Source organism: Choloepus didactylus, chromosome 1, assembly GCF_015220235.1.
Source record: "Choloepus didactylus isolate mChoDid1 chromosome 1, mChoDid1.pri, whole genome shotgun sequence".
NCBI classification, from domain to species: Eukaryota; Metazoa; Chordata; class Mammalia; order Pilosa; family Megalonychidae; genus Choloepus; species Choloepus didactylus.
Genome location: NC_051307.1, coordinates 180,162,133 through 180,719,557, shown reverse-complemented (window position 1 = coordinate 180,719,557; position 557,425 = coordinate 180,162,133). Strand labels below are relative to the sequence as shown.

General features: G+C 36.7%; 4 protein-coding genes, 1 long non-coding RNA gene and 3 pseudogenes across 10 annotated transcripts; 3 read left to right on the top strand and 5 right to left on the bottom strand.

Annotated features, from left to right (window-relative positions):
- Positions 1–99,975: 99,975 nt before the first annotated feature.
- ZCWPW2 (zinc finger CW-type and PWWP domain containing 2) lies at positions 99,976–291,439 on the bottom strand. 4 transcript variants are annotated; one of them, XM_037846234.1, is made up of 10 exons: positions 290,754–291,439; positions 208,302–208,655; positions 196,139–196,298; positions 166,297–166,411; positions 161,661–161,707; positions 128,799–128,857; positions 124,041–124,108; positions 118,752–118,876; positions 108,719–108,798; positions 99,976–101,415 (listed from the first exon to the last, which is right to left on the bottom strand). In XM_037846234.1, the coding sequence occupies exons 2-10, from the start codon at positions 208,640–208,642 to the stop codon at positions 101,412–101,414; spliced, it is 999 nt and encodes a 332-aa protein (XP_037702162.1). In that variant the 5' UTR covers positions 208,643–208,655; positions 290,754–291,439; the 3' UTR covers positions 99,976–101,411. The 4 variants fall into 4 exon arrangements, with proteins under 4 accessions (XP_037702162.1, XP_037702143.1, XP_037702169.1 ...); XM_037846215.1 differs by lacking the exons at positions 99,976–101,415; positions 108,719–108,798 and adding exons at positions 113,922–114,123; positions 115,369–115,437; XM_037846223.1 differs by lacking the exons at positions 99,976–101,415; positions 108,719–108,798 and adding an exon at positions 114,903–115,437.
- Positions 226,640–241,581, bottom strand: LOC119526490 (annotated as a pseudogene).
- AZI2 (5-azacytidine induced 2) lies at positions 290,899–332,471 on the top strand. 2 transcript variants are annotated; one of them, XR_005218370.1, is made up of 8 exons: positions 290,899–291,386; positions 312,118–312,338; positions 313,808–313,930; positions 314,400–314,499; positions 315,587–315,735; positions 320,015–320,073; positions 327,841–328,075; positions 330,348–330,484. XR_005218370.1 is itself a non-coding variant. In XM_037846199.1 (8 exons), the coding sequence occupies exons 1-8, from the start codon at positions 291,065–291,067 to the stop codon at positions 330,758–330,760; spliced, it is 1,506 nt and encodes a 501-aa protein (XP_037702127.1). In that variant the 5' UTR covers positions 290,903–291,064; the 3' UTR covers positions 330,761–332,471. The 2 variants fall into 2 exon arrangements, 1 of the variants encoding a protein (XP_037702127.1); XM_037846199.1 differs by having other exon boundaries at positions 290,903–291,386; positions 327,841–327,959; positions 330,348–332,471.
- On the bottom strand, positions 312,188–457,815 carry CMC1 (C-X9-C motif containing 1). Of its 2 annotated transcripts, XR_005218378.1 has the most exons (6): positions 457,657–457,815; positions 427,619–427,708; positions 346,385–346,475; positions 334,883–334,995; positions 318,031–318,101; positions 312,188–312,249 (listed from the first exon to the last, which is right to left on the bottom strand). XR_005218378.1 is itself a non-coding variant. In XM_037846251.1 (4 exons), exons 1-4 carry the CDS (start codon positions 457,673–457,675, stop codon positions 334,875–334,877), a joined length of 321 nt encoding a protein of 106 aa, XP_037702179.1. In that variant the 5' UTR covers positions 457,676–457,815; the 3' UTR covers positions 334,076–334,874. The 2 variants fall into 2 exon arrangements, 1 of the variants encoding a protein (XP_037702179.1); XM_037846251.1 differs by lacking the exons at positions 312,188–312,249; positions 318,031–318,101 and having other exon boundaries at positions 334,076–334,995.
- Positions 457,816–466,642: 8,827 nt separating this feature from the next.
- On the bottom strand, positions 466,643–468,406 carry LOC119526483 (annotated as a pseudogene).
- Positions 468,407–479,714: 11,308 nt separating this feature from the next.
- On the top strand, positions 479,715–486,108 carry LOC119541910. Its single transcript, XR_005218379.1, has 3 exons — positions 479,715–480,188; positions 484,284–484,420; positions 484,682–486,108. It is a non-coding gene; the product is annotated as an uncharacterized LOC119541910 (long non-coding RNA).
- Positions 486,109–504,339: 18,231 nt separating this feature from the next.
- LOC119527928 (thioredoxin domain-containing protein 17-like) lies at positions 504,340–504,711 on the top strand. Its single transcript, XM_037828488.1, has one exon. The coding sequence runs from the start codon at positions 504,340–504,342 to the stop codon at positions 504,709–504,711; it is 372 nt and encodes a 123-aa protein (XP_037684416.1).
- Positions 504,712–504,996: 285 nt separating this feature from the next.
- LOC119527921 lies at positions 504,997–505,781 on the bottom strand (annotated as a pseudogene).
- Between the last annotated feature and the right edge of the window lie 51,644 nt (positions 505,782–557,425).

Genomic DNA, 557,425 nt, shown 5'->3' with positions numbered 1-557,425 from the left:
TGGCTACTTCACCTGGTTCAATCTAATGTAAAAGAGGGATACTATTAACACCAACCCTCATAGGATTACTGGAAGGATCAAATTAATTAATGCAAGCAAAGCACTCAGAACATAGCATGGAGGGAACATGCAATATTATTATGACTGTTATTCCATAATCATTTGCCTCCAGGAATTTGAGCTTCTTGATTACAAAGACTCTCACCCATATTTGAGTTTACCCCTACTCAAATTCCAACATACAAAACAGCACCAAGCACACAGTAATGTTTAATAAATGTTGATGAAGGAATGAATAAATGAATGAATGAATCTAGGAATGAAGTGGACCTGAGGGGACTATGAGATCACAGAAAAATGAACCAAGAAGTCAGGAGAATTTCCATGAAGGAGATGGGCCATATGATAGGAAAGGTTCAAGTGATCAGAAAGGAGTAGGAAGAACATTTCCAAGTGTGTGGGTTAGAGACTTAACAGAAAGAAAGAGGGTACAAGGCTGACCAGGGCTCCCAGCTCCAGCTCTTCACAATGACTGTGTAGGCAACAAAAAGACAACATTCTGGGCCTGTGCAGCCCTGCAGGGACCACTATTTATGGAACGGAAGCTAGATTTCAGCTTCCATTTGCCCAGGAGCCTTGGACAGCGCACGGCCTGCACAACCATCCGAAGCAGTCCTGAGGTGGCTCCTTTCAAGGCAGCAGAGGATTCCATGTTTCAGGCAGGTGCTCAGGACCTGTTTCTATTTGGCCAAATGGCTGCCATGGGCAAATGTCCTCTTTATGCTCCCAGCAGCTCCCAGCAGCTGCTTTCATTACCTCTACACCTCCAGACCTCAAGCTAGCAGAGCAGCATCACCAAGGAGTATGAATCTCGGCTTTGCCACTTCTGTGACCTTGGGCAAGTTAAACTTAACCTTAGCTTCCCATCTGGAAAATGGGGATCCTGGTAAGCTGCTGCAGTGAGGAGCAGGCAGAGTAATGTGTGAAATCCTTTGCACTGTGCATGGCCCTAGGCAACACCTAACAAGTAGCCCTAGTCACCATTTGCTCTGCTAGGGTTGTCTAGTTTCCAATATAAAAATAAAATAAAAATAGCTCCTTACATGATGCCATGGGAGGGAAGGGGACAGAGATTGTACATTCCCACATTTTAATTACCCATTTTATTAAGAACAAGAAGTTGTCACTACTTTTTAAACTAATAAAATACTAATATCGAATAGCAGAAGCTAGAAGAAGGCTTCTAGATTTTTTTTATACGTTCATACTTGGACCACCTTTTATCTCAACCTTGAAAGAACCCCCAGAATATGGGCAGAATTGTCTCCTCCAATTTACAGAGAAACTGAGGCTCAGAAATAGGAAGTGAATGACGAGGGCAGGCAGATGGAGTAGCAGAGCCAACTGAGCCAAATCCAGGTCTTTAGGTGTCTGAAATTTATACAATGGAGGATGATTTTTTTAAAAAAAGAGCCCAAGGTTATGAGCACAATATTAGGTACAGCATTTTGGAAGGATCCTGTGAAGTGAGGGGCCTTGAAGCTTTAAATTTTATTAACTGCAAGGCCAGTCCTCCTCTGGCTAAGCTTAGAATTAATTTATTGCATTCAAATAAGATATTTACGGAGGACGGTGGTGGGGAAATGGGTGGGGACAGAGTGCTGAGTGCAACAGAGAAGCAATGTTAGCTGTATGAAGCCTGAGGCCTTGGGCTGGACTCCAGACTCCTTGAAGGCTGGGCCCAATTCCCTTACATCTTTGTACCCTCCCACATCCCAGCAGGAGCTCAATGAGGATTTGGCTGATTTGTGGTCCCCTGCTTTCCAGCCCCTTCATTAGCCATTAGCAGAGCCAAACAGGAGATATGCAGGAAAAAGGACATAAACTATTCATTTTTCTCATCATTAGCAGTTGTCATAACAGATTCCATGGGAGCATGAACTGAAAAGTCTTGGATGAGAGGGCAATTAGGGATTATGTGGGCTTTCATATATTCCTTCCAGTTCACCCACATACAGACAGTGCTAAAAATTTATTAGTACAAGATGCTTTTAAAGCTAATATTCTGCTAGAGAGGAATGGACTGAGACGAGTGAGCCATATGATTATGACAGTACCTGAAAATAATAACAAACCGCTCTGATGGGGCTTGGGTGATGGAAGAGAAGGTGGTTTTCGTATTATGACATCTACATGTTAGGCCATAGACTTAATGAAACAGGCCATAATTACTCTTCCTATTCCCTTTCTGCTTTTGGTATTCATGGAAAATTGTGTGGAATCCTGAATTTACTGTTAAGGTCACTACTAGACTCCCTGTGAATTAGATAAAGGTGCTCCACTGAGCAGAATTTATACAAGATGCCTTTCTAAGGCGGAACAGCCCCATGGATACCTGCCTTGGCCAGTGGACATTATAGTTGTGCTGGGGAGGATGGGGAAGCACCCTTCCTCTGAATACATAGAGCCCCTTATGGGGCACATGGTTTGGTGAGCAGAACATGGGCTAAATTTCAGTCCAACCTGTCTGGATGCCTCTGTGCAATGCCAAAATGCACAACTGTGCTCAGCAGTCCGGCCCTGGACTATAAAACAATACAGTTCCTTGTCTAGAAATAAGATACAGAAAGGAGAGAAGAGAGAGTAAAGCAAGTTATTTAAGTGGGTAGGATCTACACATATTTTATCACAGACCCAGACACTAAAATCTATTCATCTGTTAACTCAACAAACAATGACTGACCAGCTAATATGTGATAGTTAATGAGGATTCAGAGATGTCTCAGACACAATCTCTTAACATGCCAAGGCAAAGAATGTGTCAACAAGTAACCAGCAGGTATAATGATTTCAGAAAAACATTTAGAAGATTGGGATTACTGGCAGGTGGGAAGGCTGCTGAGATTTAGGGACTTGATGCTAATGCTTTTCTTTCCCAACCTCATACTTAAATTTCTTAAGGCTCTCCACTAAGCGTACACTACTTAGAAGGTGCAACACTGAAAAATGGGAATTAAAACCAATATATCTTGTCTTGCAGTCACCTATTTCCTTAGAAAACCCATGGGGAAGACAGCTAATTTTAAGAAGTAGGCACTAAAGTACAGGATTACATGATGAAAAATGTTCCCTAGAATTGGTGCAACTGGCTCTATTAGTAAACAGGAAAGATTCATTTCTTCTTCTTGCAACACAGCAAAGCAGATATAGAAGGACGGCATGTAAAGCAAGAATGCAAGGAGAAAGCTATTTTGAAAACATCTTCAAGGGTTCATCCTTATTTTTAGTTAGCATGTAATCTCAAGAACCAGAAACTTCTCTGAAAAATTTTCCAGATTCCAAGTGGCAATTAGCACATATTAAGTTTTATCCTCCCTTTCAAAGGTCTAGCCTTTGAGGACTAGGAGAGATATTAATGATAATGGGTACTGATGGTTTAGCAACTTACTATATGCTAAGCACCATTCTAGTTGTTTTACTATACTGGCTCACTTCATCCTTATAGCATGTCCTTTTTCCTGACAAGAAAAATAAGACACACCGAGTTTAAGCAATTTACCCAGGATCACAGAGATAATTAGCAGCAAAGGCAGGGTTTGAACCAAGGCTGTCTGGCTCCAGAATCTGGGCTGTCAACCACTATACTTCACTGCCTCTATAATAACCATTGTTTTTCTAGTACATTTACTATATTATATTATAATCATTGCTTAGGTGCCCAATTCCCCCATCATGCCATGTGCTCCATGAATACAAAGATCTTCCAAAAACTAGCACAGAGTCTGCCGTCTATTAGGCAACCAATAATATTTGCTACATAAATGAATGAATTTTACTTATGCTTATCTTTCTGTCTTAAACCATGTACAGCCCCTACCAAAAGAACTTACTACGTAAACCATAGGAGACTTAGTGAAACACAGAAATAGGGAAAAAATTCTAAGCAGACAAAACAGGCAGATGGGTGAAGAAACTAGTAAAATTGTCCAAGTTGTTTAAGAAGGATCACTCCTAGGCTTACACTTTTCATCCTAAGTACCAGGAGGCTGACATCTGAGAAGGGGACAAAATCTCTTACAGAGATGCCCAATTCTTTTTTTTCTTTTTTTTCACTTTTATTGAGATTGTTCAGATACCATACAATTATCCAAAGATCCAAAGTGTACAATCACTTGCCCCTGGGTACCCTCATACAGCTGTGCATCCATCACACTTAATTTTTGTTCAATTTTTAGAAACTTTTCATTACTCCAGACAAGAAATAAAGTGAAAGATGAAAAAAGAAAAAAAGAAAAGGAAACTAATCCTCCCCTATCACTAACCAACCCCCCTTAATTGTTGACTTCTAGTATTGGTATAGTACATTTGTTAATGTTTATGAAAAAATGCTGAAATACTACTAACTGTAGTGTATAGTTTGTAATAGGTATATAGTTCTTCCCTATATGTCCCTCTATTATTAACTTCTAATTGTATTCTCATACATTTGTTCTGGTTCTTGGAAGCGATTTCTAGTATTTGTACATTTGATCATGGACATTGCCCACCACAGGATTCAGTTTTATACATTCCCATCTTCTGACCTCCAACTTTCCTTCTGGTGACATATACGACTCTGAGCTTCCCCTTTCCACCTCATTCACACACCATTCGGTGCTGTTAGTTATTCTCACATCTTCCTACCAACACCCCTGTTCATTTCCAAACATTTAAGTTCATCCTAATTGAACATTCTGCTCATACTAAGCAACTACTCCCCATTCTTAAGCCTCATCCTATTTCTTGGTACCTTATATTTCATGTCTATGAGTTTACATATTATAACTAGTTCCTATCAGTGAGACCCTGCAATAATTGTCCTTATGTGTCTGGCTTATTTCACTCAGTATATTGCCCTTGAGGTTTTGTCATCAACCCATTTCTTTTTTTTAATATGGTTTTGTTCACTCATCATACATTCCATCCCAAGTAAATAATCGATGGTTCTCTGCATGGTCATACATTTATGTGTTCATCACCTTCACCACTATCTATATAAGGGCATCTACATTTCTTCCACAAGGCAGGAGGGAGAGTCAAAGAAGGTAGAGAGGCAAAAGAAAGAGGAAAAAAAAATGACAGCTAGGAAGCAGCAAAAGGAAAAATAACCTTAAATCAAAGTAGAATAAAGAATCAGACAATACCACCAATGTCAAGTGTCTAACATGCCTCCCCTATCCCCCCCTCTTATCTGCATTCACCTTGGTATATCACCTTTGTTACATTAAAGGAAGCATAATACAATGATTCTATTAGTTACAGTCTCTAGTTTATGCTGATTGCATCCCTCCCCCAAAGCCTCCCCATTTTTAACACCTTGCAAGGTTGACATTTGCTTGTTCTCCCTCGTAAAAGAACATATTTGTACATTTTATCACAATTGTTGAATACTCTAGATTTCACCAAGTTACACAGTCCCAGTCATTATCTTTCCTCCTTTCTTGTGGTGTCTCACATGCTCCCCACCTTCCTCTCTCAACCGTATTCATAGTTACCTTTGTTCAGTGTACTTTGTTGTGCTACCATCTCCCAAAATTGTGTTCCAAACCACGCACTCCTGTCTTCTATCACTCTGTAGTGCTCCCTTTAGTATTTCCTGTAGGGCAGGTGTCTTGTTCACAAAGTCTCTCATTGCCTGTTTGTCAGAAAATATTTTGAGCTCTCCCTCATATCTGAAGGACAGCTTTGCTGGATATAGGATTCTTGGTTGGCGGTTTTTCTCTTTCAGTATCTTAAATATATCACACCACTTCCTTCTTGCCTCCATGGTTTCTGCTGAGAGATCCACACAATCTTATTAAGCTTCCTTTGTATGTAATGGATCACTTTTCTCTTGCTGCTTTCAGGATTCTCTCTTTGTCTTTGACATTTGATAATCTGATTATTCAGTGTCTTGGCGTAGGCCTATTCATATCTCTTCTGTTTGGAGTACGCTGCGCTTCTTGGATCTGTAATTTTATGTCTTTCATAAGAGATGGGAAATTTTCATTAATTATTTCCTCTCTTATTGCTTCTGCCCCCTTTCCCTTCTCTTCTCCTTCTGGGACACCAATGATATGTACATTATTGTACTTTGTTTCATCCTTGAGTTCCCGGAGACGTTACTCATATTTTTTCATTCTTTTCTCCATCTGCTCCTTTGCGTGTAGGCTTTCCGGTGTTTTGTTCTCCAGTTCCTGAGTGTTTTCTTCTGCCTCTTGAGATCTGCTGTTGTATGTTTCCATTGTATCTTTCATCTCTTGTGTTGTGCCTTTCATTTCCATAGATTCTACTAGTTGTTTTTTTGAACTTTTGATTTCTGCTGTATATATGCCCAGTGTTTCCTTTACAGCCTCTATCTCTTTTGCAATATCTTCTCTAAACTGTTTGAATTGATTTAGCATTAGTTGTTTAAATTCCTGTATCTCAGTTGAAGTGTACATTTGTTCCTTTGACTGGGCCATAACTTTGTTTTTCTTAGTGTAGGTTGTAATTTTCTGTTGTCTAGGCATGGTTTCCTTGGTTATCCAAATCAGGTTTTCCCAGACCAGAACAGGCTCAGGTCCCAGAGGGAAGAAATATTCAGTATCTGGTTTCCCTGCGGGTGTGTCTTAGAAAATTGCTCCACCCTTTGATGCCTCGGGTCACTGTGCTTTTCTGCCCAGCAGGTGATGCCTGTTAGCCTATAATTCTTGACTGGTGTGAGGAGGTATGGCCGTGTTCCCCCAGGCTCTGGGGTTTGGTTCTGAATGGAAAGGGCCCCACCCCTTTCCTCCTAGAGAAGACAGACCCCCCAGGTGGAGGTCATTAGCATTTCAATGGTCTCGCTCTCTGCTTGTGCTGTCTCCACCCTTCCCAGAGTCACAGCCCTGGAAACTGAAAATGACTGGGGCTTTCTCCACTGAGCCGAAAAAGAAACAGATAGTCCCCTTCAGACCCAGTCCAAGGTGACCCTCCGGCTCTCCAAAGTCAGTCGTCACCCAAAGCCTCTGGTCTGTTTTTTGGGGATGCGTACCTGTAGTGAGCAGTTCACACTCACTACTTAAAACCCCAGTTGGAACTCAGCTGAGCTATATTTGCTTGCTGGGAGAGAGCTTCTCTCTGGCACCATGAGGCTTTGCAGCTCCGGCTATGGGGGAGGGGGTCTCGCGACTTGGATCCACAGGTTTTACTTACAGATTTTATGCTGTGTTCTCAGGCATTCCTCCCAATTCAGGTTGGTGTATGATGAGTGGATGGTCTCGTTTGTCCCTCCGCAGTTATTCTGGATTATTTACTAGTTGTTCCTGGTTTTTTGTAGTTGTTCCAGGGGAACTACTTAGCTTCCACTCCTCTCTATGCCGCCATCTTGCCCCGCCTCAGATGCCCAATTTTGCATGGAAGAGAGGCCAGAGGAAAAAAAATGATAAAATGTCACTCTGACCAGCCTGCAATGCTACCCCAGCTAAAAGATGTATCTCTCTTCCAGGATGATGAAGACTGCAAGATGCCAGCAAGGATCTAATTCTACAACAGTCTTAACACTGTATGTGTGTGTGTGTGCGTGTGTGTGTGTGCGTGTGTAGAGGTGGGAAAGTGGAGGCAGGGAGAATGAACACCAGCCTTTATAAGATGTGGACTGTAAATGAATGTGGCTGAAACACCAAAAATAGACCACAAAAGTTAACAACAGCACCCTGACCAAGAAACCCAAAAGAACGATTCAGAGAAGTACAAAGAACACAATCAAAACCAGTTAGTGCAATCAAAACACAATCACAAACTGCTTATGCGAATACAAATTTTTTTCCTATTTTGCTCTCAAAAAAAACAGATATGGAAGTCCATCCAGAACTGGCTTTTATTCTTTACTGACTGAGGAGAGTGTAGCTTGTGGCTTTTATAGCTTTACAAGGAGTTATAAAAACAGAAAATGGAACACAAGCTCCCAAATAAAGGAAAGAAATGCAATGTCCTTTCCATGTAAAACCAAGTAGGATGTACCAAGAGTTTCAAGAAACCTAATTCCATTCATCACCACTTCTTCCATTCCATCACTGACTCTTCTGTTCTTTAGTATTAGGCCTAAGTATGGTAACTTCTCCAAAGTTCCCATGGAAGATAACAGAACAGAAGTTAATAGTAACAACCAATCATGGCTCTCTGGTTAGGGGCTTGCCTATGGCTGCCATAACCACAGCCCATTAACTGGTGTTTTCCCAATCCCTCTTGCACCAAACAATTCCTTCTACAACAATAATCAGAATGACTTGTTAATTCATAATTATGCTTACTTAAAATATTGTCATTATACTTATAAGGCCATCCATGACGCCATATATAAACTGACTCCTGCTTACCTCTCTCCTCAACTTATGTCACCTACTGTGCTCCAGCCCACAGGTGCCCTTTCTGCAATCAAACACCCTTAAGAATTTTACAGTTTGAAATTCCATTTCCCTAGACCTTTTCCTCATTGTTTGCTTCTCAGCATTCAAACTGCACCTCCACAAGAGCCTCCCTGACCATTCACTCTCTGTTATTATAGCACTGTTATTTTTTCTATTTAATATTTCATTTTCATCATCCAAAATCTTGGTCAGTGATTTGGTTACTTCTTTATTATCTGTTTTATCCATTAGGGTCCAAGATACAAACAGATGTCATAAACAAGTTGGGTAGTTTGAGGATCATTTAATAAAGGGGCTATTTGCAAAAGTGGGTGCAGAGGGTGGGGAAGCCAGTAGGGGTGGTGCAGTACTAAGGGCTAGAAGAGTGAAGGACATCGGCCCATCAGGCCAGCAGGGGCAGGAGCGGAGCAGGTGCTGCGGTGGGGAGGGCTACCCGGAGGAGCTGTGATCTCCAGAAGAGTATTCGGCCAGAGACAGACCCCACAGTGAGGAAGCTAGAGAATAAATGACCCCAAGTCCCTCTCCTTTGACCCTCTGATCTCCAGTAGCAGCTCCTCATTTGCCAAGTCTTACAAGAAGCAGAAGGCAAAAAACCTGTCAATAAAGGCCAGGGAGTGGCAAGTTTTATTTTATTTTATTTTATTTTCCTGTCAAGAGCCAGACAGTAAATGTAGGCTTTGCAGGTCGCAGTCTCCGTGTCAAGTACGCAGCTCAACTGCTTTGGGGCAAAAAGCAGCCACTGAAAACAGTAACTAAATGGGTACGGCTGTGCGCCCATAAAACTTTATTCATGGATACTTAAGTTTGAATTTCATATAATTTTCACATGCCATGCTATATTCTTTTGATTTCTTTCTTCCATTTAAAACTGTAAAAATCATTCTTGGGCCAGAGGCCATACAGAAACAGGTGCCAAGGCAGATTTGGCCTGTGGGCTGTAGTTTGCTGGCCCCTGACATAGTCCATTCTGGTCAGCCTCCCAGGACACAGGTCAAGGTAGATACAAATAAATGGCAGATTTGAAGAGCAAAGAGAATATACTCAGCTCTTCTATCTTCCCACATTTGAACATAGGTATCAGGGGAGCAGTGGCCTTGCTGTATGCCCAGCACTTTCTAAAGAGTCTGGCATACAGCAGGTGCTCAATAAAAATTTTGACTGCATTGCATGAGTTTCCTACTGATTATTCCTTTATATGGTCAAAAATAGTTATAACTATATCAAGAGCTCTTGGAGCATCACTAAATCACATCCCTGAAAACATTTCCGGGCCATTACCATATCACATTACAGCTTTTATTATATAACCAAATAAATCACATAGTGGATCTGGTGTCCTCAAATGATGTAAGGGGGAAGGCAGGTGCAGGTGTTAAGAGGAATACGCATCCTCTTTATTTATGGCCATCACCAGGACCCCAAGGCACTTCATCCAAAGTCTGATTCCAGTAAGAAATGCTACAAAGCAGAAAAAAGAATATTTTCCTTTGCTTTAAGCCAAAGGCAGCTCTGGGAATAAGTCTGAGGGAACCTGTATGCCTGACTATCGATTCACCTTCTAATCAAAAGGGATAAATGCGCCCACTTGGACTGCAGCTAGACAAAGAATGATGGACACACAGGGGAGTTCCTGGACAAGTTTAGGCATTTCTCTTTACAACGCACGAGTAGCCCAGGTCCTGGCTGTGTGGATGCTTCCAAGATCCGGGCAAAGGCTATTATTTAGCACCACCCTCAATCCAGGCAGGAAACGCCAAATGCGTGCCCCTATTCCAGTTTTCACAACTCTATGTCCAGAGAGCAAAAAGAATATGCCTCATGAACAAAAAGGAGAAGAAAAAGACATATCCTGACTTATGCCACATTAAACACCAGGGGTTTTTAGTAATAACAATAATAGCTTAACACTTTTATAGATCTTATATAGATCTTATATATATGTTCTCAGAACTGTACATAAATTCATTTCATCCTTCCAATAACCTTATGATGTAGAGACTATTATTATTCTCTTTTTACAATTTGGGAAACCAAGACATAAAGTGGTCAATAACTTGTCAAGGTCACTGAACTAGTAAGTGGCCAAAAAGGATTTGAACCCAGGGAGTCTGGCTCATGGCAACTACACTATTCTATCCCTTTCTCTATTAAATTATCAATCCACTAAAATCTCTGCCCAAGATATGTGGTACTTCAAAGTAGGCAAGGAAATGACATAACTGTGGCCTCAAAACATTTATACTTAAGGTTCAACACAACCGGCTAGGGGATTACACACCTCACTGCCACAGCTTCACAGCTGAAGGCAACTCAGCAAGTGTTGATTCAGTGTCTAACATCAAATTCCAAGAGGATGTCTGGGGACACAAGCAGAGTATGACAGGGACCCAAGTATAAGAGTAGCACATGTGAGACACCTAGAAAATGCACAAGACCAAAAATTGCCAAGTATCCGTTTATATTTCTTTTGTGAAGAATTTGTCCTCCTTCGCACCAGGTGAGCTCCAAAGAACTTTTCCGTTAGTAAATGGTTTGAATAAAATGTTTCTCAGGTAGGAAATCAAGATGTGTACAATTAAATTTCACATGGATCCACTGAACACCTAGGAAGTGTTCCTCATGTGTGCATTTTAATTAAGCACACTGAGTTTTGGTGATAGACAATAAGCCCCTAGCAAATTGAAGGGGAAAAAAACCTGCTGAAACTGATGTTTTGGGTTTAAAATATAGATGAATAGGGCAAAAATGAAAGAAAAACTGCCCTTTTTCTACAGTAGACTAATTCAACTCATTGACATCTAATTGCAACCAGAGTCTCCTCTAAATAGTCAGAGAAGTGTTTCCGGGGGAACTGGCTTGAGAAGAGGGTTTTAAGTGAGGACAGAAATGAAAGAGCATTTTTCACACGTGCTCGCTCTTCTCCATCTCCCTCCCTCCCTCCCTCCTCTCTCTCGCCCCCACTCTTTACCTCACCCTTCCATACATCCTTCTACCCACCCGTATTTCCATCCATCCTTTCCTTTCAGATGTACGTAAAATTGGCTCAAGTTCCTTTTTTCACGACCTTGAAAGCCTAGTATCCTCTCCAAGATTTTCTGAAAATTCCTAGGGGACTTTTGTTTCAAGGTTACTATGGGTCCATTGGACTTCCTCCGGCTCTCATATGAGACTTCACAACACGCAGCCCCTCTCTGGGCTCAGTGCCAGCCCAGTCACGGAACTCAGTCACTATGATTACCCCAACCAGGCTCCGGGTGTGTAGCAGGCTGTACTCATGACTTTTACAATGCAGACTCACATGTAACATGAATTTGAGTATCAGACTTTTCCATATTAAAATGTCCCTCAGCCAACTTATCACTGGGAATTTCTCCCTGGCCCCTCTCTTCATAGACTCCATCCTCTACCATGTTGTAGGTTTCTTTCATCTCCTTGTCTCCATTCCTCTCTTCCCCTCCTCTCTCTCTTACCTTTACCTCTCTCTCCTAACATTCTTGTTCCTTGCCTGTACCAATATATTTATTTATCTCTTTGCACAATGTTTTTCTTAGAGACCTTGTCTCCATGGCTTCACCTTTCTCTAGATTTTTCCTAAACAACACTAGTTTCCTCACTAAAAGAACACTGATATCAGCTATTAAAATCATGATTTTTCACACACTATAAGAAAATTAATACTCATATAAATATATATGCATATATATAAACATTTACAATGTTCTAAAAAAGGAAGCATAATTATTTTAACAAAGCAGATTTGCATTTATTTAGTTTAACACATAATCAAATGCACCACAGTCACTTTTATACTAGAAATATATCATATTTCTTAACGTGACAAGACTCAGCTTGTTCACAATAAATAGCCGAAGGTACACATTAACAAGAATTTGTTATGTATATCACTTCTGCAGAATTCACTTGTATAATTATTCCTCATTTCCGAAAGAAGCTTGTGCTGCTGAGCTCAGACCTGAATTCTAGTGTAAGCTTCTTTCTGGGGTGCATTGCCTCAATGGATTTCCCAAAATAGCAGTCCCTTTGCCCTGGCTCTCTTCAGCCTCTGATGACAGTGGTCTCTTTCAGAGCCCTGAGTCTGTGGCAACTCTCCCTATCCACCACTCATTCAGGATGGATGACTCCCCAATGTAGCTTTTTAAACGTACTACACAGCTTTAAGCACAGAGTTAACTGACATATCCTAAGAGTGAAAGATGTCATCCCACGCAAAAGGATCACACTTTCTTCTCTTCTCCACCAGAGATAGGCACCTTCACCATTAGGCTTTATGCCCATTTCTGAGCTGGGTTTCTATCATCTGCCTGAACCCAGCAGCAAGCATTTACATGTCCTAGGCTGAACTGGGGTTACAGAAACTTTGACCATTTCTGCTCACTAGGAACAAACAAACAAATAAATGTTCTTACTGAGGGAAAGAGATACAAATGAATTAAATATTTTTCACTCAGATAATAATGCACTTTGTAGCATTTGTTTTTTAATAAGTATTTACAAGAGTCAATCTTTAGTTAATTATAACATAGTGATCTTGTTTTCAAAAGTAAATGGCATCCCCCGCAAAGAAAGAAAAGAAAGAAAAGGAATAAGAATTAGCAGAATCCGAAGTGTTTCAATGCCCCCACTGACAGAGTAAGAGAGCAAAGAGAAAATTACCAAGGAGACAATAATCATGGTGGTACAGCTATGCCCAAGAGAAAAGAAGAGCAGAATGTTTATAAAATAACTTGTACCAGCTCTCTACATAGGCTCATCTCCGGGTTCGTAACTATAAAGCCAAAATGGAATATAATCCTGAACTCACTCCAGTATGCATCCGAGATATGAAACAGTGTCTCCCTTTCCAATTTCCCAGGGGGACCCAGCATTTGACATATATTAGATATTTTATCACAGAGATTCAAACTAAACATGATAACCCTCTTCAAGTACACAATTTCCTAAGAGTTCTGAGATTTGGCTGAGAAATTTGGAATTTTAGCCTGGGAAACAGAGTTCACTAAAAAGAGAAACCAATTTGTTAATAAATAGGACTGAGTCTTGATTATCAATCAAACAGACTCTAAAAAGCATCTAAATAGACACATTAAATGCATCTATGCAGATGGTCTCATTCAGTTCACAAGTCTCAAGAGAGGAAAAGCTAGCCCATTTACGAAAATTTCATCTCATAAAACGTGACGAGAAGCTCAGAGAATTGTGGGAAGATGGAAGAGGAGGAAGTTCCAGGAAAAAGTCATGATAAATCTATGGCTTCGGATATACCATGTACAAAGACATAATCTGTAACAAGTACAAAAAAAAAGTGGGGAGATGGAGAGATATAGGAACAGTGTACATGTTTGCTACTGAAATCAAGTTGGCATGGTCACTGTGGAAGACAGTTTGGCAGTTCCTCAGAAAACTTAAGTACAGAATTACCATATGACCTGGCAACCCCACTTCTAAGTATATACCCAAAATAACTGAAAGAAGGGACTCAAATAGATATTATCACACCAATGTTTAGAGCAGCATTTATTCACAGTTGCCCAAAGACATAAGCCACCCAAGTGTTCATCAACCCATGAACAAATAAACAAAATGGGTTTTATACTCACAATGGAATATTATTCAGCCATAAAAAGGAACAACATTCTGATACATGTAACAACATGGATGAACCTAGAAGACATCACATTGAGTTAAGTAAGCCAGACACTAAAGGACAAATATTGCATGATCTCATTAATATGAAATAATTAGAAAAAGTAAACTCATAGAGTCAGAATCTAGAATACAGGTTACCAGGGGATGGGGAAGGAATAGCAAATAAGGAGCTAAGGCTTAAAATGCTGAGTTTCTATTTAAGAAGATGAAAACATTTTAGTAATGAATAGTAGTGATGATAGCAAAATACAGTGAATACAATTAACAGCACTGAATTATATATTTGAATATGTCTTAAGAGGCAATGTTAGGTTGTATATATGTTACTAGAATAAAAATTTTTAAAAGATCTAAGGAACTGCACAACACAAATAGTGAACCCTTAGTTAAACCATGGACTATAGTTAATAGTGCAATTCAAAAATGTGCTTTTATTAATTGTAACAAACGTATAACACCAGTGCAAGGTGCTATCAATAGGATGATATATGGGTACCCTGGATTTTATGCATGATTGTTCAGTAAACCCACAACATCTCTAATTTAAAAAAAAAAAAGCAATGAAGACATAACATTGACTTCAACTGGTCTTTTAAAAAGAGTAACAGTGATATTTATATGAGAAGTAACACAAGAAAATTGAGTTAGGAGAGTGATAGACTGGACTATGGGTGCTGCAAAGAGATTTTGAAACAAATAATTCTATAGGCTGATACTGACAAAAATCCGTAACATTCTTGTTTTATGTAACTACAAAATATTCGCTTTTTTTTTTTTTAAGGTTGTCCTTCCCAAGCAAGATTCCCACTGACCTCAATGGAGCTTCTAAAATTAAGTAACTTCAGGGATGTTTCCTTGTAGGATTTTTAACATACCAACTGAAAGATCATCAAGCCTTTAAAAATTCTCCTTGATTAGATCACCAACACAACATTCATTACAATTTTCTTTCTCAGGGGTCACTGTTATGAGGGATGCCAGGTATGTTTCTTTTTTAAAGTTCCTAAGATTTCATACCTGTATTACACTAAAACCTTTTATTTCAAGGTCATACCAAAATTGTCCCAAAATGGTGATGTTTATGCATTGAAATATAAAACTATACTGGCAAAATAAAAACAGGTTCTCTGCAAAAAAGTGAACAATTAAAACATTTCCAATGAATGTCTTGTTTATGCATAACTACGGATTACTTTGTACAATAATGAATATTTTCCTCAGAGTTCTGTATTTATAATGTTTGCCATGTGGGACAAGATGCAAATTTGACAGGGTTGTTTACCAATTTCTCTAGAGTGCTTACAAAAAGCTTCCCATGTTTAATCAGCAGCCTTCTCTTACATTAACAAGCGTTATAGTAGGAAGGATTTGGGGAAAGAGGAAACAATGCTGTCGCATGACATGGAGTACTGCAGACGTTAGGTTTTGAATTAATGCTATCTCCAAAGAGCTATACAACTCTCTAAGCAGAGATCATCAGTTCTTTATTTTCTGTTCCAGAACTTTCATATTTGGCTTTTTCTCTCCTTTCACCATGTGGAATTGGCTGACATGAGGTCAACAATAGGGAATTTTTAGATGAGTTTTGGCAGAATTGTTTTTTTTTTTTTTTTAAGCAAGAGAAAGGAAAACTTCTAAATCAATGGAGAAGGAACGATATGGAAAAAGAAAATCATGTTAATCTTACATTATACTATACATCAATGTAGATTTCAAATGCATTGAAGAAATAACGTACAAATGATAGACCACAGATAAATATTTAACTAATTTTTGAGAAAGATTTTCTAAGAATAAATGCAATGGAAGAGGTAGGAAGAAAACACTTTTTTTCCTTGCTCTGATAAAGGATTTATTTTCTTTTTCCTAAATTGCAAATTTTATTGATATATATTCACACACTATGTAAGCCATCCAAGATATACAATCAGTGTCTCACAGTATCACCACCTAGTTGTGCAATCATCATCATACTCAATTTTAGAACACTTTCATTACTCCAAAAAGAAAAATAAATAGACAAAAAAAAAGAAAATTCAAAACATGCCATACCCCTTATCCCCCAAATTATTGACCCCTAGTATTGGTGTGGTACATTTGTCACTGTTGATGAAAGAATATTTAGATATTACTGTTAACTACAGTGCATAGTTTGCAATAGGTACTTTTTCCCTATATACGACTTTATTATTAACTCTGTACAAGTGTCATACATTTGTACTAATTCATGACAGAACCTATTTATATTTGTAGTATTAATCATAAACATCATCCACCACAAAGTTCATTGTGTTATACAATCCCATATTTTAACCTCTAGCTTTCCTTCCAGTGACATACACGACTCTAAACAACTTCTTTTAACCATGTTCACCTCTAATTCAGCAGTATTACTTATAATCCCAATAACGAGCTACCATCACCTGGAAGAAAATATTTTTAAAAAAACTTTTAATTTTTAAGTAATTTCAAACATACAGGAAAGTAGGGATAAACAATAAACAATGCATAAAACTCCAAAGTACTGCCCACCCAGATACACAAATTTACCAACTATTAGCATTTTACTGCATTTGTTACATCCATCTATTTACCTATATTTATCTACCCCCTCCTATCTATCTATCTATCTATCTATCTATCTGTCTTCTACACATTTGAGAGTAGGTTGCATAAATCATGCTCCTCTAACACTTAACACTTCCAGGTACATTTCCTGAGAACATGGACAGTAACTTACGTAACCACTTATGTAACCATCTGGAACAGCTACCAAGTTCCAGAAATTTAATATTTATATAAAGCATACAGTCCATATTCCAATTTTTTCAACTGTCCCAATAAAGTTCTTCTGGGCATTTTCTCTTTCATTATTAGATCCAGGCCAGGATCATGTATTGCAATTAATTGTCATTGTCTCTTTAAAAAATTTTTTTAATTTTTTTTAAATTTTGGTAACATACATTCAACATAAAATTTCCCATCTTAATCACTCCCAAATATACAATTCAGTGGCATTAATCACATGCACAATGTTGTGCTACCATCACCACTATCAATTACCAAAACATTTCCTTCATCCCAAACAGAAACCCTGCCCGTTTATGGAATAACTCTACATTCCTCTTCTCCCCTGCCCCTGGTATCCTGTACTACACTTTCTGTCTCTGTGAATTTGCAAATTCTAGTTATTTCATTGTGGAACCATATAATATCTGTCTTTTGTCTCAGCATGATGTCTTCAAGGCTTATCCATCCTTAGCATATACCAAAAGAACTCCATTCCTTTTTACGGCTGAATAATGTTCTGTTGTATGTAAATATCACATTTTGTTTATCCATTAATATGATGATGGACAGTTGGATTGCTTCCACTTTTGGTTATTGTGAATAATGCTGCTATGAACATTGCTGTACAAATATCTGACCAAGTCCTTGCTTTCAATACTTTTGGGTATATACCTAGAAGTGGGATTATTGTGTCACATGGTAATTCTAGCTTAGCTTTTTTGAGTAACCACCAAACTTTTCCACAGCAGCTGCACTATTTACATTCCTGCCAACAGCATATGAGGGTTCCCATTTCTCTGCATCCTCACCAGCGCTTTCATTTTCCATTTCTTAAACAATAGCCATTCTGGTGGATATGAAGTGATTCCTCATTATGGTTTTGATTTGCATTCTTTAATGGCCAATGATGCTGAGCATCTTTTCATGTGCTCACTGGCCATTTGTGTATCTTCTTTGGAGAAATGTCCATTCAAGTTCTTTGCCCATTTTTAATTGTGTTGTATTTTTGCTGCTGAGCTGTAATAATTCTTTGTATATTCTAGATATTAAACCCTTATCAGATGTTTTACATTGCTAAAGCTGACAAAATGCAATATACTAGAAATGGGTTGGCTTTTACAATCAGGATTTACTGACTTACAAGTTTACAATTCTGAGTCGGTGAAAATGTCCAAATCAAGGCATCAACGGGCAATGCTTTCTTCCTGAAGACCAGTTACCAGAAATCCTCAGTTCCTCTGTCACATGGCCAGGCTCATGGTGATGTCTGCTGGTCTCTCCTTCCTCTCCTCGGTTTCATTGCTTCCAGTTTCTGGCTTCAGTGGCTTCTTCTCTGTTTCTGTACTTCCTTCTCGCTCAGCTTTTCTGGTTTCTCTCTCTCAGCCTCTCTGACCGTTTTCTCTGTCTCCTGTCTATTTTATATCTTCTTATAAAGGATTCCAGTAAGAGGATTATGACCCACACTGAATGAGGTGGGTCACGTCTCAACTTAAGATCTTACTTACAATGGGGTCCATACCCATGGGAATGGATTAGCTTTAAGAACATGATCTTTTCTGGGGTACATATAATTTCAAACCATCATATTTGTTATGTGATTTGCAAATATTTTCTCCCATCCTGTAAGTTCTTTTTATTTTCTTGTTAATGTTCTTTGATGCACACAAGTTTTTAATTTTTATGAAGTACAATTTATCCATTTTTTCTTTTGTTGCTCATGATTTTGGTGTGAAGCCTAAGAATCCATTGCATAATACAAGGTCCTGAAGATACTGCTCTCTCTTTTTTTCTAAGTGTTTTATACTTTTAGCTCTTATACCTCGGTCATTATTTTGGTCTTTAGTTTTTGTAAGTCTTACACATATTTTGTCCCTCAATTCTTCAGTTACTGCCTACTGTTGTACTTTGTTGATCTTTTATAGTGAACCCTTTACAATCCATTCTCTCATCCTTCTGTGCTTATTTTTCTACAGTTTTCTTTGTGGTTACCATGGGACTTTAGTTTAACAACCTAAATCTATAACAATATCACTTGATTTGTTACCAACTTAACTTTAATAACATGCACAAACAACGTTCCTAAGCGCCTCCATCCCTCTACCTTTAGGATGTTCTTGTCACAAATTAATTTTTTTACCTTGTGTGCCCCAAACAATAGACTCATCATTACTTTTTCATGGATTTGCATTTTAGATCCTCTAAAAAATAAAATGTAGAACTACAAACTAAAAAATACAATAGTACTTACATTTATATTTGCCATACAGTCACCTTTTCTGAAGATCTTCCTTTCTTGATGCCATTTAAATCTATTGTCCAGTGTCCTTTCCTTTCAACATGAAGGCTTCCTTTAGCATTTCTTACAGAGCCAAACTAGTGGTGATGAACTCCCTCAACTTTTGTTTACCTGAGAACATCTTAAACTCTCCCTCATTTATGAAAGACAGTTTTGCCAGTTACAGAATTCTTGATTGGCAATCTGCTTCCTTTCAGCACTTTAAATATGTCAACCACTGCCTTCTTACCTCCTTGGTTTCTGATGAGAAATTGGCACTCAATATTATTGAAGCTCCCGTGTACATGATGCATTGCTTCTCTCTTGCAGCTTTCAGGATTTTCTCATCTTTGGCATTTGGAAGTTTGATTATACTGTGTCTTGCTGTGGGTCTATTTGTGTTTATTTGGTTTGAAGTTCCCTGAACTTCCTGGATGTGTATATTTATGTCTTACATTAAATTCGTGAGTTTTCAGCCATTATTTCTTTGACTAGTTCTTTCTGTCGCTTTCTCTCTTCTCCTTCTGGGACTCTCATAATGCATACATTGGCATGCTTGACAGTGTCCCCCAGGTGTCTTAGGCTCTGTTCACTTTTCTTCATTTTTTTTCTCTTTCTGCTCCTCAGACTGAATAATTTCAATTGTCTTATCTTCAAGTTCACTGATTTTTGCTTCTGCTAGCTCCAATCTATTGTTTATCTGGCTGGGAATACTTTATTTTTGATACTGGGGTCTTTATATCCAGTATTTCTGTTCAGGACATTTCATGATTTCTGCCTCTTTTTTGAAATTACCTTTTTGTTCATCTATCATTTTTCTGATTTCTTTTAGTTCTTTGTCCATACTTTCCTTTAGCTCTTTGAGCATATTAAAGATAATATTTTAAAAGTCTTTGTCTGATACATCCAAAATCTAGTCACACTTGTCCATGTCTTCCAATGCTTTCTCTTACTTATTGGCATGGTCCCTCATTTCCTGATTCTTTGTAAACCTGGTAATCTTTTGTTCCACCCTGGACATTTTAATAAAGGTATCTCTGGAATTTAGTCATAGAGGTATTTGTTCCTTAAGCTTATATTCAGCTCTTTTTATATCAGAGATTTCCTTGAATTCTAGGAGCTCACAAAACAAAACAAAACACCTTTCCCAATCTTTGCAGGCTAGCCTGTGTGGGTGCTCTCCTTCAGAGCTTAGGCTTCCTTACAGTGCATCTAAAGACCAGCCTGTGGTGAAAGCTTAGGATTCTCCCTGGACTTTTCTGTGCATGCATCTTGTTCTAGGCTTGTGCACTGCCCAAAGAATTCCCCTGTCTACAGAGATCCAAATGTCTCCCATTCCTCAGGAAGCAGTCTCTTGTCCCAGTTCCAGGCAGCACACTACACATTCCAAAGCCAGCACTCCTTTACCTCAGGCAGCTGACCATTTCCCACAATGCTCTAGCTGACCTGTGAGCTGCCTCCACACACAGGGCAAGTTCTGGGATGGTGACCTTGTGTTGAGTGTCCTCATCTAATCCTTCAGGCTGTCACCAGACAGACGGGTACAGACATATATGCACCTGAGTATGAGCACAAAGGTTACTCTGCTCCCTCTAGAACTAACACCAAGGACCTGCCTTAGGAATATGGGCTGGGTCCCATGAGGTTTTCCTACCATTAAGTTCCCTTTTTCTTGACGTAGTGCTCACCTACTTACAGTGACCATTTAACTGCTTTCCAGAGCTCTGAGAAAGAGTTCTGCCAGTTTTTTGCTTATTGCTTATAAAAGTTTCTGTGAAAGTACAGAGCCCTGGAACATAATACACCACCATCTTGGGCTTTCTAACAAAAGTATATTATTTTTAAAGAATTCAATAATACAGTTCTTTTACTACTAAATGTATAGCATTTGGTACATATAAAATGATTATAAAATTTTCCATTCTCATATGTGAAATTTTAGAAAAACCACAAAAGTAAAATTAAAAAAGTTTTAAAATCACCTATGATGCTACATTAAGAGATAACCACCATTAGTGTTTTTATCACATCCTAATATTTCATCAGTATTTAACTTCATTAAATTAAAAATAATATATCATGCCATATTAACGTACTTTGAGGTAGTCTGAAAGGGAGACCCTGTGTGAGAATGGAGCAAATACACAGAGTATAGCCAAGAGATAAAGAGAAAACTAAATCCTAATTCTAAAGCTGAAGTCAACTGAACCTGAAGCCAGCCCTGCCCTGGATGTTTTGAGTTACATGAGCCAATATTAAATTGGTTATGTTGGGGTTTCTAACATTTGTAACTGAAAGAGTGATACCAGATTCATTTGTGGTTTTAAAAATTAAAATAACCTTCATGAAGTTGGCTTTCCAATAATCAAAATCACTTTTTCACCAGTAGCTGCAGTTTTCTCAGCCTAAAACAACCAGACTCCATCTCTGAGCTGTGGGTTTACACTATTCTCATGTCTGAAAATCAGAATAGGGGTGATTAGCTGAACAAAAATCACAAGGAAGAATAAGTAGATGACAGACTGCAAAACCACAGCTGTACCTTACAAACTCCTGGCAACTGTTTGGGGGCATATACAAGAATTCCTGGTGCAGTTTAGGGTTTGGACTGCTTTCCTTAGAAAGAATGGCCATCTGTACCTGAAGCTACAACAGGACTTGGAACTTCTATAGTTTGCATCATAGTCTCACTCTGAAAATCTTTTATATCTGCAGCTATGGCTAGAGGAGTTCAAAAAATGCCAGCATTTTCCAGAGGAAAAAAGAAACCAACTAACAAAATTACGGTATTTCACAACTTCTAGTAACAACTAGATCCTAATCATTGTCTTGGAGGATGAGTAATTATGCACTACAGGTGCCGCATCAATCAATCAGCTAACATGAATTTATTGGCATCCTATTATGTACCTAGCATTATGCAAAATGCTCTCTGAATTATAATGTGTATTGACACTATTTTAAAATGTCAAAGAAATCTTTGCAACTTCTCAAAGAGATGTGTGCACAACACCAGCAGGCCTCTCCACTGTATCCATCGGGCACACAGTCATGTCTGATACTGTCCATGGACCTTGACTTACAAAGGTACTATCAGATTTCATTTCTGGAGGAAAAAAAATCACATCAATGGCACAATTGTAAAACTGCGTCACAGACTCTGTGTGTGTGTGTTCAAGGTAGGTTTCACGTGCAAGAAATTAGGAGAGAAGGATGAGACTAAGGTACTAATTGCCAAGAGAGGCTCAGTGTATAAAGATCATTAGGAGTTTCATTTTGTTTTGTTTTTACAAATATAGAATTAAACTGCAATATAGTCTTTCTTGCCTATCTTTTGCTTCTTTTTTTTTTTTTCATACGGAGATAGACCACAGGAATACTGGAAGGAAAAATAACACCATTCCATTGAGAAACGTTCAACAGCTGCAGAGTTTGTGTCTTGCCACAAGAAGGTCAATGTTTTGGAACACCAGAAACATGGCAGTGGGTATGCCATAGAACGACTGATCCTGTGAAAAGAAGTAAGGTGAATTAAAACATCAGGATAATCAAGGCTTAAAGTCAAAGTAGGGTAAATGGAGGCAGTCATATAGTAGTTGCTCCTAAGTGAGAATTGTATCCGTAGCAGGCTTTCATTGCTTGACTATTTTGGCTATTCAGTGTCTAGATTTAGTCTCTGGTCTTGGTAGAACTTCCAAGAAGAAGTCATACGATCCTAATTTGAACCACTGAATTTTACTGTAACTTTCAGTTTTGAACAAAGTCATATGAGATATTAAATGATGAAGCATTCAGGTAGACCCTGTTGCCAGATGCCAAGAGCTGCCCATTCCTAACTTATTTCCAAACATCATCCTATAGTCTACCAAACATTCTATCTCAATATCCCTTCACTAAGTTTCCTTTTTTAAATAATTTTTTTTCACAATAATTGGTATCCTTTAATTTAACTTGTTCTTTGATAATTACTTCCTCCCTTTTTTTAATTAGAGAAGTTGTGGGTTTACAGAACAATCATGCATAAAATATAGGATTTCCCTATACCACCCTATTATTAACACCCTGGATTGGTGTGGCACATTTGTTACAACTGATGAACTCACATTTTTATAATTGTACTATTAAATGTACTTCATAGTTTAACTTACGGTTCACTGTGAAGTTCTTTGGATATTTAAAAAATTTTTATTCTAGCAACATATATACAACCTGAAATATCCCTTTTAATCACATTCAAATATGTAATTCAGTGTTGTTAGTTACGTTCACAATGTTGTGCTACCATCACCATCATCCAGTATCAAAACATTTCCATCATCTCAAACAGAAACTTGGTAGATTTTAAGCCTTAACTCCCTATTCCCTAACTATATTCTAGATTCTGATTCTATGAGTTTGTTTTTTCTACTTATTTCATATCAGTGAGATCATACGATATTTGTCCTTTCTTGCCTGGCTTATTTTACTCAACATGATGTCTTCAAGGTTCATCCCTGTTGTTGCATGTATCAGAACTCCCTTTTCATTTCTTAACTTGGACATAATTAGGATCTGTCACCTACCACAAAAGCTCTTAACTAATGAAGTACAAAACTATACATCAGTGTTTGTGTTTCTTTGGCTCTAACTCTAAAATGAGTATCATTCTTTTAAAGGTATTTAGTATCCACTCCAAAGATTTGGACAACACAGCTAACTAACACGTACAAATTAAGACTGGGAGCATTTGCTTTTATACACCCATTATCCAGAGCCTGGTGGCTCAGAGCAAAAGTGCTTCTTGAATAAAATATTCCCATAGCCATAATTCAAACACATAACCTTCATTTGTGAGTTGCATCTTTATATTTACAAAACTCCCTGTTCCACATATAAAGTCCAAGCCCAAACCTCCCACCAACTTAACCCACTTCCAAGGAAGGAAAGAAGGGGAGGGAGGGAAGGAAAGGTAGGAGGGACGAAGGGAGGAAATGGGAAAGGGAATGCGAATGGGAAAAGGAAGAGATTATAATTACTTTTAACACTTTTTTAATGGGAAAAGAACTGTATGCCCTTGGTTTTTCAGCAATCTTTCAACTCCTGTGATATTAAAAAGCTCTATTTTTTGTCCAATACAATTCTGTACAATTAGTGTCACCTTTATCTTCATTTATTCTAGTAAAAACTCAAATTATTCTTTTTCTGGGAATGGTGGTATTGTGTTCTAATAGCGTAAGCTATATGGAGGGATCATGACCCTCAGGGGTAAAAGATGGTTTTTGTTAGCAACAGACCATGATTGTTAATAGTTACGTTTTGATGAAAGAAAAGTATAACCAACTCAAAAAGTTCTATCAGTGTTCTAGTTTGCTAATGCTGCCAGAAGGCAAAATACCAGAAATGGATTGGCTTTTATAAAGGGGGTTTATTTGGTTACACAGTTACAGTCTTTAGGCCATAAAGTGTCCAAGGCAACACATCAGCAATCGGGTACCTTCACTGGAGGATGGTCAGTGGTGTCTGGAAAACCTCTGTTAGCTGGGAAGGCATGTAGCTGGCATCTGCTCCAAAATTCTGGTTTCAAAATGGCTTTCTCCCAGGATGTTCCTCTCTAGGCTGCAGTTCCTCAAAAATGTCACTCTTAGTTGCACTTGGGATATTTGTCCTCTCTCGGCCTCTCTGGAGCAAGAGTCTGCTTTCAACGGCCGTTTTCAAACTGTCTCTCATCTTCAGCTCCTGTGCTTTCTTCAAAGTGTCCCTCTTGGCTGTAGCAAGCTCGCGCCTTCTGTCGGAGCTTATATATTGCTCCAGTAAACTAATCAAGACCCGTGCTGAATGGGCGGGGCCATGCCTCCATGGAAATTATCTAATCAGAGTTATCACCTACAGTTGGGTGGGTCACATTTCCATGGAAACACTCAAAGAAATACAATCTAATCAACACTAATACATCTGCCCACACAAGATTGCATCAAAAGATAATGGCGTTTTGGGGGACATAATACATCCAAACCAGCACTATCAGTAATGATAATGGCTACAGTTTATGGTTTATCTACTCTGGGCTTACATGGGTCTTCATTAGTTCCTAATGACAATCATAGGTAGTAGGGTCATTCTCCATTGTCACTGAGAAGAAAACTAAGAGAGTGTGTAACAAACCCAAGATTCTAAGGCTGTCTTCTTTCCAAAGTGCTACACTATTCAAATCCGTCCTTGCTTCAAGGAAACCCAGCCACACCACTCAAGTACCACTCTCCATTGTATGGCAGGTTTCCCAGAATGCAATCATAGTAATTAACTGGTAACTAAAGCTCTACAAACCCTTTCAAGTGATGTCATCACTTTCCAGAAAGATTCAAAGGAATCTTGAACATTCTGCAAAAAGATACGACCAGTCATAGACTGATGACATTCAGTCTAATTCATATTCAGTCTAATTACAAAAGGAATGCATTTTGATTATTTAAGGAAAAAATTATATTTATTTAAACTTAATTCATTAAATAAGCTAGCAGGCACTGTAGGAAGTCGAGAAGCTGGGCTTAGCCTGTGTCTTTATTCTTCCAGTAACTCCATCTAACTCTGCAGTGTATAAATATCACCTAAAATCCTTGAACCAGTCACCTAGAAATGTCTTTAAGCCTCTGGACTACATTACTCCTATCAGAGATGATGACAAGTTGAAAAGTTCTTTGGTTTGGGTCTTATTGCCTCTCTATTCTATTTCTGATATAGATTATATGTTGAAATGTTAATTTTTAGGTGGAGTACATTAAATAAAAAGTATTACTGAGAATAATTTCATCTATTTCTTTTTATTTTTTTTTTAATGTTGGACTACTAGAAAATTAAACATTACATATGTGGCATCCATTCTATTTCCACTGGACAACACTGCTCTACTGCCACAGTTTGAATCCATGGACCTGCCACTCACCAGCCAGGCCACCACACAGGTTGTCAGGTTGTGCAATGCACAAGAGCACCTGGCAGTGGGTATAAGCATCCTGTGCTTCACCCGCCACTCCAACACCAGAGGGAGAGCTGTCTCCTAATCTGTACATAAGTGCCACAAAGGCAAGTATGCCTTACTTAGTAGCTGCCTGGCTTGGGGGAAATTGCTTCACCTTGCTTTCCCATTTTTCTCACCTCTATAATGGGGATAATAACAATATGGAAATCATAGTGTTCTTGCAAAAATTACATGGGATAATTCATGTCAAGGGCCAAGCCGGGTATAGCACAAAATAAATGCTCAATAAAAGTTAGCTATTAACTCTTCGGTAAAAACCACCCTCAAATTTTGAATCTACTACAGACCGCTAACAGTCTTCGCAAATATTTCATTCTAATGCTAGTCCTTCAAGCAAGTTACTGTTCTTTCACTCAGAAATTGATGATTTAAAGAAAAGTAAAGGTAGAGCAGCCAGGCATTCTTCCCCAACAGTTGACTGATGAAGTGGAATCTACCCAAGAAGCTGCAAGAATTGGATTTTACCAGAAGAAACTTTACTGCAACTAGTGGGAAAGAAGTACAATGAATGGAAAGATTTTTTTTTTTATTAAAATGGACTCCTGAGAAAAGAGGAATGCCAAATAAATTATTTCTCATCCTCTTGTGGCTATTATTATCCCCAAAATGAATGCCAGATATGCAGGAGGGATACATTTTTTAATTAAACTGATCCATAAAGATTAAATGACCTTTTAACAACTAGGACACTTGAAAAGGCTATTAATCATCATTAGGGTATGTGTCAACCATGAACCAAAAAGTATCAGACTGGGTACATCATTTCAAAGGTGGTAATATTTCACTTCAAAGTGCAGAGTGACAAAGGTTGACCAGACAAAGCAGGAGCAAGGGTTCCCATCAGGGAAGGCTATTATTACCTCAGCCTGTTTTCCCACTATGTGGAAATGAGTTACCGGACACAGAGTTCATTAAGCTGTAAGCCCAATTACTATCACATGGCATCAACCGTATTGCAATTACAGTCCTTCCGAGAGGCAGCCAGCCACCGTTCTCAGTAGAGAAACACTGGTTTCGACAAGGTTTATAAATGATTTTCATTAACTATCATTTACCATTAGTGCAAATAAAAGCACTAAATGCCTACTTTGCTGTAGAGAGTGACCTTTGGCCCGGATTCTGCCTCTAACCGATGAGGGCTAAATGTATTGTGACAGCTCCTAATCACATTTAGTGCAGCCTGTGATTTGATGGCGCTGGTGTCCCATCAACTACAGACAGCCCTGGCAAGGCCATTATATTGCCATTTCCTTTTAGAGATATGCATATTAGTATCCCGGGGAATCGAGACATATAAGCCTTTTCCAATCATCCGGAGTATGTTTCAATAGCTTAAAAAACTCATACAGTTAATATCATTACCTACAGAGGATTGCTTACAATGAGAACATATTTCTCTTCTCTATAATTCAGGTTTATATGCCTAAAATGCATGAATCCGATCAACCCAACTCTAGTACTGTGGATAAAAACCCAGGCATCATAACTCACCAGTTGGAAACAATCCTCTCCAAAATCCACACATCATGTTTTGCAGCTCAGCTTCATCTCATAAAAAGTTAATACAGCTGTGTGATATTTAATACCAAGGCATTGGTGCCTGATTTTGTACTAATCTAGGATAACACATTTCACAGAAACGTCAAGGGGAAACACTGGGAAGTCAGGACTCATAACATGAAAATGATTTACCTTGAAACTCTAACTCTTCAATTTAAATGAAAACAAGCAAATGGCCACCAAATGTTCAAAATAAAATACTAAATTATGAGTCCGACTCGACATTATCTTAGGTAACAGCTTTCGTATTCCTGAAAGAGATTGGAACATACACTTCCCCAGCAAATGTCTGACCCAAAACAGTGGATATTAGTTTCTAAGTACACGGTCTGAGGCCAAAAGGGAAAAGGTTGTTTTCTAATAAGAAGCTAAAGCCAAAAAGGTAGCTGAATTAAATATTGCATGTGCAGTGATGGTTACAAAGCTGGTATTAGTTACGATCAATGATCTTTGCAGAGAGCCTCCCTTTGTTCCCCCCTCTTTGTTCACTGCAAATGCAGCCTTTGATATGGAGGGGAAAGCAGCAAGCTAAAGTGTACCCTCTATTCCATAGGAAAGCGAAATATATTTCTTTAAAAAAAATCAAGAGAAGGCAATGCTTTTATATCTCAACACAAATAGTTAAGGAAAAGGTATAGAAAGAAAAACCACAACACCAGAAGGAAGTTAAAAATATCTGGTTTACACAGAACCACCTTCTACAAAGTTTTGGAGGATTGTTAAGTGTTTTATCAACACAAAGAGCCTAAACAATTTTTAACTTAACTATGTGGACATGCTTTTAAAAGCCCATTATCCTTGTTTTCTTTACTTGGAACCTTTAAGAACTTGGAAGTCAGGGAAAATGTTTACCTCTGAAAGTTAATCTTTTAAAATCAAGGATGTGCAAACTCATTTTAAAGAGCCAGAATGGCTTCCATGTGAAGACAGGACCCTGTTGGGCAACGGAAGCATGGATGATGATGAGGATGACAGTTTCACAGGGGCTTTTGCTAAACCATTTGCTCCCTTTTAACAGGACAAACTTGAGGCACAGTGAGCCAAGTAACTTCCTGGGGTCACAAGAAGCAATCACCCTTGGAGCGTCCACCCAAGCACGGATTAGGGAACTACTAAAATAAGAAACCCATCTGGGCCTGGTGGCAGGCAGGTCTCGCTCTTCTGTGGAATGGATGTGATCAACAATCCTAGCTGCATGCCGTTGAATATTTAAATCATGCAACTCATTATCTCGACTGTTTCCATCCTAAACAACCACCTGACCGTAATTTGTTGTCTGTGCCCACCCAGAGTTAATGGGTTGGCTGGAGGCATGCAGCTACCCCTCTGGCAAGCAGAGCTTGCTGAGCGTTCATCAACTGGCTTTCTGGTTTTACACATTAAGGCCAGGAGTTTGTATACTCCAAACCTGAGAGAAGGAAAGACTAGGAACATGCTAACAAATGATCTTCTGAGCTGACTGGGATTAGGTCCAGAATGTGGCAAATTCACAAAGTTAATGCTATCCCAGGATGAGATCCCCAGTAGGAAATTCTGGACATTGTCACTGGCTGAGTTAGAGACTTTTCCTTCTATTTAAATGTACACAATTACATACATCTAATATATAGATGGGTCTCTGATAACCCATGATTTCCCAAAGCATTAAAAAAAAATTACAGAAAATAAAAGCCTAAGGTCATATAGTTAACGTATAAAAGAACTCATTACACCATCCTTCAATACTATTTTACAAAGAGATTCTCCTGAATATGAACAATTCAGGACATGCTTTATTTGTACTTCTTCATGCTATTCTGTACTTTGGATATGGATTATAGAGCCTATTGTGCTTCTGTTTTTTTAGTTCAAAGTCACTGAAACTAAAAGCCCTGCTCCCGTTTTTAAGGTTATGCATTTATGAACAAGCTGCCATTAGCAATAAGATATTCTAAATGTTTCGTCAAATAGATGGTTCATGTTTTAGCAAAACAGGGCAGTTCCACTTAATTCAGTTTCCTTTGAATAGAAAGTACTTTTAAATTCAGTCTTTAAAAATGGGTCACCTGGAACTGTGTCTATTTTCTAATTCATTCAATGACCTGACCCTGACATGCTCAGGGATGCTAGGCACCCAGTTCATAGACTCTCCATGCTGTAGTTTAAAAATAGGGAGAAAAGCTCCCTGAATGATCCTCAGAAAGCAGAGCTGTGAGGCCAAACACTGACATGGCATTACAGCAGAGGGTTAAGAGCAAAGACCACGGTTTGAAGCAGATGTAGACTAGACTCCTAGCTTTGCTATGCAAGAATTATGAGCCTTGGGCAAGTTATTTAACTTCTCATGAGTCTGTTTTCTCATCTATAAATTGGACTAATTTTTAAAAGCAAACATTTGAACACTTAGTACATTCCAGACATAATTCTGATAAGCAATTTAAGCTTCACCATTTTATGATGAGGATGCTATTATTACCATCATTTTACAGACGGGGAACATGAGGTTTTGGTGAATAAAAAGACATGCCAAGGAGACCAGTTAATACATGGTGGAGCTAGGGTTTGAACTCAGGTTGTCTGTTTCTGACTTGCCTCTATAAACATTTTCCTTAATGCCTCTCAGTGTTGACAATAAAATTAAATGAGATGATACATGTAAAGTGCAGTACCCAGCATACATTAAGTGCTCAGTAAATCACAGTATTATTTTAATATTTATTTATTTATTATGAGTTTATTTGATGCTGAGATGAAAAGAAATGCAGTCCCTTCAGGTTACAACTTACAATGTACAACACTGGAAAAACTCCTGTTTATTGAGTAAAAAATATTATTTATAATGCTATAGTAGTATCAGTAGTTAACACCATAATCATACCAGAGGAGTGCAGGGCATGGCTCCAGCTAAGGTGTGGGTTCAAAACCAAAGTCGACTACTTAGGTAAGTTACTTAACCTCTGAAAGCCTCATCTGTACAATGGCTACCTATCCCTTAAACTGTAATGAGAATTGTATCAGATGATACATCAAAAGCAGCACAGGGTCTAGCACAGAATGAGACCTCAAAATATTAGCTGTTATTTTGAGTATGGTTCCCTCCTCTCAATAGATTCCAAGTCCTTGGGTATCAATTAAGTATGTCTGTTTATATGTTTGCAAATCTGGGGCATCAGAAATCAACAGAGGTGGTATTACTTATAAATCAGTCTTCAGAATGATTGGCTATATAGGCATATTCACCATTATTATTCTATCAATGTTAACACATATAGATAAGAGCCGCATAAACCTTTTCTTGTTTTCCTGTTTTTATTCCTATATCCTTTTACTAGGCATTTTTTTTGTCTTTAATGAACTCCTTTCTACAAGCGGGTTTCTCGGATCACGCTTCTGTCATATATCAATTTCTAAAATATTTACCGTGCTTCTTCCTTTACTACTTTAATTCCATCACACGTGTGGGCTTCATAAAGCTGTCCCTTGACAACATTCAATGAATCCTCTTAGTAGAAAAGTTAGGGTTCTTCTCTAGCTGAAGGATGACTAGAAGAAGGATGACTGTATTCCTTCTTTTTTGCCCAAACCTGGCCTGCAATATGGGATTTACTCCATGCCCTTGAAATTTCATTATTTCCTTTACCTTAATATCTGAAGTCAGAAAAAACAAATTATAGTTATGTGTTGGCTATTGTGAAGAAGAAATTATTTAGAGCAAGGTATTTACAATGGTATAGGAAAAAAACACAATATTTAGACTGAATTGTTCATTTTCAAAGAGCTGAGTCTATCTGGTATATATAGAACGTTAAAACTGTCTTTATCTCTCCCTGGTTATTTTGGATTATTAAAAAGTCTTTACTAGCCCATTTTCTTTTTGCCCTGTAGTCTTTGAACATCATTAGAAGTGTTTATTCTTGGGAATATAAGCTTTTGCCATTCGGACAAAAAATATTGAACTTTCTTCCTTTAATGACCAATTAGCAATTTTTGTTTCTCTTTTCTGTTTATGCACTTTGAGAATTAGACTCTTATTTCTCTGAAAAGAAGTTAAGCCCTTTCACACTGATTTAAAATGTGGAAAATGAAAGTGGAATATTTAAGCTTTCTCCCTCCCTTTCTCTTTCTAAACATTTAAGACACAAGCATTGGTCCATTACAAAGGCATCCTTTTATCACATATAATCCTCCTTCCCAAGAAAAGTAAATACATTTTGTGTTTTCTGACCAAAACCACTTCAAGAAAAAAACTACATATTCAATTTTGGGTAATGAAGGGCCCTAGGGAGAGAAAAAAGGAGGATGATCTGATGGTACAAATGCTTTCCTGGAGAGGTAAACCCTGGTTCCAGCCACAAGCTTCCCAGCTTGTCTGAACCTCTCAGATTTGCCAAACCTAAGCTCCTCTTCTGAGGAGGCTGTTTTAGGTCAGGTACAGCGATGTGCCCAATTGATTTGTCCCTATCTTCTATTTGCCCTCTTCCGAATGTGAACTCATGGTCATTTTTCTATTCAGATCCAAATTCTACAAGATTTTACTCAACAGAGATCTATTTATTTCAAAATGATTTAAAGCAACCTTGTTCCCAATTGCAATCACTGCATTCTGTTAAGTCAGTCATGGGCTTTGTCCATAGAGGTTACTCTTAAAAATGGAAAACCAATAAAGATTATTTGTAATTTTTATAAATGGGTAAATTCAAGAACCAAGATACATAAAGAATGCATTGTCCTTAAATCATTTCCAGCTGAAGGAGATTTTTTTCAGGCATCCATTCCAACTGACCTCTCACTTTCTTTCTAGCTTCCTTTAGTTCTCCTAAGGCTTACTCCTTTTTCATATTGTTGAAATTCCTCCTTTTACATCTTTCCATAAACTTCCTGAATTCTTACACAATAAAAATATTTCCCTTCATGCTTTACTGATAATATGGCTAAGCAGAGAATTCTAGCTTCAAAACCATCCCCACCAAAATTTTGAAGACACTGCTTCCTTGTCTTCTACCATCCAGTGTTGCTCACAAAAAGTATGATCTCACTCTAATTCTTATTGCTTGGTAAATAATTTATTTCCTCTCCTCTTTGGAAGCTTTTAGGATCTTCTCTGTGTCATCAAAGTGTTAGAATTTCCCCCAGAATATGTTAAGTGTATTATCAGGACTTTCAGTCACCAAATAATAGAAACCCATATCAAACTATTTGTTTCTTAATGGGAAGTCCAAAGAATAGTGCTAAATTCAGACAGGGCCAGATGGATGGTTTCAAGCAATGTTATCAAGGCTGGGTATTTTTCTCTCCATCTCTCATTTCTGCTCTCTGCTGTGGTAGATTCTTTCTCAGGCTGACACACTCTAGCTTTTTTGTTGACCCCAGCCTTGAAACTGCTCTGGATTGTGTTTATGTGGAGCTTTTTCCATCAGTCCAATCTCATCTATCTTCTGTCTTTCACAAATTCTACAAAATTTCTGGCCACTGATGATACCTTTAGTAGTACTCCAGTGCTGTTATGGATTTACCATTAAAAGTATTTTTCTGTCATTTTAAAGGAACAAAGAAGGGTTAGATGCATGTGATGTGTCTACCATCTTGAACCAAAAGCCTCCAGATACCAATTAAAGTCTATGGGGCTGAGAAAAATTTAAAAGACTGACAATGCTGGATGATGGCAAATATGTGAGAAATAGGCACTATTTCTCAGGAATAATAAAGGCTAGAATACCCATTTTGGAGGGACTTGGACAATCATTATCAACTTGTTAAATGTCCATACTCTGTGACACTGTGATTTCACATTTATAAGCTACCCTACAGAAACACTAACATAACTACCTAAAGATATGTTGCACAATTATGTTTACCAAAGCACTCAACCTGAAAGCAAAAAATAGATAGGCAATGCCTTATAAAGGGTGCTGGTTAAACAAATTATAGTATATATACAAAATGGATAAGGAATAAGGCAAATCTATGATGTAACGACTTGGAAAGATATTCATGATATGTGATTAATTGACAAAAGCCAGTTGCAGAAGAGTCTGTTTTTGATGACCCCATTTAAAATAGAATAAAATAAAATTAAATTAAATTAAAACTGCATGTGTGTTAATGATGTGCCCTTGATACTATTCTGATATATTAAGTGCTTCTAACATGATCCTTTTGTCTGTTCTGTTTCTACTTCTCTTACGTTTAATTTGCAATCTCTGCTATAAACCAAATATAGTTAATGGCTATTGACAACTGTGAAGGCTGGGTTTGTGTGTCAGCTTGGCAGATGACAGTGCCCAGTGGTCTAATGAAGCAAGCACTGGCCTAACCTTTCCTGCAAGGACATTTGTGGCTGGTTAGTAAACCATAAAGCTGGTTTACCAAATAATCAGTCAATTGATTGCATCTGTGGCTGATTACATCAACAGTGTTCATCAAAGACCTTCATTGGAGTTGCCAGCTTGCTGTCTGCCCTACAGAATTTGGACTCCTGCATCCCCACAGTTGCATGTGACATTTTTATAAAATCTCATATTTACAGATATCTCCTGTTGGTTCTGTTTCCTTAGAGAACACTAGCTAATACACCAATTAAATACAAGCAACAACCTATATGTTGTCACAATTGCGAGATGCAAGATTTCTCTGCAAAAAGAAAAGGCTGATAACAATACATTAGCAAGAACTACTTTTTAAAAGTGTTGCAAATCGTAAGTAAAATATTTTAGCATTTTAAAACATTTTATTTCCTATAATTTTCATCTTCATTCCTCCCACATTTTAGGTAGCCAATTCTATAACTGATGTCAGAATCCTTCATGCCACAATATGAAAGGCAACTTCCCTTGAATTGTTCTTCATTTAGGCAAGAATATTTTTCACCAAATAATTTCTATATGACAATTTGCTGATTTCACCCAGAATCAATTTTTAGTTTTACATCATCTCTCCAACGGCACTGTGTAATGTTCTCTTTCTCTTCCTATTTCTGGATGAGCTCTCTTTTTCCCCACCTTAGTCATTTTAGAGAAAAGAACAATATAATCAGGAATGTATTTGGTGAAAATCAGTATTTTTCACAGAAACAGCAAAGTTTAGACTTGTTTTATAATTTCAAAAGTGGCACTGGAATATACTCAGAACATTTAGGGGCACTTAAGGTAATTTTATAATCCTTGATACTAGAGGTTTACTTGAATATGATTTCTAAGAATGTGTTCCTTCTCTTTATTTTAAATATGACAAAAATGAAGGGACAAAGTCTTACTTAATACAAATTCATCCAATAAATTAACAGGAGCCATATGAGAAATTAGATTCCCTGACCCCCAGACTATCATCTCTACTAAACAGTGTCAAACTTCTTACCCCCAAAGGGATGCCTGGGAAATTTTCCCAGTTCTTAGACACTGGCAGTAATAAAACCTTTTACTGGTGATAGTGGGGAGCAGGGGATATGGGGGGAAAAAACACAACACCCTGTTAATAATTTGCCTTTCCTAAAAGTAACTTACTGATAAGATTAACTGGAGGGGGAACATGGTGGAGTAGGGAGCTCCAAGACTCACTTCTTCCACTAAAACTGCTAGTAAAAAGACAGGAACAGAAATAACTGTTCTAGGGCTCTGAAGGCCAAAAGAACACTGTACAGCATCCAGGGACGAGTAGGAGGAAGAGGCTGAGAAACTGAAGTAAAGAACCGTGAGGAGCTCTCTTTGTGCGGTGGCTGCTGGTGCCCATCCACAACTGTCCCAGCCTCAGGAACAATTCCCTGGATACCTGCTACGGTCAGAAAGAGACATGGACATCCTCTGCCCCAAAAATGGGGGTGGGGGCATGGCCAAACTGAACATGCTTTTGATTAGCAAATTCAGATCACTGGGTCCTGGCTCTGAGCTAACATTTCAACCCACCCAGAAGAAGATGGCAGCAGACATTGTTTCAACCTCACCCTGAAAGAGGCGGAGGTGGTGGAGGATTAAAGACACACTGCCTACTTAGGGCTGCAGGGAACAGTTTGCTGAAGGGCTCCATCTTTTGGGCAAGCCAGGAAAGCACAGTTGTGGGGAGCTGCCTTAACGGCTTCTGGCATCTTTCCTCATCCTCTCCAGGTTTCTACGAAGCCGGTCTGTGCCCCCTTTTTGAGTCTGTGGACCTGTTCTGGCTGGGAAATACTGACTCCAGGGTGGCCCTCCTCCCAGAATTAGCTGTCCAGGCATAAGCAGCTGAAGACAATGAAAAGAGTATAAAAAAAATTAACTATTAAGCAAAACAAAGACAAACAGAACAGATCAAGATTCCTTGAGTAGGAACAGAGGAAAGGAAGGGGTGAAACAGTTGCATCAATAGTGCAATCTTAAAATTTGTACCAAACACCCAGAGGAAAAATCAGATGAAGAAGAACTGAAAAGGCCTGATCAGTTAAACATGAGCAATTCTAAAGGTCCAGAATAAGTTGAACCATGTGTCAAAGAAAAGTCTTAACATAAAGTCAATCAACAATAAAAACCCTAGGTCAGAGAAAGAAACAGACTTTCAGAGTAAACACATCAAGATTATCAGATGCCTAGATATTAGCAAAAAATTACAAGCCAAAATAAGAAACAGGAAGATATGGCCAAGACAAAGGAAAAAATTTAAATTTTGGAGGAAACCCAGATTTGGGAACAATTAATCAAAGATGTTCAAATAAATCTCCTAAATCAACTCAAGGAGATGAAGGAAAATATGGCTAAAGAGACAAAGATATTAAGAAGACATTTGGTGAGCATAAAAAAGAACTTCAATTACAAAAACAAACAACAGAAATTATGGGAAAGAAAGGCACAACGAAGAGATTAGAAATAAACTAGAGGCATACAGAAACAGATTTGAACAGGCAGAAGAAAGAATCAACAAACTAGAAGACAGGAAAAATGAAATCTTACATACAGAAGAACACATAGAGAAAAAAAAAATGGAAAAAAAAAAAATGAGCAAGGTCTCAGGAATTTGAATGAAAGTAAAAAACACGCTAACATACACATGATGGGTGTCCCAGAAGGAGAAGCAAAGGTAAAAGGGGCAGAAAGAATATTTGAAGAAATAATGGCCAAAAATATCTCAACTCTTAGGAAAGACATAAATACATATGTCAGAGAAGTGCAATGTACTCCAAATAGATTAATTAGTACTCTGACACATACTAATCAGAATGACAAATGCCAAGCATAAAAAGAGAATCCAGGAAACAGCAAGAGAAAAGTGATTCATCACATAAAATGGAACCACAATAAAACTAAGTTCCGATTTCTCATCAGAAACCATGAAAGAGAGAAGGCAGTGTGTGATATATTTAAGGTACTAAAAGAAGAAAACTGCCAGCCAAGAATTGTTTATCCAGAAAAACTGTCTTTCAAAAATGAGGAAGAGTTTAAAATATTCACAGATAAACAGAACTGAGAGTTTGTCAATAAGAGAACTGCCTTATAAGAAATACCAAAGGGAGTTCTGCAGGCTGAAGGAAAAGACAGGAGAGAGAGACTTAGAGGAGAGTGTAGAAATGAAGATTACCAGTAAGGGTAACAAAAAGGGTAAAAAGAGAGACAAAGAAAGATACGACATATAAAACCAAAGGATAAAATGATTGAAGTAAGTTTTGTCTTTAGAGTAATAACATTGAATGTTAATGGATTAAACTCCCCAATCAAAAGACAAAGAACGGATATAAAAAGTATGACCCTACTACATGCTGTCTATAAGAGACTCACCTTAGACCCAAAGACACAAATGGGCTGAAAGTAAACGGCTGGAAAAAGATAGTCTATGTAAACAGTAACCAAAAAAGACCTGGAGTAGCTACATTAATATCAGACAAAATAGACTTTAAATGCAAAAGTGTTATAAGAGACAAAGGAGAACACAATATTTTAATAAAAGGGGCAATCTATCAAGAAGAAATAACAATCATAAATATTTACACATATAATTAGGGTGCCCCAAAATACATGAGGCAATCATTGGCAAAACTGCAGGGAGAAACAGACACTTCTATAATAATAATTGGACACTTCAATATACCACTCTCATAAATTGATAGAAATCTAGACAGAAGATCAATAAGGAAACAGAAAACTTGATAAATGAACTATACTTAACAGGCACAGAACATTGCACCCCAAAACACCAGGATATACATTCTTTTCAACTGCTCATGAATCGTTCTCCAGAATAGACCACATGCTGGGTCACAAAACAAGACTGAATAAATTTTAAAATATTGAAATTTTACAAAGCACTTTCTCTGACCATAATGGAATAAAGCTGGAAATCAATAAAAGTGTGAGATGGAAAATTCATAAATATACAGAAATTAAAGAACACAAATTTAAGCAATTGGTGGATCAAACAAGAAATTGCAAGAGAAATCAGTATATATCTCAAGATGAATGAAAATGACAACACATATCAAAACCTACAGGAAGTAGAGAAGGCAAGAGGGAAATACATAGCACTATATGCCTACATTAACAAAGAAGGAAGAGCTACAATCAAAGACCTAACTTCACACATGGAGAAACTAGAAAAAGCAAAGCAAACTAATCTCAAAGCAAGCAGAAGGAAAAAACTAACAAAGATTAGAGCAGAAATAAATGAAATTGGAATAAAAAAACAATACAGAGAATTAACAAAACCAAAAGTTAGTTTTTTGAGAAGATCAATAAAATCAACAAATCCTTAGCTAGACTGACAAAAAAAGAAAGAAGATGCAAATAAATAAAATCATAATTGACAGGGGGGGCATTACTACTGATGCCAAAGAAACAAAAAGAATCATAAGAGAATACTTTGGACAACTTTATGCCACCAAATTAGACAACTTAGATGATGTGCTGGTTAGAAAATGTTACGTACCCCAGCAAAGACTATGTTCTTTAATGCAATCTTGTGGAGGCAGACCTTTTGTGGGTGAGACCTTTTGATTAGATTATTTCCACAGCGTGTGACCCCACCCACTCAAGGTGGATCTTGGTTAGTTTACTGAGTACTTAAGGGAGCTCAGGAGCCAAAACACCAAGACACTTGGAGATGCAGACAGAAAGACATTTGGAGGTGCTAAGCTAAGAGATGAAGCCCAGAGTATGCCCCTGAACACTTAGAGAGAAATGCCCTGGGAGAACAAGCAAGGATGCACATGAGCTGAGAAAGAGAAGTCAAGAGAGACAGAAGCCCAGAGACATTTTGGAGAAAGCTATTTTGAAATCAGAACCAGGAAGCAAAGGATCAGCAGACATCAGCCACATGCCTTCCCAACTGACAGAGCTATTCCGGCCACAAACAGCCTTTCTTCATTGAAGGTATCCTCTTGTTGATGCCTTAGTTTGGACACTTTTTTGGCCTTAGAACCGTAAATTTGTAACCTAATAAATTCCCTTTATAAAAGCTAATCCATTTCTCGTACTTTGCATAATGGCACCTTTAGCAAACCAGAACAGATGAAAAGGACAAATTCCTAGAAATACATGAACAGTGTACACTGACTCTAGAAGAAATAGAGGACCTCAACAGACCACTTACAAGTAAAGAGATTGAATCAGTCATCAAAAACCTCCCAACAAAGGAAAGCTCAGGACTATATGGCTTCACGGATGAATTCTAACAATCATTGCAAGAAGAATTGATACCAATCCTACTCAAACTCTTCCAAAAAATTGAAGAAGAGGGAACACTACTTATCTCATTCTATGAGGCCAACATCACCCTAACACCAAAGTCAGATAAAGATACCACACGAAAAGAAAATGACAGATCAATTTCTCTAACGAACATAGATGCAAAAATCCTCAACAAAACTTGCAAATTGAATCCAACCACATGTTAAAAGAATCATACCCCGTGATCAACTGGGTTTTATACCAAGTATGCAAGGGTGCTTCAACACAAGAAAATAAATTTATGTAATAAACCACAATAACAAATAAAAAGGGGAAAACCACATGATCGCCCTGACTGACACAGAAAAGGCATTTGACAAAATCCTTTCTTGATAAAAACACTTTGAAAAATAGTAATAGAAGGAAACCACCCCAAAATGATAAAGGGCATAAATAAAAAACCCACAGCAAACATTATAATCAATGGTGAGAATCCCTAAGTTTTCCCCTCTAAGATCTGGAACAAGACAAGGATACCCACTGTCACTACTGTTATTTGCATTGTGCTAGAAGTTCTAGGCAGAGCAGTTAGGTTAGAAAAATAAATAAAAGACATCCAATTTGGAAAGGAAGAAGTAAAAGTTTCCCTATTTGCAGATAACATGATCCTATATTTAGAAAGTTCAGAAAATCTACAGCAAAGCTACTAGAGCCACTAAACAAGATCAGCAATGTGGTGGGATATAAGATCAATGCAGAAAAATTAGTAGTGTTTCTATAGGCTAGTAATGAGCAATCTGAGGAGGAAATTAAAAAAAAAAATTCCATTTACAGTAGCAACCAAAAAAATCAAGTATCTAGGAATAAAATTTAACCAAGGATGTTAAGGACCTCTACAGAAAACTACAAAGCACTGCTAATAGAAATCAAAGAAGACCTCAATAAATGGAAGGGCATTCCACGTTAATGGCTTGGAAGACTAAATACTGTTAAGATGTCAGTTCCACCCAAACTGGTTTACACATTCAAGACAATCAAAATCCCAATTCCAATAGCCTACTCTGAAGAAATGGAAAAGTCAATTATCAAATTTATTTGGAAGGTAAGGGGCCCTGAATAGCCAAAAACATTTTGAAAAAGAAGAACGAAGTTGGAGGACTCACACTTCCTGACTTTAAAGCAGATTACAAAGCTACAGTGGTCAAAACGGCATGGTGCTGGCATAAAGATAGATATATTGACCAATGGAATCAAACTAAGAGTTCAGAAATAGACCCTCACGTCCATGGCCAACTGATATTTGACAAGACTGCCAAGTCCACTCAACTGGACAGAGTAGTTTCTTCAACAAATGGTTCTGGGAGAATTGTATATTCATATGCAAAAGAATGAAAGAGGACCCCTATCTCATACCTTATACAAAAATTAACTCAACATTGATCAAAGACCTGAACATAAGAATCAGGACTATAAAACTCCTAGAAGAGAATGCAGGAAAGCATCTTCAAGATCTTGTGTTAGGCAATGGTTTCTTAGACTTTACACCCAAAGCACAAGTAATGAAAGAAAAAAAAGCTTTTGTGCCTCAAAAGACTTTGTCATGAAAAGGAAAAAACAACCTACTCAATGGAAGAAAATATTTGGGAAACATGTACCTGATAAGGATTTAATATCCAGAATATATAAAGAAACTCTACAACTCAACAATAAAAAGACAAACAACCCAATTTAAAAATAGCAAAAGACTTGAACAGACATTTCTCCAAAGAGGATATACAAATGGTTAAAAAGTACACGAAAAGACGCTCAACATAATTACCTATTATGGAAGTGCAAATCAAAACCACAATGAAGTATCATTTCACAGCTACTAGAATGGCCACTATTTAAAAACCAGAAAACTACATGTATTGGAGAGGATGTAAAGAAATAGGAATACTTATTCACTGCTGATGGAAATGTAAAATGGTGCAGCCACTGTGGGAGTTAGTTTGGCGGTTGCTCTGGAAGCGAAGTATTGCCATATGATCTGGCAATCCCGCTACTAGGTATATATACCCAGAAGAACTGAAAGCAGGGACTCAAACAGACATTTGCATAGCAATGTTCATAGTGGCATTATTCACAATTGCCAAAAGATGGAAGCAACCCAAGTGCCCATCAACTGATGAATGGATAAACAATATGTGGTATATATATACATATACTCTGGAATATTATTCAATTGTCAAAAGAAATGAAGTCCTGATGCATGCAAAAACATGGGTGAACCCAAGAACATTACGTTGAGTGAAATAAGCTAGATGAATAAGAACAAATATTGTATGATCTCACTATTTTGAACTAATTGTAATAAACGAGTTCACAGAGTTAGCATCTAGAATATATGTTACCAGGTGATAGACTGGGGTTAAAGAATGGGTAGTTGATGGGTAACTTGTATAGAATTTCTATTTAAAGTTTGGAAATGGCTGGTGAGTGTAATGAATAGCACTGAACTATATAGGTGACCGTGGTTAAGAGAGGAAATTTTAGGAAGTATATATTACTAGAATAAAAATTAAAAGATAGAACATAGGACTGTACAGCACAGTGAACCCTATTGTAGATGGTGGACTATAGTTAACAGTACAAGTATAAAAATGTTCTTTCAGAGGTTATAGAAAACATATGACAAGGTGGTAATATTAAAGCGGTATGAGGGGGAAAAATACACCTAATGTAAATAATGAACAATAGATAGAATTATCTTAATAATATTTCATTAATTGTAACAAAGGTAACTATTGTTAAATAATAATACAATTATTTTTAAAAGTGCTATCATCAATAATAAATGTTCCACACGAATGCAAGGTGGTGGGGGGGGATAGTATATGGGAATCCTGTATTTTATGCATGATTGTTTTGTAAACTCACACTTCTCTAACAATTAAAAAAAAAAGATTAATTGCAGACTCTTTTAGATAGACAAGAAAACTGCTAAGAATTAGAGCAGTTTCCAATCTCATATCATGCTATTAAGTAAAAAACAAAACAAAAACAAACACACACGAATCACAGTAGGGGAAAACCAAATGACCAACAAAGAAGAAATGCTCAAATTTACTATTTTAGTTAGGGAACTGCAACTAAAACCCATTATTAGGGTGGTCAATTTAAAAAGGAAGACAATTCAAGAAATGGTTGAGAATGATTTTCATGTGTTTCTCATAAACCTGCTTGTACTTTTGACAGAAGATATTAATATACAGCCAACCTGGAAAGCAATATGGCAGTTTTTTACTGACATTAACTACATATATACCCTACAACCAAGTAACCCAACCTTGAATACATATCCTAGACCATTTTCACACAATGGAGCATTGCTTATTGGAGCTGGGAGTTGGAGGCACTGTGGGTGTCTACCACTGGTGAAATTAATCGATAAAATATGGTGGATATACACCATGAAATGAGAACCATAGTATAAAACACAAAGTAAGACAACTCATTTTATAAGGGCACAAGTATCTTTAAGGACAGACACATTAGAGTAGGTGCCTATGTGGAGGAGGAGAAAAAAATGGGGGAAGGGGTGTCAAAGATTAAGAGCAGAAAATGAAAAAATGAGAGAGGTATTGCATGGAAAAGAACAACAAATACATACACAAACCGTCTCTAGAAGACTATATTTCACCCAAGTTTTCAGCTTCCCCTGGACCTGCCAACTCACAGCAGATGGGAACTCGACCCGACTTCTTGTCTTTTACCTCTCAGTGTTTCCCACACGCTCCAAGTCTACCTGCTAGGTTCTCAAACAAATCATCATTTGGTTCCTACAACTTGGTTCATAACTCAGTGATTCAACTGCAAAATAAAACTCAGATTGGTCGATTTTAGTAATAATCAACACACTTGCTCATGTTACAAGTTCAGACTTCTTTTACAATTTCAAAAGTGACATGTGAATACTTCCAGAACATACACTTAAGGTAATGTTTTATTCCTTGATATTAAATGCTTACTTGAAGGTCTCTGTTATTTGTAAGTATGTATTCTTATTATGCATTTAACATATGAGAAAATGCAAGATGTCAGCAAGTCTTACTTATATAAATCTATCCAGTAAATTAGCAGCAGGCCACAGATGAGAAGTTAGGGTCCCTGACTCTCAGACAAGCGTCTCGACTAACAGGGTCAAGTCCAGGGAAGAAAAAGAGTTGCTTAAGGCCTTGGAGCCAATTTGAGATGGTCAGGAATAGGGCTCAGGTCTCCAGAGTGCCAGGTCAGTGAGCCTCCTTCCTTCCTCACTGTGCATATTCACACTGATTTCAACCAGCAGTTGTTTTTCTTCTGTGAAATCAATGTCATTACTTTAAATAAGGGTACACAGCTGTTTGAGGTCCAATGTTAACCGTCAAGGAAAGAATATCACACACTCCCTCATCAGTGTTGGAAAAAAAAAAAATTAGGGGGTGGGAAAAAATACATCTAATGGAAATAATGAACAACCGCTAGAACTATCTTAGTATTTCATCAATTGTAACAAAGGTAACTACTGTTTAATAATAATAATATGATTATTTTAAAAAGTGCTATTATCACTAACAAATGTTCCACATAAATGCAAGGTGGATTTCACATGAAATCCAAAAAGGATGAAGAACTCGGAAACCTTTTAAATGTTTTTCCACAACTGAATAAAAACTTCAGTACTGAAAATCCAACATGATATGGTCATATTTCAATGAATCAAAATCCCTACCTTCTTCATTTATTAATCACACTTTGCCATTATTGTAATAACAGAAAATTAAATTAGTTCTCACTGACAAAATACTTAAAGGAAAGAAAAGAAGTGACTTAAAAAGGCAAAAAAAAAGAGTAACCAGTTCCAAAAGAGTGAATTAAAATGGTCATTTTAGTTTTCCTGAGGTCCAAATCTCCTCAGGCACCCTCTGTGATCTTTTATTTAGGAAAAAAAAAATTCAGCTATCTTCCTATGCTTTCTGCTTCAGGCATTTAGCCACAAAGAAAGAGGAAATAGGAAAATGTGTCTAAAGAAAAGCCCAAAATATAAGAAATGAAGAAGTGGATTAGAATTGAAGTGAGTTTTGTAGGAGGTTGAAAATGGTGTCATTTAGAGTAAACCCGGATATACGGATTACATGTGACTAACTCTGACCTTTCATAAAGAATTGGAATTTGTATTGATAGGAAAACCTTCCAGTGATAAGAAAACAAAAGTAGCAACAATAAACAACACTGATCTCTTTTCTCACAGAAGCACTATTCAGGAACAAAGGAATTGAAGTGGAAAAATAACTTCAGATTTCAATCTACTCTATAGAGTGATGCACACAAACATACCCAGAAAACAGGCTTAAACGATAATTACCTGGGCTATGTACAATAAACCTTGGGTAATGGCACATCTCCCAGGTTGAAGAGTGACTTGACAGGCTTAGCAAAGGCCAGAGAAGGTCACAGAGAGGAGCAGCTCATTCTAACACAAGTCCACTTAACCATCTCTGCCAAAAGCGATTCTAAAAATGCTTAAAGGTCTCCAGATAAGACTCCACAGTCATCCCCAGGACCACATTTCAAAGCTAAATAGCCTACACCACCAGGAAATGACTTCATGTAGGTAACTTAAATCACCCACCCTAGAGATTTAACCTGTGTCTTCTCTTTCTGATTTCAGAGGCTAGCAACTGACCCCATTTCCTTTTCTTTTTACTTATCAGTATTTTCTCATCTTTCCCACGATGCGTATTTGTTATCTCTGTAGAAAGAAAATAATCTAGAAGTTATCTGATTTTTGAAAACCTATTTTAGAGTAGATGACATATTACTTAGGCAAGAGTAAATAGAAAATTAAGAATAATGGTTCAGATACAAGGAAATTAGAGTCTAGAAAGGGTACCAAAAAGAGGAGATACATGTTTTTAGGATGTAAATAATCTGGCATTCCAATCTCTTGTGATATTATCCCATTGGGAACGAATTCTACTCATTTAGACAAGGTTAGAAAACAAAGGAACAGATAGATTTTTGCATACATTAACTTCCTGGAAGATACGTCAAACAGGGAGGGAGGGAAAAATTATAACTAGATAGATAAAAAGGTAGAAGACGGTAGAAGGGGGAAGTGGAGTTTAAGAGGAGGGAGCTGAAAGAATTTCATCATGAAATATAATACCAAGGGAAGACGTCATCCAGTGGTGTTTACTTCAATTGTTTTCCTTCTTTCTTTTGCTGATGTACACAGATCTGACTTTCTTTGTGGGATACAAAAGACTGATAAAATGTGTCCCCTGCTGTCCAACTATTAAGATGTTCAAAGTGTGATATTCACTAAAAAGAAAAATCAAAAGAATCAGGTACCTAAGAGAAAAGCAGCTGGATAACTGGGGTAAAAAAAAAATGCTGTGATGATTTTGGATCGGATAGATAAAGACCAAAAACCTGTTGGTATTCAGAATGTGGTAGGAGCAGAGAGGCCACTTAGGGTTGTGTGTGTGTATGTAACACGGTGCGTGCATCTGGAGGACTGGTTGCAACAGAAATGGCAAAATTCAATAGTGGAGCTGTTATAAAGGGATATGAAAGAATATGATCGTGTCCTCTAAAGTTACGTGTTAATATCCACCCACACTACCAAATTAGGTCTTCTGATGAAATTACCAAACTCTGAGCTATTCAACTCATCATAATCTGGGAGATAGACAAATGTGGGGCAACCTTTAGTTTCTGTGAACTAACAGGTTGTTCTGGTAGCAAAGCCATGTTGACTTTCTGTAGGAAACTGAGAATTTCTTTGACTTAATAAAAAGACTTTTGGAATCATTTTTATGAAAATCTTAAATTTATGAGATTCAATACCTTAAGAACATGGATGAATAAACAATGCATTCTGTATTTTAAAAAGAGGGAATATGTCAGAGAAATGGCAAATGAAATTAAATTTGGGTTCAGAATCAACAGTTTCTATTCTATTCTTCATGACTTCTATAAAGCATTTGACATTTGCCCCTCTCCAGAATGCCACTTGCTCCTGGTTCCTTCTCACCCTTTGTCTGCCCCACATTTTTTGGATTCCATCATGACATGTTGCCCTAAACTGATCTCCTCTATTACTCCGTAACTGGACCTTCAACTAACCTCCCTACTGGCCTCTAGAATTGAATTTCTAACGTCTGGAAATCTTATAGGCCCATTGAACTCTACATACATCTAAAACTGAACTCAGTGCCCTGCTCCTTTTCCAGTGTCTCCTCTCTATTCAAAAGCATCAGTATGTCCCCAGGCTAGACATCTCAGGGATATTTTAAACTCCTCTTCACTATTATTTTTCCAGTAATCCAGAACAAATCTTGTCAAATTCACCTTCTAAATATCTTTGGTATATGCTGTCTCCTTTTTCTTTTTGTTCCCCCACAGCCTTGGCCCAGTGCCTCATCATTATCCCTAATCTGTATCAGATACCTCCCCACTCCAGCTCAAAATATAAAGTTCATTTCCTCATCCCATGCACAAAGCCATCTAGCAGCCTTGCCCCTCCCCACCTACAAGATAAAGTCCAAACTGTGTTCCACTATGTACAAGATCCCTTAAAATCTAGCTCCAGCTTATTTTGTCAGTCTTAACATTCCTTGCCCCAACTACAAGATGCACCCCACACACACTCTAGACCCATCAAGTTTCTACCAAATCCCAAACATGAAATGCACACAATGCCCACATGTCATCACATCCTATTTCTACTACCTGGGAAACACCTTCCACCCCCGTTCTCTTTGCCTCTCATCCATGCTTCTCAAACACTCTTTCCTCTGTAATATTTAAACCTCAGCCTCACTCCCTTGCAGTCATTTTTTCCACCATGCTTTCACAACATCTTGCACATTCCTCTTTTATATTTCTCATACCTCCTTTCCTTTGCCTCCTCTATCCCCAAATGAGACTGTCAGTGGGATCCTTGCCCAATTCCTCTTGAAGCTGGAAAAGCTAAATAATCACTTTTCCATTCTGCCTTGCAGTTAGAAATGGTCATGTGACACAGTCGGGCCAATAAAACATCAGTACAAGACTGACAGGGAATTTCTAGACATGCTTGTATTTCCTGATAATAGAGAAAAGCACAGCTGCTGCCTCCCTCTTCTTCCCATCTTGTACATGAAGATGTCTGGAACTACAGAAGCTGTCTTACAGCCACCAGGGCAAAGCCAATAGTGCTGGCATCATCAAGCTACTGAACCAACCCCAGTAGCCACCAATCTGCAGACTTCTTAATGGATAAGAAAAATCAACCAACCCTGATGTAATTTATTGCTCCAGCTTTCTGCTTTCTGCATTTCTAACTGATCATTTTTGAATAAATTAATAGAGTAATAAATACTGAGAACCTACTAAGTATTTTATCATATATAGTTTTTAAACATTGTCATTTCTATTTATAGAAATGGAGACTGATATATTGAAAAGTTTAGTAATTTCTCCAACATCACACAGCTATGAAGTTTCTGGGCCAGGACGCCAACTCAGAACTGTCTGATTTAAAGCTTACTCTTTTCATCACTCTTGGAGGACCAATTCAATGAGGCTAGACCAAGAAAAGAGCTGTGGGAGAAATGCGGGTTTGCAAGCCCCACAAATGAGAAAATCCGTATCAGCTGAACCCATTTACCAGCTTACCAACGAGTCAGTAGTAAGGGACAGAAGGAGAAGACTTGCTACAGTTGGTAATAATGGATTCTTTCTAAGCTGCCATCACAAGAATTGTTCATCCTTCCCCTCTGTGTCACAGGAGACTGGATTCTCCTCTGTAACACCAAAATGTTTACTGCCCTGTATTCCATTTTCTTCAAGATGTTTGTATATTTATTCACAAAGGAGACCCATTTTAAAAGAAAGAGTGGGGGGAAGGGTTAAAGGATTATTTAAAGCCATTTATAAGCATGCAAAGACAGTACATGACAGCAAATGCCTCTGTTCAGAAGGGAAGATGCCGTATTTGGGATTAGGAATGCTTTTACTAGAGTAGGAAGACACTTTCACAGTGTGGCTGAAGAATCAAGAAAGGTGTGATTTAATTTATCCTAGAGATATGAGACACAAAAGTCAAATATATTCACTATCTTGCACTTAGTCTGATGTACTCCATAGGGGAGAAGAAAGGACAAGGGTTTTCTACCAAACAGAACATGTTTAAATCCAAACTCCACTGCTAACTGTGCCTTAGCCCCTGAAACTCCATTAGATGCATGTTCAAATGAGAGTGATGTACTTACCTTGTATGGTTTTGTGAGGATTAAATGAGATAACAGACAAGCAAGGCACTTAGGTCAACACTCAGCCCTAGTAAGTGTTGGACAAATGGTTGCCGATGACAACAACAATTACTCAGATTTACCTCAACTGTATAATAACCATGTTAACACCAGGGACAAAGGAGGTGGTTTAAATATGCTACTTGGAATATCACTAGGATTGGTGGCTAAATATCAGTTCAAAAGCACTTTTGTTAAACCAGGTTGACTGCTTCCCATGGGAGGGTTGCTATTTGAAGATCTCACTTAATTCTAGAATAATCCTTAAAAAAAAAAAAAAAAAAAGATGTGGACATTTCTGTTTATCAGCCCAAGGGTCAACAGCATAAATAGTTTACAATGCACTTTATTATAGGGTTGAGTTCACATTATTTTAAATTTTACTCATAAAGTGAAGTAATATTGGCTTTTGTGACAAAGATTCATATATATATATAAATCAAGTTCTCATAACATGTGACTGTTCCAAGGCAGACCAAGTTCTGAAGTCTGGAATCTCAGGTTGTGATGGTGTCTGTCTATCAAAATCCACCCCAATCCCCCTTCTAGAGAATACAGTTGTACCTGGAACAGCTTCCTCATGAGGCATCACATTTCCCAGCCACCTTGCACTAGCCATCACCTTATGATTCCCAGCGGAATGTAAGTGATATTGCCTCCTCCACACACCTACCCCTCCCACAGACTGGATGCAGATGATAATTTGGCCTTCAGTATGGCTGAATGTAAGACAGAAGGAGCCCGGGTCCCTGAACAACTGCATGAAGAAAAGCTACTCACTGAACAGGAATACCTATCTTGAACTGTAACATGAATGAAAAAGAAAGTTCTACTGCATTTGAGATATTACACATTTTTAGGTCTATTTTTTTAAAACATCAATTCAACCTATTATAACTAATATACCAATTCCATGTAGGAAATTTAGATGAAGAAAGATTTGCATAAATAAGACCAGTTGGGATTCTAACAAGAGAGGAAAACCTAGATACATGTAATTGCAACCCTTTATGAGGATTTCAAAATACTGAACAAAAGGCATCTACTACAGTGTCCAGCCAGTGTATCTGACAGCTGTTATTAATGGAAAAAAAAAAAAAATCTGAGCCTGCCAGATATGCACTAAGTTTCAAGCCCCTGTTTATATGAAAAGTCTATGTTAGTTATGGCCTTCATAAGTTTAGAAAGGATCTTTGCTGAAGTTTCTATCTCCATGCAAATAAGGATTAAGGACAGAGAGTTACTCAGAGGAATCTTTCCAAGTAACTGGCATGGAACCCCACCTCCAAGATGGCCCCCAGTGATTCTTGCCACCTGAAGCTCACACCGCTGTGGAGTTCCCTCACAATTGAATAGGGCAGCTGACCTGTGTCACCAACAGGATATCGCAAACATGACAGAATGTGTCATCTAAGGTGTGCCGGTCTGGATGTATTATGTCCCCCAAAATGCCATGTTCTTTAACGCAGTCTTGTGGGGGCAGATGTATTAGTGTTGATTAGGTTGGAATCTTTGGATTAAGTTGTTTCCATGGAGATGTGACCCACCCAACTGCGGGTAATACCTTTGATTAGATTATTTCCATGGAGGTGAGGCCCCGCCCATTCAGCATGGGTCTTGATTTAATCACTGGAGTCCTATATAAGGCTCAGACAGAAGGAGCTCACTGCTGCAGCCAAGCGAAACACTTTGAAGAACACACAGGAGCTGAGAGTGGAGCTGGAACACAACCTGGGATCTGCAGATTGCAGCTACATGCCTTCCCAGCTAACAGAGGTTTTTCGGATGCCATTGGTCTTCCTTTGGTGAAGGTATACTTGTGTTGATGCCTTTACTTGGACATTTTTATGGCCTTCAGACTATAACTTTGTAACCAAATAAACCCCCTTTTATAAAAGCCAATCCATTTCTGGTGTTTTGCATTCCGGCAGCATTAGCAAACCAGAACACAAGGCTAGGCCATAAAAGACATTATGGCTTCTGCCTTCCTCTCTCTTGAATCACTTGTTCTATGAGAAGCCAGCTATGCTATAAAGACATTCAAGCAGCACTGTGGAAAGGTTCAGGTGGTGAAGAACTGAGGCTTCCTGCCCACAGCCAGCACTAACTTGCCAGCCACATGATGAGGCCATTGTAGAAGTGGATCATCCAACCCATGAGCCCTTCAGATGACTCCAGTTTTGCTGACACCTGTGCTGCAACTTCATGAGAGACCCTGCAGAACAACCTAGCTAAGCAACTCAAATTCCTGACCCACAGAAACTATACAAAACAATAAATATTTATTGTTTTTCAAGCTGCTAAGTTTTGGGGTAATTTGTTATGCAGCAATAGATAAGTAATATACTGGCTTTTTCAATACAGATAATGACAGAGAAAGGACGGAGGAAGGGAGGGAGGGAAGGAGGGATAGAGAGAGAAAGAAAGGGAGGACACGCTCACAGAAAGCTAGCTCTAGGCTAGGCTAGAAACCTTTGCCTATCTTTAATTCTTTTGAATGCTTCCTGTAAATAAGTGAATAGACTTGCCAGGCATCATGTATTATATTGAGTTTTCTCCAACCATATCACATGATGAAATCAGTTCTATGGGTACAGCAGGCCCTTTTTAACAAGAGAGCAAAATGTAACACTTGAACTTGTTAGTGACTCATGTGAAAAGCAAATTTAAAGATTTCTTGCCTTGTTTGAGTGTGTGCATGTGTGTATTTATGTGTGCTGACTGGCAGAATTGAAGAAAACATGGTTAAATGAACACAGCATATACTTCTTTCAGGAATCAGAGACTATTTCTTAAGAGCCTCACATTTCACATAAAATGAAGACTTCAGAGCAATTTTATGCTTGTGCTGCTACACGGCACACTGCACCTCTCCCATACCATGACTGAGAACCCTCACACAAAACTGCTTCAGTTTTATCATTCTTGACTGAGGGCACTTAAGAGGTGGCAAAAAAATCTCTCATTGCCTCCACATTGCGACTGGCTGGCTTGTTGGAAATGTCACAGTGTTTGATCACATTGGCGTGATTACTGAAGTACAGAAAGCAAGGAGCTTGTGGGGCTCATTTCTCTCTTTACAATTTGCAGGAACCATCACTTGCTCTTACATCATATTGCCCGACACGTTGACAAGGCCTAATAACACAACTCAACATCAGAAACTTACATCAGGAGGTCCCAGAATATAGCTGAATAAAACAGTGCCTTACCCCATCATACACTACAAAGGACAGAGCCAAGCAATGTCTGATGACTGTCAAGTAACAGCTACAGTTCTGACGAGCCATCTGTGGTGCAGTTCCAGACCACGTGGAATCCTCTTTTGAAATGGCTGGTTTCTTGTTTTTTGGTTTTTGTTTCGTTTTGTATTGTTTTGGCAGAACCTAATTCTTTACTGAATCTGAAATCTAGCAAATATTAATGACCCTATGAGACCATTTCTGTGAACACTGAGATCACTTTTTAACGAAATCAATTTGCATGTATATGGGGTCTCCTTTGCATTTAGGTTGTTGATGGCACATAAACAAACACATAAATGCACCCTGCAATGATTCTTAACACGGAGTACTTGAAGACAGTACCCAGGTTCCATAGAAAATACTCATCATTGCAAAAAGTGTAACAGGAATCATACATTCACCGGTGATAAGGCTGCCTGGGTTAAATAAAGTAGGGGTCTGCAAACTATGGCCTGAGGGCCAAATCGGGCCCAACATCTGTTTTGGTGAATAAAATTACACTGGAACACAGCCACACCCAGTCATTCACGTGTCACCTATGGCTGCTTTGGTGCTACAGCAGTAGAGCTGAGTAGCTGTGGCACACACTGTATGGCTCACAAAGCCTAGAATATCTACCAATATGGCCCTTTGCAGAAAAGTCTGCCAACTCTGAAAGAAAGTATCACACTTCTCACTTTGGGCTTTGAGTGTGTTAACTGATGTGGGTCCCTATTCTGGCCATCTCACACTGACTGTTCTCTTTGTTCAATAAAGTTAAAATAAATTCATTAAATTAAATCTGTCAAGATTTCGAGTGAAGTCAAGAATTTTCCATCTTAACCACGTCTTTCCTTCCTCATGAATACTGAAATTAAAAATTGGACTCTACACAGCTCATACACTTAACAATTAAAAAATCCATGGGGTAAGTTTAAGTAGCTGTCTTTTTTTCCAACATGACTTATTCTGTTGGTCACCAATACTTTACAGGGCTAAATGTTCTCAGCCTTATATTGTGTTTTTAAAAAGAAAACATGTAAACTATTTAGTATACAATGTTTTTCCTGATTTGAAAAGTCATAAGAATGGATTAATCCATATCGTACAAGATAAAAAATGCTTGTAGCAAAATTTAATAAGTGAATAACAGTTACTAGATTTGAATTCACTGGTTTGGAAACATGAGGCACGTATATTTGGCACTAAGGCAGAGAATCTTTGTTATAGTCTGAGACAATTTTTAGAGAGGAAGATTCCTATCTTCCACCTTGAAGCCAACAGAAAAGAGCCCCAGTGAGTCTCAGTTTTGTTAGACAAAGTGCGTGGAATTCTTGGTAAGTAATAGAACAGTCTCCTCAGACTAGTCTCCTAGAGTTAGATCTGGCAAAAGGATGAATCCATAGATTTGGGAGTCCTGACTACTCCATAGTAAGGAAAAACGGACTTTTCTGTTCAAACCTTCCCCTCAATATAGTGTCCTCACGAAGAATCTACAAAGGCAAGACCCCAAAGACCTAGAACATTCTCTGGGTTCTCAGGGTTTCTTCCCAACACCCAACCAACACATTAAAGGCATCATGGCATTCATAGAGAAACTGGTTTTTCAACTGAATGTTCCCAACCCCCCATCCCCACCCCTGCTCTGATGCCAGTAATCAGGCTGTCACCTTCTTATAACTGATTAGGGCAAACAAAGAAGGGGCCTGCATTTGCTAAAGATTCCACTGTGATGCATTACTGCCTTACATACTGCACATTAACAGAATCCCTTATCACAGCGCCAACAGTTGAATGTGGTTGTTTCCCTTGTGATCCTTTTAAATCCCCAATTCAATTACCATGCTCATTTTTCTGAAGAATCATCAGCAGAAAGCCACGATATTTTTTAGGAAGTGATATGCTCCTCAGCTGGAACATGACTTCAGCAGTGCACAGGCATTGATCAGACACTCAGTCTAGCCCTAAAGGAGGCTGGACTTTAATGGTTAACTCAGCATGAAATTAACCCTTTATAGGACTTTGAGTTTCTCAGGGATAGCTGTTATACAACTTGACACCAAAAGAATAAGTAAAAAATAAAACTCAATAATGGAGTGAAGTATGAGGTGTTACTTTCTTATTGTATCTCGATATTTGGTAGCCTCAGATGCAAATCTCAACTCTAGGCCTCAGTGAAATAGATGCATAATAATGAAGACGTCACATATACGTTCAAGCATCACAGCAGTAGTGAAATGTTAGGTCTTCAGTATTGCTTTCCCCTTGAGGATTTCCTTTTTCCTCTACCTTTTCTACCTTCACTAGACGGATAGATATACAAGCAGCAAAGCGGCATCTGACAGGTTGACACTGCCACGAGAGCAAATCCTTGTAGAATACAGGAACTGTCTCATCGAGGAGGAGGTACCTTTGCATTCCAAAATAGTCTAGAGCCTAGAAGTGGTAGAGAAAATGGACAGGTGTCTGACCCACACTGAAGCCATGTCTCCTAGCACATGTGCCTTTGTTACAACAATTACAGGAAACGCATGCACACTTCTGAGTGGTGAGCACGGAAAGACATGGTGTTTAAAGCAAGGAAGTCTCTAAGGATTAAAAATCCATTAGTCTATTTCTCCTTAGTCTTACCCCTTATACAGGCACCTATCTAGGTTTCAAGTTGCTTGAAGCTTTGACATCACAGACACCAGGATCCCATCTTTTAACCACAGCATCCCAGTGGTAAAAAAAATGAACCCTCCCTGATGTACAAGTCTGCAAAGAGCCCCACTTTATGTCTTTAGCTCAAACATACAGAAATAAGACGGTAATGACTAATGGGCAATTATGGTTGCCTTGGTTACAATTCCAACTTTTGGCAAATATATTAATTTTTCTGTACCTCTGTATTAGTAATACTCATTTAAATAATACACAAAAGTACCAAAGAAGTGTCATTATTATTGGCTTAGCGATATGCTTTTTTCTTTCTTTCTTATTATTCTCTCTAGTAGCTGCTTTCCCACTTACTGGTCCAGATTTTCTGCCACTGTTGGGGCAGAGGAGAGAGCTCACATCTCTCACTTTCAATGTTTTCCATGCATTGCTACATTCTGCATTGATGCCTAGGGGCCTCCCTGCTAACTGGATGTGTAAATAAAAGAGTTTTAGATCACTTCATGGTGTCATTCAAATTTTCCTCTTAGCTAACAGGGAGAAAATTCACCGAAGCCACCCTGGAGCCATTTTCCTTTCTCTTCCTGCTGATACTCAGGTAATGTGCTAGACAAAGGCACAGCCAGACACATATTGGGATCTTTTAGGACTAACTTCCTAGTCCTTCCTCCAACTCTCACTCATGGATGAAAAAAGATTCACAAGTAGGATTGAAAATATAGTTTCTAATATTAGATGTTTTCCCACATCCTCTCTTTTTCTTATCTATCCATAACTGAAATCACTAGTAATCATAATATACTTACAATTTTATAGAATGGGATATAAGAAGAAAAAGAGAACACCTTAAGGGTGTAACTTTGTAATTTAGCACTCATATATCCATTAGATAATTTGAAAATTATTCCCTGCATTTTCAATGCAAGCGTCAGGGGCTCAGTGATGATATTAGATTTGGGATCTCGGCAAGATCTCTCTACCTGTGTATTCTGACAAGTACCATCATGGCAATCCCCACAGTGTGAAGACAATCATTAGTAAATGGCCAAGAGGAGGTGTCAATGGTGCTTCAGGCAGTGGTTCAACTACCCACTAATAAAAGCTTTGAACTTCGAGAATAAAAAAGCCATCTCTTGGAAACACTTTACCAGAGACTGCTTTCTATAATATCCAAGGACAAATATGAAGGTTCAGTGGAACACCTAAGTAAAAATAGCAATACCACTAATCAAAGTTTTTGAATGAGATCTTGCCCTAAGCAGCCTCTTTACACAACAATATTGGTAGTTCAAAAACAATTTGTAAGTAATTCACCAAGAACCTAAAGAAAATCCAGGAAAGCTGTGACATTTGTATCCTGGGCAAAGGATTGGTTTCAGTGCACTTCAGAAATTTCAGTGAACAAGGGCTGCTGGGGCAGGCTAGGATAGGTGATGTCCTATAGAGTCTAAAACATTGCTGTTGAATAGAACTTTCTGCAATGATGGAGATGTTCTATACTTACATCATTCAATATGGTCGCCACTAGAGACAAGGCTTTTCAGCATTTAAAATGTGGCTTGTGCAACTGAGGAACTGAGTTTTTTCATTTTATTTAACTATAACTAGCTTAAGTTTAAATTTAAGTAGCCACACATATCTACTGACTACCATATTAGACAATGCAAGTGCAGAGACTGAGCGGGGCAAAGGACTGGGTGTCTGGTCTAGGCAAGGGCGAGAACACTGCCGTGAGAGCTGAATTACACAAGAATCACACCCCAGTTTCCTCCTGCATGCCACCTGCCACCTCCGATTGATTGCTAATGGCTGCCTGCTTCCTGAGGCTAAAGCTGAGCTTATCAGGAAAGGGTACTGTGATTAACTAGCAAAGTCTGACTTGAACACAGAAAGGGAAGACGGCAGCACGTGTGCTACGTATTTGCCAAAAGGGTAAGGAGAACATAAATTCTGGAGAGGAACTACAAAGAAAAAGAGGAAGGAAGCCAGGTTCTGAGGCCATGAGATAGATGGCAACTGTAGAAAACAGGCTGGATTGTGGTGATTTCTTGACTGCCTTGAATTGATGCTTGGTCAAATATGGTCAGCAGGAGTTCCAGGCATATGCTTCCAGTCAGATGGCTAGACAGACCACCAGGGTCAGAGTATTTATTGAATTGTTTATTTGTTTATTTTCTGCCATATTTATTTAGATTTTCTTGTTTGGTATCTGTCTCCCCCATGAGAAGGTGGACTGCATAAAAACAGAGACCATCCTATGCTAAAAAGTAGGGAATGGGTAAAAGGTGGTCAGAATGTGTATTCATGGACAGCCTTATTCATCAGAAAACAAATTTGAGGGCCTACTCATAATGTAATATGTTAGGGTTAGAGAACTAGCTGCGAAAAAGGCAGATCTGGTCTCTAACCTCACAGCCTACATCAAGCACAGTGAAGACCATATGATTCCCATGAGCAGGGACCTGACTTAGAGGTTTTAAAATCAGGAAAACTTCCTTGAGGAGTTGAACTGAATTTTGAAGACTGTGTATGAATTAAGTGGGTAAAAGGGAATTGAAAGAGAGGGAAGGAAGAGCATTCCAGACAAAAGAAATGGGTTGGCAAAGGCTCTAGATAGGACATGGTGAGTTCCAAAACTTGGAAGGAAGGAAAGGAAGGAAAGGAAGGAAGGAAGGAAGGAAGGAAGGGAGGGAGGGAGGGAGGGAGGGAGGGGCCAATGTTACTGTCATCCAAAGAGCAAACAAGACAGAGGGGCAGGAGAGCAAGCTGCCAAGATCAGTTAGAGATGCCCCAGAGGAATACTTGCAGCCCAAATCCAGCCCTGTGGACTCCCAGACACCTTGAACCCACCAATATCTTCTGAGAGTAATTCCTAGGAATGACCATATGCTCCTAGGTACCCCAAAACCTAGCCGCTTGAACTCTGCTGAGAAACTTTTTTCACTTAATTTCTTAAATAGAGTCACAGAAAAGCATGGGGTGAGGGGAACCTCCTTTGTTCAACAAAACCAGAGAGATTTACATACACACACACACACACACACACACACACACACTCAAACTTGTGTAAAAGTTTACAACACCTTTGCCCAAATACTACTGAACTTGAGTTTCTGGTCTAGACAGCTCTTAGGTAAAAACAGTATCCCCATTTTATAGCTGGGGACCTTGAGGCTCAAAGAAAATGTGATTTGTCTAAGATTTCACAGCTAGAAGTGGGAGAGCCAGGAATCAAATCCCACTTTCCAAGTCCCAAGAGCGGTATCTTCCCAATCAAAAACCCCACAGGAAATACTGAATCCTATTCTTAGTGACAAAAACACTACCAACCATGCAACTTTTTAAAAAAATTGTTTACGGAGGTGACTTTTGTCTTGCCAGTGAAGGCCCTCCCACGAAGAGGCTTCCCTTCTCCAGCCAGGGAGACTTCCTCAAACTGGCTTTCTAAAACACCCTTTCTTCATGGTGGAGGTTTTGTGGAGCTGCCTCAGAAAGCTCTATGGCCACTTATTCAGAAAGCTACTGCTGTTCATCCAATTCCAGTCCAGAGCCTTGCTTTGAACTACCTATTTTTAAGTCACTTTGGAGAACCTGGAATCATTCACAGGGCCTCACAAGTCATTTTCAGATTCATGGATCGAATGCCCCAAAGCATTTTCAACAACAGCTCTCATATTCTGAGTCTATAATGTTCCAGGTGCTGTACATGTATCCTGTAATTAGGGTGACCAACTGTCCTGGTTTACCTGGGACTGATGGTGTCCTGGGATGCAGATATTTTGAGTGCTAAACTGGGACAAATTGGTCAGCCTACTGATAATTCAATCCTCACAACAGTAGGGTGTGGTAGAAGACCTCATCCTTTATCTTTACCGATAGGAGGATCCAGACCAGAGAGCACAGCTTGTGGGGAGAAAACGGGTTTGAACTGAGCTCTGATTCCCAGAGCTAACCTCCTACCCTAGCTCCCTGGGTAACCAAAGCACTGCAATTTAGCAGAGAGAAATGGACACCTTTTGGGTACTGACATAGAAATGAACCACCTCAAATCTTCCACTTCTCTGGAGAATTCTCTTTCCTAACTTCTGAAGTGGATAGGATTTATGCAGGACTGAAATAAAAACTGGGAGCACTCTCTTTTGCCTTAAGCTCAGTGTCCTGATTTGCATTTCAATGCCAGCAGTGTTATTTCACCTGAGGGCTGCTTTTAAAACACCCTGAGCAGTTTGAGCATTTTGGGCTGGGAACCAGCAAACTGTGGAGAACAAGGCCTCCAAGTCACACCTGATGAAGTGCAAAGGAGAAGAGCACGAGTCCTGCAGAGAAATTTAAATCCTTCCTCTGCCATAGAGTAGCTGTGCCTCCTCAGGGTTAATAATAATTATTTCTTAGGATTACTGCGGGTACATAAAATGAGATCACCCAACTGGAATCTATTTTGCTTCATAACTGGCACAGAATAAATGCACAAGAAATGTTAGCTCACCAACACCCCCAAGAAAGGAAACCCGAAATGTCCTCTGTTTGTAACCTCCTCAAACTTCCACCAGGTTTCGGAAACCTAACCTATGTGCAAATAATACATTGCATCAATAATAGTAATACAAACAACCCAGTTTTTATTTAACCAAAAGAAAACACAAGGCAAACAGGCACATGAAAAGAAGAAACTAACAATCTTCAACATCATTAGTTATTAGGGAAATGCTATATTAAAACCACAAACACCTGCTAGAAGAACTAAAATTAAAAATACTAAAAGCACCAAGCCTTGATGATGTGGAGCATCTGGAAATGTCATGCATTAATGGTGGGAGTATGAAATGGAACCACCACTTTTGAAAATGGTGTGGTGGCTTCTTATAAAGTTAAACGCACACTTGCCATACGGCCCAGTAGTCCCACTCCTAGGAATTTAACCAAGAGAAATGAAAATGCATGTCCACACAAAGACCCGTATGTAAATGTTTATTTACAGTTTTCTACATAAAAGCCAAAAAACTGTAAACACTCCAAATCCAGAAGAATAGATAAACAATTTTTCACGTGTACATACTGAAATACAACTCAGTAAATAAAAGGAACTTTTTTGTTGTGACACACAACAAAATGGGTAAATATCAAATGCATTTTTTGCTAAGAAGTCAGACACAAAGCGTACATACTATTTAAGTCTATTTATATGAAATTCTGGAAAAGACTAGGGTTGGGTGAGACTGTCTACAGAGGAACTCAATGGAACTCTCCTTTGGGGGTGACAGAAACATTCCGTATCCTGTTTGCGGTGGTGGTTATACAGGTGTATACATTGTGAAAACCATGACAACTGAACTGTAAACTTAAAAAGGGTGAATTTTATTGTGTATAAACTATATGTCAATAAATATGACTTTCAAAGAAAAGGGAATAGATTGTAAAGTCTGGGGATCTAAGCTGGGGCAGGGGACGCAAGCCTGGGAAAGGTGTGGAGGGGAAGACATAGGAACGATGGACAGGGCAGACCCAGCCACTGGCCTTTATGAGTGGGGTATGGCCTATGCCTTTGGTTATTGGGGAAACAAACCCAGAAAAAAAGGAGCCATTCACTGATCACTGTCTCCATATGTCCCATAGTCTTATTTTCTCTTGGCTACATCTAATGCCTTTGGACAGGTCAACACATTATCCTAAAAGATGTGTTGAATGGCCCCTTTTGAAGAATATGCTAGCAGAACCACCAGTTCCCCTGCTGCCCCCAGTTACATTTCTGACAGAGCTTGAGAATAGCTTCTTTGAAAAAATTACTTTTTAGAAGTGAAAATAGCAGCCTAGCCTAAGAACATGGATCCCTCTTAGCATTCTGCCAAGGCTGTGCCCATGAGAAAAGAAAATAATCTCAGTCAAATTGCCTTGGCTCAATCCCAAACTCGACACAGGAGTGGCCACAGTAGTTCCCAACCCCAATACATGAGGAAGTAGCCACAGATCCACAGAGAAATAAGGGGAATAAAGCCAGCATGATGTGATGAGGACGAGGTAGGATGTATGTGAGACAGAGGGGTGTGGGCATGTGGGTATGTAATATGTGCTGAGGGAAGGCAGCCACCTATCGTTTCTCGGGAAAGGCTGTTCTGAGATAAATTCTATTTATTTACCTTTTTGAAGCTTAAGGGGCTTTAATTTATGAAACAATATAGTGTCCTCTCTTGCCACACAATAAGTAGGCATTAATCCTACTTCTGACTCCCCATTTTCTCTTAAATTTACTGATCCATGAAATTCCAAAGTCTGGGAATCCCTGCTTAACGACAGTGTTAGGCTGGTTTATCAGGTTAAAACCTCCACTCTCCACCTATTATTTATAAGGTAAAGTCCAAACTCCTTATTACTCATTACAAGGCCTTCATAATAAATAAAATTCCAGCCACCACATCTACTTGATCCTATAATGAGCTTCTTACTCTTTTTCAGCCATTCTAAACTTTGACCCATTCCCTACATCTGGAAAGGACTTTTCTGCAATCCCTGCTCCTCTGAGACCCTGGAGAAATGGCTCCTCTTCCGTGCAGCCTCCAGAGGCATCCCAGGTGGAGAGACCCTCCCTTCTCTGCAACACGTCTTATTCACAACTCTCTTATAGCCCTAATCCCCCCATGCAGTATCACAATCTGTGCACAAGTCTGTCTCCTCCATGAAACTGGGTTTCTCAAAGATGAGCTGTCTCTTTTTCAATATTGCAATTCCAGACTCTAAGGAAGAGCTTAGCATATGCTGACTGAACACATTGACCCAGAAGTCAATGTAAATCCTATTTATTGAGTGTTCACTACGTGCAAGGCACTATGCTGAAAGAATGTGTGCTCAAGAATGAACAGCTTCCTTTCCTGTCCACAAGCCACCCAAAAAAATGAGAAACCGACACCATCTATGGCATCTCCTGCAAGACTCCCTTGGTAGGGTGTAAGTTCAAAATGTGAGGACAGAAATATCTTGACGTGTCGAGTTGAAGGTCAAATAAAAAAGTTTTAGGCCTTTGAGCAGGAAATCAACTTGCTTAAATTGAGCAGCAAACAAAAATTGTTAATACATTTTATTCTAAGGGGCATGAGTTCCACGGAAGCTCTGTATTTTAAAACATCAGAGTCTGAGCTCATTCACCCTCAGATTATCTGTCAACAAATGTAAAGTGTACTACTAATCTCGTTTTTTTTTAATTGAGGAGAAATTCACATAACAAAACAGTAACCATTTAAAAGTGAACAATTCAGTGGCATTTCATACATTCCTAATATTGTGTGACCACCACCTCTACCCAGTTCTAAAACGTTTTCACCACCCCCAAAAATGAAACCCCATACCCATTAGCAGTTAGTCCACACTCCCCCACCTCCTGGCCCCTGGCAACCAACACCAATCTGCTTTCTCTTTCTGCAGACTAATCTCGTAAGTGGGGAAAACAAAGAACTAGAAATTTCTAAATCAGACTCCAAATGTTCCATCTGACCATGTTAAAACTCAGAGAGGGTCAGGATTCACTAAGAAAAGAGACCACTCAGGCCATCTGGGCCCCTAAAGGGCCTGAAGAGGGAGTCAACAGACCTGCCTGTAAGTGCCAGCTCCACTGCTGGGCAAATCACTTAGCATGGAGCCTTAATTTTCTCACCTTTAAAAATGAGGACGGGCTTATGAAGCTTGTTACTGCAAAGGACAGGCTAAACCTGCTTATAATTGAGCCTAAGAGTGTCCCCCTGAGTACCTCTTTGTTGCTCAGATGTGGCCCTCTCTCTCTCTAACTGAGCCACCTCGACAGGTGAACTCACTGCCCTCCCCGCTACGTGGGACCTGACTCCCAGGTTTGTAAATCTCACTGGCAACGCAGAATATGACTCCCAGGGATGAATCTGGACCCAACATTGTAGGACTGAGAACATCTTCTTGACCAAAAGGGGGATGAGAAATGAAATAAAGTTTCAGTGGCTCAGAGATTCCGAATGGAGTTGAGAGGTCACTCTGATGGGCATTCTTACGCACTACGTAGATAACCCTTTTTAGGTTTTAATGCATTGGAATAGCTAGAAGTAAATACCTGAAACTATCAAACTGCAACCCAGTAGCCTTGACTCTTGAAGATGATTTTATAGCAATGTAGCTTACAAGGGGTGACAGTGTGATTGTGAAAGCCTCGTGGATCACGCTCCCTTTATCCAGTGTATGGATGGATGAGTAGAAAAATGGGGACAAGAAACTAAACGAAAAATAGGATGGGGGGGGTGATTTCAGCATTTTTTTGTTTTTTACTTTTATTTTTTATTCTTATTTTCACTTTTTCTGGTATAAGGAAAATGTTCAAAAAATAGATTGGGGTGATAAATGCACAACTATACAATGGTACTGTGAACAACTGATTGTATACCATGGATGACTGCATGGTACGTGAATATTTCTCAATAAAACTGAATTAAAAACTTATATATAAATAAACTAATTAAATTTCAATTAAAAAAATGGGGAAAGGGGGAAGTCAGATCCACTGAGCCATGTGTTCAAATCTAGTTCCTTAACTCTAGAAGGCAAATAAAAATAAAGATCAAGTTCTCTGCTCCCCTCTTCCTATACATAAGTAAGCAATAGATTAAATCATTTTCTCTGTATTTTTTCTTTTAAGATGATAGGAAATGTAATCCTATTAAATGTTCCTGATTATTGGCAAAATTTACCTGTCTCTGTCTGTCTATCATCTATCTTAATCTAGAAAAGGAATGATGATGGTTATTTTGTTACCTAATAACCATTCCCCTTGTTCTGGGAACAGTGCTCTAATTTTTTCCCCAGGAACTCTACCCCTCCAAAGCATACAATTTGTTAGAATTTTCAGTAAGGATGCTCACTGTCCCCTGGCCAAACAGCAGACATCTGATCCGAGTCAAGCCAATAAGATAATTTTTCTACTGAATCTGGGTCTTGATAAGAGTGGTATAAAGACAGAGAAAGGCTGAAGTTTATTCTTCTTATGTCAGTGCCCTCAAGAGACCTTTCATCAATCTCTAGCACTTAGAACTTCTGAGTGTCCCTGGCTTCTGTATTCTCCCCAAAACCAGTTTTATCATTTCTCCTTTTATTTTATGATTGACTTACAACCTCACAATAAAATACTTCTCTGTTCAAATTAATCAGAGTTAGTTTCTGTCACTAGCAACCAAAGAGCCCTGAACGATACAACTTTTTAGCAAAACTATTTTTTTAAAGCTTAAAATTTGCCACCTACTCCTCCATGGAAGCCACAAATGTAATGTGTAAAAGCAAGGCAATCCATTTGCTTTATCTTGGGGTCTGGGGCAGGATGTAAGGGATTCCATCCTGGTCCTCCTTGGCTTTCCTGATGAGAGAGAAGCCAGTCTATTGACAAGTCAGGATAACTCTTTTCTAAACTCTTGCCTACCAAAAAAAACCTGGAACATCTCAAGGACCACAGAACAAAATTGGACTGATGAACATCAACTAGGTTTGATTGTAGAATGGTGTGTCTGTATAATTTCTAGCTCTTCAGTCCTCTGGTAAACTAAAAATTATGAGGGAACTTGGAGCCCCAACTCATTTTCTTTCTCAGAACCATGGATTTTAACAATAGTAGTAGTAGTAGCAATAATTATTATTATTACTAACAATTACTGGGCAGTCTACCTATGAAGCTTTGAACCAATAACTTTATATGTTTCATCTCATTTGAACCATACAACCACCACAGGTGGTAGGCACTACTATTATTACTACTTTACAGATGAAAAGACTGAGGCTCAGGGAGGTTAAGATCTTGTCTGAGGTCAATAGCTACTGAAAGCCAAAGCCAAGATCTAATTTGGTCTTTCTGGTTTCACACCCAACACTCTTAATCACTGTGGCATCATGCCTCACGTGGACAAGTTCCTGCTTCTGTATAGGAAATCAGAGTCCACTGACTAGCACAATGCAAAATGGAAGGGCTTCCATTACTTTCATACCAGGATCAGGCACCCAAGAGGTTAGGCATCAAAGTGAACTGCCTTGATTTTGTCAAGTACGGTTCCTCCTCTAATGCCACTGGAGACTTTGCTGTCCCTGGGGTAAAGGCAGACCAACTCTGCATACTGACAAGCACTATCTTACCTGAAGCAGGAATGTTTTTCATTCAAGTTAACGGAGCTCAAGATCATGGCCAAAGGTGTAATTCCAATAGGGCTTACCGCAGCTTGGTGTAGAGCTTCACGGACTTCAGCCTTTGTACTTTACAAGCTGCTCCCACCCACAAGAAAAAAAAAAGGGTGCTAGTCACCCTGAAGCTAAATTTGGCACTTAACTATGCTCACTCAGAGAGCTTTTCAGATGTAATGAAGGCATGAAATCCTAAAAGGGTAGACTGGAAAATGTCAGAATGTTTCACATTCATTCAACAAAAATGTACTGGAAAGTTTAAGTAACAGTATTGTATCAATGTTAATTTCTTAACTTTGGTATAGAGACCATCACTACGTAGTATGTCGTTACTAGGGGAAACAGAGTAAAGGGTATAGGGAAATGCTCTTTCTCTTATCTTTGCAAGTCTTATATAAATTTAAACTTATTTCAAAATAAAAGGCTCTAAAAAATCTACTAGACAGGCTGGGTAAGAGATTCCCTACAGCATCCTCCTTAAGCCTGACAGTTTGGGACAGACATTACTGATGGAATACAACTGAGGTAAGAATCTTGCGTCATTTTCATCAACGAAATATTATTGGTAGAAATAGCACAGAATCCTTCTAATCCAAAGCCACAAGAATAACAAGTCCTGCAAATCAAGGATGTAATAAGCCATAAATACAACCATCTATACAAAACACCACGGTAAATGGTGTGTGTGCGCATATGTACCTGTGTGTGTATGAGTGAAAGAGAGAAGGTAGGGGAGAGGGAAAGAGAGAAAGAATATATGGAAAAGCTTAACTCAAGGAGAGAAGAAAGAATCATTTATATCACTCAACTGGGATCAAGGGGAAAATTCACACATTTTCATAACTAACTTGATAACACAGTTGGAGTAAAATACTGGAGCGCTGGTCCTCATTACAATGAATAGTTTTTTAAACATTTCCAAAGAAAATTTCAGAAATATCAGTCTAAGAGTTATCTGGCATAACCAAAGCAATTCAGAAGAGTTTCAACCAACCCTAAAAGCATCGATGGGATATTTAGGTGCAACAAAAAACTCTGTAAGAAAGTTCTGAGGATTATCGAATCCAGAAGCAAAAACACTTCCAAGATTTGCAGGTTTCTTACTCAAGGACAGTGACCATTTATTCTTCATCTTTGAGACAAGAAGAAGAGAGTTTGTTCAGTTTAGAAGATCTCCTTTCAGGTATAAGGAAGATCTTCAAACAATGGGTGAGGAAATAACGCAAAGATCACCAGGGCTTTATCACACTGTCTTTGTACATCATTACAAGAAGAGACTGATTTTTGTAAGGGTTAGATGTAAGTCTGCCTTAAAATATAGAAGAGGAATAGAGAGGAATAGATGATCTCTTTAGGGTCTTCTCTAACTCTTGGAATTAAAGCATATACAAAAGCTAGCTGCTGTAACATTTCTTTGAAGAGTAGTTACTCACGAGGAATCAGGCATCGTTATTCTAGGAACAGAAAGTGACAGTCACATCATGAAACTCCGGCATAAAAAAATTCCTTGACTAATCCAATTTTCTAACCTCTCTTCTTATTTCAGAGACTTTCTGAGGACGTATGACCATGAACCTGCAATTTAGGAAACAAGCTGATCTGGCAGTAAAGTCCGATTTCTTTTCCAATAAGACAACTGAGGTAAATTCATGAGAGAATAAATCATGGCCCCAAACCAGAATCGGAAAAAAATGACATTTATGCCCAGACACTTTAGTTTATTTTCAGGGGGCACGTCCATTTATATCCTATTTTACAGTATTCTTGCTTGGGGTAAGATTTAAGATAAATGATTCAGTATTCAAAACTCATCTCATTACTCTCTTGACTGAGAAGCATGCATAATAATCCAAGGCATTACATTTGTTCCTTACTGTTTTTAAACACTATTGTAATTCACTCCCACCTCACCCCAAAGTACTTGGTAAAATTACATTCCACTTTATCCCAGCTCACCTTCCATTTATGTTTTAGCAGAACAATTTGGCTGGGCCCTAAAGGCATACTCACTAATGAAACAAAAATTTGCTTAAAAAAAAAAAATCAATTTATAACTTGCCTTCGTATCCATCAAGGACAAAAACAGTTATTAAAATCTGAAGCACAGCACACATCCTCAGACTCCAAGAAAAACCAGTAGGTGCATACCAGAGACAAGCAAAGGGTTAACACAGCTGATTGCTGGGTGGAAAAAAAGGACGCAACATAATTTTTTAAGACAGTCACCTGGAGGGTAAAAAAGCATTTTGTTTCCACCTCAAGAAATTGCAGACAAACATAAAGCAAATCACATAAAATGGAATACTCAATTATCTGTACATGCTAATTAACTAAATGTTATCAATCCACTTTCAGTCCTCTGTTCACCTGCTATAATATTACTAGTGCGTTGGCTTCCTTATTTCTCACAACCGGTAAACAATTAGTCAGTCTGCATGGTGCATCAAAGGGAAACAAGTAAGTGCAGATTTTTGCTGATGGCAGGAATTTCTTATGCTTGGGGCACATGAACCAACAATATAGACATGGCAGCACTGGCTGTATATTTTAATTATTCCCCACACCTATTTTGCAAAAGCGACTTAAAGTTCAATTAGATAATACGATGCTGAGTTATGGTTATTTCATAAAACTGAGCGCAGACAGTCATTTAAAGTAGTAAATATGCAGTCATGACAGAATTAAATATTCATGAAATCAAGGGCAACTGAAAAGCTGAGGATATTAGATTATTAAAATTCATCATAGCTTTCACAAAGTAAATCTTGTATGCATTTGTAAGGCACCCTGATCTGGTCTAGAGGGTGTTCAAAATTCCAGTTCCTTGGTAGACCGCCATTTAAATTACAATATTGATCTTGGTAGATAAACAACAACCTCAATTCTTAGCTCAGATTCAAAAAGGAAAACAATTTCAAACATTTGCAAATCCCAACTTGTTCAGTGAGTTTGCCTGTCTCTAAATACAGAAGAGCAACACTCAAGGCAACCCTGATAGGTTTCAGGGATGTGTTTAACCCACTAGTGCTTTAGCAAAGGTCCAGCAGAAACCAAGGCAATCTCCGTGAAATGCAATTCTTTTCCAACCACAAGTGCCTGTCTTCCTGTACATTTCCTTAAGTAAGCAAAAGTATATTTACTCACCCTTCTTTGGTTCCAATATTCTGATATGCTGAACCAACTTTTTCCCATTATTAGCAGCCAGTTCAAACGGTATTAACAAATACACATGTACACGTAATACAGATACAGCTAAACAACACTAGTTTCCACAAAACTCAACTCCCAAGTGTGTACAGAAAAGGAGACTGTACCCAGAGACAAAGCTATAATAAAGACACTCTACTAATGTTACCAAGGCATTATTTTCTATTCCATTTCCCCTACTTTACAATTTTCTCAGAAGAAACAGCAGCAGCAGAGATCAGCATTTGAGCCATTTCTTACTGGAATCCAATTACCTGAAGAACTCCTCTCTCCACAGTAAGGAGCAGATATCCCCCGGTCTGCAATGACACAGCAGGGCTGCAAAAGATTTGCAGGGCTCATCTGCTGCCTGGCACTTGGTCCCTGCCCTCCTAGGCAGGAGGATGCCAGGCGAGGAGGAGGACCTGAGCTGGGTTAAGCAGCGCTCTCTCCATTCTGCAAATGAGCCAAACTTTGCTCCCATTGTTGTCAGCTCCAGGTTGATGTCACCTCCCGCCACGGAGTCTCAAAAGCCACTTGGCAGCTCCTGAAGACATATGTTTCCCCTAGACCATCAAATAAGGCTCCGCTATATGGTGAGGGCAAGCAAAGGTCTATCAACACTGCTCCCCTGAGGTGCAGTGCTCTGCCCTGGACACCACACCGCATGTACCATACGACTTTCTATGCACACCGCTGAACACGGAAACCACGACAGACTTCTGCACACGCCTTCCAGTTCAGAAAGTCACTATGATACACGGATTCCCTTAATTCTCACGCCTTCCCCACATCTGCCCCCCACCCCATCGCAAATGAGGGAAGGGGGCTGGCGGAGTGACAGCCACTACTACAGCTCCCTGGTTTTGTTTATAAGGTGTCACAGCGCCAACACTGTGGACCTACCTTGCTCTCTCCTTTCTCGCCGTTGGGTCTCTTCTCGGGATCGTCGCTGTCCTCAGCGCCGGCACTCTCGCCGGGCAGTTCATCCTGAGCCAGCTGCGGCGGCGGCGGCTGGGGCTGGGGCGGCTGTGGTGGCGCCTGGCAGGCTCCGCCAGACCCCTGGGAGCGGGGGATGGGCTCCGGGCACGGAGAAACTCCCTCGACATCCATCTCCATCTTCCCATTCACTGGAGGGCAAGACAAAAGCGGAGCGGAGACTTGGCAGCGGCGCCCGGCGGCTCCTCAGCTGCCCGTGGCACGCATGGCTCGCCAAGGAGGGGCCGCCTCCCGCGCGCCCTCCCTCCTGCCACCCTTCGCCCGCGCTCCCCGCAGCTCCGCTCGCTGCTCGGCTCGGGATCCCGCACTAGCCGCGTCTGGGTCGGGGAGCGCGAGGAGTGGACGGCCGCGTGTCCTTGGAGCGGTGGCCTTCAGGCGCCCCCGGCAGTCCCGCTAAGCAGAGCGCATCCGGGCGGCGGCGGCAGCACTGGCGGCGGCGGCGCCTCTCAGCCGCGCGCCCAGCCCAGGGGCCGCTCGGGGACTTGCTTTCCAAGCCGAGGCCTCCCGATCCCCGTCGCTTTCCAGCCTTTCCCGAGCCCTTCAGGGTTCTCCCTCCCCTCCAACCTCCAGAACAAAGTTACTGGAAGAACAAACCAGATCGCCGAGATTTGTCGGGAGAAACTGACAGGAATAAGGAATTTGAGGTGTAAGTGATCTACCATCCCGGCGCCCTGACCGCGCATCGACCCCTCACCTTTGCCTCATCCCCAACGCAGAGGAGCCAAGGAAAAGGAGGGTTTTCCGACCAGTGCAAGGTGGTGGCGGCGTGGATTGGCAGGAGGGCATACGGAGGGCTGGTGGCTGGTGTGCCCACCCCCAACCTTAGGCGACCCCCCCCCCACTTCTTCCCTCCCGCGGTCGAGCGTGTCTCCAGGGTCAGACCCTCCCGCAGTGTATTCCTGAGCTCCCGCTCCTCCGTTTACTCCGCCGCGGGCGGCTCCGCGCCACACAGTCCTGCACTAGAGAACTGGAGTGAAGAGAAGACAGCGGCAAATTTCGGGCAGAAATCGACCTACCCTTGCCCCCCGCCGGATCGCGGGTTTGAACCGGGAAGAGGTGGGGCACGGCGAGGACGCGAGTCTCGCCGCGCGCCGGAGTTTGGCGTAAAGGTCGGCAGCGGAGGGTCGATGGGGGAGGAGAGAGAAGCAAGAAGTCACTGCCAGGCATTTACTGCAACGTGCCTCGGGGTGGGCGCCAGCTGGGCGCCGCCTCTCTTGCAAGTGGCAAGCTCCCGGGTGCTGGAAGAGCATCCTCAGCAGGGCACGTCTCCAGGAGACTCCGGTGGTGACCCCAAGGGGCAGGTGGTGAACTGCGCCTGTCTCTATTTCTCTATTACTTATCAATCTATCTAACCATCTGTATCAGAAGACTAGGAAATTCTTAAATGGGGGCTCACTGTCGGTCCAGTGATCTGATGACTTCTAAATTTAACATCATTTAGTCCTGGGGAGCAGCTTGCTACTTCACCGGAACTGCTACTACAACTCGGTCGGATAAGGACCTTCCAAGCAGCTCTGGAGAGGAATAGCAGGTTATTAAGAACCTGTTTAACATTAAATAGAGTCCATTGCTCTGGGCTTTGAATTCCATGATGCCTCCAAATGGATCAGGAGATAAATGAACTATTCTTGCATTTCTTTGCAGAGGGTGGCGTTTTGTCCCTAATATATAATGTATCACAGACGATGCGTGCCCAGTGTAACTGGAAAATTGCATTGTTCAACTCGTGTCTGCTTTGAGTTTAATTCTTAAAGACAACTTTTACATATCAAGACACACTGTCCCAATAGATGGAGTTACAGAAGAACACATCATTGGGGCTCATCTTTCAATGAAATCTATTCTCGGATTCTACATATGAAGTGTGACAGAAATTAATTGCCACTTAATTAATCAGTGCAGGCAGCCAATCTGGATAATTCATGCTTTTGGAAAGAAAAAAGTTTGGGGACTGAATTGAATTACTCACATTTGGCAGTGATTCTCTTTTTCTTCAAAATTTCTAAAAACTAGATTTCAAGTTCTGTTTCTAAATTTGGAACTTGTTAAAAATAATTGAGCTTGCTTTAGTCTGAGATTCACTATAATTTTTAAATGGCATTATGACCTCCTGTGTAATAACATGCCAGCCAAGAAAATAAATACAGATCTATGCGCCTTTGAAGAAGTTACTGACTCTATTTCTTCCCCAGTATGTGGTAATAAAACAATTCTTACAGGATATTTATAATAATACATTAAATTATTTGTGTAAACTGCTTAGCGGAGTGTCTAATACACAGTGAGCACTGAAACACTGCCAGTTATACTGAGAACTGAAAGATATTATAAATTCACCATGAGCACTCATCTAAGGAATTTGTGTTTACAAGGAAGAAATTACCAGTTTAGTTAATGTTTTTTTATTTAAATGGATTATAAAATATATTTAGTATTTTCAAATAATGAAGCACTATAATCCCTTCTGAAGGCAGGAAGAAAGTCAATGGTCTTCTGTGCAATTAAGTCTTGAGTTTGACAGATTTTCCTGCTATAATGTGGAAATAAGAATCACATGTCAGCTCAGTCAGGAGATGGAAGAGCTGACTGAAAAGTTATTATTCTTCCATGCTTGTTACTTTCAAAATGTGTTTGTGAACTTCTTTAAGGCTTAAATAAAGATTAAATCAAAATAAAGATATAATAGTTCAACTAAATTTGTGCAAAATTTAGCCTTGTGCTTTTAAAGATTCCTATTGTTAAATGCAAATATTTTTCTTTCTTCTGCTCCTCTATTTTCTGGGGGACACAGGGTTTTTTAATGCATCTGTCATAAGTAAATATGGACTCAGAAAATATATTACATTTCAAAACTGTTGATTGCACCTTATTATGCATGTAAATTGCTACTTCAAGCATGCAGACAGCTTGCTAACATTTTGAAAATTTTGCCCTAGTAGTCATCTGAGGTATTTGTGTTAGTATTTTGCTGTTGCCTGAAATGACTCTTCATTTCCCTTTTAATTTTCCATTAATGTTGGGTCTATGAATAATTTTGACCTTTTGATGTCTCTCTGATGATTCAATGCTGCAAAATTAGCACTTTAAACAAAATTACCCTTCTTAGGGTTCATACCAGACTACCTGATTTTTTGATCAAAATGAGAGTTTATAAAAAGGTTTCCTGGAAGAGTTCTTCAACTTCTTGATACTTAAAATGTGGTCTGTGAACAAGTAGCATGCTAATACCTTGGAGTTTATTAGAAATGTGGAGTCTCAGGCCCCACCCCAGGTCTACTGAATCAGTATCTGCTTTTATAATGACATCTCCAGGTGGTTCCTAGCACATTAAAGTTTGAGAAGCACTGCTCCAACATATCACATGATCGGCCTTTGTATATTATAACTATCTTTGGCACTTTCCCCCTAAAATATTACCCAGAAAGACTTGGTAGGAAACTACAATCTTAGCATCTTTTTTTTCTCAAGGCACTGTATTCCTTACTCCAACCACCTCAATCTTAGCTTGCATAATGAAAAGTTGCATAAATTAAGAAATGAATTACTGTGTATCTCTAGTAATGAATAACAAGTAATCTCTAAAATCAAAAGGCATTAACTTAAAAGAAAGAATAGCACTTTATCTTGAATAACAAACTTCATGCACATATGTGGAACTAGTTCCTTAAATAATTGGTTATTCTTAATCTACTTGAGTCTTGAAAATCTGTAGTTTTACTCTGCTAGTTGCCTTTTACCTCAATGCAGACAGAACCACCACGTTGGTGTCTAGGCAATGCCAGTCTAATGAAGCCTCAATAATTTGGAGTATGGACTAAATTGCAGGCCTCAATATTTTCAGGAACTATTAGAAGTTAGTACTCTAAAGAATGTTTTAAAAGCACACACACATATATAGATCAATAAATTATAACTTTAAAGGGCTATTTACTTCTTGACTAAAAGGAGAAAAGAAATGGAACAAAATAAAGTTTCAGTGGCTAAGAGATCTCAAATAGAGTTGAGAGATCATTCGGGAGGTTACTTTTATGCAAGTTTTAGCCAGATACTGCAAACTACTATAGTAAGCTGAGCCCCCAAACAACAATATTCCTGAAAACCCTAGGGAGTGCACTGGGCTCTATCTAAGTCTCTAAAAAAGTTTCTCTTAGTTTATTTTTTCAGAAACTTAAGGCCTCCAGATTGATCCTATGCCAGATAAGTCCTGAAACCCAAATGTCTCTCCAAGAAAGAACATCAACCGGTTTCATTCCTCCACCCCCTAAGGTTAACACCCCTTTCTAGCACAAAGAAGTTAAAATTGTCATTGCCCAGATATTCCTGAAGATTGAGATCAAGATCAAATAGGGGGTAGGAGATGTAACTGAGAAATTAGGATTTAACAAATGACTGTGACTACTGACTCATTACATAGATATTTCTTTTTAATGTCTACTGTTTTAGAATAGCCAGAAGGAAATACCCGAAGTTGTTGAACTGTAATCCAGTAGCCCTGGTCTTGATAATGATTGTATAACTACATAGCCAAAAAAAAAAAAAAAAAAAAAAGGCAGTTGTCCAGGTTTGTATGGATCTACTTCTCGATGTTTTGTTCTGTTCCACTGATCTACATATCTATCTCTGACAACACTACACTGTCTTAGTTAACCTACCTCTATTATAAGTCTTAAAATTGGGTAGAGTACAATACTAGGGGTTAGTAAGAGGGAGGGGTAGAGGATATGGGATGTTTGGGGTTTTCTTTTTTTCTTATTTCTTTTTCCGGAGTAATGCAAATGTTGTAAAAATGATTGTGAGGATGAATGCACAATTATGTGATGATACTGTGAACCACTGATTATATGCTTTGGATGGATTGTATGGTGTGTGAGTATATCTCAATAAAATTACATTTAAGAACAAAAACAAAAGGCTATTTAGTATACTAGTTCTCACCTTTAATGTACATCAAATCACCAGGAGAATGTTATTAAAATTCAGATTATGATCCAGCAGGTATGGTAATGAGGGCTGAGAATCTGTATTTCAAACAAGTTCCCAGATGAAGCCAGTGCTTCTGGTCCTCAGACCGCAGAGATTGCTTTAGCGCTTTCGATGGTTGTCAAATTTTAATCACTTGGGAGAGCTTCTATAAATCCCCAATGCCAAGTCTACACCCCAGGCAAGTTAAATCAGAATGCCTGGGGGTGGGATCTAGGCATCAGTAGAGTTAAAATGTCCCCAAGTGGTGATTACAATGTGAAGCCAGGTTTGAGAATCAGTGCTATAAGTCTGAGATTCTTCAAGTTTGCTCCCCAGATCTGCAGTATGAGCTTTCCCTGGAACTTGCTAGAAATGCACATTTTCAGCCCCTCATCCCAGACCCACTGAATCAGAAACTCTCGGGACGGGACCCAGCAATCTTCATTTTAACAAGGCATGATTTTGGTGCATGATCAAGTTTAAGAACCACTGCTATGATAAAAGATTTTCTATGCTAGAATCACTTGGGGAGTGTTTAAACACTGATGCCCCCCCCCCCATATCAATGAAATAAAAATCTCTGAAAGGAAGGGTGAAATCTAGCATGGTAATGTTTAGAAGTTCCTCCAGGTGATTCCAATTGTGCAGACAGGGTTGAGGAAACATTTCCATAGACTGAATTTTTATGTATGTAAATTGGTGTTTCCATGAAGCAACAGTTTATTCTATGGTAGTTAAAAAAAAAATCTTTCCTTAATCTACAAAACTGGAGTACCTGGAAGGGTAAATTAGAGTACTATCCCAATTATCACAGATTCAAACTAATGCATTCAATATTTTCTGAAAAGCCATTTTTTTTTTTCTTCTTGATAGCATCAGGGCAGCTTCTGCTTTCTGCAAAAAGATTTGGATAATGAAAGTACTCAAATTTAGGTGCTATAAAATGTACCTCGGCAGCAGCCCCTGTTGACTGAAGGTTCCTTCATCAGGTTATTGAGTTATCTTCAGGGTTGTTACCGTGAACCAGTGCTATTATGTGCTTTAGCACCTTGCTGCACCAAGTGCAGCCCTCAGACCACTGGCCTCAGCATCACCCTGAAGGCCAGTTAGGAATGTTGACTCTCAGGCCCCACCCCAGACCTACTGAATCGGCATCTGCATTTTAATAAGATTCCAACATGATATAGGTGCATATTTAAAATTTGAGCAGCACTGCTCTAGTGTATCCCTAGTAAACACAGACGTAGCACTCAACTAGCAGCCTGATCCTAACCACATCACTTCTTGTATCTTCTCTGATCTTAAGCCATTCAGACAACCTTGTAGAACCTTCATGGATAAAGGTTCCAATTTATAAGAGGAGTCTACAACATCCCTAGCTCTGTATTAACCTCTCTGTTGTTAGCAACACTGTACAATGAAGCTTTCTGCAATGATGGCAACATTCTATATCTGTGCTATCCAACACAGTAGACACCAGCCACACATGGCTATGGAGCCCATGAATTTTGGCTAATGTAACTGTGAAACTGAACTTTAATTTTAATTGATTTAAATTTAAATAGGCTCATGTGGTTAATAGCTCCCATCTTGGACAGTGCAGCTCCACAGTAATCATCCTTCCTCATGCTCAATCCTTATGCAAATTCCCAGGTTGAACACCATCCCCTCATGCTCAGCTTGTCTATGTATTAATCCCCAGTGAATGTACCAGGATGAAAAACATCTGCCTTGTCACCTAATTTACATAATAAGTAACATTATGCTTATTATTTTGAATGAGAAGAGTTTAACTTGAATTAAATGCCACCAAAAGTTGTCAAAACCTTTTTCATAGTATTCATAATTACGTAGCTTTAATTTTACACCCTTTTCAAACGTCAGCAGACATGGGGTGCATTTGGAAACTGCCTTAAGAAAAAAAGACAAAAGACTGCAAATGGATTCAGAGTAGAAGACACATAAAGACACCCCCATGCACTGCATTTCAGTGGTGCATAATGGAAAGTTGCATAAATTAAGAGTATACCTTTGTTGAAAATAAACATCCAAACTTGCAGATTACTCTCAAAACGAAAGATGAGACAAAAAACAAAGAAGGGATCACGGAGTTAACTGTGCCAGAGGATAGCAAATGAAATTCAAAATGGAAATGTACCTAACAATTAGCTTGAATGTAAATATCTAATCTGTGGAACCAGTGGAAAGGAATGGAATGGAGTGGAGTGGAGTGGAGTGGAATGGAATGGAATGGAACAACAACAAAAAGTTGTGCATGATTTAAACACAGACAGCAGCCCCCTTGGACTTCTGTTTTCCAAGATGAGAACAATACCACCACCAAACAAAATTATAACATTTTTGCCCACCATTTATGAAGTATGCTCTCAACATCATCCCTGCAATCTTTGCAACCCTGTGAGGTGGGTGAGAGCAGAAAAGAGATAATTCAGGTGACATTATTTTAACTGATATATAGTGGAAAGGTAGTCGAGGAATAAACAAATCCCTAATTGAGAGGGAAAAGGACAGGGTTAAAATGAAGTCAGCCCTTTCCTTTGATTGAAAAAGGACTGGCGTCACTTCTAAGATGAATTAGCCACAACCTGTCTTCCAAAAGGGGGCTAATGTTAGGAAAATATTTCATCAGGGTCTGTGTCTTGCCTGGCTGCCGATTTGTACTGTATGATTCAAGATTATGCCCACAAAGAATTGTGTAGCTAAGGGCAACAGCTTTACTTCTGCAGGATGGTCACTTCATAGCAACTGAAACCAATAAATAGACAGCCATTGTCCTCAGGAAAGAAGCTCCAAAAGACTGCAGACAATATATTTTCAGGAGACTGGCTGCAAGCTCAAAACCCATCTCACCAGGCTCTCCATGGAAAATGGGGCAAGTTTGTTCATAATCCACATCAATCCACTTCAGAAGGGAGGGGCAAAGTGAGGATGAAAGGAGGAAAATATTTACTCCCCTTGGTGGTGTACTAAAAGGGCCAAACCCCATTCTATTTTTATACTTTACTCATATCCCATGCCCAACAATGCAACTTATTAAAATTAAGCCACAAACCCTAAGTTGTTCTAAACAATGTCCAGAGGACCCACCACTCTTCATTTGTTCAAACATACACATATTTCTTGAATACTTGACTGGAGTTATATGTCACCTAAAGATAAAGGGACTCCCAGGGACTCTTAGCTGTAATTTCTGGGTCACCTGAAAAATTTCCAGGACATTGCAGTTTTCAGTGCAGACACATTTCTGCCCAGACAATACTGGAGAAATTCTCCCTCAGTAAGTCAGCTTGTTTGGCTTCCTGAATCTTGTACTGAATGCCAGCTTTGCTGAGCTTGTTCACAATTTGATTAGTGATTCTAAATACATGAGTTGTAGGACTCAGTAATGCACTCCCCAGCCCCACACCATCCCATATTTGATAATCTCCCTACTCTTTACTTTGATCTTGGGCATCCAGTCTTGGTTCCCAGCTACTTTACTGGGCATCTTTGCTCTCTATTTACCATATTTTCTAGGATCTGTGCTGGGCATTGGTGCCACAAAGAAGAAGCTGACAGTGGATGACCTTTACCTTATAAACAGCAGCAATACACACAACTGAGGTATGTTTCAGCAACCACGGTGTTTTCCCTGTGTATCCTGTAAAGTCTCCAAGGGGGCACATGATAAATAACCCACCGAAGTTCTTAAACAACTGAGTAATAAGGGCCAAGAATAGGCAGAGCCAAAGTAACACTTTTATGACCGAATGAAGTCTAAGTTGGAGGATGTAACTTGCATCTGTAGGCAAATGGGCTTCCTATTTCTGAACGTCAGGATCAGGCAGACAAAGCCATGCACAACATCAGTGTTGGGCACTTAAAAGCGTGGCCTAAAGGAACATACGATATAGCTCCCCACAGGCAGCTAGCTCCCAGAAGGTAAAAGGTCAGCATGCTCCATTCACTTCTCCAAAATTCACTAGGCAGATAAGACACTTCTCCTGGGGCAGAGAGAGCAAAAGGTTGAGGAAGGCCAGGCATGTTGTGCTAGTTGAACTCCCTACATATGCAAAGGACATCAGAAGTGTAGAAAACTGTTATTACTCCCCTCAAACCAATCCTGCTTCAACTGGAGTCCCATGTCCTGTGCCCCATCCCCCTCACTGCCTGGTGTCTCCTCTGGCAGGGAGAATTCTGGGATCCCACTTTATACTGCCCCATTTTCAGCTCCTTGTATCCATCCACTCACTGGCCCTGTGTTGCCACCAGGTCAGCCAACCAACCATGGCTCTTCCAACCACACTCCTGAATTGTAGAACTAACTTATTGGGTCCCAGACACAGTTGGTCAGAATTAACATTCCTTGTACAAAGCTGCCAAGAATTAAACTCCTGACCTGGCTCTCATTAGGATCAAGCTTGTATTAACTGAGCAAACCAGGAAATTTTACAGAGGTGTAAAGCTTGCAGAGGTGGTGCTCTAGTGAGTGCCTTTTATCTTACAAGTGCCTAATAAATATTACATTTTCATAATTTGACTTCTTAAACCAGAAATTACCTTTCATTCCCTCGTATAGTATATTTTAGAAAATCCACATAATGCAGTGCCTTGAACATGGTGGGAACTAAATAAATGTTTGAGAATAAATATTATAAACCTTTTATGTAAAGGCTTAGAAATTACTTTGCATCTCATCTTGGGAAGTTTAGTCTTCAGAAAACTAAAACAAGAATAAGCTATTTGGAAACTAGATTTTCACCATGGACTATGGTCACCTGTTTATGTAGATTACACTGAACAAATGTAGCAAGGTAAATAACTGTAATTTTGCACAAGTACCTTTTCTGAGTCTCCATTTCCATATCTATCAAATAAGGAACCTCTGAGTTCCTTTCAATGCAAATACACTGAGATAGCCTAGCAGATATTTTCTGACCAGTTAGGTGCACTCTGAAAGTAACAAATAATCAAGTGAGGGTGAGAAACCCCTGTAGATTTTAATGGGGTGCTTTTCATTTTCATCTACTAGCAGCACTTCTCCTATTTCTAGATAAGGACATCAGTCTCCTGGCCTTTATGTACCCTATCTGTACACTTTGCTGTTCATTTTGGAACCACAGTATCAGCATATGTACAACTATAGTAAATAATTAGGCAAGACATCTTAGAAACAGTGTATTTAAATGTAAATATGAAACAAGCAGGAAAAATAGTCCACAGAGACATTAATAAATATTATCAATGAGCTCCTAGAGAAAACCAGAAGAGTGAAGGTAATGAGTTACAGGACCCACCTGGATGTATATCTAGAGAAAAGAAAAGGACCACTATCATAGGAAAATTGAAATTTCTAGTATGATATATACATTTTAATATAATAGTCTTCTCATGTCCCTTAAGAATATCATGCATACTTAGAAATTAAGGCACAATTAAACACTAACTGTTTCTTCTTCTCACTTTCCTTCTCTTCTTACCCTCCAGTACTCAGGCTTCCAGCTCTCTGCTCTACTGAAATAGTTATGTCATGTATCACTATCATCTCCCCACCACCTAAATTAATGTCCTTTTCTCAGTTTTCAGGCACCTCAATCTTTAGCCAGCATTCTGTCCCATATTTCTCCCAGTTTTCTCAAGGCTACTAGTGCTGTCTCTCCTTCTCCTTTAGCCATTCCTTCATAGTCTCCCTTTTTTACTTCTCCTTTCCTATCCAGCTCCAAGTGGCCTGCTCCGTGTATACTCTTTCTTCAGACAGCCCCAAAGACTTCAACTTCCTCATCTCAGGGAAATAGCATTCACTATTAAACTCCAGAGGGATTAAGCACAGCATTAGGCATGTTACAGATAAAATCTCTTTTAATTCTCTTAACAGCCATCCGCACAGGAAACTGAGCTTTGGACAGTTTAAGCATTTTGACTCAAGTCAGACATCGTAACAGTGGCAGAACCAGGGTTTTAAACCCAGGCCTGCCTGACTCCAGAGTTCATACACTTCTCATCTGCCCACAGATGTCAATTATCTATTGCTGTCTAACAAACCCTTTCAAAACATAACAACTTAAAACAAAAATAGTCATTTGTTCTTCACACACACACATCTGCAATTCTTGCAGGGCTCAAAGGGGATGACACATCGCTGCTCCACACAGCAGCAGCAGCAGCAGTTCAACTGGGATACTGAGGTTGCAAAGAAAAGGGGTACTTATCTAGCTTTGAGGTGAGTGAAGGACAAGGTAAGGGGCCAGAAAGAAAGAAAGTGAAATCTGACCCAAGTGTAAAGGAATAGTAGAAGTTTTATTCCATTGAATTTACCTATTGCAAACAAAAATCAAAACTAAACGAAACAGTATGCCATTTAGCTCAGGATGACTTTGAGTTGATCTGACACAAGATAGTCCCTAAAGCATTGAATGATACCAGTCACAAACCTCTGTCCAAATATATTTCTCTATAGACAGGTGTTAGATGGTCTAAGCCATAGAAAGTAGATCAATTTAGTTGAGATTAAGCAGTATCACTGAACATTGTAGAGCTTAAAAGTCAATGTAGAGAGAGTTTTTAAAACTCTTTACAGGAATTTGAGAGAGCTTTCTAAATAACAGAAAAAAGTCTTTCAAAAAAAAAAAAAATGGTGTTTTGCCAGCTTGCTCTCAGATCCACAACACTGCCATCCCGTGTGTGATACATTCTCTGTCACAATCCCTTTCCTTTGAAGACTAGCATAGTCTCTGATTTCCTGACTGGACCCTGACTGATACACCTAGCTAGCTCATTTTAATAACAAAGCAGTTGTCTTTGAGTGGCAAAAATTGTTGACTCAACCACGTGTTCTTCTCATCCTACTGTGAGTAGGAAGCTGATTTGCTAGCATTAAGTTCATAGTTGCTCTACATTTCCACAAAAAGTATAAATCAGAGCCTTCCCAGCACCCAATAATTAAGTCCCAGTGTGGCTTTTAGAATAGGATAGTCTTTCTTCAAATCCCACCTCAGTCACTCATTCTATGACCTTGGGCAACTCACCCCACCCCTCTCTCTGATCTCAGTTTCTTTCAACTATTCCATTTTGAATAATAATTTCTGTTTTACACTAGAGTAATATTTTGCCTACATATTTACTTATGTTCCAGATTCTTAGCCTTAAATATTTGATGTTTCACATCTTACTAGCTTGTTTATATAGTTAAAACTTCATATGGTTTTGTTGACACAGTATCAATGAAAAAAACTGACAACGTGCACATGTTGCTATCCCTGGTGGCTAAGCTTCTGAGAGGTGGTTAATCAAGAGTGCAAGTCCCTGATGTCTGACAAACATAATTTCAAATCCTTACTTCATCACAAGTAAATGTATGACTTTGGAAAGTTATCTAAATTATTTAATTTCGCTGAACCTTAATTTCCCCATCTGTAAAATGGGAATAATAATAGTTCCTATAATTTTGTGTTGTTGTGAGGATTAAAGGATAAAATTTACAAACAGCTCTTATTAATAACATTAATAAGTATACATAAAGTATCATTAGACTCTATTTGAATCACAATTTAAATGTTAATAGATCCATAGACTGATAGATCCCTCAAAAACTTCTCATCCCATACAGGGTATTCTAGTTTGGAGAAAACACACGGAAAAAGAGTTTTTCTCTACCGATTTGCAGCCATTGCCCGCCTGACCTAAACTCTAGGTTTCACAGGAGTTTTGCATCAAGTGAGGTGACCTACCTGGGGGTAGGTTGGACAAGTCCGCAGGGCCTGGCCTTCTTTCAATCTGCCTGAATGGTGGAACCCCATGGCCTTGTATTTGTTGTGTAGTACAAGTAGTCAGAAAACTAGATTTTTGTTTATAACCCAAAAGAGCACGAACATGGATTCTAACACAGGCAGCACTTTTGCCCAACCAAATTCTAAACCCCTGAAAAGTACATAATGAGCCTAACTCATCCATTTCTTCTTCCCTCAGAAAGAAATAAAGCATAATGTCTACTTCATTCAGTCCATTCACTTCACGAAGTTTTCTTGAGCACCTGTGCCAGGCACTAAGAAAGATGCTAGAAATACAGAGAAGCAAGACACAGCCCTAGCCCTCCAGGAGCTCAGGGGCCTCACAAATAAGCAAACAAGTGCAATACAGTGAGGTAAGTGGTGTGATGCATGTCAGCACAAGTTGCTATGGAAACCCATAGAGACACATAACTCAAGTCTGAGGGCATCAGGGAGGAGGTGGTGGCTAGGCTCAATCTGGAGGGATAAGGAGAAGTTAAGAAAGAATAAAGTGGGTGGAGCACACTGTCCAAGGAAGAGAGATCAATGAAGTATGAGAGACACGTGGCACATTGCAGGGACCTCAGATGTGTAAAGGAGAAATGAAAGGGGTCAGATGTAGAAGCTGGCTGGAGCCAGATCATGAAAGGATTCTATGCCATGCAAGGAGCTCAGATCTTAGAACATGCATACTGTAGAGAAATAATGGTAATATTTCAAGCTGTGAACAAGAAGAGGTGGGAGATTTCTATGACAACCCTATGGAGATGGGTAAGACAAGAAGACAAGGAAAATGACTAGGTCACCGTATTAGTACTAGGAGCAAGAAACATGATTTTGGATAAGGTAGAGGCCACAGAATGGAAGAGAACAGGCTGGACTCTAAAGAGAATTTGAAGGCATAATCAATAGGCCTGGATGTCATTAGATGTGCCTATTGCTTCTAAATGAAGAGTTCCAAGATAACGAAGCAGACAGTGAATATCTTCTGACCACCTGTGAGTACACCAAGCGAGGTTACAAAAGGTGGTCAAGGTAAGATCAAATTCTATGTGCCATGGAGTTAAATTTTAACTAAAGCTGACCTGGTTACAATCAGCTATATACATTGGAATATTAGAGGTCAACAAATTCTATGGAATTATTTTTCAAGGGGAAAAAGAGAAAGAATATACCTTCAATGTGATGTAAAATTATTCTTCTAACATTTACAGTGTTACTCATTCTGAAAGCTCCCTCTGTCTTTTGTATGAATTAAATACATGCTTTTCTATGTCAAACCTCAGACATCCAAAGGCTCCATTTTCCATTGTCTTTAACCTAAACCAGAGCTAACCAGTTAGAATCTGTTCTATTTTTAAGTATTTCCAAAGAAATATGTTCTCTTAACCTTATTAAATAATCCACTCCAGTCCATAAATCCTCTCCCATGATGAAAACCATCCTCACACCTACTGTATCTCTCTCATATGGTGAGGCTCTTTCCTCTCATAGGATTTGTAATGCATTGAAGAACAGCTGTTGTATCTAAGGCATAGACTTGCATTTGACTGGATCTTGTGAACGGAAATGACTTCTTCCTCAGAGATCTATTTAAGGTGAACTATACTACATGTAATTTGCTGCAAACTATACTTCCTAGGCTCCACAGAAAATATTCACCATTTACAAATAAATGAATTTTGGTTTGCAGTGGGAGCACCAATCCAAGAACTAGGAGTATCATAAATATTTTCTTGCCCCAAAGTTTTTATATAATCTAGAACAAGACAATTTTTTTTTGGAGTTCACAACGGAAAGACACTCACTATCGCCAGGGCATATCTATTACATGTCTTACAGTAATTTTTCATGTCTGAAAAGGTCTTGGTAAGCTGGGTGACTGGCTCTTTCAATGGCCAAGTGTGTTGGATAGAATTGAGTACCCCAGTTTGGGCATGTTCTTGCATGTTCTTGGTCTTGTTCTGCATTCTTATGGGTGTGGATCCATTATAAATAAAATCTCTTCAGGAGGTTATGTCAGTCAAAGTGTGGTCCAACTGAATCAGGTTAGGTTTTAATCAAAATTACTGGAGTCCTTTATAAATAGAAGGAAAGTCAGACAGAAAGAAGCCATGGGGAGCAGCCAGAATCCGGATGTCAATGGACCACAAAAGAGAAAGGAGAAGATGCTGCCACACGCACTGCCATGTGATGGAAAAGCCAATGAACCTCAAAGATTGTCAGCCAGCCAGAAGACACCAACCCCAGGAGGAAGCAGCTTCTAGCCTCTGAAACTTTGAGCCAATAAATTCTTGTTATTACGTCATCTCAATGCATGGTATTTGTTTTAGAAGCCAGGAAATGAAAACACCAAATGTTGGCCACATTTTGGGAAGACATTGGCAGGCTGAGCCATGGGTATGGGATGACTAAGATCCAGAACTGGAGGCTGGAGAAACAAAAAGGTGTCAAGAGTAAAATACCAGGTCAGTTAAAGGCTGGAACCAGAAAGCAAGTTCAGGCCACTTGTTTCAGTAAAGATGCTTTGGGCTGCAAGTAACAGAAAACCAACTTGAGCTGCTCTAACAACAAAAATAATGTATTGGTCAAAGGAACTGAATAGTTTTAGGCAGTTTAATCTAGGGCTCTCATTTTATTTCACTACTTTTCCTTTGGATCTACCTTTCTCTGTTTTGTCCTCAGGCTGGCTCTCCACACTCATTGAACCAAATCATATCACATATCCTCCTATGACTTAATCCACACAGTCAGGAAAATGCCATAATATGATAGGGCTGCATCAGTCTGATTAACATAGTCCAACCTGCTCCTCCTCCTGGATCTCAGGGTGGCAGTCAATCCCACCAAACCACACGCCTGCCATAACAGAAAATGAAAGGGATGGATGCTGGGGAGGCATGGATGCTCATGCAGTACCCACCAAAGCAGTGGTCAAAGGGAGGAGGAGGATGGAACCAGAGAAGAAGAAAGCCAAAGAACTTGAAAGCAAGGAGTCATGGCATCAGGATCAGACCTAACCCACTAAGCACAAGAGAACCTCACACCAGAGCAAAGCCAGCCTCCGATGGTAGGTTGATTATACTCTTCCTGCAGTAGCAAGTACCTAAGAATAACTCCATAGGGAGATGTGAAGCCAAGACCTGGATTCATGCCAGTCATTTCCTGATTTTAATTATTAAGAGAAGAACAATGATGATTATAATGCCAGATAGCTCACTTAGGTAAATCATTACTTGAGCATAAGAATAAGAGGCATTCATTCTTTCAAGCAACTAATGGACTATTTAGTAAATGTCTGCTCCTAAGGAAAAAGACCGCTGAAACACCAAACATTTCATTAAATAAAACAGCTTGTTTCTTAAGAACTGCACTATGTACAGTGACAGGATGTTCCAGGACAGACTGATTCCTTTGATAGGAACAAGAAGTTTACACACCAATATTGAATAGGGAAGGGTCACAGCAACTGGGAAAGTGCAATTTACAGTTTATCAAGATCTGAGTACAAATAGTATTTGTTTTGTTTTTGTTAACATCAAGAAAGTACCTCTGGGAGTAAATCAATTAGTAAATCTCTTACACAGTACTTGCCAGGTAGTAGGAACTCAATAAATGTTGACTGAATTAAGTATGTATTGAGCACCGCTTAAGTACTGTGACTGGCACTGATGATAGTTTAGCAGACACCCATGGTCCCTGGTACATATTCCACCCATTCCCAAGTACATGGATGGCTTCTCATTACATCTGAGATTCTCTGCCTCAGGGCTTTCCTTGGACTCAAATGCTTAACCCACACATGGAGCAGGCTGGAGGTGCTGGGTAGTTTATGTCCCTGGAAGCAGCTATATGATGATACTGTGAACAACTGATTGTACACTTTGAAGGATTGTATGTTATGTGAATATATCTTGATAAAATTGCATTTTAAAAAAATGAGAGAGCATTGCAGTCAGAGCAATGGGTTATAAATATATGCTGCAGGTATACTACCTACAAGTTGGAAGTCTCGTAGTTGAAAAGCCCTAACTTGAACAACAACAAAAAAAAAAAAAAGAAGGGGAAATGCAGCCACAGATGGTGAATTTTCATGTAGATGTAGTTATAACAGCCATTTCCAGACAAGATACTGCAAGTGGAATATTTGCTATGACTGAAACCAGCTGATCTTGCTTTTAAATTCTCTTAAGAATTTCAAAATCAGCTCAATGGAGGATGACAAAAGTGTTAACTTCTATGACACCACTCTCTGAAGATGAGACCGGGATGTCATCAGGAATGGCATTTAATGCCAAGCTGAAAAGAAAGTGGAAGAGACTGATGTGGAATTCAATGATCCTAGACCCCTGAGACAGTCCGTTGTCATTGCTTAGCATTTTTAGCATCTGTAATTCATTAGCTATTTCTTGGCATAAGCTTGTGAATTAGATTCATTTTTTTAAATGAAGTAAGTGAGAAAGAGGATCAAGGGATGAGCACAAGGTAACCAAAAAACCTTTTGAGTAGTGAAATAAATGTTATCATGAGTCTGAAAGTTAAAAGAGTTCTGTGGTGGAGAGAAATACATGGTCCCTGCTAATTCTAACCAGGGCCACTGGCACTGAATTCCAATGATAATAAAAACTACTGGTATCTATATTTTACAAAGCACTATCACACATGTTATCTCATTTGAACCTCACAAAAACCCCAGGAAGTAGATGTCAAGAATTAAATCCCCACTTCACAGAGGAGGGAACTGAGGCTCATGGAGGTTAAGCAATCAGCCAAGCAACCAACCAAGGCCACCCTGCTGGTAAAACACCAGAATTCAAGCCTTCTATTGCAAACTCCCATTCTCTGTTTGTTACCTTTTCTGGCCATGTAGCTTTTAGATACATGAAACCAATTTGAGGGTCAATTCTGCTTAGTCCTAGAGTGCCCAAAATAAATGCCAGCACATGGATATGTAATTTGTTAGCATCTAATTAATTCATTGACTCATTCAACAGTTATTTATAAAGTGCTTATCATGTGAAGGCACCATTTAATGTCCTGCAGATCCTTAGGGAAGAAAACCCCCTGCCCTCAAGGAGTTTATAATTCCTTTCAAAAGGCCTAAGCATCTTCCTTGTCCTCCACATCCCTGAAGCAGTATGCCTTTCCCAGAGATACACTTTAAACTGGCTCTGGTGCTGCTGGGGAGACCTGCCATGCTTGCTGATTGGCAGAATAGAGAAGTGAACAAAAGAGTATGGTGAGAGAGGTCTAGGGACAAGGCAGAAGGGAGCCTGTCAGAAGCTATCCCACAGCATTGTCCAATAGAAGGCTCTGGGATGACAGAAATGTTCTATACCTGAGCTACCTGATATGTGGCTTGTATGACTGAGGAACTGAATTTTTAATTTTATTTAATTTTAATAATTTAACAACCACATTTGTCAAATGGCTATTGTTTTGGACAGAGAAGTTCTAGAAGTTAATCTGAGAGCTGAGCAGTTGGAGTGTGCCCTGCATTATAGAGCAGGAAGAGCCACATCTTCTATTTGTATGAAGGTAGAAATATATTTCCTTAACAGACAGTACCAAAATTCCTCTTGGGGAGAGAACTGTGTTTCCTTGGAAAACTACCTTGGTGAGCTAATCAAGGTAACAGTGAGGCCCTGAGAACATGGGTGTTGCATTACCTCAGTGTTTCTCAACTTGGTACTACTGACACTTTGGGTTGGATAATTTTGGGGGTGGGGTGGGGGTCTGTTCTGTGCATTACTGGATGTTTAGCAGCATGCCTGACTTTTACTCACCAGGTGACAGTAGAACCTCTGCCCCACCCCTGCCAGTTGTGACAATCAGAAATGTCTCCAGACATTGCTAAATGTTCTCTTGGGGCCCAAATCATCTCACGTTGGGAACCACACTGTGACAGTACAAGTAACGAAGACATGGCCAAAATATTCTTCAGGGCAAAATAGGAAAAAGGAAGTTTTGCTCTTGGGAGAGAGTGACAGAAACGAGGTGAGAAGAGCGGGGAAGGAGAGAGCAACCAGGATGAAATGTGACGCAGGCTCTACAGTGGGAAAACAAGCAGTGGGAATGTTCAGTGGTACACAGCAGAAGAAAGTTTAAGAATGGAAAGGTGGCTCTTCAACTTGAAGTTGTCTGCAATGCCATGATGTAAAATCCTCTTTCATACCCTCCTACCCCTGCCCTGCAATGACTATTCAGGAAAATTTCCTATGCTCTGCAAATATTTGTGTGAGTAGGTTTCTGTTGCAACCAAGAAAGACACAGATATTCACACCTGGACTAAATTACAACCCTAATGCAGAAGACTGGGCATACAGATGAGGGTAAAGATGCTGAAGAGGATGGCTTGCATTTACTGAATGCTTTTTATGTGCTCGACACTGTCCTAAGTATGGTGTAGATACCTCCCTGTGCTGGAGCACTAAGATTAGTCCAACTTTACATGTGAGGATATTGAGGCACAAGAGAAGTAACTGCCTGCATCAGTCTGAATTAAATCAAGGAAGCAGAAACACCCTGAGTGTTACGGAATATGAAATGTATTGAGATAATTAGACCTTATGTAATTGTGGGAAGAGCAGAAGAAGTAAAGATTTCGAAAGGGGAATTGCAGGAGCAGGGAAAAGTCAGTAACAGGGAGCATGACAGAGGTGGACAGTGGGAGCTGGCAGGCACCTCCCGCAGCTGGAGTGGGACCACAAAGGGAGGACGCTGGGGAAGGCCATTGCTGGTGGGCTTGGCTGGGGTGGCCGTGGTCAGTGGTCTGTATTCCAAGAACAGGATGTGGAGAGGGAAATCAGAGACAACCTGGATCCCTTTTGCACCTCTGGGTCTGTCTCTCACCACTGCTATCTCCCTGATTGCTTTTATCCCTGAAATATAACTTAGAATTCTTTTTCCCCATAGTCAAACAGCTAGAATGGTAACTTAAGGAAATAGACTACCACACTTACATTATATAAATAGATGCTCATGCAACATTATTTTTGAGCATAAAAACTTGTTGCCTACTATAAACAATTAAAATAATAGGAAAATGTTATGAAATTTACTGTATAACCACTAATACTAATATATTAGTATTAGTAAAAATTGTATTTTAAGACTATTTAATGAAATGAGGGAAAGATCATTATATAGTGTGAGACGGAGAAGCATACACACACACACACACACACACACACACACACACATATATATTCCAACAATACAATTTTTACAAAATTACAGAAAATGATTAGAAATTATGCATGACTTTTATTTTCTTTGTACTTTATATTTTATATTTTTCTGAGTGTTATGAACACTAATAATTTATTTTTTAATTGTTTAGTGTAGTTACATAGGCTTTTGTGTTTGTTTATTCACATCTGTGATTGTAGTCTACTTTATTACTAAGATATCTGCAATTAAAATTCCTTGTTAAAAAATCTTTGTTTAAAAATTATTTTAACTCACTTATGAAAGAAGTGGGTGAGAAATTTAAAAATCCTTGCTCATCATCATCTCAAATGAGTGAAAAGTTTCTGTTTGGGTGCCATAGCTGGTCACCAGTTCTTGCCCTCAAGCAATGCAATAAAAGGGGTCAGGACACTTTCCCCTTTGGAATGGTCTACCATGGTGGTGAAGAGGCTCAACTTCAGGCAGCAGGCACCTCCACACCCCTGTTCGCAACACTTTCTTTCCCCTCCCACACACCCAAGATCTAGTGGCCTAAGCTAATTGACATTTTGGAGCATTAGACAACTGAGACCCTCACTTTCTAGTGGGATCGTGTTGGGGTGTGGCTTGGTACTGCATTTTTAGGGAATAAAAGACAGTGAAAGACTTCTGGCCAGCCTCTCTCTCTCTCTCTCTCTCTCTCTCTCTCTCTCTCTCTCTCTCTTTCTCTCCCACCCCACCCCTCCCTGGTTTCCTAAAATACCATCTTGTTTCACTAAGAAAGAATTCCCAAAAATTATCTAAGTCTGATGTCCATGATGTTGGTGGCTGGGATAGGGCAGTTAGATGTGGAGCAGGCAGACATCCTAGGACACTCCTAGTTATACAAACTGGGCCACTGACAACAGGATGCTCCTCCGTGGGTTCATGGGAGACCTGACGTTTACAAGGTGCCCAGGAATAGGAAAAAGAGGAGCAGGAGATCCATGCTGTAGGCAGAGGAGTTTATCAGCATAAATCAGAGCATAGCCTCCCTTCCTTGCCTGGCTGATGGATAAATGATAGTAAGTGTGAGGAAACTGTGGGAAAGTATTATGGGCTTAGAACTTTTTCCTTCTCTAGTAGTGTGTTTCCTATACATTTTGTTGATCTGGAAATACAATTGCCTATGTTTTAGTTCTCTAGCAATGAGATCATCATCCAATTTCAGTGTCATTGTACAATATCAGCTCAGTTTCTCACTGGGAAACTGGAACAGCACATATTTGGCACAATTGGCTAAATCATTTTCATCCTTTTACCAGCAGGTTCCAATCATGGCAACCTAATCAATCTTCTGTCCTCTACATTAATCCCAAAAATGACCCAGATAATCTGATTGGCTGCAGTGTGGCCCAGTCACAATTTGCATGAGACCATCTGGCGACTCTATCTCCTCCAAGGGTAGCCCAGAAGGACCATCTGCTTCGATGCGCTGTGTACCCTTCAGAAGGAGGCAAAGGTTGGGGCAGACCACATATCCAGCAAGTCACTCTCCTCCTGCCTTTGCATGAACCAAAGAAATCCTGAAATGCACTGTAATTTAGCTGCTCACATCCCACAGTGCCTGCTTTGCATCCTTAGTGAACACATCATAATATTCGGCATGCAAATTAAACTTTATGGGTGCCATAACCTTGGTCATTTATTGCAGCAGATTTTGTAATTGCCTGATGCTGCTAATACAGCCAAGACTACTTTGGCTTTTTTCTTTTTTTCTTTTTTTCCCTAAGTTTTGCAGATCGAGCTACCATGTTGATTAAGCAATCCTGGTGTTTCTTTGTGCTATTTATTTGGCTAATGTCTTAGTTAAGATACTTTTGCATAGAAGCAACCAGAATCAATCTCAGCTATCGATGGGCAGTAAAACTGAAATTAAAATATATTAGTATGCTCAAGTTCAAGTAGTACTTGAGAAATAAGTAGCCTTAACATTCTGAGGGAAAATAGGGCTCACACCAGAATATAAGGAGAATTAGAAAAAAAAAAAAAAAAAAAAAAGGCCAATTTAAGACCAACTGGTGACAATAAGATATACTAGAAAGTTTTAAAAGTTAGTTCTCTGAATCCTTGGAACCACAAAGGCATCTATGATTTGCACATACTTGGAAGAATATCACCCAGTGTTTTGCTTTGCTAAAGCTGCTAGAATGCAATATACCAGAAATGGGTTGGCTTTTACAATGGGGATTTATTAGCTTACAAATTTATAGTTCTTAGGCCATGAAGATGTTCAAATTAAGGCATCAACAGGTGATACCTTCTCTGAAGAAAGGCTGCTGGCATATGGGACACCTCTGTCACAGGGGAAGGCACATGGCTGGCATCTGCTGGTCCTTCTCTCCCAGTTTTTTCTGCTTTCAGCTTCTGGTTTCAGTGGCTTTCTTTCTCAACTCCTCTGGGGGCTTTTTCTCTCTGTGCTCCCTCAACTTTTTCTGTCCTTTATCCTTTCATAAAGGACTCCAGTACAAGGATTAAGACCCACCTTGAACAGGCTGGGTCACATCTCAAACTGAAATAACTTAACCAAAAACTCCCACCCACAACAGGTCTGTACCTACAGCAATGGATCAAAAGAACATGTCTTTTTCTGGGGTACATAACAGCTTCAAACCAGCACAACTAGTATTAAGATTATCACCAAGAAAGGACTGGGAAAGTCAGGTGCTGCTATGAACCTATGCATCACAGGGGTGACATTTAGAGAGAGGTGCTCGTTCTTCTTGTTAGATAGAACAGGCATATTCCATTGTAATCTCTATCCCTAGGGAAGCCACCAAACAAGGTATCCCAGGACAACAAACCACTCTCCATATTTTAATGACATGGTGATAAAAGGATGTGGATGAAAAAGCCTAATTTGGGAATGGAAGTAGGCAACATTACAGGAACATCCAATGGTACGGACTTCCCCAAGGAAGACACCAGGTCCAAAATTGGGTAGAGTTAAAACAGGAGTTTTGGGATTTGAATAAAAATTGGAATACAAGAATGTGGTTTGAGACATCTTGGATTACAGATCTGTTGCTCTTCCCACTATTCCAGCAACCTGTGTCAGTAAATCAGGTTTTAATTTCCTTTTCTTTGCCTCCTTTACTTAATGGCTATGAGAAGTGGCTCTGAACCCAGGACAATGTTAGGTTCATTCCTTTGAAAATGCTCATGGGCTAAAATGGAAGTGCAGCCATCTCCAGTGCACTTCCTGTTTGTGATTTTTGAGGTAGGGAAAAGAAGTCAATGCATAGGATGGGTATGGAGGGTTAAACAATCAATACCGCCAATATTCTGTAAGAGCAGCATAGCGTATTACATTCAGGGGCCCAATTCTTTACCCCTTTCTGTTTTATATGATTTGCCATTCCTATCAGTAAAGAGGCAGAGTTTATTTCCCATCTTGGTGTATGTACTCAGTCATGTAATCTGCTTTGGCCAAAGAGAATAAAGAGGAAATGACAATGTGCTAATTCCACAGCCAGGTTTCAGGAGGCCTTGCATGTTCCTGCTTCCTGTCTTGCACTGCTGCCATCACCATGAGAAGGATATACCAGAGCTAGTCCTTCCATCCCAGGAAGAGGATGAGAAACACATGGAGTAGAGTTGCCCCAGCCAAGCCTTGACTGGATCCCCGAGCCAACCTAAAGATGCAGGAATGAGCCCAGCTGAGGTCAGCCGACTCACACAATGTATGCATTAAAATAATATATTATTGTTGTTTCAAGCCATTGAGTTTGGGACAGTTTGTTACACAGCAATAGCTAACTGATACAACAGGAACTAGGGTAAATCCTGGGATCTCAGGATTCAAGTTTATGGGCCTTTTCACAAACACCTTGCATTAACTTGCCATAACTCCCAATTTCTGCCTGTTTGTCCCAAGTTCCCAATTTCTGAGACAGACAAATAGCTGGAGAGGGTGCAGTAAGAATCTCCAGGGACATAAATCTCTGTGTTCATGGGCCAGAAAACCTCTCCAAAGATGACCGCCACAACTGGGCCATCTTCCCAAGTCATGCACTGAGTGATTACTCCTTTAACTTGCATCTCCTTGTACTGATGATGATTAAACACCTCCCTCAGCTCCAAATACAATGCAAGCAATCAAGAAAAATAAATGACAATAAAACCAAAATGCAGTTATCATTTCTGCTGCTTTCTCACCTATTCCTGGAATTTTTCATAACCCATTTTGTTCCCCATACATATACGCTTATCATCATCTGCAAAATGTGATCACTGGACACTTACGTTCTTTTATAGAAGGTTGCTTCCTGGGAAAAGTTGGGACATGGTCCTTTCTACCCAGAAAGGCAGCTCCTTTGTGACCTCCAGGTATTATCACTTTGCCAGTTTTCTGAGGATTTGAGCTCTGTCCTGCGGGCATTGTGGACTCTTTCGCAGGCTTTATTTGGAGGAATCTTATCACAGCTTTTTGAAAATCCAAGTAATTTACTTTCATCAAGTTCTGCTTATCCCTATTTTGTTGACTCTTTCTGGGAATTTAATAGCTAGGGTGACTTCCCCTTCCAGAGAAGGGTCTGTTTGTGCTTATCTCTTTATTCTTTCCCTGCATCGTATAATGGGATCTTGAAATGATACCTGGAAAACGGCTTTCCTCGAGCTTGAGTAAAGCTAACCACTCTAGTCTTTGGGGGGCCACCTTCTTCTCTTTTTAGAAGATAGAACTAATCTTAGTCTCCTAGCCATTTAAATAACATAACTATCTTTTTTATAAGAATGAACATTTCCAATTTTGAATTCCCTGCCTTTGTAGTTTAATTCAGTCCAACAATAACTTTGACAGCAAAACAAGCGTTGACTGTTAATTAAAACAAATTTAAAACTTACGGTTTTAAAAAACAAACAACTTAAAAATGCACAAAATTATAAATGAAAGCCCCTTCATGCCAGATTTTTATTTATCCTAATACAAACTGGAAAGCAAATATGCAGACTTACTTCATTTAAGCTGTTCAGTTAATAGCCCTTAAAAAGTTATACCACTTTTCTTACAACACCTTTTCTCCAGTCCACCCTCTTTTGGGGCTGTGTGGTAGTTTGTAGTTGTTACGTACCCTAGAAATGGCCACGTTTTTTTAATCCATTCCTGTGTGTGCAGACCTACTGTGGGTGGGACCTTTTGGTTAGGTTATTTCAATTGAAATGTGACCCAGTCCATTCAAGGTGGATCTTAATCCATTTATTGGAGTCCTTTATGAGGATAAAAGACAGAAAAGGCCCAGAGTGCTCAGAGAAACACTGAGAGAAGCTGAGAGGAAGCCACCAGAACCAGAAGCTAAAAGCAATGAAACTTAGGAGCGACAGATCAGCAGACACCAGCCATGTGCCTTCCCATGAGACAGAAGTGTCCCTGATGCCAGTAGCCTGTCTTTAGAGTCAAGGTATCATCCTATTGGTGCTTTAATTTGGACATTTTCATGGCCTATGAACTATAAATTGTAAGTTAACAAATCCCCATTGTAAAAGCCAACCCATTTCTGGAATATTGCATTCTGGTAGCTTTAGCAAACTGAAACAGTGTGGTACAACAGCTTTTCACATAAAAACACATAAAAAAAATATGTTACAAGAAGTCATATTTCAACCTTACCATTTCAGGCAAAGACACACTAACCAATTTAATGAACAGTGTCTAGTCATAAAATATCATATTGAACAAATTTAAATTGTGCATGTTGTGTAGACAAACCCAAAGTATTTTGCTTTCATTCTGCTAAGGGACAATAAAGAATTGGCCTTATATACAACTTTTAATTTGTCATGCATGTGTGCTATTTCTGCATGTTGGAAAACAGTCAAATGTTTAGACTGTATTTGGTCCTAAAGATGCTTTTCTGTCCATTACTTTATTTTTAACTTTAGTTTGACTTCAAGGTAACTATGAATTCCCCAAAGAAAACTTGGTGCAAGTAAAGGTGCAGAAAGAAGAGTTTCTGATAATGACTTCCTCCAGTCTCCCTCCATAAAGATGGGTGGTATTTTAGTGTGCTAAGCTTCTCAAAACAGATACCATGAATATTAGCTTACAAGTTTACAGTTTTGAAGCCATGAAAACTTCCAAATCTAGGCATCATCAAGACAATGCTTTCTTTCTGAAGACTGACTGTCAGCAATCCTGGACATTTTTGTCACATGGAAGGCACATGGCAGTGTCTGCGGGCCTTTCTCTTCTCTTCTGGGCTTCGTAACTTTCAGCCTCCTACTTCCATGGCTTTCTTTCCTTTTGTCTGAATTTCATTCTCTTATAAAGGACTCCAAAAAGAGGATTATGATCCACCCTGAATGAGGTGGGTCACACCTTAACTTAAGTAGCCTCACCAAAAGATCCTACTTACAATGGGTCCATACCCACAGAAATGTATTAACTTTAAGAACATACTTTTCTGGGGTACATACAGCTTCAAACCACCATAGGTGGGAAATCACCAAAGGTGGGAAACCACCACAGATCAGACAATGGACAGTCCCAAAGGTCACTGGGAAAACCAATCAGCAGATGAAGAATGAACCTTCTTGGAACCTATGCTTCAGGCAATCGTCAGTTACCAACACTGATGAAGTTTTCAAAATGACTGTGCCAAGGCATTAAATCAAAAGGCAGACTTGTGAAGTTGATTGGACAGGACACACTGGTTCAGAATCCATCTCTAGTCATAACGTTTAGTACAGTAAGAAATCAGCTATGTCTTCAAATACCAAAAGAAGAAATGTAGAATGGGTAAGGGATGTATATTGGATTACCCAGCAAGGCTGTATGTATACTGTTGAAGACCAGGGTTCTGAAGCCAGATAGAATTTGAGCCCCTGTTCAGTTGTGAAATCTTGGGCAAGTTACAAAATCTTCTGTGTATCAGTTTCTCATCTGTAAAACATGGATAATAGTAGTGCCTACTCATTGGGTGGTTATGAGGATTAAATATGTAATTACAAGCCAATGCACTTAGCATGGTGCCAGGCATAAAGTAAGTGTTTAAAAAATGTTACCTACTATTATTCACATAAAGGAAAGTGGAATATAAATCAAAAACATGAGTTTGGTTTTTTTTAAAACTTGGAGTAATTAAGGCCTTTAAATTGTCTTTTGCATCAATACAAATTTTCTTTTGCTTGAAAAATTGCTTTAATGAACCCACTTTACTCAAAATTTTTCTTCATCTCCCACCGTAAACGTCCTAATAGTTGTTATAGTGAAATAAAAGAGAATGTATGTCAGAGGAGCAGATGTTGTCCATACATCCCACAGCACTTGGTTCTGTCCATCTCAATTCAGTTTTCTATGTGGGGGTTAGATGCCCTGGGGAATGACCACCTTCTGGGAGCAGTCCTTAACCAATGACTAAAGAGAATGGTATATAAATAGCCAAGCTTTCTTACCCCCTGGGTGGGATTGCTTTGAGGTACATGACCTACACTGGCTCTCAAAATTCCCCAGCAGGAATGAGCTGCTCATGGTGGTAACTTGCCTGATAAAAGACTGTGGTGGATTGAATTACGCACCCCAATTTGGACATCTTCTAGGTCTTGGTCTTGGTCTGCATTCTGGTGAGTATGAATCCACCGTAAATAGGATTGCTTGAAGATGTTCCTTCAATTAAAGTGTGGTCCAACTGAATCAGGCTGGACTTTAATCCAGATTACTGGAGTCCTTTATAAGCAGAATGGAATTTAGACATATAGAGAGAAAGCTGCAGGAAAAAGCCAGATGTCAAAGGAACCCAGAGACAGAAGGCATCACCATGTGTGTTCCAGTTTGCTAATGCTGCTGTCATGAAAAATACCAGAAATGGATTGGCTTTTATAAAGGGGGTTTATTTGGTTACAAAGTTACAGTCTGAAGGCCATGAAAATGTCCAAATTAAAGTATCAATATGAGTACAGCTTCACGGAAGGAAGGCCAATGGCATCCAGAAAACCTCTATGAGCTGGGAAGGCATGTGGCTGGCATCTGCTGATCCCAGGTTGTGTTCCAGCTCCTCTCTCAGCTCCTGTGCGTTCTTCAAAATGTCACTTTTGGGGTGTTTTGTCCTCTCTTAACTTCTCCAGAGCAAACTCTGGGCTAGCATCTCCAAAGCGTCAGCAAAAGTTGGCTTTCAATGGCCATCTCCAAATGTCTTTCTGTCTCTCTCAGCTACTATGATGCCTTATATTTGTGAGCTCCTTTATAGGACTCCAGTGATTAAATCAAGACCCACCCTGAATGAGCGGGGTCCATATCTACATGGAAATAATTTAATCAAACACCTCACCCACAGTTGATTGAGTCGCATCTCCATGGAAACACTCAATCAAAGGATTCCAACCTAATCAACACTAACATGTCTGCCCCCACAAGATTTCATTAAAGAATATGGCTTTTGGTGGGACAGAATATAGCCAAACTAGCACAACATGCATCACCATGTGACAGAAAAGCCAAGGACCCAAGGATCGCAGGCAGCCAGTCCCAGAAATGCTACAGTTTTTAGGGAGAAAGCATTGCCTTGTTGATCCCTCAATTTTGGACTTTTACTAGTCTCAAACCATGAGGCAATAAAATTCCCATTATTTAAGCCAACCCCATTTGTTTTCGCAGCCAGGAAAGTAGGACACATACCTTCAGTGGCTGTCTTCCCTTCTTTGTCTCAGTTCTCCACCCCCCCTGCTCTGTTGTCTGGTATTACCTCCCAAATAAAGCACTTACACTCAAATCTTCATCTGTTTCTGGGGGAAAGACAAATGAAGACAATTAGCAATACAGATATGCAGGCTTAAAAAAATGTGTGTTTAAAATTTGTGTTTCCAAAAAAAAAAAATCTATTAAAGCATATGCTAAGCAAATTCAAGAAATTATACCTTATTCTACTTTGTGTACAACTAGTTTTAGGCCTTAGATGTTTAATGGTTTCAGGAGAATTTATAACTTCTCTTTTAAATCTTTGGCTCAAAAATGGTATCACATGGTAAACATTTCTATCCTTCAATCTCAGGTGAGACTGCAAGAATGGTTTTGACCTTGTATAGAATCACTTGAACTCTGTGGGCTCCAAACTAACTTTTTCTTTCTCACCCCAAGCTCCATTTAGTGCCAACAAAACCTGACTTTCTAGAACAAATAAAAATATCTTTGAAAAGGCTTATAAAAAGGCTCATAAGATGTGCTGGTGTTTGAAATAGCTCTGAGGTGTATAAAAGAATCAGGAACACACAGATTAAATTTCCCTTGAAACAGTTTCTAAAAGGAAAAGTGAGCCCTTGGGGGGAAATATTAATGAGGATCTACTGCTTTGTTTTGTTTGTTTATTGCTGGTTTTTATTTAAAGATTTGAAGAATTGTTGAAAATTTTCTCTTCAATAAACGCGTCCCTAAATTCTCTTAAAACCACCATTAAGAAACAAACATTTCTCTGGAAAATGAATATTTAAAGTTCTTGTTGCTTAGAGAAACAGATGCCACAGGTTTTGCCAATCCAAAAAGTAGTCTTAACTTCCCCAAATCAGTGATAAAATATTTTTAAGGATTGTGCAATTTAACATGAATGGATTTCAGCATATATTTATATTTACACCAAACTTAATCTTCTGCATTACAGTTCATGAAAAATAAATTTGAAAGAAAATTCTAAATTTCTTTAGGTTTGGAAAGTTCATTTACATCATTTCCATCAAAGTTAAATATTTTTGGTAAATTGTTGTAATATCCAAGTGACTCTATATTTTAAACAATTCATGTGAATTAAATATGTATCAAAGAAAGATTTTTTAAAAATCCTTGCCTATGCATGACTAAATTAATAAAAGAAATTCTGGTACACACCTAAAGAACGCATCATTTTCATAACTTGTGCTCTGTAGTAAACACATTTAATGCTGCACAAGATAATTATAAATGGTACTACACATGCCTAGTCCTCATACATTTAAAATTAATTTGTTTCAATAAAAATGCATGGTAGTAGATTTCCAGGTAAACTATTTATTAAGTGAATTTTCTTTTAGTTGTTTCTAATATGTTTGCCTCTTATAATTTGAATGCCCTCTTATTTTTATTTAAGAGGAAAAAGCACATACAGTAATTACTTTTTTCAATATTAAGCATTTTTTTTATAACATGCTATTCTTCCTTCCTACAAACAAATTATAGTCTTTAAACCGTTGTCCTCTTTCCTTTCTGGTTATATCTCAGCAATTATCTCTTCACTCTCTTGTCTCCATGCACGCACACACACACACACACACACACACACACACACACACACACAGAGCTATGCTGTCTACAGGATTCTTTCTTTCATTGCATCTGTCTGTCTCTGTTTCTCTCCCTTTTTGTTTTCTCTGCTTGAGTCTCTTTCTCTACATCATCCCCCATGGCCTCTGTGAAATCTACTCTTCAGAACTAAAGCACAAACAAAATAATTCATTAAATTGCCAAGATTGTTTATAAAAGGGAGTAAGAAAGACAAAAAATCACTCAGCATTATAGAGAATACCAGCTGCTGCCCGTAGTGGAACAATGCAGGAATCTTGTTTACATGATAATTAAAAATGTGAACTGTGAATTTAAGTTCTGCATTCTGCTTCCAGGAGGGGTTTTACTTATTAAATAAGGATAAACTTGTTTACCTGAGATGAAAGGTAAGATTGAAAAATTCAGATGTATGTGAATTCTCACACAATTTCCTTCATTTATGATCACCAACATGATGTGATCAAGGCAGAACTCATTATTCAGCAATCCTCTTGTCGCAGCCCAAAAGGACCATGCCAGTCCAAAGGCCAAAGAAGACAACGAGCATTTTCTGATACATGAACTTTTATTCAGGGCTTACTTACAGGGTGAGAAGTTGTGGAGAGATCGTGACAGCTCTCTCAGGCCAGGCAGGCATCGTGTTCACAGGGAAGATGACCGAGCAATGCAAAAAGGGCAGAAAGCCTTATTACAAGGGTTTAAGACAAAGGCCCTCCTAAGGGTGGAGGGAGCATAGATGTAGGAACAGGTCACTTTGACCTGGGGGGTGGTGCAGGAAGGATTAGAATAGCACTTGAACAATTACATTTTGCTCTTTTTGTGAGACTAAGAGCCTCTCACTTCCTGCCTGCTTGCATAAAGTTACATTTTAAGGTCAATTTACCCTTTTTCTCTTTACCAGTTTAGAAAGACAATAGGTTAAACATATAGCTGCCTAGGTCATGCAGACTGCTGTGCACCAAAGATCTGCAGGCCTGTGCTGCTCAGACCACGGGTTGCCACACCTCTGATTTCATGTCATGTGTTTGTTTCAGCAAAAGCAGGAAAGGAGGTAAAGCTCACAGCATGGATTGACAGAATATTTAGGATACAGAATTTTATTTGTTATTCCATTGGGACAACTAAATATTTATAGATTTCAGACCCTTTGTCTCATAAAAAATACGACTGAGCCTGACTCCTTCCTGCATATTTGTGTTAATACAAAAGTTCTATCATTTATTGATGGGTACTAATGGCTTTAATGAAGTGGAAAGCTTCAAGTAGCAGAAATAATAAAAGGAAGATTGTAATCAGTAAATTTCCTAATTCTTCACCCCAGCTATAAATACTAACCTGTTGACTCATTAGCCATTTTTATGTTTACATAATGATACATTTGCACAAACAGGTCTTTTAAAAGTAGACCACTAAACAGTGCCCTATTCAAATTCAGGAAAAAGGGAAAGGGAAGAAGAGGGGTCCAAGCCACCAAGAGAAATACAAATGTAAAGCTGCACTTATAAAAAACTCAATTAACTAAATAGTGAAATCAGAAACAAATAGTGAACTCAGCCTTAACCATATTGGCCTTATTGAATGTGCCAAGCCTTGCCAGTCACGTGGCCTTTGACCTTGCAATTACTTCTGCCTGGGATGCTCTTTCCCAGATACATAAACAGCTCTCTGTTCAAAAGCTTTCTTAACAGAGACCCTACATAAAGTATATAAGACAGCATCCCCCAACTTTGTTTTATTTTTCTTCTTAGCTTCTTATCACCACTGATCTGGTCTATTATCTATATATTTTTATTACTGTCTATCTTCCCCACAAGAACTTAACTTTGTTCCTTTTTGTTTACTGTTTTCCTTAGCCCCTAGAAGAGTATCTGGTGAGTATTAAATAAATATTTATTGACTTGACTTGAACTTAATTGTGAAGCATCAGCATTCATGTATTGGGCCTAATTTTGTCTCAATACTATGCAAGTCATTGTGAGAAATGAAAGATACAGTTTTTTCCTTTCAAGGTGCTTATGATCTATTTGGTGAGACAAGCCCACCACACATTGTGTTAGTTATTTATTGTCATGTAACAAATTATCCCAAAACATTAGTGCTTAAAACAATAAAAATTTATCATCTCACACTGTTCGGTGGCTCAGGAATCTAAGAGCAGTTCAGCTGAGTGGTTCTGCCTCAGAATTTCTCACGAGGTTGCAATCTTGGCTTGAGGGTTGGAGGATCCACTTTCAAAATAGCTCACTTTCATGGCTGGCCAGTTGGTGCCGGTTCTTGGCTGGCAGTCTCAATTTCTCATGCCATGGAGCTCTCTATTGGACTGCTTGAAAATCCTCACATCATGGGAGCTGGGTTCCTCCAAAATGCATTATCTAAAAGAGAGCAAGATGGAAGCTGCAATGTCTTTCATGACCTAGCCTTGGAAGTCAAACTCTGTCATGTTCACAATATCTTAATGGTAACACAGGTCAACCTGATTCAGAGAAGATTCATCTGACAGACTGGCTACCACACTCATGAAAAAAGTAGTGAAGCATATAGGGACGTATAAAATAAAGTGCAAAATTGTGTAAAGATTCAAAGTTTGATCAGCTTTGAGAACTTGGATTTATGTAGCTGGAAAAGCTGAATTAGATGGCAAACCTAAGACTCATTTGGTCAAGGGTGTTTGTTCCAGGTATTTACATAACACAAACTCCTTTCATTCATTTATTGAACAAATATCTCTTAAGCCCTTGCTTGCTATGCTAGGTCCGGTGATTATGAAATCCATAAAGCCCAAATCCTGACCTGGAGGTACTCACAGTCCATTGTGTGTAAGGTTACAATTATGGAGCAATAATGGGTTTGAATGAATCTATGTACTTTGTGCTGTGGGGCAAGAACCATCATCCCCAAACCAGTTTTTCCTCTGGGCATTATGAACAGAGATTACAAACACATAAAGTAAACACATAAGTGGATGAAAAATAAAATAGTCCTCACACTCTTTTTGCATGCAATTTCAATTTAATCCAAGAAAGGTGGATCTTGGGAATTATCAGCTAAGAAATTTGACATCAAAAACTTTGATGATTATGATTATAATACAGGAAAGAAAGACACATGACCTTAATAAAAGGAATTGCTAGAAACTGATCTCATTCTCTAAACCATCTCTACTCCTCCACCCCTGCCCAAACTGAACTATAACCTAGATTTTTCAATCCCATCAGTACACCAAAATGTTTATCTCCCCAATGACTCTTCAATAGTATATGTCACAATAGTGACTGATCAAAAAGAAAGCATCTAAATCAAATGACCTATTATTGTTTCTTTTAACAATTTATTTCCCCTGTTCTATTCCTGATTTATTATTCTTATCACATTACTTCCAGGCAGAAGCCTATGGCCTTATGCTAATGCTAACTGTCATGCCTCCCAAAGAAAACAGGGAAAAAATACCCATCTCATAGCCATTTAGTCAATGTTCTTTAAGACTGAGACTAACCTAATGCACTATAGAAGCAACATAAAACTCAAGCAGAAACCCAAACTCAGCCTAGCAGAGAAACAGAATGCTCAGGTAGAAGATAATAAATTGGTAGACATAAAAAGCCTTAAAACTGTCCAGATTCTCTGCCCAACAATTCCTCTTTTAGGAATGACTCGGAAAAAAAACAATAGGATGTAGGCAGCACTGATGTTCATGGCAGGTTGTTTATATTGTGGAAACATGGAAACAAAGAAATGTCCAACAAGAGGCTATTTTATTTTATGGATACAAACAGCTGAAATTAAGAAATCATTTAAAAAGCATGTTGAGAACAATATTTTAAGCTGTGGCAATATGTTCACAATATGCAGTTAATAGAAAAAAGCAATGGAAACAATTATGTGATTGGCATTATTTCATACATGCTTTGAAAAGTACCTATTTACTTGGGGGAAAAGTTGGGAGGATTTTTTAACTATCAATAATGATTTATCTAGTAGATGATAGGGTTGCAGGTTGCATTCTTATTGAAGTTTTTTTTGTTTTCTATTTTTGTTTTCCCCAATGAGCACATGTGGAGGATGGGTTCCATGAAAGGCCCACCACTGTATTCATGCCCTTTCACAGAACCTCCCCCTCTGACTGTGGGGTTGCCACGTGACTTGCCTTGGCCAATGGGATGCAAGCAAACATGACATAGCTGAGACTTGGAGGGCACACGCATAAAGGGGCTTGCCCTTGCTCTTGCACCTCTGCCATCTCCCTGAGAACATGCCCAGCTAGGCTTCAGGAAGATGAAAGGTGTACATGAAACAGGGCCAAGATGCCCCGATATTCCCACCTGAGACTGTCCTAGATCACCCTGCAGTCCCCAGGCCCCTAGACAGGTAAGCGAACCTAGCCAGGCCTAATTGATTTGTGAAACCAGCTGAAAATAACCAAGCCAGATGAATCCTGCAGACTCGCAAACTACAAGATGTATTTTGTTGTTTGCCATGGCATTTTGTGGTTGCTTGCTACCCAGCGTTGTTGTAGCAATAGGTAATAGATAGCCCATGTGTGCATTATGAGGGGTTGGGGGAGGGGGAAGTTAGAAGAAAAAATACTCAAAAACCTTAGGTTTAAAACAAAGGTGAATGAGTATAGAACTTGTCAGACGAGGTTTTTGAACAGACTAGATTACCAGAAAGCTTCAAGTCAACATGTGCAAGGCCCTAAGCAATGGTCTTGATGGAGACAGAAACTGGAAGGTAACACAGACCCTGCCTCCAGGAGCTCACACTGTAATAGTGGGAATCCCTCTTGACACAGATAATGCTTTCCAAGTGTTATCAACCATTGTTTTAATACACTACAGCACCAAAGAGCTTTCAATTGCTGAAGTTGGTTAAAAATGCATTAGCTTTACCCCAACATGATTCTGAGAGCATGTGAAAATCAAAAAAGCTGCTCTAGCCACTCGATGAACTTGAAGTAATGAGGTCTGTAAGTTGACTTGAACAGAAGAAAATGATATTAAGCTTTCATGGAGGACAAATGAAAGTATCTACCTATAACCCTTCTGACAGCTGGAGACCCTTTGCCATTTAAAACTCTGCCACTGTGGTGCTATATTCCCAGGCAGCCGTGAGTTTAGTAAGACTTCTCAGAGACACCTAACCTTCCAGTCCCTGACTGCCTGCTGGCAACCCTAAGGCGCTTGCTGTGGAAGCTGACAATCTGAGCTAACATCAGGGCACGGATTTCCCCAGACAGAGGGGCAAAGGTTGGCATAGTAATGTCTGCCTGCTGCCTTCCCACACGTGCAAATTGCAAACAGTCTGATTCCAAGCCAGCTACAATGCCCAACACCCTGGGGTGGCTAGTCCCGGAGATTCTGGTGGTGATGACTCCTCTCTACTGCAAAATCTGGCTCCGCTGCTGCATCAAGTGCTGGCCTTTTGGCACGATATACTAGGCCCTCCCTGAGCAAGGCCTAACCTGCTTGCTCTGGCCTTAAACTCTAGATGCTCCTCTCCTCACACACTCCACTCTGGTTACCTGGTTAGTTACTTGCTGCTCCTGCTTTTGTCACCCCTGTGCTTTGTTTAGCTTACCACTTTCATCCTCTCCAGACAGCCCACTCTTCTACCTTCAAAACTGAGCCTTGCTTCATGGGTTTCTCTTCCCAGCTAGACTGTATTAATAGTATTGATATAACGTGCAACATGTCAGGTGACTTGCTGGGTGCTTTGCATATCTTATTCATTTTACTCTGTTCAACAAATCTATGAGATCAGCATTATTATTACTATTATCAAAATAATCATTATTATTCCCATTTTACAGACAAGGAAAGTGAGGCACAGAAAGGCTAAAGCAATTTGCCCAAGGTCAATATAAGTTCCATGGGGCTGGATGTCACGTCTGTCTTGTTCACTATTATAAAGCTTTGCTACAAAATATCTGACCTATAGTATTGAATGAATGAATGAATGAATGAATGAAATGTCTCCATGAAGCTGTTCCTGCAGTCAGAATTAATCTCATTCTCCTCTGTTTTTGCTTCTCCACTCTAGTACTTAACACATTATGTCTCATAAGAGTGAACTCTGGTTTCCAAATAACTTGCACTTTCACACGTTGTCATACACTGACCCACTAACCTTCCTTTGCTTGGAAGAAGTCAGACTTTTTTAGTGAAGATTTTGTGAATAATGTTGATTTCCAGCTCTGGCACTGTCTGACAGCGGCTGCTGCTGAGAGACAGGGTCAGGGGGTTCTTAAAAGAGGTAGGAAGAAGGGCTGTGGACGGGAGCTGAAGGCTGACTAGACAGTCCCTTGCTCTGAAGAGGCGCAGCCCTGCCCCTCATTCACCCTCTGTCCCCTTCTACCTACTCTGTTGTAAAGGGTCTCTAAGAGCTTGCTGGCTTACCTAGAACCACCACCTAAGAGGAGTGTTCCTTGCCAACCTTCTGTTCCTATGCCTCCCGTATCTTGGCTTCATTCACACTGGGAGGAGGAGCAGGGCATGGTGGATTGCAGACCAGCAATTGAACAGGAAGTTGGACAGGAAGGACAGTGGTGGTCATAGGGAGCATCTAGGGTCAGAGCCATATGCTTCTGGAAACAGAAAGTCCCCTTAGGCCAAGATCTGTGGAATTTAAAGACCAGATGCCAATGTCATTCAATCCTGTAGCATTCAAAAATCCCTCTCTGCAGTTGAAAAGAACAAAAGGAGGGGCTGGAATGGAGAGTCTTAGTTCTGGCTTAACTCCCTCTATGGACAGCTGCTAGAAACCCAAGTCTAAAGCTATCTGCTGACCTCAGACTGAGGTGCTTTCTCCCCTCTGGCAGGGGACACCGGGGCCTGAAGGAATTGTATTAAGGGATTTTGTTATTATCAACAGTTAGCACTTTGGGAACAGAACACCATTCTACTTTAAGACATTCACCTTTCACATGCATTTTCTGCTTTGAGGACTACCTATATTTGTGTAAGTTTGTCTATTACTAGACTGTAAGATCCAGAAGAGAGGGGCAGAGCCACAAACACATTTCTCTCCTGCCTCCTCTTTTTCCTCTACAAATGGCAAGAGGTTTATTTTATAAAATTTCAAATGTGTCAAATTCAAATACATGGCGTGATAAGGAAGTGGCAACCCTGAAACAGACTAACGCTAATCAAGTATTTTGGTGAGCTTCCCGGCTTCTGAATGATCCTTTGAGCCTGGACCTAAATTCTGACTTGCTGGAGGAGAGCTTCCTGAAGGATTACATGGGCTCCCTGTGAAAAGCATTCATGCATTTGCTGGACTATATCCAAAGTGACAGAGAACCCTGCCACCACCATCAATATGAAGACTTTTCCCTCCTTCACCTTTTAGCTGAATGTCTGTGAAGAAAGCAATGTGATTTAAAGCCATTTCTAAAATTCAACAATGAAATGTCGTTTAAAAGATAAGACATTGCTGTTAACAAAACCATCAGAGATAAGACTGTAATGCTGTTGGCAAAGATCCTCTGAGATTAATTTTAAAAAAGAGAAAAAAGGAACTCTGGTGTTAGTGATAATAGATGGAATAATACAAGGGTAAGCCAAGTGATCATTGCAAATGTATTAATGTAATAATTATTAATTACATGTATCTGAACACATACTTAGTTCCTTTATGAAGGCGTCAACAGAAGATCAAATTGATTTACAAAGCACATTCACATAAACTATTTCATTTATTCCTCACAATGATGCTTTGTTTTAAATAGTTTCATTTCTGTTTTACATATGAGGACACTGAACACCCAGCCAGTAAATAGCTTATTAAGACAATACAGACAGTAACCAAGGGCATGGGGTCCAAAACCAAACAGAAAAGTATTCAAATTCTCACACTTCTGTTTATTGGCTATATGACTTACATACATCAGTAGGTGAAATGTGGACTCAGGTTTTACAACTCAACATCCTATAATACAATACCAAAGAGCTAAGGAGTAATGGGGAAAAGAAGGGGGTGGAAATATACTCATACTTTTCTTTACCACCATTATGGACACATCCACATTCTCCACTCTACGTGATCTTTATGAGTCTATAATTACTTAAAAGGAAGAATGACCCACTCAGTGAACCTTTAATAATACCTTGCGGGTGCTGGTATCCTATTATTAATAATATATCTACATATGCTACCTCCTTGATAAAGCAGTATGATGCAATTTATAATAAAACTCACCACTGTGGGCTGGACAGAGAAGGTACTGAGCCCCACCAGTTGAAGGGCTAGTCTGGGCCAGATCCAGACAGAGTTGGGAAAGTCACTGGGAGAGGGCCAGGGTCTATCACTCTGGGTTCAACCCAGAAGGCAGGACCCCCTTGGGAATAGTACTACCCTAGAGAACAACATTCCAAGGGCTAAATGCCACTGAAAAGCTGCCACCACATTTGGTCTGTGGAATTGTTGCTGGTACCAAGAATCCAAATGTATCACTGTGCCAGTTTGAATGTATTATGTCCCCCAGAAACAGCCATATTCTTTGATGCAATCTTGTGGGGCAGACATTTTAGTGGGGATTAAATTGGAACATTTGGATTAGGCTGTTTCCATGGAAATGCACCCCACCCAACTGTGGGTGATAACTCTGGATAATTTCCATGGAGGTGTGGCCCCATCCATTCAGCATGGGCCTTGATGAGTTTACTGGAGCACTATATAAGCTCAGAAAGAAGGAGTGAGCTTGCTAAGCCAAGAGGGACACTTTGAAGAATGCACAGGAGCAGAGAGAGGAAATGCAGTTTACAGAGACATTTTGGAGACGGCCATTGAAAGCAGACTTTTGCTCCAGAGAAGCTAAGAGAGGACAAATGCCCCAAGGGCAACTGAGGGTGACATTTTGGAGAGAGGCTGAAGCCTAGAGAAGAACATCCTGGGAGAAAGCCATTTTGAAACCAGAACTCTGGAACAGATGCCAGCCACGTGCCTTCCCAGCTAACTGGTTTTCTGGACACCATCGGCCATCCTCCAGTGAAGGTACCTGATTGTTGATGCCTTACCTCGGACACTTTATGGCCTTAAGACTATAACTTTGTAACCAAATAAACCCCCTTTATAAAAGCCAATCCATTTCTGGTGTTTTGCATTCTGGGCAGCATTAGCAAACTAAACAATCAGTTAACAATTGCCACAGTAATGCGATGTAACAAACCTCCCCAAAACTCAGTGGCTTAAAACAACAATCTCTTATTCTCACAGATCTATCTACAGGTCAACCTGGGCAGCTCTGCCTCAGGCTTTAGTGGCTGGGGAAGCTGTGCTTCATTATACAGGTCTGTGGATCTGGGTCTTCTTCTCCATGGTATTTCATTCTCCCTGAACCAGAAGGCTTGCTGGGGCATGTTCTTTTCAAAGTAATGGCAGAGGTATAAGAGAAAAAGCAGAAACAGGCAAGATCTTTTAAGGCCTAGATTTGGAATTGTTGCCATTAATCCCATCCCATTACAATGATCAAAGTAAGTCTCACAGCCAAGCCCCAAGTCAAAAGGCAGAGAAATACATTCTGCCCATGATGGGGCCATGATGAGTATCCGATACAGGGAGATGCAAAGAATTTGGGCTAATAATCTAATCAACTGCAGACCACCCTCTTGACCACATTATTCACATTTCCCCATATGAAAAACATACCCCACCCTATCTAAGGACACTCACGAGTCTCACCCAGTCATGGCAGCAGGCTCAAAATCCAGGGCCTCTCGATCTACATCAGGTCCAGGAGTGGCTCCTGTTGATCTAGAGACCTATGACCCCAAAAAAACAAATTGTCAAAACCTTCCCCCCATCCACACATGCACAAGCACACACGCACACACACATCTACAAATATGTAATTGGTATAACAGGACAGGATAAAAACAGGAAGCACTCCCATTCAAAAAGAGGGAGATTGGTCCCTAGCAATTCTGAAATCTTTCTAGGCAAATTAGCCAAATTCCCCTGCCCTGAGGGTAGGAAATATTTCTTAATTATAGTTTGGTTCTGTTTGGGGGTTGGGGTAGAGGGGGACAGTTTCCATTGCTCTCTACAGCTCCAGGCTCTGCCCTCTGAAACCTCCTTTTCAATCATCTTCCTCATTTGTTCTCTCATTTGACGCATAAACACCTTTTTTTCCTGGTGGCTGAAAAGTTTTCCCAGCCTATTTCTTACCTGTAGCAAATTGGGGGCTCAGAGGTCTTCTTCACTTCTCAAACACTTTCAGCCCCTTTTAGTCTAGGCTGGCAGTATTTCGGCAATACAGCTTGCTCAATAACTTAGCGGGTTTTTTATGCGTTTGATTCTAGTTCATTCCATATGTTAAAATCACAATTCTTTTTAAGACAAGCTTTTCTCTCCAGATTTAATTACTAGCACTTTGGGCATACCAGGAAGCTATGATCCCATGCCTTTAAACTTTCTAGGATGCTTGACCATCTGAAAGATCTACCGAAACCCACCTTGCAACATTTTGCAGTGTTATACACACATCCTTGCTTGGGTCTTTACCTTGCGGGCATGTTTTACTGTAAACCACTTGGATTTGGTCTTTGTCCCTCCCCTATAAATTAACAATCATGCTTGGATTTGATCTTTGTCCTCAGGTTATAACCTAGAAACTGCCAGTCTCTCTCTATTCCCTCTAAGTTCTGCTTGTAAGTTGGCCACTTTTTTTAAGCATATCTCTTTCTTACTACATACAGTGAAAATCAATCAGCTCACACTTTCAAAATTTTTCTTGGAAACCATCTTCACTTCTGTCTGCCCTTTCATTTGATTATGCTGCTCACTTCTTTGAGTGCTTATACCGTGCAACAAACCAATAGGTGGAAAAGTCCCCAGATTTAGATTTGGGGACAGAGGAAGTCCCACTTGGACCTTAAGGCCTAAATTATCTGTCTAACCCAATTTTTCGAACTCTGTTGAGAGGAATCAAGGACTGGCTCAGCTCAAAAGTAGTTCTTGGAATTTTTAAATAATAATTCTTCCCTGGGAACCCTGCAGAGAGAAGAAATGATTAATAGAGGATTTGACAATTTCTAGAATTTAAAAATCTCACCTTTCTCCCCTGAGAGAGCCACAGGTACAAATTCCACAGGTCTCAAAGAATATGGAGCAGAATTCTACCATTTGTTAGCCCCAGTAAATGATGAGGTCATGGATTACCAGCTATTTAGGGGAGGCATTAGATGGTGAAATGGTCTGGTTGCATCATAAGCACTACACAGGTCACCTCGGGCTCATGAATGAAAGGTTCCTCCAGAAATAACTAACCATCAATTATTTCCATTATGTTTACATAGACACAAGACTGACTTACAAAGTTTACCTAAGTCTATTAGTGAATGGATTAACTAATATCCATCCACTAACAGTGGATGGTCTGTGGTCTATCACTCTCCACTGCAGAGTCAGTAAGTTCAAGGCTGTAGCTGTTAGACTTTTACATGTACAAGGGTGCAACTTTCCTCTTTAACCTACTGGTAGCAATGAGGGAATAACCTATTGCAAGCATACAGTTTGTCTCCAGTAAAGATAGAGCTAAGGTGTGAAGGGTGGTATAAGGGAACTCTGTATTTTCTGTATGGTTTCTCAATGTACTTACAACTTCTCTAACAAAAGAAAAGAAAAGAAAAGAAAAAGAGCTAAGCTTCTCACTATGGGGAATACCTACATAAATTCAGTTTCAAGCATGGAATAAATGGACCAGGACTTCCTGTAACATGGGATAGCAGTGATGGCTTTGGTGCTCAACCCTCCAGGGTCTGTAGATTTAACTGGGGGCTCAGCCTACAGTGGATCCAGATCATACCATAAATCCATGGAGCCTATAGTTTAGATGGTCTTAGTCCAACTTATTCCAAAGAGAATCAGTCAGCCATTCCTCAAACTGGACAAAGAGGGGCTCTTATTACAACAAAATCCTTGGGCAGAGGCCCTGAAGTTTGCTCCATACCTCACACATGAAATTTGGTATAACTAGTCTACTTAGAATTGAACTTCTGTTGGTAGGTAGAAGCAATTTTCCTATGATATTCTTCTTTGGACCTAGCAAAAAGCTCTAGTTATAGATGTGGGTTATTGCCCACCTCTAGGATTGCCGTATCAATTAACTAATCATACAGTCCTCAGTTCCATTCCCCCAGAAGCATGTGGGTAGCCTCTGGTTCTGCTGAAAGGAGCATGTTAGTCTATTATGTACAGGACAGGCATGGCTAGAAGCAGTCAGGAGAGTAATGCTCTCAGCCAACTATGATAGTCATGTCTTGCATAGTTTTTCCATGTGTCATAATAGATTGTTATACACATTGACGTAAGTTGATATGTCTCTCTTCACAGCAACCTCCATTCTATAAATGAAAAAAGCTTAGGTTCAGTTAAGTTAAATAACTTGCCTCAGGTCACCCAACTAATAAGTGGCAGCACCAGGATCTGAAGGCAGACATTCTGGCTCCACAGTTTCATCGCAATATCCTGGTCTATGTTATATGACCTGCCTCGGAACACAGGATATTTACCAGCAGTGAGGGTTTGCCAGCCAGGCATGGTTCTCATCCCTGAGGACAGAGCTGTTGGTTGACTGTTCCTTCATCCCCCTGCACATTTGCTTTAGTTTCCTAGGCTCCTCAGGCCAATTCCAGGAAATAGGTAAGGTTAAACAATAGGAATTTACTTGCTTACAGTTTTGAGGCTAAAAGAAGGTCCAAATCAAGGCATCATCAAGGTATTGTTTTCTCCCCGAAGACTGTGGCATTCTGGGGTTGGCTGCTGGTGATTCTTGGTCCTTAGCTTGTCACAGGCAGTACACATGACGGCTTCTCCTGGCCTCTCTGTTCTCTTTCGGGTTTCACTGATCACAGCTTCTTACTTCTTATGGCTCTTTCTCTCTCTAAATTTCATTCCATTTATAAAGGACTCCAGTAGTAGGATTAAGACCCATCCTGATTGAGTTGGGCCCCAACTTAACTGATGTAACCTCATCAGAATGTCTTACTTACAATGGTTGCACCCACTGTAAGTAGGAATGGATTAGATTTAAGAACAAGTTTTTCTGGGGTACATACAGCTTCAAACCACAACATTGTATCTTGAAATCCAAAAAAGTATATTCTCACATAGATAGAGAACATCCTCCAGCCTCTAGTTGGAGACATACTGCAGTTTTCCTCTGCAGGTAGAGCCAATGTTTGTTCTCAGAATAATCTTGAGCCACTCAAGTGCACAAAGACTTCAGTGGAAATCGCAGACTTCTACAACTCAGATCACGACAGAGATAACTTCTGTCTAGAAATTTCGGTATCTTGCCTGTAGAATCTGACTTGGATGAGCCTCTAGCCATTCTCTAGGAGGAATTAACTGCAAGTGATCTAACTGGTCTCCTAGATGGGGGGTTTACATCAAACACTAGAATTGTGGATACAGTTGTTCACATATAACAATAATCCCCCCTTTTATGGTTGAATCTGTCCAAACAGTAACAAGAAATGGGATCAATTACTTCTTATAGGCTGTGAATATAAAATCATACCACCAAGAAAGAGCAAGGGCGTGGTTGTCTGAAATGCTGTGGCCAGAGGGTATGCCATTGACTGTATACCTTAGCAGTTGCTAAACCTTGACTGTTTCATACCACTTGGAATTTAAATATATGTTTAGAGATCATTTCTAGTTATTCTGGTTCTCAGAGTGGTACTGAAACGCAGACTTTATCAAAGCATGAATAGCTTAGAAACTTTGCTGAACTCACACAGTTTGCCCCAAACTTGATTTTTGTCCCCAGTTTCTAACCATCATGTATTCCTACCTCAGTGAGCAGCACTGTAAACACTAGAAAACTTGAGTAGTCCTTGATACCTCCATCTCACTCCTACATTCAGTCTGCAAATCCTAAATGTCCACTTATGTCAATTTAGTTTATTTCTCTCCGCCCCAGCACCTCCATAGTACAAGCTCTCATGGTCTCACAATGGAACTTCTGAAATTGTCTCTTAATGGTCCCCCTGCCTATACAGTTATCCCTTCTACATCATGCGGGTTAGAGGCATGGTGCCCCTGCGATCTGGAAAATATACATAATTTTTTCTCCCAGGGTTTCAGCAAACTCCTTGATCGGCAGATGCTGTCTCTCCCGTTACTTTTACATTGCGTGGGCTAACCTTTTCTTAAAATTTTCAAACCGGGCTTTGCTGGTCTGAAAATCCATAGGGGTAAATCCTTCACCTTCATTTTCTTTTAGGGGAATCATACAAGGACTTAGTCTTCTCTCCTATGATGCCCGAGTCAACCAGAATGACTTTTTTATAACAATCCTGCACCCAGAAGAATGTTGCACTTTATATACCTGCGAGATGCAGATCTCATGGTTTATGCAAATACTTTGCAGTTGGTGTGGGGGCAACAATGGCTTCACAGATTTCCTTCCCTTTTTTATTGATATGCCTTAAGGTCAACTCATTAAAGCCATAATGGCAGCTAACCCCTGCAGCAGTTTTGCCTGAACCAAGCATATCTAACAATTCTACTTTTTCCTTCAAGTTCATCACTGTCCTCTGTTTCTTGGGAGAACTTTCCGAACCACCAGAACACTACACTGGGGAACCATGATTTTAATAGCTTTTATGGAGGTTAAACGATGCAAGTCAGGAGAAACTCGAGATGCAGAGATCATCACATGATGTCATGTGAGAGACTGTCATAAACACATCTGGTATCCCCAAACCAGTGCATAGAACTGCAGTTCTTTTACCACAAATTTAATTTTAAGAAAAAACATTGTAGTTGTTTATATTATTAAACAGTAAAATACACACGTACAGGTAATATTATACATAACAGTATATGCATTTTATGCATTTATGATTTACTAAACTTTTTTAGAGATCTCCACATTTCTAGCCTTTGTGTGTCGTCTACTGGCCTTCACGTATCATTTGCAGCTTCCGCAAAACTCCCCGAAAATTCCCATTTAATTTCTTATGCCAACTCGTGATAATATCGAAACTGCGATGGGGAAAGTCACGATGTGGAAAGGATAACTGTATGGTGTTACTCCCTCTCATTCCATTCTCCACACTGCTGCTGGTATGATCTTTCTGAAATGTAAAAGGGATTTTACTGTTTAAAACTCTTCAGTTAGTCCCTATAATTTTCAGGGTACATTATGAGCTCCTTAGAGTATATCACAGCCCTCCCTTATCTGTGGGGGCTTACCTTCTAACCATCATTCATCACTCCAGCTAATTCAACTAGCAGCAGTCCCAGATGCAATCTTGCTATTTTTTTTTTTCCCACTCCTCAAGCTTTGGTTTTTGTATTTATGTACTTGAATGCTCTTTTCCACACCCATCGCCCTCAGAGAGGCAGATAGTCACAGAGACAGAGCCAGAGCTGGAACTAGAAATGGGAATGTATGCACACATTTTGACGTGCATAGAAAAAGATCTGGAAGGATACCCACTAAAACTGCTCATGGAAGTCCCTAAGGAATGGGGTCTCAGAAGAGAAGGTAAGGGAGCAGCATTCCATGATATACTTGTTACTTTCCTATATTGTTTGGATTTTTACAGCAAACATGTGTAACTTCTATACACAATTTTTAATTACATTTTCCCATTCTTAGCCCCTGACATACTGATTCAAAGAGGGAAGGGCTCTGGATTCTGAGCTTCCCAGAGGCTCCGTTAATCAGTCAGTTTGGAGAACTGTGGTTGAAATCATTGTTTCTAATATAATAAGGTAACTGACTTTTTTTTAAAGAAAAGCTCCATCTCTGTTATATGACCATTTTTATTATTTTCTTTTATTTTGTAATAGTTTAATTCCACTACAAATACATATTCTCTAAGTATATTAGATTTGAATTATCTCTAAGAATTATAATAGCTTTGGCAGTCATTTTACCAGTTAGCTATATTTGAATAAAGTATCTGAATAATCATTGTAAAGCCTGTGCTTGTGCAGTAAGTTCCATAAACCATTTTAAAATTAAGGCAAACAAGGAAAACAATCTACAGATACAAATATCAGGATTTCTTAAATTCTAAATATTTAACGCTAACTTAAAAACCATTTGATTGCCTGTCAAAACTAGGAACATTCTCAAAATATAAAGTAGACAGTTACTACAAATATCAACTTTGCTATAGTGATTACCTATGTTATTTAACATTTTCAAGTTTTTGATTTCAGGAAAATATAAAGATGTAAATGTTTTTACAATTAACTTTTGAAAATCTTATAATACCCTAAAATTCAGACATCAAAGCATCTATTTCTTTAAACTTATTAGTTATATTCTCAATACATTCTCCAGCTTTTAGTTTTATTCCATCAATTACAAGATAGTCCTCTTCATAATGGTCTTCAAATGGATTGCCTGCAGGTGCTTCGGGGCTGCATTTAGACAACTGTAACAATAACCATACAATTCATTAGAACTACATCAAATTTACTTAAAAACCAGGCTTACTATTTGAACAAAATAGAAAGCAGTTAGTTACTGCTCAAACCACAGCAGTTGTGAAAAGTTTTCTTTTAGACTGGTGGTCAAATAATGATCCCCATATATAGTATAATGTATAGAAAATGTGTTTATATAAAAATATTTAGGAACATCACTATTCCCATTATTACAAGTTATTTTTTGTTTATTTTTAATGGTATGCTTTGGGAAAATGTGATCATTTTAATTTTGTATGAGATCTCTATACTGTTTATTTTCAAAATTATTATTATAGGGAATACAACTAAAGAAAATGTCTTAGTCACATTTCCTGTGATCATCTTCTCATAAGGATCAGCATTATTTACTAGTAATGACAGTTTTCTCCAACTTAATGGGTAAGGACACTGGTTAAAAAAACAAACAAACACACAAACAATACAAACACAGATATACATATGACATTTAGAACTTCAAGGTTCCTTAAAGGTAGGATAAACTTCCCATGTAATACAAGAAATAAAAAAGAATATATATGTAGTTTATACCAGTATTTTCATATATCAAAATGGATCCTTTAATACAAATAATCATTCAGTAAACTCTGTCTTATTTGTAGATGGATTACCCAATTTGTGAATTATTCAGGTAGACTTATAAAAATCTGAAATTAATTCTCTCCCATTGCTTGCCGAGTCAGGGCATGTCAAGTAGTGTGAATATTAGCTAAAGAACATAATTAGGAAGGTAACTCTACTGAGGAAAATAATCTCATAAAGCATTTCAATGACAAATAGGAATGAGTTTTGATTACCCATGCATGTTGCTTTTTTTCCATGTTGTTGCTCTCATCCATTGGTGTAAATGCGTGTGAGTAATCAAATTGAAACCTCATAGGTGAAATAAATGATGAAAACATCATTGAATTTACAACTTTGAAAAACAGTTCAAACAATATTTACTGAGAGAATAAACATGCTCAGGACTTTAAAAGTATCAGGTGGCTCTTTGGGGCATGTTTATAAAAGGTCTCTTTCTCCTAAAAAAACACATCTCCAGTTTTAAGTGGAATTGCCTTTGGAAGCCATATTAATTCTTTCAACTCACTACAGAAAAAAAAAAAAAAAAAAGAATAATAATGAAATTCCTGAAGTGATAATTTCTTTATTTTCAAACTGGAAATAGCTCCTGATCTACTATCATTTGTTTCATTGCTCTTCTCCACATTTAAAAGTGAAAAAGGCCCTTAGTATCCTGAACCTGGCATGAATACCAGGCTTATAAAGCACAATGTGGAGAGTCGTTTATAAATCAGTCAGCAGGAGGCACTCACTTGCATGCCAGCAAGTTAAAATGGTTAATTTTTACAATTCCTAAATGCCTTTTGAAAGTATAAAATAGTAAAAGAATCTATAACCAAAGGCAAACTCCTGCCTGGTGATGTATTAAAACTATGTATTTTACCTTAAGAAATAAAAATCAGACACGAGTAATTTTCTGTTCTATCAAGTTACTAGTTATAATGGCAAAATAGAAGCCAATTCTATGGCTGTAAAGCTCCAGGACACTGCTATAAAAATCAGCCTGGCTGTATTTTTGAAAAGACAAACTGAAAAGGCTGAAAAAACATTTCACAAACCATATGGTGTTCAAACAAAATAGACATTTGCTAGAAAAAAATAATTTTACGTTAATAAAATGTATATAAGATGTATGTCACCAACCTATAGACCTTGCTCTACAAAAAGGAAGACTCATATATAGAAAACAAGTTCTCTGAAAATGGAACTCTAATTTGAAAAATGGCATTTACAAGCCATGCAAATTCAGGTAAAAGTTAATATTATTGTACTTACTTAAAAAATACTATGTCTTTCAACACAGTAGGAAGTTTTTAACATTAATTTTATTTTCTTTTAACAGTATATCCTTACTAGTAAATTCTCTGTATATTTTTAAATTTCCAACTCAGTAAAGAAGGTGGTTAAGAATCAACTTGATTCTCATTAAAGTTCTGAATGAAATCATACAATTGGGCAGTCTGCCAAAGTATGTAAACTACTTTGTTTGCAAATCCATCTTTTTCTGCATCTGAGAACAGACAGACTTGGACATAAATAGTTCTCAAAGTGAGAATACAGGAAAAGAGAAATGAAGTAAGAGAATGTTAGCACTTATTCCTTCTAATTGTCATTCCCAATTCTCAATTAACTAACAGTTACTATGGAAAGCACTTTTCCCGCTTTACATTATTTAATACTCAAAACAACCTTCTGAGGCAGGTGATAAGAAACTTGGAGAAATTACACAGGTCCTACTTGGCAGGATCAGGATGAGAACCCAAACATTATATGACCCAGAGTCAATGCTCCTAACCACCATGCTCTCGTTTCCAGGCACACTGTACTTTATCTCTGAATGAATGAATGAACGAACGAACAAAACTTTAAGGATACATGACTCCTCACTGCCATTTTTCTTTCGAACTACTGATGGAGCAGTTGCATTGCCTCACAGAAGTATCTCCTTATGACTTATTTTTCTCACACCCACAACCTTGCTGCTCTGTATTAATGACCACCTTCCTAGGCCTTGCATTGTAAAATCTCATTTTATTTGCAGAGACAAGGAGCCAATGTGCTGAGCAGTTTGTCGAACACCTTAAAATTTATGTTGTCATATATAACCATTGAATAAAGTAAGCACACATTGTCTTTCTGAACCCAACATAGTTGGCAAAAAAAAAAAAAAAGATGAATCTAGATATGAATGGTGAAACTTATTCCGACTCAAAATTCTGAACTTCATCATGTTAATAATAAGGTTGGACCCACAGGGGTTTTCCCAGAGTGGGAACCATTCTCCAGGCAGTGGGTAAGGATATGCAGGTGGCTCCAGACCCTCAACAAGGTAGATTTTCCAGCAAGCTGCTGTTACCCTAGACCCTTCTCCCGCTTGTGAACATTTGTAGCAGGGGAGAGGTCTCTCTGTACTAGCACCACTCAGCTATAGTGAGCCCCCCTTTTTTTATTCCATCCCCAAGAATCTGAAACAAAAAGAGCTCCTTGGATGAAACACAGGTATTTTTTCAAAGATTGATAGGTGTATTCTTATTTCTCAAGAGGCTACTAGTTCATTATTCATATTATGGTAATCAAAGGCCTAAATTTCAGAAGTGAAAAATATTTTCCATATAATTAAAATGTATAGCCAGGGACAATACTGTATTTAAATAGTTTAAAGTTGCTAGTTAGACCTGATGATAAGTATCAGTAATACCTTTTCCCCTGTATTTGTTTCTTCTTCACATTCTTCTTCAGATTCATCTGGTGTTGCTGTGGGCTCTAGTGCTTGCTGTAGCATTTGCTCCAGGTCTTTTAGTAAAACTTCTGTCTCAGAGACAACTAAACAAACACCATTAATATGTCAAAAATTCTGCATCTTAATTAATTCAATCTAATTCATAATCTTAACCACCCAGAAAGAGGAAATCATCTAAATGCTACAAGATAAAAAATAAATATTTCATATGTCATAAGGAGAAAAAATAAATTAATGCAAAAGATTTTACGCAGTTTCCTTTCCCCCAGTTCTAAAAATGCCGATATTTCTTTATCATCATCTTTGTCAATAATTTTCTTTTAGTATTACTTATTAGGAGGACATTTAAAAACTCTGCCTAAAATATTATTTATTAAATAATACTATTAAAGTTATGGGAAGTTATGAAACAAAAAAGTTTCTTTTTTCTTGGTTGTCACTATAGTACAGGAAAAACAATTTTTAGTTTGCAGTTTTCACATTACAGTTTTGTCTACAAAAATTTTTCTTGTGTTAATATTTATTGCTAGCCCCTAGAACCTTTTATATTCAATCAGCAAATATGTGTTGTATTCCTACTAAGGGCAAAGGACTCTAGAAAATAAGCATTTATTAACAAGCCTTCCTGGCCATAGTCTCTTCACAGCCAATCTTAGGTTCTCTCTATGGAAAACACCTTTCAAAATAAGAAATACCAGTTTGAAAGAAGCTGTCTGTTAAGCAATTCCATGCCTTGGAATAAGAACCTATATTTTAAAAATAAAACAAACCAATGAAACTGTAATTTACTTATTAGTTGTATCCAGATAGATCTGTGTTCTATAGTTATTGTTAAACCCTATCAACACAGAGTATGAACTGTTATATTCCAGAATAGCGGTATTCAAAATTTGTGGGCATAAGAGTCACCTGGAAAGTTTATTACAAAATATGCTTATAACTTCATACCTACCGAATCAGAATTTTCTAGAATGTATATTTTTATTGAAGCAACTTTGTTAATGAAATTAACCCCTCTTTATGACAGATTTCTTATTTAGTAACCTTTTACTTAATAGACGACTATATATGGTTACCTTTGTACTGACCCCCAGGTCCCACTCACAGATGCTGTGTTTTCCCTCCTGCTTTACATTCTGTGTCTATGGAAACTGACATTGATATTTAGTGCAATGTTGAGAAGATGGATTTTGAACTATCCAGCTAAGGAAGTATGGTATACAAACATCTTTATATTTCTAATTAGGCTAAAACAATCAATTTATGATAATAAATATCATTGCCAAATGGCATTGTAGGCCCTCTGGTTTCAAATGATCTGGAAAAATATATATACTTCCTTTTGATCAAAAGGTAGACAAAGTACTGGATGACCTCATAAATCAACCAGGATCATAACACCAACTTGACTGATGCCATTCTGTTTCCAAAGCAATGGGAGGTTTGCTTTTCTGAAAAGGTATCCTGATATTGTAAACTGATAAGAGTTCAAAAATCATTCTCAAAAAATAGCAGTTATTGTTATCTACAAACTAGGTTATCAAAATTGGGCAATGATATCCTCCAAAGATAGAGAATGAATGCCTTTGCTGATTGCATGACCAATCATCTTCTATCAGTACTGATTATCCTGCAGTTTCACTCAACTTGTTTCAATTTATTGTTGAGAGTAAAGTGGTGGCAATACAGCTGGTCCATCATGCAGAGAAAGGAAAAAAAAAAAAAAAAAGCTAGCAAGAAAAAAGTATCTCTTACACTGAAGTCCATATCTGGCCTTTAAAAATAAATGTGTATGAAATAAATTAGTGTTGTTTCTTCAAGAAATAACTGACTTTCTCAATGTATCAGTCATTATTTTTAAAGCTTTCAAATGTATGTTTATGGAGTTTTCCTTAATCTACTTCTCTATTAAATATCTAAAGAAGCTCCTTTATATAAAGAGGATACTGGTTGGGTTACCTCAAAGCTGGCATTGAGAAAAATAATCTTAAATAAATTTGAAGGGCCATTTCAATGTTTAAATTCTGAAGGCATTCTAAAAGAAGAGGGCAAGGGAGGAAGAAGAGTACATGGTTTTGTTTTGTTTTGTTCTGAAGTATTCACAAACACTCAGCCGTGTGCTTGCAATTTAAATGTAGAGATGAGTAAAATATTGGTTGAAATATAATAAAGAAGAGAGCACTATTCCTGTAGACACAAACAGAAATAGTAGGCATGGTGCTTTTAGGGAAAAGACCATGAAGGCCAAGCCCACCTTTTAGCCTGGAGGTTAAAGGAAACTGCAAATCAAAAGCAGGTGAATGAGGATTGTCTCTAGTGACCAGATATTACCTTTTCCCCTGTCACCTCTCCCACCCACCAGACCTAGGTCCCAGGGCTTTCATGCTTCTTCTAGGGTTCGCCCCATGATCCAGATCTTTCCTATACTAACCTTCCTCTTCAAAGCTCACCTGTCTTAGGGGAATGATAAACAAGTCCTTCTTAATTTAATAAGGAATATTAATAGATTATATTTAGCCCCTGGAAATACAACAATCTTTTATATACTCAAACTCTTATTCATTGACTGTCTACTGCCCCCTCTCCCCCCCAAGAAGTATTTCACAACAGAAAACAGTGATAAAATAAAACAAAAAAAAACAAAAGACAAAATCTCAAAGTCTAAAAGAAACCAAAGTTAATTAAGGGGTATAAAAAGGGCAATAATTAAATTTTAAATATTCTTAGACCAACTACTAATGTTGTACAAACAAAAGCATAAATTTAGCTTTGAGTTTCCTGGTACTCAAAGCAACCAAGGAAACAGCTGCACACTTTAATTTTAAGAGGCTCTGTGATCTTGGAAAAGTCATATAACCTCTTAAGTGCCTCAGTTACCCATCAAAATAGAGAGACATTATACTTACCTCATACAGCTCTTGTAAGTACATTCAAACTGATACATGTAGGCTGCTAAGAACATTGAGGACACATGGTGATTGCTACAGGTGTTGGTTATCATTGTTATAGTTATTTTGTCATCATAGATGAATTTTCTTACACGTCCAATTACACCACACTACACTTACAATTAGACTTACACTAACACTTAAGAAAAGAGTTATGGGGACAATAAAAAAATATAATAGATGATATTTCTGGTAGAAATTTTCCAAAAAATGAAGACATGTAACACAAATAGTTATTTGTTAAATCAAATCCTTACATGCCATGGACATAAAGTTTTTAATTTAATGATTCATAAACTATTTTCTACTAATTTTCAGAAACAGATCCTGCCCTTGTTGGATAAGAGGGCTTCTACTGAATCTCTCTTTTTTTTTTTTCTTCTAGTTTTACACTCTCTGTATTAGTTGTTTTTTTGTTTTGTTTTGTTTTGTTTTGTTTTAATTTTTTCTTAGAGAAGTTGTAGGTTTACAGAACACTCATTGTATCTCTTTTTTACAGTTGAGGAAATGGATTCTTGGAGAGGTAACATAGCTTCACTTAAATAGCTCTCCTTCTGATGGCCAACAAAGGGAGAGAAAAGCAATCATTGGAGCATAAAGCCTTTAAAGTAACAGCAAATGTAGGGAGGAGACTAATGTAGGGAGGGAAACTTTAGAACTTGTGAGTGTAAGAAAAGAGGGTCTAAGAAATGAGGCAGGGTTCATGAAGAAGACGGTATAACTTTCCTCCATCATTTAGTCAAGGGCTCATCCTAAAAGCTAAGAAGAAATTAGAGTTATTAGAGACTTGGATAGAGGGATACACAGAAATATGGGTGAGGAATACAAAACTTGACGAGGGTTAAAGTTACTAAAAAGAACAACTCTTTCAGGAAGGGAGTCAACTCCTCTAAAGAACATAATAGATGAGATGTTTCCACTCTTTAGTTGTTCATGGAAGGAGGAGTAAATTGCTGATGAGGTTAATTATTTAAACAATGAACTCCTGAGACTTTCAGAGTCATAAAGAACGTGAGACTCCTGAAGGGGCTTCCCTTTAGCTGGATAACTACTTAGATGTGTTCATTTATACAGAAGAGTCATGTAGTTATTTTCAGTCAATGGATAGCTCCTGGCTTCAGTGGTTATCTTTTGTAATAAACCTGTGTGAGTTGGCGGGGAGGATGCCTGACTTTGGAGCCCTTAGCTGCAGTGCTAAAGTCTCCTAGTGACATCTCAGTCCAGAGATTAATCAATTTCTGCCTTTTTTATCCATGAATTGTTGAACTGGTCATATGAAGCAAAGGGATGAGGTAGCCAAGAATAGGCATCTTAGTGGGAAAGCAGCAGTAGAAAAGGTTTGAAAAGAGAAACAACAGAATCTTGTAGTGGTTTAGAAGAGGAACAAAAGCATTGTTTTTAAAAAAATAACTGTGGAGAAAATAATAAGACTGCTGGCAACTAAAAGAAAAGAAAATTGTGTTGGTTTAATGGAGGCACATCTATATGCATATAGATGTGGTATTATGTCCAAATTACAAAAGGAGAAAGGGCAGGTCTCAAGAACTAAGTGTTGAAACCCAAGACAACCAGGCAGGGAACTTAAAAGAGACTACTATAGGTTATTCTATCTGTCCTTTCTCTACCTGCTTTCCTTTCTTTTAAGGAGACTATAAATGAGTGACTTATGTAGCCAATTGAAATGCACTGCCATAGGATCCGGGGGTGGCTAAACAGGAGAGGGAGTATGGCAAGGAGTACTCCTTGGGGTTTAATGGGCTTTGAAACCTCTTTGCAAGGCTGCCAAAGTTCCATCTTACAAATGAGCATTTGCCTGCTTCTCAAGACTATTGAAAATGTAGAAAGAATAAATCACTTTTGAGAAAGAAAACTGTCTTCCTGCATTCCACATTCACTCTGTGTTCTAATATCAATGGCAATTAATTCTGCTGGAAGCTCCAGGCTCATGCTTTTCTTCCTTCTCTCTTCTAGGAAACACCCCTAGGATCCCAATACATTTGAAATGGAAAGGTCTGGAACGAAATGCAACATTGCTGGCATTTCCTCCCACAACTGCTGGTATCAACGTCATTAGTGATTCATTATATATATAAAATCCATAGAAAATTTAACTCACAGGAATAGAAACCTAAAGTCAATTGAAAAGCCCTAGGATACAAATCAATACCAAAAATGGCTCATTAAGGTTTCTCATATATGTGCATCTGTACAGATTTTTTTTCCTTCAAATGACTACAATTAGTTTCTGTGGAATTAAATGTAAGTAGAAGAATTAAAAGCAGGACAGGCCTTCACATACCCATGTTTTCCTTTGATAAGGCATCATCTGAACAAACATTTTCAAAAGAGCATTTTAAAATAGCTTTCCTAGAAAAACAATATGACAGATTTAGTTTCCAAAGATCTATCATGTATATTTAAATAATCATTCATGTATATTCACTGGTAATTGTAGGTTACAAATAAATATTTCTTTTTCTTGTAGTACTTTTTCTTGGTTGAAATAAGGGGGACTAACACTGATTTAAGCACACAAAGCACTAATGTACAATAAACACTTTACACAGGCTATTTCATGCAGTCCTCCCCCAAATCTAAGGTATTGTTACTCTCGTTTTATACATAAAGAAACTGAGGCTCAGAGCAATTGGGAAATTTGATAATACAAGTAAATTATTAAGCAGGACTGAACTAAGTTCTGTCAGTTTGCAAAATCCATGCTTTTTCCACGATAGCATGTTGCTGAGTTAGAGTCAGAAAACATGTATTCAAACTCATTTGCTCTAACCATGAGATCTTGAGAAAGCCACTTAACTTCTCTAAGCCACAAATTCTTCATCAGTTAAGAGGAGTTAATTATTATATGCCCTCTACCTATTTGATGGAGTTACTGTGAAGTGTAACTGAGATAACACAGTGAAAGTCCTTTTTAAAAATTTAGTTATTATCTGAAAAAGGACAAAGAACAAGAAAAGGAATACCTACTGGTGCCAGTCTTTGTTTTTGAGTAGGACTGCTTTTAACACAGCACTGATTACTGCTCGTTAAAAAAAATAAATAAACTGTATGGCTAGTTTAATGATAAACACTAAGACTTGTCATCAATGACTTATTATTTCATTATGAAAGCTTTTTTTTTGATGATTTATCCACCAACATTTATTGATCATCATGTGTCAAGCCCTGTGCCAAGGACTTTAAATGCAATTATCTCATTTACTTCCACAACAATCATTATTAGGTAGATTCAGATATTATCCCCATCTTACAGTTGAGGAAACTAAGGCAGGCTTAGAAGAATTATACTGCTTGTTCAAGATCACACACATAGTAGGTGTTGGGGCTGGAATTTTAAAAGCCAGGCCATCTGTCTCCAGGGCCTCCACTCCAACTGCTCCATTCTGCTGTTTCCACATGACATAAGGTTTTTTTTTTTTGCTTTTTTTTTTTATCATTTTTATTGAGATTGTTCAGATACCATACAATTATCCAAAGATCCAAAGTGTACAATCACTTGTCCCTGGGTATCCTCATACAGCTGTGCATCCACCACACTTAATTTTTGTTTAATTTTTAGAAACTTTTCATTACTCCAGACAAGAAATAAAGTGAAAGATGAAAAATGAAAAAAAGAAAAGGAAACTCTAATCCTCCCCTATCCCTAACCACCCCCCCTCAATTGTTGACTCGTAGTATTGATATAGTACATTTGTTACTGTTTATGAAAAAATGTTGAAATACTACTAACTGTAGTATATAGTTTGTAATAGGTATATAGTTCTTCCCTATATGCCCCTCTATTATTAACTTCTAATTGTATTGCCATACATTTGTTCTGGTTCATGGAAGTGATTTCTAGTATTTGTACAGTTGATCATGGACATTGCCCACCATAGGATTCAGTTTTATACATTTCTATCTTTTGGCCTCCAACTTTCCTTCTGGTGACATATATGACTCTGAGCTTCCCCTTTCCACCTCATTCACACACCATTCGGCGCTGTTAGTTATTCTCACATCTTGCTACCCACACCCCTGTTCATTTCCAAACATTTAAGTTCATCCTAATTGAACATTCTGCTCATACTAAGCAACCACTCCCCATTCTTAAGCCTTGTCCTCTATCTTGGTACCTTATATTTCATGTCTATGAGTTTACATATCATAATTAGTTCCTATCAGTGAGACCCTGCAATAATTGTCCTAATGTGTCTGGCTTATTTCACTCAGTATATTGCCCTTGAGGTTTTGTCATCAACCCATTTTTTTTTAATATGGTTTTGTTCACTCACCATACATTCCATCCCAAGTAAATAATCGATGGTTTTCTGCATGGTCATACATTTATGTGTTCACCACCTTCACCACTATCTATATAAGAGCATCTACATTTCTTCCACAAGTCAGGAGGGAGAGTCAAAGAAGGTAGAGAGGCAAAAGAAAGAGGGAAAAAAAAAATGACAGCTAGGAAACAGCAAAAGGAAAAATAACCTTAAATCAAAGTAGAATAAAGAATCAGACAATACCACCAATGTCAAGTGTCTAACATGCCTCCCCTATCCCCCCCTCTTATCTGCATTCACCTTGGTATATCACCTTTGTTACATTAAAGGAAGCATAATACAATGATTCTATTAGTTACAGTCTCTAGTTTATGGTGATTGCATCCCTCCCCCAAAGCCTCCCCATTTTTAACACCTTGCAATGTTGACATTTGCTTGTTCTCCCTCATAAAAGAACATATTTGTACATTTTATCACAATTGTTGACTACTCTAGATTTCACCAAGTTACACAGTCCCAGTCTTTATCTTTCCTCCTTTCTTGTGGTGTCTCACATGCTCCCCACCTTCCTCTCTCAACCGTATTCATAGTTAACCTTTGTTCAGTGTACTTACATTGTTGTGCTACCATCTCCCAAAATTGTGTTCCAAACCACGCACTCCTGCCTTCTATCACCCTGTAGTGCTCCCTTTAGTATTTCCTGTAGGGCAGGTGTCTTGTTCACAAAGTCTCTCATTGTCTGTTTGTCAGAAAATATTTTGAGCTCTCCCTCATATTTGAAGGACAGCTTTGCTGGATACAGGATTCTTGGTTGGTGGTTTTTCTCTTTCAGTATCTTAAATATATCACACCACTTCTTCTTGCCTCCATGGTTTCTGCTGAGAGATCCGCACATAGTCTTATTAAGCTTCCTTTGTATGTAATGGATTGCTTTTCTCTTGCTGCTTTCAGGATTCTGTCTTTGTCTTTGACATTTGATAATCTGATTATTAAGTGTCTTGGAGTAGGCCTATTCATATCTCTTCTGTTTGGAGTATGCTGCGCTTCTTGGATCTGTAATTTTATGTCTTTCATAGAAGATGAGAAATTTTCATTAATTATTTCCTCTATTATTGCTTCTGCCCCCTTTCCCTTCTCTTCTCCTTCTGGGACACCAATGATACATACATTATTGTACTTTGTTTCATCCTTGAGTTCCCGGAGACGTTGCTCATATTTTTTCATTCTTTTCTCCATCTGCTCCTTTGCATTAGGCTTTCAGGTGTTTTGTTCTCCAGTTCCCGAGTGTTTTCTTCTGCCTCTTGAGATCTGCTGTTGTACGTTTCCATTGTGTCTTTCATCTCTTGTGTTGTGCCTTTCATTTCCATAGATTCTACTAGTTGTGTTTTTGAACTTTTGATTTCTGTCGTATACATGTCCAGTGCTTCCTTTACAGCCTCTATCTCTTTTGCAATATCTTCTCTAAACTTTTTGAATTTATTTAGCATTAGTTGTTTAAATTCCTGTATCTCAGTTGAAGTGTACGTTTGCTCCTTTGCCTGGGCCATAACTTTGTTTTTCTTAGTGTAGATTGTAATTTTCTGTTGTCTAGGCATGGTTTCCTTGGTTATCCAAATCAGGTTTTCTCAGACCAGAACAGGCTCAGGTCCCAGAGGGAATAAATATTCAGTATCGGGTTTCCCTGCGGGTGCATCTTAGAAAATTGCTCCACTCTTTGATGCCTCGGGTCACTGTGCTTTTCTGCCCAGCAGGTGATGCCTGTTAGCCTATAATTCTTGACTGGTGTGAGGAGGTGTGGCCGTGTTCCCCCAGGCTCTGGGGTCTGGTTCTGAATGGAAAGGGCCCCACCCCTTTCCTCCTAGAGAAGATAGACCCCTCAGGTGGAGGTCATTAGCATTTCAATGGTCTCCCTCTCTGCTTGTGCTGTCTCCACCCTTCCCAGAGTCACAGCCCTGGAAACTGAAAATGACTGGGGCTTTCTCCACTGAGCCGAAAAAGAAACAGTCCCCTTCAGACCCAGTCCAAGGTGACCGTCCGGCTCTCCCAGGTCAGTCGTCACCCAAAGCCTCTGTCTGTTTTTTGGGGATGCGTACCTGTAGTGAGCAGTTCACACTCGCTACTTAAAACCCCAGTTGGAGCTCAGCTGAGCTATATTCGCTTGCTGGGAGAGAGCTTCTCTCTGGCACCACGAGGCTTTGCAGCTCGGGCTATGGGGGAGGGATCTCACGACTTGGTTCCACAGGTTTTACTTACAGATTTTATGCTGTGTTCTCGGGCATTCCTCCCAATTCAGGTTGGTATATGATGAGTGGATGGTCTTGTTTGTCCCCCCGCAGTTATTCTGGATTATTTACTGGTTGTTTCTGTTTTTTTGTAGTTGTTCCAGGGGGACTACTTAGCTTCCACTCCTCTCTATGCCGCCATCTTGCCAGAGTCCTTGTTTCCTTTTTACATTACCTATTTTTAAACTAAAAACCTTCTCATATGGTTGGGTGCTAACATGATATTAATCTTTGAAAGTTCTGGTTCAACATATTTGTATAAATTTAAAACTTTCTCTACATTTCTAATACTACCACTTATCATTTTATTAATGCTTGCAAAAAACTTTAGACACAATGTCTCCCTGGAGAAACAGAATGAAGAATCAGGGAAAATGTCATGTGATAAATCAAATATGTATATGTGTATATGTGTATGTATCTGTGCATGTATATTTCAATTTTATCATAATACCATTTAATTTTAATTTAATATTAAATTTTAATTTTTACCTTTTCCTTTTTCTAAATTTGGGATTTTTCTTTTCCATATTGCTTTTGGAAACTTGCATCTGCAAAACAACAACAAAAAAGATGGGTTGGTTAAAATGGATTAGCTCAGTATAATAATGGGTCCTATGTGGCCCAAGTAATGTAGCACAGAAGAAAAACTTTGACTCATAGTTTTAAACAATACCTGTAACTCTGGTCACCTTCCTCAGAGTCATGAGACTGCAGTTACATTGATCTGTTCAAGTTCCAGAAAAATGGTAGAAAGACCTGATTTAGATGCCTAACCTCATCTCCAGCCACTACTCACCATCAAAAACACCTAAAAATATTGAATAAAATAAATGTTGAATTTTGATGCATACCTGAGCTTCATAGAAAGAAAAAGAAATATTCAGATGTGAGAAGCATGTGGAATATAAAGCCATAGTTAAAAGGTGAGAACAGATATGGTGAAGGTCCACAAGGAATGTGTACTGGGATAGGGCCAAAGGGTCTTGGAGCTAGATTATTTATGTCTAAAAAAATACAAATGAAATGTTTTGGGTCCACACTGGCTAGAGAGCTGTACTGAAAATGTTCCCCACAGCCAAGGGACTTAAAGGACTTTCTATCCATAAAAAGAGAATTGGAAAAATTCTACTCACCAGGATAGAAAAGCAAAAAGGTGGTATGTGGGCTGTCTAGAGAATTGTATGGGAAAGAGCAATAAGCCCAAAAGAATGAAAACCCCAGGCTTAAACCATGAAAGTGAGAAATCTAAATTTATGATTCCTGAGTGTTCCTCGATTCCCTAAGTCATATAATTAACATGACTTATCCAGGATCCCTAAAATCACCAATACAGAAGTAAACACAAATGCTAAGCAATTAATAACAATAACTTTTTTAGTTAAGAAGTATTACAATGAAGGGCACACAGAATTTCCTGAAAAAGAAAAATATCCCTATAAAATACTTATGTTTTCACAGTATGTGTCCATATGGTTCTGTTTATATAAAATTCAAAAACAGGCAAAATTAATCTATGGCAGTAGAAATCAAGATAGTAGTTATTCTTGGAGGTGAAGATTGTGACTGGAAGAGGGCATAAGAACAATTGTGAGGTGCTGGGAAACGCTCTGTTTCTTAACCTGGTGCTGGTTCATAAGGGAATGTTCATTTTGTGAAAATTCATCCAGCTGTTCATTTATAATGTGCACTTTTCTAGAGGTTTGTATCACATCAATAAAATTTATTTTAAAACAAATAAATTATTTAAAATAGATTAAAAAATGAATACAAACTATACTAAACAAAGTTAGGTCTCCATGATATCTAAGACAAAAAAATATAGAAGGATTTGAAAAAAAAAACAAAGAACAAAATAGCACTTCTAGAAAGTTAAGTCATTGGAATTAAAATTCAGTGAATTCATTAAAGAACTGATTAGATACAACAAAGAAAGAATAAGAATTTAGAAAGTATAATTGAAGAGATCACTAATTCTACAGCAGAGAGAGATAAAGAAAATGTATGAAATAGCAGTTAAGAGTCATAGAGAATGGAATGATAAGGTCCAACATACTTCTTTGAAAGTAATTCCAAAAAGATAGTAAAGAAAGGAAGGGAAGAGAAAATATTTGAAATGATAATGGATATGAATTTTCCAGGATTAAATACATGAAATTATAAAAGCTCAATAGTGCCAAGCAAAATCAATAAAAATCTACATCATGACACATTGGTGAAACTGCACAATAACAAAATCAAAGAGTAGATCTTAAAAGCTACCAGAAGGAAAAAGACTCACTATAAAAGAATGACAATTAGACTGTGATAGATACCATATCAACAATAATACACAGGAAATAATAATGGATCTTCAATTCAAAAGGGTAGCAATATATTGGTGGTTGTCGATGCTGTTTGATGAATACAAGGCAGCTCAATACTGTTTTCACTACTTTATTCATCTGTAGATTTCTGTGATTTAAAAAAATTGTTAAAATTAAAAATAATATTTTTTTAAAGAGTGAAAATTTAAAAGAGATAATTCTGCTGAAAGAAAAACTAAAGGATATATTGAGAGGAAGATGATTGAGCCTAGAAGGAAAATCCAAAGGACATGAAGATAAGCAAAGTAATTTCTAAACATGTTATAAATCTAAATAAACACTATTTGTAAATCCTCTTCATGCTATACTCCATTCCCCATTAGTTATTTTTGTATTGTTTGTTGTAAGTGTGTTGCTTTATGTGTTATTTATTAGTTATTTGTTATATGTGTATTATTGTAAACAATAATAACACATAAGAAGGAAAGGGGCAAAACCAGAGCAAAAGCATTTTAAAATCCTTAAATTATTCAGGAGGAGAGAAGTGGTGATTTAAATTTAAATTGTGAAATAAAGTAAATGTTCATATTTAAGGTCAACCAATGAAAGAATAGAAATATACTGTGAAATTTCTAAATTAGCAGAAGGGAGAAAAGAAAATTGGAAAATATAAGCAATCCAATAGAAACCAGCAAAGGAAAAACACTATAAATAGAAAATACAATAAGATGTTTAAAATGATTCCAAATATACTTCCATAATATCAAGTAAAACAAATGTATCAAACACACTTTTTGAAAGACCGGTTTAAAACAAATCTAACATCTGCTAAGAGACACCGAAGACATCGCTATCAAAAGCCAATCTACGTTTCTTTTTTTTGCAGAAATTGACAAGCTGATCATAAAGTTTAAATGGAAATACAAGGGATCCAAAATAGCCAAACAATCTTGAAAAATAAGAGCCAAGTTGGAGGACTTCACTTCCAAAATTCAAAATTAATGACAAAGCTGCAGTAATCAAAACAGTGCATACTGGCATAAGGATAGAAGTATAGACCAATGGAATAAAATTGAAAGTCCACAAATAAACCCCCACATTATGGTCAATTGACTCCAACAAGGGTGTCAAGAAAACTCAGTAAGAAAATAATAGTCTTGTCAACAAATGGTTCTAGGAAAGCTGGATATCCACATGCAAAAGGATGAAGTTGGACCCCTACCTCAAACCATACACAAAATTAACTCAACATGGATCAAAGATCTAAATCTAAGAGATAAAACTACAAAACTCTTAGAAGAAAACAAAGGAGTAAATCTTTATGACCTTATACTATGTAATGGTTTCTTAGATATGATGCCAAAAGCATAAGCAATAAAAGATACAATAGATATCTTGGACTTCATCAAAATTAAAACCTTTTGTGCTTTAAAGGATACCATCAAGAAAGTGAAGCCAACCCCAAGAGTCAGGAATTTTATCTAGAATATATAAAGAACTCTTACAACTTAACAATAAAAAGACTAATAAGCCAATTTAAACATGGGCAAAGGATTTGAATAGACATTACTCCAAAGAAGACATACAAATCGGCAGTAAGCATGTGAAAAGATGCTTAACTTGACTAGTCATTAGGGAAATGCAATTCAAAACTACAATGAGAAACCACTCTACACCCACTAGGATGGCTTAAGTTAAAAAGACAGGCAATAACAAGTATTGAAAAGGATACGAAGAACTTGGAATGCTTGTACATTGTGGTGGGAAGGTAAAATGGTGCAGCCATTTTGCAATGCAGTTTGGCAGTTCCTCAAAATGTTAAACATAGAGTTATCACATGATCTAGCAATTACAGTCTTTGGCATATAACCAACAGAATTGAAAACGTGGGCAATAACTGCTCTTGACTATAGGGCTTCTTTTTGGAGTGATGAAAATGTTCTAAAATTAGATAGTGATGATAACTGTAAACTCTGTGAATATACTAAAAATCATTGACTTGTACACTTTAAAGGGGTGAATTTTATGGTATGTGAATTATATCTCAATAAAGCTATAATTTAAAAGACATAATGACATGGGAAAGTTGATTATAAGGAGATGGAATACAAAAAGAAACCTCATGTAGCAATACTAATGTCAGAATAAACAGATGTTAAGTCAAAAAGTATGATCAGAGATATAAAGGTTATTACTCAATAACAATCCACCTAAAAAGTATAATAGTCCTGAACCTGAATATACCTAAAATCTTAGTCTTAAAATAAACAAGCTAAAATGGACAGAATTACAAGTAGAGACTGATGATTCTACAGTAAAATGGGATATTTTAATTTGCCTCATAAAAACTAATAAAGCAGACATAAAAATTAGCAAAGAAAAAGAGGGGTTCAATAAAACAATAACAAGCTTGACCTAATAAACATACATTGTACCTGGCACTGAAGAATTAAAGAATACATATTGTTTTCAAGCCTACAACATTCAAAAATTTGTCCACATACTGGATCAAAAGGGAAGTTTCAAAAATATTAAGATAATCTCTGTTTTACAGGCCACATTCACTGATTACAATGCAAAATAATGAGAAATCAATAACCAAAAAGTAAGTGACAAAATCTGTAATCAGTTCATAGATATAGAATTCACCCTGTAAATTACAAACTACTTGGAAATGATTGACATTGAAAAGTTACATATGCAAAGTTGCATACTACTTAGGGGAAATTACGATTTTAAATGCATATATTAGAAAAGAATAAAAAGTAATGAGGTGGGCATTAAACAAAAAAAGTTAGAAAAAGAACCAAGTTGACAAAAGAAAGTGAAAAGAAGGAAATAGGAACAAATTATTAGAACATGTTTCGAAAAACTCTTTCATTCTATGCCAATTTATTCCAATTCAATTCAAATGAATACATACATACAACATTTGTGTATGTATATATGCATGTGTATATTTATATAACCTATAAAAATCCTAATAAATATTAGATTGAGTCTAGCAATGTATTTTTTTTTAAAGAACATCAGTAAGTAGGGTTAATTCTTGGAACACTTGTTCCATTTCCAAACCATATCTGCTTATTGAACTTCAGACACTGTTTAAAACCTGGGTAAAATTTTACCTTCTCCATTAAGGTTTCATTTTAGCCAGAAATGAATTCTCCTATGATCTGAATCATAGGAGTTATGTTCTGTAGCATTTGGATCAGAGTTATTGTCTCACATTTTAATTATTTGTATACAAGACTTATCTTCTCACTGGATAATACACTTTTCTTCATGTCATGCCTGGTATGTTATAGGTGCACTTAAAGTATTTTTGGAATAAATTAATGAATATATGATGGAATAAAGTTAGGATAAACACAAATATGGTCACAAGGAAAACAAGCTTCAGTGTTACTGTTCATTTTTTTATGTCATCTTTGTTGATTTAGGCATTTAATGACTTCATAAGACTTACCCTCAGCTTCTAAGCCAGAGCCTCAATGCAATTCTCAATACAAAATTTTTCAAAATCTTTTATTTCTTGTCTTTTCACTTTAACCTGCTAAAGTGAGCAGTTTCTTAGCCCACTTTGTCTAATTCTTTCACTGTTTCACTGATCTTGAATCCATTTTCTAGACTTCATCTGAGCTAGAAATCCTCTCGGACCCACATATGCCAAGAGGCTTCTCATTTCTTCAAAGCATTGTTTAAATCCATCTCCTTTAGGAGTTCTCCTTTGTTTCTTAGAAAATATGAGCACACAACCCACCTTAATCTCACAGAAAAGCAAAAATGTTGGGCAAAGAATCATGATGAGCAAAACTGAACACACAATAGAAGCATCATTTTTTAAAAATACATTAATTTTTTAAAAATATGTTAAATGGTTAATAGCTAGCAGAGTGCCATTCACATTGTACATTCAAAAGCATTAACAATAATGAGATAAAGGTTGAATTTAATAACTCTCAAAGCATTGTTAAACAGCTTTAATACCTTAATAATCATTCAAGGGAGGTTTGTATGAAACACTCAGGGAATTCATATTATGATGCTAAGACTAAGTGGTCTTCTATTTTTTATCTTCAATCTCAAGATAATATTCAAATATATTTCCAAGACTTTTATTTTAAAAAGTTAACAAAATATACAAGCATATAGAAATATTGTTGCCAAATCATTGTTCTTACATCTCTAAAGACAACATAAAGCTATTATTTTGATCTTGCTATTAAGAATCAGTTTAAATGATTTGCACGTTTGAGTATGAAATGAAGGGGCTGCTACAAGGGGAAATAAGAGTAAAGTAACAAAGTGCAAATTTCTTTATAGGTATTAATAAAAAAATACTGTGAATCAGCTAACATAAATCAGGGGGATTTGTATAAGAAGTACTTTGTTAAGTATTCCTCAACAGCCAAAATGAACTAGTCAGTATTTGCCAAGAGGTCTTTTGTCTTTCTGCTCCAAACCTTTAATAAAGTGTGATGCTATGGAGAAGAGCACTGAAGTTAGCATAATAGGATCTGTTTTTGAATGCTAATTCTACCACTTACTAGTAGTATCACTTTAAGTAAGTCACTTGACCACTCCAGTACCTTTAAAGGGCCTGGTATAAAGTAGACACTTAATAAATATTTGCTGACTAAATGACCATTCTGCATTTCAGGTTCTTCTTTTGTAAAATGAATCTAAAAAATAACTACATCAAAGCATTTCAGGGCAAATTAAATTAAATAATATGCCAGAAAGTAAACCACCATGCATGGCAATTAGTTGATCAATCATTGTTTAACTTATTATATTAGTTAACTGGACCAGTGTCAGAATTGTATCATTTTCCCTTATAGGATATGGCAGAGGGAAACTTAGCTTTTGATATGGTTGAAATTTGGATAATGTATGCATTTCCTAGGGCTGCCATAACAAATTATAACAAACTTGATGGCTCAAGACAACAGATATTTATTCTCTCACAGTCCTGGAGGCCAGAAGTCTGAAATCAAAGTGTCAGCAGGGTTGGTTCCTTCTGGTAGCTCTGAGAGAGAATCTATTCCATGCCTCCCCCAGCTTCTTGTGGCTGTCAGCAATCCTTGTTGTTCCTTGACTTGTAGATGCATTGCTCCACTCTCTTCCTGCATCTTCACATGGCCTCCTCCACAATGTTTCCACGTCTTCTCTGCTTCATCTCTTATAAGGGACCCTCTCATTGGATTTAGGGCCTACCTAACGCAGGATGAGCTTATCTTAAGATCCTTACCCTAATCACATCTGCAAAGAACGTAATTTCAAATCAGGTCACATTGTGAGGATCAGGTGGCTTTATCTTTTTGGAAGCCACTATTCATCCCATTACAGGTAGATAGTATAATCTTTATGTATTCCATCTATTCCAGTTTGCTAACGCTGCCATTATGCAAAATACCAGAAATGGATTGGCTTTTATAAAGGGGGTTTATTTGGTTACAAAGTTACAGTCTGAAGGCCATAAAGTGTCCAAGGTAAGGCATCAGCAATCGGGTACCTTCACTGAAGGATGGCCATTGGCGTCCGGAAGACCTCTGTTAGCTAGGAAGGCACGCTGCATCTGCTTGCTCCCAGGTGGCGTTTCAAAACGGTATTCTCCAAAATGTTGCTCTTGGGGCGTTTTGTCCTCTCTTAGCTGCAGATGCTCATTATAATGTCACTCTCGGTTGCTCCGAGGTCCTTCTGTCTGTGAATTCCTTTATACGACTCCAGTGATCCAATTAACACCCACCCTGAAATGGGCAGGGTAACACTTCCGTGAAAATCATCAATCAAATGTTTCACTCACAGTTGATTAAGTCACATGGAGATGTGACTCAATCAAAGGAGTCCAATCTAATCAACACTAATACATCTGCCAACACAAGATCGCATCAAAGAACATGGTGTTTTGGGGGACATGATACATCCAAACTGGCACACTATCCCTTCCACTTTTCTTCTCTGATTCTCCTGTATTGTCCAGCCCAGGGCTATTCAGAGGGAGGTCCAAAATGCAACAGAATCAGGAACACTTGGGAGCTTATTAGAAATTCAAATTCTCATGCCCTCTCCAGAATATGGAGTCAAGTCCAGAAATCTATGCTTAAACAAGCTCTTTAGGGTACTCTTAAGCAAGTCAAAGTTTGCAAGGTACTGGTCTAGCCCACACCAATTTACACAAATATAATGCTATATAGGTGTCAGTGATTTCAAACAAAACACATTAAGCATTAATTCTTTAACTGTTGGATGTAAAAATCAAAGAGGTATATGTAAAGATAGCACATGCCATTTATTGCAACATATATAATATGCTATATGTTTTATTTTACATATAAAAATCTGCAATATTACACATATTGCATATGTAATTATTATTAGGATTTCTGACTGGAATGGCAGTGATAGAATTCCCTTTAATTGAAAAAGACAGAAAACCCATAAGAGTTCTGTGTATATCAGATTTATATAATCTGCATAAACTGACCTGACATTGCCCATTTTCCTTAAGTCACTCTTCATTTATATAAAGATACTTTTATTTTTAAACAAAAAGAACATGTTTGTTAACTGCATTAAATATGAGGGTCTAAAATTTTAATTTGGCATTTCATGCTCATAGAAGATGTAAATATTTTTGTAACCTTCTTTTGAAAGTAATTGTCAGCCAATAATCACTAAAGAGTTTCCTGCTTTGACAGAATTTCCAGAGTGATTCTGTGGGCCTTCAATAAGGTACGCAAACTGCTTGTCAAAAGTTATCATACAGAAGGAAAAGCCAATATCCTCATTTCCCTTTGGAAAACCTGCTGAGGAAATCTGCTTGGAATAAGGATGAACACTAGTTTCATAAAGCATTGTAAATGATGATTATTACTTAACCTGGGTATCTGGAGAGTACAAATAATATTGTTAAGTCTTCAGGGATTAGACCATGATTGTTTTCAACATTCTCAGAAAGGGGGGGGGGAGGTTGAAATGCTCATTTTATAGCCCTATTTTTTGTTGTAATAATAAAGTGTCCTATATTTTAAACACAAATTCAACAGAGAACACCAGTCTTACTTAAATGTCAATCATCAATTACCACATGCTCCAGTCTAGTCAATCTTTAGTAGTGTTCATCATTCCAGTGAGATTTAGGCAATATCAGAGACCAGTCCCTGGCAATATGACATAAATATCTTGCTGTCTGCTGTACTATCCCTTCAGCCATGTGTAAGATCACAATAAAGTACTGTGGATTTCTCTGCTTTCAGGGGCTTACCAGACAGAACATTGGAGTGTGTATTCAAGCAGTGAGCTGAGACACAGGAGAGCATTTCCTCTTAAAAAATAGAAGTTGACCACTAGGTCTACCTTAAACAAAAGGTATGAAAGGCCTTCTATAAAATACCTCCAAATCCTGGCTGAGGATAGGAGTAACAGAGAAGTTCAAGGTACTCTATGATTACATACTTCATTGATAGTTTTTTAAAGCCTTGGGCTTATAATTTTTTTTTTTATTAGAGAAAGGTCTTTGACTGTCTCTACAAAGGATAAAATATGGAAATTCAGCTTTTTTTTTTTTTTAAAAGAACAGATTTCACTCATATGTAGAGTGAGAGCTTAAGAAAATTACGGGTTAATTGAAACAAGATATCCAGAGAGGGAAGAATCCAATGAAAAGCAGGACTTATGGCACAGTTTTTCAGCTGATTGAATGGAGGCAATAAATTAGATTATTCAAGCTCTAACTAAAGACTTTCTAAAAATCCAAGTCAACTGAAAACAATTTCCATAATTTTGTGTAGTTTTTATCTAAAGTCCCTGGATATTTTAGCAAGAGGAATGTTGAGAGAAGGTTTCTAGGGAAAACTTTCTAAAATCCAAAAATTTCATCTAAATTCTAATAAGCTGAAACACAGATTTCATCCAATGGTTATAGTACCCCCCATTACACTTTTTTTCTGGACAAAAGAATGACTGTTGAGTGCTTCTTTATTTTAACATTTTTCTTTCCATAAATTTGAGTAGTAAGGATAACCAGCTTGAGTCTTCAACTCACAGACTATTGTCAAATGTTCTGAGCATTTATCCCCAGAATAATGCACAAAAAGAAGATCTCTCTCCTACATAGGAACAAACGTTCCACAGTAGCACACACACAAAAAAACATTATTAAAATTTCTTTTTCTGGATCAAACTCTTTACATTAACTCTCTCATTTTGTAAATTCTCTGTACTGCCTTCTGGCTCAACATTATAAGTATAATAATGTTGAAAAGTTTTGAATTTCTGGAATCCATAGCATCAGATTTTAAGTACTCCCAAACTCAAATTCCCAGGAATTCATATCTTAAGGGAATTTCTAAATGGACATTATTATGTAGAGCTAAGCAAAAATAAGTACAAAAGTACTATTAACATAAATGATGACCTTCAAAAATGATACCTTTTGGTTTGTTTTTTAGTAACAAGGATGAAAACGATTCTTAAAACACAAGAGAGTTTCTTTAACAAATGGTGCAGAAAAATCGAATTTCCACATGCAACAGAAACAACTTGGACCCTCTACCTCATACCATATATAAAAATTAACTCAAAATAGATATGGATCAATAACTTAAATATAAGAGCTAAAACTATAAAACCCTTAAAAGAAAATGTCGTGATCTTGGGAAAATCCCTGTGACCTTGAATTTGATAATGGATTCTTAGATATGATACCAAAAGCATCAGCAACAAAAGAGAAATAGATAAATGAAACTTCACCAATATTAAAAACTTTTGTGCAACAAATGACATTATCAAGAAAGTGGAAAGGCAACCTAGAGGAGAAAATAACTGCAAATCATATATCTTATAAAGTTTAACATCCAGAATGCATAAAGAAATCCTAAAACTCAATAAAAAAAGTCAAACAACCTAATGTAAAAATGGGCCAAGAATTTAGACATTTCTCCAAAGAAGACATACAAATGGCTAAAACTACATGAAAAGATGGTCAACGTTGTTAACCATTAGAAAAATGCAAAACAAAACCATAATGGGATACCATTTCATGTTCACCAGAATGACTATTTTTTTATATAAAAAAGAAAAAGGAAAAATAATGAGAATTGGTGACGATGTGAGGAAACTGAAGTCTCATACATTGTTGGTAGGACTGTAAAATGCTGCCACTGTTGTGAAAAGCCATTCGGTAGTTCCTCAAAAAGTTAAACATAGAATAACCAGATGATCCAGCAATTCCACTTCTAGGTTCATATCCAAAAGAATTGGAAAACAGGGACTGAAAGAGACACTTGTACACCAATGTTCATAGCAGCATATGAACTATATTCATGAACTACATTCACAACAGCCAAAAGGTGGAGATAGCCCAAGTATCCATCAACAGAGGAATGAATAAATAAAATGTGTGTGTGTGTGTGTGTGTGTGTGTGTGTATATGTGTATATATATATATATATATACACACACACACACACACACAATGGAAAAATATTCAGCTTAAAAAGGAATGTAGTTATGATATCTGCCAAAATATGGATGAATCTTAAAAACATTACGCTGAGTGAAATGAATCAGACACAAAAGGACAGATAATGTATGATTCTTTTTATATGAAATATCTAGAATAAGTAAATTCATTGAGACAGTAAATTAGAGGTTACCAGGGATTGGGGGAGGGGGCAATGGTGAGTTATTACCTTAAAGAGTATAGAGTTTCTGTTTGGGGTGATGAAAAGTTTCAGTAATAGATTGTAGCACAAAACTGTGAATGTAATTAATGCTACTGAATTGTACATTTAAAAATAGTTAAAGTGGGAAATTATATGTTTGATATGTTACCACATTAAATTTTAAAAATGGACAAGAGAAAATTACTGTTAGATAAACATCAATTTCCATTTACTAAGCATCAGATCTGCGTAACTAAACTCTATTTTCCCACACACACCACAGTGCTGAGACAAATCATTGCTTTAGGAAGGCATCACCGATAACTAAATCCACTTATACCTTCTACAGGATCCCCTCAGAACTGCTACCCCAGCACCAGCAGACAGGCCCGCTGCCTAGGGTTAGAAAAATTTCCCTATAGCCAGTTGCTAGGTAACACCTCTTCCATCACATGCCCTTTGAACTTGGAGAATAGCATGATCCTCAAAACATGACACTGTTTTTTTATCTCCAAGGAAGAAAAACAAAGGAGATTTTCACTCCACTGTACTCTTCTCTGAAGCACACTTCTCCTGTAGTCCCCAGCTCCTCCCACCCCTCACTGCCCATCTTATGAAAACTACAAGGAGAGAAATCTCCATAGAATCAATTTGGCTGAAGTCATATCCATGGACTCAAAGTCATATCAAAGTGTTAAGCAAATATGCAAGACTAGACTTTTGTTTTAAAAGAGCAGATATAACCATCTATATGAGAAAATAGGTACCCCAAATAAAGGGACCTTTGCTTGCTTTCATAAATGGTATATAAAAGGTTTTTTACAATCAGAGATTAATCTATTTTGTCTAATTTTAACATTTTACTACTAACAGTTATCTATAGAATTCCTATAGACTGTAACTGAAGATAAAAGAGGTAAATTTAGAATCTAATCAGGCAGGTTTAGGTACTAAATTACTTAAAAGTTATCTTCTTAAAAATCACTCCCCTTAGAAAGCTGTCCATAAAACTTACTATACTGGGGAAGTTTCACCCTGCAGATTTTGAGCATAGAGTAAGTAAAATTAGCATGCAAAGAACTTTTTATATCAAAGCTTTTCAAAGTATAGTACTACTGATAATTGAAGGTAACAAATAGACAATGTCCTATATTAAAATATATTTGTTTTGATATATATTTGAAAAAGGTAGGTTATGGAACTTTCTTGGGTGATGAAATATTGTTTATCTTGATTGGGGATGATGGTTACATGGGTGTTTACATTTAAGAAAACTCATCAAATTGCAAACATGTGATCTGTGCATTTCACTGTTTAATTTTAAGTCAGTAAAAAAATTAAGTTAAGAAAAAGGTAAGTTGACTGAAAAGAAAACTACAGTAACTAACAGTATAAAAATGGTGATGGAATACCCGAATGATTCAGTTTGGGGAAGACTGGCCTATAGAAAGGTGAATGATGCCTGCAAAGCAAAATCCAAAAAGAAGCTAAATGAATTTTGAAGCCTAACTGTTACTCCTCCCAAAGGGTTCCTCTGCTTGCTATTCTTTTCTGACACTTCTCTCTGCCTGGTGCTAGAAGCCAGCAGTGGGGATCTATTATATTTATCTTTGGGGAAATATGCATATAAGCTAAATGAATTGAGTTGCAGTACATGAGTTCTATATTAATTGCAAGCTTAGCAATTAGCACAAACACTGAGATATCTGCTCATAAAATGTAAGCAACTTATTATGCTAATGGAGCTAATGAAAAGTTCCTGCTCATTATAAAGAATTTTTATAATTTTTGGGAAAAATTTCTTCATCAGAAAATATAATAGCCTAAATTCCTCATGCATGAATGTATATAAATTAAGAGAGTGGTCATTAATATTGTCTTTCAAATGGCATAAGTTAACCTCTTGGCATTAATAAAAACTTTAGGGGAAAAAATGCAAAATTTCTATATGCAAACCAAAACAATTAGAAAATAAAATGAAAAAGAGATTCTTTTCCTAACAGTAACATGCCTGGGATAGCTTAATTAGAAATAGGTAAACATGTACTTTGAAAAAACTAAAGGAAAATTACTAGAAACCTAAGTTATGTTTCCAGTTAGGTCCATTTAGTATTATGGACATATAAAAATTCTTCCTAACTTAGTAAATAGATTTTCTACAAAATAAGTCATCATGTTGGTGGAATTTTTCTTAGAACTTGACAAAATAATTCTAACATGCATCTGGAAAACTAAACAGACGAAAACATAAAAACATTTTTTAAAAATTAGTAATGAAGGCTCAGTAACTCACAAATTAAAAGATAAAGAAACAATAATTAAAGATAATTAAAGCAATCTGGAACTCATTTATGACCAGAGATACATGAATAGATATAAAAACAGGTATTTTGATATTATGTTTATTGTGTCATGTTAATGTATCATATTTAATTATATTATATTGAAGATAAACTGTAAAGAAAGGAAAGCTTACCTATTAGTCAATAAATGGCATTGAGATAACTGGTTGGGTGAAATTTGTGTGGCTGTATTGATACACTGTCCTCATACCATATACAAAAATAAATCCATATTCCAATAATAACTGCTAACATTTATGAAGTATTTCCTATGTTCCAAGCACTATGCTATGAGCTTTACATATACTTTCAGAACAATCCTATGATGTAATACTTATATTCTTCCATCTAACAGATGAAGAAACAGAGATTAGAGAGTTAAGAAGCTAACTTAAAATCACACTCTTAGTAAATGATAGAGCTGGGATTCATACCTCAAGATATGTCTGTATTTCCTTGCTCTTAATCACTCCACTGCACTATTCTCTATGAAGTCCATACTATCATAAGTAATAAAATAAATTAAAAATCTCAGAAATGTAGATTTGACCACATAAAAATATTCAACTTCCATATTCCAGAAAAAGAAAGGAAAAACAAGCAATGCCCTGGGAAAAGTATATGCAGAAACTATAACAAAGGATTAGCATCTTTATTACTATATACATAAAGAGTTTATGTAAATTTTTAAGAAAATATTAAGAACTCAGACACAGACAATTTACCTCAAGCCAAGGAAATGAAAATAAAACAAAAAACAATCACAGCAATAAAGTATGATGTAAACTGGCAACCATATGTTTATAATAATACCTGTCAATGACAATTGTGAAACTTGCCTGAACTTCTGGTAAGAGCATAACAACTTAACAACATGTCCCTATCCCTTTCCCAACAATCCTTCTACTGGTAATTGTTCTAAGGAAACAGTCCAAGACATGGGATAGGAGAGGAAGCTATACTCACGAAGATATTCATTGAAGTGTTACCAGAAGTAATGGGAGAAAGGTTAAGTGAACTGTGAAAAATAGTTTGTATTAATTAAAGGATCGTCCTTTAAGGCATGTCATAGATGCTTTAAAACCACAAAAGAAAAGACTTCAATTTTAACCTATAAGTACAGCTGAAGGACTGCAAACATTTAAAAGGTAAAACTGGAAGAATGTTTGTAACATGTAAACAAAATATTTACCGTAAATAATTAAAGAGAGTGCTCACATATCATTCAGGGAAAAAAAACAAAAACAAAAAACAAAAAACAAAAGCCCATGGGAAAAAGTCAAGGGATACAAACAGGTCCTTTTTAGAAGAAATCCAATGTGCACTAAATATATGAAAAAAATGCTCTGCCTCACTAATAGCTCAAGAAATAAATGACAGCAAATTAAAATAACAGTGAAATACTCTTTCTTCCTTTAAATATTGGCAAATTTGTAAAAATTGATGATATCTAAAGCTAGAAAGGGGGTGGTAGGAGTATATCAGCTACAACTGTTTTGAGAGCAATTTGACAATACTTGACCAGATGTTTTTAAGTTTTATTTTGAAATAATTTCAGATGTACCGAAAAGTTGCATAAATAGCATGAATTCTTATTTACCCTTCACTCAGCTTCCTGTAATGTTAATATCTTACATAATCACAGTGCAATTATCAAGGCCCCCAAAATAATATCGAAACAGTATATTAACCTAACTAAAGACCTAATTCAAATTTCACCACTTTTCCCACTGATGTCCTTTTTCTGTTTCAGGCTCCAAAGCAGGATCTCACATTACATTTGGTTGCTATGCTTCCTTAGGGTCTTTGAATCTAACAGTTCCTCAATCTTCTATGTAACCAAATTTTAAATGTTCATTCACTTTATCCCAGCAATTTCACTTCTAGGAACTGTTCTACTTGAATTTGTGCATAAATGTGCAAAAATATATTTGTAGGATGTTTATTTTCAGATTTTGAAACAGTGAAATGTCAGAGATGGGGCAACAGGGGCAAGAGAATGACCTGAAATTTCTAATTTATACACTTTTGTATTTATTTTTTACTAGCATGTTATTAAAAAAATAAAATAAGTTTTAAAGGAAAAAGACTGCTAATGGCTAGAATTGTCCAGGTAAGGTCTTGACAGTCCCATATATTAATGATGGGAATTGTAATTCAGCAAATCCATAATCAACCTAAATGTCCAGGAGATTGATTCAATAAATTAAGGCACTTGGATAAAATGTAACACTATGCAGCCACTTGAGATCTGGTAGATCTTTAACTTAAAAAGATGTACACAATATATTATATTACAATATATGTATGCAATATAATATATTATTGAATAGAAAAAAGTAGCATTTAATACATTCCATTTATGTTAATAAAATGCATATACTTATAAAGGAAAATATATTATGTCTTTTTTATTAATCAAAATTTATTTGTAACATAGGTTTTACATGCATAGAAAAACATACATAAAACTGTTAACAGTGATTTTCTCTTAGGACTGAAATCAAAGGTGGGAAAGGACTTAATATATTTTTCTCAATTTGCAGATTCTATTTCTTTAATTAGAAAAACACCCTCTTAAAGTAATAAAGCCATAAAAATGCAGAAAAGTTTTGTGATATTATATATAAATGAAAAAATATATGGCGCATTACTCAATTATTAAAACTATGCAAATAAACATATGGACATATGGTAGCTTTTTGGATGATTTTGAAAAATACTCTCCTCCAAATATAATGTTACTATATTACTTTGAAAAAATTAAATCATGATTAAAATGGCAGGACCTACTTTGAAGAAAAAGAAAGCTTTTACCTAACCTTAGCAATCTAATAGAATAATGATGCTATAATGATTTTAAATTTTCTTAAATCTTTTGTTTCTATCTCTTCCTAAGGGAAAATTAGGGAGGAAAGTATTAGCATTTAGTAAGCACCTACTATAACATAGTAACCATAAGCTATTACAATTGCTTTGAAAATTAACCTATATAACAATCATAAAAGGTAATTATTATTATCCCTAATTCAGAGATTAATTAAATGAAGCTCAGAGGTGTTAACTTGTCTAAGGTCACACAATTACTAAATAGCAGAACTGGTTCTTTAAGGCAGTTCTGTCTCATTCATAAGTTTGTATTCTTTCCATTATACTATGCTGTTTCCTGAATATTTACATATGTTCAAACATCTTTCAGAATCTACAACAGACAATTCCATCAGTATTCTATCCGCCTTCCAGGTACACTACAGTTTTTATTCCTTATTTCTAGGACCAATTGACTCAGACATTTACTGTGGATTTTAAATCTGGTCTGCGCATGTCCTTTGACATTCTGAAAGTACTTATTGAGCTGTTATAACTATTTTATGCTTCATGGAATATTAGAATGGGAAGGGACTAGAGACAATCTAGACCTACCCCTCCTTTTTATCAAGTGGGACTCAGAGAAATTAGCATGATTTACTAGAATCTCTTTCATTCAGACTGCTGCATTGGGCAGAGGTGGTCAGGCAGGTGAACCTGTACTACTCACCTCTCTCTTAACAGGTAGTCACAACACAGCTGAAAAGCTGAAGGAAAGAACAATGGGAGTGGAGGACTGTAAAGAGAGCTCTCCAACAAACCTAGAAGCACAGAAGGATTTAGAAATGCATCCAAGGGGGCAACACTCTTATCTCAGTTCAAACAGGTGGCAGCCACCGGCACTACAATTCAGTACAGGCCAGCCCTTAATAGCTTATTCCTCAAAGTCCTCTCTTGATTAAATAAATGGAGGCAGGGCAATATTGTGGTTAGTTTGGATCTAGCAATCCCACTTTGGGAATCTGTCCTACAGAAATAGTAGCAGCAGTATTTAAGGGTATGTGTACAAGGATGTTACTTAAAGCATTGTTTGCAGTACCCACCAACTACAACAGCAACTACGCAACACCCACATGTTCACCAATATAAGACTAGTTGACTAAAGCTGTGATACATCTGCTATGGTATGCTAATCAGAGGGTTAAAAACAGATCTATATCTGTTAGTCTAGGTAGTGAAATTTATAGAGTAACATACAAAATAAGTTGTAAAGCATTGTAAAAACAAAAACAACCATGAAATATTTATATATAAACATATTTATGTTTATTTATAAAAAAGTTTGTATAAATAAATTCAGACTGTTAAGATTTGCAACTCAGGATGCAGGGCTATATAGGCAATTATTCACTTTCCCTCATTCATCTCTGTATTGTTGTTTTTGGCTGTGGTGGACATTCCTGTGCCTATTATCTTCATTTGTGAACCAGAGATAATAATGACTATCTTATATAACTGTTGCTCACATTAAGTGAAATAACAGATACATAGTGCTTGGCACTTAGTAGGCACTTAATACGTTGCACAATTATTACTATCTTCTGCTTTCATGCCAAAAGCTTTCTTTTGTCTATCTATAATGCTTTAAATAAAACAGTGCTGTCTTTAAAATATATTGTATACAATATCCACAGATATAAAAAGTGCAAAAAATTAGGTACAAAATGTACCTCACTATGTGAAATTAACACTCAAACTCTAATGAGGCTACCTTGCCAACACTTTAATAGGAACTAAGGAAAACTAATTAAGATTAAATAAAGATACCTAAGGAGCATTGTGTGGCTATGGGCAAGTTCCTCAACTTCTCTAATCATAAATGACCTCCTTAGAAAAATGATAATAATGTCTGCTCTGCCTCCCTCCCAAGGGTCTGAAGTGAAAGAGGATGTTTGTGGTAATGCTTTGTAATCTGAAAGTACCACACAGATGAAGAATTTTTCTTAAGTGGATCATGCTCCATTTATAAACATGAAGTTTGTGGTTATTTAAGAGTCAAATGAGAGATACTAAAGGGCTTTAGAAAACCAAAGAATTGTTCAAGGAAGCTGTGCTACTGTGGACCACCAGAACCGGATTCCTACTCTTACTCAAACACTCCTCTGTTAGTCATTTAATATTTCTGGAGAAATGTCTTAGTTAACCATTACCTCTACCACTTTCAAAGCTGCTCTCACATTTTTAGATATTTGTCATAGCAGCACCCTATATTCCAGTACCATAATAGTCTCAGTTTGTCAGGCTGCTATGACAAATTCTAAACAATGGATTGGCTTTAACAACAGGAATTTTTCAGTTCACGGTTTGGAAGTCTAGTCAGCAAGCCATCAGCAACTCTGCTTTCTGCCCAAAGTCTGTGCATTCTGGTGCTGGCTTGCCATAATCCTTGGGATTCCTTGGCTTCCGTCTCTGCCTCCCATCACATGGCGATTTCTCTCTCTTGTGTTTGCTCTTAGTTTCCTCTGATTTCCTGCTTCTTCCCATGTGGCCTTCTCTGACTCCCTGTATCCCAATTTCTTCTGCTTGTAAAAGACTGTTAATACAGATTAAGGCCACCCTGATTCAGTTAGGCCACACCTTAACTAAAAATGACATCTTTAAAAGGTCCTGTTTATAAATAGGTTCACATCCACAGGAATGTGGATTAAGACTGAGAACATGTCTTTCAGTGGGTACATAATTCAACCAACCACAGGCAGTTTCTTTGTAAGAACAATTATAGTAACATCTATGCTCCACTACTATTGTGAGGATCAAATGAAGCAGTCTGTCATGTTTCTCCACTGATCAGACCTAATGACTCCCTTTTGTAACAAATACTTGAAAGCATTCCCTTCCCTACCTTCAAAGGAAACTTTTAGACCACTAATATACTCCTCCATCTATGCTCTCCTTCTTCTATCTAACCAAAGAACCTTCCTCCAAGTGTTCTCAGCTATAACCTGCATTTCCTACCTTTCCCTTGCCACTGGGTGTGGCCATGTTATTATATTTTGGTTAATGGGATATGAGGAAAGTAATCTGTGCAGTTTCAAGTACATGTTTTTTACTTCAGCTAATTGTTTACACTCCTCTTCCACTTTACTTCTTTCCATGTGTCAGAATGTGTACATGATAGTGAAATCAACTTTTTCCAAATAGATGAGGACTGCACTCCAGCGCTTGGTAGAACAATAAGAAGGAACTTGGGAAACTGGATGATTTTGTGGGGCAATCTCTTCCCACCCTGCACTAATGGCCTACTTTTGGACCTGTATAGATGACATGAACTTCTACCTTATGTGACTTGCTGTAATTGAGTCTCTTTATCACAGCATTATAGCCTGTACCCTAATGAATACATCTGACTGCATCATAATTTCAGAAAAGTATAACCATAAAATAAAAAATAAATAAAATACAGTATATTTAAAATAAAATAAAATGTATTTCTATATGCATATGCTTGGGGACAACCACATTGGCAAGACATAATCAAGAAGATAAATGCTAGTCACCCTTATCATAAATAAATTTGGATATAAGTAAAATAAGATGACCAGAGGTATTCTGTATAGAACTAAATGAAAATGGAACAACAGAAATAGTGGTGGACACAAGAATAGAAACCACTGTTAAGCTGACTATAACTGTCAAAAGTGAGGAGGAATATCTAGAAGATAAATTGGAAAAAGTAACAATAATATAAGAAGTAATAAAGAATTTTAAGGTATACTTCTGGGAACCGTATCAGAGTAAGACTGAAGTACAATAGACTATCTAGAAATAAATTGTCATTTTTGCAGCACAGATTTCCTATCATTATGCTAAATTATTTACAAATACAAAGAAGCAATACTAAGAAATATTTTTAAAACATTATTTTTTAAACATTTACTTTTTAAAATTCAATGAGATCAATGTATTTCATGTGCCTCTATTACTTTAGTAATATTTGGTTTTAAGACTGTTAAAAGGCATCTCAAATCTCCTGTTTTGCAAATGTATTTCATGGTTTCTAGTAACTGTACTTCTATCTAAAACCTCTTACAGCTAAATATATATTTGGAAATGTTAAAATATGCTGAGTAGAGAATAAGTAAAGCATTCAATAATTTTAAGAAGAATGTGTTTATTCCATTTCAGTTTCCTTCTCTATAACAAGCTTTGTAAAGCTCTTTACTTTTTGCCTAACATGTTATAATACATTTCAGTATTATTTTGTATGAAATTACTTTACAATTATATTTGTAGTTTGTTGAGTCTAGCAGTACATTTAAAAGTCATGCCAAGTGCTGGACAGTTCTTATTATATAACTCTGTTTCATGCATTGCAGGAAATCTAGTGTCCCTAGGTTTTGCCCAAAATACATTGTACACTCTCACATTACTACAACTCAAAACACCTCCATAAATTTCTAAAATGTCACCTAGGACAGTGCTTTTCAAGCTATCTGTGGTGCAGGAACACTTTTTCCCCCAATCTGACCCAGACAGATATTTTTAATCAAATAATAATAATAATAATAATAATAATAATAATAATAATAAATGAGTTACTAAGAAAATAAAATTAAATTTAAAAAAGGCAGAAGATAAAAGCTCCATTTTATTATTAGACTCCATGGACAGAAATTAGTTTGTCAAATTACTATAGAAGTTTCTAATGCTTACTCTCAACTTCTGTACTTATCACAGGTCAGTAATAAATAGTTCAAAGACCAGCTCAGATCTGGTCCATGGATCACTGTGAATGACACTGCCTTGGGTTCAGTATTGCCCTAGTTGAGAACCACTGATAAAAATAAAGATATAGGAAGATGGCAGAATAGGTGAGGCACAGCAAACTTCTCCTCTATGAAAGAAACTAGAGAAAAGGCAGAGAATGCCCAGGACAGGGGTTTCAGGGTACAGGTGGCCAGAGAGGGATTTCTACAATATGTGGTGGGGACTTGGATGAAAAAGTGGAGAAATGCCATCTCAAAGGATGGGGTGAGTTTATTTAGCTGGGACCACTGCCAGAGGTTGGCAGTGGCAAGAAAGCCACCAAGCAGGAGAGGGAGCAGTTCTCAAATCCTGTGCACCCATCTCAGCAAATACCTTGGGAGACAATTCTCCTCAGCCACATGGCCAGGAGCTCTGGTGGGGGAACCCAGGTGTGCCAGTTTGGATATATTATGTCCCCCACAAAAGTCATAATCTTTTAACCAAATCTTGTTGGGGGGAACTTTGGATTGAGTGTTTCCATGGAGATGTGACACACTCAACTGTGGGTGAGATCTCTGATTAAATTATTTCCTTGGAGGTGTGGACCCTGCCTTCAGGATGGGTCTTGATTAGTTCACTGGAGTATTTAAGAGAGAGGCTAAGAGCCGACACAGACCTAGATGCTTGCTGACACTAAGAGATACTTAGAAATGCAGAGAGAAGGATGTTTGGAGATGCTAAGCTAAGAGATGAAGCCCAGAGTTTGCCCTAAAGAAGCTAAGAGAGGACCCCCAGATGCTTAGAGAGAAATGCCCTGGGAGAAAGAAGCAAGGACACACAGGAGCTAAGAGAGGGGAGTTAAGATAAAAGCCCAGACACACTTTGGAGAAAGCCATTCTGAAATACAGCCTGGGAGCAAAGGACCAGCAGATGTCTGCCATGTGTCTTCCCAGCTGACAGAGGTGTTCTGGATACCATCAGCCTTCCTTCAGTGATTGTATCCTCTTGCTGATGCCTTAGTTTGGAGACTTATGGCCACAGAACTGTAAATTTGTAACCTAATAAATCCACTTTATAAAAGCCAATCTATTTCTGGTATTTTGCATAACAGTAGCATTAGCAAACTGGAACACCAGGAAATAGCAGAACAATGTTGACCACATTTACTTTCCTTCCATGGAAGTCTGTAGTGTGCAAAGGTGAGAGGCAGTGATAGGCAGGGGCACCACAAGGAAATACCAGAAGCCTCTCCCACACATGGCGGGCAGGAAACAGGGCACATCTGAACTGGAGGGTGAGATTCGCAGTCCCACAGCCTGATGGTGATCCACTCAGAGGCAGAATACAAGATAAATGTGCAAATGTCAGTAATGTTCCTATACACCAGAAATATTGTAACAGAAGAAACACCCAAGAAAAAAAATTCCACTCACAATAGCAACTAAAGAAATCAGATACCTAGGAATAAATTAACAATGGATGTAAAAGAGCTCTACGCAGAAAATTACAAAATTTTGCTAAAAGAAATAAGAAAGGACACAAATAGATGGAAAAGTATCCCATGCTCATGGATAGGAAGACTAATTATTGTTAAGAAGTCAATTCTACCCAAACTGATCTACATATTCAACACAATCCCAATCCAAATTCCAACAACCTACTTTGTAGACTTGGAAAAGCTAGTTATCAATTTGGAAGGGAAAGGGGCCTTGAATTGCCAAAAATATTTTAAAAAAAGAACAAAGTGGGAGGATTTACACTTCCTCACTTTAAAGCCTATTATAAAGCCACAGTGGTCAAAACATCATGGTATTGACACAAAGGTAGACATATTGATCAACGGAATTTAATGGAGATTTTGTAATAGACCCCCAGATCTATGATCGACTGACTTTTGAAAATTCCAGTGAACTGGGACAGAAGAATCTCTTCAACAAATGGGGCTGGGAAAATAGGATATTCATATCCAAAAGAATAAAAGAAGACCCCTACCACACACCCTATACAAAAATTAACTCAAAGTGGATCAAAGACCCCAATTTAAAGGCAGAACCTGGGTGACATCATCAACATGGTGATGTAAACAGCTATTGAAAACTTCTCTACAGAGAGTCAATGAAAAAAGGGACAATTCTGAATTGTTTGAAACTCTGGAAAAGGATACAGACTGGAGAAGGACACTGCAAATGTCAAGCTGAAGGAAGAGAAGAAATATCAGATAAGAATCTTCTGTCCCAGAAAAACAGCAGGTCCTCACTGCTCTGCCTCACTCAGTCTCATGTAGGAAAGGCACAGAATCAGCAGAGAGGATTCACACTATGGACATAGGATATAAAATCTCTCACATCGGTGAAATATACCACAACTGTTTGAAGACCCAGGAGACAGGGGAGGACATTTCAAGGCCCAGGTCAGTGAGGGACAAAGAGACTGAGAAAATGTAGACACTGTGTTTCCAGACCTGGGTCTGAAAGTCCTTCCCCTATCCTTGAGGAAAGTAGCAGCTGGCAGTTGTTTCCTTGCCTTGGGGATGGCTGGAGTACTGGGTCAGATGAGGGAGTAATCTGCCACAGATGGAGCCCCACATCAAGCCAGATTTGGCCAGCAAAGAGAGGACATAGGAATCTCCCACAGTTTAAGCTCACCTGTGTAGACATAACCTGTGCTCAGAGACAAAGCAACTTCGGAGGTCAATTAAGTTGCCGAACAGCACCATCTGCTGGGCAGTCTGGAAGGTACAATGGAGTTGAAAAACTTTTAAAAAGATGCTCCAGATCCTTCCTTAAGATGACAGGAGCTAGTTTGACAGGGTGTATGGAAACCTGGCCCTGTTGGCCAGTGGAAAGCAGAGAACCACTGGAAGCCAACAGATTTGTATTAATACATACAGTGAACTTGCTGGGGTGTCTAGTGCCCACCTGCCATCCTTATGGCAGGCCACAGTGAGTGCCTGATTTAGGGGGAAGACTGGGGGACAGAGCCAATCTGACAATTTGCCAGTGAGATAAACTAAGAAAAGAGAGAGAGATCAAAGACATCCAACAAGAAAACCCTAGAAAAAGAGAGAAAACAACCTTTCAGAATAAACTAATCAAGAAAATCAGATGCCTAGACCCAAAAAAATCATGAGCCACACCAGAAAACATGAAGATATGGCCCAGTCAAAGGAACAACTAACACCTCAACTGAGATTCAGGAGTTGAAAACTAATTAAAGATGTTCAAACAAATCTTCTAAATCAAATAAACAAGTTGAAAGAAAATGTGACAAAAGAGATGAAAGATATAAAGAAGACACAGGGTATCCATACAGAAGAACCTGAGAACTTGAAAAAGCAAATGATAGAACTTTGGGGAATGAAAGGCAAAATAGAAGAGATGAAAACCACAGTGGAGACATACAACAGCAAAATTGGAGAGGCAGAAGAAAGGATTAGTGGACTAGAGGACAGAACATCTGAAATCATACACACAATAGAACAGACTAGGCAAAGAATGGAAAAATACAAGCAGGATGTCAGGGAACTGAATGACAACATGAACCACACAAATACACATGTTATAGGTGTCCTAGAAGGAGAAAAGAAGGGAAAGGGGGCAGAAAGAATAATAGAGGACGTAATCAATGAAAATGTCCCAACTTTCATGAAAAATATAAAATTACAGGTCCAAGAAGCGCAGCGTAACCCAAACAGAACTGATCCAAATAGACCTACTCCAAGACACTTACTAATCATATTTTCAAATGTCAAAGACAAAGAGAGAATTCTGAAAGCAGCAAGAGAACAGCAATCTATCACATACAAGGGAAGCTTGATAAGTCTAAGTGCAGATCTCTCAGCAAAAACCATGGAGGCCAGAAGGCAGTGGTGTGATATATTCAAGATACTGAAAGAGAAAGACTATTCACCAATAATCCTATATTCAGCAAAAGTCTCATTCAAAAATGAGAGGGAGTTTAAAATATTTACAGATAAACAGACACTGAGAGAGTTTGTGAACAGGAGACCTCATTTACAAGAAATACTAAAGGAAGTGCTACAGGAAAAGAAGGAGAGAGAAATTTGGAAAAGAGTGTAGAAATGAAGATATCAGGAGATAGAAAGAGGGTAGAGAATGGATATTTGATGCTGAAGGAGTAACGAATGTTCAACAGGATTGATGGTATAGATTCAGAAATAGATAGCACAGTATTGTGTGATGGCAGCAAAATATTGTTAGTATACTTAACAAAGATGACTGTGAGTATGGTTGAAAGAGGAAGGTTAGGGGCATATATGACACCAGAGGGAAAGAAAAAGCATAAAGACTGGGAGTGAATAAATTAGTGAAGCCTAGAGTGGTCAATGATGGTGACTGAATGCACAATTATAAGAATGTTTTTACATGAGGGAAAATAAATGAATGTCAACTTTGCAAGGTGTTGAAAATGGAATTGTATTGGGGAAATACAATCAATGCAAACTAGAGTCTATAGCTAATAGTAACATTGTAATATGCTTCCATTAATTGTAACAAAGGCAATATACCAAAGCTAAATGTCTATATGAGGGGAATATAAGGAAGCGGTATGGGATTCTTGGCACTGGTGTTGTCTGAACTTTTTATTGTACTATATTATATTTTATTTTTTATTTTTTCTTTTATTTTTTATTCATCATTTTTTTCTTTTTTTCTTTTTTCTCCTATTCCTCTCTATTTGTAGAAGAAATGGACATATCATCATATACATTGTGGTGGTGAATGCATAACAATGTAATTATACCAGGAATCATTGGTTGTTTACTTAGGAGGGAATGTATGGTATGTGAATAAAACTGTTTAAAAAATAAACAGAGGGATGCAAATGCTGGACAAAATGTGGAAAGGGATGTACCTAATCATGGTTGGTGGGGAAGTAGAATGGTGCAGCCTATCTGGAGGGCAGTGTGGTGGTTCCACAGGAAGCTAAGTGTGGGGCTGCCATATGGTACTGCAACCCTGTTATTGGGTATATATTTGGAAGAACTAAGAACAGGGACATGAGTGGACTTTTGCACAGTGGCATTTATGGCAGCAGTATTCATGACTTGCAATGGATGGAGGTGGCCTAAGGGTATATCAACTGATGAACGGAATGGCGAAATGTGGTGTATACATATGTTCTAGTTTGCTAATGCTGCTGGGAAGCAAAACACCAGAGATGGATTGGCTTTTATAAAAGGGGGTTTATTTGGTTACACAGTTACAGTCTTAATGCCATAAAGTGTCCAAGGTAACATATCAGCAATTGGGTACCTTCACTGGAGGATGGCCAATGGTGTCTGGAAAACCTCTGTTAGCTGGGAAGGCACATGGCTGGTGTCTGCTTCAATGTTCTGGTTTCAAAATGGCTTTCTCCCAGGACATTCCTCTCTAGGCTGCAGTTCCTCAAAAATGTCCCTCTTAGTTACACTTGGGGTACTTGTCCTCTCTTAGCTTCTCCAGAGCAAGAGTCTGCTTTCAATGGCCGTCTTCAAACTGTCTCTCCTCTGCAGCTCCCGTGCTTTCTTCAAAGTGTCCCTCTTGGCTGTAGCAGCTTGCTCCTTCTGTCTGATCTTATATAGTGCTCCAATAATTTAATTCAGACCCACCCTGAATGGGTGGGCCAACACATCCATGGGAATTATCCAATCAGAGTCATCACCCACAGTTGGGTGGGGCACATCTCCGTGGAAACACTCAAAGAATTACAATCTAATTAACACTGATAGGTCTGCCCTACACAAGATTACATCAAAGATAATGGCATTTGGGGGGGCACAACACATCCAAACTGGCACAATGTACAATGGAATATTGAGTAGATAAAAGAGGGAATGAATTTGTGAGGTAATTTTTTGTCCATGCAACTAGGTGAATGGACCTTGGGGACAGGATGTTGAGTGAAATAAAACAGAAATGAAAAGAGAAACATTTTAATGCCTCACTAATATGAACGAACTATAATGTGGAAACACTGAGAATTGAATCTGAGAGCATAGGTTATCAGGGGAAGGCTTATGTTAAGGTTCCTATGGGGTAAGTTCTTATAGCAATTACATCTATTCCTGAGTTGTAATAGCTATTTCTAAATTCTGAGATGCTGAGTTCTTTGTGTATAACCTGTTCAGTCCCTGGAACTTCGGGTATCTGTGTGAGTTTGGCCACTATGAATGTCAGCATTACCTCATATATCAAATGTTAAAGAGACTGAAAAAGAGATTAGACTTCAATTAGAGATGTGAATGAAATGGACTCGGTTAGGACTAAAGTAAATCAGACTAAAGAGTAAAGGACGATATTGAGGGTGTCTCCAAATTTCAACTTCTATGTGAGACCAAAAGGAAAAGACGTTTATTTGGTGCAAAATCTGTATTTTCTGTAGTACATTACATAATTTCACTTGTATGGTCAGTTTATTCAAACACCATAATTAAATGGAACTTTGAATAGGGAGTGAGATCTGGTTGGTTTATACAGATTAGTGTGAAGACCTGATACATCCAAGAGTAATTTGGGCAGAGAATAAAAATGTATTTGCAAAGCCCCTTTGAGGGACTGGGGGAAAATGTGGAAATATTCAACTTTCGAATCTGGGGAATTACTTATATTCTCAGAAGCTTTGGGGACTACCAATTTAGAAGGCCAAGCTGTCGATCTTGGGGCTTGCCTTTATGAAGCTTGTTACTAAAAAGGAGAGGTTAAGACTACTTGTAATTGTGCCTAAGAGTCACCCCAGAGAACCTCTTTTGCTGCTCAGATGTGGCCTCTCTTTCTAAGCCAACTCAGCAGGTAAACTCACTGCCCTCCCCCCTATGTGGGATATGACTCCAAGAAGTGTAAATTTCCCTAGCAACATGGGACATGACTCCTGGGGTTGAGCCTGGACCCAGGATCGTGGGATTGAGAAAGCCTTCTTGACCAAAAAGGGGAAGAGAAACAAAACAAAATAAAGTTTCAGTGGCTGAGAGATTTCAAATGGGGTCGAGAGGACATTCTGGAGGTTATTCTTATGTGTTATATAGATATCCTTCTTAAGTTTTTAGTGTATTGGAATAACTAGAAGGAAATACCTGAAACTGCTGAACTGCAATCCAGTATCCTTGATTCCTGAAGATGATAGTATAACTATATAGCTTACATGGTGTGATCATGTGTTTGTGAAAACTTGTGACTCACACTCCCTTTATCCAGTGTATGGACAGATGAATAGAAAAATGGGGACAAAAAAGTAAATGAATAATAGGGAGGGATGGGGGGAATGGGATGTTTTGGGTGTTCTTTTTTTACTTTAATTTTTATTCTTATTGTTATTTTTGGGAGGATAATGAAAATGTTCAAAAATTGATTGTGGTGATGAATGCACAACTATATGATGGTAAGTGAACAACTGTAGGTACACTTAGGATGATTGTATAGTATGTGAATATATCTCAATAAGATTGGATTTTTAAAAAAATCAAAAGCTTCTGTGTCAAAAAGGTAAAGAGGCAGTTAACTCAATGGGAGAAAATATTTGGAAACCATATATCTGATAAGAGACTGATATCCAGCATACATAAAGAAATCCTACAACTCAATGACAATAGTACAAATAGCCCTATTATAAAATGGGCAAAAGACATAAAAAGACATTTTTCAAAAAGAAAATACAAATGGCTAAGAAACACATGAAAAAATGCTCATCTTCACTATCTATTAGGGAAACGCAAATCAAAACCACAATGAGATATTATCTCACATCAATAAGAATGGCTGCCATTAAACAAACAGGAAACTACAAATGCTAGAGAGGATGTGGAGAAATTGGAACTTGTATTCATTGCTGGTGGAATGTAAAATGGGACAGCCACTTTGGAAGGCAGTTGGGCAGTTACCCAGAAAGATAGATATCAAGTTACCCTATGATCCAGCAATTTCACTTCTTGGTGTATACCCAGAAGATCTGAAAGTAGTGACACGAACAGGCATTTGCACATTGATGTTCATGGTGGCATTGTTCATGATTGTCAAAAGATGGAAACAACACAAATTGCTTTCAACAGACGACTGGATAAACAAAATGTGGTATATACATACATATTCCATACATGGAATACTATGCAGCAGTAAGAAGGAACGAGGTCATGAAACATGACAACATAGATGAAACTTGAAGACATAATGCTGAGTGAAATAAGTCAGACACAAAAGGGAGGGATATTGTATGTTATAACTAATATGAACACCATGAACTTTGTAAAAATCAGTGTTTTATAATGTAGAATATAGGGGAACTAGAGATAGACAGAAACTAGTGAAGGGGAAATGATTACCTAATATGGACAGACATGTTAATGGGGTGAACTTAAAGGTCTGGGAATGGACAGAGGTGATGATAGTTCGTTAATGGGATTATAAGTATCAGTGCCACACTGCAGGAGAATATGATTAAAAGGGGTTGTTTAAAGGTATGTATACTACATATTAGCACCACAAATAAAAATAAGTGCTTGCATGATCTACTTCTAAGGTATGACACTGGTACAAAAAGTTAACAACAGAATGGTATATGGGAATAACTATCTATTGCATATTATAGACTATATTTAACAGGAATACCTTACCAATACCACACTAATATTAGGGATAAATAACTAGGGACTCATAAGAGCTTTGGGGTGTTATGGGTTATGATAATTGTTTAAAATTGAGAGTGATGACGATTGTACAACTAAGTGATGATAATGTGAGACACTGATTGTTTATCTTGGAAAGAATACACGCTACGTGAAATTAGGAACCCCCTATTTAATAAGTCGAATCCTAGATCTTGAGGATTGCTCTAGTGAAACCCCTGGCTGTAAAGGCGAGGCTAAGCCTACTATAATTATTCCTAGGAGTCACCTCCAGAGACCCTCTTTTGTTGCTCAGATGTGGCCTTTCTCTCTCTAAGCCCAAGTCAGCAAATAAATTCATTAGCCTCTCCACTACACGGGACATGACTTACAGGGGAGTGAATCTCCCTGGAGACATGGGACGTGACTCCCAGGAATGAGCGTGGTCCTGGTATCAAGGGATTGAGAATGTCTTTTTGACCAAAAGGGGGAGAAGAAAGGTAACAAAACAAGGCTTCATTGGTTGAGAGATTTCAAATAGAGTCAAGAGGCTATCCTGGAGGCTACTCTTTTACCAGCTCCAACTAGATATTCCAAATGCCCACAGTATGCCAAGCCCAATCAACAGAAGTCCCCAAAATACTAAAGAATACCTAGGTCTCTATCTGAGACTCTATAAAAGTTTCACTCCCTAAGTTTACTTTCAGAAACTTAAATCCCTGAGAGTGTTCCAATGCCAGATAAGCCCCAAAACCCAGAAGCAATAGCCTCTCCAAGAAAATCAACCAGATGCAATCCCCTTCCCCATTATGTTGACACCCCTTTACAATATGAACAAGTTAGGGTCACTGCCCAGATATCCCTGAAGATTGAGAAAATGATCAAACAAGAAGAGAAGTAGCAATTGACAAGATAGGATTTAACAGAGGATTACAAATAGTGAATCTTTATATAATTTTTTTTTTTTAGTTTCTGTGCCGGTTTGAATGTATTATGCCCCCTCAAATGCATCTTTGCATTTGAGCAGACAATAGCCATGTGCCTTCCCAGCTAACAGAGGTTTTCCAGATACCACTGACCATCCTCCAGTGAAGGTACCCGATTGCTGATGTGTTACCTTGGACACTTTCTGGCCTTAAGACTGTAACTGTGTAACCAAATTAACCCCCCTTTTATAAAAGCCAATGCATCTCTGGTGTTTTGCATTCCGGCAGCATTAGCAAACTAAGGTACTAGAATAGCTAGAAGGAAATAACTGACATGTTGGAACTGTAACATACAACATGCTTCGAAATTTGCTCTATAGGTATTTGTACTTTGAAAGTTATCACATTTCTGTATGTATGTTATACTGAATAACAAGGAAACAACTGAAATTGTGGAACTGTAACCCATAACATTCTTTGAAACTTGCTCTCCAACTACTTGTTAAACTGTACTTTGAAAGTTATCACTTTTCTGTATATATGTTATACTTTACAATAAAAAATATATTTAAAAAATGATTGCAAGCAATGCAACAATAAAAAGGCAAATAATACAATGGAAAAAAACAAAAAAATAAAGCTATACACACACACTGTCTCTATGTATATATATACACATGTAAATGTTAGTTATGTCTGTCATTTTTAAATTTTTTTGTAATTTGTCTTTTTTCTTTTCTTATATTTTTTATTGTAGAATATAACATATACATAAAAGTGATAACTTTCCAAGTGCAATTTAACAAGTAATTAGAGAGCAAATTTCAAATCTCTTTATCATTTTTTATTCTAAATATTCTTTAACAGAGATTGAAATAATTCCATCCACATTAATAGCTCTGCACTACCACATATGTTCCTGTCCAAATCTCTATGTCTGCATACAAGTCCAATTCTTTCTTTTATAAAGAGCAATCTTGTCTTGTGTGATATTCAATTCCTTCCTGCAAAGTGTATCAACATTATTTGGCCAGTGAAAATCCAATTCTTTTTTCAAAAGCCAAAAAGCAAAAGGGTAAAACAAAATATCATTTCAAAAGGACTCATAAAATATACATATTCAGAATATAAAAGAATTACTACTCCATTGCCTGATCATCTATTGATCCATCCCCAACATCCTTTCCTGTTCCCCTAGGTTACACTCGACCTTCCATGACTCCACTCTAGCCCATTCCCACCATTCAAACACAGGAAGTCCTCATGATAGGACTTCCTTTAATCACAATTCTCTTTCTTGTAACTCCAATATACAATAAGCACCTTTCTCAGAGGTGTCCTGTAAGAATATCGTCATTTGAGGAGAATCTCAAGGTTCATCCTATCCCCTTCAGATATTGACAGCAAGTAGAGTTAAATATCTCTCTGCATATACTACCCAGAACGAAGTATTAAAATTTATAAATTCTTTAAAAATATTATTCAATTTGCAAGTTTTCATAAAAAAGATTCTAGTTTCAGAAAATTAGTTCAAACAGCCGATGTTGCTCTCTACTTAAGTTCAAGGTAAAGTCCATATTAAGCTGTGGATTTTAATTATTTAAATTTTCCATAAGATTGTTTGCACACACAACAGTAATAAAGTATACAAGAAAATAAGAAGTTTTACCAAATGACAGTATGTATGAGATATATAATTTACATAAAAGCAGCTATTTACTTATAATTTCCCATTGTTCTATTTTCTGTTAATCCTATACCACTGAAATAAGTAACCATAAATATTAATTTTCTGAGGTCAACCTAAGAAAGGAAACATACATTTAAATAACATTTAGAACAAAAAATTGATTAAATGTCATTTCGCTTTTAAATGTTAATTTAATTTTCTTTTAAAAATACTACTAATCAAATGGAATTTGCAGATTGTGTATTTTATATACCAAATCATGACCTTACCCTTTTCTTGGCCACCACAGCAACTTTGGCATCTGCTTTGGGTTTATCTGTAAGATAACAAAATAGGGTTGCTTGGGCAAAGTTAAGAGTGCATATGTTCCTGTTCTAATAATAAAAAATTACACAATTAGAATTTTATACTTTCTCATACTGTGCTAACAGTATTTTCTTTTCAGTGATCCCTTTGATGAAAATGCTAATAAGCTCAGCTACCCAGAGTTGAGTAGAGTAGAGTAATGTTGTAGTAATGATATCATGGACTTGCATACTTACTTGACAAACTTCTCCCTTAGATTTGATTGGTTGGTTAGATATCCTCGAGTTACCTGCTAGCATATCTGATTTCTAGGTCTAGTCTACTTGTGTGCTCTGGAGTATATAACATCTGCAAATAAATCCTAGCCACCTCTACTTGCACATCTACTACATGCCAGATATAAGATAAAGCTTTCTAAAGACAATATCTTAGTTAATCTTCATGATAACCTTGCAAGGTATGTATTCCATTCCCACTTCATAGCTGAGGAATTTGAAGCTAAATTAAATACCCTGCATAAGTTCATGCAACTAGGCTAGACACATCGGACTACAAGCCCCTAATCTTTCTAGGAGGTCTGCTGCCTCCATCTGGGTGTGCTGAGCTGCCAGCAGTGCCTGAGAGAAAGACACAGTGAGAATGAGGACTATCAGTACATTTTTTTCATTCCACTGCTCCTAGAACTAAAATTAGTAAACAAAGTTATATAGAAAATTATTCCAGGATATTATTTTGAGATGTGCAAAAGATTTATGTACATCTATGTATGTACTATGTAAAAATCATTGGCATAAAACATAGGAACCCAGGAAACCAGATATTTATATTTATGCCTACCATTGGCTGACCACATGGCAGGCTCCTTGCCATCCCCTTAGGAAATTTCCTTCTACCCTACCTGCAGCTCTGTGCTTGAAATGATCCCTCCTCCTGGCACATTCTTTCTCCCCGCTGATGAATGTACAAGCCCATCCACTGTCACAGTTGATTTCTACAACCAGGAGAAATCTCCACCTCTTTTGCATATTCATATTCATCTAAGGACACAGAACTTTCTTCCTTGTGTTATGGTTACTTCTACATATGTCTAAGTACTCTGTTAGACTAGAATGTTCCTCAAATGCAGGGATCATGTCTTACAGGTATTAAGTGTTCATTATTTTATATAATTAATAATTATACATGGATTTAACTCATGAAAAATCTTGACCGTACATGGATACAAAATATAAATTTTACCTCAACAAATTAATGCAATTTATTAATTAAAACGTGTTGAGCATCTACTTGGTGTAAGCTATTATACTAGACAATGTAAAATATAACACAATATATAGGCTTTCTGAGCCTCAGTTTCCTTATTGATTAATCATAGGTGATAATAATCATCACAGTGTTATACTGTGAGAATCAAATGATATACTCTATAGATTATAAAATCCCATAATTTATCTTAGATTTATAAAAGGGTCCGGTGGACCATATGGTCATTACCAGATGGAAGTTTTGTTGTATCTTAAAAAAAAAAAAAGAAAAGAAAAATTTTCTCTTTGTTCTTTTGAAATCCTCTGATAAGAATAAAGTTCATAAAATAGCAATCTTTACAACAGTTAGAACTGCACATAAAAGAAATTCAAAAGTTAAAATTGGATTGACTGACCCTGATGGTATACAGAAGGTTAACCAAAATAGAATGTAAATTTATGTTTATCTTCAAAATATGCCTCCTCCTTATGTAAAATTTCCAATATCGAGAAGAATTGGTAACAGAAATATCCAAACTATTGTTCAATAAATTTTTATGTTCAAAAGTTGCAGAACCAACTCCCAAAGCAACAGAACAGTGTCTTGGAGAGTATCAACAACCACCTTGCTTTTCAAACACTAAAGGGAAATTCTGATGTAAAACTTAAAAACATATGATCACTAGTGATTTCCCCAAAAATAACAGCGAGTTATGTTCAACTTCAGCAACATTAACCACTCTCTAAGCTGAATTTTCCCTAATGAGAAAGGTTTAATTTCCTCCCTTCAGAGATTCCTGCATACAAGGACCCTCATCATACCAAGTGAAAAGCAGTTAACAGGAAATGCAGATTTGGATAATGAAAAGGGGCTTTATATGATTTGCTTCACTCCTCTGATGAACTGTATTCAAGTCATCTTATTTTTAAAGTGCAAAAGAGGACCTGCAGGCAGTAAATGAAACATTCCAAATGAGTAGAGGTGGTTATGCCCTATGAACCATAACAGATGCTAAAATTTTTTATTTACTATCATAATTGAAAGGAATGCAAATATTAACATAATACAGTGATTTCCTTTCTTTAGTAATTTTGAAAGTTTGTCCATTCATGGACTCTGAAGAATTTTATTACCATGTGCTTCATTAATATGGCAGTTGAGAACATTTTTTTTAAAAGGTGGGAATAGGGACATCTACTATAAAATGTAGAGAATGTGGGAGAATATTAATCTTACAAATAATACATAATCTTAAAGTTGAATTATAAAGAATATGGGTAATACCTATTATGTTTTTAAAAATACAATTTTAACAGATGTTCCTCTATAAGACAGTTTTCTAGCTTATACTGAGCAATAGTTAAGACAACAAAATACAAGGCAACTGAAAAACTTGAAGAAGACTTTGAAATTTATTGTAATATGATTAGGTCTATATATTTACAATGAAAAATTTGCATAAAAATATTACAGTGTGTCAATTTCTGCAGGGAAGTAAGAATAAAAGCTAGAATATTAATAGTAATTATTTCTGAGTTGGAGGAAGAAATTTTTGGGCAAAGAAATCTTCAAGATTGCTGGAATAAAATAAATGGAATGTCTCTAAGCTACTCACTGTTCATGAAACATCTGAATTATGGCTAAACATCTCTAAAACCTACTTTTAAATACATGAAGAAGCTACATACTGTACCAGAATACACTCTAGAATGAAAGCATATACAAGGACTAAGTTGTCTATTTTGGAGACAGCAAAAAAGTGAGCATGAAATGAGTAAGCCTATTATGGCAAAGGTTGAACCTCCTATAAGTTTGTTCATGCCCTCAATTTTGGCTACTTCCAGACAAAATATAGCTCTTTAAGCATAAGGCTTTCAAGAATCAGTCTGAATACATCAAATTCTTCATAAAATTCACCAGACCTTCAGGAAGAAAATGGTCTATTTCTGCAAAACAATCAGAAATAACCTCCCTCCAGAGGCTCTGGACAGGCAGGAATATCAAAGGACCCAGAGACAAATACTCTGGCACATACAACAATAGGAAAAGACATAATTCCATAACTTATTGAGAAAGAGGGTCGACTGCTAGTGTGAAATAGATGTAATATAACTTTAAAAAGCTATATTCTTTCAAAGTATTAATGTTCCAAAAAAGCTAAATATTTCAAAGTTTACTGTGGTTAAACAAGAGAGCTGTAGAGACCATGCAAGGCATAAAATTGTATTTGTGCCAGTAGAGTGAGTTCAACCTTTATTGCTAATAAACAGAAACATTATATTTTTAGCACAAGGAATAAAATCACATTTGTGGTAATAAATGTCTTTCCTGCTGAACTCAGAGTAAATCAGAGTAGTGTGCTTGTCTTTTTTTTCCCACCCTCTTCAAATGTACTTACTTGCTTTAAAACCTAAACCTAAGTGGCTGGGTTAATATTTAAACTTTCTCTCAAATAAAATGTTTTCACACGTAAGTTTTTTTTTTAATATATTAAACTTTTCCAGAGGAGAAAAAATATCACCGTAATTTTAAAATTCGGTCAGCACCAAAGACCAGTTCCTCCCATAAAATGATCTGTTTTAGAACTTAAGGTGATAAAGTTAAAAGGGGCCTTATAAGATATACAATTGTGATCATTGAGTGGAAAAATGTTTTAAACACGTTTAAATTTATTATAAATTACCATTTTTATGTAATCATATTCTTTTTAGAGTTAAAAATGTGTCATACCTACTATCATCCTTAAGATGAATTCACTTAAAAACTATCAATAAACCATAATATTTATGATTCAAGCTCACTTTCTTTGAAAAATGACCTGAAATATATTTTTGACCTGTCTAATTAAAAACAATCAAGTTGAAGCTTATCTTTATCAATGCTTTGAATTTTTTGAAAAACAAAACATTATTAAAAATACTTTGAAACAATACAGCCTAACCAAATGAATATTTCACTCCATTATTGTATTTTAAAGCCATGGTTTCTAATTTTGAAATATTTTCTTTTGAAATACAAAGGAGAACCTATGTAGATAATCGAAGAGTAAGATGAGAGAAGTGCTAATTAAAACTCTTGCATTAAAACACACATACACACACACACAAACACCAAAACTTAAAAGCAAACAAAACAAAACCCCTGTATTTAAACAGAATGTATTTTTAGTCACTGAAAATAGTTTCAAAGGGTAAATAAATACTACCAATCCATACTAAATGAGTTTTCAGTGGACAAAGATATATTTCAGTATGAAGAGAAAGAGAGATTCTTTTTTTAATGTGTAAACATATTCTGGAAAACATCTGAAGCAAACCTTATTTTGAGTGGTAAAATAATTAAAAACTCATATACCCTGTTTTGACAGGCAGCACATTTCCAGTCTTTGTTCATGAGAATATCCATAGAGTAGGTATGCTTCTTGTAGTGCACTTTTATACCACTTCTTCTTAGTTTTACATTTTCCTGGCTATGGAAACACAAAAAGAATAAGATTTGATTTTTTTTTTTAAATTTTCATAGTGGTAAAATATATACAGCCATAAAATTTCTCAAAGATTTATTTTTAAATACATAATTTTGTTTCTAAAACCACTTTATTTTATCATTTTGGATATAGCAAAGTTTGTGGGAATTTTGCATATCAGTAGTCAAAGGGTCATATTGTTGATTCATTAAAATAATATTTAACATGACTCATCTCACACTTAGAAAATTACAAAAATTTAAGACCCCTAATGTAAAAAACAAAGCAGTTACAATTAATACATTTTCTTAGAATAACATTGATTCTCTTTTAAGTGATACAGCAATAATACTAAAATGATAAAAATTGAAAAGCAAATTTCTTCTTTTAAAAAAATTAATTCCATTTGCATCTCGTTTTGGTCTTACGACAGATATTGACATATTCATGGAAGTTTCTTAAACTTTCTGTGTTCCAGTTTCCTCATCTGTAAATGGTGGATAATAACAATACATACATCATAGGGTTTCATAAGTATTCAATGAAATAAGAAATCACAGTTTTCTGGAATAGTAAGCACTCAGTGTATTATACTTGGACATAACAGTTTTTCTAAATGGTTATTTAGTTTTAAATACATGTACTTTTTGAAAAGAGAAACAGAGCAAAAGAATCTCTAAATTAAAAATAACTATAAAAATTATTTGGTCCAATAATTTTTGCAGTGTTATGTTAGAACTTCCCTTAAGAAAGTTTTTATGTTTTTAAATGTTACAATTTATAAAATGCATGCTGCCGTTTTATTTTTTTTTAAACTTTACCATCAAAAACTTTTCCTATTAAGCCATATTTACCACCTATGTATAAAGATCATATCATAATCTTTGATACATAAGATAATTCAACCTTTACAGAGAAATGCACATTCTAACAATATAGATATCATTAGATACTTCCCATCCCTAGTACCTAGTTTCCTTCCAAAGGCAACCATTATTACCAGTTTCTTTTATAGTCTTCCAGAGATATTTTGTAAATCTATGTAACACACATATTCAATCCATTCAGAGAATGAAACTATATATTTAAAGCTCTCCTCAAAATGTTACCTTGTTCTTTTAGCCCCCAAATTAGTATCTATCATCTGCTCCCATTACACTTAATACTCTCATTTCATCATTTACCACTTTCTCACTTGTAATATAGTTATTTGTGTTCATGACTATTTCCACCCATAAAATTAAAGGTCCTTAAACACAGAGGCAATAAATAACATTTGATCTTTGTATCCTTCACAGTATCCACTTGCCTAACTTAGTTCATTCCACATTATACAAGCATTCAGTTAAGTGGTTGTTAAATTGCATTGGTCCTGAACACTGATAAATTTGGTGTAAGAGCAGTGAAACAGTATAATCAAACAGAAACTACTTTTGTATACAGAATTTACAAATTTTATTCATTAAGTTATTTCATGGGGTAAAAAGGAAAAGGCAGATATAATTCAATAAACACTGGAAAATGCAAACAAACTATTATAGGAATATCTAAGCTAGCTTTTGCAGATTTAAGACATTTCTGCAACTCAAATGTTATGATAAGTAAGAAATTATAGGTAGCGAAAAATCCCATACAAGCTGATATATTACTAAACAATTGATGTTAAGGAAATTTCTTGAGAAAAATGAATTTGATATAACTAAAACTTTGGTGCATTGGGAAACTGAAAAGGTTTGTTTAAAACTAGTGTCTGGGAGTCTTTAAGAACTTATCCATAGGTATATGCCACCTAGTGGCAATACAATTAAATATCTTCTAAGGAATTAAAAAAGCTAAGGTTTATTTTATAAAGAATTTTTAATTCCAGAATTATACTCAGCCATATTGTATTTTAAACAAACTTTTTTTCATTGAAGAACTGAAAGATGCACATTCTAACAGTATAGATAACTGTTAGACATTTCCCATCCCTAGTACCCAGTGTTCCTTCCAAAGGCAATCATTATTACCATTTTTATAGTCTTCCAGAGATATTGCGTACATCTACAAGTATTTACATCATTTATATAAATATATATAATTATTTTATTCCTCAAATTTTAACAGTCCTAAAGACATATCTTTCACTAAAACCTGGGTATTATCTAATAATTACAGAACTTTCAAATCATCTTATCTTCCAAGCCAAAACAAAATAAAACGCAGACAAGTTTTAAAATAAGTTTGTTTAAGAAGGCAATTTTCAATGCATATCTGCAAACTTTCAAGGAGCTAAAGGCTTATAAATTAAAGGATTCAGATCAATAATTTCAGATGAGAATGTAGGAAGGGCTGGGCTAGGCAGCCTGAAATTCAAATCCCAGTAAATCCTCTGATCCCAAGAAAGAATACCATGTCCTTTATCGTGTCTACATTACTTTGGCAACTTGAATTTTCTCAATCAGTTTTATTAAATTTAGGAAGGAAGGAAAAAGAAGTAATCATTGTGGAAAGAAAAAGAAGGCAGTTAGTCTAAAAACGGATGCGAATCTATAAGTATGAAATGCATTCTTGATAGATAAATAAGCATGGAAATGTTTGGAGTGGGGAAGGGGTTTCAGACAAAACAGACAGCTAGATAGGAAAGATAGTGCCCTATGTCTAAGAAAATCCCTAGCTGCGTTTGAAACTGAAAAGTTGGTAAATCATTAATCTATGTGATTTTGCTTCAACCAGGTATTACTAGCCAACAGAAGAACTTCATAACATTTCTCCCTTTCTCAAGGTGTAAGGGGATAGTTGAATGTCTCTTCCCAGTTCTCTGTTGACTAATTGAATAAGGCTTGTGCCATCATCACAGATGAACAATGGAGTGGAAAATTTAAGGAAAAGGGCAATATACATATTTGTTCACCCAGTAAGGCCAGAGGAGAAAAATCTGAGAATTGGCAGAAATTTTTCTCTTTTGTTGCTTCATATTTTAAGACTGTTTCTCCACATTAGAATTAATTAAGATACAACCTGGGTTGTAGAAGGATAAATCTTATTTGAGTGTGTAAGCAACATCACATTACCTTATTTTCACTAAATCAATCAGAATGTGACAGCCCTTATCCAACTTAGATGTTAACAAATTTGATCTCAGTCATTTTGGGGCCACCCCTTCCTCTCTCTAGAGAAACATAATTGGAAAGGCATATATGGTACCTGAAAGGTGAGGAGAGATCACCAATCATCGGCACATCATGTTACAGGGACATCTTTGTTCAACTCGCTTGATGTCAGGGAGCTCAGCAGCTTTTGTCCCACACCTGGACAAAAGAATCTTTTCGGTAACATCAATGGTATAGATTTAACCAACCTAGGTACATCACAGTGCTATTATTCTCTAAGGTACCACCACTATAGACTTTTGTTCTTTTCTAAGTCTTAAAGAACCTCCCTCTGCCATGCTGTCCTGCTTGCCCCTCTCACAGGCATTGGTCTCTCTGTTCCCAATCCACCCCTTCCAACCAACAAGGAATTCAGGTCAGCAAGCCAGGCCTTTTCTTTCTTTGTTTTCTTTTTTCCTTTCTTTTCTCTCTCTCTTTTTTTTTTAATAGAAATTGTAGGTAACAGAAAAATCATGCAGAAAGTACAGAGTTCCCATATACCCCACAAACACACACACACTTTCATTAGTCTGGTACTTTCATTATCAATGATGAGACAATATTATTACAATTATACTATTAACTGTAGTCTATAGTTTACATTAGGGTTCACTGTTTGTGTTTTACAGATCTATACTTTCTGAAAAATTGTATTCTGATAACATAAATACAACCAAAAATTTTGCATTTAACCACTTTCAAATGTACAATGCAGTTGTGTCAATATTCACAAAGTTGTGCTACCATCAGCACCATTCATCACCAAAATTTTTCCATCACTCCAAACAGAAAATCTGTACTAATTAAGCATTAACTGCCCATTCCCTACCCCTACCCCAGCCCCTGGAAATCTGTATTCTAGTTTCTGACTCCATGAATTTGCAAATTCTAATTATTTCATGTAAATAAGATCATACAATATTTGTCCTTCTGCATCTGGCTTATTTCACTCAATATGATATCTTCAAGGATCATCCATCCTGCCACATGTATCAGAACTTCACTTCTTTCTTCGGCTGAATAATATTCCATTATATATATTTGTGCCACATTTTGTTTATCCATTCATCTGTTGATGGACTTGGGTTGCTTCATCTTTTGGCAATTGTGAATAATGCTGCTATGAACATCACCGTACAAATATCTGTTTGAGTACCTGCTTTCTATTCCTTTGGGTATCATGTGAATTCTGTACCTAATTTTCTGAGGAAACACCAAACTGTGTTCCACAGAGGCTGCACCATTTTACATTCCTACCAACAATGAATGAGTGTTCCTATTTCTTTGCATCCTTGCCAATATTTGTTATTTTCTTTAAAAAAAAAAAACAGTAGCCATTCTAATGGGTGTGAAATGGTATCTCAGTGTGGTTTTCATCTGAATTTCCCTAATGGCTGATGATGTTGCACTTTTGGCCATGTTTATTATCTTCTCGGGAGAGATGTCTATTCAAGTCTTTTCTTCATTTTGTAATTGAGTGGTCTGTCTTTTTGTTGTTGAGTTGTAGGATTGCTTTATATATTCTGGATGTCACACCATTATTGGATATGTGGTTTCTAAATATTTTCTCCCATTATGTAGAGTATCTTATTACTTTCACGATAAAAGTTCTTTGATGAACAAAAGTTTTTAATTTGATGATGGAACAGTTTATCTATTTTTCTTTTCTTGCTTGTGCTTTTGGTGTAAAGTCTAAGAAACTATTGCTTAACATAAGGTCCTGAACGTGCTTCACTGTATTTTCTTCAAGGAGTTTTATAGTTTTGGTTCGTATATATAGGCCTTTGATCCACTTTGAGTGAATTTTTGTATAAGGTGTGATGAAAAGGTCCACCTTCACTCTTTTGCCTATGGATATCTAGTTTTCCTGGCACTATTTGCTGCGACTATTCTTTCCTTGAATTTGGCACCTTTGTCAAAAATCAACTGGTCATAGCTCTGAGGTTTATTTCTGAATTTTCAATTTGATTCCATTCATTTATACATCTGTCCTTTTTCCAGTACCACACTATTTTGATTACTGCAGCTTTGTGATAAGTTTTAGAATAGGGAAGTGTGAGTCCTCCAATTTCATTCTTCTTTTCCAAGCAGGTTTTGGCTATTCATGACCCCATATCCTTCCACATAAATTTGATGATTGGCTTTTCCATTTCTGCAAGAAGACTGTTGGAATTCTAATTGGGATTTTATTCTTCTATAAATCACTTTGGGTAGAACTGACATCTTAACAATATTGTCTTCCAGTCCATGAAAGTGAAATGTCCTTCCATTTACTTAGGTTTTTTTTATTTCTTTCAGCAAAATTTTGTAGTTTTCCATCTTCAAGTCTTTTATACCTTAGTTAAATTTATTCCCAGATATTTGAAGCCTTTAGTTGTTATTGTAAAAGGATTTTTTTTCTTGATTTACTCTTCAGATTGTTTATTACCAATGTATAGAAACACTACTGCTTTTACTGTGTGTTGATCTTGTACCTCACCACTTTGCTGAATTTGTTTATTAGTTGTAGTAGCTTTGTTGTGGAGTGTTCAGGATTTTCTACATATATGAGATAATAAAATCTGCAAATACAGAAAGGTTTACTTCTTCCTTTCCAATTTGATGGACTTTTTTCTTTTCCTTGTCTAATTGCTCTGAATTTCCAGTACAATGTTGAATAACAGTGGTGACAGTAGGCATATTGTCTTGTTCCAGATCTTAAGGGGAAATGTTTCAGTCTTTAGCATGGAATATGTAAATTGTGGGGTTTCCATATATGCCTTTTATCATGTTGAGGAAGTTTCTTTCTGTTCCTAGTTTTCTGAGTGTTTTTAACAAGAAGGGGTGGTGGATTTTGTAAAATGCCTTTTCTGCATCAATTGAGATGACCATGTGTTTTTTTTTTCTCCCTCCATCCTATTAAGGTGGTATACCACATTAATCTATTTTCTTATGTTGAACCTCCCCTTGTATAACTGGGATAAATACCACTTGATCATGGTGTATAATTATTTTAATGTGATGTTGGATTCAGTTTACTAGTATTCTATTGAGGATTTCTGCATACATATTCATAAGGGATGTTGGTCCGTAATTTTCTTTTCTCGTGGTATCTTTATCTGGCTATTGTATTAGTGTGACTCTGGTTTCAAAGAACGAGACAAGAAGTGTTCCCTCCTCTTAAATTTTGAAGAGTTTGAGCAAGATTGGTGTTAATTCTCTTGAAATGTTTGCTAAAAGTCACCAATGAAGCCAAATGGTCCTGGATTTTCTTTCCAGTGAGATTTTCGGTTACTAATTGTGCTTGTTTGAATCTATCATGCCCCCACAAAAGCCACATCCTTTAATGCAATCTTGTGTGGGCAGACTTATTAGTCTTTTGATTAGGGTGAGGCCTTTTGATTAGATCATTTCCATGGAGATGTGACCCACCCAACTATAGGTGCTACCTTTTTATTACATCATTTCCATGGAGGTGTGATCCCACCCATTCTTTGTGGGTCTTAATTAGATCACTGGTGTCCTTTAAGAGAGCTCATGGAGAGTAGCTCGGAGAAGCTGAGAGAGACATTTTGGAGAGCAGCTAAGAGCCAACACAGACCCAGATGCTTGGAGATGCAGACAGGAAGACATTTGGAGATACTAAGCTAAGAGATGAAGCCCAGAGTTTGCCCTGGAGAAGCTAAGATAGGACCCCTAGATACTTAGAGAGAAACACCCTAGGAGAACCCAGCAGAGAGCTGAGAGAAGTTATGAAAGATAGAAGCCCAGAGACGTTTTAAAGAAAGCCATTTTGAAATGCAATCCAACAGCAAAGGACTCGCAGATGCCAGCCACGTGCCTTCCCAGTCGACAGAGGTATTCCAGATACGATCAGCCTTTCTTCAGTGAATCTTAAGCAAACTGCAACACTGATTCAATCTCTTTACTTCTTATTGGTCTGTTGAGACTGTAGGCAGTTTGTGTGTTTCTAGGATTTTTTACCCCCACAAGGTAAAAGAAAATTTATAATCATGATGGCTATCTGGCATTATGGTGATTTTACTTCTAAGATAATATAGAGCTTAATTTTCGGTAGAGAACTAAGGTCTACAAAGTGTTTCATGGGTCACTAATTTATTCTATGACATTAGCAGAAAAGAAACAAAAATGTAAGTCTAATGTCAGGCATATTAAGTTTTATATAAAAATGTTATCTAAGTTTAAAATTGAAGCAATTCAATCAGATGCTTCTTAACATAACCTATTTGGGGGATAGCAGAGTCTCAGTTGTATTCTTTAGTTATAATGACAACATCTATAATCCAAAATTATCAATTCAAATTTGATTATATCAATATTAAAGTTAAATTAAAATATACGCACTTACAATTTAGAAAATTTATCTTTTAGACAAATCTTTTAAAAATCTAGAAAACAGGAATCTTTTAAAAATCTAGAAAACCAGAAAAGTACTTAGAAACTGCTTTATCCAGCTTCATAAACTCATTGAAGAGACTCCAAATAATTGGCCATTACTTTAAATTATTTCTTATATAATATGCCTTTAGAAACAAGGGGAGGAGGGCGGGGCAAGATGGCAGACTGGTGAGCTGTAAGTTTTAGTTACTCCTCCAGGAAAGTAGGTAAAAAGCCAGGAACTGCGTGGACTGGACACCACAGAGCAATCTGTCTTTGGGCATACTTCATACAACACTCATGAAAATGTCGAACTGCTGAGATCAGCGAAATCTGTAAGTATTTGCGGCCAGGGGACCCGCGCCCCTCCCTGCCAGGCTCAGTCCCGTGGGAGGAGGGGCTGCCAGCTCCGGGAAGGAGAAGGGAGAACTGCAGTGGTAGCCCTTCTCGGAAACTCATTCTACTGATCCAAATTCCAACCATAGATAGACTGAGACCAGACACCAGAGAATCTGAGAGCTGCCAGCCCAGCAGAGAGGAGACAGGCATAGAAAAAAAAAAATAACACGAAAAACTCCAAAATAAAAGCAGAGGATTTTTGGAATTCTGGTGAACACAGAAAGGGGAAGGGCGGAGCTCAGGCCTTGAGGCGCATATGCAAATCCCGAAGAAAAGCTGATCTCTCTGCCCTGTGGACCTTACCTTAATAGCCCTGGTTGCTTTGTCTATTACCATTTCAATAACCCATTAGATCTCTGAGGAGGGCCCTTTTTTTTTTTTTTTTTTTTTTTTTAATCCTTTTTTCTGTTTCTAAAACAATTACTCTAAGAAGCCCAATACAGAAAGCTTCAAAGAATTGTAATTTGGGCACATCAAGTCAAGAGCAGAACTAAGAGAGCTCTGAGACAAAAGGCAATAATCCAGTGGCTGAGAAAATTCACTAAACACCACAACTTCCCAAGAAAAGGGGGGTGTCCGCTCACAGCCATCATCCTGGTGGACAGGAAACACTCCTGCCCATCGTCAGCCCCATAGCCCAGAGCTGCCCCAGACAACCCAGTGTGACGGAAGTGCTTCAAATAACAGGCACACACCACAAAACTGGGCGTGGACATTAGCCTTCCCTGCAACCTCAGCTGATTGTCCCAGAGCTGGGAAGGTGGAGCAGTGTGAATTAACAAAGCCCCATTCAGCCATCATTTGAGCAGACTGGGAGCCTCCCTACACAGCCCAGCAGCCCAGAACTGCCCTGGGGGGACGGCACTCACCTGTGACATAGCACAGTCATCCCTCAACAGAGGACCCGGGGTGCACAGCCTGGAAGAGGGGCCCACTTGCAAGTCTCAGGAGCCATACGCCAATACCAAGGACTTGTGGGTCAGTGGCAGAGACAAACTGTGGCAGGACTGAACTGAAGGATTAGACTATTGCAGCAGCTTTAAAACTCTAGGATCATCAGGGAGATTTGATTGTTAGGGCCACCCCCCCTCCCCGACTGCCCAGAAACACGCCCCACATACAGGGCAGGCAACACCAACTACACATGCAAGCTTGGTACACCAATTGGACCCCACGACTCACTCCCCCACTCACCAAAAAGGCTAAGCAGGGGAGAACTGGCTTGTGGAGAACAGGTGGCTCGTGGACGCCACCTGCTGGTTAGTTAGAGAAAGTGTACTCCACGAAGCTGTAGATCTGATAAATTAGAGATAAGGACTTCAATAGGTCTACAAACCCTAAAAGAACCCTACCAAGTTCAGCAAATGCCACGAGGCCAAAAACAACAGAAAATTATAAAGCATATGAAAAAACCAGACGATATGGATAACCCAAGCCCAAGCACCTAAATCAAAAGACCAGAAGAGACACAGCAACTAGAGCAGCTACTCAAAGAACTAAAGATGAACAATGAGACCATAGTATGGGATATGAAGGAAATCAAGAAGACTCTAGAAGAGCATAAAGAAGACATTTCAAGACTAAATAAAAAAATGGATGATCTTATGGAAATTAAAGAAACTGTTGACCAAATTAAAAAGATTCTGGACACCCATAGTACAAGACTAGAGGAAGTTGAACAACGAATCAGTGACCTGGAAGATGACAGAATGGAAAATGAAAGCATAAAAGAAAGAATGGGGAAAAAAATTGAAAAAATCGAAATGGACCTCAGGGATATGATAGATAATATGAAACGTCCGAATATAAGACTCATTGGTGTCCCAGAAGGGGAAGAAAAGGGTAAAGGTCTAGGAAGAGTATTCAAAGAAATTGTTGGGGAAAACTTCCCAAATCTTCTAAACAACATAAATACACAAATCATAAATGCTCAGCGAACTCCAAATAAACCCACTCCGAGACATATACTGATCACACTGTCAAACACAGAAGAGAAGGAGCAAGTTCTGAAAGCAGCAAGAGAAAAGCAATTCACCACATACAAAGGCAACAGCATAAGACTAAGTAGTGACTACTCAGCAGCCACCATGGAGGCGAGAAGGCAGTGGCACGATATATTTAAAATTCTGCGTGAGAAAAATTTCCAGCCAAGAATACTTTATCCAGCAAAGCTCTCCTTCAAATTTGAGGGAGAGCTTAAATTTTTCACAGACAAAGAAATGCTGAGAGAATTTGCTAACAAGAGACCTGCCCTACTGGAGATACTCAAGGGAGCCCTACAGACAGAGAAACAAAGACAGGACAGAGAGACTTGGAGAAAGGTTCAGTACTAAAGAGATTCGGTATGGGAACAATAAAGGATATTAATAGAGAGAGGGGAAAATATGGCAAACATAAACCAAAGGATAAGATGACTCCCGGGGAGGAATGTAGACCCGGCAGCGTGGGACGGAGAACATCTTCTTGACCAAAAGGGGGATGTGAAAGGAAATGAAATAAGCTTCAGTGGCAGAGAGATTCCAAAAGGAGCCGAGAGATCACTCTGGTGGGCACTCTTACGCACACTTTAGACAACCCTTTTCAGGTTCTAAAGAATTGGGGTAGCTGGTGGTGGATACCTGAAACTATCAAACTACAACCCAGAACCCATGAATCTCGAAGACAGTTGTATAAAAATGTAGCTTATGAGGGGTGACAATGGGATTGGGAAAGCCATAAGGACCAAACTCCACTTTGTCTAGTTTACGGATGGATGTGTAGAAAAGTAGGGGAAGGAAACAAACAGACAAAGGTACCCAGTGTTCTTTTTTACTTCAATTGCTCTTTTTCACTCTAATTATTATTCTTGTTATTTTTGTGTGTGTGCTAATGAAGGTGTCAGGGATTGATTTAGGTGATGAATGTACAACTATGTAATGGTACTGTAAACAATCGAAAGTACGATTTGTTTTGTATGACTGCGTGGTATGTGAATATATCTCAATAAAATGATGATAAAAAAAAAAAGAAACAAGGGGATACAGTCATAGTCATAGATTTCATAGTCTAAAGAAATACACAATGATTTTCCTGTGAAATGGATCTCTACTCAATGTTTGAAGATCAACATAATATACCTATTACAAAGTACTCTGCCTGGTGATTTATGTCAATTGCTGTCTTTTATACATTCCAACTTCAGCATTGCTTGGTGACTCTAACCATGTATTGCACTGATGTACTGTTCTTATATACTATCATGCCAAAGCTATCACTCTTCTCTGTTGAGCAGAACATTTTCACTTAAAGCAGTTGAGTATAAAGTTAATCACAAGCGTATCTTGTCTTCCTTAAATTGAATTTCAGCAACAGCAACCAGTAATCTGGACAGTAAGAATGTTCCTGTTCCCTTGATGCACACCAACAGACAGTCATATTACACCCATGTGCAACTCAGAAACTTTGGCTTTGGTCTTCTTTGCTTCCTAATGTTTGTCTTCCCTCTCACATATCACCTTTAACATAAATTCATATAATCTTCATATAATCAACTCTGGATTATTTAGACATCTTACTCAAATTATTGAATAGTTAAAACAAATATTGTTCTGAAAATCTTGTTGCTTATTCTGCTTAAGTTTTGTATAGACATAAACAAAAATTTTGCTTATCCTAACTCAGTAGGATTTTAAGATCAAAGCTACTCCTGTGGAAGGAGGTAAATGACATGGTGGTACTATAACCTACAACATACTTTGCAATTTGCTCTATAGCTACTCGTTGACTTGTGCTTTGAAAGTCTTCAGCTTTCTGTGTATACCCGATATTTTATAAGGAAAGAACTGAAACTGTGGAACTGTAACCCTTAACAATTTTTGAAATTACTATATAACTGCTTGTTGAGCTGTACATTGAAAGTTAACACCTTTCTGTATGTATGCTATATTTTACAATAATGGAAATAGCTGAAGTTGTGGAACTGTGACCCACGTCAGTCTTTGAAATTTGCCAACTACTTGTTAAATCATACTTTGAAATTTATCACTGTTATGTATGTATGTTAAAGTTCACAATAAAAAATGTATTAAAACAAAAAAGAACTACTCCTGTCCCTCCACTCTCTCCTACCCTGTCTAGAAAGGGTGAGCCAGTCAAGTTGGCAAAAAACAAATTTTTAGCTCCTATATATCAGAGGTAACACTGAGAATGAAATGACAATCAGGGGACAAAATCTGTAAAGACAGAGAAAATGGATATTTGTGGGGAGATAATCTGCTATAATATAGTAGTTCTTGAGATCCACTGAGCAGGCTATAACCAACCTGGTTAAAAATATAGATTCTCAGAACACTCCTCATTAGGTAGATTTAGGAACATGTAATTTTAAAGAGCTCTGCAGAAGAATGTGATGATCAGCAAGTTTGGAAACCAACAGTAACATAAAAGAACAACAACAAAACAAATCAAAACCCTGACATTGAGATACCAAAATGTGTATTAATAATAACCAGTTACTGCTAATGTTACAAGGGAACGAAAAAATTCTAGGTTTTAATGAGAGAATGAAGAGCCTCCCGAATCAACAGCTAGGAATCAATGCACTAAACATGAAGAAGAGAACTTTTATATCTGTACAGCTTTGAAAAGCCCTGGTTAAAATTTAAGTTAATCAATCAGGTTGGCTAAATTAACAACAGGAGATGAATAAAACAGCATTTGCGATTTTCCAGTTTATAGATAGCTTATTATGAATTTGGTATGCTTATAAAGATTAGAAGCAGATGGCCCAATTTAAGTTTCAAGTAGGTTGTCATATAATGCGAAAACCTAGAGTTTATAATCAGCTGAGTCCCAGTTCTGTTGTGTAACCTCAGGCAAGTCACTTATATCTATGCCTCAACTGTCTTCTCTATTAATGAAGATCGCATGAGATGGTATATGTAAAAAGCACTTTATAAAATGTAAAGTAATTTTTAAATGTTAGTTATCATATGTTATTTTCAAATGTTAATTCTCAAATGTTAGTCATAAATTATCAGAATATTAACATTTATCATTTGGTCTCTGCAGTCCAAGAAAATGAGTACATATTTTACTTCCATAGGAGTTCTATTATTTGAAGAACCCATTATGTTTTTTAAAATTTACTAATTTATCCAATGCTGACATAGAGCTAATTGCCAGGAATGTCCTAAGCACTTCACAAATAACTCAGTAGAGACTATTATTACCTCCATTTTACAGATGAGAAACATAAGGCACTAAGTTTAGAACTTGCCTAAGTTTACATGGTAATGACACATGTAAGTAACAGAGCTGGAATTCAAACACAGGCAATCTAACTCCAAAATTGTGGGCTCAGCCTCTACAATATGATATCATTTTGCTACAAAGCAATTCTTTTGCACAAATCTTAAAGATAGTGCTATAAAGAGCTCCTTACCCATATCACTAAAAGTAATTGTGCTGAAAATTATAGAAAACAGTGGCTTGTGGCATTTTCTGTATCTGTTCACTTTTATAATGCTTAGGAAAAATTTTTCTAGGGCAATTAACCAGTAGTTGAAAATTTAAATCAAATTTACTTATTTTGTACAATTTATTTTTATATATTCTGATTTCAATTTGTAGAATTTTTATTTTGCCAAACTGAAGATAAGCCTGTAGCAAGCATGTGTAAACATCGCTATGTTAAATGAGAGTAAAGTATTGGTAATACATTTATGAAATAAAGCACAGAAAGCAAATAAACATTGAGTCAATAGATAATTATTAAGGCCTGTGCTTATCTTACATGCTGTTATCTTCCACTGCTCTAGCCAGGCTGACTACTACAACTAGGAATGTTAAATCAAACTGAGAGAAAAGTACAGTTTAAATAAGGCATTAAAATAAGTATGTGTTCATTTTCCCTGAACTTAAAAATGTCAGGATGGGCCTAAAGGATTTTACGCAACAGTATTAATGGACACAAAGACACGGAACTAAAAGAAAGTTAACATTTTGGCTGTTATTTTTCAGTCCATATTTGTTTGTGTTTGATGGAATAATGTATTTATGGGATAACACCAGCTGTATTTATTACAGACAGATGCTCAGATTCTGTTTAATGATAGAATCATAAGAGCAGGTGGGAAATCTAGGTGAAGAGGGTTGTTAAATATGTGATGCTGAATCAGTACATATTCAGCATGACTCATGATCTCTTAAACAGAGAATAAGCACTTTTGTAAAACTGGGAAAACTATATAGCAGAATTTCTTAGAAAAAAATATTGCCACTTTACTAAAGAGTCAATGTGAGAAACTTAGTTAATGCTTAATATATTTTTTATGCATTTGTTGATGGGAGAAGTAGCTACCTGTTCCATTCTTTATAAACAGAGTGAAGTCTGCATTATTGCTTGGATTTGGACTTCTAACTTCAGCACAAGTTCACAGCTATCTAAATTCATAAGAGATGAAGTCAGGAGATGACAAAGGTGAATTCAAGAATTTATTTGGTGCAGCAAAGTCAGCATATACAAATGTGAGTGAATCAGAAAAGCAGAGTAGTGATAGGGAAAGAAACTGTCCTCATTCCATTGAGAAGAACATGAAAGATAATATTTCTTGTTCTCCTTCCAAATTCCATCAAACATATCCAAAGTATTCTTGAGGCATTGCTAATATTTGGGCCTATTCATTTACCAAGGAGTCAGATTAAGAAGGTTCTTACTTATCTCCTGCTTTCAATAGTTTTTAGCACTTCTGCTTACACTAAACTTGAAAAGCATTCCAGCAATGGCCTCATTTCAGTCATGTACTGAAGAAACAAAGAATTAGATGATTCTATTCCAACTCTATTTCCGTCTATTTCTAGGAGCATCAGATTGGTTGATAAAGACTATGAAAACCATGTCATTCTCCATATATGAGCTTAGTCAAAAGAAAATATGTTATTTTCCACCTTAAAATCATTGGTCTCTTTTTGGTACTACTCCATATAGATGTGGGAGTCAAGGACAGGAAATCATGATGTTTTCACCTGTTTCTTTCAAAGATTAATAATAGCAACTAACATTTATTAAGTCTACTATGTGCCAAGCACTATGATAAATGCTTTACATTATTGTCTCAGTTAACTCTCACAGCAATTTTTTGAGACATATAATTCTACAACCTCCCTTTTATGAATGAAGCATCTAAGGTTTGTAAAGGTTAAGTTACTTGCCTGAGATCAACCATCTAGTAAGGAGCAGAGCCAACTGTGAATTCCAAAGAGCCTGTCTCTAAAGCCTGTCTTTTTAACCACTATGACAACTTTATTTTTTCCTAATGTGCATTTTCTGGTTTGCTAAAGCTGCTATTATGCAAAATATCAGAAATGATTGGTTTTTATAAAGGGAATTTATTAGGTTACAAATTTACAGTTCTAAGGCCATAAAATTGTCCAACTAAGATATCAACAAGAGATACTTTCACCAAAGAATGGCTGATGGCATTCAAAACACTTCTGTCAGTTGGGAAGGCACGTGGCTGGCATCTGCTGGGTCCTTTGCTATTGGGTTCTGGTTTCAAAATGGCTTTCTCCAAAGTGTCTCTGGGCTTCTGACTCTCTTAGCTTCTCTCACTTAGCCTCTGTGCATCCTTGTCTGTTCTCCCAGGGCATTTCTCTCTAAGTACCTGGAGGTCCTCTCTTAGCTTCTCCAGGGCGAACTCTGGGCTTCCTCTCTTAGCTTAGCAACTTGTCTGTTCTCCCAGGGCATTTCTCTCTAAGTATCTGGAGGTCCTCTCTTAGCTTCTCCAGGGCAAACTCTGGGCTTCCTCTCTTAGCTTAGAAACTCCAAATGTCTTTCTGTTTGCATCTCCTAGCATCTCCAAGTATCTGGATCTGTGTTAACTCTTAGCTTCTCCAGAGGGCAAACTCTAGATTACATATATTAGATTCTCTCCAAAATGTCTTTCTCAGCTTCCCTGAGCTCCTTCTCTCCATGAGCTCTCTTAAAGGACTCCAATAAACTAATCAAGATCCACCCTGATGGGTGGGTTCACATCTCCATGGAAATAATTTAATCAAAGTCTCACCCACAGTTGGGTGGGTCACATCTCCGTGGAAACATTCAATCAAAAGGTTCCACCCCACAAGATTGGATTAAAAGATCATGGCTCTTCTGGGGTCCATAACAGCTTCAAACCAGCACAGTGCATTACTACAAAAATTTTCTTGGCAGATTATTCATAGACAAGTTACAGGTTAGAAAATGTTCTAATTCCTTCATCCTTTCCGCAGGGCAAAAACTAATGGATGCTTAGAAAACAAGCAAAGAAAAAAGTATTTGAATTCAATAATAATACCAAAATTGCAGCAAATTTTATATCAAATTAGTATGATAACATTTTATTGAGAGCTTGGTAGCTATATTTAGATTACTTGCTAGCAGTAGCATGGTGCAAAAGTATTTTTTTTCAAATGTACTTGTCCACCAAATTGCTCCGTAGATTTGTATCCATTCCCCTCCATTATTCTAAAAGCAAAATGCTACCCGATGATCTGGTTATAAACTCATTTGCTAAACCTTATTACAGAATTCACATGCTTAGAATTTGGATCCTAATGAATCTCAGAAGCAAAACACTTGCTCGAATTGATGTTAATCCAGACACACTGGTCAAATGACTACTGCAAATGCAGTCTAAAAATAACAACAGTTCTGTTTATTCTGCTTTGGTCACTAGTTCTCCAAGGTGCAACATCAAGCAAGTAAAGGGTAAGTCTAGCAGGGACCGCCTTCATTCAACATGTATATTATATTCGAACGGAGAAAAATCTCCCCATTTTGTAGGTACAAAACTGGAAAAACATTCAAAAATAAAATAGACTACTGCTTATGCATCAGTAGGCTGGCATGATGTGAAAGAGAAAAGAACATGGACTTTGGAGTTAGACATTTTGATTCTAGTCATTGCCCTGTCACTTAGTAAATGAGTGATCTTGGGCTAGACACATAGCCTGAATCTCAGTTTTTCCATATGTCAAATGATGATTGCCTATCATCATGGGGTTGCTGCAAGGATTACTTAACTATTATATGACAGAGGCTTACCCCAATCCCTGGCCTATGTTAGGGACTTAATATATGATTGCTACAAATATCTATGGGCTCTTTTAGTTATTGGAACCATCATAGAGCATGTTGACATAGGAGCCATTTGATGGAGAGCACACACTAGACCAAATTTATATTCAATGTATCAATCATCAGTTGGTAATTTCTATTCACATGTTTTCCATTATACATAAGAGAAATCAATTTATTTAAAATTACTATAGGATAACAAGTTGTGTTATTTCTATTTATATACCCGTGAAATTACAGTAACATAACCTCAGTCAATTGACCAACTTCTAAAACTGAGTGAAATTTCAGGAATGGCTCTTCTAAGGACATAGTTTACAGAGAACTGTTATATGCTCTGTACCATCATTAATGTATCTGTCAGAATAATCTCAGGGGCTTAACATAACAAAGGCTTATATCTCCCTCACATTACATTATTTGTCATGTGTTGGCAGGGGACCTTTACTAAATGAAGTCACTCAAGGACCCAAGCTGAGGGAGAAGCAAGTCAACAGTTCAAACATTAGCAGTCACTGTGCCTTGGGGATAGAGAACTCTGGAGGATGTTGCACTAGTGGGTAAGTAGTAAGGCAAAGAGTGACACATCACTTCCACTCTCAACTCACTGGCCAAAGTATAGCTTGTCCCACCACAAGAGATCAAATATGTAATTCTCCCTTGTACCAGGAAGACAGAGAGCTGGAAAATGGTGGTGAACAGTATTAATGACTACTACAATTAGGAAGCAGAATTATAGGAGTTGCAGAGCTCAAGTTTAGTGATTATGGCATTGCTCCCCTTTCATCTTCTTGGAAAATACTGATATAAGACAATGGGTAAATACTCAAATGATATCTGATACTCAAAGAAATGGTTGTATATCTAACAGGTATATGCTATATACATTACTAAGGGGACTACTAAAATGTGTAGTCAAAAATATTCATTCATACCACAGACCAAAAATCTAAAATTTACCATAGAAGAATCATAGATAGCATCAGGGTGAACCACTTACTTTTCCTCAGCAATACAAGGAACTTGAGAAGTGTAGGCCAATCAACGACTGGTTGTAGTACTAGCATATACTTCTAGTGGCAAAATAACCCACAAGAGAGATGATCAACTTAAACATGCTATAAATATTAAGTTCAAGTTCTGGATCAGCTTTATCCGCAATATCTACAAAGGATATACATTGTTGAATGACAAGATTTCCATTGACCTCAAAGCTATGTTCAATTACACTGATACTTTTGGGTTAGAATTGTAAGCCTATGTCAGTAAGCATAATTTTCAGGAAAATAAAAGTGAAAGACTAACAAAAGAGGTAGACAGAATAAAAGCTACAAGGACATAGCAAGCTATTACCAAAGTCATGGCTTACTTATGTTAGGTTACTACACTAATAGGGATAAAACCAACAAAACTCTGATACCTCAATTAAGAAAAGTTTAATCAGTAGTACTTAACCCTGGGTAAAACATTAGATTTACCTGAGGAACTAAAAAATGCTGATGCCAGGCCCCACTCCAAAAGATTCTGATTCAATTGATCCAGTAATGTGGAACCCAGGCATTGGTGTTTGTTTTTTTAAAAACATTTCTGAATGCACAACCAGGCTTAAGAATCACTGAACCAAATAATATAGTCCATCAAACTAAAAAATAAACTTCTAAATAATAAGGTTCTGCAAATACATACCAACTAAATACAGGAGAAACAACATTTGCACTAATGGTGAAAGAATTGCACGCCACGTAGCAGTTCTTACAAAAAAAATAACCATCTAGCATATGTTCATGTCTATCATCTGTGAGTAATTACAGAGTAATATGTGTTTTGAATACATACTTTAAAAAGAATCAACATTTCTTTTAAAAATGGGGAATTTTAGTTATCTTTACATCTACTGATTTTATAGTAAATGAAAAAATAAAATGTATGAATAAACCAATATAAATCACAATCTAAATAATGCCTTCAACTTCTTTCTGAAGTATATCCCAGAGTACTGATGAGTAGTGATGTTTATTAGGGAAAACTTCTATCATCTATATGAAGAGATAAGAATAGAGAACTATTGTGCTTTCAACAATAAAATTAATAATTCAGTGGACCCATAAATATGTCAACCAAGGGGAACTGATTATTCAACAAAATCTATACAAACATGATTGAACCGAAAGAGAAAAGTTAAAATGTTCACAATCTAAAACTAAAAAATGTTTCATTTTCTCACAATGCACATAATGCAGGTCTTTCTAGAAAAGCTTATCCCCTGCCTCCCAACCTTAAGAAATACACTGCAAAATACAGAGAGAGTCCATATTCAGTGAAATCTCTGAACTATTATTTAATTACTCATTGTGCCAGTTCAATGTATTATGTCCCCCAAAATGCCATTATCTTTGATGCAATCTTGTGTGGCAGATATATTAGTGTTGATTAGATTTTGGAATCCTTTGAGTGTTTCCATGGAGAAGTGACCCACCCAACTGTAGGTGATAACTGATGAGATAATTTCCATGGAAGCATGGCCCCGCCCATTCAGAGTGGGCCTTGATTACTGGAGCAGTATATAAGCTCTGACAGAAGAAGCCAGCTTGCTACAGCTGAGGACACTTTGAAGAATGCACAGAAGTGAGAGAGTAGCTGCAGATGAGAGACAGTTTGAAGACAGCCAGTGAAAGTAGACTCTTGCTCCAGAGAAGCTAAGAGAGGACAAACACCCCAAGAGCAACTAATAGTCACATTTTTGAGGAACTGCAGCCTAGAGAGGAACATCCTGGGAGAAAGCCATTTTGAAACCAGAACTTTGGAGCAGACGCCAGCCACGAGCCTTTCCAGCTAACAGATTTTCTGGAGACCACTGGCCATCCTCCAGTGAAGGTACCCCTTATTGATGGACACATAAACCCCCTTTTACAAAAGCCAATCCATTTCTGGTGTTTTGCATTCTGGCAGCATTAGCAAACTAGAACACTCACTAAACTAAGCTTACACGAATTAGGAAAAAATGATTTTGAAATAATGTATGAAATAAAATTTTGTAAGCTTAATCCAGTGGGGGAAACTATAAATGCCTATCATTCATCTTGTTTTAGAAAAAGTGATTGGATAAATTGGCAATATACAACCCCTCCTCCACCACCTCCTCTATAAGATCTTTAAGATAAAGTCTCCATTGCCTACCATATATTATTTTTTGTGTAAGTGGTCTTTTCTCTGGAGGGAGGAGGTGGGAGTTTAATATCTGGGTCAGTGTGGTGCATTTGATGATATGGGAGCTTGGGGGCAAAAGGATCATAAAATATTATGTCTCTGGGAATTCGAGGCAATAGAGCTGTAGGTTGGAGACAATACTAACTCCATCTCCAAGGCACAGGGAGTCTCAGCTATCACTGTGTAACATATAATTTGGAATTATTCATTTCCAACCAATTTCTCATATTTGTCAACTTTAAATCACTTTTCTACCTTGACTGTCAGCATTTCCTGAAGCTGCCTCATTGTTTTCTGTTTCTTGAGTACAATGTGGCAATCAGGCTTCAATCGTCTGTGAGTCTTCTCTTCCAGGCAAATAGATATCCTCAGATAACCAGGAGTGGGGTGTCAGAACACAATGCCACAGTGGGATAGTCTGGCATGTGCCAGCTGAACTTCAGGTAAAAGACAACTGAATTTTCAGCCTTGATTGAAGAGACACACAGAGGAAAGCACTACTATTACATCGGTTCCAAGAGAACAAGTAAAGAAAAACACATAGATATGAAGTAAAGTGTAAAGGACAGAGGATTCTCAGAAGCAGAGCACAGATACGTGAACTGAATGACAGTCCTGAAGAAAGCCTGCCTCCAGAGCCTTTGAGTATACGGGGAGTTATCTACCCAGACTATCTGACCAGTTGGGATGGGGGTGAGGAAACAAGAATTAATTGCTTGTTTAAGCAACTTTGAATTCCAAATCTCATGACTGTGCAATGATTCCCAGGTTTGCTTTAATGTTTTCAGAAGGTTAAAAACTTGTGAGGAGAGAGATGATATTACCACATGGTAACAAAAGACATCCCTTGGAAAAGTATTCCCTCAGAATCAATTAATAAAAGGACAAATCTCATTTGCTTAGGACACTGGAGGAAGATAGGGACTGGAGAAAGACTCCACAAATGCTGAATAGAATAAAAATAAATTTAATCTCCAAAAACAGGTAGGAAATTTCCATCCTGACCTGCCAGTCTGGATACCTCCCCCTCACACAGTCCCATACATGGAAGTCGTGCAGAGGCAGTATGGCCTGGGTCCCTCCAGCCATGGATACAGACTATAGAGCCATTTACAGCAGTGAGTTAGAACCCCTCACATATCCATGCCCAGGGACCCAAGTTTACAGAGACTCAGGGCAGAACACAAGTCACTAAATTGTACTGCATACAAAAGGGCACCTGGGGTAGGGTTGGGGAGACCATAGCAGAACTGTTGGCAAGAGGTGCATGCATTCAATCCAATTCTGTTGGCTGGACCACATAAATGCAAAATGGACTTTTCTGGAGTGACCCACCTTTTGGGATTCACTCAATCCGACTCCCTGGGGTGGGATAAACTAACAGGGAAGAAACTGGAGGTAGAAAAGCTCCACAGAATAAAAAAGAGGGGAGGGTGTTTTAAATTGAACTGCTATAAGACAGGAACAGTCCCAGAATTGAAAAGTGTAAGGAAAAGGGGGCACTGAGTGAGTGAAAGAATTTAATCAAACCATAGGAGCTTGGGAGAAAATTCTGCACGCACACAAAAAAACCCAGAAAAGATCAAGATTACCAGAGAAGGAACAAAGGAAAGAAAGCTTTCTCCTGAAGGTGAAACAACTGCACAAAAAGTGCAACCTAAAACATTGTACCATATATCCTGGACAAGAATCAGATGAAGAAGAACTGAGAAAATATGAACATAAAACATGGGCTACTCTAAAAGCTTAGAATAAATTGGAAGAAGTGTTGAAGAAGAACCTTAACACAAAGCCAATCAACAATAAAACCCTAGACAAAAGGGAGAAATGGAACTTCAGAGTTAACTCATAAAAATAATCAGATGCCTAGAAATCAGAGAAAAAAAAAAAAAAGCTATACTAAGAAACAGGAAGATATGGCTCAGTCAAGAGAACAAATTAAAACCTCAGAGGAGGTACAGAAGTTGGAACAACTGATCAAAGACGGTCAAACAAATCTCCTAAATCAATGCAAGCAGATGAAGGAAAATACAGATCTAGGGCTAAAGGATATTAAGAAGACAATGTGTGAGAATAAAGGAGAATATGAAAGTGTAAAAAGAAACATAACAGAAATTAAGGGGATAAAAGGCACAGTAATAGAGGTTAAATAATTAACTAGATTTGAACAGGCAGAAGAAAGAATCAGTGAACTAGAAGACAGAACAACTGAAATACAGTCAGAAGAACAGATAGGGAAAAGGATAGAAAAAATTGAGCAGTGTCTCAGGGATTTGAAGGACAGCATGAAGTGCAAAAATATGTGTCATAGGTGTCCCAGAAGGAGAAGAGACAGGAAAAAGGGCAAAAAGAATTCTGAGGAAATAATAGCCCCAAATTTCCCAACTCTTAAAACATAAATATACATATCCAAGAAGCACAATGTACTCTAAACAGAATAAATCCTAATATACCTACTCCAAGACACATACGAATCAGAATGTCAAATGCCAAAGAGAAAATTCTTAAAGCATCAAGAGAAAAGTGATTCATCACTACAACGGATCCTCAGTAAGACTAAGTGCCAATTTCTCATCAGAAACCATGAAGGGGAGAAGGCAGTGGTATGATATATTTAAGGTACTGAAAGAGAAAAACTTCCAGCCAAAAATTCGTTACCAGGCAAAACTGTCTTTCAAAATGGGGGAGAGTTTAAAATATTCACAGATAAACAGAAACTGAGAGGGTCTGTCAACAAAAGACCTGCCCTAAAAGAATTACTAAAGAGAATTATGCAGGTTGAAAGGAAGAGACAGGAGAGAGTGGCTTGTAGTAGCGTGAAGAAATGAAGATCATCAGTAAGGGTAACTAAAAGGGTAAACGCAAAACCCAATACTGTTTCCTCAATATACAACTCTATTCTTTAATTCATATAAGAATAAGAATACAATTGAACAAGAAAAAAGCATATCTCCTGATAATGGAAATGCACAATATAAAGAGGTAAAGTAGGGGACAAAAACAACATAAAGAAGGGAAACAGAGAATGTGTATGCTATGGAAGCTAAGTTGCTATCTTTTCAAATTTGTAGATTATAGATATAAATTGTGTAATATAAACCCCAGAATAACCACAAAGTGTATTTTTAAAATATATAGAAATAGAAATGAGAAAGGAATGAGTCAGATACATGGCAAAAGATAAGCTATTCAGAAAAGAGGCTGCAATAAAGGAAAAGAGAGGGGAAAAAAAAAAAAGATATGACACATAAAAACCAAAGGACAAACTGGCTTTAACTGGCATTTTGTTTAATCCATTAACAAAATGTTAATGGATTAAATTCCCCAAAGACACAGATTGGTAGAATGGATAAAAAAGCATGACCAACTATATGTTGTTTACAAAAGACTCATCTTAAACCCAAAGAAACAAATACGCTGGAAGTGAAAAAATGGAAAAAGATATTCCATGCATATAGTAACCAAAACAAGATCTCAAATAGCTACACTAAGCTACACTGATATCAGACAAAATAGGCATAAGATAAAAGTGTTATAAGAGACTAAGAAGGACATTATATAGTAATAAAAGGAGCAATACATCAAGAAGAAATAAAAATCATAAATATTTATGTACCTAGTCATGGTGCCCAAAATACATGAGGCAAACACTGGCAAAACTGAAGGGAGAAATAGACAGCTCTACAATGATAGTTGGAGAATTTGATACACCAGTCTCATCAACAGATAGAACATCTAGAGAGAAAAATCAATAAGGAAAAAGAGAACTTAGATAGTATGATAAATGAACTAGACCCAATAGACATATGCAGACCATTGCACCCCAAAACAGCAGGATATACATTCTTCTCAAGTGCACATGGATCATTCTCCATTACAGAACACATGTTTGGTCATAAAACAAGTCTCAATACATTTTAAAAGAGTGAAATTATACCAAGCATCATCTCTAACCATAATGGAATGAAGTTGGAAATCAATAACTGGAAAATCCAAAAATATATGGACGTTAAAGAGCACATTTTAAAACAATCAATGGGTCAAATAAGAAACTGCAGGAGAAATCAGTACATAGCTTGAGACAAATGAAAACAAGAACACAATAATAACACATATGGGATACAGTGAGGACAGTGCTGAGAGGGAAATTGATAGCCCTAAACACCTACATTAAAAAAGAAGAAAGAGTTAAAATCAAAGACCTAACTGCACACTTGGAGGAACTAGAAAAAGAACAGCAAACAGAACCCAATGCAAGCAGAAGGAAAGAAATAAAGATTAGAGCAGAAATAAATGAAATTGAAAATTAAAAAGAGAGCATTAGCAAATGTAAACGTTGAGTCTTTGGAAAGATCAATAAAATTGACAAACCCTTAGCTAGATTGAAAACACAGAATATGCAAATAAATACCATAAATGAGAGGAAGAACATTACTACTGACCCCCACAAAATAAAAAGGTTCAAAAGAGGATACTATGAACAACTGCATGCCAACAAATTAGACTTTGTAGATGAAATGGACAAATTCCTAGAAACACATGAACACCCTACATTGACTAGAAGAAATAAAATACATTACCAGACAAATTACAAGTAAAGAGATTGAATCAGTCATCAAAAAACCCCCAACAAAGAAGAGCAGCCCAGGACTAGATAATTTACAGGTGAATTCCACAAATCATTCCAAGAAGAGTTAATACCAATCATGCTCAAACTCTTTCAAAATACTGAAGAGGAGGGAACACAACTGTGCTGGTTAGAAACTGCTGCATACCTCAGTATGTGCTTTTAATCCACTCTTGTGGGTATGAACTTATTATGAGTGGGACCTATTGATTAGGTTGTTTCCATGGATATGTGACCCACCCAATTGAGGATGGGACCTTTTTTAGATTATTTCTGTGGAAATGTGACCCCACCAATTCAAGGTGGGTCTTAATTAGTTTACTCAAGCCCTTAAGAGAGCTGACATAGACCCAGACGTTTGGAGATGCTAAGCTAAGAGATGAAGCCTAGAGTTTGTCCTGGGGAAGCTAAGTGAGAACCCACAGATAATTAAGGAGAAAGCCACTGGAATCAGAAGCTGAAAGCAACCCATCCCAGGAGCAAAGGATCAGCAAATGCCAGCCACATGCCTTCTCAGCTGAGAGAGGTGTTTCACATGTCATTGGCCTTTTCTTCAGAGAAGGTATCTACATCTTGATACCTTAATTTGGACATTGTCATGGCCTTAGAACTGTAAAGTTGTGAACTAACAAACCTCCATTGTAAAAGCCAATCCATTTCTGGTATTTTGCATTCTGGCAGCTTTGGCAAACCGGAACAACTACCTAACTTATTCTATGAAGCAAACATCACCCTAATGCCAAAGCCAGAAAAAGATACTACAAGAAAAGAAAATTACAGACCAATTTTTCTTATGAACATATATGCAAAAATCCTCAACAAAATACTTGCAAACTGAATCCAATAGCACATTAAAGAATTATACACCATGATCAAGTGAGCTTTATTTCAGATATGAAAAATGGTTCGACACTAGAAAATCAATTAATGTAATACTCCACATTAACAAATCAAAAGGGAAAAACCACATGATCATCTTGATTGACACAGAAAAGGCATTTGACAAAACCCAGCATCCTTTCTTGACAAAAACACTTTGAAAGATAGGAATAGAAGGAAACTTCCTCAACATGATAAAAAGCATATATGAAAAACCCACAGCTAACATCTTACTCAATGGTAAAAGACTGAAAGCTTCCCCTTTAATATCTGGAACAAGACAAACGTGCCCACTGTCACCAGTGTTATTCAACATTGTACTGGAAGGTCTAGCCAGAGCAATTAAGCAAGAAAAAGAGATAAAAGGCATCCAAATTTAAAAGAAAGAAGTAGAACTTTCCCTGTTTGCAGATGAAATGATCCTATATAAAGAAAGTCCCATAAAATCTCCACAAAGCTACTAGAGCTAATAAAAGAGTTCAGCAAAGTGGCAGGATACAAGATCAACAAACAAAAATCAGTAGTGTTTCTATATACTAGTAATGAGAAATCTGAGGAGAAAATCAGGAAAGAAAATCCATTTAGAAAAGCAACTAAAAGAATAAAATATCTAGGAATAAATTTAACCAAGAATGTAAAGGACTTGTACATAGAAAACTACAAAGCTTTGCTAAAAGAAATCAAAGATGACTTAAATAAATGGAAGGCATTCTGTGTTCATAAATTGGAAGACTAAACATCATTAAGATGACAATTCTACCAGAACTGATTAATAGATTCAATGCAGTCCCAATCAAAATTCCAATAGCATACTTCACAGAAATGGAAACACCAATTATTAAATTTATTTGGAAGAGTAAGGGGCCCCAAACAGCCAAACACATCTTGAAAATGAAGAATGAAGTTGCAAGACTCATGCTTCCTGACTTTAGCATATTACAAAGCTACAGTGTCAAAACAGCCTGGTACTGGCACAAGGATACATATTATCAACAAATGGAATCTAATTGAGAGTTCAGAAATAGACCCTCACATCTAAGGTCAATTAATTTTTGACAAGGTTGTCAAGTCCACTCAACTGAAAACAATAGTCTCTTCAACAAATGGGGCTGGGAGAACTGGATATCTAGATGCAAAAGAATGAAAGAGGACCCCTATCTCACTGTTTATAAAAAAAATTAACTCAAAAATGGGTCAAAGACCTAAATATAAGAACCAGCACTATAAAACTCCTCAAAGCAAATGTAGGGAAGCATCTTCAGGATCTTAGTGTTAGGCAGTGGTTTCTTAGATTTTACACCCAAGCACAAGCAACAAAAGAAAAATAGTTAAATGAGGTCTTACCAAAATCAAAAAACTTTTGTGCATCAAAGTACTTTATCATGAAAGTGAAAAGAGAACCTATTCAATGGGAGAAAATATTTGGAAACCACATATCCAATAAGGGTTTGATATCCAGAATATATAAAGAAATCCTACAATTCAAAAATAAAAAGCCAAACAACCCAATTAAAAAATGGGCAAAAGATCTGAATAGACATTCTCCAAAGAATATATACAAACGGCCAAAAAGTACAAAAAAGGATATTCAACATCACTAGCTTAGGGAAATGCTAATCAAAACCACTATAAGATACCATTTCACACCAAATAGAATGGCTACTATTAAAAAAAAAAACAGAAAATTACAAGTGTTGGAGAGGATGTAGAGAAATAGGAACACTCATTCCTTGCTGGTGAGAATGTAAGATGGTGCAGCCACTGTGAAAGACAGTTTAGCAGTTCCTCAGAAAGCTAAATACACAATTACCATATGACCTGGCAATCTCTCTACTAGGTATATATCCAAAAGTATTCAAAGCATAGACTTAAACAGATGTTTGCATTCTGATGTTCATAGTGACATTATTCACAATTGACAAAAGCTGGAAGCAACCCAAATATATACAGCAAGTGATGAATGGATAAATGAAATGTGGTATATACATACAATGGAATATTATTCAGCCATGAAAAGGAATGAAGTCTTGATAAATGCAACAATTTGGATAAAACTTGAGGACATTACGCTGAGTGAAATAAGTCAGACACAAAAGTACACATATTATATGATCTCACTGATACGAAATAATTATAATAAGCAACTCAGTTAGAATCTGGAAGGTAGGTTACTAGGGATTGGGATGAGGGTACAGAATCGAGAGTTAATGCTTAATTTGTACAGAATTTCTATTTAGTTTTATTGTAAAGTTTTGGAAATGGATGGTGGTGATGGTAGCTCATTATCGTAAGTTAATTATATATGTGAATGTGGTTAAAATGGGAAATTTTAGGTCATATATATGTTACTAGAATAAAAATTAAAAGATAAAACATAGGACTGTATAATATAGTGAACCCTATGGTAAATGACAGACTACAGTTAATAGTAAAAGTAAAAAAATGTTATTTCACTAATTATAACAAATGTACCACACTAATAGAAGATTTAATAATAGGGTGGTGTTTTGGAAAAAAAAAAATGCACCCAAGGTAAACTATGGACTATAGTTAATAGCACAATTTTGATATTTTTTCATCTATTGTATCAAAGGTCCCACACTAATGCAAAGTTTCAAAAAATAGGGGTGTATATGTGAACACTGCATTTTCATGTTTTTTGTCTGTAAAATACAATTTATCTAGTTAAAAAAATTTAAAAGAACAATACTTGTGGCCTCCTGATTCCTGAGTTTGGCTTTGTTCTGAATCAAATTGTTTCCTTATCCCAGGGATTAATAGGATGCTCACTGGAATCAGACTACCTGAGTTAAGCCCGACAGAACTCAAATCCTGACAGTGATACCAGCAGAGACAATTAAATGTACTCTTTGATTTCTGTACTTATACTTGCATCTTATATGTTAGAAATGCTCTGCTTTTTACCCCACTGGCATGAATAGCTTCATGAATAGCTAGAAGGTTTCCCCTTCCTTTGGAAAGGGATTGGGGAGAAGGGACACAAGAGGGAGAGATACTGTTTCCTATCATTTAAGGTTGTCAGCAGAAGTGCCTAGGAACACATCCAAAATACTAGAGCAGAGAGGGTGCTCACATTAACATGATTGGCTCACAGCTACCCTGAAATGAAGGTATGTGGTGTTATTCCATACTTGAATATTTTTCCTAAACAGACTCCCTTTCCAGCTGCTTTCAAATTAAATTAAACAAAGACACTCAGCCAAAGATTTGGTTAAAATCTCATTTTCAAAATAATGCAAATTTCCACAGGTTTAATTATACTGTGCATTAAAATGCATGTTTTGAATATACATACATGTATACGTATATTTGAATATGCATACTTCTCACTATGAAATAGAAACCAACCAAATAAAGTCAAAAGTATCCACATTTCTGACATTTAGTTTTTATCAGTTTTCCAATGAAAGCATGGTTTTTAGATGAATAATTTCAATATTAAAATATAGACACAGTTAATTGAATTGATTTATACTGATTAAACCAAACACTTGGAAATAGGTCCAGTTCACCTAATCTCATCAACCTGAGAATGTAGTCTACTCATTAATTGTAGTGTGGTATTTAAAGTTTAAAAGGAGTCAAAAAGATACTGAAGGAGCTGGTATAATGAAATATTCTGTTTGAAATCTGTAAAGCTGGTTGCATTCCATAATTAAATTTCCCTGTGAGGTAGGGCTACAACTTGCAGTCTTCTCAAGAGAATTTAAAAATTACCAAATGATACTCTTAAAATTATTTCAAAAGGCAATTATGTAAAATCTTCAGTTGATTTAGACTTAACAGCATTGGAAAAATAACATTTAAAACTCCCACAGCTATTTTTATAGCCATACATCCTATGGAATAAAATGGTTTAAAAAGACAAATATTTGAATTTAAACAAATAGTATACATTATTTTATTCACATAAATCTAAAAGTAAATAATTGTTGATCTTTAGGGATCTGAACAAGTGCAAGAAGAATAAGTTCAGATGTTACGCTACCTACCTTTAATGTGATACTATAATGTCCAACAAATGTTGCATTTATCCATGATCTTGAATGGGGATCACCCAGGAATTCTATGTGATACTCTTCAACATTTCCATCCAGGTCATAGGTCACATATTTCCCTTTAAAAGGATCAGGGCACAGTATTCCTGGCCAACTTTCAAAAAAAATTTTTTCAATTATTTAGATGTTTTAAAAAGCAGACATCAACCCATCTGTCACAATCACATCCTAAACTTCCTCCTTTGAATTTTAATGACATTTTCATAAAATAAACATATTCATACTTGCCTGTATCTTTTAAAAAAATTTTTTAGCAAGCTTTAGCAAATTCTTTGTTATAAATTATACAATTTTTATAAACAAATCCCCCCTAACTTGCATTTTATTTAAAGTTTATATCATGAAAATAAATTTCAAGTACAGAAAGTGCCTTGCTGCAATAATACCTCTTTGCAAGTCCAAAATTTTCTTGGTTTATCATAAAACTGCAGAGTGAATAAAAAACAAAAAAGGATTAAAACCATCAGTGACATCTATTGCAGAAAGACGACAAAAGTCCAACATCTTCTTAAAATGTTGCTGAACAAGTTGCAGAGAAACATGTCTGGAAGCAACATATAATTGAAAAGAAACTACTTGTGTTTTGACCATTTTACATTATCATTGCCTCTAGTACTGTCCTCAGTATTTTCTCCTTCCAAAATAGAAATGCACATCTTCTATAATGTTGCTCTTGAGTCAGCCATTCTGCCTGTGCAGTTGCCACTTCCATGTTGCCAAAATCACCTTTTTCATGTGTTCTCTTCAAACTGCCTGTGGTACCAGAATGCACAGATAATGACCTTTCTATCTGTAGTGGTGACATCATCTGTATCATTAATTTTGAAATCTGTAAAGCTGGTTGCATTCCATAATTAAATTAAATTGTTATGTTCTCCTTTCTTGAACATACGCAAATTCATTTCTCCTGGTTGCATTTCCCATGGACAAGAACTTTTCCTCTAGTTTGTAAGCTCCCATTAATAAATTCTTTAATCATGGGAGGAAAAAAATACTATATTTTCAAATAGATTATATTGCAATATTCAAGACTAAATATCTAAGTATATTTCTGAAAGTTTGGTTCAATAAAGTTTGCTTTGATATTTTGGTTTATGCATATTATATGGGTTATTCCATGTTACTGTAGTATAGGTAGCCCAAAAATGTTAGTTAATAATGTTCCTTGTTGAGCCTAACCTAAAGTTCATACCTTGCTTTTCATAACAGAAGAATAGGAGCCTAAAACAAATCCAGATGAAATTTCCTCTCATCAGATAGGTCCATCCTCAGTCTTCTTTGCACTGTGGGAAGGTGGGGAGCTCAGCTTCCCATCCTTCATTGTCCTGAGCTGCCAGGAGTTACCTGGTGACTTACCTGGCCGGCCAACCCTGAGGTCAGCAGTGCATGCAAGAGAGAACCTGTGGACTGGAGGACGGGCTGGTGGGCAGGGGGACTTACATACAACACACACAATCTAAAGGATCCCAGTGGCAGCAACAATGAGGAAGAGGAGGGTTGATGGCTCTTACCCAGTCTCCACGCTGCCCCCATCTCCTAAACTTTATCTTTGATCTCTTCTATCAAAATGTTTCTTTCTGCTGTTTTTTCCTGATTACCAAGTTTGTTTTTCATCAATAAATATTCCTTTTCTTCAGTTTCCTTTTCCTTGTTTTGTGGATGCTTTATCTTTTTTATTTCTCTGAGGATTATGAAGATTGTGTTTTTGTTTAGAGTTTTCTTCTATTCATGTAGTGCCTCTGTTTTCTCTGATTCTCTTTCTATGTTTTTATTTTATTTTGTTCTGTGTCATTCATATCAGAGGTTGTATTAGTCAGGGTTCTCTAGAGAAACAGAACCAACAGGAGATATCTGTAAATATGAGATTTTATAAAAGTGTATCACACAACTGTGGGGATGGATGAGTCCATATTCTGTACGGTAGGATGCACAAGTCCAAATTCTATAGGGCAGGCAGCAAGCTGGCAATTCCGATAAAGGTCCTTGATGAAATCCCCAGGAGAGGCTGGCTTGCAGAAGAAAAAGTGAAAGTTCTCTCTTCTCCCTTAAAAGTCTTCAACTGATTGGGTTAAATTCAGCTAAGTGAATTCTCTCATTCAGAAGACACTCCCTTCCGTTGATGTAATCAGCCACAGATGTAATCAATTGACTGATGATTTAATAAGCCACCCTTCTGGCTTATTAACCAGCCAGGAACTGTCCTTGCAGTAACAGTTAGGTGGGTGCTTGCTTGATCAGACAACTGGGCACCATCATGTTACTGCACCAAGGTAGTGGATTCTTTTGCCCAATGAGCTCAAATGACCAATTCTTGAGACACCAGAGTTTCAAAGAGAGAAAGAGTTTTACTGCTAGGTACGAAGCAGGAGAACAGATGGCCTATTGGTCCAAAATCTGTCTCCTTGCCTACAACTTTGAAAGTAGACTTCATTTATTCTATTTTTAAAAGTAGACTTCATTTATTCTTTTAAAAGCAGAATTCATTTGATCACAAATTTAAGATATAAGAAGAAAGAAAAAGAATGGTCTCTAGGGTCAATAAGAGGCATTTGGGCACTGCTGATAGGAAAGACAAGAGAAAAAAGATTGATTAGATTTATGCCAGGGTTGAATTAACTCTAACCAACTAGCATAATTAGTAACCACAATGTTAGCCCACTGCAAGGGCTTCTGATGGGATGGGAGAGAGCTGGCCTTTCTTAAGCCAGGGATGCCAAAGGCAGCTCAGGCTGAGATAACTCTGTGGAGCAAAACTACCAGGGGACAAATAAAACTACTAGGGGATAAAGCAGAAATACAGCCCAGTAGTTCTATACTGTCCCCTTTCTCCTCCATCTACACAATTGGCAGGTGACCAAACTGCTAAAAACCTTCAAGCCTGGAAATAAAACTCATGCTTCATCAAAAATAAATCTTTAGGAATACATTCTTTCATGAAATAAACCTCTAGCAATATCTTGATAAATTTCATTTTTAATTTGGGTACTCATTTCCTACTTTTCTCCCTTTCTATTCTTCCATTTTCTATTTTGTTTTGCTTGGTTTTTTTTTTTTGTTGTTTATATCTATTAGAGAGAGTTCCTACCATTGACACCTCTGATAAACTAAAACAGACAATATTTCCATGCGGAGCTCAAGTGGGAAATTAGAGAATAAATCCTGAAAACTTCTGAAGCAAGAAAATCCACTTTATTTAGTTAATCAGATTGCTTTAAATGGAAGCTTGAAAGCAGTCTAAAAACTTACAGATGCATAGTCATCTTAAAAATGGCTGATTACAGATGCAAATTAAAACAAATTTAGAACTAAAAAAGAAAATCAGAATTTTCAAGTAATATATTTACTTAACATTTAAAAATAATTTCTGTAGTTTTAAACAGTTAATGAAGGAAATTGACAAAATTGATACAATGTTATTATAAGAGAAACTGAGGAAGAATGTGACAGATAAATAAGTTTTCCTGAAAAAATATAAGGTAGGGCAGAATTGGAAGAGAATGGAACTACCCTGACATAACTATCTTTTACTGGGGCAAGTTAATGGTTATAGTGTCCCAGGTACTCCTTTGAGGCTTTAATTATCATATCTGATAATTTAATTATTAACCTGATGAGGTAGGTATTTGATATTTCCCTTATTTAGAGGAGAAACCTGAGTCTCAGAGAGATTATGTATGTGATTCAAAAGAGATCTTTCTGATGCCAAAGCTCAAGTGCTTTCTACCAGGCTACAGTCATGGCTCAGAGGCAGGAATAGCACCAAAGGAAGAGAAGCCGTAGGAAGGCTATATTCAAGTCAAGAAAAAGTAGGACTTAGAAGAATTAATTAGTCCAGAGATGGAACATTCAGCCTCATAAGACAGAGTTCCCTGCTGGTGATGACGTTCTGAGTCTAAACAACTATGTGGTAAATGCTGCCAGTACATGGTATATAGTGTAAAGTATGTATGTGTTTGTGTGTGAATGTATTTGTGTTTGTAAGAATGTGATTTGTGTGTAGGGGTGGAGAAACTACATGGCCTCTTGAAAGTCTTCTTCAGCTCTTTGATAAAATGCATTTGAGAAGGTTTAACTTGTCAAAAGAGTAAAATTACAGAAATTACGAGAGGACTTTTTTATCAGACATTTGACCAATAAGGTATGCAATTCCATCAATTCCAGAGGTAGAATTATAGTGTGCTTTCAGTAGGACATAAATGAGTTTGTCTCAGTAATATCTATTTTTTCTGTTCAGATAAAATAGCCTACTTATCCTACATAGTAAGTGTATATTTTGTTAAAGAATGAGTATTCACGTCTCATAAAAATTGACTTTTTTTAAATTAAAATGTCCCTCATTATAAGCCCAGCAATGTGTTAAAAACACTTTTTAAAAATTGACTTTTTAAATTAAAAAAACTACCCACAACTCTGAAATTAAAAAATGATCATTTTGTATTTAAACAGAACAATGTAAATTATTGGGCTGAAACTCCATGTTTTAGCTAATCCATGGATTTTAGCAAATCCATGTTTTAGCTAATCCAGACATACATATTCTGTCCACAGTAAAAACACTCTATATACATCAACTAGGTTTTAAACATTTTACTGATCCTTCTAGATTCTGACCTAATGTTCAGAGAAGAAAGTAGGAAGGAAAGGCAGCAGGTAATGTCAGGAAGCCGTGACTAAGGGATGTTTAGTAAAAATCAGACAGAATTTATAGATCAAGGTAAAAAATGTGTACATCTAATATACCCAAACATTAAAAAATCTTTACAACTGTCAAGTTCTATTTCAGTCTGTAAGCCTGTAGAATGGAAAGGGTAATGAGGCTTGAATTAGGAGATTTGGGCTCTAGTTCTGTCTTCTACTATCCAAGGAACTTCAAGCAGGTAACCAGGCCTCACTGCAACTCTGGTTCCTAACTGTGTTGTTAAAAAAGTTCAAAAGAATGCATGCTTCAAAAACTTGTAAAGTGTCATATACATGTAAGGTAATTAACGCAACTGAGAAGTAGAAAGAATGATACAAAATATCCTTTGCTTCATTTATATATCTATATGGGAACTAGATAAATTAGATGTTTAGATAATTTTAAAACCTAAAGGAAGTACACAAAAAGTTATGCAAAAAAAGTATACAATAAAAGAATCTGAAATCACAAAACTTCAAAATCCATAAATTGCTTGGATTTGAGGGCTTTGTTGATATTTTACAAAATTATCAACTGATATTAAAGTTATAAAATCATAAATATAGTAATGCATTTACTCCATAACCAACCACAAAAGTTTTTACAGGTCATAAGTTAACAACACAATATAATGAAAATACTTCATGCTAAATCTCCTTAATGCAAAGAATTAGACTCTGGGAAGCTATCAGGTCGCAAAGGCTAGCTGCTAGGAGGTGATGGCTAGACCGCAACCATTACCAGGGAGTGGGTGTCCAGGCTTCTCCCTGTATGCTGAGCAGAGTCCTGTGGCTCTTAGGCCTCTCTCAGTCGGGGGAATGGAAGATGGAGGACTTCCCAGCAGCCCTAGATCAGGTAAGAGGGAGTCAAACTCTGTGGGACCCAAAGTAGTCCAATAATTTAGAAGAACTGGAAATTATAATGGAAAGTTAAGTGAAGGTTCAGGACAAAAAAATGAAGAAGACCATTTGATTATTATCAGGTTCATGCTGAAAGTATCTCTTTACTGCTTGGTGATTCTTAGCAGATTGTACTTAAAAAAAAAAACTTGAGTAGAGTTAACTTTTTAAACCAATGTTGAAATCTACATTTCTGAATGAACCCACCCAAAAAGAAGACTTCAACAGCAGATAAGTGACTAAGAATGAATAGCATAAGCTAAGCCTACTGTGCTGGTTTGAATCTATTATGTACCTCACAATCTAATCTTGTAGATGCAGACTTATTGTGGGTGGGATCTTTTGATTAGGTTGTTTCCATGGAGATGTGACCCACCCAATCGTAGGTGAGACTTTTGATTAGATTATTTCCATGGCGATGTGACCCCGCCCATTCAAGGTGGGTCTTAATTAGTTTATTGGCATCAACACAGACACAGACATTTGGAGGTGCAGTCAGAAAGACTCCGGAAGATGTTAAGCAAGGACTCACAGAAATAGCCAGACCCTGGAGAGAGCCAAGGGAAGCCAGGAGATGAAATCCAAAGTTTGCTCTGGAGAAGGTACGAGAGGACCCACAGATGCTTAGAGAGAGAAAGCCACTGGAATCAGAAGCTGAGAGCAATGCAACCCAGGAGCAAAGAATCAGTAGACGCCAGTCACGTGCCTTCCCAGATTACAGAGGTGTTTTGGACACCATCAGCCTTTCTTTAGGATGATCTCTTGCTGATGGCTTAGTTTGGATACTTTTATGGCCTTAGAACTATGAATTTGGGAACCAATGAACCCCCATTCTAAAAGCTGATCCATTTCTGGTATATTGCATTTCTGGTGGCTTTAGGAAACTGGAACACCTACTTATAATTATGCCTAAGAATCACTCCCAGAGAACCCTTTTTGTTCTCAGATGTGGCCTCTTTTTCTCTTCCCACCTGCAAATAAACTCACTACCCTCTTCCGTACATGAGACATGACACCCAAGGGTATAAGTCTTCCTGGCAATGTGGGACATGACTCCCAGGATGAGTCTGGCCCTGGCATTGTTGGATTGAAAATGTCTTCTGGACCAAAAGGGGAAAAAGAAATGAAACAAAATAAAGTTTCAGTGGCTAAGATATTTCAAATAGAGTCAACAGGTCATTCTGGAGGTTATTCTTAAGAATAATATAGATATTCCTTTTTAGTTTCTAGTGTATTAGAATAGCTAGAAGGAAATACTTGAATCCATTGAACTGTAATCCAGTAGACTTGACTCTCGATGATGATTGTATAATGACATAGCTTTTCTTGTCTGACCATGTGATTATGAAAACCTTGTGACTGACACTCCTTTATCCAGTGTATGGGCAGATGAGTAATAAAATAAAGACAAAAAATATATAAATAATGGGGGGGGGGAATAAGGGATACAGGATGTTTTTGGTGTTCTTTTTTTATTTTTACTTTTATTTTTATTTTCTTTATTTTGGAGTAATGAAAATGTTTTAAAATTGATTGTGGTGATGAATGCACACCATGATGATTCTATGAGCCATTGATTGCATACTTTGGATGGATTATATGGTATATGATTATATCTCAATAAAATTGCATTTAAAAAAGAAAAAGAATGAATGGCAGCTGTAATGGAGACCTCCCAATTTACAGGAGATTGAGGAATAATGGGTCCTTGAACCTGATTAGAAGCTATTTTAAAAGCAACCAAACTATAGCTATTACATTTGTTAAACTCTTTGTAAAATGTAAGAGACTCATAGCACTTTTTTTAAAGGATTACTGCCAAGCAAGATTAAATTATAAGTAGTACCTATTCTGCTCAGGGTAAAACAGTCCCAGTATTTCTAACACTTAGATCATGAAATAAAGAAATATTTTGTAGTTATTATGTGTAAGATGAGATGCTACTTTTCTAATCACATTATGCTACAATTTCTTTTTAAGCCAAATATCTTTTGGACCTGAGAGTATTCAATTTAGGTTATTACTCTACAAAACACAAATAAAATGGAGATGATTCCTAGAAAAATTATATTCCAATGGAGGAAAAAGTTTCTGTTCATTATTTAAAATGTTAAGTTACAGAAAATATTGCATTTTTAAATATTTTAAAGATGAATGATGAAAAGTATTGTTGACTCTCCAACTAACTGGGCACTTCAGTGTTTCTTCAGGTGGCATAAAGGAATTGTCTGACTTCTAGTCTGTATATCTTTGCTAAAAGTGAGTGTACCAAACTGCAGGAAAAGATGAGCATAGGCGACAGACACAGAAAACATGATTACTTCTCTCCATCTGCTACATCCATCCTCTTTTCTGACTTGCTGTGACTGAAGAAAGCTGATGCCCATTTTTTGCCCTCACAGTGACCTCAATTTGAGTTCCCAAACTGTCAACCATGCTAGTGCATTTTGCACTTCTACTTCCTGGTTTTTCACTTTCATATTGATGAGAAATTCTGAAGCACTATTTGAGGGCTTAAAGGTGGAGAGGGGGTATAAGACTAGGCAACCTGATGTCAAGGATATCAGCATTACAATAGCAGCGTACGATCAATTTTAGAATCTGTAGGTGGTGACAAGTTAAGCATACAAACAGAACAAGGTCAAATGGAAACCATTTAGATGTTGAAGTCCATTGGAGGATAAAGGGGAATTCTTACAGGACAGGTAACCTCAAGAGAAGCGCAAATACATGAAAAGGCTGATGTTATTACACATTTGTTATCCAGTGGAAATGATCTTTAATAAGATCATTAATGCCCTCAACAGAATTTTATTTCAGATGTCAAGTATTTATATCCAATAAGAAAGACATTACTTATTTTTAAACTGAGGTTTGCATGCTTAAGAGGGCAGCAAACTTTACTTGGGTCTCATTCCTAAACTAATTGTGGGAAACAAAATGGATAAGTTAGAATCATCACTAACTGGATATTATATTTGCTAAAAAAAAAAACCTGAGTTGCACCTAACTGCAGGGGTTGATGGAAAGAGGAAGTTTCCCATCTAGACTTAGACGTTTATAAGCATTTTAATCTGTATGCAATAGAGTATAAACAAGAAGTAATAAAATAATATTTTATAATACTGAAAGCACCTAACAGAAAATCTTTTTTTATAAATTTATATATTATATATTAAAAGCTTCACTGAATTGGCTTGTTAACTTAAAGGCATTGTTTTCTTACTAAACTGAACTATAATATATTAGAATGTGAATATATTTTCTACAAATTAATTTTCATACTTACGAGAAAGACTTGGAAAACTTCTGTGCAAATATACTCAAGTAGTATCCAATATAGAGCCCCAGATGCTGTGTGGTAGTGTGTCTTACTATGCTAAATGAGCAATGCATTGTTATTCTTTCCTTTTAACTTCTGGACTCTTTCTAGCTGAACACAATGCCATTTGAATAATTTTAAAAATCAAAGCTGCTTAAATATTGTGGAGATAGTTTTTCCCTTCCAAGTGTATTCAGATGTGCCTTCCTGCCTCCACATATACAGGCAAAATCCAAAGCAAGAGGCTGTGTATGTGTTTTCATAGGTACATAAATATATGCTTGTGTCTTAATGTGGAGGTAGGTCTTTCTACCATAATTTGATTTTCCTTGGAGCTTGCCCATAGACAGTAAAGGTGCTATTCTCTTGATAATTATTTATTTTTTCTTATATAAATGTTAAATAGGCATTTCTAGATTCTGAATCAGTCTGTTTTTAGTTTTTTGGCTTTGTTTGAGAGGGTCAGTTCTTCTGAGAGAGAATAACTCAGATGTTGACAAGATTGAGTTTCTGGGACTTCAAAGCTGGGTGTTAAGCCACAGGCCGGAGAGATTTGACCCAGATAATGTTATACTGTTAAGTATCTCTACAGACAGCTAGCTGTTTTTTCCACTCAAAATTTCAACATTTATAAAATTGCTTAACCAAGAGCTGATATTTGACTGTTTCTAGTAGGTGCACTCTATCTTTATAGTCTATTGCAAACATACTGTCATCTTTCTGTGTATTGTGCTACTGAATAAGCAATAACTCGGTTTGAGCTTGTTAGTATGTATTTTCAGTCTGTGCTCATTTGTTATTAGTAAAGAGGAATATAGGTGACTACTTAGCCAAACACTAGCTCTTTCCAATTAGTAAGAAGGTAGATATGAATGCATTTTGCAGGCATCTTGCTGGCCCTAATCATAGATTAGAGATAATTTAGGGACTGGAGTAAAACCTTTTTCAGTTGTAGCTTCAATTCCTAACCTTAGTTACCAATACAAAACTGCAAATTTCTAACGTAATACTTCAGACATAATGACAAAAAACTAATCTATTTCTTGGATTAGAGTTATTGAGACTTCAGAATTTCCATTAGAAAATACAAACAATCTGATTCCAAAATGCTAGTTTTAGATATAAAAAATGATATGGGACAAATATCTTCATAAAAAACCTCACAAAATGGGTTTTCACATTCATGTCTTTTAAAATATTTGTTCTTATATAATTATCTAGTCATTGATGTCTATTCTAATTATTACATGAAAGTCATAATATAATTTTCTTTGTAATATTATCACATTTGATCCCTAGAAAAGCCCTCAGTAACATTGGGCAAATATCTCAAGACAGATAGGCCATATTTGCAAAGACAGTGAGTGACAGAACAAGAACACAAATCTAGGGTTTACTTGAAGGCCTGAGGAGTGTGTATGTATATACATACATGTGTGTGTGTGTTGAAGTAAGCCCATCATAGTCTCTATATGAAAGTATACATCTTATTTTCTTCTTAGAGAATACTGGGCATGAATAAATCCAAGGTAATAAAAGCCAGAGTATCCTAGCTTTGAGAACGTTACGTAGGAGAATGTAATATAAAATAGTAAGTGATTCTGGGAAGATAGTAGCAACGGTGGTTTAGTCTCAGAATCTCTTGAAAGTCCCCCATAAATACAGATAGAGTAACTATTACCATAATCTGACAAACAATATTTAAAACAAAACTAAGTGACAAGCTATCCACATGAATACCAAAATAGAAGCAGGCAGGTACAAACTAATGACAGCTACAGGATCACATATTTTTAGTATCCATGTGAGAGGAAGCAGGATGGGAAGGGGAAGGCAATCAGAGGTCTGATGGCTTTGAGAAAGGAGAATCTCAAAATTGACAACAGGTACTCACTGGAAAGTGCAGTTGGTCAAATAGAGAATAGCAACGAAAACTGGGAGGAAGAATCACAATCAAAGCTGAAAGTGTTGGAGCAGTCTGGGCCCTATGAATACTTAAAGTTAATCAATAAAGCTCCTTTCAAAGACAAAAACCCACACTGATGAGAAACTGCTGGGAGTATAATCCAAATTGAGGAAGACGTGTCCAATAACAACAAAGGAAAAAGAAAGTACAAATAAAAGTGGGGGAGGAAAACAGTCAGGAAATCTCAGAAAATACAAGTCCATATTTTTGATACTTTGAGAAAGCAACAGAGGATGGTTTTTTTGTTTTTGTTCTTTTTTTTTTTTTAGCTACAACAAAGCTAAAAAAAAAAAATCTATTCTGCAATTTCTGGTTCCAGACAAGATGAAGTAGACAAACTTCTCTATTCTTCCCTCTAAGTATACCTAAAAATCCTGGGTTTTATATACAAAGCAAATAGTAGAAGACTCTGAAAGATGAAAAAAGTGATACCAAAGATAGACAAAGAAGATCCACCATAAGTAATATTTGAACCCCCCTCCAAATCAAAGCAAATGGAACAGAACAAATATAACACATTCAATTTAAGAAAACTTAACTGAAATAAAAAAGACTTGAAACTATATGCTCCAAGTGCCCACTGCATACCTTGGAAAATCACCCCAGATTGGGAAACACTTAGATATATACTAGTAAAACTACAGAAATTTAGAGAAAAAAAAATTATTTTAGGCATCCATGCAACAATTGCAAACTACACATTCTTTTCACCTGCACATGAAATTCACAGGATAGGACATGCTGGGTCATAAAATAAGAGTCAGTGGAACTGACTACAGTAATTTAACTCAGTAACCATAAGATATTTAAAAAATCCCCAAATATTTGGTAATTTATAAATACACTTTCAAATAACTCATTTCAAAGATGAAATCACAAAGAAAATTAGGAAATATTTAAAACTGAATGACAATAAAATATAGCAGTGAATATTTGTGGGAATGTAGCTAAAGCAGTGCTTTGAGAGAAATTTAGAGACTTAATTGCTTATATTGGGGGAAAAGTATTTAAATTCAGTGACTTAAGATTCCAATCTAAGAAACTAGAAAAAAAGTATAAATTAAAAACAAAGAAATAGGGGCAAGAATGAGATCAGAAAATCAATAAATATAAATCAAGCAAACAATAGAGAAAATCAACAAATCTAAGAGTTGATTTTTTAAGATTACTAAAATTCATAAACCTAGTAACATTAAACCTTACTTAATATAAAACAACAACAAACACCTTACCTTGGCCAATTTTGTAATTTTACCAAAACCAGGCTTCCAAGAGGGAGCTGTGAATAGACAATCTTAAATCCACTCTGATGAAGCTGAGACTCTTCAGGAAAGTCTTCTTCAGAAATAGCACATCTGTTATATTTCAGATCAGTGTTCATGAAGCAGTACCATGGTTCATTGTGATCAACTTTAGCTGCATCCTCACTTGACAGCAATCTCCATTTCAAACAACTTTCATTCTCACATTGAACCCACACTTTGTTTACGTACATGTTGTTTTCCACTGAGGAATCCATTGTAGCGTTACAATAGTCTACAATTATTTCACCATCCAATTTTTCTTTTCCCATAAATGCATTTAATCTGGAAAATAAATAAGAAGAAAACAAAAGAATAAGGATTCAAGAGTATAAGGAGAGAAAATTCAAACCAAAATTGGAGAAATAACTCTCTAATATCTTCTTTATCCACACCCTCTCTATACTAGAGAAATTATACATACTGAGCATGTTATGTTTCTACTTACTCACCAACAAGGGAACATAAAATGCTCCAAGATTAACAATAAAAAGTATGACAGAGTAGAAAAGAAGTAGACAGACTTGTAGGATTAAGCCTCCAACATCTAGCTTTAATAATAATAGTTACATGTATGCTAATAAAATAATGTAACAAAAATACAAGTAAAATTATTAGCAGCTTCTTTTTTTTCATTAAATTCAGTTTTATTGAAATACATTCACACACCATACCATCATCCATGTATACAATCCACTGTCCGCAGTATGATAACATAGTTATGTGTTCATCACCACAATCTATCTCTGAACATTTTCCTTACATCAGAAAGAACCAGAACAAGAATAAAAAATAAAAGTGAACAAAGAACACCCAAATCATCCCCCCATCCCACCCCATTTGTTTAGCAGCTTCTTCTGCAATCAAAACTATTTCTTAAAAATATGAGTTAGTAGAACACTGCTACATAAGTGTAAGCACCAGTTAAAGTAGCCCTTAATTCATGAGTTAATAGAATACAGTAAGTGTAAGCACCATTTAAAGTAGCCCTTAATTAATGAGTTACTCACATATTTAGAAATTCACTTACTATGTGTGTATCAAACTTACTTATTGCTTTAGGAAGAAATTTGCCAATATATTTAATAGCAATAAAATATTCACAACTTTTGACCTATGAACACCACTCATGAAAATCTAAAGGAAATAAACTTAAAAGGAAACAACTTATACATACACAGACCAAAAATATTCATTGGGGCATTGTTTCTCATACAAAAAAACTGGAAAAATCTAAAAACAGGAAGAACCAAACCTAGCAGAAAAAAACTATAAAATTTTGCTGATACTATATTTTGTTTTTGTTTTTTCATTCAGTTAATTCTTTAGCAGGCCTGGCAACTTATAAGAAGCAAGTCTGCAATATGGATTGCAACTGAGGAGAATCGAGTTTTTCTCTACTCTCTTGGTTATTAGACAGTAGCATAGGAGTGGTTGAGTCCAGACTTTGGAGCCAGAACCTGGCTCTTCTACTTACTAGTTGTACGCCCTTAGGCAAGTCATTTAGCTTTGCTGGCTATGCACTTCACATTTGGTGTATCTTCCTCGTGTGTGTGTGTGTGTGTGTGTGTGTGTGTGTGTGTGTGTGTGTGTGTGTCTGTGTGTTACAGATATGTTTCTTTTTTTTTTTTTAATTGCCAATCCTTAAATCTTGTTTTACTATGCTGGTAGAACAGGTACAGTATCTAATACAAGTTGTAAGATTGGACATCTTTTTCTAATTTTAATGAGAATGCTTCTAAAGTTTTACTACTAAATCTAAAGTGTGTTTCATTTTTTGTAGATATCATTAAAAGGTTACAAAAGAAGTTTTCCTTCAATTACAGCTTACTAAGAGGATCTTTTTTTTGTTAATCATGCAGTGGTGTTTTACTGAATGCTTGTTCTGCATATATGCAGATGAACATATGATTTTTCTTTTTAAATATGTTAACTGGGATATCATATTAATGATAAACTATATGCCCATTTTGGATCAACTTTAGTCATGTGTTGTGATTTTTTTCTTTAATATACATAGCTATATTCAGTTTATTAATACTTATTCATGATTTTTCATATGTTTACAGATGAGATTGTCCTTTCAATTTCACTCCCCTTTTGCCTTTGCCTAGTTTTGATAAAAAGATTATAATTAACTCATAAAATGAAAGAATGGGTCCTTTTTTTCCGAAGAAGTTTGCCTAAAAGAGGAATTTTCTTATATTGTCATATACGTGTGAATTTTAATATCTCATTTTGTTCCTCTTTTTCACTCTTAATATTGTTTATGTTTTCTCTGTTTTTTCTTCCTTCACCTTGTTGGAGTTTTTTTTTTTTTTTTTTTAACAAATTAGTGTTTGGTTTGCGTTTCCTCACTTATTTTCCGGAATTCTAATTAATAGCTTCACTTTTCTTTATTCCTTCCTTCTACTTTCTTTGGCTATTCTTTGTGGTTCCCTTTTTTTTTTCTCATCTTGAGTTGATGCCTAATTAATTCATTTTCAGTCTTTTCTAATACATGCATTTGAAGCTATACACTTCCCTCTTGCTATTCAGTTGTAAATATTTGGCACATGAATTACTTTTTTTAACTTCAGAAGGTATGAGTATTTGGGATTTTTTTTTTATTACTGATTTTTAATGTAATTGGACTGTGGTCAGAGTGTGAGCTGTGTACTGTTGATTTATTGGTATTTGCTTGATTTGTAACTCAGTGTTACATGTGAGTATTTTCTATTTGTTGGGTGTAAGTATCTACATTTAACCATTATACCAAACTTTATACCAACCATTATAAACTAAGTTTTGTGCAGTTTAAGACTTTTCTATCCATACCAAACAATGGATCTATACAATTACTAAGAGGGCTATGCTGAAATTTCCCATAACAATTTTGGAATTGTCAGTTTTATCCTTTTAATTCTTTTTTTGCTCTTAGTTCTTTTCTTTGAGGCAATATTATTACATGTATACAGGATCATATTTGTTATATCTTGCCAATAAATAATAATAATTACAATTATTATTATGTAATGATGCAATTGATTCCCAATAACACTGTATGCCTTAAAACCTACCTGGTCCATTATTGACATAGCAATTAAAAGAGCCATTACATTTTTTTAATGCATTTTTTAATTGTGAACTTTAACATGTATAACTAACAGTGATAACTTTCAAAGCACAATTTAACAAGTAGTTAGAGAGCAAATGTCAAAGAATATCATGGGTCACAGTTGCACAACTTCAGCTATTTCCATTATTGTAAAATATGACATGCATAGAGAAAGGTGTTAACTTCTGATGTACAGCTCAACAAGTAATTATATAGGTAGTTTCAAAAATTGTTATGGGTTAAGTTCCACAGTTTCAGTTCTTTCCTTATCATGCAATATAGGGCATATACAAAAAGGTGAAGACTTTCAAAGAACAATTCAATGAATAGCTGTAGAGCAAATTTCAAAGGATGTTACAGGTTCTAGTTCCACCATGTCATTTACCTCCTTCCAGCTATTCCAACACCCCAGAATCTAAAAAAATATATATATACACATATATATTTATATAAAGTTTCAGTATTCTTAAACTTTGTTAAATCTTATCTTGTTTGTTGCTACCCCTTCCTCTCAATCTCTTTCTCCATCTTCAGGGGTATCTGGGCAGTGAGCACCCTAACTTGTTCATATTGAAAGGGGGTGTTGACTGTATGGGGAAGGGGGCTACATCTAATCATTGATCTTAAAGAGGCTGTTGCCTCTGGGTTTTAGGACCTGTCTGGCATAGAAACACTCTGGTGGACTTAAGTTTCTGAGAGATAAAACTTAGTGAGTAAATCCTTTATAGAATCTCAGGGAGGTACCTAGGTATTTGGGGACTACTTTTGGTAGGCATGGCATACTGTGTTCATTTGGAATGTCTAGCCAGAGCTTGCATAAGAGAAATTTCCAAGATAGCCTTCCGACTCTATTTGGGATCTCTCAGCCACTGTGACCTCAGCTTGTTACCTTTCTTTTTTTCCCACTTTTGGTCAAGTAGGCATTTTCAATCCCTCACTGCCAGGGCCAGGCTCATTCCCGGGAGTCATGTACCATGTCACCAGGGAGATTCATTCCCCTGAGAGTCATATCCCTTGTAGTGGGGAGGTTAATAAATTTATTTGCTGAGTTGGGCTTAGAGAGAGAAAGGCCACATCTGAGCAACAAAAGAGGTTCCCTGGAATGTGCCTCTTAGGCATAATTTTAGGAGGGCTCATCCTCCCATTTATATAGCCCTAAGTTACACAAGAGCAAGCCTCAAGTCAAGGGCTTGATTTATTAAGTAGTGGGTTCCTAATTTCACTTAATATGTATTCTATCCCAGGCTAAACGGTCAGTTTCTTACATTATCTTCACTTAGTTGTATAATCTTCATCACTCTCAACTTTAAACAATTATAATACATCCCAGAGGTCTTATCAGCTGCTAATTCTCATCCCTAGTATTAGTGTAGTGTTGGTCACCCCATTATCATATCTGTTCACATTACATTATCACTCCCCTTCAATGGCTTCTGTCTAACTCTAGGTCCCCTCAATTCTACATTATAAGACATTTATTTTACATTTTTCACAGAGTTCACATTAGTGGTAACATACAATATCTCCTTTTGTGTCTGGGTTATTTCACTCAGCATTATATCTTCAAGGTTCATCCATGTTGTCATATGTTTCAGGACTTTGTTCCTTCTTACCATTGCATAGTATTCCATTGTGTGTATCTACCACATTTTATTTATCCACTCATCTGTTGTAGGACATTTGCATTGTTTCCACCTCTTGAAAATTGTAAACAATGCTGTTATGAACATTGGTGTGGAAATATCTGTTTGTGTTACTGCTTTCAGATCTTCATAGGGTAACTCAATATATAGTTTTCTGAGGAAATGCCAAAGTGTCTTCTGGAGTGGCTGTACCATTACACAGTCCCACCAGCAATGAATAAGAGTTCCAATTTCTCCACAACCTCTCCAGTATTTATTGTTTCCTGTTTTTTTAATGGCAGCCATTCTTATGTGAGATATCTCATTGTGGTCTTGATTTGCATCTCCCTAATAGCTAGTGAAGATTAACATTTTTTCATGTTTTTTAGCCATTTTTATTCCTCTTTGGAGAAATGTCTTTTCATATCTTTTGCCCATTTTATAATTGGGCTGTTCGTACTATTGTCGTTGAGTTGCAGGACTTTGTATATATGCAAGATATCACACTCTTATCAGATACATGGCTTCCAAATATTTTCTCCCATTGCATTGGCTGCCTCTTCACCTTTTTGACAAATTCTTTTGAGGTACAGAAGCTTTTGATTTTGAGGAGTTTCCATTTATCTACTTTTACTTTCATTGCTTGTGCTTTGGGTGTAAGTTCCAAGAAGTGACCTCCTAATAGCAGGTCTTGGTTTGTTTCCCTACATTGTCTTCTAGTAGTTTTATGGTACTATCTCTTATTTTGAAGTCTTTAACCCACCTTGAGTTAATTTTTGTATAGGATGTGAGGTAGGGGTCCTCTTTCATTGTTTTGGTATGGATATCCTGTTCTTCCAGACCCATTTGTTGAACAGACTGCTCTGTCCCAGCTCAGTGGACTTGGGGGCCTTATGAAAAATCAGTAGACCATAGATCTGGGGGGTCTACTTCTGAACTCTCAATATGATTCCATTGTTCAATATGTCTATCTTTGTGCCAATACCATGCTGTTTCTACTATTCTGGCTTTATAGTAGGTTTCAAAGCCAGGAAGTGTAAGTCCTCCCACTTTGTTTTCTTTTTTTTCTAATATTTTTGGCAATTCAAGGCAACTTTCCCTTCCAAATAAATTTGATAACTGGCTTTTCCAAGTCTGCAAAGTAGGTTGTTGGAATTTTCATTGGAATTGCACTGAATCTGTAGATCAGTTTGGGTAGGATTGATATCTTAATGACATTTAGCCTTTGTATCCATGAACACAGAATATCTTTCCATCTCTTTAGGTCCCCTTTTATTTCTTTTCATAAAGTTATGTAATTTTCTGTATAGAGGTCTTCTGCATCCTTGTTTAAGTTTATTCTGAGGTACTTGATTTTTTTAGTTGCTAATTGTGAATGGAATCTTTCTTTTGAGTATCTCCTCTATTAGGTCATTTCTAGTGTATAAGAACATTACTGACTTACGTGGATTAATCCTGTATCCTGTCTATTTGTTGAATTTGTTTATTAGCTCAAGTAGCTGTGTCATCAATTTCTCAGGGTTTTCCAAATATAAGATCATATCATCTGCAAATAATGACAGTTTTACTTCTTCTTTTCCAATTTGGATGCCTTTTATTTCTTGGTCTTGCTGAATTGCTCTGGCTAGAACTTCTAGCAAAATACTGAATAATAGTGGTGACAGCATGTATCCTTGTCTTGTTCCCAATCTTAGAGGGAAGGCTTTCAGTCTCTCACCATTGAGTTCCATCCTGCCTGTGGGTTTTTCATATATGCCCTTTATCATATTGAGGAAGCTTCCTTCAATTCCTACCTTTTGAAGTGATTTTATCAAAAAAGAATGTGGAATATTCTTGAATGCTTTTTCAGCATTTGTTGAGATGATCATTTGATTTTTCCCTTTCAATGTGTTAATGTGTTGTATTACATTGATTGATTTTCTTATGTTGAATCCCCCTTGCATTCTTGGAATGAACTACACTTGGTCGTAGTGCTATGATTCTTCAAATGTGTGTTTGGATTCTATTTGCAAGTATTTTGTTGAGAATTTTTGCATTCCTGTATTTTTGGGGAGATTGGCCTGTAGTTTTCCTTTCCTATAGAATCTTTATCTGGTTTTGGTATTAGAGTGATGTTGGCTTCATAAAATGAGTTAGGCAGTATTCCATTTTCTTCAATTTTTTTGAAAGACTTTGAGTAGGAAGGGTGTCAGTTCTTTTTGGAAAGTTTGATAGAATTTCACTGTGCAGCCATCTGGCCCTAGGTTTTATTTGTAGGAAGGTTTTTGATGACTGATTGGATCTCTTTACTTGTGATTGGTTTGTTGAGGTCTTCTATTTCTTCTCTGATCAGTCTAGGTTGTTCATGTGTTTCCAGGAAATTATCCATTTCCTCTAAATTGTCTAGTTTGTTGGTGTACATTTGTTCATAGTATCCTCTTAGGATTTTTTAAATTTCTTCAGGATCTGAAGTAATGTCCCCCCTTCTCATTTATTATTTTGTTTATTTGGGTCTTCTCTCTTTTTGAATTTTTCAGTCTAGCTAAGGGTTTGTCAATCTTGATCTTCTCAGAGAACCAACTTTTGGTTTTATTGATTCTATTTGTTGTTGTTGTTGTTGTTGTTGTTGTTGTTCTCCATGTCATTTATTTCTGCTTTAATCCTTGTTATTTCTTTCCTTCTCCTTGCTTTAAGAGTAGTTTGCTTTCATTTAATAGCTTCTTAAGTTGTTCCATTAGTTCTTTGATTTTAGCTCTTTCTTCCTTTTTAATGTATGCATTTAGAGCTACAAATTTCCCCCTCAATACCACTTTTGCTACATCCCTTAAGTTTTGATATGTTGTGTTCTCATTTTCATTTGTCTCTAGATATTTAGCAGTTTCTTTGGCAATTTCTTCTTTGACCCACTGATTATTTAGGAGTGTGTTGTTTAACCTCCATATATTTGTGAATGTTCTATATCTCTGATGGTGAATGACTTCTAGTTGCATTCCATTCTGGTCATTCCAATGTGCTTTGAATAATTTCAATATTTTAAAATGTATTGTGGCTTGTTTTATTCCCCATCATATGACGTATCATGGAGAAAGTTCCATGAGCACTAGAGAAGAATGTATATCCTGGTAATTTTGGGATGTAATGCTCTATATGTCTGTTAAGTCCAATTCATTGATCACATTGTTTAGGTTCTCAGTTTCCTTATTTGTTCTCTGTCTGGTTGTTGTCTATAGGAAAAAGTGGCATATTGAAGTCTCCCACGATTATTGTGGAAACATCTATTGCTTCCTTCAGCCAATGTTTGTCTCATGTACTTTGAAGCTCCTTGATTGGGTGCATAAACATTTTGATTGCTATTCTTCTTGGTGAATTGTCCCTTTTATTAGTATATAGTGTCCTTCTTTGTCTCTTATGAGATCCTTGCATTTAAAGTCTATTTTATCCAATTTTAGTATTGCTACCCCTGCTTTCTTTTGGCTGTAGCTTGCACGGAATATTTTTTTCCATCGTTTCACTTTCAATCGATCTGTGTCTCTGGGTCTAAGATGAGTCTCTTGTAAACAGCATATTGATAGCTCATATTTTAAATCCATTATGCAAATTTATATCTTTTAATTGGTGAGTTTAATCCATTCATATTCAATGTTACTACTGTGAAGGCAGTTCTCTTGAATCAGCCATCTTATCCTTTGGTTTTTATTTGTCAGATCTATTTTTTCCCTCTCTCTATTTCCATTTTCAATTAGTTACCATTAATAATACTCTTCAGTTCTGCACCCTTCTCCAGACTTCTCTCTCCTGTCTTTTTTTCTCAGCTGGTAGAGCTCCCTTTACTATTTCTGGTAGGGTAAGTCTCTTGTTAACAAATTCTCTCAGCATTTGTTTGTCTGTGAAAATTTGAAGCTCTCCCTCAATTTGAAGGAGAGCTTTGCTGGATAAAGAATACCTGGCTGGCAATTTTTCTCTTTCAGAATTTTAAATATGTCACACCACTGCCTTCTTTCATATGTTGAAATTGAATTGCCCATTCTGTATTATATCTTGCCTTTTTCATCAAATGATATGCTGTGAACATTTTTCCATTACATTGAATATGCTTCCACAATATGATTTTTTTTTATTTATTTATTGTATTTATTTTCTCACTCGTCTGTCCATACACTAGATAAAGGGAGTGCCAGTTGTTTTTCACAATTACACAGTCACACTGTAAAAGTTATACAGTTATACAATCATCTTTTTTTTATCTTCATTTTATTGAGATATATTCACATACCACGCAGTCATACAAAACAAATCGTACTTTCGATTGTTTACAGTACCATTACATAGTTGTACATTCATCACCTAAATCAATCCCTGACACCTTCATTAGCACACACACAAAAATAACAAGAATAATAATTAGAGTGAAAAACAGCAATTGAAGTAAAAAAGAACACTGGGTACCTTTGTCTGTTTGTTTCCTTCCCCTATTTTTCTACTCATCCATCCATAAACTAGACAAAGTGGAGTGTGGTCCTTATGGCTTTCCCAATCCCATTGTCACCCCTCATAAGCTACATTTTTATACAACTGTCTTCGAGATTCATGGGTTCTGGGTTGTAGTTTGATAGTTTCAGGTATCCACCACCAGCTACCCCAATTCTTTAGAACCTAAAAAGGGTTGTCTAAAGTGTGCGTAAGAGTGCCCACCAGAGTGACCTCTCGGCTCCTTTGGGAATCTCTCTGCGACTGAAGTTTATTTCATTTCCTTTCACATCCCCCTTTTGGTCAAGAAGATGTTCTCCGTCCCACGATGCCAAGTCTACATTCCTCCCCGGGAGTCATATTCCACGTTGCCAGGGAGATTCACTCCCCTGGGTGTCTGATCCCACGTAGGGGGGAGGGCAGTGATTTCACCTTTCAAGTTGGCTTAGCCAGAGAGAGAAGGCCACATCTGAGCAACAAAGAGGCATTCGGGAGGAGGCTCTTAGGCACAACCATAGGGAGGCCTAGCCTCTCCTTTGCAGCAACCGTCTTCCCAAGGGTAAAACCTATGGTAAGGGCTCAACCCATCAAACCACCAGTCCCCTATGTCTGTGGTCATGTTAGCAACCATGGAGGTGGGGTAGGCGAATACCCCTGCATTCTCCACAGGCTCCTCAAGGGGGCACTACATCTTTTTTTTTCCTTGTTTTTCTTTTTTTTTTTTTTTTAACTTTCCCTTCTTTTTTAAATCAACTGTATGAAAAAAAAGTTAAAAAGAAAACAAACATACAATAAAAGAACATTTCAAAGAGACCATAACAAGGGAGTAAGAAAAAGACAACTAACCTAAGATAACTGCTTAACTTCCAACATGTTCCTACTTTACCCCAAGAAAGTTACCTAATATAGCAACATTTCTGTGAACTTGTTCCTACTATATCCATCAGAAATTAACAGACCATACTCATTCCTGGGCATCCCCAGAACGTTAAATAGCTTATCTGTTCTTCTTGGATTATTGATCCCCCTTCCTTAATTGTTTTCTATTGCTAGTTCCCCTACATTCTACATTATAAACCATTTGTTTTACATTTTTCAAAGTTCACATTAGTGGTAGCATATAATATTTCTCTTTTTGTGCCTGGCTTATTTCGCTCAGCATTATGTCTTCAAGGTTCATCCATGTTGTCATATGGTTCATGAGATCGTTCCTTCTTACTGCCGCGTAGTATTCCATCGTGTGTATCTACCACATTTTATTTATCCACTCATCTGTTGAAGGACATTTGGGTTGTTTCCATCTCTTGGCAATTGTGAATAATGCTGCTATGAACACTGGAGTGCAGATATCTGTTCGTGTCACTGCTTTCCGATCTTCCAGGTATATACCGAGAAGTGCAATCACTGGATCGAATGGTAACTCTATATATAGTTTTCTAAGGAACTGCCAGACTGACTTCCAGAGTGGCTGAACCATTATACAGTCCCACCAACAATGAATAAGAGTTCCAATTTCTCCACATCCCCTCCAGCATTTGTAGTTTCCATTTGTTTAATGGCAGCCATTCTAACCGGTGTTAGATGGTATCTCATTGTGGTCTTAATTTGCATCTCTCTAATAGCTAGTGAAGCTGAACATTTTTTCATGTGTTTCTTGGCCATTTGTATTTCCTCTTCAGAGAACTGTCTTTTCATATCTTTTGCCCATTTTATAATTGGGCCGACTGTACTATTGTCATTGAGTTGTAGGATTTCTTTATATATGCAAGATATCAGTCTTTTGTCAGATACATGGTTTCCAAAAATTTTTTCCCATTGAGTTGGCTGCCTCTTTACCTTTTTGAGAAATTCCTTTGAGGTGCAGAAACTTCTAAGCTTGAGGAGTTCCCATTTATCTATTTTCTCTTTTGTTGCTTGTGCTTTGGGTGTAAAGTCTAGGAAGTGGCCGCCTAATACAAGGTCTTGAAGATGTTTTCCTACATTATCTTCTAGGAGTTTTATGGTACTTTCTTTTATATTGAGATCTTTGGTCCATTTTGAGTTAATTTTTGTGTAGGGGGTGAGGTAGGGGTCCTCTTTCATTCTTTTGGATACGGATAGCCAACTCTCCCAACCCCATTTGTTGAAAAGACCATTATGACTCAGTTCAGTGACTTTGGGGGCCTTATCAAAGATCAGTCGGCCATAGATCTGAGGGTCTATCTCTGAATTCTCAATTCGATTCCATTGATCTATAAGTCTATCTTTGTGCCAGTACCATGCTGTTTTGGCAACTGTGGCTTTATAATAAGCTTCAAAGTCAGGGAGTGTAAGTCCTCCCACTTCGTTTTTCTTTTTTAGAGTGTCTTTAGCAATTCGAGGCATCTTCCCTTTCCAAATAAATTTGATAACTAGCTTTTCCAAGTCTGCAAAGTAGGTTGTTGGAATTTTGATTGGGATTGCATTGAATCTGTAGATGAGTTTGGGTAGAATTGACATCTTAATGACATTTAGCCTTCCTATCCATGAACATGGAATATTTTTCCATCTTTTAAGGTCCCCTTCTATTTCTTTTAGTAGAGTTATATAGTTTTCTTTGTATAGGTCTTTTACATCTTTGGTTAAGTTTATTCCTAGGTACTTGATTTTTTTAGTTGCTATTGAAAATTGTATCTTTTTCTTGAGTGTCTCTTCAGTTTGTTCATTTCTAACATATAGAAACATTACTGACTTATGTGCATTAATCTTGTATCCCGCTACTTTGCTAAATTTGTTTATTAGCTCTAGTAGCTGTATCGTCGATTTCTCAGGGTTTTCTAGATATAAGATCATATCATCTGCAAACAATGACAGTTTTACTTCTTCTTTTCCAATTTGGATGCCTTTTATTTCTTTGTCTTGCTGGATTGCCCTGGCTAGCACTTCCAGCACAATGTTGAATAACAGTGGTGACAGCGGGCATCCTTGTCTTCTTCCTGATCTTAGAGGGAAGGCTTTCAGTCTCTCACCATTGAGTACTATGCTGGCTGTGGGTTTTTCATATATGCTCTTTATCATGTTGAGGAAGTTTCCTTCAATTCCTACCTTTTGAAGTGTTTTTATCAAAAAGGGATGTTGGATTTTGTCAAATGCTTTTTCAGCATCTATTGAGATGATCAATTGTTTTTTCCCTTTTGACTTGTTAATGTGTTGTAATACATTGATTGATTTTCTTATGTTGAACCATCCTTGCATGCCTGGAATGAACCCCACTTGGTCATGGTGTATGATTTTTTTAATGTGTCTTTGGATTCGATTTGCAAGTATTTTGTTGAGGATTTTTGCATCTATATTCATTAGGGAGATTGGCCGGTAGTTTTCCTTTTTTGTAGCATCTTTGCCTGGTTTTGGTATTAGATTGATGTTAGCTTCATAAAATGAGTTAGGTAGTGTTCCATTTTCTTCAATGTTTTGAAAGAGTTTGAGTAAGATTGGTGTCAGTTCTTTCTGGAAAGTTTGGTAGAATTCCCCTGTGAAGCCATCTGGCCCTGGGCATTTATTTGTGGGAAGATTTTTGATGACTGATTGGATCTCTTTGCTTGTGATGGGTTGGTTGAGGTCTTCTATTGCTTCTCTGGTCAGTCTAGGTTGTTCATATGTTTCCAGGAAATTGTCCATTTCTTCCACATTATCCAGTTTGTTGCCATACAGTTGTTCATAATATCCTCTTATAATTTTTTTAATTTCTTCAGGATCTGCAGTTATGTCACCTTTTTCATTCATTATTTTGTTTATATGGGTCTTCTCTCTTTTTGATTTTGTCAGTCTAGCTAGGGGCTTGTCAATCTTGTTGATCTTCTCAAAGGACCAACTTTTGGTGATATTTATCCTCTCTATTGTTTTTTTGTTCTCTATGTCATTTATTTCTGCTTTAATCCTTGTTATTTCTTTTCTTCTACTTGGTTTAGGATTGGTTTGCTGTTCATTTTCTAGCTTCTTCAGTTGATCCATTAGGTCTTTGATTTTGGCTCTTTCTTCCTTTTTAATATGTGCGTTTAGTGCTATAAATTTCCCCCTTAGCACTGCTTTTGCTGCATCCCATAGGTTTTGGTGTGTTGTGTTCTCATTTTCATTCGTCTCTATATATTTAGCAATTTCTCTTGCTATTTCTTCGTTAACCCACTGACTGTTTAGGAGTGTGTTGTTTAACCTCCAGGTATTTGTGAATTTTCTAAGTCTCTGATGGTTATTGACTTCTAATTGTATTCCATTGTGGTCAGAGAATGTGCTTTGAATAATTTCAATCTTTTTAAATTTATTGAAGCTTGTTTTATGTCCCAGCATATGATCTATCTGGAGAAAGTTCCATGAGCACTAGAAAAGTATGTGTATCCCGGTGATTTGGGATGTAATGTCCTGTATATGTCTGTTAAATCTAATTCATTTATCAGATTGTTTAGGTTTTCAATTTCCTTATTGGTCTTCTGTCTGGTTGATCTATCTATAGGAGAGAGTGATGTGTTGAAGTCTCCCACAATTATTGTGGAAACATCAATTGCTTCCTTTAGTTTTGCCAGTGTTTCTCTCATGTATTTTGTGGCACCTTGATTGGGTGCATAGACATTTACGATTGTTATTTCTTCTTGTTGAATTGCCCCTTTTATTAGTATGTAGTGGCCTTCTTTGTCTCTCAAAACATCCCTGCATTTGAAGTCTATTTTATCTGAGATTAATATTGCTACACCTGCTTTCTTTTGGCTGTAGCTTGCATGAAATATTTTTTTCCATCCTTTCACTTTCAGTTTCTTTGTGTCCCTGTGTCTAAGATGAGTCTCTTGTATGCAACATATTGATGGTTCATTTTTTTTGATCCATTCTGCGAATCTAAATCTTTGAATTGGGGAGTTTTATCCATTTACATTCAACGTTATAACCGTGAAGGCATTTCTTGAATCAGCCATCTTATCCTTTGGTTTATGTTTGTCATATTTTTCCCCTCTCTCTATTAATATCCTTTATTGTACCCATACCGAATCTCTTTAGTACTGAAGCTTTCTCCAAGTCTCTCTGTCCTTTCTTTGTTTCTCTGTCTGTAGGGCTCCCTTTAGTATCTCCAGTAGGGCAGGTCTCTTGTTAGCAAATTCTCTCAGCATTTGTTTGTCTGTGAAAAATTTAAGCTCTCCCTCAAATTTGAAGGAGAGCTTTGCTGGATATAGTATTCTTGGCTGGAAATTTTTCTCACTCAGAATTTTAAATATATCGTGCCACTGCCTTCTCGCCTCCATGGTGGCTGCTGAGTAGTCAATACTTAGTCTTATACTGTTTCCTTTGTATGTGGTGAATTGCTTTTCTCTTGCTGCTTTCAGAACTTGCTCCTTCTCTTCTGTGTTTGACAGTGTGATCAGTATATGTCTCGGAGTGGGTTTATTTGGATTTATTCTATTTGGAGTTCGCTGAGCATTTATGATTTGTGTATTTATGTTGTTTAGAAGATTTGGGAAGTTTTCCCCAACAATTTCTTTGAATACTCTTCCTAGACCTTTACCCTTTTCTTCCCCTTCTGGACACCATTGAGTCTTATATTCGGATGTTTCATATTATCTATCATATCCCTGAGGTCCATTTCGATTTTTTCAATTTTTTTCCCCATTCTTTCTTTTATGCTTTCTTTTTCCATTCTGTCATCTTCCAGGTCACTGATTCGTTGCTCAACTTCCTCTAGTCTTGTACTATGAGTGTCCAGAATTTTTTTAATTTGGTCAACAGTTTCTTTAATTTCCATAAGATCATCCATTTTTTTATTTAGTCTTGCAATGTCTTCTTTATGCTCTTCTAGGGTCTTCTTGATTTCCTTTGTCTCCCGTACTATGGTCTCATTGTTCATCTTTAGTTCTTTGAGTAGCTGCTCTAGTTGCTGTGTCTCTTCTGATCTTTTGATTTGCGTGCTTGGGCTTGGGTTATCCATATTGTCTGGTTTTTTCATATGCTTTATAATTTTCTGTTGTTTTTGGCCTCGTGGCATTTGCTGAACTTGATAGGGTTCTTTTAGGATTTGTAGACCAATTGAAGTCCTTATCTCTAATTTATCAGATCTACAGCTTCGTGGAGTACACTTTCTCTAACTAACCAGCAGGTGGCGTCCACGAGCCACCTGTTCTCCACAAGCCAGTTCTCCCCTGCTTAGCCTTTTTGGTGAGTGGGGGAGTGAGTCTTGTGGGGTCCAATTGGTGTACCAAGCTTGTGTGTGTAGTTGGTGTTGCCTGCCCGGTATATGGGGCGTGTTTCTGGGCAGTCAGGGAGGGGGGTGTGGCCCTAACAATCAAATCTCCCTGGTGATCCTAGAGTTTTAAAGCTGCTGCAATAGTCTAATCCTTCAGTTCGGTCCTGCCACAGTTTGTCTCTGCCACTGACCCACAAGTCCTTGGTATTGGCGTATGGCTCCTGAGACTTGCAAGTGGGCCCCTCTTCCAGGCTGTGCACCCCGGGTCCTCTGTTGAGGGATGACTGTGCTATGTCACAGGTGAGTGCCGTCCCCCCAAGGCAGTTCTGGGCTGCTGGGCTGTGTAGGGAGGCTCCCAGTCTGCTGAAATGATGGCTGAATGGGGCTTTGTTAATTCACACTGCTCCACCTTCCCAACTCTGGGACAATCAGCTGAGGTTGCAGGGAAGGCTAATGTCCATGCCCAGTTTTGTGGTGTGTGCCTGTTATTTGAAGCGCTTCTGTCACACTGGGTTGTCTGGGGCAGCTCTGGGCTATGGGGTTGGCGATGGGCAGGAGTGTTTCCTGTCCACCAGGATGATGGCTGTGAGCGGACACCCCCCTTTTCTTGGGAAGTTGTGGTGTTTAGTGAATTTTCTCAGCCACTGGATTATTGCCTTTTGTCTCAGAGCTCTCTTAGTTCTGCTCTTGACTTGACCTGCCCAAATTGCAAGTCTTTGAAGCTTTCTGTATTGGGCTTCTTAGAGTAATTGTTTTAGAAAAAGAAAAAAGGATTAAAAAAAATGGGCCCTCCTCAGAGATGTAATGGGTTATTGAAATGCTAAGAGACAAAGCAACCAGGGCCATTAAGGAAAGGTCCACAGGGCAGAGAGATCAGCTTTTCTTCGGGATTTGCATATGCGCCTCAGGGCCTGAGCTCTGCCCTTCCCCTTTCTATGTTCACCAGAACTCCAAAAATCCTCTGCTTTTATTTTGGAGTTTTTTGTGTTGTTTTTTTTCTATGCCTGTCTCCTCTCTGCTGGGCTGGCTGCTCTCAGATTCTCTGGTGTCTGGTCTCAGTTTATCTATGGTTGGAGTTTGGATCAGTAGAATGAATTTCTGATAAGGGCTGCCACTGCAGTTCTCCCTTCTCCTTCCCGGAGCTGACAGCCCCTCCTCCCACGGGACTGAGCTTGGCAGGGAGGGGCGTGGGTCCCCTGGCCGCAAAAACTTACAGATTTCGCTGATCTCAGCAGTTCCACAGTTTCATGAGTGTTGTATGAAGTATGCCCAAAGTCAGATTGCTCTGTGGTTTCCAGTCCATGCAGTTCCTGGCTTTCTACCTACTTCCCTGGAGGAGTAACTAAAACATACAGCTCACCAGTCTGACATCTTGCCCTGCCTCCCACAATATGATTTTTAATAGCAGCATAGTTCTTAATTATATAGATGTGCCAAAAATTATGTAATGGATCCCCTTTAGTTAGGCATTTAGATTATTTACAATTATTATTACATATAACACTGGATGAATAAACTTCAGTCAGCCAACCAACAAATATTTACTGAGTGTATATATGAGTATATTATCTGCTAGGTGCTGATAAGGGAGTTACAAAGAAGATAGTTATAGCTCCTGCTCTCATCTTTGTTCACAATTTGTTGAATACATCTCTAAATATTCAAATGATAAATTTCTAAAAGGAAAATTGCTAACAAGCTTAAGAATAAGCATATTTTTATACATATCACATTAAAATATTTATTTTAATCTATATGAAAGAAAGTGGCAAGAAGAGGAAAGGAAAAGAATGAAAAAGTTGTTTGGTTTATTATTCTATTCATTCTTTAGATAAGTAATCATAGCAATTTCCCGACAATGAAATACACTGTTGGGATTAGCATATGTGTAACACATTATCAGATTAGCCAATGACCTCAAGTTTCTTAAAACACTGGATGATCGCATATCAAACTAGAAAAATTATAGTGCTTTTTCCAATGGTTCTCAATGTTGGCTGCTCATCAGAATCATATGTGAAGCATTTTTAAAATGCAGAGGTTTTAGAATCCTCCCAATGTACTTAATAAAGCTATTTGTGAGTAGTGTTAAGAATTAGCATTTAAAATATCCTCACAGGTGATTCTGATATGTACTCAGGATCACAAACTTCTACCAGAGTCTAAAAAACAGAATAGGCATCAATGTGTTTTGAATTTTTTTCTTTTTTATTCTTTTTTAAAAGAAAAAATGTCCATTGAGTATGATAAAAAAATTTTTACTCATATTTAATTAGGAAATATTAACTGTTCAGTAAAATTTACATAGAGAATTTTAATGAGTCCCTGGAGAAAGAGTCATCAGAGTGATTTTAAAAAAATCTGTATTTATGACAGACCAAGACAAATCCAAAATCCATGAAAGGATTGTTTTCCAGTAACAGGAAAAAATATCCCATGAAAGATGTGTATCTTTCTGGAAGACTGGAATATATAAGTTCACAAGCTTTGTATCACTATTCACTTTCTCATACCTGAAATTAAACATGCACCGAACATGGTCACTGAAGTCACTATAGTAGTTCAGACAGTTCTCTAAACATAGTGATCATTCATTGTGCAGTAATTTGACAAAATGCTAAGCAGTCTCTAAAAGTTGACATAGATTCTGTGCAATAAATAGAAAACTTTAATTTCTTAGATTGTTAGAATTAAGAACTTCCACAAACACTGAATTCTACTATTTTTTTTTTTTTTTTTTTTTTCCGGTTGGCAGAGCCAACTGAGGCTTTATTTTGGAAAAGATGAAATGGCTTCTAGGTAGGGACATGGGCAAGAAGGGGTACCTCAGGTCTCCTGTTCCCTACATCCCTCTGCACAGCTCCTTGTCCCCAAGCTCTATGGCAGCATGGCAGGCAGGTGGCCTGGGAGGGGTTGCAGTGGCAGTTCACTTGGGCAGGACATCGGATGATTCAGACACTAGCTTCCCATCACGGGTCTCAATCTTCTTCACAACCACAGCCTTGGTGGAGCTAGTGCAGCTCCCACCGGAGCTGAAGGAGTAGTTGTTGCCGGAGCTTGAGAGGCCCCCGAAGACAGGGCTCAGTGGACCTGAATAGTAGCCACTGGAAGTCTTCATATGAATACTCATGTTCTGCATCCCAGATTCCAGCCGGCTCTCCTCGCTCTCCAGCAGCTTGTGGTAGGTGGTGATCTCAGTGTCCAGGGCCAACTTGACGTTCATCAGCTCCTGGTACTCACACAGTTGCCGCACCATGTCCTGCTTGGCCTGGTGCAGGGCGGCCTCCAGCTGGGCCAACTTGGCACTGGCGTCCTTAACAGCCAGCTCCCCATGCTGCTCGGCATCAGCAATGGTGGCCTCCAGGGAAGCCCTCTGGCCCTTTAGGCCCTCGATCTCAGCCTGGAGCCGGCTGATGGTCCGGTTCATCTCGGAGATCTCCATCTTCATGCGGCAGAGGTCATCCCCATGCTTCCCGGCCAGCATTTGTAGCAACTCATACTTGATCTGGTACATGCTCTCAGCCTCAGCCCGGCTGCAGTTGGCGATGTCCTCCTACTGGGCCTTGACCTCAGCGATGATGCCATCCAGGTCCAGGGAGCAGCTGTTGTCAAGGGAGAGGACCACGCACGTGTCTGAGATCTGGGCCTGCAATTCACGGATCTCTGCTTCATATAGCTGCCTGAGGAAGTTAATCTCATCAGTCAGCCCTTCCAGGCAGGACTCCAACTCTACTTTGTTCATCTAAGCTTCATCCACATCCTTCTCGATGAGGACAAATTCATTCTACATCTCTGTTCACTTGATCTCATCCTCATACTTATTCTTGAAGTCTTCCACCAGCCCTGCATGTTGCCAAGCTCTGCCTCCAGCTTCAGCTTCTCCTGGCTCAGCGCCTCATGCTGCCACCTAAGGTTGTTGATGTAGCTCTTGAACAAGTTGTCCATTTTGCTCCCAGTGGTCTTCTGCTGCTGCAGGACACTCCACTTGGTCTCCAGCATCTTGTTCTGCTGCTCTAAGAACCACACCTTGTCAATGAAGGAAGCAAACTTGTTGTTGAGGGTCATCTGCTCCTTCTCCTGTATCCGCATGGCCTGGATGGTGGGGTCCACTGTCAGCTTAAGGGGGCTCAGCAGGCTCTGGTTCAATGTGATGGCTGTGATGCCCCCTGCACTCCCTGCCCCTTTGTAGCCCCCCCATCAGACCCATGCTGGCACTGCCCACTGGAGAGTACGAGCTGACCCGGGTGCCAGGCCCACTCGTGTAAGAGCGCCTGCTAAAGGTCTGGGAGCCAGAGGAGGACACCTTGTAGGATTTCTGGGTGACCCTGATGGATGTGGTGGAGGCTGAAGAAGTGGGCAGGCGGGCCAAACCAGAGATTGAAGAAGGAGCCGAGGACTGCTGCTCCTGGGTTCTGAATTCTACTATTTTTATCCTTTTTAGAGACCTAATGCTACTTTGCTTATATGTAGGAGGATAAAAGGATCTATCAATGCAGACCTGATTCTATTAAGCCAATTCAACTACCATCAAATGCTAATACAGCCAAGTAAGGCTAACAGTTCTTCTAGTCTCACTTCCAAACTATCTTCCATTCTATCAAGTTTAGCCTTAATGCTGATAACTTGGATGTGCTTCTAATTTTTTGTGTCACTTTATTCTGCCTTGACTTATTGAATGAACTTGATTTTCTACTCTGACTCTCTGCACCCTCATAATGTTGGGTTAGAATTGCCCAGATACAGAGGGGAAGAAGCACATCTCTGGCTCTCTCCTCTCTGAATACCAACTTCTGTTTCCCAAAAAGTGAGAATTCAGACAGGATCAATGCAAAGAAGTAAATTTCTCTTTGCAATATAATAAATAAGAAAGTATATTAACTATCTTTTAAAAAAGAAAAATAATATAGTATCTATATAAAAGATAGTATCTCTATAAATATAGTACCTATATACTATATACTATGGTTTTAATTGATTAAAGACTTTATTAGAAACTGAACTTATCTTCTAAAAGAACAGCCAAGTATCTGATTTTTCTAATTAAAGATAAAAGTCCCTTCACTTTACACACATCCTTCTTCAAAGATAACCACCCTTGTTTCTTTAGTGTGTATTCTTCCAGATATTTAAGCATTTAGATATTGGAATATTTACATATAAATATATAGTATTTACTGTTTTTCAACTTTTTGCAACTATGTTTCTGTGTCTTAGAGACTTATCCCTGCTAGTGCATGTCAAATCACCTCATTTTTTCTTAACTCTCCATAGTATTCCATAGAATGAGTATAAGAGTTGATTTAACTAGTCTCCTCTTAAGATGTCTTAGTTTTTTTTAAGTTTTTTTTTTGCTATTACAAAAAATACTTCAACAAATATTATTGCACACTTATCACTCTGTATATATGAGCATGTGTCTCTAGGAGGCATAACCATGAATAGAAAAGCTGGGTCAAAAGATAGGAACTTTTTATATTTTAATAAACAATTCTAAATGACCTACTGAAAAAAAAAAAGTATTCCAAATTACACTTCCAACAGTGCATAAGTGTGCCAATTTCCCCACCTTATTACCAAAAATGGATATTAACAATTTTTTTAAACTGATGGACAAAGAAAGTTACTTACTGTAGTTTTAATTTACATTTCTCTTACTACTAGTGAGGTTTTATTGACCATTTGCATTTCTTTTAATGATAAATCTTGCTCTTATCTTACACTCTTTTTATATTTGGTGGTCTACTTTGATTTGGTGGACTTCTTGATATATTCTGGATATTAACTTTTTGTTATTGTATTAGGGTTCTCTAGGCAGACAGAATCAACAAGAGATATCTATAAATATAAGATTTATAAAAGTGTCTCACGTAAATGTGGGTATGCACGAGTCCAAATTCCAGAGGGCAGGCAGCAAACTGGCAACTCCAGAGAAGATGTTCAATGAACCCCTCAGGCAACGAACTGTTAACTTCGTGAACTCCTCAGGAAATGCTTCACTGGTCAGCCCAAGAAGTGAAGGTCCTCTATCTGTCTTGCTTAAAAGTCTTCAACTGGTTGGATTAAATCCAGCTGACTGCATTCTCTCACTGTGGAAGACACGCCCTTCATTGACATCATCAGTCACAGCTGCAGCCAATTGACTGATGATTTAAGAAACCAGCCTTCTGGTTTATCAAGCAGCCACAAACGTCCTCGCAGCAACCGTTAGGTGAGTGCTTGCTTGATTAGACACCTGGGTACCATCACCTGGCCAAGTCAGCACATGAACCTAACCATCGCAGTTATACATATATTGCAAAATTTTCATGCAGTTTCTTGCATGTCTTTTAATTTTATGGTACCTTGTGTCATACAGAAATTTAAATTTTTGATGTGACTTCTGCATTTAATGTCATTGGATAAAGGATTATCTACCCCAGGGCCAAGGTTTTAAACAAAATCTCCCATACTTGTCTAATATATTTATTGCTTTGTTTCTTATATTTAGGAATTTAAACCATCTGGAATATTTTTTGAATGGTGCTATGGAAGACTAACTTTACTTTTCATCTGAGTGGTTAATTTTTCATCTGTTCCTCACTGATACGAAATGGCTTTTTATTTCATCCTAATTCCTATATGTCCATGTAAATCTATTTCTGAGTTCTGTATTATATTCTTTTGTTTCATGTCTTTTCCTGTGCCAATTAAGATTGCTTTAAGGTATGTTTTAATATTTGATGGCACAATCCCTCTCTCAGTATTCTTTCTTCTTCAAAAGTAGCTTCCCTTTTGAGAACAAGTATTCTTTTATGCCCTTCAGTGCAGCTTTATAGTAATCTTTGAGTTTTGAACATTTATAATTTTTTTTTTGCCAGCATTTTAGAGATTTAGAAAGAATATTATATCACCTGCAAATACTGCAAATACTGCAAATTACAAGACTCATTCAAGGAACTTCTATTTCTATTTATTTTTATTTAATAAATTAGAGAAAATTGTCCTTACTAATATTTAATATCAAACTGACACTGAAATCATCATCACACCATATGTAAGCCGGCCAGATGGCCTAAATGGGACATGAGGCCTTCTGCTGATAGGGTGGGAGATGCTGCAAAACAGAGGGTTTCACAGAGGTGCCCTTCAGTTTTTTTATCTACCTTTACCATGTTGCAATGTATTTCAGTTAGATTTAACTTGTTAAATAGGGTTACAGACTATATTACCTAGTTTGAACTATTCCTTCCCAAATGGAGTCACTTTAAAAGTTTTCTACAAAGAAACAGCGTATTGAGGACAACACTAATAATGCAAATAATTAAAGTGTGAGAGAGATGAAAGAAAGCAGAAAGTGACTACCGTCTGTCACTCAATGGCCTAGCACTTTGTCCATCTTACAACCAATGTGCTGCTATAAAGGAAAAAGCACTCTAAGTCTGTGACACCACATCAGTGGAAAGCTTAGGAAAATCCATTATGATAGTCTATTAGAAAATGCTAAGGGGATTAAAAGATTACTTTTAAATGGTAGATAAAGTTTTAAGATTTTCTTAGGAAGTTGAATCTCACAGTGGATAACTCTGAGAAGATAAATTAAAACTAAGAAAATGTCATTATTACTCAAATACTGATACTTATTTTCAATTGCATCTAACTTAAACCTCTTGGTATTTTAGATTTGACATATTTATCCAGGCTAATAGAATTTATAATATAGATTATAAACACTTATTCTTTTCAAACCAGATTCTCCTCGTTTCTATTACCTTTTCTCCAACACTTTGGTGGTTCGCAAAATTATTGCCACATTTAGAAGATGCAAATGCAGAGGAGAAAGAGAATGTGGCCACATGAATGGTAGAGTCTTTAAAGGGGTCCCTATAAAGCATACCTCAGTAGTCCAAACTTTAGTGTATAAAGACATTGACCTATGAAAAGCTAATCCCTGTGCAACTTGCTTTACTCAACTTTTGTTTTTAAGTTTTGATTTCATAACTTAGCTAACATACTGAACTAGAAAATTTAGAAGTCAATGAAAAACTTAAATTTTAGAAAATAGAAAACATAGAATGGCTATCCAGAATTATACAGTCTTACATTCAAGGGCTATGTGTTAGCCCTTTTAATTTATTCATTATTTATTATGCAAGATCCATTATTCATTAATCAAGACAGTGGTCATGTATGATAATGAATGGTCAATTTGCAGTCAGACAGACTTGGGTGCAATTCCAGCTCTTCCACTTTTTACTAGGTAAATTAGCTAACTATGCTAAACCTATGGCCTCTTGTCTGTTAAGTTGGGATAATAAGAGTACAACCTATTAACCTGCATCCAACTCTTAGCATAGCATATTGAACACTTTAGACACTTAATAAATATCTGTTGAATAAATGAATGTAATTTGAACATTAAATCAAACATATATTTAGTGTCTATTAAATGTAAGGCACTTATTTAAGAACTCAGGACAAAAAATAAACAAGAATCAATCCCTGTTCATAGACAAACATAGATGAAAACAAATTCCATAAAGTAGTGGATAAATGTGCTACATTATACCAGATGTACAATGTTATAATAGATGTACAGAAATCTATGAGAACATAAAAGAGAAAACAGCCCTGCTTGAGGAAGGAAGGCTCCATGAAAGATGCATGGAATAGATGACATTTGAGGATGAAAAGGTATTCACCATGGAAAGGAGGGGGAAAGAAGCATATAAGCAGAGGGAACTATATGAGCGAAGACATGAAGGTGTAAAAGTACAAAGCATGCACAAAAATATTGAGTGATCAGGTATATTAAAACACTTTTTAAAATATGGAAAAGTGGTGGCAGCTAAGACAAAAAACAAAACAAAACAATTCAAAACAAAACTACCCTGCAGCGAGACTGTGAAGAGCTTTATTTACCAAGCTTGGTTAATAGACATATTCCTGCATGAGGAAACCCAGACTAGAGAATCCAACCTGAATCTCTCAAACCCCAGAGCCCACACTCTTAATCACCCTGTATACTGCCTCTCAAGTTTTTCACTCTATTACTCCCATTAATTGATAAAAATCATTTGCCCTTTCAATTTCTCTCTACCACTTCAGCGAATATAAATATAAATATTAGGTCTATTCCAGAAAAAGAACATTTCATTTGAATTTCATACTACATCAAATTGTCCCCTCTCTCCTTCAACAGCAAACTTGCTGCAAGTATTCTCTGCAGGTTCTGTCTCCACTTCTTCCCATCCACTCACTCTTAAATTCCTGACCTTCTGCCATTTACCAAATGTTTCTTTTAAAGAAGACCACAGACTTTCTAGTCGCCTAGTTCAAATGCTTGTTCTTATACATCTAACCACTACTGATTCCATTACTAGTTCCTCTTTCTCCCCCTACTGCAAAAATGTAGTTCTTTCCCAAGGCACTATATTCAAATTTTTCTGTCTCCATATTCTTCCTTGGGTATGGCACTCATATACATAGTTTCAACTGTCTCTCCTATGCATCTCAAACCCTGAACTCCATTTCAAGTCTCACGTTCATACCTACATTGCTTTGAAACTGTCGCCCAGATGTTCCTTAAGCACACAAACCTTGGACTAAATTGAATTTTCTTTTTTGTTAAACCATTTTCTCTTCCTTATTATTTTTGGTTATCCAGGCTCACCCTGGTCAACCTTGAAACTGCTTTCTTCCTTATTCCCTACGGTTAAACAGTTGCCATTTTATAGTTAAAAAAAAAAGTTTGCATGTTCCCACCTTTTCAACCCTATTGCTACAAACTAGCTCAGTTCCTCATTAGTTCACTTAGACTGCTGTAAATAGCCTACTAACCAGTTTACTTCCCGTCTTTCTCCACATTAATTCTTTCAACTCGATGTCAGGTTAATCTTCTGTAACTTTTAATAGTTGGTTATCCTGCTAAAAAATACTGTTTTCCACTGCCAAAATAATTGGGAATAAAGTCACCACAATTACATAACCCTATAGTGTAGTGGCTAAGGGCATAGGTGTATTAGTCAGAAATCTCCAGAAAAACAGAACCAACAGTATATATGTGTATATTGGGGCATGTGTGTGTGTATAAATATTAAGAGATTATAGGAATTGCCTCATGCAACCAAGGGTACTGGCAAATCTGAATTCTGTAGAGGCCACAAGTTGGAAACTTGAGGAAGGTAAAGTTGAATTTCCCCGGAAAAGCTGGCTGGCTGAAGTAGAGATAGAAATTATTTTCTTACTGCTGAAATTCTCATTCCCACTTTAGGGCTTCCAACTGATTGGATGAGGAGGTTCCTCTCATTTCTGAAAGCAATATCCTTTGTTGATTGTAGGTGTAATCAGCCATAGATATAATCCAGAGACTAATGATTTAAATCCATCTATGAAATATCCTCACAGTAATAATCAGGCCAGTGCTCGCTTTACCAAACAGCTGGACACCATAACCTAGCCAAGTTGACACATGAAAGTAACCATCACAATAGGTTTTATTACCAGTCAGATCTGAATTCAGCTCTAAGAACATCAACTTGATAGCGGATGACTTTGAGTAAACCATTTAACCTCTTTTCATCTGAAAAGTGGGGATAATACTAGCACTTACTTCATTTAGTTTTGTGAAAATTCAATAAAATAATGCCTGCAAGGTGCTTAGCATGAAGCACAGCACACAGTAGGTGGTCATTAAATGACTGCTAGTTGTTTTAGTTTCCTGGTTGCTAAAACAAATACCATGTGATGGGTTGGCTTAAGCAATGGGAATTTATTGGCTCACAGTTTTGAAGCTAAGAAAAGTCTAAATCAAGGCATTCTTAAGGTGATGCTGTCTTCCTGAAGACTGGTGTTCTGGGGCTGGCTGCTGGTGATCCTTGGTCCTTTGTTCCTCTGCAACAAAGCTGCCTCTCCTGGTCTCTTCCTTCTCTTCCCGGTTCTGTTGACTTTCAGCTTCTGTGACTTAAAGATTCCGGTAATCTAGATTAAACCCCAACCTTATTCATTTGGGCCACACTTTAACTGAAGTAGCATCTTGAGTTCTTATTTACAATGGGTCCACACTCACAGGAATGGATTAAGTTTAAGAATATGTTTTTCTGAGGTACTTAGCTCTAAGCTACTACTCTAGTAGTATCATTTTCTTCTATTAGTCTTTTCAAATGCATCAATTTACATTATTTGAAATTTCCCAAACATGTTTCCTATGTCCATATCTTTGCTCATGCTACCTTCCTCACTCTACCATGATCTATAAATTGCCTAGCCAATTTTCAAGGACCATCTCAAATATCACCTTTTTCAGGAGGTCTTTCTGGATATATTCTACCAGCTATAATCTCTCCCTACTTGACCTCCATGCCCTCCCTAAACTCCAGGTACTAATGTCATTCTGTATCAGAATATAGTGATGTGTGGATTGCCTATCTCCCACCACTAGACTGTAAGTTCTCTGAGGTCAAAGACATTATTTTTGTATCTCCAGCAATGCAATGAGTTGGTGATAGGAACACTGTTTCCTGTGTATTGATCTGCAAATGGCTAAATGTTTTTCATATTACTTACCTAATTTTCCTCAGTTTCTCCTGTATTTCTGTGGAGCATCTGGAACAGGTTGAATATTCTAACAGATGGGAAATGGGTTTGTGAGCATTTTTTTTTGCAACAATGCATTACAAGGCATTTTTTGTTCAATTGAATTATTAAAGAGAACAAGATCTGTAGAACTCTAATAAACAGTTCTAAGTAACTTAATCCATTACAATTATTACAAGTATTTATAGCATCAAAGTAAAATTCATGAGCTAAATAAAGGAAAAATTTTAAAGTCCACGTGAATTTTACATAAACTCTCCAAAGATTTCTGTATTCCAGGAATGCTCTTTTAAAATATTATAGAACAGCCTGGAAAATTCAGAAAATAAAGATCAATTCTTCTTGATACTACATAGTCCTATTGTTCAACAGAATAAATCTCTCTAAGCTGGAGCACAATCAGTATAAATTCTTATGCAGCATCGATTTTATTGCAATATATATGTATTTTGTGACTGATGTATCCCAGATGTTAAAATTACAACACACCCAATGAATTCCGAACAATATCAGAATTTAATGAGACCGTGTGAATAAATACATACAGAATAGGAATGAAGATAAATGGTTACTTAGAATAGAAATTGTTTTTATTGTTTGTTCATGAATGAGAAAAATGATTGTTCTTCTAACAATAAAGGTTGTCTTTAATCTTTTGTTCTCCAACATTGTTGTTATAAGAGATGCATCCATTTTTAACCAAAGACTATCCCAGATGATGCAACTATTTTGGGTTTGAGAAGGCAAAAGTGTCTGTATCAGTGTCTTCAGAATTGGGGCATTTCAGCATTATAATTACAATTTGCATCACTTCCATTTCCTATACATATATAACTGATTGTTAGGATTGCAATATAGAACGTGTAATGTGTGTTTTTTTTTGGTCAAATTTTGATTTATTTAATAAAAGTAACAGTCACATAATGTCATTTTCTAAAGTATTAAGAGGATTAAAAGAATGTTACTTATTTGTCCCTTATTTCCAAGGAGAACATAAAGTGACTAATAAGATAATTTTAATGATATGGATTAAATTTTCATAATTTTCTAAAAATAAGAGAAAGAGATCAGGACTTGGACTCAAACGTGTAGTTTCTAATCTTGGTTATGCAACTTTCAGCTGTGTAATTTTGAGGGGGCTTTATATGTAAAATAAGGAGAGTAGGCCTACATGATCTCTAAAAAGTTCCTGCATTAATGTGCCATGATATATGAATTCTGGCTGTTCCTATCTCCCTCAAAAATTCTCAACTCCCCCTGCTGGATTATTGGCTCCTCTGCCATATTCTTTTTTAAATTGTATCAGAGTCCAAGTTTTGCCAGTCATTTTTTCTTCATATCTGCATTATTAACTCTTATCAGCTCTGAAGAGTCAACTGAACCTTATTTACCTTGCAGTATGTGCTGGTTTTCTGTGTTTATTCTGCTACAGTTCACATATAATCTACCTTAACCAGGCAATCATATTAGTTTAACACTCCAACTCATTCTTCATCTCCTTCAATCCCCATCTGGAGACTTCAGTTTGATATTTCCATCATCTCTCATGAAAGATGCCATTATCACTGCCTTCAAGACAATTAAAGATAGCAGATATGAATTCCCTTTCACAAATATTGATAGAGTGTTTCACTGTCCTTTCCACCCAATCAACCCAATATGACATCATCAGCTCTGAAGTCAGAAAGTCTAAGGAGTGCAGAATTTACAACTTACTGGTTGATTAACTTTCAGAAACTCATTTAATCTAATTTTAATCTTATCTGCAAATTATTTCTTAGAGATGTTATAAAGATGAAAGATTTTTTAAAAATATATGTAAGAGATATCAGTCATGGGAATAAAAATGCTTTTATACTAGGGACAGTCAGGTTTGGAAGTTCCCCCAGCACTCCCAGCATTAGGATTCTTTTTTTTTTTTTTTATAATTTTTAGGAAAATCACATGAAGAATGAGAAAAAGGAAAATATAGAGAAGGGAGGTGAGGTCTGTAGTAGCAAAAAGAGAGAGGTGTCCTACTGAGATGAATGTGAGGAGGGTACATATCAATCTAACAAAATTTGAATATAGATACCAAAGGGAGTCCTACCGACAGAGAAAAAAAGAAAGGAGAAAGAGGTATGGAGAAGGGTTCAAAACTAAAGAGATTTAGTAAGGGTATGTTAAAGGATATTAAGAGAGAGAGAAAAAACATATCTAACAAACACAAACCAAATGATAGGATGGCTGATTGAAGAAATGCCTTCATAGTAATAACGTTGAACGTAAACAGATTAAACTACCCAACTAAAAGATATAGATTGGTAGAACAGATTTAAAAATATGAACCATCAATATGGTGCATACAAGAGACTCATCTTAGACAGAGGGACACAAAGAAATTGAAAGTGAAAGGATGGAAAAATATTTCATGCAAGCAGGAATAGAAATATTAATCTCAGATAAAATAGACTTTAAATGAAAGGATGTTATGAGAGACAAAGAAGGCCACTACTTAATAATAAAAGGGATAATTCAACAAGAAGAAATAATAATCATAAATGATTATACACCTAATCAAGGTGCCACAAAATACATGAGACAAACACTGGCAAAACTAAAGGAAGCAACTGATGTCTACATAATAATTGTGGGAGACTTCAACACATCACTCTTTCCTATAGATAGATCAACCAGACAGAAGACCAATAAGGAAATTGAAAACCTAAACACTCTGATAAATGAATTTGAATTAACAGACATATATAAAACATTGCATCCCAAATCGCCAGGATACACATTCTTCTCAAGTGCTCATGGAACTTTTTCCAGAATACATCATATACTGGGCCATAAAATAAGCTTCAACAAATTTAAAAAGACTGAAATTATTCAAAGCACATTCTCTGATCAAAATGGAATGCAGTTAGAAGTCAACAACCATCAGAGACTTAGAAAATTCAAAAATAGCTGGAGGTTAAACAACACACTCCTAAACAATCAGTGGGTTAAAGAAGAAATAGCAAGAGAAATTGCTAAATATATAGAGATGAATGGAAATCAGAACCTATGCGATGCAGCAAAAATGGTACTGAGGGGGAAATTCACAGCTCTAAATGCATACATTAAAAAGGAAGAAAGAGCTAAAATTGAAGAACTAATGGAGCAACTGAAGAAGCTAGAAAATGAACAGCAAACTAATCCTGAACCAAGTAGAAGAGAAATAACAAGGATTAGAGCAGAAATAAATGACACACAGAACAAAAAAACAATTGAGAGAATAAATAACACCAAAAGGTAGTTCTTTGAGTAGATCAACAAGATTGACAAACCCCTACCTAGATGGACAAAATTAAAAAGAGAGAAGACCCAAATAAATAAAATAACAAATAAAAGAGGTGACATTACTGTGGATCCTGAAGAAATTAAAAAAATTATAAAAGGATACTATGAACAACTGTATGCTAAGAAACTAGATAATGTAGAGGAAATGGACAATTTCTTGGAAACACATGAACAACTCAGACTGAGCACAGAAGAAACAGAAGACCTCAACCAACCAATCAAAAGCAAAGAGATCCAATCAGTCATCAAAAAGTTTCCCACAAATAAATGCCCAGGGCTAGATGACTTCACAAGGGAATTCTACCAACGTTTCCAAAAAGAACTGACACCAATCTTACTCAAACTTTTCAAAATATTGAAGAAAATGGAACACTATCTAACACATTTTATGAAGCTAACATCAATCTAATGCCAAAAGCAGGTAAAGTTGCTACAAGAAAGGAAAACTACAGGCCAATCTCCCTAATGACTATAGATGCAAAAATTCTCAACAAAATACTCACAAATCGAATCCAAAGACACATTTAAAAAATCATACACCATGACAGAGTGGGGTTTATCCCAGGCATGCAAGGGTGGCTCAACATAAGAAAATCAATCAGTGTATTACAACACATGAACAAATCAAAAGGGAAAAATCAAATGATCATCTCAATAGATGCTGAAAAAGCATTTGACAAAATCCAACATCCTTTCTTGATAAAACATTTCAAAAGGTAGGAATTGAAGGAAACTTCCTCATATGATAAAGAGCATATATGAAAAATCCACAGCCACCATAGTACTCAATGGTGAGAGACTGAAAGCCTTCCCTCTAAGATCAGGAATGAGACAAGGATGACCGCTGTCACCACTGTTATTCAACATTGTGCCAGGGCAATCTGGCAAGACAAAGAAATAAAAGGCATCCAAATTGGAAAGGAAGAAGTAAAACTGTCATTGTTTGCAGATGATATGACCTTATATGTTGAAAGCCCTGAGTAATCGACGATACAGCTACTAGAGCTAATAAACAAATTCAGCAAAGTAGCGGGATACAAGGTTAATGCACATAAGTCAGTAATGTTTCTATATGCTAGAAATGAACAAACTGAAGAGACACTCAAGAAAAAGATACCATTTTCAATAGCAACTAAATAAATCAAGTACCTAGGAATAAACTTAACCAAAGATGTAAAAGACCTACACAAAGAAAACTACAGAACTCTACTAAAAGAAATAGAAGGGGACCTTAAAAGATGGAAAAATATTCCATGTTCATGGATAGGAAGGCTAAATGTCATTAAGATGTCAATTCTACCCAAACTCATCTATAGATTCAATGCAATCCCAATCAAAATTCCAACAACCTACTTTGCAGACTTGGAAAAGCTAGTAATCAAATTTATTTGGAAAGGGAAGATGCCTCGAATTGCTCTATAAAAGAAAAATGAAGTGGGAGGACTTACACTCCCTGACTTTGAAGCATATTATAAAGCCACAGTTGCCAAAACAGCATGGTACTGGCACAAAGACAGACATATTGATCAATGGAATCGAATTGAGAATTCGGAGATAGACCCTCAGATCTATGGTCGACTGATCTTTGATAAGGCCCCCAAAGCCACTGAACTGGGACATAACAGTCTTTTCAACAAATGGGGCTGGGAGAGTTGGATATCCATATCCAAAATAATGAAAGAGGACCCCTACCTCACACCCTATACAAAAATTAACTCAAAATGGATCAAAGATCTCAATATAAAAGACAGTACCATAAAACTCCTAGAAGATAACGTAGGGAAACATCTTCAAGACCTTGTATTAGGCGGTCACTTCCTAGACCTTACACCCAAAGCACAAGCAACAGAATTAAAAATAGATAAATGGAAACTCCTCGAGCTTAGAAGTTTCTGCACCTCAAAGGAATCTGTCAAAAAGATGAAGAGGCAGCCAACTCAATAGAAAAAAATTTTTGGAAACCATGTATCTGACAAAAGACTGATACCTTGCATATATAAAGAAATCCTACAACTCAATGACAGTAGCACAGATAGCCCAATTTTAAAATGGGCAAAAGATATGAAAAGAGGTTTCTCTAAAGAGGAAATACAAATGGTCAAAAAACACATGAAAAAATGTTTAGCCTCACTAGCTATTAGGGAGATGCAAATTAAGACCACAATGAGATACCATCTCACACCAATTAGAATGGCTTCCATTAAACAAACAGGAAACTACAAATGCTGGAGAGGATGTGAAGAAATTGGAACTCTTATTCATCGTTGGTGGGACTGTATAATAGTTCAGCCACTCTGGAAGATAGTCTGGCAGTTCATTAGAAAACTAGATATAGAGTTACCCTTCGATCCAGCAATCGTACTTCTTGGCATATACCTGGAAGATCTGAAAGCTGTGACGCGAACAGGCATCTGCATGCCAGTGTTCATAGCAGCAGTATTCACAATTACCAAGAGATGGAAACAACCCAAATGTCCTTCAACAGATGAGTAGATAAACAAAATGTGGTATATACACACAATGGAATACTATGCGGCAATAAGAATGAACGATGTCATGAAACAAATGACAACATGGATGAACCTGGAAGGCATAATGAGGAGCAAAATAAGCCAGGCACAAAAAAAGAAATATTATATGTTACCACTAATGTGAATACTGAAAATGTAAAATAAATGGTTTATAATATAGAATGTAGGCGACCTAGCAATAGATAGCAAATAGTGAAGGGGGAACGATAACCTAATATGAACAGATATGAGAGAGGAACCTAAGACGGCGACTAGGTGAGACAGAGAAAAAAAAACCTCCGTGGAAAACACTAGATAAAAAACCAGAAAGGACCCAGAACACCACTTCCAGAGTAGCACCAGCCGGACAAGTTCTGCTAAAGCCACAGGGAATGTGTGTTTGGTGAAACCAGGAGTCTGCGTTCTGAAACGAGTGAGTAAGTAGGCTGAATACCTCGGCCATGCTGCGGTGTGGGGAAACGGTGGGTTGGCGTTTTTTTTTTTAAAAAAAAAAAAGGCCTGGGAACAGCTGCAGATAAGATGGGAGCGGTCTGGACTAACGCCTCGGTGTCTGGGGTGGAGGATATCCCTTCCCACACCCACTGCTGATTGTCTCGGGTCCAGGGAAACAAAGGGGAGATGCACGACTTGCAGCCGTCTCCCCAGCGGGCGGGGCTATTCCTGCCTGGGGCCGAACACACAGCACAGAGCCGAGCCAAGAAACCCAGCCTCGCAGCCATCTCCCCAGCGGGCAAGGCTATCCCTGCCCAGGCTGAACACACAGCACAGAGCTGAGCCAAGAAACCCAGCCTCGCAGCCATCTCCCCAGTGGGCGGGGCTATTCCTGCCCGGGGCCGAACACACAGCACAGAGCCAAGCCGAGAAACCCAGCCTTGCAGCCGTCTCCCCAGAGGGCGGGGCTACTTCTGCCCGGCTGAACACACAGCACAGTGCCGAGACAAGAAACCCAGCCTGACAGGGAGTCTTTCCCACAGCACCACTCACACAATACAATATTGGCCATAGACAGTGGCCTTGAATACACCCACGGCTGATTGTCCCGGAGCTGGGAGAGTGGAGCTGTGCGGACAGGGGGAAGTTAATGCGTCCCATTCAACCATCTTTGAAGCGGGCTGGGAACACCTCTACACAGCCCGGCAGCCCAGGGCTTCCCTGGAGGCCGGCGCTCACTTGTGACGTGGCACGCCCCTCCTCTCCCCAGCAGAGGTCCTGGAAAAGCACAGCAGGGAGGGGGGAGATGCTAGGAAATCCCAGGGAACCTACGCCAATACCAAGGACTTTTGTGTCAGTGGCAGAAAACAGCCTTAAATCTCTGGGAACACCTGGGAGGTTTGATTGTTAAACCTGCCCTTCCTCCCTAACCACTCAGGCACACGCCCCTCATTGAGGACAGACAGCACCGACAAAACACCCAAATTAACTGCACCAATTGGACCCCAAAAGAATCAGATCCCCACATACCACAAAGTTGGGGAGAACTGACCTGAGGGGAATAAGTGACTCATGGACGCCATCTGCTGGTTAGTTAGAGAAAGTGTATGTCACCAAGCTGCAATTCTAACAAATTAAAGATCAAGTAAAGCAAATGCCAAGAGGCCAAAAATAACAGAAAACCTTAAAGCATATGATAAAACCAGACGACATGGAGAACCCGAACCCAAACACTCAAATCAAAAGATCCGAAGACACACAGTTCCTGGCAGAATTAATCAAAGAACTACAAACAGGCAATGAGAGCATGGCACGGGATACAAAAGACTTGAAGAAGAGCATGGCACAGAACATAAAAGACATAAAAAAGACCTTAGAAGAGCATAAAGAAGATATTGCAAGAGTAAATAAAAAAATGGAAGATCTTATGGAAATTAAAGAAACTGTAGGCCAAATTAAAAAGACTCTGGATACTCATAATACAAGATTAGAGGAAGGTGAACAACAACTCAGCCTCCTTGAGGAGCACAGAACAGAAAATGAAAGAACAAAAGAAAGAATGGGGAAAAAAATTGAAAAAATAGAAATGGATCTCAGGGATATGATGATAAATAAAACGTCCAAATTTAAGACTCATTGGTGTCCCAGAAGGGGAAGAGAAGGGTAAAGGTCTAGAAAGAGTATTCAAAGAAATTGTTGGGGAAACTTCCCAAACCTTCTACACAATATAAATACACAAAGCATAAATGCCCAGTGAACTCCAAATAGAGTAAATTCAAACAAACCCACTCCAAGACATATTCTGATCAGACTGTGAAATACTGAAGAGAAGGAGCAAGTTCTGAAAGCAGCAAGAGAAAAGCAATTCACCACATACAAAGGAAACAACATAAGACTAAGTAATGACTACTCAGCGGCCACCATGGAGACGAGAAGGCAGTGGCATGACATATTTAAAATTCTGAGAGAGAAAAATTTCCAACCAAGAATACTTTATCCAGCAAAACTCTCCTTCAAATTTGAGGGACAGCTTAAATTTTTCACAGACAAACAAATGCTGAAAGAGTTTGCTAATAAAAGACCTGCCCTACTTCAGATACCAAAGCGAGCCCTACTGACAGAAACAAAGAAATGAAAGAGAGATATAGAGACTTGTAACAGACATATATAGAATATTACATCCCAGGTCACTGGGACACACGTTCCTCACTAGTGATCACGGATCTTTCTCCAGAATGGACTGTATGCGGGGACATAAAAACAAGCCTCAATAAAATAAAAAATAAAAAAATGAATTTGTTCAAAGCACATTCTCTGAACACAATGGAATACAAATAGAAGTCAATAACCATCAGAGACTTGGAGAATTCACAAACACCTGAAAGATAAAAATGAGGGGGAGATGAAAACATTCCCAGACAATCAAAAGCTGAGGAACTTCATCACCAGTAGATCAGTCCTAAGCAGGCTGAAAAGAAGGGACACTAAACAATTGACTGAAACCACATGAAGAAATAAAGATTTCCAGTAAATATCACATGGTGAATATAAAGACCAATACTACTGTATTGTTGATTTATAACTCCACTATTTACTTCCTACAGGATCTAAAATACATAAACTGTAATGATAAATCAGTGGTTTTGGACTCAGTGTAAAATATGTAATTCTTGACAAGAACTACATAAAGGTGGGGGAATGGAGGAGTATAGGAACACAGTTTATGTGTCCTATTGAAGTTAAGTTGGTTTCAAAGAAAAACAAGATTGTTATAGATTTAAGAGGTTAAATTTAAGCCCCATGGTAAACACAAAGAAAGTATCAAAGAATATGACCAAAGAGATGAAAAGTAGAGTAGGGGTTCCAAGAAGTGGGACAAGGGGCAGTGGGGAGTTAAGAAATGAGAGTAGGGGTTTTGGTTTGGGGTGAAGGGAAACTTCTAGAAATGGATGGTCAGAAGTTGATAGCACTGCAACATTCTAAATGTGATTAATCCCACTAAGGGAATGCTAGGGAGGGGTGGAATAGGAAGATTTAGGCTATATATATATCTTTCCACAATTGAAAAAAAAAAAAAAGACAGTCTAAATAGATGACAATTAAATGCCAAGGATGATCCTGGATGGGATCTGAGGTCGGAGGAGAGGAGGCTCAAAGGGACACAGATGGGACACAAGAAAAAAAAAAAAAAAAGGAAATGTAGAATGTAAGCTTTATATCAATGTTGAATTTCTTGAACTTCTTAGCTGCGTTTAATGAGATTGCATAAAATAATGTTCTTGTTCATGGGAAAGGTATACATGAATTATATTGTTTGTTCAAAGATATGTGCAGCTTGCTCTCATATGTTCAGAAGACAGCAATAGATGATGGGTGTCAGGAGGGGAGGGAGGGAAGGAGAGAGGGAGGGAAAGAAAGAGACAGTGGTGTGACAGGATCTTAAAGGTGATGGATCAGGGTATCGGGGGAGGGGGGTCGGGGTATGATGGAATTCTATGCATGGGGTTTGTACTGTTTTTACAACTGTTCCTGTAAGATTGAACTTATTTCAAAATAAAATTTATTATTAAAAAAAAAAAAAAGAACAGATAAATCATCGTGGGCAAATTTAACGTTCTGGGAATGCTCAGGGATGACTAAGGTTTGTTGATTCTTGGTCGGTATGGTAGGAAAAAGTTTACAGAAATGTAGTTATCTTAGGTTATCTGTATTTCTTATTCCTTTGCTGGGTTATAGTCTGTATATTTCCTTGGGGTAGAGTAGGATCATCTTGGAAGTAATGTAATTATTTTAGGTTGTTTTTTTTATTTCTTTGTTTTGGTTTTGTTTGAAATGTTTTTTTTTTTTAATTGTTTTTTTAATTTATTTGATAAAATTAATTTTTAAAAAATGAAAAAAATATGCAGAGCATCCTAAGGATCTGGGGGAAAATGCAGAGGTGTTGGGTTTTCTCACCTGGATGTTTGCTGATGTTTTCACAAACATTGAGGACTGGTGGTTTGATGTGCCGAACCATCTATCATGGAACTTGCCCTTAAGAAGCCTGTTACTGCAAAGGAGAGGCTAGGCCTGCTTATAATTGTGCTTAAGAGTCTCCCCCTGAATCCCTCTTTGTTTCTCAGATGTGGCCTTCTCTCTCTAGCTAAGCCACCTTGGCGGGTGAAATCACTGCCCTCTCCACTATGTGGGATCTGACTCCAAGGGGTGTAAATCTCCCTGGCAATGCAGAATATGACTCCCAGGGAGGAATCTGGACCCAGCATCGTGGGATGGAGAACATCTTCTTAACCAGAAGGGGGATGTGAAATGAAATGAAATGAAGTTTCAGTGGCTGAGAGATTCCAAGTAGATCAAGAGGTCACACTGGTGGACACTCTTATGCACAATATAGATAACTCTTTTTAGGTTTTAATGAATTGGAATAACTAGTCGTAAATACCTGAAACTATCAAACTGCAACCCAGTAGCCTTGAAGCTTGAAGATGATTATATAACAATGTAGCTTACAAGGGGTGACAATGTGTTGTGAAAGCCTTCTGGATCACACTCCCTTTTATCCAGTGTATGGATGGATGAGTAGAAAAATGGGACAAAAAACCAAAGGAAAAATAGAATGTGTGTGTGTGGGGGGATGATTTGGGTGTTCTTTTTGTACTCTTAATTTTTTATTCTTATTTTAACTTTTTCTGGTACAAGGAAAATGTTCAAAGAATAGTTCAGGGTGATGAATGAACAGCTATATGATGGTAATTTGAACAACTGATTGTATACTTTGGATGACTGTATGGTGTATGAATAAATAAAAAATAAAAGTACAAAACATATTTTGTTTCTAATAGCTTCATACAAAGTGTATGACTGTATATAGTACATACTACAAGCAAAGAGAGGTGGAAGGGAGAAAAAGACTATTGTTGGATATAGTAATAAATCATAATGGGAGTAGTGATATGTTCCATAGTACAGTATATTCTACCACCAACACCAATCATTTGAACTAAAATATTCAAAACATTTCAAATATGACTCAGGAGGAAGGCAGTAATGGCTGGGACTCTTGCAATATACCTCAAAAGTTGGGGGAGAGTCCAGTCCAGCTCACTGTGTAGTCTATGCATATGATGTCATGTAGCATGAAGGTTTTTTTGTTTTGTTTTGTTTTGCTTTGTTTTTTTAACAAAAGGAAGCTATATAAAATATTTATATTTACAACTATAACTATAGGGTGCCCATAAAATGATCTCACTCATTATTGTTAGCCTATCCAAGTTTTAAAATCCAGTTTTAATAATAAGCCCTGAGTTACATTGCAACTGTCAAAACCCAGCTACCTAGGGCAAAGAAGTGTCTGCTGTGTGACATACAGTGTAGCACCTGAGACTGTGGGAAACAGTATCTAGGGGGAATGAGGGCATTTGTATCAGTATAAACAGGGGAATTCCTAGGGCCAGGTATGCATGTCCACAAAAAGACACATGGCCAGAAACGACAGGGAATTTCTTGTACTTTTGCCTCGGGCTATTCACTAAATTCAATAATGGCTAAACTCTGAAGGAGAGCACTCCCACAGGGCAATCTGCAGAGACTAGGAAAGGTGTTTTCTTTTTCCCTTTCCTTTTAATGTTAGCACCTGGTATTCAAGGAAACTCTGTTATAACATTACCTGGATATAAGAGTAAGGAACAGACGCCACAGAGTCTAAATTCCAGCATTAACATGTAATATCAAGATGTCTAGATTGAAACAAAAGCTTACAAACCACAAAAAGAAATAGGAAGTGATGGGCTATTCAGAGGAGAGGATATGTATTATAAGATTAATGCATTAGACTTGGGACATACCAGACAAAGACTTGAACAACAAAAAAAAATGATCCTAAGTATGCTCAAAGAGCTGAAGGAAAACATGAACAAAGAACTAAAGGAAATCAATAAAATGATAGATGAACACAGAGAATATCCATAAAGAGACAGAAATCATGAAAAAGAATGAAACAGTGGTGAAGACCACTGTAACAGAAATAAAAATTCCCTAGAGGAGTTTAACAGCAGATTGGAGTTGGCAGAAGAAAGATCAGTGAACTTCAAGATAAGACTTTTGAAATAAGTCTAAGGAACAAAAAGAAAAAAATAATGAAAAGTGGACAGAGCCTTTGAAACCTGTGGGGCACCAAAAAGAGTACTGATATACTCACTGTGGCAGTTCCAGAAGGAAAAGAAAACAAGGAAGGGGCAGAGAGAATATTTGCATAAATAAAGGCTAAAATTTTCCAAATTTAACAAAAGGCATGAATATACACATCCAAGATATTCAAGGAACTCCAAACAGGATAAACTCCAATAAACCCATACTGTGACATGTTATAGTCAAAATGTCAAATGCCAAAGATAAAGAAAGAATTCTGAAAGCCATGGAGAGAAGTAAGATGCCTTGGTCTGATTTTGGTACCAGAGTAAACCTTTTTTATTTCAAATTCATGACAACAAATCTGAAAAAGAGCAACCAACACTGCTCCATAAACGTTATCACAGTTCCTTTTCAGTTTACTTTGTTATTCACCTGGGCTGTTCTCTCTACCTTTACCTCCTAAAAACATTCTTCCTCTGCCTCCACACTTCAGCTTATTTAATGACTTCAGACAGAAACTATGTCCATGAATTCAATTGTTATTTTCACTCTGGGTCAATAATAAACACACATGCCCACAAGCTACCTATTGATTTAAGCTTAGCTCATAGGCTAGGTGTAATGCTAAAGATATATCAGAATAAACAAGATGATGGCAAATTTAAGCTTAGATGGAACAGTTCATATTCCTTTTACTACACTTCCTGGGCTTGTTCTCTAATAATTCCAAGCTGTTTGGGAATCTTCTGTTCTTATATGCAAATATACTTATCAAGTATATTATACAATTATCTGAACTTGGCATGCAAGAAATAAATTTTAAAACACTTTGATTGATGAAAAGTTATAATGGAGGAAATTCCACCAGTATTATGGCTATTTAAATTTCTAAGTCTTTAAATACTGATTGTTCTGGTTTGCTAATGCTGCAGAATGCAAAACACCAGAAATGGATTGGCTTCTATAAAAAGGGGGTTTATTTGGCTACACAGTTACAGTCTTAAGGCCATAAAGTGTCCAGGGTAATACATCAGTAATTGGGTACCTTCACTGGAGGATGGCCAATGGCGTCCAGAAAACCTCTGTTAGCTGGGAAGGCACGTGGCTGGCATCTGCTCCAAAGTTCTGGTTTCAATGTGGCTTTCTCCCAGGACGTTCCTCTGTAGCAAGCTTGCTCCTCTTCAAAACGTCACTCACAGCTGCACTCAGTTCCTTCCCTTTGAGTCAGCTCATTTATATGGCTCCACTGATCAAGGCCCACCCTGAATGGGTGGGGCCATGCCTCCATGGGAATATCTCATCAGAGTCATCACCCACAGCTGGGTGGGGCACAGTCTAAGCAAATCTAATCAGCACCAAAATGTCTGCCCCACAAGACTACATCAAAAATAATGGCGTTTGGGGGACACAATACATTCAAACTGGCACACTGATCTTCACAGTCTATGTATTTTTAGAATATTTTGCCTGTTAATATGTTTATCAAATATAGTAAATGACAGAAATTAAAAGAAATATGAAAATTAAGAGATAAAATAAGGACAAAAAATACACAGCTTTTCAAATAGCTTATGATGTACAATTTTAGATATGATTTAACTGGTATCATTCTTATAATTACTAATAACCATAATTAGGTTTATAATACATATAAAATTATTCTAAAGATTGTTCTATAAGAACTAAATGGTCTCTGTGTTCTAATATATTTAAAAAGTAGAATGAGACTTATAGCTAATATTTCAAAGTATCAAGATGCAAAAGCCTACCATTGTTTAATTTACAGTAACAATTTAGAACTAATTCTCTGAATATAAATTGTTTCTGGTGAACGAAGAGGGAATGTGAAACAGAAAAAAAGGCTTTCAGCTTTTACCTTGTCACAACTAAAAGTTGCTGAATTCCAGAGAAAAGAAGCAGCACAAAATAATTTTAATTTAATCATTTTCTTGTGGTTTGACCAGATTTATCCTGGAAGAAAAAAAACTTGAAAGTGGCAGCCTTCTTATATTTTCAAAGAGTGAACATTCTGATAGGCAAATGAACTCCCAAAAAGGAAAGAGAAAAGTGTTGAAAATTTTATGTTGTTCTAAAAATCTAAAGGATCTGGAGGCTTATAATAAGAATGTACTTGAAGTTGATATACTTACACTTTTAAAATATAAATTATTAACAAATGTTTTAAACATTTAAAATCTAATGTTTTTAATATTATATTTACATATTCAGATAAAATGTTACGTGGACAAAAGTAAGACTATAAGTATATATGACATATAACTGCAACTACATTGTATTAGGCAGGATTCATTTAGCTGCAAGTGATAGGTAATCCACCCCAACAGGCCTCAGCCAAAAAAGATTTAAAAACAAAAATAAAAAGGAAAAGAAAAAAAAAGGTTGGTCTGTGTATTTTAAGTGAATAGTATGGCTGACTTCAGGCACAGCTAAATTCAGGAATAAATTATTTCATCAGGATTTGATTTATCTCAGTCTCTCAGCTCTACCGCCTTCTGCATTGGGTTCATTTCAGTATTCATGTGAAAGATGGTGGCAGCAAGTTCAAGTCCAGTATGAAATAGCAAGTGTCTCTTCCAAAAGACTCCAGTAATAATTCCACAGGACCAACACAGCGGCTATGCAGGCATGTGCCTGGACCAGTATCAGTGATTGTGGCTGGGGAATATCTTGCTAATTTAGGCATAGGTCACATACCCATCCCTAGAACAAAAAAGACAGAAACAGTCACATCCATAATAGATCCATGGGGGAGGGTGGAGATTTTTCCAGAGGGAAATTGATATGGCATACAAAAAAAGCAGATTTCCATGCAATATTTTATAACATATATGCTAGGGACAAAAATGGGAAGAAAATGTGAAAAATTAAAATCCATAAGGAAATCAATTAATATAATATACCATATTAATAAAATGAAAAAACACTTATGATCATCTCAATTGATGCAAAAAAAGCATTTGACAAAATCAAGCACCCTTTCATGATAACAAATTCAGAAACCAGAAATGAAAGGGAACTTTCTTAATATGATAAAGGAAATACATGACCCACAGCTAACATAACACCCAATGGTGAAAGACTGAAAAGTTTCCTGCTAATCTCAGGAAAAATAGAAGGATTCTCACTTTCACCACTACTATTCAACACTGCAGTGGAAGGTCTAGCCAGAACAATTAGGCAAGAAAAAGAAAGAAAAGGCATCCAAATTAGAAAGGAAGAAGTAAAGCTATCTTAAGTACACAATCTTAAATATAAAAAATCTTTAACACTCTACAAGAAAACTATTAGAGCTAATAAATGAATTCAGCAAAGTGCCAGGGTACAAGATAAACACATAAAAATCAGTGCATTTCTATGCACCAGCAATAAACAATCTGAAGAGTAAATTTTTAAAAATCCATTTACAATAGCAACTAAAAGAATCAAATATCTAGGAATAAATTTAACTAGCAATGTAAAGAACTTGTACATGGAAAAGAACAAAAGATTGCTGAAAGAAATTAAGAGCTAAATAAATGGAATGACAGTCTGTATTTCATGGATTAGAAGACAACAACAGTTTTTTTTCCCTAGATGAAGTGCTTTTTATTTTTAGACCAAGCAAATGTTTTTAATATAAAACCCCTTTTAAAATACAAATGGCAATCGCCATAGTTTCCATGAAGCAGAAAGGCGACTGGGACAGGTGGCACACTGGGGGAGAGGAGGGAAGGTTCCAGGTCCCTGCCCTTTCCCCTTGTCTGCAATCACTCTGTGGCCCATGAGCATGTGGTCTCAGCGAATGTTGTGATGGTTAAATTCATGTGTCAACTTGACTAGGTTAAGATGTTCAGTTGTTTGATCAAGAAAGCACTGGCCTGATTGTTTCTGCAAGGCTATTTCATGGATTTATGTCTCATCATGGTTGCATCTATGGTTGATTACATCTACAGTCAACTAAGGACACTGCCTTCAACAATGCAAGAAGTCTCATCCAACTAGTCAAATGGCCTTAAAAGGAGAAGTGATGATTTCAGCAGTCAGAAGGAAGACTTTCCATCTCTACTTCAGACTGCCAGCATAAAAACCTTCATCAGAGTTCCCAGTTTGTGGCCTGTCCTATGGAATTTGGACTTGCCTATCCCCACGATAATGTGAGCCAATTCTGATAATTAATCTCACATTACATATATATATATATATATATATATATATATATATATATATATATATATATGTCAGTTCTGTTTACCTGTAGCATGCTAATACAGATGTCAATTCTACCCAAAGTCATTTACAGATTCAATGCAATCCCGATCAAAATTCTAACAGCCTTCTTTGCAGAAATGGAAAAGCCAATCATCAAATTTAAATGAAAGGAAAAGGGTTCCTGAATAGCCAAAACCTCTTGAAAAAGAAGAACAAAGTGGAAGACTCACTTTCCCTGATTTAAAAACTTACTACAAAGTTACAGTAATCAAAACTGTTTGGTACTGGCACAGGACAGACATACAGACCAATGGAATTGAATTGAAAATTCAGAAATAGACCCACACATCTACGGCTAATTGATTTTTGACAAGGGTGTCCAGTGGGGAAGGAATAATCACTTCAACAAAGGTACTGGGAAAATGGGCTATCCACATGCAAAAGAATGAAAGTAGATCCCTACCACACAATATATACAAAAATTAACTCAAAATGGATCAAAGCCTAAATATAGAAACCCAAACCATAAAAGACCTAGAGGAAAACATAGGGAGCATCTTCAGGACTTTGTATAAGGCAATGGTTTCGTAGACTTTACACCAAAAGCGAGAGCAACAAAAGAAAAATTAGATAAATTGGACTCCATCAAAACTTAAAACTTTTGCACCTCAAAGAACATTATCAAGAAAGTGAAAAGACAACTTACAGAATGGAAGAAAATATTTGGAAACTATATATCTGATAAGGGTTTAATATCCAGAATATATAAAGAACTACCACAAAGCAACAACAAAAAGACAAACAATCCAATTCTCAATTTAAAAGTGGGCAAAGGACTCGAATACATATTTTTCCAAAGAAAATATACAAATGGCCAATAAGCACATGAAATGATGTGCAACATCATTAGCCATTAGGGAAATGCAACCCAAAACCACAATGAGATACCATTTCACACCCAATAGGATGATTATTTTAAAAATGGAAAATAGCAAGGAGGTGGAGAAATAGGAACTCAAGTACATTGTTGGAGGGAATGTAAAATAGTATAGCCGCTGTGGAAAACAGTTTGGCAGTTCCTCAGAAAGTTAAGTATTGAATTACCATAAGACTGAATAATCCCATTTCTAGGTATATACCCAAAAGAACTGAAAGCAGGAACCCAGACAGATATTTATATACAAAATGTTCATAACAGCATTATTTATAATAGCCAAACAGTAGAAGCAACCCAAATATCCATCAACAGATGAATGGAAAAACAAATGCAGTATACACAATGGAATATTATTCAGCTCTAGAAAGGAATGAGTTCTGATACATGTGACAACATGGATGAATATTGAAGACATCATGCTGAGTGAAATAAGCCAGATAGAAAAGGACAAATATTGAATGATTTCACTTAAAAAGAAATACTCAGAATGTGCAAATTCATAAAGACAGAAGTTAAAAGATTTTATAAAAGTGTCTCATGCAACTGTGGGGATGCACAAGTCCAAATTCTGTAGGGCAGACAGCAAACTGGCAACTCCAATGAAGGTGTTTGATGAACTCCTCGAGCAGCAAACTGGCAATTCCAATGAACTCCTCAGGAAATGCTTCACTGGCTAGCCGAAGAAGAAGTGAAAGTCCTCTATCTGTCTTGCTTAAAAGTCTTCAACCAATTGGATTAAATCCAGCTGACTCAACTGTCTCATTGTGGAAGACACGCCTTTCATTGATGTCATCAGTCACAGCTGCAGCCAATTGACTGATGATTTAAGAAACCAGCTTTCTGGGTTCATTAACCAGCCACAAATGTCCTTGTAGTAATGGTAAGGCCAGTGCATGCTTGACCAGACACCTGGGCACCATCACATGGCCAAGTTGACACATGAACCTAAGCATCACATGGTGGAACAACATTGTGAATGTAAGTAACACCATTGAATTATATACTTGAAAGTGGTTAAAATGGGAAATTTTGTATTGCATATCATTACCATAATAAAAATTATTAAAAAAATAATAAAAATCCTATGTTTGTAAGATTAGATATTTTCTTATTTATTTTCCAAAATTTGTATAAGTAAATGATATTGTTTTATAAAAGTATAAATATGTTTAATAAATATATTAAAAGATTGTGTTTTCAATGTTAAGAGCTTTATAAATGAATACATGAAATAAATTAAAAGGGCTAATATAAATGTAAAAATGACAAAATTAAAATTATATAAAATTTATTTCCCAAAGATAGTTTATCAACATAGCCTTATCTACACTTGAAATAACATTTACCCATAAACATTTTTTAAAAAACATATGTGATACAGGATCTACATAAAACAGAGTGGTGACTAGCTTAGAAATTTTTAAGTAACAATTATTTATCATTTATAATATTGTATCTCTATACATATTGTTCATAATTATAACTTATAAACCAGAGTTTCAATACAAATTGGTTCCTTGAAATTCTAGAGAGTGACTTTAATATGAAAACAAATTTCTAAATAAATCATCAAATTTTTTGAAAACTTTCAATAATAAAAATAATTTCAACTTGCATTGTTTCTGTTTAACTAACCTTAAGTTAACCTCTTTTGAACCCAAAGTAATTGATTAAATTGATTTTGATAAATGTGCCGTCATAAAAGTTAAATTGCAAAAAAGTTTTATGGACTTATAAACTTTAGAATCGTAAAGTTGCATCAGGCAATATATCAATAATGGCTAACTTTAGAGTTATCATGAACACAAAGATCAGTGTGGGTTCAATAGTCTTAATTCCCAGGAATATAATTATGATCCATGTAAGAAGCATCAGGCAACACTCCTAGTTCAAGAAAATAATCTCAAATCTTGAAAAACATATTCCTTTGGACAACAAAAGATATCTGGTCTTCTGTAAATATTTAAATATGAGCAATATCTCAAATTAGGCATTAATTTGCTCCCTAATTCATTTGTTCATTCAGTCATTACTTTTTTCAACATATTTACTGTTTACCACCAGTGTGCCATACAAGCTCTAGGTGCTAGGGAAGCAGCACTGAATAAAACAGACACAAGCTAGCATGCATTAACATTCTAGTAAGAGGAAAGGTAGTGTATAAGTAAATATACAAGATAATTCCAAATATTAATAAATGTTAAAAGGAAATAAGATGATAAGATGGAAAAGGTGTGTGTGGGATTGTAGGAAGATGATCAGTAAAGATTTATACGGGGAGGTGATATTTGAGCTTAGACTTGAAAATTGAGGACACAGCTCACAAAGACCACTGAGAAGGGAAAATGTTGGTCTACTCCAGACAAAAATGAGGCCACTGTGACAGTTAATAAACAAATGGAAGACTTCCCATCCAGAATGACTATCAATTAGAAAAAAACTGAAGAACCCAATAGAAAAATAGACAAGAGACTTGAACAGATACTTCACAAAAAAAGGTGATCCAAATGGCCAATACATATGAAAAGGTCTTCAAACTTATCAGTTGTGAGGCAAGTGTAAATTAAAGCTACAGTAAGATGCCACTATACACTCACTAGCAAACCCAATGTTAAAAAGTCTGACAATGACAAGTGTTGGCAAGAATGTAAATAAACTGGGACTCTCATACACTGCTGGTTGGGATACCAATTGGTATATCCATTTGCCAAAAGTGCTTGTCGTTATTTACTAAATTTGAACATACTCACTGGTAGGCATATACTGACATAAATATCTATATATATCTATCCCAATAGATGTACACAAGAACATTCATAGTCAAAAACTGCAAACCACCCAATTATTCAACTGTATGACAGAAAAATATGAAATGCAGTATATTCATATAGTGGAATACAGCATAACAATAAAAACGAACAAACTACTGCTATAAAACAACCACTGAATGACTCTCAGAAACACAATGTTGAGTAAAAGAGGGCAGATATAAAATAATACATATGATACAATATATATAAAATATAAAATAGGTGAAATGAATTTGTGGTGTTAAAAGTCAGGATAATAGTTAGTTTTGGGGCAAGAGAGAATAGTGCTTGAGAGAAGCCATGAGGTAACTTCTGTGGGGCTGGCAATGTTTCTCTAGGGTCCTGGCAACTGTGACAGGTAATGAGTAAGGGTGATGATCCAAGTGAATGTACTTTGTGAAAATTAATGAACAATACATGCATCTATAATTCTTACAATTTTCTGTATATATGACATAGTTAAACAAAATACACATTTAAAAATATATATTATTGTGTATAAAAGGATTTTAGGGAAAAGATGATGGATTTGCTTAGTGAATAGGGCTCTGAAGAGAAGTAGACAGATCCTGTATATGTTTTAGAGGTATAATAGATAGAACTCACATACATACTGTGTGTATAGGATGAGAGAAAGGGAAACTCTAGATTGACTACTGTTTTCACTTTAAGTAACTTGCTAAAAGTTGGTGACATTTTCATTTCATGAAAGACAGACATTGATTGTTTGGATATTCTAGTATGAGGACAGAAAAGTTACCACTACCTTACATTTAAGTCATTGATGACCTGACAAGAGCAATGTCAGTATAGTCAGTATAGTGGTGGGGATGAGGACCTGATCGCAGTATGCTCAAGAATTATTATGGGAGACTTCTGGGAAGACGGCAGAGTAGGTGAGGTGGAATAGGCTTCTTCGTGACAGCAACTAGAATGGGGGTGGAGGACACCAGGGACTGCAGTTTTGGGGTGTGACTGAAGTGAGGTCCCTTTCCCTTAATCCCAAAACATCTGCAAAGCAACAGTGTTGTGTAAACAGCATTAGGCCATGAGGAGGGGGGAGTGAGACTGGGCCTGTACCAGTTAAAGAAATCAAAACTTTACCGTTTAAAGGAGGCAAAGCTGTGGTTGCACACATCAGCCAAGCATAACCCTTTTAACAATAACTGCTCCAGGTCCAAGTGAAACTTTTTTAACCCTTTAATAATCAATAGCTGCTCCAGTCCCAAGTGAAACTCTTTGTGAAATTGTTTTTGTGAAATTGTTTTGTATGATCAATAACTGCTCCAGTTCCAAGTGAAACTCTTTGTGTAATTGTTTTTTGTGATCAAGAGCTAAACTGCCAACTCTGCTTCTGTTAGAATAGCTTGCTTGCTTGCATTTCTAGGATACGGTTTCTGTCTATATAAGGCACCAGCGCACACAGGTGGGGGCTGCTTGCTGAACTCCCTGCGCGGAGTGAGAGACAGCAGCCGCCTGCTAGCTGGCTAATAAAAGGCTCTTTAAATTCCGTTTGGCTGTCTCGTACTTTAACTCGTGGGCACCGTAACAGTGACCAGCCATAGAGGGTCCCCAGAGAACGTGGAGGGAATGCCAACAAAAATGGAATAGATACAGGGTTCAAGGGATGAGGTGAGTGTGTTCCTGTTGGAACACCTCCTGGCTGGCAGCAGCAAGACCGTAGCCAGGCAAGGGAGTAAGCAGTGGCTCTCCACTGCCGGGCACCTACCTTGACAGTTGGCTGGGGGGGGGGGTGGTAATCCTCCACAGCTAGACAGCAGGGAGCGTCCATGAGGGAACCCATCTGACAGTGTTTGCTCTCCCCTCATGGAAGTCCAGGAATGCAACGGCAAGAAGTGGGGGGAGGGAGAGGCTCCTTATGATGCTCTGGAGCCCCTCCCACACACCAGAGATTCGCAGGTGCACAGCACACAGGAGGCAGGCAGGCAGGGCCTGCGTTCCATCTACAGGGTGCCCTTGAGTGAACTCCCTGCTTACCAGCTCAGGGCCCATGTCACAGCTCTGGGACAGGCAGTCCCCAGTACACATGGGGATCCAGTGCACTGATTGGTTCCCGACCCAGTTTGGACTCCACTACTATAGAGAAGTTCGGGGAAGACCTACTTGAGAGTGCCACCTGCTGGTAGGTTAGGGAAAGGACACTAGAGCAAGCTGTATCTCCACAGTGCCACCTGATGGCAGAATTGGGAAACTGCACTCCAGCAAGCTACAGCTTTACCAAATTACATATAAATGCTCAAATAATTCTGCTTGACCCACAACAACCCTATCAAGACAATCAAATGCCCTGAAGCCAACGGAAAATTACAAAGCACTTGAAGGATCTAGAAGATATGGACAAGCCAAACAAATTAAAAAGCCAGAAGAGACACAAAATCTGGAGCAATTAATTAAAGAAGTACAAACAAATCTCCAAAACAACTTTAACGAGGTGGCTAAAGACATAAAGGAAATCAGGAGGACTCTACAAGAGCATAAAGAAAAATTTGAAAGAATAAATTTTAAAAATAGGAGAACTTATGGAAATAAAAGACACTGTGGATCAAATTAAAAATCTACTAGAGACACACTATAGCAGATTTGAAGAGACAGAAGAAAAGATAAGTCAACCTTAGGCCAGAGTAATTGAATACAAGCACACAAAAGAATAAATGGGGAAAAAAATAAAAAAATTTGAAATGGATCTCAGATAAATGATGGACAACATGAAGTGAACAAATATAAGAATCACTGGCATCCCAGAAGGAGAAGAGAAGGGTAAAGATCTAGGAAGAGTGTTTCAAGACAGAGTTGAGGAAAACGACCCAACCTTCTAAATGACATAAATATGCAAATCAAAGATGCCCAACAAACTCCAAATAGAATAAATCTAAATAAACCTATTCCGAGAAATATACTGATTAGGAGAAGGAGAAACTTCTGAAAGCAGCAAGAGAGAAGTGATTCACAACATACAAGGGAAACAACATAAGATTAAGTACTGACTACTCAGCAGGCACCATGGAGATGAAAAGGCAGTGGTATGACATATATAAGATTCTGAGAGAGAAAAATTGAGCCAAGAATTCTTTATCCAGGAAAGCTTTGCTTCAAAATTGAAGGAGAGTTTAAAATTTTCACAGACAAACAAATGCTGAGAGAATTTGTTAACAAGAGACCTGCCCTGCCAGAAATAGTAAAGGGAGCTCTACCAGCTGAGAAAAAAAAGAAAGGAGAGAGAGGTCTGGAGAAGAGCACAGAACTGAAGACTATTAATAAGGATACTTAAAGGAAATAGAGAGAGAGAAGGAAAAAAAAAATAGATCTAACAACTAAAAACCAAAGGATAAGATGGCTGGTTCAAGAACTCCCTTCACAGTAATAACTTTGAATGTGAATGGATTTAACTCTCCAATTAAAAGATACAGAGTGGTACAATGGATTAAAAAAGTATGACCCATCAATATGCTATTTACCTTAGACCCTGCAACACAAAGAAACTGAAAGTGAAAGGGAGGAAAAAAACATTCTATACAAACTACAATCAAAAGAAAGCTAGAATAGCTGTACTAATATCAGACAAAATATACTTTGAATGCAAAGATGTCATAAGTGACAAAGAAGGACACTATATATTAATAAAAAGGACAATTCACCAAGAAGAAATAACAATCATAAATGTTTATGCACCCAATCAAGGAGCTCCAAAATACAGGAGACAAACATTGGCTAAACTGAAGGGAGCAATAGACACGTTTACAAATAGTGGGAGATTTCAATACACAAGTCTCTTCTATAGATAGAACACCAGACAGAGGACCAATCAGGAAATTGAGAACATAAACAATATGATAAATGAATTAGACTTAACAAACATATATAGATCATTACATCCCAAAGTACCAGGATATACATTCTTCTCTAGTGCCCTTGGAACATTCTCCAGGATAGATCATATGCTGGGGCACAAAACAAGTCTTAATAAATTTAAGAAGACTGAAATTATACAAAGTACGTTCGCTGACCACAGTGGAATGCAGCTAGAAATAAACAACCATGGAAGAACCAGATGTTTCACAAACATATGGAGGTTAAACAAAACACTCCTAAACAACCAGTGGGTCAAAGAAGAAATTGCCAGAGAAATTGGTAGTTATCTAGAGATGAATGAAAATGAGAACACAACATATCAAAACCTGTGGGATGCAGCAAAGGCAGGGGTGAGAGGGAAATTTATAGCTCTAAATGCATATATTGAAAGCAAGAAAGAGTTAAAACCAAAGACCTAAAACTGAACAACCAAAGAGGCTAGAGAATGATCAGCAAACTAACCCTAAAGCAAGTAGATGCAAAGAAATAACAAAGATTAAAGCAGAAATAAATGAGCCAGAGAACAACCACAACAAAAAAGAGAGAATAAATAAAACCAAAAGTTGGTTCTTTGAAAGGATCAACAAGATTGACAAAGTCAAAAAGAGAGATGACCCAAATAAACAGAATCAGAAATGAGAAGGGGATAATTACTATGGATCCCAAAGAAATTAAAAAAAAAATGATATGAGGTTACTATGAACAACTGTATGCCAACAAGCTAGACAATTTAGAAGAAATGGATAATTTCCTAGAAACACATTAACAACCTAGACTGTCCCAAGAAGAAACATAAGACCTCAACAAACCAATCACAAATAAAGAGAGTCAATCAGTCATCAAAAATCTACCTACAAATAAAAGCCCAGAGCCAGATGGCTTCACAGGGGAATTTTACCTAATTTTCCAAAAAGAATTGACATCATTCCTGCACAAACTCTTTCAAAATATTGAAGAAAAAGGAACACTAATTCATTTTGTGAAGTTAGTATCACTTTGTTCTAGTTTGCTAATGCTGCCAGAATGCAAAACACCAGAAATGGATTGGCTTTTATAAAAGGGGGTTTATTTGGTTACACAGTTACAGTCTTAAGGCCATAAAGTGTCCATCAACAAAGGGTATCTTTACTGGAGAAAGGCCATTGGCATCCGGAAAACCTCTGTTAGCTGGGAAAGCATGAAGCTGGCATCTGCTTGCTCCCAGGTGGCGGTTCAAAATGGCTTTCTCCAAAATGTCTGCATCAGCTTCCAATGGCCATCTTCCAAATGTCTGTCTCAGCTTTACCTAGCTATGAACTCCTTCTGTCTGAGCTTATACAGTGCTCCAGTAAACTAAACAAGGCCCACGTTGAATGGGCAGGGCCACGCCTCCACGGAAATTATCCAGTCAGAGTTATCACCTACAGTTGGGTGGGTCACATCTTCATGGACACTGAACCACTAGGTTCCAACCCAATCCATATTAATACATCTGCCTCCCACAAGAATGTATTAAAGAATATGACTTTTTCTGGGGGATACAAATATATAAACCGGCACACACTCTGAATCCAAAACCAGATAAAGACACTACAAAAAAGGAACGCTATAGGCCAATCTCCCTAATGAATATAGATGCAAAAATCCTCAACAAAATACTTGCAAATTGAATCCAAAGGCAGATTAAAAGAATTATACACCATGACCAAGTGGGGTTCATTCCTGGCATGCAAGGGTGGTTCAACATAAGAAAATCAATTAATGTAATTGGACATACCAACAAATTGAAAGGGAAAAATCAAATGATCATCTCGATAGATGCTGAAAAATCATTTGACAAAATTCAACATCCCTTTTTGATGAAAACACTTCAGAAGGTAGGCACTGAAGGAAACTTTATCATATTGAGATATGAAAAACCCACAGCCAGCATAGTACTCAATGGTGAGAGACTGAAATCCTTCCCCCTATGACTGGGAATGAGACAAGGATGCACCCTGTCACCACTATTATTCAACACTGTGCTAGAAATTCTAGCTAAAGAAATTAGGCAAGAAAAAGAAATTAAAAGCATCCAGGTTGGAAAGGAAGAAGTAAAACTGTCATTATTTGCAGATGCATGATCCTATATTTGGAAAATCCTGAGACATCAACGACAAAACTACTTGAGGTAATAAACAAATTCAGCAGAGTGGCGGGATATAAGATTAATGCACATAGTCAGTAATGTTCCTTTATGCTAGTAATGACCTAACTGAAGAAGCAATAAAAAAAAATTCCATTCACAATAGCAACTAAAAAAAATCAAGCTCCAAGGAATAAACTTCACCAAGGTTGTAAAAGACCTCTGCACAGAAAATTACAAAATTTTACTAAAAGAAATTAAAAAGGACCTAAATAGGGGTAAAAAAATTCTGTGCTCATGGACAGGAAGACTAAACATTGTTAAGATGTCAGCATTACCCAAACTGATATACAGATTCAATGCAATTCCAATCAAAATTCCAACAACCTACTTTGCAAACCTGGAAAAGCTAGTTATCAAATTTATTTGGAAGGGAAAGGGGCCTTGAATTGCCAAAAACATCCTAAAAAAAGAAGAACAAAGTGGGAGAACTTACATGTCCAGACTTTGAAGCCTACTATAAAGCTACAGTGGTCAAAACAGCATGGTATTGGCATAAAGACAGACATATGGATCAATGGCATGGAACTGAGTTTGGAAATAGACCCCGATTTATGGCTGACTGATTTTTGATAAGGACGCCAAATCCACTGAACTGGGATGGAACAGTCTCTGCAACAAATGGGGCTAGGAGAACTGGACATACATATCTAAAAGAATGAAAGGGCACCCCTACTTCAGACCTTATACAAAAATTAACTCAAAGTGTATCAAAGACTTCAATATGAGACAGTACCATAAAAATCCTAGAAGATAATGTAGGGAAACATCTTCAAGACAGTATTAGGAAGTCGCTTCTTAGACCTTACACCCAAAACACAAGCAACAAAAGAAAAAAAAACAGATAAATGAGAACTCAAAATCAAAAGCTGCACCTCAAAAACTGTCAGAAAGATGAATAGGCAGCCAACACAATGGGAGAAAATATTTGGAAATCATATATCTGATAAGAGACTGATATCTTCCATATAAAGAAATCCTACAACTCAACAACAGTAGTACAAACAACCCAATTATAAAGTGGGCAAAAGATATGGAAAGGTAAGAGGAAATACAAATGACTAAAAAACATGAAAAAATTTTCATTTTCACTAGCTATTAGGGAAATGCAAACCAAAACCACAAAGAGATGCCATCTGATACCAGTAAGAGTGGCTGCTCTTAAACAAACAGGAAACAATAAATGCTGGAGAGGATGTGGAGAAACTGGAACTCTTATTCATTGCTGGTGGGAATATATAATGGTACAGCCACTGCGGAAGACAGTTTGGCAGTTTCTTAGAAAACTATATATTGAATTACCCTATGATTCGGCAATTTCACTTCTCGTTATATACCCAGAAGATCTGAAAGCAGTGACAAGAACAGAAATTCATACACCAATGTTCATAGCAGCATTGTTCACAACTGCCAAGAGACGGAAACAATCCAAGTGTCCTTCAACAGATGAGTGGGTAAACAAAATGTGGTATATATTTGATGCAATACTATGCAGCAGAAGAAAGAACAAGGACCTGAAACATATGACAACATAGATGAACCTTGAAGATATAATTGAGTGAAATAAGTCAGACACAAAAGGAGATATATTGTATGTTACCACTTCTATGAACTCTCCAAACAATGTAAAATCAATGTCTCATAATACAGAATATTGGGGACCTAGTGATAGTCAGTAGCTAGTGAGGGGGAATGATAATCTAATATGTTCAGATATATTAATGATGCTGAATTGAAAGATATGGTAATGGATAGGGGTGATGATTGTTTGTTAATGGGATTATAAGTATCAGAGCTGTACTGAAGGCAAAAAGGATTGGAAGGGGTTGTTTAAAGGCATATTTCCCACAGATCAGCACCACAAATACAGATAGATGCTTGCATGATAAACTTCTAAGGTATGACACTAGCGTGGAGAGTTGACAACAGAAGGGTATATGGGAACAATCTAAATATTGCATACTAGGGACTATAATTAATAAGAATACCATACTAGTATGACAGAAATACTAGGGATAAATAATTAAGAGCTGAGAAGAGCTACGAGATGTTTTGGGTCCTGAGAATGTTTTAAATGGAGAATGATGAGGATTGTATAACTAAGTGACGATAATGTGGGATATGGATGGATTATAGTGGATATAACATATGCTATGTGAACTTAGGAACTCCCTACTTTATAAGTCAAGCCCTCAATCTTGAGGCTTGCTTGGGTGAAACTTATGGTTGTAAAGGGGAGGCTAAGCCCATCTATAATTATGCCTAGGAGTCACCTCCAGAGAACCTCTTTAGTTGCTCAAATGTGAACTTTCTCTCTCTAAATCTAACTCTGCAAATAAATTCATCACCCTCCCCCCGACATTGGACAGTACCCCTCACATGAATGAGCCTTCCTGGTGACATGGGACACAGATTCTGGGAATGAGCCTGAACCTGGCATTAAGGGATAGAGAATGCCTTTTTTACCAAAACAGGGAAAAGAAAGGCAACAAAATAAGATTTTAGGAGCTAAGAGTATTCAAATAGAGTCAAGAGGCTGTCCTGGAGGTTACTTCTACGCAAGCTTCATATAGATATGCCAAAAGACCACAGTACGATAAGCCCAAGTTAACAGTAGTCCTGAAAACCTTAAAGAATAACCAGATCCCTATCTGAGAGCCTATAAAAGTTTCACTCACTAAGTTTATTCTTCAGAAACTTAAATCCTTCAGAGAACTCCTATGCCAGCTAGGTCCCAAAACTCAGAGGTAATAGCCTCTTCAAGAACATGAACTAGATGTGTCCCTTTTGCTCATAAAATTGACGCCCCTTTTCAACATGAACAAGTTAAACTGGTCACTGCCTAGACATCCCTGAAGATTGGGAAAGTGATTAAACTAGAGGAAGGGGTAGACAAGATGGAATTTAACAAAGGATTATGAATACTGACTCTTTATATAATTTTCTTTTTCTTAGTTTCTAGGGTATTAGAATAGCTAGAAAGAAAGAACTGAAAATGGTGGAACTTAACACATAGCATCCTTTGAAATTTGTTCTATAGCTATTTGTTAAGCTGTAATTTGAAAGCTATCATCTTTTTGTATATATGTTATATTTCACAATAAGGAAATAACAGAAACTATGGTACCATAACTCATAACAACTTTGGAAATTTCCTGTTTATCTACTTGTTAAATAACACTTTGAATGATACTACCTTTTTGTATATATGTTATATTTTCATAAGGAAATAGCTGAAACTGTGGAGCTGTAACTTTTAATATTCTTTGAAATTTGCTCTCTAAGTACTTACTAAATTGCACTTGGAAAGTTATCACTTCTATGTATATATGTTATATTCTACAATAAAAAATATGATATAAAAAAAGAATGATTATGAAGTATGTAAATGGAGAGAGATTGACTTCTGGCAGAGTGTTAAGGAGTTCTGCTGACCTGCTCCCCAATGAAATTGGTGAAAATTATTTAAAAAAAAAAAAAAATCAAAGCCTCTGGAAATGTCCTAAGGGCAAACAAAAAAATGAAGAAAAATCTATTCAAGAACATCTATGGCTATTTGGTAAGAAAGGGAAGAATCTGTGCTATCTGAACTAAGACTGTTCCCTTCCCACTCTCAGCTCAGTAGGACAGAGGCTCCACTATAGACTGCTGCAGCCCAACATAAAGGATCCCCTCTTCCTCTAGTTTCCAGAGGGCTTTCTTTCTGGAAGAAGTAGGACTTCATCATTTCTCTCCCTGCCATCAGTTGTCTGTTGCTGAAACTAATTCCTGGGCAAGGGCAGTTGAGAGATAGGGGCTCCCTTCTTCCCAGCCCCTTCTTGTAGAAAAGAGGCTCTACCTTGGGAATGGTGTGTTGAGAATACTGGAGCCCTGATAGCTTTTTGCCCAAATACTGAGGTGTTGGTTCTATGCCAGGAGAGGCAAGCCAAGAACATCTCAAACTGCTGCACTCCTTTCCACCAAGCACTCAGCTCCTACAGTGGACAAGTCACAGGGAGAGAAGCTTGCCATTGTCTCCAACCCCTGGTTTAGAGATTTTGCCTGGGGGAAGAAACACCACAAATCACATAGCTCCTAATCTCTTCCCAAAGGAACTGACTTCATTTGCAACAGAATGTGGATAAGTTTAAACCTAAGGGCACTGTCAGAGATGTTGTGGTGAAAGGATTTGGGATGAGATTCATGTTATCAAATGAAGGTGTAGCCTAGACTGTAGGCTGGCTAGTTTGTAGGAGAAAACTTGGGAATAAATAACTGGCAAAGCCTGCTTGAGGTCAGAACAAATATTAAAACTGACTTCAGAAACTATTACTCCCAAGGAGCCACAATTCAACTGGATTTGATTATGGAGGACTTTATGCTTCAGAGTATTGTTGAAAACAATAGATCAATCAAACAGCAAATAGTGCAGTTTAACAGCTAGGTGTGGTCAGTGGTAGGAGAGCCCTACTATACCACTGTCATCCCATGGTGACTGTGGGTACATCCCATATACCATGGTGTCCCAAAGTATATCTTACAAAGGAGCAACATCAACTTAACATAATGGGCGTGGGGATGGAAAGTGTAAGGGAAGACATTACACTAAAATAATACAGCCAGTCACTAAACAGATAAACAAGAAAATAACAATAACAAGCCCGGGGGGAGGAACAACAATACCCAGAGTTGCTGCAATATATATTATCTAAAATGTCCAGTTTTAAAAAACAAAAATTAGGAGGCACACAAAGAAACAGGAAAGTATGACCCATACACCAGGAAAAAAAAAAAAAAACCAAACAGGCAACATACCGTGTGTGAGAGCAACCAGATATTGAATTTAACAGAAAAAGATTCCAAAGTACCCATTATAAAGTGTGTGTGTGTGTGTGTGTGTATATATATATATATATATATATATATATATTTATATATATAAGTAGCCAGTTCATAGAACTAAAGGAAAGCATGATTAAAAAGAGTAAAGTCTGGTGACAATGTCACATCAAATAGAGAGTATCAATAAAGAGACAGAAATTATTAGAAAGAACCAAATAATTGGAAACATAAGATTAACAGCTGACTTCACAGCAAAAGCACAGGAAGCCAGAAAGTAGTTGCATGACATATTCAAAGTGCTCAAAGAAAAAAAATCTGTCAACTAAGAATCCTATATCCACCAAAGCTACCTTTCACCTTCATTTCAAAAATGAAGGTGAAATAAAGACTTTCTGGAAAAACAAAGACTGAGAGAATTTGGTGCTAGCAAACCCATCTTACAAGAAACACTAAAGGAAATAAATTCTTCATGCTGGGAATAAGTGACCCCAGATGGTAATTCAAATCCACATTAAAAAAAAAAAAAAAAAAAAGCACCAGTAAAGGTAATTACATATACAAGACTGTATAAATGCATATTTTCTCCTTTCTTCTCTGAATTGATTTAAAAAGCAACTGTTTAAAATAATATGTATATAATGTATTAGTGTCTATAAGAAACAGAAATGCAATATGTGTATAATATATTTGCCAATAATAGCACAAAGATCATAGGTGGAAACAAAGCTGTAACGGGCTAAGAAAATGACTACAGATGGTAAAGTAATAATTGTAATAATATTGTTGGATTTGTTAATTCAATAGATATAACATGCATAACAATGATACCAATAAAAAGGGAAAAAGAGAATAGGGCTATATAGGAGTAGCATTTATATATATCACTGGAATTAAGCTAGTATAAATCTGAAGCTAATTCTGAGATATATATATATGGTAAACCTGGGAGCAACCACAAAATAAAAATCTAAAAAAATACAGTGAAGAAATAATTAATGGAATTAAAATGTCACATTAGAAAATATTCGCTTCCTACAAAACAAAGCATAGAGGAAAAAAATTATATGAGATACACAGAAAACAAAAAGTAATATGGCAGATATAAATCTAGCTATATCAATAATAACAGTAAATGTAAATAGGTTAAACAATCCAATCAAAGGCAGAGATTGCCAGACTGGATGAAGTAAGGAACTAGAGAAAACAACTATAGATAATGCTTTGGGTAGGTTTTTTTTTTTTTTTTTTTTTCTTCCCTGTGAATGGAGGGCAGAGAAATTGAAATAAAAGAGCAAGCTCGAAAGAATAATGGGTCAGAGAAAGCTGTGATATATACATTCCATGGATGGTGGAGGAGAGGGAACCCAATATATTAAAAAAAATTGACTTAATTTTGGCCCAAGATTAGGCCTAGTCCATTTCAATTCATTTTCCCACAAAAACAGAAAGTCACTTTCTAAGAAATTTCTTGTGATATTACTTAGGCTACAAATGGTCCATTTTTCCCCATTCTTTAAATTTTGCCGTGTTTAAGGAGAAAGTTCCCATTATTCTCTTTCATGTTTTTTTTTTGTTTGTTTGTTTGTTTGTTTTTGTTATTGTTGCTTTTTGTTTTTTTGGTTTAACAGTTTTATTATATATAATTCACATACCATAAAATTCAACCATTTAAAGTGTACAAACATTTCTTTTTAAATCCTGATTTCCTTAAGGATGTTCAAGTGTTATATAGTGCTAATAATACCCAGCATAAAAAACAAATGTTTTTGGTACAGAACAGAGAAATATGACCCATTTTAATGTAAAATGTATGCATTGCAGAAAATAAGATTTTGGAAAAAACATACATATCAACCATTTCAAATTGCTAATCTTCAGGAAAGAACTCAGAGCAACATTCTGAGGACCACGTTTTTATTTATTTTAGGAAATTTGTCCTCATTACAGATTATAGCTACCTATATCTGCTCTTCCTGTTATATGAGAAAGTTAGTCCCTAATTGTTTAAACCACCATTTGAGTTTACCTGCAGAGCTAGCTAACAGAGAAAGGCCACATTTGAGCAACAGAAGAGGTTCTCTGGAGGTAACTCTTAGGCAAAATTATAAGCAGGCTTAGCTTCTCCTTTACAGGAATATGTTTCATAAGAGCAAGCTCCAAGGTCAAGGGCTTGGTCTATTAAATTGGTAGTCTCCAATGCTTGCAAGAATATTAGGAATTCCCCAGGTGGAGACGTTTAATATTTCCACATTTCCCACCAGTCCCTCAAGAAGGCTTTACAAATACTTTTTTATTCTCTGCCCAAAATACTCTGGGATGAATAGAGTCATCACACTAACCTGTACAAACCAACAAGATCTCACTCCCTATTCAAGGTTCCATGTAGTTATGATGTTTGAATAAACTGACCATACAAGTTAAATTAGATAGTGTTATAGAAGATATAAATTTTACACCAGATAAACATCTCTTCCTTTGGTCTCACTTAGAAGTTGAAGTTTTAAAACACAGGCAGTATGCCTTAGTCCTAACCAGATCAGCTTCATTCACATCTCTAATTGAAGTCTGAACTCTTCTTCAGTTTCTTTAACAGTTGCTGTATGGGGTAATAGAGACTTTCATAGCTAAAGAACTCTAGTTTTGAGTATCAGGTGTCATATAGATACCCAAAGTTCCAAAGAATGACCAGGTTGTACACAAAGAGCCCAGCATCTCAGAATTTAGAAATAACTGTAACAACTCATGAACAGATGTGACTGCTCTAAAAACTCATTGCACTCCCCCCTATGTGGGATGTGACTCCCATGAGTGTAAGTCTACCTGTCAATATGGGACGTGGCTTGCAGGGATGAGCCTGGCCCTGGCATTGTGTGATTGAGAAAGTCTTCTTGAACCAAAAGGAGGAAGAGAAATGAAACAAAATAAAGTTTCAGTGGCTGAGAGATTTCAAATAGTGTTGAGAGGTCATTTTGAAGGTTATTCTTATGCATTATGTAGATATCCCCTTATAGTTTTTACTGTACTGGAATAGCAAGAACGAAATACCTGAAACTGCTGAGCTATCCTGAAGATGACAGGATAACTATAAAGCTCTTAAGGTGTAAACTGTGTAATTGCTAAAACCTTGTGACTGACACTCCCTTTATCCAGTGTATGGACATTTATAAATGTCCATAATAAGTAAATAAATAATAGGGGGGATGAGGGGTATTGGATGTTTTGGGTATTCTTTTTTTATTTGTATTCTTATTTTTATTCTTATTTTTATTATTTTTGGAGTAATGAAAATGTTCAAAAATTGATTGAACTACATGGTGATACTCTGAACCATTGATTGTACACTTTGGATGAGTATCTGGTATGTGTATATATCTCAATAAAATTGCATTAAAAAAAAAACCATCATTTGTTGTCTTTGCAAAGAACTTAGAACACTTGAGACCAAAAGCTTTCCTAACTAATATATGTCTGGTCTCTGACTTCTTTTACATCTGAGCTGCTAATTCTGGCAAGAAATTATAGTCATTCCTGTTGGTATCTGTGCTTGTTTGAATCTGTTATGTCCCCCACAAAAGCCATGTTCTTTAATTCAATCTTGTGGGTGTAGTCTTTTGATTAGGGTGAGACATTTGATTAAGTTTCTTCCATGTAGATGTGACTTACCCAACTATAGGTGAGACCTTTTGATTAGATCATTTCCATGGAGGTGTGACCCCACCCATCCAGTGATTAGTTTACTGGAGTCCTTTAAGAGAGCTCATGGAAAGAAGGAGCTCAGACAAGCTGAGAAAGACATTTCAGAGAGAAGCCAAGGTATGTAATCCAGAGTTTGCCCCCAGGAGAGGCTAAGAGCCAACATAGACACGGATGCTTGGAGATGCAGACAGAAAGACATTTGGAGATGCTAAGTTAAGAGATGAAGCCCAGAGTTTGCCCCAGAGAAGCTAAGAGAGGACCTCCAGACTCTTAGAGAGAAATGCCCTGGGAGAACAAGCATACACAGAGGCTGAGAGAAGCTAAGAGAGACAGAAGCCCAGAGACATTCTGGAGAAAGCCATTTTGAAACCAGAACCCAGGAGCAAAGGACCAGCAGATGTCAAACACGTGCCTTCCCAGCTGACAGAGGTGTATTGGATACCACTGGCCTTTCTTCAGTGAAGGTATCCTCTTGTTGATGCCTTAGTTTGGACATTTTTATGGGCTTAGAAGTCTAAACTTGTAACCAAATAAATCCCCTTTATAAAAGCCAATCCATTTCTGGTACTTTGCATAACGGCAGCTCTAGCAAACCGGAACAGCATCACTACAAATTCATGGTTTCCAACCTAAAATGAGCCCTTAGCTTCTCTTGGAGGCTATCCTTCCGATATGTTCTTTGTCTCTTTCCTCTTGCTTCACCACAGTGATTATTCTAAACCTTTATTACTCTCAGACCATCTACCTCATTCTCAAAAGATAACTTTTCCTCCTATTTTATACGGTAATCTCCATCACTTCTCATCCAAATACCTAAATGCTTATCTCAAACTGTACTTTCACTTATTTGCTGCACTCAGACCTTGATACTATTTTCTTTGTTCAAGAAATATTTATTGAGAATTTGTGATGAGCCAGGCATAACTCTAATGCAAAGAAAAGAATCCTCTCCTCAAGGAATTTATTAATCTTGAAGGGGACATAGATAAACAAATGAGCACTTACACTACACTATAAATACTATTCTGGGGCAAATACAGAATGCTATGTAAACACATTAGGTGTCTTGGGGGAGGTGATATCTAAACCAATCTGAGAGATGATACACAGCAAGCAGTGCCTCAACTATGTGCCCCTGAACAGTCTGTACTCCCTCATGTAGTACTTACAACATTGTATTAGGATTATTTAATGAAGTTCCCTACTAGGGCAAGGTTCACATTGCTAACCCCTGGATCCCAAGCACTAAAAAGAGTACTCGACAAAGAGAAGAAATAAATGAATATTTATAAGGCATGAAATAATAAGAAAACAAACTAATTTTAGAGTTTGGTTGGCCTAGGCAGAATTGATATTCTAAATATTTAACAACCAACATAATTGTGTATATCAGTTGAATATCATCCCTGGATCTGGTTTTAAATTCTTACTCAATTTCCTTTGAGAGTTTAAAATTAAGGCAATTCAGTTAAACAATCTTAACATCATTTAATAATCTATAATAATATTTAGGATGGTTTTAAGGATGAAATGAAACAGCATACGAAAAGAACCCATTCAGCATCTAGCACGCTGAAAACATGTAACAAATGTTTGATTCTTCCTTTCCTAAACTGCCTTTAAAGGAGTTATATTTGTAGTAAGATAACAAATTATAATAAGTGGAAACCAATGCTGAATGAGTACATTTTAATTATATTATCTTTCCTTCATTATTTTTCTCAAAAGCTCAACTTAACACATTAGTTTTCTAATCTTTAAAATTCATTTATCCTTAATCTTCTCTATGATGTAAATTTAACATTCACTTTTCATTTATTTACCTAATTAACTATTTTTTTTACCTATGTATCAACCTTAAATTATACTTAATGATTCAACAGAAATTTATTAAGAGCATATTATCTGTGCAAAACTGTAATTTATCTCTGGCATTCAGGCACTAGTTTATGCAGACTCTATTGGTAGCTTCTACCATCGCACCAAGATACCTAATAAAGGTTTTTTTTTTTTTTTAAATAATGACGATAACTTGGATTTCATCTAAAATCAGAAACCAAAGTAGAACAGAAAGAAACAGCTTATCAGCATATTTAAAGGCTGGTATCTTTTGCAGCAACTAAATTCTGCTTCTTTAAACTTTTTAAGGGAAAAGTTTATAAATTTTTAGAAATTTGATATATTGTATAAATGCCAACTCCAAACCTTAGTAATCAATCTACTTGTGTTAGGTTTATATTGGATGACTGCCAATACCCCATTCAGTATATTGAGACTTGTAGGTATATACCAACAGGTGCAACAAGAATAATTAAAATTACATTTAGCAAATAATAAAAATATTTCTTCAGACAATCTATCAAATGCAGTAGTGTTATAAATGGAGACAAACTGTATCATTAGATTGAGCAAAGAGTACTCATTTCAAACCACTTAGTTATTTCTCCCAAAACATACTCATTCTCAATTGACCTTTATGTAAGCTATATTGCCATGGAAGTCGTATGGTTGATTTGCTTAAAGGTAAAATTTTGTTCTACTAATATAGTGAATAAACAGCCTTCATTTAAGTTGATAATTTCTGTTAAATCACAAGATATACAAAAAAAACCTCAAGTTAATCCAATTATAAAACTTTAACTTGTCACTCAAAATGATTTATGCATTGTCATTTATTTTCCTCATTTTAGAAATGTCATAATCCTGAAAAATAGTGATGACTTTCTTACTCTGGGTTCTAATGAGCAAATACATAATTATTGTTTCAAGGAACACTATACAAATATTAAGAAAAGGAATCTGTCACTAAAGAGTTTTAAAATGAGAATGTGAAAATGGAAGTAGTTTTAAATTGCATAATACCAAATTAGTGCATACTTCTTCAACATGTCACATCTAAATTTGCAAAGTACACCTGGCAGGCTAAGAATAGAAATCAGTTGAGTTTCTTTCCCTGGAAAGAAACAATCCCAAAGACTTTAAACCAAGCACTTAATGGAATATAAAAATCATCATCTAGAGACTCCAATATTGGAAAAATATTGTGAACTTCATGTTGAATTTCATTAGAACTATCTAAATACATAATTGAGGAGTACATATAATTTCAACCTCAAAACTAAAATCATGGTTATGCTTAAATAGTGTTGACATATAATGACATGGGAAAATGTTCACTATATTTAAGTAAAAAGGCAAATTGCCAAGATTACAGGCCTATTTGTTTCTTTTCCTTGCATTAAAATTACAGTAAAAATTTTAAAAAGAAAATATACACATAGAGAAAAGGAAAGGGTTAGGGAGTCATCAGTGGACAAGGTATTTCAACAAATTTTCTGAGAGAAATTGGGTATGAACTTGTTGAAAAATGAAATGGAGCCTAGGAAGCATCAGTACAGAATACACAGGAAGAAGAGTCCACACTGGAAATGGAAGCCAATCTTCCCAGTAAGGTCATAGTGAGGCTCTGGGTTTGGGTTCTTAATTCTGTAGACCCAAAAAGAAAGAAGAAGGATGAATATGAGGTTTTTGAAAGTCTTTTATGTAATTAATGTGCCAGTTATCTTCCTCTCCCTGCTACCCTATTTCATCATGTAGAAAGACCTCCAGTTCAGTTTGCTTCCAGGCCAAAAAAGGAGAGTACCCTCTCTAAAGAAGTTGCAACGAAACTGAACAAACCATTTGTGAAAACAATGGCTCTTTGTCTTTCTTGGTCATAAAGAAAGTACAAGCTTCCAGGCTACTCACCTTAAGATAAATAAAACGAACAAAGAGCCTCCCTTTGATGAAGAAGCCCGTGGGGGAAACAGAAGGACATACACAGCAAAGGCAATTTCATCAGCTACCTAGGGTAAGTCATTTACTATGTTATACAACAAATACTGATGACTTACGTGATAAGTTGAATTATGGTCCACAACACACACACATTCTTACTCTTAATCTGCCCTCCTACAGGGTGAACATCTATTGTAAATAGGACGTCTTGAAAATGCTTTTCAGTGAAGGTGTTGTCAACTGAATGAGGGTGGGTCTTAATTTGGATTACTAGAGGCCTTATAAAGAGAAATAAGAAAGAAGGATATACAGGAAGAAACAGGATGCCAGCAGAAACCAGGAGAGGGCATTGTCCTGTGACAGGAGTCAGAAATACAAGCCAAGGAACCTCAAGGATTGCCAGCAGCAAGCACCAGAATACTACAGTCTTCAGTCTTCAGGGAGAAGGCAAGCCTTGCTGATATCTTGATTTTTGACTTCTTATTAGCCTTGAATCCATGAGCCAATAAATTCTCATTGTTTGGTATGTCAATAGTAGCTCCAGCAAACTGAGACAACTGACTATGTGTCTTACACGTATAAAGCATACAGTCATGAAGAAGACAGAAAAGATCTCTGCTTTCAAGCATTTTTCCATGTAAGTCTCCCAGGGATACAATTAACAAACATAATTCCTGCATGTAACTGTGCAAAAGTTGAGAAGGCAAATGACCCAAATTAAATATAGGGTTCTGAGAAGAATTTTTAAAAGAAGCTAAAATGTATTCCATTCAATCAATAGAAATCAGGGAAAAGCTGAATGATTTTATAATTCAATGAAGAAGGAATAAGTTTCTTCATTCAGAAGAAAGAAAGAAGGAAGGAAAGAAAGAAAGGCAAAACCACAGGAAAAACATTAGCTACTTTCCAAATGTGAACTAAACAAAAATTTAGCCTGATTTTGAGTAATTATGATTATACATGAGAAGGTAAGCTATTTGCCCTTGACACTAGAAATATTTTTATTGCGTCACAGAGAATTCATAGCATTGGATTTATAAGTTTAAAAAGTTATCTTAGCAGACTTGGCTTTGCAAGGAACAATGTATATATACATGTATAGAAATAAAGTAAAAATAAATTACATATGGTTCCAGAAATAAAGATGTGAATATAAAAGTGGGGCTGTAACCAAATTTGGAAGTAAAAAGAGATGGACACTAGTTACTTCATTTTGCATAGCAAGGAATCAATAGACAATGTCTTAAACTTATAAATCAAGAAACAGTGTGGGGGACTGAATATACAAATGGACAATGACCAAGGAAATCTGGCCTGCTACCTGAAATAATCAGTCCAGGAAGCTCAACTGATTATAGCAACCATCCCAGGAAGTCAAACCACAATCTCTGTAACAATCAGCCCGAAATAGTCAGGACTTGATCAATAACTGACAGCTTCCCTAATTTTTGCCCCAGCTTCCAACTTAGGACCAATGGGAGAAAACCCAATATGCTCCCATAACCAATCATTTAAGATGCCCCACTTCTAGTTAGTTCACCTCCAGCTTCCCCATGACAACAGCCTCCAATCAGGGCATACCTAAAGTGTTTTTTCCACTATAAAGCTTTTCCATCCTTCTGCCTGCGTTTGAATCTCTGCTGAACTCAAGCAATAGTGGCTGACTCCCTTGCAAGTTCTGAAAAAATAGCCTCTGTTTGTTATCATTTGGGTGTTCATTTATTTCCAAAAGAGGTATAAAACTGTTATTAAAAATTAAGAGCTAAGGTAACCATGGGTATAACTGAAAATAGACATTTTTTTTAAAGTTGCTTTTGAGGTGTAAACTGTGGCATAAGTTGGTAATTGTTGGCATTTCATTAGAAGCCCTTTTAAAGAAAATTATTTGATTTATATGATGTACATATGGAAAGTTGCAGCAAAAACGATATCCAGATATTTAGAATATATTTTTCAAAGGAAAGTTACAAAAAAGATTGTAAAGAAGGCATAGGAAGAGATTGGCAGAATGTACATCAAAATATAATAGCAGTAGATGGATTGTGGTTTTATTTTCAATAGTTTTTTTTTTAACCTTGTAATACGGGGAAAAAGGTTATTTTTTTAAAAAGGTATTTGAATAGCTCTAGCCACTTCCTGATAAAATACTATATAGATATTTCAGCTGTGAAATTTCATGATTTGCTTATTTTCCTTCAACTTCTAAAAACTCTCAGGCCTTTATATAGCAATTGTTGTAATACTGAATCCGCAATTCTTTTAACATTATGGCTCAGTTAATATTCTACTTACATAATCTCTAACTACATCCCAAAATCTTCACAATCATTGTTCTTTTATCAATGTAAGTCCTCCAATGACAATATATTAATTTAATATAGATTAGGATAGTATGGATTTTAGGAAAGTAATTACTCAAAAGCATAGAACCAAATTGCCAAGGAAAGATTAAGTCCAGTGTTATCACTAGAAAGAAAACTTGAACCAGTAGAATGTTCCAATAAAAATTTTAAAATAGGCATTGACACATCATGATGTAGGTAGAAAATATTATATAATTTATTATCAAACACATACATTTATCAACACTAGATTGAAAAAATAGACCATTCAGTATCCTAAAGCTAAGAATGTGTGATGTCTAAAGGAAACTCATAATCATCTCTGTAATAAACTATTGTTTAAAATCTTTTATTAAAATTAGGACACACAGAGAAAAGTGCATACATTACAACCATGAAGTGAGCATATGTAACCAAAATCCAGTTCAGGAATAGAACACAAACTACTTCTCAGAAATCTGTTGCATCCCCTTCACGTTATTTCCACCTTCCTCCTTCCCAAAAGCGACAATTATCATGACTTCTGTTTCATTTTGTCTGCTTTGAACTTTACTTAAATAGAATCACATAGCATGCATTCTGTTGTGTCTAGTTGCTTTCAGTCGACAGTATATTTGAGATTCATTCATATCGTTGCTTGTAGCTGTAGTTTTCATTTTCATTCCTGTAGCATATTCTATTACATAAATTTGCCACAAATTATTTATTCTGATTTTATCAGCAATTTAGCTTTTCAGCATGGGCCTGTTATGCCACAACGAATAGATTTATGTATGTATATGTCTTTTGATGCAGATGTACACATATTTCAAGTGGGTATACATCAAAGAGTGCAACTGCTGGGACATATATAGTAAATAATGTCAAATGACTCTCCAGAGTTTGTACCAATTTGGACTACCACCAAGAGTGTATGAGAATTTCTGTCATTCCACATCTTTGCCATTACTTGGTACTGTCAGTCTTTTTCATTTTAGGCATTCTGGTTTGTAATGGTCTTCCGCTGTGGTTCTATTTAGATTTCCCTGATGATTAATGACTGAATATAGATTCAGACAGTATGGATTATAGGAAAGTAATTACTCAAACTGTAAGCTCAGTGGTATTCCAAGAAAGAAAAACAGAGCATCTTTTCATTTTTTTATTGGCCACCAGGAAATCCTCTTTGATAAAGTACTTGATCAAACCTCTTGCGATTTTTCTATTCAATTGTATTTTTCCTTTTTGATATCTAAAAATTTTGTATATTCTGGATACCAGCCATTTTCCTCTGCTGCTGCTGCTCATACATACTGCAAATAGCTTCTTCCATTCTTTGGTTTGTTTTTTTCACTATTGGATGCTATACATACCTTTGGTGGGCAGAAGTTCTTAATTTTAATGTAGTCCAAATCTGTCAAAATTTTCCTTCACAATTAGTGCTTTTTGTATTTAAGAAAATATGTTTTATTTATCCCAAGGTCATGAAGACATTCTATTACATTATCTTCTAGATATAAGCTTTGTTTTACCTTTCAAAATTAGATTTACACTCCACCTGGATTTGACATCTGTGTAGGATGTGAGGTAGTGGTTAAGTTTCATTTTCTTCCCATATAGATAACCAATTTCCCAGAACCATTTATTGAAAAGATCATTATTTCACCATTGCTTTCAAATGCCACCTTTATTCTACATCAAGTGTCCATATAAAAATATATTCTGGGATTTCTATTCTGTTGCAATGTTTTATTTGTCCATACCTGTACCAATAGCACACTCAGTATTTGCTAGTTTTATAATACACTTTGATAACCAAAAGAGTAAATCTTATCTCCTTAGTCTTCCTGAAAACTGGCCATTGGCTTTTCCACATAAATATTTGAAACAGCAGTTCAGTTTCCACGAGAAAAAGAATCAGCTAGGAATTTTGTTTAGAATTGCAGTAATTCTATGGAACAATTTGCAGAGAACTGACATCTTTACAATATTGAATTTTCTAATCTATGTACATGCTATATCTCTCCAGTTATTTAAGCCATTTAGAGTTCTCTCAATGTTTTATAAGTTTCTGGAGAAGGCTTATATATCTAGTTAGACTTATTACTAGGCATTTGATTCTTTTTTTAAATGCTATTGTAAAATGCATTTTTTTAAAATTTCATTTTGTTTGTCATAGAGATGTAGTAATACATCTTTAATACTGACTTCAAATATTTTAATAAAGCTTAATATTACATATAATTTGAACAAATTTTTATGTTTATAAAAATACATTTAGTATTAATTATAGTATTTTAATATTGATCTTTAACATTAACTATTAAAATCTAGCATTCCTACAAACTTCAATTGGTTATTGCAAGTATCCTTGACTCACTTCTGACTTCAGAAGGAAAGCTTTTAACATTTCACCATTATCCATGATAATTTCTACAGTTTTTTTTAGCTACAGTCTTTCAAATTAAGGCAATTCCCTTCTATTCCTAATATAACAGAGATTTTTCTTCATAAAGGATGTTTTTATCAAATGTTTTTTCTGCATGTATTCAGATATCCATATACTTTTTTCTCTTTCATTCTGATTGTGGTAGATTAGTGATTAAATTTTGAATGGTAAACCAACTTTATATTCCTGGAATAAACCTCAGTTATGATGCTTTATCATTTTTATATATTGCTGGATTTGGTCTGTTAATATTTTGTTTATGACTTGTTGCAACCATTACCCTCATAGATCTTGGCTTATAATTTTACTTTCTCATAGTGTCCTTGTAAGATTTTGCTATCAAAATTATGCTGGCTTCATAAAATGAGTTGGAGTTATTCCCTTTCCTTCTATTCTCTAGAAGAATTTGAATAAGATTTGTGTAGTGTCTTCCTTAAATGTTTAGTAGAATTCAATGGCAAACTCATCTGTACATATAGTTTTCATTGTGGAAATGTTTTCAGTTATTGATTTGGTTTCTTTAATAGATATGGCACTATTCTGATTTTTTTTTTTCTTCTTGTGCTATTTTGGTAAGTTGTACTTTACAACAAATTTTTCCATTTTATCTAAAATTGCAAATTTATTGGTATAAAGTTGTTCATATTATCCTATTACAATTTTAATATCTCTAGTATATGATATTGATTATTTACGTCTCCTCTCATTTTTCTTGATTGGTCTTACCAGGGATTTATCAATTTTATTAGTATTTTCAAAGAGTCATCCTTTGCTTTGCTTTATTTTCTATTTCATTATTTCTATTTCATTATTTCTACTTCTGTCTTTATTATTTTTGTTCTCTGGTCATTGGATTTAATGTCATTCTTCTAATTTCTTGCAATGAATGCTCAGATCACTGATATTCAGCCTTTCATTTCCTCTGATATTCAGCCTTTCATTTCCTCTGATATACACATTCAAAGCTATAATTTTCCTTCTAGGTCCTTGCCTAGCTGTATGGCACATATTTTGATATGACATATTTTTATTATTCAGTTAAACAGTTAATTTCTATTATGACTTCTTCTTTGGTCCACGGATTATTTTAAAGTGTTTTTCTTAATAATCAAATACACGAGAATTTTTTACTTATCTTTTGGTTTTTTGTCTAGCTTAATTCTTCCATGGGTCTGGAAGATTTCAAAACTTTACAACTTTTGACACTTGTTTTATGACCCAGCATAAATTCATTGTTTGCAAATATTCCAACTGTACTTGAATTTATATTTTTCAGATATTGGGTACAGTGTACAATATATATCAACTTGATCAACTCTGTTAATCATTTTTATTCCAATCATGGATTTCTTAATTTTTTTGTTTGTTTGTTTATTCTATCAGTTACTGAGGGAGGTATGTTAAAAATCCTCCACTGTTGTGGGTTTGTCTCTTACTTCTCTCAAATTTTGCTTCATATATTCTGAAACTGCTATATTAGGTGCATACAAACTTAGCATTGTTTTATATACCTGGTGGAATACTTTTTTTTCCTGAAATCTGTTTTGTCTCATGTTAATATACTTATACCAACTTACTTTATGCATGATCACTATTTTGTCATCCTTTGCTTTTACATTCATTTTCTTGTAATCAGCACACTTTTTCTAAATCTAATATGACAAACTTTGTTGTGAGTAGTCTGTAAATTTAATGTAATTATTGATAAATTTAGTGTTAAATACATCATCGTACTGTTTACAAAAGAATAAAGTAATGGCTACTAGTGTATTTTCTTTCCCAGAATTGTAAGTTAAAACATCATTAGAGGAAGTGATCAAAATCATTACTGATCAACAAGATTATAGATTACAATCAATATTTTTAAAATTTATTATTTTTTAAAGCAAAAAGGAGAATTGGGACTATCATATTCTAGGTTGTATGGGGGAAATAATATTTCTAATTAACACTTATCTAAGGAAGCCTTTTATAAAACACATCAAATACCTAATGCTACAGCTTATAGTAGATAATTTCCTTATTGCTCTATAGTTTTTCTGTTTTGCAAAACAATGAAAAAATCTGTCCCACAGAATTTTTGTAAAGATGAAAATCATTTATAACTTTCAATTATAATTTTGTTGTTGCTTTATTTTTACAAGCAAGGTTTATGGAATATTCTGACAATGTCCCTGGAAATCATAGACATATTATTTCAAATGAGTTAGCTTATTTGGAAAACCCAAGTTGCCCTTTGCCTAGATGTTTAGGCAAAAAAGTTGTGTACATTTATAAGAAAATATTGACCGAAACAGGAAGATCAGATAATCTAACTTCAATGAACCAAATATTCAATATCAAAAAACAGTTACATTTTCAGGAATGTGAATGTTACTGATAATTTTAAATCATATTTCTGTTGCTAATAATATCTCCAGTTAAAACTCAATAATTTTAATGGATCTGGTCATTTCCTTTTCATCCAACAGCACCGAAAATCAAAACTAAAAGCAGAAGTGTTAAGGATTGAAGATGTCCGTTCCAGTTCTAACCCCAGGTCCAGTGAGGGTGATCCTACTTGGAAAAAGAATCTTTGAAGATACTATTAGTTAAGATTAGGCTAAGCCTTAATTCAATATGTCTGGTGTCCTTATTAAGAGGAAATCTGGACACAGAGAGACAGACAGAGAGAAAAGACAACCATGTGACAGAGGCAGAAATTGAGTAATGCCACAAACCAAAGAATGCCATGGATTGTCAGCAGCCAAGGCCAGAACTCTAGAGATTTCAGAAGCAGCATGGCCCTATTGTTACCTTGATTTCAGACCTCTAGCCTCCAGAACTGTGAGAGAATAAATTTCATTGTTTTAATCCATCTAGCTTGTGGTACTTTGTCACAGCAACCCTAGAAGCATAGGACAAGGAGGAAAGGATGATCTGGCTTCAAAAACTATTATTTATCTCAGTTACTCAGTCCCCTCAGTTACCATGCTTAATGTATCAATGTTTTTCTCAATAAACAGTTAAGTATTTCCAGGTAGTTATAGTTCTGCTTTATTTCTGACCTTTAAACTTATTTGTTATCTAGCACAGGTATATGTACCATATTAACTCATTGAGATAATAAATATATCAAACTGTCTAGTGAGGAAAACAAAAGAAACACTTCTCCAAATTGAAAAATTGGATTATTCCAGTAAAAGGATTGGTGGGGTGGGATGAGGTAAGAACTCCTCTTGTGACTTGTGCCAATAATATTCAGGTAGCAATCCAATTCATTATGAAGATTTAGAGGATCAATTGAGGCTGATGTTAGTTTCAAATGACCTTTGGAGAAAACCTTTGTATTTCAGGCACAAAGGAAATATGTGGCTTTGAATTCTACCAGGGAACTCTAAATAATGATGATACCTTTTACTAGCACATTTCTAAATATATATATATATATGTATGCTGATGACAGTCATCTGGAGTTACAGAATCCCCCTCTAAATAGAATAAGACATTTCGGGACAAACATGTGAGAACTAGAGCCGTAATTCTCAAATTGATGGACTGTTTTCTGGGATTCCCCAATTATGGAGAATTTTTAATTAAAAAAAATGTCAGTGATACTCTAAGAAAGTAAATACTTTTGAAACATAATCCAGATCATCTAAATGAAAATGTAGATATCCAATTATGATTCCTGAGTTTGCATTTGTGTTTATGAATGGCTTGGCAACAAATGCTGCTTTCTTAATTCCCACAGGCTAATAAAAAGAACAAAGGCAGACTCAAATTGTAAAGGATAAATACATGCCAAAGGTCAAGTGACATTTTAACAAGTTTCACAGTATTGATGTTCAATTTAGTCATTTTTTATCACACAGTAGTATCAAAAGACATTCACCATTGCACTCACTGTTATAAGCATTTTATAATATGCTATTTGGTTTCTGAGCAATAACATCATCTGGAAATTCAATGATATTGTTAATTACTTTCATAATCTGGGTTATATTTAATTTGTAATTTTGTATCACTTTGTAACTATATTAAAACTAAAAGCATGAAAGTTTAGTTATGTTTGTACATATTTAAGTTACATTATAAAAATGATTTAAGTCAACAGAATTTTCTTCCTTTAAAAGTTTATTCAGAAAAACCAAAACATGATAAATACCATAGCAGTTATATACAGCATGTTATGAGAGAACCAGGGTGAATCCAAGTTTAGTGGGACTTGAAGCTTATACAATTTTGCAGGTTCCCTTTAAGAAAAACAAAACTAAAACAAACACAAAATAAATTATACTCAGAGCTTTAAAAGACTCCTGATTAAATCAGTATGTTTCAAATATATTTAGGTCTGTGAAAGATAAATCCTTGGTGAAAATTTTAAAATGAAAAAGAACTGTACCTGAAAGTGTCATTCAATATAAGTTTATTTCTTTAAGGTAATTTAATATTTTTTGAGAGTTACATTAGTTCAGTGATTCAGTCAACTAACTTAATTTTCCTTATTATGTGCCAGGCATCCTGCTAGGCATGAGGACACCAAAATCCTTGCCCTTAAGGAGCTGACAGTCAAGTTAAGAAGGGAAAAAGAATAACAGCTACTATAACCCATGAAATAGTTGCTCTGAAAGTCAAAATGAGAGTGAACCTAATTCTGGATGGAAAAGTGAAAGGCTTCAAAGAAGAGGTAGCATTTGAATTTTAAAGGCTGGGATTTGTCAGAACACCAGGAATAAAGCAGACCAGAAAAGCAATCAGCTTAGGAAATACCTGTGGATGCTTGAGACCCCAGAGTAAAATTGAGACATAGTTGAGTAGAAACAGACAGTGTATATAGGAGCTGGTAGAAAAATTGCCTAGGCTAGATTAAAAAAAGGGCATTGTATAACATGCTAAAGAGCCATTTTAGGAGTTTAAGAGAAGAAATGTAATAATTAGATTTAAATTTTTAAAACACTATTTGCATAAAGGATGCAGAGAAATGAGTAGAGGAAACTATTTTAGTAGTCCAAATGAGAAACAGTGGCATAGTAGGGGATATAAAGCTGGATCTAAAAGAGCTCCAAAATAAAATCCATAAAACCAGGTGAACAGATAGGCTATGGGCTGAGAGGGAGAAAAGCCAAATGGGATTGATATAAAATGTCTGTCAAGAGAAAGTGATTAATAAAATAATATAATTGAATAAAGAAAAAAACACATCCTTTTTTTTTTTTCTCCATTTAAGCATCAATTGACTATTCATAGACAATTTCAAAAATCTACACAGGAAACTATATCCTTAATTTTGTAACTATTACAAAGTCAACAAACCACTTTTATATTGTGTGAGTTGGGCAATGGGTTGGGAAAATTTCCCTCTCTATCTCCTCATAATATATTTTAAAAATGTAGCTTAATTTCTTTCTGTATATCTTACTGAAGTTCAATAACATACTTTCATCACATTTCATTTCGTAGCTTTATAAAATGCCTTTCCTCTGAAAAGCTGACTTTGGCTCTTCGTTTTTTACAAGAAGCCTCAAAATAGAATTATTTCTTCCTCTCGTCTCATTTTAAATTGGGGAAAAAAAAAAGAGTTTATTTTCTTCATAGGCACATATAGAAACTGTCACCCAAAAACAAATGACAGGCAATTTCTTGCCATGTCATTAAATCTCACATAGGTTCTTGTCTATGTGACTGATTTCCCTGTGATTATTTTACTTCCTTGTAAGTTAAAGAGCCATTTTGTCTGTATATTCCAGTGCCTAAAATATCATCTGACATACACCATAGTGCTAGTTAAATATCTGTCAAATATTAAATGAATGAATAAATTCATATTCTGGACAGCAAGAGAGTATAACTGTCAACTCTCTCAGGGGGGTTGCTCTACTTATTTATTTAATGAGAAGTATAGGATTATCTCTACAGGGTCTTCTTTTTCCAAAAAACCTACCATCCCTATTCTGGTTACTTTGTGACTGTTCTCCTGTTGTTGTTCTAATATTTCCTTTCTCTACTCCTCTGGCTTTTTGAGACTATTGATTTTCCTTCACCTACACCTTTCCACCAGAAAATCATTGCTTTTAGATACTATGTATGTCATTATAATGCTCATGTTTCATTTGAAAAATGAAAGCTGTCAGAAACTAAACACTGTTGTGTGCAAAGCTTTCAAGTCAACAAGTTATCAACAAAGCTCGGATTGTATGTCCAGAACAAGGCCAGTTGCTGTAGATTCGTGGCCATTAAACTTAAATGCTTATGTACTTTCTAGAAGTGTAACAGTGACTTTTAAAATATAACCTAAAACTGTAAGCAAGCAGGAAATTGTAAATTAACCTTGCAATGTAACCTAAAGCAGCTCTTGAATGTAATCTTGGAAGGGAAGGGGGGGGGTGAAGGGGGGTTGAAGACCTTTGGTCTCACAAAAGAGTAAGATGTAAAGTCTGCAACAATACGTAAATGTAAAGTTCACAACTTTCACAGGTGTCATCTAGCTCCGGAAGAAAATGGGAAATAACTATATTACTGAAGTTCTCCACACCTGTTACATGTTAACTAAAATGATTAACTCCCTTTGTCTCTCATGGGTTTAGCCAATTAAAGAATCATTTCGGGGAGACTGCCCCAAACCTCCCAGATACAGATAATTCTTTATCACTCTTGTTACATTAATTAAATGATTAACTCTCTTTGTTTCTGGGTATAAAAACCAACTGAAGAAACACTTCAGAGAGGCAGATTTGGAAAAGCTTCCCCTGACTCCCATCAGCGTAAATAAACCGATTTTCCTTCTCAGCCTGGTTTGGTGTGACTTCTATTGGCCACATGGTGTGCCAAACCTAGATTTGCAAAGTGCCCCTTCTACAGAAGGACTTTGAAAAACTTTGTACACCCTCACATATTTCATGTTAACATAATTTTTTTTCATCATGAATACAAAGGATATATTTCTGGATACTGTAAATATTGGTATTTTAAAATAAAACTGTTTTATCTCTTTTATAAATGGAATGTAAATAGTGATTTGATATGTATTTGAAAAGTACATGAACAAGCTCTCCTTTAACAGTTAGGAACCTGATATCATTCCCTTTCTCCCTGAATTCATATTTTCAGCCCACTTCACCACATAAGTTTATCCCAGTATAATAGAAATGCTTGAAAGTCTGTTGAAAGTCTTTTAAATCCATCACTCTATCATATTTCCCTACCACAAAATTATGCATATATAAATTTAAAATTCCTGAGAAGATAAGTTTAAAAAATTTTCTATTATATCATCAAATTACTAGAATATTCATGAAAATAACATAAAACAAGTTATGATCATTGTAAAATATTAAAAGAGAGCTTTTACTGGAAATGCATTTCTTGCATATGCAAAGGACTTTTTCCCTCCAATTAGGTCATGCATGCATAGACGAATTTATTGCTAAAAAGAAGTAGAGTTCAGTTTAATTCTTATTTTTCATTTTCTTCCATTCTGAATATTTGGAAGTGGAAGGATTTTTGCTTATAGCAATGATCATTTTTTTGAAGACATATATTACATGCCAAAAACCACACAGAGGTATGTCATCAAAAATTATTTTTAATGCTCAGTTGACAACTCAATAAGGTCCTTCTGCAGTATCTTTTAAAGCAATTGGAAATCACCATCCTTGCAAAAGAATTAGCTACCCAATCATTATAGCCATTCACCATTTCAAGATTTAGGTCAGATTAAAGGTTTTGTTTTATCCTTAGAGTGAGAGAGGAACAACTACCAAAGAGGAAATGGGAAAGCATGCTTGAACCAGGAACACTCTGAGGCAGATCAATTTTAGTGAAGAAACATGTTAACAACCCAAAAATTAACACTCTTAAAACTATCCTTACTATATATGTTGTACATACTCTTTGGAAAGCCTCCTGAGGTTGACGGTAAGGAAGAAGTCTTGCTCAGTGTGAAGACTGCTACACAGGTTTGGATACACATAACAGATCACTCTATCATATATGACACATGTCAGTTTGGATATATTATGTCCCCCAAAACACCATGTTCTTTGATGCAATCTTGTGAAGGCAGATGTATTAGTGTTGATTAGGTTGGAACCTTTGGATTAGGTTTTTTCCATGAAGATGTGACCCACCCAACTGTGAGTGACACTTTTGATTAGGGTGCGACCTCTTAATTGAATGTTTCCATGGACATGTGGCCCTGCCCATTCAGTGCGAGTCTTCATTAGTTCACTGGAGTCCTACAAAAAGAACCCACAAACAGAAGGACTAGAGAGCAACTGAGTGTGACATTTAGGAAGAGCTGTACCTAATAGAGGATAAAACGCCCCAAGAGCAACATTTGGAGAATGCCATTTTGAAACGCAACCTGGGAGCAAGCAGATGCCAGCCATGTGACTTCCCAGCTAACAGAGGTTTTCCAGATGACAATGGCTTTTTCCCAGTGAAGGTACCCTACTGTTGATGCCTTACCTTGGGCACTTTATGGCCTTAAGACTGTAACCTTGTAACCAAACAAACCGCCTTTATAAAAGCCAATCTATTTCTGGTATTTTGCATTCTGGCAGCACTAGCAAACCAGAACTACACATATTAGAGTTCACAGACATTAAGGAGTTCACAACCTTCCTGTGTGTGAGTGTGTTTGGGAGGAGATGCATGATGAGATATAAGGAAAAATGGGGAGAAAAGAGGGACTTAGACCATGTATGCCCATATCAGAAATTTCAATAGATTTTCTGCATAAAATATAAATTTAAAAATAGGACATCATTCTAAAAAAAGAAAAGATTTTAAGGTGAAGGTGGACTTTACAGATAGTTTTTACAAGTATAGAATTTGCTTTGGCTGAGAATTGTGACTCTCTTCCCTCAAACCGAACATAAATATAAAATACAAATGTATCCTAAAATTTACCCACCTCAAATTTTGGATTCATAGGAGTTGCATACTTTCTATACTTTCTTCTGTCAGGCAGAGGCTTTTTCTACCAAATAATATAATTTTATTTTTGGTAGTATTCTTCAATCTGCTTTTTTATCTCTGCCATTAAAACCAGTTGCTTCCCTAAAAATCTTAACCAGAGCTATGTGATGTGATATGATACGATGTGATGTATGTGTGTGTATGTGTGTATGTATGTGTCTGTGTGTGTGTGTGTGAGAGAGAGAGATAGAGGTGGGGGGAGAGAGAGGGAATAGAGGGATACATGCTTTTACAGCTTTACTGATGAAATGGCTGTGAAACTGATAAGTTCATGCTAATATGAAAAGATTGACACTGCTATACAACTTAGTAGCTATGCTATCTTCAGTCTATCCTGCGACCCAATGAAACACATCCACTGAGGGTCTCCCTTAGAGCACAGAACTCAGAATATGTAACAAAGAAACAGAAAATACAACTCAGGGTGGCTTGATTTGAATCAAATTGGATTAATATATAATTTAAGTTGCTACTTAGAAAGATTTACTTTTAAAATTTTCGTAAAATGCGTTCTTACTGTTTGTGCTATCTGTAAATATTCTTTACAACTTAGAAAATAGACATAACTCTTATTTTAAAAAAAAATTACATGGTATTTTTTTGGTTGATTTTACATGCTGTCTAATAAAATAAAAATAAGATTTGAAGTAGCTCTAAAAATTCTTGATTGCCTAGAAATAAGAGAAGCTGGTTGAACCACAGTCAGAGGTTCTGTTACATTCTTTGTTTAGATATTGCTTTGAAACCCAACCTTCTCTAGTGAAAAAGGGGACCTAGCAGCAGCCACATCATATCCTTCAGGAGTCCTTTCCTTGATAGAGAACATCTGGATCTTGGTTGCCAGAGGGCGGGGGTGGGGGGTGGGGGGGGGAGGAAAGGAGGGAAGATGAGGAGGAACTCTTATGGCATCCATCTCTTCATTTTTACTCACAGCACCCTATAAATGTGACACACACACACACACACACACACACACACACACACACAGTGTTTGGTGTCAAGAGTTTTCAATTCAGTACAAAATGACCATTCTGTAACAAGAGTGTTTTTTTGAAGCAGTGAATCGTTTTGAAAATTTCAGATTGCATTTACAGCTACAGAGAATGTAACAATAATTTAAAAAAAAGTTGGCTCAAACCTGCTCTGGGATAGAAATTTGGGGATGATGTAATTCACAAGTTCCTCTTGGAAAGAAATGAGAATTCCTTAAAAAAAAAAAAAAAAGCCAAAACAATCTTCTAATGAACTTAAAGGAATGAAGACCAGTTCTGGGAAACTAGTTATGATCTTAACTGATATTAGCTGACTATCAGTTAAGAGTCCAGCGACCCTAGAATTCATTTCCATTATTTAGGTTAACAATGATTATCTAACCATTCTCTTTTCCTATAAAATGTCCCTTCCAAGAGTGTATCTTTTACTTATCATATGTCTTTTCCTTTGAAGCATGATTATAAGAAAACTTCAACACGTGCTTGTAACTAAACTAAGTTTTCTGCAATAATTATTATTTTATTTCCCAAAGTTAATTAAAACAAATACATATAAGTTGGTAAGAAGTGACCATTTCCAGCTGAATGCAGTGAATATCTGGGTTATATTTTGTCATAACTTAATAGGGTACCACTCCCTAAAAAGAAAATTTAAGATGTTTTACTTGACTAAAATGATAAACTTATGCATTCTGTACAAGCAAATAATTTTGATTATAAACTCATTTTTTGTAGTTACAATTGCTAAATGTGTTTTAAAACAAAAACCGATTCTCTCACCAGATAAACTTTAAAATTTTGAGCTGTGCCATTTTCTCTTTATTTCACCTAAAAATAAAGATTAATTTTTCTGCCTTTTCAACAGTTCTCAAATTAATCTCAATTCTGAATAAAGGTTCAAAAATATAATGCATTTAAAGCTAGACTATCACTTTTTTTTTATTACTTCCGGTGCCTTGACCAATTTTACTTTGGTTAACGTTCTTCAAAACTCTACTACTCAAGACATACTGCTTTGGTGATTCCCTTTGAAACAGAAAATTCGTAAAGAACATTACGGAGGCAAGGACTGATCCTTGTCCAATACATCAAGAATACTGCTCTCTTCCATCCCCCAGCCCAAGAAATTGGAGCTAATGATCTCCTTTTTAGGTGATTACATTAATATATTTTTGAATGTTTTAAAAATACCATGCAATTTCGTTGTGGTCTTTGTTCAAAACAGCTGTGAAATTTCACTTAAATCTAAACAAACAAAAAGGCTTAAGAACAATAAAGAAATATTGAATTCACCATGTTGACGACCTGACAGTGGGTGGGCTGATAGGTTTAAACGCGATTCAAAATGATACTCCATCAGAACACCGACTTAATATTTAAAAACACAACTGGCCAAATACTACTTAAGGGGCTGGCAAGGGGCGTCAGAGGGGCTAATTGGCGGTTAGTGAGGGTAAATTCCCTATAATTAAGGTTTTCTTGTTCGTTCGTTAGCCCTGCGGCTCCAGGAGCTCCATCTGGTTGCGATCCCCCAAAAATGTAAGGAATTCAACTTCTCGTGGCTCTACAGATCAGGACTAAATGCGATCTAGAAATAACCAAGAATGGTGACAAATTGAGTGTAACCGGGGATAACCCCAAAGCTTTGCCATCTCCTTCCTCTCATTCCATAAATTTTACGATATTTTTAAAAGCAGCGTCTGGAATCCGCTTTAGTTTCAGCAGAATAACCCTGAGATCTTGAGCAATTCACCGAGTTTGCCCTTCAAATGATCTCTTGAGGTTCGCAACGGCATCCAGAATACAGAGGCCACTGGGTGGGTTTAGAGGGTTAAACGGCTTCCCCCAAACGCATATCTAACAGGTTTCCTAATTTTCAGCCACCGTAAGGCTACAGCGCCATAACCCTGTGAGAGCGCTAATAAGCGGTACTAACACGCACTACACTGGGGAACCCCCAAGTGGATGCAGTTGGAAACAGACTCGCATGACAACGGCTCTGAGGAAAGCCCTCTGCCCAACCGCCGATCCGGCGGAGAACACTCTTACCCAGCTCTGGCTCCGCCTTCACCATGTTACTTCGTCGCCAACCCCGCCCCGTCCCGCCGTAGAGGCTCACGGGACATGTAGTACGCCGCGCCCATGCTCCCCAGCTCCCTTCGGCCTAACTTCCGGTTTCCTCCCGCGGTTCTGGCACTGACCCCGCGGACAGCGGAAGTCCTTTTCCGGCCGTGTTCTTCACATCCTCCCTTCATCCCCTTCGACAGCGGTTCGTCTGCACTTCTACACGGCGCGCGCGCTGCTGGCAGTCTGCTTGAGCCCTGACGAAGCAGGCGCCGCTTGGGCCGGGTGTCGCGCGCATGCGCGCGTTGCTGGGTAACCGGCCTTCTCCTGCGACGGCTCGGCCCCTCCTGCCTCGGCTGCCCGTCTTTCCAGAATCTCCTGGGCCCGTGTCCAGGACAGGGCCGCGTCGGGCCTGGCACAGCCGAGGCAAAAGAAATGGAAATGTCTTTGCTGCGCTTTTGGAGCAGCTGCCTTCGCTGGGGAAGCGGTGGTGTCTTCGAGGAAACCGGAAGCCCGTGGTGACCCCTGGCGACCCTGTTTGTTTTCGGTCCTTTTCCAGACATTGGGGAATCGAAACTCAGCGGCCCTGGGGGCAGCTCTACGTAACCTGGCTTCGGGGTGAGTGACTTGTTACTGCCGATCCGGGGCTGGGGTTGCGGGCAGTGTCGCGACTAAACTCGCTGCTATTGCAGGTGAGAAGAGTCACGTCATTTTCTCTCAACTTCCCCTCCCCCCTTTGACTAGAGAGTGGCCCATCCTTGGGCATCCTTTTCTACTGTCACCCTGCGCCCCTTCGTTCAGGGCCTTTCTTGGTCCTTCACTGTACTACTCTCCTATTGCTCATTTTTTTTCCTGTGCTCTGATTTATTGGGACCCTTTCGATTTTATTTCATTCATTGAGACGGCATTTGTCTTGGAAAGGAAAGATGGACATGTGGATAGGACAGCACTGCCTGGGGCATCCGAATGGTGGACAGCAACCTCCTGCACATTATCGAGGGATAGTCCGTATTCGTCTTTTCTGCAGTGTCTAACCTGTGTATTCAGTACGGGGGTTTCGGTTATTTGCATGCAAGGTAGGTTGAGACCCTCGTCCCTGTAGACAAGGATCGCACATAGTGAAAGTGAGATAAAATACCCATAAACGCAGTAATACAAATGAAAACATAAATTGCTCCAGGACATACCGGAAATGTGCTAAATGATAAAAGACAGTGAATCACTAAGATTGAAATTGACCCTTGCCCGTAAACTGGAAGACACTTTCTTTTTCACTCTTGGAATTTTAAATTGGATGGATCAGAATCTCAAGGCATAGTTTAAATTCCGTTTTCTAAAAAGCCATATCTAATTACCTAACCTACTGTAATCACTCCATCATGTGTAGATTGAGAGAAATGCCTCCCTCAAAGGGTTGTTAAAAATTTTTCAATGAGATAATGTTTGCAAATGGGAAGCTGTATACAAATGTAAGGTTTTAATATGAACGGTACAGCATAATGTGATAGGAAATACATTGGATTAAGTTAGAACACCAGGATCTGAGTCCTGAAATTTCTGCTTACTCAGTTGCCACTGGGCAAGAGTCTAAACATCTTCCTCATTTTTTCTCTGTCTAAAATGGGAGTAATGCTTACTCTGCAAAGCACCAAAGCATAGTTTCTAAGAGCTACGTGGCTCTGGAGTCATCTGGCTGATTTTCATTCATTCCTGGCCCATCTGTTCCCTCTTCTCCCTCTCCCCATTCTAACACTTGTATGTTTTAGTTTCTCCACCTGTGAGATGGGAGATTCTTGCTACTTCAGATGAAGAATAAATGAGATATTTCCTGTAGAAGGCATAACTCACTGCCTGGCATAAAATAAATACTCAGTAAAAATAAATACTACCACAGAGAGTTGTCATGATTATTAAATAAAATGATGTTATGAAATTCTATGTAATCCATAAAATAAATATAACTTTTTTCTTTCTTATGCTGCTTATATTCTGAATTGAAATGTAGTTGTCTAATCACTGTTACAAAATAAATTTGTTAACACCACTAGCATTTAGTGTATAATAGGCTCAATTGCATTGTGATGTACTTGATGAAAGCAATTAAAAGGAATAGACTCCTTTCTTACTTATGCTCTCCCTGGAAGATAGTATTATGATTCCCTGGCCATATAAACTGATATCTAGACTAATGGCAGTTTATGAGATAACTCATTGAGGTCTAAGAAAATGGAGTTTTTCTTCCTGTATATCTGATGCTGAGTACATTTTTGTGTCCTCAATAAATTGTAGGGCCTTTAGTGCTAAAATTGAGTCTTTTACCCCTAATTTTTTCATTACAAAAAAGAGAAAAAGGAGTAAGTGTTGGTTTGTTTGCTTCTTTAAGACTTAATCCTTGTTCCCTGGTATCTTGACTGATTATAACGAAGTCAGTACAGGGATATCCAAACTTCTCAGAGTAGAAATGTGATGGAAATTCTGAATAAGATTCAGTTTGAGAGGCAATGTAGAATAGAGAAAAGAGCCTACAAGATAGGCCTTGATTCAAATCTCAGTTCTGTCACGTACTACTTGTGTGATCATAGGCACCTCATCTCTCTGAGCCTCAGTTTCCTCATCTGTGGCGGTGATAACATCTTTCTTCCCAAGTTTGCTGTGAACTTAAGGAACTAATATGTGTAATATACCTCGTATTTCCTTGACTGCTCAAGAAATAGCATGAAATGGGTTGACTTAGACAATGGGAATTTATTTGCTGACATTTTTGAGGCCAGGAAAAGGTCCAAATCAAGGCATCATCAAGGCAATGCTTTCTTCCCGAAGACCAGCATTCTGGGGGTGTTCTGGGGCTGGCTGCTGATGATACTTGGCTCCTCTGTCACATGTCAAGGCACAAGGAGACATGTGGACTTTCCCTTCTTTTCCAAGTTTCATTCGTTTCAGCTTCTTGCTTCCCTGGATTTCTCTCTCATGATTGAACACATTCCATTTATAAAGGACTTCTGTTTATCAATGGAATTCATTGTGTTTATAAAGTAATAGAATTAAAACCCATCCTGATTGAGTGGGTCACACCATAACTGAAGTAGCCTCATCAAAAGGTCCTACTTACAATGAATTCACACCCACAGGAATGGATAAGATTTAAGAACATGTTTTTCTGGGGTACATACAGCTTCAAATCAACACAGTTACTAGCAAAAATGTGAATTCCCTTCTGTCTGTTTAGGTTTCCGTTCTCTATTCAGATTAAACTTTACCTTCTCAATTTAGGAAGGTGGCATGTTAGTGATCTAGTCTAACCCCCTCATTTTGTAGGTGAGAAAAGTTAGATGAATTAATCAAGGTGACAGATCCTAGAACTAGAATCCAGATCTTCCAAATCTTGGGCCAGTGTTCTTTTCTGTTGTATAATTCTGCCTTGTCCAGATTCTTATTGGCAAATCAGAATCCATGTAGTTAGTGTTGCCCCTTAGATTGTTGTATTAAGATCGCAGATTTAGAAGTCAGCTTACTTAGGTTCACATCCCAGTTTTGCCACTGATGAGTTGTAGAGCCTTAGGAAAGTTTTGTAACTTCACTAAGATTTGGTTTGTAAATTAAGATAATAGTACCTATGCATGTAAAAGCACTAGTGCCTGGCATATGGTAAATGATCAATAAATGGTAGACATTATGATGAAATATGAAAGGATAATGATTTATTTTTATAAAAAGACCAATTTAGTGTCAGAAGGTATTTCTGTCTTTTCTAGTATCCCAAACTCGGGTATATGAAGGCATATAAAGAACTGAGTACCCTCTCAATGTTGGTTGTACTGAAGACTGAAATTTAAGATATTAACTTCTAAAATAATTCTGATTAATGACATTTGAATCTGCATTTTTTTTTTTTTTCCTTATGCCTCTTCCCTAGCCTCAGGAACTCCTGTTCTGTTTGTTTCTTCCCTTACCTGACTGATTGCACCCTTCTTTTTCCATTATCATTCTTGGAAATTTAACTTTTCTTAGCAATAATTCTAAACATCTTTCATCTCAATCCCTTTGAATTCTCTTTTCATTTATACTTCTCTTATGTAAATCTCTAAGAAGAAACAAACTCTAGTTAATATATAAAATGTTTGCATCGCTACTTATAGATAAATTTGCTTGTAGGGCATATAAATATGCCTCTTATACTATTGTGATGAAATGAGATGATGAATATGAAATTACTTTAATATTAAAAACAAAAACAAAATCTCCTTGCAAAAGTTAGGTGGTATTTACCATTTGATAACATATAACTAACTATGCCCACAAATGTTTAAGAATACTAGTTATATTCGGAATTCTGTAAATCATGAAAAAGTCACTTAGCTTTGTTCCCTCTAGAGTAGTGGTTCTCAACTTTGAATAACCTGGAGTGCTTATTGAAAATACAGTTGAACTTTTGACCCTAGATACTCTAATTTGCATAGATCCATAGTGGAGCCCAGAAAACACTATTTCTGAACAGAACTTTAAATGATTCTAAGGTGGTGGTTCACACCAACATTGTGAAACAGTGTTCTAGGTCATCTCCATTTTCTTGGAATGCTCTTGAAAAAGTGAAATTTCTTTGTAGCATGTCCTTGTGGAATACATTTATTATTGATTTTCATGATTGAGAGAAGTCCAACCTTGCCATTGAACAATTTTTGAATAAGTTTTTAAAGTTTTAAAGTTAATTATATTCATTCCTGCAGACTATCTAAATGTGTCTAGTCTTTTGATAATCTAGTCTTTAATAATAATATTATGCTTATGAGACTCATTTTTGTATAAATTAAATAAACGTTATTTTAACATAATTTAAATTGTGGTAAATAAATATATCAGTGTAGGGCAAGTTTTCCCAAATGTTAAAGGATAAACTATATAGCTTGATCTAGTTTGTTAATAGCTGGTTAGGCTTTTACCATTTATCCAGAAAATCGAATTTCTTGGGCCACTGCCTCAGATCCCGTTTTCTTTTCAGTATACTAATAAATATAACAGGATATCTGTTTTGTATTAATTGCTACCTTCCTAAGATACATCTTTTCCTTGCCCTACAGATTTTAGTCTCTAGAAGTCTGATTTGAAAAGAATAATATAAGCAGGAATATTTCTGATATTTATGTGTTAGGGTATTTAATTTTGCAGGGATAAAAATAAAATTTTAAATTATTTTTATACAATAAAACAATACATATCTGTGATGCTAGTGAATTTTCTCTTTGATGTGCTTTAATAATATGGCTACTTCTTATATAATTCTTATATAATTTTTAGGGCAGATAAGCAATTCTCATGCCAATTTCCAGTGCATTCTAACTCTTATTTACAGGATATAGAATAAATATATAGAATAATGATATAAAACTTAAAAAGTGTTTCTTTTGTGCAAATAATATCTTATATTTAAAGAAAGTTCAACAATGTAACAATAAGTGGGACTTGAAAATATTTAGTGGTGTGGAAAAGTCTGGTTGTTAACTATCAGTGGTGGCTCTGTTCTGATAGTTGTAAATATAAGGCAACAGAAATAAATATATAAAATAAGCCGGTCATTTTGTTCTAAAAATATGCATTTTGACCAGTATTTTTATATTATTACACCCCTTCAATCCAAGGTCCTGGTAAAGCTTCCCACAGGTTCCTACTTTTGTAGTTCCTTTAAAAAATATATATATTTTATTTTAAAATTTCCAAACTTTGCACTCTATATCCACTCCTTCCCTCCTCTCCCAATCCCCTGATAACCTCTAATGTACTTTCTTTCTCGATGAATTTGCTATTTTTAAATATTTCAAATACATGAAATTGTGTAGTATTTGTCCTCATGTGCCATGCTTATTTCACTTAGCATAATGTTTTCAAGGTTCATCCATGTTACAGCATGTCTCAGTATTTCATTATTTCTCATGGCCAAATAATTTTCCTTTGTGTATATGTACCACATTTTGTTTATCCATTCATCTGCTGATAGACATTTGCGTTGTTTCCACCTTTTGGGTATTGTGAATAATGCTGCTATGAACAGTGGTGTACGAGTATCTGTTTGAATCCCTGTTTGCAATTCCATTGGGTATATACCTAGGGGTGGAACTGCCAATCATAACAGTAATTCTATATTTAACTTTTTGAGGAATCTCCATATTGAACGTACTTGATTCCCTTGTCGAAAATGAATTGGACATAGATATGTGGGTCTGTTTCTGCACTTTCAGTTCTGTTCTGTTGGTCTATATGTCTGTCCTTATGCCATTACCATAGTGTTTGATTATAGTAGTTTTATACTAAGTTTTGGAATTGAGTATGAAACCTCCAACTTTGTTCTTTTTGTGATTGGTTAGGCTATTTGGGGCCTCTTGTAATTCCGTTTGAATTTGAGGATCAACTTGTGTATTTCTTCAAAGACGACTCCTGTAATTTTGATAAGTACTGCACTGAATCTGTAGATTGTTTTGGGTAGCATTGACATCTTAACAATACTGAGTCTTCCAATCCATGAACATGGGATGTCTTGCCATATGTTTAGGTCTTTATTTCTTACACGAGTGTTTTGTAGTTTACCGTGTTCAAGTCTCTCACATCCTTGGTTAAATTTATTCCTAGATATTTTATTCTTTTAGTTGCTATTGTAAATAGAATTTTCTTAATTTCCTCTTTGGAAATTAGAGTATGCTAGAGTGTGGATACACAGTTGGCTTTTGTATGTTGTTGATCCTGTAACCTGCAGCATTGCCGAATTCATTAATTATCCCTGGTAGCTTTCTTGTGGGTTCCTTTATTTTATATATATATATATATATATATATATATATATATATATATGTGTGTATATATATATATACGTATATATATATATGAAATCATGTTATATGCAAACAGAGATAGTTTTACTGCTTCCTTTCCAATTATGATGCCTTTTATTTCTTTTTCTTGCCTAATCACTGTGGCTGGAACTTCTAGTACAGTGTTGAATAACAGTGGTAAAAGTGGGCATCTTTGTCTTATTCCTGATTTTAAGGGGAAATTTTTCAGTCTTTCACTGTTAAGTAGGTGGTTTTTCATAAATGGCCTTTATCATGTTTAGGAAGTTCCCTTCTATTCCTAGTTTTCTGAGTGATTTAATGCAAAAAAAAGTGCTGAGTTTTGCAAAATGCCTTATCTATATTGAGATGACCATCTGTTTTTTTTCTTTTGTTCTATTAATCTAGTATGTTACACTGATGGATTTTTGTATGTTGAACTTCTCTTATATTCGTGATTCCTGGGAATAATCCCACTTGGTCATGGTGTATAATCCTTTAAATAAGATGTTGGATTGAGTTTGCTAGTGTTTTGTTAAGGATTTTTGCATTTACTTTCATAAAGGAAAGTTGTCTGTAATTTTCTATTCTTGTACTGTCATTATCTGGCTTGAGTGTAAGGGTAATGCTGGCCTCACAGAAGGAATCAGGGAGTGTTCCCACCTCTTAGACTTTTTGGAAAGTATGAGAAAGATTGCTGTTAATTCTTCTTTAAATTTTTGGTAGAATTCACCTGTGAAGTCATCTGGCTCAGTTTCTTTGATGGAAAGTTTTTGATTATTGATTCTATTTCTTTATTTGTTACAAGTCTGTTGAGATTTTCTGTTTCATATAAATTATTTAATTTGTTAGCGTATAATTGTTCATAGTATTCTATTATACTCTATTTACTTCTGTAAGAACAGTCATGATGTTGCCATTTTCATTTCTGATTTTCATTATTTGTCTTTTCCTTTTTTTTAAATCAGACTAGCAAAAGGTTTACCCATTTTATTGATCTTTCAAAGAAACAACTTCTATTTTGTTGCATCTCTTATTCATTTTTCTATTATCTATTTCATAGACTTCTGCTTTAATCTTAATTTTTCCTTCCTTCTTCTAATTTTGGGTTACTTTATTCTTCTTTCTAGTTCCTCAAGATGTGCAGTTACATTATTGATTTGAGATCTTTTTTAATATAGGATTTTTTATCTATAAATTTCCATATTAAAAGTGAGGCACAGACGTCACTAGCTATTATTTCAGAACTGTCTATTTCTCTCTTTGATTCTTTCAATATTTGCCTCATATATTTTGGGGGTCTATTGTTAGGTATGTATATGTTGTTTATAATTGTTATATTTTCTTATTGAATTGGCCTGTTTATCAGTATATAATATCCTTCCTTGTCCCATGTAACAGTTTTTTTTTTTTCACATACCATACAGTTATCCAAAAATCCAAAGTGTACAATCAGTTGCCCATGGTACCATCATATAGCTGTGCATCCATCACCACAAATAATTTTTTTTCAATTTTTAGAACATTTTCATTACTCCAGAAAAGAAATAAAGACACACAAAAAAAGGAAACTCAAATCCTCCCATACCCCTAACCACCGCCCTCCATTATTGATTCATAGTATTGGTTTAGTACATTTGTTATTGTTGACAAAAGAATGTTAAAATACTACTAACTGTAGTATATAGTTTGCAATAGGTATATTTTTTTCCTATATGCCCCTCTATTATTAACTTCTAGTTATAGTGTCATACATTTGTTCTGGTTCATGAGAGAGATTTCTAATATTTGTACAGTTAATCATGGACATTGTCCACCACAAGATTCACTGCTTTATACATTCCCATCTTTTAACCTCCAACTTTCCTTCTGGTGACATGTGTGACTCTGAGCTTCCCCTTTCTACCACATTCACACACCATCAGCACTGTTAGTTATTCTCACAATGTGCTACTATCACCTCTGTCCATTTCCAAACATTTAAGTTCACCCTAGTTGAACATTCTGCTCATAATAAGCAACTGCTCCCCATTCTTTAGCCTCTTTCTATATCCTGATAACTTATATTTCATGTCTATGAGTTTACATATTATAATTAGTTCATATCAGTGAGACCTTGCAATATTTGTCCTTATGTGTCTGTCTTATTTCACTCAATATAGTGCCTCCAAGTTTTCTTCATCAACCCATTTTTTTTAAGATGGTTTTGTTCACACACCATACATCCTGTCCTAAGTAAACAATCGTTGGGTCCCTATATAGTCACGTATTTATGTATGCAGCACCACTGCCACTATCTATATAAGGACATCTCCATTTCTTCCACAAAGGAAGAAGGAGAGTCAAAGAAGGTAGAGAGACAAGAGAAAAAGAAAAAAAGAGAAAAAACAAAACAAAACATGACAGCTAGGAAGCAACAAAAGGAAAGACAGCATTAAACTAAAGTAGAATAAAGAGTCAGACAATATCACCAATGCCAAGAGTCCCAAACCCTTCCTGTATGTCTGCCCCCCCACCCCGTACACATTTAACTCTGGTATATTCCCTGTGCTATATTAAAGGAAGCATACTACAATGTTTCTGTTAACTATAGTCTCTAGTTCGCATTGATTGTATTTTCCCCCAATCCCACCCCATTTTTAACACCTTGCAGTGTTGACATTCATTTCTTCTACCTCATGTAAAAACATATTTGTGCCTTTTATCACAATCATTGAGCACCATAGGTTTCACTGAGTTATACAGTCCCAATCTTTATCTTTCCTCTTTCCTTCTGGTATCCCACATGGTTCTAACCTTCCTCTTTCAACCATACTCACAGTCATCTTTGTTCAGTGTATTTACATTGCTGTGTTGCTGTCTCCCAAAATTATGTTCCAAACCTCTCCTGTCTTTTCTGTCTGCAGTGCTTCTTTTAGTGTTTCCTGTAGAACAGGTATCTTGTTCACAAACTCTGTCATTGTCTATCAGAGAATATTTTAAGCTCTCCCTCATATTTGAAGGATAGTTTTGCTGGATATAGGATTCTTGGTTGGTGTTTTTTCTCTTTCAGTATCTTAAATATATCACCTCACTTCCTTCTTGCCTCCATGGTTTCTATTGAGAAATCCGTACATAGCCTTATCAAGCTTCCTTTGTATGTGATGGATCGCTTTTCTCTTGCTGCATTCAGGATTCTCTCTTTATCTTTTGACATTTGATAATTGGATTATTAAGTGTCTTGGCATAGTTCTATTCAGATCTGTTCTGTTTGGTGTACGCTGCGCTTCTTGGATCTGTAATTTTGTGTCTTTCATAAGACATGGGAAATTTTCATTGATTATTTCTTCTATTATTGCTTCTGCCCCTTTTCCCTTCTCTTCTTCTTCTGGGACACCAGTGATGCATACATTCCTGTGTTTCATTTTCTCCTTAAGTTCCCTGAGACTTTGCTTATATTTTTCCATTCTTTTCTCTATCTATTCTTTTGTGGGTAGGCTTTCAGTTACCTTGCTCTCCAGTTCCTGAGTGTTTTCTTCTGCCTCTTGAGATCTGCTGTTGTAAGTTTCTATTGTGTCTTTCATCTCTTGTGTTGTGCCTTTCATTTCCATAGATTCTGCCAGTTGGTTTTTTGAACTTTAAATTTCTACCTTACGTACGCTCCGTGTTTTCATTATATGTGTCATATCTTTTGCCATATCTTCCCTAAACTTTTTTAATTGATTTAGCATTAGTTGTTAAAATTCCTGTATCTCAGTTGAAGTGTAAGTTTGTTCCTTTGACTGGGCCATAACTTCATTTTTCTTAGTGTAGGTTGTAGTTTTCTGGTGTCTAGGCATCTGGTTTCCTTGATTATCCCAATCAGGTTTTCCAAAACCAGAAAGGGCTCAGGTCTTGGAAGGAGGCAATAGTATCTGGTCTCCCTGAGAGTGTGTCTTAGAAGATTGGTACATCCTGTGAGGACTCTAGTCACTGTGCTTTTCTGCCCAGCAGGTGGCACCTGTCAGCCTGTAGCTCCTAGACTGGTGTAAGGAGGTTTGGCGCATGGCTGTTTTCCCCCGGGCTCTGGGGTCTGGTTCTGAATGGAAGGCAGGTAGTAGAGCTTGGCACCACTTCTTTCCTCTTAGTGAAGATATACCCCCTAGGGAGAGGTCATTTGCATTTGAATAGTCTCTGACTCTGCTGTCTCCACCCTTGGCTGGGTCTGAGCACTGGGAATTGAAAATGGCTGAGGCTTTCTCCAATGAGCTGAAAAAGCCCCCCTTCAGGGTCATTCTGCGGCTATGCTCAGTTTCACCCATCAGCCAGAGACAGCACCCGGTCCTCTGGGCTCCCCCATTCTCCCAGAGAGATCCTCTGGCTCTTCAAGGTCAGTCATAGCCAAAAGCCTCTGTCTACTTGTTGAGGATTCGTAGCTTGTATTGAGCAGTCCACGTTTGTTAATTAAAACCCCAGTTGGAGAAAAAAGTATATTAATGGGGAGATCTAAGATGGCGGGATAGACAGGAGTAGAAGCTAGTTAGTCCCCATGGAATAACTAATAAACAACCAGGAACAACTAGTAAATAATCTGGAATAACTGCGGGGGGACAACTGTGACAATCCACTCATCATACACCAACATGAATTGGGAGGAATGCCCGAGATCGCAGCATAAAATCTGTAAGTGAAAACTGCAGATCCCAGCCGGGAGACCCCTTCCCCCACAGCTGGAGCTGCAAAGCTCCTGTTGCTGTAGAGAAGCTCTCTCCCAGCAAGAGAATATAGCTCAGCTGAGCTCCAAGTGGAGTTTTAATTAACAAGTGTTGACTGCTCACTATGAGCTACGAATCCCCAACAAGCAGACAGAGGCTTTGGGTGACCACTGACCTTGGAGAGCCAGACGTGGCTGTGGACTGGCCCTGAAGGGCGCTTTCTGTCCCTGTTTCGGCTCAGTGGAGATAGCCTCAACCATTTTCAGTTCCCAGCACTCTGACCCAGACAAGGGTGGAGACAGCACAGGAAGAGTCTATTCAAATGCTAATGACCTCTCCCTGGGGGGTTATCTTCCCTAAGAGGAAAGGGGTGGGGCCCAGTTCTACTACCCGCCTTCCATTCAGAATCAGACCCCAGAGCCTGGGGGAAAACAGCCATGGCCATACCTCCTATACCAGTCTGGAGTTACAGGCTGACAGGCACCACCTGCTGGGCAGAAAAGCACAGTGACCTGAGGCATCACAGGGTGTACCAATTTTCTAAGACACGCCCTTAGGGAAACTGGATATTGAATATTTCTTCCTTCTGGGACCTCAGCCCGTTCTGGTCTGGGAAAACCTGATTGGGTTAACCAAGGAAACCATGCCTAGACAACAGAAAACTACAACCTACACTAAGAAAAACAAAGTTATGGCCCAGTCAAAGGAACAAACCTACCCTTCAACTGAGATACAGAAATTGAAACAACAAATAATAAGTCAATTCAAAAAGTTTAGGGAAGATATGGTGAAAGAGATGAACCATATAATGGAAACATTAGGCATACATAAGGTAGAAATTTAAAGTTCAAAAAACCAACTGGCAAAATCTATGGAAATGAAAGACACAACACAAGAGATGAAAGACACAGTGGAGACATACAACAGCAGATCTCAAGAGGGAGAAGAAAACACTCAGGAACTAGAGAACAAGGCACCTGAAAGCCTACATACAAAAGAACAGATAGAGAAAAGAATGGAAAAATATGAGCAATGTCTCTGGGAACTTAAGGACAAAACAAAAAGCAAGAATGTATGTGTCATTGGTGTCCCAGAAGGAGAAGAGAAGGGAAAAGGGGCAGAAGCAATAATAGAGGAAATAATCAATGAAAATTTCCCATCTCTTATGAAAGACACAAAATTACGGATCCAAGATGTGCAATGTACCCCAAACAGAATAGATCTGAATAGGCCTATGCCAAGACACTTAATAGTCAGATTATCAAATGTCAAAAGATGGAGAATTCTGAATGCAGCAAGAGGAAAGCGATCCATCACAAATAAAGGAAGCTTGATAAGAGTATGTGGGGATTTCTGAATAGAAACCATGGAGCTTGGCAAGAAGGAAGTGGGGTGATATATGTAAGATACTGAAAGAGTAAAAACACCAACCAAAATATATCCGGCAAAACTATCCTTCAAATATGAGGCAGAGCTTAAAATATCCTCTGACAAACAGACAATGACAGAGTTTGTGAACAAGATACCTGCCCTACAGGGAACACTAAAGGAAGCACTGCAGACAGAAAGGAAAAGACAGGAGTGAGAGGTTTGGAAAACAGTTTTGGGAGATAGCAGGACAGCAATGTAAGTACACTGAACAAAGATGACTGTGAGTATGGTTGAAAGAGGAAGGTTGGGACCATGTGGGACACCAGAACAAAAGACAAAGGATAAAGACTGGGACTGTGTAACTGAGGGAAACCTGGGGTGCTCAATGATTGTGATAAAAGGTACAAATATGTTTTTACATGAGGTAGAACAAATGAATGTCAGCATTGTAAGGTGTTAAAAAATAGGGTGGGATTGGGAGGAAAATACAATCAATGCAAACTAGAGACTATAATTTAAGGAAACATTGTATTGTGCTTCCTTTAATATAACAAAGGCAATGTACCAAAGCTAAATGCAAATGGTGGGGAGGGGGGCGGAATAGGAGAAGGGTATGGGACTCCTGGCATTGGTAATGTTGTCAGACTCTTTATTCTACTTTAAGTTAATGCTATCTTTCCTTTTGTTGCTTTCTAGCTGTCATTTTCTTTTTCCTCTTTCTCTTTCTCTTCTTTTTCTTTTGTCTCTCTTCCTTCTTTGACTCTTCCTCCTTTGACTCTTCCTGCTTCTTTGTGGAAGAAATGGAGATGTCCTTATATAGATAGTGGCAATGGTGCTGAATACATAAATACGTGATTATACAGGGAACCGATTATTTACTTAGGACGGAATGTACGGTGTGTGAACAAAACCATCTTAAAAGAAATTGGTTGATAAAGAAACATAGAGGGCACTATATTGAGTGAAATAAGACAGACACATAAAGGCAAATATTGCAGGGTCAAAAAAAGCAAAAAACTCCAGTTGTTGCTCAGCTGAGTTTTATTCGCTTGTTGGATAGTGCTGTTCTTGAGCACCGCAAGGCTTTGCAGTTTGGGCCGTGATGGGGAGGGGGCTCCCAGCCTGGTTCCCAGTTTGAATTTACAGATTTTATGCTGCAATCTCAGGCATTCTTCCTAATTCGGGTTAGTGTGTGATGAATGGATCATCACATTTGTCCCCCTGCAGTTATTCCAGATTATTTACTAGTTGTTCCTGGTTGTTTATTACTTGTTCCAGGGGGACTGACTAACTCCACTCCTCTCTATGCCTCCATCGTCTTCCCCTCTTATAACAGTTTTTGACTTACAGTTTATTTTATCTGATATTAGTGTAGCCACCACAGCTCTCTTTTGTTTATTTTTTTAAAAGCAGTTTTATTGATACAGATTCACATACTGTATAGTCCATCCAAAGTGTACGATCAGTAGCTTTTAGTATGATCACAGATTGTACATTCATCACCAGAATTTTAGAACATTTTTATTCCTCCAAAAAAGAAAACCTCATACCCCTTAGCAGTTACCTGTCAATCCCCCTATCCTTCCTCACCCTTACAGAACCACTAATCTAATTCTTTCTCTATAGATTTATTTATATTTACATTTTATATAAATGGAATCATATAATATGTAGTCCATTCTGTCTGGTTTCTTTGGCTTAGCATAATTTTTAAAATTATTGTTATTTTTTTATTAGAGAAGTTGTAGCTTTACATAAAAGTCATGTAAACAATATAACATTTCCATGTACCCTGCTGTTGTTGGCACTTTGCATTGATGTGGTACCTTCCTTACAACTGGTGAAAGAATATTATAATATTACAATTAACTATAGTCCGTATTTGGTGTATTTTTTCCTATATACCACTCTATTATTAACTCCTTGTAATAGTACCCTTGTTATCATTCATAAAAGAACATTCTTATATTTGTACTATTAACCATAGCCATTGTCCACTACAGGGTTGGCTGTGTTATACAGTCCCATGTTTTATCTTCTAATTTTCCTTCTAGTAACAGACATGACCCAGAACTTCCCCTTTCAACCAGATTCACAAACATATTTAGCACTGTTAGTTACACTCACAATCATGTGGTACCTTCACTACTGTCCCTTTGCAAACATTCACAGTCAATCTAGTTAAACATTCTGCACACATTAAGCATCAGATCTCTATTCTCTACCCCCATTTATCTCCTCGTAACCTATATTCTAGATTGTAACTCTGAGTTCACTTATTGTAATTAGTTCATATCATTGAGATTATACAATATTTGTCCTTTTAGGTCTGGCTTATTTCATTCAACATAATGTCCTCAAGATTCATCCATGTTGTTGCATGCTTTCTAATGCTGAATAATATTCCATTGTATATGTATGCCACATTTGTTTATCCAATCATTCGTTGATGGACACTTGGGTTGTTTCCATCTTTTCACATTTGTGAATAATGCAGCTATGAACATCAGTGTGAAAATGTCTATTCATGTCCCTCCTTTCAGTTCTTCTGAGTGTGTACCTAGTAGGATTGCTGAATCATATGGCAATTGTATACTTAGTTTCCTTAGGAGCCACGAAACTGTCTTCCACAGCGGCTGTATCATTTTACATTCCCACTACCAGTGAATAAGTGTTCCGCTTCTCCACATCCTCTCCAACACTTATAGTATCCTATTTGTTTAACTTATAGTGTCCAATCTAGTAGGTTTGAAATGCTATCTCATTGCGGTTTTGATTTGCATTTCCTTAATAGCTAGTGATGTTGAGCATCTTCTCCTGTGCTTTTACGCCATTTGTATTTCCTTTTTAGAGAAATGTCTTTTGCCCATTTTTAAATTGGGTTGTCTTTTTATTGTTGAGTTGTAGGATATCTTTATAAATTCTGGATATTAAGTCTTATCAGATATGTGGTTTCCAAAAATTTTTTCCCATTGAGTATGTTGCCTTTTCAATTTTTTGACAGTCCTTTGAAGTGCAAAAGTTTTTAATTTTGAGGAGTTTCCATTTATCTGTTTTTTCTTTTGTTGCTTGTGATTTAAGTTTAAAGTCTAAGAAACCATTGCCTACCACAAGATCTTGAAGATGCTTCCCTACATTTTATTATAAGAGTTTTATGGTCCTGGCCTTCATATTTAGGTCTTTTATCCATTTTGAGTTAATTTTTGTATAAGGTGTGAGATAGGGGGACTTTTTCATTCTTTTGCATATGTATATCCAGTTCTCCCATCATCATTTGTTGAAGAGATTGTTTCTTCCTAATTGAGTGGACTTGACAAGCCTTGTCAAGTATCAATAGACCATAGATGTGAGGTCTGTTTCTGAACTCTCAATTCAGTTCCATTCATCAGTATATCTGTCTTTATGCCAGTACCATGCAGTTTGACCACTGTAGCTTTGTAGTATGCTTTAAAGTCAAGAAGTATGAGTCCTCTAACTTCATTCTTTTTCAAGATTTTTTGACTATTTGCATTTAAATTGTGTATTGTTCGATATTAATATAGCCACCTCAGCTCTCTTTTTTTGGTTACTGTTTGCATAGAGTATCCTTTCCAACCTATTTGTGTCTTTGGTTCTCAGGTGAGTCTTCTGTAGACAGCATATAGGTGGATCATACTTCTTTATCCATTCTGCCAATCTGTCTCTTTTGATTGGGGAGTTTGATCCATTACCATTCAATGTTATTACTGTAAATGCAGTATTTCAACCATTTTATCCTTCAGTTTTTATATGTTATACCTTATTTTTTTCTCTGTTTATTGTTTTAGTTACTCTTACTGATAATCTTCATTTCTGTACTCCAAGCCTCTCTCTTCCCGCCTTTTCCTTTCAGCCTGCAGAACTCCCCTTAGTATATCTTGTAGGGCAGGTCTCTTGTTGAAGAGCTTGGTCAGTTTCTGTTTATCTATGAATCTTTTAAGTTCTCCCTCTTTTTTTTTTTTTTTTTAATTAAATTCAGTTTTACTGAAATATATTCACATACCATACAATCATCCATGGTATACAATCAGCTGTTCACAGTACCATCATATAGTCATGCATTCATCACTCCAGTCTATTTTTGAACATTTTCCTTACATCAGAAAGAATCAGAATAAGAATAAAAAATAAAAGTAAAAAAGAACACCCAAATCATCCCCCCATCCCACCCTATTTTTCATTCAGTTTTTGTCCCCATTTTTCTACTCATCCATCCATACACTGGATAAAGGGAGTGCGATCCACAGGGTTTTAACAATTTCACTGTCACCCCTTGTAAGCTACATTGTTATACAATCATCTTCAGGAGTCCAGACTACTGGGTTGGAGTTTGATAATTTCAGGTATTTACTTCTAGCTATTCCAATACAATAAAACCTAAAAGATGTTACCTATATAGTACATAAGAATGTCCACCAGAGTGACCTCTTGACTCCATTTGAAATCTCTCAGCCACTGAAACTTTATTTCGTTTCATTTCACATCCCCCTTTTGGTCAAGAAGATATTCTTAATCCGACGATGCCAGGTCCAGATGCATTCCTGTCTCCCTCATTTTTGAAGGACAGTTTCGCTGGAAAAAGAGTTCTTGGCTGGCACATTTTCTCTTTCAATATCTTAAATGTGTCATAATATTCCCTTCTTGCCTCCATGGTTTCTGAAGGGAAATTAGAACTTAGCCTTATTACAGTTCACTTGTATGTGATGAATGGCTTTTCTCTTGCTGCTTTCAGGATTCTCTATTTTTGGCATTTGACATTCTGATTGGTATGTGTTCCAGAAACAGGTTTATTAGGATTTACTGTGGAGTACGCTGTGCCTCTTGGACATGTATATCTGTCTTCCATAAGAGTTGGGAAATTTTCCACCGTTGTTTTCTCAGATATTCTTTCTGCTCCTTTTCCTCTTCTTCTGGGACACCCATGACATGTATGTTTGTACACTTTGTGCTGTCATTCACATCTCTAAGAGCCTGGTCAATTTTTTCCATTCTTTTCTCTATCTGTTCCTCTGTCTGGAAGATTTTGATTGTCCTGTCATCTAATTCGATGATTCTTCTGCCTGTTCCAATCTGCTGTTGTGTGCCTTTAGTGCCTTTCATTACCATAATTTCTGTTGTTTCTTTTCATAATTTCAGATTCTTCTTAGTGCTCACATAGTGTCTTCTTAATGTCCTTTATCCCTTTAGCCATATGTTATCTCCTTGAGTTGTTTTAGGAGATTTGTTTGAACATCTTTGATTAGTCGTTCTGAATTCTTTTCTTAGTATGGCTTGTAATGATCTGAAGGTCGGTTTCCCTCACTTGTCTAGGATTTTGTTGTTGATTGGGTTCGTGTTTAAGCTCTCTTTTAGCACTTGTTTTGTCAGTATTTCCCATCCAAAACAGGGCCAGGGCCCCATGCAGGGGACACAGGCCAGTTCCAAAGGGCTCTGGGGAGAGGGTCAGGAAAGAAGCTTCCTAACTGCACTTCCCAGCCTGCCCAGCAAATGGTGCCCTTTGGCAACTTATTCCCCATGTCCCTACAAATGCATGGCATTTTTGGCCATCCATCTGCTCAGCTTTTGAGGCAGGTGGAAACAATGGTACCACAGGTGCCTGCCTGAGAGGGCCAAGGCTAGGGGACCCAGAGGTCAAATTTTATCAACAGTTGAATCAGAACTGTGCTGTGGCCTCCTCTGTTCCCAGGGGGTAGAAGGGCTTCCCTGACACTCCCAGTCCACAGCAGCCTGCCAGGCAGGAACCAGGCTTACTAGAAGGTGCTTGCCTCCAGGGGTGGGGATGGGTGCTGGGAACTGCAGCTGAGTGAGTCACTCACTGTAATTTCTGTCTCTTCATCCTGCTCTTTCTTGGATGTTGCATGGTACTCCTCTGGTTTCCCAAGCCCCAGAACAGATGCTTTCAGTGGTTTTGCCTGTCCTTTAGGTGTTTTTGGTGGAGGAGAGAGCCCTGCTGCTCTTTATTTCACCATTTTCTTGGAAATCTTCAAATAGCCCATACTTTTTGAAAGGAAACAAGATGGTTTTGACCAACCACATTATGACTGTGATGATGTTCGCAATTTTTGATTGAAGTTGAATCCAGAAAGGGAAAAGGAAACCTCTTTAGTGGAAGAAAACTCTTAAACTCTTTCTCTTTCTCAAGAGGAAGTGTAGCCTGCATATGTAGCAGTAGGTGTTAATTATGGTCATGAGTATCTGCCACTGTTTGGTAGGCAGCACAGTTCATTCCTTTTTTTTTTTTTTTCCTTCTTTAGTTATAGAAGTTTTAGGTTTATAGAACAAATACAGGATTCCCATATGCCACCCTACCATTAACACCTTTCATTGGTGTGATCCATTTGTTACAACTGATGAAACCACATTTTTAATAGTTGTATTATTAACTGTAACCCATGGATTAACTTAGGGTACACTGTTTTGTGTAGTTCCGTGGATTTTTTTTTTTTAATTTTTATTTTAGTACTATATATACAACCTAACATTTCCCCTTTTAACCACATTTACATATTTCAGTGCTGTTAATTACATTCACAATGTTGTGCTACCATCACCATCATCTGTTACCAAAACATTTCCATGTTTCCAAATAGAAATTCTACCTATTTAGCTGTAACTCCCTATTCCCTATCCCCCGCCCATCCCCTGGTAACCTGTCATTCTTAGTCTTAAACTCTCTTGATAAGCTGGGAGGGATTCTAACTTAAGTGTAGGAGTTGTCTTATATAGTTAGAAATTTTTATATTGTTGGTGAAATTGACTGGATGGCAAGTTTCCCATATTCAAACTTGTATATTCAGATTCATTTTTGCCTACCTTTCCTGTAGTTTTAGATTTATACTAATTGTCAGACACTCTAAATTCTGACATGAATTGAGAACAGTTGAAGCTTTTAGACATAAAATCAGAAAAGCAAAAATATTATGACAGAAGACCAGACCAAGAAAAACTCCCAATCATAACTTTTCATTAGTAGTCACGTCTGATAGGGAGCCAAACAAACGTTACAGGCATTAACACTGGGAGGGAGATCAGATATTTTGAGGAAAACAGGCATAGTGAAATGTGGATGCTGTAGTTAAATGGCTTGGGTTTACACTCAAATCTCTCCCTTTACTATGTTACTTTGGGAAAATTACTTAAACTCCTTCTACCTCAGTTTCCTCATTTATTAAGTTACTGAACAGTGACTTATACTAATGAGCAATCAAATGTTATTTCCTATAAGGGCTACTAAATATAAACAAAACTTTCAGTAATTATTAATCTAAGATACATGAAATTTTACTGATAATTTTATTTAGAATGCTGTATTTAGTATTTTATTTTAAACTAAAAATATTTTAAGGGATTCTTACAGATTCTCTTCTGACTTGCAGTCCCTCTGACCCTGTTTTCTCCATAATGTCTAACTAGGTTCTGGGTATAATTGCTTAGACTTTTTCAGATACATAACTCTTAAGGCAGGAAGTAATGCTGATTTGAGCATGAAAATAGATGTAGGGAGCACTTGTTCATTGGGCTTAAGTGCCTCCGGTCTCGGGTTTTGGAGTAAGAGTTTGATTTGAGTACTACCTTATCCACGCTTCATTCAGTAATCATTATTGAGCACCTTTTATACAGTGATGACTTGGGGACAGTGATATACAAAACAGCAACAGCCTCTGCCATCTCTGGGTAACATTCTCTTACCTTTAACTTGCACAAATTATTTTACCTTTCCAAGTCCTACCTATAAAATGTAGATGATGCCTGCCTCATAGAATGTTTGGATGATTTAGTGAAATAATAATAAAATAACATAGTGCATGGTACTTGGGACATAGCAAGCACTCCAATGTTAATTCCTTTGTCTTGTATTATGAATGCAGAACGAATATAACCAATTACCAGTATGAAAGAACATTATACAACATTCTATAATAGTATGTTGTGATGAATTATATTCAAAGAGATTTTGAAAATTTATACTTTGGGAAGCTATGAAACTTGATACTACTATTTAAGAATGGAAATGCTTATGAAGGGGAAATACAGATATAAAGTATTTAAAATACTTGATCCTTTTAATGAAAATTTTATTTTCATTAAATACAACTTTATTAGTAACTTATAAAACTTGCTAATCGTAGCTTATGCTTTTAGATGCTTTATCAATATCAACTCCTTTATTAATTTTAAGAACCCTGTGACGTAGTTGCTGTTACTTATTGTATTTTATAAATGAAGAAACCAAGGCAGAGAGGTTAACTACTTGCCCAAAGTCACACAGACAGTAAGTGGTAGAGCTTGGAATAGAAACCAGGCAGTCTGGTTCCAGAGTCCATGCTCTTAATATTTGCTATATTTTCTTTAAAAGAAACGGGAGCTTTAAAAAATTGCACCAATGTTCAAATTATTCTAAATGTATCTTTTTTCCCTAGTCATTTATTCATTGAGACCTTTGTATTCCCATTTTTTTTTTCTTTTAAATAGTTGTCATGGATGAACTGGTAGAAGATGATATCTGCATTCTGAATCACGAAAAAGATCATGGAAGAGATACAGTGACTCCAGTTTCAGTATATTCAGGAGATGAGTCTGTTGCTTCACATTTTGCCCTTGTCACTGCATATGAAGACATAAAAAAACGACTTAAGGATTCAGAAAAAGAGAACTCTTTCTTAAAAAAAAGAATAAGATTTTTGGAAGAAAAGGTATATCTTTTACCTTCATTATGTTTTATGAGATAAATAATAATCTGAAATATTTGAACTTTTAAATATTTTTCTGTTCTCTCTTCCATAGTTATACTAAATTTCCAAGGATAACTCACTGCTTATCTCAGAACTGGCTATTGTACTTTCATAATGTCTTTCACATACTCTGTGTTTGGTGTGAATATCTGTGGAAGAAGATTTAATAACTTGAAGGGCATATATTCTAGATATTTCCTTTCCTCTTTTTTCAGATCCCTTTATGTGCATAGCTATATATATTTTATTCAGAATGTAAAATCTGTGCAAAAGTAAATGATATAGAAACAAGGGAAATTAAGTGTCAAAGAAGAAAACTTGGGAACCTTGTCTTAATATGTTTAATAATGTCTCTCTAAGACTGAAATTTTACCAGAACTCAAATTTCTTTATTTTAATGCTCTCTTTTGTCCTTGAACATACATAATAGGAATAGTGCTTTTAACAGGTAAATTAATGCCTTCTGTTTACCTTTTCAAACAGAAATTTGTATTCTTAATGTTTTAGAATACATAAGAAAGGTAGCTAATTCAGTATATATCATCTGATCTACTTGGTTTTGTATACTGGGAAATCTTCCTTACTGGTCTTTTTTTTTGGAGTTTTTAAGTGTTAGCTTAGCTTAGTTTTAATTTTCTTCATGTTAGATCAGCTTGTTCATAGTTCATAACATTTGTGCATCTTGCATAAAGGTTAAAGGAAATGGATTCTTAGCAACCAAGGAAATGAATTATCCTGTTAAAGAAACTTGGGGATAAGGCTTGACAGAGTTCAGTTCATTTGAGGAAGGTTTGGGGAAGGAGAGTCAGTTGTAAAAATAACCATAATTTCTTTGCATTCATATGAATTTTCTTTGTTTTAATGGTAATTAAATGAATTTGTGACACTGGCAGACTAAGAGAAGGTAACATTTTGGAGCTCATAACTTGTTTATTTTTAAATTCAGTAGAAAAATGTGATTTGGTATATCATTAACATTGGAAATATTTCTGTACTTTGTGACCAACAATGCTATAATCCTACTCTGGAATAACACTGAATTTAATGAACTAGAATATCTGTTCCTTAAAAAGTCAAGTACACCTTAACTTGATACTTTTTATGATGATGAAAATAAGAAACTTAGAAAACACTTAAGGAATTAAAAAAAGTGGTATACAATGTTGTATTATGAATATGTTATAAAACATGCTATACGGTATAAAATAGTGATTGAGTAAAGACATGGAAGGCTTTTAAAAATAGTCTGCATTTTTTTGCTTTCTAATAGTATAACTTATAATTGTATGGAAGTAAAATGTTCATTTAATTTATAGTCTGGGCTTTTTCCTTGCATTACAACAACTGAAGATAGATATGGTGCCATCAGGACACTGACTTATTCTTTCAACTTGGAATATCCTTTTAAGTCTTCTCTTCTAATTTCTTAGCTTATAGGAGCTCAGTTAGATGAAGAAACAAGTTCTGTGGGACGAAAAGTAAATAAGGCCTATCATGCATATCGAGAGGTCTGCATTGATAGAGATAATTTGAAGATCAAATTGGATAAAATCGTAAGTAGTTAGAAAATAATATCATCTGTATATTGCAAATGAATTTACCCCTTGAAGAGCTTTAAACTTAGAAATAATAGGTTAAAGATTTACATTAAAGTATTTAAAATATAGATGCTCAAGGCAAAAATAGAATTTTTTTATAATATTTGTAACATTTCTATACAAAATAAACACTTGGTATGTAATGACGCTTAGGTCTTAAATACATTTAACACCACTAACTTGTTTTGAAAAATCATGACATGATAGAATTTGTCATTGTGATAAAACAAAAATTAAAAGTTTTTGAGTGAAATATATACTAAATTTGAAGAAGAAAAAGAGATTAGTGAGAAATTAAGTTCATTTTCCCACCTTGCTTTTAAAGGGTAGAATGAGTTTTTTCAATATCTACCTGAAAACTAATATATATTACCAACCTATAGATTTTATTGAATGTAATTTGGCATTTTCCATACTTAAATAGAATAAAGACAACTCTGAATCTTTGAAAGTTTTGAATGAACAGCTACAATCTAAAGAAGTAGAACTCCTCCAGCTAAGGACAGAAGTGGAAACTCAACAGGGTATGCTGCTTATTTGTTATAAAGATTCTAACAGAATCATTTGTCCCTTTATGTCTTATATGTATTATTAGTTTTTTGTAACTTTATTCTAGGCCCTTAACTTACTTTTTTATTTTTTAGGCTTATGTTAATTTCTCTATTCTGCTCTCACAAAGTACCAACTCCTTTTAATTAGTCCTTAGATATAAATTGCACATTTCCTAGAGAAAATTTGATGGTTTTTAATTCAGGGCTAGTTTGTGATGAAGTAGAAGAGGTATGTGAGAAACCTTTTGCTCACTGGTATCCCTGGCTTTCCTTTCCTACTAAACCTTTGCCCACCATTACACACACTGCCATGACACAGTTACATTTACTTTTTTTTCTTTCTGAACGTTGTTAAAATATGCAGATGAAATGCTGGTGTGGAAAGTTAAGTCTGGAAATATGGGTATTAGCTGTTCTGATGAACTATTCCTGTGAGACAAGCTGAAGATGAGGCCCGTGAGAGACTTTCTGATAGGAATTTGAGTTCTCTTATGATAGCTGGGTGGGATTTTTCTAGATAGAGAGATAAAGGTACTGAGTATTGTAATCAAAGTCAAGGATAAAGCAGTATCCATTTGTACTGAGTTTCCACTTTGGAATGTTTATGAATAAAATTGTTTTGACATAATGCTATTCAGTGTTCCAGGTTTTATGGTCAAACTTTAATACTCTGAAGAAACTAGATGGAGTAATTAGCTGACTGAGCCTCAATTTACTGTTTTTATTACTGTTTTAACCTTGAGATATATAAAATAGGTGATTATTGATCTGTCTACAATTCTAGCCATATGCTTGATTTCCAGACTGGCAAATTTGTACTTTAACCTAAACAAAAAATGGAGGATGGAGATATTAATACATTCTAAAACAAGATTGCTAGATTTCTTATTCTCATTAGCATAAATCTTTGAAAATAATTACTGTGTTTTAAAATTACTTATTATTGGGCATGTTTTATATTAGCTATTCTATTATTTATATTTTACCAGCATAACATTTTTGGGATTGCAACCAACACAGAAGGCAGAGATAATAATTCTGATGTCCATCCTTTTTGTAGTGATGAGGAATTTAAATCCCCTTTCATCTAACTGGGAGGTGGAAAAGTTGAGCTGCGACGTGAAGATCCATGGATTGCAACAAGAGCTGGAACTGATGACGAAAGAACGTAATGATCTCAAAATAGAGCTACAAAAATCCAAACAAATGGTATTACAGAATTATTGAGAAATTCAGAATCCTGTTCACATCATATGTAGGATTTATAACTAAGTACTAAATCACAGAGTTGCCATAAATTGTAGCTACTTAGAAAGGGAATGTTCTCATTCACTGAAAAATCATGTTTATCTTCTTTAATCATTTTGCTAAAATTTGATAAACCGCATACTTTCAGTGATTCTGGAATGGTATATTTTTTTTTGTTTAAAAAAGCCTAATAGTTTATTTATTAATATACTATAATTGTTCTTTCAAACTCCCTTTCCTTCAGTTTCCTTAAATTATTTTTTTCTCTGTGAAGTTTAAAGAAAACTCAGGTTTAATAATTTGATGAATCTGTACCCCACAACTTGATTTTTAGAATTAAAAAAAAAAACACACAAAAAACAGCCTTATAGAGTCCACTTCTTATTCAAGTATAATAAATTTTGGGCAACATTAAATGCCAGCAGACAACTAAAAATTCAGGAAATTGGGAAGAAACAAAACAAAACAAAGCCCATTGAACTGTGAATGTGTAGTTAGCCTAAAGCCATCCACTAAAACACAAACTGCCTCTAAGGTCCTAAGTCTTTTTACTAATACTTTACATTTGGTTCTAACAAGCTTGGCTATGTGGCTTCAGATGTCATGATACATAGCACAGAGGATAAAAAGAGGAAATGATAAAGAATCAGGGAAATCTGATAGCCGCGTATCAAATGCAAAATTTGAAATAGCTGTCACAAGAAACTGAAAATCTTAGTAGCCTCAGTCACATAGCCATTACATACTTTAGTAGCCTCTGTGGACATTCATATATTTCTGATACAATTACTTTACTGTTTCTCAGCTCAACCATTTTGCCAAACAGAACATCTGAGCCCACTATAAAGGACGTGTCTCCAACCACAGGTTTCTTTAGGATGTCATAGGAATGTATGTATGTAATGTATGGAAAGTTTCTGTGGGATGCCATAGGAATGCATGTATGGAATGTATGGAAAGTTCTACCTGAAAGAGGAGCCACTTCCCAAACTTTCTGATGGCCAGCCAGGACTCTGCCTCTGAATCCCGCATGAACCATGGAGCTGGCACACTGTTTTCTATAATGTAGTTTTTCTTTACAGGTGACTACCACATAAGAATGAGCCAGGCATTAAGAACAGTATAGCATTCTGTCTTGGCTTTGGCCAAATGAATCCTCAGAACTGGGCAGTGAAAACTTGCTTTGGAGCCCCCAGCCCTGATAAAGAGGAAACACTTATTATTTTTAATAATTTTTATTATTACAGTCAATTCTGTTAGAGTTTTTTTCCTGCTTGACATCTGATGTTGATTTTTCCATCTGTGAACCTGTAGACACACTCCACAGTTCTTCAAGGCTTCCTGTCCCAGAAACCCAGTTGCTTTAGCCACTGAGTGACCTCTTTAAAAAGATATGCTTGCAAGGAAAGATTTGTACCTTGAAGCTCTGAAGTGTAATTATCAGCATATACATTCTAATAGAAAAGAAATCATTTGATTGCTTTTATACATAATGGATCTTAGAGTAGGAATCAGTAGCATGATTAAGAGTTCTGGCTGTAGAATCATAAAATGCTGGCTCATAATTGTGGTTTTGATTATTAACTGTTTAACAATAGGGAAGTTATTTAACTGTTTTGAACTTGTTTTCTGTAAAACAGACATAATAACTATTTTTTATGAATTTAATTAGATAATATACAGAAGGCAGTTAGCATAGTGCCCATTACATAGTGTGTTCAGTAAGTGAAAGTTTTTCAAGAAACTTGTTTAGGGTAATCCAGAAAAGCAGTGCTTTTAGGAGTGTGTGCACACGCATGCATGTGCACACAGACATATATGTCTGTGGGTATGTGTATTTGGTTGCAGTTTCATTCTTATTAGTTACTTTTTCCACTAGATGGTGCTAGGGAATAAATTTGCTTTCCGATTAAGTCATCTAAGCAAAAATCACAGGAAGAGACTTTGAGAGGTACAAGAACTAGAAAACTCTTTTTCTTTTACTGATGATGAAATCAAACCTGAGAGACTAACTTCAAGGGTTGAAGGTGAGATAAGGGGGTATATTAAAAAAGATTCATACATGGTTCCCAACTTCTAAGGAATTTATTTTTAGGCTGAGGGAGGGATGTGAAGTAAGCAGTATTTACACCTAATGCAAAGAAATGAAGTAAATAGTGTTTACAGCTAATACAAAGAAATAAAGAAGGAAAAGAAAAAGAAGAAATGCTTAATATCAAAGTATCAAGGGTTCGAAGTTGAAATTTTTTATCTTACGGATGTGTACTTTTAATCTTGTTTCAGTGGCATTGCTGATCAGAATCCTCTTGACTATGGGAATCAGCATGCTAAGGAGAGGAATTTATATTCACATTAATAATTTTCTTATATCTATTGTGGCCTTATTTACAAATATTTAAGGTAGTAGTTTCTGTGAAATATGTTTTATAACACCTCCTAAAGTTTATATTAGTATCGTTTGTGGACATAATAGTGGTGGGGATTTTTTTTGTTTGTTTGTTTTTGTTTTGTTTTAAAAGATTTTACTTAGTGAACTGTTGATTAGTATTTGGTATAGTGGGGGCAAGGTTCCAGGGGTCAGTTCCACTCTAGACCTTTTAGACTTTCTATATCTCCCAATATGCTAGCCATTTATCTTCAGAGCAGTTGCTTTTCTGAAAACAAAACAAAACAAAAAAACAGATTCTTAGGTCAAAGTTAAGTGTAAGAAACACTGGATCAGTAAAATGGAGGTCCCTAATATTATCCCACTTAGAGATTCACAATGTGCTGTCATATTTTAAAGGTTCTGAGAAGTCCTGGACTATAGGAATCTGTTGAACTTGAGCACTGTTTCCCAAGATTGTATGGCCTTGAAGCCCTGTTGATGCCACATCAAATGGCACTCCTGTTCTGTAGACATGTTGGGAAACTGATCAATTGCTGCCATTAGATCATGGCAAATTGATGATTGTCTAGGAACAGCTCTTTAAAGACAATCCCATTGAGCTTATTGCTGATTTACATTATATTCTCTGAATTGTTAGGAAGACCAAGCTCAGATTTTTTTTTTATCTTTGGCTTTTAAAATGAAGATTTCTATTGTACATAATACAGTTAAGTATACACTAATAATTTTTTAATTTAATGATACAAGGAAACTAAAAAGGACTTGATCTGATTCTTTTATTTTCTGTGGAGAACAGGAAAGAAAAGTGTCCAGGGTCGTTTGCCTTATTATTTGGTCAGACCTCCTCTGATTCTGAGCCAGTTTGTTTCCCCCTCTTGATTGTGCTCCCAGAGATGCAATTTAGTAGTTAAATTCTACAGTATTTAGTTGGTATTTTTTGAAAAATCAAAGATCCCAAAATGGTTTACCTCAATTTAATGCAAAGTATTTTTTATGTTTTACTTTGCTAAGTTCAGAGTCCTCACTACTCACAAAGTCCTTGTGCAGCTTTTAACACATTTCACTTTACAACATAACTTAGATGATGTAAGTAAGAAATAGTAAAATTAAATTTTATCTCAGCTGATAATGGCCACTTGTTTCAGTAGAATTAGTACCTTTGATGATCATTTTTATTTGTTACAGACCCTTAAATGAGAATGCATACCAAACAAGTGTATTACAGAATTGTCTTAAACATATAAAGTCCACTTTTAAATATCTTTTGAAGGTTCTTTATATCATATCTACAACCTAAACTACTAATATTTAAAATATACAAGGAATTGATGAAGTCTTTGCAAATGGTGAGTTACAATTCGTAGAAAGTCATTTTGTTATCTCTGTGGAAGGAGGAAACTTATGTTGCTCCTTTAAACTGTAATCTGTTAAAATTTTGGTATTTAAAAAAAAAATACCAAAAAGTGAAATATCAGTCCATTTTCCCATGGAATTTCTTCAGCTGTACCTTGAGCAAACAATAATTTAATATTTTTTTACCCCCTTTTTAATATAAACTTGAGATTAGTGTCTTCAGAAATATATTATGTGATACTCTGAGTTATTTTTTATTAGAACAATTTTATTTTTTAAATAAAATTAAAGTATTAATTCCTTTAAATAATGGAAGTAATTTAGCAATATATATTAGTAGGACATATTTCATTAAAATTGAGTATCAAAATAGCTTTGTGATCTACCATTATAGATGTGTTCTTTAAAAGCTGAAAAATGTTTCTGGTAATAAAGTGCTGAGAATGACTATAATGTGACAATTACAACTTTTTCACTTTGTTTTTTAACAAATGACAGGATCTGTCTCAGGAAGACAATCTGAAGAGCATAGATCTCCAAAGACTGAGCATTTCAAGGTATGAACGTTCTTCAACATTAAAAAATAATACATGTTCTCTTCTTCTGTGGGCCACTTTGTGTATTAGGTAGGTACCTAGGTTTCTGTTATAGTTAGTTATCCTTTTATAAAAAAGAATGGATACTATTTGGATACTGAATATAATCTCTGACCACAATATACTTATATAAAATATTTAGCTATTATTTCATCTACAAGAAACTTGAACTTGAGTAATAGAAAGGTACATGCTGTGATGGCTTAAACAAAATTTTTGAGCATTCGGTAATATTCTAAATATAATTTTAAGGAGCTAGGTATATAGAGGTATTCTGTAATAAATCCTGATTTTGTATGTGAAGAATTATGCATATAACCATCCTTTTGGACTAAAGGCAGACTTGGGCAATGTTAGACTTTGGTATAACATGTATTTTAAGAGAATTATTATCTCTTGAACAAAACAAAAGTAGCTATCAGAGTCCATGTACTTTAGCTTCTACCCTTTTTTCTCAAATATACATCGCATTAAGTTACCTAAGTTCAGTGTTTTAAATTAACAATTTTTTGTTTCTGCTTTTTAGCAAGGCCTTTGTGTGGATACCCTCCATCCAATAAAAAATAGTGATTTGACTTCATTGTTAAACCTTCTGTTTAATCATTTACTGACCTAAGCAAATAATGTGAATTGTTTCATACTTATTCCTAACAAAAACTTGATTGCGAGAAATAATCTGTTAGGGAAAACAATTTGAGGAAATGCCATCCAGCCACTCTTCTAGATCAGGGGTGGGCAAAATATCTGTAAAAAGCTAGCTAGTAAATATTTTAGACTTTGTGGGCCATATGGTCTCTATTGCAACTACTCAGCTCTGCCATTCAAACTTATAAATTATACTTTTAACTTTTATCTAAGTTTACCACAAGGAAGTTTTTCCTTTAAAATACAACAACAAAACAAACACATAAAAAGAAGAAGAAAAAAAAGTCTGTCCAGTACAGTGTCTATCTAAGCTATTTCTCCAAGTTGTCTACAAGAAATATTTTGCCCTAAAAGATGTGTTTATTTTTTCATCTAAAATAAGAATTTGGAACCACATGTTTCTCTCTTCTCAACTGTAAGGATGCTTAGATTCAGGAAGTGTTAAGAGCAAACAACTATTTCTAACTCTTATTAGTATTATTTAAGTGTATCTTCTTTTCTCTGTTAACCTAGGTTTCGTACAAAAACTACATATTGTTCCCCACCCCCTCCCCCCCCAAAATTGGGTGACTGTATTACAGGAATGAAACCAGATGACAGATATGAAAAGAAATAGTCACCACTTACACTGAAACATAACAATGTTAAGAATTCAGGTATTCTGTTAAGATTATTACCAGCATGGTAAAAATATTTCCACCTGGATCTTTTTAAGTTTGAAAGTGATCACATTAAAAACCTGAGGTTACAAGGGACCATAGTATGAACCAGAATTCCATTTTCCTTCTAAGACCCCAGGGGAAAGGTATTTGGAATGAGTTTCCTTTGGGAGACACTGGCAGGAAGTAAGGAAAACCCTGGCCATTCTCAAAAGGCACTGGGGTCTCTCTAGAGGCAACTGCACTGGACCTAAACTCCAGTAGGGACAAGATCATGTTCACTCCAGGAGTCCAGAACGCACACACAAAAAGAACAAGGTCTGCTTGGTTCCCAGTACTCTGATGGTGTGACCACGACCACCTGGAGGGAGGCAACACCGGAGGGTTTGAAAGGCAAATCTCAATTGTGGTTTTTTTTTTTTTTTTTGCTTTCTGATATTAAGGAAAAAAGTTCTAAGGTGTTTTAGAAACTTGAGAACGTGATGTGAATAGGCCAGATGCTTTGGAAAGAAAGCTCTACCAAAAATACCTTCTCCCCTCCCATGGAAAGAGAGAGGGGAGAGAAGGACAAGAAGAGAAAAGCAAGAACTCTCAAGCCACTCAACCGCCAGGCTAGAAATGGGCATTTTTTGTGGCTTTTCTGGAATAACATTCTGCTCTCCAGCCCTAGTGCTCCAAACCTCAAGGCATGATGCTCTGAATGCCAAGTGAGTTCCTTGGTACCCCCAGCATCTCCTTAAACCTGTGATCATTGGAATGTGAGATTTCAGAAAGGGAAAGGAGAAGGTACCAGACGCTGTTGGTCCTGCCCCACTTCTCCAATCCCACCCCAAACTTAAACCCGCTTCACCAAATTCTGCTCACCCTGGCTACTGCAAGAGGTAGTTTAGGGACTTGCACCCCAAGCCATGCTAACCAAGTTCCATAAGCTAAAATGTTTAACACTATCATTATTATTTTCCTTTTTAAGGGTTTTGTAAAGAGGGAGACAAAAGAATGCATACAAAACAGTGAATAGTAGGCTAGATTCATTGGGTGGTCATTGCCCTAACCCTAAAACTTTTTTTTGTTATATTTGTCATTTTTTCTAAGCTACCTCAAGTCAGTTTTTGAAAGAAGGAGGGAATGAATAAATATGCTAGAATCAAAGTATGTCAATATAAAGGGACTAAATAAATATTATAGTAGAAGTACATGATATAGAATGGGAATTCTGCTTCTGTTCATGAGGGATAAGATAATTTGGATCAGTACCTCCACTGAGAGTAGCTCAATAAGTTTGCCCCCTCCCTGCAAATATCTGAAGGAGTCCAGTGCCCTGTGCAAGGGGTTGGCCTTGATGAAACCATTTTCTTTTGTGTTGGTACCCTGAAGGGCTGCATAAATTGGAATTGAGTGGAAGTACATAGGCCCTCTTAGTAGACTACATTTTAGTATAGAAACATCTCATTGTGTTAAATTGGATTAACACAATGCTAATCCTAAGTACCAGCGTTCCCAGGGGCATGGCCAGAGCAAAAGTAAATACTCTCTGGAAGAAGATAGCATCATTTTAAGCCTTCCATATACAACCCAAAATAAGAAAGCTTCCGAGGAGATGGGAGCAAAAGAACCAGCAAAAATAAAAAATAACCAGACAATAGAGATAGACATAAGATACTGAAATTATAATTCACTTCTTTTAAAAAATAATATCTATCCTTACTATGTTTCATGAAGATACAAAAAAAAAAAAAAAGATTGAGAATTTTGGCAAAGAATTGGGAAGTATAAAAAAGAACACTTAGAAATTCTACAACTTTTGAAAAATGTAGTAACTGAAATTAAAACCCAGTAGATGGGTTCAACAGCAGATAGAATAGGACGTTAGAAGGTAATATCCAGAAAAAAGGTTTAGAGTTCCAGTTCTGAAGAAACTGTTAAGTCATCGTTTTGGGAAGGTGTGTTCTTATACAGGCAGTCAGTCACTTCATTTAGCAGTATTGAAGTAATTCACTTAGAGAGCACATTACAAAGTAGCATTGATCAAAGCTGGGCTTTTGAAGGAAAAAAAATAGGAAATGTGTTTAATTACACCTATTTTAAAACTTTTTCAGATAATAATACTTCTGTAAAGTTATAATTGTGGCTTCACTGTGCAGTCTTGAATTCTTTAGAGTTCAATATTAATTCACAAGGTCTGCTGAGAAGAAGTTTTTAGAAAAGATTGCCTAAAGTTCACTCTAAAAGTTTCTGCATGTTAAAGCCATACCAGGGTGTATGGTATGTTAAAGAACTATGTAATGGAAGCATACCCTAATGGCTCCCCTAGTGCTTAAGTACACTTGTGGTTTTTTAAAATTGGTTTCATTTATCTTAAGTAGGCAGTGTGAATTGCATGCCTTATTAGGTTTCCCTCTTCTCATTAGCAACTAGAAAGCTTATAACCAAATCTGTGGCTACCCCTACCAAACTCTGTATCATGCATTTTTATGTCAGTCTCATTTCTGATTACATTTGTCTTGTGATTCCTTCACCTCATCTTTATTCCATATTTCCAGTTTATATTCCTTTGTTTTATCAATTTTTGTAAATTACATCATATACTTTTAAGTGGAACAATTCAGATGATAAACTAAATTTACTACATTAGACAAAAAGTACACAGAAATATTTCTATAAAACCATTAATTCAAGGTTTAGATATTTTAAAGGATTGCTTCGCAGTTATTTGATAAACTCTCTTTTTAGGGAACACTCCTTTTTTTATTTCCTCCATTATACTGTCAGGTAAGTGAGTTCTGTACTCTATTGTTTTACCTCCAGAATGAGTGAAGCTTTTAATTATTGAGGGCTTTTGTATGGTACTCATTGTATAAAATATCATTGAACACACTTGTCTGTCAGAAGTTTGGCCAGTGTCCTGCTTGTGTACTGTTTTGGTGTTGGCATATATTGATGACCCCAGTTCTTAAACCAGTTCTAGGTATGGAGTTAATTGTACCTCTTTTCTTTTCCTCATTATCTGTAAACTTGTGTTGCAGAACTATGTTACAAATGACTTCTTAAAAAGCAAATCCATGGGTTAGAAAATATGGAATAGCTTAGTTTTGTCAAACTGTGCTGGGTTCCCTTAGTTATAAAATTGTGTGACCTATAATGCGCAATTTTTTGTTTTGTTTTTGGAGACAGCCATTCTAATTGAGGAATAGATGTGACTGCTATAAGACGTTACAGTCTAGGGACCCTTACAATAAGTGTTCCCAGGATAAGCTGTGCTCTAAGGTAAAATTCTGAGTTTACACATTGTAGTTAGTCCATATTGGTGAGGCATTATTGTAGTGTTTGCCTTTGTTTCTGGCGTAGTTCACTCAAAATGCTATGTTCCATTCACCTTGTTTCCTGTCTCACAGCTTCACTCCTTCTCGCAGTTGCTCAGTATTCCATATAATGAGCATTTTTTAAAATGTAGATTACAGCAGTAGAATCTGTCAGAATGAATTGCATGCACTAAAGCTTAAATGTGGTTTCTCCTAAGTTGTTTTCTTTGGGTTGCAGTGTTAAAATGACAGCTTGCAGTGCTTTAGCTCTTTGGGCTAAGAATATCCCAAACTTTAATTTTAGTTCTTCTGGTGGTATTATTAATCAGTAAATTTTCAGAAGTTAAAGTATGTATGACCAAAGTAGAAATGGAGTTAAGTAGATTTTTCTCATACAGGGAATATTTATTTCATTATTAAAATGAGTTGAGTATGTATTATCAGTTAAGAAAACTGAGCTTTTTACAGTTTTACTTTATAATGTGGTCATGTACCATCTTCTTAAGAGCAGACAAACAGATTTCATTACTTTTAAATCTTAGAGATGCATAATTTTATTCTGGGGCTGAGAAGGTTGTGTTGGCTTGTAAACATGATGATAATGATGATAAAAATGTTCCCCTCAAAGGGCAGCGATCAGTCATTAGAATGATAACTAAAGGATGGTTTTGAGCAGCAGCATGGTACAGTGTGGAGTAACAACTTCTGAACTTGTTTCCTCATGTGTTAAACAAGGTTACCTGGTTTGCCAAGTTGCTTTGAGAGTGTGGGTAAAGTGTCTAGCACATAATAAATACTCTACCATCATTATTTTTCCATCTTATCTATTTTATTTTTTAAGGTTCTCATTTAGGATGCTTTAGTGTTATATTTCAGTATTTTTCAAATATTTTTCTAAGTTCTTTTTAGACTGGGCTTTTGTTTATATGGTGTTTAAAGCAAAATTTCACTTTAAGGGCACATGCCCAGTTGAGTAACTGAGAGAAGGGAGGCAATTTATGCATAGTTTTAAAAATAACTAGAGAAATAAAGGCTAGTTTCAATCCTGCTAGAAACTGTGGTATGACAACTTGCCTTTTCCATTATTAAGTATGGGTTAAACATTTTTGTTCAAGTAAATAGAATTAAAAGAAAAGTTTTTATACACTGGTGAACCTTGAAGACTCTAGCACTTTAATATTATTAAACAACATACTGGGTAACACTAACTGCCATTACTTTGTTATCCACAAGAGGGAGAACTTATACTTATTAATAATTGTAGATTTTTAGCTGTAGTTTTCAATTCTGGTGATATTAAGAGCAAAAGAAAAAAGACTAGATGTGTGTTAAACTTGGTGACCTAGTTTTCAATTTAGCCTAATTTATAAGCAGTCTTCATTAAATTGCATTGGAAAATGTATACTGGACACTGCTTTAACACTTCTAGTGTTTCTCTTTTTATTTTACATGCCTAGGCTATTTTGAATGATTCTTAGATGTGCTTAGTATTTCTATACCTAAGCACTACTTAGGTATTTGCTTTTCATTTTCTCAAAGTCTGATGATGATTTACTTTCTCAAGCCAATAAGAAACTATTTTTAAACTATATTATTCATATCATGGCTGTCTGCATGAATTAGCACATACATGTACAGTGTTTACACTCACTGCTGTGTAGTGTGAGCAACTCTTTGGAAAGCATATTGAATGCCCTGAATTGAAACAAGGAACCAACAATGTAACCACTCTCTTCACATTTAAGACAAGTTCCTCTGTGAAACATCACTGTAGCATGTTTACTAATAAAGTAGAAGTGGTTTACTCATTTTTGTGAAGTAATTATTTTACACCTATCAAACACCTGTAAAAAGCTCTGCGATTTTGAATACAACGGACTAAAACGAGTAGGTTGTCTTCTCAAAAGCACTATAAAGTTTATTGTGCTGCTTCTATTAAAAGAATTACAGCCTGAGAGGAATGGGAATGATTTGACAAAGGTATTTAACTTTACATAATTCAGAAATAATTCTCTTTCTGGATGTATCTATGCTTCCTTAATTGGACTAGGATATTACGTTTAGATATTAGGCATATAATCGAGGTTTTTGTCTATGGTTAGACAAAAATTGTCATAAGGTGACATTTTGGTCTAATTTGATTTCTATACCACCAACAGTCAGAGGCAATAATGGTGGTTTGAAACACTTTGAGAGCATTTATTCTCACATTTAATATTTTATGCATTCTTATGCAAGAAAGCAAAAATATATGAAGATTTTAGTTCATTTAGTTAGCAGTTGTGATCCTAAAAAGAAGAAAATCATGAATATCCAAGTAAGAATGGAAAATTGAACCCTGTAAACATTAGGTTTAAAATATCTAATTTCTTATTTCTCAGATGATTGGGAGAAAATAATTTTAATTATTAAAATATGAGAGGCATTTGTGAAGTTCGACTTCTGTTTCATGTAATCCTCTCTCTAGCTTCCTTTGCTTACCAGGAAATCATCTGGCTCTTCCTATCTTGTGTTGTCATGTCTCATTGATTTAGAACCAATAATATGAGACAGCCCGGTCAATCATAAAAGAATGTAATGCATGAAACAATTTTTATATTAATGTGTACTTGTGAATATATTTAGCAGTTGATACACTTTTAATTTACAACATCAAAATGGAATGATTAAAAGATAAATACAAATTTAAAATCCATGTTATCAATGACTGTAAGTTTATTCTTGAACAGATATGCAAATGAAGAGCATATTTCCAACCTCTAAGTATATTTACACCACTGCTCATTATTGGCTATAATAAAATCTCAATTCTGAGAAGAGATCTATAAGAAACTCTCATTGGTTGGAGTATTTCTTTTTATAATTCCATTTTGTTTAATATAGTGCAGGTATTTGGAAATCAGAAGGACAGTGTTATTCTTATAAGATCTGCTCATTAGCTTTAATACCCTAGTTAAATATCTTTCAGCTATTTTGTTTAATGAAGGAATTTTATTTAATATATATCAATCATCTCAAAACTAATCCTAGCAGAAATACAGATCTCATTTCTATTTTAAAGTTATTCCCTTATATCCTTAAAGAGAATAATGATCATTAACTTTTTTAAAAAAACTGTATTTCAGTGATAACATACAACAGGCATACTGGGAACTGAAGAGAGAAATGTCTAATTTACATCTGGTGACTCAAGTACAAGCTGAACTACTAAGAAAACTGAAAATCCCAGCTGCAATCAAGAAAGGCAAGTCACTGTTTGCCAGAAACAGCTGATTCCAGCCAAAACTGTTTGAAGAGGAGCTAGCTATTGTAGCTTACCAAAATCTCATCAAATGAGTTTGGAAAGCCAGAGTATACATAGTATGTTATTGGCCTACCCATTTTCTGCTTTGGCTTCAGTCTCACACTGGTCAGCTTCGCACATAAAGGTGTTGCTGCTGTGTTTTTTCTTCAGTACTGTATTCTTTTCCCCTTGTGGCTTTTTTCTCAGCCAAGTGTTGCTTATGTGTATAAGGCTGAGGTGTTAAGTTTGCTCTAGTTGACCTTTTACCACAACTACTTCATATATTTAAAATAAACAGAAACAAAGGATACCAAAATGTTATTTTTCATTCCCATGTTATAAAAAACACCAAAGACCTAGCTTCTTAAACTGTTTTGAGAAAAAAAGTAATTTTATTTGTTTTCATTTTTTAACCAGACATGTGTAAACTTAATTTTTCTTTCCATAAAGGATTGTTTAAAACAGAGACCACATGCTTTCCCTTCATCCCCTTCAACCAAACAAAAATCTTCATTGCTTTGCCTTTCATATGTAACAGCTTGGCTGACTAAAATTTTTGAGTTTTATGTTAACTTGTTGTGGATAGTTTGCCAAAGCTATTTTTAGACCTCAAACAAAAATCAGTGTATTCATTCTTTATATTGCATAAAATGTGCATTTCTGAGAAGTTGTGTAATACAGATTTGAAGGCCCAAAATTTACTTTTAAAGGGCTGAAATGTGACTTTTAAAGATAATTGCCGTCTAATTTAAAATTGTTATTTATAAATCAGATTTCCTTAAAGAGATCACAAAAGAATTGTCTTTTATAAATAGTTCTTTTCAGGAATGTGTACTAGTGGGAGGAAATGTTGCACAGGAAAGAAAATTCAGAATAGGGAATATATTCCTTTCCTTTTCTGGAGAGAGAAATACATACGAATCAGGCAAAATAGTGTGGTATTTTAGCAACCCCTAACTTAGTTTATGATAAGTCTTTCCTTGAGTTTTCCAGTGGTCAGTTATATATGAGGAAATAAAAAGCTGATGGTAGGAATAAGACTTCTCTTAGGCTCTCGTAGAGTAATTTTGCAGTGAGTTTTCAGTGTGGCTGTTTACAGAATAAATACTAACTTCCAAAGAGTAATAGTTGGAAATCACTCATTTTTGTACCCCCTCTGAGCTTGTGAATGATACATCTTCTGGTTGCTTTGGACCATAAATTTTCTAAGCACATTTCATAGAACGGTGGCAGGCTCAAGGTCACCACTCCTCACCATGGGACTCATGGCTTTGAGAAGCAGAAAGAATAAGACTGTATTGCCTTCTTTCCCTGACCTATTCAACTTTGTGGAGAAGCAAACACCATAACTTCCAATTCTCCTCCCACTGCTACTTCTACCCTCCTAAGAAAAAAGGCAGTGAACTAATATGGTTCAGCTTGTTGTTTCTTCTCAAATCACATAGATTCAAGCCCTAGTTGTATTTGGCATTCTTGGGCTTAAGGTAATTTTATTTTTTCTACTCTGGTAAGTTGACTTGGAGGGTCAAGAGAAAGCTCATACTGTCTTCATGTGGGCTTATGCCCAAATAATATCTATCTTCAGAGCAGTCTTTTTCTAAGTCATTGCACGTGTACTATTTTTTTTCCTTTGGCTATATATTTTTCAGTTGACCTGTATCATGACCATAGCAGAATTTACATTCACTATTATGAGTGTTTTACAATTCGCAGGATTACATTGCAACTTTTATTTAAGTTGTTTTTATCTGTAAAAGCCTGTGTGTGTGTGTGTGTTTTAAAGCTTCACTTGGACCTCACCAATTCACAATATAATGTAATTATTACTGAAAACATTTTGGATCATTCATGAAGAAACGGTTTAAATAATCAAAGGAATGTTTTATTTAACTAAAAAATATTAAAACTTACTTAATAAGAACAACCTTCTCAATCCCCACTGACATGTAAACAATCCCATAAGCAGTTTCTGTAGCCACAGTAAGAGCTAGGAACAGGATCTGGACCTGCATTTTAACATTATTGGTTTTCATAAATCTAAGTAGTGTTTTACATGAAATTCTTTATCTTTAATAGCTCTATGATATAGTCAAGACAGGAATACCTATATCCATTTTACAGACGAGGAAATTGATAACTTGCAGCAGTTAAGTGACTTACTGTAAGATACAATTTCAGTAAAGAGCTGATCTAGGATAAAAACTCAGATGTCTACATTCAGTAATCACACTAACTTGGAAATGTTAATTTCATCACCAGATCTAGAATTCAACAAATTAGTGAAGTATTACGGTATTTTATTATCTTGATGCCATGAATACTGACACTGAGCCTGTGCTTTCTTTCTAGCCTATGCCCCAGTAGGATGTGTTGAAGACCTTGGAAAAGATAACACAAAACTGCACTTGACAAATTTTACTGCAACATATAAAAGACATGCCTCTGTCTCACCGAATGGCAAAGCTCTTTGTCATACCACATCTTCCCCTTTACCGGGAGACATAAAAATTTTATCTGAGAAACCAGTTCTTCAATCGTGGATGGATAATGAGAGATCCATTACTAATGATGGTGTAAACTTTCAGGAACACAACTCTTATGGCAGAAATTCCCTGGAAGATAATTCTTGGGTATTCCCAAGCCCTCCTAAATCAAGTGAGACTGCATTTGGGGAAACTAGAAGTAAAACTTTGCCTTTACCCAACTTGCCACCACTGCATTACTTGGATCAACATAATCAAAACTGTCTTTATAAGAATTAGTTCTGAAGAGATTCATGAGTTGGTCATGAGGATGGTGTATCTCCTTCAGTGGTTCCACCAAGAAATTTAGCAAACTGAAAGTGGATTTTGATTAAAATTTGCAGTTCTTCAGTATCTACATTTGTACATACTGTACCATAATATGTAGCTGATTTTCCTGTACTAAAGAAGAGCGCCTTCCAGCTCCATATTCTGGCTAAGAAATCAGTACATGCTAATAATTAAAACAACACTTAAGGTGTTTTAAAAAGACAGTTCTACGTTTGATAACAATCGTGAATTTCTGCCTTTCAGATAAAGAATGGAATTTACAAAACATGTGAAAATGCCTAAACACTTCCATTCATAAAGATAAAAAAGGAGGCCATTAATATAGGATTAAAACCATATAAGTTGCTTCAGATTCCAGAAAGGGGCAAATGTACTGTGAATAGGTTGTATTTCTGTTGATCTTATGATGCTTAAAGATATGAAAAATACTACACAGTATTGGTTACCCTATCTTTAGATACTCTTGTTTCAAAGTTTCAGATTTAAAATCACTCTTTAATCACAATATTGTTGGTTATTAAAAATTTAGATTAGCAATTTGAACTCCAAGGCTTGAAATAACCTGATCATTGAAGCCAACTTTGACTCAGTATATATCCCTCAAGTTCTAATTGGAGAAAAAAGATGAAATAGTTGTAAATGTGTGAACAAACTACTATAATCCTATATATCATCCAATTAGAAGTAGAAAGTGTCACAAAAGTTTCCATCTAATCTGTCCCTTCAGTTGTCCTCACCGAAAATCTAAATGTCTGTATATAAAACTGTATACAGTAATTGTCCTCAAAGGAACTAACTAGCTGCTTATTATGTAGAGCAGCTTATAAACTGTTAGGCTTTGTTTTGAAAGGTACCATTTTATTCATGGATAAAGTTATTTTTAATTCATTGAATTGAGAATTTTAATTCTAGAAACTAAATTTTGTGCTGTATTGAAATGTCCCAAAAGTCTTTCATTCTAAATGGCCTATCCTCTAAATATAAGTAAAGAAATAACAAAGATGACTTCATGTGGAAATTCTTGGGGAAGCCTAAACAATTTCAGGGTGGAAGTATTAAGAATATCAGTATAAGATGTACTACTTAGTTCATACACCTTTTGCCTGGGGATGAAGTGTTTCAAGTAGGAGAATTTTATCCTTTTTGATAGACAGTTTCTGAACTGAACTCAGAAGAATATTTCAGATCTCTCCTATATTACAGAATAGCATACATACATAAACAATGTTTACTGTTCAGATATTTTTGTCTTTATATTATATTATCTTACTTATTCAAGCTAGTCTGTGATTAATGGGATTGGTGTCAGATGCTGGAATTTATTCTGCAATGAACACAGCTGACTCAAGGGAGTACAATCTCATGCCAAGTAATAGAACGAAACCCATTATGCATAAAACAAATAGAAGAGTCCAGGCTTGAGTTGAAGGATGCAACTATCTGTGTAATAACAGCAGCAGAAACTATTTCTCATGTGGCTGCATAGGCTGTATATTACATCTAATCTCGAATGTAGCTTACTGATTTGCTTTTTTTAAAACCAAGATTGGATATTTTCCTTTGTAAAGAAAATAAGACTTATGAGATAACGGCTTGATTAATGTTTTCAACAATATAAAGAAACTTTAATTAAAATAAAGTATTTTTGTTTGAAATTTAAGTGGATGTGAAATAATTTTCTTGACTACATATCCCAAGGTCAAGTACTAATTGTTAGTTATTAATTTGAGTCATATAACAGGTATTTGTCTTGCTAATTTAAATCAACTTACTTTGAGTGGAGAAAATGCTTTTCCCTCTGAACAATACGGTGATGACACCTACCAAATAGGTAGGCCAGAAAGTCAGTGGTTGAATATTCTTGACAGTTTAAAATGCTAAATAAATGATGTATAAGACTCTTTAATAAGGAGAGAGTAAACAAAACATTTTTTTACCCAGTCAGAAATTTCTGAATGTGTATGCTATGATCATCTCTCAAGAGTGGCCTATCAGCTTATAATCTATTTTAAATAGAAAATTTTACGATGACCTCTTCTCTACTAACTGAAACCTGCTACAAAGAGCTTCCTTTAAAAATGTCTTTAGTCTTTGTATTTCTTTTTATAATAACTCAATTCTGCACATCCAGAGTTCAACAGAATGAAGAGAAAGACAGCTAACACGAAAAAAACCTATTGCTTCTTAATGAGCATACACTGTTAGCTAAAATATTTACATCTTCTCTAGTAATAGTTACATTTCCTCTAAAAGAAGGATTTTTTATTGTGGTGCTGCCAAAATGGAACCAAATTCATAAGCAGAGCAGGGATATAGCTATGTGAAACATTAGGAAACAAAAAAATTGGGGGAGAATTTACACTTAAAGAACTAAAGGAATGAATCATGTGAAAATAAAGTAATGACCTTATAGAAATGTTACTTGGAGAAAGTAGACCTTAAGGGGTAGAAAACCTGTGGACTGTCACTTAAGAACAGGCCATAATATAAGCAGAGGCAGGAAGGGAGGAAGGAAGACATATCTGTGACAGATGTACCAGTTGAATGAAGTAGAGATGTTGGTAGACATGGGTATTCTGAAAGCTACATTGAATGGTTAAGTTTTTGACATAATAAAAGAAGGATGAACACATTGTTTATGCTATATAGCCTAATTTTTCTAGCACCTATAGAGAAAGTGATATCTACATAAGAGAACATTCCACATAAATTTGAAGGTTGGCACCTTTGGTTTTAATCAAAATTATAAAATAGTCTTATAAATTGTAAATTCCCCTGTCTTAATGTGACCCTTTTCATTTGGGTCATCACTGAAACCAAGAAATAAGATCCTATACTCAAAGAAATGCACCTACACCAGAAGGCCAACAGAGGAATATAGGTTTGTGTGTCTATGCTATGTGGTCTCTGGGTTTCTGTATTTGCTTTGCTTTTGTCTACTCTAATAATCTTTTGATTTGTAGCCTTTTGATTTGAGATTTCTCTATTTCAAATAAGAGTAAATTGATCTTTGAATGGTTCTTTTGAGTAAAGTGTGGAACTTGCCCATCCATTGGTTCTTTAGGGTATTTGTTTAATTTAACTAAGTCCCTTAAAAAAAAAAATCTTAGCTCTGTTACATGGGATTGGGGCCAAAGTTAAATCTTGACCTAGTGGGTAGTAATTTCTGTGATTTTAATGAGGACTGTATAAATATGCATAAACTACCCAAAAACTGGTTAAAAGCATGGATAATGGCTATAGTAAAGAGTCAACAGCTAATGGTAATAAAAAGCAACTTTTAATACAAAAGCTCATCTCAGGACTCAATAATTGCACTGGCACAGAAATCTTTTACACTAGTTCCTGAGACCATTACTGCAAAATGTATTTCATATGTATAAAAAAGACTTAAGTGAAAGGTTAAAACATTTTCAGTGGCCAAGTTAACAGATCAAAGAACATCATAAGACATTTTACAAAAATTTCCATCAAAGATATGAGTAAAATTAGTGTAAATACTCATCAACCTTACCTATGTTTCCCATATGAGACATTATTACAATAATAATAGACTAACAATAAAAGAGCATTTATTATGTCTGAGGCATTGTCCTATGCCCTCTACTTACCTGCAATACTCAGTAATCTCCTCACAATAATTGTATGAAATTTTTAATTCCATAGTCGCATAGCTAAAAAGGAGTAACACCAGGAAGGATTCTGGTTCACAGCCATTCTGGCTATACTGCTTAGCTATTATTATCACCTTCAAAGATTATCCACTCCTCTTCTTTTAGTTACTGTGGCCCCCATAAGTAGCCACTAGCCTATACATCAGAAAAAGATAATAAAAAAATCCATGTGGAACTCTAAATATCAGCATCACTGTTGTAAGAACTCTTATCCCATTTAATAAACTTGAACTTCAAAATTTAAAAAAAACAGGTCTTTATTTCAACTAAAATTGATATTTCCATAATTTAAGATAAAGCAAAGATACTTCCTTATCTTGATTCCATTATTTCAGGTGATTGTGGCTTGTGTGAATATTAGAATTCCTGAGTGGAGTTTGTACATTAGTCTACATACTTGAGGGAAGCTTCTGTAGCCTTTTCTTGGCAGGAATTCCAGTTCTTCTGAATTCTTTCCTTTCCGTCAGGTATTCAATTTTGCACTCTTCGTAAAAGGCTGGATCATTATAGCTACAAGAAGGATGAAGAAATCTTTTATAGTGAATTAATAACTGCAATGTTTTAATATAAGCTTAAAGCCTTTAAAAATATTCCGATTTCTAGTTCAAGCTCAACCTTTAGAAGTAGACTCTTAGAATTGGTAACAAAATCATTATAAGCACTGAACTAGGGAAAAAAAAAATCTAATGATTCTTTTTTGAGTAACACTGTTCCAGGATAAAGCAATGAGAAGTACAGCTCCTATCTTCAAGGAGCCCATAGTGTTACATGGCAGGCAAGTAAAGACTGGATTTAGGGTTGACTGTACAAAGCGCTCTGATAGAGGTATGGCCCAGGACACAATGGAAACATGGGGAACAAATGGAGGAAAGGGGAGATGTTGAGGGGAAATGTTTGGGCTGTGTCATTTTTTTTTTAAATTCATTTTTATTGAGATATATTCACAGACCATGCAGTCATACAAAGTGTACATTCAGTTGTTCACAGTGCCATTATATAGTTGTGCATTCATCACCAAAATTAATTTTTGAACATTTTCATTAGCACACACACAAAAATAATAAGAATAAAAATTAAAGTGAAAACAAAGTAAAAAAGAATACTGAGTGCCTTTTTTTTTTTGCCCCCATTTTTCTACTCATCCATTCATACACTGGACAAAGGGGAGTGTGGTCCACATGGCTTTCCCAATCACATTGTCACCCCTCATAAGCTACATTTTTATACAATCGTCTTCAAGATTCATGGGTTCTGGGTTGTAGTTTGATAGTTTCAGGTATTTATGGCTAGCTATTCCAATTCATTAGAACCTAAAAAGGGTTGTCTATATTGTGCGTAAGAGTGCCCATCAGTGACCTCTCAGCTCCTTTAGGAATCTCTCTGCCACTGAAGCTTATTTCATTTCCTTTTACTTCCCTCTTTTGGTCAAGATGTTCTCCATCCCACAATGCCAGGTCTAGATTCCTCCTCGGGAGTCATATTCCACGTTGCCAGGGAGATTCACTCCCCTGGGTGTCTGATCCCATGTAGAGGGGAGAGCAGTGATTTCACCTTTCAAGTTGGCTTAGCTAGAGAGAGAGGGCCACATCTAAGCAACAAAGAGGCATTCGGGAGAAGGCTCTTAGGCACAATTATAGTCAGGCCTAGCCTCTCTTTTGCAGCAAGAGTCTTGCCAAGGCCAAGCCCGTGGTAGAGGGCTCAGCCCATCAAACCAGCAGTCCCCTATGTCTGTGAGCACATCAGCAGCCACCAAGGTGGGGAAACCCAACACCCCTAGATTCTCCACCAGCTCCTCAGGGGGGCTCTGCATATTTTTTCCATTTTTTTTTCATTAATTACTTTTTAAATTAACTATATCAAAAAAACAAACAAAAAAACATACAATAAAAAAAATTCAAACAAACCATAACAAGGGAGTAAGAAAAGACAACTAACCTAAAATAACTACTTTACTTCCAACATGTTTGTACTCCACCCCAAGAAAGTAACCTAATATAGCAACATTACTGTGAACTTGTTCCTACCATACCCACCAGAAATTAACAAACCATAGTCATTCCTGGGCATTCCCAGAACGCTAAATTTACCCACGACAGCTCGTCTGTTCTAACTGGGTTCTGTTTCCCCCTTCATTAATTGCTCTCTATCGCTAGTTCCCCTACATTCTACATTATAAACCATTTGTTTTACATTTTTCAATGTTCACATTAGTGGTAGCATATAATATTTCTCTTTTTGTGCCTGGCTTATTTTGCTCAGCGTTATGTCTTCAAGGTTCATAGATGTTGTCATACGTTTCACGACATCTTTCCTTCTTACTGCAGCATAGTATTCCATTGTGTGTATATACCACATTTTATTTATCCACTCATCTGTTGAAGGACATTTGGGTTGTTTCCATCTCTTGGCAATTGTGAATAATGCTGCTCTGAACACTGACATGCAGATATCTGTTCGTGTCACTGCTTTCTGATCTTCCAGGTATATACCAAGAAGTGCAATCGCTGGATTGAAGGGTAACTCTATATCTAGTTTTCTCAGGAACTGCCAGACTGTATTCCAGAGTGGCTGAACCATTACACAGTCCCACCAACAATGAATAAGAGTTCCAATTTCTCCACATCCCCTCCAGCATTTGTAGTTTCCTGTTTGTTTAATGGAAGCCATTCTAATTGGTGTGAGATGATATCTTGTTGTGGGTTTGATTTGCATCTTTTTAATAGCTAGTGAAGCTGAATATTTTTTCATGTGTTCCTTGGACATTTGTATTTCCTCTTCAGAGAACTGTCTTTTCATATCTTTTGCCCATTTTATAATTGGGCTGTCTGTACTATTGTCATTGAGTTATAGGATTTCTTTATATATGCAAGATATCAGTCTTTTGTCAGATACATGGTTTCCAAAAGTTTTTTCCCATTGAGTTGACTGCCTCTTCACCTTTTTGACAAATTCCTTTGAAGTACAGAAACTTCTAAGCTTGAGGAGTTCCCATTTATCTGTTTTTTTCTTTTGTTGCTTGTGCATTGGGTGTAAGGTCTAGAAAGTGGCTGCCTAATACAAGATCTTGTAGCTGTTTCCATACATTATCTTATAGGAGTTTTATGGTACTGTCTTTTATATTGAGGTCTTTGATCCACTTTGAGTTAATTTTTGTTTAGGGTGTGAGGCAGGGGTCCTCTTTCATTCTTTGGATATGGATATCCAACTCTCCCAGCCCCATTTGTTGAAAACACTGTTATGTCCCAGTTCAGAAGCTTTGGGGGCCTTATCAAAGATCAGTCAACTGTAGATCTGGGGGTCTATCTCAGAATTCTCAATTTGATTCCATTGATCAATACGTCTATATTTGTGCCAGTACCATGCTGTTTTGACTACCGTGGCTTTATAATAAGCTTCAAAATCAGGGAGTGTAAGTCCTCCCACTTCGTTTTTCTTTTTTAGAGTGTTTTTAGCCATTCGAGGCATCTTCCCTTTCCAAATAAATTTGATAGCTAGCTTTTCCGAGTCTGCAAAGTAGGTTGTTGGAATTTTGATTGGGATTGCATTGACTCTGTAGATGAGTTTGGGTAGAATTGACATCTTAATAACATTTAGCCTTCCTATCCATGAACATGGAATATTTTTCCATGTTTTAAGGTCCCCTTCTATTTCTTTTAGTAGAGTTCTGTAGTTTTCTTTGTATAGGTCTTTCACATCTTTGGTTAAGTTTATTCCTAGGTACTTGATTTTTTTAGTTGCTAATGAAAAGGGTATCTTTTTCTTGAGTGTGTCTTCAGTTTGTTCATTTCTAGCATATAGAAACATTACTGACTTATGTGCATTAATCTTGTATCCCGCTACTTTGCTAAATTTATTAGCTCTAGTAGCTGTGTCATCGATTTCTCAGGGTTTTCCAGATATAAGATCATATCATCTGCAAACAATGACAGTTTTACTTCTTCTTTTCCAATTTGGATACCTTTTATTTCTTTGTCTTGTCGGATTGCCCTGGCTAGCACTTCCAGCACAATGTTGAATAACAGTGGTGACAGCGGGCATCCTTGTCTTGTTCCTGATCTTAGAGGGAAGGCTTTCAGTCTCTCACCATTGAGTACTATGCTGGCTGTGGGTTTTTCATATATGCTCTTTATCATATTGAGGAAACGTCCTTCAATTCCTACCTTTTGAAATGTTTTTATCAAAAAGGGATGTTGCATTCTGTCAAATGCTTTTTCAGCATCTATTGAGGTGATCATTTGATTTTTCTCTTTTGATTTGTTAGTGTGCTGTAATACACTGATTGATTTTCTTATGTTGAACCATCCTTGCATGCCTGGAATGAACCCCACTTGGTCATGGTGTATGATTTTTTTAATGTGTCTGGATTTGATTTGCAAGTATTTTGTTGAGAATTTTTGCATCTATATTCATTAGGGATATTGGCCTGTAGTTTTCCTTTCTTGTAGCATCTTTGCCTGGTTTTGGTATTAGAGTGATGTTAGCTTCATAAAGTGTGTTAGGTAGTGTTCTATTTTCCTCAATGTTTTGAAAGAGTTTAAGTAAGATTGGTGTCAGTTCTTTTTGGAAAGTTTAGTAGAATTCCACTGTGAAGCCATCTGGCCCTGGGCATTTATTTGTGGGAAGCTTTCTGATGACTGATTGAATCTCTTTGCTTGTGATTGGTTGGCTGAGGTCTTCTATTTCTCCTCTGGCCAGTCTAGGTTGTTCATATGTTTCCAGGAAATTGTCCATGTCCTCTATATTATTCAGTTTGTTAGCATACAGTTGTTCATAGTATCCTCTTATAATTTTTTTAATTTCTTCAGGATCCGCAGTAATGTCACCTTTCTCATTCATTGTTTTCTTTATATGGGTCTTCTCTCTTTTTGATTTTGTCAGTCTAGCTAGGGGCTTGTCAATCTTGTTAATCTTCTCAAAGAACCAACTTTTGGTGTTATTTATTCTCTCTATTGTTTTTTTGTTCTCTATGTCATTTATTTCTGCTTTAATGCTTGTTATTTCTTTTCTTCTACTTGGTTTAGGATTAGTTTACTGTTCATTTACTACCTTCTTCACTTGCTCCATTAGTTCTTTGATTTTAGCTCTTTCTTCCTTTTTGATGTATGCATTTAGTGGTATCAACTCCCCCCTCAGTACCACTTTTGCTGCATCCCATAGGTTTTGATATGTTGTGTTCTCATTTTCATTCGTCTCTATATATTTAGCAATTTCTCTTGCTATTTCTTCTTTAACCCACTGATTGTTTAGGAGCATGTTGTATAACCTCCAAGTATTTGTGAATTTTCTAAGTCTCTGATGGTTATTGACTTCTAATTGTATTCCTTCGTGATCAGAGAATATGCTTTAAATAATTTCAATCTTTTTAAATTTATGGAGGCTTGTTTTATGTCCCAGCATATGATCTATTCTGGAGAAAGTTCCATAAGCACTAGAGAAGAATGTGTATCCTGGTGATTTGGGATGTAATGCTCTATTATGTGTGTTAAATCCAATTCATTTTTCAGATTGTTTAGTTTTTCAGTTTCCTCATTGGTCTTCAGTCTGGTTGATCTATCTATAGGAGAGAGTGATGTGTTGAAGTCTCCCACAATTATTGTGGAAACATCGGCTTCCTTTAGTTTTGCCGGTGTTTGTCTTATGTATTTTGTGGCACCATGATTGGGTGCATAAACATTTATGATTGTTACTTCCTCTTGTTGAATTAGTATGTAGTGGCTTTCTTTGTCTCTCATAACATCCTTGCATTTAAAGTCTATTTTATCTGAGATTAATATTGCTATTCTTGCTTTCTTTTGGCTATAGCTTGCATGAAATATTTTTTTCCATCCTTTCACTTTCAATTTGTGTCTCTGCGTCTAAGATGAGTCTCTTGTAGGCAACATATTGATGGTTCATTTTTTTTTTTGATCCATTCTTCCAATATGTATTTTTTAATGCAGGAGTTTAATCCATTTACATTCAATGTTATTATTGTGAAGGCATTTCTTGAATCAGCCATCCTATCCTTTGGTTTATGTTTGTCAGATATATTTTTTCCCTGTCTCTCTTAATGTCCTTTAACTTACCCATACTGAATCTCTTTAGTACTGAACTTTTCTCTATCTTTCTCTCTCCTTTCTTTGTTTCTTGGTTGGTAGGCCTCCCTTTAGTATCTCAAATAGGGCAGGTCTATTGTTAGCAAATTCTCTCAGCATTTGTTTGTGAAAAATTTAAGCTCTCCCTCAAATCTGAAGGAGAGTTTTGCTGGATAAAGAATTCTTGGTTGGCAATTTTTATCATTCAGAATTTTAAATATGTCATGCCACTGCCTTCTCGCCTCCATGGTGGCTGCTGAGTAGTCACTACTTAGTCTTATGCTGTTTCCTTTGTAAGCAGTGAATTGCTTTTCTCTTGCTGCTTTCAGAACTTGCTCCTTCTCTTCAGTATTTGACAGTCTGATCAGAATATGTGTCGGAGTGGAATTACTTGGATTTATTCTGTTTCGAGTTCCCTGGGCATTTATGATTTGTGTATTTATGGCGTTTAGAAGATTTGAGAAGTTTTCCCCAACAATTTCTTTGAATATGCTTCCTGGACCTTTACCCTTCTCTTCCTCTTCTGGAACACCAATGAGTCTTATATTTGGACGTTTTATACTATCTGTCATATCCCTGAGGTCCATTTTGATTTTTTCAATTTTTTCCCCATTCTTTCTTTTGCTCTTTCATTTTTCTGTTCTGTCATTCTTAAGGTCACTGATTCACTGTTCAGCTTCCTCTAGTCTTGTACTATGATATCCAGAATCTTTTCAATTTGGTCAACAGTTTCTTTTATTTCCATAAGATCGTTAATTTTTTTTTTTACTCTTGCAATTCTTCTTTGTGCTCTTCTAGGGTCTTCTTCACATCCTTTATGTCCTGTGCCATGCTCTCATTGTTTGTCTTTAGTTCATTGATAATTGCTCCAAGTACTGTGTCTCCTCTGATCTTCTGATTTGGGTGTTTGGGTTTGGGTTCTCCATATCGTCTGTTCTTTTCATATGCTTTAAAATTTTCTGTTGTTTTTGGCCTCTTGGCATTTGCTTAAGTTGATAGGGGTTCTTTTAGGATATGTACGCTGATTCAAACACTTATCTCTAATTTGTCAGATCTACAGCTTTGTGGAGTACACTTTCTCTAACTAACCAGCAGTGGTGTCCACAAGCCACCTAGTCCCCTCAAGCCAGTTCTCCCCAACTTTGTCTTTGTGGTGAGTAGGGGTGTGAGTCTTGTGGGGTCCAACTGTTGCACCAAGTTTGCATGTGTAGTTGGTGCTGCTCACCCTGAATGTGCAGTGTGTGTCTGAGCGATTAGGGAGGGAGGGCGGCTGTAATAATCAAATCTCCCAGATGTTCCTGGAGATTTAAAGCTGTTGTAATATTCTAATCCTATAGTTCAGTCTCGCCACAGTTTGTCTCTGCCACTGACCCACAAGTCCTTGGTATTGGTCTATGGTCCCTGGGACTTGCGAGTGGGTCCCTCTTCCAAGCTGTGCCCTCCTAGGTCCACTGCTGAGGGAACAGTGTGCTACCTCACAGGTTAGTGCCATCCCCCAAGGGAAGTTCTAGGCCGCACGGCCGTGTAGGGGCATCCCCAGTCTGCTGAAAGGGTGGCTGAATGGGGCGTCTTAATTTCCCCCTTTTCACACAGCTCCGCCTTCCCAGCTCAGGGGACAATTAGCTGCGGGTGCAGGAAAGGCTACTGTCCATGCCTGATATTGTGGTGTGTGTGTGTTGCTGGATACACTTCCCGTCACACTGGGTTCTTTGGGACAGCTCTGGGCTGTGGCACTGGCACTGGGCAGGAGCATTCCCAGCCCTCCGGGAAGATGGCTATAAGGGGACTCCCCCCTTTTCTTGGGAAGTTGTGGTGTTTAGCAACTTTTCTCAGCCACTAGACTTATTGCTTTGTCTCTCAGAGTTATCTTAGCTCTGCTCTTGCCTGGGCCCAAATTGCAAGTCTTTAAGGCTTTCTGTAATGGGCTTGTTAGAGTAATTGTTTTCCAAAAAGATTAAAAAAAGAAAAAAAAAAAAAAGAAGGGCCCTCCTTGAAGATCTAATGGGCTACTGAAATGCTAAGAGACAAGGAGATTAGGGCCATTAAGGAACAATCAAGAAAGCAGAGAAACCAGCTCTTCAGACAAGGGACCTCGCCCTCTGGATTTGCATATGAGCCAGATTCTCTTTGACCCTGCCCTTCTCCATTTTATGTGCACCAAAACTCCAGAAAGTCTCTGTTTTTATTTTTAGGCTTATTTTTTTTTTTTGCTGTTTTTGCTAGCCCTATCTCCTCTCCGCCGGGCTGACTGCTCCCGGATTCTCTGGTGTCTGGTCTCAGTGTATCTGTTTGGAGTTTCAATCAGCAGTCTGAGTTTTCAATTAGAGCCACAACTGCAGTTCTCCCTCCTCGTTCCAAGCACCAACAGCCCCTCTCTCCATGGGACTGAGCCTGGCAGGGAAGGGCGCAGGTCCCCTGGCCACGAGAACTTACAGATTTCGCTGATTTCAGCTGTTCCACGTGTTTGTGAGTGTTGTATGAGATATGCCCAAAGTCAAATTGCTCTGTGGTATCTGGTTCACGCAGTTCCTGGCTTTCTACCTACTACCCTGGAGGAGTAACTAAAACCTACACCTCACCACTCCACCATCTTGCCCCGGCAATGTGGAAAGGCACAGAGGAAAGAACTGATGCATTAAGAAATGCAAGTATATGTACAACTACAGCAGATTATGCACACAGGTGAAAGGGCCTGTGATGGTTTAGTTCAAGTGTCAACTTAGCAGATTATGTGTCCAGTTGTTCAGGCAAGCAAGCACTGACTTGATTGTTACTGTGAGCATATTTTGTGAACTTAATTATCAGGAAGTTGATTGCATCTGCGGCTGATTACATCCATAATGAACTGAGGAGACTGCCTTCAGCAATGAGAGAAGTCTCATCCAATCAGTTGAATGCTTTGAAAGAAGTGATGATTTCAGCAGTCAGAAGAAAGAATTTCCATCTCTATTTCAGCCAGCCAGCTTCTGGGGATTCATCGGACAGCTTTATCAGACTTCCAAGCTTGCGACCTGCCCTATGGAATTTGGACCTGTCCATCCCACAGTCAAGTGAGCCAATTCCTATAAAAAAATCTCATAATATTTACATATTATGAGATAATATGTAATGTGTGTGTGTATACAGATACACATACACACACACACACGTATCTCCTGTCAGTTCTGTTTTCCTAAAAAACCCTGACTAATATAGGGCCTGAGACAAAGCTGGAAAAGGCAAGGCCCAAATCATGATGGGCCATTTTATGCCACACTAAGAAATATGTCTGTTTGGAAGGCAGTGGTGTGCTATGAACACAGCAACTGTAAAGTCAGTTTTGTGTCTTAGATCAATCTGATAACATGTGACAGATGGGGCTGAAAGGGGGCAACAAGGTTAAAGCAGGATGTCCATTAAATAAGTCATTACATAATCCAAGCAAGAAATTATAAGAGCCTGGACAAAGGGAGGGTCTGTATGAATGAAAAGAAGAAAGTGGATCTGGTAGAGATTTGGGAAACAAAATCAACAGGAAATAACCAATTAGGAGACAAAAAATACCCTAGATGATTCTAGAGAATTGTATAATTTACAAAGGCACAAGCAGGAGGAGGAAAAGTAGTTTAGTTTTGGATCTGATGAGAAAGAGAAGCAGAATATGTCATGACCTACAGGAAGTAACTGAATCCACAGGTACAAACTGAACTTGCCCAGATTTAAGGATGAGAAGTGAACCAAGGCAAAAACCAACTTTAACGAGTAGGCTATCAAAGAAAAGATCGAGAAGAAACAGGTGGAGATGTTGGAGAAATAGGGAAACAGCCTTAACAGGTAAGGCAGCTAATTTTAAGAAGGGATTTCCAGAGTAAGGTCAAACAAAAGAGGAACAACTGAAAAGATAATCATTAGATTTGGTTACCATAAGACCACTAGAACCTTTAGGAGAGCAAATCACTAAAGTCATGAAGGCAGAAATAAGACTGCAGTGTACTGAAGACTTGATGGAGATGAGACTGGTAGAAATAAAGGAGCACAAACGATTAATGTTTCAAGATGTCACTATGAAAAAGAAATGAGGGCAATGGATACATTCATTTCATGTAATTTCTATAGAAAAAAGCAGAGCACTTCCTTATGCAAAGATTAAAAAATACTATTTCTTAGAGTATATTGAGTATATTGAGACTGAAGGTCACAAAAAATTTTCCTTAAGTCCCCATTTACTTTCAGCAAATGTCACCTACCTCTTTCTTTCCTTCACTGTCATCTCCCTTCTAAACAAACAAAAGCAGCTTTCCCTCCCCACCCCATCCCCAGGATGGGCTAGAACCTGCTATCTTCTATTTCTAGAAAGATGAAAAATATTTAAATGATTAATATTCTTTATTCAGATAAGTAAAAGCTAACTAATAACAAATACAACTTTTAAAAAGAGCTAACATTTACTGAGTACCAACCATGTACCAGGCACTATGGTAAATGTGTTTACATGCATTATCTCATAATCACTCCAGGTGATTTTATGGTGAGGAACATGCCCAAGGTCACATGACTAACCAAAAAGTTGAGCCAAGACTACACTCTCCACAGTCCCTGCTCCCGTCCACTATACTCCGGTGTTGCCCTGTCTGAAGGGAGGGGTAATATGTCAAACTAAGAATAGCAATTTATTATGAGAACTGAAACTGAGATGTAAAAATTCTTTGATACATAAAACAATTTAACAAATCAAATCACAAAAAAGTTTGATTCATTTATTCATTAAACATCTCTTGGGAGCACTACAGAGTAGAACTGGAAGAATAAGTCACTGAATGAACTCTCACTCCTCTACTATAAAGTGCTTAGCACAGGTCCTGGTCCATAAATAGTGGCTGCATTAATATTATTATTAAATTGTGAAAAACCATGTGGACACTGAGTGTGTTTTCTCATTTTTAAATGTAGAGATGAGTTTATAATCTCTATAAAGTCTCTTCCAACTCCAGCATTCTAGTAAGGCTGTAAGTTTATGTGTACATTGGTTATTGGAAAAAAAAAAAAAACAAACATAGGATTTTTTATTAATTCCCTAAAAAATGTCATACCAGACTGACATATGCCTCACAGGTTAAGGAAGCAGAGTACAGAAGAAAATAAGAGCTAACTAAAACTAAGCTGTCATAAAAACTATCAATTAACAATACTGCAGTATTCAGCAATATTATCTGTCAATGAGGGTAACAAAAACAGCAGATAAATAGAAGCCAACTGCATTCAAGAAACTTCATATTTCACTTTAAGATATAAGGAACTACAATGAAATATCAGTGATCATGATATTTAAGAATTATATTTAAAATTAATTTAACCTCAAAGATCTAAATTCCCCTTTGTATTCTTCATATAATTTACCCCAAATTTTCCTAGACATTAAAGTACTTTAATCCAACAAGTCACAGGGCTGGAAATGGTTTTAGAGATGTTCTAATTCAGCACTGTTATATTAGAAAAATAAATATAAATCAGACTATATTCTATAGATCAATCTATTCATGAAAAGAGGTTTATTAAATCAAGTAAAAACTCATGTAATTTAAATGCTGACTTCATGTTTGCCAGTCAGATAGAATGCTAGCAAATATAGCTCAAAAAGACCCTTTCACAAATATGTCATTTTAGTTTTTTTAAGAATAATCTACAATATATTGAAACTTTTGGCTCAGCAAACAATATGGTGGATTTGATGGGATATGGTATGGGCATAAAATGCATTACATCGAATGTGTTAACACACTCTAATATACTGCACACATACCCACACACACATACACACAAGCACAAACACTAAGGTGATTACTTACTAAGAAGTTAGACATTCTTTCAGTGCAGAATTTTCTTTCCTGCATTTTACTACCATAAGGATTCCAGAGTCCTTGCAACATTTGGTAAAATCTGAAATAAATTCAGAAGGAAAAAAAATGACAATTGTAATTACATCACTGTAATTTTTAATAGCTCTAAAATATTCATTCACTTTACATCTATTACCTAGATTATCCCTGGCACATAGTAAATTCAACAAAAATTTGAACAAAATTCTTTTTTCAACATGTACAAAAGACATGTACATTAATAGAAGGCATCATTCACTTTGTAAAAATAGATTTGGGAGGAAGAAGGGACTGAGGAGGCTTCATGGAGACAAACAAAATGTGAAGAGTAGGATTTCTAATAGAAAAAGAGAGTATTGTAAGAAGAAACAAGAAGAGTAAAAGAGAAATTTATTTCTAGTCATTGACTAAAGAAACCTGGCATGTGGTGTCCAGTCTATGCATGTCTTCTCAGTACATGGCAAAGCTGGTGGATCCCCACCTGAGGGCATCAAAACACCCCCTTTCTTTTAGACAACCTGCTATAGTGCCTCACCTCTGATAACAGAGCTCCTGTTTCATTCTCAAGTCAGCTCTTAGAGGCCCCAGAAATTTCAAATAGCTTTCCGTCAAATTCATGTTCTGGTACTTTGCCTGTTAAAAACCGTGCTGACAGTATCCTGCCTTCTCAGGCCACCAAGCCAGAAAACCCTGGTGCCATATTCCACTCACAGCTGAGCCATTTGTCTTGTGTTTGATTTGGGTCAATTTGGTCCTACACCATCCCTTCCCTTCCACAAGAAAACGTGCTTTGCTCCCCACCTTTTGCAGCTACTCGCATTCTCCCTGACAACTGGCTATTCTAGTTCATGGTCTGCCACCTCCACTTCTCTATACATAAACAAAACCATTTCCAAATATGACATCCTCAAACAAATTGCAGGCAACAAAAAAAATGTTTTCTCAATATCTTTTGATAAAGCTTTAATGCCAAATCATCAAGATTGCCCATTTTTCTTGAGCTATGTAATATCCTTCCCATTACTAAGGGATATAAATTATTTGTAAATATCTTAAAGGAAGCAGGTAAATTCAGGAGTCTCAATGAAAAAACATACATATAAGGTATATCAAAAATATTTTTAAACCACAAGCAAACCAAAAACAATTCAGATTTGTTAAAAGTATAAAACATTCATTAAATGGGCTTTGCTGGCACAAGAGCCCTATTGCACAGACATCTGTATCTACCTGTAGCATCGTGCTCATACTTTGAAGATTAATTGGTGGAATAGTAGGAGAATGATTAAGAACAAGGGCAAAGGATGCAGGACATGAACTTAATACAAATAATTTAATGTGCGTGGTCACACTACATTGTAAGTGACACGTAATGTTCTACTTCAAGGACACGTAGGATTAGCTTCCTTTGCCCCTTGTTCACTATTCTCAGCACTCCCAGTATTTGCTCCCTGATTCCCAACTCAGCCTAACTGTTAAGACTCTGAACATAGTCAGGTATCTTCTTTCTTCCAACTAGAAATGTTCTTGTTCCTCTCTAAGAATATGAGCCAAGCACATGAGCCATTTCAGATAGAAGGAATAGCTTTGTGCTCTTCAACTAAGGACTCCCTTCAACTCAAAAAGGCAAAACAAACTTATAGCCAGGTCCTTTTCATTGGAGATGGTGAGGGGTGGCCACATGGCTATAAAAAAAATCCATTAAATTTCCCTCTGTAATCCTCTTTATTCTTGCATGTTAAACTTGCTACTTACAGGTCTACCTTTATGAAAGCAAGGATTATGATCCCAAATAAAAACTAAGACACGGACAATCCTCAGAGAGAGTATGTACATTCAGTTAATTCAGAATTGACCTAATCCTGCTAAAGGACTTTTTAAGAAAGCTACCATGTTCAACAGTGGTGATGAACCCACGGGCTGGTTTCCCCTGAACCAACCTTACCCTAACTGTAACCTCAATATACCTAAACCAGACCAGTTCACCCAGATAATGTCCAGAGAATTTTGCCTAATGGAAATATTCTAGTTGACAAAACCCCAGCCTTTTTCTGAACAGTACCATTATGTCAATTATCAAACTCTGCTTTTTGAATTTAACAAACCCAATACTTTTACTCGCTTGAGAAAGTCACAATACAATGCTTAGGCATTGCATTATTTTATTTTTCCCTCATATAAATAAAAATGTCCTTAATAGGGAATTGATGTCAGACAGTGTTTTTGTGTTCTGATCACACTAAAAAGGCACAGTCTATACATTTTCACACTTGTCCAAATCTCTTCAGGAATAACTGTGACTGGCCTGAAGCCTCAAGTTGTCTGTAAGGTTTTTGTCACTTGTTTAACAACAAGATTTTAATGAGGATCTTTCATACCATATTAGCATGCATTCATATAATAGTGATGTTGCTAATACTGCCAACTGATTACTGAAATGGTATTTTGAAACAAATCCAATTTAAACTGCTTTTGAATTTCAATATTATCATGTTAAATGTTTAAGAGCTTGTACACTTGATTCTCTCTATAAATAATTTAATTACCGTTAAAAACTCTGAAAAATAAAAATGTCACTCACCTAAGTATATCTTAAAGTTATACAACTGAATATCAATAAGCAGCAAGAATAACAGTGTGTGGAGAAATTGTTAAAAGTTATTCCAGGGTTTAAAAAAATGTGCTTAAAGCAGCAGTCAAGGACATTCTAATTTAAAATATCAAAAACATGAGATCCCGTATCTTTCTTTTGCAAGTTCATTTCTCTCAAAGAAACCACTTAAGATCTTCCAATAACTACTGGTAAAAAGACTCTTTGGATAAAATAAAATTTGTATAAAGTACATGCTCCTGTCAGGAATGGAGAAAAAAACAGAATGATAAACTCTTCTTTTAACTTCAGTCTAACTAAAATAAGGCCAAAATGATCATTCAAAATTAAGCAGAAATAGCCTATATAATTTTTAGTTTACTATGATATGAAGAAACTTTGGGGGTACTCCATATTAAAGCGGTGAGAGAAATAATAAATTTGACTTGTTCTACACTCATTTAATTTATGGAATGTCTGAATATATTTTAATATTGAAATAAGCCCCAAATAATAAAGTTTTTGGTTAAGCCAAGGAGAAATGTTCATGGAGCAACAACCCCATGGAACTACAAATACCAGGCCTTTGATCTTTATACTTTTCTCTGCATTTAGCCAGTTTCAAGTAACACATATTTTGCAAATGAAGCCATCCTGTTAGAACTAAAGCATTCACTGATAAGACATGTTCAAGTCCTAACCTCAGGTCCTGGTCATGCAAATGTGACCTCATTTGGAAACACGATGTTTGAAGATGTTATCAGTTGAGATGAAGCCAAATTGGATTAGGGTGAGCTTTAATCCAATATGACTGATGTCCTTATAAGAAGGTGAGAACTGGACTCAGACAGACATAAGAAGAACACCATAAGACAACTGAGGAAGAGACTGAAGTCAACAAACTGCAAGCAAACCACCACAATCCAGGAAGAAGCAAAGGATTTGGACTTCAAGCCTCCAGAATGTGAGGCGATAAATTCCTGTTGTTTTAAGCCATCCAGTTGTGGTACTTTGTTACAGCAACCCTAGGAAACTAAGACAGATGCCAATGTAAAAACAAATTAAAATAAATAAGCCCCACTGTTTCCTGTCCTTGACTAGAACGACCTCTTTTATATTTCAATTTATGATTTTTTTTTAAATCCTACTTTTATAAATTTTTAAACAGCTACCTCTAGACATGGCACTTATATCTAACCTTTCAGTACTTTCACTTCCTTAACCAGTAAAGTACTTATAAAATCTAATTTTTCCAGTATTATGTAAAGCCAAGATATATTTGGATAGCAACATAATTTAGAATTTTAACATAAAAGCAGTGTGTTATTATTTTCGTAACTATACCATCATCCTAATGGTTTTACTTTAAATCTGGAACTTCAATTTAAGCTAAATGAAAAACATTTAGGAAGTTCTACTTCTTAAAGACAGGTAGTTGGTCAGATTTTTAAATCTCCCCAAATTTGTAATAGAGCATCAACTCTGCAACTGGAAATCTTAAGCACAGAATTGCTTCCTTATATAGAACTGGATAAGAATAAAAACAGAGACATACTTTAAACATAATGAAAAAGATCTTTTGACCGGTTATTGAATCATAACAGGTTTTAAAAATGTATAACCTGAACCCCACCCTGATGAAGATGGTGAGTGAGATGCTTCAGGATTCCGTCCCCTCAGAGAAGGTCTGAACAACAAGTAAGAACTGGCAGAAAAATCTTTCTTAAAGTTCCAGAAAATAGGTAAAGTATTACAATAAGAAGGCGAGCACTGAATCACGAAAAAGGCCACTTAAAAGCAGTAGGAAATTGTGGTGCCCTAGCTGCCCCTCTCACCCCCCCTCACTGATGTAGAGCAAAGCCAGCCTGCTCCCTGTGTTGATCCCTGGTCCCAGTTCCAGAAGGAACAAAGTAACCCTTGGGCACACACTGGAAGCATGTATGTTTGGCCAAATCTGTCTGGTGGTAATGTACTCACTGTCCCAGAACTTGCCCTACATGTAGAAGGTGGCCCACTGAGCTTTTCTACAGAACGCTGCAGGACAGTAGTCAAGTTGGGCTGCCTGAGGCAAGGGATTGCTGGCTGTAGGACATCAGTGACGTAACCAAGACCATAAGGAACTTGTTCCCTAGGGAAGAGGAGACATTCATACCCCTGTAAATGGGGAAATTCCTAGTGCCAAACATTCAAGTCAAAGATAAGACTCATGCAGAGAAAGGATCAGGGAGGCCCCTATGTTTTGCCTGGAGCTATTCTCTAACCTCACTGTATGGACAAACCCTGAAGGAGAGTGCCTGTACAGGTCAATCTTCAAAGACTGGGAATGGTGTTTTTTTTTCTTCTTCTTTTTTGTTCACTCCTGGCATTCAAGGAAAGCTCTGTCATAACACTAGCTAGATACAAGCTTAAGGAACAGATGACTCAAAATCTAATATTCCAGCAATAACACATTAAAATACCAAATTATCCAGGTTTCAACCAAAGATTACCAAACTTAGAAAGAAATCGAGAGTGATGGCACTGGCAAAGGAAAAGATTAAATCTTGAGAAGCCACCTATAAGGAGGATCAGACCTGGACATTCCAGATGAAGACTTTAAAATATGCTCAAAGAGCTAAGTAAAAACAAGAGCAAAGCACTAGAAGAAATAAGGAAAATGACAGATGAACACAAAAAGACTATCAATAGAGGGATGGAAATTATAAAAAGGAAACAAACAGAGCTGAAAAACCACAGGCAGTAACAGAAATAAAAAAATCCCGTAGAGGGGTTGTTCTGGTTTGCTAAGGCTGTGGAATGCAAAGCACCAGAAACGGATAGGCTTTTATAAAGGGGGTTTATTTGGTTACAAAGTTACAGTCTTAAGGCCATAAAGTGTTCAAGGTAAGTCATCAACAATTGGGTACTTTCGCTGGAGGATGGCCAACGGTGTCCGGAAAACCTCTGTTAGCTGGGAAGGCACGTGGCTGGCGTCTGCTCCAAAGTTCTGGTTTCAAAATGGCTTTCTGCCAGGACATTCCTCTCTAGGCTTCAGTTCCTCAAAAATGTCACTCTTAGTTGCTCTTGGGGTGTTTCTCCTCTCTTAGCTTCTCCGGAGCAAGAGTCTGCTTTCAACGGCCGTCTGCAAACTGTCTTTCATCTGCAGTTCCTCTCTTCCCAGCTCCTGTGCATTCTTCAAAGTGTTCCTCTTGGCTGTAGCAAGCTTGCTCCTTCTGTCTGAGCTTATATACTGCTCCAGTGAACTAATCAAGGCCCATGCTGAATGGGTGGGAACACACCTCCTTGGAAATTATCCAGAGTTATCACCTACAGTCGGAAGGGGCACACTTCCATGGAAACAACCTAATCCAAACATTCCAACTTAATCCCCCCTAATATGTCTGCCCTACAAGATTGCATCAAAGATAAAGGCATTTTAGGGGACGTAATACTTACAGGGGTTCAACAGCAGATTAGAACTGGTAAAAGAAAGAATCAGTGAACTTGAAAATAAGACGACTGAAATCATCCAGTCTGAGGAGCAGAAAGAAGAAAGAACGAAGAAAAGGGAAAACAGCCTGAGGAACTTATGGGACACCATCAAGCATACTAATGTACGTATTGTAGGAATTCCAGAAGGAGAAGAAATAGAGAAAGGGGCAGGGAGAATATTTAAGGAAATAATGGCTGAAAACTTCCTAAATTTAATGAAAGGCATGAATATACACATCCAATATGCTCAACAAACTCCAAACAGGATAAACCCTAACAGACCCACCCATGCCATGTTATCAAACTGTCAATTGCAAAGATAAAGAGAGAATTCTGAAAGCCATAAGACAGAAGCAATGTGCCATGTACAGGGGAGTCTCAACAACATTAAGTGCTGATTTCTCATGGGACTTTCCCAGATAAACAAAAGCTGAAACTTTGTTACCACTAGACCATCCCTATAAGAAATGTAAAAGGAGTCCCGTATGTTGAAAGGAAGGGACATTAGACAATTAACTGAAGCCACATGAAGAAATAAAGCTCTCCAGCAAAGGTAATGAGATACCTAAATATAAATACCAGCACAATTATACTTTTGTTTTGCAACCACACTTATTACTTGCTACAGGATCTAAAAGATAAATGAACAAAATGTAATGATAAGTCAATGGTTTTGGACTTATAAAGTATAAATATGTAATTTGTGACAAGAACTTTACAAAGGTAGGGGGTGGAAGGGCATAGGAACATAGTTTATGTTTGCTATTGAAGTCGTTAAGATGGCATCAAGGTAAAAAAGGTTGTTATACATTTAGGATAAGTTTAAGCCCCATGGTAACCTCAAAGAAAATATCAGATAGTATGTAAACTCAGAGACAGAAAAAAATAAAGTACAGGTTACCAGGTAAGGGGAAGGGGAAGGGGAAGGGGGGAGTTAACGCAAAATGAGTATAGGGTTTCTGTTTGGGATGAAGGGAAAGTTCTAGTAATGGATGGTCATCAAGGTACTACAACACTGTGAATATGATTAATCCCACTGAATGGTATACTTGGCAGTGGGGGAGGTTGGGATTGGAAGTTTTATGTTATATTTATGTTCTCACAATTTAAAAAAAGGAAGAGAGAAAGAAAAACTAAATAATGACAATTAAATATAATTTATGATACTGGATAGCATCTAAGAATGGAGCAGAAAAGGCTCAAAAGGACATTAGAAAAATTGATATATAGACAGACTAAGTTTTATATCAACATTAAATTTCTTGAACCTGATAAATGCACTTAGGGTGATTACATAAGAGACTATCCTTGTTGGTAGGAAATGTATGTGGAAGTATTGTTTATTCAAGTAGCATGATGTGTCCAACCTGCTTTCAAATAAGAGAGAGAGAGGGAAGGGAGGGCGGAAGAGAGGGAAGGAGGGAAGGAGGGAAGGAGGGAAGGAAGGAAGGAAGGAAGGAAGGAAAAGACAAATAGGCAAAGGTGTCAAAATGTTAAAATTGGTAGATGTAGGTATATGGTGTATGGGAACAGACTGAAGTTTTCTGTATGGGGTTTTTATTATATTTGCAACCATCCTATAATTTTGAAATTATTTCAAAACACAAAGTTAAAAAAATATGGCCAGCAATGATAATTTGGGGAGGTAACAACTTTTAGTTCAATTTTACTATGATTTCCCTTCAGAGAAAGATATCTGCAGTTTTAAATCTACAGCATAAATTAACATCTAAAACTATTTTTTCTCATGAAAAGCCATCTTTTATATGAAGATTACATAGTCTAATATCAAGTCCCTGAAGACCAATGCCTAAGTGCCATGCTGTTCTCAGTAATAATTATCCCTTCTCAAAGCTCTGAAGTAAAAAGTACTTGAAGACAATAGATCACTCTGTTTTGAGCTCAAATGCAGTGATGAAGGCATGAAGCCAGGCAAAGACAAAAAAGATGGTATTTTCTTTTAATAACTGCTCAGACCAGAGCCAAAAAGCACATCATTTTGTAAAACCATCAGCATGAACAGTATTTCATGAGGTTCATGTGAATGATTTTGTAACCAGTTATGAATTTACATACATTAGGTTATAAATTTTGTAATGAAAGTGAGGGTCTCTTTGAAACTTTTGTGTCAATAATCTTAGTAATTCGATTTTCAGAAAGAATCCAACCCAACCTACATAAAAAGTTAAATATTATGAATAATTCTAGACTGGTAAGAAGCTAATTTAGGACAAGTTCAATTTAGTTGAGAAAAGTATAAGTGAGTATTTTTCAGCAAACATTCTACCAAAACATAGAACTCCATATATCATTTTCCAGGGATGCCCACTGTCACCACTGTTATTCAACATTGTATTGGAAGTTCCAGCCAGAGCATTTAGTCAAGAAAAAGAAATAAAACACATCTAAACTTGAAAGGAAGAAGTAAAACTTTTACTATGCAAATGAGGTTATTCTATGTATAGAACATCTCAAGAAACTGACAACAAAGCGAATAGAGCTAATAAATTCAGCAAAGTGGTGGCGTACAAAATCAATGTGCAAAAATCAGCAGTAATGAGGAATCTGAGGGGGAAATCAAGAAAAATATTCCATTTACAATAGCACTAAAAGCATCACATATCCAGGAAAAAATTTAATCAAGAATATAAAGGAATTATACCTAGAAAACTATAAAACATTGCTAAAAAAAAATCAAAGGAGACCTATATGAATGCTCATGCTGATGGTTTTACAAAATGATGTGCTTTCTGGCTCTGGTCTGAGCAGTTATTAAAAGACAAAATACCATCTTTCTTGTCTTTGCCTGGCTTCATGCCTTCATCACTGCTTTTGAGCTCAAAACTGAGGGTGACCTCCTATTGTGTTCATGGACTGGAAAATAAAATATTGTTAAGATGTTAATTCTTCTACCCAAATTCATTTAGAGATCCAACGCAATCCCAATCAAAATTCCAATAGCCTGCTTTGCAGAAATGGAAAAGCCAATTGCCAAATTTATTTGGAAGGGTAAGGGGCCTGAATATCCAAAAACATCTTGAAAAAGAAATGAAGTTGGGGCATTCACACTTCCTGACTTCAAAGCTTATTTCGAAATTACAGTGGTAAAAACAGCATGCTACTGGCATAAAGATAGAATTACTGACCAATGGAATCATATTGAGAGTTCACAAATAAACTCTCACACCTATGGTCAATTGATATTTGACAAGGCTGCAAAGTCTACTCAATCGGGAAGTAATAGTTTCTTCAACAAATCGTGCTGGGAAACTTGGATATCCATATGCAAAACAATGAAAGAGGACCCATATCTCACACATTATACAAAATCTAACTCAAAATGAATCAAAGACCTAAATATAAGAAGCAAACTATAGAACTCCTAGAAGAAAACACAGGGAAGCATCTTCAGGATCTTATGGTAGGCAATGGTTTCTTACACTTTAAACCCAAAGCACAAACAACAAAAGAAAAAATAGATAAATGGGACCTCCTCAAAATTAAAAACTTTTGCACATCAAAGGACTTTGTCACAAAAGTGAAGAGACAACCTATTCGATGGGAGAAAATATATGGAAATCATATTTCTAATAAGGGTTTAATATTCAGAATATATAAAGGTATCCTACAACTCAACAAAAAGACAATCCACTTTAAAAATGGGCAAAAACTTGAATAGTCATTTCTCCAAAGAAGATATACAAACTTCCAAAAAGTACATGAGAAGATGCTCAATATCACTAGCTATTAGGAAAATGAAAATCAAAACCACAATGAGATATCACTTCAAATCCACCAGAATAGCAACTATTTGAAAAAAAAAAAAAAAAAAAAGAAAATCACAAGTGTTGGAAAGGATGTAGAGAAACAGGAACACTCATTCATTATTGTTGGGAATGTAAAACGGTGCAGCCACAGTGGAAGACACCTTGGCAGTTCCTCAGAAAGCTAAGCAGAGAATCACTATGTGACCCAGCAATCCCACTACTAGGTATATACCCAGAAGAATTGAAAGCAGGGACTGGAACAGATAGTTGCACATCAGTGCTCATAGTGACATTATTCATAACTGCCAAAAGATGGAGACAACCTAACTATCCATCAACCAATGAATGGATCAACAAAATGTAGTATATACATACAATGGAATACTATTCAGCAGTAAGAAGAAAGGCAGTCTTCAAGCATGCAACCTGGATGAATCCTGAGGACATTATGTTGAGTAAAATAAGCCAGACACAAAAGGACAAATATTGTATGATCCTACTGATATGAACTAATTATAATAAGCAACTTACGGAGTTAGAATCTAGAATACAGTTTATCATGGGACAGATTAGGGGAAGAGAAGGAGGAGTTAATGCTCAATTTGTACAGAATTTTTACTTAGGTTGATTGTACAGTTTTGGAAACTGAAGGTGGTGATAGAAGCACTCTTTGAGTGTAATTAACAGCAATGAATTATGTATGTGAATGTAGTTAAATTGGAAATTTTAGATCATGTATATGTTACTAGATTAAAGAGTAAAAGATAAAACAGGACTGCATAACACAGTGAACCCTACTGTAATCAACAGACTATAGTTAATAGTACATGAGTAAGAATGTTCTTTCATGAATTATAACAAATGTGTAACACTAGTACAGGTGTTAATAATAGTGTGGTGTATGGGAAAAAATACACCTAATGGAAATTATGGACTATAAAAACATAAACAAAAACCAAATAGACAATAATGAGTGTTGACAAGGATGTGAATAAATAGAAACATTCATTGCAGTGGGAATATAAAATGGTACAGCTGCTGTAGAAGATAGTTTGGCAGTTCCTCAGAAAGTTAAGAATAGAATTATGATTCAGCAATCCCACTTCTATGTATACATCCAAAATAACTGAAAGCAGGGACTCATACAGATATTTTCACACTGATGTTCATAGTGGCATTATTCACAACTGCCAAAAGATGAAAGCAACCCAAGTGTCCATCAGCTGATAAACAGATAAATAAAATGTGTTATATACACACAATGGAATATTATTCAGCCATAAAAAGAATGAAGTGCTGATACAAGTGACAATATGGATGAACCCTGAAGACATCATGGTGAGAGAAATAGTCAAGAGAAAAGGACAAATATTGTACGATGCAAGTACAAGAACCAGGATAAATGGTAAACTAGAATCCATTTGAGATGTGTTCGAAATCTGGAGTTAGTACTCACAATACAGGTATCTTACAGGTTGCATGAGAGCAATTAGTGGCATTCAAAGGACATTGACCACCTCAAGCATAACATTTTCAAAACTGGGAAAACATGGAATAAAAATTTGAGCTTGCTATGTTTAAATTTTTATTAAAAGTTCTGAAGGCACTATCCCTCTATTCTTCTGTAAATTACTTGGATACGATTTTAAAATACAAAAAATAAAATAAAACCATTGGATGATTATTTTTCTGGGATACTGTGAGGTAAGGAAGGAGTCGTCAATATTGTGAAATGCTTCTGGGAGGTCTACTAAGACCAGGAGTGAAAAGCACCGATCAGATTTTTCTACAATGGGGTTGATAAGTGATCTTAGTAGGAGCAATTTCTGTGGAAGGTGAAGACCGACTGGAAGGTCAGGAAGGTGAGCAAGTATAAATACAGGCAAACTCAATAAATCTGGCTGGGAAGGGAAGGTCAGAGAGAAGGCAGAAGTTGGAAAATGTGGAGTCAAGGGAGGTTTTCTGAATTCCTTTTAAGAAGCGAGAATTGAAAAAGAAGTTGAGAGGAAGAAGAAGATGAAGATGAGTTAAGTTTGTGATTTTAAAAGCAGAAAGTTTTCACCTGATGGATTCTACTTACTCTCTAAACTAGGAAGTGAGGAACTCTGCTGAGAGTGAAGAGAAAGGTGGAAAGGTTAGAAGAGTGCTTCTAGAAAGCTCTAAAAAATGGAAAAAAAAAATGCTTGTCTGGCCACAGCCCTAGAATTCTGACATATCACTAAAAATGATAAATCTACAGAAATGTATATACATATTTTTATAAATGCAATCAATTTTAGAACACTTGCAAAAACTAAGGATGTCCACTAACAACAGTGAAATGATTAAATAAATTTAGGTACAATCAAGAAAACATCCAGGGGCCAAGAGAATAAAAGGAAGTCTAATGTGTAGCAACTTAAGGAGAAAAATGCATGACATAATTTTATGTGGAAAAAAGCAAAATACAAAATTATGTCAATCCTATCTTTCAAAAACTATGTAACAATATCATATTTGCTTATGATAAGAACTAAAGGAGAACATGTTTAAAATAGTGTAATTTCTTAGAATACTTAGGACTGCAAGTAAATATTCTGGTTTTTATTTCAATTTTTTGTTCTACTGTGTGGAAAACATATTTTTAAAGAGATATAAAATGTCACCTCAGCCCATAATGCCTACTTAAAAAAAAATCAGTAGTGCTCATGAATTTTCTCTTTTTAGAACCCTCTACCACAGAGTATAGTTTTTCTGAAAACACAAAGACAAAGAAAGAAGAAAGACATTCCGTGTATTTCAACCTCCCAAACCTGCTGCTTTGGTAGTTGGTATGATTCACCAATCTTCCTTTTCTCCCCGCAAACACTATTCAGTAGCCCATCAAATATGTAGTTGCTCAGAAAGAGTATTCACAGCACACGGGCCAATTAAAAAATATGGGAACTATTTTAAACATTAAAATATTTACATATATGCTGAACTCCAGAATGATACCAATAATAGGATGCGATAAAACAAAGATGTTGATGTAACCACTGAAATTTTACCCGCAGTTTTTATATTAAAATTGTAAATCATGCTGCTGTCCTAACATATCTCTGATTCACATAATGCCAGGGAGGAAGTAAGAACAAAATTCCTTTTGCTCCTATGTCTAATGCATTAAGCATAGCTTCTATTTCCAATTCTCCAGGATGGTTATTTCTTAAGCAAGTATTTGTTAAATACAAATATGGTTCCTAATTTCAATGTGTTTATAATATAGTGGTACACACATGAAGGAATTCAATAATAATACCAAATAGTTGTGACTTCATTCAATCAGTTTGGATTTGTAACCCTTTAGACTTGCACTGTCCAATATGGGATAGCCACTAGTTATGTATGGCTACTGTGAACTTGAAATGAGGCTAGTCTGAACTGATTACATGTTGGAATGATAATATTTTGGTTATTATGATAAGATTTATTAGGTTGCAAAAAATATAATATTAAAATTAATTTTACCTTTTTAAATTAATTTCACATTTTAAAAATGTGGTTACTATAAATTTAAAATTATATATGTGGCTTACATATTTCCATCGTCCAATAAACTTTCTGCAATGACGGAAATGTTCTCAGTACTGTCCAATAGGGTAGACACTAGCGATATCTGACCACCAAGCACATGAATATGGCTAATGCCACTGACAAGCTGAATTTTTCATTTTAACTAATTTTAATTAAATTTAAAGTCACGTGTTTCTAATGGCTACCATATTGGACAGTGCAGATGTAGATATGTTTAATTCCCTGTACTTCAAGTGAGAGGCCAACAGGCAGCTGGTGCTGATCTGGCTGTTGCTTCCTGATTTGAAACCTATGATTATTTTGGGTTGGATTATCTTCTTTATCTTTCCTTAAAGAATATTTTTCTATTGATTTATCCTTTTTAAGCCTAGCAAAATACCTAATCAAAATAAAATACTTAAGGAAATAAACACTAAGGTATAATTATTCAATACACTTTACCTGCTTAGCTAGTATTCAACAAACAGCTGAATTAATACATAAACGAATTAAATGAATGTTTATAATTCTGTTTTTCTACTAGTCTTGAGCTGATTTAACTCACTCTTATATAACGCCACTTTTGGGGGTATTAATCTCTCCCATGGCATACACCTTTAAATAAATTTTTTTGACGCTGATTTAATATTTTGACACTATTCTTTACCTTTATCATCATCGCCACGACCACCACCACCATCAGCTCTGGAGTTTAATTAGGGTTGAATTCACAATTTATCCAAAGTCAAAATTAAAGAAAAACAAAAAACATAAAACTTTTGAGTTTAATACAAATTTAAAAGTTCGAGGGACATACTCTGATTCATTATCTCAGTTTAGCAGAATATTAATTTATCAAGATTAAAATGTGATTCCTACAGGGACACTTAGCATACAGCACTTGGAACATAGGTGGTTTCTGTTAATCGAAAACCTAAGAATGATACATTAATAATGTTGTTGAACAGGGTCTTAAATGGTTCTTAACTCATTTGTCCATTAGAAGAAACATTTTTTTTCAGGTGACCTTTTTCTTGTTTTTCCATTTTCTCATGTTCCTTCATATTTATTTGCAAGTGCTTAAAGGTGTTATAATAATAGTAATAAAAGCAACATGAAAAGCAGCGAAGACATAACAAGAGTTTACTATGTACTAGGCACTATACTAAGTACTTTAGGTTTATTATCTAATTTGAATTTTACAAAAACATATCCGATAAGTAGCATTATTATCTTCCTTTGTCAGATGAGGAAATTGAAGTTTAAATAGGTTACATCATATTTCGAAGATCACCAAGTGTGGCACAAACTGGCCAGAACCAGGCCTTTTTAATTCTAGAAAATACTTATAACTACTACTGGATCCCACCTACCTCTTTCTCCAATCTGTACAAAGTAAAACCCCTACACCTAGCAGAATTTCCATGCCAACAGAACAAGAACTTAACTATGGTCAGTCATCTCAAAAGTAGGACCTGGGAAAACAGGAGGGATGGAGCAGCACGTTTCAGCTAGAGTTTATTGCCAAATGGCAAACGGCATCAGCTATCGCTACTCTCTGGTTCCACAGTTTATTTTCCAGAATTCCTATAAATATATTAACATATTTAAAATGATTGTACACATTAGAAAGTGGCTTCTCTAACAAGTATATAATGAAGTGCTAAATTTCATGTTTCAGATTTTAAGTACTACCTGAATTTGAAAGGTAGACATTAGCACAACCTAAGGTGGCTAAGGAAATCATCAAATTGTCCCATCTTTTTAAAAAGACTGCAGGTAAGAGATGCTTTAAGTCTTTCCAAATAGGAGAATCAATTTGGAAATGACAGAGAAGGAGGATTTAGAAAGCAACAAGGTAAGAGAAATGTAAGTGAATGAGTCTGATTTTTAGCCTACATTTGTGTTACATGTTCCCTCTTCCACACAGCCTCCAACATTAAAAGACCAAAGCCAACTGACTGCGATTGGACATGGTTCTGGGTGCCACCTCCAGGTGGGTGGTCTTCCCAAGGGGGAAACAAAGATAGGATCAATATTTTTAATAATGCAGGTAAATAAACCTGCTGTACTTTTTCATATTTGCAAGTGGTTTTGCAGCCCATTCTGGGAAAGGGTATGGGCTGACAGTGACCATTAAACACTACTCATCAAGGATCTTAGAAAGGACCAGCTGCCTTACTCTAGACATCTGGAATAGGAAAGGTTAGAGTGGGAAGGACTTCAAAAGTCACCTAATTAATCCAAACTCCTACTCAATCAGAAAGTCCTTCCTAAACCTTTACTATTTAAACACTTGTGATGACAGGAAACTCTTTACATTACAAGGTAACCAGTTCCATTGGTGTGTGTATGTGTGTGCTTGTGTGTTTGTGTGTTAGGGGCAGGGGGTGGGGTGGGAGTTATAGCCTGAAAAAAGATGTCTCCTTATCAAATACTATGGGAAATAGCATTTATATTTTTGTTTTTTTTCCTCCTGGTTCAGAGCTAATTTGAACACTCCCTCCTCTTCACAAGATGTGGCTTCCAGACTAATGACAACATTTTGGTTACCCTCCTTATAATACACTGGTTTGTCAAATGTATTTATGTATTTAACACCTTGACTTGTTCCAAATAGGATTTGAAGCAGCTTAACATCTCCCTTAAAAAAAAGCAACATCCACAAAGATAATGAGTTCTTCATAGTCAAACACAGTAGAAATTTTCATCCAATTGAAATATAAAAATACCTGTGGCTATGTCTTTCTTAAAACAACAAAAAATAAAAGAGGTTCTCATTTGTGGGTAATCACTAAGAGAATGACTTATCATTTGCCATTCTTCATCTTGTTTTCTTTCATCTGATGCCAAAAATATTTTTATATAAGTAAAAAATAGCGTTTGACACCATCAAAAGCCACATTATCAGCTTTTTTTTCAATTTAATTTGGTCACACCAACTGCTGAAGTGGAAATACTATACCATGAAATACTACACAGACATTCAAAAAATAGTACATGGAAAGAGAATGATTTCCAAGACTTTAAAATGAAATCAGCAAGGTGCAAAATAGTGTATTATAGTATGTTACTATTCCTGTTTAGAATAGATGATAATGTACATATCTATACATATATATACACATGTATATATTATCTATACATGTAGATATATACATAGATGCTTGTGTAAGCACTAAATGGCTGTGAAAGAATATGTAAGAAAACATTAATAGTGGTTGTCTCAGGAGCAAAACTGGGGGCCCAAGGGACAAGAATAGAAGAAACATGGCTGTACCATGTTTTGGTACTCAGTACATGTATTAACCTTACAAAATGAAATTTTTAAAAAAAGAAATAACCTTGGAGGGGGATGAAGGGAGACAGAAATCCAGGTAAGAGGAGCCTTGGTTTTGATGAGCAGAGTGAAAAAACCCTTTTCTATCTCACTCTTTGTTGTCTCCCAACCCTCCCCACCAAGCAGGCCTTTTTCCCTGAATGGCTCTTTAGCCAACCACTGGGTGAACTCCTCTATATCTTACCAACTCCCCATTGATCGCATTCTAGGGATGTTTCACTACATAGTAATTGTTCTCAAATATAAATCTTGACATTACTTTTAGCAAAATATACAGCTACATTAACCTTACTCTTCCCATTATACCAATGCTGGTGAAAAGCTGTTCCAAGGTAAAATGACACAATCAAAAGCCATACTATTAGCTTTTTAAAAATTTAACACAGTCACACCAACTGCTGATATTGAAGAAATATGACAATAGTAACATGTACTACCTTGCTAATAAATAAGTCTAAATTCTCAGTTTTAAAGAGTAAAAAAAGAAAAAAAAGGAATAAAAGATATGTTATGCTAAATTTAATTAGATGTTTAATAAGTGTAGTATCTCTAGTTAACAAGGCAAATTGATCCTTTCAGTTCTGACTGCAGTTTATTTAAAGACTACAATTTTACTACTTAAGAGCAAGTCCTATGGAGGTGTTATCTCACCATTTATATTTTCACAACACTTATGATATTGCTATTACACTCTTAAAATAAATGAAAAGCCCATGCCACATTTCAGGCCAATATAATGCTACAGACTCTATTTATATTTCTGGAAATAAGCATTAAAATTATTCTGTATTGCTCACTTTATTCTTGCAATGCAGAGCTATTTTTTTTTAAGTAAAATTGAGATTTTTTTTCTTTTTTTACTATCCCAGGTTTACTTGAAAAGCAAGGTTTTTAATCACTTGGTTTTCAAATTAGGCACGAGAAAATATATCATAAAATTTTGACAACAGCATTTTATGACAAAATTATTAGGCTTTTAATTTTCTATTAAATTGTGGTTTATTAGCTTGTTATTTAAAGATTAGTCTGTGCATAGAACAAATTTAGTGGTGCATTTAATGAGGCAAGAAGGTAGAAGGATGAACATGAAAAGATTATTTTACATTGTAGTGCATGAGCTATTTGATAATTCTAACACAGTACAAAAGAAAGCTTCGCTCTAAATTGATCATGGTTCAGTTAACATCACTGAATATCTAATACCTCCAACTCAATTAATTCTCACCTGATTAAGAACAGAATGATATTCAAAGTAAATCATCTCTCCAGTCAAGTAGAAATTAATATTTCTGATTTTACTTTTAAATTACAATAGAAAATAAACGCATGCATCTTCAATATGCCAAGAGTAGCTTTTCTATTCTAGTCTACCATGGTGTGGATAACACAGCTGATTAAAGATTTATTCTAATTTGAGCACCAATATGTAGTAGAATCTGATTAATCTGAACATGGAAATGGAATAAAGTAATTAAATATATCTGATACAGGGCAAATAGAAAATTGACATAAAATAAACTTGACTTCTTTAAAACAAACTTCACTATTTATCAGCTCAAGTACTTAGGAATGTAGTTTTATTAAAGACTGATTACTCTCAGAGAAGAGTCTTGTTTCAGGCTCAGATATTTATAAGATGGGCAAAGAAACAGCTCATTTTGGACCAATCTCACCACTTCAAAGCACACACATACCTAAAAACAACCAAATTATTTCTACATGACTTTTCCAGAAAAAAATAAGGCACGAGGGCCTATCCTTATTGAGCAGGGAAATCAATGAATACAAAAAGCTTACATATTTATAACTCTTACTACTAAAGGGACAATGGAATGAATTTTCCTTCTTTTTTACTTTTTCATTCTTTACCTTGCTTCATATTTAAGATGGAGGGGAAGAACAAAGCCAAATTATTTGTTGATCAATCTGAATAGAAATTACTATTTTGTTTGCTAGCAAACTCAACAATTCAGATGAAAATATAGAAAATTTTCAAATTTTAAACAATATATTTGAGAAAGCAGAATCACAGCTAATTACACTGTTTATTGGAATTGAAAATAACACAGTTTATAGAGACTTAGTGTGTGCCAAACATTATGCACTATCATATTCATTATATACATTATATATATAATATATAAATACATTATATATTTTATATAAAATCTAATACATATATACTTATTATACATTTTCTTTCTAAACCTCATGAACTGGAATTTTAATCATGTATAAACCATGTAAGATGCTACTTACTTCAGATATACTTTTTCTGGTGTCACAGCTATAGAACTTTAGAAAAGAATATGAGGAATCAAGAACCATGTAAGTTAATCTGTGGGACAGTCTTGTAGTCCTCAGAAAGTTAACTATAGAATTACCATATGACCTGATAACCCCACTTCTAAGTATATACCCAAAAGAATTGAAAGCAGGGACTTGAACAGATATTTGCATGTATGTTCACAGCAGCAATATTCACAACTGCCAAAAGATGGAAGCAAACCAAGTGTCCATTAACTGATGAATGAATAAGCAAAATGTGCCATTTATATATATATATATATATACACACACATATATATATATATATATATATACACATATATATATATATATATATATATATACACAATGGAATATCATTCAGTTGTAAAAAGGAATGAAGTTCTGATACATGTGATAACATGGATGATCCCTGAAGACATCATGCTGAACGAAAGAAGCCTGGCATAAAAGGACAAACATTGTATGATCTCAATGATTATGACATAATTAGAATAAGCAAACTCAGAGAGTCAGATTCTAGAATATAGGTTACCAGGGAATGGGATGGAGGTAGGAAATAGGTAGTTTCGCCTTAAAACGTACAGAGTTTCTATTTGGGATTATGTAATAGTTTTGGTAATGGGGGGTGATGGCAGCACAACACTGCAAATGTAATTAACAGTACTGAATTATATATTTGAATGTGGTTAAAAAGGGAAATTTTAGGTTATATATATGGTACTAGAATAAAATTTAAAAAGAAAATCTATGGAACTGCACAACACAAATAGTGACCCCAAGTTAAACCATGAATGGTACAAATACAAAACTGTGTTTTCATCAATTGTAACAAATGTTCTACACCAATTCAAGGTGTAATAGGGTGGTACATGGGAATCCGTACTTTATTCATGATTGTTCTGTAAATCTACAACTTCTCTAATAAAAAACTAAACAAGCTAACTTGGAGACATGGATTTCCAAAATTCATATCCTATCAGAAACAGCCATAAAAGTTACTTATAGACCATAACTAAGGGCAACAAAATCAAAATTTGCTAAGATATGATATTCTTCAAAGACTTAATAGGATCTGAGGCTGGGGCTTCCTATGCAACTTGGAGTTGGGCCATTTGCAAATAAAACAAAAAAATATTCTTTACTTTCACAAAAGAATTTGTTTCTATTTTTCTGGAACCACAAAGACATTCCAGTTTGGTTGTCTTATGACTGAAGCATAGTTTCAGAGAAATATTTCATATTTGTGTTATATCTAACTATCTATTTTATATATAGGACCGAAATGAATCAGTACTCACATATACTCTCTGTCTAACTAAAGGTGCAGCTGTTACTTTATTCCAGATAATTGTTTTGCCTTACAGGAACAGAAACAGCTTTCCCAGATCTGAGGATTTGGGTTTTTTTTTTTAAGCTGGAAATTTTGTTTTATGTGAAATCTCACAGTTTTAAATAGTTTGGATAACTTTCTAAAACACTGCGCAGACAAAAAAAAAAAAATTCTGCATAAGGGCCCCTGGCTGAAGGCTTCTTAACAGTGTGAACTGCTCTAAAGGCTTTCTTGACCACTTCAACTCTAGAATAATTATGCACATGTGGCTATCCCTTCAAACTACCACCACCCACTGGATAACTGCTAAAGCAGAGGTCTCTATTATTATCCTAAATAGCAACTTAGCCCTGGAGGCAGAGAAATTAAATGGACATCTTTTCTGCTTCTATTCTACAGCCTGATCTCATTCACAGGCTCCATCCTCTTCCATGGTCCCATGTCTGTCTCAGTCATGGTGGATGTAGCGCATTTACTTCCTTTCAGAAACCAACACCAGGGAAGCAAAATGAGCCCTTAACTAAAAGTTTATATTTCCCTTAAGCCCACATTGAATGTGTTGTATGTCAGTTGTTAAACCTCTAAATTTATGCCTCAAGAAGCAACTGGGTTATAAAGAATGTCCCATCTGAATGGATACTACTCTATAAAGGGTTTTTCCCCCCTCCTCTGTTAAACTGCTAGATATTTATTAAGTTAACAAATAGTTTGCTGCCCTCAAGAAGTCACCAATGGAGTTGCAAAACAATGACACACATAAAATTAAACAACACAAAATAAAACAGCAATTATGGAAAAAGTACAAGGAATTATCACATGGCAGTATAAGACTGCCCAATGAGGGCACATGCAAAGACTAATGAGAGTCTGAAGGAGGAAAGGGAGCACAAAATTCAAGGGACTTTTCCCACATTTACAAAGATAGATGGAAGAGTTTCAAAGAAAATAAAACAACAATCTTTACCCTTTTTCCCCCTCCCTACTAAACAGTCTTTTAAACAGTCTGTGAGGGAAAGTGATAAAATTGACCATTATTTTAAATATTTCTAATAATTTCACATTGTTAGAACTCAAGATAATAGTTGTTAAGTAAGCTCACACAGAAAGCATTACGGTAAAATTTTAAAAAGTCAAAACCACAGGGCTTGGCCTTAAGAAGCTATTTATAAGACACTACTAAATAAGAATTTTATTTTTGTTACATATTTTATCAGTAACTTTTTAAAAAATAATAAAAAATAAACTGTAAAACACAGCTCATCCCAGGATTTAGAAATTTTCTGTTGTAAGGATAGGAAAAAGTAGAGAATGTAGCAGTCACAGAGTCTTATTTGTTAGATTCCACAAAGAATATTTTTAATTTTAAAACAGAATGTCAACAGGGTTGACTGAAATAAGAGAAATAAATTAATGCTAAATAATTACTAAGGAAGTTTTGTTTATGGAAATGAATAATTCAGTGTTTTACAAAGCAAATTCAAACAGCAGCTGCTTTGCTGACATTAAGCTAAAAAGAACTTCCTCAAAATGTACAAACTTTGAACTAGGAAATCACTATATTTTTTATGTAAGATAGAAATATTTCCTTAGACTTCTGGTATTAGTATAAAATATTACATGGTTACAATGGTAATCAACCAACCATTTCAGGAATCTGAGCATTATATTTTTCATGGGCGGTATCTATCATGTTCTAGTTAACTGAATATATGCATAATTCCTGGCCTGTTAAATCTTATAACAGCTGGGAGAAGAAAGTAATTCAGATTTCTAACAATCTGTTCCCAACCCACTACTTGGTCTTGGATTTTATTCAGACTTCAAAATTAATCCTATGGCTGCTTTTTAATTCCACTGCAATCCCATTTTTGTCTCCTAACTACTTGCTAACATATCAGAGAGAAACTCTTCTTCTTTTAAAAAGAAATGAACCCTAACTTACAAAACAAACATATGAGAAAAATCACACATATTACAAATTAAGTTCATTTTTACTAAATAATTTATTCATAGTTCCTGTAAGAAGCAGTTTCACATAATAGCAGCTAATAGATATAGAAACTTGAAAACTTTACAAGTAGCCTCAAAGATCAATCTGAAATTAAAATAAAGCACCTCCAAACAGTAAAAGGGAAAAAAACAGGTACTATTTACATTAAAAAAATTTAAGTATATTTATTGACTAATGCAAACCAAAGTCTACAACTCTTCAGGGATCATGGAAACTTAATGGATTGTAAACATCTGTCTTTAAAAATGAAATAGAACATAATAGGACATATCAGAGTACACAATTCATCTATATAAATGCATACATACACACACTGCATATGCATGTGTGTGTACACTGGATTGTATTACAAAATGTATTTCTTATTGTGGGCCAGATGAAAGTGCATGCTATTTCTTATCTCAGGAATAGTAGAAAAACAACTCAAAGAGCATATTCTCAATTCATTCTTTTGTTAAATATTTACTGAGACTCTCTATATGCCAAGCTCTGTTCTAGGCACCTGGGATACATGAATAATACAAACCAAGATCTCTGACTCCATAAAGCTTATTCTAAAAGGAAGAGACAGACAATGCATCAAATATTAGAATGTGGTAACAGCTATGGAAAAAAAAAATAGGAGAAGTAAAGGAGAATGCAGGAAAGCAGGGTCATGGGCTGCATTTTTAAGTCAAGGTAGGTTCCTCCGAGAAGACTTTTGGGGAAAAATTAAAAGGAAATGAAAGAAATAATAACATTATTTGTGTACCTGATGATAGCATAATATAATATAAATGCTGAAGCTTCTAATTTTCTACATACCATATAAAATATTTACAAAGAAAATGGGCATGAAGAAAGAGAAACTGTAGATACGATGAAATTTTAAGAACTGGATTTTTAATATAGATAGCCACTAACTTACATACATAACATAGGTGGCCACCCCATTGACCACTAAAAAGAAGACATAGCTATTAATCCCAAGGTAAAAGTACTTACACTACTCTTGTGGGAATGAGACACGGCTTAGTTTTAAGATGCAAATAAAATGAAAGTAAAGACTAAAGACCAAAGAAATGCATAAAAAATGATTTAAAATTTTAAAGCAAAAATGGACTCAGTTTAAAATGAATCTATTGGAAAAACATTATTCACTAAGGGTATTTCTGGGGTAGTAAAGTGTGAAAACAGCATTTTTCACTCCTTCCAGAAATCTACAGATTCTTTTGTTTTGTTTTATTTTTCTAAAATACCAATAATATAAGCTAACACAACTTCCACTCTGGTAACAGAAGAATGAAGAGACAAACTCAGTTAATAATCTAAGCCTGACTTCTAATATATCTTTGGTTTCTTGAATAACAGGGAACATGATTATGTCTGATGCTCTGGTATGAGAAATCTAGAAGTAACCACATTAGCATGTACTTTTAAGAACTTAAGCCCTCTATTATATCCAATTCAATGAAAAAAATATATTTCCTGAAGAGAAAACAGGGAAAATAAGATGAAAGGATACCAAATTAAAATGATTGTAAAAAAAATCACAAAAATGACTGAAAGAACATAAGCAAATTTAGGATTTTTGATATTATTATTTTATGTTCATTTTAACATATTTATATTAGTTCCATTAGCTTTTTAACTTACAGTTAAAGTCTTTTATTTCTTTTTATTTATAAAATTAATACAAGAAGTTAAATACTTAACTCCTGATACTCACTAACATCCAGGCAGCTATACAAGTTCTTCATCTTACTTATTTCATGAAATCCTATGAAAAGTTCTCTCCAATCCATTTAATATCTAAAATGTTTAATAAAAGCTTAGTTTGTCCTATATTATGGGAGTGGAATTGACTTCATATGAAATAAAAGGAAACCTACCCAATTTTTTTTGAAATTCAGTTTTATTGAGGTATATTCACATACCATACAATCATCCAAAGTGTACAATCAATTGTTCACAGTACCATAATATACCTGTGTATTCATCATCCCAATCTATTTTTTGAATATTATCGTTGTACCAGAAAAAGTGAAAATAAGAATAAAAAGTAAAAGTAAAAAAGAACACCCAAATCATCCCCCCCCATTCCACCCTATTTTTCATTTAGTTTTTTGTCTCCATTCTTCTACTTATCCATTCATACACTGGATAAAGGGAGTGCAAGGCTTTCATAATCACATCGTCACCCCCTGTAAGCTACATTGCTATACAATCGTCTTCAAGAATCAAGGCTACTTGGTTGCAGTTTGACAGTTTCAGGTATTTACTTCCAGCTATTCCAATGCATTAAAACCTAAAAAGGGTTATCTATATAGTGCATAAGAATGTCCACCACAGTGACCTCTTGACTCCATTTGGAATCTCTCAGCCACTGAAACTTTATTTTGTTTCATTTTGCATCCCCTTTGGTCAAGAAGATGTTCTCAATTCTACCCCAAAATTTTGCTATATAACTATAAAATCTGCAACTTTACAAAGCTATTCCATGAGAAAATAAAGCAATTTTTAGAAAGCTTTTGCATATTAAGGAAATGCATGCATAACAAGCGAGCAAGATACTTATGACTGCAATGCCAGTTATATAACGTTTTTGAGAATTCTTCTATTTAATTGTTTCATAGCTGTCACCAACATATACCTTTAATGGGCACACATCAAGTGACAGTAGACAGGAAGATCCTGTTATATTACTTTCTGAATAACTAGACATTAATATTTTAAAAGTCTTGAAAAAAAAAATCAATTTCACATTTATTTTATCCAATTAAAAGGGTTCATCAAACAAACAAATAAACAAAAACACTATTCTCTTCCCTGATTTGAAATCCATATAGTCCAAGTTTAATCTTACAGCCAAAATATAAAAGGTCTTAGGAAGAAAATTAACTATTTTACAAGACTAAAGAGGTTTTCATCTCAAAGAAAGAATATTTTTAAAAGAGCGTATTTTTTTTTTTTTTTAAATCTAGTTTTAATGCCTTATAATAGGAAACCTAAGACCCAAAGCACAGTTTTGTTAAAAGCTGAAGATTTCTTCTAGGATATTTCATAACCATCTACCTCAAACTTAATGCGTCTCAACGTGAACATTCTCGCAAAGCATTTGAAAGCAGTCTTCTATTTTTTCTTCTTCTCTTTAATCACCAAGTGCTGCTAATGATTCCTTTGAAATGCTTCCCATTCTCAATGCCACCTCCCTAAATCAGTCCTCATCTACTTATAGCTTAATCAAAGGTAGTTCCACCTCTTGCTATTGACACCTTTTCCTTAGCCTGAGCCCATAGCCCAAAGAACAACCATGATTTTTTATCACTCTTGTCACCAGAGACAAGAGGAAGAAAACTGAACTGGATGAGATTTAAATGAGGCAAAAGTCATGGAAATACTGCATTTCCCTTCCCATAAAGTTACTTATTTAGCCTTATTCCATTCTGCATTTCTATTAGAGACTTGCAGGCAATCACTAACAGCATGATTAGCATATACAGATATAAGAGAAAACAGATTCGAGATTCAAAATATCAATAATATCAGGACAAAAATTTTAAAAAGATGAAATTTCTCAGGGATAAATGCAAATTCCTGTATACAAAGTTTAAAAGAAAAAAAAACAACTTCAATTTTAGAACAGAACAACACGTGACAAATTCAATGTAATAGACCAATATAAAACATGACAGAAAAGCTGATCTAGTATCAGCACCCTATTTGCAGGTGCGAGGAGCTCACAGCATATCAGTGTTCATCTCTGGAGATGATATTTTTAGACTGACCTTGACAAATGACCATGTTCCTACAGAAAGGTGATCAGGAGATTGAGAAATCTAAAAATCACAATGTATTATATATTAACCACATCCTGGAAATATACCAAGGGTGTGTATGGATAAAACAGAAAATATTTCTTTTTCGACAGGGAAGAAGGGTCATGAAAGAGAATAGGAACTATTAGTAAAGAAGGCTAAAGTAAAATCCTGTCAGAGTTAAGACTTGATACTATAAGCAGTGGGGAATGATACAAACTGTGCAGTACAAAAGCTTTACCTACCAACAATGTTTAGGGTAAAGTCAGGAAAGAGCGATGAAAAAAAATTTTCTAGATAGTGAAAGTGAGTCTATATGCCAATAAAATAATTCAGGAAAGGGACGTTGAGGAGGATAGTTCTGGGTAAAAATCTCAGGAAGCTGCGAGTTCAAACTTTTCCTCACCCAATACTTAATAAGATAAACAAAAGAGTTTTTTTAAAAGGCAAAAATTGACCAGATGCTACTACAGAAGAAAAAGGCTATCATCTCATACTATAAACTTCAAAAAGTAGCATCTAGGAAAGAAAGAAAAGATTCTGACAAGGTTCAGCTTGGTATGTTTCCTAAACCCAATTCTACACTATAGAACTTACTGGGGAAAGAAAAGGAGCTGATAAATACTGAGAATTCCCACTAACAGTGCTCCTCATTCTTGAGAGATGCAAACTGAAGGCATAAATAGGCAGCCCTGAGAAAACTAAAAACTCCCTTAGAATAAAAGCTCCTACACACCGTCAAAGGATCTTAGCAGGGATTAGAAAAACCACCAGGGTATGCCATTCTTCAAAATTCCACACTTAATGAAGAAGATTATCCAAAGGTAACCCCACAGGAAACAAGAAACATTCCTGAAAGTTATTTAACAAAACATTGCACTGGCTAGTGTGCCCCCTCTCCCCCTCCCCCTCCCTCCAGGCTTCAGGAAAGTACACAGAACACCCCAGTCCTCACACTACAGACCACAGGGGAAGACAAATGTATCAGAAAATGGTCCTAGGAGTGTTAAGGAGAATTCACCCACAATTTTTCAGAGAAACAGCAGGGCAACAGTGCAAACATGCCCCATGGAAAAGAAGATTCTTTCAAATGCCACATGTAAGAACTTAAGAAGAACATAAATTCAAGAAAACTAGACTTCAACAATAAGTTGATAAAATAAAATGAGATGAAAGAAGATATAAAAATAAATTGAAGACCAAAATAAATCCATAACAGTGCTAATAAATATATTAGAAATATAAAAGGAACAAAATTAACACAGCTAAAATTCAAATTACAGATTTTACAAAGATGACTTACAACGAAGATAAAGTAAATACAGAGAAAAACAGGAAAAAAAAAAAGATTAATGCAAACGGAAAGACCAAGATGAGTAGGCAACAACTAAGACAGCAGCCTCTAAGATTGCCCCCAATGACCCCAGCCTCCTGGTATCCATGCCCTTGTGTAACCCCTCTCCTGGAAGGTAGACTGAACCTAGTGACTTGCTGCTAACCAAAGTACATAACAATGCTGATGGGAGGCCACTCACGTGATTAGGTTACAAAAGACTGTGACTTCTTTCTGGTTAGCAGATGCTCTCTGTTGCCTTCTCAGCTTGCATGCTTTGATGACGCAAACTGCCATGTGGGAGAGGCTCATGTGGTAAGGAACCTCTGGCCAATGGCCAGAGAGGAAATGAATGCTGCCAACAATCACTGAGTGAATTTGGAAGCAGACCTTCCCCAGTCAAGCCTTCAGATGAGACTACACCCTTAGGCAGATACCATACTTGTAGCCTTGTGAGAGACTTTGAAGCACGGGACCAAATTAAGCCATACCTGGACTCCTAACCCACAAAAACTGAGATAATAAATGTGTGCTGTCTGAAGCCACTAAATTTTGGGGCAATTTGTTACATAGCAACTTACATCAGTATTAGTTTTTATTTCAAAGTGAATGACTGGTATCTTTGAGGTGGAAAACCCAAAAGGAGGAAAAGAAACTAATTTAAAATTACAATGTAAGAAATGTTTTCTGACATGAAGAACTGAATCTACAAATCAAAAAGACACAATATGTTCCAGAAAGAACTGATACAGGGCAATCATTAGCCAACATAAAAAGTAAAGATAAAAAGTGAAGTTACCACACTCAAAGATAAAGAAAGAATTCTTCCAGTATCCAAGCAGAAAAATCAAGTAAATAAGGCAGGGTAGTTGGGGGGTGGGCTGAGGTGGATGGAAATCAGGCTGGCTTCAGAATTCCCACAGCAACATTCACTGTCATAAAATATTGGTTCACTGAGTACAAAATTATGATGGAAAGAAAATATGACCTGACAATATGACACTCAACCCATATTTGATTAATGTATAAGGCAACAGGCAATCATTCCCAAACATGAAAAATATTTTAAGATTCCATAAAACAAAGACCTTGCTTAAATAAGCTATTTGATTATGAAATATAGCTTATCAAGCAAAGGATCAAAACAAAGAAATAAGGAAAGGAGAAGCAGTGGAAAGCACTGAATTTATGGTTACAGAAGAGAATATAAGAACTATATATTTTGACAATGTAAAAATACAACTTAGAAAAACTGAGACCTAAAAGAGAAGAGATGAGGGAAGTATAATTATACTTTCAAAGCAGGGAATTGATTGAAACCATCCAAAATTAGAATATGGGGTTTAAAAAACACACACACAGTGACTGAAACTTCTTAAGGGCTTCCATAGTTTTTTTTCTTAAATGATTTGAGGCAAAGTACAGAAGCAACTGCCTTTTACCAAGAAACATTTATCTGAATCTGAATGTCAGCAAATCTTTTAGTTTCATTTTGGTTTCTTTTATCCTGCTAAAGTAAACTTCAAAAAAAAGTTTATATTATACAATCTCTTCAGCATGTTCACAGAGAAATGTCTGGATTTGTGAATGGTGGAATTTGGTGGAATTTTTTGGAGGAGGTTTCATACTTTCTGCATTCCTTACATTACATAAATTGAGTATTTCTCATTTTTAGTAACAATGATTTCTTTTCTTAAAAAACTAACAATAAAATACAAGGGGATAAAAAATTTGTAACAATGGATGATTCTTTTACATATTGTTTAAGGAAATGATATTGAAAGGTAGAAATGTCTTGATAGTCAAGTATGAGGCAACATGTGCACAAACTTGTGTACAGGGCCTCGCCCGAGTGTCAGGTATAAATAAGCAGATAGTGAATTTTTTTTTTAGATAAAGTTGTCAAGACCAAAAGCATGGAAGTCAAGTGTCAACAGGATTTTGTTTTTCCAATTTTTTTTTCCGCATTAGTTCTATCTAAATTTTTTTTTATGCTGTTAGGAGGGCCTGGGAACACAGCAGTTTATTAAATCATCTGGGGAAAAAAAAAAGTTGGCTTACCACCTCACTTTTTCATTTCAACACTAATGTATTATATGTAACTACCTGGAAAAAAATGATTATTCAAATGCTTCTTCCCACAGAAAGAATGTAGAAGATAGACATATTTTATTAATAAAATGGTTTGTGAATAGGAGACTAACAAAGCAAAGTTTTCATGTGCTCAGAATTATTATAGTACCTACATTTTTTTTAGATAGAAGAAGAAATTACCCAAAATCTGGATATCAGCAAAAATTTGCATTACACTCCCTACATTCATACGTGCTTGTGTGCTCTCTCTCTCAAGTTCACTGCCAGCAGTGGACTTGGTATAGGCATCATCGCCAAGGAAATCATCTTTCGCTTTCCACTTACATTATGTAGCATGGGGATCAGTGTGGGAAATAAAAATTGTCATGTTTGTCATACCATAAAAAAGTTTCCCCAAAAGTGATCAGGTTGTCAGGGCACTAGTTCCTCTTATCTAAAACCTCCTATTGTCATGAAGTTACTCTCCGGATGAATTTTTTTTAAGATTGTACAGAAAAATACACCAGCTTCCACTCAACTACCACGAGGGCCAAAGAGGTTTCATGTTGCTACTAGAAATAGTCATTTGTGAATTCTCCAAATTGTTTTAAATTAACAACTGAATTAGCATTTTCTTCCTTTTTGCTTCAGAAGTTGACAATTTTTTCACCTTTTCTTTTTATGTTTTTATACTCTGCAGATTGAAAAAACAAGGTTTATCTTGGCCTTACTGTATAAGGGTGTATTGTGTCCACAAAAGCGCACAGAATTTTTCCTCATTAATTTTGTGTTTAAATTAATAAAATTGATTTTTGAAGTACTGTAAAGAAAAAGGGGGGGATATAAATAATGAGGTCTGAACTGAAATAGAGGTACTGAAAATGGAAAGTCTTACATATTATGGGAAAGATTCCTGCATTGGGAATAGTTAACCTCAAAAGCTCCATCTAAAGCTAGGTTTCTAAGATCACAATTCGCTCTAAATAAAAATCTTTGCTTTATCTAAATCCATATTTTCTATTATATCAAGTCTAGACTTCTTTACAGGTTTTCAGGGTACATCAAAACATGACCTTAAACTGTAACTAAACAATTTTACATAGTTTGACTAATCTGCTCACTGTTCCACAAATATCTTGTGCTAAATTCAAATTCCATACTTTAACTCCTATTCGGAATATCCTCTAATAGATAGGTGATTTTGATGCTGCCAGTTTACAGATTATTTCTTCCCCAATACTTAATAAAAGAGTTAAAAAGAAAAGAAAACAAAACAAAAACTATCTAATTAAATTTAGCCTAGCTAAAGTCTGCATAAAATTCTTCCTAAACTCTTGACATTTAACTACCATATTCCTTCTGAATTCCTAGAGTACTTCCAGTTTTTTCTATATGTAAACTTAGTTCTAAATTAATAAAGCTAAATTAATAAAGCTATATGTAAACTTAGCTCTAAATTAATAAAGCTTTGTAAATTACATTAGTCTTAACTCAAAAAACTGTAAAAATAATCTAAAGGATATAAAAATTTATCAAGTCAATGTCTCAATGAAAAAAACTCACCAAAAATTAAGAAAATACAAGAACGATATAAATCTGATTTGAAATACGTTCTTAAATCTTTGATATGGTCTTCCCAACTGTATATTTCGTATTAGGTATTTTTAAAAAGATATAAGACTATATATTTGTATAGAATGCTACATTTACAAAGTGTTTTCATACTAATTTTTTCATTTACTTTAAAAACTAATCTTTAAATAATGACCCACAAAAAGACTATGACCATATTCCAAAGCTAGAGACTATAAAAATGAGTATTATTTTTAAATAACTATTATAATAAGAAACAGTATATGAAACTTCATAGATTTATCATATAAACATATCAGGATCCTCTTTTAACAAAACAAAAATACCTTTTCATGCAACCAGCTAATGTTTTCTGTTTTGATTTTTCTCTCAACCATGATTAAAATGTTTACATTCTTTGTTTCAATATTCCAACACACATTTGGAATGAAGCAGTTGCAATTCTGGATTTCTTCCTTAATAGCAACTGTAAATCCTAAAATTACTTTTAATTGCCTCCATGAGTAAGGCCCAAAATGTTCTAAATAAACATAAACACTGAACATTTAATATTACATTTATATATTGAGAGAGAACAGAGGTAAGTCAATGTAAAGATGAATATGCTTTAATTATATACATTCCTAAGAATAAGTTCTGCATATTTTTCTACAAGATGGAGATAAAGTAGATGTATTTACATATTTCAAATATATATAACTTCTGTTAAAAATTTTGAAATCATTTAGCTCATGATCAGAAATATATGCTTATATTTAAGCTAAACAGAAAGTTAAAACCATTTTATATGTGATCAATTTTAGTTACAAGTAATTCTAAATATTATTTCATAAAAGAGAGGAGAATATGAGGACATACAATGTTTTCACGTTTTGATTCATTCTACACACAGGGAAATACCAGTATTGAGATATTTTTTTAAAAAACACAATGAGGAAGATTCATATACATATACCACCGGGGCTGTTCGCGATGAAAAAGATTGACCTGTGCTGTCCAATATGGTAGTCACAAGCCACATGCAGCTACTGAGCACTTAAAATGTGACTAGTAAGAAACTAAATTTTAAATTTTATTTAATCTGAATAAATTTAAATTTAAATAGCCAATGTGGCTAGTGGACAGCAGAGATCTATACCACAGCCAATTTAATTTAATATTTTAATATATAACAAAATTGAATGGAAGTTTTAAGATATTAAAATAAATAACAGATAAAATCTTCTCATTAAAAATAAAAATTAAAAATTACTGAGAAAAATAAAGATTCTGACCATTAATAATTGAGATTTTCTAATAATCATAAGGAAAAAATGGAAGAGCTCAATGTAACCACAAATGTGAAGAAAAACACTATACCATTAAAGGTAGTAAAATTTTACAGCATTCTTCAAATGTAACAAAAGAGCATGTATTTACACAAACACAAAATTTTAAATTATTTCAATAACCATGTGAATTTCCATATTTCATATAAAATGTGTGGAAATATGCAAAATCTTCAAATATCTAATATCTGCAAACAAAAAACTCCATATTTACCATTTATGCAAGTCAAAGTTGGTTAACTTTTTTAATAATGGAAAAAGAAAAATCCTCCTCCTTCTTACCAAAACAGCAAAAGTCTAACTCTGTAATTACAAAGTAGATCACTTTGTACCAGAGACAAATTCCAAAAAGAAACAACCAGACCTCAAGCAATGCAAAGTGGGGTACAAAGTAGGCAAGAGCCAATAGCAAATACATTTCAATTGGGAGAAGTATTCTCACCATCCACACAAAGGTGCCAATCAAAACAAAGGTGATGAAACCAACAGGAAAAAAGTTCATAATGACCACATCCTGAAAGCATGAGAGGATTCCTAATGAAACCATTTCCCTGGGGTCTGTCACTGGGTTTGAAAAGAGGAGGGGAGGGAACTGACTTAAAAGTGCTATAGGTGACATTAAGGTGACAGAAATCTGTTAAAAAAGAATCTGTGGATTGGTCACCAAATAATTCTTGAAAATGTGTTCATGGTTCGGTTGTTCTGGCACAGATGTCCTGACTTAAAAAAAATAAAAATAAAAATAAAGGATGTTTTAACTGTCTGTAGCTTACAACTGGGACATGTCCTCATTTGCAATAAATAACCAAAACCAGTTTGTTGTTGACTAGTCACACTTGAACATAAAATGAAAAACAGAGCTCTTGCCTTCAACAGATCTACCTCTCCCCCAAAAGATCTCACTAAATTACTTCTACATGTGTTATGTTAAAAGTGAACCCCTAGAGGGCAACTGAGTTTCATTTTTACTTCATAATATAATTCAGTTCCTAACCAGATTATAAATATCATGACCTATTTCCTGATACCTTGGAACTTTTCCTTTAAAACAAAAGGTTTCCCTTTTAGAAACAAGGAAATTGAGATGGTTTATCCACTAATAAAAAATATCATGGAATGCATTCTTTAACAACAATAATTCAAAGATGAAGAATATGGTACAAACAGGCATATTCCTGCATAACACAAATCACAAACGAATATTTGAATATTAACACTCTCAGTAGGAACCATGTAGCAGATAGGAAGGACATACTTAACATGTCTATTTAATATAAATGTTTTGCATAATGTTACATTCATTAAATGGCATATTAAAATTTATAGGGGAAAAAGGTAAACAATCCAAACTCAATAATATTAACCCTACATAAACTACCTATTATAACCCACTATAAGAAAATCAGTGCTCTTTCCAGGTCAAAAATGTCAAGAGGTTTCTTGACTGCCCATCTAAGCTCACTTTATTCCATGAGGTAGAACGACTGTGGTGGTTGCGTTTGTGTGTCAACTTGGCCAGGTGACGGTGCCCAGTTGTCTGGTCAAGCAAGCACTGGCCTAGCTGTTGCTGAGAGGACATTTTGTAGACTTAAATCATCAGTACATTGACTGTATGTATCTGTGGCTGATTACATCTGCAGTTGGCCAAGGGGAGTGCCTTCCCCAGTGAGAGAGGTTTAATCTAATCAGCTGAAGGCTTTTAACAGGGAGGTGAAAGCTTCAGTAATCAGAAGAGAGAACTTTCCTCTCTTCTTCAGCTAACCAGCCTCACTGGGGAATTCACTGAAGACCTTCATCAGAGTGCCAGCTTGAAGTCTGCCCTATAGAATTTGGACTCGTGCCTCCCCATAGTTGCATGAGACACTTTTATAAAATCTCATACTATTTATAGATATCTCCTGTTTATTCTGTTTCCCTAAAGAACCCTGACTAATACAACTACTGATGTTCAAATAGGCCCACAAAAAATACTGAGGTCATAAAAAGAGTTATTTTATAAATGTGAAAGAGCACTAACCAACCAGAAAGAGCACCAACTTATACAAATCAACAATGGTACACTAGATTCAGCCTTTTTAAATGAAACTCAGAAACTGGACATTTACAAGTCTAAAATGTATGTGCCATCAGGGTAACATAACAGAATGAGCTGAGAGTTTACAAAGGATTACAATAATAAATTGATAAGAAAGTCATGAACTTTTTAAATCCAAATAAGATTTCTACAAGATCAACTCTCATGAGTATTATACTCTCTACAATACATACTCTCTGTTCTAGTTTGCTAATGCTGCCAGAATGCAAAGCACCAGAAATGGACTGGCTTTTACAAAAGAGGGTTTATTTGGTTACACTGTTACAGTCTTAAGGTCATAAAGTGTCCAAGGTAATGAATGCATCAACAATTGGGTATCTTCCCTAGAGGACGGCCAGTGGTGTCCGGAAAACCTGTTAGCTGAGAAGGCATGTGGCTGGCGTTTGCTCCAAAAGTTCTGGCTTCAAAACGGCTTTCTCCCAGGACGTACCTTTCTAGGCTGCAGTTAATTCCTCCAAAATGTCACTCTCAGTTGCTCTTGGGGCATCTGTCCTCTCTTAGCTTCTCCAGAGCAAGAGTCTGCCTCCAACGGCCATCATCAAACTGTCTCTCATCTTCAGTTACTCTCTCAGCTTCTGTGCATTCCTGAAAGTGTCCCTCTTGGCTGTGACTCCTCTTCAAAATGTCACTCTCAGCTGCACTGAGTTCCTTCTGTTTGTCAGCTCATTTACATGGCTCCAGTGATTTAATTTAGACCCACCCTGAATGGGTGGGGTAACACCTCCATGGAAATTATCCAGAGTCATCACCCACAGTTGGGTGGGGTGCATCTCCAGGGAAACTCTCAAAGAATTACAATCTTATCAACACTGATACCTCTGACCACACAAGATTACATCAAAGATAATGGAGTTTTGGGGGACATAATATATTCAAACCGCACTCTCTCTAAATGAAACCAAATTATAGCTCAATCCATAAACAAGTTTGGAATGTAAATGTGTATCTATGTATCACCACACAAGCCTCCTGCCCAGTATGGCAGGTCACCAATGCCTCTTTATCTGCTGGGTTCAGCAGCAGAGTCATCATCCTGGTGAGGACAGAGGATATATGCACATGCTGGTTAAAGACCTTTTCTCTATGTCCCAATAATTTTCTTCACTAAATTTGTAAACTAATTATTCACACTAACTCCTGCAGACTCAAGAATCTAAAACAATTACAAATTAATCTCTGCTCATTTGGATTATAATCTATATATGGAATTGGGCAAAGCAAAGAATGTACTGATGGAACATAGAGAAGAAAAAGGCTGCTGAGGAGGATGAAGACTATGTACCATGAGGTCAACAATTTTCAGAATAGGAAAGAAGAAAAGAAAGTAGTCATCTAATTTATAGAATTAAAAAACGGGGTCCTTTTTTATCCAAGAGCAAACTTGGGCCCATCATTTCCTAAGAGCTTGCTAAGAATCCTTTGCCCACTGGAAAAGAACTTAAAGGCTAGCCTAGACAATTTGGGTCTCAACCTACAAGCTGGAATTAAGGTTAAAAAAAAAATAGCAAACACACAGCACATACACAAAAAACTACATCAACAACAACAATAAAATACAAAAACTTAGAGTTTGTGTGGAAAAAGACTGCCCTCGGTAGTGAAGTAGGTAACTTTAAAACATACAAAGTGAGTTGACAGAGTAAAATCCATATGACCTGACACTATGTGCTGCTCTAAGAGGCATTTCTGTCCCTTTGGTTAACCCAGTGTTTCTCAACCTTGGCTGGACATTAGAATTGCTTTGGGAGCTTTAGAAAAAAATACCAGTACCTCTCTTTGGAAAGAAGCCTCTGTACTGGTATTTTAAAAAAGCTTCCCAGATCATTCTGATGTACAGAGAAAGTTGAGGACCACTAATCTAGCCTATGTATGAGATATGAAGATCAAATGCACTTTAATCCTAAGGGCAGAGTAGAGGTTCTACTGTAAGAATATGACCATTTGACTCTCATCACCTGAAACAGATTTGACCAGAGAGGATGTGGAAGGAAGACGTAATACAGAAGAAACTGCATGAAGCCTTAATCTCTGAAGGATTGAGTAAATAGGTCCAGTCTGAAAATCATGGGATACCAACAAAATTGAAGAGCTACTTAGCAAACTCAAACATATATAAATCAACAATATGCGGTCTCCTGGGGCCAAAATAAAAGGATAAAGAACAGTTCATATTTTCCAAACTAGTACATCAAAAAGAATGGTTAGTAAAACGTTCAACAGGATAAGAAATTCTAATTTTCAAACTTTAAATTTTATGAACTAAGGATAGAATATATCTACAGGAAAGATGACAGGCAAAGAATAAGATCCAGCATATTTTACATTTAATATTAATTAATAGTTCAACCTACATCTAGTAAACTACCTAATCTTTACATTAAGGACACTGGAAAAGATGATAAATTTAAAGATTCTGTTCATTACTTCCATTTTATACAAGAATTGGTCCTCTGACAATGTCACTGACTATGGAAGTGAGTATTGGATTAAACTATGGAAATATTTTGGTGATAAATACATGGTAAAGTTCAGAAAGTCAGAAGGAAGTTGAGCTTGTATGTGCAGACCTGGACATCTTATAGGAAGATATATCTTACTAAATCTATTTAAGTCAAGTCAAATCAGACTTTCTCAACCTGCGCTTTAGATAGTGCTAGCTGAGATAGTTGACGTAAGTAAAGATATCTTAATGTGTTTTTGAGTTTGGTCACCATTAAAACCAACATTTCAAGGTTATGGTGAAGAATCAAGAGATGAAAAAACTCAACGTAATCAGACTATTAGTTCATACATTTTTAAAGGTAAGAATACTGGGTATTATATTGGAATGCAGAGTAAAATTATTTTATTGACTAGGGAAAAAAGGCAGTCTGACAGTGTAAACCTTCAAGATTATATAAACAGAAGTCAATCATTATTAAATTAAGAGAATACGCTGCTGTCTAGCTATTCAGCCACTCTTAGACAAAAGAGGGTTTTTCTTTAGCTCTAATGACTTAAAGTAAAATAAAATGTTAGATTTAAAAATGTGACAAATATGAGAAATCAATTTCTCAGAAAAGATAATGAATAATGCATACCTAAGAATACCCATAAGAAGGAAAAAAGAAAGTTTCAACAACAAAGACAACGTCACAGCCAACTCTGCAGAAGGACCATATTGCAGTTAATGCTCACCACAGCCTGGCACTTCTAATCAATGCCAGAGGTTATGCAACAGCAGTCTCAAACATGGGTGTCCCTTTAGCTCTGGCAAACACACATTGTTGCCCGTCACTGCTAATGAACAACAGCTTCTAGTTTAAAAAGAACGCAGCAAGTCAAAATTTGGAAAGAAAGGTTGTCAATTTATCTTGTATTCTATTGTCAAATTAATCTTCTTTCAATTCTATTTTTACAAAGTCTTCTCCTGGGAAGGGAGAGACAATGGGGCAAAAGGAAGGAAGGGAAAGAGAAAGGATGGACTGCAGATGCATTTTATTTTTTATTAGGAATCCAATCTAATCTTCTGTTTTAGGTTTTTAAGGCACTCCAAAATCAGGTTTGACTCCCAATCTTTATTTGTCACTATCTTTAAAATGCATCACTGATCTCCTAAAGTCAATCTCTTTACTGTTATATGGACATGCCATGGCCAATCTTACCTCTGGGCCTTCAATCCTGTGTGTATGGTTTGAAATGCTTCTCCAGCTTCTCTACACTTTCCCAAATTATAGCCATACTTCAAGGTCCAGCTCCTGGCCTTTATTCTTCATTAAGTCTCACATGACTAAATCAGAATTCAGTGGCTCTTATTTATATAGGCACTTTATTACAAATTATTTTACATGGTTTAATTTTATTTATGTATGCCTGATTTGTCTCTCATCATCAAGACAAGAGTCCTTAAAAACAAATCCCCTACTTCTACTCTGCCTCTACAGCACTTCTCACAACACTGAACATGTGACAGGCATTTAATAAATATTTTTAAAGAATGCTACTAAATATTTATGAATTAAGAACAACTTTACAGAAAAAGCTTTTTAAATTTCCAAAGAGGCAAATGTCTGGTTATCTAGTCAAATCTCATTACCTTTGTCCAATGAAAAATAATTGATAAACATTAAAAAAAAAGCTAAAAAAAAAAAAAAAAGATCAAATTTTAAAAATCCCAACATGTAGAAATAACTTGTTAATATTCACTCATAGTTCTCTTTGGAGTATTAACCACAACTTTAATTTAAACACGTATTTTCTTCTCCTACAAGAAAATGGAGGATAGCACCTTCAGGATCATGTGTCGGGCAATGCTTTATATCCAGAGCATAAGGAAAAAAGAAAAAATAGAGAAATGGGACCTCTTCAAAATTCAAAACTTTTGCACCTCAAAGGACTTTATCCAAAAGCAAAACAACAACCTACACAAAGGGAGAAAATATTTGGAAACCACATATCCATTAAATGTTTAATAGCCAGAGTATATAAAGAAATCCTTCAACTTAACAACAAAAATGCAAACAACCCAATTAAAAAATGGGCAAATCTCGACAGGTGAACTTGCTGCCCTCCCCCCTATGTGGGACCCAACTCCCAGGGTTGTAAATCTCCCTGGCAATGCAGAATATGACACCCGGGGATGAATGTGGACCCGGCATCCTGGGACTGAGAGTATCTTCTTGACCAAAAGGGGGATGCAAAATGAGACGAAATAGTTTCAGTGGCTGAGAGATTTCAAATGGAGTCGAGAGGTCACTCTGGTGGACATTCTTATGCACTATATAGATAACACCTCTTAGGTTTTAATGTATTGGAATAGCTAGAAGTAAATACCTGAAACTACCAAACTCCAACCCAGCAGTCTGGACTCCTGAAGACAATTATATAATAATGTAGATTACAAGGGGTGACGGTGTGATTGTGAAGACCTTGTGGATCACACCCCCTTTATCTAGTGTATGGATGAGTAGAAAAATGGGGATAAAAACTAAAGGACAAATGGGGTGGGATGGGGGGATGATTTGGGTGTTCTTTTTTCACTTTTTATTTTTTATTCTTGTTCTGGTTCTTTCTGATGTAAGGAAAATGTTCAGAGATAGATTGTGCTGATGAACGCATAGCTATGTTATCATACTGTGGACAGTGGATTGTATCCCATGGATGATTGTATGGTGTGTGAATGTATTTCAATAAAACTGAATTTAATAAAAAAATAAAATAAAATAAAAATGGGCAAAAGACTTGAATAGACATCTCTCCAAAGAAGATATACACATGGCCAGAAAGCACATGAAAAGATGCTCAGCATCACTACCTATCAGGGAAATCCAAACCAGAATGAGATACCATTCCACACCCATTAGAATGGCTATTTAAAAAAAGGAAGATAACAAGTGCTAGAGAGGATACGGAGAAATAGGAACATTCATTTCTTATTGGTGGCAATGTAAAATGTTACAGCCACTGTGAAAAAGTTTGACAGACTCCTCAGAAAGCTAAGTATACAGAACTACCAAATGGCCCAGAAATCTTACTTCTAGGCATATACCCTAAAAAACTGACAGCAGGGACTCAAAACAGATATTTGCACAGTGATCTTCATAGCAGCATTATTCACAACTGCCAAAAGATGGAAGGAGCCCAAGTGTCCATCAGCGATGAATGGATAAATAAAAGGTAAAATATATACAGACACACAATGGAATATTATTTAGCAATGAAGTCCTGATAAATGTGACAACATGGATGAACCTTGAAGACATCATGTTAAGTGAAAACAGCCAGACAGAAAAAGGACAAATATTGTATAATATCACTGATTTGAAGCAATTACAATAGGCAAACACAGAGAGTCAGAATCTAGAATATAGGTTACCAGAGGGAGGGGGAGGATAGGGAGTGGTAACGCTTAAAACATACAGGTCTCCTATTTGAAATGATGGAAACATTTTGGTAATGGATGGTGGTGATAAAGCACAACATTGTGAATGCAATTAACAACGCTGAAATATGTATCTGAATGTTAAGATTAAAAGGGGGAGTTCCAGGAAGATGACCGATTAGGTGAGACAGAGCAGAACCATCCTCCATGAAAAACGTTAGCTAAAACACAGAAAGTGCTCCAGAACAGCAGTTCTAGGGTTCCACTAGCTGAACAGAGACTTCTACACCAATATTGAGTGTGTACTTGAAGAAGCTGGGAGACTGCAATTAAGACGGGTGTGTTCGGCTTGGAACTCCGCCAGGGAAAGGGCAATTGGAGTCAGCTGACAAGCCCACACAGGAGCAGTCTTCCACGCCCCAGGCATGCTCCTCAGCACTTGGATCAGGTGATAACCCTTTGCAGACCAGCAGCCAAGAGCCCCTGTGCCATGGACTGGTGGTTAGAACAGGGAGACAAGTGCGGAAGGGGCAGCTTTCCACACCCTCTCCACCCATATTTGCAGTTGGCCGGGGAGATGACCCTTCACAGCCCTGCGGCCGAGAGCTTCCTTGAGGGAATTCGGGATTTGGCGGGCTTGTGACAGCATCCACTCTTTCCCCACAGAAGCAAGCAGTGTGCAAAGCCTACAGGCAAGGGCGCCACAAGTAAGTGCTGCAGGTACATGGAAGACAGGGACTGTGGGGCATTTGAGCTGGAGGGTGAGACACGCAGCTCTGTGGCCCAAGAGTACTCTACCCACAGCCTCCAGGAATGGCCAGGACCACTGTATCCTGGAGAGGAATCCCTGCGAAACTGTGGAGGACATGGCTCCCACCCATAGGGAGTCCCCAACGCATGTGGAAAACTGGTGCACTGATTGGACTTCCACATGGTTTAGACCCCCACAGTGCATAGATGAAGTTGGGGGAGAACTGGCTTGAAGGTAAGAGGTGGCTCAAGAGTGCTATCTGCTGGTAGGTCAGGGAAAGTGCATTCGACCAAGCTGTAGCTCTCCCAAATTACAGACAAACGTTCAAATAATACAGCATATTCTAAAGGAACCCTATCAAGATAAGCAAATGCCAAAGAGGCCAAAAACAACAGAAAATTAGAAAGCCTATGAAGAAACCAGAAGATATGGATAACCCAAAGGTCGAAATTTAAAAGCCAGAGAATCACAGAACTTGGAGGAATTAATCAAAGTAGTATATACAAACATCAATGTTATGCTCAGGATATAAGAAGACCCTAGAAGAGGAAGAGGAACAAATTGGTGAACTCGAGGACAAACCGATTGAATGTGAGAGCACAAAAGAACGAATGGTTGAAAAATCAAAAAGTTTGAAATGGATCTCAGGGAAATGATAGACAACATGAAGCACACAAATGTAAGAATCACTGGTGCTCCAGAAGGTAAGAAGAAGAGTAAAACGCTAGGAAGAATATTCAAAGACACTGTTGAGAAAAACTTCCCAACCCTTCTAAATGACATAAATATGCAAATCAAAGATGCCCAAAAAACTGCCAACAGAATAAATCCAAATAAGCCCACTCTGAAGGATGAAGAGGAGGAGAAAGTTCTGAAAGCAGCAAGGGAGAAGCGATTTACCACACACAAGGGCAATAACATAAGACAAAGTACTAACTACCCTTCTTGGAGACAAGAAGGCAGCGGAATGACATATTTACAATTTTGAAAAAGAAAAACTGCCAGCCAAGAATTCTTTATCCAGCAAAGCTCTCCTTCCAAACTGAGGAGAGCTGAAAATTTTAACAGACAAACAAATGCTGAGAGAATTTTTTAACAAGAGACCTGTCCTACAAGAAATATTAAAGGAAGCTCTACCAGCAGAGAAAAAAAAGACAGGAGATAAAGGCCTGGAGATGGGCACAAAACTGAAGAGTATCAGTAAGGTTAACTTCAAGGAAATAGAAAGAGGGGGAAAAAATAGATCTGATAAATAAAAATCAAAGGATAAGATGGCTGATTCAAAAACTGCCTTCACAGTAATAACACTGTAAATAGATTAAACTCACCAATTAAAAGATATAGATTGGCAGAATGTATTACAAAATATAAACCATCAATATGATGTTTACAAGAAACTCATCTAAGACGCAGACACATAAAGAGATTGAAAGTGAAAGGATGGAAAAAAATACTCCATGCAAGCTATAGCCAAAAGACACCAGGGGTAGCAAGCTAATTTCAGATAAAACAGACTTCAAATGCAAGGATATCATAAGAGACAAAGAAGGACTATATATACTAACAAAAGTGAGGATTCAACAAGAAAAAATAACAATTATAAATGTTTTATGTACCCAGTAAAGGTGCTCCAAAGTACGAAGTACAAGACAAACACTGGCAAAACTAAAGGAAGCAACAGATGTTTCCACAACAATTGTGGGAAACTTCAATACACCACACTCTCCTATAGAAAGGTCAAACAGACAGAGGACTACTATGGAAACTGAGAACCTAGACAATATGATAAACAAATAAGACTTAACAGACATATATAGAGCATTACATCCCAAACTACTAGGATACACATTCTTCTCTAGTGCTCATGGAACTTTCTCCAGGATAGATCATATGCTGGGGCATACAACAAGCCTGAATAAATTTTAAAAGATTCAACGTATTCAAAGCAAAATCTCTGACGACAATGGAATGCAACTAGAAGTCAATAACTATCAAAGATCTAGAACATTCACAAATATCTGGAGGTTAAACAACACACTCCGAAAAAACCAGTGGGACAAACAAGAAATAGCAAGAGAAACTGCTAAATATCTAGACACCAATAAAATGAGAACACAACCTATCAAAACTTATGTGATGCAGAGAAGGCAGTAATGAGGGGGAAATTTATAGCTCTAAATGCATACATTAAAAAGGAAGAAAGAGTTAAAAGCAAAGAAGTAATGGAACAACTGAAGAAGCTAGAAAATGATCAGCAAACATCCTAACGTAATTAGAAGAAAAGAAATACAAGTATTAAAGCAGAAATAAATGATACGGAGAACCAAAAAAACAGAGATTAAATAAAATCAGAAGTTGATTCTTTGAGATCAACAAGATTGACAAACCCTTAGCTAGACTGACAAAGTCAAAAAGAGAGAAGACCCAAATAAATAAAATAATAAATGAGAGGGGGGACATTACTGTGGATCCTGAAGAAATTTAAAAAATCGTAACAGGATACTGTGAACATATGAACAACCAGAGGAGAAATAGAAGACCTCAAAAATAAATCACAAGTAAAGAGATCCAATCAGTCACCAAAGAGCTTCCTACAAATAAAAGCCCAGAGCCAATGGCTTCAAAGGTTAATTCCACCAAACTTTTTCCAAAAAGAACTGACATTATTCCTACTCAAACTTTCAAAGAATTGAAGAAAATGGAAACTACCTAACTCATTTTATGAAGCCAACACCATTTTAATACCAAAACCAGATAAAGATGCTACCAGAAAGGGAAACTACAGGCCAATCTCCCTAATTAATATAGATGCAAAAATTCTCAAAAAAATACTTGCAAATCGAATCCAAAGACACATTAAAAAAACATACACCATGACCAAGTGCGTTTCATCCCAAGCATGCAAGGGTGGCTCAACAGAAGAAAATCTATCAATTAATACAACACATTAACAAATCAAAAAGGAAAAACCAAATGATCATCTCAATAGTTGCCGAAGAAGCATTTGATAAAATTCAGCATCCTTTTTTGATAAAAACACTTCAAAAGGTAGGAATTGAAGGAAATTTCCTCAATATGATAAAGGGCATATACGAAAAACCCACAGGCAGCATAGTACTCAATGGTGAGAGACTGAAGGCCTTTTCTCTAAGATCAGGAATAAGACAAGGATACCCACTGTCACCACTGTTATTCAACATTGTGCCAGAAGTTCTAACCAGAGCAATCTGGCAAGACAGAAAAATAAAAGGCATCCAAATTAGAAAGGAAGAAGTAAAACTGTCATTACTTGCAGATGATATGATCTTATATTTAGAGAATCCTGAGAAACTGACAACACAGCTACTTGAGCTAATAAACAAATTCGGCAAAGTGACAGGATACAAGATTAATGCGCACAAGTCAGTAATGTTCCTATATAGTAGAAATGACCTACCTGAAGAGACACTCAAGAAAAAGATTCCATTCACAATAGCAACTAAAAAATAAAGTACCTAGGAATATACTTAACCAAGGATGTAAAAGACTCTACAAAGAAAACTGCATTACTTTAATAAAGAAATGGGACCTAAAGAAATGGAAAGATATTCTGTGTTCATGGATAAGAAGGATGATGTCAATCCTACTCAAACTGATCTACAGATTCAATGCAATTCCAATCAAAATTCCAACAACCTACTTTGCAGATGTGGAAAAGCAAGCTATCAAATTTATTTGGAAGGCGAAAGGGGCCTCGAATTGCTACAAACATTCTAAAAAAGAAAAGCAAAGTAGGAAGACTTACACTTCCTGACTTTGAAGCACACTATAAAGCCACAGTAGTTAAAATAACATGGTATTGGCACAAAGACATATAGATCAATGGAATCAAACTGAGAATTCAGAAAGAGACCCCCAGATATAAGGGCGACTGATTTTTTATAAGGCCCCCAAATCCACTGAACTGCGACAGAACAGTCTCTTGAACACATGGTGCTGGGAGAACTGGAGATATATATATATATATATGAATGAAAGAGGATCCCTACCTCACACCTTATACAAAAATTAAAGTGTATCAAAGACCTCAATATAAGAGACAGTACCCTAAAACTCCTGGATGATAATGTAGGGAAACATCTTCAAGACCTTGTATTAGGAGGTTTCTTCTTAGACCTCACACCCAAAGCACAAGCAATGAAAGAAAAAATAGGTAAACGGGAACTCCACAAAATCAAAAGCTTCTGTACCTCAAAAGAATTTGTCAAAAATGTAAAGAAGTAATCAGCACAATGGGAGAAAATATTTGGAAACCATGTACCTGATAGAAGACTGGTATCTTCCACATATATAAAGAAATCCTACAACTCAACGACAATAATACAAACAGCCCAATTATAAAATGGGCAAAAAATATGAAAAGACATTTCTCTGAAGAGGAAATACAAATGGCTAAAAAAACATATGAAAAAATGTCCATCTTCACTAGCTATTAGGAGATGCCAATCAAGACCACAATGAGATATCATCTCACACCAATAAGAATGGCTGCCATTAAACAAACAGGAAACTACAAATTTGGAGTGGATGTGGAGAAACTGGAACTTTTATTCATTGCTGGTGGGACTGTATAATGGTACAGCCACTCTGGAAGACAGTTTGGCGGTTTCTCAGAAAACTAGATACGGAGATACCCTAAGACCCAGCAATTTCACTTCTCGGTATATACCTAGAAGATCTGAAAGCAGTGACACAAACAGATATTTGCACACTGATGTTCATAGCAGTATTATTCACAATTGCCAAGAGATGGAAACAATCCAAATGTCCTTCAACAGACAAGTGGATCAACAAAATGTGGTATATACATATGATGGAATACTACACATCAGCAAGAAGGAGCGACGTCATGAAACATACGACAAAATGAATGAACACTGAAGACATGATGCTGAGTGGAATAAGCCAGACACAAAAGGAGAGATATTGTTTGTTACCACTAATGTGAACTCCATGGAAAATGTAACGTAAGTGTTTTATAATATAAAATATAGGAGACCTAGAAATAGACAGAAGCTAGTGAAGGGGGAATGATAATCTAATATGTATAGATATGATATGAGGGTGAATTTATGGGTATGGGAATGGTCAGGTGTGACTATGGTTTGTTAATGGGATTATAAGTATCAGTGAAGCATTGAAGGTGAATGAACATGTTTGTAAATGGTTGTGTAAAGGCATGTAACCCACAGAGTAACACCACAAATCTAAATAAGTGTTAGCACGATATACATACAAGATATGACACTGGTGCAGAGGGTTAACAACAGAGTAGTATATGGAAAAACTACCCGTTACATATTAAAGACTATATTTAACAGGAATATCTTAGAAAAACTACACCAATACTAGGGATGAATAATCAGCAGCTAGTAAGAGCTCTGGGATGTATTATGTTATGGTAGTTGTTTAAAGTTGAGAGTGATGATGAGTGTACAACTAAATGAAGATAATGTAAGAAACTGACTGTTTATCCTGGGATAGAATAAATATTAAGTGAAGTTAGGAACCCACTACTTAATAAATCAAGCCCTCATTTTGAGGCTTGCTTTTCTGAAATTTAGGGTTGTAAATGGGAGGCTTAGCCCTCCTATAATTATGCCTAAGAGGCACCTCCAGGGAACCGTTTTTGTTGCTTAGATGTGCCTTTCTAAGCCCAAACAAATAAAACATTGCAAATAAATTCATTAACCTCCCCCCCACCTCCACAAGGGACATGAACCCAGGGGAATGAATCTCCCTGGCTATGTGGGACATGACTCCCAGGAATGAGCAAGATCCTGGTAGCAAGGGATTGAAAATCTCTTCCTGACCAAAAGGAGGAAAAAAGAAAGGAAACAAGCTGAGGTCATAGTGGTTCAGAGATCCCAAATGAAATGGAGAGGCTATCCTGGAGGTTTCTCTTATGCAAGCTCCAACTAGACATCTCAAATGGCCACATTATGCCATGCTCTTACCAAAAGCAGTCCCCAAATAACTAGGTCCCTACCTGAGATTCTATAAAAGATTCACTTGCTAAGTTTTATCTCTCAGAAACCTGAATCCACCAGAGTGTTCCTGTGCCAGACAAGTCCTAAAACCCAGAGGCAACAGCTTCTCTAAGAACAAAAATCAGATGCAGCCCTCTTCCCCATACTGTCGACACCCCTTTCGATATGAACAAGTTAGGACGCTCATTGCCTAGACACCCCAAAAGATGAAGAAAGAGATTAAGTGAGAGGAAGGAGTAGCAACAAACAAGGTAAGATTTAACAAAGGACTATGAATACTGAAACTTTATATAAATATATACATATTAGATGCTGGGGTGTTGGAATAGCTGGAAGGAGGTAAATGACATGGTGGAATGTAACCTATAATATCCTTTGAAATTTGTTCTACAGCTACTTGTTGAATCGGTCTTTGAAAGTCTTCACCTTTCTGTATATACCCTACATTGCATAACAAGGAAAGAACTGAAACAGTGGAACTGTAAGCATAACAAATTTTGAAATTACTTATGTAACTGCTTGTTGAGCTGTATATCGAAAGTTAACACCTTTCTGTATGCATGCTATATTTTATAATAATAGAAATAGCTGAAGACGTGGAACTGTTACCCATGACATTCTCTGAAATTTGCTCTCTACTTGTTAATTCATACTTTGACAGTCATCACTGTTATGTATATATGTTAAAGTTCACAACTTTTAAAAAATGCATTATAAAAAAATTTTTTTAAATTACGTTACAGTAGCTAAGAGATTTCAAATAGAGTCAAGAGGCTATCCTGGAGCTAACTTTTATGCAAGCTCCAGCTAGATATCCCAAATGGCATCAGCATGCCAAGCCCTAAACAACAGCAGCCCCGAAATACCTAGGTCCCTATCTGAGACTATAAAAATTTTACTCACTAAGTATACCTTTCAGAAACTTAAATCCACCAGAGTGTTCCTATGCTACTCAAGTCCTAAAACCCAAAGGTAAAAGCCTCTTTAAGAACATCAATCTGATGCAGCTTCCCTTCCCCATAATGTCAACACCCCTTTTCAATATGAACAAGTTAGGCTAGTCACTATCTAGACATCCCTAAAGATTGAGAAAGTAATTAAATGAGAGGAAGGGGTAGCCAATAGACAAGACAGGATTTAGCAAAGGATTACGGATACTGAATCTCTATATAAATAAATAAATATATACGTATATTTTTAGATGTTAGAGTATTAGAATAGCTAGAAGGAAATAACTGAAATGGTGGATCTGTAACCCACAACATTCTTTGAAATTTGCTAACTAATTGTTAAATCATACTTTGAAAGTTATCACTGTTCTGTATATATGTTTAAATTTTACAATTAAAAAGATTAAAAGGGGGAAATATTAGATTTTATATATGGTGACAGAATAAACATTTTTAAAAATCCACTGAAGTACACTACACAAACAGTGAACCATAAGTTAAACCATGGATTATATTTAATAGTACAATTATAAAAATGGGCTACCAATTGTAACAAATATTCCACACCAATGCAAGTTGTTAATGATAGGTTGGTATACAGCAATACAGTATTTTATACATGATTGTTATGTAAACTCACAACTTCTCTATTTAAAAATAAACAGTCATTTCAAAGCAGCTGCCTTGGCAGGCAGGACAAGCACTTCATTCGCGTGGAACCCATGGAGGTGGCGCCTAGGGCTCTGGGTATACTTGGGCTGCCTGCACGTGAATTGCCCTGGTGGGATCCCCTGCAACATGATTCAAATCCAGCACCAAAACTGAATTTTTAAGGGTTAAGTTTATAAAAACGCAAGGTGAGAGAACCTAAGATGGTGGCTAGATGAGACAGGGCAAAAAAACATCTCTGTGAAAATTACTAGATAAAAACCAGAAAGTGACTCAGAATACTACTTCCAGTGATGCACCAGCTGGACAAGGTCTGCTAAAACCACAGGGACCGTACACTTGGTGAAACTGGGAGTCTGCATTCTGAAACAAGTGAGTAAGCTGGCTGAAAGCTCTGTGGCCGCGCTGTGGTGTGGGGAAACTGCGGGTTGGCGTTTGGAGATGGACCAGTTCTTTTTTAAAAGCAAAAAACAAACAAAAAAAAACCTGGGAGCAGCTGCAGATACAGCAGTGAGAACCACTCAGTGAAGCACTGCAGGAGCGGGCTGTAGCCAACACCTCGGTGTCTGGTATGGAGGATAGCCCTCCCCATACCCACGGCTGACTGTCCCGGGGCCAGAGGGACAGAGGAGAGAGCCAAAAGGAGAAAGAAACCGCACCCCTTGCAGCCAACTTCCCGGCATGCTGGCGACACTCCTGCCCGGGGCCATACCCACAGCCCAGAGCCACGCCAGGAAACACAGACTGACAGGGAGTGTATCTCATGGCACAGCTAGTTGTCCCGCAGCTGGGAAGGCGGAGCAGTGCGAAAAGGGAGGGGGGTTGAGACGCCCCATTCAGCCATTTTTGCATCAGGCTGGGAGCACCCCTGCACTGCCCAGCGGCCCGGGGCTTCCCTTGAGGGAAGGCGTGCACTTGTGACGTAGCACAGCCTTCCCTCAGCAGAGGTCCTGGAAGATCACAGCTATCAAGCAAAGCAAATGCCAAGAGGTCAAAAACAACAGAAAATCTTAAAGCATTTCCTAAAACCAGATGATATGGAGAACCCAATCCCAAACACCCAAATCAAACAATCGGAAGAGACACAGTACTTGGCGCAATTAATCAAAGGACTACAGTCTAAGAATGAGAGCATGGCACAAGATATAAAGGACATGAAGAAGAACATGGCACAGGATATACAGGACATAAAGAAGATCCTAGAAGAGCATAAAGAAGAAATTGCAAGAGTAAATAAAAAAACAGAAGATCTTATGGAAATAAAAGAAAGTGTTGGCCAAATTAAAAAGACTCTGGATACTCATAATATAAGATTAGAGAAAGGTGAACAACAACTCAGAGTCCTAGAGGACCACAGAACAGAAAATGAAAGACCAAAAGAAAGAATGGAGAAAAAAAATGGAAAAAATCAAAACGGATCTCAGGGATATGATAGATAAAATAAAACGTCCAAATTTAAGACTCATTGGTGTCCCAGAAGGGGAAGAGAAAGGTAAAGGTCTAGAAAGAGTATTCAAAGAAATTGTTGGGGAAAACTTCCCAAACCTTTTACACAATATAAATACACAAAGCATAAATGCCCAGCGAACTCCAAATAGAATAAATCCAAATAAACCCACTCCGAGACATATCCTGATCAGACTGTCAAATACTGAAGAGAAGGAGCAAGTTCTGAAAGCAGCAAGAGAAAAGCAATTCACCACATACAAAGGAAACAACGTAAGACCAAGTAGTGACTACTCAACGGCCACCACGGAGGCGAGAAGGCAGTGGCATGACATATTTAAAATTCTAAGAGAGAAAAATTTCCAACCAAGAATACTTTATCTAGCAAAACTCTCCTTCAAATTTGAGGGAGAGCTTCAATTCTTCACAGACAAACAAATGCTGAGAGATTTTGCAAATAAAAGACCTGCCCTACTTCAGATACTAAAGGGAGCCCTACCAACAGAGAAACAAAGAAGGAGAGAGAGATACAGAGAATTTTAACAGACATATATAGAACCTTACATCCCAAATCACCAGGACACACATTTTTCTCTAGTTATCACGGATCTTTCTCCAGAATTGACCATATGCTGGGACATAAAACAAGTCTCAATAAATTGAAAAAAAAATTGAGTATATTCAAAGCACATTCTCTGACCGCAATGAATTCAAATAGAAGTCAATAATTTTTGATTTGTAACTCCACTATTTACTTCCTACAGGATATAAAATACATAAACTCTAATGACAAATCAGTGGTTTTGGACTCAATGTAAAATATGTAATTTTTGACAAGAACTATATATAAAGGCAGGGGAATGGAGGAGTATAGGAACATACTTTATGGGTCCTATTGAAGTTAAGTTGGTATCAAAGAAAAACAAGATTGTTATGGACTTAAGAGGTTAAATTTAAGCCCCACAGTAAACACAAAGAAATTATCAGAGAATATGACCATAGAGATGAAAAGTTGAATAGGGGTTATGAGAAGTGTGAGAAGGGGCAATGGGGAGTTAAGAAATGAGTGTAGAGTTGCTGTTTGACGTGAAGGGAAATTTCTAGTAATGGATGGTGGGAAGGTGATAGCATTACAACATTCTAAATGTGATTAATCCCACTAATGGAATGCTAGGGAGGGGGTGGAATGGGAAGATTTAGGCTGTATATGTTTCCACAATTGGAAAAAAAAAAAAAAAAAAAGGCAGTCTAAATAGATGACAATTAAATGCCAAGGATGACCCTGGATGGGATCTGAGGATAGAAGACAGGAGGCTCTGAATCCTATGGTGGGCAATGTCCATGATCAACTGTACAAATACTAGAAATCACTTCATGAACCAGAACAAATGTATGACAATACAATTAGAAGTTAATAATAGAGGGGCATATAGGGAAGAACTATATACCTATTACAAATTACATACTACAGTTAGTAGTATTTCAACATTTTTTCATAAACAGTAGCAAACGTACTATATCAATACTAGGAGTCAACAATTGAGGGGGGTTGGTTAGGGATAGGGGAGGTTTAGAGTTTCCTTTTCTTTTTTTCATCTTTCACTTTATTTCTTGTTGGAGTAATGAAAAGTTTCTAAAAATTGAACAAAAATTAAGTGTGATGGATGCACAGCTGTATGAGGGTACCCAGGGGCAAGTGATTGTACACTTTGGATCTTTGGATAATTGTACGGTATCTGAACAATCTCAATAAAAATGAAAAAAAAAAAAACCCTAAAAAAAAAAAAAAAAGCAAAAAAACAGAATGAAGGGGCAGGGCAAGCATCAGACACAAACTCAGATATGGCAGAGGCTTCAGAATTACCAGACTGGGAATTTTAAATAACTATGATTAATATGCTAAGAGCTCAAATGGTAAAGATGGACAACAGGCAAGAACAGAAGGGTAATGTAAGCACAGAGAAAGAAACATTAAGAAAGAACCAAAAGGAAATGCTGAGAATCAAAAACACTGAATCAGAAATAAAGAATGCCTTTGATGGGCTCATCAGTAGACTGCACTTGGCCAATGAAAAAAAAAAAATCAGTGAGCTTGAAGACATGCCAATTTAGCAAAATGAATAGTTATTTCATACACTAAAATTGCCATGTTACTGTGAAAAAAAGGGGGGGACTAAAAAGACACTTAAAAAAAGAGAGACAATAAGCAAAAAACAAAGAACAGAATATCCGAGAACTGTGAGATAACTGTGGGAGGTGTAAAGGATGCATAATGGTAGTACCAGAAGGAGAAGACAGAGAGAAAGGAATACAAGAAATTGTAAAGTAACAATGGCTAAGAATTTTCCAAAATTATTGACAAACACCAAACCACAGATCCAAGAAACTCACAGAACACCAAGCAAGATAAATACCCAAAAAGCTGTACTTGGACTTATATCAGACTACAGAAAATGAAAGACAAAGAAAATCTTGAAATAAGCCAGAGGGAAAACACATCTTATATCCAGAGGAACAGTGACAAGAATTACATCAGATTTCTCTTCGGAAACTGTGCTATCTAGAAGAGAATGAAGTGACATACTTAAAAGTGTATAAAGAAGAAAACAACCAACTTAAAATTCTGTAAGCAGTGGAAAAAGTGAAGGAGAAATAAAGACTTTCTCAAACAAAGAAAAACTTGGGGAGTTGCTGTCTCACAAAAAAACGTTAACAGAAGTTTTTTAGAGAGAAGAAAAATTATATAGGTCAGAAACTTGGATCTGCATAAAGTAAAAAAGAATGTTCAAGAAGTAGTAAATGAAGAAAACTAAAATCTTTTCTTTTTCTTAACTGATCTAACCCATAACACTTCATTCAAGATAATAATTGCAACAATATATTGGATGATAACAGTCTCTGAATAAGTGAAGTATTTAATAGCAATGTGATAAGGGGCAGTAAGTAGAAATTGGGGATACCTTTATAAAGTAACTACATTACACATGAAATGTTATAGTATTATTTGAAAGCAGACTTAGAATAGCTGTACATGTATATTGTAAACACTAGGACAACCACTAAAAATGTTTTTAAGAGAAGTATAATTGATCTGCTAAGAGAGGAGAGAAAATGGAATCATAAAGAACAGGAGCAAGGACTAGAAAAGAATACAAATATGGTAGATGGTAATCCAACTATATAAAACCACTTAAAAAGACAATGATGATCAGAAAAGATAAAAAAAAAAAAAGGAACCAATTATATGTTGTCTATAAGAAACCCACTTTAAATTAAAAAGGATAGAGAAAGATGTATCATGCTAACTATAATCAAAAGAGAGCTTGTGTGGCTGTACTCATTTCAGATAAAGCATATTTCCGAGCAAGAAAATTTATCAGGGATAAAGAGGGACATTACATCAAGAGAAAGTGATCAATTCTCCAAGAAGACAGAACAATCCTGAATGTGTATGTGAGTATATGAGTATTAGAATATATGAGGCCAAAACTAATACTAGGCCCCAACTTTAATCTACAGCTTCTGATTTAAAATCTGCTTTTATGAAAGTAATGCCATGTTTTCATTTACTTTGACTCTAAATACAAGTAACAAAATTAAGCAAAATACAATAAAACACTGCTTCATCTATTCTATGCATGACAGTTGCAAGCAAATTCTAGCTTCCCCCTTCCTCCAAAAAAACCATTATTTTATTTTTATTAAAGCAGTTGTAGGCTTACAGAAGCATAATGCATTCATCATGAAGTTTTCCTTATTAACATTTTGCATTAGTGTGGTACCCCTTTGTTAAAATTCATGAAACATTATAATTGTTATTAATTTTAGCCCATTGTTTACATTACGAGTTACTCTATGTTGTACAGTTTTGTGGGTTTCTGCGTGTTTGTGGTACTTATACGCGAACTAAAATTTCCCGTTCAGTCCCTATTCAAATGTACAATTCAGTGGTGTTAATTACATATGCAAACTTGTGCCTCCATCACCATCAGCCATTGCCAAAACCTTTCCATCACCCCAGATAGAAATTCCATACCAATTAACCATTAACTCTCCATTCCTCTTCCCCACTCGACCCCTGGTAACCTATATTCTAGTTTCTGACTCTATTAATGTGAACATTCTGCTTCTTTCATGTAAGTAAAACCATACAGTATCTGTCCTTTTGTGTCTGGCTTATTTCATTAAACACGATGCCTTCAAGGTTCATTGAAGTTGTTGCATGTATCAGGACTTCATTCCTTTTTACAGCTGAATAACATTCCATTATATGTACATACCATATTTTATCTATTCATCTGTTAATGGACACTTGGGTTGCTTCCACCTTTTGGCAATTGTGAGTAATGCCACTATTAACACTGCTGTGGAAATACTTGTTTCCTTTCTTGTTTTCAATTATTTTGGGTATATACCTAAAAGTGGGATTGCCAGGTCATACAGCAATTCTAACTGAAAATTTTTCTGAGGAATTGCCAAACTTTTGCACAGTGACTGCACCATTTTACATTTCCACCAACAATGTATGAGTGTTCCTATTTCTCCACATACTTTCCAACATTTGTTATTTTGTTTTTTTTTTTTTTAATAGTAGCCATTCTATGGGTGTAGATGATATTTCATTGTGGTTTTGATTTTCATTTTCCTAATGGATAATGATGCTGAACATCTTTTCACGCTCTTACTGACCATCTGTATATTTACTTTAGAGAAATGTGTATTCAAGGCTTTTCCCCATTTTAAAATTAGATTGTCTTTTTGTTGTTGAGTTGTAGAAGTTATTTATTCTGGATATTAAACCCTTTCCAGATAAGTGGTTTGCAAATTATTTCTCCTATTATGTAGGCTGTCTTTTCATCTTTGTAATAAAGTCCTTTGTTGCACGAAAGCTTCTAATTTTTATTAAGTCCCATTTATCTACTGTTTCATTTGTTGCTTTTATTGTAAAGTGTAAGAAACCACTGCCTAACACTAGGTCCTGAAGATGTTTCCTGATATTTTCTTCTGGAGTTCTATGGTTTTAGTTCTTATATTTAGGTGTTTGATCCATTTTGAGTTAATTTCGGTACAATGTGTGGTAGGGACCCACCTTCATTCTTTTGCATATAGCTATCCAGTAATCCCAGTAACATGTTACAGTATTTTTCCCCCACTGAGTGTACTTGTCAAAAATCAATTGACAAGTATCGAAAAGGGGTGGGGCAAGATGGTGGAGTGGTGAGGTGTGGGTTTTAGTTACTCCTATAGGGCAGTTGGTAGAAAACCAGGAACTGCATGGACCGGACACCACAGAGCAATTTGACTTTGGACATACTTCATACAAGACTCAAGAACACATGGAACAGCTGGGATCAGCGAAATCTGTAAGTTCTCGTGGCCAGGGGACCCGCGCCCCTCCCTGCCAGGCACAGTCCCCTGGGAGGAGGGGCCGTCGGTGCTGGGAACCAGGAGGGAGAACTGCAGTTGCACCTCTGATTGAAAACTCAGACTGCTGATCACAAACTCCAAACATAGATAGACTGAGACCAGACACCGGAGAATCTGGGACCAGTCAGCCCAGGGGAAAAGAGATACGGCTAGCAAAAACAGCAAAACAAACCGCAAAATAAAAACAGAGACTTTTTGGAGTTGTGGTGAACATGATATGGAGAAGGGCAGGGCTCAAACAGAATCAGGTGCATATGCAAATCCAGGGGACAAGGACCCTTGTCTGAAGAGCTGTTTCCTCTGCTTTCTTGATTGTTCCTTAATCGCCCTCAACTCCTTGTCTTTTAGCATGTCAAAAGCCCAGTAGATCTGCAAGGACTGTAGACAGTCCATACTGGGCACTTCTTCTTTTTAAATCTTTTTTCTCTTTTTCTAAAACAATTACTCTAAGAAGCCCAATATAGAAAGCCTCAAAGACTTCCAATTTGGGCCCAGGCAAGAGCAGAGCTAAGATAGTTCTGAGAGACAAAGCAATAAGTCTAGTGGCTGAGAAAATTCACTAAACACCATAACTTCCCAAGAAAAGGGAATCGTGGCCCAGCTCCAGTGATAGCCCTCCTTTTGGGAACTCAGATCCCAGGGGCTGGAATTCAGGAACCAGCTTCAGTCAGCCATGCCCCTGACAGGATCAGAGTCACCCAGAGAAGTAAACATTCCACGCCTCCTTACGCTGTTGGGGTAACTGCAGGCTGGCAAGTGCCACCTGCTGGACAGCAGAGGAGAAGCATAGACTCTAAAGGCCTCACAGGAGGGTCTCATTCTCAAGGAAACTCCAAACCCTCCTCCTGAGACCTGGGCCTCTCTGAACTGGGAAAACCTGACTGGGGTTGACCATATCTGAGGAGTCCATCACACAAGAAGGCTACACAGAGGCAGGACAAGAAACAGAAAAACAAGAGATGAAAAACTCTGATCAACTAAACAGAATCTGTTAAAGGTCTAAAACAGGCTGAACTGAACACCAAGGGTTAGAGAACAAAGCCAAGCAACAAATAAAACCCTAGACAAAAGAGTGAAAACAAGCTCCAAGATAAACTAATGAAGAAAGTCAGATGCCTATACAGCTTAACATAACAAGCCACAATAGGAAATATGAAAATATCGACCAACCAAAGAAACAAACTAATAGTTCAATCAAGACACAGGAGTTGAAGTAATTATTGCTAAACCAATCCAATGAACTGAAGGAAGAACTAATTGGAGATGTTCAAACAAAGCTAAATCAATTCAAAAATCAAGTCAATGAACTGAGGGAAGACATAGTAAAAGAGAAGAAGGATATAAGGAGAACACTGGATGACCATAACGAAGAATTCATAAACTTGAAAAATCAAATGGCAGAACTTATGGGAATGAAGGGCATAATGGAGAAGATGAAAAAGACATTGGAGGTATACAACAGTAGATTTGAACAGGCAGAAGAAAGGATCAGTGAATTGGAAGACCAGACGTCCGAATTCACACACACAAAAGAACAGATGGTGAAAAGAATGGAAAAACATGAGCAGGGTCTTAGGGAGCTGAGTGACAACATGAAATGCATATATATATACATGTTATGGGTGTCCCAGAGGGAGAAGAGAGGGGAAAAGGGGCAGAAATAATAACAGAAGAAATAATCACCGAAAATGTCCCAACTCTTATGAAAAGACAGAAAATCAGAGATTCAAGAAGGACAGAGCATCTCAAACAGAATGGACCCCAAGACACCTGCTCCAAGATACTTTCTGATCAGACTGTCCAATGTCAAAGACAAAGAGAATTCTGAAAGAAGCAAGAGAAAAGCAATCCATCACACACAAGGGAAACTCGATAAGACTATGTACAGATTTCTATACAGAAACCATGGAGGCAAGAAGACAATGGTAAGATATATTTAAGATACTGAAAGAGAAGCAATGCCAACCAAGAATTCTATATCCGGCAAAACTGTCCTTCAAAAATGAGGGAGAAGAAAAAGAAAAATATAAAAAAAAAACAAAAAACAAAAACAAAAACAAAAAAATGAGGGAGAGATTAAAATATTTCCAGACAAACAGACACTAAGAGAGTTAGTGAAAAAGAGACTGGTGCTATAAGAAATACTAAAGGGAGTGCTACAGGCTGATAGGAAAAGACAGGAGAAAGAGGTTTGAAGAAGAGTGTAGAAATGAAGATTATCAGGAAGGGTAAAAAGAAAGAGAGGAAAAAATAAGACATTACATACAAAACTCAAAAGACAAAATGATAGAAGAAATTACTTCCTTACAGTAATAACACTAAATGTTAATGGATTAAACTCCCCAATAAAAAGACACAGACTGGCAGAATGGATTAAAAAACAGGACCCATCTATATGCTGTCTACAAGAAACTCACCATAGACACAAAGACAAAAATAGGCTAAAAGTGAAAGGTTGGAAAAAAGATATTTCATGCAAACAGCAACCACAAAAAGTGGGAGAGCTATATCATTATCAGACAAAGAAGTCTTCAAAAGTAAAACAATTAAAAGAGACAAAGGACCTATATATTAATAAATGGATCAATTCATCAAGAAAATATAACAATTAAAAATATTTATGCACCAAGCCAGAGTGCCCCAAAATTCATGAGGCAAACACTGAGAACACTGAAAGAGAAGTAGATAACCCCAAAATAATAGTTGGAGACTTCAATACACCGCTTTCATCAATGGATAGAACATCTAGACAGAGGATCAACAAGGAAACGGAAATGTTGAACTGTATGATAAATGAACTAGACTTGACAGACATTTATAGAACACTACATCCCATGACAGCAGGATACATGTTTTTCTCAAGTGCTCATGGAACATTCTCTAGGATAGACCACAGGCTGGGTCACAAACCAAGTCTCAAGAAATTTAAAAGTTTTTATATTATAAAAAATACCATCTTAGATCATAATGGAGAGAGGTTAGAAATAAATAACAGGCAGAAGATTGTAAAATTCACAAATATATGGAGACAAACAACACACTCTTAGAAAACCAGTGGGTAAAGGAAGAAATTACAAGAGAAATTAGTAAACACCTCAAGTCAAATGACAATAAAAACACAACATATCAAAACTTATGGGATGCAGCAAAGGCGGTGCTGAGAGGGAAATTTATTGTCCTAAATGCCTATTTAGGAATAAACTTTATTTGGGAAAAAACTTAACGAAGGCCTCCAAAGACCTATACAAAGAAAACTACAAAAAACTGCTAAAAGAAGTCAAACAAGACCTAAAAAAAATGATTCTATATGTAAAAAATCCAGAAAAATCTACAGCAAAGCTATTAGAGCTAATCAATGAATACAGCCTAGTGGCAGGCTACAAGATCAACACACAAACATCTGTAGTGTTCTTATACATAAGTAATGTGCAACAAGAGGAAGAAATAAACAAAAAAATTCCATTTATAATACCAACCAAAAGAATGAATATTTAGGAATAAACTTAACGAATGCATCCAAAGACATATACAAAGAAAACTACAAGACACTGCAAAAAGAAATCGAACAGGACCTAAAACAAATGGAAGAACATACCGTGTTCATGGATTGGAAGACTAAATATAATTAAGATGTCAGCTCTACCTAAACTGATTTATAGATTCAATGCAATACCAATTAAGAGGAGAGAGAGCAAAAATTGAGACATTAACTGTCCACCTGAAGGAACCAGAGAAAGAACAGCAAATAAACCCCAAAGCAAGAAGGAAAGAAATAACAAAGATTAGAGCAGAAATAAATGAAACTGAGAACAGGAAAACAATAGAGACAACAAAACCAGCAGCTGGCTCTTCGAAAAAATCAACAAAATTGATGGGCCCCTTAGCTAGGCTAACAAAAATAAATTAAAAATAAAAAGAGCGAGCAAGAGAGAGAGTGAATGCAAATAAATGCAAGCAGAAAGGGAAAGGAAACATAACTGCTGACCTGCAGAAATAAAGGAGATAATGAGACGATACTATGAGCAACTAATGCTAATAAACTGGAAAAATTACATGAAATGGACAGCTTCCTAGAAAAGCATAAACAGCAAACATTGACCCGAAAAGAAACAGATGACCTCAACAAACCAATCACAAGGAAAGAGATTGAGTCAGTTATCAAAAAGCTCTCAAAAAATAAAAGCCCAGGACCAGATGGTTTCACATGTGAATTGTACCAAGCATACAAGAAAGAATTAATATCAATGCTGCTCAAACTCTACAAAAAAACTGAAAAGGAGGGAAAGCTACCCAACTCACTCTATGAAGCCAACATCATCCTAATACCAAAACCAGAAAAAGATACTACAAAACAAAGAAAATTGTAGACCAATCTCTTTATTTATTTATTTATTTATTTTTATCTTCATTTTATTGAGATATATTCACATACCACGCAGTCATACAAAACAAATCGTACTTTTGATTGTTCACAGTACCATTACATAGTTGTACATTCATCACCTAAATCAATCCCTGACACCTTCATTACCACACACACAAAAATAACAAGAATAATAATTAGAGTGAAAAAGAGCAATTGAAGTAAAAAGAACACTGGGTACCTTTGTCTGTTTCTTTCCTTCCCCTATTTTTTCTACTCATCCATCCATAAACTAGACAAAGTGGAGTGTGGTCCTTATGGCTTTCCCAATCCCATTGTCACCCCTCATAAGCTACATTTTTATACAACTGTCTTCGAGATTCATGGGTTCTGGGTTGTAGTTTGATAGTTTCAGGTATCCACCACCAGCTACCCCAATTCTTTAGAACCTAAAAAGGGTTGTCTAAAGTGTGCGTAAGAGTGCCCACCAGAGTGACCTCTCGGCTCCTTTTGGAATCTCTCTGCTACTGAAGCTTATTTCATTTCCTTTCACATCCCCCTTTTGATCAAGAAGATGTTCTCCGTCACACGATGCCAGGTCTACATTCCTCCCTGGGAGTCATATTCCACATTGCCAGGGAGATTCACTCCCCTGGGTGTCCGATCCCACGTACGGGGGAGGGCAGTGATTTCACCTTTCAAGTTGGCTTAGCCAGAGAGAGAGGGCCACATCTGAACAACAAAGAGGCATTTGAGAGAAGGCTCTTAGGCACAATCATAGGGAGGCCTAGCCTCTCCTTTGCAGCAACCGTCTTCCCAAGGGTAAAACCTATGGTAGAGGGCTCAACCCATCAAACCACCAGTCCCCTATGTCTGTGGTCACGTTAGCAACCATGGAGGTGGGGTAGCCCAATACCCTTGCATTCTCCACAGGCTCCTCAAGGAGGCACTACATCTTTTTTTCCTTGTTTTTTTTTTTTACTTTCCCTTCTTTTTTAAATCAACTGTATCAAAAAATAGTTAAAAAGAAAACAAACATACAATAAAAGAACATTTCAAAGAGACCATAACAAGGGAGTAAGAAAAAGACAACTAACCTAAGATAACTGCTTAACTTCCAACATGTTCCTACTTTACCCCAAGAAAGTTACCTAATATAGCAACATTTCTGTGAAGTTGCTCCTACTATATCCATCAGAAATTAACAGACCATAGTCATTCCTGGGCATCCCCAGAATGTTAAACAGCTTATCTGTTCTCCTTGGATTATTGTTCCCCCTTCCTTAATTGCTCTCTATTGCTAGTTCCCCTACATTCTACATTATACACAATTTGTTTTACATTTTTCAAAGTTCACATTAGTGGTAGCATATAATATTTCTCGTTTTGTGCCTGGCTTATTTCGCTCAGCATTATGTCTTCAAGGTTCATCCATGTTGTCATATGTTTCACGAGATCGTTCCTTCTTACTGCCGCGTAGTATTCCATCGTGTGTATATACCACATTTTATTTATCCACTCATCTGTTGAAGGACATTTGGGTTGTTTCCATCTCTTGGCAATTGTGAATAATGCTGCTACGAACATTGGCGTGCAGACATCTGTTCGTGTCACTGCTTTCCGATCTTCCGGGTATATACCGAGAAGTGCAATTGCTGGATCGAATGGTAACTCTATATCTACTTTTCTAAGGAACTGCCAGACTGACTTCCAGAGTGGCTGAACCATTATACAGTCCCACCAACAATGAATAAGAGTTCCAATTTCTCCACATCCCCTCCAGCATTTGTAGTTTCCTGTTTGTTTAATGGCAGCCATTCTAACCCGTGTTAGATGGTATCTCATTGTGGTCTTAATTTGCATCTCTCTAATAGCTAGTGAAGCTGAACATTTTTTCATGTGTTTCTTAGCCATTTCTATTTCCTCTTCAGAGAACTGTCTTTTCATATCTTTTGCCCATTTTATAATTGGGCTGTCTGTACTACTGTCATTGAGTTGTAGGATTTCTTTACATATGCAAGATATCAGTCTTTTGTCAGATACATGGTTTCCAAAAATTTTTTCCCATTGAGTTGTCTGCCTCTTTATCTTTTTGAGAAATTCCTTTGAGGTGCAGAAACTTCTAAGCTTGAGGAGTTCCCATTTATCTATTTTTTCTTTTGTTGCTTCTGCTTTGGGTGTAAAGTCTAGGAAGTGGCCGCCTAATACAAGGTCTTGAAGATGTTTTCCTACATTATCTTCTAGGAGTTTTATGGTACTTTCTTTTATATTGAGATCTTTGGTCCATTTTGAGTTAATTTTTGTGTAGGGGGTGAGGTAGGGGTCCTCTTTCATTCTTTTGGATATGGATATCCAACTCTCCCAGCCTCATTTGTTGAAAAGACCATTATGACTCAGTTCAGTGACTTTGGGGGCCTTATCAAAGATCAGTCGGCCATAGATCTGAGTGTCTATCTCTGAATTCTCAATTCGATTCCATTGATCTATATGTCTATCTTTGTGCCAGTACCATGCTGTTTTGGCAACTGTGGCTTTATAATAAGCTTCAAAGTCAGGGAGTGTAAGTCCTCCCACTTCGTTTTTCTTTTTTAGAGTGTCTTTAGCAATTCGAGGCATCTTCCCTTTCCAAATAAATTTGATAACTAGCTTTTCCAAGTCTGCAAAGTAGGTTGTTGGAATTTTGATTGGGATTGCATTGAATCTGTAGATGAGTTTGGGTAGAATTGACATCTTAATGACATTTAGTCTTCCTATCCATGAACATGGAATATTTTTCCATCTTTTAAAGTCCCCTTCTATTTCTTTTAGTAGAGTTATGTAGTTTTCTTTGTATAGGTCTTTTACATCTTTGGTTAAGTTTATTCCTAGGTACTTGATATTTTTAGTTGCTATTGAAAATGGTATCTTTTTCTTGAGTGTCTCTTCAGTTTGTTCATTTCTAGCATATAGAAACATTACTGACTTATGTGCATTTATCTTGCATCCCGCTACTTTGCAAAATTTGTTTATTAGCTCTAGTAGCTGTATCGTTGATTCCTCAGGGTTTTCCAGATATAAGATCATATCATCTGCAAACAATGACAGTTTTACTTCTTCTTGTCCAATTTGGATGCCTTTTATTTCTTTGTCTTGCCGGATTGCCCTGGCTAGCACTTCCAGCACAATGTTGAATAACAGTGGTGACAGCAGGCATCCTTGTCTTGTTCCTGATCTTAGAGGGAAGGCTTTCAGTCTCTCACCATTGAGTACTATGCTGGCTGTGGGTTTTTCATACATGCTCTATATCATGTTGACAAAGTTTCCTTCAATTCCCACCTTTTGAAGTGTTTTTATCAAAAAGGGATGTTGGATTTTGTCAAATGCTTTTTCAGCATCTATTGAGATGATCAATTGATTTTTCCCTTTTGACTTGTTAATGTGTTGTAATACATTGATTGATTTTCTTATGTTGAACCATCCTTGCATGCCTGGAATGAACCCCACTTGGTCATGGTGTATGATTTTTTTAATGTGTCTTTGGATTCGATTTGCAAGTATTTTGTTGAGGATTTTTGCATCTATATTCATTAGGGAGATTGGCCGTTAGTTTTCCTTTTTTGCAGCATCTTTGCCTGGTTTTGGTATTAGATTGATGTTAGCTTCATAAAATGAGTTAGGTAGTGTTCCATTTTCTTCAATGTTTTGAAAGAGTTTCAGTAAGACTGGTGTGAGTTCTTTCTGGAAAGTTTGGTAGAATTCCCCTGTGAAGCCATCTGGCCCTCGGCATTTATTTGTGGGAAGATTTTTGATGACTGATTGGATCTCTTTGCTTGTGATGGGTTGGTTGAGATCTTCTATTTCTTCTCTGGTCATTCTAGGTTGTTCATATGTTTCCAGGAAATTGTCCATTTCTTCTACATTATCCAGTTTGTTGCCATACAGTTGTTCATAGCATCCTCTTATAATTTTTTTAATTTCTTCAGGATCTGCAGTTATGTCACCTTTTTCATTCATTATTTTGTTTATATGGGTCTTCTCTCTTTTTGATTTTGTCAGTCTAGCTAGGGGCTTGTCAATCTTGTTAATCTTCTCAAAGAACCAACTTTTGGTGTTATTTATTCTCTCTCTTGTTTTTTTGTTCTCTATGTCATTTATTTCTGCTTTAATCCTTGTTATTTCTTTTCTTCTACTTGGTTTAGGATTGGTTTGCTGTTCATTTTCTAGCTTCTTCAGTTGATCCATTAGTTCTTTGATTTTGGCTGTTTCTTCCTTTTTCATATATGCGTTTAGTGCTATAAATTTCCCCCTTAGCACTGCTTTTGCTGCATCCCATAGGTTTTGGTATGTTGTGTTCTCATTTTCATTCGTCTCTATATATTTAGCAATTTCTCTTGCTATTTCTTCTTTAACCCACTGATTGTTTAGGAGTGTGTTGTTTAACCTCCAGGTATTTGTGAATTTTCTAAATCTCTGACGGTTATTGACTTCTAATTGTATTCCATTGTGGTCAGAGAATGTGCTTTGAATAATTTTTATCTTTTTAAATTTATTGAGGCTTGTTTTATGTCCCAGCATATGATCTATTCTGGAGAAAGTTCCATGAGCACTAGAAAAGTATGTGTATCCTGGTGATTTGGGATGTAATGTCCTGAATATGTCTGTTAAATCTAATTCATTTATCAGATTGTTTAGGTTTTCAATTTCCTGATTGGTCTTCTGTCTGCTTGATCTATCTATAGGAGAGAGTGATGTGTTGAAGTCTCCCACAATTATTGTGGAAACATCAATTGCTTCCTTTAGTTTTGCCAGTGTTTCTCTCATGTATTTTGTGGCACCTTGACTGGGTGCATAGACATTTACGATTGTTATTTCTTCTTGTCGAATTGCCCCTTTTATTAGTATGTAGTGGCCTTCTTTGTCTCTCAAAACATCCCTGCATTTAAAGTCTATTTTATCTGAGATTAATATTGCTACACCTGCTTTCTTTTGGCTGTAGCTTGCATGAAATATTTTTTTCCATCCTTTCACTTTCAGTTTCTTTGTGTCCCTGTGTCTAAGATGAGTCTCTTGTATGCAACATACTGATGGTTTATTTTTTTTGATCCATTCTGCGAATCTATATCTTTTAATTGGGGAGTTTAATCCATTTACATTCAACGTCATAACCGTGAAGGCATTTCTTGAATCAGCCATCTTATCCTTTGGTTTATGTTTGTCATATTTTTCCCCTCTGTCTATTAATATCCTTTATTGTACCCATACCGAATCTCTTTAGTACTGAACCTTTCTCCAAGTCTCTCTGTCCTGTCTTTGTTTCTCTGTCTGTAGGGCTCCCTTTAGTATCTCCAGTAGGGCAGGTCTCTTGTTAGCAAATTCTCTCAGCATTTGTCTGTGAAAAATTTAAGCTCTCCCTCAAATTTGAAGGAGAGCTTTGCTGGATAAAGTATTCTTGGCTGGAAATTTTTCTCACTCAGAATTTTAAATATATCGTGCCACTGCCTTCTCGCCTCCATGGTGGCTGCTGAGTAGTCACTACTTAGTCTTATGTTGTTTCCTTCATATGTGGTGAATTGCTTTTCTCTTCCTCCTTTCAGAACTTGCTCCTTCTCTTCCGTGTTTGACAGTGTGATCAGAATATGTCTCGGAGTGGGTTTATTTGGATTTATTCTATTTGGAGTTCGCTGAGCATTTATGATTTGTGTATTTATGTTGTTTAGAAGATTTGGGAAGTTTTCCCCAACAATTTCTTTGAATACTCTTCCTAGACCTTTACCCTTTTCTTCCCCTTCTGGAACACCAATGAGTCTTATATTCGGACGTCTCATATTATCTATCATATCCCTGAGGTCCATTTCGATTTTTTCAATTTTTTTCCCCATTCTTTCTTTTATGCTTTCATTTTCCATTCTGTCATCTTCCAGGTCACTGATTCGTTGTTCAACTTCCTCTAGTCTTGTACTATGAGTGTCCAGAATCTTTTTAATTTGGTCAACAGTTTCTTTAATTTCCATAAGATCATCCATTTTTTTATTTAGTCTTGCAATGTCTTCTTTATGCTCTTCTAGGGTCTTCTTGATCTCCTTTGTATACCGTACTATGGTCTCACTGTTCATCTTTAGTTCTTTGAGTAGCTGCTCTAGGTGCTGTGTCTCTCCTGATCTTTTGATTTGGGTGCTTGGGCTTGGGTTATGCATATCGTCTGGTTTTTTCACATGCTTTGTAATTTTCTGTTGTTTTTTGGCCTCTTGGCATTTGCGGAACTTGATAGGGTTCTTTCAGGATTTGTAGAGCAATTGAAGTCCTTATCTCTAATTTATCAGATCTACAGCTTCGTGGAGTACACTTTCTCTAACTAACCAGCAGGTGGTGTCCACGAGCCACCTGTTCTCCACAAGCCAGTTCTCCCCTGCTTAGCCTTTTTGGTGAGTGGGGGAGTGAGTCTTGTGGGGTCCAATTGTGTACCAAGCTTGCGTGTGTAGTTGGTGTTGCCTGCCCTGTATATGGGGCGTGTTTCTGGGCAGTCAGGGAGGGGATGTGGCTCTAACAATCAAATCTCCCTGGTGATCCTAGAGTTTTAAAGCTGCTGCAATAGTCTAATCCTTCAGTTCAGTCCTGCCACAGTTTGTCTCTGCCACTGACCCACAAGTCCTTGGTATTGGCGTATGGCTCCTGACACTTGCAAGTGGGCCCCTCTTCCAGGCTGTGCACCCCTGGTCCTCTGTTGAGGGATGACTGTTGTATGTCACAGGTGAGTGCCATCCCCCCAGGGCGGTTCTGGGCTGCTGGGCTGTGTAGGGAGGCTCCCAGTCTACTGAAATGATGGCTGAATGGGGCTTTGTTAATTCACACTGCTCTACCTTCCCAACTCTGGGACAATCAGCTGAGGTTGCAGGGAAGGCTAATGTCCACGCCCAGTTTTGTGGTGTGTGCCTATTATTTGAAGCGCTTCCGTCACACTGGGTTGTCTGGGGCAGCTCTGGGCTATGGGGCTGGCGATGGGCAGGAGTGTTTCCTGTCCACCAGGATGATGGCTGTGAGCGGACACCCCCCTTTTCTTGGGAAGTTGTGGTGTTTAGTGAATTTTCTCAGCCACTGGATTACTGCCTTTTGTCTCAGAGCTCTCTTAGTTCTGCTCTTGTCTTGACCTGCCCAAATTTCAAGTCTTTGAAGCTTTCTGTATTGGGCTTCTTAGAGTAATTGTTTTAGAAAAAGAAAAAAGGATTTAAAAAAAAAACAAAAACAAAGGGCCCTTCTCAGAGATCTAATGGGTTATTGAAATGCTAAGAGACAAAGCAATTAGGGCCATTAAGGAAAGGTCCACAGGGCAGAGAGATCAGCTTTTCTTCAGGATTTGCATATGCGCCTCAGGGCCTGAGCTCTGCCCTTCCCCTTTCTATGTTCATCAGAACTCCAAAAATCCTCCGCTTTTATTTTGGAGTTTTTCATGTTGTTTTTTTCTATGCCTGTCTCCTCTCTGCTGGGCTGGCTGCTCTCAGATTCTCTGGTGTCTGGTCTCAGTCTATCTATGGTTGGAGTTTGGATCAGTAGAATGAGTTTCCGATAAGGGCTGCCACTGCAGTTCTCCCTTCTCCTTCCCGGAGCTGACAGCCCCTCCTCCCACGGGACTGAGCCTGGCAGGGAGGGGTGCGGGTCCCCTGGCCACAAAAACTTACAGATTTTGCTGATCTCAGCAGTTCCACGTTTTCATGAGTGTTGTATGAAGTATGCCCAAAGTCAGATTGCTCTGTGGTGTCCAGTCCACGCAGTTCCTGGCTTTCTACCTACTTTCCTGGAGGAGTAACTAAAACATACAGCTCACCAGTCCGCCATCTTGCCCCACCTCCACCAATCTCTTTAATTAATATAGATGCAAAACTCCTCAACAAAATATTTGCAAATAGAATCCAGCAGCACATTAAAAGAATTATACACCATGACCAAGTGGGGTTTACTCCAGGTATGCAAGGCTGGTTCAACAACAAGCAAATCAATTAATGTAGTACACCACATCAATCAATAAAAGCAGAAGAACCACATGATTATCTCGATTGATGCAGAAAATGTATTTGACAAAATTCAACATCCTTTCTTGATGAAAACACTTCAAAGGATAGGAATAGAAGGGAATTGTCTCAATATGATAAAGGTAATATATGAAAAACCCACAGCTAATATCGTACTCACTGGGGAGAGACGGAAAACTTTCCCTCTAAGACCAGAAACAAGACAGGGATGCCCACTGTCACCACTGTTATTCAACATTGTCCTGGTAGTGCTAGCTAGAGCAATTAGGCAAGAAAAAGAAATAAAAAGCACCCAAATTAGAAAAGAAGAAGTAAAACTTTCACTCTTTGAAGATGACATGATTCTATACATAGAAAATCCAGAAACATCTACAGCAAAGCTATTAGAGCTAATCAATTAATACAGCAAAGTGGCAGGCTACCAGATCAACACGCAAAAATCTGTAGTGCTCTTATACACAAGTAACGTGCAACAAGAAGAAATAAGAAAATTCCATTTACAATACCAACCAAAACAATCAATATTTAGGAATAAACTTAACGAACGCCTCCAAAGACCTATACAAAGAAAACTACACGAAACTGCTAAAAGAAACTGAACAGGACCTAAAAAAATGGAAGAACATGCTGTGTTCATGGATTGGAAGACTAAATATAATTAAGATGTCAACTCTACCTAAACTGATCTATAGATTCAATGTAATACCAATTAAAATCCCAACAACTTACTTTGCAGAACTAGAAAAAGCAATAACCAAATTTATTTGGAAGGGCAAGGTGTCTCAAATAGCCAAAAATATCTCGAGAAAGAGGAACAAAGTAGGAGGTCTCACAATACCTGACTTTGAAGAATATTACAAAGCTCCAGTTCTCAAGATAAAGAACAGAGATACCGACCAGACCAAGGGAATCAAACTGAATGTTCAGAAACAGACTCTTACATCTACGGACAACTGATCTTTGATAAGGCAGTCAAGCCAAAGCAAATGGGACAGAGTGGCCTCTTCAATAAATGGTGTTTGGAGAACTGGATATCCATTTTCAAAAAAATGAAAGAGGACTCCTAGCTCACACCTTACACAAAAATTAACTCCAAATGGATCAAAGACCTAAACATAAGCGCTAAGAACACAAGACTCTTAGAAGAAAACATAGGGCAATTTCTTAAAGATTTTGTGATAGGAGGTGGTTTCCTAGACCTTACACCCAAAGCATGAGCAACCAAAGAACAAATAGACAATGTGATCTCCTCAAAATCAAACACTTTTGTACATCAAAGGACTTTATTAAAAAAGTAAAAAGGCCGCCTACTCAATGGGAGACAATATTTGGAAACCACATATCAGATAAGGATTTAATATCCCGAATATATAAAGCAATCCTACAACTCAACAACAGAAAGACAAACAACCCAATTTAAAAATGGGCAAAAGACACGGACAGACACTTTTCTGAAGAGGAAATACAAATGGCTCAAAAACATATGAGAAAATGCTGAACTTCACTGGCTATTGGGGAAATGCAAATCAAAACCACAATGAGATATCATCTCACACCTACCAGAATGGCCATTATCCAAAAAAACAGAAAATTACAAGTGCTGGAGAGGATATGGAGAAAAATGCACACTTATTCATTGAGGGTGGGAATACAGAATGGTGCAACCACTCTGGAAGACAGTGTGGAGGTTCCTCAGGAAGCTAAATATAGATCTGCCATATGACCCAGCTATTCCACTGCCAGACATATATTCAAAGGAACTGAAAGTTAAGACACAAATCGACATTTGTAAACCGATGTTTATTGCGGCATTATTCACGACTGGAAAGAGATGGAAGTAGCTCAAATGTGCATCACTGGACAAGTGGATAAACAAACTGCGGTATATATACATGATGGAATATTATGCAGCTGTAAGACAGAACAAAGACATGGAACATATAATGTGGATGAACCTTGAGGACATTATGTTGAGTGAAGTTAACCAGAAACAAAAGGACAAATACTGTATGGTATCACTAATATGAACAATATTAGTGAGTAAACTTTTGAGAGTTAAAAGCTGGTAACACAAGCTACCAGGAGATAGAAAGAGGGTAGAGATCAAGCATTTGATGCTGAAGGACTACAGAATGTTCAGCAGGATTGATTGTATAGATACAGAAATAGCATAATACTCTGTGATGGTAGCACAATATTGTAAGTACACTGAACAAAGATCTCAGTGAGTAAGGCTGAAAGAGGTGGGACAGGGGAATGTATAACACCAGAGGTAAAGATAGGTGATGAAGACTGGGACTGTATAACTTGGCAAAAACTGGAGTGGCCAATGACTGTTACTAAATGTACAAATATAAAAATGTTCTCACATGTGGGAGAACAAATGAATGTCAACCATGCAGAGTGTTGAAAAAGGGATGGTATTTGGGAAAAACATAATCAAAGCAAACTGGAGTCGATGATCAACAGTAACACTGTAATATGGTCCCATTAAATGTAACAAAGGCAATATACCAAAGTTAAATGTGTATGAGAGGGAGATATAAGGGGGGCATATGGGATTCTTGGTAGTGGTGCTGTTTTCTGTCCTTACTAATATATTGTATTATATGATACTTTATTTTTTTTTATTATCTTTTTTATTATTCACCAAAAAAACCACAAAACTTTTTCATAGTAATCAATATGTTCAAGTGCTGACTATGGTGATAAATATACAACTATATGATGATATTGTGAACAACTGATGGTACACAGTGGATAACTGTATGTTATGTGAATATATTTCTATAAAATTGTAGGAAAAAATATAAATAGGGGTAAAAGTGCTGGAGAAAACACAGAGACAGGGATGTACCTCTTTACTGTTGATGAGGAGGCAGAATGGAGGTCACTGTCTGGAGGTCACTGTGGTCGTTCCACAAGAAGCTAAGTATATGGAGGCCATAAGGTCCTGCAACCTCCTTATGAGGCATGTACTTGGAAGACCTGAGAGCAAAGACATGAGTGGACATTTGCACATTGGTGTTTATGGAGGCTGTATTCACAATTTGCAGTAGGTGGAGGTGGCCTAAGGGTACACTGACTAAGGAAAAGAATGGTGAACTGTGGTGTATGCATGCAATGGAATATTGAGCAACTACGAGTGAAGTTGTGAGACACACAAGGAAGTGAATGGATCCTATAGATAGCATTTTGAGTGAACTACGCCAGAAACAAAGGCAAACACTATAATGCCTTACCGATATGGACTAACTACAATGTGTAAATTCAGAATTGAATCTTAGAGCACAGCCTAACAGGGAAATGATAATTGCAATGGTCCCTAGACTGTAAGCTCTTGCAGCAGTCAAATCTATTCCTGAATTGTAATGGCTACCTCCAAACCCTGAGGTGTTGATCCCTTGGTGTATAACCTGATCAGTCTCTGGAACTTTGGGTATCTCTGTGACACCTGAAACTCAGAGCTAGAGCTCGGCATATATGAATGTCAGTATTGATGCATACAGCAACTGTTTAAAAAAAAAAAAAAAAAAAAAAAAGCTGAAAAAGAGCCAAGACTTCAATTAGAGATATGAATGAAGCAGATCTGGTTAAGACTAGGGCAAATCAGGCCAAAGGGTAAAGGTTTAAACTGACTGCGTGTTAAAACTTCAACTTCCATGTGAGACCAAGGGAAGAAATGTTTATTTGGTGTAGGATCTGTATCTTCTAAACAATGTAACTTCTACAGTCAGTTTGTTCAAACACCACAATTACATGGAATTTTGAATAGGAAGGGAGATATGGTAGTTCTGTATAGGTTAGAGTGAAATAGCAACACATCCCAAAGTAATTTGGGTGGAGAATAAAAATACATATTCAGGGTCCCCCTGAGGAGCGGGAAGTGGATGCGGAGGTGTTGGGCTTCCTCACCTGGATTGTTGATGTCTCACAAACACTGGGGACTGACGGCTTGACATGCTGAGCCCTCTGTCTTAAGCCTTGCCTCTATGAAGCCTGTTACTGCAAAGGAGAGGCTAAACCTGCTTATAATTGTGCCTAAGAGTCTCCTCGAGTGCCCCTTTGTTGCTCAGATGTGGCCCTCTCTCTCTAACTAAGCCACCTTGGCAGGGGATCTCACTGCCCTCCTCCCTATGTGGGACCTGACTCCCAGGGGTGTAAATCTCTCTGGCAACGCACGATATGACTCCCGGGGATGAATCAGACCTGGCATCATGAGATTGAGAACATCTTCTTGACCAAAAGGGGGATGAGAAATGAAACAAAATAAAGCTTCAGTGGCTGAGAGATTTCAAATGGAGTCGAGAGGTCACTCTGGTGGACATTCTTATGCACTGTACAGAAAACACTTTTTAGGTTTTAATGTATTGGAATAGCTAGAAGTAAATACCTGACACTACCAAACTCCAACCCAGTAGCCTGGACTCTTGAAGACGACTGTATAACAATGTAGCTTACAAGGGGGTGACGGTGTGATTGTGAAAACCTTGTGGATCACACTCCCTTTATCCAGTGTATGGATAGATGAGTAGAAAAACGGGGACAAAAACTAAATGAAAAAGTAGGGTGGGTTGGGGGGGATGATTTTGGTGTTCTTTTTTATTTTTATTTTTTATTTTTATTCTGATTCTTTCTGGTATAAGGAAAATGTGCAAAAATAGATTGGGGTGATGAATGCACAACTATATGATGGTACTGTGCACAGGTGATTGTACACCATGGATGATTGTACGGTATGTGAATATATCTCAATAAAACTGAATTAAGAATAAATAACTTGACCATAGATGTGAAGGCTTATTTATGAAATCTCAATTCAATTCCTTTGGTCTATATGTCTGTATATATGCCAGTACCACGCTGTTTTGAATACTGTTAACTTTGTAACAGGTTTTCAAATTGGGAAGTGGGTCCTTCAACTTTGTTCTTCAAGATTTCTGGCCATTTGGGGCCACTTACCTTTTTTTCATATGAATTTGATGACTGGTTCTTCCTTTTCTGGGAAGGAGTCTGTTGGAATTTTCACTGGGATTCTGTTGAATCTGTAAATCACTTTGGGCAGAAATGAAATCTTGACAACAGTTAGTCTTCCACTCCATGAGCATGGAATGTCTTTCCATTTATTTAGGTCTTCTTTGATTTCTTTTAGCAATGTTTTGTAGTTTTCCATGTACCAGTCCTTCACATCCTTAGTGAAATTTATTCCTAGATATATGATTCTTTTAGTTGCTATTATAAATGGAATTTTTAAAAATTTCCTCTTCAGATAGTTCTTTACTAGTCCATTGAAACTACTGATTTTGCAGGTTTGTCTTGTACCCTGCCACTTTTGCTGAATTCATTTAACTCTACTAATTCTGTGTACATTCTTCAGGACTTTCTATATATATATAGGATCACATCTGCAAATAGTGAAAATTTTACTTCTTCCTTTCCATTTTGGATACCTTTTATTTCTTTTTCTTCCTTGATTGCTCTGTTCTAGAACTTCCAGTACAATGTTGAATAACAGCAGTGACTGTGGGCATTTATAAGGTTTCTGTCCACGTGCAGAAAGAAAAGAGATCAATTGTTCCTAATCTTAGAGGGAAAGTTTTACATCTCTGACCAATGAGAATGATGGTAGCTGTGGGTTTTTCATATGTGCCTTTTATCATTTTGAGGAAGTTTCCTTCTACTCCTACTTTTCTAAGTGTTTTTATCAAGAAGCGGTGCTGAATTTTGTTGAATGCCTTTTCTGCACCAATTGAAATGATCATCATTTTTCTTTCCTTCATTCTATTAATGTGGGTATTACATTAATTGGATTTCTTACATTTGAACACCCATGCACACATGGAATTAATCCTACTTAATCATGGTGCATAATTCTTTTAATGTGCTGCTGAATTCGGGTTGCTAGTATTCTGTTGAGGATGTCTGCATTTATATTCATGAGGGATCTTGACCAGTAACTTTCTTTTCTTGTGAAATTTTTATCTGGCTTTGGATTAAGGCGAGGCTGGCCTCACAGAATGAGTTGGGAAGTGTCACCTCCTCTTCAATTTTTACAAAGAGTTTACTCAGGATTGGTGCTAAGTCTTCTTGGAATGTTTGGTAAAATTAATCAGTGAAGCCATCTGGGACTGACCTTTTCTTTGTTGGGAGGTTTTTGATTACTGATTGAATCTCTTTACTTGTTACTGGTCTGTCAAGATCTTCTATTTCTTCCAGAGTCAGTGTATGCAGCTTGTGAGTTTCTAGGAATTTATCCATTTCATCTAGGTTATCTAATTTATTGACATAGGTATTGATAGTATCCTTTTATGATCCTTTTTATTTCTCTCAGGTTGGTTGTAATAGCCACCTTTTCTTTTTAAATTTTTACTGATTTCAGTTATTTGTATCTCTCCACTACCCTTTATTTTGGTTTGTCAGTGTAAAGGTTTGCTGACTTTATTGATCTTTTCGAAGAACCTATTTTTGGTTTTGTTAATACACTTACTTCTGAAACTAAAACATAACATTTTTCTCTATTTCATTTATCTCTGCTCTAATCCTTGTTATTTCCTTCCTTCTACCGACTTTGGGTTTAGTTTACTGTATAGATGGGCATGGTACTATTTAAAGTCCATATTTAATTTTGGATTAACTTCTCACAAGATGAAAGGATTTAAGTCTATTAAAGCAAAGTAATTGAAAGGTGATTTCTATGAAGACTAATAAACACTTGTTAATGAAGTCAGAATAGCTATGATTAATATTTTATATTAAGAATGTTTATTCATTTTAACACAAATTAAAATTTTCAAGCCATGTCAATTCTTTTCTTTGCGTTGAAATGTAGATTTTTCAAAGATGTGTACTTTCAAATGAGTTGTATAAAATTATTTATGTATTACAGTCATCCACCCTAAAAAATTCCCCTGCTAATTTAGTCATTTAAAGATTTAGCGTTAAAAGATTTCACTTACTTCTGAAACTAAAACATAACACACTTTCCTCTGTGAGAATAAAACAACAGTCATTTTATTCAAGAGTATTTATGTCCAATCAGGTAGGATTTTATCGCAAAATTGTTCCTGTTATTTAGAAACGAGATTCCATAATAAGTCATTAAGTGCTATAATAAAGATATGTGTTAACAGAAGTAACTGAGAGCAATTAACTCAACGACTAATGACCATTATATACTTTGTTCAGTTGTTTCAAGAACCATTCTGTTACATTTGTTGTTGGTAGTAGGTCTGTAACGCATGACATCATGTCTGATAACATATACAAATACTTATTGCTAATTATTTTTTATTGAATTTATGTCCACAGGCTGAAAGAAAAGAATTAACGTAGCAGGCTAAGACTGCTATCTTTAGAAAGGATGCTTAAAAGGTTGGTCCTTGGCTGGCATCTGGGAACTTGGATTTTGGAAACATTCACACCATTCCGTAACTGGTAACAGTGGCTTACTGTGCCTAAATTGTTTGTATAAGCCAAATATCTTTCAAGATTTATGCCAAAAATCTGCTTTTTTCTTCTGGGAGTCTGAAATTTTGGTATCTGCTAGAGAAAGGGTACCTATGTGACCAGCCCTTAAAATAAAAACTCTTATGCCCTTACAGAATGAGCTCCCTTGGTAGACAACATTTCATACTTGTCACAATTTGACAGTGGAGGAATTAGACATATCCTGAGAGACTACACTGGGAGAAGACTCTTAGAAGGTTGTGCCTGTTTCCCCCCAAATTTCACCCCATGTGCCTTTTCTCTTTGCTAACTTTGCTTTGTATCCTTTTGCAGTAATAAATCTTAGCCTTGAGAATGATCATAAGTTGGGGACCCCTGATATAGTTCAGTATAAGTCTAAAGAGCAAGACTGTGCCTTTTATCTGTTTGTATCCCTTTGAGTATAACACTCTTATACATAACAGATATTCAATCTGATATTTGGAGGTTTTATATCTTAATCTCTTAATATATCCAACCAGCCACCTAAAGATGTTTTGCAACCCCACTTCAGTGTTAGTTGCCATGGGTGAACTAGTTAAATGGCAAATTCAATACATATGTGATAATAATGGCACAGTTCAAACAATAAACGAAAAGTTTTGGCAGATGTTAAGCAACACAGTTGGACAGAAGATCGATTACCTTGACATTTATAGCATGTAGCCTTCCAGTTTGTTTTAATGCAGCTTTAATATTTCTCTGCCTGTGAATCTCCTAAAAAATATCCTAGGCATTCTTAATTTGATTTTCTCTTTTGTCTATTCAGATAGCTTTGGAGTTTAAGAAAATACAGCATATTTCAGTTGCATGTGATTTATAGAGTATAGGTATATGGGATTTCATCAAGTTTCTGTGCTATTTAACCAAAGTTCTGTGGTGCTTCAAAGAAACAAATAATCAAAATTTCCTTATGCTTTATTTCCTTCATAACTATACCCCAGTATTGGCCAAAAGAACTGCTACAAAAACCACTGATACAAAAGCAGCATCAAAATAAGGTAAAAGAACTGAACAGGTCCAATAAATGAAAGGACTCAGTGAATAGAAAAATACACCTAGGTTAAAGAAAGTTACAGGTCACCCCTGACCAAAGTACTTTTTTGGTCTTAATCTGGTATGGCAAAAAAGAAAAAAGCGCTCTCAATTTTAAAGCAAACTTCATCATCCAAAATAGAGACTTTATATCAAATGCCTACTATGTGGTTCAAAAAAAGGAAATAAATATAATGAGGGCTTTATTTATTTATAAACACAGCAATTCAGTAACTCTTCTTGTTATGGAAGCCCTGTTTCCTGAAGAAAAATTTATAATAATAGAATGCACACTTTACCAATATCCATGACAAACCATATTTTAAAAAAATATTACTAACAGAAAACATAAATCACTAAATTAGTAAAGAACTAAACTCCTATAAAAATTCACAAATTTGAAAGCATCCCCAAGAGGTCATTATGGGGACTGAATCATGCACCCCAGGAAAAAACATGCTCAAATCTTAATCTACATTCTTGTGGGTGTGAACCTATTTGCAGACAGGACCTCTGGAGGTGTTGATATGAGTTAAGATGTAGCCAAACGAATCAGGGTGGGCCATAATCTGCATCACTGGAGGCCTTATAAAGAGGAGCTAGAAGTCAAAGAAAGCCACAGAAGACCAAGGACATCACCATGTGAAATTCTGCCATACCAAAATGCCACTGACTCCAGGAGAAAGCATGGCCTTGCCGACACCCTGATGCTGGACTTCTAGTCTTCAAAACCATGACACAATAAATTCCTGTTGCTTAAGTCAACTTCCTATGTGGTATTTGTCACAGCAGCCTGGCCAACTACAAGAGTCACCAAACCATCTACCGTGAACAACACAAGTGGCTAACCCCCAGATTCAGGAAAAAGCAACAATTCCATCATCATACTTGGAAGTGGATTTCTGTTTTGGCTTTTGGGAGGTGGGGGGTGGGGAGAGTGGAAGTGAGAGAGATTGGCCATCCTAGCATTCTCCTTCAGTCCTTATTCCCAATGTTCTCAGAGTTCATCGGGTTAATGTCTACCATACTTTAGTCATTTACTTCAATGGCTCGATTCACTGCCAATAATATCAGTGGCAAAAGAATACGTAAAGCTGAATTTTGTATTTCAATCACTTGGTCAATAACTTTTCTTTTGATATGTCCTTTACCAGTGAGTTTATAATCCTGTTGAAGTTTACACAATAGTAAGATCAGAATTCTTGATTAATAAATAGATGTAAGTCAAGCCGTTTTACTAACCAAATTAAGTTAAAGGACAAAGAGAAAGGTGATGAGCATCATCTTTATCCTCCAAAAGAGAAAAAAAAAGTATATGTTTTATAAAGTCAAAAATTCCTACTTGATACCAGTTTAATAATATAAGCAACTGCCTTAGTTGTCCTCCAAAAGGTGAGATTTTCTTGTATCAAGTTATAGTTTTCATTATATTGAAATGTCAAAGTGACTGTGACTTTATACAAAGTCACTGTGGAATTACAATCTTGTAATTGTAGATTAACATTAAATTTTAGAGGTACTATGGTATATAAAAATGAAATATTTTAAATGTTATGTGTGGCTTAAACATAAGGTACAATGTGCAACTAAGACCAAGTTAGTGGACAATAAAAACTCACAGTGTATAGATCCTTATAGTATCATGGAAGCTGGTTAAAAAATTATAATGAAGACAGAACTAGTAAGAATATAGCAACCCGGCTGAAACTGATATTCATTAGGGTACTCTTCACTTCAATAGGGAGCATTTGGACTCTGTGGTCTTTATCAGTGTCCCAGCTGGTAATGGTTGAAGGTTAATGCTTTACCCCATTCTGTTCAATTTTCTATTCTAATTAGGCCTCCAAATCTATAGCTGTGAGCACCAAGTGTCTGTGCTCAAAAGAAACTAATTAATGCTAGCAAATTAGATCAAGTCCAAAGATCCAACAGCCAAACTCTTAGTTAAATGCTCCTTGTTAATAGGAAGTGTAGCTGTCAATAACTGCTGTTGGTGATTATAATGAGGCATCTTTCTTTCATTGAAAGTGATTTCATTTCTCTTTGTCCCTGGAAAAGCTGTTCCATTCCCTTCAAAAACCTAGTCGCTGGCAGTCTGACCCAATTCTTATGATCAGCTGGGTTGAAATGACATGAAAAAAATCAAACAGAAAAGCTTTCCCACATAATCATCTTTCAGGCATCTATCAGAAAGTCAGATCACCTATTAAAATTCCTATTATCTTTATCCAAGAACAATACAATTAGTATACATAAAGCTTTTATATAAAATCCTACAATTATTTAATAAAGCAAAGGCCATAAGCAGTAAACAAATGATAATGGAAGTGTCCTGATTTTAAATTACAACTTACTGTTCAGTTTAAATGTAGCTGTTCTGCTGCTGCTTTAGCAATACCAATGTATGCTCCTTCCTAATTCACATAGTTAAACAGAGCGAATACTAAAGATTTATTGCTCTTTGCAAAATAATCATTTTTATATTCTAAAAGTTTTGGGCCTATGGCCTAGAAAATCAATGTATGATTACTTATAAATTCAAATATTCAAAAGTAAATAAGTATATAAAACTTGTTCTAATCAGGACAAATATATGAAATAATCCAAATGAATCTCAGATTTTGAGATGCTTTCAGTCTTCAGAAGCTTAAAAGTATATTTTATGTATGTGTGGGTATACACACACAACCTTAATCATAAAGTACTGTGTATGTCTTTAAATTTTAAATGTTTATTTATTTATAGTAAAAAAATTTTAAATATATGGTATCATCATTGAAGAGTATATATTTTTAAAAAACATATGTCAACACCTTACAATTTAACTTCGGATAAAGATACTAAAATTAAACATTTTCTTTTCTGTAACTTTAATATAGTAGCAGTTGTGCAATCAAAAAAGTAAGTATTATTAAGTTATATACTTATTTTTTTGTTTCAAAAACCAAAAATGAAGTTTCACCTTCTAGGAGTAAGCAAAGGCAATTTGGAAGCCCAAAACTTTGCCATCATTCTTCATTTCATCTGAATCATGTGAGTAAAAACTAAATTTTTACACATTTTAAATATTTAAATTAAAAAATAAGCTCCCTAATTTTATCTATTACTAGTTATCTACCTTCCTTTTATTCTAGATGTAAAAATGTGTTACAAAACAGCATAAATACAATTCATATCTATAACTTTAGACTGACAATAATAGGTAATAAATAAATTTTCTCAGAAGTAGAAAGTTAACCTTAGACCTTTATTATCCATTTTTAAGTTTCATCCTCCCTCACCTTAATCAAGAGATTTTATGTACATATATATATATATTAAGTTCCATAAGGCAGGTGTGAGATTGCCTCTTGGAACTATATCAGCATGACACCTGCCAATGCCAGATGTGCACTGGAACCCTCTGCAGGTGCCAATGGGTTAATTTCTCCTGACACCTGGGGGCAGGGATTGGAAGAAGGTGTTCTGATTAACAAACTAATTTATAATGAGAGAATAATACCAGAGAATGGCATTTTTAATAAATTACTGTTTTCTGGACAGATTTAAAAGTAGATTAGATCATCAGTCATTTAATTTAAGAAACAGAAATAACCATCACACAATGGCGAGTATAAGGAACTACCAATCTTTTATTGTGTTCATCCATCAATCGCAAGGGTCATTCTCTAAAGGGATAGCATCAGTGGGACAGAAATGTTCCTAGAGTCCCAACATTATTGACACAGTTCTGAAACAAGAATTGATACCACCTGGCTCTCCTATAGGGAGGCTTACAGCAAATTATTGTGGTCCCTCAACAAAGAAGACTACAGGGGTAAATGAATAGAGGGAGCCAGAAAAATAGTCCATGTTAGCAAAATGTTACTACCGTTCCTTTTTAATAATCATTCCAAGAGGTAGATTTATTACAAAGGCAGTTATATAGTAATTTTGCCATCTGTTTTTCTAATAACCCATCATTTACAAATATATTATGTCCTCATATTTTACCCTTCATTGCTTTGTTTACATTTTTCATTAGAATCCTACAAATTAAGAAAAAAAGTCTCAAGATTTATAAAACACAGGATTTAATGTTAAGAACGTTTTCCAAAGAAAGCATGCCTATTTTGGTGCCACTTAAACACATAAATTTTTTTTTTAAACTTAATGTAAATCTTATTGGGATTCCATTAGCAATTCAATAACAGATGCCACCAGAGAAAATCATCTTAGAATATATATGGGAATGCATACATATATACACACCTACATATATATGTATGAATTATGTTGATAGAAAGAAATGAAAAACAGGTACATGTTAGATTTGATGTTTCTTCTCTTCCTATCAAAATCACCAGAATAACTTATTTCTCCACAATACTCATACTAAGTTTTGCTCTTTCTATAACGATACCTCTTGGGAAAAATGTTTTTTTCTAGTAATTTGGGAGAATATTTTTAAATTATAAATAAATTGAAAACTGCCTGGAAGATCTGAAAGTTGAAATACTGGTGTATCAGTGAAAGGGTGAGAAGCAATTCATACATATTAATTCACTGACTACTTCATCCCAAGGCTATGGATTAAATTCAGATCATATTATAAAAATGAATTTGATCTTTATATGAATATTTGAAGCTTACCTTGAACTTGTTCAGAACATCTCTCTCTGGCCTTCTCCCTCATTATTTTAGGAATCAAAACATCTTTTTCGACATGCCTAAGATGCTGGTCTAAAAAAAAAGAGAGAGATCTTTTTATAAAGTGGTAAAATGTGTTAGTTCTCTTGTAAAAATAACATAGACCTGCACTCTGGTTTATTTAAAATAAAAGCTTATGCAAATAAGTTAAAAATTAACTCTTTTATAACCTGATAAAATTGTGATTCACTGGCTATAAATCATTCTAAATATGCTTTGATATACAAAAAAAAAAAAAAAAGCAAATATCAGGGTCATAGGCAATATTTTTCTAAAACTTACTGCAAGCTATATGGCAATACTCTTACTTGGTAACATAGTCCATACAGTCTTGTCCAAACTGAAGTCACAGACTAAATCACCATCATTTTTCTTACTAATAAAATCCACAAAAGGAACATTTTCTCCTTTACTGAGATCCAAGTATAGATGAAAAAATTCAAGAATAAGAGACATAGGAGGAGTTTTTCTATCACATAATAAGAGTAGACTAAGAAAGCAAGATGTGGCAGAAGAAAAACTGAAACCACAGGTGCATATGCAAAACAAAGCATGTAAGATTCCTATGCATTTTAAACATAGCTACCACAAATCAGACAAAGACAGTAGACTGAGCACCTGCTCCGGCACTCCATTTGCCCTTTAAATTCCTAGACAGACCTGAAAAACAAAGGGGTTGATGTCCTTTCTTAGTGACCAAAAAGGCAAGGGGAGATAAGATCAGATAAAAGGAAGTAATTATGTCCCCTAAGGAATACCAGGAAAAAAATGATGCCAAAAGTGGGTGTTGCATTGGGGACTGACAGCTTGATGTGCTGAGCCCTCTGTCTTGGAGCTGGCCCCTATGAAGCTTATTGCTACAAGGAGAGGCTAAACCTGCTTCTAATTGTGCCTAAGAGTCTCCCCGAGTGCCTCTTTGTTGCTCAGATGTGGCCCTCTCTCTCTAACTAAGCCACCTTGGCAAGGGATCTCACTGCCCTCCTCCCTATGTGGGACCTGACTCCTAGGGGTGTAAATCTCCCTGGCAACGCACGATATGACTCCTAGGGATGAATCTGGACCCAGCTTCATGGGATTGAGAACATCTTCTTGACCAAAAGGGGGATGCGAAATGAAACAAAATAAAGCTTCAGTGGCTGAGAGATTTCAAATGGAGTCGAGAGGTCACTCTGGTGGACATTCTTATGCACTATACAGATAACACTTTTTAGGTTTTAATGTATTGGAATAGCTAGAAGTAAATACCTGACACTACCGAACTCCAACCCAGTAGCCTGGACTCTTGAAGACGATTGTATAACAATGTAGCTTACAATGCGGTGACAGCGTGATTGCGAAAACCTTGTGGCTCGCACTCCCTTTATCCAGTGTATGGATGGATGAGTAGAAAAATGAAGACAAAACCTAAATGAAAAAAAGGGTGGGATGGAGGAGGTGGTTTGGGTGTTCTTTTTTTATTTTTATTTTTTATTCTGATTCTTTCTGGTATAAGGAAAATGTTCAAAAACAGACTGGGGTGATGAATGCACAACTATAGGATGGTACTGTGAACAGCTGATTGTACACCATGGATGACTGTATGGTATGTGACTATATCGCAATAAAACTGAACTAAAAAAAAAAAAAGTAGGTGTTGCCTCATACCCTGAAGCAGCAAAAGTGGAGCCGGAAGAGACTGCCCTGAGAAACAAGAGTTATTGGTTGAATTACCTCAGTAAGAGCCAAGTGGGTCACCTCCTCAGATATCCTTAGACCACAAGTGAATAGAGGGAATCTAGGAATTTATCCTCAAGACGTGGAAGTTTCAAAGAATCCAGTGACACACAGGAGAGCCAGGGGACCCTAACTCCTCCTGGTAATATGTCATTCCCAACAACCTCTGTACACAGGCAGACATGAACTGACACAATAATTGCAGAGAAGAAAGCAGGGCATCTCAAAAAGCAAACAAAATCAACAACAACAAAACAACAGCCAAGAATCACCCAAATTTGATGAGGGACAAAGAGAGAGGCAGGAACCAAATGCAATTAATTAAGATGTAACCATCTCCCAAGTAAAGATAATTAAAAGGGTAAAGGAAACAGGATTTTAGAATAAGTATAATAAATATGCACAAATAAAAATATATCAGTAATCAGGCAAAAATGGATCATGCATTACCTAAATGCACTTTGGTGAAATGTCTGAAACCCCAAAATCCTAAAAGATTCAAAAAGGGAAAGAACATTATTAAGCACACAAAGGAAAGACATCAGATTTATATCACGTCTCACTGGCAAAGACATGGATATAAGACAATGGAGAAATACCTTCAAAGTTCTGACAGAATAATTTTATACCCAAGCATCTAGAGCTGAATTAAACTACCAATTAAGAGTGAGGTTAGAGACCGCCCTGGGGGGACGGCGCTCACCTGTGACATAGCACAGTAATCCTTCAACAGAGAACCGGAGGGTGCACGGCCCGGAAGAGGGACCCACTCTCAAGTCTCAGGAGCCATACGCCAATACCAAGGACTTGTGGGTCAGCGGCAGAGACAAACTGTGGCAAGACTGAACTGAAGGATCAGACTATTGCAGCAGCTTTAAATCTCCAGGAACAGCAGGGAGATTTGATTGTTAGTGCCGCCCCTGCTCCCTGACTGCCCAGACACACACCCCATATGCAGGACAGGCAACACCAACTACACATGCAAGCTTGGTACACCAATTGGACCCCACAAGACTTACACCCCCACTCACCACAAAGACAAAGCGGGGGAGAACTGGCTTGAGGGGAATAGGTGGCTCGCGGACGCCACCTGCTGGTTAGTTAGAGAAATAGTGTACTCCACGAAGCTGTAGATCAGACAACTTAGAGATAAGGATTTTAATCAGTCTACAAAACCTAAAAGAACCCTATCAAGTTAAGCAAATGCCAAGAGGCCAAAAACAACAGAAAATTTTAAAGCATATGAAAAAACCAGATGAGATGGATAACCCAAGCCCAAGCACCCAAATCAAAAGATCAGAGGAGACACAGTACTTGGAGCAATTAAAGAACCAAAGCTGAACAACGAGACCATGGCACAGGATATAAAGGACATGAAGAAGAGCATAGCACAGGATATAAAGGACATCAATTAGACCCTAGAAGAGCATAAACAAGAAATGGCAAGAGTAAACAAAAAAAGATGATCTTATGGAAATTAAAGGAAGCGTTGACCAAATTAAAAACATTCTGGATACTCACAGTACATGACTAGAGGAAGATGAACAATGTATCAGTGATCTGGAAGATGACAGAATGGAAAATGAAAGAACAAAAGAAAGAACAGGGGAAAAATCGAAAAAATCGAAACAGACCTCAGGGATATGACAGATAATATAAAACGTTCAAATATAAGACTCATTGGTGTTCCAGAAAGGGAAGAGAAGGGTAAAGGTCTAGGAAGAGTATTCAAAGAAATTGTTGGGGAAAACTTCCCAAATCTTCCAAACACCATAAATACACAAATCATAAATGCCCAGCAAACTGGAAATAGAATAAATCCAAATCAACCCACTCCAAGACATATTCTGATCAGACTGTCAAATATGGAAGAGAAGGAGGAAGTTCTGAAATCAGCAAGAGGAAAGCAATTCACCACATACAAAGGAAACAGCATAAGACTAAGTAGTGACTACCAGCAGCCACCATGGAGGCGAGAAGGCAGTGGCATGACATATTTAAAATTCTGAGAGAGAAAAATTGCCAACCAAGAATACTTTATCCAGCAAAGCTCTCCTTCAAATTTGAGGGAGAGCTTAAATTTTTCACAGACAAACAAATGCTGAGAGAATTTGCTAACAATAGACCTGCCCTACTGCAGATACTAAAGGGAGCCCTACCAACAGAGAAACAAACAAAGGAGAGAGAGATATGGAGAAAGGTTCAGTACTAAAGAGATTCAGTACAGGTACATTAAAGGATATTAACAGAGAGGGAAAAAATATATATGACAAACATAAACCAAAGGATAAGGCGGCTGATTCAAGAAATGCCTTCATGGTTATAATGTTGAATGTAAATGGATTATACCCCCCAATTAAAAGATATACATTCGCAGAATGGACAAAAAAAAATGAACCATCAATATGTTGCATACAAGAGACTCACCTTAGACACAGGGACACAAAGAAATGGACAGTGAAAGGATGGAAAAAATATTTCATGCAAACTACAACCAAAAGAAAGCAGAAGTAGCAATATTAATCTCAGATAAAATAGACTTTAAATGCAAGGATGTTATGAGAGACAAAGAAGGCCACTAAATAATAATAAAAGGGTCAATTCAACAAGAAATAACAATCATAAATGTCTATGCACCCAATCAAGGTGCACAAAATACATAAGACAAACACTGGCAAAACTAAAGGAAGCAATTGATGTTTCCACAATAATTGTGGGAGACTTCAACACATCACTCTCTCCTATAGATAGATCAACCAACAGAAGACCAATAAGGAAACTGAAAACCTAAACAATCTGATACATGAATTAGATTTAACAGACATATATAGAACATTACATCCCAAATCACCAGGGTACACATTCTTCTCTAGTGCTCACAGAACTTTCTCCAGAATAGATCATATGCTGGGACATAAAACAAGCCTCAATAAATTTAAAAAAAAATTGAAATTATTCAAAGCACATTCTTTGACCACAATGGAATACAATTAGAAGTCAATAACCATCAGAGGCTTAGAAAATTCACAAATACCTGGAGATTAAACAGCACACTCCTAAACAGTCAGTGGGTTAAAGAAGAAATAGCAAGAGAAATTGCTAAATATATAGAGATGAATGAAAATGAGAATACAACATACCAAAACCTATGGGATGCAGCAAAAGCAGTACTGAGGGGGAAATTTATAGCACTAAACGCATATATTAAAAAGGAAGAAAGAGCCAAAATCAAAGAACTAATGGATTAACTGAAGAAGCTAGAAAATGAACAGCAAACCAATCCTAAACCAAGTAGAAGAAAAGAAATAACAAGGATTAAAGCAGAAATAAATGACATAGAGAACAAAAAAAACAATAGAGAGGATAAATAACACGAAAAGTTGGTTCTTTGAGAAGATCAACAAGATTGTCAAGCCCCTAGCTAGACTGACAAAATCAAAAAGAGAGAAGACCCATATAAACAAAATAATGAATGAGAAAGGTGACATTACTGTGGTTCCCGAAGAAATTTAAAAAATTATAAGAGGATACTATGAACAACTGTATGCCAACAAACTGGATAATGCAGAGGAAATGGACAATTTCCTGGAAACATATGAACAACCTAGACTGACCAGAGAATAAATAGAAGACCTCAGCCAACCAATCACAAGCAAAGAGATTCAATCAGTCATCAAAAAGCTTCCCACAAATAAATGCCCAGGGCCAGATGACATCACAGGAGAATTCTGCCAAACTTTTCAAAAAGAACTGACACCAATCTTACTTAAACTCTTTCAAAACATTGAAGAAAATGGAACATTACCTAACGGCTTTTATGAAGCTAACATCAATCTAATACCAAAACCAGGCAAAGATGCTACAAAAAAGGAAAACTACAGGCCAATCTCCCTAATGAATATAGATACAAAAATTCTCAACAAAATACTTGCAAATCGAATCCAAAGGCACATTAAAAAAATCATACACCATGACCGAGTGGGGTTCATCCCAGGAATGCAAGGATGGTTCAACGTAAGAAAATCAATCAATGTATTACAACACATTAACAAATCAAAAGGGAAAAATCAAATGATCACCTCAACAGATGCTGAAAAAGCATTTGACAAAATCCAACATCTCTTTTTCGTAAAAACCCTTCAAAAGGTAGGAGTTGAAGGAAACTTCCTCAATATGATAAAGAGCATATATGAGAAACCCACAGCCAGCATAGTACTCAATGGTGAGAGACTGAAAGCTTTCCCTCTAAGATCAGGAACAAGACAAGGATGCCCGCTATCACTACTGGAATTCAACATTGTGCTGTAAGTGCTAGCCAGGGCAATCCGGCAAGACAAAGAAATAAAAGGCATCCAAATTGGAAAGGAAGAAGTAAAACTGTCATTGTTTGCAGATGATATGATCTTATATCTGGAAAACCCTGAGAAATCGATGATACAGCTACTAGAGCTAATAAACAAATTTAGCAAAGTAGCGGGATACAAGATTAATGCACATAAGTCAGTAATGTTTCTACATGCTAGAAATGAACAAACTGAAGAGACACTCAAGAAAAAGATACCATTTTCAATAGCAACTAAAAAAAATCAAGTATCTAGGAATAAACTTAACCAAAGATGTAAAAGACCTATACAAAGAAAACTATATAACACTACTAAAAGAAATAGAAAGGGACCTTTAAAGATGGAAAAATATTCCATGTTCATGGATAGGAAGGCTACATGTCATTAAGATGTCAAGTCTACCCAAACTCATCTACAGATTCAATGCAACCCCAAACAAAATTCCAACAACCTACTTTGCAGACTTGGAAAAGCTAGTTATCAAATTTATTTGGAAAGGGAAGATGCCTCGAATTGCTAAAGACACTCTAATAAAGAAAAACAAAGTGGGAGGACTTACATTCCCTGACTTTGAACTCTATTATAAAGCCACAGTTGTCAAAACAGCATGGTACTGGCACAAAGATAGACATATTGATCAATGGAATCGAATTGAGAATTCGGAGATAGACCTCCAGATCTATGGCTGACTGATCTTTGATAAGGCACCCAAAGTCACTCAACTGGGTCATAATGGTCTTTTCAACAAATGGGGCTGGGAGAGTTGGATATCCATATCCAAAAGAATGAAAGAGGACCCCTACCTCACACCCTAAACAAAAATTAACTCAAAATGGATCAAAGATCTCAATATAAAAGACAGTACCATAAAACTCCTAGAAGATAATGTAGGGAAACATCTTCAAGACCTTGTATTAGGTGGCCACTTCCTAGACTTTACACCCAAGCACAAGCAACAAAAGAAAAAACAGACAAATGGGAACTCCTCAAGCTTAGAAGTTTCTGTACCTCAAAGGAATTTGTCAAAAAGGTGAAGAGGCAGCCAACTCAATCGGAAAAAATTTTTGGAAACCATGTATCTGACAAAAGACTGATATCTTGCATATATAAAGAAATCCTACAACTCAATGACCATAGTACAGATAGCCCAATTATAAAATGGGCAAAAGATATGAAAAGACAGTTCTCTGAAGAGGAAATATAAATGGCCAAGAAACACATGAAAAAATGTTCAGCTTCACCAGCTATTAGAGAGATGCAAATTAAGCCCACACTGAGATACCATCTCACACCAATTAGAATGGCTACCATTAAACAAACAGGAAACTACAAATGCTGGAGAGGATGTGGAGAAATTGGAAGCCTTATTCATTGTTGGTGGGACTGTATAATGGTTCAGCCACTCTGGAAGTCAGTCTGGCAGTTCCACAGAAAACTAGATATAGAGTTACCCTTCGATCCAGCGATTGCACTTCTCCGTATATACCCGGAAGATCTGAAAGCAGTGACACAAACAGACATCTGCATGCCAATGTTCATACAGCATTATTCACAATTGCCAAGAGGCAGAAACAACCCAAATGTCCTTCAATGGATGAGTGGTTAAATAAAATGTGGTATATTCACACGATGGAATACTATGTGGCAGTAAGAAGGAACAATGTCGTGAAACATATAACAACATGGATGAACCTTGAAGACATAATGCTGAGCGAAATAAGCCGGGCACAAAAAGAGAAATATTATATGCTACCACTAATGTGAACATTGAAAAATGTAAACCAGATCGTTAATAATGTAGAATGTAGGGGAACTAGTGATAGAAAGCAATTAAGGAAGGGGGAACAATAATCCAGTAAGAAGAGATAAGCTATTGTGGGTAAATTTAACATTCTGGGAATGCCCAGGAATGAATAATCATCAGTTAATTTCCGATAGGTATAGTAGGAACAAGTTCACAGAAATGTTGCTATATTAGGTTACTTTCTTGGGGTAGAGTAGGAACATTTTGGAAGTAAAGCAGTTATCTTAGGTTAGAAAAAAGACAATACTCCCTTGTTATAGTCTATTTGAAACATTTTTTTATTGTATGTTTTTTTAAATTTTTTTAAATTTTTAAATTTTTTTTATTTTTTATACAGTTGATTTTAAAAAAAGAGTTAATTAAAAAAAGTGAGGTTAAAGACATTTTCAGATATGTAGAGACTGAAACATTTATCTTCCTCAAACCAAATCTAAAAAAAAAAAGGTGTTCTGTTACTACTATTGCTACATAAGAAGTCAATAATAAACTTAAAATGTAAAACAATAAACATTTTATTATGTTTATTATCTGATAGATCAGGAATTCAGAAAAGCAAAGCAGAACTGTCTCTACTTCACAATGTCCATGGTCTCAATGGAAAGACTCAAATGACTAGTATTAACTCCAGCAGCTGCAAAAGCTGGGATTTGGAGGATCTACTTCTACAATGGCTTCTTCATGTTTATATCTCATGTAAGATACATGTGTGGAATGGCTGAAAGTTGGGCTCAGGTAGGATTGTAAACCAGAGCACAAAAACATGACTTCTCTATTTGGTTTGGCTTCTCACAGCATGGCAGGTGGGTTCTGAGAGGAAACAATCAGAGACGGAATGTCTGGAGGGCAACCATTCCAAGATAATCAGATAAAAGCTGCATGAAATCAAAGCTGGTTCTTTCAGAAGATCATTAAAATTGATAAACTGGTAGCCAGACTGATCAGAAAAAAATAGATTTTTTTATAGATAGATCACAAATTTCCAACATTTTTAATACGAGTACATATTTTTAAATAAGGGAACATTACACACAAATTTAGGCCAAAAAATTGGAAAACTGAGATGAAATGGACAGATTCCTTGAAAGACACAAACAAACAAAGCTCATTCAAAAGAAACAGATAACCAGTAGAGCATCAATATGCTAAATAGCATCTATAAAAAAACCACAGCTAACATAATACTTTAGGGTGAAAGACTGAATACTTTCCCCTAAGATAGAGAACATGATAACGAAGTCTGGTGTCATCACTTCTATTCAACATTACAGTGGATGTTCTAGGTACGGCTATAAGGCAAGTAAAATAAACAGTAGCCTTCCAGATTAGAAAGAAATGATATGATCATCTTTATAGAAAAGCCAAAGGAATATGCACACACACACACACAAAAAGCCAATAGAACTAATAAGTGAGTTTAGCAAGGATATTAGATACAGGTTTAACATATAATAATTAACTGGAGATGATAGAGGAAAACAGTGAATAGAAGATAATTCAATAAATGTATCCAATCTGAAAAGTAGAGAGAAAATAGATTTTTTGAGAAAAATTAACTTGAGGGTCAGGGTCCTATAGGAAAATAAATTACAAAAGATCTTTCATTTACATCACTGAAATCCCAGAAAGAGAGGAAAAAGAATGTTGGGCTAAAAGAATATTTAAAGAAATTACAGCTGAAACCTTTCCAAATTACACAGAAGACATTAACCTACAGCTTCAAGGAAACAGGAAAAATACTAAGAAATCCACACCTAGGCATATCATAATCAAACTTCAGAAAGTTAAAGACTAAGAAAAATCTTGAAAGCAGCAGAGAGAAATATAAGGGAATGCACATTCAAAGGACAAAGGATTTCTCATCAGAAACTATGACGATCAGAACAAAGTGGCACACAGAATATTTTTCAAGTGCCGAAAGAAAAGAACTGTCAAACTGGAATTCCATATCCAGCAAAAATATTCTTTAATATAGGAGGTGAAATAAAGACATCTCAGGTAAACGAAAGCGAAGTTCATTTCTTGCCAGCAGATACACTATAAAACCTTGGCTAAAGAAAATTATTTAGACAGGAAGAAAAGGCAGTGAAAGGAAACTTAGAAAACAGGAATGAAAAAAAGAGCAACAAAAGAATAAATAGACTATTCCTGGTGCTACATAATTTTTTTGACAGAAGCAAAAATTAGAGCATTCTCAATGTACACAGAGGTGGCATTACAGACAATTACACATCAAGGTGAAAAGGTAAAGGACTTTGGTGGTGGCAAGATGTCTACATTCCACTTGAATGATACAGTGGTGATGCTGGTAGACTGTGACAAACTATGCATGTATATTGTAATCCCGAAAGCAACTAATAAAAAAACTGAAAGATAACCTCAAAAGCACTATAGATAAATTAAATGGAATATTATAGAATATTCAAGTAATAAAAAGGAAACAAAGTGAGGAAAACAGAGGAACAAACAGAAAAAATAAAAAGATAAATTTGAATCTCAATATTTCAATGTTATAATAATATTTAGATTAATGATGTAAATCCACTAATTAAAAGACTAAGATTTGACAGTATAGGTTCAAAAAAAGAAAAAAACAACAATGATCCAACCATATGTTGTCTACAAGAAACTCATTTCAAAGTTGATAAAGGGAAGTTATCTGTAAAAGCATGGAAAAAAGATACCATGCAAACACTGATCAAAAGAAAGCTGTAACAGCTATGCTAGTATCAAGAGAGACTTCAGAGCAAAGAAAACTATTCGGGACAAGAGAAACATTATGTAATGAGAAAAAGTTCTATTCACCAAGAAGACATAACAATATAAATGTGTATAACCCAAACAACAGCTAAAAAGTAACAGGAAAACCTAACATAACTTAAAGGAGAAATAGACAAATCCACATTATAATTGAGGTGATCAACATCCCTCTCTGAGTAACTGATAGAACCAGGAGACAAAAGGTCAGCAAGAATATAGAAGAACTGAGCAATACCATCAACCAATGGAATCCAACAGACATCTAGAGAACACTACCCAATAACAACTCAATATACATTCTTTGAAAGAGGACCTGGGAGAGTCACCAAGATGAACCACAGCTTGGGTCATAAATAAAACCTTAACTAATTTAAAAGAATTGAAACCATATAAAGTCTGTTCTCTGTCCATAATGAAATCAACTAAACATCATTAATGGGAAGATAATTGAAAAATCTAAAATATTTGAAAACTAAATGGCCCACTTTTAAATAATCTATAGGTCAAAAAGGAAGTCTTGAGGGAAATAAAAGAATACACTGATTGGAATGAAAGTGAAAACACAACATATCAAAACCTGAAAGACAATGCTAAAACAATGTATTTAGAGAAAGTTATAGCAATAAATGCTCATACTAGAAAAGAAAGTCTCAAACCAATAATCTCAGCTTCCACCTCACAAAAGTAGCATAAAGAACAAAATAAACCTAAAGCAATGAGAATGAAGAAAATAATAAAGAGCAGACATCAATAAAATTGACAACAGAAAAACCAAAGAGAAAATCAAGTCAAAAACTTGTTTAAAAAAAAAAAAAAAAATCGGTCTGCAGGGCTTCACTGGCAAATTCCAGAAAATATTTAAACAACAAATAAGACCAATTCTACAGTTCCCAACTCATTTTATGAGGTAAGCATTACACTGACAACAAAGGCAAAGAGAGCTTTAATATAAATAAATAAATAACCCTAGACCAATATCCCCTTTGAACACAGATGTAAAAATTCTCAACAAAATATTAGCAAATAAAATCCAGCAATATATAAAAAGAATAATATACTACAACCAAGTGGGGTTTATTCCAGAGATGCAAGGATGGTTCAATATTTGAAAATCATAGTAATCCATCAAATAGAAAGGAAGAAAATAAAGAAAAACCATATGATCATATTAATTAGAGGAAAACATCTGAAAAAAATTCAACACATTCATGATATATCCCGCCCCCCCTCAAAAAAAACTCCATAAACTAGGAATAAGGGGGACTTTGATGAAGAAAGTCTTCCAAATACCTACAGCTAACATGAAACTTAAGATGAAGCACTGAATGCTTTCTCTGTAAGATCAAGAACATAGAATAAAATTGTATAGAACTACACACACACACACACACACACACACACGAGTACATACTGATGAAAACTGAAAAGATCCGTAGTCTAGTTGAAAGCATTGTACAAAATTCTATTTCCTTGTTTTGATATTACACTGGTTGTATAAGATTTCACCATTAGGGAAAGTTGGGTGAAGGATGCATGAGACTCTATATAGTATTTTTTGCAAAGTCCTGTTAGTCTATAATTATTTCAAAATAAAAAGTTACAGAAAAACCTTCTAGAAAAAAACATAAAGAGAAAACCTTCATAATCTAGAGCTAGGCAAAGAGTTCTTGGAAATGACACCAAACACATGATCCATAAAAGGAAAAAAAAATCATTAAATTAGATTTCATCATAAAAAAAAACTCCTGCTGTGTGAAGCCTCTACACTAAAAGCATGAAAAGACAAACCACAGAATAGGGAAAATTATTTGCAAGTCTCATATCTGACAAAGTTTTGTATCTAGACTATACAGACCTCTTTAAATTCAAAAGAAAGAAAACAATTAGAAAATGCGCAAAAAGACTTGAACAGACACTTCATTACAGGAGATGTATGAATAGCAAATAAGCATATGAAGGCATGTTAAACATCATAAGCCATTAGGGAAATATGAATTAAAGCTATAAAGAGATACCACTAAATACTTATTAAAATAGCTAAAATTAAAAAGCAATAATACCAAGTGCTGACAAGGATGTGGAACAACTGGATCTCTCATACATTGCTGGTAGGAACATAAAATGATACAACAACTCTGAAAGATAGTTTGGCAGTTTCTTATACGTTAAACATGCAGTTACCATATAACCCGGCACTGACACTGAGTATTTATCCTAGAGAAATGTAAACTTATGTTCATCCAAAAACCTGTAAACAAATGTTCACAGCAGCTTTATTTGTAATAGACAAAAACTGGAAACAACCCAAAAGTCCTTCAATGAATGAATGAACACAGGTTCAACCAGACAGTAGAATATTATTCAGCAATAAAGAGAAACTATTTCATACAGCAGCAATTTGGACGGATCTCAAAAACATTATGCTGAATGGAAAATGGCCTGGTCCTGGGTATCAAAGTCACATTACTTTAAACATAAATTAGGCAACATTACCTCTCCTTGTATTCTCTGCAGTTGTATGGAAATTAAAATTATCATCGGTTCCTTCAAAGTTTGCTAGAAATCACCTGTGATGGTCACTTTAATGTTTCAATCTGACTAGGTTTATAGAACCCAATTATTCAAACACTCATCTTGCCTGGTGCTACAGTGAAAGTATTTTGTATATGTCATTAGTCTCTATAATCAGTTTACTTTAAGTAAAGGAGATTATCCTAGATATTCTGGGTCAGCCTGATTCAATCAGTTGAAAGGCTTTAAGAGCACAATTGAGGTTTCCCTGAAGAAGAATTCTGACTGTGCACTACAGCTTCAGCTCGTTCCAACTTGCCCTACGGATTTCAGACTCGCCTAGCAAGTAACTCAATTCCCTACAAATCTCTTTACACACATATGTGTATATATACATCTACATACACATATACATATACATATATATTCTACTGGTTCTGTTTTCTGATGGAGCCCTGATGGATACACCACCTGCCAGGGTCAGTGATTTGGGTGTGTATATGTGTGTATATATTCCTTGCATGTATGTGAGAGACAAACACAAAGAGAGCTTTAAGTACTGATTTAATTTTATCAATTCTTTAAAAAAAATTTATTCTTGGGCCAGTTTCAGTTGTTAAGTTTAAATTTCTCTAAGAAACTACCAATTTCAGCTAAATTTTTAAAATTATGATATGAAGATGGTCATATGATTTTTTTTCTCTTTACAAACACGCCATTTTCATTGCCCATAGAAGGTGTCAGCAAACTTTTTCTGTAAAGGACTAGACAGTAAATATTTTAAGCTTTGCAGACTACATGCCATCTATGTTGTAATCTTTTATTTATATTTATATATACCATCCTTTAGAAAATGTTAGTAACTTTTCACAGCTGGCAGATCTTACACTGGCCAGAGTTTGCCAAATTCTAACCTATGCTATTTATTTATGCCTTCTTTTTTCTCCGTAGCTTTGCCAGAAGTTAGTTTATTTCATTAGCCTTTTCAAAGAAATAAGCCTTTAGTTTTTATGACTGTAGGAGGGTTTACAGGTTATCTGTTCTACCTTGTTGATATGTTTGTTTCTTCTTCATTCAATTCAAACAATATTTATGTGTCAGATACTGTGTGAGGTACATGAAAATAGATAATGGTAATCTGAGGCTGCAAAAATTTTAATTTGTACAAGATGCAGCTTTTGAGTTTTATGATAATAACTTAAGTTGATCATCATTTACAAAGTTATATACATATAATCTCATATTTTTCTTTTTAAGTCATTTATCTTACTTTTTGAAAAGAGAAACCTCTGTCTTTATAAGCCTTATTCTGGCAGTCAAAAAGATTTAGAATTTTCATTGACCCTTTCAACAGAAACTAAATGATTAATCAAGTTGAATCTTTCTGGGGCCAAAAAAAGGCTGATTTAGAAACCAATTAAAGTAACATCACCCTCTACAGCATTTTCAAAAGTTAAAATAGTACACATTCTGTTTAAAGAAAAAGCCACATGTTATGATAGACAGAACAATGACATGCAAGTCAGAGACCTAGGTTCTAGGCCCATCTTGATAAACATTCTGGCTGTCTGACCTCTAGACATTCTATGTACTCCAGATATCTCATATTTAAAATGAAAAGACTGCATGAAGGTAAAGATGGGGGAATTGAAACCAGAATATAGAATTTCTGTCCTCTTATTTAATGAAAAGAACAAAAATAGTCTCAAAAGCTACCCTAACCCATCCAAAATCTAAGCAGCAGCAACAGAAAAAGGAGAGTGGTAAAACATCATATCAAACTTTAAAAAGTGATGCACAAAGTAGAAAGACTAACAAATAATAGTGAAAAATCTGGCATAATTAGGCTACTAAAGCCCATCGGTGGTTACTCCACCCCTACTCCTCCCCTCCCAAAAAGGGACAAAATCCTAAGAATTCTCGGCAACCTAACAATTTAAAGAGAAGGAATACACCCCAGAAAAAAAAGTAAACATAAAAAAAATAAATAAATAAAAACAACAACAAAAAGTGCCTACCAACTACCTGGGACTTCAGCGAGGTAGAAAAGGTGGGGAGGGGATAGGGAGACACCTTTTACTGCCTCCAGGGGAAGAGTCTTACTGCAGGGAGGCTAGCAAAGAGCGTAACAATGCTGCCACCAGGAGTAGTACTCCCAGGATCTCAACCCACTCCAAGGTTTGCAGGTGTCGGGGTCACCAGCAAAAGCACAACTCACACAGGCACTGTATAGAACAAAACACTTTACTAACTTAGAGAAGAGAGAAAGCAAGATCAGCTTCACTAGTGGGCTCCAGTCCCTTTGGATGAGCTGGTCTTAATCTGCAGCCCAATGATATGCACAAAGCCCTCTTGTGCTGCAAGCCAAGGATCCTGCTCCCTCCCCACTGGAACAGTTATAGCAGTGGGTTTGGCACAGTGCCATAAAACACACACTCTCAGTCAAACAGTCTCTGTGAATGTTTACATATGATAGGGACAAAAGGGGGAAGGAAAGTGCCAGCAAACCACTATCTGCTAAGGGATGTGTTTTAGGACAAGGTGCCCAAGGGGGCAGTCAGCCCACATTCATGTCCTATGTGCCAGGTCTACACATCTGGTCCCAAGCACAGGGTTTATTTGTAAGTCAGAGGGAAAGGCAGTAGGCTGGGCTCAGACTGTCCCACTTAACAAAAGTGTAACCAAGTTTTGTTTTTTTCCAGGGTTGCTGGCTTAGTGAGCACAAGGAGTCAAAGTCCCAAAGTCCAAAACAGTGGTATATGCCCACTGGCTAAGTGATATGAGCCCTAGTAGGAGGCACTGAATGAAATCTCAAAAGAGAACAGAGTGTAATGCCTTAATATGAATGATCACTCTTTTCTAAGTTTCCACCTATCTACAGTGGCATGCACTTTGACCAACACTTTATCTCTTTCTTAATCTTTATGACATAGAATAAAATTTAATGTAAGAATATTTCTATTTAAAAAAATCCCTCTCTTAAATCACAGAAGATACTTCTGTCACTGTAACAACTGCCCCTCCCCCAGTTATATCCTAGAGGTAAGATATCTAAATTCATATTCTTTACTTGCCTTTAGTTACCATTTTCCTTGAAATTTAAATTTATCATTGCTTCCACTTATCTGTAATTTTAATGTGAAACAACAGATAAATAAAAACATTTTTATATTCCCCTCAGAATCCACTTTCACTGGTGACAAAGTATTATCAGTCAAGTCTGAGCCTAAAGAAAGTTCTAGGATGGCTTAAAAGAAGAGAAAATTCTGTCCCTTCCTAGAATTAACTCCTCACACAAGGAAACACATAAACTAGAAAGCATTCAGTGAAAACTAATAATGCCTAAAATTTGACATGAGGCTTTAAAGTGTACACAGCACTCCCACATCCATTTTCTCATTTAATTTGCACAACATGCCTGTCAGGTAGGCTGGGCAGACATTATTTTTCTCATTTCAGAGATAAATGAAACAAACTTGGAGGAATTAAATGATTGGCTCAAAGTCATGCAACTATGAAACAGCAGTCAAAACTAGAACCCAAGTCTTCTATCTTCTAATCTAGAACTCCAGATTCTATAGAGTCTAGAATATCAAATAAATATCATTTTAGCCCTAATTTGATTGATTTTGGCCTCTCAACAAGGCTTGGTAGCTAAAAGTTAAGGTAAACTGGCTGTGCCATAGAATATGCAAACTTCCAACCCTAATATATACTTTGAGTTGATGTCTAGAGCCATATATGCTCATAACGGTCATTTACTCTAAACTGGACAATTTATATATAAAACTGTGGCATACACCTGAGGGTAACACAGATAAACATGAAATACTTCTCTCTTGGACTCAAGAAAGATTATATAGTTATCTTAAATTAGCTAAAAAAAACCTAATCCTACATTGCAAATGAACTTAGCCCTCTAGCAGTGGAAAAGACAGAACTAAAAATCATGTTGAAAAGTTTGAAGAATTTTTACTCAAGAAAAAAAAAATGGCCTTGACAACAGGTTTTTGCTAACCAGAAAAATGTAAAACTGTAGGGCCAAATCAGAACCCCTAAAAGAATGAAACAATTAAAAAGAGACAAGTCCCTCTGAGATATGGAGAATCCAGCAAAAGACACTGTAAAGGAGCAGCAGATGAGGGAAGAAAACTAAGCAAGTGTGGTCTCCAGGAAGCCAGGGAAAGAAAGCATTACAAGAAGAGGAGGATCAACTGTGTCCGATGCTCCCGAAAGGTCAAGATGAGAACTCGGAAATGACCATTAAAACTAGCATCATGGAGGTCACTGGTGAGACTGACAAGAACACTTTCACTGGTGTTCACTGGTATGTGAGAGAAGGATAGTCTAATTTGAGTGGATTCAAGAACTTACTAGAAGAGTTAAGGGGTTGCTGCTGCAATACGAAAGAAACAACACTAAGCTTATAGAAGGAATTGGAAGTATGGATGGAGAGAAATGAACAGATTCAAAGTGAGGCCCTATGAAACTGGTGGGCCCTGAAGAGACAGAGGGAAAGAGATAACTCAAGAAAGGCAATCAGTTTTCTGGCTCCAAGTGAATGATGTGACCACTCCTTGAGATAGGGAATAAAAGGACCAGGTTTGAGTGGAAAAGGAATTCAGTTCTGGACATGTTGAATTTGAAGTGCCTGTGAGACATCCTGTACAAGGGAAAGGTGAAGTCTACCTGAAGAGAAAATAACAGGACTGTGAATGTCTCCACTCATTCCTCTTCTCCTTGTCTACAGTACAAACCCTAAATAGGCATCAGTAATTAAAAGTGTACTTCCTGAACAGATTAGAAGAAAACACTGTGATATACTGATCTACTTTCTAAAATCTATTTCAAAATGTTACTTCTTCTTTTCACTTACTTAGTTTTAATCTATGTAACTTATTTATAGTGTGTCCTGATGAATCTATTCTTTGCTCCATAAATCCTGCAATGGCCCTAGATAACTGAAACACTATTTTCTTGGACCAGTTCCTTGAATACAAACATAGCTTTGAAATAGTGAACCATATTTTCATAAATGAAATATAATAGAAATTTACTGACATTACGAATTCTAAAGTTATATTATTCCTATTTAGACACATTTTTAAAATGGTTCACAAATTCTCTTCTTCCTGATCATTCTTCTAAAACCTCCTAGGGCAAACAAGCAATTCTAGAATTAAATGAATATTGATTTTGTTTTTTCAACTACTGGTGTTAAATCAGAATTGACCATCTTAAAAATATATAAATATGGGTTGTTTTGGGTGTTCTTTTTTACTTTTATTTTTATCCTTATTTTAATTTTTTTTTTTTTTTTGGAGTAATGAAAATGTGCAAAAATTGATTGTGGTGATAAATGCACAACTATATGATGATACTGTGAACAATTGATTGTACACTTTGGATTGACTGTATGAAAAGTGACTAAATCTCAATAAAGTCTATACATATCAATAAAATTTATATATATATAGAATATATATATATATATATATTCTGATAGATCTTCCCATTTGGTAGCATACCAACAAGAAAATATCAATTATAAATTAATTACAATTTTATACATATTTCAAAATTATAAATATTATGGATATGGCACTTTTTACTCATAAAATTACAAAGTGATTCCCTTAATGCCAAAGTGGTGTATGTATGTGATATGTTTGTACAAGAGCCTGCAAAAACAAAAAATCAAATTTCATAAGTTTGCTACTATACAGTCACATGAACTTATACTGAGATAAAGGATCAGGATAACAACCACCAAGGAAAATTTCCAAAGCTCTAACTTCTCAACATTCTATCATCACCTGAAAGTCAATTTTCACCTTTTTTCACTGGCTGAATTTGTTAGCTCAGATTTTGCTTTGGGGCTCACATGTTCCTGCAATATGGCAGTACCAGATTTTTAAGGCTACTGACAACAGCACTTGCTATGAATCTACAAATACAACAGGGAAGCATATCAGAACATTACAGAATCTTTCACAGAAAAAGAATGCAGCATATGAAGGGCAAGGTATGCCTCTTCAATAATAAAAATGTTCTACTGTAACTAATTCAAATCTTATTTAGATAATGCCACTTTTTTTTCTTAACTTCCTAGTAACACTTATTTGCTCCTGAGGACATCTCCTTGCTACTGTTCAATCTGAAGGAAAAATAAGAAAAATGCTTGTAATAAATTTGCAATAGTGTTCTCATTAGCAAGATTTCTATCTCCAGGCCCCTCTTCTGTACTAGCTACCAAGAACCTCAAAAAGAAGGACTCCAGGCAGATGCATCACATACAACAATATAGTAAGACCAGAGTTCTCAATTGTTAGATTCTCACTAACTGCTTCATACCAGGAAACTAGGCACACTCCTAGTTTTTCTCAACAGCACAAGGATATGAACAGACACTCATGTTGCCAGCTTGTTCATACCTTCTTGCTATATTCATAGTGAAAAATGAGAAGATGGGGCAGAGGTACTTAGACTGGGAAAATCAAGATAGTGAAGATGAGTGTTCCTTTCATGTTCTTCCTTTCAAGACATACCTGAACTAACAAACAAAGATAAAAATGGGAATCAAAAGTAGGAGGGATTTTTACCACCAATACTCCAACAGCCTGCCTCTCGTTATAAAACCATGAGATGAGGGCAATGAATGCTATATAGTCTCTGCAACAGCCCTCTTAGGAGCTTTTGATTCCATTTTGCAGATAAAGATCTGGAGGCTCAAAGAAATGACCCAAGATTCTGATAAAGGGCCAACGTAAAATCATGTAACCCAAGTCCTAAATCTTCTACTACACCCCATGCACATGGAGTGGTGGCCTATTTAAGGCGATTTCAGCAAACCAGGGTAAGTAAGCTTCTGCAGTTATGCTGAAGCATGGAAACAACCCTTAGATAAGACTGTTACAGGAGCATCATTTCAACAAGCACAATTCAAAACTTCACACTTCTCATTTTTTGATCAGAAAGTAAAGTCAAATGGAATTCTTATACTCTGACTCCTACCATAGAAATAATGATTGGAAAAAAAAAATCAAGAGGTCTGATCTGCTAGTTGGCTGAAAAAATATTCAAAGAGAATTAAACAACAAATTTTAGGTCAATCAGTAACAATCTAATTTTTGTAAGCTCAAACTGTTATAAAACATGGAAAGCACATCAGTGAGACAGATGTGCCTATTTATGCTCAGCCTCTGGATAAAATACTACCCACAATGTATGCTTCATTTGAACTTCTTTGTCCTATCAGCTTTCACTGTTAATAACCACCTAGTTCACACTAGATGTGCCCAATTCCAAACAGCACCTTTTTCTTGGACCTCAGATTCTGCAGATTGCTAAGGTGTGAAAACTTCCTCTTCTACCCACATTGCTTTTAACCAAGATGAGGCCAGAAAAAGTCAACAAATCTAAAAGTATACAAAAGCAGGAAATCAACTTACACAATAAGACATGCCAATTTTAGAAATGTGTTGCAATCTCCATTGTGGTCATAATTTCTTAAATTAACAGGTTCTGCATTTACTTTATTTGGTAAAACTTCAAGATTAGCTTTTCCTACAAGCACAATTTACCATTGATATCCTTTAGAAAATCAGAAATGTTATGGAGGACAGACTTTCTCCACACTTGAAAAAGCAATAAATAACAGAGTGCCTGTGGTTCTACTTAGCAATATTCTGCCTAATAGATTTATTTGTACATCCAGAACATGGTAGAATATTTTCAATTCTGTGACTGCTCCTCAGGGCCTTTGGCCACCCTATCTCTACTTTTTTTTCCTTCATCTTGTAATACTTCATAAAATATCTATAAAGAACATGTACTACTTAGATAATAGAGTAGGGGAATTATTTTATATTGAGAAGTTATTCACTTATTTCAAAGATTCAGCCTTTCTTCAAATCACTCAACATCTTCCTTGGTACCATCTTCAGAGCCAATATGAGTAAATACGAAAACCAGCTTCACGATAATTTGTTTTTAATAGCATTCCCCAGATGATTTTCTACCACCTTCACCAGACTGCCTCTGGCTAATCTTTGGCTGAAATTCATATTCACCTTCAGAACAAAGATTTGCCAAACTGAGACTATTAATATACTGTAGAGTCTGAAAGCAAGTTTTAAAGGAGTCTCAAAAACATCCTGAACCATGGTAACAATACCAAAAAAAAAGTATAAAGACATCCAAGGTAAGATCTGCTTTCATTCCTCTTTCATGAGCATGGGCAGTCCCACAAGATTCCATCTCTACAGATGGTAGTTGTGGTACTGAGATCTCACTGCTCATCCACCAACTCCAACTTTATTCTGCCCACATTTTCAAGTATCTATTGGTAATTTCCATGTCCCAGCAGCATCTCAATTTCAACTTAAATTTTCCACAAGTTAAGTCTTCATTCTGCATCCCAGTGGCTATGTTATTGTCCCAGTTTGCTAAAGCTGCTATTACGCAAAATACCAGAAATGGACTGGATTTTATAAAGGGGGTTTACTTGGTTACAAATTTATAGTCCTAAGGCCATAAAAGTGTCCAAACTAAGGCATCAACAAGAGGATGCTTTCACTGAAGAAAGGCCGATGGTGTCCGAACACCTCTGTCAGCTGGGAAGGCACGTGGCTGGCGTCTGCTAGTCCTTTGCTCCTGGGTTGTGTTGCTTTCAGCTTCTGATTCCAGTGGCTTTCTCTCTAAGTGTCTGGGAGGCCTCTCTTAGCTTCTCCGGGGCAAACTCTGGGCTTCATCTTTTAGCTTAGCATCTCCAAACATCCTTCTGTCTGCCTCTCCATGCATTTCTAAGCTCTGACTACTGTCTCTTTTCCTGAGCCTCTTAAAGGACTCCAGTGATCTAATTAAGACCTACACTGAATGGGCAGGGCCACATCTCCATTAAAATAATCTAATCAACAGGTCACACCCTAATCAAGAGACAAAAAAGTCTGCCCCCACAAGATTGTATTAAAGAACATGTATTTTAGTTATCTTCCTTACCTGAAAAAGTAACTTACATTTATATATTACATAGAAGGAGCACAGTAAATATTTGCAGAAGGAAGGAAGGAGTAGTGGAAGGATCTGTTTTACAATCATCTCATTTAAGGCTGACCTTTGTAACAGCATGAAGTAGGGGGAGCAGGTATTAGAAGAAACTGATGATCAGAGAGTTCAAAGCAATCTTTCACCCTGATATAGTAACTAACTGGTGAAGCCAAAACTCCAGCTCAATCTTTTGTCTTTATTTTCCATCTTCTACCTCTTATTTTCTACCTCTTATTTCCATCTTCTACTGCTTATTTGTTATCAAAGTTTACTTATTTAAAATTCAACTAAACATTCTCTCCATCCCAAAGTGCTCCCTGATTCCCAGCACCTGAAAGCAATTTGTTCTTCCTCTAACTCCAAGACTTTGCCAGAACCAATTCTACAGCTCTAGTCATATATGGACTTGTAAGACATCACATAGCACTATATGTACAATCTTATTCTCTACTAGATCAGTGGTTCTCAACTCTGGCTGTACCTAAGAATCACCTGAGAGGGCTTTACAAAATTCTCTACCTGGGTTCCACCCAAGAAATGCTAGGGGTAAAACCCAGGCATCAGCATTTTTAAAAGTTCTCCAAGTAATTTTAATATACAGCTAGATTTGGAACTACTGCATAAGACAGTTAAGTATAATGAGGTCAGAGACAATGTCTAATTCATCTTTCCAGCTCTAACTCCTAGCATATGGTAAGTATGAAATAGTTTAAAACTGTTTAATAAATGGCACATGTATTTAGAAGTTTCAATATTTTATAATAACAGATATTCATTCTGTTAAAAAATGTTTATTAGGAACCTATCATGTGCAAATCAGCATACTAAAAATTATGTGCACAGTGAAGATAAGACATGCTTGTTCTGCAGCATAATCTGAAATTCTATATTCCAATTTACCATTCTCAGTTATTAACAAATCCTTTGATCTAAATAATAGTTCTTTGGCAAAAACACAATGCAGGATATCAACAACCACATTATTTAAAAATTGTTCCTTCAATCTCCTTACTTAAGAATGTGAAAAGACAGTAAGGGAGGGTGAGGTGGAAGTGTAATTTGGGTATCAAAGTTCCTGCTTGAGCACAGTTTTGTTTGGTCCATTTATATCAAGTATAAGGTAATATTTCTTATATTTTTGACATCTGTAAACACAGGGATTTCTACAAATATGCTCCTAACACCTCTATACAAAAATAACAATACTAATCCAGTCAATGAAACGTGGTGTACTTTCAGTGCTGAGTCAAGAGCCCCTTACGACCAATGGCAAGTATTAAGAATTATAAAAATTTAAGGTTTGAAGAAGCCTTAGTAGTTGTCTCATTCTCACCACCTCTCATCCTCAAGTCTCACGTTAAGCCATTTTGAATACTCTGAGGCCAGAGTTAATGGCAGAATCTGAAACAAAAAGACAGTCTTGCTAACTCCCAAATTCAGTGCTGTTTCCACAATAGTGCACTACTTCTCTGGGGTTGGTGGGCAAGCTCTTAATGCATACATGAAGTTAATTGACCTCTCCTTTTTAGTAATCTAGTCTCTAACAAATTGAGTTAAAGAGGTGGACTCAGATATTTACTGTTTACTACCATAGGTAGAATATTCTCATTCTCCAAATCATGGTTTTCTTCATCTCTCAAATTACCTGTTACATATAGACACATCACATCTGTAAGTTTCATTTTCATTTCTCTGGGAATAAACTTCAGATCCAGACTAACTGAAACTCTATACTCAAGTTATTTGATTTTCTTGTTTTTTTTTTATTTTTTTTGAAAGATGGGGGGTGACAATCAGGAAAAGCCTCCTACGAAACTCACTTAAAAGGTGAGTTGTGAAAAATGAACAAGAATTAGACAGATGTGAGGATCAGGAAGAGAGGAAAAATTCTAGAGAGAAGGAACAGCATGTGCAATGGCTTGGAGAACAAAAAAAAAAAGTAGTTTGGTAATATCTTGAGTGAATGTTTTTCAAACTTTTTGACCACCACTGCACAATTTCTTTTCATCTTGATACAGTACATATACCTGTGTGTGAATATATATATATATATATATATATATATATATATATATATATATGTATGCAAATACCCCATGCCATCTAAACTATCTGAACTCTCACCACACAAACTAAGACTCCTAATATATTGAGATAAATTATTTTTTAGGATAGCTGGTATACCACCTGCAGCAGAGAATGCTGGCACCTTCACACATACAAGCTTCTTAGGACGGCCCTTGCACATGGTAGCACTTCACAGTTTTCCTTGCTGCTGCTTCTCTAACCCAACTTCTGTAGTAGCCAAAGACTGATAGATGGTACAAAGCCCTGCTCCGTTGCCTCCAATGCAGGGCAAATTTTGTGTTATACCAGAGCTAATGAGGCTAAGACCAACCTTCCCCTGAAATCACATCTTTGCTTGGTTTCTTTTTTTTCCCTCTCCTGCTTCCCCCACTCCCTTGGAGTTTTTTTTTTTTTTTTCCTAAGAGCATTACATTAATCAATCACTTACATGTAAAACAGCCAAGTGGCACTCAGATCTAGCATCCAGATCTTGCTCTCTGATACCACATCCAAACAAAAGGTAACAGGGCTTCTTGGAGAAATGACTAATTCTTCAGATGGGCCAGGGTAGGTACAAGACGATCCAGGGACATCTTGTGCCAGTGTGGTGGTTTGGAGCCATGTACTCCAGAAAAAACATGTTCTTAAACTTAATCCATTCCTGTGGGTGTGAACACATTGTGAACCCAAAAGTAAGACCTCTTGATAAAGTTATGTCAGTTAATGTGTGGCCCAGGATGGTTCTTAATTCTATTACTGGAGTCCTTTATAATCAGAATCAAACTCAGATAGATAGAGAGAAAGCCACAGAGGGAACAGCTAGAAGCTGAAATCGACAGATCCCTGAAGAGAAAGGAAAGGCCAAGAGAGGCCACCACGTGCACTGCCATGTGACAGGAGCCAAGGAACAAGGATCATGCAATCAGCCTCAGAATGCCAGTCTTTGGAAAGAAAGCATCACCTTGAGGTTAACTTGATTTGGACTTTCTGTTAGCCTCAGAACTGTGAGGTAATAAAATTCCCATTGTTCAAGCCAGCCCATTGCATGGCATTTGCTTGAGCAGCCAAGGAAATAAAACAGCCAGAAAAAAAGGAAATGCTGAAAAAATTGATGGGGTCATATCACAAAGACCTAGACGCTAGCTTGAATGACTCCCAATGACCAAATGTGGGACAATTTGAGCACACAAAAATAATTAAGTACAGTAACAAATTATAAACCATGAAAAAATAGGAATTCATGAGTCTGCACCAATAATAAATCAATAAATAAACAGGGAACAAAGAGGTCTCTTGCTCACACCAGAAAGTCAAGGACCAACTAGTAAATGTGGAGGGAGTACAGGAGGTAGAAAATCATCACTCTGCAACCATCAGGGGAAAGAATGAATCAGGCAAGAAACATCAACAGATGCTAAATCAAAAGGGAATTTTTGATGAGAAGCAGGATGCATGATCTTAAGGGTCTCCCCATAGATTGTTTATTAAATACAAGAGAGGGGAAAAAACAGCAAAGAAATGGAGCAAAACCTTGACTGGATACTCAAAAGTAAGATCACCTATGAGAGACAAATATCATGTGTGTCCAGATGTGACATCCTGAGATAGACACATCACCATTTATGCAGTATTTGGCTGAGAATACATGACTTTGATCCAATCAAAAGTCAACTAATGAGGAAAGTTCTATTAAAACACAGTGGGGGTGGTGGTGGTAATATTTTCCAAAAATGTCTATCTCATAAAACACAAAAGAAAGACTGTGGAAATGTTCCAGATTAAAGAAGAATAAAGAAACATAAATGCAATATCTGATCCTAAAATGAATCTATTATTGAAGAAGAAACATGCTATAAAGTATATTTTAAGGTCAACAGACAAAATTGGAATACGGGCAATAGATTAAAGTATGTATCAATATAAATTTATGAAGTTGACAATTATATTGTGGTTATATAGGAGAATATACTTCCTCTTGGGCAATATACACTGGGGTATAGGGCCATGATGTATGAAACTCAAATGGTTCAAAAAATGTACATATATATGAAATTATATATATATGGAGATATATATACATATCAGTTAGAGAGACAGAAGATGACTGATAGAATGTAAATGATAAATCAAATGATGTAAAATGATAAAAATAGATGACTCTCAATTAGGAGAACATGTGTCTCCCTTGTACTATTTTTATTTTTTGTGAATTTGTAAGTTTGAAATCTTTTCATGTAAATAAGCGAAAAAGAGAAAAACAGCTCATAATAACTATGAACTGATCTGGCACTTACATCTAGGCTTTAGAATTCTCCTGTTGAACATAAACAATTTTACAGAAAATTAACATCAAACAAGACCACTCAGTGACCTGATAAAGCAAGACAAAAACAAGACTACTCCACAATCATGTTTGAACTCAGACAAAATTAAGAACATTGTCCAAACCACAAAAATATCTGAGCCTCTCTCCACCATCATTAATATGAGAAACTGCTACTTCTCTACCAATTACAACTTTAGCTTCTCTTCATTCCTCCTGGCTTTGAGATAAGATTCATTAAGACACCAGATCATACAAGTATCCCTGTCTTCTGACAGCATCCAATCCAGTGCAAACTCCTGCTTCCTTGAACCCTCCCCAAATTCAAATAATACCGCCCCAAATCCTGTAAGTCAGGTCTAACACTATCTAACTGAGATGTTCCATAGTTCCCCGTGGTATCTATTCTCTTATTCAAAAAGTAATAAATCCAAGACTGTTTAACTACAGGAGTGTTCTTGATGGTCTTTGGCTGGAGAGCATTACATACTAAAAAACAAAAACAAAAACAAAAAACTTGCTCGTGAATCTTCATCTCAAACTTTGATCCTCAAGGAAACCTAACATCAGACTGCTCACTAACTGAACTCTCACCACTGATTGTCCAAAACTCAAGAAAAATATTCTTAGATAGCAAGGATATTTGAATTGAAACAAGTTGCTTGTTACTAACATATAACCTTACCACATAAAATATCTTCTAACATTTTCCATTCTATTTTTTAAATGCTGGTTTTGATTCACTAGATAAATTTAACAACCCTCTCTGAAATTTTAAACACTGGCTTAAGCAAAGAGTAATATGTGTCATAACAGTGGAGGAGGATGGATTTTGAGTCATGAAATGTCTTATAAATTATTTCATGGAGTCTGAATTTTATCCTAGAAACAATGGAAAGGCACTACAAGTTTTTAGGCAAGAGAGTGACAAGATGAAATTTGCCCTTAGAAACTTTTAGACAGATCCCGGCAGCAGTGTATAGAAGATGGAGGCTGGGAAACCCTCAGGCAGTTGCTGTAAGTATCTCTGTAAAAGAGCTGGTGGTGGCTTAGACTAGAGTAACAGTGATGAGCACAAACAGTAACAGATTAGAAAATTTAGGTGACAGAATCAACAAGAGTTCAAGAAGAAGACAATGGTACCGAGAACAACTCCCAGGTCTGAGCTTAAAGAATTAGATGGTAGAGATATTTTACTGAAATAGCACAAGAAGAGCACATTTCAGGGAAAGATGATGATTTCAGATTTGGACATACTGAGCTTGAGATACCTGCAGGAAGTTTTTGTCTAGCTCACTGGATCTACTGTTCGAGAAAGATACCTGACTAGAGAAATGAAGTTTTGTCAGCTTATGAATTCCAATCAATGCTGCTTCCACTCATGACCCCCATTCAATTTATGCTACCATTGTAGCCCAAGTAGTACTTTAAAGTCATGAAGTATATTATGTCACTGCTCTCTTTAAAAGCCTTCAAAGGATTTGGTAACACCAGATCAAAATGCTTTATCATCATGCTTACAAAGCACCTCCTGCCTATTTACCCAACATCTTTCCTTATGGATCACCTCCATACTCTAACCCTCATTCTAGTCCAATATTTTAAGCATTTGCTGCTTTCATTGTCTAGCACACTCTTTCCCTGGCTCTTCACATGGCTGCTCTCTAATCCTTCAAATTCCAATTCAAGTAACACTTCTCACAGGACTCTTAACTATCTAAAGTAGTGCCCTCCTCGTCTACCACATGTCCCTACTTATTTTCTTCATCACAATCAGTAAAGAAGGCATAGGGGTGTTCGTTTACTTTCTGCTATCATTTGAATACAAGCTATTCAAAGCAAGGATATTCTGTGGCCTATATACCACTATTTCTTAGGACATAGAACAATACCTGCATTTACTGAACACTCAACATGTATTTGTTTAATTAATGAATATTTGAATGGTGGCAAGGTCTGTAACACTGGACTGTGAATGAAATTACCTATATTCTATCCAGTCTTAACTCTACTGGAAATTAGCTGTGTAGCCTTGGGCATAATATAAGAGATTGTAGGGGTTTGAGAGTGACTAGAAAGTAAGCTAGTGGATATAAGTATGAAGTTTTTTTCTAAATTTCCTTGTCTGTCTAAATTCATAATACAGATGTTTTGAAGCCTTTAATCTCCCTGAGTCTCAGTTTCTTTATCTGTAAGAAACAGTGGATTAGATGACTCTGAAGGTCACTTTCAGTTTAGAAATAGCAGAATTACATGGACCTGAACTTTCCTTAACTACCTAATTATATCTCTCTCACACTCAACAACAAAATCAGGGTATTCACCCTGCAACCAAACATCACACAGTGCACTTTAATGCCTATACCTCTGTTCATTCTGCTACCTCTTCAGCACTGGAAATTCTATCCTTCAAAGCCCAGATCAAATGCTAACTGCTTAATAGAGCCTGATTCAATCATCTAGCCTAAAATTAGTAAAATGGTTATATGTTCCTGAACTCTTTAAGCTTCAATTAGAGTACTCCTTGATCTTACCACCAATTAGTAAATTAACCTCTCTGAACCTCAGTTTCTTAATCTGTAAAATGGAGACAGTATCATCTACGGTGCCACATGCTATTTGATAACTGAGACTACTTTAAAAAGGGCTTGAAAGGGTTGGGATAAATGATTTTCTTGTGCATGATACATATCTTTCATCCTCCTTGAGGGCCAGTACAGAGTCTTTTTTATAAAGGCACTTTTTCAAAGCCTTGGGTTTTTGTATCCATAAAATGAACGGAATGGACTAGACCAATTGCCTCTCCCTCCAAAAATGATGTTTTATATCACAGGTTACATAAAGAGTCTAAAGCAAAGATACCGCAGGTGTGATTCTGTACGGAGGGTAATTGTAGAGGAACTGAAACTGCTGCTGCAAAAGAGATGGGAACCTTTCCAAAGAAACTGTTTACCACCAGTGTCTGGGTCACTAGGTTCAAACTAGGGTTCTGAAATTGTGCTCCAAGGATGAACCTGGGGTACGTAAACTCCCCCAAAAAAGTATGCAAAATTGTGCATCTGCACGAATATGCAAATTTTTCTCGGGCAGGAGTGTCTATACTCGACATTAGATATTTAAAGGAGCCTGTGCCCCAAAGAGGGTGAAGTAGAGGACGACCAGTCGCGTTTTGGAAGAAAATGTTTGTATGCACAAATGGACCAGAGTTTAGAAGACAAACCTAGAGTTCATCCCCTACCCCAACCCCAAGGCACGGGAGAATGAATCACGACCCTAAATAAGAAGGCAGGACTTGCCAGTCTGCGGAAGTGGTGCATCCCCAGAGCTCGGTACCTTTCCCAGGCCGACCCCCAAAGAATATGCCAGCGTAATGAGATGTGAGCCGAGGCCCCGCAGCAACCCAGGCTCCCCGTACCTGCGGGGTCGAGCGCCATCTCGGCAGACGGAGAAGGTGGGCGGGGAGGGGAGGGGCCTGGTCTCGGCGGCACGTGCGGCCGCCAGGAGCTTCCTGCTTGACTAGGAGAGGAAGGAGGAGCGCGGCGTCCTTGGCGAACCGGGCTAAGCTGCTTCCTCCCTCTCCCAGTTCCTACTTCCGCTGCCCATTGCGCCTGCGTCCCAATAGACCCGCCCTTAATCCTTTTGCTCTCTAGGTAGGACAGACTTCTCAAGGGGAAGGACCCCGGGAAGGGGGCGTGGCTGCGCGCGCTCTGGGGGCGGGGCTGTCTCCGAGCCGTGCTCCTGCGTTGAAGACTCCATCCAAGTCTGAGCTCGCCTGCTGTCCTCTTAGGAGGATCAAATGAATCACCCTGTTCTTTTATTTTTTTTTCCTTGTTAAGTTCATTCATTCATAAGTGTATTTCACGCCTGCCAGGCGCCGGCCACAGTCCTGAGAGCTAGGGGAAAATAAGTGAATAAATTAAGGTCTCTATTCTCTGGGAGCATAGTATTGGCAGAGGAGTCAGAGACTAGCAACACACTGTTAAATGTGATAAACGCCACGTGCGCGAGATTCGCACAGCGTGTTCTAACACTGAGGTGGAATAGTGTGTGCGGGCCATTATTTCTAACCCCCCAAACAGCCGGCTCTTCCTCCCCCGGAGGTTAAAATAAAAATTAGGACACTAGGGATACCTCTGTTTTGTGAAATAATTTCCTCAGGGCGTACAGTCCGTTTTCAGTGACTGTTACATCCTCTTAAATCGCGACTTTGTCAATTAAAGCTGTGTTTTGTGAGAAAAAAAGTTATGACTGTCCTTTCGACCTGCAATGCCCTCCTCCGAGTAGCAGAAACTTTCTCGATGGCACTAGGCTCATCCCAGCTCACCAACCAGCTTTAGAAGTGCTTCCTCGTCAAATCCACGTTTCACTAGCTCGAACCTCGAAAGGGTGAAGTGCGGCCGGGGACAGATGGGACAGATGTTTAGAAAAGCCAGGAGCAGCTGTTTCTTCCCAGCGAGGGATTTAGGGCTTTCAAAATTATCCCCTCCCCACCTACCTGCAGTGCCTCCTCCCCTGCTGCTGCTTCCGCCTGGTCAGTTGGCAGAAAAGCTGACACAGTTGAGTAGGGCTGGGAAAGTGCGTCTTTGCTCAGCAGGTCTTCGGTTTAAGGGCCTATGTGGACATAACGGTCCTTATTACAGCTGTAGTTTGAGGTGCCAAGGTGAAGAATTAACGTTTCACTCAACCAGGCAAGAAATCTGGTCCTTTTCCTTGTATGTTTTATAAATGTGCTGTAGAAACACAGCGGTGTCCCTCTTATTTTTCAGGAGGTAAGGGATTTAATTTAGAAAGCAAACTTTTTTGAGGCAATGAGGTGGAGTATAGAAAATCACAAGTCAGACACCTACACTCAGGTAATTAAAGGGCATCATGGTAAAGCAGGAAAGCTTGGAAAGAGCTTCAGTCAGAGACTTGGGTACCTGAACTTGAATCCTGTATCACGACCTATTTGCAATGTGAATAAGTTCCAATGTTTCTCTGGACTTAGTTTCTAATTTGCAAGGCTGTTGTGAGGAACAAATCTGATATAAAGCATACCTGTTTTGGTCATTTGAGGACCACTTCCATAGTTTTTGCCATAATTATCACTTAACCGTTATTGTTTAATATTTTTATGAACTCACTTTTTAAAAAACTTAAAAAGACACTATATGTTTAAGGCTCATCCTAAGCAATAATATCTGTAAAACCATGGGAGTTTTTTTGTGTCCAATAAAATGGATAGCTAGACATATCACACTATGAGAAGCACTAGCAAAAATAACACCTCAGAGACGATCTGGGAAGCTAGGGTAGTTAGAAGTGAAACTGAAAACATTATAAGAGGCTAGATTCCCAAAGCCTTAAACTTTAGGCTAGGGAGTGTTTTTTAATTTGTTGCTTTAAGCAGTCAAGAACTTTTGAAGTTTAACAAGTAAATGAATAGCATGATGCTCAAAGTGATATTTTATAAAGATTTTTACAGGATGGATTTAGGTGGTAAGAGAGCCAGAGGATGAGCAGAACAGTGAGAAGGCTATTCCAGTAGTTCAAGCAGGATCTGATGAGAGCCTGAACTAGGATATGTAGAAATGTAGTAAGAAAAGATGGACGTGAGAGTAATTGCACAGGAAGAATCTGTAATTCATCATTGGATTGAGGTAAAAGGACATGGACTCAAGAAGGATTCTCTTGGTGATTCCTTTCCTTCACAATTGAAAACAGGCAAATGAGAAAATCATGGCAATGTGCACTTTCATGCCTCAAATGATCTCCCTTGATGCTCATTGTTGAGAGCAATATTGGGAAAGACCAGTTAGGAGGCAGTTGCAGTAACCCAGGGGAACAATTAAACTGTTTGAGTCTCTGTAGAGTCTAGGAAGGCAAAGAGAAATGGGATATTTACTATGTAGACTGTACATTAAAAAAATGATATAAATAAATACATGCACATAAATACATATATAAATACATATTTATTAATATAATATCCAAGGAATGTGCAAATAGAAACAAATATCTTAATTGTTTATCAAGTCAATTCTGACGGATCTAGCATTCTTTTTGGCTAGATATTGATATCCAGTTAGTTATTTTTTTTTAAATTCAGTGATTAGTCAGGCCCTGCTTGCTTCCAGTTCTGCCCAATACCAGAAGTAAAGGTTTTCCACCTATAGCTCTGCTCTGCCCTGTCCTTGAGCCAATGAGAATTATTTGGAAGAATATATATATTTTTTAATCTTCATTTTATTGAGATATATTCACATACCACGCAGTCATACAAAACAAATCGTACATTCGATTGTTCACAGTACCATTACATAGTTGTACATTCATCACCTAAATCAATCCCTGACACCTTCATTAGCACACACACAAAAATAACAAGAATAATAATTAAAGTGAAAAAGAGCAATTGAAGTAAAAAAGAACACTGGATACCTTTGTCTGTTTGTTTGTTTGTTTCCTTCCCCTATTTTCCTACTCATCCATCCATAAACTAGACAAAGTGGAGTGTGGTCCTTATGGCTTTCCCAATCCCATTGTCACCCCTCATAAGCTACATTTTTATACAATTGTCTTCGAGATTCATGGGTTCTGGGTTGTAGTTTGATAGTTTCAGGTATCCACCACCAGCTACCCCAATTCTTTAGAACCTAAAAAGGGTTGTCTAAATTGTGCGTAAGAGTGCCCACCAGAGTGACCTCTCGGCTCCTTTTGAAATCTCTCTGCCACTGAAGCTTATTTCATTTCCTTTCACATCCCCCTTTTGGTCAAGAAGATGTTCTCCATCCCACGATACCGGGTCAACATTCCTCCCGGGAGTCATGTTCCACGTTGCCAGGGAGATTCACTCCCCTGGGTGTCTGATCCCACGTAGCGGGGAGGGCAGTGATTTCACCTTTCAAGTTGGCTTAGCTAGAGAGAGAGGGCTACATCTGAGCAACAAAGAGGCATTCAGGAGGAGGCTCTTAGGCACAATTATAGGGAGGCCTAGCCTCTCCTTTGCAGCAACAGTCTTCCCAAGGGCAAGTCCCGTGGTAGAGGGCTCAACCCATCAAACCACCAATCCCCTATGTCTGTGAGCACATTAGCAACCATCGAGGTGGGGCAGCCCAATACCCCTGCATTCTCCACCAGCTCCTCAAGGGGGCTCTGCATATTATTTTTCCTTTTTTTTTAATTAACTTTTTTTAAAATCAACTGTATAAAAAATTTTTAAAATAAAATTAAAAATAATTTTAAAAACATACACTAAAAGAACATTTCAAACAGACCATAACAAAGGAGTAAGAAAAAGACAACTAACCTAAGATAACTACTTTACTTCCAACAAGCCCTGCTTGCTTCCAGTTCTGCCCAATACCAGAAGTAAAGGTTTTCCACCTATAGCTGTGCTCTGCCCTGTCCTTGAGCCAATGAGAATTATTTGGAAGAATATTAGAAGACGTATCCCTACCAGCAGTCGGAGTTTGGAATGAGTTATAGTTTAGAAGGTCACTATCCAAGAGTTCCTGTGGGCCCTGCCTGCTTTCTGAGCTGCATGATTTAGCCCCACCCCCGTGGCCTGTGCCCTCTCCATATAAACACATTTTGGTCCAGGTTGACATTCAAATTCTTAACAAGAACTAGAATCCTTCTGTGGATCCCAACTCGCTTGGCTACTGTCCTAACAACTTGCCTAGCTTTAGCATCTCCCCAGAGCAATATACATTGTCCCTTATTTCCTGATGGTTGAAGAGGGACTGCTTTAATTGGGATCAGTCCACCTATAATTGGTGATTGAATCATGTCCCTCACAAAAGCCTGTGGGTGTGAACCCATTTGTAAATAGGACCTTTGAAGATGTTATTATTAGGTAAGGTGCGGACTCCTTTGTGAATAGGATCTTTAAAGATTCTAGTTAGATGAGGCCAAACTGAATCATCTAGAGCCTTAATCCATATAACAGGAGTCCCTATAAGGCAGAAGAAATTCAGATGCAGTTAGTCAGTAGAAGTCAAAAGTCATAAGAAGCCAGATAATGAGGCAAATTGCCATGTGACAGAGACAGAGAGATGCAAGCCAAGGAACCCCAAGGGTTACCAGCAAGCGAGCACCAGAATGCTACAGACTCAGAGAGAAAGCATGGCCTGTTGAGACCTTGATTTTGGACACTGTAAGAGTGAAACAATTAATTATGTTCTTTAATCAACCCATTTTATGGTATTTGTCATAGAAGCCCTAGCAAACCAAGACACCACCTATCTACCTCAATCAGTTCCTGTGGGTCCCTCATTCCCCACATCCCATTAATTACAACATCCACTCAATTCTACTTACTTAATATAAGTTTATTTCATCTACCAGCCACACTGTAACAACTCTTAGTCCAAGATCTATTCACTTTTGCATAGATTATTACAATAGCCTCCAAACTGTTTCTAGGCTTTTCCTCCTCCTATCCAATCTCTCAAATCCATTTCACGAACAACAGCAAACATTATCATAAAATTTATTAAATAAAATTCTTCAGTGGTTCCCCATGTAAATAAATTCTAAACTCTTCCATTTAACAAGGCTCATAAAATTCTTTATAAATCAGTCCCAGCTTACTACATTATCCTTGCATCATAAGCCTCCCTGTACTGTGCGATTTCAGCTATATTAAACTATTTGCAATAGTTTATTAAATTACTTGTGCAGATTTTTCTATGCATTATCCCAACAAAATGATGAAGAGTCTTTTTAACATTGAAACTTGAAACTGATTGCAAAAGACTGTGTAGTGGAAAGATAGGGCCTTTGGAACTAAACAAGAGGTAAATGCTAACTCCTTCTCCCCCTACTTTTGCTTTTTAACTTCTACATTGAGATATAATTTATAAACAATAAAGGGCACAAATTTTTGTGCAGCCAATTGAGTTTTTATGCATGTATACACCTCCAAAATACTATCCAGATCAAGATATAGAACATTTCTCATAACCCAGAAGGTTCCCTCATGTCCCCTTCTTGTCAAACCCTACCCCACAGAAGTAACTATACTCCTGACTTCTAGAAACATTGATTAGTTTTGCCTGTTTTGGAATTTTATGTAAATATAATCATGCACCATGTAGTCTTTCATATCTGGCTTCTTTTGCTCAATGTTATGGCTATGAAATTTGCCCATGTTGTTGTATATATCTATATATCTGCTTTCTTACTTCCAATATGATGTTTGATAAATCATGTATCCTCCTGAGCCTCAATTTCCTCAACTGTAGAAATAGAATACCTTCCTGCGTGACTGTTTTTAGTATTAAAGATGACCTATAGCAAACACTGGGAGTGGTGTCTGGTATACAGTAGGCTGTTCATAAATTGTAGCCATTGTTACTGTGATAATTTTCCTTTAGATCTTCTATTTTCACTTTGAAAATTGTTCTCTTCAGCTGTCATTATACTATATTCAGATCTTTTAGGCCAACAGTTCAGAGCTACTCTGCCTTCAGGACTGAAATTTAGGTAACAATATGTTTAAATCAGCATTATGTGAACCACCCTCAAATGAACAAAGGAGATTTAACACTGTGCCCTATCACCTCTCTATCAGGTGAGAAAAAAAAGTGTGAAAAAATCACCTCTCACCTCTGCAGAAGGCTTTCTATTTTGTGTTTTGTTTTTACTGTGTATTGTTTTCTGGATGACCTCCTTTGAGACAGACCACGATTTTTTTCTGGGTTCAGATACTCTTATTCCCAAAAAAAAATAGTATTATGACATGACTTTAATTGGATTTCTCATATCTTGGGCTTGTGTAGATGCTATGACCCTTTGCAGAATTTGTCAAAATTCTGACAGACTTGACAAATAAAAAAAAAACATAGTGATTTTTTGTGTACTGAGTCTGAAATATCAGTGATATTCCTAGTTAGATGGCCAGCTGCACTGAAAACATCTCAGGGAACTTTTGCTCATTAGAGTAAATAAAGTCAGTGAAAACTTCAGTGACTTACAACAAATATCTCCGCACTGTTAATCTGACAGAGGATAATTATCCTGAATTCAGCATCCACTCCTCCTCCAAAATCTGGCAATCTACAATTTGTCATGTACTATATTGATTCCTTGGGAAAGAAAGATAAATAAGAGAAGGCTCTTGCCCTCAAGGAAGTCAGAGTCTAGAAGAAGAGAGACAGATGAAAAAAATAATTACTATCCTATCTGATAGAAAATGATGTGGGACTCTGGAGGAGGGAGAAATTAATTTGGTTTCCAAAAGACAGCATATAAATGCTCACAGAATGAGTAGATATTCACCAGGAGAAAGACAAGTGAAATCTAAGTGAGCGTTATGCTGTATAGATTATACGTGGGTTAACCATCACAAACCCTGAATGTGATTGATATAAATAGATTGGCCTCTATTATTTGGAACCAAACAGATAAGAAGCAGGGGACACAAACAAATGTTGGGAATTGCTTTCAAGTTTCATAGCTTTTTCACTAGTGCTAAGCACAAACAAAACGATTCCATGCCATTGATTCTGTTATCTTTATCAGTTGGACACCAAACAGTAGTCCAGATCAAGAGCTCCCAAAACTCAGGCCTTGATGTACTGTAAAGAAGAGGGCTTATGCTAATATTCCATTGACCAGATTCTGTATCAAGGAGTCAGGGATCCGAAGGCATGGATGAAAGTTTTCCTGTAAAAATGAGGTACTGCTCTTTGAGGATAGAGACTGCGTCTTATGCACCATTGCAACCCCAGTGCCTCTCATAGGAATTGGCACCCGGCATTATAAATGTTTGTTGCAAAAGTGACTATTAGTGAATGAATGTAAGGGCACCCCTATGTGAGACTAATACAAGTGCATGGCCCACTGCTTTTTTCTCCTTCATGTCACTTCTATCCTTCTCCTCCCTGTCACCAACTCCTGCCTTAATTCAGGCTCTATTGTTTTTTTTCTGATATTTTGCTAGGAGTGCTTCTAGACTCCACATGCTTTAAGATAAATTTTCTGGTCAGGACAACCCCTCAGTTGGAATAGGAGACACATTTCTGACATTGCCTACTCAGCGACCTACTCTTCTTTTGGATTACATGATTTCACCAGTGTCCTCATGTCCTTACATGAAATTTCTCTTTAACGATATTCAATATATCCAAAACTATATACCTGACCAAAAATGGGTCAATGAAACTCTTCCCTAGGATTTTTTTTGGATTGGGGCCTAAGCATGTCAGTCTGTCTCCTGAAAATGAAATTATAAAATGCAAAAATTAGAAGCCATTAATAGGCAAGTTTTCTGCTGCTTAGACAAAGCTGTCTACAAGGAGAGAAAAGGGGTAATGTGCAAGTGAAAGAGATACAGGCATTAGAGACTGAGAAAGTCCACATGGAATTTGAACCCATAGTTGCAACTGTTCTGAGGTTCAGCATAATTCCTGTCCCAATTGGGTGTTAGTTGTTCTTTTTTTTTATTAATTTAAAATTTTTATTTTGGAATAATTTCAAACTTACAAAAAAGTTGCAAAAATAATACAAACACTGTACAGAGAACTCCTACAAATCTCCCGGCCAGAAAGCCAGATCCACCAACTTTTAATGTCTTGCCACATTTGCCATATCATTCTATCTATCTGTATTTCTATTAATCTATTTTCTAAACATTTGAGAGTAGGTTTTATACATCATGCTCCTTGAACACAATTCTTCCATGTACTTTTTCTAAGAACATGGATATTCACTTATGTAACCAAGGATATTCACATAAGTTTACATATTCATTTATGTAACCACCTTAAGTACAGATATCAAATTCAAGAAATTTAGCATTATATAGAACTTATAGTCTCTACTCCAATTTTTTCTTATGTCCCAACAGCATCACTACATTTCCCTTACTATACCAAAGAGGTTGGAGAATAAGTAGTCCATTTCTACTTCTATAGCACCAAATGTAACTACCAGTTTCTTGGTAGTTACATTCAGAAGGTTTAAGAGTATCTAAAATTTAAATATTAAATCTTTCACACAAACTTTATCTCCCTATAAAAAAGGTACTAAATAAGTTACATTTAAATTCCTATTTATATATTTTTTAAAATTAGATACTTCTCATTTAAGAAAATCGGAAATTATTTAAAATATGTGGGGTGGGAGTAAAGGATGAGCTATATATCCAGTTCAAATTACATTAAAACCCAAATATAAAATATAAACAGAAGTGAAATTTTCCTAAAAGGAAGTGAATATTCACTAACCCCCACCTCTTCTCCAAGTAGGTAAATCACAATAAAGGAAAGAAATCCACATGGACCGAGAAATCTACATGAACTTTCTCACTTTAATATATGTAAAAAAACAAAAATAAATTTCATGTTGTCAAAATAACTGTCTAAATGTTTAGGGTTATGTAGTTAGAAATATGTCATTCTACTTTTATAGACATGTCATCTTGGGAAAATAAGCGCAATCATTTGAATTGGTTGCCAAAATACTGGACAGGGCTTATTTCATTTTTTTTAGCTTCCTTGCACATGTTAAACATGCCATAAGATGTCCTGTTATGCCATGGATGATGCAACCATTTTTAGGTTGACCTTGGCAAATCACACAAGGTTCAATGGCATTAAAGGGAAAACTAGATTCCACACTTTCTTCTTTTTTTTTCATTTATTCATTTTATTGAGACATAGTCACATACCATGCAGTTATACAAAACAAAGCGTGCATTCAATTGTTTACAGTGCCATCATATAGTTGTGCATTCATCACTAAAATTTATTTTTGACATTTTCATTACCACACACACACAAATAATAATAAAAATTAGAGTGAAACAGAGCAATTGAAGTAAAAAAGAATGTTGGCACACTTTCTTCTTTATCTTGTGTCTCTTCCCTCTCAAACTCTCTGACATCTTCTTGACTGCTATAAATGATGCTACTATCAGTTGATGGCTGAGAACAGTCACTTTCTTGGGATTGGGAGGCTTCCATGATTTTACCATCATTTTCCTCAACACATGAATCTTTAGAGTCACTCACGGTCATTTTTTTTTTTTGCAATCAGGAACAGCAAAGCCCTCTTGCACATGTGTTGAGTTTTCTAGTTTGGCTCTCTCAGATATTTCCCCTTTATCCTTTCCTTGTCTTCAGGAAGCCAATTCTCACAAAGGGCCCAGCATCTGTTGCACTGCGGTGGAAGGGGAGGATTCACTTGATTATTCACTTGACTATTCATCACTTGTCAGCTAAGGAAATTTCAGGATCTTCTTCAAATGAATCTGTATCACTCTCCCCTGCCTGATATACAGTAACTCGATATACCTCTTCATCTTCATCTGAGAGTTCCTGTCCTTCTTCACTAAGGCTATAATCTTCTGAATCTAGAGATTCAACTTCAAATTCTACACTGAATTGATCTGAAACTAAATCCTGATCCCACCAGTCACCAGAATGTTCACTTATACTAGCATCAAGATCCAGATTTGATGGCGTCTCTGTCAATTCACTGCTACTGCTTCTTTCACGGCATATCTCCCTTATTACACACAGAGCAAGGCTTTCATCAAATGAAGGGGAAATGCTGTGAGATTTGTGATGCTTTCTTTGTCGTTTACCAGCTAATTCATCTGAATTTTCTTCTGTCTCACTAATTGATCTCCTTCTAGATGAGGTAGTTGGTCTGGAAATCAAATTTGAGGATGAAGGTTTCTCTTCCTGCAGCTCTTGCACAGGGTCCATTTGGTCACTGTCATCTTCAAGGTGACAGCTGTTTTCACTCACAGATGTGCCTGAATCTGATGGCTCCTGCTGATTGACCACTACCAAGTTTCTGTAGATCATTGTATACATTTTCCTGTGCTCTTTCACAGAGAAGCTTGGCACTTCAAACAAATCCCCTAGAAGATCATTTGAACAATATACAATATGTTGTTTGCTCATCATATAATCGTTTAGCCATAATATACTGGCCAAGATAAAATATAACCAGTCAGCCAAATAGGTCCATAGTATAAAATAATGAAGAACTCCTGCAGCGTTTCCCTTTGTCTCTTAGTTCCTAGCTCTTTCATTGTGTCTTTTTTGTGCACCAACAGACTTCAACAACTTCAAAAGCAACGGCTTTGGTCTAACCCTCTTGTTCCGATGCAGGAATCTATGAGGTGCTTACAGCACCATCAGTAGACAAGACATGTTGGTGTTGCACATTTGCCATGCGGGGCTTTTCGCACCTAGAGCCGGGGTCTCTCAAGGCTCCCCTGTTCCATTCTTGGGGCAAGCGGAAGCCCGTAGCGCTGGGCCTCAGCAGCCTTTCCACTCGCGCGGCTCGGTCATTGGGGCACTCGACCGCACTCTGTCTGGAGGAGGAAGCTCCGGGCGCCAAAAGCGTGGGAACCTCTGTCAGAGGGCTTAGGGCTGCCCTTCAGGCTCGGCTTCTTGCTCCATTTCCCCTTCCAGTCACACAGGGCCGCATAAGCCCCAAAAGGAGAGACGCTCGCTAAGATTCTCCCGCGATGTGCACCCCCTGCCGCCCCACCATTAGCTTTTATGTAGCTGAACTCCATCCCAGGCTTTGCTGAGCATGCTCTTGCCTATTCCCTCCAGCCTTTGCTCTGTTTTATACATTTGCTTCTTGAGGTTCAGACTAGCTTTTCCACCTCCCCGGTCTTCACTTCCTACCCGAATAGCCCAGCCACTTTGCTTGTTCTACTTTTGCTCACCGATTCCTGAACTTTGAAACAGCCATTAGACTAACGACCCAAATATCTAGCCATCCAGGTGCCATTACTACAATCTGGAGGGATGTCTCTGCTTGAGCCTCCCTATCTGCCGTCTCTTTTCCCTAGTGCCCACCCATCAACACTTTTTCATTGGCTTCCTTTCATACTTAAACCATTCATTCAATCTTTCATTCATTTTAAAACTTGAGGCTTGCATGGAACAAAGGATATGACATCCTATACTTTACTTCTGCTTCAAAGTATTTATTATTACTCTCTGAAGTCATAAAAGGGTGAAAAAGTTTGTGCAGAACAAGAAAGAAATAAAAAACGTTCAATCGCAACCCACCTGTGAAATATTGTTAATGACGGCCTCTTCAGCTTACCATTGAGAGGGCAGCATAAACTGGATTTTCAGAAGGGCTGAATAACCCAACCCTTCATTAATTATAATAAATAATATAGTATTCCAATTATAGAAATTATTCACCTTGAAAAATTACATGCCCTATTTACTTTTAGGGTGAAATACACTGTCTACAATTTGTAGATTATTTTTACTTAGTAGCATAGTTCCCCCCATAAGCTAAGCAGGTTAAATACATAAAAGAAGAAACTGCCAACTTCTGATGAACTAGATGCAGGAGATAATAGCTAAACCACTATTCAAGTTTAAAATTAGAAGTTTTAATTGCACTTGGACCAAATGAACTGATTCAGAAAAATATTCCTTATTCTCAGAGATCATGGTATTTCTCATTCATATAAGGAGCTCAACCCCGTCTCTGCTAGATGAAATTCCCAGTAATTTGTAATTTCAAATAATTACTGGTAGCAACCCAGAAGAACAGGTGACTGTGGCCCAAGAAATATTATTCTTAGTGTTGAAATGCTTTTCTAATTCTGATTCTTTGACTTCTGGGTCCAAGTATGGGCCAACTTTTCAGTTTTAAAAGCCATGGGGAAATAAAAATTTTGAGATTTTACCCAAAAATGAGTAAAAATGACATCCAATAATGCCCAATTTGCAGCACTGTTGTCAGATAAGGAAATAATTATGAAAATGTTAGCCAGTATATGGCACACAGTTGGTGGTCAATCAATGTTAGATGCTCTGTAGCAGTACTTTTGTAATATGTGAATCCCAAAGTATCTTAGGAACCCATGGACTTACTCTTAGGAAATGAGAAGTGGTCATAAATGATCATATTTACTGTTCAAGTAAAGTGAATTGCTCTTTGGAGCAGTTCCAAGAGGAATGGCAGCACACTTAAGTGCCTGGTCACACTCTAGTGGTGTTCCTAGAAAGGATATTGGAAGGGGCCAGAGAAGCTCCATTCCTTGGGGAATGTGTGCTTTCTACTGTGCAAAAGAGAGTCACACTCACTAACAGGAGATTTGTTGTCAAGAGATGAGAGATATAGGAAATTATTCAAATTGTTGTTTCCATGAACACATTCTGAAATTGAAGACCTTTTCTCAGGACTCATTTTCAGTCTCTCTTTGGCATGCAACACTGTTGCCCACCACCCCCCTTTATTCCCCCCACTCCCATATTTCCTTTTGGAGGTTTTTCTCTCTGATCAGATTTAAACTATACTTACTTACTTCTCCCACTAACTCTGCTTTTTCCCCCCATCTCTCTGACTAGCCCTCTTCTATTGCTAAGTCCTTGACTGTTCCATTACGTTTGATCTTGAGAGCTCTGGACTTCGTGGTCTTTCTCTCAGAGAACTTATCCATTCTCAGAGGACTTATTGCATCGTATTTGGAGGGGTCACCAGGTATTTCTCTAGTTCTAATTTCCTTCAGATTTCAGGTTTGTACCTTGAGCTCCCTATAGAATACTTAAATTTTGATGTCAATTGACACCTCAAACTTTTACATTGGAAACTGTCTGGTATCCTTATTTCTGTCAATATTCTTACCATTCAACCCATACAAGAGAACTGAATCATCTTTGAACCTAAGTTTTGCATTTCATTCCCCAAATTCAATTACCTTCTGTAATTCCATATATCTTTCCTTCCTCATAGTCACCATCTCCCTGCAGACCCTTATCCCATTCATACCGGGACTACTTTTGTAGTCTCCCAGCTCTATCAAGCTTTCAGACTTTCTTCTATTCAATTCATTCTAAGAACCTCAGCCTAATTATACCTCTTAACCCTCATCTCTTTATCATACCACTTACTGAAAAATCTTCAGTGACTCTTGATTTTCCACAGGTTAATCTCCAAACTCCCAGGCCAGTTGTGTCTGATTTTATAAACTCACTCACTCTTTCCCACTTATCACTATCCTCTGGAGCCCCAATTCATTCTTTTACAGAGAATTTCAGAAAGAAGTGATTCTTTAGAGGAAGAGTGAAACAAAGCCCTAAAATGTTTCTGAGGTGCTTTATTTTTTGTCCAGGACAAAATATATTTTTTGTCCCATGATTTACACACCCCTTGTTTAGAGACTCAACTTGATTCTACAGTAATAAAGAAACACTATTGATTTGAGAAGGTGTATCTAATAAACATTTTGTGTCATTCCTTGTATAATATTAATATTGACAATTAGCAAATTTCCCAAGTTTTTTCTTCATTTATACAAAGACCATAAAAGAAAATAAATTCCTCAATTTTTTTTTGCAATTTCCACTAGTTTAGACAATTCAAAATCTGAATGTATTTTTTACTATGAAATATTTTACATAAAAACGTATAGATACTCCTGTACCCACCACTCACATTAAATAGATGATAAAGGTCAAAAGCCATATTTGTTGCAGATCCCTTTAAAAAAAGGTTTTTATTTTTTACCTTAGCTCATTCTACTGATGAATGTTTTGCACACTCATAACTATTAATAATTGACTACCATGATGTTAACCTGTCGATTAAGAAGAAAATAAAATTCTTGCATTCATTTCTTTGTTAGTGTCTAAGGGAACAACAAGATAAAATAGGTCCTGTAACCCAAACTTCCAGATCACCTAAAATTCCGTAAATTTATACTGTGGCAATGACTATAGAAGATATAAACTATGTTGACATTTTTGGAATATCAGTGTTAAATTTAACCTATGACTTGATGGGGATAGAAGAATAGTATGTCTAGGAAAGAACAAGTTTGTAGGTGTGCTTTTCTTAAGCTCAGAACTGAGTTATAGAATGAATTTCCTGTCGTATCTTGGTGACCAGGCAACTTGTAGAATTTTAGTTGCTAAACTTTGTTAGTTAACTCAGCCAAGGTCCCTGGTGTGTCTCTTATTTTCCTTCTTTTTTACAGGCTTATGTACATTTCAATTTTGAATTACCTCATTTACATGTTTTAAAAGCTGATTTTCATCATTTATGGAACATGTAGGGATTTAAAAAAACACAGAAACACACCAATATGACATATTGATAAGATCATCAGGATTCCAAGGTAATGTTTCCATAGAAACTCTCATAGATATGACATTAATAGTTTACTACTTTAATTGGGAAGAATGAAGCCTAATTTTCATGAAATCCAAAGTAATCTAAGGACTTCAATTTCATTTTATTGCCCACTTTCTCTTCAACACTAAACTTTTTACCAGAATTACTAAATAATAGACAAAGAACTGATGAAGTTTTATCAACTTACTTTCCCTTGATAATGAAGGGATCAAATTCAAATAACAACAACAAAGAAAAGCAAAGAGAACTGATACCTGGTCAATTTACACATGGAAAACTCAGTTGCCCACTAAGTATCCCAGTTTACAAGAGGCATCTCAATCTTTGTTCATGGCCCATAGATGAGTTTGGCTACTGTCTGCATTAATTACAATAAAACACTGGGAAGAAGGATTTTGAAGTAGAGGGACAGGTAGACCCTAGATGACTTGCCCAATGGAAAATGAATCCATGGCAAAGTTGAACCTGAGATCAGAGTTCTTGACAAGTGTTTCTGGGATCATTAAAACTGGTTTGTGTAATGCTTCCTATTGGGTGGTTGCTAACTGTTTGAGCAGTGGAATATACTGCTAGTTTGCTTAAGTAATTGCTTTGAAGACCGAGATTTATTTGAATATGTACATTCTGGCATGTCTGATGAAAAACTATGCCCACTATTGAATATCTAGGATATGCTAGGCATTGACATTGCATACACAGTGGTGAATAAAACATGGCTAAGGTGCTCATGTCTACAAGCAAGCTTTTTAATTATTATAATAGGGTCTATAAGTGGATGGGGACAGTATGGTAGGTAGCAATAACAGTACACTGCATGTAGGAGGGTTCCCTAATCCAGTCCCGGTTGGGGTGGAGGTGGAGGCGGGAAGTACAGAAAGGCTTCCCAGAGGAACCGCCACATAAAATGTAGATCAGTAGGAGTAAACCAGCTAAGAAAACAGAAGAGAAGATAGAAAAGTGTTCTAGGCTGAGGAAAACATGTACAAAGACTCCGAAGAAAAGAAAACCTTGAAGGTTTGCAAAACCTAAAGAAGTCCGTCTGGATGATGTTTAAGTGCAAAGCTAAGAAAGGAGATTGCACACAAAGGCAGAAGATGACTCAGGGTCTTGTCAGTAACATCAGTGGGACTGGCCTTGAACTGAGAGCAAATGAGGACCACTTAACAATTAAGCAGTGAAGTGACATGAGATGATGTTTTAGAACAAAAGACTTCAAACCGAGGTAGGCTCGCCCCTTGGGACCCAAGAAATCACAGGCATGAACAGTTGAAATAATCAATTTTAGGTGGTCAAAGCATCATGTGGCTTTCCTTTTCCTTACCCTATCAAAATTGTTCTTCTCCATCTTTACAAAAGATTTGTAAAAATTCTCACACATTCTGAATTTTGCTCTGGAGAGTTGTCCCAGGGCATCAAATAAATGGACAATTCAAAATATTGAATTGAAGAGGTAAAGACTCCTCTTATCAAGATACCATAAATGCACATGTAGGACTTGAGATCTTTCCTTACTTTAAGAATATTTATATTAAGGGCAGAGTGTGATATCAGAAATGGATATTAGGATATTTCAAATTCAGATATGTTGTAGATTGAGGATGCAGGAGTAATGATAATTTTTTCTTAACAATTTTCATCCCTGAATTACTATCAAAGAATGCAATCCTCCTGAGGAGAGTTTGGTGAGAGCAAAGAAAGAGAATTTTGGTCGAAAACATTTAAGAAATGGTAACTTATTTCTTACAAGCAACAACTCAAAGTAACGTTTCCTGCTTTATCTATCTGTTTTAGAATTGGAACATTCAAGATTGTAAAAAAGCATGTTAGGAAATAAGAACAGACAACACAGCATATCTCCTCTGGACATTTTCATTCTCCCGAATACTGAAAAAAAGCTTGGTGAGTTCTCTCATTTATTACTTTTCAGCTGTGTAATTTGCCAGGCTTACAAGGGTAAGAAGTAGAAAATACTCGATTTAGTTTCAACAGGTTTTATAGCTTCAGTAAAAGGAACATATAACAAAGATAACTTGTGTTTTATATTTTTATTCAGATTGTGGAGAAATTTTCATTACTTTTTCCAAGAGATTATTGAATATTATAAATACATAGCTTTTTTTTTTAATTTTGAAATAAATTCAAAGTTATAGGAACAGTTGCAAAAATAATACAAACCCCATACACAGAACTCCAGCATACCCTGACCCCCTCCCCTGATACTCCAATCCACCAACTTTAACATGCTGTCACACTGCTATTTCTTTCCCTCCCTCCCTCCATCCCTTTCCCTCCCTCCCTCCCTCCCTATCTATCATCCATCATCTATTGCTCTGTCTTCTGAACATATGAGAGCTAGCTGGTCACATCCTTGAACAAACACTATAATTCACACATACAATTCCCATGAACAAGAACATTCTTTTATGCAATCCCATTAAACACAGCTAAGAAGTATAAGAGATTCAACATTGATACAAAGCTTACATTCTATATTTCCTTTTTGTTTTTTTCCCCCCTTAGGTCTCAACTGTGTCCCTTTGAGCCTCCTGTCCTCCGTCCTCAGATCCCATCCAGGGTCATCCTTGGCATTCAATCGTCATCTATTTAGACTGCCTTTTTTTTTTTTTCTCAATTGTGGAAACATATATACAGCCTAAATCGTCCCATTCTACCCCCTCCCTAGCATTCCATTAGCAGGATTAATCATATTTAGAATGTTGTAATGCTATCTCTCTCCCACCATCCATTACTAGAAATTTCCCTTCACCTCAAACAGCAACCCTACACTCATTTCTTAACTCCCCATTGCCCCTTCCACCATTTCTCTTAACCTATACTCTACTTTTCATCTCTATGGTCATATTCTCTGATAATTTCTTTGTGTTTACTGTGAGGCTTAACATTAACCTCTTAAATCCATAACAATCTTGGTTTTCTTTGATACCAACTTAACTTCAATAGGACCCATAAACTATGTTCCTATACTCCTCCATTCCCCCACCTTTATATAGTGCTTGTCAAAATTTGCATATTTTACATTGAGTTGAAAACCACTGATTTGTCATTAGAATTTGTGTATTTTATATCATGTAGGAAGTAAATAGTGGAGTTACAATTCAAAAATTTATTGACTTCTATTTTTATTCCATTGTGGTCAGAGAATGTGTTTTGAGTATATCTGATTTTTTTTTTTAATTTATTGAGGCTTGTTTTATGTCCCAGCATATGGTCCATTCTGGAGAAAGAACTGTGATCACTAGAGAAAAATGAGTGTCCTGGTAATTTGGGATGTAAGGTTCTATATATGTCTGTTAAAATTCTCTATATCTCTTTCTCCTTTCTTTGTTTCTCTGTTGGTAGGGCTCCCTTTAGTATCTGAAGTAGGGCAGGTCTTTTATTGGCAAAGTCTCTCAGCATTTGTTCGTCTGTGAAAAATTTAAGCTCTCCCTCAAATTTGAAGGAGAGTTTTGCTGGATAAAGTATTCTTGGCTGGAAATTTTTCTCTCTCAGAATTTTAAATATGTCATGCCACTGCCTTCTCGCCTCCGTGGTGGCCGCTGAGTAGTCACAACTTAGCCTTATGTTGTTTCCTTTGTATGTGGTGAATTGCTTTTCTCTTGCTGCTTTCAGAACTTGCTCCTTCTCTTCAGTATTTAACAGTCTGATCAGAATATGTCTTAGAGTGGATTTATTTGGATTTATTCTATTTGGAGTTCGCTGGGCATTTATGCTTTGTGTACTTATATTGTGTAGAAGGTTTGGGAAGTTTTCCCCAACAATTTCTTTGAATACTCTTTCTAGACCTTTACCCTTCTCTTCCCCTTCTGGGACACCAATGAGTCTTAAGTTTGGATGTTTTATTTTATCTATCATATCCCTGAGGTCCATTTCTATTTTTTCAATTTTTTTCCCCATTCTTTCTTTTGTTCTTTCATTTTCTGTTCTGTGGTCCTTGAGGACACTGAGTCATTGTTCAGCTCCCTCTAGTCTTGTACTGTGAGTTTCCAGAATCTTTTTAATTTGGTCAACAGTTTCTTTTATTTCCATAAGATCTTCTATTTTTTATTTACTCTTGCAATTGCTTCTTTATGCTCTTCTAAGGTCTTTTTCTTGTCCTTTATATCCTGTGCCATGCTCTTCTTCATGCCCTTTATATCCTTTGCCATGTTCTCATTCCTTGATTGTAGTCCTTTGATTAATTGTGCCAGGTACTGTATCTCTTCTGATATTTTGATTTGGGTCTTTGGGATTGGGTTCTCCATATCATCTGGTTTTATCATATGCATTAAGATTTTCTGTTGTTTTTGGCCTCTTGGCATTTGCTTTGCTTGATAGGGTTCTTTCAAGTTGTAAAAAAAAAATACCAATCTAATTTTTCAGAAATACAAGTCGGTGGCGTACACTTTCTCTAACTAAGCAGCAGATGGTGTCTGCGAGTCACCTATACCCCTCAAGTCAGTTCTCCTCAACTTTGTCCCTGTGGTATGTGGGGAAATGATTATTGTGGGGTTCAGTTGGTGAACTTAGTTTGGGTGTGTTGTTGGTGCTGTCTGCCCTGAATGTGGGGCATGTATCTGGGTGGTTAGGGAGGCAGGGCAGCTTTAATATTCAAACCTCCCAGGTGTTCCCAGTGATTCAAGGCTGTTGCCAAGAGTCTAAGCCTTCATTTCAGTTCTGCCCCAGTCCCTCTCTGTTACTGACCCACAAACCACTGGCATTGATGTAGCGTCCCTGGGTTTTCTGAGTGGGCCCCCTTTCTCAGCTGTGATCTTCCAGGACCTCTGCTGAGGGAAGGCTGTGCTATGTCACAAGTGCATGCTGTACCTCAAGGGAAGCCCCGGGCTGCCAGTCCGTGCAGGGGCGCTCTCAGCCTGATGCAAAGACGGCTGAACGGGGCGTCTCAACACCCCCCCCCCCACACACAGTTTCTCCTTCCCAGTTCCGGGACAACTGGTGTGGCTCTGGGCTGTGGGCATGGCCCCTGGCAGGAGTGTCTCTAGCCTGCCGGGGAGCCAGCTGTAAGCAGTGGGGTTTCTTTCTCCTTCCAGCTCTCCCCTCCGCTCCCCTGGCCCTGAGGGAATCTGCAGCAGGCTATCCTCCATGCCAGACACTGAGAAGCTGGCTCAGCCCGCTCTTGCCATGCTTCACTGCGCAGTTCCCACTGTCACAACTGCAGCAGCTCCTGGGTTTTTCACTTTTTTTTTTTTAAAAGAACCAGTCTGTCTCCAATGCCAACCCCCAGCTTCCCCACACCGCAGTGTGGCTGCGGGTCTTTCAGCTGGCTTACTCACTCGTTTCAGAATGCAGACTCCCGGTTTCACCAAGTGTACAGCCCCTGTGGTTCTAGCAGACCTTGTCCAGCTGGCGCATTGCTGAAATCGGTATTCTGGGTCACCTTCTGGTTTTTATCTAGTATTTTTCATGGAGATTTTTTTTGCCCTGTCTCACCTAGCCACCGTCTTAGGTTCCTCCACATAGCTTTTTATTTAAACCAAGTCTCCTATACTCTGTCACTTGAGAATGTCTTTAGACATCTGTTCATTCCTACCAAGTATTTAGAACAGTGAGAATAACTTAAAAGAAATAGGTTGTGGATTCTACTCTAAATAATGCACAGAATAGCAACCATTAATACATGGAAAAGTTTTCTCTTCTATTAGCTATTAACTTCCACAAAGCAGATTAATCTAATGCCCTGAATTTAAAACTAGCAGCAGTTTATTAAGATTAATTCCACTGTTTCAAGTGTGCATATGTTGCTCTAATTCTTTGTTTTCACCATGCAATCACATTACTATCTATCTATATATAATAATTCTCCAGTGCCCATTTTTTTTTCCCTGTCATGATTTTTAGAGCATCTTGATATGACCTAAAAAACTGAACTTTGGCACAAATATATAGGTCTTTTTTTGTTTTTCATTGATAATAGGAAATATTCTAACATGAAATATTTACATGTGTGTTTGTAAATATATGTATATGTATTTAAGCCTGTTTTTGACTAATTTTAACAGCCAGAAATAAAAGTGCCACTAAATGAAAGAATAAAAAGTAAAATTAATTGTCATTTGATAAATTTTCCTAGAGATATTTTGGTACACTTTTTAGACACTGAGCAAGTAAAAAACACTAATGCCTAATGAAAGATCCATCCACAAGTTAAAGGATATCAAATTGTTTACTTGCCAAAAGACAGAAGGAGGATCTAATCAAGTTCTTTGATAAATGTTCCTAAAGATATTTTGGTACACATTTTAGACACTGAGAAAGTAAAAAAAACAACTAATGACTAGTAAAATATCCTTTCACAAGTTAGAGGTATCTAATTGTTTACTTTCCAAAAGACAGAAGGAGGATCTAATAGAGTTCTCAGCTGATCATTGTAAAATGATTTTAAAAAACATGTCATGTGATTTTTGGCATATTACTGGGAAAGAGTTTAATGAATTGACTGTCATTGCTATAATAAAATTCCTTCCTGGCCCATTTACTTATTTATGGAAACAAAACTTCTCAAAAATAATATCTAGCAGAACAAAACATGGGTACAGAATTTATGCTGAATGCTGTCTCATTGAAAAATAATGTTTGTCCCCAGACATATAAGCGGATAGAAAAAAATGACATCCCTCTCATTGAGATTCTTTTCTTATAAAATTTTACTTTTTATGTTTAATAGTTATTTTTCTAAATATGCAATATATTTATATTGTTTTCATAAGTTATATTCCAGTTGGAAGAAATTATTTAATACTTAGGGCAATATGTCCATGGGAAATAAACAAAAATTTCAGTTTATGTCTATGCTTTTTCTGCAGTGTGATAGAATAATCAATAAAAGGCTAAAAAGTATTCTGCTATGATAAAATTCTGTGGGGAAAGCATAGTGGGAATACAAGTTCAAGAAAAAAAATTGTAAAATTATCAACTGTTAGGGAAGAGTTTGTTCATGTATATTTAGATCCCATTGGATGCATTCAAAAGAGAACATGACTTCTAATTTTTCTGTGTCAGTTTTTACATTATACTGGATATTCCATCATTTGTAATTAAACAGAGTAAAATAATTTAATGTCAACTTAAAAATGAATATGAGGATACATATATTTTGAAAAATTTCTATAGGGAATTTGTAAGCAAAAAGTTTAAAGACCACTATGTTAGCAGGGTCACTGAATACAGTGTGAGAAAGACCAGAAGGAGAAAGACTGGAGGCAAAAAGAACAGCTAGTAAGATGTTGCAATACAGGAAGTGAGACAATGGTTGCTCAGACTGGGGAGAGCAGTGGGGATGTATAGAAGTGGAAGAATCTGAAAAGTACTGGAGAGATAGAGCCAATAGGATATGGTGAGAGATTAACTTTGGGGGTGTGGGAGTGGCAAGAGTGAAGGGTGACACCCAGGTTTCTCCTTCGGTAACTGAATAGATGGCCCCCCAGTCACTGAGAGAGGGAAACATAGAGAAACACTGGACTTGGCGGACAGAAGTGGTGCCTGTGTGTGTATGTGTGTATGTGTGTGTATACATATGTTTATGCATGTTTACAGGACTGAAGATGAGAAGAAAGATTTGGGCTAGGTGTTTCAACTTGCATGCATAAAAATACATACATAGTAGTTGAATCCATGGGAGTGAATGAAATCTCCCAAGAAGAGAGATAGAAGTCAAGATAAAGAAAGTTGGTAAAGACTGTGACCAGTGTGGTTTCAGTGTTGAATTGGGGCAGAAGCCAGCTTGGAGTGGGAGAAAAGGTACAGGGATGTACCTACACCCATACATGCATTCAAAATGGGGCAGCAGTAACCAGAAGGTTGAACAGTTGACAGCTGGTAAGTATTGCTAATTTATAGAATTTTAATTTTCCTTGTAACAACTTAATGTGTGGGCTAATTTATGATTTGAAAAATCATGCTTTTTTCTACTTTAAATAATCAAGTTTTTCCATGGAAATGCAACTTTATAGCAATTTTGCTTCATCATTTACTATTTAGCATTTCTTGAATAGACAATTATCAGTGCCAACTTAGTATAAATCACTGTGCTAATTAGGGGGGAAGGAATGAGTCAGATATGTAGCCAGATATCAGGTGTAATAAGGGAAGTTAAGATGTCCGTAAGATACTACACTATAAAGCAATAAATTATATGTGCCACAAATGTACTTCGGTTTTTGTAGTATAAACATGGATAAATATTTTTGTTCTAACGACTTTTTTAGTACAACGTACATCGAATACTGATTTTAAACCTCTGTCATTAGAACTTCATTCCTCCAATGGTATCACTACCTTTTCCCAATTATTTATTAAAGAGAAAGCACAGGAAAACTTAAAAATTTAACAAAATACTGAAAATAGGTGCCTATCCCCCAGTTTGGATTTTTATACATTGACTATCAGAAGAGAACTTGCTGTGACAGATTGAATAGTCAACTATCTATTCAGATTACTCTGCAATTTAATTGGAAACGACAAAGTCCAGAGGGAAAAAAAGTAACTGACTATTTGTTTAAATGTGATTTGCCTTTCTGGCTTCTCCCTGCCTGTGGTCTTGATCTTCTCCTCTTTAATCTCTTGGATTAAAAATTGCTTCATTAAGGCAGAATCTGAAATTTTCTTCATGCTTTTTTGAGGAGTCATGCAATTAAAAAGTTGAGACTCTGCTTAGTTGTTTTAGGAACACAGATTACCCTGCACAATCCACCCTTAAAAATTAAATAGAATGTTATACTCATAAATAGCTCTGCCTTGCAGTCATTTCTGTAATTCTGTCTAACATTCATATTGTCATTTGATTAGTTAATCATCCATTTTCAAAGGTGTGAATGTGTTTTCACACTTCTGCTAAGACAGTGTTAACTATGAAACTATAGATAGCAATAGAGATTAATTATCTATTGCACAAGTTCCCACACCTTGTGCTTACCAGATAGAGGAAGAGAGTGCATGTCTTAACACAGGTGTGATTTCAAAAAATGGAAAAAAAAAAAAAAACTTGGTCAAATGAGTTCAAGGAGTAGTTTCAATTGATACATTTTCAAAATGTTAACTGCATTTACACTTTTATTTCATAAAACAATTGATCTCCCTGTATAACAAGATTTGTTTCATGAGTGGATTGGTACATATCTTCAGTGGTAAATGAGTGAATGAAGTGAAGGCAAATTACAAGGAGTCAGTCTTTCATGGAATTAGAAAATGGTGCCGAAATCCTGTATCGGACTTGAAAAGTTGTTGAAACTTCAATTGTACAATGCCGGAAATTTCAGACTTGTTCTCTGAAAGGTTAATTAAATACAATGAGCCTTCTGGGCATTCTAACAACTCAAAATAATAATAAGCTCTTGAGCTAGCTTCCAATTTTGCTGCTACTCCCTTACCCTAGCAATGAAATCTGTTAATTTGTAATCTGACTCACCATCTAGAATTTTGGTGGAATAGTGTCCCTCCAAATTTATGAGTATCCAGAACCTCAGAACATGACCTTATTTGGAAGTAGAGGGTTTGCAGATGTAATTAAAGTAAGGATTGAGATGAGATCTGGATCAGGGTGGATCCTGAATCCAATGAGATTATCCTTGTAAGGGACAGAAAAGGACACACAGACACACAGAGAGGAAAGTGATGTAAAGATGGAGGCAGAGATTAACGTGATGCATCCAGAAACCAAGGAATGCCAAGGACTGCCAGCAACTGCCAGAAGCCAGGAGAAAGTCATTGGACTGTTTCCCCTTCAGATATTCCAGAAAGAACCAACCCCGCTGACACCTTGATTTCAGATTTCTGGCCTCCACAACTGTGAGAGAACAAATTTCTGTTGTTTTAAGCCACCCAGATTGAGTACTTTGTTAAGGCAGCTCTAGAAAACTACTAAGTTTTGGGGGATGTGATTTTTCTATCCCAGTGAATTGTTAGCCTTGATATGCAGGATATGAAAAAACTGGATTAAGAGGTAGAGGTTGATCTGAAACCACATTCATTTTTAAAGTAAAGGTATGCTCAAAATTTAATCCATCACGAAAGGTGACAATTCCTAAGTCCTTCATCAATATTAGCTTTGTCCTACATTAAAGTGATGCAATTGGTGTTAATATCTTAATAGTCTTCTCTATGATGTATACCAAATACTAAAAATGAACTAAAATTTACTTACTTTTTCATCCAGAAACTGTTTCTTCCATTTCATAGGCTTTCCTTTTTTTTCTGTGAATGAGATTTGTAGGTGTAAGCATTCTCCTCGGCAAAGTGAAATTCATTTCTGATTCATTGTGTCCGTGTGGACATTCAGCAAGCTTGCCTTTTAGTGCCTCCCATTATAATAAGAACATAGCCAAAATTGTTGTTTTTCTCTTGATTTGGGTATTGTACAAGGCAAGTAAATGCCAACCCATTAAGATTTTTGATAGTAGGAGAATGAGATAAAAATCAAGCAGTTGGACAAAAAAGAACAACATTCCAATGTTTCTAATCTGCCTGCTGGTTAAGATTCTATTTTGCAACATTGCAAACGGGCTGGCCAATTCATATTTAGTCATCCTTCCCCAATCTGAATTCCCAAGTCCGTACTAGTGCACCCTGCATTCAATGAATAAGGATGGCTATCGTTTATCATCATGGCCCCACTTGGATTTAGGATAATTTAGTTCTCAGGCCTATTCTGACCTGCCTGGTAGGCCCAAGTTAACCAAACATCTCCCAAGAAAGCTCAGCCATAGCAGCATCACTGACAAGACCCTATTTACAAATGAGTCCATACCCACAGAGTTAGGACTAGAAGATCCCATTTGCAAGTGAGTTCATATCCACAGGACTAGGGATTAGGATTTAGGATTTGAATAAATTGTATTAATTAGGGGACTCCAGAGAAACAGAACTGACAGGAATTGGCTCATACAAATGTGGGGATTGTCAAGTCCGAATTCTGTAGGGCAGGCTGCAAATTAGAAACTCTGATAAAGATGATGTTGAATTCCCCATGAGAAGTGGCTGGCTGAAGTAGAGTTAGAAATTCTTTCTGACACTGAAATTCTCAGTTCTCCTTTTAAGGCCTCCAGCTGATTGGATCAAAAGTCTCCTGTCATTGCTGAAGGCAAACTCCTTTGTTGACTGTAGATATAATCATCCATAGAGGCAACCGACCAATGATTTATATCCATCTATGAAATATCCTCACAGTAACTGCTCACCAGTTACAAATGCCATATTCAAATATCTGAGGTTCAACCATAAAATAAAATCATTTGGGTCAATAGATCACAGTGCTTTCTCTGTGTCTGTCTGCATGTTTATTTATTATGTGTTACAAATAATTCCTTTGCAATAGGATTCCTATAGAAATGGGGACTAATAATAAATATTTATATTATTATAGTTAATATTTACTATGTGCCAGACACTCAAATAAGCATTTTATAATCTAAGTTTAATTATTACAAAAATTTTATTGTATTGGTATTATTATTCCCATTTTATAGATGGGGAAATGAAGTACAAAATAGTTAAATAATTTTCCCAAGATTCCACAACAGAGAGAAGACTTCTATCAATAGTGCCACTATCTTATCTTATATCAAAAATCAGAACATGCTTATTTGTTTATTTATTACTACTAATATCTTAATCTGAAAAGGATTTATGAATTCTTGGGTTTTTGAGATATTGGAAAAGCACCAAGTGGTTGGATAAGGATCAGTGACATTGCAATGCTCATTAGTGTACAAGTGATGTACTACTTTTGCACCATGTATGCTATCAAGTCTCCAAAGATGGTCTCCCAATGAACCACACCTCCTGATTTCTTCCCAGATTCTGGGACTCACTCATAGCTATCAGAATGTGGCAGTAGAGACACATTGTGTCTATAATGGTCATCCAATATCTGCCTCAGCACTGTAGCCTAAGAAAACTGTTCTCTTTCATTCACAGGCCCTGCAATCAAGATGAGATGTACTCAGCAAAGAACCTCAACTGAGGATATGAAGCTAGACCTTATTTAAATGGCAATATTCAATACCTTGACCCTCAGCCTGATGCCATAAAAGGATGAGGAATATGCTCACATAGTAAGCATATTTTGCATGGAGGAGGAATTTAAGTAATTTTTTGCCAGAGGGTATACAATGTGGATTAAATATGACTGAAAATTGCTTGACACTCCTCCTTTTGAGAGGTAGATATTCATAACCCCTTCCCTTTAATCTGGTAAGGCTCTATAACTACTTTGATCAATAGAATGCAGTAGAAATGATCCTTTCTCAGTTTTGGGTCCAGGCCTTAAGAAATTTGAATTCCCACTTCCTCTCTCTTGGAATACTTATTCCTAGAAACCATCTTCCATGATGTGAGGAAGCCCAAGCCACACTGTGGAGAAGCCCACATAGAAAGAAGTCAAGATCTTTGGCTGACAGCTTCGTAGAGCTCCATTCTGATAATCAGCACATGTGAATCAGCCATCTCAGAAGTGAACACTCCAGCCTCGACTGAGACACCACAGCTGGTGTTGCATAGAATAGAGAGTATCTATCCCCATTGAACCCTGTGGTAATTGGAGATTTGTGAGCAAAACAAATTATTGCTTTTGTTTTAAGCTACCAAATGTTGAGAGGGTTTGTTATGTAGCCATAGATAACCAGGACACCATAACATATGGATTAGTGATCTATTACTGAGCTGTTGGTCATCTTTCCCACCTCAAAAATTAAATATATAATCATTCATGATAAACAGTAAGGTAAATTAATTGGAAGGTGAGAAAAATTAAAAAATCAAGTACAAGGGCAGAAAGTAGGGTCAGGAATGAGGCTAATACAAAAACACATATCACAAAGTCCTAAATTTGGAAAGCTGTCAGTTTCTAATGGAATTAAGCATATACCCAACCTATGACTCGGCAATTCTACTCCCCAGCATATACCCAAGAGAAATGAAAACATATATCCATGAAAAGATTTTTAAAGAATCTTCATAATAGCTACATTTATAGTGATTCCCAAATGGAAAAAAATGCAAATGGCATTTGACAATAAAAGAAGCCATACCCAAAGGGTATAATAATTAATATTGTGATTCCACTAATATTATTCCATATAATTCCTCTTAAATTACATTCAAGAACATGCAAATTAAGCTATGATGATAAGGATTGTGGTAGGGGCTACCTCTATGGGGAGAGAAATTGACTGGAGAGGGTCATCAGAAAATCTCCTGAAATGATGGAAATGTTTTATATCTTGATTTGGGTAATGATTAAATAGGCATATACATATGTAAAAATTAATTGTGTTATACACTTAAGATTAATGTATTTTGCTGTGTTAATTTTACCACAATTAAAAATAAATAAATTGACACTACTGGAAAATCCATACATAGCTATCTTCCCCACTGTTTAGGCAGGTGCACTGTTAGGCAGGTTTAGGCAGGTGCATAGATATAATTCTCTCAGTGTTTTGCTCTATCCAGGGTCAGTCACTGGGAAGGTCTAATAGGGCTTCCCTCTCTTCTTTTTTCTCTGTATATTTGTTAAGAAGGAACTGCATTTTGGTATCAGGGACTTCCTATGCCAATCATATGATTTGAACAGTGCTTTTGCATTTCTTGTTTTCTGCTAGAATGTTCTTCCATTTCTTATCATTCTCTTTGGAGGTTTTTGCGTTGTTTTTGCTTGTGATGCTTCACTTTTGACTTATCCTAATTTGGAATATATCACTTTTCATCATCACTTTTACTTTCTAATTTTTTGATGTCAGCATTTCCCAAAATCAAGCTTCAAATTATTCTAACAATTCCTACACAATTATAGCCATATTTATTTATGGAACTCATTGGCAAGGCATTATGCAAATTATTCCATTTATAGTACAATAGCTTTTAATAAGTAGCAAAAGAAACATTACTTTACATATTAAGCTATAATTTGTTTTTCAAATGGGTGAGCTGAGGTTTGTTTCTTTTTCTTCTTTTGCTTGAGATGAATTCACTGCATATTGCATGTTCCAAATTTAAACCTGACACCTAGATACAAAACTGACAAACAGGAAACAACTAAAGGAAGAGGCTCTTCCTACCATGTTTGATACCATCAAAACAGACAGCATTTTGTAAAAAAATTTTTCTTTTCTTTTTTTTGGGGCACGAAGGGGTGGGACAGTAAGAATGTCAATTCATATAGTTAATCCCTTTGTGCCTATGTTAATAAGAAAAGTGGCTGTGCAATTTGCTTTATAATTTGGTCTGGATCAAATCCTTGACTATGAGTTGGTTCAGATTACTCAGCTCTTAACTCTTTGATTGAAGAGTTACAAACCACTAATGAAAATGAAATGGAATGTGACCCTTTGAGGGCATTTTCCCTAACCCTTACAGAAGAATAACTGCATTTTCATATTTCCTTCATTCCTAATGAAGGAGGCCAATCAGTGCACATGGGAACCAAGGAGACTGTTGTCTATTGAGTAAATACATGACCTTCAAGTCAATCCTTCAGATACAAATGCTTCCATCTAGTAAGCAGAAGTGAGACCTGGAAATACTACACAGTTTAGGTGTGAAATTCAGGATGTTTCATAGCTAGTTGTGTAGGCCATCCTGAATTAATTTTTTTACTTAGAATTTTAAAATTGTGAGTAGAATATGCTTGTTACAAAAAGTGATTTATTACATTTATTTTTAAAAATGTAAAACTCTTCCCCTGCCCTCTCTGTCACTCACCTTAACTCCTTTCCCCTGCAAATTAACCACCATTAATAGTTTGCATATCCTTCCATGCATTTCTCACTTAAGTAGAACATGTATCTATGTAGCAGTCTTTTCTCTCTTTACCCAAACGAAGTTAGACTCTACATGCTGTCCTGTCCTAAACTTGTTTTATTCACTTAAAAATACGTGGGAGAGGGAGGAGGTAAGATGGCAGCATAGAGATGAGTGGAAGACTGTTAGTTCCCCCTGGAACAATTCATAAATGAGAAAAAACTAGTAAATAACCTGGAAGAACTGTGGGGAGACAAATGTGACTGTCCTCTCATCATCCACCAACCTGATTTGGGAGGAATGCCCGAGATTGCAGCATAAAATCTGTAAGTAAAAACTGCAGACCTGTGCTGAGAGCTGAAAGCCGAGAGCCGAGATCCCCTCCCTCACGGAAGCCTCGCAGTGCTGGAGAGCAGCACTCTCTGAACAAGCTACTGTACCTCAGCCCAGCTCCAACTGGGGTTTTAATGTTAACTGCTCAATACAGACAGCAAATTCCCAACAAGCAGACGGAGGCTTTTGGTGACAGCTGACTTTGGGAGAGTCAGGGGACATATCTGTCTCAGGATGGGGAGCCCAGAGGATTGGGTGCTATCTCTGGCTGATGGGTGAATCTGGGAGCCTTCTGTCCCCTTCTCTCTCTGTGGAGAAAGCCTCAGCCATTTTCAGCCCACAGTGCTTTGCAGTAAAGAAAGCCTCAGCCATTTTAAAATCACAGCACCTTGACCAGAAGAGTCAGAGAAACAAAGAACTTATTGATATGCTGTTGACATCTCTGGAGGGGGCATAGCTTCCCAAGAGGAAAGGGAGGGGCCCAGCTCTACTGCCTGCCTTACCAGAACCAGACCGGAACCTGGGGGAGGAGAGCCACAGACCACACCCCTCTTACACCAGCCAGTGACAGGCTGGCAGGTGCACCTGCCAGGCAGAAAAGCACAGGGTGTATCAATCCTCTAAGAAAAACCGTCAGGGAAACCAGATACTGAATATTTCCTCCTCCTGTGACCTGAGACTTTTCTTCTCTGGGAAAACCTAATTGGGGTGGCCTAGGAGGTCAGATGCCTAGACAAGAGAAAACTACAACCTACACTAAGAAAAACGAAGTTATGGCCCAGTCAAAGGAACAAACGTACACTTCAACTAAGATACAGGAGTTTAAACAACTAATGCTAAATCAATTCAAAACATTTAGAGAAGATTTGGCAAAAGAGGTAAAGGCTATAAAGAAAACATTGGGGATACATAAGGCAGAAATCAAAAGTTCAAAAAAACAACTAGCAGAATCTATGAAAACGAAAGGCACAACACAAGAGACGAAAGACGCAGTGCAAACATACAACAGCAGATCTCAAGAGGCAGAAGAAAACACTCAAGAACTTGAGAACAAAACACCTGAAAGCCTACATGCAAAGGAGCAGATGGAGAAAAGAATGAAAAAACATGAGCAACGTCTCTGGGAAATTAAGGATTAAACAAAGTACAAGAATGTACCAATCACTGGTGTCCCAGAAGGAGAAGAGAAGGGAAAAGGGGCAGAAGCACTAATAAAGGAAATAATCAATGAAAATTTCCCATCTCTTATGAAAGACATAAAATTACAGATCCAAGAGGCGCAGCAAACTCGAAGCAGAATAGATCTGAATAGGCCTATGCCCAGGCACTTAATAATCAGATTATCTAATGTCAAAGACAAAGAGAGAATCCTGAAAGCAGCAAGACAAAAGCAATCCATCACATACAAAGGAAGCTTAATAAGACTATGTGTGGATCTCTCAACAGAAACCATGGAGGCAAAAAGGAAGTGGTGTGATATATTTAAGATACTGAAAGAGTAAAACCGCCAACCAAGAATCCTATATCCAGCAAAGCTGTCCTTCAAATATGGGGGAGAGCTCAAAATATTTTCCAACAAACAGACAATGAGAGACTTTGTGAACAAGACACCTGCCCTACAGAAAATACTAAAGGGAGCACTACAGAGTGATAGGAGAAGACAGGAATGCGTGGTTTGGAACACAATTTTGGGAGATGGTAGCACAGCAATGTAAGTACACTGAACAAAGATAACTATAGATACAATTGAGAGAGGAAGGTTGGGAGAATGTGAGATACCAGAAGAAAGGAGGAAAGATAAAGACTGGGACTGTGTAACTCGATGAAATCTAGAGTGTTCAACAATTGTGATAAAATGTACAAATATGTTCTTTTATGAGGGAGAACAAGCAAATGTCAACCTTGCAAGGTGCTAAAAATGGGGAGGCATTGGGGGAGGGATGCAATCCACGTAAACTAGAGACTGTAACTAACAGAATCATTGTATTATGCTTCCTTTAACAAAGGCAATATACCAAGGTAAATGCAGATAAGACAGGGGGATAGGGGAGGCGTGTTAGACACTTGACATTGGTGGTGTTGTCTGACTCTTTAGTCTACTTTGATTTAAGGTTATTTTTCCTTTTGCTGCTTCCTAGCTGTCATTTTTGTTTTCCTCTTTCTTTTGCCTCTCTACCTTCTTTGACTCTCCCTCCTGCCTTGTGGAAGAAATGTAGATGCCCCTATATAGATAGTGGTGAAGGTGGTGAACACATAAATATGTGACCATACAGAGACCCATTGATTGTTTACTTAGAATGGAATGTATGACATGTGAACAAAACCATCTAAAAAAAAAATGGGTTGATGAAGAAACCTCGAGGGCAATATACTGAGTGAAACAAGCCAGACAGATAAGGACAGATATTGCAGGGTCTCACTGATAGGAACTAATTATAATATGTAAACTCATAGACATGAAATATAAGGTACCAAGATATAGGATGACGCTAAAGAATGGGGAGCGGTTGCTTAGCATGAGCAGAATGTTCAACTAGGATGAACTTAAATGTTTGGAAATGAACAGAGGAGTCGGCAGCAAGATGTGAGAATGACTAACAGTGCTGAATGGTGCATGAATGAGGTGGAAAGGGGAAGCTCAGAGTCATATATGTCACCAGAAGGAAAGTTGGAGGTCAAAAGATGGGAATGTATAAAACTGAATCCTATGGTGGGCAATGTCCATGATTAACTGTACAAATATTAGAAATCTCTTCCATGAACCAGAACAAATGTATGAGAATACAATTAGAAGTTAGTAATAGAGGGGCATACAGGGAAAAATATATACCTATTGCAAACTATATACTACAGGTAATAGTATTTCAGCATTCTTTCATAAACGGTAACAAATGTACTATACCAGTACTATGAGTCAACAATTGAGGGGGTTGGTTAGGGATATGGGAAGATTCGAGTTTCCTTTTCTTTTCTTTTTTTTTCCTTTTTTCTTTTTTCGTCTTTTGCTTTATTTCTTGTCTAGAGTAATGAAAAGATTCTAAAAATTGAACAAAAATTAAGTGTGGTGATGGATGCACAACTGTATGAGGTACCAGGGGCGACTGATTGTACACTTTGAATCTTTGGATAATTGTATGGTATGTGAACAATCCCAATAAAAATTAAAAAAAAAAAAAGAAAAAAGAAAGTTTTTCAAAGGACTAGTAGTTAAGTTAATAAATACTATAGTTTCTTAAGTTTTAACACACGTTCAACAGCATGCAACAGAAAGAAACAGTGAATAAAATGTTCACGTTTGTCTAGCATAGTTATTTCCTAAGAAGAATTAATTGTAAACATTCAAAATGCATGAATTAAAGCTACTGATTTCCATGATTAAATTTTTCATCAGTAAAATAACATTTTCAGTCTGCATAAAAAAAATATAAAGTGGATTTTTTTCCTTGTCACTAATAATCTACTTCTTTACAAATTTTGAAACAAAAAATTTTACCATTAATACAAAAATTATTTTTACTTTCCACAAATTGTCTTGATAAAGATGAAAATATTGCAGATGGGGCTAAAGTCTCTCTTTCATCCCTCCTTTGAATTTCAGCCCCTACACGTAACATCTCCCCATGTCACCACTGTTAGCGCCTTTGTTAGTGTCCTTCCAGACCTTCTTCTTTGCATTTAGTTGTTATTATTTACAAAATCATAATTTATTGCATTGTCTTTAGTGTGTACTTGTTTAATATAAATAGTGTCACACTGTATATAATGTTCAACCATGTTCTCTTTAACTCAACAACTTGTCTTGGAGACAAATTCATGTTAATACACAGAAATCTACCCCATTCTTTTACCTGAGACTATAGTACACTTTGGGTACACTTTGTTTAATTCCCTCCTTACTGATGGTCATTTAGGTTTGTTTCTGTGTTTTCTTTTCCACACTTATGAACAATGCTTTATAACCCTTGTAACTTTTAACAATTTCCTTATATATAATAATTGTACAAAACATGTTGATCATATTAACACTTTCAAAATGATGCCTAACTACAAAAATTTGTAGGTTATGACTAAAAAAAACAGGCATTCTATTTAACTGCTAGTAAAAAGTATACTAGAATATGTGACTTTGAAAATAATTTGGACAATAGCAAAGTGCTTCCTTTTGCACATGAACAAGGGCAGTTAGCAAGAAATGGAATAACTGGGTCGTAGAGGGTATGTGTGTTTTTTGTTTCAGTAAATACTGCTGAATTGCCTCCAAACTATTGGTCCCTACTTCAGTCCCACCAGCAGTTCCCATTTCTTCACCTTTTCCCTGATAGTCGTTGCTGTCAAGTTTTTAAATTTTTTATCAATCTGGGGGTCAAGAATTATTTTTTATTGTAATATGTAAATCCCTGATTACTAGTGAGGTTTAGCATCTTTTTTTATTCATTTATATTTTTATTTCTGTGAATGGTTTGTTTATATCCTTTGTCAATTTTTCTATCATGTGATTTATCTTTTTCTTATTGATTTGCAGGAGTTCCTTGTATTATTTGTATACTAATCCATATTCAGTTTATATATGTTGCAAATATTTTCTCCAAATATTTCACTTCTTTTTGGACTTTGTTCCTGGTATTTTGTGATAAAAATATATTTAAATTTTGATATTGTCAAAATCAATGACAAGGTCACTGGCCTACTCTCCCATATTTTCCAAACCAGCAGTTCAAAAAAGGACCAGTGTTGCTAGCTATAACCTATAGAATTCTGTAGACAGAAAACATTTTTTTAAAATTCAATTTTATTGAGATATATTCACATACCATACAATCATCCAAAGTGTACAATCAGTCGTTTATAGTACCATCATATAGTTGTGCATTCATCAACACAATCAATTTGTTAACATTTTCAATACTCCAAAAAATATGAATAAAAATTAAAGTAAAAAAGAACATGCAAAACATCCCATCTCCCATCCCCTCTTATTAGTCATTTAATTTTAGACAACCTATTTGAATGTATTAACACAGTTAGCATGTTTTTGCACATCTATGAAATACCAAGACTTTGCTAAGGGTTGCAAGGTTTATATAGAGTGTCAAGGGACAGTGTTCGGCCTTAGGATGAATGGTGGCAATAAGGCAAGAATGCAACATAGCTGTAATTCATAATACTTGTCTTAAGACAGGGTTGATGTAATGTTTTGAGAGTTTATGAGAGAGATTTTATCGATCTGCTGTTGGTGGTGGATGTGGTATATTTGGGAAAGAGCAGTATTACAGAGGCTCATCACTGAGCTCAGAAGGCATTTAAGATATGTCTATATTTTTGTAGCAGATTAAATATGACCTCAAATTATTTGATCCTGTTCTCACTGACTCTGAGCTGGTCTGTGCACTGATCGATAGAGTATGGCAGAAGTGATGCCATGCCAGTTTCAGGCCTAGCCTTTTAGGGGACTGGTAGCTTCCCTGTGGTCTCTGGGAAAGCTGAATTGCCACGTAAAAGTCCAGCTGCCTTGCTACAGAGATTATATGGAGCGGCTCGGAGACTACATGAAGTTGGAGAAGGACCAAGGTGAGTCTGTGATCCAGCTGTCCCCGCCAAGGTAGCAAGCAGATGAATAAAGCCATATTTAACCCTCCAATTCAACCCTGATGCCAGCTGGTTACCTCCTGGAAGCCCTATTTGATGCCATGTGCCTGAATTCCTATCCTAGAAAATTGTGAAGTATAGTAAACTGGTCACTGTATCGTCACCAAGTTTTGAGGTAGTTTGTTAGGTAGAAATAGGCAATTGGACCAAATTCCAGGAGTAAATATTGGAAGAGAGGTTGACAAATACTGGTTAAAAGGAAGAATGGAAACAAAGGTGAAGAGGCAGCAAAGGCCAAAGGGTGTTTTGGGACTGGCCTATACTCATTTCATTATAACATAGGATTTCCTTGGGTAGTGGTAAGGGATAAAACCAGCAAGATTGGCTTAGATCATATTATCAGAGAGAATCTTAGATGTCAGCAAAGGGAATCTGTACTTAACGAGAGGAATCATTAAATGCTTCTGACAGTTGAGGCATACCCAGATAGGTTGAGGCACACAATAGATAGGCTACATTCACCTCGGGAAGCCTAAAGACGGGAAGATAGACTAGGAGGCAATAGAAACAATCTAGTGAAGAGTAACAAGATCTCAGAAAAGAAAGGACAGATCCAGGAGATGTGGAAAGAAAATCAATGAGATTTAGTATTGGCTAGGAGGTGGGTGTGAGAAACTAGGAGGGAACAAAAGTCCTTTATGATTAAAGTTTCTAACTTAGTTGAAGGAAATAAGGGAAGAAATAAATGAATGCTCACTTAATATTTTCCATGATCCAGGTCTTGTGCCAGGCGTTTTATATAGATAATCCCTTACATACACAGGTATTTTCGCTTTTAAGGACAAAGATAAATACACTTAAAAAGCAAAGAAGACAACACAATTTGTAATGTGTATTTTTTTTAACCCCAATCTTTATAATTCCCTCTAATTGGGCAAGTGTTAGCCACTACTTCTAATGAAATATTAATCAGTATAATGAATGGCAATCTGATTTTGTCAATTATGGGAAAATCATGAAGTATGCTTATTCCCTTAAAATGTTTTAGAATGGAGAAGTAGCAAAAATGGTCTCATCATTATAATTTCCTCAAGATGATTTATTAGCAGCAAAAATGCACAGTGCTAGACTCCACCATTTTAAAACTAGAGCCATTTGATCCCACCACAAAAAGCTGAGCCTCATCCCCACGCAGAGGGTCACAGTGGATCACTTCCAAGTCCCCCCTTTTTTGGCAGGTCCTTGAACATCTCTGGGAAGAGCAGCAGAAGGTGGCACTGGGATTCCTTCCCAGTTGTGGTGTGATGACAACTGGGATGTCTGCAAAGAAGAAAATGGGAACCCTAAAAAAAGCAGCAAAGTCATGTGAACAGAGTCCTCGCCAAGGTAGGAAATATGAAACAGAGCAGCTGCTGAAGACACCAAGTAGCCTGCACCATGACTGAAACTCTGACGGAAGCTAGCAAGGCTTTTGAAAGGGAGGAGGGCAGGCAGGTGGTGAAACATGACCAGAAGAGATGTGGAGGGCTCAGGGAAAATGTTCTTACTGCCGTCCAAATTAATCCATGTTTCTGCAAATGAATGACAGAAAATCCTTTTCAAAAATATTCGCTATGATTTCTTTATTCTGCTATCTAACTGTTGGAACATATTGAGTTCTCATAGGGAAGGGGAAACCCTCAATATGGTAAAATGCAAGTGTATGGAGAGAGATAATTTAAAATAGAAAAAAAATATTTTATTTAGAACTAAGGATGTTTTTACTACCCAACCATGACTGACAAGCAAAGCCTCAGAAGTCATCAGTTGGGAAGGCAGAGTGTGAAAAGAGTTTTCTTTTTAAAAGTCTTGACTGAGAGGTCGGATGTGCAGTCCCATAATTGACAAAATCAGATTGCCATTCATTATGCTGATTAATATTTCATTAGAAGTAGTGGCTAACACTTGCCCAATTAGAGGGAATTATAAAGATTGGGGTTAAAAAAAATACACATTACAAATTGTGTTGTCTTCTTTGCGTTTTAAGTGTATTTATCTTTGTCCTTAAAAAGTGAAAATACCTGTATATGTAAGGGATTATCTATATAAAATGCCTGGCACAAGGCCTGGATCGTGGAAAATATTAAGTGAGCATTCATTTATTCCTTCCCTTATTCCCTTCAACTAAGTTAGTTGGTTAGGGCTCTCTAGGGAAACAGAATCAACAAGAGATATCTGTAAAAATAAGATTTTATAAAAGTGTCTCACGCAACTGTGGGTATGCACAAGTCCAAATTCCTTAGGGCAGGCAGCGAACTGGCAATTCTGATGAAGGTGTTCGATCAACTCCTCAGGCAGTGAACTGGCAACTCCAATGAAGGTGTTTGATGAACTCCTCAGGAAACGCTTTGCTGGTAGCCGAAGAAGAAGTGAAGGTCCGTGATCTGTCTGGCTTAAAAGCCTTCAACTGATTGGATTAAATCCAGCTGATTGAATTCTCTCATTGTGGAAGACACACCCTTCATTAATATAATCAGTCACAGCTGCAGCTAATTTGACTGATAATTTAATAAACCAGCCTTCTGGTTTACTAACCAGCCACAAATGTCCTTGCAGTAAAGGTTAGGTCAGTGCTTGCTTGACCAGACAACTGGACACCACCACCTGGCCAAGTTAACACATGAACCTAACCATCATAGGAACAAAAGGAAATGGAGGATAACGCTTTTCCCAAGGCAGCCCAGAGTGCAACATCTGGTCCACAGTGGAGACTGTCCAAGGCAACTGGGCTCAGCTCACATTGTCTTCATTCTCTTTTACAACCATCCCTGACACTAAGCAGTGCAGAAGACATAAATGAAACTACAGATACAAATGAGCAGTGGGGCTCCCCATTACTTCACTTCTTTTCTTGGCTTAGCAGCCTTCCTAGGGTTCCCTCCAAGTCTAAGGAGTTCATATAGTCCATTCCAAGCTCTTATATCTTCTGCCACATCACCTGGGATTCTGGCCTGATGATCTTATGTAGTGGCACAAACTGTCTTAAGTAAACCATGTCACCTGGATCTAATGTCTGAGTTTGCAGCAGACAACATTAGTTATCTGCTGGGGATAAATCAGAGTAGAGAGATGGGTAAGGATATGCTGTTAAATAAAAATAAAGTGGAGGCAAGTCTTATGAAATAGGTTAAAAGTTTAGGAAGAGTTTTTTTTAAACTAATATTTATTTTTATGATTATAAAAGAAGTAAAGAATAATGAATATAAATTAGCTATACTCTTCCTATCTGGAAAAGGCTGTTTTGATCTATTTCCTTGTAGTCATACATATAGCAGTTACACTTATAACAATGTCAATTTTGATTCTGCAGGCATTTTGGCTCTACCATCCCTAAGATACAATTTTCATCTCCAAGGTCTCAAGATGTCTGCTAGCAGCTTAGAAATCATATTTTATGACATACGTCTATGCCATGTGGCAAAAGGGAAAAGGACCTTCTGGGAAGTTCTTATTTTTTAATGCACAACTTAGTAACAACAACACAGCTAGTTACAGAAGAGTCTGGGAAATGCAGCCTTCTAGTTGAGCACATTGCCTTCTTGAATAAATTTGTTTATTTGATTATTAAGGGAAAAGGGGTGATTGGATATTTGGTAGACTATTAGCAGTTTTGCCACATTCACTTAGCTTTACAACACAAACATTTCCCTCATCACAAACTGTTCCTTATAAATATGATTTTAAATGGGTGTAAAGTGTTCCAATATAACAATGTATCTTAATTGAATTTACATGTATTCTATGACACTTATTAGAGTCTTTTCAGTCTAAATGTCCAAGAGAGTGTTTTAGTCACTACTGTATCCCAGAATCTGGAAGTGATCCTGATATATAATAAATGTCAAATGAATGAATTACTTCACTACTAAGCAATATAATTTTGGGCCAACTTCATTAGATATGAGTTTACTTTAAGGAACCACTGTGCAGATCAAGATATTAAGTTATGCTTTCACAATCTTCTTGGGCAAACATAATCTTCCAATTCTTGGAAAAAATATCCCCAATTACTTCGACTACCTAGTAGTTACATAAAATTACAGGGGAAAAGTAATGTAAGAAATATTATTGCTATTACCATATCTTCAAGGTTAGGAGCAAAGAGGAAATTATTAGACTACAATTTATATTTGCACCCTAGTAACTGAGAGGAAACAGTGAGACACTTAATGGACTTTTTGTGTTCCACTTGGAACCTCTGTTAAAATAGGTGGCCCAACAGTGAAAACACTAACTTGGTCCTGGCTTTTTAAAAAGCCCAAAATCAAATTAAGGTGTGATCTTTCTTATCAGCATTTTCTATAGCCTGACAACTAGTGTTTATTGGGTAAACATAAGAAAACAGAGGGTACCTTATGAAGTTGTGGTAGATTGTGTTTTCCTAAGATAGCTCCAATGATACCTTCCATCCCACATGCTCTTCTACAATATTCTCTTGCCACTTCCTCATCAAGATGTAGGGTCTAATTCCTATCCCCTTAAATTTAGGTGGCATTTAGTGACTCACTTGACTTATAGGATGCAGCAGAAGTGATGTGCTGGGTGGGATTTCCAAAGCTAAGTCACAAGAAGCCTTGTCCCTTCCTTCTGGGTTTCTTGAGACTCTCTCTCTCCCACCATGCTGTGAGAAGCCCAGGCCACATGGAGAAATCATGTGCAGCACTCTGGCCCAGCTGAGTTCCCAGTCAAGGACCAGCATCAACTGTTGCTCATATGAGGCAGCCAATTTGGATGTCCAGCCCAGTTGAGCCTTTAATGACTCAGCCCCAGAAGATATCTGACTGTAACAGTATGAGAGACCCTAAGTAAAAACTACTCAGCTGAAAGCAATCTACAGAACCATGAGTGATCATAATAAAGCATTGTTTCAAGTCACTCAGTTTCGGGGTGTCTTATTGCTCTTATGCAGCAATAGATAATTCAAACAAAATTATCTATGATCTAAAAAGAAAGAAAATGCTGATCTAAAAAGAAAGAAAATGCTGCAGTTGTAGCAGATTAATTTTCAAGACAGAGTTTGCAATGTCAATTTTTGCAATGTGAATATTTCACTTAATTTACAATAACAGAGTGCCATTCTTTCATATATATATATTTTGTGCTATATTGGCATATTAATTACGGAGCAAACACAAATCCTAACAGAATCATGTAGAAATAAATTATAACATTTTGCCCTTGAGGTAATTGGGTGTTTTTGGTAACTCCAATCTTAACAAAGAGTGTGAGGATCACGTCTTGACTTAGTTGGGATTTGCATCCTAAATATTAGAAGAGGACTAAATATTAGGGGAGGACTTTAGAGACCAGCTGGCACACCTTCCTTATTTTATATTTGCAGAACTGCAGCTGAGAGAAATTGAAAAGTTGCCTAAGGTCTCATAAATGATTAATGACCAACTCTGCAATAGAACTTTGGTTTCGTATATGTTTTTCCAGAGCCTTTTACTATACCACCTTGCCAGCAATATGCACATGTATGTGTGTGTGCACAGAAACATGGGCAAAAAGAGATACATTTGTTTTAAAATTTCTGAATACAATAATTTTAATAATATGTTACAATCAGTTTTCTAGAACCAAACAACCGTTTTAACTACCAGCAATTACAGTGGGGTACTAGTAAATTTTTAATAACTGGCTTTTGCAAAACAAAACAAAAGCCATCATTTGCAGCATAGTATCAATATTTTCCTTATGGCCAAATTCAAGCTACCTTTTTGATGTCATCTAACATGAACTAGGGAGTTGGGAAGAAATGTACAAAATCAACTTCATGAGCTGGTGTGAGCAGACTCTAGCACACCACAGAATATACCACTTTAAGAAAAGCCAATATAAACATATCTGTCTTTATTTCAAATACAGATATTTGAAGTGCTTATTCACCTTAACAAAATTCTCCTTACAAAATACTTCTTTGACATGATGTTACCTCTTAAGTGCATTAAAATATTATTTGGAAACATATCAATTAGTAAATAGCTTACAAGTATCATTGCCAAAAGCAAAGTTTAAAGTTATTGACAAGATAATGTAGCTTACCAAATATTCCATGAGCTCCCTTATATTTCCCAGACACCCTTGCATTTAGGTTGAGCCCACTCGATGAGGTCTGGCCAATGGCTCGCGAGTGGATGTGATGTCTCTCACTTTTGGACCAAAGCAGTTAAAGACTGTGAGTTCTTCATGTTTTGTCCTGAAATAACAGCACTGGAAGTCATAGGTTGAAATGGTGACATCACAAGTCGAAGGAAGCCCGGATTCTTGAATTACTAAATGGAAGACAATTCGGCTGACCTTGGTCAGACTTTGCAAGTACAAGAATTAATTTTTTTTTGCATGTGAAACCACAGAGATTTTTGGGTTTTTGGGTTTGATAGTGCAGCAGGATTATCTTACCTAATAAAGTTGTAAATGCAGTTTCAGAATTGACTTTCTTTTCAAGGTAGTTTCCATAAATTTGAACTGATGGAAACAAGGAAAAGACATGACTTAGAAACCGAAGAATGAAAATGAGACAGAGGGAAATATGGAGGAACCTTCCAACCTCTCCTTAACCAGCAGCTGTTTCTGAATATAAACTTCTGATGTCTTTTTAATATAGAAATAATGATTCATAGACTAGTAGGATGCATTATTTATAGCACTGATTTTTTTCATTTGGAGGCTTAGCCAGTTAAAATCATAACAATAATATAATTTAGATTTAGAATTAACAAATCACTTTCATATCCTATATTAATTAATTATTGAATTTATTTATTTATTCATTAAACAACCATATATTGAATGCTTGTGATATTCCAGGCACTGTGCAAGGTACTGGGAATATAATGGTGAGAAAAAAACAGTTTGGACTCTGCCCTTATTTTGGGTTACACAGATATTAGTCAAACAGTGTTAAGTGCCATGAAAAACAGTATGGGATGCCATGAAAATGCATCAGGGGGATTATTTTGATGAATTTGTGACCTAGATATTAAGTGACCTTTGAATCAAAATCTAAAGGATCTGTTTTAAAAGAAAAGGAGAGTGGGTGGGAAGAGTGTGTATTCGTTTCCTATTTTTGCTGTAACAAGTAACCACAAACATAGTGGCTTAAAACAGCACAGGTTTGTGATCTAGTTCTGAGCTCAGAAGTCTGGGATGGGTTGGCAGGGTGCATTCCTTCTGGAGCCTCTAGGGAAGACTCCACTTCAGCTGCCAGCATTCCTTGGCTCACGGCTGTCTTCCTGCAACGGTATCCCTCTGCCCTCTGCTTCCATAGTCACCTCTCCTTTCCTCCTGCCCCCGTCTTGTAAGGACCCTTGTGATCACATTGTGTCCACATGGATAATCGAGGGTAATCTCCGCATCTCAATATCCTTAACTTAAGCACATCAGTAAAATCCCTTTGGTCATGTGAGTCACATATTCACAGGTTTTGGGGATTAGGTTGTGGACCTCTTTGGGACTTAAACATTATTCCTTCTACCACAGAGCAGAGAGCAAGGTAGAGGACCAGCACTGATCAAAGCCCCGAAACGAGAGGGAACTTATGGAGAAACACAATGAAGCTCTGGCTGGAGTCTCAGAGCAAGGGACACAGGCAATGTGTGAGACAGGCCTGGGCAGAGACGCAGGGCCATCTCCTGCAGAAATCTGTAGACTGTTTTAAAGATTTGGATCTACCATTAATCTAGGAGCACTTGGAAACATCTCTGTTTATCAGGAAAAGGTTATCTAAATGAACTTTCAAGGTTGTTTCTAGCCCTGAGGTCAATTATAATTCATAATAATTCAAACTTGTAAAATGGAGGTCATAATAATTCAATCATAGAACCTGCTATATTGAGTTGATGTGAAGACTAAAAACTTAATTCATGTAAAGCACTTATAATGGTACCTGGCACATATCAAGCACTATGTAGACATTAGCTATTATTACATAACTACACAAAACGAAATCCTCTGGTGTTAAGAGAAGGATCCGTATTACAGTCGTCCAATTCTGAAGAACTTTAAATGAAGGAGGAGTGAGATGAGGTGAGCAGGAGATGAAATAGCAGCACGACAATTTAGACTAAAAACAAACTGGCAGGCCTGAGAGTGCGAAATGACAAAAAGTAAAGTGGCTATCTAGTTGTATTCCTTGGTGAATCTAGTTCAAATGGACAAGACGGATTGAGTGCATTATAGAACAAATGAAGTACCATTTGAAATTCTCTGGGAATTCTGAGATGTCTTAGGCTACCCTTGATGGAGCTGAAAATTGTAGTGAGCAGAATGCTGGACCCATGGTGTATTATCAAAGGACAGGGAACCACTTATTCAAGCTAAACACTTAGTGCTGTCATGCTGATGTGACAGAGAATGACACTCAAGCCAGATATGGGGCCGCCAAAGGCAAGATAAATATTGCACTGTGTTATTTCTGAGTTGAAATCTGCTAAGGACTGCTTTCCTTGCTATTAGTAAGCTTCTGTGGTTTTTGGCCTCAGATTTTCCCAAGGTCTTCATACTCTCCATTGCGTTTTAAATCTTGTATTTACCATTCTAAGAATCTCAATATTTGAATCTGACTTGCTCTGACTCTGCTTCTCCCCAAAACCTTGGTTCTCACGGCTCACCAGAGCTCTTCTGCTTTTTGACCCTTGTCTGCCTCTGGTATTGATTCATTATTTGGACGTTGATAATAATAACTCATGGTTAACTTGCTCCATCACAAGGCTACAGAAGAAAAGTAGGTCCTACATATAAGACTTGCAGTCATAAATCTGGCTTGTATACCAGTGTGCTCATAAATAGAACATAAAAAGTGTTCAACAAATATTTGTTGAATGAATACATAAATGAGTAAAAATAGTCTTTAATGCTTCTGTAATGTGCACAAAACTCATAATATTTCTAGCAATAACCATACATTTTAATAACATCATTACCAGCCACATTACCATGAAAAGAGCATAAATGTGTTGATATAGATACTTCTGATGTTTCAAAATAAAGCAGAGCATATGCAAAACAGAATGATAGGTAACAGAGTCATCTGTGAGTCAATGCAAGAAAAAGGCATTACCAGATTTAATATACAAATGATAAACATTCTCTAAAACATTTAAAGTAAATGTCAAAGGCTTACAAATAGAGAAGCATAATCTACATTTAAATTGTATAAGATTGCATTTTATATTTAAGAGATGTTTGGGTCAACTGATTCGATTTACAGCTCTACTCTCAGCAACGGGTACCTGCCATCTTCAAGATACACACTTTTTTATGGCATAAGTTTGATCCTGAGAAGAGAAACAACTGTAGGTTTACATTCTGGCACTGTTCTCCTCTTAGGGACAAAATAATTTCTTCCATAGGGATAAAGAAAAGTTTACACATCCTTTCTTCTAAGTTGTCCTGCAATTATGCTTTAGTAAATACGTGGTGTCTGAGTGGCTGCCCTCCTTTCTGTACCCATGGCAGTTTTCTTTTCTTTTTTTTTTTTTCCTGCTGAATATAGACTTACCAATACAGATTTCCAGGTAGATTTTTGATTGATCTTATCTGACATTCAAATATAGGGGGAAAAATTATTTGCCAAGCACCAGAATCCATTTCATATCATATTCAGAAAATCTGTGGCTGCTCTCTTCCAGAGGGCTGTTTTCCCAAATGTTGGCCTGTTCACAGGTTTTCCACTGTGGCCTTCTGAAGAGTTTTCTTTCTTGGAGTGTAGGTTAGTCACTGATACTTTTTTTTTTTCAAATTTTAAATAAATTTTAAATAAATTCCCAATAAAATAGAATTTTAGGGCAAAAAGAGCCTAAAAGTCCACAAAAGAAAAATAACATGCCTGTCATTTGAACAATGGCTAGTTGCTTGCATTTTTTTTGGCATTGTTAATCATGGAATCTGTACTACACAACTATTTTATCATGAAATACCTGCTTTCTACACACAATTTAGGATAAGCTCCCACCAGAAACAAGTCAATACCAATACATCAGGGACTGAACAATCTCAGTAGTGGGTGACATACATTTTGCAGAATTCTGTCAAAGGGACTCAATAGGCTGTGGGCAAAAAGCAAATGAGGGAGAGTTAAGGAATGGAATAGTTTAAATATTAATAATCAAATCAGTACAGTAAAAATACCTGGTAGTGTACTTTCTGCAAAAGAAAATTAACATTTAGTAATATGCTAACGAATTTATCTTCAAAGAGATTAGTGCACTGACAAGGTATTATGATAGCAGTGGAGAGCTGTGGACAGCAGGTACCAAAAACATCCCAGCCTTGCAGATTCAAGTAGTGATGGCCCTCACTGATCACTCCCTTTGCCAGAGGTCCAGAAAGAACTTGCAGCATGATCACCTGCCTGCTCAACGCAGCAAACTTTAAGGAGCTAAAAAAGAGTCCCCAGCGGACAAGGGGAGCAGAAAAGAGATACATGTTAAATGTAAACTTAAAAGACACTAAAATGGGACATGACCCCCATTCAAATCCCGGATATGTGGGCAAGTCCCCAAAAGTAGTTGTTATATTAAAAACTGGACACACCTGATTTTCCAAAAAACACAATACACAGAAATTGGGGGGATAATTGGAAAAACCATTAGAGGAATGCTCAATGAAAATCAAACTATTTAACTCAAATATATCAGGATTGAAACACAACCTGTATTCATCCAGGCAGCAGTGCCTCTTGCTTTTTAGCAGGGATGCAATTGGTCAGTGACACCAAATGGCTTTACAGAGCAACATTCCTTATGGACCAATGTCTAGGCCTACAAGTATTCAAGTTGTCCTGCAAAGCCTTGTGAGTAGCAGGTTCCAAAGGTTCCAAGGTCTGACCCTTCCTTCTTAACTACAATGTCAAACACCTAAAATCTGACATTTCATTTTATATTTTGAAATATGAAAGCCTATTTTAAATACTCAAGCCATTTATTTATTAAAACGTTCTTTGCCAAGATTTCACATTAGCTTAAAATTCAATTCAGTCTTTCCATTTCTCTACTGAGGTCTCCACTTCAATGTTTAAATAAAAAAACCTTCTCCAGCAATCAGCATTTCCAGCTGAGTCCCAGGGTCAGCGTCTTTGCTCCCCAGGTGAACCAACTAGCTATTAATACTGCTCTACTACAAGATAAAAGCCCCTAACGCATACTTCATGGGAAAGGAGTGAAACTTCTATGAAGCGCACTTTTAAGAAGAGGTACTTTTTGCTTATGAAAAGGAACTAGTGGCTGCAACCGAACCCAAGGGCTCCCCTCACAGTCCACAGCAAGATCCCGAGATGGCGCAGTATGAGGAAGTGCACATGTCTGGCTTGGAAGAGTTCAGCCAGGCCATGGAGAAACATAATGGCAAGGCCATTTTCGCCTACTTTACAGGTTCTAAGGACGCTGGAGGGGAAAGCTGGTGCCTGGACTGCGTGCAGGGTGAACCAGTCATACGAGAGGGGCTGAAGCATGTTAGTAAAGGATGTGTGTTCATCTACTGCCAAGTAGGAGAAAGACCTTATTGGAAAGATCCAAATAATGACTTCAGAAAAAACCTGAAAGTAACTGTAGTGCCTACACTACTAAAATATGGGATACCTCAAAAACTGGTAGAATCTGAATGTCTTCAGGCCAGCCTCGTGGAGATGCTGTTCTCTGAAGATTAAGATTTGATGATGGTAATTGTACCTTGATTTCCTGACCTTGCTATAGTATAAACAAAACTGCATAATTGCTTTGAATTTGTGTTAGCAATAAATAATTATGGTGTTTAAAAAAAACAACTAATGTCTAAACAAGAGTGCGCTTAAAATGCTCATGAACCCTGAAAAAGAAAGAAAAGGAACTAGTGAGTCCTCTAAGAATAATACGAGGGAGTAATTTACAGTTAATCACCGGATTTGGAGTGAGGAATTCAGGTGTTGCTCTGGTGCAGGCTGTCAGCACCCTTCTCATTCCTTCTGGGTCCCTCCATCAGGTATCACAAAGCCTTTTTCTGTGGAGTAGAGAATGTCCACAACCCCCTGCAATGCAGGGTAATTTCCCCCCTCATTCTTCTGACAAAACAATTCAATATTCTTTAGCTCTTCAAAGTGGAAATCTCTCTCCTTCTCCAAGTCTTCAGCAGTAAGTTTCAATATGCTGACCTGCTCCATCAATTCAGCTGCTTGGTCATCCCCATCGCCCACAGCAGGTTCTTTCTCACCACAAGCGGGCCAGATTTCGTTAGGAGCTGCCGGAGTTCTCTGGGTTGAAATGGGTCTCTGCAGAGCTGCCCTTCTAGACCAGAGAGATTTCTTTTGTTTATTCAGAGCTGGAGCATCAAGGGAGGGAGCCACTGCTGTCGCTTGACCTTGTCTAGCAGCTTCAGAATCGTGGTCTTTTCCAACATAATTTGAATCAAAAAACTTCTTGAACCACTGAACAAATTCAAAATTGTTCTGCAACTGATTTGTCCACAGGAATTAATTTTTTAACTCCCATTCTCTTCAAACCTGCTTGAAGTATTTTGAAATTCTGGTTGTATTCATGTTCCGAATTAGCTTGGAATTTCACTTTCTTAAAAGGCGATGGAGCCAGGGAACAGCATGTCCATCAACTGACAATAGGCAGCCCCTGAGCACAACCATTCAATCTTTGTCAAATTTAACTGCAGAGAGTCATTGAACCACGCCTTCATGTCATGTTGACTTAGGTTTTCACTGGTCACTGATGTCAAGTTTACATTCACTGCCATCTTCGGCTCTCAGCGGGACTGCAACCCCTTCCTGCACCCCAGCCACTGATACTTTTGTCTGGAGTCAGAAGTCACCCTTGGCACCTTTGAGGCCACATGGTAGGAAAGAGCAGTAGAAGTAGGACCCAGATGTGAGCTGAGGGTGTTCTAGCTGGGCCCATACATGGGTCAGCCTGCCTTCTTCTCACCCCACAACATCCTCCTTAGCTCTAACTTGTCAGCAATTCACTTGGATACAAGCCCCACCAAGGGACACAGCCATGTGTGTCCTGTTCACCATGATAAGCCCAATTCCTAGCAGTGCCCAGAAAGAGTTAAGCACTCAGTAAATGATAATAAATGATAGTTTCAGGAAGGAAGGAAGGAAAGAAGGAATGCAGATTGGCAGATTCTCCACTCGTGGTTTTCTGGAATTTGTACATTCTAGCTTTGCTTGCCATTATTATTTGGTGAACATGATGGCATATTCCCCTCTACCTGTTTGTCCTGATGTCTATTTGAACCCTTTTGGCTCTTGATTTCGGCTTCAGTGGCCATTTGCAGCCACTAAAGATTATGGAAGATTTTCCTGGTTAGGAACAATGTAAAAATTAGATGCTTCTGCTTGGAATAACAAAAAACAAAACAAAACAAAACAAAACAAAAAAACCCTTATTCAACTACTTTAAACAATAAGAGCAATTTCACATAATAAAAACTCCCAAAGGCGAGGGCAGCTCCAGGAAGAACATAATCAGGGCTCTAATGCTGCTTTTTGGGGGAATCTGTGGCTCTACCCTCTTCTGCTTTGACTCTGCCCTCCCATTATCTTCCCTTATGGCTGAAAGTTTGCTGCAACAATTCTAGTGTCATCTCTAGACATGACAGTATCTAGGGACTGAAAATGAACTGGCTCTTCCTCTGTCTCCAAAGTCCCCCAGCTGACTTTCCTTCATGTCTCTTTGGTTATAATTGAGCCACCTGCTCATGCCTAGAAGGTAACACCTCCACAGACCTAGAGCCACCAGAACCCCTTCCCTGGGGCACGGGGCATGGGTATAAAAGTCTTTGTTCTGAAGCACATGGCAGCATGGAGGAGGACAGATACTTGGGCAACATTGGAGTTGTATTAACAAGGAAGAAGGGACTAGCTATTAGGAAAATAATAGGCTTAGTTTGGGTTACCCCAGAAGCATATCGGAAAACAATGTATAAATAGTTCATTTAGGAGACTAAACAAGGAAATATTGAGGAAGTGGGGAAGTGAGACAAGGAAGGGAAGGCAGCTAATAAAGGGCACATTATACATCAAGTTACACAAATGGGCAACTGATGCTTAAATCAGCAGGGAACACTGGGAGTCAATGTGGTCAGAGTTATCCCAACCAAGGTGTAAGGAAGCTGGAGCATTTGTCGGCTGACTCCCATCTGCTCCTGGCGGCTTGAACTTCCAGCACTACCAGCCTACACTATGTGTAGACCTCTAGTAGGCTCTCTGCAGAGATTTGGAGGTGCTTTCAGCAGGATGGAGCCCGCAGGATACTGGGGGAGCACCTACAGCATCTGCTACGGCAAACAGTAGCCTTTGCTACCAACGTGAACTGTTTAAATTTGTAATTTCATCTTTAGACTCTTAGAACAACAATGCCAGCTCCCAGACTAATCTAAAATAAATGTTATCTTCATCAGGCCACAGGCCTTATAAACACTAACAGTTGTTCCAATTGGACAGCAATGTCCAGAATGAATTCCATGTTCATGACTATTTTGAGACTCAAACATCGACTTTGCAAACAAGTGGTGGCAGGGTGGGCCTCGGGGAGCCTGCATCCCATTCTTATCCATTCTTAAGTTCTTTTTATAATGCTGCATATTTTTCAACAAGGCAGAATATTTTCAAAAGATATTTTTCAAACAGAATGTCTGAAGTAACTCTGAAGATTGTTAAAAAAGAGTCACTTTTTTTTTAAACTAGAAAAATTCAAGTGGAATCTTTTTGGAGGGGGCATAAATGAACATTTAATGAAAACAATTCATTTCAGAGCCTCTGATGTCTTTATGATGACTTCCATTTAGAACTAGTGTATGTACTACTCAAGTTTTTGGGAAAGGAGGGCCCTTTAGGTGACGATGAGTGGCTGTGGTCCCGATCTCTTAGCACCAGTGGTTAATCACATAAATTTGGGCCACCTTATCCCAGTTTCAGCAGAGAAATGGACCACATGAATGCATGTTTCAGAAGTAGTCAGTCCTCAGCAGAATAAAAATCACTTGGACTGAAAAATGTTGCTGTGGTGAAGGCTGAAGTCTTTTATACTTTTCTTCTTTCCTTATTATGAAACTGAATAATTCTTTGCTTTGTGTGTCTGATAGTCGCTTGTAACCTGTCCATTTGCTTGGTGCAGTCAGTGAGACTAGAGGGGTGTGAGCAACAGATGGGTATGATTTAAGTCATCTGGCCAAGAAAGTCAGGATAACGATTGTGGGCTTAGCCGGTATCACAGTTCTGTGATTCACCGCTCAGTTCTCTGTTTTAAAAGGAGCCACTCGACAGTTTGGCAAAAACTGTTTCAGAGTCCCCCTGTAAAACATGTTGCAAAATTTGGTATGTGTGTCAATGTGTGCATTATTCTGGGGAGAGAATGTGCTGCTTTCAACAGAGTTTCAAAGTGACCTAGAGAAAGTGATGTTAAGATTAATTTGAAAATCGCTTTGCCGGTGGGATTAACATTTTGAAATGGCATTAAAGAATCTTTATTGTTTAATTTCTTTTTATAATATTGAGATACTATGCATAAGGCTCTGCTTTACAGACCTTTTTTTTAAAAAAAAATATTTTAAAAGTTGCCAGGTAGTTATTATTATTTCTATTTTGCAGATGGCAAATTCCAGACACAGAGAAGTTAAGTCATTTTCCTAAGGTCACAAAGCTCATATAGAGTCAGGATTCACACCTCTGTCTTGTTTTAAAGACTGTAAAAGTAGAGGTACTTTTCATAGAATGTCTACATCTAGCTTATGCCCACTTCTCCATCCTCATCTTTGGCTCCTAATCACCCCCAGCTCTTGCCATCTCTGATCTTTCTGCATGCTGATCTCTTTACTTAGGGGACTTCCCTCCTTTTTTGTCTAGATTATTCCTTCTTCTTGTCCTTGGCCTGTACTTCCATTGGGATTTCTTTTTCTCTCTGGACAATTATCCCCATTATGATCTATACTTCTAGAATCATAACATCTATCACATTTTATAATCATTATCTGTTTAATTGTTTCCTTCCTGTTAGACTATCAGCTCCATCAGGAAGGGACCATGACTTTCTCCCTGACTCCTGTATATCAGATACTAGCATGCTGTCTGTCCCGTAGTAATGGCTTAGTGAATGAATGAGTACAAGAATGTACAGGTCTCTCAATATATTTGCTTCACTCTGGCACTCTCTTGGATTTTTACATCTTTGCCTTTATCCTAAAAATATAACATTTCCACACACCAGGCGTCAGCACAGGATTTATCACCACCTCCTGATTCATTCTCAATTTCTAGATGTTAGGATATCCTGCTGTCCACAGCATCAGTGCTAAGCTAAAAATCTTCAGCCTCTTATTAGCTCTCAACATCTAATGAGTCACCACATGTGGTACTTGTTTAAAACTGTCTTGCTTTTTTCCCAGCACCTGATGGCAGATATCTGCTCTCTTGTCCCTTTAACAGAAAGTCTCCTTATTGCCATCATTATGGTCAAAATTGGTGAGTACACCTGCTGTCAGATTTTAGTGGATCTCATGTTGTGCAATCAGCTGTTGTTTGAGCTCTCTAATTTCAGCATTAGAATATTGGAAGATCAGGTTCTGTTTGGCACAAAAAAATTCTTATGGCATAGAGAGACTGATATGTGGTTCTAGAAGCAAGCTAGCCCCCCTGGCTACCTCTGCATTAGTGTGATGCTGAATCCAAGATCACGGGCATAAATGTATGCTTAACCTCAGTTAGCTGTGTCCCAAAGGATAATGAGAAATAGATTTTAAACAGTGAAAACTTTTAGTTATCACCATTTGTTGACATATGTTAAGGATAGGGCTTCTAAATTTATATATATATATTATACACACACACACACACACACACACACACCACACACACACACACACACATAGAGCCTGTCCATCACCTTTTCCATGAAGGAGCAGTAGAATAGGAGCTCTGGACCAGGCCTGCCTGAGGTCAGATCAGCTCCCACTTTTACTGTGATGACCTAGTGTGAGCATCAGTTTTCTGAATTTCAAAATGCAGACAATAGTAATAGCTACTCTGTCAGTGACTTTGTGCCATGTGATATACGACAGGTTTTTGTGCATGTGAGTTGACATGTAATAAGCAGTGGTTTGATGGTGATGATGATGACGATGACGACAATGATGACAATTCCATTCTGGTTACTACCCAGATAACCAAAGAAGAGAGATTGAAAGTTCATCTGGTAGATTTTTTGGGGTGGCAAAACATATATTTAATTTTAATTGTGACCAGAATCACATTTGCATTTTGCCTAAGATAAGTGACCTTCAGAGAAGGAAGAAATTATGAAAGTAATCCTTCATGCACAATAAAGCTATTTAAAAAGTCATTATAGTAGATTGTCCTGCCTTTGTTCATGTCCCTCTACTGTTTTGCTTACCTGTCACTCTGCCCCAGGGCAATATCTTGGCAGACCAAAATTGACACACAGTTTGTTGCAATTGCTTACGGCTAAATGTATGCTAGCAAAATGCCATTATTTTGAGGTGTTTACAGCAAACTAAAGATGCTTCTCTGAATACTTTTATCTTTTGAAAAAAGTACAGAAACATATGATGGTTGTAAGCATTTTAAAGAATACAAAAGAGAAAATAAAAATTATAAACCAAACCAAACAATAACGATAACAATCTTTTCCATTCTAATTGTAATCCCCAGTAATTACCATTGACTACAGTTTACAGTGTATTGGAGTATATCCCTTTAAATTTTCCTCTCTACACACACATACATGCATACATATACAATGAATACATATATATAAATGCACATATATTACATGTTTAATATACCCATGTAAATTTTTCCTTTTTTAAAAAAAAAAATATGTGATCTAACAGTATTGTTCTGTAACTTGTTCTTTTCTTTAAAAATACATCCTGGACATTTTTCCATATCAGTAAATATAAAAATAATCAATTACTTTTTTTTTTTAATGGCTGTGTTGTTTTCTATAGCATGTTTAGTTGACTGTTTTATGGGTTGCCCTGAAGAACCATACCTCCTGGTAGCTGTGTCTTTGTGACACTGAGCTTGACCATGTAACTTGCTTTGACCAATGGGACAGCAGAAGCTTAATAAAAAATGCCACATTGGAGATTGTCCTCTTGGAATGCTGTCTCTTCAAAGCCATCTCCCTTGTAAGAAGTCTGACTATTCTGAGAACACCATGCCATGTGGAGGCCCAAGCTAACCAGGTGAAGAGAGAGAGGCCATGAGGAAGAACACTGGGGCAACAGATCTGACTGAAATATTTTGGAATTTCCAGTCTGGATCAACCACCAACTTTTGTAGCCAATTGATTGACTACCGTCAATACCACATAGCATTGAAGAACTGACTAGCCAATCTCTGCCTGTATTCCTGACCCAAAGAAGAGAGGGAAATAATAAATAACATGTTAAGTCATAATTTTGGGGATTTATTATACAAAAATAGATCACTGAGACACACAGATACATGATGGTATATTTATCTAGTGTCTTATTGATAACTATATAGGTTATCATTGATATTTTTAATATAAAGTTTAATGATTTGTTTGCATCTATTTTTGCACATGCATGACAGTGTTTCTGTAGGATAAATTCTTCATGGTGAGTTTGCTGGGTCATAGAATATGTGGATTTAATGTATTGATACTGTCAAAGTGCCCTTTCCTAAAGGCTCTATCAATTTATACTTCTACCAACAGTAATCGACATTGCCTATTTCTCTATATCCTTGCTAATACTCTTTCATTAAGCTTCTAAACTTGCCAATCATGTAGGCAAACACTATTATTTCATTGCTGTTTCATTGATCATTTCTTTATTGGTGGGATTAAACATCTTTATATGAGTTTAACACCTACTTGTGCTAAGAATTGCTTTTAATTGGTTGTTTGCTTTTCTTGTTACTGATTTGTAAGAACCATGTATGTATTAAGGATATTAGTCTTTTGTCTGAGATGTGTTCAAAATATTTTCTTCCAGTGTATTAATTGATGCCACATAACTTTGTTTATAAAGTCTCTCAACTTAACAGAGGTAACTACATTGTATGTAGCCATATCTTACAAATTTTCCTTCATGGTTCCACAGTTCTTGTCAAACTTTATAATGATCTTCCCCATAGTAAGATTATAAAAACTATTTCACTATATTGTCTTCTAGGACTTCTGTAGGTAAAAAAATATAATTTAAATATTTATTTGTCTGGAATTTGTTTTTGTGGATGGTGTGAGGTAAGGATATAATAATATTTTTTCCAAGGGAATAGCTATATTCTCAAATTTTTTTGTTGTATAATTTGCCCTTACCATGCTGATTTAAAATGCCATTAAGTTCCTGAATATAATCTGCATTTGTTCCATTAATTTTTTCTATACATATGGTAGCATAGTTCTTAAAATTATCTTGAGTTTTCCTTAATAGCATAGTGAAGTTTACCGTTCAGCCCACTTCTAAATTTTAAATGAGTTAATTCTCTTTATTAAAGCGTAGCTTTGTATATATCTATCTAGTCTACTAATACATACTTACAAATTTCAATAAAAATGATTAAAAGCAAATCATATTTCATTTTGGAAGCTCAAGGCAAAGCTCTAAAAGCAAAAATTTAATATCTGAAACCAACAGTAAATCTAAAGGTTAATCTGGTAAAGCATTTTTGTGGTGCCACAAAAAATCAATTTTGTTGTCTGAGGGCACCAAAACTTTCTCTCTGTTTCCTCAAACCTCTCAGTCACATAAAAGTAACGAATACCATGTACAACTGGAGGAAAAAAAATTAGTCGAGAAAATCAAAGCTGTCTAGGATAAAGGATGCTAAGAATTTGTTATCCACGTTGTGATTCTAATCTCTTTAGGATAATTATTAAAACATAGTGTCTAAAATAATCTGAGGTATAATGGAGATTTTTCTTATTTTTCATGAGTAACAGAAAAGAGACTGTCAACAACTCTTGACCCTAAACTGGTTACAGCCTTTAAAAGACCTTAAATTAATTTTTAAAGCGTTTTGTTTTTACTCAGTTCAGGATGGTGGCTGGTGTGTTCACATTTAGCACTGTTCAGTTTTACAGAAATAAAATCAATTTCTCCATTATGTAAACGAAAGCACTCAAATGCTTCATAGTTTTTGATGCAGTTCCGCTGCTTATGTAATCTGCTTGAATTTTTCAGGGTTTCACGTTAGGCTCATGTTATTATGTTGCTTGAGTTTTTGGCTTTCTTTGATAAAACTGTGTACTAAAATCTAGTTTCCTAGAGCGACAGAAAAGTGTTACAACAAGTTCTCTGACACATACATTGATCTTGGGCAACCTGTAAAAACAGTACGTGGCAGGCAGCCTCGAGCTGCAATGGCCTGAGCTAATTCTATCTTTGAGTTCATGGACGTGCTATTAAGAACTGTTGTTGAACAACAAATGTATCTTCTGTCTTCAAACAATTCAAAACAAAATTGATTTAGGCATTAATGTTTCTAAAACTTGTCAATAATGGTAGCTCCTTCCCCCTCTTTTTGACAGACTCTGGTATTTCCTCCTTTTTGTTTAAAAATACTATTATTTCTTTATTGCCAAAGTGCAATTTGAAAAATAGAGAAGTACAATGAAGAAAAATATTTTGTAGCCCTACTCTCAAAAGCTAACCATTGTTAAATTATTTGGTGTATATTCTTCAAGTCATGAACATTTTAAAAATGTTTGTGATCTGGCTAGCAGAAAATTGCAACTTTCTCTCCACCGTATTATTCAGCTCTCTTTCTTTGTGAGATACAAATATATAAAACACACATCTGCCACCTCTCTCTATGTCCCCAGCCCCCAGCAATTAACATGTCCACATTCTATCTATGATTTAGGTTCTTGAATACTCAGGTAATTACTTCTATTTCCTAAAATACAGAAGTAAACTTATGAAACAAGAAAAGGCAGACCAAAAGTTTTTAATCATAGCCTATAAACTCTTTATATTTACTTTTTAAAATTCCATTAATTACTTTATATTTTGTGTTTTACCTACTTATGTGTATCTTATCTTCTCTATTAGATGTAAGCTTCTTGAGGATAGCGTAGTAATCAAAACTCTTTTGCTTGCAAGGGATAAAATTCTAACGTAAGCTAAACAAGATAATTTATTGGCTCAGAAGAACTGGACAGTCTAATGGACTTCTGGCATGGCTGGATCTAGAGGCTCCGTCTCCTTCTCTCCTCAGCTCTGCTTATTTCAACTTGGCCTCATCCTTCTCAGAGGCTCTGTTCACATCCTTTTCGTTGAACAATTCCTTTCAAAAGAGCACTTCTTTTTTGATAAGTACGGCTGAAAGGTCCTCAGGAAGTCTCTTATTGGTCTATCTCAGGTAATTTGCCTGCTCCAAACCTGTCAGTGTGGCCAGGAGGGAGGAGCACTTTGATTGGCAGGTCTGCAACATGTGCCCAGTCCTGTGGCTGAGTATGGGTAACAGAAGAAAGCAGAAAAGGATGCTGGACAGGGAAAACCAGAGATTAATTCCAGCGATGGGATCCGTATTTGATTTCCTGGATGGTTTCTTGCATAAGTAAGAACTAAATAAATGTTTGTTGAAAGAAAGGACCATGTCCATTAATCACTCTCCACTCAGCAGAGAGTGAAGAGAGGGGCATTAACACTTTTCACTTATCTTGAGCCCTTTGATCTGTTAGCATAATTAAGAGAACACAAGCTTGTGTTCAGAATTGTTTCCTACAGGAGTCCCATTAATCTTATTTTACATAAAAGGAAAGGAAAAAATAGGAAGAAGAGATGGCTATACCTGTAACACAAAGTTATACCCGTAACACAAAGTGGGTAGAGAAAAGAGGTACTCATCTGGTACTTAACGAAATGGATAGCTTCCATTTGCCCCTCCTTATTCCCTCTCCACTCTGCTCTGTGCCTAGACTGATCTGTAGGGTAGAATTAACAATTTTCTTTGCCCTTTGGCTTCCAGTTGGGTTTGGGTAAAGAGAAACATCTGCAGGAGAGCAGAGACCAGGGAGAGAGGTTGGGGTATCTATTCCTTCAATGTCATCATGGCCAAGTCATTTTGGATTGACTGCAGGCCTCTTCTAAAAGCCACAGTTCATTTCACATAGTATAGCTACCTCTCTGGAGTCCGGTAATGGGTCTTTCCTTTGGGCCCTTTTGGCCCGGAGGTGGTAATGGTTATCAACACTACCCCGTGTTGGTTTTCCGAAAATCCTTCCATGCCTTTGTAAGTCATCCCTTTATTGAACTCTCTTTAAATCACTGTTAGAATAGGTTGTTTGTTTCCTGCTGGGTAATTAACTGATACTTGCTCAATCAGAACTGGAAATAAGCAAACAAAAAAATAGACAACAAACAAAGCCCAGATTCTGATAGATTTGAAATCTTTACTTCATGGGGTAGAGTGGGGAGGAAGACAGAGGTCGGCTTCTCTACAATGACAACTATTATCTTTGGATCCCTTGGTCTTCACACTTTGCCCTTTGCCCCATTGGAGCTGCTCATTCTCGTGATGATCGTTCTCATGGGATTTTATTTGTCAAAAAATTTTTTTCTTTTTTGGTGTGGGGAGCTGATGAACACTGACGCAGGCCCAATAGTCCAGTTGATATTTATGAATTTTAAATATTTTGAAACCTAGAGTTTGCTTCCACAGTACAAAAACGGTAAAAATCCATTGACCCTTTACTTAAGCATATGCTTTCTAACTAATGAAATAAGAAAAAGAAAAGGCAGACAAAAAGTTTTCAATCATCATTGCATCAAAACATTTCTAAGGAACCCATTTTAAAGGAAATAGCTGAACAATTCCAGATGCGTGTGGCTCAAAAGACAGCGCATGATTTGAGTTTGAAAAGCGAAGAGTATTTCTGTCATTTCAATGAAAGCAGATTAATATTAGGATATTGTTTCAGATGGCTATCTACAGGCATTGTTATTAGATACCTAGTTTTAACATGTCCTTTGGTTCTAAAGTGAATTAGTTTTGCAATAAAGGTAAAATATATTATTCTCCTTTCACTGTGACATTTACTCCCAGCCTGTTTATACCAATGCAGCTGCCATGTAAGTCAGTGCTTTTTCTTTTTCTTTCTTTTTTCTTTCTCTTTTCATTTTAAAGGCATATATGCGAATCATCTGACCCAGGTTGTACACGAGCTGTACAGCATATGGTTGGGGTAAAGAACATCATATCTTTTGTTCAATAGTTTTTGTATTTCTTTCCAGTCTTTTGCTTTTCTGGTCCTCAAATAAGGCTAATTACAAAGAAAAAAAAAAAAAAAGGTGGGACTGGTGGAAAGGGAGCCTTTAAAACCATTTCTTTTGCAGCATGGAACAAAAGAGAGTACCAAGGGCATGGCTAGGCCTCAACAAAAAAGAAAAGGGAAAAACCACCTAATGAGGATGTTGAGATAAGTGCTTGTGAGGAAAACTGGCAAAAAAGAGCTTTTAGTCTGAAATCCATAAATAAGTGTGCATCAGATGGGTACTAGAACATTTTTAACAAGACAGGCCATGAAAACTATATCCTTCTATGCAAGAGCTGCAAGCCTTAAAAAAAATCCTTTCTTTACAAGATAATATTTTCTTTCAAAAATTAATTTGAAAGAAATACTTGAAAATTAAGATGTTTTATTCATGTCTCTGAATCCGTTATCGAGTGGATACCATATAAAGACTTGTTTTTGAGACATAATTATAAATGCTACTAATTTCTTATGGGTCAAAGACTTTGCATGAGTATATGAAGAAGTTATTCATGGAGAAGAGCTGACTAGAGGAGACTCTGATGTTGGAGTTATATTTTTTACTTTAAAAATGGGATGATGAGATGCAGCTACATTTGAAGTTTGTCGTCAATTCTAGATGGTCCTCCTTTCTGTCACTTCTGGTACGTTTGACCTTGCCTTAGGAGCCAAAGCATTAGAGGTCAGAGGTTTGAGCCTAAATTAAATGCTTTTTGCAATTTCAGAGTTCCTTCTAACTTTTAAAAGCCAAGGGTTAAAAAAAAAAAGGTGTTGAAGGAGAAAGGAACTCATAAGATCTTAAGAAACATTTAATTTTGTTGTGAATTTGACCTGAATGTATCTAACTTTGGTTTATGCAAAGAAGAACATAATATTGTGGTAACCTTGAGATTATACTGTCACATACAGAGACCTGTACTAGTTAGAGGACTTAATTAGTTGATCTAAAAATTTCCTTTTCTTTTTCTTTTTTTCCTTATTTTGCCACTCACTGTATACACATATACTATATATATATCTGTGGAAGTTTACTTTCTACTTTTTCTCATTCACTCCACTCTCACTTTAAATATGGTGAGAATCAAAGATCATAATCAATTTTCAGTTTTAACTTTTCCATGTCCTTGCTCTATAAATAATGTCCTATGATTTTAACATAAAAATGATGTTTTATCTTTTATTTTATATTTTATCATAAATAAGGACATTGTACTCTTCCACAGAGTTTTTTTAGCTTCGAAGTCTTAAACTCTTCTTCTGTTGTTGAATATACTGGGTTGTTTTAATTTTTTCAGTATTATAATTATCATTGCTCCTCCTTTCTTAGGACCCTACTGTGACTCCAGGTTGCTCTCAGAGTAAAAACCCAAAATAATCCTTGTCTACTACCTCTTACTCCTCATCCTAAACTCTGACCCTCCTCACCCTTCTCTTTGTTCTTCTTTTATCGGTAGCCCTTATCCATGGACTAACATTCTATAAAATTTCCTTATTGGATTTCTTATTTATTGTCTGGTTTGCATCACTACGCAGGGATCGTTCTCTCTTTTACTCACCAATGTACCACAGTTCCTACAATGATGCCTCATACACAGGTTTAGCCTGGTCGTCAAGCACCCTGGCTTTGAGGTCAGATAGACTTGGGTTCAAATGATGCTCTAACTTTTATCAACCAAATCATTTAACCTCTGTATGCCTCACTTGTTTTGTTTGTACAAGAGAGAGAAAAATAGTCCCTTGTTGATAGCTTTATTGCAAGAATTACAGAGAAGAAATTGTAAAGCAATTAGCACATTGCTTGGTGCATGGTAAGCAATCAGAGAGTGGTAGTTATTATTATACTTATGATCTCATTGCAACCTTAAAAATTGACACTGCTTTATGATAGTGGCTCACAAACCCATCAGACTTAGTGCCACAAAGATTTTGTAACAATCTCCTGAACTTCATACACACACACACACATACACACACACACACACACACACACAAAATAAAACAAATAAAAAACTTAGCTATACATAAAGGAAAGATAAAAGGAAAGTAGGTAATAGTGAAAGAATTTTGAAATTTCAGTCATGGACTATACTAGAAAACATATAAGGAATACATGTCTACTTAAAAATTGGAATCTGCACAAAGGAGAGCACTACTGCGCCAGCTATGAGATGTTGGCTCTTCAAATGCCATAACCAGTACTCCTGTGAGGAACCGAATTTTTCAAAATGAAAAACTTCTCTTTGTAAAGTTTTAATGAAAACAAAGGACAATTTCCCTTTGATTTATGTGGCAATTACATTCCTGGAAAAGTCAGTGAATCTAAAAATTGTGCAAAAAATACGTTGTGTTAATTTGTAAAACAGAATAAAGTTCTGGGCTCAGATAATGAAGGTATCTCATCTTCATGAATGCATGGTGGGATGTGAAGGCTGTGTGAGTTGCTGGTGGTTTTGGTTTACTAATGCTGCCATTATGCAAAATATCAGACATGGATTGCTTTTATAAAAGCAGGTTTATTTGGTTACAAATTTACAGTCCTAAGGCCATAAAGGTGTCCAAATTAAGGCATCAACAACAGGATACCTTCACTGAAGAATGGCTGATGGCGTCCGGAACACCTCTGTCAGCTGGGAAGGCATGTGACTAGAGTCTGCTGGTCCTTTGCTCCTGGGTTATGTTTCAAAACGGCTTTCTCCAAATGTCTCTGGGTTTCTCTTAGCTTACCATCTCCAAATGTCCTTCTGTCCGCATCTCCAAACATCTCTAAGTGTCAGCAAGCATCTTGGAATGTTTTGTCCTCTTTTAGCTTCTCGGGAGCAAATTCTGTGCTAGCATCTCAAAGCGTTAGCAAGCATCTGGGCCTGGAGCTCCCTTTAAGGACTCCGGTGAACTAAACAAGACCTACCTTCAATGGGCGGGGTCAATTCTCCATGGAAACATTCAATTAAGATGTCACACACTAATCAAAATGATTAATGTCTGCCCCCACAAAATTGCATTAAAAAATATGACTTTTGGGGGAGACATAATATATCCAAACTGGCACACTGGACAATTTTTCATTACATGGGTCTGTTCAGCAAATCTCTGATGGATTGATTATTTATTTATTTATTTATTACTTTCAGCACCCTCTGAGATTATCCTAACAAATTCAAGAAGGAAAGTTTTGAAAGGAACAACTGAATGATATAATAAAAGTAGAAAAAAAAAGTTCACTTTAATCTTTGTTTTGTGTATATCTCTCCTCTTCTGGTTTTTGTGTGTAAGCATCTACTAAAAGGGCTCAGTACTGCTTGCTCAAATTTCCCAGTAATCCCTTTTGTGATAGAAAATGTGAATTTCTCTATCCTCTTTGTCAGGCTGGATTTTTCAGAACTGGAATCCTGTGCAAATATTTATGTATGTAATTATTAATGGTTGTCTCACCTTTACAGGGAGGAGTGGCAGAATGGTCAGCTGTCTGGCAAAAATTCATGCTCCCTTTTCATAGCATGGAATTGTTGCTGAGAAGTTTCTCTGCAAGCCCTGAATCTGACCAAGTTCTGGCCAATGAAATGAGGATGTGAGATCTACCTCTTCCAGAATTGGCCCATCAACCACCTCCATCCCCAACCCCAGACCATCCTCCATGATTCTTACCCCTTATCTGCTAGCTGGATGTCAAAATTCAGGACCTTTTTGGAAGCCATGTATAGAAGAAGGCAGAGCCTCCATCATCCTGGTCCCTAAATGACTGAGGTATGCAGAGCACCCCCTCCCCCTTCCCTTTAATTGGATTTTATAAAAGTAAGGAATACACATTTATTGGTTCAAACCAAAGAGATTTCACGGTTTATTTGCCACAGCAGCTAGCATTACCTTAAGAAAACCAATGCTCACCATTGTATATTCAAATCTTAGAAGAATATCTGGGACTAGTAGGGCCTCAAAAAATAATTTATTAAGTGAGCAAATGAAAGCATATTCCCTATAGAAGGGCAAAGAAAAATGCAATATAAGTCCAATTCCTTTGTGTTCTAGGGACATAATTATCAAACAAACCAGATCAGAAATTGTCTTAATGTGAAGAAGGTGATGCCACCCACTTGTCTGTGTCCACAAGGCTGATATTTTCCTGTGTAGCTCTGGGGAGGAAGAGAGACTCAGAGTAATCCCAATCATGGGGTGGAGGGTAGTACAAATAATGGTTCAGACAGAAACATGAGGGCAGTTTCATAGAAAGGACATCATGGTAATTTGTGCTAAAAAATACCAAGCTGTCATCTCTGTGAGATAACTACAGGTAATTACCTCCTGTAAGTAAGAAAACAAGCAATATTTTCCCTCCTATGACTACTTGAGAAAAACAAACCCATATGGGCATTTAAGAATAACCACCAGTATTTGTAGAGAGCCTACTCTTTCAGTCTCTATGATTCCTACAAAACCCTTTGTGGTAGACTATAGCATTCCACATTCTACTACCCTAGTCAAGGATATATATATATATATATACATATAAATGCCAGACACTTTTACATACATTTCCTTATTTAAGCTTTTACAAATTATTACCCCCCATCGCACATATCGGCTCATGGAGTCCCAGAGTTGTTGGTGAGCTAATTTGCCCAAGGGCACTCAGCTGTGTGCTCCCTCCACACTTCTCATTTTCTGTTCATTGCTAACTTATGTTCCTCTCTTTCATACTTTGTGGAACTGAACATCAACCAGCTTGTCCTCCAACCACTAGTTTAACATCCAAAGGAATCTGTCACATGATTAATTCATGTACAGCACACCTGGCTATGATCTGGGTTTTGGAATCATTTCCTTTGGATAATTTTCATGAGTTCACCAAAACTGCAAACAGAGCATCTCTGTTGTTATTGCTGCTTTTCTAGTAATAGATTGTTTTCCTCCAGGTATGTACCTTTTCCTGATGATATCACAGCTTGGTTTTTTCTCTTCATGTCTGGAGGTTCACTAGACATTGCAAAATGTTTGTTGCATAGCTCAAACTGTGTTCTCTAGAAGTGTCTTCCTAACGAGGATCACAGATCCTCCCTGTATCATCCTCCAAAAAACAATGTTTTATACCAGGGGTTAGCAAACTTTTTCTGTAAAGGGAAGTATAATAAGATTTTAGGTGTTGCAGGTCATGTAGTCTCTTGTCTGTCCCAACTCCAATGCTGCCTTTGTTGTTCTAAAGCAGCCACAGGTGATATGTAAATGAATGTTTGTGGCTGTGTTTCAATAAAGCTTTGCAAACACAGCCTGCAGGACTGGATTTGGCCCTTGGACTGCATTTGGCTGATGCTTGTTTTATATACATGTGACTCACTATGATTAGACTTAGCATTTTCTTCAAATATTTATTTATTGTGTATTTTTCCTATTTCGAGCAATGATAACCAGTATGGAATGTGGACTGCTATAGTCTATCATGAAGGGTTTTGTAGGAATCATAGAGACTGAAAGAGTAGGCTCTCTACAAATACTAGTGGTTATTCTTATAGTAAGACATAAATGCCCATATGGGGTTTGTTATCCTCAAGTAGCCATAGGAGGGAAAATATTGCTTGTTTTCTTACTTACAGGAGGTAATTACCTGTAGTTATCTCACAGAGATGACAGCTTGGTATTCTTTAGCACAAATTACCATGATGTCCTTTCTATGAAACTGCCCTCGTGTTTCTGTCTGAACCATTATTTGTACTACCCCCCCCCCCCAACAATGATTGGGATTACCAGTATATGAGGAAAGGCAAATATTCTATTGGAATATTTTAGGCTTATTAGAATTCATGCAGGCTCTGTTTGAAAAGTTTTGTGTAAGGGAATCTTATAAGAAATATTTTTTCATGAGGCAAGGAAAGAAAAAGATTATTTCTGACATGGGGTGGGTAACATACTAACATGAAAAAAAATTATTAGAATTGGATAAAAATGAAAGTATGAGAGATTTGCTGCATTTAATCATTTGTTGAAAATATTTGTTGAGTCTCTTTACTCTGGGCACTGGGATTACCTATGAAGAAGACAAATATGGTCACTGCCATACAGTATTTATGGTTTAGTTGGGGAGATAGACATTTAATGAGGAATTTATTACAAAGAGTGAAGAACTTATGTACCCAGAAACTACAAGTTGAAATGAGAGTTTGACCAGAAAGAAAGAACTGGCAGAAGCAAAAGGATACAAAGAAGCGATATAAGTGGGAGGAAACTGACAAATAGCTTTTGGAATTTGAAGGAGGAAGCTGAATATGTATCTAGATGTGACTTTGAAAGGCTAATGGCAGACACTGAGATAGGGAGTGACATAATCTAAGAATCTAAGAGGATTCTTTTCCTTTTTGAAAAATGGCCTTTTAGATTAACAGGGGAGTTAAGGGAGAAAGTTGTGAGGGTAACTTGGTGCAATTTTAAAAGAGGAATTTGGTTAGTGTTCAGGAAACAATAAGTAGCCAATTTGCCTGTGGCACGAATGCAGGAAAGAAACAAAGGCTGGAGCCAGATGGTGGAAGGCTTTGAATGCCAGAATAAAGAAATCGGCTCGACTTGAGCAGTCGACGAGGGACCCGAGAAAGCAAGAGCATCTGAACAGCGTAAATTTTAGGAAAATAGGAAGGATTAGAGAATGAGTGAAGGCAAAGAAAACAGGTAAGAGGCTCTGAACAGTCCAGGTAATAAGGGTTGGGAGATGAAATGAACAGGGTTATACTGTATTGTGAAATTGCTTGCCTTCTCTATAAACTCCTTTGAGTTAACTGCAGCATCTGTTTTTCACTGGATAAAGAGTAGCACTGTATTCACTGGCTCCTGACAGTTTCTCTCCTTGTGCTCAGCTATGTTTTAATTATGTTTGACATTCATCACACACTATTATCCACTGGCAGTAAATTGAAGAAATGCAACTTCATTTTGAGTCAAACAAAAGTAAGGACACATGTAATTATATAGTAATATGTTATTACTTAGAAACTAGGAGGTTTTTGAGGTTTAATATACCTGTGGCTTCCTACTTCCCATCCCACTCCAATATCTTGCTTTGATTCAATTGTAAGAAGTCTCAGCCCACAATTTAATTACACACATCCATTCTATACTGGAAACAGCTTAAAAAGAATAAAAAATCTAAAAACTAGATTAGGAATCAGGAGAAGATGGTACCTTTTTATTATGTAAAATGTTAAACGTACAAAAGTAGAGAAAATAGTATAATAAACCCTTTCTCTCAGTTTCAAAAATTCTCATCACATGGCCTAACTTGTTTGATTTATATCCAATTTACTTTTTAAATTTTTTAAATTAAAATTTTTTTTCTTTATTAGAGAAGTTGTAGGTTTACAGAAAAAATCATGCATAATATACACAGTTCTCATGTACTATCCTATTATTAACACCTTGCATTACTGTGGTACAATTGTTATAATTAATGAAAGAACTTTTTGATAATTGTACTACTAACTATAGTCTATTACTTACATTAAAGTTCACAGTTTGTGTTGTACAGTATTGTTTGTTGTGTTTAAAATTTATTCTAGTAACATATATATAATTGAAAATTTTCCCTTTTAACTGCATTCAAATATATGATTCAGTGCTGTTAATTATGTTCACAATGTTGTGCTACTTTCACCGCCATCCATTACCAACTTTTTCCATTAATCCAATAAAAAATATACTATTTAAGCATTAACTCCTCAATCCCTACCCCTACTGTGGCCCTGGTAACATATATTCTAGTTTATGACTCTATGAGTTTACTCATTCTAATTATTTCATATAAGTGAGATCATATAATATTAGTCCTTTTGTGTCCAGCTTATTTCACTCAACATGGTGTTTTCAAGTTTCATCCATGTTTTTGCATGTATCGGGACTAATTCCTTTTTATGGTTGAATAATATTCCATTTTGTTTATATACCACATTTTCTTTGTCCATTCATCAGTTGATGGACACTTGGGTTGCTTCCACCTTTTGGCAATTTTGAATAATGCCACTATGGACATCGGTGTGGAAATATCTGTTTGCTTCATTGCTTTCAAATATTTTGGTTAGATACCTACAAGTGGGATTGCCAAGTCACACGGTAATTCTATACTTAATTTTTCTGAGGAATTGCCAAACTGTTTTCCACAGTGACTGCACCATTTTACATTCCTACCAACGATGAATAAGTACTCCTATTTTTCCACATCCTTTTCAACGCTTGTAATTTTCTGTTTTTTAAATAGTAGCCATTTTAGTGGGTGTGAAATGGTACCTCAGCATGGTTTTGATTTCCTTAATAGCTAATTATGTTGATCATATTTTCATGGGCTTTTTGGCCATTCATATACTTTCTTTGGAGAAATGTCTATTTAAATCTTTTGCCCCTTTACGAAAATGGGTTGCTTGTCTTTTTAGTGTTGAGTTGTAGGATTTCTTTGTATATTCTGGATATTAAACCCTTATCAGATACGTGATTTCCAAATATTTTCTCCTATTCTGTAGGCTGTCTTTTTCCTTCATGATAAAATCCTTTGATGCACAGAAGGTTTTAATTTTGATGACATTCCATTTATCTATTTTTACTTTTGTTGTTCATGCTTTTGGTGTAAACTCTAAGAAACCATTGCCTAACACAAGGTCCTGAAGATGAAGATGCTTCCCTATGTTTTATAGTTTTAGTTCTTATATTTAGGTCTTTGATCCAATTTGAGCTGATTTGTGTGTAAGGTGTGAGACAGGGCTCACTATTCATTTTATTTATTTATTTATTTATTTATTTATTTATTTATTTATTGCACGTGGATAACCTGTTTTCCCAGAAGCATTTATTGAAAAGGCTATTCTTTCCCCATTGAGTGGACTTGGCACCCTTCTCAAAAAAAAGTTGGACATAAATGTGAGGGTTGGTTTCTAAAGTTTCAATTCAATTCCCTTGGCCTTAGGTCTGTCCTTGCACCATTACCATGCTGTTTTGATTATTGTAGCTTTGTAATAAGTTTTAAGATGGGAAAGTGTGACTCCTCCAACTTCATATTGTTTTTCAAGATGGCTTTGGCTGTTTGGGGCTCCTTACCTTTCCATATAAATTTGACAATTGGCTTTTCCACATCAGCAAAGAAGGCTGTTCAAATTTTCATTGGTATTGCATTGAATCGGTAGAATTGATATTTTGTCTTCCAATCCATAAACACAGAATGTCCTTCCATCTATTTAGGTCTTCTTCGATTTCTTTTAGCAATGTTTTGTAGTATTCTGCATACAAGTCCTTTTTGTCCTTGGTTATATTTATTCCTAGATATTTCATTCTTTTAGTTGCTATTGTAAATGGATTTTTTCATGATTTCTTCTTCAAATTGTTTATCGCTAGTGTATAGAAACACTATTGATTTTTGCATCTTGATCTTGTACCCTGTCCCATTACCAAATTTGTTTATTAGCTCTATAAACTTTGTTGTGGATTTTTCAGGATTTTTTGTATATGGGATCATGGCATCTTCCTTTCCAATTTGGATGCCTTTTATTTCTTTCTCTTGCCCAACTGCTCTAGGTAGAACTTCCAGTACTATGTGGAATAGCAGGGGTGACAGTGTGCATCCTTGACTTGTTCCAGATCTTAGAGGAAAAGCTTTCAGTCTTTCACCATTGAGTATGATGTCAGCAGTGGGTTTTTCATATATACCCTTGTTAAGTTGAGGAACTTTCCTTCTATTCCTAGTTTTCTAATTATTTTGACCAAGAAAGTGTGTTCAATTTTGTCACATGCCTTTTCTGCATCAATAGATATTATCATGTGTTTTTTTCCCTTTGGTTTGTTAATGTGGTATATTGCATTAACTGATTTTCTTATATTGAACCACTCTTGCATACCTGGGATAAATCCCACTTGTTCACATCGTATAATTCTTTTAATGTGCTGTTGGATTCAGTTTTTCAGTACTTTTCAGGATTTTTGCATTCATATTCATATGGGATATTGACATGTAATTTTTTTTTCTTGTGGTATCTTTATCTGGCTTTGGTATGGGGGTGATATTGGCCTCATAGGATGAGTTAGGTAGTGTTCCCTCCTCTTCAACTTTTTGGAAGACCTTGAGCAGGATTGGTATTAATTCTTCTTGGAATGATTGATTGAATTCCCCTGTGAGGTCATCTGCCCCTGCGCTGCTTTTCTTTGTAGAGAAGTTGTTTTGTTTGTTGGTTTTTTTTTTTTTTTTAACTAATTACATCTCTTTGCTAGTTATTGGTTCATTGAAATCTTCTATTTCTTCTTGAGTCAGTGTAAGTAGTTTGTGTGTTTCTATGATTTTGTCCATTTCATCTAGGTTATCCAATTTGTTGGCATACAGTTGTTCATTGTATCCTCTTATAGTCCTTTTTATTTCTGTGCCATTGGTAGTAAAGTCCCCCTTTTCATTTCTGATTTTAATTATTTGAGTCCTTTCTTCTTTTTTCTTTGTCAGTATAGCAAAAGATTTGTTGATTTTGCTGATCTTTTCAAAGAATCAACTTTTGGTTATGTTGATTCTTTCTATTGTTTTGTTTTTATTCTCTGTCTAATTTATCCCTGCTCTGATTTTTGATCTTTTCTTCCTTCCACTTGCTTTGGGTTTAGTTTCTGCTTCTTTTTTCCAGATCCTCTAATTTTGAGGTAAGAGCTCTGATTTGAGATCTTTCTTCTCTTTTAATGTGAGCATTTAGAGCTATCAGTTTCCCTCTCAGCACTGCCTTTGCTGCATCCCATACATTTTAGTACATTGTGTTTTCATTTTCATTCATCTCAAGATATTTCTTAATTTCCATTGTGATTTGTTCTTTGACCTATATGTTGTTTAATACATTGTTTACTTTCCACATATTTGGGTAGTTTCCTTTTTCTCCCTATGTTGCTGATTTCTAGTTTCATTCCATGTGGTCGGAGAAGATACATTGTATGATTTCAATATTTTTGAGTTTATTGACACTTCTTTTGTGACTTAACATATGGTCTATACTAGAGAATGTGCATTCTCTAGAGAAGAATGTGTATTCTGCCTCTGTTGGGTGAAATGTTCTATTTGTCTGTTAGGTCTAGCTGGTTTTGGGTATTGTTCTAGTCCATTATTTCCATATTTATCTTCTGTCTTAATGGTCTATCCATTATTGAAAGTGGTGTATTGAAATCCCCTACTATTAACGTAGAACTTCAAATCTGACAATATTTGCTTCATATATTTTGTTAGATGCATAAATATTTATAACTGTTATGTCTTTTTCTTGAATTGACCCCTCTGTCAGTACATAGTGATCCTCTTGCCCCACATAACAGTTTTTGACTTAAATTGGATTTTATTTGTTATTAGTAGAGCTTCCTCAGCTCTCTTTTGGTTACTACTTGCATGGCATATTTTTCTTCCTTCCTTACACTTTCAACCTACTTATGTCCTTGAATTTAAAGTGAGTCTCTTGTAAATGGCTTATAGTTGGGTTATGTTTGTTTTTTCTTTTTTTTTTTTTTGGTAACTACTGATAAAGCAAGACTTTCTTTTGCCATTTTGCTATTCTGAGTCTGTAAAATATGACCCTCAATTCTTCCATTAATGCCTACTTCCATATTTATTTGGCTTTTAGTATTTCATCATTTTAAAACCTTTCTTATTTCTTTCTAAATATGTTTTTCATGTATTTTATTTGTGGTTACCATGGGTTTAAAATTTAACACCCTAAATCTGTAACAATAATATTTGATTTTATAGCAAATTATCTTCAATAGCCTATACATACACATACACTGTTCCCATACTCCTCCACCCCTCCTTTTTTTGTACTTGTGAGATATTATATCTTTGCACATTGTATGTCCAAAACTATAGATTTAATATTACTTTTCATGCATTTGCATTTAGCACTGGTATTTATTGCAATTTCCCAGCCTCTTCCTCTGCTCCTTCCTGGATGCTGCACAGTGTTCTCCTAGGTTCCAGATTTTCAAAACAGTAGATTCAGATAGTACCTGCAGTTCAATAGTTGCTCTGGTGGAGGGACTGATTCCTAGAATTTCCTACTCTACCATCTTCCCACAATCCTCTCTCCTATTTACTGGTATTTACCCTTGATCCTCAACCTGGATCTTTGTAAAGTAAATCTTATGCATCCTATTATTTCATTTTGGTATGCATCTCTGAAAAGGAACTTTTAAAAAAAAACAGCCACATTACCATTATTGTACCTAAATTAAAATAACAATTACTTAATATCAAATATCAAGTCCTTGTTCAACTTTCTCCAGTTGTCTTATGATTTTTACTTGATGGTTGTTTTCTTTTATTGTTGCTATTCAAATACAGATGCAGCTAGAGACACACATTGCACATGTTGATATATCTTTTAAGTATCATCTAATCTATATTTTCCCCCACTATTTTTTTTTCTTGCTATTTATTAACTGCTCAATGAGGTCATTTTTCACTTAGAGTTTTCCACTGCTGAGTTTACTAATTATACCTGTGTTGTTGTGTGACATGTTATGCTAGATCCTACGTTTCTGATAAACTGATAATTGGGCCTAGAGGCTTGATTAGATTGGACTTATTTTGCAAAAATAAGTCATGGGTATTCTTGAGTTATATTGCATCATATCAGGAGGTGCTTAATGTCTGGTTGTCCCTCTCTCTCTCTCTCTCTCTCTCTCTTTTTGTTTGTTTTTATGGTAGTTTGAATTTTGTATCCCCTCAAAAGTCATGTTCTTAATCTTAATCCCTGTTCCTGTGGTTGTGAGCCTATTTGTAAACAGGACCCTTTGGAGATATTATATATTCAGGTGTGTACTCAAGTGTGAATGGGATCTTCTAAGTCCCTATTTAGGAATGGCCCAACAGAATCAGGGTGGGCCTTAACCTATACTTCTTGGAGACCTTATAAAAAGCCAGTAGTCAGAGAAAGACACAGGAGACCAAGGGTATCGTCATGTGATGGAGCACTGCCTTCAGCAGAATGCCACTAACTCCAGGAGAAAGCATGGTTTTGCTGATGCCTTCATTTGAGACTTCTGCCCTTAAAACTGTGAGCCAATATATTCTTGTTTTAAGCCTACCCATTCTGTGGTATTTGTCATAGCAGTACAGCAAACTAAGACAGTGATAGTAAGAAAGATGAATGGGCTCATGTGTTGTGAACCTGATCCATCTATTATAAAGTTCTCCACTAAGTAGGAGGCAACAGTTTGTACCAAAAAATAGGATAAAGGCTTGATTTTTTCCTTCTCATTTATGAGTTTTCAGAATAATAAGTGGATCTCTAGCATCCTCTAAAATTTAATAATGAGGTTTTAAAATTTTGCATTTTATTGGAAACTCATGGATTTTTAACAAATTTGATGGGTTTTGATACATTGAAATTGATACATTTTTTTAAAATGCACAAATAATTTCATCTTTGCCCAGAGGGAGTCCCTTCAAGTAGCTTTTCTTTCTTATTGACTCTCCCTTAGTAAACTTGATAGATAACTTGCTTTCTAACAATACAAGAAATTCTTTTCATTTAGAATTGTGCCCCAATTTGGGAATCAGCCATTCTCCAAGGAGCCCTGTTTTCTTTTAGTGGAAAACGGTATTTAGAAACCACAATCTGGCCACTAATGGTACTCATTGCCACAGAGTTGGTCATTGTGTCTTGATTTTCATACTGATATTTTCAACATAAATTCAGAATTTTTATTTAACTTATTTGATTCTATATTTGTGCCTCCTTTTTCAAATATTGAAAATCTTGGTTTCGAATGCCATTAATATAGTTACTCCTTTGCTTTATCCTAACACATAGAATTTGAAAATAATCATATCAATATTATTACTAACAATATGATTACTAAAAATGACTTGATTTCTTCATAGTTCTTTTTGTCCTTAGGATATATACCACCAAGTATGTATAATTCAGTATATAATACATAATATGTGTGTGTGTGTGTGTGTGTATAGTGTATGTATATATATATACTTTTAAAAGCATTGAAATGATTTCTGTCTGTGTAGTTAAGCCTATAACTTGACACACAGTTATAGTCACTTGTTTCACTTTGTTTTTAATTTTTTAGATTTTTTAAAATTCTGAGTTAATTTTGGTTTTTATTACAGAAAACATTTACATGGGCTCAAAGACAAAACAATAAACAAATTAATTCAGAGAAGTCTAGCTTACATCTCTTTCCTTTTCACCTCCCTTTATAGATAGCCTTTTATATTCATTTTTGGTTTATTTTTCTATTTTAAAAAATCACAGTCCTTTTATATAACCCATTTCTTAAAAACGATAGCATAGTGCACACAATATTATGCAAAAGATAGGGTTTAGAATGCTAGTGAAGAAAGTTCTGCAAACCTAAAGTTACTGCTCTTATAAGAATAATTTGATATTATCATTTTATATATAATATCATTTTATATATATATAATCATAATATCATTAAAATTCATATTTAGTGGAAACTCACTATATTAACGTAGATCCAGTGGAAAAAAATTACATGAAAATAAACTATTCCTGGGCTAGGACTCTAGTATGTGAAGGAAAACACTTTGCTTGTTTTAATGACTGTTATGTTCAGTACTTACTATTTGCTAGGCATTGTTGCAGGCACCTTCCATAATTAGTGTGTTTAATCCTTATAACAACTCATGAGATAGAGATAGGGAAACTAAGGTAACAGAGGTTAAGAAACTTGCCTGAGGTTTCCAGCTGCTAAGAAACTGAGCATTCTGGCTTCGGAGTCTGTGCTCTTGAGTGATTCACCATGTTTCCATCCCCATCATTAGGCATTTATGTTGTATCTTTTTTGTTTCTATTATAAGTGACATGGCAATGAACTTCCTTGAAGATTAATTTTAGTTTTCATTAATTACTATTTCTTTACAATGATAATTTATTGAAGTGTTATTTCTGAGTTGAAAAGCAAACGTATTTAAAAATAGAGCATTTTGGAAATTTTGATTATCTTTAGTTCCAGGAAATGAGAAGGAATCCTTTTGAGGATGCTGATAGTATGTCCCATGAGTATTTTTTAATCAACTCTATCAAGATATAATTTGCATACAATAAATGGATCCAATTTAATTGTACAGTTCAATGAATGCTTGCAAATACATACTCTCATGCAGCCACCACTATAATAAAGAAATAGAACACTGCCATCACCCCCAAACATTCTCTTTTGTCCCTTTGCACTTCCCAGAAGTTTTGAGGGCTATCATTCATTGCTTTTACTTGTAGTCTTCTGTTTAGAGAATTACACTTTTAGATTGAGGCCATCCCATTCCCAAATCTACTATCTTCAGGCAGAAATTAATTTTTATACTTGTCTGTCTTCTTTTCCTGCTTGAATCCGTGTCAGAAAGCATTGGCTTGAAGCTATCAATAATAAATGCTGCTTTCACTATATGAGCTGAAAGCTGACATCCCTCATGCTGTTGATAACAAGGCTGAAATTCACATGTCTCATGGGTTACCCCCAACAGCCAGGACTGCCTTTTTGGATATGTATACTTGACTTTTATTTAGATAAAGGAACACATTTAAACAGCTATAGCAGCTGCATGTTTCCCTGAGGGAGTGTTATACATCTGTCCAAAAGATGGGGGAACTTCAGTTTTGGAATGATTAGAAAATTTCACTTTTAATCAAAAGTGTAAAAGTGAGTTCTATAGATATGACAAACTATGTTAGCATGTAATCATGAAATATTCTAATTTTAAAATCGGAATCTATATACAAGAAAACTGAAGGCCAAAGAGGTTAAGTGGCTTGCCCAAAGTCACACAATTTAAGGTACACTTGGACCAAAACCTTCTCTAACCGGATAAGCTAAAGCTTCTCCCCAAATCTCAGCCTTACACAGTATCATACTGTTGTTCCATATTGGTCTTCCTTAGGTACAACTATTCCCAAATAATATACTTCTCCTCTACAGAAATTGTAATAATGTATTCGCTGTACCATGAGAAAATGTTCACAGCCCTTATTTTGTAGTATCATTAAAAGTATCAGTTACTAACCAACCTCATTATACCCAGGATGACCATATATTTTACTTGGCATAACATGCATCTTCTCAAACAGCATGCTGTGCTAGAGGGAAAGAAACAGGTATAACATCTCTGCAAAATCCTTGTCTTGCTGCCAACCATGATAGAATGGAGCAACCCAATTACCAGTTGGAAAGGAAGATGCTGCTTGCTTTACAGAATGTTCCTGTGTGAGAGTGTGGAAAGCTCCACACAATGTTTTGAACTGAGTTATCTTGAAAACTTATGACATATTTTTCTTATTGCAAAAGTAAAGCATGTCTAGTTGGAAAAAGTAATAATAGCAATAATACATAAAATAAAAATTACCCCTATTATTTTATTGGTTTTCAATGTTAACATTTTGGTGTACACTTTTCCAAACTTACAAAACTTTTCAAGTCTTTGTTAGTTTAGTTTTAATAACACAATCAATATATTAATAATATTTCCCTCATATGAGACACAGTAGGGTATATTTGTTGAGAGCTAAAGCCTACATTACTGGTTAGTACCGGATCTGCCTATTTGCTCATGTACCTTGAGCAAGTTAATCTGTCTGTGCCTCAGTTTCCTCATCTATGAAGTAGTGATAATTTTAGTTCCTAGCTCACAGGGTTTTTGCCAGAATTAAATGAATTAATATAGGTAACACATTAGAAAAGAATCTGTCACTTATTATCACTACTGTAATATCATTATCATTATTATAAAATAATCCATAAAAATTTCTTGCCCACTACATTTCTCCCCAATTCCAATTCCCTCTGCAGAGGTAAACCACATTATAACTACAACAGAGAACATCTATCCCATTTGTGAGATCTCTAGGAATAAATGTGAGGCAATGTCTTGGCTACTACTAGATTTAGAGAATTAAGAGAAGGAAATATTTTAGGTAGCCTGAATAAGCTTTCTGAATGCAGTGAAATTTGGGGAGGATCAGGAATTGTGGGGCATAAGTGCCAAATTGTAAAACAGCCTTGCTTCTTTTCTAGGTTGAGATAAGGAAAAGTAGTGATCTAGGTGATGTTTCTGTAAGTAAGTCTTGGCTGCTGCTGCCAAGTTTTAGTAATAAAGTTTCTATATATTCTCACTGTGGCCTGTAAAAGTTTATACCTTTACCAGCGTAAGTAGGAAGCAAATGAAGCAGTTACATCTGAGTTCCGTCTCTATTCCATTTCAGATCTTTTTACCTTCTGAAACTGAAATTCAAACATCCCCTGCTTTTGCTTCTTATTTCAGGTTGGTATCATTCTAACTGTAGACTGACTTTCTCCTCATTGCTGGTGATATGACCATTGACAGCTCACAAGTCATTATCTTGTGTCTCTCACCACCACTGAACAGGAATACCTCTTTTTTACCTAGTTCAGATTCTGGGCTAAATGTTAGGTGCTGACTTCCTGAAATAATCACCCATGGCCAGGGAGGTTGGGGTCGTGTAAAAACATGTCAGGCCCTGGCTAGAAGCACGTGTTGGAAGGGGTGCAAGACCATTTCCCATATGAAGGGAAGTGGGAATGGGAGGAGCATGTTGTTCCTGTGGGGATGGTTGGAGGTAAGCAGTCCATAGCACCACCATGACCATTTCTTAATTTCCTTCGGTCTCCGCCTGTGCATCATCTCACTTTCATTACTCAGCAACATGCTGTGGGTGAGACTTTTGCTCTTGTATGCCGTTGGTGCCATCTGCTCCTGCCTTCTCTCCTTTGATGTCATTATACACATGGCAAGCGTACAATGGGAAGTGGCACTTAGTTCAATATGGTAGCTCTGGACACATCAAACCTGTCCTTGTAGCAATCCAGCTCACGTGTAACTCTAATAATATAATGACTACATTTTGATTTAGATTTTGCAACTCCAGCATATGTTATTGGATCTATATGCTTCTATTCCAAACTGTGCATCTTATGTAATCTGGGAGCTAATACAATCATATTAAAGGCAATCTGGTAGAGTTCTAAGAAAAGATGAAAAAAACACTATTAATAACCTACCAAGGTTCAGAATTATTTTTGATATCATAAACAATGGAAAACGTCTTACAAATGTGCTTGTTAATTTGACCATGTAGGTGTCAGAGCTAATCAGTCAACAGCTACAGCTAATACAGGAGAAAAGAAAAATTAATATTCATTAGACTCTTGTTTATACGTCTGTTGTCAAGGTCAATCAGTTTGCTTTAAGCACAATGTTTCACTCTTATTAAAGTCATTAGTACCCTTGAATACACGGAGAACACTTGGGTTTCACAAGTGTGTGATTTACATATCACACACATTGCATAGAGACCCAGAGTTAGGCCATATTTTGCTGACATCTGGGATTCAGGCACAGGATTGTATTTGGATTATTATTATTTTTTCACAATAGAATAATAATTAAAAATGGAACCCAAATTCATATATTTGGTAATATTCTCAATTTCAGAAACAAGTATTTAGCTTTCACTGACAAGTATTTTAGTAGTTCAGTCATACATTACAACAACGCTGATCAAAACACACACTTCCAGGCACTGGCAATGCATAGAGGATTCTTTGGTGTGTTTGGACCAAAAATGATAATTGTATAAAAAACTGAACTGTTATTAGAAACTTTACTGGATAACAGTGAATGTAGTTAGCATTCCATGGATATACTCTTATTGGAGGATCAGTTTTTCCTATTACAAATAAAAAGGCATTTTTTCATGCTCCACCAAGTGCAGAGCTATCAATTTGATTAAAAGCCCAGCTTAGCATTATTCTAATTTATTCCTAAACAAACTGCAAATCTGGATTTCCCAAGACAATAGTTTATACGGAGGAAGCAGTCCTTTGGAACAGCTCACTCTTTCACCTTTTATCACCCCAAGAAGAAATCTGATAGAAATAATAAAATGTCTCCTTGGCATTTGGTTCCATAGACAGGAACTATGATGGGTTACTCAGCAAAGACTTAATACAGACTCCTAATTACTTAATATCTCTGAAAATTACTCACCACTCCCTAACATGAGAATTAGACTCCATGGAAACAGTCTATTAACTATTTTGAACCCAAATGGAGATTATTTTCCCTTTTTGTAAACCTGTATTTTAATTTTAAACTGTTTTAGGATAATCTAGATGTGTTCCTCTTGGTATAACAGATAGAACAGGCAATTTTCCTTCTGTGTGCAAATTAAATGATTTTATGACAGTGAATGTGGGGTGGGGCTTTAGAGGACAAGGGGTTCTTGGATAATTGTCATGAGAGGAATTAATATTAAACTATTCTTAAACTAAAGTTATTTTTAACAAATTTCATCTAAAATTTAATTAATACATAGCCAATACTTTCAAATAGTAAGAGAGTTCATGTATACTTTGGCAGGAGGAGGGGGAAACATTTGTAACCAATCAATTCTGGTGATTTTTTCCCAAAAGGTCTCTACAAAATTGGACATGCCATTGGTACACTCCTGACAGTATTCTATAGATATGATGGATGCATGTAGAACTTCCAGCATAGAATATTCTAAATCCTGTAGAAGGGTAGAGTAGAGTACTTTGAGAATTGCTATAATATTTAATGAGTGAGAAAAAGATTAAATCTACAGCAAATTGGGAATTGCCATCTATCTGGACTGGAGTCTTCATTTGGCATCTCAAATTATTACTGTCTAAAATTTCATTGTCTAATGCAGTAGACACTAGCCATATGTAGCTATTAAAGTTTAGATTAATTAAAACATATAAAATTAAAAATTAAACCTCTCATTTATATTAGCCACATTTAAAATGTCCAAAAGCCAAATATAGATAGTAGTTACCTTATGGGGCAGTGCCAGAATAGAATATTTCCATCTAAAATATTTTTATTAATTAGTGCTGATCTAAAACTTATACAGTCCTCATCTCTCTCTCTCTCTCTCTCTCTCTCTCTCTCTCTCTCTCTCTCTCACACACACACACACACACACACACTCTCTTACACCCCACCCCATCTATTCTTCAATTGCCTTCCAGAAGTTTTCTGTTTCAAGGTAGCTTAATAAAGATATCTTTTAATTCCTTGCCTTCAAAAATCATTCCCTCAAAATAAAAGGAACAAGGCAAAAAACACACAATCCGTTGTCCATGAAACTAGGAAATGTTTAATTCAAATAAAATATGAGGACTGAAAAAAATGGAGAAATCATACATGATATTGTAGGCAGCAGGAAGGCACATCCAAGTGATTGTGAGTGTGTGTGTGTGTCTGTGTGTGAGACAACCAGAAAGACACAGGAGTTGGAGTTAGATTCTGAAAATAGGGGATCAGTGTTCTTCACTTCTCCACACAGTCAGAGTGCTTCCTCCCTCTACCTTAGTAGGGAACTAGATGTTTGTTCTCTAGATTCACCAAACCAGAGGTTGTGGATTGGGAACACCAGACGCAGAGGACAGTGGGAAAAGGTGGCATACTGAAAGCAGACACCAAGTGAACAGATACTTTCCGAATGGCAAGAATTCCCTGGCTCCTCCCCCAACCTAGTTCCGTAACACCAGCAGCTAGGTTATTTATCCTTCCCTGCCATCCCTCACCTCCCAAGTGAGAGACTGGAATCTCCTTCTGTGGAGAAAATAAACAACCCCGAGGGAAGGCATACTGATAGGTACATGGAGGATCCACAAGGAAAAAGCCAGCTGGCTTCTCCTTCGCCCTTCAGTGCAGCTTGCCAGCATACAGCCCGCCCTGCACAATGAGATGCTGGACAATTCCCTAATGCCTGACTCTGAAGCCTGAAATATACCCGGTGCTAACCAGATGTTTGAGGACGATCTCCAAAAAGAAAGAGACCAAAACAAGTAAAGAGGGGAAAGTAGAACTCAGGAAAGACGGAGAACACACAAGAACAAGAAAACCTCAAGGGAAGTATCAGACAGATAGAAATATTCCATAAATAAAACAAGAACAGGATGCCATTAACTTAACCAAAATGATTTATTATTGGCACAAATTTAAGAGGTTGGGGAGATAGGCATCAAGAGACTGATGCATTTTTGTTAGAAGCCTTGTAGCACTCGTTGACATCTAAAATTATTTGTATGTACAATATGATAAAAAATAAAATTAAAAGCAAAACAAACCCCTTTCTAAGAAAAGTAATTTTAAACTATTTACTATCCAAAACTCTTATCAAACTCCCAGTTTAGATAATACTGTATATAGATAACAGTCACATATACCTAAACAGATGATACTTGGAGTCTTTTGAACCCAAATATAGGAAATACCCAATTATAAGGTGAGTGTCTCTAGCCTATGGTATGAATGAAAGAAGAAAAGTGAGTAACTATATGGGCCCTTTTTCACATGGGAATTTGATAACATCATAGCTATCACTGCTGAGACACAAAAACTGTGCCTTTTTCAAAGCAACTGTAAACACTTCAAATCTTATCCTCGGAAGCACATGAAGACTCCTGAAATCATTAAGCAAGCAGTGAAAATGACCAAATTGACTGACAAGGGGCACTTTTTCATGTTCAATCTGCTAAAGATGCACTAATACTAGTTAAACCTAACATCTTGACCATGACATTTTAGGATGTCAATGATTATATTAAAAATTCTAAAAGCAGTCCTTTTTTTTTTAGGATTACTTTTTTGAAACTGAGATTTACTAAGAAACAGAACGAATACAAATATATTACCAAGGAAATCTTGAAATTCCTGCGTTTCCCATAAGGTCTTCCATCAGAGAATTGGAAAAACCTCAGGACTTAAGTAGTACAGAAATTGTTAAGTTATTAATGAGGGCAGATTTAAAGTATATGTCTCTTGTTATGATTTGAAGTCTATTTTCCCTCCTCCATATCAAAGTAGTAAAATGGAAATCTGTCAATTACCTGTTTAAGAATCTGTTGGCTTCTTATTGCCTAACATACAAAATTCGAACTCCTTAATCTTTTACTGAATACCCTACATCAACTGTCTTTTCCTTCTTCAGTGTTTTTTAGTACTTTGTCAGCTCGAACTGGACTAATCTACCTATAATTTCCAAGTCTAGATTTTTTCCAATCCTACCTTTGTGCTTTCATCCACATTGCTTATCCGGAATGTCTTTGGTTTCTTGTCTATCAAATCCCATTTTTCTCCATCTTAAAACTGACTTAAAGCCCAACTCCAGGAGACCCTGCATGATCAGTGCCAACTGAGGCTGGTTTTTGTTTGTTTCTTTTTATTTACTCTGGTACAAGAGTTCTAGCTCTTTTATTTCACAACACAGGGCTTAAGAACTACTAACATCTTTATTAATATTTTAGTTTTCTTCCTGGACTTATGGCAAATTACTGACCAACTTCCCTCCATTGGCAGTGAGCATGCTGTCTGCTACCTACTGGGATAGCAAATCTAAAGTATCTTACTTAAAATTACTGATAATCCCTTTCATCTTGTTATAAATATTTATTACACTCACTCTAAATTCTGGATCCTTCAGGCCCATAACTCTGCTTCCTATGCTCAGTTTGTTGTCTGTTTCTTATAGCAGCCACACTCCTCAGGTGTCTACGTACTGCAGCCTGTGAGGGCTCTGGCCACTGGGTGGGGGGTAAGCCAGGCCGTAGGTGGCCCCTGCTGGGGAGCATAGGCTGTGGGGAGAGCCGAGTCCCAGGCATCGTGCTCTGGGCAGCACAGAGGACAGTTAATCATTCTGGTCTCTGGTCAGTGATTTCCCTTTAATCTCTTCGAAATAAGCAGCATAGAGAGGAGGTGGAAATTGCTTTAGGTCCATGTTTTTCAATTTTTTTCAAACTGCGTCTACCACAAGAAATACATTTTAAGTCATCTGTGTGTATGTATGTACACACATATGTAGTCTCTCTTCTCTCTCTCACACTATCTTTTTCTGAATGTATAAAATCTATCTATCTAACTAACTGAAGCAAGTTTCATGAAGTAATCCTGTTGTGGCTGTATTGTATTCTATTCTTCCATTCCATTCCATTTCACTTCCGTTTCTAAAATGATTGTAGCACTATGAATTGGTTTTTCAGCCCACTGATGGGTCTGGGATTGTAATTCACTGGTTCTGGTGGTTTGGAAGAAGAGAGGATAGGTGAGTAAATACAATAGCTGTGAATCTGTCCATACCCCAGCAATGTTTTGATGTTCTTCATATTATTCCCAATAGACTACCTGGTCTTCTTTTGTGGATGTTCATTTTAAAATGGCCATGGGGATTGTGGTGACTCTTCTAAAGCAACATGGATGAGAAGGTAAAATCTTTCTTCCAACCATTTTTCCCATGGTTGCTCTGTAGGGAACCCTCCACCCCTCTCCCCAGCTCTATGCCCTTTCTGATCCAAGATTTCCTCTAGCTATCTAGTTTATCCAAGATTGATTTTAGGGAGGTCAGATGACACCTCATGTAAGTTCTCCATCTTTGCAGGAATCTGCATCTCTCTATACTAGCGTTTCTTAATCTTTTTTTTTTTTTGCTTCATTGATCACTTTAGAAGTCTGTTGAAGCCCATAGACCTCTTCTCAGAATAATGATTTTTTAAGAGCATAAAATAAAAGGTATAGGGTTATAAAGGAAAAATTTATATTGGCAAACAACCAACAATATATTATTAATATCAGACTTAAGTAGTTTTATATGTGCTTTTTTAAAGTTCAGCTTTATTGAGATGTATTCACATACCATATAATCATCCACGGTATACAATCAGTTGTTCACAGTATCATTATCTAGTTGTGCATTCATCACCACAATCAGCACTTGAAGACTCTCATTACTCCAAAATTTTTTTTAAAAAGAATAATAAAAAAGATTAAAAAAATACTATACAATACAATACAATAATAAGGACAGACAACAACACCACTACCAAGAATCCCATACCCCTCCCTTATATCTCCCTCTTATAGACATTTAGCTATGGTATATTGCCTTTGTTACATTTAATGGAAGCATGTTAAATGTTACTGTTAACCACAGAATCCAGTTTACATTGATTATGTTTTTTTACAAATACCATCCCTTTTTCAACAGCTTTCAAGGTTGACATTCATTTGTTCTCCCACATGTAAAAACAATTTTTTATTTGTACATTTAGTCACCATCATTGACCACTCTAGGTTTCAAAGTTATACAGTCCCAGTCTTTATCATCTATCTTTCCTTCTGGTGTCATATATGCCTCTAGCCCTCCTCTTTCAGCTTTACTCACAGAGATCTTTGTTCAGTGTACTTAAAATATTGTGCTACCATCACACAGTATTGTGTTATCCATTTCTGGATCTACACAATCAATCCTCTTGAACATTCTATACTTCTTCAGCGTCAAATGCCTGATCTCTATCCTCTTTCTATCTCCTGATAACCTGTGTTCTCAGCTTTAACTCTCAAAGTTTGCTCATTAGTGTTAGGTCTTATTAATGAGACAATGCAGTATTTGTCCTTTTGTTTCTGGCTAACTTCACTCACCATAATGTCCTCAAGGTTCATCCACATTGTTACAAGTTTCATGAATTTGTTCTGTCTTGCAGCTACGTAATATTCCATCCTACATATATACCAGTTTGTTTATCCACTAGTTCATTGATGGACATTTGGGCTATTTCCATCTCTTGGCAATCATGAATAATGACATGATAAACATCGGTTTACAAATGTCCATTAGTGTCTTAGCTTTCAGTTCCTCTGAGTATATACATAGTAATGGAATTGCTGGATTATATGGCAACTCTATACTGAGCTTCCTGAGGAACCACCACATTGCCTTCCAGAGTGGGTGCACCATTCTACATTCCCACCAACAGTGATTAAGTGTGCCTCTTCTTCCACATCCTCTCCAGCACTTGTAATTTTGTTTTTTTTTTTTGCTAATGGCCATTCTGGTAGGTGTGAGATGATATTTCATTGTGGTTTTGATTTGCATTTCCCTAATAGCCAGTGAAGTTGAGCATTTTTTTGTATGTGTTTGAGCCATTTGTATTTCCTCTTCAGAAAAGTATCTGTCCATGTCTTCTGCCCAGTTTTTAATTGGGTTGTTTGTTTTTCTGTTGTTTTGTTGTAGGATCTCTTCATATATTCTGGATATTAAACCTTTACCTGATATGTGGTTTCCAAATATCATCTCCCACTATGTAGGCTGCCTTTTTACTTTTCTGACAAAGTCCTTTGATGTACAAAAGTGTTTAATTTTGAGAAGATCCCATTTATTTATTTCTTCTTTGATTACTCACTCTTTGGGTGTAAGGTCTAGGAAACCACCTCCTATCACAAGATCTTTAAGACATTGCCCTACATTTTCTTCTAAGGGTATTTAAGAGAGAAGCTAAGAGCCAACACATCCCCAGATGTTTGCTGACACTTAGAGATGGTTGGAGATGTGGGCGGAAAGATGTTTAGAGATGCTAAGCTAAGAGATGAAGCCCAGAGTTTGTCCTGGAAAAGCTAAGACAGACCCAGAAACATTTTGGAGAAAGTCATTTTGAAACACAACCTGGGAGCAAAAGATTAGCATACACCAGCCAACTGAGAGAGGTGTTCTGGATGCCATTGGCCATTCTTCAGTGAAGGTATCCTCTTGTTGATGCCTTAATTTGGACATTTTCATGGCCTAAGAATTGTAAATTTGTAGCCTAACAAATTCTCTTTATAAAATCCAATCCATTTCTGGTATTTTGCATACCGGTGGCATTAGCAAACTGGAACAAAACCTTTCCCCAGGCCCAAGTTTTGTCAGTCCCAGTATGGACTATTTAAAAATATGCACTTTAGGGAAATATCTCTTTCACCTGACTTGTTACTCTCAGACAACTTTAATTCCACCGTTGCCCAGGGCAATGTTAAAGCCTGAGATTTCCAGCAGCTCTGATGGGCCTTTGAAAAGTAAAGAGTTGGAGAGAAAAATAAAGAAAAGAAAAGAAAAAACCCCTTTCAGAGTCAGACCCCAGCTCCCTGGGTTTGCAAATGAGCGCTGGAGTTGGTACCTATTTCTATATGTCCCTTTTTCTTGGAGCCCAGACCTTTCCCAGTATTCTGAACACTTGCAACTCCAAAAGTCTCTGTTTTTTTTTTTTTTTTTTTTTTTTTTTTTTTAGTCCCACCTCCTCTCTGTTGAGCTGAATCCTCCTGGTCCCTTTTGTTCCTGTTCTTGGTTTATCTGTGCTTGGAGCTTTTATTCAACAGTCCAAATTTGTTAATTAATTCTGCAGTCAGGGCTCGGTGAGCCCCCTTCCTTGTTCCCAGCACAGATTGATTCTTTTTCTCCGGGCAAAGCAGCTCCAAGACAGTCTACTGGGCCTATGGGGAGGGGGCACCAGCTCCCTGGCTGGGGAAACGTAATAGTTCTTTGCTGCAATCTCAGCCATCGTACCCATTCCAGACTGGTGTATGATTCGTGTCCAGTCACAGAAGTACTCAAAACAGCTGTTCCATACAGTTTCTGGCTATTTACCAGCTGTCCTAGAGGAGTAACTAAATTCCAGACCTCACCACTCTGCCATATTGCCCCGCCCTCCATATGTGCTTTTTAATTTATACATAAATAGTAAGATCTAATGACCAATTGAATAACTACTGTAATTTCTGGTAGTGTTGGAATTGATAATTTAGTGATAGCGGAGACAATTGTAAGAAATATGAAAATATGTCCTTCTATTGATGGGAAAACTACTGCTAATACAACTGTGGATTGTTGCCATATTCATAATTGAGGGAAATGCTAAGTTTCTGTTAGAGGTTAAGGAAATTAAAGGTATAATTTGTTTCCCATCCAAATTCACAAGCTCCTAAATTCTCTTGGTGGCTTCTAGCTTAGGAATCTTTGCTCTATTCTACCTACATTATGGGTGAAAGTAGGGATAAAAGGAAAGAAAGGGCCCTGGATATTTACACAACTTCAGAAACTCCAGGTTTAGCCTGTAGTACTTGTCAGTAACTTTTTCCAATGCTCATGCCATCTCATTAATTCCCATAACACTCCTAGGAAGTAGGTCCTATTATCCCTGTTTAATAGATGAGGAAGCTGAGCCTAGAAAGTTGAAGTAAATTTCTACAGGTCAAAGAACTAGTAAGTGAAGGAACCAGAATTATAACACAATTTTGTCTGATTCCAGAGCCAGAGTTGTCTAAACTGTGAGGTTGTTTTCTCTTGCAGAGGACAGGCTCTGTACCCATTCCATTTTTACATTCTCAGCGTGCAGGACAATGCCTTGTGCATAATGTACCCTCAATAGGAGTTAGTGCATGTGTGTTTTTTTTTGTTGGGGGGGGGGGGGTATGTCTGCTTTCCTAATCTTGTTTTACTCTAATTTGAATGCCCGAAACTCCACTGGTTATGGGGACAGGGAAGGGCAGCTCGTATCAAAATTGGCAACTTATAAGTTTCTAAAACAGAATATTGGCATTCGAGCTAGGGAGTATTGATTTTAGTTAAAACACAGTGATTTGCTTTTTTGGTAACAAGTTCTGAATATGGTAATAGATATATTTTTTAAATTAATTTTTAAAGCTAGTAATCCATAAACATGTTAAAAATCCAAACTGTTGTAGAATGAAAAGGAATTTTTCCTTTCCCCTATTTCCCAGTCCTCCAATTTCCCTGTCTCCAAGGTGCTACAGTCATCTGTGTGTTTCCTTCTGGAGAAATTCATGCATATACAAGGGAAGGGGGGATGTTAGGCATTTTACTTATTCACTTAATACATTTTGGAGATTTTTCCACATTGCTCATACTTTTTAAGGACATGTAGCATTCCATTCTGTGAATATGCTATAAATTTAACCAGTCCCTATGGATGGATATTTATGGTGTTTCCAATCTTTTTTTCTGATGAAAAATGTGTATACAATTTTGAAAACATGTAGGATTACATCTGTAGGATAGACTGCTAAAAATCAAATTGCTCAGTCAATGAATATTGCTAAATTGCCCTCCAAAAATTTTGCCTCAATTTCTGCTCCCACCGTGAATGTGTGAGAGCTGTATCTGGCAAATGTACATATCTTCCTTGAGCTTGAAAGAAATTTTTTGGAAGCTTCTTTGGAAGAAGACTGGAAATAAATTCACAATAGTGTTAACAGCACTTGCCTCACATTTTATTTTTCTTTAATGGCCCATGCTAAATTTTAACAGAATGTGGTCTTTTTTCTGACTCACTGCAAAATTTGTCTCACTTTTGTGGCAATGTCTGATACTGGTTTTATGTTGTTGAGGATGGCACAGAATCTTCCACCAGAACCCTGACAATCTAGAGCAGGATGGTAGAAATTGCTGTAATAAGTGGTGTCCAGCAAATACTTCATTAGAGTGATTGCCATGCAGAGGGAAGGGTGAGTGGTGGGTCTCTAAAAGAGACCCTTTGTCTGTGTCCCATTGGAAGCTTAAGGCCAACTCCAAAGCAGATAATCGTTGTCATTTTCTAGGTGTTTAACTCTTATAAAATGTGTTAAAGATAAAAGATGCCAGTAATAGTCTAACATGATGGGATTTTGTTTTGTTTCCATAGTTACCTGGGTTTCTGCTAACTTAAGGTTTTAGATGTGTAGCTACAAACTCTGGGTTCTTCTTCAAGTAGGTCAAGAGTGATACATTTTTCCCTCCACTAGGGAGGCAAACCAAGTGGTAAACACTGCTCATGAAGAGGACCCCAAAATACCACAATGTCAGAGTAGATTAAATCCAGTGCAAGAAAATATTTATGGGTATTTTCTCAGAGCAATTCATATCATAGTTTTCTTTATTCAAGATCATCTTTACCAGTTAAGAGAGCACACTTGAAACAATACTTACTCTCCTTAAAAATGTATTATTTCCTGAACCTCTTCTTACTTTTAGCTTTGACATGATCTTTTGGTTAACTCTATGAGCTTTAGATATGCTTTTCTCAGACTTATTTAGATTTTTAAGCTAAATGGTTCTCCTAGTCATTGTAGCAAGTGAGCCAGAAACTAGAATAGTCTCCCCATGGGAAAGGAAGTAGGATAATTAAACAAAAATGATGAGAGTTGATTAAGGTGATGATAATGAGTAAATGGATTCACATTTACAGGCTCATCTGGAATCTAATATTAAATGTTGGCTTCTTGGCTGGTCTCAGAGCAATTAGCTACTCATGGAGACCTAGTGTAGTTTTTTTAAGAGTAAAGAAGGAAAAATAATGTTATTAGGGGAGATGTCCTCAAACTTTAGGGACTAATTTTGAGTCCTACTAAGACAGTGGGAATCAACAGGAGAACATATAAAATAGAACTGAGAATTGGGAAAATACCAGAAAGGTTTGGTTAGAAACAAATCCTCCTGTCTTCAGCTCCCACGAAAGGAGATAAGACTGAATGATAAAGGAGAAGTTGTAACTGTAATACATCTTAATTTTATTCAGTCATTCATTCCTTCAACCCAGCCACTGGTTCCAAAACAGCTCTCAATTCTATCAATATTCTTTGACCAACCATATGTTCTGTGTCTAAAAATAATTGATTAGTCTGAGTGTCATGGGTAAAGTAGTGTCATCAGCTATGTAGTTATGTACAGAATAGTATTTAACCTCCTACTAATTAAATGTATAGACATATCTGTCCCCTAACCACAGATTTACAAGTCATCAGTACCTTAGGACATCCCTTTTGGGGTCTCTACTGAGCAAAGAATATAGGGGAAGAAACTTAAGCTTAAGAATTTAAACTTAATAGAAGGAAGAATTCCTTAGGGTTCATTCAATCTTTCAACAAATATTTACTGAGTACCTAACATGTGCCAGGAACTATACTAAGATGCTGAGGATAGAGCATTGGGGGAAAAAAGTCCTACCTCCATGCAACTTAGTTTTTGTTCATACATTCAGTGATAATCATGATAATGGTAAGCACAAGAACAGTAAAGTGAGATTTATGGAATCCTTATTTCTGAATGATTTAGATATATAATAGATTCACATTTGCTAAGGAAGAATTGTACATTATCCTGTTAGAAAGAACAAGAATAAAGGAGATGCTTTTTCAGCAAACCCTGTCAATTCTCTGAATTTATTTCGATTATCTAGATATTAAATAAATAGTCAGAGGGAAGTTAGGGAAATAATCAGGCTTACCATGAGTCAATGTATGTGTGATGAGACTGAGCATGGAGCTCATGGAATTCTAGATTGTGTTCATGTAAGTGTTCAGAATAAGATAATGTCCTTTCACTCTCTACAGTGTCATATTAAGGAGTGACTGTATTTAGCTTGAAAAATCTCACTTAGAAGAGACATTGAAAACATAAGCTATGACAATAGGAGGCTGTTCAGTATGACACAGGATTTGACAAACTTGACATCTGGAAGTTGGTTGAAGAAACTGGAAGGGATTTTATTTTTGTCCCGAAGCTATATGAGTGTGAGTCATGGTTCTGCAGTATCCCTTTTTGGAAAACTTGGGTCATATACTTAATTTTTCTAAGCCTGTTTTCTCACGTGTGAAATGAGGTTAGTAACATTGCCTAATCAGTTAAGATGATTATGGCTACAGGTATCTGCAAACCCAGTTAATCTTGGCTCAATCCATACAGACATCAATTGTTTACCTAATAAGAAGTCTAGAGGTATGTGGTTCCAGGGTTAATTCAGCAAGTCCATGATCTGAGGGTTCCGGGTTCTCTGCGGTTTTCTTGACTTTCCCTTCACAGGAGAACAATGATAGCAGTGTCTCCAGGCATCTCATCCTCATAATTTCAGGTCTAAAAGCTGGAAGCAGTGAGAACAGGAGGGGATAGAAAAGTCTTTCCCAGTATCTCCCTAGCTGACTTTCTTCTATGTCTCCTTGGCTCAAACTGAATTCCACAGCCACTTCTAGCTTCAAGAGAGGCCAGGAAAGAAAGTATTTGCTTTCCCATCCTCTATAGTAGGAGGGCAGGTGAGGGAGATGGGAGCTGAGCCAGCCACACCTGCCTCAGATATAACTGTAACTGTTAAGTGGAATGAAACATGTAAAATGTTAACAATTATTTCTCACTATTATTTGTCTTGAAGAGAAAGCATTTTAATGGAGAGACTTCATAATTCCCTATAAATACTTGAGCATTGTGGTACATGTTAAGAGAGCAGAACTGAAATATCAATAAACTTTCTATTCAGTTAGAACTGCTCCAAAGTGGAATCAGCTCTGTGGGGTAGTGAGTGTCCCATCATTAAAATTTTCAAACAGAATTGAAATGACTCCTGTTCTTTGAGTGGGAACTTGGATTAAATATGTCTAGGGTTACTTCTCGTCAAAAGTTTCTGTGATTCCATAGTACCACAGGCAAAGGCTCAAAATACAAGAGCTTTCTCTTACTTAAAATGAACTTTGTGGTTTGGCTAAATTGCAGTTGTTTTAGTTTCCTAGGCTACTTAAAGCAATACGATGAAACAGTTCAGCTTAAGCAATGGGAATTTATTAGCTTACAGTGTGAGGCTGTGAGACTGTCCAAATCAAGGCATCATCAAGGTGATGTTTTCTTCCTGAAGACCCACTGCCAGCAATTCTTGGCTCCTCTGCCACACGGCAAGGCACATGGCAGCATCTGCTGACCTCTCCCTTCTTTTCCAGGTTTCATTGATTTCAGCTTCTTGCTTCCATGGCTTTCTCTCTTTCTCTGTATTCAATCTGTTTATAAAGGACTCCATTAATAAGATTAAGTGCCATCCTGGTTGAGGTGAGTCACGCTGTAACAGAGGTAGCCTCATCAAAAGGTCCTACTTACAATGGGTCCACACCCACGGGAGTGGATTAGATTAATAACATGTTTTTCTAGGTATATACTGCTTCAAACCACCACAGCAATGCTCTAAATGGATCCAGAGTTTCTAAAATAAGGTTATTAAAAGCCTAACCTTTACAACTGTACTGAGAGATTCAATTAATTCATCAGAGAAGACAATAGTGGTTTAGATTGTGAAAAGCACAAAATAATATTTTTTCCCTGTTCAGAGGTACAGAATACATTTTGTTTTTAGATCTTGAAATGGAAAATACTGATATCTCTTTAAGCTAAAAAGAACATTGAGGTCAGTAGCTTTCCCTCACTTCCTTATTAGATTTTATATTCTCAAAATAACTGTATATTTCTCATTTTATGAACTTCTCTATTGTGTGTGCACTAGCTCTCCATTCGTTAGGATTTGGTAAGAGTGCTATGAATGTGTTAGGATGGTGTAAATGATATTTGCCATGTATGATTTGTTTCCCCTCCCCAAGCCTGCCGGGGAAGGAAGGTGTTATATCTCAAGAGACTCTTTCACCAAGTCCAAGTTTTAAATAAATGAAACTTGTATAGACTCCAACACACCATCTTGAGATAACCTCAGGCCCTGAAGTGTACTGACAAGCAGAATGATCACAGGCAAATCATAAAACTGCCTTTTGAAAAGAGTAGTCAGGTAAAAAAACATTAGCGGTGGCTGAATCAAGGGAAAGGCTGACTTCAAATTGAAAGGGATCCTTATGGTAAGGTAAATAGTGACACCATATTCCCAAAATTCCCATTTCCACAATGCTTTCAGTTATCCAGGGAGTTCAAGGCTGATATGCAAAGCTGCTCATTGAGAAGCTCAGTTGTTCTGTACACGTGCTATCACCATTTTTTTTCACCTCACATTTTATCTTCAACTACATTTTATTAGGCTTTCATTCCACAACCCACAGAAACTGTTCTTGTATAGGTCACTGACAACCTACAGTTTTAAAAATCACACACCAGTTCTTGTTCTTTCTTACTACGCTTTGGTCCTAACAGCTCATTCCTGCCTCGGGCCTTTGCACTCGCCCTTACTTCTCTTAGAACATTCTTCATCTGGCTTTTTGTACAGCTGGCTCCTCCTCATTCTTCAAGTTTCAGATTAAATGTCATTTTCTCAGGGAGGTCTTTCTCAACACCTTATCTAAGGTTTTATTATTTTTTTCTGTACTGGTAAGAAGACAATTCTTTTCTCTCTGAGATTTTAGGTGCCTTTGGAATCAAACCTGGAAAGGGTATGAGATACAAGCAGAACCAGTGTTTGGGAGAAGAAATAGATTATGGAGAGAAGAGCTACATTTGTCCATCTCTCCTGGACTTTTAAATTTTCGAACAAGAATTATAAATTCTAAAGTCATTAGGGGTCTGGCAGGTAACCGAAATGAGTGCGGTGGGCTATGGGTAGGATAGGACAGTTAGGAGAGGTGAACCAGGTAGCATGTGTCCATCTAATGGCAATGAAGTCAGAAATTGTAAAACATTGTCCCTGATAAGGTAAGCCTGGGTGAGGGCAAATTTGATCAATAACCACCAGTTTAAGATCCACATCTAGATGTTTCTTGTTTATTGAATAAGTCAGAGTAAGCCTAAATAAGTATCAATGTTTTATTCTTCTATATGTGCATACTAAAAATAATATATAATCATACAATCAATAATCCAGAGCCACACATTCTTTAGTGGTCCTTTAGATATTTCTCTCTTTCTATAAATGTTTTTGGAGAATTTCAAATTTTAATATTATTATAAGCAGTATTTAATCTCACTTCCAGAGAATCTTGTATGGTAATCCTAAAGGATATGGAAAATCATAGAAAGATTTGAAGCAGGAAAGTGATCATTTTTTTGTATTTTAGATCATCATATTTGTGTTTTAGAAAAAATCACTTCACAGGATTAGACTGAGAAGAAGCCCAGAAGCTGGGAACTGGTTAGTAACTGTTGTAATTTAGATGACAACTGAGGAAGGCAAAGACAGTGAGCATGGCAGGATGGAGGAAGAAATAATCAAACTAGAAAATCCAGGTTAGGTAAAGTTACAAAAGATAAGTACTAAAGTTTTATGTTTCCTAAGAGTCATGATGAAAAAGGAAGTAAAAGATGTTATTTAATAAAAACTAACTGGTCAGGGGAACCAACTTTTACCTGGACTCTAAGAGGGTCATTTTATGTTGCTAAAAGGAATATTGCAGTACAAGGAATACTCTGCCCGCATATGGTCATTTCTTATCTGGGGCTTTGATAAAAGGTAAGGGATAATATTAACTCTTAATTCAGCAAAGCAAGGCCATAGGGGGGCTAAAGTACAGGCATACCTCATTTTATTGCACTTTGAAGCTATTGCATTTTTTACAAATTGAAGGTTGGTGGTAACCTTGCACTGAGCAAGTCTGTTGGTGCCATTTTTCCAAAAGCATGTGCTCATTTTGTGTCTCTGTGCCACATTTTGGTAATTATAAAATTTTTCAGACTTTTTCATGATTATTATATCTGTTATGGTGATCAGTGATCAGTGATCTTTGACATTACTGTTGTAATTGTTTTGGGGTGCCAAAAACCATGCCCATATAAAATGACAAACTTAATAGATAAATATTGTATGTGTTCTGACGGCACCATGCACTAGCTGTTCCTCGTCCTCTCTCCCCAAATCAGGTTTCAATGTTATCTGAGGCACAATAGTATTGAAATTAGACCAATTAATAACCCTAGAGTGGCTTCTAAGAGTTCAAGTGAAAGGAAGAATCACAGGTCTCTCCCTTTAAATCAAAAGATAGAAATGATTAAGCATAGTGAGGAAGGCATGTCAAAAGCTGAGACAGACCAAAAGCTAAGCCTTTTGCACCAGTTAGCCAAGTTGTGAATGCAAGGGAAAAGTTCTTGAAGGAGATTAAAAGTGTCACTCCAGAGAATGCACAAATGATAAGAAAATGAAACAGCCTCATTGCTGATATGGAGACTGTTTTAGTGGTCTGGATAGATTAAACCAGCCACAACGTTCCTTAATTTAAGCCAAAGCCTAATCCACAGCAAGGCCCTAACTCTCTTTGATTCTAGGAAGGCTGAGAGTGGTGAAGTAGTTGCAGAAGAAAAATTTGAAGCTCGCCTAGGATGGTTCATGAGGAAGATTTAAGGAAAGAAACTCTCCATAACATAAATGTGCAAGATGAGGTAGCAAGTGCCAATGTAGAATCTGCAGCGTGTAATCCAGAGGATATAAATTGGTGACTTAAATTGAAGTTAATGCTCATTTACCATTCTGAAAATCCTAGAGCCCTTAAGAATTATGCTAAATCTACTCTGCCTGTGCTCTATAAATGGAACAAAGCCTGGATGACAGCACATCTGTTTACAACATGATTCACTGAATATTTTAAGTGCACTTTTGAGAACTGCTGCTCAGAAAAAAAATTCTTTTCAAAATATTTCTGCTCATTGAGAGCACACCTGGTTACCCAAGAGCTCTGGTGGAGATATACAAAATTAATGTTTTCATGCCTGTTAATACAACATCCATTCTGCAGCCCCATGAACTCAGGAATAATTTCTACTTTCAAGTCTCATTATTTAAGAAATACATTTCATAAGGCTTCAGCTATCATAAATAGTGATGCATCTGTTGGATTTGAGCAAAGTAAATTGAAAACCTTCTGGAAAGGAAGGATGCTAGTAAGAACATTCATGATCCATAGAAGGAGGTCAAAACATCATTAACAGGGGTTTGGAAGTTGATTCCAACCCTCATGGATGACTTTGAAGGGTTCAAGACTTCAGTGGAGGAAGGAAGTTCAAATTGGTGGAAATAAAAAGAGACCTAGAGTTAGAAGGGGGGCCTGAAGATGTGACTAAATTGCTCTGATCTCATGATAAAACTTTAATGGAGAAGGAATTACTTCTTATGGATGAGCAAAGAAAGTAGTTTCTTGAGATGGAATCTACTCCTGGAGTAGATTGTTGATATGACAGTAAAGAATTTATAATATTATGTAAACTTATTCAAAAGAGCAGCAGGAGGGTTTGAGAGGATTGACTCCAATTTTGAAGAAAGTTCTATTGAGGGTAAAATAATATCCAACAGCATTGCATGCTACAGAGAAATCTATCATGAAAGAAGAGTCAATTGGAGCAGCAAAGTTCATTATTGTCTTATTTTAAGAAATTGCCACAGCCATCCCAACCTTCAGCAACCACCACCCTGATCAGTCAGCAGCCTGCAACATTGAGGCAAGATCCTCCACCAGCAAAAAGAGTACAACTTGCTGAAGGCTCAGATGATGTTTAGCATTTTTTTAAGCAATAAATTATTTTTTAATTAAGGAATGTATGTTGCTTTTTTAGATGTAATGCTATTGTACACTTAATTGACTAAAGTACTGTGTAAACATAATGCACTGGGAAACCAAAACGTATGTAAACATATGCACTGGGAAACCAAAAAATTTGCATGACTTGCTTTATTGTGATATTCACTTTATTGCAGTGGTCTGGAACAGAGCCTGCAATATCTCTGAGGTATACCGGTATATTATATAGGCATAGTATTTTCTTAAGACTTAATTTAGTATGGAGAGAGAACTTTGAGAATCTAGGCAATGAATTGACAGCATGTTCTTTACACTGATGTTTTTCAAACTGCAGGTTATGACCAATTGGGGTGGTGAAATCAATATAGTAGGTCATGAACAGCACTTTTTATAATGAAGCAATAGAATTCAATAGAAAATAAGTGTTTTTTATGTAATAAGGATAAGTACTGTAACATAAAACGTATACATATTTGTGTGTATGTGTGGCCCAAGACATTTCTTATTGGTTAAAGTAAGTTTGAGAAGCACTTCTTTAGACAGCCCTCCAGTATTTCTCATCTCAGCTAAGATTCTGACTGAGATCACGGTAGAGTGTAGAGGGTACAGGACCTTCGGGGTGTTGTTTAGAAGCAGATTTGCACTCAGTCATGCTTATATTTGTGATGAGAAAACTGATGCCCTCCTGGTTCCATCTGAGGTTATGTACAGGTTGAATCAGCTCCTCCTTACAACCGCCAAAAAGGAGGTGAGGATCTGTCCAAATGCTGAAACAAGCCCTGACCTGAAGCTACTGAGTTCCAGTCCTTAAGGCTCTTAACATGGCCAATTTTGAGTAGGACCACATTCCAGTCAAGATGTCAGAATTTAATGGTTATGAAATATAAGCTGTTTAGTATTAACCATGTAGATCAGGGCTCACCACTCCAAATGCCCTCAGGTGTCTGACAGGTAAAATAAATACCCGTAAATATGTCTAGGTGGACAAAAAACAGAGGGTTGTGGGGTCATGGTAAATTAGGAAGAATGTGGTTTTCTAAAGGGGGTGGAGCCAGTACCTACTTTCAGTTGATTGATATTCTGTAGGAATGTGATCCCAGTGTTTTTAGACTTACCAATTGTCAAGATACCCAGAAATCCATATTTTTATGTAAAATGGCTTGCTTTTAAATATTGGCAACATATTTCAAATTTTTAATGATGTGTTAAAGGCCAAAAAAATTCCATGGGCAAGATTTGCTACAATGAATCTGCTTTGCCTGTTCACCTAGATCAAACATTTTTAGAAATTTTGGGAAGAGATCTCCTTCTTTAAACAAAATACATGTAGAAGTCTAATAAATAACACCAACAAACAAAGCTCTTCTAGGGTTGAGGCTGGAGCCACATACACTTGCCCCTTCTGATCCTTTCTTGCCCTGAATTATGGAAAACAGATAAATCACAGATCTATATGCTGAAAGTATGGTCCTTCGAGGTGGAATTCTTTCTTTTTTTCTTTTTACTAAAATTAGCAATTTTACAGCAGTTTACATTACTTCTCGAGGCCACACTTATAATGTGATTGGAAGATTATGTCATCAGCATAGGGAAGAATACTTGTCTTTACTTTTCTATATATTGGGTTATTTTTCTGTATATTGGGTTAAACAGGATTAAATTATTTAGGTACATGTCATAAATAAGGATGCTAGACACAAGCCTGTTTGAAGGTATTTTAAATTAGAAGTGAAACTTTCAAAATCCATTCTGGTATTGTCATATAGACCCAGAAAAACATTTACAGTATGAGATTTACATCAAAATAATGCAATTTAGCCCATAGAGCAACCTGGAATTCCTTCTGCAATAAGGAGAGTATAAATAAAAAATCCATAAATAGCCCCTGTGTATGGAATTAAAAGCTGATAATAGAGCAATCAATATTGTGAAAAAATATAAATTTTCACAACTGAATTCCCGTTAAAGTGAAGGGGACAGGGTTTTGATCCCTATGGTTAAATGACATGCTCAAAATCTCACTGTTAATTAGTTGTGGGATGGGAGTGGATTCCAACTTTTTCTATTCTGAGGTGCTGTTTTCTTTTTCTTATACCTCCTCTATCCAAATAACATAGGACTTTTAAACAATCTCCATGAAAATGTTTCAGGCATCTGATTCAAGATAGCTTTGATAAAAGTCATAGTTAGACTAAATATTTTGCTATTCAACAGATTTGTTTTAAACAAATTTCATATATAAGTTTTACACAAAATCAGTTGACAGTTTTGTGAGAGTCAGAGCAGATTGTGAAGAAAGCATCCTGAAATGTGGGTTATTTGATTAATAAATTTCAAATGCTTAATACAAATTTCATAGCTCCTCTGGCCTTTCTAACCCCCTTCCCGTCTATTTAAGGTGGCAGTAGTGGAAATTGACATGCATAGAAAGGTTATTTATTTTTTTATTATTCATTTTATTTATTTTATTATTCATTTTATTATTCATTTTATTGACATGCATAGAAAGGTTATTTATTTTTTTATTATTCATTTTACGGAGATATATTCACATACCACACAGTCATACAAAGCAAATTGTACATTTGATTGTTCACAGTACCATTACATAGTTGTACATTCATTACAAAAATCAATCCCCAACACCCTCATTACCACACACATAAAAATAACCAGAATAATAATTAAAGTGAAAAGGAGCAACTAAAATAAAAAAGAACACTGGGCGCCCTTGTCTGTTTGTTTGTTTCCTTCCCCCACCTTTCTACTCATCCATCCACAAACTAGACAATCGGGAGTGTGATCCCTATGGCCCCCCCAATCCCACTGTCCCCCCTCATAAGCCACATTTTTATACAATTGTCTTCAAGATTCATGGGTTCTGGGTTGTAGTTTGATAGTTTCAGGTATCCACCACCAGCTACCCCAATTCATTAGAACCTAAAAAGGGTTGTCTAAAGTGTGCGTAAGAGTGCCCACCAGAGTGACCTCTTGGCTCCTTTTGGAATCTCTCTGCCACTGAAGCTTATTTCATTTCCTTTCACATCCCCCTTTTGGTCAAGAAGATGTTCTCCATCCCACGATGCCAGGTCTACATTCCTCCCCGAGAGTCATATTCCACGTTGCCAGGGAGATTCACTCCCCTGGGTGTATGATCCCACGTAGGGGGGAGGGCAGTGATTTCACCATATAGAAAGGTTATTTATGTTTACCTTTCTAAAATATATTCCACACTATTTAGTGCAGAACTATCTTATATCTAATTTCCTGAGCACAAACTCCCTCAAAAAGAAAGCAGCTTTTGAACAGAGATAATCTATCAACCTTTCTCTCTCTTTTCCAGCCTCCTGCCCACAATTCCCTTTTTGGTAACTTCTGTTGAACTCTTGACCTCAGGTAAAGGTGCAGATTTGCATGAATTTCTGAAAGTGACTTTTGGTTATTTAGCTGCTAAATGTGTACGATAGAAATATAACTTACCTTGTGGGCTCTCAGGGTTTTTTATGTTGTTGTTGTTGTTTTTTTTAACTCATTGTGCCAGAGAGCACACCAGTCCAGGGGACATTCAGCTAATATCTCCCAGCTGTGCAGGAAAAGTGTGAACAGCTCTGTCAGAAATGCTGCCCCTTTCTCTTCTTTCCTAGACTGCACCTTATACTCAAGCCATCACTTCTTATTTTCCATTTGGACAACAATGATGGAACTGCTGTTTTATTGCCCATGGAGAAGCTGCATGAGGAGTTTGGAGCTGGTTTAGCAGTTACCTGTCTAAAAGAAGCTTCAGACTCATGCCTAGTCCTGAATAACACTTAAAGAAGGCTGACAGAAAATATCAGAATATATATACTCACAGATTTGGCCTAAAGGTTGCTAGTTGACCAATGAATAATAGAAAGAGAAATGGTCTTTTCTGAACTTGTGGTTCTTTCCAGGTGAACAAATTAAATGCCATCCCTTAGACCTGGGAGGAATCCAGTATTTCTTGGTAAATTTCCAATGCATGTTTGTTAGAATGTTGGAGCTGTTGTATGCTCAAGGCTGTTAGTGACAGAAACATAGAGAACAAAACCTTCAGAAATAAATATTAAATTTTAGTTATGGGGCAATAATTCTCTACCTTAATCCTTTATCAGAAAATAGATACTGAACAACTGCCTATGCTTGCATATTTGTGGCAAACCTGTTGGTTGCCTCTCCAGCAGCCATTCCTTTTACCTCTTCTTCCCTATAGCAAAACACACCTGCTGTGATAGAGGTTGAAAATTTTGGAGACCTGCTTCCCCAGCCTCCCTTGCTGCTAAGATTATCATGTGACCGAAGTCTAACTCATAAGACCTAAGGAGAAGACTGTCTGGTGACTTCAGAGAAAGACTTTTTCCCATGATTAAAAGTGATATGGTTGGAAAACTCTTTCCCTCTTTCTCCTTTCTTTTAATCTTTCTACATTAGAAGGAAGCTTCTCGAGGGAGGGACTTCACCTTTTTGTTTGATCTGTTTCCAATGCTTATGACAATGCTGGCTATTAGTTTCTCATAATATTTACTGATGGACTGAATGCCTGGCTGCAAAGACTGGTGACAGAATGTGATGTTAAGAACTGCAGTAGCCATTTTGCAACCTTGAAGCAACAACTATTATGACAAATGCCAACACCCTGAGAATGGCACAGTGGAAGAAGGCAAAGAGGGTAGGTTTTTAATGACATCATTGCCCTACTGAGTCAACTTTGTGGTAACTTAAATCTGAATTCCTTGTAATACAATATAATAAAATCTACTATTATTTCAACTGCTTTTCATTCTTATATTTATTCATTCATTCAAAAAATATTTATTGTGTGCCCAATCTGTACTGGAATTTAAGCTCTAGGGATATAGCAGTGAACAAAACAAAGTGCTTATCTCCATGTAAGTGGAAAGAGACAGACAATGAACCAACTCACAAGTAAATATATAATTTTTCATAAGGTGATTAGTTCTGTGGATAAAAGTAAAGCTAAGTAAGAAGAGATAGGGAGTGCTGAGTTGAGGGGGGACTGTTGTTGCTATTTTACACAGGTATCAGAGAAGATCTTACAGAAAAGG

What these genes read in the sequence shown, in the direction of transcription:
- ZCWPW2 (XM_037846215.1), bottom strand. Translation starts at nt 208,642, where the DNA reads ATGGGAAAAGAAAAATTGGATGGTGAAATAATTGTAGACTATTGTAAC. An exon ending in AAATTACAAAATTGGCCAAG is followed by an intron (nt 196,299 to 208,301) that starts GTAAGGTGTTTG and finishes TTTTTTTGAAAG; the next exon opens with TTGGCCAGGAATACTGTGCC. An exon ending in ATTATAGTATCACATTAAAG is followed by an intron (nt 166,412 to 196,138) that starts GTAGGTAGCGTA and finishes GTGTTTCCATAG; the next exon opens with CCAGGAAAATGTAAAACTAA.
- AZI2 (XM_037846199.1), top strand. Translation starts at nt 291,065, where the DNA reads ATGCGCGCGTTGCTGGGTAACCGGCCTTCTCCTGCGACGGCTCGGCCC. An exon ending in TACAAAAATCCAAACAAATG is followed by an intron (nt 315,736 to 320,014) that starts GTATTACAGAAT and finishes AACAAATGACAG; the next exon opens with GATCTGTCTCAGGAAGACAA. An exon ending in CCCAGCTGCAATCAAGAAAG is followed by an intron (nt 327,960 to 330,347) that starts GCAAGTCACTGT and finishes CTTTCTTTCTAG; the next exon opens with CCTATGCCCCAGTAGGATGT.
- CMC1 (XM_037846251.1), bottom strand. An exon ending in ATGTTCTGAACAAGTTCAAG is followed by an intron (nt 346,476 to 427,618) that starts GTAAGCTTCAAA and finishes AATTTATTTCAG; the next exon opens with ATTTTACCAAATGTTGCAAG. An exon ending in AAAGAATGTCTAACTTCTTA is followed by an intron (nt 334,996 to 346,384) that starts GTAAGTAATCAC and finishes TCCTTCTTGTAG; the next exon opens with CTATAATGATCCAGCCTTTT.
- LOC119527928 (XM_037828488.1), top strand. Translation starts at nt 504,340, where the DNA reads ATGGCGCAGTATGAGGAAGTGCACATGTCTGGCTTGGAAGAGTTCAGC.